The 541,497-nt window shown below is 35.8% G+C and overlaps 91 protein-coding genes, 2 non-coding genes and 2 pseudogenes across 155 annotated transcripts; 41 read left to right on the top strand and 54 right to left on the bottom strand.

Annotated features, from left to right (window-relative positions):
- The first annotated feature begins 1,937 nt into the window (after positions 1–1,937).
- LOC18606894 (replication factor C subunit 3-like) lies at positions 1,938–7,258 on the top strand. The gene is made up of 11 exons (XM_007040766.3): positions 1,938–2,807; positions 2,914–3,024; positions 3,426–3,458; positions 4,057–4,234; positions 5,024–5,202; positions 5,283–5,419; positions 6,122–6,217; positions 6,318–6,387; positions 6,485–6,562; positions 6,656–6,752; positions 6,862–7,258. The coding sequence occupies exons 1-11, from the start codon at positions 1,953–1,955 to the stop codon at positions 6,960–6,962; spliced, it is 1,935 nt and encodes a 644-aa protein (XP_007040828.3). The 5' UTR covers positions 1,938–1,952; the 3' UTR covers positions 6,963–7,258.
- Positions 7,259–9,325: 2,067 nt separating this feature from the next.
- Positions 9,326–13,023, top strand: LOC18606893 (protein CYCLOPS-like). 3 transcript variants are annotated; one of them, XM_088804957.1, is made up of 12 exons: positions 9,351–9,435; positions 9,565–9,900; positions 10,042–10,097; positions 10,183–10,323; positions 10,419–10,467; positions 10,553–10,605; positions 10,753–11,423; positions 11,593–11,639; positions 11,752–11,800; positions 11,965–12,013; positions 12,193–12,321; positions 12,587–13,023. In XM_088804957.1, exons 2-12 carry the CDS (start codon positions 9,583–9,585, stop codon positions 12,708–12,710), a joined length of 1,686 nt encoding a protein of 561 aa, XP_088661083.1. In that variant the 5' UTR covers positions 9,351–9,435; positions 9,565–9,582; the 3' UTR covers positions 12,711–13,023. The 3 variants fall into 3 exon arrangements, with proteins under 3 accessions (XP_088661084.1, XP_088661082.1, XP_088661083.1); XM_088804958.1 differs by having other exon boundaries at positions 9,326–9,900; positions 11,755–11,800; XM_088804956.1 differs by having other exon boundaries at positions 9,326–9,900.
- Positions 13,024–13,449: 426 nt separating this feature from the next.
- Positions 13,450–16,313, bottom strand: LOC18606892 (exopolysaccharide production negative regulator). 2 transcript variants are annotated; one of them, XM_088804959.1, is made up of 6 exons: positions 16,106–16,313; positions 15,935–16,018; positions 15,599–15,729; positions 15,188–15,313; positions 14,960–15,087; positions 13,450–14,000 (listed from the first exon to the last, which is right to left on the bottom strand). In XM_088804959.1, exons 1-6 carry the CDS (start codon positions 16,131–16,133, stop codon positions 13,718–13,720), a joined length of 780 nt encoding a protein of 259 aa, XP_088661085.1. In that variant the 5' UTR covers positions 16,134–16,313; the 3' UTR covers positions 13,450–13,717. The 2 variants fall into 2 exon arrangements, with proteins under 2 accessions (XP_088661085.1, XP_017973993.2); XM_018118504.2 differs by having other exon boundaries at positions 15,935–16,313.
- Positions 16,314–18,421: 2,108 nt separating this feature from the next.
- On the top strand, positions 18,422–22,511 carry LOC18606891 (replication protein A 70 kDa DNA-binding subunit E). Its single transcript, XM_007040762.3, has 2 exons — positions 18,422–18,937; positions 19,607–22,511. The coding sequence occupies exons 1-2, from the start codon at positions 18,627–18,629 to the stop codon at positions 22,029–22,031; spliced, it is 2,736 nt and encodes a 911-aa protein (XP_007040824.3). The 5' UTR covers positions 18,422–18,626; the 3' UTR covers positions 22,032–22,511.
- A 408-nt stretch (positions 22,512–22,919) lies between these two features.
- Positions 22,920–25,747, top strand: LOC18606890 (uncharacterized). 3 transcript variants are annotated; one of them, XM_007040760.3, is made up of 4 exons: positions 22,920–23,079; positions 23,858–24,024; positions 24,155–24,442; positions 24,877–25,747. In XM_007040760.3, exons 2-4 carry the CDS (start codon positions 23,884–23,886, stop codon positions 25,495–25,497), a joined length of 1,050 nt encoding a protein of 349 aa, XP_007040822.2. In that variant the 5' UTR covers positions 22,920–23,079; positions 23,858–23,883; the 3' UTR covers positions 25,498–25,747. The 3 variants fall into 3 exon arrangements, with proteins under 3 accessions (XP_007040822.2, XP_007040820.2, XP_017973480.1); XM_007040758.3 differs by having other exon boundaries at positions 22,929–23,079; positions 24,149–24,442; XM_018117991.2 differs by having other exon boundaries at positions 22,946–23,116; positions 24,149–24,442.
- Positions 25,748–31,521: 5,774 nt separating this feature from the next.
- ERD3 (S-adenosyl-L-methionine-dependent methyltransferases superfamily protein) lies at positions 31,522–37,093 on the top strand. The gene is made up of 8 exons (XM_007040756.3): positions 31,522–32,073; positions 33,630–33,929; positions 34,013–34,161; positions 34,269–34,464; positions 34,608–34,818; positions 34,971–35,646; positions 35,778–35,855; positions 36,500–37,093. Exons 2-8 carry the CDS (start codon positions 33,651–33,653, stop codon positions 36,720–36,722), a joined length of 1,812 nt encoding a protein of 603 aa, XP_007040818.2. The 5' UTR covers positions 31,522–32,073; positions 33,630–33,650; the 3' UTR covers positions 36,723–37,093.
- Positions 37,094–38,656: 1,563 nt separating this feature from the next.
- Positions 38,657–42,541, top strand: LOC18606887 (mechanosensitive ion channel protein 10-like). Its single transcript, XM_018116804.2, has 5 exons — positions 38,657–40,063; positions 41,217–41,340; positions 41,461–41,754; positions 41,846–42,048; positions 42,139–42,541. The coding sequence occupies exons 1-5, from the start codon at positions 38,823–38,825 to the stop codon at positions 42,401–42,403; spliced, it is 2,127 nt and encodes a 708-aa protein (XP_017972293.2). The 5' UTR covers positions 38,657–38,822; the 3' UTR covers positions 42,404–42,541.
- A 2,147-nt stretch (positions 42,542–44,688) lies between these two features.
- LOC18606886 (Protein kinase superfamily protein) lies at positions 44,689–50,357 on the top strand. 6 transcript variants are annotated; one of them, XM_018117843.2, is made up of 18 exons: positions 44,689–44,908; positions 45,638–45,898; positions 46,643–46,692; positions 46,778–46,856; positions 46,962–47,030; positions 47,108–47,197; positions 47,292–47,430; positions 47,563–47,665; positions 47,753–47,805; positions 47,917–47,983; positions 48,158–48,266; positions 48,424–48,489; positions 48,637–48,705; positions 48,825–48,888; positions 48,989–49,105; positions 49,485–49,516; positions 49,618–49,696; positions 49,918–50,357. In XM_018117843.2, exons 3-18 carry the CDS (start codon positions 46,685–46,687, stop codon positions 50,136–50,138), a joined length of 1,365 nt encoding a protein of 454 aa, XP_017973332.2. In that variant the 5' UTR covers positions 44,689–44,908; positions 45,638–45,898; positions 46,643–46,684; the 3' UTR covers positions 50,139–50,357. The 6 variants fall into 6 exon arrangements, with proteins under 6 accessions (XP_017973332.2, XP_088660597.1, XP_088660595.1 ...); XM_088804471.1 differs by lacking the exon at positions 46,643–46,692 and adding an exon at positions 45,967–46,017 and having other exon boundaries at positions 49,921–50,357; XM_088804469.1 differs by having other exon boundaries at positions 44,689–44,920.
- A 453-nt stretch (positions 50,358–50,810) lies between these two features.
- Positions 50,811–57,524, bottom strand: BRX (DZC (Disease resistance/zinc finger/chromosome condensation-like region) domain containing protein). The gene is made up of 7 exons (XM_018117844.2): positions 57,000–57,524; positions 56,746–56,875; positions 55,506–55,678; positions 52,768–53,162; positions 52,168–52,297; positions 51,515–51,879; positions 50,811–51,349 (listed from the first exon to the last, which is right to left on the bottom strand). Exons 3-7 carry the CDS (start codon positions 55,620–55,622, stop codon positions 51,271–51,273), a joined length of 1,086 nt encoding a protein of 361 aa, XP_017973333.1. The 5' UTR covers positions 55,623–55,678; positions 56,746–56,875; positions 57,000–57,524; the 3' UTR covers positions 50,811–51,270.
- A 4,494-nt stretch (positions 57,525–62,018) lies between these two features.
- PAM68 (PAM68-like protein (DUF3464)) lies at positions 62,019–64,074 on the bottom strand. Of its 3 annotated transcripts, none has more exons than XM_088804172.1 (3): positions 63,803–64,074; positions 62,504–63,180; positions 62,019–62,388 (listed from the first exon to the last, which is right to left on the bottom strand). In XM_088804172.1, coding segments are annotated over exons 1-3 (720 nt in total). In that variant the 5' UTR covers positions 63,845–64,074; the 3' UTR covers positions 62,019–62,387. The 3 variants fall into 3 exon arrangements, with proteins under 3 accessions (XP_088660298.1, XP_007040806.3, XP_088660297.1); XM_007040744.3 differs by having other exon boundaries at positions 62,514–63,180; XM_088804171.1 differs by lacking the exon at positions 62,019–62,388 and having other exon boundaries at positions 62,394–63,180; positions 63,803–64,073.
- Positions 64,075–64,495: 421 nt separating this feature from the next.
- On the bottom strand, positions 64,496–66,237 carry LOC18606882 (uncharacterized). Its single transcript, XM_007040742.3, has 5 exons — positions 65,886–66,237; positions 65,703–65,798; positions 65,538–65,586; positions 65,084–65,205; positions 64,496–64,780 (listed from the first exon to the last, which is right to left on the bottom strand). Exons 1-4 carry the CDS (start codon positions 66,207–66,209, stop codon positions 65,120–65,122), a joined length of 555 nt encoding a protein of 184 aa, XP_007040804.3. The 5' UTR covers positions 66,210–66,237; the 3' UTR covers positions 64,496–64,780; positions 65,084–65,119.
- A 1,734-nt stretch (positions 66,238–67,971) lies between these two features.
- Positions 67,972–72,113, top strand: LOC18606881 (beta-galactosidase 7-like). The gene is made up of 18 exons (XM_018116850.2): positions 67,972–68,124; positions 68,229–68,324; positions 68,421–68,533; positions 68,635–68,701; positions 68,817–69,053; positions 69,136–69,224; positions 69,315–69,420; positions 69,506–69,593; positions 69,692–69,810; positions 69,899–70,069; positions 70,163–70,356; positions 70,460–70,554; positions 70,665–70,762; positions 70,864–70,974; positions 71,046–71,156; positions 71,275–71,486; positions 71,577–71,853; positions 71,955–72,113. The coding sequence occupies exons 1-18, from the start codon at positions 67,972–67,974 to the stop codon at positions 72,111–72,113; spliced, it is 2,496 nt and encodes an 831-aa protein (XP_017972339.2).
- Positions 72,114–73,581: 1,468 nt separating this feature from the next.
- On the top strand, positions 73,582–75,258 carry LOC108661076 (P-loop containing nucleoside triphosphate hydrolases superfamily protein). The gene has a single exon (XM_018116791.2). It carries the CDS (start codon positions 73,885–73,887, stop codon positions 74,893–74,895), a length of 1,011 nt encoding a protein of 336 aa, XP_017972280.2. The 5' UTR covers positions 73,582–73,884; the 3' UTR covers positions 74,896–75,258.
- Positions 75,259–75,734: 476 nt separating this feature from the next.
- LOC18606880 (uncharacterized) lies at positions 75,735–78,814 on the bottom strand. Its single transcript, XM_007040740.3, has one exon. The coding sequence runs from the start codon at positions 78,673–78,675 to the stop codon at positions 75,973–75,975; it is 2,703 nt and encodes a 900-aa protein (XP_007040802.3). The 5' UTR covers positions 78,676–78,814; the 3' UTR covers positions 75,735–75,972.
- Positions 78,815–79,475: 661 nt separating this feature from the next.
- Positions 79,476–82,235, bottom strand: LOC18606879 (uncharacterized). Its single transcript, XM_018117995.2, has one exon. The coding sequence runs from the start codon at positions 82,032–82,034 to the stop codon at positions 79,593–79,595; it is 2,442 nt and encodes an 813-aa protein (XP_017973484.2). The 5' UTR covers positions 82,035–82,235; the 3' UTR covers positions 79,476–79,592.
- A 13,109-nt stretch (positions 82,236–95,344) lies between these two features.
- On the top strand, positions 95,345–99,418 carry LOC18606876 (putative disease resistance protein At4g19050). The gene is made up of 2 exons (XM_007040736.3): positions 95,345–95,867; positions 96,545–99,418. The coding sequence occupies exons 1-2, from the start codon at positions 95,744–95,746 to the stop codon at positions 98,851–98,853; spliced, it is 2,433 nt and encodes an 810-aa protein (XP_007040798.3). The 5' UTR covers positions 95,345–95,743; the 3' UTR covers positions 98,854–99,418.
- A 1,174-nt stretch (positions 99,419–100,592) lies between these two features.
- LOC18606875 (MOB kinase activator-like 1A) lies at positions 100,593–105,251 on the top strand. The gene is made up of 7 exons (XM_007040735.3): positions 100,593–100,750; positions 102,077–102,125; positions 102,910–103,018; positions 103,305–103,398; positions 104,191–104,324; positions 104,551–104,714; positions 104,875–105,251. The coding sequence occupies exons 1-7, from the start codon at positions 100,728–100,730 to the stop codon at positions 104,947–104,949; spliced, it is 648 nt and encodes a 215-aa protein (XP_007040797.1). The 5' UTR covers positions 100,593–100,727; the 3' UTR covers positions 104,950–105,251.
- A 3,451-nt stretch (positions 105,252–108,702) lies between these two features.
- Positions 108,703–112,165, bottom strand: LOC18606873 (plant viral-response family protein). The gene is made up of 3 exons (XM_007040731.3): positions 111,897–112,165; positions 110,604–111,062; positions 108,703–109,465 (listed from the first exon to the last, which is right to left on the bottom strand). The coding sequence occupies exons 2-3, from the start codon at positions 110,948–110,950 to the stop codon at positions 108,988–108,990; spliced, it is 825 nt and encodes a 274-aa protein (XP_007040793.3). The 5' UTR covers positions 110,951–111,062; positions 111,897–112,165; the 3' UTR covers positions 108,703–108,987.
- Positions 112,166–113,953: 1,788 nt separating this feature from the next.
- LOC18606872 (Acyl-CoA N-acyltransferases (NAT) superfamily protein) lies at positions 113,954–115,419 on the top strand. Its single transcript, XM_007040729.3, has 4 exons — positions 113,954–114,506; positions 114,724–114,776; positions 114,837–115,004; positions 115,090–115,419. The coding sequence occupies exons 1-4, from the start codon at positions 114,066–114,068 to the stop codon at positions 115,319–115,321; spliced, it is 894 nt and encodes a 297-aa protein (XP_007040791.3). The 5' UTR covers positions 113,954–114,065; the 3' UTR covers positions 115,322–115,419.
- Positions 115,420–116,520: 1,101 nt separating this feature from the next.
- On the top strand, positions 116,521–126,377 carry LOC18606871 (protein ENHANCED DISEASE RESISTANCE 2-like). The gene is made up of 22 exons (XM_007040727.3): positions 116,521–117,509; positions 117,966–118,040; positions 118,798–118,851; positions 119,471–119,533; positions 119,728–119,831; positions 120,502–120,569; positions 120,654–120,770; positions 120,935–120,975; positions 121,090–121,190; positions 121,402–121,497; positions 122,330–122,394; positions 122,491–122,562; positions 122,658–122,813; positions 123,717–123,946; positions 124,028–124,067; positions 124,180–124,334; positions 124,449–124,550; positions 125,083–125,127; positions 125,210–125,350; positions 125,706–125,801; positions 125,898–125,999; positions 126,092–126,377. Exons 1-22 carry the CDS (start codon positions 117,372–117,374, stop codon positions 126,197–126,199), a joined length of 2,169 nt encoding a protein of 722 aa, XP_007040789.1. The 5' UTR covers positions 116,521–117,371; the 3' UTR covers positions 126,200–126,377.
- A 433-nt stretch (positions 126,378–126,810) lies between these two features.
- Positions 126,811–128,511, bottom strand: LOC18606870 (putative UDP-glucosyl transferase 73B6). The gene has a single exon (XM_007040726.3). The coding sequence runs from the start codon at positions 128,509–128,511 to the stop codon at positions 126,916–126,918; it is 1,596 nt and encodes a 531-aa protein (XP_007040788.2). The 3' UTR covers positions 126,811–126,915.
- Positions 128,512–129,121: 610 nt separating this feature from the next.
- Positions 129,122–130,570, bottom strand: LOC18606869 (UDP-glycosyltransferase 73C3-like; annotated as a pseudogene).
- A 265-nt stretch (positions 130,571–130,835) lies between these two features.
- LOC18606868 (LOW PSII ACCUMULATION protein (DUF1995)) lies at positions 130,836–133,361 on the bottom strand. The gene is made up of 9 exons (XM_018117369.2): positions 133,227–133,361; positions 132,702–132,863; positions 132,347–132,394; positions 132,215–132,254; positions 132,023–132,123; positions 131,616–131,805; positions 131,443–131,541; positions 131,060–131,177; positions 130,836–130,975 (listed from the first exon to the last, which is right to left on the bottom strand). Exons 1-9 carry the CDS (start codon positions 133,275–133,277, stop codon positions 130,855–130,857), a joined length of 930 nt encoding a protein of 309 aa, XP_017972858.1. The 5' UTR covers positions 133,278–133,361; the 3' UTR covers positions 130,836–130,854.
- A 286-nt stretch (positions 133,362–133,647) lies between these two features.
- On the bottom strand, positions 133,648–135,891 carry LOC18606867 (bifunctional pinoresinol-lariciresinol reductase-like). The gene is made up of 4 exons (XM_007040722.3): positions 135,450–135,891; positions 134,921–135,161; positions 134,297–134,500; positions 133,648–134,021 (listed from the first exon to the last, which is right to left on the bottom strand). The coding sequence occupies exons 1-4, from the start codon at positions 135,780–135,782 to the stop codon at positions 133,858–133,860; spliced, it is 942 nt and encodes a 313-aa protein (XP_007040784.3). The 5' UTR covers positions 135,783–135,891; the 3' UTR covers positions 133,648–133,857.
- Positions 135,892–139,829: 3,938 nt separating this feature from the next.
- Positions 139,830–141,909, top strand: LOC18606866 (isoflavone reductase homolog). Its single transcript, XM_007040720.3, has 4 exons — positions 139,830–140,289; positions 140,877–141,117; positions 141,216–141,419; positions 141,531–141,909. The coding sequence occupies exons 1-4, from the start codon at positions 139,960–139,962 to the stop codon at positions 141,692–141,694; spliced, it is 939 nt and encodes a 312-aa protein (XP_007040782.3). The 5' UTR covers positions 139,830–139,959; the 3' UTR covers positions 141,695–141,909.
- A 964-nt stretch (positions 141,910–142,873) lies between these two features.
- On the bottom strand, positions 142,874–145,221 carry LOC18606865 (Homeodomain-like superfamily protein). The gene is made up of 6 exons (XM_007040719.3): positions 144,644–145,221; positions 144,075–144,151; positions 143,905–143,968; positions 143,720–143,795; positions 143,453–143,522; positions 142,874–143,332 (listed from the first exon to the last, which is right to left on the bottom strand). Exons 1-6 carry the CDS (start codon positions 144,813–144,815, stop codon positions 142,922–142,924), a joined length of 870 nt encoding a protein of 289 aa, XP_007040781.3. The 5' UTR covers positions 144,816–145,221; the 3' UTR covers positions 142,874–142,921.
- Positions 145,222–145,952: 731 nt separating this feature from the next.
- On the bottom strand, positions 145,953–149,804 carry LOC18606864 (uncharacterized). 2 transcript variants are annotated; one of them, XM_088804275.1, is made up of 10 exons: positions 149,473–149,804; positions 149,291–149,356; positions 148,616–148,799; positions 148,235–148,431; positions 148,026–148,076; positions 147,720–147,811; positions 147,475–147,539; positions 147,100–147,191; positions 146,527–146,631; positions 145,953–146,438 (listed from the first exon to the last, which is right to left on the bottom strand). In XM_088804275.1, exons 1-10 carry the CDS (start codon positions 149,689–149,691, stop codon positions 146,301–146,303), a joined length of 1,209 nt encoding a protein of 402 aa, XP_088660401.1. In that variant the 5' UTR covers positions 149,692–149,804; the 3' UTR covers positions 145,953–146,300. The 2 variants fall into 2 exon arrangements, with proteins under 2 accessions (XP_088660401.1, XP_007040780.1); XM_007040718.3 differs by having other exon boundaries at positions 147,478–147,539; positions 149,473–149,800.
- A 521-nt stretch (positions 149,805–150,325) lies between these two features.
- Positions 150,326–160,905, bottom strand: CMT2 (chromomethylase 2). Of its 3 annotated transcripts, none has more exons than XM_088804272.1 (25): positions 160,811–160,905; positions 159,545–160,329; positions 158,974–159,008; positions 157,976–158,825; positions 157,238–157,272; positions 156,990–157,092; positions 156,632–156,736; positions 156,426–156,545; positions 156,153–156,246; positions 155,295–155,494; positions 155,128–155,193; positions 154,812–155,045; positions 154,569–154,627; positions 154,431–154,497; positions 153,991–154,320; positions 153,755–153,823; positions 153,576–153,665; positions 153,403–153,490; positions 151,901–152,019; positions 151,717–151,821; positions 151,298–151,341; positions 151,118–151,187; positions 150,932–151,035; positions 150,575–150,715; positions 150,326–150,476 (listed from the first exon to the last, which is right to left on the bottom strand). In XM_088804272.1, the coding sequence occupies exons 2-25, from the start codon at positions 160,007–160,009 to the stop codon at positions 150,422–150,424; spliced, it is 3,648 nt and encodes a 1,215-aa protein (XP_088660398.1). In that variant the 5' UTR covers positions 160,010–160,329; positions 160,811–160,905; the 3' UTR covers positions 150,326–150,421. The 3 variants fall into 3 exon arrangements, with proteins under 3 accessions (XP_088660398.1, XP_088660400.1, XP_088660399.1); XM_088804274.1 differs by having other exon boundaries at positions 150,932–151,031; XM_088804273.1 differs by having other exon boundaries at positions 150,326–150,715; positions 150,932–151,031.
- Positions 160,788–163,298, bottom strand: LOC108661083 (Ribosomal protein L35). 2 transcript variants are annotated; one of them, XM_018116848.2, is made up of 5 exons: positions 163,038–163,298; positions 162,854–162,957; positions 162,677–162,761; positions 161,226–161,285; positions 160,788–160,949 (listed from the first exon to the last, which is right to left on the bottom strand). In XM_018116848.2, exons 1-5 carry the CDS (start codon positions 163,248–163,250, stop codon positions 160,920–160,922), a joined length of 492 nt encoding a protein of 163 aa, XP_017972337.2. In that variant the 5' UTR covers positions 163,251–163,298; the 3' UTR covers positions 160,788–160,919. The 2 variants fall into 2 exon arrangements, with proteins under 2 accessions (XP_017972337.2, XP_088660402.1); XM_088804276.1 differs by having other exon boundaries at positions 160,788–161,285; positions 163,038–163,297.
- Positions 163,299–164,257: 959 nt separating this feature from the next.
- Positions 164,258–166,484, bottom strand: LOC18606862 (uncharacterized). Its single transcript, XM_088804296.1, has 2 exons — positions 166,056–166,484; positions 164,258–165,775 (listed from the first exon to the last, which is right to left on the bottom strand). The coding sequence occupies exons 1-2, from the start codon at positions 166,409–166,411 to the stop codon at positions 164,464–164,466; spliced, it is 1,668 nt and encodes a 555-aa protein (XP_088660422.1). The 5' UTR covers positions 166,412–166,484; the 3' UTR covers positions 164,258–164,463.
- Positions 166,485–170,053: 3,569 nt separating this feature from the next.
- LOC18606861 (early-responsive to dehydration stress protein (ERD4)) lies at positions 170,054–177,106 on the top strand. 2 transcript variants are annotated; one of them, XM_018118345.2, is made up of 11 exons: positions 170,054–170,537; positions 171,743–171,895; positions 171,974–172,109; positions 172,341–172,442; positions 172,586–172,705; positions 172,847–172,927; positions 173,076–173,416; positions 173,966–174,211; positions 175,154–175,478; positions 175,766–175,999; positions 176,276–177,106. In XM_018118345.2, the coding sequence occupies exons 1-11, from the start codon at positions 170,224–170,226 to the stop codon at positions 176,636–176,638; spliced, it is 2,415 nt and encodes an 804-aa protein (XP_017973834.2). In that variant the 5' UTR covers positions 170,054–170,223; the 3' UTR covers positions 176,639–177,106. The 2 variants fall into 2 exon arrangements, 1 of the variants encoding a protein (XP_017973834.2); XR_016025384.1 differs by lacking the exons at positions 170,054–170,537; positions 171,743–171,895 and having other exon boundaries at positions 171,956–172,109; positions 176,276–176,709; positions 176,887–177,106.
- A 2,387-nt stretch (positions 177,107–179,493) lies between these two features.
- On the top strand, positions 179,494–182,908 carry LOC18606860 (AMP-dependent synthetase and ligase family protein). The gene is made up of 6 exons (XM_007040713.3): positions 179,494–180,707; positions 180,976–181,165; positions 181,721–181,866; positions 181,971–182,038; positions 182,439–182,541; positions 182,637–182,908. Exons 1-6 carry the CDS (start codon positions 179,643–179,645, stop codon positions 182,748–182,750), a joined length of 1,686 nt encoding a protein of 561 aa, XP_007040775.3. The 5' UTR covers positions 179,494–179,642; the 3' UTR covers positions 182,751–182,908.
- Positions 182,909–183,419: 511 nt separating this feature from the next.
- On the top strand, positions 183,420–186,876 carry LOC18606859 (plastidal glycolate/glycerate translocator 1, chloroplastic). Its single transcript, XM_007040711.3, has 8 exons — positions 183,420–183,843; positions 183,954–184,269; positions 184,958–185,219; positions 185,341–185,456; positions 185,628–185,737; positions 185,939–186,116; positions 186,314–186,443; positions 186,549–186,876. The coding sequence occupies exons 1-8, from the start codon at positions 183,499–183,501 to the stop codon at positions 186,697–186,699; spliced, it is 1,608 nt and encodes a 535-aa protein (XP_007040773.2). The 5' UTR covers positions 183,420–183,498; the 3' UTR covers positions 186,700–186,876.
- Positions 186,877–187,007: 131 nt separating this feature from the next.
- Positions 187,008–189,426, top strand: BPC7 (basic pentacysteine 7). Of its 2 annotated transcripts, XM_088804696.1 has the most exons (3): positions 187,008–187,506; positions 187,775–187,843; positions 188,385–189,426. In XM_088804696.1, the coding sequence occupies exons 2-3, from the start codon at positions 187,801–187,803 to the stop codon at positions 189,122–189,124; spliced, it is 783 nt and encodes a 260-aa protein (XP_088660822.1). In that variant the 5' UTR covers positions 187,008–187,506; positions 187,775–187,800; the 3' UTR covers positions 189,125–189,426. The 2 variants fall into 2 exon arrangements, with proteins under 2 accessions (XP_088660822.1, XP_007040772.1); XM_007040710.3 differs by lacking the exon at positions 187,775–187,843 and having other exon boundaries at positions 187,014–187,506.
- A 492-nt stretch (positions 189,427–189,918) lies between these two features.
- PRK (phosphoribulokinase) lies at positions 189,919–193,219 on the bottom strand. Its single transcript, XM_007040709.3, has 5 exons — positions 192,391–193,219; positions 191,647–191,731; positions 191,478–191,562; positions 190,520–190,764; positions 189,919–190,407 (listed from the first exon to the last, which is right to left on the bottom strand). Exons 1-5 carry the CDS (start codon positions 192,957–192,959, stop codon positions 190,156–190,158), a joined length of 1,236 nt encoding a protein of 411 aa, XP_007040771.1. The 5' UTR covers positions 192,960–193,219; the 3' UTR covers positions 189,919–190,155.
- Positions 193,220–194,668: 1,449 nt separating this feature from the next.
- SCAMP5 (SCAMP family protein) lies at positions 194,669–198,837 on the bottom strand. Its single transcript, XM_007040705.3, has 12 exons — positions 198,676–198,837; positions 197,792–197,893; positions 197,647–197,709; positions 197,410–197,443; positions 197,190–197,312; positions 196,492–196,554; positions 196,299–196,392; positions 196,147–196,192; positions 195,999–196,066; positions 195,616–195,664; positions 195,262–195,327; positions 194,669–194,936 (listed from the first exon to the last, which is right to left on the bottom strand). Exons 1-12 carry the CDS (start codon positions 198,730–198,732, stop codon positions 194,904–194,906), a joined length of 798 nt encoding a protein of 265 aa, XP_007040767.2. The 5' UTR covers positions 198,733–198,837; the 3' UTR covers positions 194,669–194,903.
- Positions 198,838–200,788: 1,951 nt separating this feature from the next.
- On the bottom strand, positions 200,789–202,630 carry LOC108661434 (geraniol 8-hydroxylase-like). The gene is made up of 2 exons (XM_018118389.2): positions 201,603–202,630; positions 200,789–201,498 (listed from the first exon to the last, which is right to left on the bottom strand). Exons 1-2 carry the CDS (start codon positions 202,482–202,484, stop codon positions 200,893–200,895), a joined length of 1,488 nt encoding a protein of 495 aa, XP_017973878.1. The 5' UTR covers positions 202,485–202,630; the 3' UTR covers positions 200,789–200,892.
- Positions 202,631–202,810: 180 nt separating this feature from the next.
- LOC18606855 (geraniol 8-hydroxylase-like) lies at positions 202,811–205,325 on the bottom strand. Its single transcript, XM_018118390.2, has 2 exons — positions 204,405–205,325; positions 202,811–203,558 (listed from the first exon to the last, which is right to left on the bottom strand). The coding sequence occupies exons 1-2, from the start codon at positions 205,269–205,271 to the stop codon at positions 202,959–202,961; spliced, it is 1,467 nt and encodes a 488-aa protein (XP_017973879.2). The 5' UTR covers positions 205,272–205,325; the 3' UTR covers positions 202,811–202,958.
- A 2,050-nt stretch (positions 205,326–207,375) lies between these two features.
- Positions 207,376–207,932, bottom strand: LOC18606854 (cysteine proteinase inhibitor 5 pseudogene; annotated as a pseudogene).
- Positions 207,933–208,903: 971 nt separating this feature from the next.
- Positions 208,904–213,664, top strand: STRS1 (DEA(D/H)-box RNA helicase family protein). The gene is made up of 13 exons (XM_007040696.3): positions 208,904–209,519; positions 209,621–209,739; positions 209,860–209,967; positions 210,424–210,504; positions 210,763–210,841; positions 211,060–211,145; positions 211,219–211,275; positions 211,365–211,432; positions 211,936–212,004; positions 212,467–212,560; positions 212,760–212,924; positions 213,113–213,205; positions 213,326–213,664. The coding sequence occupies exons 1-13, from the start codon at positions 208,982–208,984 to the stop codon at positions 213,419–213,421; spliced, it is 1,653 nt and encodes a 550-aa protein (XP_007040758.3). The 5' UTR covers positions 208,904–208,981; the 3' UTR covers positions 213,422–213,664.
- A 2,770-nt stretch (positions 213,665–216,434) lies between these two features.
- LOC18606852 (disease resistance protein RPM1-like) lies at positions 216,435–219,278 on the bottom strand. Its single transcript, XM_018117156.2, has one exon. The coding sequence runs from the start codon at positions 219,276–219,278 to the stop codon at positions 216,435–216,437; it is 2,844 nt and encodes a 947-aa protein (XP_017972645.2).
- Positions 219,279–229,217: 9,939 nt separating this feature from the next.
- On the bottom strand, positions 229,218–232,270 carry LOC18606851 (disease resistance protein RPM1-like). The gene has a single exon (XM_088804570.1). The coding sequence runs from the start codon at positions 232,228–232,230 to the stop codon at positions 229,387–229,389; it is 2,844 nt and encodes a 947-aa protein (XP_088660696.1). The 5' UTR covers positions 232,231–232,270; the 3' UTR covers positions 229,218–229,386.
- Positions 232,271–235,855: 3,585 nt separating this feature from the next.
- Positions 235,856–239,468, top strand: LOC18606850 (disease resistance protein RPM1-like). The gene has a single exon (XM_007040693.3). It carries the CDS (start codon positions 236,249–236,251, stop codon positions 239,090–239,092), a length of 2,844 nt encoding a protein of 947 aa, XP_007040755.3. The 5' UTR covers positions 235,856–236,248; the 3' UTR covers positions 239,093–239,468.
- Positions 239,469–239,997: 529 nt separating this feature from the next.
- Positions 239,998–243,237, top strand: LOC18606849 (disease resistance protein RPM1-like). The gene has a single exon (XM_007040692.3). The coding sequence runs from the start codon at positions 240,277–240,279 to the stop codon at positions 243,115–243,117; it is 2,841 nt and encodes a 946-aa protein (XP_007040754.3). The 5' UTR covers positions 239,998–240,276; the 3' UTR covers positions 243,118–243,237.
- SUV2 (protein dimerization) lies at positions 243,227–249,530 on the bottom strand. Of its 2 annotated transcripts, XM_018117343.2 has the most exons (12): positions 249,059–249,530; positions 248,794–248,832; positions 248,459–248,574; positions 248,122–248,213; positions 247,706–248,019; positions 247,015–247,083; positions 246,117–246,199; positions 245,365–245,697; positions 245,170–245,276; positions 244,731–244,879; positions 244,167–244,363; positions 243,227–243,806 (listed from the first exon to the last, which is right to left on the bottom strand). In XM_018117343.2, the coding sequence occupies exons 1-12, from the start codon at positions 249,404–249,406 to the stop codon at positions 243,551–243,553; spliced, it is 2,103 nt and encodes a 700-aa protein (XP_017972832.2). In that variant the 5' UTR covers positions 249,407–249,530; the 3' UTR covers positions 243,227–243,550. The 2 variants fall into 2 exon arrangements, with proteins under 2 accessions (XP_017972832.2, XP_017972833.2); XM_018117344.2 differs by lacking the exon at positions 246,117–246,199 and having other exon boundaries at positions 245,365–245,711.
- Positions 249,531–252,261: 2,731 nt separating this feature from the next.
- On the top strand, positions 252,262–254,501 carry LOC18606847 (uncharacterized). Its single transcript, XM_018117345.2, has 2 exons — positions 252,262–252,415; positions 252,526–254,501. The coding sequence occupies exon 2, from the start codon at positions 252,573–252,575 to the stop codon at positions 254,217–254,219; it is 1,647 nt and encodes a 548-aa protein (XP_017972834.2). The 5' UTR covers positions 252,262–252,415; positions 252,526–252,572; the 3' UTR covers positions 254,220–254,501.
- Positions 254,502–260,821: 6,320 nt separating this feature from the next.
- On the bottom strand, positions 260,822–263,595 carry LOC18606844 (uncharacterized). Its single transcript, XM_007040687.3, has one exon. The coding sequence runs from the start codon at positions 263,460–263,462 to the stop codon at positions 261,015–261,017; it is 2,448 nt and encodes an 815-aa protein (XP_007040749.3). The 5' UTR covers positions 263,463–263,595; the 3' UTR covers positions 260,822–261,014.
- Positions 263,596–265,151: 1,556 nt separating this feature from the next.
- LOC18606843 (uncharacterized) lies at positions 265,152–267,900 on the bottom strand. Its single transcript, XM_007040686.3, has one exon. It carries the CDS (start codon positions 267,727–267,729, stop codon positions 265,327–265,329), a length of 2,403 nt encoding a protein of 800 aa, XP_007040748.3. The 5' UTR covers positions 267,730–267,900; the 3' UTR covers positions 265,152–265,326.
- A 1,761-nt stretch (positions 267,901–269,661) lies between these two features.
- LOC18606842 (putative disease resistance protein At4g19050) lies at positions 269,662–276,806 on the top strand. Of its 2 annotated transcripts, none has more exons than XM_088804486.1 (5): positions 269,662–269,752; positions 269,872–269,940; positions 270,463–270,531; positions 272,026–276,537; positions 276,688–276,806. In XM_088804486.1, exons 1-4 carry the CDS (start codon positions 269,743–269,745, stop codon positions 276,483–276,485), a joined length of 4,608 nt encoding a protein of 1,535 aa, XP_088660612.1. In that variant the 5' UTR covers positions 269,662–269,742; the 3' UTR covers positions 276,486–276,537; positions 276,688–276,806. The 2 variants fall into 2 exon arrangements, with proteins under 2 accessions (XP_088660612.1, XP_017972644.2); XM_018117155.2 differs by having other exon boundaries at positions 269,866–269,940.
- A 4,540-nt stretch (positions 276,807–281,346) lies between these two features.
- On the bottom strand, positions 281,347–282,513 carry LOC148763879 (uncharacterized). The gene has a single exon (XM_088804640.1). It carries the CDS (start codon positions 282,511–282,513, stop codon positions 281,347–281,349), a length of 1,167 nt encoding a protein of 388 aa, XP_088660766.1.
- A 3,908-nt stretch (positions 282,514–286,421) lies between these two features.
- Positions 286,422–288,617, top strand: LOC18606840 (cystic fibrosis transmembrane conductance regulator). The gene is made up of 3 exons (XM_007040683.3): positions 286,422–286,773; positions 287,570–287,746; positions 288,215–288,617. The coding sequence occupies exons 1-3, from the start codon at positions 286,708–286,710 to the stop codon at positions 288,422–288,424; spliced, it is 453 nt and encodes a 150-aa protein (XP_007040745.3). The 5' UTR covers positions 286,422–286,707; the 3' UTR covers positions 288,425–288,617.
- A 2,374-nt stretch (positions 288,618–290,991) lies between these two features.
- Positions 290,992–295,652, top strand: LOC18606838 (26S proteasome non-ATPase regulatory subunit 13 homolog B). Its single transcript, XM_007040678.3, has 6 exons — positions 290,992–291,293; positions 292,046–292,492; positions 293,585–293,665; positions 294,328–294,524; positions 294,626–294,725; positions 295,090–295,652. The coding sequence occupies exons 1-6, from the start codon at positions 291,144–291,146 to the stop codon at positions 295,273–295,275; spliced, it is 1,161 nt and encodes a 386-aa protein (XP_007040740.1). The 5' UTR covers positions 290,992–291,143; the 3' UTR covers positions 295,276–295,652.
- Positions 295,653–295,978: 326 nt separating this feature from the next.
- XLG3 (extra-large GTP-binding protein 3) lies at positions 295,979–301,809 on the bottom strand. 2 transcript variants are annotated; one of them, XM_018117751.2, is made up of 9 exons: positions 301,565–301,809; positions 299,487–300,745; positions 299,224–299,361; positions 298,844–298,948; positions 298,585–298,764; positions 297,862–298,039; positions 297,316–297,563; positions 296,944–297,116; positions 295,979–296,742 (listed from the first exon to the last, which is right to left on the bottom strand). In XM_018117751.2, the coding sequence occupies exons 2-9, from the start codon at positions 300,447–300,449 to the stop codon at positions 296,148–296,150; spliced, it is 2,580 nt and encodes an 859-aa protein (XP_017973240.2). In that variant the 5' UTR covers positions 300,450–300,745; positions 301,565–301,809; the 3' UTR covers positions 295,979–296,147. The 2 variants fall into 2 exon arrangements, with proteins under 2 accessions (XP_017973240.2, XP_007040738.3); XM_007040676.3 differs by having other exon boundaries at positions 299,487–300,622.
- A 3,250-nt stretch (positions 301,810–305,059) lies between these two features.
- LOC18606836 (Tetratricopeptide repeat (TPR)-like superfamily protein) lies at positions 305,060–307,328 on the top strand. 2 transcript variants are annotated; one of them, XM_088804400.1, is made up of 2 exons: positions 305,060–305,299; positions 305,458–307,328. In XM_088804400.1, exon 2 carries the CDS (start codon positions 305,486–305,488, stop codon positions 307,301–307,303), a length of 1,818 nt encoding a protein of 605 aa, XP_088660526.1. In that variant the 5' UTR covers positions 305,060–305,299; positions 305,458–305,485; the 3' UTR covers positions 307,304–307,328. The 2 variants fall into 2 exon arrangements, with proteins under 2 accessions (XP_088660526.1, XP_017973405.1); XM_018117916.2 differs by lacking the exon at positions 305,060–305,299 and having other exon boundaries at positions 305,570–305,768; positions 305,903–307,328.
- A 644-nt stretch (positions 307,329–307,972) lies between these two features.
- LOC18606835 (GHMP kinase family protein) lies at positions 307,973–313,079 on the bottom strand. 2 transcript variants are annotated; one of them, XM_007040673.3, is made up of 10 exons: positions 312,860–313,079; positions 312,556–312,706; positions 311,969–312,066; positions 311,639–311,748; positions 311,498–311,550; positions 310,962–311,342; positions 310,189–310,293; positions 309,424–309,651; positions 308,972–309,094; positions 307,973–308,486 (listed from the first exon to the last, which is right to left on the bottom strand). In XM_007040673.3, the coding sequence occupies exons 1-10, from the start codon at positions 312,865–312,867 to the stop codon at positions 308,220–308,222; spliced, it is 1,524 nt and encodes a 507-aa protein (XP_007040735.3). In that variant the 5' UTR covers positions 312,868–313,079; the 3' UTR covers positions 307,973–308,219. The 2 variants fall into 2 exon arrangements, with proteins under 2 accessions (XP_007040735.3, XP_017973406.2); XM_018117917.2 differs by lacking the exon at positions 312,860–313,079 and having other exon boundaries at positions 312,556–312,720.
- A 450-nt stretch (positions 313,080–313,529) lies between these two features.
- LOC18606834 (uncharacterized) lies at positions 313,530–316,564 on the bottom strand. 2 transcript variants are annotated; one of them, XM_007040672.3, is made up of 7 exons: positions 316,435–316,564; positions 315,779–315,993; positions 315,100–315,182; positions 314,775–314,861; positions 314,459–314,604; positions 314,211–314,342; positions 313,530–313,931 (listed from the first exon to the last, which is right to left on the bottom strand). In XM_007040672.3, exons 2-7 carry the CDS (start codon positions 315,957–315,959, stop codon positions 313,742–313,744), a joined length of 819 nt encoding a protein of 272 aa, XP_007040734.3. In that variant the 5' UTR covers positions 315,960–315,993; positions 316,435–316,564; the 3' UTR covers positions 313,530–313,741. The 2 variants fall into 2 exon arrangements, with proteins under 2 accessions (XP_007040734.3, XP_007040732.3); XM_007040670.3 differs by having other exon boundaries at positions 314,459–314,607; positions 316,435–316,563.
- Positions 316,565–316,613: 49 nt separating this feature from the next.
- On the top strand, positions 316,614–319,779 carry VPS25 (E2F/DP family winged-helix DNA-binding domain-containing protein). 2 transcript variants are annotated; one of them, XM_007040668.3, is made up of 7 exons: positions 316,614–316,751; positions 317,420–317,527; positions 318,022–318,161; positions 318,382–318,435; positions 318,531–318,619; positions 318,729–318,804; positions 319,388–319,779. In XM_007040668.3, the coding sequence occupies exons 2-7, from the start codon at positions 317,469–317,471 to the stop codon at positions 319,507–319,509; spliced, it is 540 nt and encodes a 179-aa protein (XP_007040730.3). In that variant the 5' UTR covers positions 316,614–316,751; positions 317,420–317,468; the 3' UTR covers positions 319,510–319,779. The 2 variants fall into 2 exon arrangements, with proteins under 2 accessions (XP_007040730.3, XP_007040729.3); XM_007040667.3 differs by having other exon boundaries at positions 316,688–316,751; positions 317,426–317,527.
- Positions 319,780–320,056: 277 nt separating this feature from the next.
- LOC18606832 (SWIM zinc finger family protein) lies at positions 320,057–324,680 on the top strand. Of its 2 annotated transcripts, XR_001927267.2 has the most exons (7): positions 320,057–320,356; positions 321,376–321,700; positions 321,918–322,569; positions 322,655–322,854; positions 322,933–323,177; positions 323,270–324,389; positions 324,514–324,680. XR_001927267.2 is itself a non-coding variant. In XM_018118423.2 (6 exons), the coding sequence occupies exons 2-6, from the start codon at positions 321,432–321,434 to the stop codon at positions 324,058–324,060; spliced, it is 2,157 nt and encodes a 718-aa protein (XP_017973912.2). In that variant the 5' UTR covers positions 320,057–320,356; positions 321,376–321,431; the 3' UTR covers positions 324,061–324,680. The 2 variants fall into 2 exon arrangements, 1 of the variants encoding a protein (XP_017973912.2); XM_018118423.2 differs by having other exon boundaries at positions 323,270–324,680.
- A 694-nt stretch (positions 324,681–325,374) lies between these two features.
- IWS1 (Transcription elongation factor (TFIIS) family protein) lies at positions 325,375–329,255 on the bottom strand. The gene is made up of 11 exons (XM_018118228.2): positions 329,101–329,255; positions 328,568–328,988; positions 327,999–328,118; positions 327,610–327,830; positions 327,393–327,522; positions 327,232–327,294; positions 327,056–327,133; positions 326,662–326,753; positions 326,482–326,544; positions 326,186–326,372; positions 325,375–325,934 (listed from the first exon to the last, which is right to left on the bottom strand). The coding sequence occupies exons 1-11, from the start codon at positions 329,106–329,108 to the stop codon at positions 325,836–325,838; spliced, it is 1,482 nt and encodes a 493-aa protein (XP_017973717.2). The 5' UTR covers positions 329,109–329,255; the 3' UTR covers positions 325,375–325,835.
- A 941-nt stretch (positions 329,256–330,196) lies between these two features.
- On the bottom strand, positions 330,197–333,187 carry LOC18606830 (DNAJ heat shock N-terminal domain-containing protein). The gene has a single exon (XM_007040664.3). It carries the CDS (start codon positions 333,044–333,046, stop codon positions 330,989–330,991), a length of 2,058 nt encoding a protein of 685 aa, XP_007040726.3. The 5' UTR covers positions 333,047–333,187; the 3' UTR covers positions 330,197–330,988.
- A 2,710-nt stretch (positions 333,188–335,897) lies between these two features.
- BZIP68 (basic region/leucine zipper transcription factor 68) lies at positions 335,898–341,389 on the top strand. Of its 2 annotated transcripts, none has more exons than XM_007040663.3 (13): positions 335,898–336,240; positions 336,719–336,835; positions 336,943–336,999; positions 337,094–337,168; positions 337,341–337,430; positions 337,527–337,586; positions 337,685–337,854; positions 338,474–338,528; positions 339,722–339,764; positions 339,859–340,148; positions 340,414–340,491; positions 340,565–340,690; positions 340,822–341,389. In XM_007040663.3, the coding sequence occupies exons 2-13, from the start codon at positions 336,764–336,766 to the stop codon at positions 340,924–340,926; spliced, it is 1,221 nt and encodes a 406-aa protein (XP_007040725.1). In that variant the 5' UTR covers positions 335,898–336,240; positions 336,719–336,763; the 3' UTR covers positions 340,927–341,389. The 2 variants fall into 2 exon arrangements, with proteins under 2 accessions (XP_007040725.1, XP_007040724.1); XM_007040662.3 differs by having other exon boundaries at positions 335,898–336,256.
- A 46-nt stretch (positions 341,390–341,435) lies between these two features.
- On the bottom strand, positions 341,436–342,679 carry LOC18606828 (40S ribosomal protein). 2 transcript variants are annotated; one of them, XM_018117664.2, is made up of 3 exons: positions 342,528–342,679; positions 342,080–342,250; positions 341,436–341,900 (listed from the first exon to the last, which is right to left on the bottom strand). In XM_018117664.2, the coding sequence occupies exons 2-3, from the start codon at positions 342,225–342,227 to the stop codon at positions 341,758–341,760; spliced, it is 291 nt and encodes a 96-aa protein (XP_017973153.2). In that variant the 5' UTR covers positions 342,228–342,250; positions 342,528–342,679; the 3' UTR covers positions 341,436–341,757. The 2 variants fall into 2 exon arrangements, with proteins under 2 accessions (XP_017973153.2, XP_007040723.3); XM_007040661.3 differs by having other exon boundaries at positions 342,513–342,671.
- A 121-nt stretch (positions 342,680–342,800) lies between these two features.
- On the top strand, positions 342,801–346,046 carry LOC18606827 (beta-casein (DUF760)). Of its 2 annotated transcripts, none has more exons than XM_007040660.3 (3): positions 342,801–343,096; positions 344,281–344,555; positions 344,853–346,046. In XM_007040660.3, the coding sequence occupies exons 1-3, from the start codon at positions 342,983–342,985 to the stop codon at positions 345,670–345,672; spliced, it is 1,209 nt and encodes a 402-aa protein (XP_007040722.3). In that variant the 5' UTR covers positions 342,801–342,982; the 3' UTR covers positions 345,673–346,046. The 2 variants fall into 2 exon arrangements, with proteins under 2 accessions (XP_007040722.3, XP_017973151.2); XM_018117662.2 differs by lacking the exon at positions 342,801–343,096 and adding an exon at positions 343,136–343,262.
- Positions 346,047–348,244: 2,198 nt separating this feature from the next.
- On the top strand, positions 348,245–350,901 carry XTH30 (xyloglucan endotransglucosylase/hydrolase 30). Its single transcript, XM_018117663.2, has 4 exons — positions 348,245–348,580; positions 348,670–348,770; positions 348,981–349,189; positions 350,222–350,901. Exons 1-4 carry the CDS (start codon positions 348,370–348,372, stop codon positions 350,757–350,759), a joined length of 1,059 nt encoding a protein of 352 aa, XP_017973152.2. The 5' UTR covers positions 348,245–348,369; the 3' UTR covers positions 350,760–350,901.
- Positions 350,902–351,325: 424 nt separating this feature from the next.
- On the bottom strand, positions 351,326–351,397 carry TRNAQ-UUG (transfer RNA glutamine (anticodon UUG)). The gene has a single exon. It is a non-coding gene; the product is annotated as a tRNA-Gln (tRNA).
- A 1,142-nt stretch (positions 351,398–352,539) lies between these two features.
- On the bottom strand, positions 352,540–357,537 carry CSLD6 (cellulose synthase-like D6). Its single transcript, XM_018118209.2, has 4 exons — positions 357,136–357,537; positions 356,004–356,818; positions 354,820–355,627; positions 352,540–354,554 (listed from the first exon to the last, which is right to left on the bottom strand). The coding sequence occupies exons 2-4, from the start codon at positions 356,765–356,767 to the stop codon at positions 352,803–352,805; spliced, it is 3,324 nt and encodes a 1,107-aa protein (XP_017973698.1). The 5' UTR covers positions 356,768–356,818; positions 357,136–357,537; the 3' UTR covers positions 352,540–352,802.
- A 6,427-nt stretch (positions 357,538–363,964) lies between these two features.
- LOC18606824 (alpha/beta-Hydrolases superfamily protein) lies at positions 363,965–368,159 on the bottom strand. The gene is made up of 5 exons (XM_007040655.3): positions 367,213–368,159; positions 366,173–366,209; positions 365,532–365,768; positions 365,263–365,310; positions 363,965–364,622 (listed from the first exon to the last, which is right to left on the bottom strand). The coding sequence occupies exons 1-5, from the start codon at positions 367,533–367,535 to the stop codon at positions 364,110–364,112; spliced, it is 1,158 nt and encodes a 385-aa protein (XP_007040717.3). The 5' UTR covers positions 367,536–368,159; the 3' UTR covers positions 363,965–364,109.
- A 3,673-nt stretch (positions 368,160–371,832) lies between these two features.
- ATS1 (phospholipid/glycerol acyltransferase family protein) lies at positions 371,833–379,748 on the bottom strand. Of its 5 annotated transcripts, none has more exons than XR_016025347.1 (14): positions 379,319–379,747; positions 377,860–377,957; positions 377,040–377,126; positions 376,821–376,918; positions 376,040–376,097; positions 375,358–375,459; positions 375,206–375,267; positions 375,004–375,114; positions 374,810–374,888; positions 373,664–373,783; positions 373,480–373,593; positions 372,816–372,986; positions 372,494–372,704; positions 371,833–372,030 (listed from the first exon to the last, which is right to left on the bottom strand). XR_016025347.1 is itself a non-coding variant. In XM_018118205.2 (13 exons), exons 1-12 carry the CDS (start codon positions 379,638–379,640, stop codon positions 372,852–372,854), a joined length of 1,386 nt encoding a protein of 461 aa, XP_017973694.2. In that variant the 5' UTR covers positions 379,641–379,748; the 3' UTR covers positions 372,198–372,728; positions 372,816–372,851. The 5 variants fall into 5 exon arrangements, 3 of the variants coding, with proteins under 3 accessions (XP_017973694.2, XP_017973695.2, XP_007040715.3); XR_016025346.1 differs by having other exon boundaries at positions 371,833–372,026; XM_018118205.2 differs by lacking the exon at positions 371,833–372,030 and having other exon boundaries at positions 372,198–372,728; positions 379,319–379,748.
- A 2,182-nt stretch (positions 379,749–381,930) lies between these two features.
- On the bottom strand, positions 381,931–383,422 carry ATDAD1 (Defender against death (DAD family) protein). The gene is made up of 5 exons (XM_007040650.3): positions 383,248–383,422; positions 383,094–383,141; positions 382,624–382,711; positions 382,500–382,543; positions 381,931–382,239 (listed from the first exon to the last, which is right to left on the bottom strand). The coding sequence occupies exons 1-5, from the start codon at positions 383,332–383,334 to the stop codon at positions 382,156–382,158; spliced, it is 351 nt and encodes a 116-aa protein (XP_007040712.1). The 5' UTR covers positions 383,335–383,422; the 3' UTR covers positions 381,931–382,155.
- Positions 383,423–383,921: 499 nt separating this feature from the next.
- On the bottom strand, positions 383,922–387,122 carry LOC18606821 (las1-like family protein). 2 transcript variants are annotated; one of them, XM_007040648.3, is made up of 9 exons: positions 386,824–387,122; positions 386,642–386,733; positions 386,482–386,553; positions 386,240–386,346; positions 386,086–386,141; positions 385,804–385,978; positions 385,539–385,622; positions 385,000–385,290; positions 383,922–384,848 (listed from the first exon to the last, which is right to left on the bottom strand). In XM_007040648.3, exons 1-9 carry the CDS (start codon positions 387,001–387,003, stop codon positions 384,031–384,033), a joined length of 1,875 nt encoding a protein of 624 aa, XP_007040710.3. In that variant the 5' UTR covers positions 387,004–387,122; the 3' UTR covers positions 383,922–384,030. The 2 variants fall into 2 exon arrangements, with proteins under 2 accessions (XP_007040710.3, XP_007040711.3); XM_007040649.3 differs by having other exon boundaries at positions 383,922–384,845.
- Positions 387,123–387,715: 593 nt separating this feature from the next.
- On the top strand, positions 387,716–390,272 carry LOC18606820 (NAD(P)-binding Rossmann-fold superfamily protein). The gene is made up of 7 exons (XM_007040645.3): positions 387,716–387,939; positions 388,274–388,376; positions 388,452–388,540; positions 388,650–388,705; positions 389,187–389,333; positions 389,446–389,571; positions 389,916–390,272. Exons 1-7 carry the CDS (start codon positions 387,842–387,844, stop codon positions 390,194–390,196), a joined length of 900 nt encoding a protein of 299 aa, XP_007040707.3. The 5' UTR covers positions 387,716–387,841; the 3' UTR covers positions 390,197–390,272.
- A 50-nt stretch (positions 390,273–390,322) lies between these two features.
- LOC18606819 (uncharacterized) lies at positions 390,323–392,854 on the bottom strand. The gene is made up of 5 exons (XM_007040644.3): positions 392,707–392,854; positions 392,513–392,583; positions 391,533–392,170; positions 391,166–391,277; positions 390,323–390,721 (listed from the first exon to the last, which is right to left on the bottom strand). The coding sequence occupies exons 1-5, from the start codon at positions 392,779–392,781 to the stop codon at positions 390,682–390,684; spliced, it is 936 nt and encodes a 311-aa protein (XP_007040706.2). The 5' UTR covers positions 392,782–392,854; the 3' UTR covers positions 390,323–390,681.
- Positions 392,855–396,360: 3,506 nt separating this feature from the next.
- On the top strand, positions 396,361–402,119 carry LOC18606818 (inactive poly [ADP-ribose] polymerase RCD1-like). 7 transcript variants are annotated; one of them, XM_007040635.3, is made up of 8 exons: positions 396,361–396,515; positions 397,769–397,923; positions 398,088–399,339; positions 400,085–400,326; positions 400,735–400,838; positions 401,247–401,432; positions 401,529–401,624; positions 401,735–402,119. In XM_007040635.3, the coding sequence occupies exons 3-8, from the start codon at positions 398,210–398,212 to the stop codon at positions 401,795–401,797; spliced, it is 1,821 nt and encodes a 606-aa protein (XP_007040697.3). In that variant the 5' UTR covers positions 396,361–396,515; positions 397,769–397,923; positions 398,088–398,209; the 3' UTR covers positions 401,798–402,119. The 7 variants fall into 7 exon arrangements, with proteins under 7 accessions (XP_007040697.3, XP_088661212.1, XP_088661211.1 ...); XM_088805085.1 differs by having other exon boundaries at positions 396,378–396,515; positions 397,484–397,923; XM_007040639.3 differs by lacking the exon at positions 396,361–396,515 and adding an exon at positions 396,542–396,734.
- A 101-nt stretch (positions 402,120–402,220) lies between these two features.
- SKL2 (shikimate kinase like 2) lies at positions 402,221–405,879 on the bottom strand. The gene is given in 9 exon segments (XM_018117703.2): positions 402,221–402,452; positions 402,454–402,533; positions 402,707–402,883; positions 403,294–403,412; positions 403,503–403,569; positions 404,152–404,213; positions 404,574–404,768; positions 404,848–405,038; positions 405,620–405,879. Coding segments are annotated over 9 exon segments (1,143 nt in total). The 5' UTR covers positions 405,836–405,879; the 3' UTR covers positions 402,221–402,416.
- An 11,634-nt stretch (positions 405,880–417,513) lies between these two features.
- KAN2 (Homeodomain-like superfamily protein) lies at positions 417,514–422,495 on the bottom strand. The gene is made up of 6 exons (XM_007040630.3): positions 421,389–422,495; positions 421,127–421,203; positions 420,072–420,117; positions 419,813–419,978; positions 418,644–418,701; positions 417,514–417,815 (listed from the first exon to the last, which is right to left on the bottom strand). Exons 1-6 carry the CDS (start codon positions 422,050–422,052, stop codon positions 417,696–417,698), a joined length of 1,131 nt encoding a protein of 376 aa, XP_007040692.2. The 5' UTR covers positions 422,053–422,495; the 3' UTR covers positions 417,514–417,695.
- A 14,747-nt stretch (positions 422,496–437,242) lies between these two features.
- Positions 437,243–444,750, bottom strand: LOC18606813 (Transcription factor jumonji (jmj) family protein / zinc finger (C5HC2 type) family protein). 3 transcript variants are annotated; one of them, XM_007040626.3, is made up of 11 exons: positions 444,070–444,750; positions 442,172–442,556; positions 441,274–441,430; positions 440,974–441,193; positions 440,650–440,703; positions 440,457–440,536; positions 440,090–440,367; positions 439,613–440,008; positions 439,128–439,534; positions 438,716–438,994; positions 437,243–438,104 (listed from the first exon to the last, which is right to left on the bottom strand). In XM_007040626.3, the coding sequence occupies exons 1-11, from the start codon at positions 444,070–444,072 to the stop codon at positions 437,745–437,747; spliced, it is 2,619 nt and encodes an 872-aa protein (XP_007040688.3). In that variant the 5' UTR covers positions 444,073–444,750; the 3' UTR covers positions 437,243–437,744. The 3 variants fall into 3 exon arrangements, with proteins under 3 accessions (XP_007040688.3, XP_007040689.3, XP_088660787.1); XM_007040627.3 differs by having other exon boundaries at positions 438,716–438,991; positions 444,070–444,749; XM_088804661.1 differs by lacking the exons at positions 440,974–441,193; positions 442,172–442,556; positions 444,070–444,750 and having other exon boundaries at positions 441,274–441,292.
- Positions 444,751–454,969: 10,219 nt separating this feature from the next.
- Positions 454,970–460,251, bottom strand: HB-7 (homeobox-7). 3 transcript variants are annotated; one of them, XM_088805062.1, is made up of 12 exons: positions 460,116–460,251; positions 459,398–459,575; positions 459,113–459,279; positions 458,746–458,863; positions 458,039–458,221; positions 457,411–457,887; positions 457,230–457,328; positions 456,924–457,142; positions 456,626–456,794; positions 456,253–456,521; positions 456,066–456,161; positions 454,970–455,937 (listed from the first exon to the last, which is right to left on the bottom strand). In XM_088805062.1, the coding sequence occupies exons 2-12, from the start codon at positions 459,527–459,529 to the stop codon at positions 455,470–455,472; spliced, it is 2,397 nt and encodes a 798-aa protein (XP_088661188.1). In that variant the 5' UTR covers positions 459,530–459,575; positions 460,116–460,251; the 3' UTR covers positions 454,970–455,469. The 3 variants fall into 3 exon arrangements, with proteins under 3 accessions (XP_088661188.1, XP_088661185.1, XP_088661187.1); XM_088805059.1 differs by having other exon boundaries at positions 459,398–459,572; positions 460,116–460,249; XM_088805061.1 differs by lacking the exon at positions 460,116–460,251 and adding an exon at positions 459,705–459,946 and having other exon boundaries at positions 459,398–459,572.
- Positions 460,252–463,631: 3,380 nt separating this feature from the next.
- Positions 463,632–466,520, top strand: LOC18606809 (Plastid-lipid associated protein PAP / fibrillin family protein). The gene is made up of 4 exons (XM_018117839.2): positions 463,632–464,341; positions 464,807–465,002; positions 465,402–465,717; positions 466,187–466,520. The coding sequence occupies exons 1-3, from the start codon at positions 463,734–463,736 to the stop codon at positions 465,711–465,713; spliced, it is 1,116 nt and encodes a 371-aa protein (XP_017973328.2). The 5' UTR covers positions 463,632–463,733; the 3' UTR covers positions 465,714–465,717; positions 466,187–466,520.
- A 723-nt stretch (positions 466,521–467,243) lies between these two features.
- LOC18606807 (Calcium-binding EF-hand family protein) lies at positions 467,244–468,961 on the top strand. The gene is made up of 2 exons (XM_007040615.3): positions 467,244–468,387; positions 468,551–468,961. The coding sequence occupies exon 1, from the start codon at positions 467,870–467,872 to the stop codon at positions 468,359–468,361; it is 492 nt and encodes a 163-aa protein (XP_007040677.1). The 5' UTR covers positions 467,244–467,869; the 3' UTR covers positions 468,362–468,387; positions 468,551–468,961.
- Positions 468,962–469,474: 513 nt separating this feature from the next.
- DPMS2 (dolichol phosphate-mannose biosynthesis regulatory protein-like protein) lies at positions 469,475–470,540 on the bottom strand. 2 transcript variants are annotated; one of them, XM_088804308.1, is made up of 3 exons: positions 470,228–470,540; positions 469,942–470,130; positions 469,475–469,845 (listed from the first exon to the last, which is right to left on the bottom strand). In XM_088804308.1, the coding sequence occupies exons 2-3, from the start codon at positions 470,029–470,031 to the stop codon at positions 469,693–469,695; spliced, it is 243 nt and encodes an 80-aa protein (XP_088660434.1). In that variant the 5' UTR covers positions 470,032–470,130; positions 470,228–470,540; the 3' UTR covers positions 469,475–469,692. The 2 variants fall into 2 exon arrangements, with proteins under 2 accessions (XP_088660434.1, XP_007040676.1); XM_007040614.3 differs by having other exon boundaries at positions 469,942–470,062; positions 470,228–470,517.
- A 172-nt stretch (positions 470,541–470,712) lies between these two features.
- Positions 470,713–472,927, bottom strand: LOC18606805 (envelope glycoprotein). The gene is made up of 2 exons (XM_018117840.2): positions 472,536–472,927; positions 470,713–471,500 (listed from the first exon to the last, which is right to left on the bottom strand). The coding sequence occupies exons 1-2, from the start codon at positions 472,664–472,666 to the stop codon at positions 471,032–471,034; spliced, it is 600 nt and encodes a 199-aa protein (XP_017973329.1). The 5' UTR covers positions 472,667–472,927; the 3' UTR covers positions 470,713–471,031.
- A 2,875-nt stretch (positions 472,928–475,802) lies between these two features.
- Positions 475,803–476,793, top strand: LOC18606804 (ribosome maturation factor). Its single transcript, XM_007040611.3, has 3 exons — positions 475,803–476,164; positions 476,264–476,308; positions 476,419–476,793. Exons 1-3 carry the CDS (start codon positions 475,882–475,884, stop codon positions 476,559–476,561), a joined length of 471 nt encoding a protein of 156 aa, XP_007040673.1. The 5' UTR covers positions 475,803–475,881; the 3' UTR covers positions 476,562–476,793.
- An 8,487-nt stretch (positions 476,794–485,280) lies between these two features.
- LOC18606798 (Ribosomal protein L25/Gln-tRNA synthetase, anti-codon-binding domain-containing protein) lies at positions 485,281–487,820 on the bottom strand. Its single transcript, XM_007040605.3, has 3 exons — positions 487,270–487,820; positions 486,996–487,125; positions 485,281–485,971 (listed from the first exon to the last, which is right to left on the bottom strand). Exons 1-3 carry the CDS (start codon positions 487,714–487,716, stop codon positions 485,751–485,753), a joined length of 798 nt encoding a protein of 265 aa, XP_007040667.3. The 5' UTR covers positions 487,717–487,820; the 3' UTR covers positions 485,281–485,750.
- A 680-nt stretch (positions 487,821–488,500) lies between these two features.
- LOC18606797 (binding partner of ACD11 1-like) lies at positions 488,501–491,480 on the bottom strand. The gene is made up of 5 exons (XM_007040604.3): positions 491,277–491,480; positions 490,218–490,321; positions 490,062–490,137; positions 489,404–489,487; positions 488,501–489,326 (listed from the first exon to the last, which is right to left on the bottom strand). Exons 1-5 carry the CDS (start codon positions 491,283–491,285, stop codon positions 488,751–488,753), a joined length of 849 nt encoding a protein of 282 aa, XP_007040666.2. The 5' UTR covers positions 491,286–491,480; the 3' UTR covers positions 488,501–488,750.
- A 2,431-nt stretch (positions 491,481–493,911) lies between these two features.
- Positions 493,912–496,953, top strand: LOC18606796 (syntaxin-22-like). Its single transcript, XM_007040602.3, has 7 exons — positions 493,912–494,321; positions 494,713–494,806; positions 495,242–495,381; positions 495,651–495,725; positions 495,917–496,074; positions 496,162–496,262; positions 496,549–496,953. The coding sequence occupies exons 1-7, from the start codon at positions 494,134–494,136 to the stop codon at positions 496,612–496,614; spliced, it is 822 nt and encodes a 273-aa protein (XP_007040664.1). The 5' UTR covers positions 493,912–494,133; the 3' UTR covers positions 496,615–496,953.
- Positions 496,548–499,516, bottom strand: LOC18606795 (phosphatidylinositol-glycan biosynthesis class X-like protein). Of its 3 annotated transcripts, XM_088804488.1 has the most exons (7): positions 499,381–499,516; positions 499,151–499,227; positions 498,598–498,715; positions 498,163–498,373; positions 498,004–498,078; positions 497,722–497,888; positions 496,548–497,523 (listed from the first exon to the last, which is right to left on the bottom strand). In XM_088804488.1, exons 1-7 carry the CDS (start codon positions 499,381–499,383, stop codon positions 497,230–497,232), a joined length of 945 nt encoding a protein of 314 aa, XP_088660614.1. In that variant the 5' UTR covers positions 499,384–499,516; the 3' UTR covers positions 496,548–497,229. The 3 variants fall into 3 exon arrangements, with proteins under 3 accessions (XP_088660614.1, XP_007040663.3, XP_017972806.2); XM_007040601.3 differs by lacking the exon at positions 499,381–499,516 and having other exon boundaries at positions 498,004–498,373; positions 499,151–499,295; XM_018117317.2 differs by lacking the exons at positions 498,598–498,715; positions 499,381–499,516 and having other exon boundaries at positions 498,004–498,373; positions 499,151–499,244.
- Positions 499,517–499,636: 120 nt separating this feature from the next.
- Positions 499,637–501,256, top strand: SAMBA (valine-tRNA ligase). 2 transcript variants are annotated; one of them, XM_088804489.1, is made up of 4 exons: positions 499,637–499,784; positions 500,464–500,574; positions 500,746–500,791; positions 500,960–501,256. In XM_088804489.1, the coding sequence occupies exons 1-4, from the start codon at positions 499,637–499,639 to the stop codon at positions 501,000–501,002; spliced, it is 348 nt and encodes a 115-aa protein (XP_088660615.1). In that variant the 3' UTR covers positions 501,003–501,256. The 2 variants fall into 2 exon arrangements, with proteins under 2 accessions (XP_088660615.1, XP_007040662.3); XM_007040600.3 differs by lacking the exon at positions 500,746–500,791.
- A 10-nt stretch (positions 501,257–501,266) lies between these two features.
- Positions 501,267–504,098, bottom strand: MKK10 (MAP kinase kinase 10). The gene is made up of 2 exons (XM_018117316.2): positions 503,964–504,098; positions 501,267–503,663 (listed from the first exon to the last, which is right to left on the bottom strand). The coding sequence occupies exon 2, from the start codon at positions 503,203–503,205 to the stop codon at positions 502,201–502,203; it is 1,005 nt and encodes a 334-aa protein (XP_017972805.2). The 5' UTR covers positions 503,206–503,663; positions 503,964–504,098; the 3' UTR covers positions 501,267–502,200.
- LOC18606792 (heat stress transcription factor A-1d-like) lies at positions 503,870–510,066 on the bottom strand. The gene is made up of 3 exons (XM_018117315.2): positions 509,696–510,066; positions 504,979–506,297; positions 503,870–504,100 (listed from the first exon to the last, which is right to left on the bottom strand). The coding sequence occupies exons 1-2, from the start codon at positions 510,002–510,004 to the stop codon at positions 505,020–505,022; spliced, it is 1,587 nt and encodes a 528-aa protein (XP_017972804.2). The 5' UTR covers positions 510,005–510,066; the 3' UTR covers positions 503,870–504,100; positions 504,979–505,019.
- A 1,697-nt stretch (positions 510,067–511,763) lies between these two features.
- Positions 511,764–514,261, top strand: LOC18606791 (PCNA domain-containing protein). Of its 2 annotated transcripts, XM_018116863.2 has the most exons (7): positions 511,773–511,994; positions 512,101–512,190; positions 512,330–512,484; positions 512,767–512,887; positions 513,520–513,639; positions 513,715–513,785; positions 513,876–514,261. In XM_018116863.2, exons 1-7 carry the CDS (start codon positions 511,887–511,889, stop codon positions 514,123–514,125), a joined length of 915 nt encoding a protein of 304 aa, XP_017972352.2. In that variant the 5' UTR covers positions 511,773–511,886; the 3' UTR covers positions 514,126–514,261. The 2 variants fall into 2 exon arrangements, with proteins under 2 accessions (XP_007040656.3, XP_017972352.2); XM_007040594.3 differs by lacking the exon at positions 513,715–513,785 and having other exon boundaries at positions 511,764–511,994; positions 513,838–514,261.
- A 416-nt stretch (positions 514,262–514,677) lies between these two features.
- Positions 514,678–514,749, bottom strand: TRNAW-CCA (transfer RNA tryptophan (anticodon CCA)). The gene has a single exon. It is a non-coding gene; the product is annotated as a tRNA-Trp (tRNA).
- Positions 514,750–514,961: 212 nt separating this feature from the next.
- LOC18606790 (uncharacterized) lies at positions 514,962–519,394 on the bottom strand. Of its 7 annotated transcripts, none has more exons than XM_088804388.1 (5): positions 519,145–519,394; positions 516,619–519,037; positions 515,950–516,229; positions 515,664–515,760; positions 514,962–515,471 (listed from the first exon to the last, which is right to left on the bottom strand). In XM_088804388.1, exon 2 carries the CDS (start codon positions 518,888–518,890, stop codon positions 516,650–516,652), a length of 2,241 nt encoding a protein of 746 aa, XP_088660514.1. In that variant the 5' UTR covers positions 518,891–519,037; positions 519,145–519,394; the 3' UTR covers positions 514,962–515,471; positions 515,664–515,760; positions 515,950–516,229; positions 516,619–516,649. The 7 variants fall into 7 exon arrangements, with proteins under 7 accessions (XP_088660514.1, XP_088660515.1, XP_088660518.1 ...); XM_088804389.1 differs by having other exon boundaries at positions 516,619–518,969; XM_088804392.1 differs by lacking the exon at positions 519,145–519,394 and having other exon boundaries at positions 515,950–516,047; positions 516,183–516,229; positions 516,619–519,138.
- Positions 519,395–520,112: 718 nt separating this feature from the next.
- Positions 520,113–527,822, bottom strand: CIP111 (Cam interacting protein 111). Of its 6 annotated transcripts, none has more exons than XM_007040587.3 (12): positions 527,660–527,818; positions 526,619–526,960; positions 526,342–526,500; positions 524,954–525,828; positions 524,356–524,560; positions 523,868–524,075; positions 522,776–523,275; positions 522,122–522,548; positions 521,771–521,851; positions 521,448–521,638; positions 521,190–521,377; positions 520,113–520,544 (listed from the first exon to the last, which is right to left on the bottom strand). In XM_007040587.3, exons 2-12 carry the CDS (start codon positions 526,904–526,906, stop codon positions 520,529–520,531), a joined length of 3,138 nt encoding a protein of 1,045 aa, XP_007040649.3. In that variant the 5' UTR covers positions 526,907–526,960; positions 527,660–527,818; the 3' UTR covers positions 520,113–520,528. The 6 variants fall into 6 exon arrangements, with proteins under 6 accessions (XP_007040649.3, XP_017973657.2, XP_088660513.1 ...); XM_018118168.2 differs by having other exon boundaries at positions 520,113–520,499; XM_088804387.1 differs by having other exon boundaries at positions 520,113–520,499; positions 524,954–525,122; positions 526,347–526,500.
- Positions 527,823–528,115: 293 nt separating this feature from the next.
- On the top strand, positions 528,116–532,746 carry NHL8 (NDR1/HIN1-like 8). 2 transcript variants are annotated; one of them, XM_018118288.2, is made up of 7 exons: positions 528,116–528,755; positions 529,003–529,077; positions 529,163–529,664; positions 530,600–530,985; positions 531,384–531,610; positions 531,722–531,869; positions 532,245–532,746. In XM_018118288.2, exons 1-7 carry the CDS (start codon positions 528,198–528,200, stop codon positions 532,371–532,373), a joined length of 2,025 nt encoding a protein of 674 aa, XP_017973777.2. In that variant the 5' UTR covers positions 528,116–528,197; the 3' UTR covers positions 532,374–532,746. The 2 variants fall into 2 exon arrangements, with proteins under 2 accessions (XP_017973777.2, XP_007040646.3); XM_007040584.3 differs by having other exon boundaries at positions 528,118–528,755; positions 529,163–529,676.
- Positions 532,747–536,364: 3,618 nt separating this feature from the next.
- Positions 536,365–541,263, top strand: TPS5 (trehalose phosphatase/synthase 5). Of its 2 annotated transcripts, none has more exons than XM_007040582.3 (4): positions 536,365–536,713; positions 537,425–539,463; positions 540,017–540,290; positions 540,700–541,263. In XM_007040582.3, the coding sequence occupies exons 2-4, from the start codon at positions 537,476–537,478 to the stop codon at positions 541,024–541,026; spliced, it is 2,589 nt and encodes an 862-aa protein (XP_007040644.3). In that variant the 5' UTR covers positions 536,365–536,713; positions 537,425–537,475; the 3' UTR covers positions 541,027–541,263. The 2 variants fall into 2 exon arrangements, with proteins under 2 accessions (XP_007040644.3, XP_088660568.1); XM_088804442.1 differs by lacking the exon at positions 536,365–536,713 and adding an exon at positions 536,874–537,019.
- The last annotated feature ends 234 nt before the right edge of the window (positions 541,264–541,497 follow it).

Here is a 541,497-nt window from a genome sequence, read left to right as displayed (position 1 = left end):
ACAAATTGATCGAAATTTAATTGTAACAAAATTAACCAATTAACGAATTAATTCAGTTAATTGATTTTTTTTTTCAAATTAATCAATTAATTGAAAAAATTCAATTAGATTACGCGACTATTCTTATAGTTATGATATAATCACTCACGTATTTCAATTACTCAAGTTTTGAAAATAATATGTACTCAATTAAATCAATTAATTTGATTAAAATTTTTCTTTTAATTGAATTAATTGAACTTACTTAAAAAAATAAACAAATCAATCAATATTTTATTTAAACAGAAACAGTCGGTAAACAAATTAATTTGTTTAATTTAATTAATAAAAATTAAAATGAAAACAGATGAAAATTTTTTTAAATCGAAACCAATCGAATTAACTGAATTAATTAAACATTTTAATCGAATTAACAATTAATCAAAAATCTTCAATTAATTCGATTTTGACAAAACTATGCTCACTCCTATGGGCCCTGCGTCATCAAGGCAGTGAAACGGTGGGCCATGGCCACATCCAACAGCAGCTAAGGCACCAAACTAGGCTTACTCCTAATTGGAAAGTGGTCCCTAGTGGGCCTAAGTCTACGTCAGTCCTCAAGCATGCGTACCCCTTTTGTTTTCTTCTTTTCTCAGATTTTTATATTCAGCAAATTCGACATTCCTGACAGGAAAATACTAGAATCGTTTTCTTTTTAATCATTGGGCTACATCGAGGGAGTACCTATTTCATTTCCATAAAATTCTTTTTCATAGAATTTTTTCAATTATGCTTGACATGCAATTTCTCCAAGAAGATGACAGAAAAGAGTAACCTGGCAAGGAACTGTTGGGCTGGCTGATATGGTTCATACTCCATATTTCCCAAGCGGGTTTGGGTATTGAATTTGCTACAAGTTTTAGCTTTTGCAACAGATTTGGCATCAAAATCTGCTTCCTGACAACAGAATGCTTTACTTCAAGTTCAGGAAGAGCACCAAGCAAACAGAAAAAGAATGATGTACCACTTACAGACAGAAAATCAGAGCTTGCCTGAATGGTTCCGGCTGGTCCCGCAAACCCCATCTTCTTCAAAGAGTTGTCTTCTGAGTAAGGCTTTATTGTACTCAGATTGGCATCCAGGAATAGAACAAAATTTGAAAAACTTAATCATTATGTTCACTTTAACTACACAAACTGTGAGCTAACAAAACCAAGGAGATAGTGAACTGGAGAGAACTGCGCAGTCTGAGTTAAACAAAGCCTTACTTTGAAGACAACCCAATCATGAACAAGCCCTCCAGTTATCTTTTTCTGCAACACCAACCTAGTCAGAAAGAGGGTAATGGTGATTATTCGCCCATTAAATACAAATCTTCATGCGTCAGTTTAAGAAGCCAGCATTCAGATTCTTAAACTTGTTTTTCAAAACAAAGCAGGTGCTTTGATGAACACCAACCTGGCCGAGGGGTTTGATTGATTCAAGTGAAAAATTGATTATTTGATTGATAGTTCCCACAAAATCACAGAACCAGGTATAGAATGAGCTTTGTTCTCAAAACCCGATCAGGAACTAGTCTGCATTTTTTTTTGTTTTTTGAAAAGAGGAACTAGTCTGTATTTAACCCTCAAGCATAGCTCGGATTTGTGGAACCAGGGATATTTTTGCCTCCAAGATTCTGAGTACTGTCGATCGTTTTATAAGCCTTTTCCTCCAAGAAAGCAACAAGCACCAGCCGGTTTGACCCATGAATTTGAGTGCGACAAAATCAATCATGCATCGTTCGTGACGCCCAGCACATGTCAACATTCATTAGAATCATCGAAGTCTTTGGCATTTCCTAACTTTAATTAGTAGGATTACGAATTTATTAAAAAAAAAAAAAGAAAGAAAGGAAACTTACAAAAGAAAGAGAAGTTGGCAGGCAAACAAAGAACTAGCACATTGCAGATCCTGGCAGCTCTGCAAATGCGATGCCGAGTCCAGCAACAATCCTCCGGCGCTCCTCACCCAATCCAGACCTCATTATCACAACCCAGAAATCTGAGACTCTCATACCCCGGTCCAGCCGCTCCTCAACGTGCTCTAGTCGGCCCACAAAGTTCTCTTACTGGACTAGTTGGAGCAACATCAATAAACTAGGCGACTACATCAACCCCAGACGACTAGGCAACGATTCCTCCAAGCATTCTGATTTAACAGAGGAGAGTCTCGATGCACATAATAAGTTGCATGGCATACTTTCTCACAGGGCTACTATCAGCAATTACATTTTTAATCATGTGGATGAAAAGAACCACAAGTGCAGTCCTTATTACAAAGGACTCATCGATTTAACCCTCTCCATCAATCGCGAAAAAAATATGTCTGGAGCAGAGAGTCCTGGACGTGTTAGCCACACAACTACTGTCTTCACGACCACTTCCAGCACTCTTTCCTCTTTCTTCGTTAAAGTGCAAGAATTTAGTTCTAGCTGCTTCACCTGTAGAAAAACTGGTAACCAGGACCCCTCTCCTGCTGCTGCTCCTCCAACCTCTGTTAAAACAACTTTTCCGAAGGGGATGAAGTCAGAGAAGAAGGAGGCCACCGATCCTCCTGATCCTCAATTAGTTGATGAGGTGAAGCCATTGAGGGAGAGAGTACCAGAACCATCCGCACCACCGACGCTAACAATCTTGCCGACCAAAACTGTTCCTAGTAATGATGAGAAGAAAGAAGCCGATACTCACAAGGGGAACCAAAAGTTCATATGGGCAGACAAGTACCGACCCAAAGCTTTAAAAGATTTCATCTGCAACAAAAGTGAGGCCACTCGATTGCAGGCTTTGGTGAGATTAATTCATCCCTTTCCATAGCTTAATCTTTTACGCTTATATATGTGTCTACTGAGCAAAGTTTGGAATGCATTTGAACGGTAGATGATGGATGTTACAGGTGAAATACGATCTATGCGATCATGTTATATTTGAAGGACCCCCTGGCGTTGGGAAGAGAACCATGATCTGGGCTATGCTTCGAGAAGCTTTTGGACCTGACGGACTCCAGGTACCGTAAAATTTGAATATCCGGTAGCATTGGGCAACATTTTTTTTTTTGGTTGAAGTCATGGAGAGGAAGATTTAAACTTGAACTTTCTTTTCTTTTCTTTCCCTTTCTTGGAGAAATATAGCTGGCTGCCATGGTGCTACTACCACCACCACCAATAGTTAAATAGAAGTCTAATAATGTACTCTAATCTCAGGACAGCAACTTCATTACATGCAAATAGTCACTGATAATATCTATAGATCTATGTTTAACTGTGTGGCGCATTCCTTGCAAAGCTTTTCAATGAGTCTGTTTGTTTCCTAGAATAGAACTAATATAGTGTAGTATTGTTTAGAAAGGACCACAGAAACTCCATTCTTTCATTTAGTTAACCAAAGGTTTCTTTCATGTTTTTTCAGACTAGGGACGAGCGCAAGGCATTTGACTTGAAGGTAATTCTCATTCAGTTCTGGTAAACATTTTTATTAAGGATAAAATACTATGACACTTTTAAATTTTGATCAAAATTACATGAAAGTTTATTAGTTTTCAAAAAAAATATTTTATCAAAAAATATGTTTTCGCTAGATACATAAATCCTGTCATTAATTAACGTTAATATTTCTATTAGTTTGATGATGTGGTAATATTTTTAAAATAATCATAGTGTTCCCTTGAGGAACCCAATTTGGGGCTCCCTTGGAAGCCTTAGTGCTCTCATGGAGTACTAATCTAGTGTTTTCTAGGGGAGCGTAGGATAGAGATAGCTGATCGGTTAGACGTTGTCAACCGATCTGAGAGGAAAAAAAATAATAAAAAAATGATATTTTAGATATTTTATGTTTAACATTAACATCGATTGAGATAGAGTGTCTATTTTAAAAATTAATAAATTTTTATATAGTTTTGATCAAAATTTAAAAGTGTTTGGTTATCTTACCGTTTTATTGATGATTCACAATTGTAATTAAACTGCAGATTTTGACATGATAAAGTAGTTTGCATTTGACTTGTCCTAAATTGGGATCTCCCTATGAAACATTCTGACAGGGGGAATCAATAGGAAGAATCGAAGTAAATGTGAAGGAATCTTCCCAGCATGTAGAGGTCAATCTCTCGGATCTAAAAGGGTATGAGAAGGATGTCATTGTGGAACTAATGAAGGAAACACAAACCAAGACCTCTAAATCTAATAAAGCTACGTCGTCCTACTCTGATAACTGTAGAGGTATGTTTGATTAGTTCCACTCCCCTAACAAGAAGTCAACTGCAAACTATTATACTGATTTCACCATTTAGGAGAGCAGAGAGGACCGAGAGTTCTTGCTTTTTCTCACCTTCTCTGCTGCTTTCTTTTAAGACACTGATATATCAACTTTTGTTTCTTTTTGACTGGTTCACACACACATCCCTTGGAGACAGGGGGTCTTGTCTTTAGTTTCTATGATTTTTTGTGTATATGGGAGCTTTGGCCAGGCTATGTGTATTGTCAAGCAACTGGCAGGATTGGTTTGTTTTTAAGTCCAACAGAACTGTTGGCACTTTGCTTCTCTAGTGGAAGGCAGGGGAAAGGAAAACATCGGGGGAACGAGACTGGAGCATCACACAGCTGGAAACAACGGAGGATAAAATAGGCTAAGATTCCAATCACTGGTGGATCGGTAGGTCGCTCTCTGGCCATGGCAGTCGACTGTCGTCGGTGCTTGGATTTTGCAGGCTGACAACGTTCCTTTACCTACGAAGTTAGAGTAAAAGTTAGAGTGAAAAAGCCATGTGGGATTGTATTTTTGTCTAGGATAGGGACAGCCAATTGGGGAGCTGATCCCTGTTGGTAGCCACTAGATTAGGGAACTTGCGATGCAACCCATTGATTACTGGATGTCTTGTATTTCACTGAGCTGGGGTAGCAAAGCTGATCTCATATTGTACAGAGAAGATTTTGCGTCCATGTACAGCAGATAGCAGTATAAAGAAACAAAATCCTAACTAATTTCCTGACTTTTGTTTCTGTCTGCAGTAATAATTCTATGCGAAGCAGATAAGCTAAGCACAGATGCCCTGCTGTACATTAAATGGCTGTTAGAAAGGTATGAAGGGGACAATAAGGTTTTCTTCTGCTGCTCTGATGTCTCAAGGCTTCAGCCAATTAGGTCAATTTGCACGCTCATTCGGCTACTTCCGCCTTCAAAAGAAGAGGTAGGTGGGAAACACTCACACTACCAGAGTAAATGGAATCATATCCAGAGATTTTGATAAAGTTCTGTTCATGTCTTCAGATTGTTGAAGTTCTGGAATTTATAGCTAAGCAAGAAGACATATATCTGCCAACTAAATTGGCGGAAAAGATGGCCGACAGCTCCAAGAATAATCTCCGTCAAGCCATTCGTTCATTCGAAGCCTGCTGGCACTCAAGGTGAGGAAAATTACACATCTCCACCACCATCCTTTCCATCTTTTAACTTCTTGTTTCCATTTTTTTTTTTTTTTTTTTGCTCAGCCAAAGATAAGATTTTATTTATAACTGTAAGATACAGTAGTGGGTAGTCATGAGACACCCCATCACAGCAGACAGAAAAATTCCAGAAATGGGAAAACCAGGGACAACCTGGCGATAGAGTAAGCTAAACAACACCAAGCCCCACAAGACAGGCCATGGCACTAGATAAAGAATAAGGACAGAGATTGCTAAAACAGAACCCACATGACAAGCCATAGAACAAGATAAACAATAAAGCCATAAATTGCTATCAGAACAGAGCCCAATAAGAGCAACGCCTAGGTAAGAATAAGCAGCAAGGAAGACATAAAACATAGGTGATATAAACAGCATAGCTACCACCAAGCAGAAACATTTATTCTTGATCAACACCATATTGAGGCTAAGGCATCCGTAAAGGAGCTCCCTTCCCTCATAGTGTGGTTAAAAGTGACATGCCCTAATGATTGAACCAATGCATCAATTTCATTAAATATCCCCTGAAGATGGCAGCAAAATAGGGAAGTGGTCGGACAAAGCTCTCTCAAAAACTTTTTTTCCGTAAATGCTGAAAATGAAGAAGCCAAAAGTGTTTCCACGTTTCTCTTGTTTGGTGAACACTTTATTCTTGAGTTGCAGTTATCCTTTTAAGGAAGACCAAGTAATTTTAACTGGATGGGAAGATGACATTGCAAACATTGCCAAGAACATAGTCGAGGAACGAAGTCCAAAACAGTGAGTTGTTCTTAGCTTACATCTGAAATTTCAATCTGGGGCTCTCAACTTTTACTATAGCTTTGAAAGAGTGTTGGTCGTTTCTGGACTTTCTTTACAGGCTATACATAATCCGCGGAAAGCTTCAAATTCTCATAGAGCATGATGTATCTCCTGACTTCATATTCAAGGTAGGAAGTGTTTCCCCTACAAATCAACCAGTATCTTGAGTCAGAAACTGTTTAGATTTCCATTCTAGTAATTCAACTTAATCATCTTCATTTGCAGTCTCTGGTTGAAGAAGTGAAAAAGCATATGCACGAGAACTTGCATACTCAAGTTGATGGTTTATATGATGAATACAATGTATGAACGCCGATACCCACCTTTTCTTTTCTCCTTAATATCTCATTTCCATGATGTTTAAGAGCTAATTCCAATGAATGCCTTACATTAAAGAGGGATGATGAAAGCATGATTGAGAGTGAGGATGAAATGAGCATTAAGGTTATCGATCCGGTGAGAAAGAACATGAGGATTTTCTTGAGAATCGAAGGTATGTAAGCATACAAACCTTCAAGTTTACAGAGCAATAATTCGTAACTAAATATCCTGTTCTTCCTTGTTTCTCTATTTCACACAAATTCATGTTAAAATTATTCCAGAGTTCATAGCCAGATTCATGAGCTGGTACAACAATCAATTAAGGATGGCAAATGCAGGCAACACGCCCCTAGTGGGCGAAGGGACTTCATGCGATTGCTGATCAGCCCTTTGCTCTGCCATTAATCTCTCTCTCTCTGGTTGAGAACCTGATGGAGAGGTAAAAGGCTCCAACATTTTCCTTGAAAAATGAATACATATGGATCGAAGCAACGGGATATTGATTCGAGCATTATTGCTGTTAAGGTTGTACGAGTTACTAGTCGAATCTACTCACAACTTTATGGGTTTTTTTTTTTTGCCTTCAAACAAATTCCATGTAAAATACAGTGTAATGATGATTAAATGTACATCATGAACTCGGTTATATTTTACTAATTTGAATATCATATACGTAAACAGACAAGTAATGGAATGAGCTGTAATTAGATCGGAAACAGTGATTCTGATAATTGTAGGAGCTAGTCTAGTTGATGGGCTCAGAGTGAACGTTCGGTCGAGTTTTGGGCTCAGAAAGGAAGAGAAAAGCCCACTCCCTAACGACAATCTTTTGACTTTCGAGTTTCGACCATGGGCCATGATTCTCTGGTTTTTTTTTTTTTTTTTTTTTATGATCTTGTCTTATGCCAAAGGTTGTGTAAAGAAATTTTAAATCATATATATATATATATATATATATATATTGAAAAAAAATTATTAAATTAATTATCACACCGTTTAATAAAATGACTAAAAATTATTACAATTCTTTCGACGATAATAATCCTTGTCAGATAATTTTACTTCATTTTTTATATTCGAACTTACTAAAATAAGTTGGTGTTTTCAATTCAATGTTGTGCTTTATATTTCTTAAACCAACTAATTTATATTCATTTTGTAATTTGTCTCATTTATCACAAACAGATTATATAGTTTTGCAGAGCCTTGAATCGTTCCGTTTGTAACACGATTGCAGGACTTTACTGGTCATTGTTTGATTTTAATTATTTTTAAGTCTTTTTTTCTCCGTTCTTTAATAAAAGATAAAATATAGAGGATATTGGCAAGTCTGCCCTTAGATGTAACGGGAATTAACAAAAGTACTTTTCATTAAGTGGCTTTGAACTTTGATATAATATTTAGTTTAAATTTATTTTGAAAATCAGCAATATAATTAAGTTTATTGGTACTAAAAGAATTGATATTAAAAACAAACAAGGTTAAATATGTCAGCATGCACTCGTCTCGAATTCCCAAATGCCGGCTTTCCAAAGGAGTGATTAAATCATAAAATAAAATAGCAAAAAATATTCCATGGAATTATGCCCCATTACATGTTGCATGTAATCAAAAAAATATTGGTTGGAAAAAGACATTAATTGTTTAAATTTCGTCAGTAATTACGACACATCCACTATAGTCTTGTGTTTGAATAGATGCTTTGCTCCGTTCTCAAACAAAGTTTGAGTCAAAAGTATTATCAATTGACTAATTGTTTTCTTAAATTTTGTTTTTGCTTTCACTAGGAGCCTACGTCGGTTTCCTTAGGCACAAAAATTGTTGTAATTCCTAGTAATTAAAGTCTAATGAATGCTTAATCTACAGTCATTCGGCGGCTTTTGCATCACACTGTCATTGCCCTTTGAACTTATTCGTTGCTCCTACCTCCAATCATTGGTTCAATTTCAACAGTTCGTCGTGATATAATTCAATTATTTACTACATAATGTAATTTATTAAATTTTATAACGTAAAATTATTTTAAAATTATTTCAATTCACGTAATTTTAATAAAACGATTTGATGAGAAGATGAAAATCAAAATTATTTTAAAAGATTATAGATTTAAACGAAACGACTTAAAAGAGTAAAATTAATGTAAAATTAAAATGAAATGGTTGAGAGTACAGTGGGAATAAAACGTGTTCGAGAATGCAAGTTGAAGCATACATGAAATCACACAAAATAATATGAAAATGCAAGTTGATACTGCCCTCTCAGCAGCTACATTTGATTAAAAGAGAATAAAAAAGAAAGGCTGTCGTTTTCAGGCTCATCATCAATTCATTTCTCTAAATCAAAAGCTCAATTTAACCACTCCATTCAAGAAATTTAGACAACCACACCAACGGTTTGCAAGCGTTGTAAGCCAGACGTAATGCTGCAAGAAATTAAATCGGAAAGCTAATGAAAAAGACAATCCATGCTATGTTGGAATCATGGCAAACTCATAATTCCAAGATTCCCACATTTTTTTACAATTTTTTATGTTCAACATAACCCTTTTCTTTTTCTTTAAATTATTCAAATAAACAAAAAGAAAAATTAGTAGGCCTAGGTATGCCGTATAATCTAAGTTCATAAGATCTTTTTCTATACCATATTCAATTTCTTATTTGTTCTTAGTCCTCAAATAAGCCTAATTTTCCAGTTTTTTAATCATTTTCGGCTTAAGCCTTGAAGGGGCAATATATTTTTTTAAATCATTGATTATTAGAGAAACAAAAGGATCTTTGGTTCAGGAATTGGAAGGAAATTTTGGTTTGCTTATAGAGGAAGGAACTGCTTCTTTGGAGCTAAATTTCTTTTGTAAGGTTTGCTTACAGAATAGAGTTGAAGCCTTGATTGGTAGCATAGAATTTTTATAGGGGTCTAAGCATTTGGTTGGAGGGACTCAAAAAATTCCAATCCTCAAATGATTGATAGAATCCATTTGTTCACAGGCATAAATTATTGCTAATATGGTCAATGGTGGAAACGAGGGAAACTTGGCAGGTGATTCTTTCTTAAAGCCAGGAACCATCAAGCAGAGTTTTGATTCATGCCAATTGCTGCCGAGTCATAGAAGTTCGGGAGAGAAGAGTGCCATGGAGACTGAGGGGAGACAGTTTTCAGATTTTTACAGAAACTCGAGCGAGGAGCTGTTTCTCAAGTCATTGATGGAGAGTTCAATCGGGATGCCAGTTCCAACCATGGAGATGCTGGGGTTTAAGAATCTTTCTCAGAATTTTCGTGCAGATAGTGAGGAGCTTTTCAGAAGCTGGCTCACCAATGGAGAGGCAAGCAATTCTAACCAGGGGCCCTATAATTTAAAACTCTTTTACTTTGTGATTTCTAGTTCAAAAACTTTTATTCTGGTAAGGAATTTTGAGGTCTGATGTAGATTCCTCTTTTATGATCTGATCATTGCGGGATTTCAGAATCAGGGTCACAATTCTTCGAGCATAGCACATCGTACTCGACAAGCATCACGAAGGTGAGTGGATATCATCACCTTCAATCTCGATATTGCTTTCTCTGATCAAGAAATGACATGTTTATTACTTGGGAAATGAGTGCAGATTATCTACCGAGATGGCCAGTTTGTCTTGTCAGCAACCTGGAACTTCGCTTCAAAAGAAAAGGAGCAGCGATGACTTGCTTTTGCAGAATAATTCCATTGGGGAAGAAACCTCAGGGGACGTCAATCAAAATTCAATGAGGTGGTGGTTACTGCAGAACACTTGGAACAGCTACTATTACTTAGTTACAAGATTACTTTATTCGAATGATTTACTTTGGGTTCGTTTTTTATCAGGACTGCTGTAGAAAAGGGATTGCAGGCTAGTAATTTGTATCTAGCCAAGGTTAGTTTGTGTATAGCTCTTTACAGAAACTTCAATTCAGCAACGTTTCACGATCTTTTGATGTTATCCCAACTTTTTACTGCAGGCATGGTTTCATAGTTCACAGCCCATGACAAGAAGTAGATCTTCTGAACTAAGGTATCAGTAATTTCTAATTTATGCTCAGAACTATTCCTGTCCATCAATCTATGGGAAGTTTTAAGTAATGATAATCATTGTGCTGATCTTTCGGTTGGGTTACCAATAAATATCTCTGATATATACCTCCATAAATTTGTTATATAGGAGGAGGTATGCTGCTATGCAAAATGCTCAAACATCACTTGGCATGGAGGATGCACTCAATTCTTACGGAAATGGTGTCAATAAAATGAAAGTAGAATTATCAGATCCAAATGGTTTCAATGACATACCCATGTGTGAGATTCCCAATCAACTGGGAACATTCATGTCCCCATCAAATTCGTCCTCCTCCACTTTTAATGCACCCCAAACAGGAAATGTAGACAAAGTATCTTCTGTTGTCAGCATGCTAAAGGGTACACTAGAACGCAAAAAGCTTAGCAACCAGATTGAGAAAGAAGCTGGTGAAGATAGTTCCATTATGCCTAATAGCACCTTCAACCAGGGACAAGGAAATCTTTTTCATGAAATTCCAGGTGCCTTTGCAGAAGTATCCCTTGGCCAAGTAACAAATACCGGGGTTGTGCAAGTTGTTCAAGGGCCTATGGATCTTGACCTGGAAGGTTTTGTAAATCCCACAAACACAATTCAGATGAGCACAGTTTCTCGAGAAGCCTCTCAAAGTGAATCCTCAGCTGCTGCTCCGGTGGTTTCATCTGGTTTTGATGCATGTGATGGCCCCAGCAACTCAAGTCAAACCTTAAGCATATGTGAAAGCTCAAAGAAACAAGTTGGAAATGGTAGGAGCTCAGAAAATGGCTGTAAATCTAAAGGTAAGCAGTTCACAGTATAACGAAACATGCTACTGCAATCTACAGAACTGGCTTTATCACCAGAATCTATATGAATGCATGAAGTAAATTGATGAATAACCAGTTTTCCTACGAACCATATGCTGATTCACTCATCATTTGACATGAGTACATTCTTTCGAACTTACAGCGGATTTCCGAGAACGGATAATTGATAATCTGAAAGATGATCGGAAGGTACTCTTCATTACTTGATATGAGTTTAACATTTTCCTCAAAAGCTTCGCGAACCTAGGGGGTGTTTTACTTACCTTTCACTTCTCTTGGTTGTTTACCTTGGAATCATTAGCAGAGGGGAGGCCTAGTTCGTTATGGATCTGTGACATCAGCTGGTTCTGGTACTCAGCTTCCCCATTTTATGCATTTCTCTTCATTGTTTCAGTTCGAATCATGTCCTCCTGAATTGAAACTGAGTTACTGTTCTTGAAAATTGTCTCATTCCTTTTGCACGCTGAATAGATAACCGTATAATCTTCACTAACCGACCCAAAAAACAATGCAGTGGACAGGGCAGACCCAACGAAAAAGCGAAGAGTGGAGCGGTCAAGAAAGTAAGTAAAACAGTCTGAGCAACTCTTGGGAGAGTACCCTCTTCCTTAGCAATGAGCTCTTTCTTCATCTTTTTAGGATTTTCCAAAGCTTTTCACTTACCAGCTTCTCCAGGGTTAAATCAATACCTCTTGATATAGTTTGAAAATCTTTTGTTTACATTCAATACTTGATGATTCAGGATGGCAGAGGCAAAAGAAAGGAATTCGACCCCAGCAATTCCATCTGACATGCAATCAGTCTTGAAGCGTTGTGAAACTCTTGAGAAGGAAGTTCGTTCACTCAAACTTAACCTGTCTTTCATGAACAGGTAACAGCAGATCAATGTTAAGTTACTCGTGATAGGTCAATTGTAGAGTAACTCAAATCAAAATGTAAGAACAACTCAGGCTTGGTTGCCGCCAATCCTGATGCACGTGAGAAAATTTCTTAACCATTACAAGCTCTGAGGGCTCATGTCTCTGCACTGATAGAAGCTCACTAGCAGCCAAGAACACACTTTTAGATTAATATCAGCATTGGTTTTTTTTTCATCATTATTAACCAAATTTATTTTTGTACCTATAAAATCTCAGAAAGGACTCGGAGCAAACTAAGCAGATTGAAGAGCTTCAAAAGCAGAATGAGGAGTTGACAGATGAAAAGGAGCGCCTCTTGGAAGAGATTGAGAGGATCATCGCGGATTCAGGCAACATGTAAAAGCATACTTTCCTATAGACTGGACCGTTGCCACCAGGTTAAGCAGCTCAAGTTATGGCTGACAGCAACAGGAAATTTCCAAAGATATACAAAAACTGAAAACTCTACCCTAGCTAGGCATCTAAAATTGGTATGATAATACAATACATGGCCGCATTGGCATCGTTTTCTGCCGAGATTATCTTTGCGTGGTTTTTGTCCAGCAAAATGAGCAAATAGTTGCTGAATATAAAGCCTAAAGCTAAAGAGTGAGAGCAGCCCGTTTCCTTGCCTCTAACTTGTATAAAGCATGGTCTCAGCTTTTAACATGAAACATCTGATCTGTTGCATCAACTGGTACTACCTCCAATGGCCACCTCCAGGCTTACCATAAATCATTAAAAAGGAAAGACAATTCAAACTAAATGCTTCTTTGCTTCTCCTTTTGGTTTTTTGGGAAAGCAGGAGGATACTACACAGGCAACAGAGTTTCTAATTTCTGATTAAGAGAATAGCGGACCTATTCGAAATTGTATCCCACCTTTTTCAAGTTAACATCCTGAATACCTAATTTATTTATAACCTTTCAACTTGTTTGTTTTCTACCCTATCAAGTTTAAATGAAAAAATAAAAGCCTAAACCTGTAAAACAGAACTAAAAAGTCTGCAATAAGATATCGCTTACATGTATTCCTACCCACGACCGACAGCAAAATAAGGGATACTGCTCATAATCCTGTTCCAAGCAGAAAATGAAACATGCACTGTGAAACCCTGAATCTCTCAGGGGCAGTGATGCATATTATACATCAGAATACAACAGTTTTATACCGTAAATCAACTGTACATGACCCTTTCTCTCTGCTCCTTGTAATCTTTGCCGAGCTATTATCTACCTGGTGACCAAATACATCAGTTTACCACTCAATTTTACATCTTTCCACAAGGAAAGCCACATGACTCAATTCCAAATTCACATACCAAGTCCAGGGGCAAATAACAAATAGCACGTACAAAAACAGTGCTGCCTAGTGGTTGTAAACGTTAATCACTGGGATATTGAGCCTCCTCCAATATTGGGATACCAACCAACCCATAACAGAAACGTACACTAGTAGAAAACAAACACGCTTGATATGGACTGTATTAAGGGCTTGAGGCAACCAGGACTTCATCTGTTGTAGAATTCTAATGAAGCTAATAGTGATTATAGAAGTTGAAAAACCAGTAACAACACCAGCTATTGTTTCCCACCTCCAATAAATACCTCTCCCCTTGCCTGAAAGCCACGAGTATACAATCTTGGTGGATCTGATGGCATCATAACAACAAATATTTAGATAGAGGAAAACAGCATTAACCCACAAAGGCATCAAACAGACACATTCATATCATTTCCTACTCAATCATTTTTCAAAACTTAAATGATTTCATTTTTAACATTTAAGAGTTCAAAGTAGAGAGCATAATGGCCACTAAAACCCAACATCAACCACAATAATACTACAAATATTTAGAAGCTCAAGCTCTGAGCTAACGCAACTTCAGATACAATGTACACAAGTGGTGAAGTGAAAACTCTTATCTTGTCAGCTACAGATTTTAGAGCAGATCAAAGATGGTAACATTTTAGAACTATGATCAGAAAAAGAAATTAGTCAATGCAATAACTTCGCGTTAACTTAATGAAGAAAAAATAAGGCATAAAACTTTTTGGCATCATTCTCGGCAAAATATCAACTGCTGTGTAAAGCTAGAGAACTTATCCCATCTGCATTCAGCTTTCACATGTCCACTTCACTAAGACCCTACCCTTTCTCTCTCTCTCCCTCCCTTTCTCCTTTACTAGACTTCACTACCTTCTTAGGCTTTTCAAATCTAATCTCATTGGAAACCTACATTCAGATATTCTTATTCTCTCTTCCCAAGTTTCAGAGAGAGCTGTTCTGCTGGTCCCAGAATACTGTTCACTACAGCCAAAACAACACAACTACTTCAGCTTTCCACTCATTACAAACTCAAACCTTCCCCTCTAGACTATAGCTACACTACCACAAAATAAATTTACCAAGGAAAGCCTCTTTTCTCTTGCTGCTGTACTAGTTAATCAGCTTGAAACAAAATGAACCTCATTGTGATTCCAAACCCTTGAATTTCCAATTTTTCAAGCCTAACACACCCTGCACCATTGCAGGTAGACTTCCAAAAAGGTAATAAAGTCGCTATCCAAAAAGTATTGACACATCCAAAAGGGTAAATAATCAACTCACATCATTAAATAACGTTTGATCATCTCGATTGTGGATGGATCTTTTGCTTGGCAACTGAAAAAGCCATCATTATACAACTTTACTTTGGAAATACCTGAAGTGTACCAGCAGTCATAGGTTTCATTAACCTGAAAAATGAGAAATCACTAGATTATAAAATTGCATTTAAAAAAACAAATCAGGCCTCCACATTATCATGAGTAACATTAGAAACTTCAAAAAAGCTACCTTGAATTTATCTTTCGTCAACCAAGCAGCACCGAAGTTAGGCCTGCAACTAAGAGGAAGTGCCTCATTCGGTGCCTCTGTGAAGGCAAGTCGTATCTGACCCAAAGAATGGTCTCTGTACTCCACCTGAAATTGTTTAGCAGAAAATCATATGAAAAAGGTGATAGTTTATAGAACTTAAGACTCCTCCCTTCCTACATACTTCACAGTATTTCGATTTTCATAATCTTAATCTATCGTTCCAGTAATGTAGCTAAATTACAAAATCTGGCAAATCCAATAACCATACCATATATGGTTACAGAAAAACAATCGAGATCAAAATGCATGTTTTCCCACAATTAAAGAAAACCCAAAATTTCCAAAATTAGTAAAAATAAGTAGCTCATGACTTAAATCAAATAACATTACCTCGAACACAGAGGTCCAATAGTAATCATATCGGCATCTAAATTTGCTTCTCTCGAAATGATAAAGCACATGCTTCGCTTTATAATTCAATAATCCAAGCTCACAAATCTTCGATGACCTAATATCCACACCTAATTTCAAAGTTTAAAAAGAAAAAAAAATTGCATTACCAGATATTTCAATAATTGGAAATACAGAAACAATAAGTAAAATTGCTAGTTAAACACCTGGAAAATTGTGCTAAAATCAAAACAAAAATTCTGAAAAAGATAGTCAAAATTCTACAAGAAGAAAAGTCAAAGTTTGATTCTGTAACAGAAACAGAGAAAAACTTACTGCTAGAGACTATCTTGCACTGTGTGGGAACGGTAATCGAATTCGGAATCGATAGTTCCCCAATAAAGACCGCAACGAACCCGACTAGAAATGATAAGAAAAAGAAAGCGAAGATGGGGAAGAGAAGGGCAAAAGCGATTCGAAAGAACATGAAGAGAAAACCCTTGTTACCATTATCGGGGATCTCTTGAGAATCCATACATTCAAAGGCGAGAATCAGCGGAAGCTACACAACTTTATTTTCTCTGAGTGCGCCGGTCACCGGAACCATCTATCCGGTGATCGGAGAGTTTTTGTAAGTCAGAATGAACGGAGCACGCTACGCTACGGATCGCTGCGTTTTAAAGGTTTTTTTTTTTTCTCTTTTCTTTGTCGGGGGATATTTTTGACAGCGGACATCGAGAGACCACAATATCAATATCTACATGGATAATCTCATTAAAAAAATAAGTATTTTGTTTATGAGATTAAAAACATTTCGCATTAAACCAAAAAAATAAATAAATAGTTAAAAGTAACTTTAAAATAGCCATTAATTTGTGTGGTTCCAACTCTACTTGTGGGAATAGAGTGACAAAGACATTCTTAAGAAAGATTTATAGTATTAATTACTGATTAGAGAGAAAAAAATATGTTTTATCTTTTTCTTTTGTCCTTCTTGGATTTTTATGAAATTTTAAATTAAATTTGAAAATTATTTTATAATTTAGATATTTAATACTTTTGAATTTGAAAAATTAAAAAATTTATGAAAATAAATTTATACTAGAGACAAAAATAAGAGTATTGGGTGTCTAAATAAGATCTCAAAAAGAAAAAAAAAATAGGTAAAGGAAAATGGATGAAATGTAACATCAATTTAACGCTTAATTAATAGTAAAATTTCAAAAAAAAAATTAACACTTAATAGTAAGATGATATCTCCATGTTTAAAGAATTATATCAAAATCTTTCTTTCTCAATAAAAAAGAAACCTGAGATTATTATTATTTTTATTACTTTTACATTGATTTAATATAAAAAAAATATTAAACCTACACAAGATTATTCATATAAATCTTTAATCTTTTAATGTGTCTAAATGAGTTTTTAAACTTTTTTTATCCTAATGATGGTGGTGGATGAGGTCACTTTTGGGTTACCAAGATCACTAAAAAAATCATTTTCATATTCCTCTTATAGTCTCTTATTTCTTTTAATAGGAGTAGTATTTTTTGATAATTTAATTTGTTTTTTCAAATTCTTCAAAAAAATAAATGGAAGATGTGGAATTTTTAAATTTTCATTTTTCTTAATTTTTTTAAAAAAGAAAAGTATTTTCAAAAACTACTCTAATTAAAAGAAATAAAAAAATAATTCTTTTTAGTGATTTTAATGATGATTGACGACTTGTCACCTCACATATTACCTATAACCTCACTCAATTTGTCAATATATATAGTTAGAAGTCAAATGGATAAAAAATTGACAATTGTCATTGAAACTAATAATAATTATATTTCTATTTATGTAATTTAAAATAAAAGTTTGATAAATTGTTTAAGAGCATGTTTGATTTATTTTTTTAACTTAAAAGCTATTTTAAAATTCTTATGAAAAATAATAATTTTTAAATTTAAGTTAAAACTATTTGATAAATTTGTTTTTTATAAGTTTTTTTTTTATAAATAAGCTGTTTGGCATAACAAATTATATAAATTTTAATTTTAATTAAAATTACTATAAAATATATTTAATAAATCAGTTAAAAATTGAATAAAATAAAAAAATAAGTGTGAAAAAATATTTGTTGCTATTTTTAAAAAATTGATTTGAAATTTTTGACTTTTAGAGCTAAACAAAATTGATGTTAGCTACAAGGAAGAGAACCAAGCGTGGTATTAACAATGGATCTAACTGGGTCAAAAAAATCACTCATTAATTTCGTAATCCATTTTTCTATTTAAATTATCAAAGCTAATTCTATACAAATACAAATCTATCAAAATCTCGATATCCTTACCAATAAAGTTTCCCTCAATGAACAAAAAGGTTTTGACTTTTATATTTTTTTATTTTTTAAAAGGTTATTTATTTTGTCTAAATCATCATATACATTTCAAGAATTTTTTATATATTAAGCTTTTTATATTTTAATTTTTTTGATAAATTTTTATATTTTAATTTTTAGAATAATGACTTTTCACATTTTAATTTTTAGAATAATGACTTTTCACATTTTTATTTTAAGAGGAAATATGACGTGGTTGTGACGCACCTAAAACTATAATGATAAAATTTGAAAGTAACTCTAATCGGAAATAATGATAAAAAAAATCTTGCTAAAGATTGGAGAACGGGGAGTTTCCCGCACGTGGCACGGACGGGTACCTTCTCATTTACCAACAGCGTACTCGGGAAGCCTTGAGTCAAACTAAGGGACACGTTAGGAATTTCAGAAAATTCAAGGCCCGTAAATTGAAACCAAAATTTCCAAATTCCGAGACTTGGCGCTCTCTCTCTCTCTCTCTCTCAAATAACTGGCCAAGTTAGTGAAATGGCGCCTCATTTTTCCTGCCCTAGGTTTTTCCCCCTTTAACCCTTCCATTTCTCTCAAAAATCAAAACCGACACCAATCGTTCGAATTTTCTCGCACTTTCTCTCCGTCCGAACAGCCGATTTGTCTCCGAAAGTCCCTAGTTTCAGGGTTTCGATGGGGGTGAATCTAACGGGAGGGGCGGTGGGTCGGATTATAAACAGAGAGGTGGCGAGCGAGAAGGATTTGAAACCTGTGCTTCAAGTGATAGAACTGAAGGAGGTTCAAACGACGTCGAAGAATCAGCCACAGCAGCAGCAAGAACCCAAAAAGAGCGAGAGGTTCAGGCTATTGCTATCGGATGGGTCCTTGGCGCAGCAAGGGATGCTCGCGACCAATAAGAACGAACTTGTCAAATCCTCAAAGTTGCAAGTTGGCTCCATCGTTCAGTTGACTCAGTACATTTGCAACGTCATCCAAGATCGCATGTAACTCTCTCTTTCTCTCCGAAAACAAAAAGAAAAAGATCTTTTCTTAATTATGCCTTGTCTCTGTCACGATTCATTTGAAGATCTTTTTCGAATATAAAGAACTTATATTATTTTGGGTTTTCAACCTGTGACGTGTATGTTTACTTGTTTCTTTCTTGTATTTTTGGGTGGATTTTAAGGTTTTTTGTCTTTTACTTGTAAATTGATGCGGAGCTTGCATTGGTTGTGTTGAGGGTTGAGAGAAAATTGAATTGCACTTTATTAACTTAATTGATCTCTACCGAATCAATTCTGCGGGTACATTTATTCGAGAGTGCAAGTTTTGGGATTGCAGGGCATAGTTTTGGTTTTTAGTGGGTATGACAGTGACTTGGTTCTTAACAGATGCTACTTTCTCAAACGCTTGAGTTTTGTAGATTTTATCATCATATATGTTATATAGTATTGCATCTTTATATGTCTAACTATTGATTTGACCATTTAAATTAATGTTTTCCAATTTGTCGAAATTGTTGTTCAAAATTCAAGTGTTGCATTTTTGAATGATGGGATCTGTGTTAATGTCCCCTTAAGTTTTTGACTCAAGATGTGATGTATGTTTGCATCTATGTGGGGGTTCGTGTGTTAATTTTTTTGATGACATTATGCTCAATCCCATTCATGCAGGATTGTTATTATTATTGAGTTGGAGGTGATAATTGAAAAATATGATATCATTGGGAAGCCTGTTCCAGCACCAAAATCTTCTAGGCCCACAGAAGTCCCTACTGATCAACCTGGGACAGTAATGGTACAGACCAACACTTTTGGAGGAAGCTCAGTTGGTGGTAGTAAGGCTGATAAGCTGAACTCAGCAGGGACCCCTCTACAGCAGCCTAGAATGAATCCATTGCATGGTAGTTCTTTTCTGAATCAAGCTGAGCCAGTAAGATATCCGGCTGCTAATTCACCACCTGTTTGTCCTAAAGCAGAGCCTTCTGCTGGTTTTCCTGGATCTTCACCTTTAAGTGGGCCGTATGGTGCTCAGAATCAAGCTGAGCCAGTAAGATATCCGGCTGCTAATTCACCACCTGTTTATCCTAAAGCAGAGCCTTCTGCTGGTTTTCCTGGATCTTCACCTTTAAGTGGACCGTATGGTGCTCAGAGTACAGGTTTTCATAACCCTAGGCCAGCAGCTTCACGTCCTCTAAGCACCTCTAACCGCCAACCCATACCTGCCTATCAACAGCCATCCCCAATGTACTCTAACAGAGGGCCAGTAGCCAAGAATGACGCACCACCCAGGATAATCCCAATTTCTGCTCTAAATCCCTATCAGGGAAGGTGGACCATAAAAGCCAGAGTAACAGCAAAGGGAGAACTTAGGCGCTATAGCAATGCTCGTGGTGAAGGTAAAGTTTTCTCGTTTGATCTCCTTGATTCTGATGGTGGGGAAATACGGGTGACCTGCTTTAATACTGCGGTTGACCAATTCTTTAACCAGATTGAAGCTGGTAGGGTTTATATGATTTCTAGGGGAACTCTAAAACCTGCACAGAAGGCATTTAATCACCTCAATAATGATTATGAAATTTGTCTTGATAGCACATCAATAATACAGCCATGTTATGAGGATGACAACAAAATTCCACGGCAGCAGTTTCATTTTCGGGCCATAAGTGATGTTGAAGGCATGGAGAACAATAATATTGTGGATATAATTGGTGTGGTCTCATTTATTAGTCCTGCTGCTTCAATAATGAGAAAAAATGGTACAGAAACTCAGAAGAGAACCCTTCATTTGAAGGACATGTCTGGCCGAAGTGTTGAATTAACTTTGTGGGGAAATTTTTGCAATGCTGAAGGACAAAAGCTCCAATTTTTGTGTGATTCTGGGGAGTTTCCAGTTCTGGCTGTGAAAGCTGGTAGGGTGAGTGATTTTAATGGGAAGGCAGTGGGTACTATCTCTACAAGCCAGTTATTTATAAATCCTGATTTTCCGGAGGTTCACAGGCTCAAGGAATGGTTTGTCGATGAGGGAAGGAACACTCCCTCTGTCTCTATTTCTAGGGAAACATCAAGTGTAGGTAGGACAGATAATCGGAAAACTATATCACAAATCAAAGACGAGAGGCTAGGAACTTCTGAGAAGCCAGATTGGATTACAGTTGTAGCAACTATCGCATACATTAAGTTGGACAATTTCTGCTATACAGCTTGTCCTATTATGAATGGGGATCGTCCATGCAACAAAAAGGTTACAAATAATGGAGATGGGAAGTGGTGGTGTGAAAAATGTGATAGGTCCGTAGATGAATGTGACTACAGGTATATAATCCAGTTCCAGATACAAGATCATACAGGCGTTACATGGGTGACTGCTTTTCAGGAGTCTGGTGAGGATCTCATGGGGGTGTCTGCGAAAGATTTGTACTATTTGAGGTATGAAAACCAAAATGATGAAAAATTTATGGAAATCACGCGTCAGGTTATGTTTAACAAGTATATGTTCAAGTTGAAAGTAAAGGAGGAAACTTTTAGTGATGAACAGCGTGTGAAGTCGACAGTGGTGAAAGTAGAAAAAGTAAATTTTTCATCAGAATCGAGGTACCTTTTGGATTTGATTGATAAGATTAAAGCAAATGATTCTAGTTGTTTTGCATCAAAGGCAGAGATTACCACCCCTAATCACGGAATGGATTATACTGGAATAGGGAATGATATAAGCAGACATCTCGCACCAACTGCTGGTAGAGAATATGGGTTACCTGCATATCAAGGTGGTCAATATGGAAACCAGTACAGTGGTTTTAGGCTTAGAGAAACTGCTGCAAGCATGGATGTGTTCTGTAACAGTTGCGGAGTTACTGGTCATAGCTCTACAAATTGCCCTACCTTCATGAATGGTCCAGCACAGTCTATGGGGAGGGACTGTACTGGTAGGATATCTTCTGAGGCAAGTGTTGGCCGTACCTCAGATGAGTGCTATAAGTGCCATCAAAGTGGGCATTGGGCCAAAGATTGTCCGAGGTCAGGTCCATCTTATGGAAGCACTGATTTTTCGTCTGGGAGATACGGAGGTGTTTCGAGGCAACAGGTTGGTGGGTTTTGAAGTCTTTTCTGCCCTGCCAAATTGTGGGTTACAGGCTTCACATGGGTAAGGCATTGGGAGCCGTGAGCTGCTTGTGGAATGTCATTCGGGGCAAAACTCTCTTTTGAATCCTAAGGTGAACTTAATAGGTTAGAACTATCTCGTGTCCCTCAAAGTTGAACATTTTCACTTCGGGTCTTGGAGTTTCAATGTCTATTTGTGACCTATTTCCTTGTTTTCCTTTTCTTTTTTGTTTGTATTATACTTTGCTTATGAGTATATTGCCCGCCTTCTGTAATTTCCTTTGTTCGGAACTTTTGATGCGCTGGTACAGGTTCTTTCATTTCTAATTAGAATTAGCCATTCGCATGGGAAAAGCCTGATGAACTTGCCAGCCTGAAAAGGGTAGCCTCTCCAGGCATGTTTTGTTTTGGTGGATGTCTTCCTGTATTCACTTTTGGGCATAAATTAATTCTGGGATATCCCTATCTTTTGTATATACATATTTATATGTTCTACTTGTAACAAGTGAAATTCTATATTTTCTTTTGACCATCGGAAATTGTCTTCCTCCCTATCCATTGTGGCTGGCCAAGTTCCCAAATGATGCTAGTAACTACTTCCATTGATTCTCTGCTCCTCTCTCGTACTTGAAAATTTTAAACGCGTTGGGCCACTGCCCGCTAACTGCTTAAACCTATTTATATACAAGTAAGATGGATATCTAAACCAAAAAACTGAACCGAATCCAAAGCGGACATTGCTTGCTCAAATCTCATATTAAACCTTTAATCAATTTAAGTAGATGCAATAAAACAGAATTTGGGTGCTAGGCCAGCCACGTTGATGACCGGTAATTGAAAGTAGCCAATGTGCAAAATAACCTGGTGAAGCCGGTCATTGCTTTGATACCCACACAATAACCTGCCCTCCGGATTCGCGCGCGCGTTGGTGTCTTGTGTCAGCCACACGTCTTTCTTCGCAGCTTTCTGCTCCTCTCTCTCTCTGCTTGGCCTGGAAGTTTCAGCCCAAACACCGAGAAAATCACCCGACGAAAAATCCTTTACAGGTACAAAACACACCTCGATTTTAGCTTCTACCTCCAGGTTTTCTGCGAACCCATTTATTTTCGTTTCCTCTTAGAGTAGAATTAGAATGAAATTTTATGGTTCTTATTGATTTCATGTGAATTATTATCGAAAATTGATTTCTTTTGTCTTGAGTCTGCTTAGTTGGTTACCGTTCAATTTTTTATTGATGTTCAATTGCATTTGGCTTGAACTATTCATTTCCAATTATCGTATGTCATTTGCCCATATGGATACTCATTGCTTTTTCATTTTTTTTCCTGTATTTTTTCTGTTCTTGATGGATTTTAATGAAAAATTTTACAGCTTGAATTAGGAATGATTATACAAATGAAAGATTGTAGTAATTATAAGCATTTTTTCTAGAGCTTCAATTGCTTTAATCAGGAGCTGGTTCTAGTCTAAAGGTTTCTGCAATTAGTTTAAATTTTCTATTAAACAAAATCTATTATCAAGCTAAGGCGATGAATAGTGCTTGACTCAAATAAGGAACCATCAACAACGATTTTCTTTGCATTTGGCTTTTTCCTTGTGCCAAAAAAGAATTTCTAGATGTGTGTTTTCTTTTTAATTTAGGGGGGCAAAGTGGATTATGCCGGGGGAAAGTTTCTATGTGCTTAGTGATGTGATAACTTGATGCTTGAAAACTTCAGGCAGCTTTCAGGATAGCCACACTTATCTTTGAAAATGGAGGTCCTTTCCTGCCCTTCCCGGCAGCCCAAACATTTGTTTTCTGAAGGTTTGAAGCTTTCTTTGCAGGTGCATTGTGTTGGTTACTTGAAACGATGGACTTCTGGTTTAAGGGAATTAATGAGGACACGTCTGAGTGTTCCTTTAATGAGAGGGACATTCAGAGATGTCCATTTCTTAGGAACATCAACAAGCCCACAAACTTCTCATTCTCTTCACTGAATTTTCCCATTCCTGTAAGTTCTCTTAGCCTCTTTGATATCCTTTGTCTGGTAGTCATGCATTGGTGCTTATATGTAGATTCTGAACTATCATGTAGGCCTTGCACCAGAGTTGATTTTGTCTATACCTTTTCTGCAGGTACAGGGAGCAAGAGGTCCAATATTTGAAGATGCTCCAAATTTTGATATGGCGTTTAGGCTCTTTCATGGGAAGGATGGCATTGTACCACTCTCGGGGAGGTCTGATGGTCGCTGTAATAGTCTGAAACAGGAGCCAACCCCGCAATTTAACCCCTTAGCAGCAAAAGTTGCAACAATCAGTCTGTCAGCATTTGGTGGTGGAGGACCATTCAGCTTTGGTCCCTTCTTGGATAAATGGAAGAACCAGAAAAAGAAATCTGACTCATCCAACAAGCAAGAAACCTCTTCTCAGGTAATCCACATTCTTACACCATATGCAATGGTTTATTTTAGAGGAGTGACTGAAAGAATTTGGGGGGAAAAGGGGAAGAACAGATGAAAGAAAATATCATTTGCACAGGGCAACGTTTTCAAATAAGAGGTGGACCAGCATAAATGTAACATGTTGTGGGATGTCAACATGAACTTTGGAGCAACCAATCCTTAAGAACCAGTTGGAAGATTTGGACTTATGATTTCTGTAGGACTGTCTAATTAGGCTCCATCCTTGTTAGTTCTGAACTACATTGATGTCTTGTAGAGAGATTATGTTATAGGCAATGGCTCTTTTCTGCAAGCTTAGCAGTATGAAATATAATACCAATTGTGTCCCTTGCAGACAATGCATCTAATACCAAATAACCACCGAAAACTCCACTGATTCTGAGCTTTGTTGTGATTTTTCAGAATGGGGATTCATCAAACCATGATGCATTGGGAGACGAGTGGTTACAAACTGGGAATTGCCCAATTGCGAAATCCTACAGAGCAGTGAGTTGTGTCCTACCACTTGTGGCAACTGCTCTTCAACCCCCACCTGGCATGAAGCTCAGATGCCCCCGTGCTGTTGTTGCTGCAAGGGCTACCCTAGCACGCACCGCCCTTGTTAAAAATTTACGCCCTCAGCCACTGCCTGCAAAGGTGTTTGTTATTGCTCTCTTAGGCATGGCGGCTAATGTGCCTTTGGGTGTTTGGAAGGAGCACACTGAGAAGTTTTCACTATCATGGTTTGCAGCTGTGCATGCAGCCGTGCCCTTCATAGCCATGTTTAGGAAGTCAGTCTTAATACCCAAAACAGCTATGGCTTTGACCATCACGGCTTCAATCCTGGGGCAGGTTATTGGCTCAAGAGCTGAAAGGCACCGACTGAAAGCAGTGGCTGAAAGGGAGAAGATGGCTGCTCAGACAGCAATTGATGTTGCTGTGGCTGGGTATAATGATTTAAGCCAGGTCGATTACCATTGTGGTAGAGAAGTTCCAGTCAAGGCCGGCAGACCATCATCTTCATCAAACAATGTTTGTTATTGACATCAGCACATTCAACTGGTAGAGTGAGACAAAAAAAAATGTAACATTCGATGTCATAATCTTGAGAATACTTATACAGTTTATTCTAAGTGTCATGCTAACATGGTAAGAAAAGTAACTTACCTGTTCCTAGTGTTAGCCAACTCACTTATTGCTGGAGACGCTTTTCCTGTAAAATATTAATAGTATTTCGGTATGAATAATACTTTGCAGTTTCTATCCGGAAAAATAACCAAGACTTTATTTATTATATCACCCGGTCTTTGCTCACTGCTTTGCTTTTGAACCATGGGCTAATGTACATGGACTTGAGTCGTCTGGTTGCTAATTTCTACTATATAAATAAATTACTATACCATTTGAATTCCGGCTATAAATGATAATATATACTATCATCCCCGATAATTAGGGAGAAAATGAAGGCAAGGAGAAAATGCAGAATGGAAAATGGAAAATCCAAAGTGGAAAGCAACATGACGAGATTCTCTATTCCTAAGGTAAGACAAAGGGGTTGGTTTTTCTTGACTTATCCTGTCAAATATCTACTATCTTATGATTTCATAGCAGAGTCATAAATTTTACATTGATTGAAATTAAAAACATTTAATTCTAAGATATTATAATTTCGTAAAAAAGTCATGAATCTCACGTTAATTGAGATTGAAGATATTTAATTCTAAGGTGCAAATGACGTACTATAAAAGATAATGACAATATGATAAAGAATATCATAATTTCAGATGGAATAATAAATTCTACATTAATTGAGATTAATGTCTAACGGTGAGGTTGGTTTTGTAAGTCACAATCGTGAAACATAAAAGGCAGCATCGTGACACATGGGGTTTGAAAAGCAGAAATTCTTCCTCAAAGACTTTAACATGAGCTGGCAAAAAAGTCAAAGTAAAAGTTTGATCCTAATTAAGATGTGGGAGCATGCATGGCTTTCTAGTCATGTTTCGGCTCCACTTGGTATCTGTTGTCGATCACCTTACGATTAAATACGATTTGTCGTTAAAGATTTGCATCTTTAATTAAACATCTCAATCTAAGATAAATTTGGCTGTCGTTCTCCTCTGGTATTAAAATATTTAAAGCATGTATGTACGATCAAGAACATGCAAAAGATAATAAGAAGAATACAGAAAGGAATACTTGTAAATATAATCTTTTCATTGTAAGACAACATTACCACTAAACAAAGTGCTCAAAGACATGCATCCAAGCCTATGGCCACCTTCCTTTGGTACATTAGCAGATGGGGTTTTGGGCAGAGTCAACACCCAGCATCAGAAATAAAATGCTTGGCAATTGGCAAAAGCCGAAGGCAAAGCAGATGAGAGACATGGGAAAATTATTGGAGGGCCTGAGGCACATGGGGGATGAGAACATGCCATGTGGTGCTTCTAAAGCTCTTTCCCATTGCTTAAATGTTATTATATATATATACAGCGACTGGTCCAATTACGTTCTAATCAGTCACGTAGGGTGTCCATTTTTCTCTTCGATTGGTAATAAAACGTGTTGGTCTCATCACAGGAACAGTCCTAAGCTAACACCGTCGGTCACAATCTGGGGCTTTATTTCAAAGGGTTTCTGCACTTTGGGGGAGGGGGGCCACTACCTCCCTAACCCCATGTGAAATCATTCAATTTCTAATCTAACCTCTCTCCCTCCCTTGGCAAAATGGCACTTTCATGTCACATGATCATTGCTACCATCTGAATCAAATTCGTTCAATTTAGCTTGCAACCCATTTTTCATTTGGAGGTGATGGTCAGATCTATGACGAAAGAGCAAAACTTAAAGAAGCAGTTTCTAGCAATAATTTATCTTGGGTAATTAGACAAAACATGATGGCCAAATGGCTTTGGAAGTAAGTTTAATTAATCTTCCAATTGTATCACTAGAATTCAATCCTATAGGTTGCGATCGTTTTAAGCATAATTATTGACATGCATGAGTGGCTGGAAAACCACGTAATACTTTTAAATAATTTAACCCAAACAAAAAGGTTGGTGACAACAAGGACAAAACTACTCTCTAAAGATTGAAATTTTCTCTTATTTTGAGCCTCCTTTTTGGTTGAAATTTTAATTTCGAGGGAGGAAAATGACAATTTTTTGCCTAAATTGCCTTTGCCATTACTTGCTTGAAGTGGCAACACATATCCAAGTTTGGGTTACGTGTTTTGTCACTAGTTTGGCTGGCCAAAATGGAAAGCAAATGAAAAAGGAGGAAGAAAATGAAAGAATGAAATTGATTTGATTGGCGATACATCTTAAATATTAAATATATGTGGCACATCATAATTTTAATTGGTATTGGATCACATATCAAACATCAACTTTCGTTGAAAATGAGATTCGATCATAAAGCAAGAATTATGATCTAGTTAGATCATTTATTATCTATTTGATTATTGCATATTTAATTTTAGATACAAAAATTTTTTAAAAATTTATTTGAATTTTTTTTTCATAAATTTTTTAATTTTGTATTTACAAAACTGTATAATTTGTAAAATTGATTGAAATAATTTATTTTTTTTCTTAATTAAGATATGGGTGTTTAATAAAACTTTGAACATTACTTCAAGGATAAGGTTCCACCAGAAAACAAAAAAAAGATGAAGTAAAAAGATGTCATTGTTTGCAAATGAGAGGGGCCATGCTAGCCAATTGCCTTTGTTGCTTCAACTGCAAGGCTTGGCAACTACAACCATCATTAAATTTGAAGCTTGACTGATGACTAATGACTAATGGTTTCTCTTTAACCATTTTTTATAAAATTGATTTTCTTTTCTGATTTATGTGTATGTATTGACGATATCATTTTTATAAAATTTAACGAATTTATTCCTAAAAAAGAAGAAGCAAATTACACATGTCAGTGATGGGGTTGATTCTGGCTTATTGCAATCCCAATTTTGGATAGGGACAAAGCCGTTGATCCTGTTCTTTGTCTTTGTTTGAATGTTACTTAAAACGTTATCTTTTTAAGACGTACCATTCAAAGTATGGCTGTAAAATTTTTGTTTTTTAATTGACATAATATATAAAAAAGTTTTTAAATTATTTTTAAAAAATTAAATAAATTTTTATACTTTTATTGTATTTAATCAAACTCTTATATTTTTATTTCAAACTAAATAAATATTTTTTCTTTTTATTTTAAATCAAATAAGTCTTTATAAGTAACTATTAACCTAATCAAAATGTTATTTGTTATTTTATATCACATCATGTTGAAGTGATATACTAAAATAGTATAATTGATTATAATATGACATGTTAACATATCACAATTGATAATAACATGACATGTTAATTTAACATGATAATGTAATCATGTGATATTTTTCACCACCCACATTAATGTCATGTCAATATCATGTGAATATAAAATAACAAGTAATATTTTTAGTAATTATAATTAATCAATCATTAGTCATAAAAACTTATTTAACTTAAAATAAAAATACGAGATTTGATTAAACATAATAAAATAATAATAACTTACTTAAATATTTTTAAATAATTTAAAAAATTATTTAAGCGTTATGTCTTTTTTAATCCTTCAAAAAATTTACTACAATATAACACAGTTGTATCAAATTAGTTGAAAATTGGCATTTAATTTTATAAATATTCATTTATTAATGGATAAATAAAGAAAGAGGTGAGAAACAATTGTAGATTTTTAACACATCCTAGTTTTTTGTCTTCACCAGATTCCTTGTCCTTGGAACTGTCGGCAGTGAGCAGTTTCATTGGCTTCCTCAACCCGCCCTGCCTAGACTTCTAATTAATAAATTCATTTATAAAGGTGGAACAATGTATTTCTACATCCATAACATGTTGCCTTTAATTTTGCATGTTTTGAGACTGTCGGAATCTGAAATTTATTTTTACAAAAAATTACGGTAAAAATTTCTATTTTAATTTATTATATATTAAAATTTGATTTTTTTTATAATTTAGATAAAAAGAGTAATAATTTAATTAATTATAATAATTGAAACTTATCAGAAATACTTAGGCATAGAGATGGGGATCTAATGAACATTTGAATGTGACTTTTACGTGTGGAGGATATTACAAAAGAAAGGAATAAAGTCAATAACAGACAAATGTCGGTGATTTAGAGATTTTTAATTTTTTTTTCTTTTTAAAGATAAAACTCTTAGCTGTTAAAAAGTATGTTTTTTATTTTTTAATAAAGAAAAAGACAAAGTCGTGCGTCGGTCCGTTCACAAAACAAGCTCTCCTCTCATTTCGGAAATAAGTCGTATACAGGGTTACACCGCTTTTGGGAATATGCCAAACATTTCTATTTTTAAAATTTTTTCATACAATTATTATTTTTGTTATTTACTATCTACTATATATATGATAAAAATAAAATATAAAATCCTAATTTATTAAATAATAATAATTATTATCTATAAAAGATATGAATTATAATATCTTCAATTAAAATTCAATATTTACGTATTACGATTTCATATAAGTAAAATATTAAATGTTTATTGAGTTTATAAGTAAAATTTTTCTTTCATTTAATAAATTTATTTTTTGGATTTAAAATATTGTAAGACTTCTCACGAGATATCAAAATTGAGGTAGATTCATATTAAAGCGGGTCTCTTTTTTTTTTTGTAAATAAAAGAATTAATGCAAGCAGGACACCACACAATAAAGTAGAGGAAAATGACATGGATATCGTATTATTGAAAAATGAGATCAATTTTTAGACTTATAAGTAATAATCTTATTCTATAAATATATATTTTAAATTACAAATGCAGATCTGTGACATATGTATTATCTTATGTTGAAAAATCACATTCTTAATTCCTTTTGTGAATAACAAAATTTGAATTTTTTATTTTTTAAAAAATATTTAATTTTTACCTTTTACATTTTATTTTGACCCCAAAGTATTAAATGCAGGAAAAAAATAAAAACAAATTAATAATTGATATATCATGATTTATAAAGCCAATTAGGAGGGCATAGTCAAAAGCTATGGAGAAGAAAAAATGTTAAAGTCAATGGGTTCAAAATTTGAGGTAGGAAATTGTTTTCCTGGTGTACGATGGATAAACCAATTGGAAAATAAAAAGGAAGAGAAATTCCAACAATGGTTTTATCTTGATTTCTCTTTTAGTTATCCAACGGTTTTGTAATAATGGTGGTGGAATTCGGTTAGGTGTAATGCCAATGAGTTAGAAAAGGAGAGGGGCGGTGCGTCAAAGTGTTTGACAAAACGATGCCAAACAAATGCAAACACCCTTAATTATTATAATAATAGAATACACACAAAGTCACCAACACCAGTCAAGCGTTCTGCCTGCGTTGCTTTCAGACTTTATGCTCACAAATACCAAGACCCCAAATTAAAGCCCTTTGTCTTTTAATTTATAAGTTTAATAATAATAACTCTAATTATAAACAAAAAGTTACACTGATAACAAAATTAATTTATTTTACCTTCTTTTATAATTCATGCACCATTAATATGTTAACAAATGTACTCGTTATATTTTTATTACATTGATCTGAAATATTGTCTTTTTGAATATATATATATATATATATTTATTTATACACTTAATTAATTAACCTGTAATTTGTATAATAGAATTAGAATATAGAATGCAGGTGCTGCGCCGACGGTCCGTCACAGGTAACGTGGGTGTAATGTTTATCCTATGGACGCCCTGATGGGATTTGCTGTGTGCCTTTTGCATTAAAACCATATCCATAACAACTACACAACACAGCCAAGTGGCCCTCTTCTATTCTTTTTCCATTTCACTTGTTAAAAAAGAGCTTAATACTGTGTACACAATTAGATTATTATTTGTTAAAACTCGATGTAAGTGAAGGGTGCAGTGGTGGAATTGTCAGGGATAAAAGAGAGAAGAATCTTTACAAGGACCCTCAAAGAGGGGTGAAGGAATCAGGGCATAAGCCAAATTAGAAGCCATGGCTGGCTGCCTTTAAAAATCTTAGCATGAACATGAACAAGAGCAAGGCAACGAGATTCTCTATCTATCGTACTCAGCTGCTTGAACCCTTACGTGGCATGCAAAGATAAGATCTTCAACACCCTATTACTATAAAAGAAAAAAATCCCGCGTTCTTGTCCGCAAAGATAGAAATCATTCCCCTCTGTTCTGTCTTTCACCGCAATTAAACGAAAAATAAAATAGTGATATTAAATAAAGGAAAAAGAGAGAGAGAGAGAGAGAGAGAGAGAGAGGAGTGAAGAAGGAAGGAGAGTAGGAAAGCGTGGGGGGAGGGTGGGCAGCGAGGCAGAAACAGAGGGCGAGGAAGTAGAGGGGAGCATCCCCACATTATTTAAGGTTGTAGCGAGATCTCAGTGAGTTTAATTCTTACATCCCTTTGTCCCAACTCCAGGGCGCTCTCTCTCTCTCTCTTGTTTTTCTCCTTTGGAAAGAGAGAGTTTTTATTTGTTTTTCTACGTTCAAACAACAGAACCCACCACCCTTTCTCATTACTTCTTTTGTAACTGAGGCACACAGAGTAATTGAAGAATTGAGAGGAGGTACAGGAAACCAAATCCAAAGACAATCTCTCTCTCTTTCTTTGCCGTAGTGTATAATTCTTTTCGTACTTGGTGTTGCTTTCCCTGGGTTCTCTTGTCAGATCTCTCTGCTTGTTATTTTTGTCCTGTTAATATCTCCTCATTCTTCAGTCTCTTTGCTTTGTACTTGCTTTCTGTAATTCTTTTTTTGGGCTTTTATGTCTTCCATTGCCTCAAAAGATCTGACCCTTTTTTTACCGGTGAGGCTTGTTTTCTGTATCGAATTCCTATCTTTAGTTAATCACTTGGCAAAGACTTGGTTTTTACCTTAAAGACATGAAGTTGTGGTTCTTCTCTCTTCCACCTTTTACTACCCTCCTCTAAATCACTATTTTTAGTTGTTTATCAATATTAATTCAAATCCGTAGTCAAACAAAATCTTTTCTCTTTCCTTGCTCTTTTCTTCTTCTCTTTGTTTTCTGGGTGCTTCCCATGTCTTGTTGCTGCAAATTTTCATACTTTTGCTTTGAAGGGTATGCATAATGCATCGAAACTGTTTGGTTTTTGCATGTGGTTAATTGATTACTTGTTGTTCATGAGGTCAATGTAGCTATTGATAATTCCGGTGAGAAAAAAACAGCTGTTGGCCTGCACTGACAATGAAATCATTCAACCTTTTCTTCCATGTCAAGGAAATGATTAGAAAACAACATGTTGTGTTTCTCTATTTCCTTTACTTTTAATTAGTATTTCCTTTTCTGCTTTCCATGCTGGGTAGGAAATCCATAGCTTCCCGGCTGCCTTTTTGACTCGGTGGGAAAAGAGAATTACCAATAGAGAATGAATGGGACCATGTTAGGATGGCTGAGTTCGATATGAGTTGGGTCCCCATATCATGTGAAAGATATAAAGGCAAAGTGACATGTAAAGGATTAAATGTCGGTAATAGTTGGCATTAGATCTTCGAGATTTACAGCTTTCAAGGTCTTGTCTTATGGTCAGGATTGCTTGCAGGATCTTACATTAAATTTAATTTTTGCTGTTTGAAGCAGAGGCATGGTTTTGCTTTCCCTTTCCATTCTCTTCTGGGTTGATGGATACTTTTTGTACCCATTACTTGGATCCCTCCTAAAAAGCTATTTCTGTTGCAATTGCGTCATCTGTTAGTTGGCCATTTTTCCTGTCTTTGTCATTCTCAAGTGTAAAATTAAACCATCACTACGTGCAGGCATGTTATATATTAATGGATTTTCTTTAATTTTCATAAGTATCTGATGTCCCTTTAGAGCTTATGTAGAACAATTTTTTTTAACTGGATCTAATTTCTTGTTTCCCCGTACCTGTGAAGATTAAATTTGTGGTGTTGTGATGCAAATTTTTTTTTGTTGATTTCTTTACTTATACATAAGCAGATTTGTAGCAAATTTTTTTTTGTTGATTTCTTTAGCAAAACCAGAGCTTTTCTGTTTTGTTTTAAACTGATTTGTAGGATTGCAGAGTGTGGAGCATTGTCATTGCAAAAAAATAAAATAAAATTGCTGTCTGCTTTGACTGATTGGTGGCTTTTGATATTACAGTAATTGATTATTTCTGAAATCATGAAGCACAAAGATGGAAAATATCATTCCCAACCTGATAAAGGTTTCAAGGTTTTCCCTGCAACATTACTGGTTATTGTGCTATGTGGGTTTTCTTTCTACCTTGGTGGAATCTTCTGTTCTGAGAAAAATAACTTGGAGGGCAAGACAGTCCAGGATGTTTCCAAGGCTGTTCCTTCTCCTAAGGAATCTGCAATAAACCCCCTTCAAATCAAACCCATTACCTTCCAGGAATGCAGTATTGATTATCAAGACTACACTCCATGCACAGATCCCAGGGTAAGACATGATCATTCAATTAATGATTTTACAGGCTGCTTAAGTTAGAATGTTGTACTGATGAGGTATGCTTATTGCTACAGAGGTGGAAGAAATATGGTGTTCATCGCCTTACTTTCTTGGAACGCCACTGTCCTCCAGCTTTTGAGAGGAAGGAATGCTTGGTTCCACCTCCTGATGGGTATAAGCCACCTATCACATGGCCAAAGAGCCGGGATGAATGTTGGTACAGGTATTATAGCTTGTTTCTGGTTTGCTAATTTATAACGGGAGTGTCAATTGCTTTGTTAAATTATTTATTTATCCATTTATTTGAAGTTTATGTTGATCCGGTTTCAGGAATGTCCCATATGATTGGATCAACAAGCAGAAGTCTAATCAGAACTGGCTGAGGAAACAAGGGGATAAGTTCCTGTTTCCTGGTGGTGGTACTATGTTCCCCAGAGGAGTTGGTGCATATGTGGACTTGATGCAAGATTTGATCCCTGAAATGAGAGATGGCACAGTTCGAACTGCGATTGATACTGGTTGTGGGGTGAGTCGCATTTTCTGTTTTCTATTTTCAATTGACATATGGGAGGAAATTGATTGTCCATCTCTTTGCTTCTCACTTCCCCTTGCTGTTCTCTGCCTTTGTTCTTTTCTAAATTTAAATTCTTTTGATTGATTTATATCCAGGTCGCAAGTTGGGGAGGTGATCTATTAGACCGTGGAATTCTGACAGTTTCTCTTGCTCCAAGAGATAATCATGAAGCTCAGGTCCAGTTTGCATTGGAACGTGGAATACCCGCAATCCTTGGTGTCATATCTACCCAGCGCCTTCCTTTCCCTTCAAATTCATTTGATATGGCCCATTGCTCAAGATGCCTTATCCCATGGACTGAATTTGGTAAGTGAATTTCCTCAATTCTGCTCAAACTTAAATATAGATTCATATGAACTAACATTATCTTGCAGTTATGATATCCACCGGGCACCAAGTAAGAACCTTCATTTGGTTGCCACTTGCAGTTTTTAAACAATAGATGCTCTTGCTTTCAGGTGGAATTTATCTCCTTGAAGTTCATCGCATACTCCGTCCTGGTGGTTTCTGGGTCTTGTCTGGTCCTCCCGTAAATTATGAAAACCGGTGGCGTGGTTGGAATACAACTGTGGAAGAGCAGAAATCTGATTATGAGAAGTTGGAGGACTTGTTGACTTCAATGTGCTTTAAATTGTATGCCAAAAAGGATGATATTGCTGTGTGGCAGAAATCTTCAGATAATAGTTGCTATGATAAGCTTACTGATCCAGACGCCTACCCAGCCAAGTGTGATGACAGTCTTGAACCAGATTCAGCATGGTACACTCCACTCCGTCCATGTGTTGTAGTTCCAAGCCCAAAACTTAAGAAAACTGCCTTGGAATCCCTGCCAAAGTGGCCAGAGAGGTTGGAAGTTGCCCCTGAACGCATTTCAGATATTCCTGGTGGGAGTGCCAGTACTTTAAAGCATGATGACAGCAAGTGGAAGGTGCGGGCCAAGCACTACAAAAAGTTACTCTCTGCAATTGGGACTGATAAGATAAGAAATGTAATGGACATGAATACAGTTTATGGAGGTTTTGATACAGCTCTTATTGATGATCCCCTGTGGGTCATGAATGTTGTTTCTTCGTATGCTGCCAACACACTACCTGTGGTTTATGATCGGGGCCTTATTGGAACTTATCATGATTGGTAATTTCAATTACATATATATGAACTTTGATACTTCGGTGTGCATTGGGAGTATAGCTCTGAGACTGTAACATGCTTGCTCTTTTGATGCTCAGTTTTTCATGGTGTTTAATTTGTTTTCTCTTTTGCAGGTGTGAAGCATTTTCAACATATCCTCGGACATATGATCTCCTTCACCTTGATGGTCTCTTCACTGCAGAGAGCCAGAGGTAGGCATTGGGCTTATGTTCCCATTTGATGTTTTCTAGATTCAATGGTACTTCTAATGGATTCTTTATGTCTTGCACTTTATTCTGGGTTGGAATATTTTAGATTATTATTACAATTTACAACTACATGGATTTGCCTTTGGTATGGCTGTTGCCTGATTTCATACAGTTGATATTTGAAAACGTTGCGTGAACAGAGGAAATAGATTTGTCTTGTGTCTGCGAAAATTAGGTGAAAAGGCAGAATAGAAGTAGGTAAGCTACTTGGTTGAGGTTGACCATTATGATATGAACTTGTGTCAAAGCAAAAATTTTGTCAAGCGTTTTGAATCCTGGTGATTTAATAATTTCAGTGAAGTAGACAAGTTGGACCTATGTTCCAACACAATCAAATCATCTTAATCTTGGTTTGAAATTTGTACTTGTGCTCATATTCTGTATGCCAGAACTAGTTTATATCTGAAACCTTTGTGCATCTGGCATGACATAACAAACACTTCAAAGGTTTTATGTTCAAGTTCAGAAAATTAAATAGGTAGTTATCAAAATGCATGCTAATTGACTGAGATGATGTACTATGAATGATTAAATAGGGATTTTCGAACTGTTGCCACATGTTCTGAAAATCATTGTTGCTTCCCCAGGTGTGATATGAAGTATGTGCTCTTGGAGATGGATCGTATTCTGCGTCCTAACGGGTATGCATTGATACGAGAGTCCAGCTATTTTGTTGATGCCATTGCCACCATTGCTAAGGGCTTGAGGTGGGGATGCCATAAAGAAGACACTGAATATGGTGTGGAGAAGGAGAAGATATTGATATGCCAGAAAAAGCTCTGGTATTCCTCTAACAGCAGTTCAAGATGACATAATGATCCCAAGCCAAGTCACGGTGACTAGTCTCTTGCCTGGTTTATTTAAGTATAATTATTGTTCCAAGACCAAGTGGTAGGAACTGATAGAAGGAAGTTCCATACTGCAACACAGAGATTAGATATTCATAGAAATCAAGAATCTCTAAATTCATATTCGTCAAATTGAAGAGTTAGCCTCCTGCCAATAATATGATTTTTGTTAATTTTATAGATATATTCTTTCCTAGGCATCTATACACAGCCCTGGTATACTATCTTTATTTATTTATTTATTTATTTTATCCTTTTTTGGCCTTCTCTGTTGGTCTTTTGTATGTTGTTAAATTGTGATAATCAGTGGATGTCAAAGTATTTTAAAATGAATGTCACTTCCTCCCCAATTGTGATTTTATATGTCTATTGAAAACTACTTCTGCTTTCTGAATTAGTTATGGTCTTCAATGAAGTTTAGTTCTGCTTTCTTTCCTCTTTTAATGAGAATCGGTAAACAATTTACACATGAAAGTTACAAATACAGCCAAAGCCATACTTGAACTTGGGACCATTAGTCCTGGAAAGTTCATAAGCGAGAGCTCATGGAATCAATACACCCAAACCCATACATGAACTTGGAACAGAGGGTGCAGTACTTTGCCCACTATCGGCCCATGGCCGGTCTCCATTTGCCCCAGGCCCTAGTGTTTGTAGGAGGTTTAAAATAGCACTACGGCTTGTTAACTTTCCCCGTAGGCCTAGTCCCTACAAGAGGAGAGGTTGAGTTGAGCTAACTCTTTTGTCTCTTCTTCTTTGACTCGTCGTTGTTCTACTTCATTAATTAGCTTTAGTTTTACACGACTTGTCATCAAATTCTTTAGTTTTACACAGAGGAGATGAAGAACCATAAATCCATGAACCAGCAGTTGTTCTTCAAGCTTGTTTTACAGGCTTGTGAAGCCAGTGGAACTCATTCCCGGTACCACTTTAACAAGTCAGTGAAGGGTTGTGAGTTTTTGTAAGGGCAGTGGATCTGGGTCTCCGCTTTGTATTTCTTGGCTTAGGTTCAAGCTTTTATTGTTCTCCTTATCTTGATTAGGATTAGAGGATTCATGTCTATCGCCGCCAATGATTTTGGCGCGATGCTTTTGTAAGATCTTTACTTTCAAATGCCCGGGCCATGATAATGTGCCATGAAAAGTCTATTGCAAATAGCAAAAGACTTGGAATGGCATATGAGCCATTGAGGCAAATAAAATTACCTTTCCAAATAAAAAAGTCAGTGAAGGGTCAGAACAATGACAAGGCGTTCGAGGAAGGCCAGGGGTGCTGTTGCTGGTTACTTTTCCAACTTGTTTCATTTTCTTTCGTTTTGCTTACAATTTTTATGGCTTCATGTTGAAAACCCAAGTCTACAGTTCTCATGAAGTTACAATCTTATTTCACCTTTGCTATCAAGCTGCTTTGACTTCCTCTTCGAACTCTGTTTTCTTCCCCTTTTGCTCCAAAAAAGCATTTCTAGCTCCCCCACCCCCACCAGACCACCACCCTCCTTCAATTTGCATGTCGGGACAGTGCATCCAATAAAAAACTCCCATTATGCCCCTTTCGCTTACAATATCATTCATAAATCTTAAAAGTTGTATCATTTTCATTTGCCCACTTTCTCTCTACATTCTTTTCGTTCCTAATGGCCTCAAGAAACCACCATCCTATGTTGAAAGCTACATAGCACCGCAGGAAGAGGGAGTGAATTAATTTCTTAGATAATTTTAATACAGTTTTAGTAAAGAGTCAATTAAAACCTAACAATCTAAGTTATGAGGTCATAAATTTAGTAAGTAAGTTATATTTAAATTCTAATTAAACATATAAATTTACCAAAAAAGAATAAAAAACAAGAACAAGTTGCTTATAATGATTTTGTTTTCCATATTTCACTTTCATCTTTAGCTCCAATGCTTTTAAGTTTTAACCACACAATCATAGTGGGATTGCAGCTTTATATATACTTGTAGGGATGAAGCCCCAGAAATGGGATGAAGTAGTAGTGTAAATTGGCAGTCTTTCGTCTGCAAATATAAAGAGAGGAGTTGGGTCAAGTTGCACTAAGCAAGAAATGGAGGACAGGGCAAAGTCTGATCAGGTGGTTGTCATCATGGACCAAGGAAACCCTGTAGGTCCATCAATGGAAACCGAGCTCAAGGAAGGCCAAGCGGCTGCAGAAACAAAGCCCCAAATTCCCACGAGAGCAAAAACTCTACGCCGCCTCAGCGTCTCCAAACCCAAAGCTCGATTTCTTGAGTATAACTATCCCCAGAAAAGGTTCCCAGAGTCCAACGGTCTTGAACCGTTGCTTGACGACATCCACCAATCTTCAACTGATGAGGATGACGATGACGATGACGATGAAGAGGAGTGGAACGATGAGTTTGACGAAGATGGTGGAGAAAAGGGGCAAAAAAGACACCAAAAGAGGAGGACAAAAAGGTTGAACTGGAGACTCTTGACTGAATGGGTTCTGTTTTTCGTTATAACGACGTGCTTGATCTCTTCTCTCACGATAGAATCTCTCAAGACAAAGCGTTTGTGGGGGCTTGAGATCTGGAAATGGTGCCTTATGGTGTTGGTGACCTTCTGCGGCCGCCTAGTTTCCGGGTGGTTGATTGCTCTCGCTGTCTTTTTCATTGAACGAAACTTCATGCTTAGAGAGAAAGTGCTCTACTTCGTCTATGGACTAAGGAAGAGCATCCAAAACTGCATCTGGTTAGGCCTAGTCCTTCTTTCATACACCTTCATGTTCGACACCAAAGTTCACAGCAAGGAAAACAAGGTGCTCAGAAAGGTGTTTCAAGCGTTAGTAGCTGTGTTGCTCGGTGCAATCATATGGCTTATCAAGATCGTGTTGGTCAAAATGCTGGCCTCATCTTTCCATGTGACAACGTACTTTGATCGAATGAAGGAAAGTGTCTTCCACCACTACATCTTGGATACGCTCTCAGGTCCGCCCATGGACGAGCAAATCATAATGCATGAACAGCATCATAGCCTAAGCGAATCCAAGTCATTGCCACCAAACTGGAAGCAGAAAAAGTGGAAAGAAGCGAGGAATATCTACAAGTCGAAGAAGTTTGGGTCGAGGAAAATTGACATGGAAAAGCTAAGGGAGCTCAGCATGGAGAGGTCAGCCTCTGCGTGGAGCGTGAAGAGGCTGGTAAGCTACGTGATGTCTTCAGGGTTATCGACTATTTCGACGACAGTAGACGATTTTGGAAAGGCGGAGTCGGAGATTACTAGTGAGTGGGAGGCTAGAAACACCGCGCAAAGGATCTTCAAGAACGTGGCTAAGCCGGGTTACAAGTAAACACATCTCTTCCCCCTATATCTGATCCCTTTCTTGCATGCATGAATACATGTTTAGTTCTTTAATTGCATGAACAATCTCATTCTTGAATTCAGCCTTTCAAGTCTAAAAATGGACCATAATTAGCAAATTACTTTAATATTATCCTTTGAAGTCTAAAAATGGACCATAATTAACAAATTACATTAATATTATCAACAAAGAAAAGCATGAGAACTGAAGTGTAGGAGGAGAAATCCACATTTTCTCAAAGTTTGGTCTAATCTCGTATACGCGCGAGTCCATTTTCCTTTGTTGCTTACAACAAGTGATTTTGCTTATATAAAACACAAACATTTTGTGTTCCTAAATAATGTGGAATAGAAACTTTATGAAATATCTAACAATTTTATTATCCAAATCTTACAAGAATACGATTATAAAGTAACCTAATCTTACTTAATCAAATCGAATAACATAAAATATTCAATTAAATTTATCCATTGACATCCCTAAAGAAAAACTAATCATGTATTAAACCATACTTTTACCTTTACCCTTACGTCTAATGAACTCTCTCCCCTATATTTTTGCACGTGGTCTTTGTTCTCTGTTATTGCACAAGCGGCCCCAATACTGAAAGCAGCCGTTAAGGGAAGACCATGCCAGAAATAGCTTAAGTTTATCAAGTCGGTTTGAATGTATATCCACGTTTTCGTACTGATGAGACCAGGGCTGATCACAGCCAATAGAGTAACGACAAAGACAACTCATGCTCATTGTAGAGTGAGTGCTTCTTTTCTTGTGGTCCTATTACATACCACAAGTACCATTTGATGGTCGGTAGAGCGCCATAGCCAGCGCATGCCTTTCTTCTTCTTCAAAATGGTTGATGAGTGTGTGTACCTTTTGATAATGAAATCGAGTCAACGAACTTCCTTTAATTTTCTTTCTGCACCACTCTTGGTGAGTTTTAAGTGGCCCGCACTCCATGGGCACCAACAAGTGATCTTAGTCAACATTCTGCAGCTGAATTCTTTACTTGCTAACGATATGTGGTTTCAGCACTTCCGTACATACATGTATATACTCTTATCATATGCACATATTTATAATTTAACCTTTATGGCTCACCAAGGTGAATGCCAATCACGGTTTTTCTAATTAAAGGTATATTGAAGAGGAAGATCTAATGAGATTCCTGAAGGGGGTTGAAGTTTACACCATATTCCCACTATTTGAAGGAGCTCTCGAGACCGGAAGAATTTCAAAATCTTCCTTTAGAAATTGGGTGGTCAGTCCTGCTTGCCTAATTACTCGTTTTATCGACTAGGGTGCTTTTGTTCTTTCACAATATATACTTAATTAAAATGTGTATATATATATATATATATATATTGCCATTAACGTCCAGGTTCGAGCTTATTTTGAACGAAAATTTCTAGCACATTCGCTGAATGATACCAAAACAGCTGTGCAACAACTCCATAAGCTGGCAAGTGCAGTGGTCATCGTGATTATAGTCGTGGTATCCCTCTTGGTAATGGAGGTAGCAACATATAGGATAGTGTTTCTTGTCTTAACACAGCTAGTTGTTGCCGGGGTCATGTTTCAGAACACTTGTAAGATGGTGTTCGAATCCATTGTCTTCATCTTCATCATGCATCCTTTCGATATTGGCGACCGCTGCGTCATCGACGGTGTTCAGGTGCGTGCATGTTTCTTCCATATCACGTCACCCGTTTATGCGTATGGAAATTTATTATCCTAATAGATGACTTGATTGCTTTCATGGATAGATGATTGTGGAGGAAATGAATATATTGACTACCGTATTCCTTCGGTATGATATGGAGAAGATTTATTATCCGAATTGGGTCCTGCTCTCGAAGCCAATCAGCAACTTCTACCGAAGTCCAGAAATGGGTGATACGGTTGATTTCCAGATTGACATTTCCACGTCCCTGGAGACTATCATGGCACTGAAGAAGGCAATCCAAGCGTATGTTACATGCAACTTAATTTGACATTGTCGATTAGGGTTAAAACTTAAAAACTCAGCTTTAATTTACAAACTTTGGGCTTGGTGCAGATACATCGAGAGCAAGCCCAAGTATTGGAACCCGAAGCACTCAGTGATAGTGAAACAGATAGAGAATCTTAACAAGCTGAAGATGAGCTTATGCGTCCAACACACGATCAATCATCAGAATTATGGAGAGCGCAGCAATCGGATCACAGAGCTCATTCTCGAGCTGAAGAAAATCTTCGAAAACCTTGATATCAAGTACCATCTTCTTCCGCAAGAGGTCCGTCTTAGCCAAGTCAATCTGGACAACTGGAGGATGATGCAGTAATTAATCCACCTGCTCATCGTTTATATCTTTGTTGAAGCCATGATGGACCCAATTCTATTTCCTTCATTTTTAAAACTCATCTATCTGCACTCATGTATTGTATTTTGAGTAACTTAGAATTTGAATAAATAGGTTAATTTTAAATTTGAGAATATTTTCATAATTTTATTGAGTAAAATTAACACCTTAATTCTTACATAAACAAAAATTATCTATAAGTTATTTGTCGAAAAAAAATATTAACAGGAAACTATTGAGAAAAAAAAAACAACAAGAGCTTTACGATAACCTTAAATGACAAATTAGAATGTATATACTACTTCTCCTTTTCTCTATCATTTTCTTTTAAATATCTTAAAATATAGTGCTTTTTTAAACACATGTTCTTTCTTTTTATTATTAATTATAAATTTATCTTTAACATTTATATTATAAATTTTTTAAAAAATTAATATATAATATATCAAACTTTAAAGTTATTATTTTAATATCTATAAAAAATCAAAAAAGAGCAAAACAACAGGAACGGAAAAAATATTTAAAGTTTATTGAATTTATTTTAAGTTTTTTTATATTTTGATTTGCACTGAAAATTTTTTAGAAAATTGACCTTCTTATAACTAGAAAATAATATTTTTTAACCAATAAATAGACAATAATGTAATACTAATAAATATACACAAATTATCATACCAAACAACAAATTTCCACAAATTAAAACATAAATAATGGAATAAAAAATATAGCCTTTTTTGTTTTGGATTGGGCCTATTAATCATAATAGAAAATTGGGCCGGAAACTGCAAGGGTGAATTTGTAAATGTGGAGGAAGAAGGGGACCAAATTGTTGCTTGGGGTTGAAGATGACTCAATCCACAAAAGGCAGGTGAGAGCCGGAACCTTCCGTATGTGGTACACCTAGGATCCTTGCTTGGACACGTGGCGCCAGCTTATGACCAAGTCTGAAAGGCGCAGCAACGCTCACCGAATTTTCATTTTTTATTTCTCAAGATATTGAATAATTTTCTGTCTGCTTGAAGTAAGAGCTGACCGGGATAAGTTAGAATATGTTGCCACCCACGAAACTTAAACTACAACTCTCTTCCATCGTTTTATGTGGAGCTTCTCTTTTTCTTATTCAAAGATTATGTATTTTTTTCCATTATTTGTGAATAAAATATGTTTTTAGAAAAAATTATACAGTTAATTTTACTCAATAAAATTATCAAAATATTTCAGTTCAAAAATTAATGATATAATATTTAAAAGAAATTTTAAATTATTTTTAAAAAATTAAATAAATTATTATTTTTTATTACGTTTAATTAAATCTTTATATTTTTATTTAAACTAAATTAATTAATAATTGATTAATTATTGTTAGTTAAAATATGACTTGTTATTTTATATTCAGTATTATATTGAAATGTCATGATTGATGTTAACTTGATATATTCATATGATATAATGATTTTATCTTCCACATAAACATCATATGTACATAAAATGATAAATAATATTAATTAATAATAATTAGTCATTCATTAATTATAAATGTTTATTTGCTCTCAAATAAAAATATAAAAAAAAATTGAACATGATAAAAAAATACTTATTTGAATTCTATTAAATAATTTAGAGTATTTTTCAAGTATTATGTAAAAATTAATCTATTGTTTATAATTTCACTAGATAAAATTGACCACTTAATTTATTCTTAATTTATTAGGAGAACAAAACTTATCTACAAAGGTTAATTGAAAAAAATATAAAGTATTATGTAAAAATAGATAAAATTACAGAGAGTGTAAATCAAATTTACTTTACTTTTAATTATATATTGTATACAAGTTATACAAATTATTATTATAAGTTGGTCACCTATTCATTGCCAAATATTTTATTATACAAATTAAAAGGTAAACTTAAAAAGTCTAGAAGATTTAATAGTTTATGATTTTACTAAATTAATTAACTAAATCAACAACAAACCAAACGAAGAAAAGCAACCAAAATTGTGGAAGTAATTTTGATAGGAAAGACTTTATCCAAAAAAAGAAAACGGTAAGGGTAGAAAAGGAAAAGGCGTGAGACACGTGGGAGTTGATTGTCCCAATCAAGAACCAAACAAAGATGCGAGGAAAGATGAACAGAACTGAGCGAGCGTAGCATAATAAAGTAGGGCGTAGCGTAGAGAAGTAACAGACGGAACAAACGGGGGGTAGGGGAGAGAGAATAAGGGGATCGGGGGGGACTATAAATAGGAGGGATGGAATCGAGTGAACAAAATAAAAATACCCCCAAAATTATTAGGCGTTGCCTTGGTTCACACGAGAGAAACTCCCGACCCAACAACAACAATAAGAAGATTAGATATTTCGCTTCGTATTCGAAAACACGAAGAGAGGGTTTTTATTTTTTATTTTTTGCTCCGTAGGAAGAGAGGAGAAATAGCGAAGCTCTGGATTCCACCTCTTCCCGTCCTTGGCGACGGTGCTTATGCCGGTTAGTTTTCAGGTCTCTTTCTCTCTGTCGATCTCTTTTGACCTAGATCTGATCCGATCTGATATCTTCTTTCTCTTTTCTTTGTTTTCTTTCGTGTTTAGGGTTAGGGATTTTTGTGATTGAATCTATTTTTCTCTATTTTTTTTTGTTTTGTCGCCTGTTTCATAATTAGGGATTCGTTTGGCCTCGTAATTGTTTAGGTTGATTTAATCGATTAAGGTTTGCTTGTTTGATTTATCAGAAAATTACCTAGGGTTTTATTGATTTTTTTCCTGAATTGATTCGTTGTTCTTTTCTTATCCTGTGATGTTTGTCTCACGGGGTTTCCTGCTTGTTTGGTTTATAATCCGGAAATAGGAATTGTTGTTATCTTGGATTGATTCTTTGTGATTTGATGAGTCGCTGCCAGTTGTGAATTGGTAATTGCATATTGCTTGAATTCGCTAGCCTCAACACTTTTCTTGAGAATTTGCTTTCTAAGATGAATATTATTCCACTTTTTGTACATCTTTGTATGCCATATGCTTGAATTAGTGCGTATCTTTTTCTGAGTTATGCTGTACTCTCAACGCAGGAGCCATAAGTTTGGTTTAAGGATTGTTCATTAATTTTTTTATGATCTTGTACTGCTTTTCATTTTCTGGCAGCAGTTTTCTGTGTATTTGGGTTATTTGCTCGTTGTAAGAGCAAACTTTTTGTAAGTTTCAATTGATATTGTTTTAATGTTAGATTGCACCGGGCTTGGATTTAAAGGGATTTAGTTTCCTTTTGAAGACATGGAACAAGTGTGCTTCTGGTCAAATTGCTACCTTTTCCGGGTGTTCTCATTCCAAGAAGTACTCGACTGGCGGTTTCTCGTCCATGGAGATTTTCTTTTGGTTTCTTTTGTCAATTGCACTTAGTGCCCAGTCTCTTTTCAATACTCAACAGAGGAGGCGTAATGCATGTTATTTCTGACATAGGTGTTGGATCTTTAGCGCACTTCTACAAGTAAGCAATATTTTCATCTCTTTCTGACTAAGATAAGATAGGTATATTCTAAGTATTTTTAATGCCAGTGCATTGCTGATACAACATCCAGTCACAAATTTTGAGAAAACGCCTTCCAGGTACAAAATGTATTCTGCATGGTTATCTTTTTCAATTATCTTTTACCATATCTGTGAACAATTTTTTTGTTTTCTAACCTCTTCGTTATTTTCTTTTCGCTCTTCTATTATCACAGGATTGAACTCTTGCAGTAGACAGTTGAAGGTTGCTTACTAAGCATTAGCAGACTGTAGCTCTTAGTTAATGTTTCGATATTGCTCTTGATGGGTACTGGTTAATGTTGAGATATTGGTTTACTGAGCATTCTGCAACAGTTTCTATTTAGCATAGATGAGTTAACTGCAATTAAGCTTTTGAACCGAGTGAGTGTATCTTGAGCTTGGGGTCCTTCCTGTTGGCTGGAGCAAGCATTCTGGTCGGTTCGTATCAGTATGTTTTGTGGAGCACATCTGTACCTTTTGTGGATGCCTTGTTTTAGTCTTCAAGCTGTGGGTTTAGTACCAAATAAGGGTGTGAAGCCCATCCATCGTAAAAGTTCTGGTTTTGTGCCCTTGCATGTTGCCAGAGGAAATTAATGGTGGATTCAGCTGACCAGCAAGGCAGTTTGTTTATGTTTTATAGTTTTTAATACTAGCAATCTTCTGCTGAAGATAAATGTCACATGTCTATCGTTGGTTCTTATAGATCTCTTGAATAAAGGAAGGGCTTCTTTTGTTCCGCAAGAAAATGGAGAGGTAAGTTGTTTAACATGTGATGTGCTAGACAATATTTGTTTCTGGCATGGTGATTTATGCTTATCAAAATTTTGGATGATGTTAGGTACAAGCTAATTAAGGAAGTTGGTGATGGAACATTTGGTAGTGTGTGGCGAGCTATAAATAAGTTGTCTGGTGAAGTTGTGAGTATGCCTGGGATTTTATTTATTTTGAATTATAAGAACATTCTTCTCTTCAGATGTTGATTATGATATTTCCTTTTCAAAATAATGTTGTCTGTTCTGAAGGTTGCAATAAAGAAAATGAAGAAGAAATATTACTCATGGGAAGAGTGTGTGAACCTGAGAGAAGTTAAGGTAATATGAGTCGCTTTGTTCTGTTTTATGCTCCTAGTTGTTTATGTCATATGCATAATAGTTTTTTTTTTAAACAGTCACTGCGGAGAATGAATCATCCCAATATTGTGAAGCTTAAGGAAGTCATCAGGGAAAATGATATTCTCTACTTTGTGTTTGAATATATGGTAAGTGATTGGATTGTATTTTTGTTCTACTTATATATTGCTTCTTGATCAATGGAGGTTTAATATTTTTTTGGGCAACATAAAATTGTTCCAGGAGTGCAGCCTTTACCAACTTATGAAAGATAGGGAAAAGCTTTTTTCAGAAGTTGAAATCAGAAATTGGTGCTTCCAAGTCTTCCAAGGTCTTGCATACATGCACCAGCGTGGATATTTTCATCGTGACCTAAAGCCAGGTATTGTGTTCAGTTTTTGTCTATAAAATTCATGGTCATTTTTGTTACATCTATTTAAAGAAAATTCATGTTGATGTTTGTTTACATCTATTCAAAGAAATGTTCTGTAACTAACTGCCCTTTTCTTTCCAGAAAATTTGTTGGTTACTAAAGATATAATCAAAATTGCTGATTTTGGTCTTGCACGTGAAATCAGTTCACAACCACCATACACGGAGTATGTCTCAACACGCTGGTAGGTTTGATGCTTTGAGAATTCAATGGTTTTTCCTCTTCTGTTCTTCATTACAACTATCTGAGCCTTGAATTCATTGTATTTCAGGTATCGTGCCCCTGAAGTACTTCTTCAATCATTCTTATATACTTCAAAAGTTGGTAAGGTTTCTATGTAATCAATATTGCTACCTTTTAAGGATAGGAGTGACAGCCCTTTCAATATTTTATACACAGAACAGATAATTATGCCTTTTTTCTCCTTGATTATAGATATGTGGGCGATGGGTGCAATCATGGCTGAGTTATTCACCTTACGGCCTCTTTTTCCTGGTACCAGGTATGTTGTTTTCTTTTATTATTATTATGTGTCGCGAACTTTCTTCTAGGGATTGCTTAACTGAGATAGGCATTAAAATCTAATTATCTTTCACAATGTGTTAGGCAACAATGGGTAATTGGCTAGTTATTGAGAGGATGGATGGTAACCCTTTTATTACTATTATGCATGCAGCGAAGCAGATGAAATCTACAAAATTTGTAGTGTAGTAGGTACTCCATCTGAGGATTCGTGGCTTGACGGGCTTAATCTTGCAAGGGCTAAAAACTACCAATTCCCACAGGTCTCTATCTCTCTCTTGATTGCATCACTAGCAGTGTAGCTGGACTTCAAAGTTATATTTAGCAATGTGCAGTTGCTTTGAATTATCTTGTGAAGTGTATGGAATCTAACATTTGTTTAATGTGTTTAACAATGCTTTCTGTTATTGAGAACTGCAGTTTACTGGTGTGCATCTGTCTGTGTTGATACCATCAGCCAGTGATGATGCAATCAACCTTGTTACAGTTAAGTGCATGTCTACTGACTCTTGTTGCCTATTATTTTCTTTCAATGTACTGCAGAAGTGCTTTTTGTTATGTGATTCTGACCATTAAATTTATTATATCGATTTTTCAAAGATATATTGACATTTGCTTTGCTGCTTTTTATAGTCTCTCTGTTCATGGGATCCTTGCAAGAGGCCAACTGCTGCAGAGGCCCTTCAGCATCCTTTCTTTCAGGTCATGTTTTTCATTGATATTTTAGTGTATATAAGAATTGGGTTACTTTTTTATGAGGTCAAAATGGCATTTATGTTGTAGCAAGTGCTCTGCTCACAAAATTTTCTTACAATGTGCAGAGTTGTTTTTATGTTCCACCATCTCTTCGTCCCAGATCAGCTATTTCTAGGACTCCGCCATCTGGTTTGTTCTAAAACTTCCAATTTTGTCTTTTTTTTCTTTTGGGTAGGGGGTATGTTATTTGGTTTAGTTTGTGGCTAATTTCTAATTTGCATACTTGTAGTTGGGGTTAGAGGAACATTGGAACAGCAATCAGCTAGGAGGTATTCTGGGGTCCTACCCAATGCAAAGCTCACTGGCAATCTTAATTCTGCGAAGATAAATGCATCTTTTGGCACAGGTGATGGATTGTAGAATATATGTAGTAATGTTGAAATAGTTTAATAATGATATCGGTATTAGGATGTAAAGCACATGATCTCTCTGCTCCGGATGGATTTTCTTGCACACTATGAATTATGATTAAGTGTTCTGGCTAAGTTTATGATCGAACTATGACCCAAGTACAACCACTTTTTTATGAAGTTTGAGTCTTCTGCTTAGTGACATTATCATTCATTAAGTTGGTAGTAATACAATTTTATGGACCTGTATAAAATTTTATCCTTGCCTTTCATTTTATGAAGTTTGAGTCTTCTGCTTAGGTAATCCAATTGCTATTTATTTCCTTGAAAAAAATCTTATACGGTGGATTCTCTAATTATGGTAAATTCCTGCAGGTGTGCAACGCAAGCTGGAGATGGTTAATCGGGTAATTGCTATTTAATGTGTCTTAATTGTTCTCCTTCTGTAATACTAATATTTTCTTTAGATTGGTTCTAAATGTGGTCTTTTTCTTCCTCCTTGCTGTAGGATCCGACTAAGAATGATAAATCCTTGAAGAACCCTGCCAAACAACCTAAGTATCGCCCACCAGGAAGAAAGAGTCCAGGTAAGTTTTCTTTGCATGACTATATATTTTCAGTCCATTGGAAAAGAAGGAAAATGAAACCCCTATATATAATGGTTAAAATTGATCAACTTTGTGCTATGAATAGAATCTTTTATATCTCTCGTCTGACTGTTGGTTGTTGAAGATGGATGTATTATTGACTTAGTCTTGTTTGCTAGTATAATGTATGTGATTGACTCGGAACTATATATATGGTTCAGCAGTATCATTCAACAAGGATAGAACTGCCCGTGGAGCTTCAGATGTAGCGGAGAAGTTGGCAAATGTGACGATTGGAAATCGCAGGCAGTCTGTGGGGCAGTTAAGGCCGCCACCAATGAAAGCTGGAGTGCAGTGGACTGCGGAATCTAATGACATGTTTCTTAGACCAACCCAACAGATACAGTCTGGCAGAACATTTTCAAGAAAAGTAGCGGGATGAGATAAAGATGGCCCAGCCCTAGCGTTATGGTTGTTTTTATAATAAATAATGGATTTCATTGTATATGGAATCAAGGAGTCCCAAGTATTAAACTTTGAGTGCTTTGGTTTGAGTGTCTTCCTAGCAAATAACCATATATACGCTTGGTTCTTGTTACGTTTAAGAGACTGGTTTGTTTCTGTTCACCGTTGCTTGGAAATAAAGTATTGAGTTTGTAAATGATTGGTTGTCTGGGGGTATTTTATTGTTTTATTTTCTTTCAGTATCTCGAGTTTTAACATGGTTCCGAATTGAATCTTGCTTTCTGCCAATAAATAATTGGTGGATGTTGAAGGATTTAAGATGGAAGTTTGCCTTCATGGCTGACAAAGAATTGTCTAATCCAGCCATTGGAATTCAGAGGAAAAAAGAATGGATGTCCAAATCTTCTATTATGTCATTGTACTCGAATTTTCTTTTTCGATGTGTTTGTATTAATTGGTAGGTTATTAGTGATTAAAACAACATTTGGCAAACGAAGAGTGACTGGAGGCAGGGGAGTTGATGGAATTTCGATTCTCTCTTCGTGGAATTTCAACGAGCATAGGCCGTCATCCATGATGCTTGCTTAAAGAGTTCCGTATTGGATAATGGATTCTAAACATAAGATTAACACAGCATCGCACCCAAACATAAGATAACCACAAATGATTCAATTTCATTTCTTCAACTATCATATCAAGTTTGTATTACAAAAAAAAAAAAAGAAAAGCAAAAACAACCGCAGATAACGTAATTCGCTGGCCCAATAAAAACTCCAATAGTATCTTACAGAGCCCCTGAAAATTGGCAGACAAAAAACACAAGGGGCTCTGCTTGGGACTCCCGGCCGGGAAACAAAACCTCCATTGGATTGTCACCAGGAAAGGAATGGCATTATGATTAGTTTGTTTAGTGAAAACGACGTTTGTTAGCGCACTGGTTCATCATCACTAAGAGGTGACAAAGCCCATTTTACCTGTAACATGTGAGAAACAAAATTGAAGGGGGTCTTTTCCATTCCTTTGGAGCATCCGACTGCCGTGCACCCTTAATACATTTATATCCACCGCCTGCTACCATTACCATATCTTTTGTGTAAAATTGTTATAATTTAAAGGTATTGTGTTTGTATCCTTTCTCTGTTCTCTTCCCACCACTGCTTTGCATTTACTTCCCCAAATCTCTCGCGGCTGCAAAAAATCACAATGCAAAGGATCAGAGCTGTTGTCTAGATGCTTGGTACAAGGTTTTTTCCAGAAAGAACCTCCTGCCTGCCTGACTCTGTGTTTCAAGTATTCTTAATCTATGTTGGGCAGAGAGTACCACTGATGTAAAATGAATGTGAATTTCATTACCTGAATCTGACACGCCGGAGCTCCCTGGTGCCATCAGCCAACTGTCTGATGGTAATGTATACCCCGGGCTCATCTTGTTCAACCCATTCCGCCTCCATTTCACTGGCATTGCTGACAGAAACAGAAGGCTCATCTCTAGATGAGGTTGTCGTCCGTGAAGCATCAAAAGATGCCTCACCTCTCGGGCCACCTGCACCGTAAGCACTTGGCCCAGCACTGTAATGTTGGGTCCCACCTTGGTCCATATTCTCTGATGGGAAGTAGCCTTTACTTCCAGAGGGTTTATAGTTGTATCTTGGTGTCCAATGAGGCATGGGACTTTCCATTGCTGATCCCATCCTTGAGTAAGAAGAATCTCTCTGCATCTGAAGTGTATAAGTTATGTTGTTAGTAATTTGAACTTGGAATAAATTAGAAGGTCCATTAGGTCAGGAAGCAAAGAGAAAAGAATATGCTTTCATGCCATTTTTAACTGCTAAGAAGTTACTTTTCTTGTGATGAAGTCTAATGTCAATGACATCAGGAAGACAGAATGAAGATAATGGAAATTTGACAAACAGTATGTTCTTGCCGACTAATTCAAGGGCTCACAAAGGCAAAGCAAGTTCATCAAAAAACAAAATGTCTGAAAAGCGAGGTACTACGTGGTTTACCTCATCCTCAGACCTTGGGGGAGTATGTAATGCCTGACGATTAAATCTCTGCACGTTGTAGAGCTCCATGATCCTATCATAATTCTCACCCCACCATCGCTGTGCTTGCCACTTGTTGAACATCTCCCGGCTTCAAAATTAATGCCTAAGTAACGTCAGTTTCCATATATATTTGCTGAATTAAGTTCCAGAACCAAGAAATCTCAATATAATCAGGGCAATTTAGGTTTGCAGAAAAGTCCATTTTCTTTCATGTCTGAGGAACAAAGCTGAATGGACTTTTGGTAGGTCCAACGAATTGCATGACAGGTTGAATCACAGAATGGTAGAAAGGACTAATCAATGGACAATGAGAGATTTCTAGTCTAGCTGGAGAAAAGATACCAATCAAGATAGTCATCCCCAGACTATTAGAATAGTGTGTCCCATGTACTATATGTAATGAAGTAGAAATATCATGGCAGGCATGTGAAGGCTAAGAGTGACATGTCTATTTGGAGTCCCAATTATGGAAGGATGTCAGATATTAAAATTCAAGATTATACCCAGATTTTGACTGAGATGAAAGTACATTCTGGTTACGGATAGTTGACGGCATACCTGAAGCGAATTCGTTTGAGATCATTTCCTCCATTAGGCAGAGACACGAATGTGATATGAACCCCAGGTTCCACTTGTGCCATCCATTCCTTGGGCTCATCCTCATCTTCTAGCACCAGATCCTGGGCAAACATAGAGTCCATTCCACCAGGGGTTCTGTCACCACTGAATACCCCCGTAAATCTTGAGTCTGATCTTCCTGGATGATGACTGGCACTCGTGAAGTCCCATGCAGGTGTTGAGCTAGAGCTTCCGCCCATGTACGGGTATGGAACCCCTTCTGAAGCAGCATCAAAATCTGGATAAGGTCGATGTCCTTTCTTGTAGCTGCTGGAGCCCGTGCATGGCTTGCATTGCTTATAAGCGCCAGAAAATTTCAATGCCATATCCTTGATCTGTACAATATCAGAATTTAAGTTATTAACAAGCACAAAAAAAAAAAAAAAAGCTATAACAGTGTTCATTGAAATGCTTGACTTCCACAAGTTCAAGTCCATGGTGTAGACTTAATGTTGGAAAATACAGAGAATTCAAGAAAGAAAGATATGTCATTAAGGTTGACAAAAATAAAAATTCATTCCCAAAGTTCTTGTAGCTCATAATGTGAGAGATTCAGCGAAAAATTGCACTGATGATCGAACTCCGTCTTTAGCCTAACAGTTAAGCCATATTTCTTCTACCATTAAAGAGATGTTCAATGTTCTAACAAACATCATATACTTAGAATAGAACAATTCTGTATGTTGTCTTCACATCCTTTCTAGTTGAAGTCCATATTTCTACTGATTTCTCCAACTCACTACATCATGTACCCAAGTGTTTTGCTCAATATCCCAGAACAAGATATGATTTGCGTTTGACAGCTTAGTGGTCTACAGATTGTTCTCAATTATCACTTTCTTAAATGGTACATCTTTTTCTGGCCAAGTTTCAATTCTACTGTTAGAGAACATAGCTTATGGTGCATAACAGACTTGCATAAGCTCCAGAATTATGTTACAAAGAAAACACCAGAAAATGGAACTGGTCTGTTTCAGTCATAGCCATCACTCCCAAAGCTAACCCGCACAGTAGACCCTGACAGAAAATATAGAAAAGGCAGAAACTACACCACAAAAGCGGATCCTCGAACTGTGAATATCATTGGGAAACTACTACAGTCAACGCTGTTGGTCTTAAAACAGAGTCAGAAATGATCAAATGTACTTTCCTGCTACCCACCTGAGAGCTGTTCTGGCTGTCAATTAATCTGATTTCACCGCCCATTAGCACGCAATAGATTTTCCTTTTCTTTTTTCCACATTCCTACTTTTTCAAACAAGGTGGATCGACAAGAATTCAATGGTGGGTCAGGCCCAGGACACTTGGCTGTCTTTTCTTAATATACAAGTTGTCTTTTCTAAAGATATCCGCTTCACTGCTTATTGCACGAATATTTGTTCTCGTCTCTCAAATTTTGTCCTGGAAATACCATATGCTACTACTATTCTATTCTTTAGGACATTTGACCAGGTTAACTTTATATTAAAACCCATCCTACTTCAGAAAAATAAACTTAATCAACATCCAAAAATAGTCATGAGAAGAATCAAGAGTTTCTGCTAGTGGAAGTAGTGAAGATTATGGCCAGGATTCCTGGAAGTGATTCTATCCGAATTCCGAAATAAACCCAGAGAATATCTAGCCCACTGGAAGGAAAGTTGTTGTCTGCACATGCCTAAGACTCCTAGGTCGTAGAGGGCGTCATAAGAAGAAGATTTAAGATTTGCAGGAGCCGAGTAACGGGGATTTGCCTCTAGCGGGATTCTTTGTTGGTCTGAATCACCCAAACATCCAGCAGATAACAGCAGCCTAGAGCGGCCTAGGCTCAAATCCCCATCCCGTCTACAGTGTACTACAATATAAACTGAACCAAGAGCCACAGGATTATCACTCAAAAAAAGGTTACCAACTTACCCAACATAGTGAAAAAAACCCTCTTGGCCCGTTGGATTCTTCCAGGATGTAGCATCGCATTGCCCACGGTTTCATGGCATCCTAAGACTTAACCATTAATGGTGCTAGCTTTTGAGTAAAGAGATATCAAAATTTGTACCAAATGCAGCGTATTCATTCTTCCTATGGAGGAGTATTGTTTTGAGGATCACATGAATCCCGCTCATTGCTGGCTGATTCACTGACGTTTATTTTCTTTTCTGCACCCGCCGCCCAGGAAAGCAGAAGGTGAAATGCTTTGAGCTAGGAATATTTTGGGTCTCTTTTTCTTCTCGTACAATCCTCAAAAAAGAAAGAATCCAAAACAAATCTATGTGGAGTCTATGAGAATGAGAGGGATAACACTGTTGAAATACAAAATAGACTGCCCCCTTGGCCTTGTTTGTAGGATTTCATTGAAAACCCCACGTGAAGAAAAAAAATCTAAAGATGGAGCTGCTGCACAAAGCAACATCCTACACCGCATCACATGCAAGTCCCCCCGACAGCTCTCCACTATTAGAATAAGATCAAAATTATAATAGTACATGAATAAACGTGAAAGAAAGATGCCAAAAGGGGGAAGGTGGTCCCAAGGAGATCAGAGGGCTAATTGGGGTTACGATTTTGTTCGTTTTCACAAACAAGGGCCAATGTAGAAAAAGAAACCAAAAAAGCAAAGCCAAAGATTGAATGAATGGAGCTCAAGGGTGAAGAGAGAGAGAGAGATGCGGTAAGGATTAAGGAAGAGGTAGAAGTAGAACCTGCGCCGTCAGGCTTTTGACGGCTTCTTTTGTACTAGGCGTGCCACTTCCACGCGCTCCTTCTACTTCTTCCCCTCCATCCGCCATTTGCTTGGTGCACGCTATGCACGTAAACATTTTCTTTTGTTGTTCTCTCTTTGCTTTTGTTTTTCCTTTTTGCTACTGTCTTATCCCTGCAGCACATAAACAAAGATTCAAACAAAACTACTGATTTCATTCAACAAATCCAAATTGCAACAACTTGATTACCAGTAGTAGGATTCTATTTTTTTTACTTTTGGGTTTTGAACTTACAATGAGACCCATGAGAAGTGCATTTTCTATGAGGGTAATGATGGTCAATTGAAACAGACAATGGAACATTCTTTCATTCAGTGGTGCAGGGCAGACATCCTTGGATGGGGAGGGGGGGGTCTCTGTTCTTAGGAGATTTTGTTGCAATAAAATAATAGAGACATCCCCTTTCAGATAAACCAAGTGGAGCCAATTCCAGCATGTTTGGCACCAAAGAAAAACAAAATTGAAAGAAATCCAAAAAAGAAAATGTCCAAGGAGTGTGAATGTTGCATCAGCGTCACCCCTCTTATGAATGGAGTCCTTTGAGAAAGACAAAAAGGAAAGAGAAGAAAAAGAAAAAGAGCTCGGGATCAGAGAAGACCCCAACCCCAACAAAGAAAAAAAAAGTACTTGCTAGATTAAAAAATAAGCAGTCAATTATTGAGAGAAAACAAAGGAAAAACATAACGGGACATTCCCAATTGGAAAGTTGCCTAATTGGACAGTGACCAAGTCTGGAATCTATGCTTTGCTTTAACGTAACCAACAAAGATTCAAAACAAACTGTGGTCTGTTCAAGCAAGCCGAGGTTTCTGACAAAACCAAATTTTATTTTGAAAACCAACAAAATGAAAACAAATCGGATCGAATATATATATATATATATATATATATATATATATATTTATAAAGCGACTGTATAGAGAAACATTGGAGCAGAAGAGTAGTCTTCTTTTCTTTTTTGGTGGGGGGCTGACGGATGGATGGATGGATGGATGGACCAATCTATTTTTATCGAAGAAGAAGAAAAAGATGAGGGGCCTATTTCAAGTGTCGAGAAATGAATAGACAAAGAGACAAGAGAATATTGAGACAGAGCAAGCAAGTGTGGACATTGAGATTTGTTTCAGTTGAAAGCTTGAAAACTACTGTTGGCATCATTTATTGTTCGAAAACGACTTACCCCAATGCCCCAAATGCTTCTCCCTTCTTAGCTGTCTTTCTTTATATCTCTAACTTAATCTCTCTCTCTCATTCCATTTCCTCTGCTCTTCTCGACTCTGCTCTGCTTTTTTCACTGGCTTCAAATTAAACTGCGGTTTCCATTCACATAAACACCTACTCAGAATCATCAGCTTTAATAAAGGTAAAGCAAAACGTTAAAGTAATGCTCTGTTTGGTTGCTGAGAAAGCAAAGAAAAAGAAAAACTTACTTACCCGAGTCAACTTTCAATAACCCAGTAAAGCTTTGAACTTCTTAAGATTGAATGAAGAAATTTCACTCCTTTCTTTTTGAAGCTTGAAGCTTTGAAAACAGAGCGTTAACAGAGAGGGAAAACGAAAAATACAAAAGCTTGAATTTCGCTTGAGAATATCAGCTGAAAAATCTTGAGAAGAAGGAAATTTTGATACTCCTGGGTGAAACAGAAAACGGACAACGGACAACGGACAACAGACAACAATATCTCGGATGGACAAAAATGCCGGCGATATATCGGCCGAGAATCCGATGATGTTCCCAGAAACGGAAAGTTTGTATACGGAAGCCCGGGATTTCCGTTTCAGCCCGAAATAGCAAAAGAAATTTCGGACTAAAGACAAGGAGACGAAAACAAATCGAGGCACAGGTATTTATATATAGGCTCTACGTCTATAGAAGAGAAGGGGATGACGGCATCAGGGGATTCCGCCGTTAAGTAACGGAGGAAGGTGCTAAAACGAAAATTTTGCGATTATTTTTAAGAAGCGAGGAACCGTTAGGAGAAGGGGAGGGAAGGGGAGAGGGGGGATCTTTTAGAGGGAAGAAACCGGTCCAGGTCGGAGAGGACATGGGGGGCCCACGTGTTTTTGCTGATGCAAGAAAGGGCCGGGATCTCTTACGTGTACCGGAAGTAGGGTACGTGGCGGGTAATGGTTGGGTGTGATTCCAACGAGGACACTCGATGGCTGGGATTTCATCATCACAGTTTTGACTGCTGCTGATGATGAGTGATGCGTGATGAACCATCCCATCATTGGTCTATCATAAGAGTATTTCCACAGATTACAATCTTTTGATTCACAATGCGTGAAGCACCGTATTAAGTATCTATTTACTTATTGTTTTTTTCTTTATATTTAATAATTTTTTATTTTAAATTACACCTACTTGAACTCTTAATCATAAGAAAAAGAGTTAATAATCATGAAATTTAATATCAATTAACATGTTTTACCAACATGACTTATATCCTGACAAATAATGTTAAATGAGTTATATGATTATTTCATCAAATAACGTAATATGAACAAAAATAAATTTGATGATTATTAATATTTTTCATTAAGATTAAAAATTGATGCCAATACAAATCCAAAGATGATAACTTATTTAGTTATTATAAAAAAATAAAAATCAAATTATATTAATGGATATAATTTTATGAATTTTTTAATAATTTAAACATAATTTATACATAGTGCAAACTTTTTAATAATTATAATTTTTTAGATACATCTACCAAGATATCTTAATGAAAAAGCCAATCATGATTCAATTATACTCTAGTCATGACTCATAATAAGTGTAAAAAAAAATATGTATAGGTTATATTAGGTGTTACATTATATAATTATGAATGGAAGCAACCTAATAAATAATAATGGGTCTTAGTTCTTTAATGTATTTGCAAAATGTATAACCGTGAAAGTACGGACACGTTTTTAAAAGAAGACTGGTGTATACTAGTAATCAGTTTGTTAAAGTTGAAAGAAAGTAAAACCAAAATTTCATATTCAACTTAATTATATATTTGTAATATATATAGTATAAGTTGAAGGTAGAATTTGACTCATTTTTCTTTTATGTGATTAATTAATTATAAATTTATCAAACCGTTGTCGTGTTAGACACTAGCTAAAAAATGAAGTACGATATTTAAAAAAAAAATCATCAAATTTTTTTATTTCATTAATTTTCATAAATTAATGATGATGAAAACACGACGTTTTTTTATCTCATCCCTACTTTCATTTATTCTCCACGTGCATGTGTGTAAATAATTATTGATCGATAATATATGTATTTATTTATAATTAATGTTTCATTTTTTGAAATAAGTATACGTTGTATTATGAACAATTTTGAAATTAAATATTTATATAAAAATCATAAATTAGAGTCAAAATGCTTTGAATTTTAGTTATAGGTAGCTAATATATACAAGAACAAGAATGTCAAATTTACCTTTAAGAGATTATTGTCATTAAAGAGGATATCATAGCAATGATTTTTATCATCTTTAAAAAAAAAAAAAAAGGATTTTTATTAATCAAAGGATGATGCCTCCCACTTGCAAACTATCTCTTTCCCTGGCCTCCCCTTAAGGCGTAAACAAAGAATAAAAAGCAATGAGAAAAAAGGAAAAGAAGGGGACGCCATTTTAAGTGAAATTGAGTTATTCAATTTTGCCAAATCTCTTTTTGAGGATCCTTTCCCCTTTTACAACCCAAACAACAGATTTTAAAAGTGGATATTCTAATATTCTCCTATGCCAGGCTTGGATGTTGTTGCCAATCAAATCTACTAGAAAATTGGTCGGAAATGGAGACTCCTGGCTGGATTTTCTTGACCAATGATTTGATAATACCTAATAATGTTTAGACTTCTAAGAGGAAAGATTTACAAAAAAAAAAAAAAAGAATTTCCTTTGCTTTTTTCTTTTTTTCATAGGAATATGTAGGATTATTTAGGACAATGAAAACCTTTTGCTGAAAAGTGATGGTAAAAAAGTTTACAACCCATCTAGGTTAGAATCATTGGGGGGGTTGGTTTGTGTTAAGTTTAGGCCTAGTAGCTAGGTGGTGCACATGCAAACCTTTGAAAAGCCAAATTAATTTAATCAAATGAATGTTTAATTTCGAATGTTTAGCTTGGGTTGGGTATGGGGTGAACCTGCATACCCTGTTGCATAGAGTAGGACGTTTTAAGCAGGCCAAGTACATTCAATCAGAATGTGCAGGGGGGCAGGGTCTCACACCAGGTTATGTATTATATTATGGGATTCTAGTAATTTATTATTATTATTATTATTATAGAGGAAAGAAGGGGTTTCAGAGTGCATGCATGGTCCAATCAGACTGAAGGGAAGAGGTACATGGATGCACCGGAGGTGAAGGAATCACTACTGTTACAAATCCAAATTGGAATATAGGAAGATCTCCGATCTTGTCAAGAAAACATAACAAAAAGGATCGTAAGAAACGCGAAATAAATTTAAAAGAAAGAAGAGAAAAGGACCCTTTGGTTTGGGTTGATGCTTATTTGTCTCACTTGTCTGAGCAATGGCCACGGCCTGCAGCTCAAGAAACCTTCCCCGCCCTCCTCCTTCCCTTAATGTTCAGAGATTATTGTACTTCAAGTAGACATTTGGTCACTGACTAAACCGGCCGTGACCGGTCACTAATCCTTTGGGAACTGTTTCGTTTTTTGTGGCACAGATATGGCAGAGCTTTTAACCCAGAGAAATGTTAACTGGCCATTGTCGGTTGTCAGCAATGGTTGCTATTTGCTGCTTTGGCATTATGGGCAAGGGGTGTGTGTATGTGTGGCTGCATCTGTGTGCTTTAACTTTAACCACACTGTCTTTGTCCTTAGCTTTATTCCTGGGGCTAACCTGTCTTTAAGCAAAGAATGCTTGGAATAGAGGGACAACAAAACAACTCAACGCAAATCTCTTTCTCCTCAAGACTGCCAGGCAAGCAACAGTCTTCTTTTGAGGCTAGGCTCAATCTCTCTCTCCCCATCTTCTTTACTCTTTAATACGCATTCCCCCCCGTTAAGAGATGAGATGCCACATGGCAAGACATGGGCTGGTAAGCTTTTGGTTAAAGAGTTCTTACAAGATCTTCTTAAGCAAGAAAAGCATAGTCAAGGTCCAAAGCCACTCTCATTCCCTCCATATCCTCCCCCCCCTCCCCCTCCCTTCATCCCTCCCATTTGTTTGGTTTTGAAGCAATTTCAAAATACCATCCACAACTTTTAATTACAACTTTGTGATTTTTTCACGTCGCTCTTTATCTACTCTCTATGCATGTAAAGAAAGATATTCAATCTTGTTATATCTGTATGTTCATCATGTTCATGTAGCAGCAGAGGAAACCTTATTATTTCCTGATTTTGAACACCCATTTCGGATATTCAAACAGCAATGAGACCTGACAGCAAACTCAAAGCAGAATACACAAAAAAAACCCAAAGTTTGAGACGCAGTTTAGATATGATTCCAACTAATTAAATAGAGAAAACCCACCAATTGTTACTGTTTCTTGCATTTGAAAATATAGAAGAAGAGGAAGGGTATGGGTGGGAAATGGGGATGGGATGGGTCTCGTTTTAACGTTATGGATGTACTTTGAAAAGTGATTATAAAGCCATTCAGCGATCCATTCTAAAGTAGATCTAATCTATCTCAATCTCCCAACTCTTTCCCTATTTCCAATGTTTGATTACTTTGATTACACATGTTTCTTTTGATTTCTGGTTCCAGATCAAAAACATTTTCTTACCCCATGTTAAAAGCAGAGACCAACTTCACTGTTTTGGGTTTTAAACCGTAGACAAATCGTTTCTTTTTTCTTTAAAACGTCTTCCTGCACCTGATTCTGGCTTTGCATAAGTAGTTTATGGTACGAGGGCAGATCCTAGGAAGCTTGCTTCTTCATAGTCTTATTCATCTCCATTGCCAAGATTGCGTAATCTATCTTTAAAAAATGATGTCGTCTCTTTGAGATCCAAAAGGGGAAAACAAAAGAATTGGAAAGAATCAGTACAATCACTGATCTCCACCCTGGCAATCATTAGCTTGGCTTGTGTTGATTCGAAGCCCATACTCATATGGCCCATTAAAGTTGATCTTAGGTGGGAAAAAGGGCAGGGGCTAGGTTTCCCTGAGAACGGCAAGGAAAAGCTTCAAAGGGAATTGGAATTTCAAGCTGCCTGCATCTCTTTTAACAGGATTGCTCCAGAAAATGTTCCTTTATTTCAAATTTAATCAATGGAAGCTACAAAAGAAAGGCTATCGGTACTGTACTCTTCACTAAAAGAAGCCTTTTTTCATGCTTGGAGAAACAGAATTTCTGGGGGAATAATTTCAACCCTGCTGGTCTCATTTTGTACATTGGAAATTGTCCAGCAATTAACATTGAATTAGTAAAGCAATTATCTGGTAACGCAACAAAAAGTATTAGTGATATAGCTTTTTACTCATCATAAATTGAATTGGAGGCAAGCAACCTAGATTCTTTGATTTCTTTCTTGCAGGTTAGTGTCCATGGGCCGGATCAAGACAAGAAACATAGGACGCAAGGAAGAGGAATTTGGAGAAGAAGAAAAGACCCAATTATAACATATTACTATAAATAGATAAGCACCATGCAGCACAGATTTGGGTCAAGTTTAGAAGGCTGAGAGAGATTCTAAGCAGGCCTAGGATATTTTCCAAATAGAGGTAAAAAGAACAGTAGAACCAGGGGACCAGATTGCTGCATTCCTTTTAGCAGCCAGTCCACCTTTAAGATGCTCCTCCAAAGTACGAGAGCTAGCTCCATTCCAAAAATATATAGATTTCTGCACATTGGAATGTGAATTTTACAGGTTCAACTTCATCAAAAGTTTCTTTACTGTTTGAGAATAAAAAACATCAAGGTGAAAGTATCAGAGGCATAAGAACAGGAGTATGTACTATTTCTTACGTGATCCACCCCAAATCGATTGCCAAAAAACGGGCCAGTTCTTCTGAGCCTCGTTCCATCCTAAGAGCGAGCCTTCCCTCAATGGATCCCAACTAGAGGACACAATGCCATAACTCACCCCTAACAGGGCAGTCCCAAAGAAGAAGAAGGAAACAATGAAGGGCACCCATGTTGGGACATCAATTTTTAAAACAACCTTGAGATAGTAGAAGAATGGGAAAAACAGGAGCCCTATGAACAGTGGGACTCCAACTGAGAAACCCATTCTGCTGATCATCCTGTTGGTCACTATCTCCGGTATTACGCCTGCCTCTGGTTCAAACTCTTCTTCTTCTTCATCATCATCATCTTCTTCTTCTTTGACATCACCACTCTTTGACTTCTTTGTCTTCTTATTTTTCTTTGGTGGGGGTCCAAAGCCTCTTGGGCTGTTCAACGTGGCATATAGGGGTACCAAGTATAATGATCGAACTTGATTTCGGGGATGTTTTGTAACTGGAAATTGGCAAATTGTTATAATTGGAGAAACTAAGGATGATGGTTTTAAGGCTGTGGTTCCCGTAAATGAAGAGGATTCCATGGTTTTCTCCACTTTACGGCCGTCATTTATCTGTACATGTCTGCAAAGCTTACATACCAAAGTCGATTTCTCATTACCATGGTCAATCTGCGAAAAACGACATGCAAATTACATATCAGATTGATTACTATCAAACTGAAGAATATTTGGCAAACCCATGACTTCTAAGGACAGATGGAACTTAAGGATCTTGTTCACCATAAAACATCAATCCTGAACTGTACATGTTTTGTAGGCAACAACGGTGCTCAACCAGAATATACAAGGACTGAACCTGAGTCCAATTTGTTTTAGGTACAGAAAGCTCAAGCCAATAAGGTTTCATTAAGTTTCATTTACTCTGATAACATGCATACATAAAATATTCAACAAACCAATTGTGACTAGGGATGTTGTAGAACTTCAGCATGTATCATTTCAGGGGAAAAAAAGATGGGCATCATTGTAATCTAAATTACAGAAAAGGAAAAAAGGAAAAGAATAACACAGATCAGACATTATGAAGAAATCAGATGAAGCACAACAAACATTTTGTAAGGATTCTACTGAAAAACCTGACAGATTCATGAATGAATGAAAATGCAACCCAACTCTAGAGTCAAATCAAGACGAAAACGAGAGGCATTTTCTTGGTTAAACCTCATAATCAGCAAGGTTTTAAGTGGCAAACCAGTTCGGAAACAGAAAGTTTGATTGACAGCAAACATACCTTGTAAGAGCAGGACAAAGATGACAGTGCCACTCCTGCCATTCACTTCTGGCAGCTACTTCACTTTTCTGAAGTCCCTTCTGAAGTTCGTGCAGATAGCAAACCGCAAATGAGAAATCAAAACTACTACTAAATCCTATTAGGTTGTTGCTAAATTCAGAAACTCAACCCGACAGAGCCCCATCCAGAAACTCTTCTTACCAGTTACCAGACAGGCAAGAAGCGATAAGGTTGCGTTTTGCGTTTCCCTTCCTTTTTCGGCCAGTCCGATAAGGTTTTTTTACATGTGTGATTTTGCTTCGGATTGGTCATGAGCTTGGGCCTTCAAATATCAAAATTGCACGGATGACCTGGATTCAGCCCATGTTCAAGCCCATCAGTCATAGTTTGGGCTTTTTTATTGGGCTTCTGATAAAACCTTGACATAAGAAAAAATTACTTGAACTTAAATCGCGAACAATGATTAGTTTGTTAATAAGAAATTATCTCAGCATACAATGCAAAAATATAGAAAGGCATAGTTAAGGATGAGTATCGATCAATCAAAACCGATTAAATTCAGTTAATTCGGTCTAATTTTTCCTATTTCAAATTTAATCAGTTAGTTTGATTTATTTAACTATTTCAATTCACTTTTTATGTTAAAAAACGATCGAATCAATAAAATGTTCCTCTTTTCATGTAGGTCTACGGAGCAATCAGATAATATTAGTAATCAAGACTTCAAACTGTCCAGTCCAGGTAGAATTGTTCACGGAATTCAGAGTTACAAAGTCGTAACAGCTATTTCAGATGAACAAATTGAACAACGAACAAGGTACAACTTCATGTTTTTATCTGTTCTAGCTAAGCCTACACTTTTCAAAACAGAAACAGCTATGACGACAACAATAGTAGTACTATTTACCCAACAGTCGTTTTTCAACGCTCTGCTAATTACAGAAACCTTCCATAAGCCCGATTGTTTATCATCAATACCTGAAAATCACAGTTTAATACGGATTAGTTAAAAAAAAATTGAGTGGAAAATAAAAGATATTCGCACAAAAAATTTTAAAAAATTTCAAAAAAAAAAAAGGCACAAACACACACATACCTTTCAATTTTTTGGTGTCAAATTCATTTTCTTCACAATTACCAAATTACATGATCTAATCATACAATGGATCCCAATATAGGATGTTGTGTTGGATGCAATATTTTTTTTAAGAAGATTCATCACTCATGGAATTAATAATGAGAAAACGGATATGAGAAAGAGAACATCAATGATGAAAGTACCAGAAAATCCAGAGGGAATGTCTTTCAGAAGTAGTTCTAGCTTGGGATTCCAAATTGGGCGCGGAGATTGTCAATTCCTTTCTCAAAGGACTTTGAAAGCTCCGATATGGATGTTTTGCAAACTGACAGCAATACAAATGGGCGATAAATGATGAAAATTATCAGAATTCAAAGTGTAAAACGGAACATGTGACATGTCATTGACTTAACTACTTCTAGATCAGTGGGTTTTACATGAAATCTATAATTGAAGAATAAATTTGTATAATTCGGACTTGATGAATGATCCACTGACTCAAAAGCAACCTAACCAAAACCAGAAGCTGTAATTTCCAATCTGTTGCAAACTCTTCATTGGGTTCCCATATTCTGTAAAACCTTGTTTAAAATCTATTAAGGCTGTCATAAAGACTTGAAACACTTAAAGGGTTAAAGAGAAGTAGCATGAAAATACCACGAGAAGCTGTGGCTTGTGCATCTGCCATGAATTCTGCATATGTAGCCTGAACAAAGATTACAGTTTTAAAAAGAACAGATAAACGTCTTGGAATTGGAAAGGAGGTCAAGAACATTCTAAAACCGGATTAATTTCTGCTTTATGCAGAGTAGGAAGATTAACCTTCATTGCTTCTCGACTACCGTTGATCTTTTCTGACATCTTCTTGCATTCCCCTTCAGCTTCGTCCATTGCTTGCTGGCATGCTTGTGTCTGGATCTGTCAAAATAGGAATACAATAAACACTAATTCTTTCAAAATTTCCCTAATTGCATGAAAATAATCAAACAGAGCTGAGAGCGAGACCTTGAAACGCTTGTGGAGGCGAGAGTGAGAGGCTTCGAGATCCTTGAGAATCTCAGAGTGAGAGCGATCGATGAGGCTCCGCTTTATATCCTCCAATCGAGAAGACGCCAACTGCTTGAGATCGGAGATGGTGGTTAGGGTTTTGCGATCGGGCGGTGTTGATTGCAGATTGAAGAGAGCAGTAGAAGCCGAATTGGAATACGAAGCGTTAGCTATATTCCTCTTCCTGTTCTTGAAAATGGTTAATTCCTGCGGAGAATCGTTTTCCTCCGGAGCAGGAGAAGCCAGCGGCAACGGCGATCCTTGATTCCTTCTCTTCTGCATTTTCCCTTCGCGGCCAGACGATTTTGGTTTCAACTTCGATGGGTCTTCGAACCATTTTTGTGGTGGCGGGCTTTTATTATTTTAAAAAACTTGCGGTAAATTTTCAAATTTGTTGGGTCATGGACGCTGGGTGCTACCCGCTGTATGTGTCAACACGTGGAAAAAGCCTTTCTCATTTATGTCAGAATTTTTTTTCTTAATTCCGAAAATTTAGTAGTAGTACAAAATTAGTAAAGAAACTAAAAAACAGAAAAGTCTTTATTTTTTTTACATAATATTTTGTACGAAAATCCTTTACAAATATATATTAATTTCACTGTTTTCAGATATGTATGTATATATATATTTAAAATTAATGTAATAATAAAGTGGAAGCATAATACTTAAATCAAATATGATATAATATATGGAAATGTTATTACGTATCGTGTTAGAATATTGAATATTTAAATACATTAATTTATTTTTTATAAATTCATTTCAAGTTTACTAACTAAGTTAAAATTTACAAATCCCACAAGCTTTTTTCTTTCCTAAGGGACCTAGGCAGTGATAAAGTGGAAAGTGGAAACTTGGGAAACTTGCTTCATGATGGTTTTTTATAAGCCAAAAGAAAAACAGAAATAAAAGAGTAAAAATTAAGCAATGTTGTGACCCAGGCAATTGAGTTGCATCATGTTCTTTTTGAGAAATGAAACAGAGTGAGAAATTGATCAGAATAGATGCCAAAATATAATGGAATAATACTCCATGAGGATAGAGATAGCTGAAATCTGTTTTGAGAAAAAGTAATTGATATTAATTAATACTATTTTTTTTTCATTTAATTAATAATGTATAGAATTTATATATAAACTGTGCATTCATTGAATAACTGTACAAAATTATATTAAAGAATGATGAAAGATTTAAGGACTCAAAAGTTAAGCCTATCAAGAACTTAAAAATAGATGAAAATTGGATGAGAAGGTTTCTTAATTCCTTGTATTGCATTCAAATGTATTGATAAATCGAGGGGATAATATGAGGATACATGACAAGATAAATACTACGAGGTTTAAATACAAAAAGAGATAAAATCAAAGTATGATTTGAATTCAAACTTGCAATAATGTTCCAGGTAATTGCAGTTGAAGAATTAAATTCATTTTTTCTTCCATTAAACCCAAGCTGCCTAAAAAGAGAAGAACATGGAGATGATGAAGAAACAGTATTCTATGTAAGAAAATAAAACAAAAATCATAGAGCCAGAGTTTTGGGTATTTAATATTCTTTTTTTAGGAGGAATGGTTGATACTTGATAATGGGATAAGTGATAAGTAAGGTAACAGAACGCTATTGTGCACCAACTCTTTGCCTAGAAGTCATAAAAAAAGGGAATACCCCATGCCATATATCATGAGAAAAATTAGGACTTTTCCAGCAAAGATTGTTGGAAATGAATTTTATCTGGAAAATGCATGGTTGAATGTTTATGTTGTGAAGCATAAGACTTTGTTACAACAACCTACAAAAGGCAATTGTCAAGCTGGATTTTGCTGCTTGTGCCTGGTAAACTTGACCTTCAAAAGAATCAAAATCTAATATTAGGATAGACTTCCGAGGATAAAGTTTGGCTATACATGGAAAACTTTCGGATGATGAGTTGTTTAAATTTAAATATGTTGAAGATATCCAGTTCACGTGAGGATGTATATCCTTCTATATGGTTTATAAATAACTGGCTTTCCACTGAATCAGAACATCACTTTCAGCTGCAAAGATGTGGAATTCTTGGATTCTCGTGGCTGGTTTAGCTCTGCTGTGCACAAGCTCAGCAATGCAGGTTGATTATGATGCCAATGCCATGATCATCGATGGGGAACGAAAGCTTATCTTTTCTGGTGCAATCCACTACCCTCGTAGTACCCCAGAGGTATCCGAATTCTTTTTATTTTTTATTTTTTGCCATGGATGATTTTAATCTTTAGTTACAATGGAAACGTCTTGTTCACTCTCTTTGTATGCTTTACTTCACAGATGTGGCCAGACCTGATAAAGAAAGCCAAGGATGGAGGCCTGAATGCTATCGAGACATATATCTTCTGGAACGCTCATGAGCCTCGCCCCCGTCAAGTGATCATTTGTTCTTCCTTTAAACTCCTATATGTTTAAAGAATGATCAGGCACTGATCTGCCGATGCTTAACTTGTTTTCATCTGTTTAAAACAGTATAATTTCAGTGGAAATCTGGACTTCATAAAGTTTTTCAAGCTAGTTCATGAGGCTGGACTCTATGGAATTTTGAGAATAGGCCCTTACGTCTGTGCTGAATGGAACTATGGGTAAAGTTTTTCTTCTTTCAACTGATACATTGCATATCTTCTGCTGAAGAAAAACAAATTGGTTTACATCCTTTGGTATTGATTCTTTATGATTTGTGCAGGGGCTTCCCTGTGTGGCTACACAATATTGATGGAATCGAATTAAGGACAAATAATGAAATATACAAGGTCCCAACTTTTATTACCACTTTTATTCACTTTACATTAGAAAAAAAAAATAGAAAGAAGAAAGAAAATATAAGAACATCTGGTTTTCAAACACTTTTTTGTCTTTCAAATGCAGAAAGAAATGCAAATTTTCACAACCAAGATTGTAGAAATGTGCAAGGAAGCAAATCTGTTTGCCCCACAAGGAGGACCCATCATTTTGTCACAGATTGAGAACGAGTATGGGAATATTATGGATAAATATAAGGAAAAAGGGAAAGAATACGTCAAATGGTGTGCGGAAATGGCAGTAGCCCAGAATGTTGGAGTACCATGGATTATGTGCCAGCAGGGTGATGCTCCACAGCCCATGGTATTCATTTTGGCTCTTTTTTTGTTCCTTTTTTTTTAATTTACTTTAAAATCGTCTGAATGTTTATATTTTTCCTCTACAGATCAACACATGCAATGGGTTTTACTGTGATCAGTTCAAGCCAAACAATCAAAAGAGCCCCAAAATGTTTACTGAAAACTGGACTGGATGGTATTCAATCACTTTCATTTTTTTGTTTGGGTTTCTTCCTATTTTCTGGTTGCACTTTATCTATTCCTCAATTCATTATGTTTAATGTAGGTTCAAGAAATGGGGCCAAAAAGACCCTTACAGAACTGCAGAAGATTTAGCATATTCAGTTGCTCGCTTTTTCCAACTTGGTGGAGTGTTGATAAATTATTATATGGTTAGACCTCTGGTTTCTTGTTGAACCAGCTTTCGTGTGATATCTGCTGCTTCTTTACTCCTTTGTCTTTTTAAAACAAATACAGTACCATGGAGGAACAAACTTCGGACGCACATCTGGTGGACCATACATCACAACATCATACGATTACAATGCTCCACTTGATGAATATGGTACGTTAAGGAAGTGATGATACTTTCATGAAAATTTGGTAATTAATGTTGGTTCCAATAACCAAATCTTGTGGAAAAAATTGGTTTCCCATTTTCAGGTAATTTGAACCAGCCGAAATGGGGGCATCTCAAACAACTCCATGAAGCTCTTAGAGTTGGGGAGAAGTTTCTCACTAATGGCACATCAGAAACAAAGGATTCTGGTGATGGGATTCAGGTGAGTGACACAAGTTTTCATGAAATGCTAGACCTTGTAAATTCAGAGCAAAATGAAATATCTGACGCGAGTTTCAACTTGTTACCAGCTGACCACATTTACAGACGGTCAAACTGGGGAGAGATTCTGTTTCTTGAGCAATACTAACAATAACAAAGATGTAAACGTTGACTTGAAAGATGATGGCATGCACTTTGTACCGGCTTGGTCTGTTAGTATTCTTGGTGCCTGCAAGAAGGAGATTTACAACTCTGCAAAGGTAAAAATGCTAGTATAGCTTCTTGCTTATATCTGCTTGAAACGAAATAAGCTGAATAGGTTGACAATCTTTTTTTTGTTGAGTTGTCCACAGGTTAACACTCAGACCTCCGTTATGGTAAAGAAACAGATCGGTGATGAAGATAAATCTGCTCAATTCAACTGGACGTGGACTCTCGAACCCATGAGAGACACCCTCGAAGGAAAAGGCACATTTAGTGCTAATACTCTTCTTGAACAAAAAAGAGCATCTGATGATCTTAGCGACTACTTGTGGTATATGACTAGGTAAGGTCCCAAAACACATCGTCTTGCAACTATGGAGTTCACTTCAGTTTGTTGGTAATAATATACAGTCTTATCTGTTTCCATTCTTCTTTATGTAACACAGTGTTGACATCAACGGAACATCCTTTAATGAGGGGACTATTTTTGCAAACTCATCTGGCCAAGTCGTTCATGCTTATGTGAACGGGAGGCTGATCGGTAATTTCTTACCATATCTAAGGCAAACAAATGTATTCTGGTTTTCAAGTGATTAGTACAACAGGTCTAGCTAATCAGAATTTTTATCTTTTGTTTTGAGCATTCTACAGGCACTAAATCAGGGTACTCATTTCAGTTCAGAAACCCAGTTTCGCTGGTACCTGGGAGAAACAATATAACTTTGCTCAGTGTCACAGTTGGGCTGCAGGTAGGCACTCTAAATTCTTGTAAACTTGTAACTAGCAATTCCAAACGCTGACCTATTCTTAACCAATTCTTTTTTGCTTGTTCTTCCTATAACCGGGGTAGAACTATGGAGATCATTTTGATTTGGGACCAGAGGGAGTAACAGGACCAGTTGGATTGATTGACGTAGGGAATAAAACCATAGATTTGTCATCAAATGCCTGGAATTATAAGGTAACTCTCGAAAGTAAATTTGATACAAAATGTTATCGAAAACTCACTCCGTTTTTCCCTCTTGGACGAAGGTTGGATTGAATGGTGAAGCCAAAAAACTTTATGATCCAAACTCACCTAATCTTCAACTGTGGAGGACATCAGAAGAACTTCCCATTGGCAGGCCTATGACTTGGTACAAGGTACCTGATAAATTCACGTCAGCACTTTGGTTAACAATTCTGGTTTTTTTGTAATAGAATTTTTTGGAGTCAATGTGAACCGTAATTTTAACAATCTTTCGATGATGTTGTTGTTTAGACCGCATTCAAAGCTCCGTCAGGAACAGACCCTGTGGTGTTGGATTTAATGGGAATGGGCAAGGGGCACGCCTGGATAAATGGAAACAGCATCGGCCGCTTCTGGCCTGCACAAATTGCTGATAACAATGGCTGCACTGATGAATGCGATTATCGTGGGGCTTACAAAGAGCAAAAATGTTTGTCAAACTGTGGCAATCCTTCTCAAAGATGGTATAATTTCCATCATTCAATCTATAAGTTAACAAATAGTTATTTCCAATATCTAGAACTAAACATGTAAATATTAATTTTTTGTATCAGGTACCATGTTCCGAGATCATTCATTACTTCCGGCACCAACTTTTTGGTTTTGTTTGAGGAAATTGGTGGAGATCCTTCAGAAGTGTCTTTCCAGACCGTAACGACGGGTTCAATCTGTGCAAATGCAAACGAAGGCAGCTTATTGGAACTATCATGCCATGGAGGCAATGTCATCTCGAAGATAGAATTCGCAAGCTATGGTAACCCAAAGGGAAGATGCGGCTCATTGACAAAAGGTTCCTGTGAGGCAGAAGGAAGCCTGTCTGCTTTGGAAAAGGTGGATCAGACAGTTTTCTTGGCATCAAGATGCTTATCATATATTTTTCCATAATTCACTTATTAAATAAAGTAATTAAACAAATAATTCCTTTCTTGCAGATTTGTGTTGGGAAGGAGAGTTGCACAGTTGATGTCTCGGAGAAAACATTTGGATCAGCAGACTGCGGCGAAGATAAAAAGAGCCTAGCTGTCGAAGCTCTTTGCGAGAATCAAATGGTTTATCTAAGAGAACTCAAGAAAAAGAAGAATCAATCATGAGCAAGTGCTTCTTCTTGTAGCAGGCAGAAACTTGTTCTCTGTTCACAACAATGAATCCTTTTCTCTGTCACTCTCATTGTTGATCTTACTCAAGATAAACTGCTTAAAGCATGGTTGATTTTTCCAAAGCTTTTAATTGTTTCTTCCTTCAATTGGTGTAACTAATGTCCATCATGTTAACGTTCTGTAGTATGATCTCGTTTTTCCATAAAGCAAAAATCCAGATGATGAGACAATATTTAACTGGTTAAAATTGTCAGAGAGGTTGCCATTTGTGAATCACTTATAATTTAATTCCACCAATGTGTATACCGAGAGGAGTGGTAGCAGGGAACCAATTTGATGTAAAAATATCATTTGATGTAAAATTTAACCTTGGTTGAATACGTCAATCAATCCAAGCTCCCTACAAAACGAAAAATGACAAACCAATCAATAAAGAAATTCATGAATAAATGAACAAAAGTCAAATGGAAGACCAAAATACCAATAACACAGCTACAAAGGAACATCACTCTATATTTTTATTGAATATTGTAATGATCCATTTCCCAGACACTGAGAAGAAAAGGAAAATAATGATAAAAACAACCTATGAATATTAACAGTGATATCAGTTTGTGAGTTGGAACATCATTGTCAACTTGAATTTCCACTGTAATATATAAAGAAAAAAAAACCCATGAAGTAAATTACTTACAATTGATATAAGCACTGATACGCAAACTGAGGCAGAGGATGATGTTTGATCGGAGGCGGAAGCAGTTGGGGCTTCCCACCAGCCACGTTTGATCAGAAGCAGAAGCAGAAGCAGAAGCAGTTGGGGCTTCCCACCCCACCACCCAGTAGATCGAGAACAAGAGATGATTCATGACTCAGAATCCAAATTTTGACTTCTCCAATTTCAAGATGACGTAGATGGTAATAAGTTAACTTCTAGCCTATAAATTTTTTGTTTTGTTATTTAAGACTTGATTTTGCTTTATCTTGCTAGGACTATAAACTCCAATCTTTTTCAAATTTTTTGTCTAGTATGAGGATTTGTTTATTACTAGAATTTGGGTGGAATATGTATACACTGAACAAGAAGAGCACCTTTAGCGGCACAATTCATGAATGATTTTGCACACCTGCTTTATTCAACCATGCAGACCATGCAGGCTGCAGCATTGCATTAGACTCGTTGCCAAAACATATCATGATGAACTAATTTTATCTGGTCTTTTTTGCTATTAAGCCTTGGCCCAAGGCTTTGCATTAATTTCTTCTCACGTGGGTGTTTGATTGCTCGGGCTAGGCCCTTCTGTTCCTTTCCCTCGCTTTCTTTTGTTGGGTGTGGGCTATTTTAATATTTACTAAAGTTTGGAACAATATATGATAATAACAATAATTTTGATACCACATAAAGAATGCAAATTATTAGTGGGTTTGAATTTAAAAACTTTTACTATTCTTCTTTGTTTTAACCTTAGTTGAGTTTTGTAACATGATTTGAATGACAAGCAGATCGGAGACCTCGATGACCATAAAAGTCTTCTTGTCTTAGTAATAAAATACTCCATCTTTCCGTTTATTCCTCTTCTTGGTATTTGGGGTGATTTTGACTTTTGCCTTTGAAGCTGGGTTTTGAGTTTTACATCGAATTCCATTCCGAACATGAAACATTCTTGAATCTCTGTTCTGTTTCTTTGCTGCACACACATTCTCGGTTAAACTTTAACCAGGAATCTGAATTTTTGGGAAGCTAAAGGATTGTGGTTTGTCAGGGGATATGGCCAACTCGAGTGAACAGCAAAGTCGTGGTTCCAGAAACGGCTCTGACCGGATAGAGACGCTGTACGACCAGTACCAAAGGAATTTGCCTTCTTCATCTGAAGAGAAGTCGAGCAAGGGAAAGTTTCACAACCGCGTCGGCAAATTTTTCAAGGCAGCAGCAAGGGGCGACAATCCGTCAAGCAACAAAGATCAGACACAGGCTGAAAACCCTGCAGCTCCTCCAAATGGGAAGGCTACCCAAACCCAAAACAATAGCGACGAAGGAAGCTCGTCACAGAAGAGAAAAATTCGCAAGACTTATTCCCATCCACCCAAGGTTCGGGGTTTTGAATACGATGAGAGGTCACTCGAAATGATGCTTCTCGAGGGTGGAAAGGACAATTCGTTCAAGACAATCGGAGTTGTGGGTCCTCCCGGTGTTGGAAAAACAACCCTTTGCAAGTCGATTCTCGAAAACGAGAGAGTGAAGGTTAGCTACGGTCGAAGGATCTGGGTAAGCTTACCGGAAAAGGCTGAGGACGGAACAACGTTGGATCATGCTGGAGCTACAGAGGACATCGTCGAGCTCATTTCTGATGAACATAAACTTCCTCGATTGCTCCGAGACCAGCAATTGAAGGAGAAGAAGTACCTAATCGTGCTTGATGATGTTGGGGAGGGAGAGATCGACAGCTACTATAACGCTCTGAAAGCTTGCTTTAGCGATGAACTTCCAAAGGAGAAAGGGGGAGCAGTTATCGTGACAAGCAGATCCGAGGAAGCAGCAAAGAAAGTGGTCGGAGACAAGCACTTGCATCGCCTTCTGCCCCTGTCTGATCCAAAGAGCTGCTGGTTAATATATACCGATGCGGTGAAAGGTTTTCCAACACCAGAAGACCCAACAGCTTCGAAAGATGTGATGGAAGAACTCATGAAGAAATCTGGCGGTCTACCTGGGGCTGCACAAATGATGGGTAAAATCAAGGCTGCCAAAAAGGGGAATAATAATAGCTCTCTAAGGTCTTGACAATTCTGGCTTCAAAAATTATGGTTTAGTGTTCAGTCCCATTGCATTTGATTGAGCTTTAAGAATTTAATTTGGGTTTGTATTTCGTTATTTGTCGGTAAAATTGTGAGAAATGATTCACCTGTTTTAGCAAGTAAGATGTAGTACTTGGTTTGAATCATTACATGCAAGAGCAAGACATGCAGATGCAGTTGCTTGCTTCCGAGTTCTGAGTTGTTAAGAAATCTGTGTTTTTCAGAAGATGGTGAACTGAACTCTCCGGGAACCAAAGACACTCCTTTGGGAGTTTCTTGTCGTTTGGCTTATTAATTTATTTAATTTTATATTTTGAAAGTCAATACTTAAAGTCTTGGTATTTTGTCATTTTATGCAATGATTCAATTTATTAGTAGTCAGGGAAAAAACAAATGCAAAAGCCAGGTGGCAGGTGATGATTGGCTGAGTTAGACTAGCCTGTCGTGTCAGCAAGGGTGGGGCCGCCAATCAAAATGCCCCTATGCTAATGTGCGGAGGGGTTTGGCCTTTGGCATTTTGTATACAAATATTACATTTTATTATAAAAATTTAAAATTTCTTAAAATAAAAAAATTAAATTTCATAAATAAATTTTTGCTTAATGTGAGTAATATTTTTATTATTTTTATTTTAAAAAATAATAAACGAGTATCGTTGTACTTAAATATTTAATTCATGTGTTATTGTATGATTTTTCTGATTAAGTAGTAAAGTTTGAATTTCCCTTTTTTCAAATCTTAAAAAAAAAGTATTATGTATTAATCACTTAATCAAAAATCATAATACAGCTTGTTATTTTGATATATTTTTTGTTACACTCGAAATAGTGAAGGTTATCATATTTATGGGAAATAAACCTTAGATGTTTTTCTTTAGGCAAGCTTAATTAATAAAGAGAACAAAATTATCGAATACAACAATGCTTTTAGAAGAAGGAAAAAAAAAAGTGAAACTGAGAATGCAACACACTTCCAGTCTTTCAAAAACAAGAACCGAAAAGAAAAAATGGAAAGCAGCCGATGATGCCGAAATAGCCAAATCTGGCAGAAATCTTCAAACTTTTCAACTTGATTTGGGAGATTCTTGCCACACTCCACGTGCATCGCACGGACAGAATGTGATTCGAGGGCATCTAACTTTCTCCAAGTACTTTAGTTCTGGAAATTGTTCCAGCATTTCTTTCCAGTTCATCTTAAAATCAATCAAGAACTTCAAACGTAAGGTCTCCACCTTCCACTTCTCCTTACCCTCCTGATTTAGGTGACGGAGTCTTCCACCTCGAACGGAGAGGTTCTGTAGGCTGTTCAGCATTTTGGGTGTTAGCCACGTGGGCGGTTCTGTGTGAGGGAAGCATTGAAGGTCCAGCTTCACCAGACTCTCAAGGCCTTCAAAATTTGTTGGTTTTCTTTCTCGCCTTAGTGACGTTAGTTTCATTAGTGGGGTTCGCTTTTGTAAAACAGTTTCCTGCTTCTTGCTGCCATGTTTCTCGCTCACATTGAAGGCCACTGATTTCGCTGCACCGATGTTTCGCCCTTTCTTGTCGTCCTCCTGGTTCATGGACTTCGAGTTTGCTTCACCACTTTTCAACTTTTTGTAAGCTCCTTCCTGGTCACCTGCACTGCTCTCCCGATTGCCATTATCTTCTCCCTTGTCCTGTTTTCCACTAGGGGATTTCGCTGCACCACTTACCTGGTTCTGGGTCTTCGGTTTTACAGCATCCTTGTCCTGCTTCTTGCTTTCTCCTCCATTCGGATTTGACGGATCTGATTGCTGTCCGCTACTGTTCTGCGTAGAGTTATTTCCCGTCAACCCCCCTGAACCCCACGCAATTTTCAACTTCTGAAGTTTCTGAAATTTGGAGAGAGCTAGCCCTGCATCCTCTATGTTGAACTCCGTGGTGTTTACATTGACACTGAGTTTTCTCAGTTTCTTTAACTCTGCCAAGTCTGCAAGAGTACACGAATTTCTGTCATTGCCAATCACAAAACCCTTGAGGACTTGCAGTTGCTCGAGTTGATTCAGCTGTTTGGGCATGTCATCAAGCAGATAGCACTCAGATGAATCCAAGTAAGTCAGCTTCTTAAGTGAGCCTATCCTTTCTGGTAGCTTCTCTAGACTGTGACACGCTCTAAGATCTAAGATCCTCAAATTAGCGAGCTTGCAAAGAGAACTGGGAAGCTTTGGGATACCTGAAATGCCTTGAAGACTAAGCAGCCTTAATTTCTTCATGTATTTCAACCCTTTGAAGAAGTCAGTGTCTTCCACCTCAATGTGACGCTGGCGCCCAGCCGCGCTTTCCCATCTACCCAGATAAAGAACTTTGATGCCCGTCATCTTAGAAAACCACTCCTTGGGTAAAGCAGGGAATTGCTTACTTATATTGAACAATGTCTGCAACTCATGAAAACGCTGACTTGCTTCCAACAATGTCTTCCGCTTAGGAAAATTGAACAACATCTGCAGCTTTACCAGATCTGCAGATAACCTGTCCGTTGCCGTACCTTTTTTTTGCTCAGTTTCCGTTACCGTACCTTCGTTTTGCGCAGTTTCCGTTACCGTGCCTGTAAGATAAGCAGAGAACCAATCAGCAGGGGCTCCAGATTTTACCATACATGCCTTTTTGCAAGATGAAAAATCCATGGTGGGTTTTCCCTCTGAGTCATAATCAAAGAAACCAGCCTGCTTGGCAAACTTGATCAAGCACGAACGAACAATTGGGTTCATCTTGTAGCTTCTGGGCTGTAACTTATTTTTCTTCTTAACAGGCTCGATTAATCCCTTCTCCACGAATGTCTGAATTGTTTGACTTACTAGTTCCATCTCCTCCTTTTCCTCTTTGACTGAGAGTAGCTTTTCTCCAACCCACCAAAATCTTAACAGCCTCTTCTTCATCTCGGCATTTTCAGGAAAAATCACGAAACACAACAAGCAGAGCTTCTGCCTGTCATCAAGTTCGTTGTATTTTTCCTCAATTTCTTCGAAATAATAGCTGCTTTCAAATTTAGCTTCATCGTATAGGTGAGGCAGGTCGGCCTCGCTGGTGGCGACGGTTGTCTGCCAAGGCCGATTAGCTTCAGAATTTGTGTTGGCGGTTTGATGTTGCAACGGGATCTGGATTTTGACTCTGGTGATGTTGTTTCTGAGCACACGTAGATTGAGTGGAACCTGTTTCGGTAACTCGCTAACTGTGACACAAGGTAGATCTTTCAAGATGTCTTGCACATTGTCGTCAAGAGTTTGGAGTGGCTCTCTTAGATTAGTTTCAAACTTCTTGAGTTTCTCGAACGAGCTGATCATATACTGGAGTTCTTTGCGAAATTTCACCAACTCATGGAGCACGTCCTTCCTTTTGTTGCTCTCATCACTCTTCTTCTTTTTAGCATCTTTGTCCTTTTTGTTGCTCTCATCAGTCTTCTTCTTGCTAGCATCTTCGTCCATTTTGTTGCTCTCTTCATTGTTCTCCTGCTGGCTAACATCTTCCCCCTTTTTCTTGCTCTCATCATTGTTCTCCTGCTGGCTAACATCTTCCTCCTGTTTGTTGGTCTCATCGTCGTTCTCCTGCCTAACATCTCCACTTTCAGAACCATCTTGCTTATCAGCAGCAGTGATGGTGCCGCCAGTGGTTTGCTGAGGTGAATCCCCCTCTTCTTCATCCTCGCTTGGAAGGCTATCACGCAATTTGGATATCCTCTCGATTATTTCCTGAATGGTTAAGGGGGATTCAGTAGAGCCTTTCAGCTCTGAACCAACATTTGTTGAAGACATGCCTAAAGGAAGTAGCTCGAGAAAGTGAGATTGGACAGTGTGAAAGAGTAGGTAAAATACCCCTCAACCCTGTTTGCAGGTGGAGCTGGGAAGGCTTCCAGGTATATTCTAAAAAAAACAAAAAACAAAGACTTCCAGGTCAATGAAGGGGCAAAATGGAGAAATTAAGTGTCTCCTTTTTTTATTAATCTTCCATGTTTACAGGGGCAGTTGGGACAATTTTTAATTTAAAATAAAGTTGTATTAAAATATATATTATCTCCAAAATCATTCAAAGGTGAGGGACTACCTGTTGGACCATGTTTGATGGTAGACGTGCTCAAACTGCTGAGTTTTTTCATATGGTGTCGGCAAGTTGATGGAAAATGAAAATTCGGCAAAAACAATAAAACAAAAAGGAAATCGTATTCACACATCCCCATATAATCCAAGCCGATGGTAGGTGGGGGGAACTGGGAATTTGATTTGTCAAAAAGTAGGGTCCTTCCCCCCTAAAATGGGTTGGAGGACTCTGCCTCATTGAATTGAAGACAGGCGGACCAGAAAAGAAACCATACTCAACTTGGTAGTGTTTAACTCTTCCCTCTCCCAAGTAGTAAATACAAGTGATAATTTGGGTAGCGACCGGGGAACGTATATGATATATCAGTACACAAAGATGCAATGTAATCTACCTTTTGCAGGGGTTGGTCTAGTTCTTTACCCACCTTGTTAAAAGTTTTTTGTTATTTGAGCATTTAAGTAACAGAGTGAAATATAAGAGGGAATTGGCAGTGATGAAAAGAAGCCATAACCTCAAATTCTTGCTAAGGTAATCTATGATCTTGCACAAAATTACATTTTCCATTTCTTGCGGAGATAACTCGAAAGTAAAAGAAAACACAGGTGAAACATTGCATTGGTATGGGTTACATTGGTTACTTTCCCACAATCAATTTTGCCCTTGCATGTCCCTCATTGATCTGGAACTGCTCCCCAAGACCAAAGTGAGCCATCAGCAACCAAATGAAAGTTAAAAGCTCCCCACCTTTACTCAGTTGCTGAGCGTGCGTGTTTGCTCTGCAGTGACTCGCTGCATATGAGATCAATTCCACCCACACCCTGCTCAGTAATTTCCATTTCTGCAGCCCCTTCTTCTCCAAAACGTTTAGTTCTTTGGCCAGCATACTTGCATCGAACAACACAGATTTACTCCTGTCTCCCTTCACAGTCACAGGTTTAACATCTGTATTCACGGAAATAATTGCCTCACAGGCCTCGGCCACTCTATTTTCTTTCTTTTTGTTGCCTTTTCGCTTAGATAGTAAACCCCGCCTCTCAAAGAATCTTTCAGCCTCTGCACAAGTGTCTCGAAATCTTATCTTTCCAATACCTCCTACAGCAGACATCATAGTCGGCTGCATGATTAAAAGATATAGCATGTAATCAGAGAGAAGCTTACTGAATTCTCGATAATCAAAACTTTCCTTGTCCACTAGCTTTTCATCGGGAGTGTTGTAGCAGATATCAGTGGCAATGTGCCACAATAGAAGGCTTTCATCATATTGAACATCAGTCACATATTGCATCAACGTGCTACGATCAACTTTTGTGTCACTGTCCGTCAGAACCCATTCACCTCTGGCAGCAGATATCCTCTTGGCTGCTTCAGGATCATCTGCATAGTCGGCTTTGGTTTTCAGCTCGTTAAAGATGAACCTCCATAGCTCTTTAGTAAATGGCTCGCGGGATACATATAGTATCTGATCTATCAAGTCATTAAGACCCATACTTCCCATGATGATTTTATGAGCATAGCTTAAGAATACACTTATTTTGCTGATGATTCGGAGTAGGCTAGGAATCTGCTTGAACTTACCGACAACAAAAGTGAAAAGCTTACCGACTTTATCCTTGATAAAACCCAAGATACATATCACACAAGACAGAAAATCGATGACCTTTTTAATGACAGCTTTAATCAGATCAACAACAAACCGATAACATCCGTTAATGTGAAGAAAGCGAGTGATTTTCTCAGCGATAACAAGCGGCCATCTCGTGAATTTGTGGATTCTACTAGAGTGGCTTTTCAGGCAATAGCTTACCAAATTGTAGGATGAGAGAGATCCAGACCACCTGCGGACCACAATGGGAGTTGCCAGCACATAATGTGTCGTCTCCAGTTTAGGATTCGCTGTCTTACAGGGATGACGTCGCCACCGTGGCCTCTTCAACCAAAGGAAGCCTTTGAAGATCATAGCGATGATCCCCGAATTCGAATCAGGGTCCTTGATGGTAGCGAAAGTCCAGTCTGAGAAAATGAGCATAAGGAGGGCTATTACATCCAGAGCTATGGCACCCAGGAGCAAGGTGTAGGTGATTCCAACATCAAATTCGTTAAACTCATGTCTATCTGTTTTGAAATGGAAGAGTCCAAGAGCTGCTAAAACGGACCCAAAGGCTATTCCTCGAAATATATATCCCCAAATGGAATGCACAACTTCCACCTTAGTATAAAGAACCTCATAGATGAAGTTGAGTTCAACCTCGATTACCCTCAGAGCATCATCTGCTTCTCTTTCTTTGAAGAATTCCCGGCTCTCGTTACGTTCGCGAAAGCTGAAGATGAGATCCACAACAAGCCCCTTGAAGATTAGGAAGTACTTATAAGCATAATGCACCACTTCGAGATCGTTCAACCAGCCTTTCTTCACTGGAACGTCAGTAGCCCTGGCTTCTTTATCAGGCTCTGAAACCATGATTATTTGCGCTGGAAGTTTGTTCTCTCTCTTGAAAGCGTATTCCTCCATAAGCTTTGCGTAGTTTGGCCCAGGATCGGCTTCTTTGAGCATGGAATCTCGAAACCTGTCCAAGCTCGCGAGATACAGAGCACGCGTCCGCTCAACGTACTTGATGGTTCCAGCAACAAACATGAGGGTAGTGGAGATCCATAGCTTGTTTGGAATTGATTGAACAAAGACATAAAGAGTGGCAACAGCTTGAAAGCCGAGACCCAGTAAGTGCCTAAGCCAGAGTTCGTTATCTTCAAGAGCAAAAGCAGTAATTGTATCGGGACCACCAAGGTGTAGCAAAAGAAAGGGAGCCCAGAACGCTACAAGAGCATTGTTCTCCTTAGAACCAGATTTAGTATCACCGCCTTGCCTGTTGGAGATGAGACCCACAGTGAAATTAGCCGCCGCATCGGCCAGCAAGTAAGCCGACCAGATGACTATGATTAAGAGTTTGTTCCTTGTGCATTTTCTGTATGGGGCGAACAAAATCAGGTAGGTCTGCATTGAGAGACTGAACAGAATAGTCCCTCGGATATTCCATTTCTCCCAGGTGCTCTTGACCTTTGATGGGATGGGATCAACCATTTCCTCCCTATGGTTCCTTCTTATTTCAGCTCCCTGTGAGCAGAGTTCAGTTGAGTTGGAGACGAAGTTGCTGCAGACCGAATGCAAAACAGAGAACAACCAATCCAAGTAACCAGTTTCTTGGAAAGTCAAGTCAGCCTGCTTGGCCGTTGGTAAAGTGGAGTTGGCCTTTTATTTTCTTCATTATGCCAGAATGGTAGCAGGCTAGAAACAATTTTTAGTATAATTATGGTATTGACTCTATTGACTTCAAATATCAGATTCCTATTTTTCATTGTCTTTTCCTTTTTTATCTCCGTTAGTGCGCGTTTGGTACAGAGAATAACCCTATTTTTCATTGTCTTTTCCTTTTTTATCTCCTTTAGTGCACCTTTGGTAAAGAGAATAGTTAATTATCTATTCTCATGTTTTTACTTTACTTCCGTTTGGTATAATAATAACATAATAAATAACTATTATCTAATAATAGTTATTTTTTAAAATAGAATAAAACTCAAGCATAACTTCAGCATTTTTATGAATTTTACTATTTCATGATCGAGAAAATAACTTTAAAATATGATAAGATTAAAATACATCTTATAATTTAAAAATATTACAATTTTAAACTTATAAATATTTTTTTCTTCTTATTTTGGCTTTTTCTTCTCTCTCTTCTCACGTTATTTTCTCTCTCATTCTCTTTCTAATTGGCACTCAACATCGAAGATGGCGGCAATGGCAACAACCACGGCGATTTCACAATCGAATATAGTCGAAAAGCGTAGATCTAGTCCTTTTCGACAAGATTCAACTGAGATCCAACTTGATTTGATTGAGAGAAGCACCGAATCTGGTGTTTTCAGACCAAATTTCACAGTTAGATTTGGCACTCTACGGTCAGATAATTAAATTAAAATATATTAAATTTTAAATAAGTATAAATAAAAATAAAAATTATTAATATTTTAATCATAATAATATTTAATTATAAAAAATTAATAATTAAATTATATTAAAATATTAATATTTTTAAAATTATAAAATATTGATATTTTAATTAAATTATTAACATTTTAAAAATCAAATAAAAATAAATAATTATATATAATAAAAGGTATTTTTATCTTTTTATTTTTTATTCCATTATTATTCTAAAGTTATTGTTACTTACTAAATACTGTAATAAGTCATAATAATTATTCCTACTCTATTCCATTTGTCATACCAAATTACGTAATATTTATTCTATTATATTTTCACTTCATTCTATTCTCACGTAATAGTTATTATATTTTATTCCTATCTATTTTGCAAACCAAACGTATTATTACTGTCTAATAAAAAGTACGACTTATCCTGCCCAAGTGTTTTTAAAAAAAAAAAAACCCCAACAAATACTAGCTAATATTAATATAATCATAATTTAATTCAATAGTAAGTATTTGAATCTTCTTTGAATTTGTGCCATGTAATAGTTTTTTTTTTGAATTGACATGTAATAATTTTGTTGTCAAGTCTCATCTGAATTTTATTATAAAATATCTCACTATTACTTAACTCTATTAGATAATATAAATTACTAAATTATAAAGTAGTCGTTGTTATTTTTTTATTTATTATGTAATTTACAATATAATATTTATAATTTTGGTTGGTTGTTAATAGGTCAATAACATTAAAGCCATTAATTAATTTAGTTTAATTTAATTTAAAATGGAATTGAATTATGTATTTGTACACGAAAATGGCAATTAGACCACGATTACCCTCAATGCTTTGGCCTTTTCTACTTCACATTATTCCTTGATGGCGTCTCCTGCCAGCTCATATGAATTTTTATTTTTTGGAAGGGACAGATTAAATTGATAAATAATGACCGTTTACTAGGAAAAAAAACAATTTTGCATCAATTTGCATTTTTTTTTTGTTATGAGAAGAGGATTTAAAAATGTACAATTTTGCATCAATTTGCATTTATTCTTGTTGGAATAAATAAGAAAATGTACAAGTTGTATTAAGTTGACTAAAAAAACTTAAAAATTGAAATTACAAAAAAAGACGTGATGGTGTTAAATTGATAAATATTAAAAAAAAAAAAAAGGGAATGAAATTAGAACATTAAATTGGGAAAGTGGTTGCGTTGACGTTTACTTGACTCAGATTTGAATTTGAAGTTTGAACAACAACATTGGATGCGGTGAGCATGGCAATGGGTGGCAATTATTCAAATTACAACTTAAAATAGGTTTCAATTTGCAATAATAAATTCAATATAAGGACAAAGCATTAAAGTGTTTAGATTGCTGTCGGACGTTTCCCCTAATAGACTTTGTCCAAAGCGACGCCGCCTAAGCCCTCAATTTAATTATAGTATATAGTGGTATATCATTTCATTTTCAAGAGCAAAATTTTCATCTACTAGCCCTTTTTTTTTTTGAAATGTAACCCATTATTATTATTATTATTATCATTATTAATTTATCTTATCATCAATTAAGTGTGTTTTACCATTCACGCATTCACATATGCTTAGATGATATATGAATACTTTATAATTAAATACTATTATTTGTCACGAATTCGAATAATGATTTACCTTGAGTTGTACAAATGACTGGTAAAATCAAGACTCGTAAAAAGGATAGTAACAGTTTTGAGATCTTGACAATTTTGGCTTAAAAAATTATGGTTTAGTTTGAGTCTCATTGCTTTTAGTTGAATTTTAAGAATTTGACATGATATTTATCTTTTTGTAATTAAAATTGGTTAAATAAGTTAATTCAATTAAAGTTTTTTCTTAATTGAATCAAATCGAATTTATTGAAAAGTTAAGATTGACTCAAATTTTGTTTAAATGAAATTGTTACTTAATTTAATTAATTCATTAATTAAAAAAATTAAAATTAAAATTAATCGAATTTACCTAATTAATCAAATTGTGCTTAAACAGAAACTATTACTTGGTTTGAATATGATTACATGCAAGAGCAAGACATGGAGAAGGAGTTGCTTGCTTCCAAGTTCTGAGTTGTTAGGAAATTTGTGTCGTTTTCAGAAGATGGTAACTGTAAACTCAACTTCCCAGGAGCCAAAGACCACACTGTCACTCCAATAATAAAAAGAGAAGACTTTCCTCCAGTCTTCTCTTACTGTTTCTAGTCATTTTGCTTATTTATTTATTTTTAATTTTATTTTTGCAAGACTTTTAGCCTCCTCCAAAGTCTTGGTCTTAGGCGATAAATTTGATTTATTATTAGTCAGGGAAAGCAGACACTGCGAAAAGCCCGGTAGCAGGGGTGGCCCCGCCAATCAGATGCCCCTACCCTATCCCTATGCCGATGTGTTTTAGAATTTTGGATACCAAAATTAAAACATCATAGGATTAAAGATGGCAATGACTATGAGATTACATCCATGATGCATTATGCATATATGTTCTTTACGAAAATTTGTACTTCATAGGAGCTGCTTTTTCGATTCACCATATCCTTTTCATAAATATATATATATATATATATCTTGTGCCAACTTTATGATTCACGTGGCTCTTTTTCGAAATAATAGAAAACTTTAATCAATAAACAAAGACAGTTTTTTTTAGGATAAAATATTTTTATTTTTAAATTTTGATTAAAATTATATAAAATTTTATTAATTTCTAAAATAAACACTTTATTCAAAAATATAAATATTGTTAATAAAAATTATGATAAGATTAAAATATTTTTTATTTTATTAATTTTTAAAATTATTAACAAATATATTAATAATTAATTAACGATTAAATTTATATATTTACTAAAAATATTTTTTAAAAATAAAATATTTATTTTAAAAATTAATAAATTTTTATATAATTTTAATTAAAATTTAAATGTTAAAAATATTTTATTTCTTATTTTCTAATAAAGTCAGCCCTTGAAAGGTACAATATGCCTGCCACGTCAATTTAATTTTTAAATTGGATCGGAGAATGCATGATGCAAGTGAATTTGTACGAGGAAATGACAAACAGACCACTGCTAACAATTAATTATTAATTGTGCCATGTAATAGTTTTTTTTTTTTTTTAAATTGACATGTAATAATTTTACTACCAAGTCTTATCTGAATTTCCTTATAAAATATCTCAATATTACTTAATCCTATTAGATAATATAAATTACTTAATTATAAAGTAGTCGTTGTCATTTTTGTTATTTATTATGTAATTTACAATATAATACTTATAATTTTGGTTGGTTGTTAATAGGTCAATAACGTTAAAGCCATTAATTAATTTAGTTTAAATTAAAATGGAATTGAATTATGTATTTGTACGACGAAGATGGCAATTAGATCACAATTACCCTCAATGCTTTCGCCTTCTCTACTACACATTATTCATTGATGGCATCTCCTGCCAGCTCATATGAATTTTTTATTTTTATGGAAGGGATAGATTAAATTGATAAATAATGACCGTTTACTTGGAAAAAAAAAACAATTTTGCATAAATTTGCAAATTTTTTTATTTTGACAAGAGGATTTTTACATTATTCTTATTGGAATAAATAAGAAAATGTACGAGTTGTATTAAGTTGACTAAAAAAAGTTTAACAATTGAAATAATAATATAAAAAAGACGGAAGTGTTTGCATCGATCATTTGTTTAGAAAACTCTTTTTCGAGAAAAAATAAATAAAACAACACGTGATGGTGTTAAATTGCTAAATATTTTTTTTAAAAAAAGAAAGAAATTAGAACATAAAGAATGGGAAAGTGGTTGCGTTGAGGTTTACTTGTTTGGTTTAACCGAGATTTGAATTTGATGTTTGAACAACAACATTGGATACGGTGAGCATGGTAATGGGTGACAATTATTCAAATTACAAATTAAAATAGGCTTCAATTTGCAATAACAAATTCAATATAAGGACAAAGCATTAAAGTGTTTAGATTCCTGTCGGACTTGTCACCTATTGTCTTTGTCTAAGGCGACGCCATTTCAGCCCTCAACTTAACTATAGTATATAGTAGTATATCATTTCATTTTCATGACCAAAATTTTCATCTACTGGCCCTTTTATTATTATTTTTTTAAAAGATAACTCTTTATTATTATTATTATTATTATCAATTTATTTCATCATCAATTTAAGTGTGTTTACCAATTCACGTATTTTTAGATGATATATGAATGCTTTATAATTGAATACTTATTTGTCACAAATTCAAATAATGGTCTACCTTGAGCTGTACAAATGATGGGTAAAATCAAGGCTCGTGAAAAGAATAGTAACAGTTTTGAGATTTTGATAATTTTAGCTTAAAAAATTAGGATTTAGTTAGAGTCTTATTGCTTTTAGTTGAATTTTAAGAATTTGACGTGATATTATTTTTTTGTAATTAAAATTGATTAAATAAATTAATTCAATTAAAGTTTTTCTTAATTGAATCAAATCAAATTTATTGAAAAGTTAAGATTGACTCAAACTTTATTTTAATGAAATTGTTACTTAATTTAATTAATCCAATTAATTAAAAAAAATTAAAATTAAAATTAATCGAATTTTCCGAATTAATCAAATTGTGCTTAAAACAGAAACTATTACTTGGTTTGAATATGGTTACATGCAAGAGCAAGACATGGAGATGGAGTTGCTTGCTTCCAAGTTCTGAGTTGTTAGGAACTCTGTGACTTTCTCAGAAGATGGTAATTGTGAACTCAACTTCCTGGGAACCAAAGACCACATTGTCACTTCAGTAATAAAAACAGAAGACTTTCCTCCAGTCTTCGCTTACTGCTTCTAGTCATTTTGCTTATTTATTTATTTTTAATTTTATTTTTGCAAGACTTTTAGCCTCCTCCAAAGTCTTGGTCTTAGGCGATAAATTTGATTTATTATTAGTCAGGGGAAACAGACACCGCGAAAAGCCCGGTAGCAGGGGTGGGCCCCGCCAATCAAATGACCCTACCCTATCCCTATGCCGATGTGTTTTAGAGTTTTGGACACCAATATTAAAACATCATAAGATGAAAGATGGCCATAACTATGAGATCACATCCGTGATGCATTATGCATGTACGTTCTTGACGAAAATTTTGTGCTTCATTTGGAGCTGCTTTTCCAATTCACCCCATCCTTTCCATAAAAATATATATTTTTTTTATATCTTGTGCCCACTTTATGATTCACGTTAAACTTTAATCAATAAGCAAAGACTGTTTATTTTTTAAGTCAGCTTTTGGAAGGTGCAGTGTGCCTGCCAGCTCAATTTAATTTTTAAATTGGAATTGGAGAACGCTTGTACGAGGAAATGACAAACAGGCCACTGCTAACAATTAACCATTGGACTTCCCAACAACTTGCCACCACGTGCATTAAAATTTCCGCATTTACGTTACGCCTTCGGTTGGTTGATGGGGGCAATCAGTCTCTCCAGCCTCTGAAATGAATAAGAAAATCTACATGATTAAAAGAAAGATTGTTACTGAGCAAAAAACAAAAGAAAAAGATTGTTGAGATAATAGAGAAAGACTTGAGAAGCCGCCTGGGTTGACCTTATACCTGGTCACCAAAGGGCAACAAAAGACAAAACCAAGCCAAAACTGTAAATTGTTCTTCATCTTTTCGGCTGGATGGAAATTTGCATCCATTTGTAGACTGGAATTTTATTTCCCCTGTTTCCAGGAATTCTAACTTACCGATTTTATCGTCATTTTTATGCTGATTTCTTTGGGGGAGGGAAGCCGGTATAGTGAGAGTGTGAGAGATGAGCAATACAGGCGCTTCAACCCATGAGATCAGTGAAGAACACGAGAGGTCAGTACTCAAGAGATCAGTGAAGAACATTGGATGCGGTGAGCATGGTAATGGGTGACAATTATTCAAATTACAGCTTAAAATAGGTTTCAATTTTGTAATAACAAATTCAATAAGAGGACAAAAGCATTAAAGTGTTTAGATTCCTGTCGAACTTTTCCCCTAATAGACTTTGCCAAAAGCGACGCCGTTTCAGCCCTCAATTTAATTATAGTATATAGTAGTATATCATTTCATTTTCATGAGCAAAATTTTCATCTACTAGCTCTGTTATTATTTAAAAAAAAAAACAACCCTTTATTATTATTATTATTATTAATAATTTATCTCATCATCAATTTAAGTGTGTTTTACCATTCACTTATGCTTAGATGATATATGAATACTTTATAATTGAATACTATTATTTGTCGCGAATTCCAATAATGGTCTACCTTGAGCTGAACAAATGACGGGTAAAATCAAAGCTCGTAAAAAGAATGGTAACAGTTTTGAGATCTTGACAATTTTGGCTTAAAAAATTATGATTTAGTTTGAGTCTCGTTGCTTTTAGTTGAATTTTAAGAATTTGATATGATATTTATCTTTTTTTGTAATTAAAATTAGTTAAATAATCAAATCGAATTTATTAAAAAGTTAAGATTGACTCAAACTTTTTTTTAATCAAATTGTTACTTAATTTAATTAATTCAATTAATTAATTTTTTAAAAATTAAAATTAATCAAATTAACCGAATTAATCAAATTGTGCTTAAACAGAAACTATTACTTGGTTTGAAGATGATTACATGCAAGAGCAAGATATGGAGACGGAGTTGCTTGCTTCCGAGTTCTGAGTTGTTAAGGAAATCTGTGTCTTTTTCAGGAGATGGTGACTGTGAACTCAACTTCGCAGGAGCCAAAGGCCACATTGTCACTCCAATAATAAGAAAAGACTTTCCTCCAGTCTTCTCTAACTGTTTCTAGTCATTTTGCTTATTTATTTATTTTTAATTTTGTTTTTGCAAAGACTTTGGCCTCGAATTTGAAAGTCTTGGTCCTAGGCGATAAATTGGATTTATTATTAGTCAGGGGAACACAGGCAAGGCAAAAAAGCCAGGTAGCACGGGTGGGCCACGACAATCAAATGCCCCTACCCCATCCCTATGCCCACGTGTTTTAGAATTTTGGATACCAATATTAAAACATCATAAAGATTAAAGATGGCTATGACAATGAGATCACATCCATGATGCATTATGCGTATATGTTCTTTAGGAATATTTGTACTTCATTGGAGCTGCTTGTCCGATTCACCTTATCCTTTTCATATATATATATATATATATATATATATATATATATATATATATATATATATATATATATATATCTTGTGCCAACTTTATGATTCGCGTGACTCTTTCTCGAAATAATAGAAAACTTTAATCAATAAACAAAGACTGTTTATTTTTTTAGGATAAAATATTTTTAAAAAAATTGTAATTAAAATTACATAAAATTTTATTAATTTTTAAAATAAACGCTTCATCCAAAAATACAAAAATCATTAATAAAAAAATGAAAAAAATTAAAATATATTTTATTTTATTAATTTAAAAAATTTTATTTTTAAAAAAATAAAAAAATAAAGAGTGCTCCTTAAAGAAGAGTTTTTTAATTAATAAAAAAATAAAATTATATAATAATAATTATATATTTTTTTTACTCTTGTTATATTAACAAGTTGACTTAAATATTAATAATTGACTAACAGTTCGATTTTATGTGTTTAGTAAAAAATATTTTTTTGAGATGAAGTTCATATTTTAAAAATTAATAAATTTTTATTTAATTTTTATTAAAATTTAAACAATAAAAGTATTTTATTTTTTATTTTCTAATAAAGTGAGTACAGCGTGCCTGCCACGTCAATTTAATTTTTAAATTAGAATCGGAGAATGCATGATGCAAGTGACAAACAGACCACTGCTATCAATTAATTATTGGAGTTTCCAACTTGCAACTTGCCTAGTCTCAGGAGCAGTCGCTCTCGATTCTACAACATGCATTGAAATTTTCCGCATTCACGTCATCCGTTGGCTGGTAGGGACAATCACTCTGTCTAGCCTCTGAAATGAATAAGAAAATCTATATGATTAAAAGAAAGAGATTGTTGAGATAATAGAGAAAGACTTGAGTAGCCGTCTGGGTTGAACCTATTTTTTATCACCAAAGGGGAAAAAAAAGACAAAACCAAGCCAAAACTGTAAATTGCATTTCATCTTTTTGGCTGGATGGAAATTTGTATCCATTTCTAGACTGGGATTTTATTGCCCTGTTTCCAGGAGTTCTAACTTACTGATTTTGTCCTCATTTTTTTGCTGATTTCTTTGTGGGAGGGAAGCCGGTATAGTGAGAGTGTGAGAGATGAGCAATACAGGCGCTTCAACCCATGAGATCGGTGAAGAGCACGAGCAGGTTAGTGCCCAAGAGATCGGTGAAGAACATTGGATGCGGTGAACATGGTAATGGGTGACAATTATTCAAATTACAACTTGAAATAGGTTTCAATTTTGCAATAACAAATTCAATATAAGGACAAAAGCATTAAAGTATTTAGATTCCTGTCGAACTTTTCCCCTAGTAGTCTTTGTCTAAAGCGACGCCGTTTCAGCCCTCAATTTAATTATAGTATATAGTAGTATATCATTTCATTTTCATGAGCAAAATTTTCATCTACTAGCGCTTTTATTATTTTTTTTGAAAAATAACCCTTTATTATTATTATTATTATTATTATTAATTTATCTCATCATCAATTTAATTGTGTTTTACCATTCACGTATGCTTCAGGTGATATATGAATACTTTATAATTGAATACTATTATTTGTCGCATATTCCAATAATGGTCTACCTTGAGCTGTACAAATGATGGGTAAAATCAAGGCCAGTAAAACGAATGGTAACAGTTCTGAGATATAGACAATTTTGGCTTAAAAAATTATGGTTTAGTTTTAGTCCCATTGCTTTTAGTTGAACTTTAAAAATTTGACATGATATTTATCTTTTTGTAATTAAAATTGGTTAAATAAGTTAATTGAGTTAAAATTTTTTCTTAAATGAATCAAATCGAATTTATTAAAAAGTTAAGATTGACTCAAACTTTATTTTAATCAAATTGTTACTTAATTTAATTAATTCAATTAATTAACATTTTTAAAAATTAAAATTAATCAAATTAACCGAATTAATCAAATTGTGCTTAAACAGAAACTATTACTTGGCTTGAAGATGATTACATGCAAGAGCAAGATATGGAGAGGAAGTTGCTTGCTTCCCAGTTCTGGGTTGTCAGGAAATCTGTGTCTTTTTCAGAAGATGGTAACTGTGAACTCAACTTCCCAGGAGCCAAAGACGACGTTGTCACTCTAATAATAAGAAAAGACTTTCCTCCAGTCTTCTCTTACTGTTTCTAGTCATTTTGCTTATTTATTTATTTTTAATTTTATTTTTGCAAGACTTTGGCCTCCAAAGTCTTGGTCTTTGGCGATAAATTGGATTTATTATTAGTCAGGGAAAACGGACACCTCAAAAAGCCAGGTAGCAGGGGTGCGCCCCGCCAATCAAATGACCCTACCCTATCCCTATGCCGATGTGTTTTAGAATTTTGGATTCCAATATTAAAACATTATAAAGATTAAAGGTCCCTGTGACTATGAGATCACATCCATGATGCATTTACGAAAATTTTGTACTTCATTGGAGCTGCTTTTCCAATTCACCCCATCCTTTTCATAAAATATATATATATATATATATATTTATATTTTGTACCAACTTTATGATTCGCGTTGAACTTTAATCAATAAACAAAGACTGTTTATTTTTTTTGATTTTCTAATAAAGTCAGATTTTGAAAGGTGCCATGTGCCTGCCACCTAAATTTAATTTTTAAATTGGAATTGGAGAATACTTGTTCGAGGAAAGGACAAACAGGTCGCTGCTAACAATTAACCATTGGACTTTCCAACAACAACTTGCCTTGTTTCAGGAGGAGTCACTCCCCAGTCTACCACGTGCATTAAAATTTCCGCATTTACGTTACGTCATCCGTTAGTTGATGGGGGCAGTCACTCTCTCTAGTCTCTGAAATGAATAAGAAAATTTACATGATTGAAAGAAAGATTGTTACTGAGAAAAAAAACAAAAAAGATTGTTGAGTTAATAGAGAAAGACTTGAGAAGCCGCCTGGGTTGACCGTTTACTTGATCACCAACGGGGAGCAAAAGACAAAACCAAGCCAAAACTGTAAATTGCTCTTCATCTTTTCGGCTGGATGGAAATTTGCATTCATTTGTAGACTGGCATTTTATTTCCCCTGTTTCCAGGAATTCTAACTTACCCATTTTATCGTCATTTTTATGCTGATTTCTTTGTGGGAGGGAAGCCGGTATAGTGAGAGTGAGAGTGAGAGATGAGCAATACAGGGGCTTCAACCCATGAGATCAGTGAAGAACACGAGGAGGTTAGTACCCAAGAGCTCCTCAGATCAGTGAAGAACATTGGATGCGGTGAGCATGGTAATGGGTGACAATTATTCAAATTACAGCTTAAAATAGGTTTCAATTTTGTAATAACAAATTCAATAAGAGGACAAAAGCATTAAAGTGTTTAGATTCCTGTCGAACTTTTCCCCTAATAGACTTTGTCAAAAGCGACGCCGTTTCAGCCCTCAATTTAATTATAGTATATAGTAGTATATCATTTCATTTTCTTCAGCAAAATTTTCATCTACTGGCCCTTTTATTATTTTTTTGGAAAGGTAACCTTTTATTATTATTATTATTATTAATTTATCTCATCATCAATTTAAGTGTGTTTTACCATTCGCGTGTGGTTAGATGATATATAAATACTTTATAATTGAATACTATTATTTGTCACAAATTCGAATAATGGTCTATCTTGAGCTGAACAAATGATGGGTAAAATCAAGGCTCGTGAAAAGAATAGTAACAGTTTTGAGATTTTGACAATTTTAGCTTAAAAAATTATGGTTTTGTTGGAGTTTCATTGCTTTTAGTTAAATTTTAAGAATTTAACGTTATATTTATCTTTTTGTAATTCAAATTGGTTAAATAAGTTAATTCACTTAAATTTTTTTCTTAATTGAATCAAATCAAATTTATTGAAAAGTTAAGATTGATTCAAACTTTATTTTAATCAAATTGTCACTAAATTTAATTAATTCAATTAATTAGAAAAAATTAAAATTAAAATTAATCGAATAAACTGAATTAATCAAATTGTGGTTAAACGGAAACTATTACTTGGTTTGAGTATGACTACGTGCTAGAGCAAGATATGGAGATGGAGTTGCTTGCTTCCGGGTTCTGAGTTGTTAAGGAAATCTGTGTCTTTTTCAGGAGATGGTGACTGTGAACTCAACTTCCCAGGAGCCAAAGGCCACATTGTCACTCCAATAATAAGAAAAGACTTTCCTCCAGTCTTCTCTAACTGTTTCTAGTCATTTTGCTTATTTATTTATTTTTAATTTTGTTTTTGCAAAGACTTTGGCCTCCAAATTCGAAAGTCTTGGTCTTAGGCGATAAATTGGACTTATTATTAGTCAGGGGAACGCAGACAAGGCAAAAAAGCCAGGTAGCACGGGTGGGCCACGCCAATCAAATGCCCCTGCCCTATCCCTATGCCCATGTGTTTTAGAATTTTGGATACCAATATTAAAACATCATGAAGATTAAAGATGGCTATGACAATGAGATCACATCCATGATGCATTATGCGTATATGTTCTTTAGGAATATTTGTACTTCATTGGAGCTGCTTGTCCGATTCACCTTATTCTTTTCATAAATATATATAGATATATATCTTGTGCCAACTTTATGATTCGCGTGACTCTTTCTCGAAATAATAGAAAACTTTGATCAGTTTATTTTTTTAGGATAAAATATTTTTATTTTTAAATTTTAATTAAAATCACATAAATTTTGATTAATTTCTAAATTAAACACTTCATCCAAAAATACAAAAATCGTTAATAAAAATTATGAAAAAATTAAAATATCTTTTATTTTATTAATTAAAAAAATATTATTTTTTAAAAAATAAAAAAAATAGAGAATGCTCCTTAATGAAGAGTTTTTTTAATTAAAAAAATAAAAAAATTATATAGTAATAATTATAAAATTAATTAAGAATAAAATTATTTTTTACTCTTGTTATATTAGCAAGTTGACATCAATATGAATAATTAACTAATTGTTGGACTTAAGTGTCTAGTAAAAAATATTTTTTTGAGATTAAGTATGTATTTTAAAAATTAATAAATTTTTATTTAATTTCTATTAAAATTTAAACACCAAAAATAAATTTTTTTTATTTTCTAATAAAATCAGGTACAGAGTGCCTGCCACGTCAATTTAATTTTTAAATTAGAATCGGAGAATGCATGATGCAAGTGACAAACAGACCACTGCTAACAATTAATTATTGGAGTTTCCAACTTACAACTTGCCTAGTCTCAGGAGCAGTCGCTCTGGATTCTACAACATGCATTAAAATTTTCCGCATTCACGTCATCCGTTGGTTGGTAGGAACAATCACTCTGTCTAGCCTCTGAAATGAATAAGAAAATCTATATGATTAAAAGAAAGAGATTGTTGAGATAATAGAGAAAGACTTGAGAAGCCGTCGGGTTGACCCTTTTTTTTATCACCAAAGGGGAAAAAAAAGACAAAACCAAGCCAAAACTGTAAATTGTATTTCATCTTTTTGGCTGGATGGAAATTTGTATCCATTTCTAGACTGGGATTTTATTTGCCCTGTTTCCGGGAGTTCTAACTTACTGATTTTGTCCTCATTTTTTTGCTGATTTCTTTGTGGGAGGGAGGCCGGTATAGTGAGAGTGTGAGGGATGAGCAATACAGGCGCTTCAACCCATGAGATCGGTGAAGAGCACGAGCAGGTTAGTGCCCAAGAGACCAGTGGAGAACACGAAATGGGTATCCCCCAAAACCTCTCTGAACAGCACAATGAAGGTAATCTACATTTTTCTTTCTATCCGCTTTTCTTTTCTTCTTTTGACGAAAAATGTTCTGTTGTTATTCTGTCTATAGAAACCCAAGTTTAAAGGATATGAATGATCTATTCAAACTCATTTCTAAACAGAATTTAAAAATTTACATTAATTTCATGAAAGTTAGCAGTGGCATGTTGATTGGAATTTAACAAAGATTCAAAGTGTACTATATGATGATGTAATATATTCTTGATGTGATGATTTTTAGATCAGGAACTTCATGGTCAATGTATAAGTAACATTAGCGAGTAAGTTTTGCCATAATTTTCATTTTTTTACCATATAATATAATTTCTAGATGAAAAAGAAATATTTAGTTGAGGGGTAAATCTGTGGTACACCAAGTAATGTAAATGTATGCTTTAGAACTTTTAGCTGTCTATGAACAGTGATGAGTTGTAGCTAGCTTGGGAGTATGATTGGAGAACATAAGCATCCTTGAAGGTACCTTTAGAATGTGAGTGTGAAGAATTATTGTTGAAATCGGAATATGAGAAACCAACTCCTTGTAAATTTGTTTTGTAGCACTATATAGTGTAAAAGAAACATATATTTCCTCAACGTGTTATCGGAATTGTTTAATTTACATTGATCATACTAAATTCTTACATCGCTTTCTATTGTTTGAAATGCCAGTAATGAAATTGACAGCAACAGAGGTTCATGCGGAGAAGATATTTCACTTGTTAGAAACTAGCAGTGTGTCGAAAATCATTCTCACTGGGGAGGCTGGAACAGGGAAAACATGGATGGCAAGAAGAATATGTAAGTTGTTTCAAGAAAAAAGAAGAATATGTAAGTTAGCTGTGGAGAACAATCATGATGAGCCTCTTTGGATATCTCTGGAACAAAAGCATGATGAGAGCTCTCTTTATGACACCATTGCTCGTCAGTTTTCTCTGCCTACTAGTACAGATGCAAGGGAAGATACTGGCAAAAATGAAAAAAAGGAGGGAAGTGTGAAGAGCGTGAAGGAGGAAATGGAAGAAAAGCTTAAAGCAGCACAGCAGAAAATGGAAGAAAAGCTTAAAGCAGCACAAGAGTTTATTCTAATTGTTTTAGATGGTCAAGTAGGGACAATGACTGAGAATGATCAAAAAGAAGAGATGGTCAATAAAATATTAGGCTTGGAAGTCTGTGGCCAGAATCATAAGGACAAATTCAAGATTCTAATTACAAGAAGGGATAATGATGGTGGTTGGTCTGAGGGGACGAAGAAGGTTGTTGTTGAACCCCTTTCTGGGAATGAGGCATTAAAATTGCTAAACAAAGAAATTGTTGTTGATGAAGTTTTGCAATTACAAGGCTTCAAAGAGTTATCTGAGGCAATTCAAAAAAAGAGCAAGGTTTTGCCTGCTAATATCCTCATGTTAGCGGGAACCTTAAATTACGTTGCAAAAGATAACTCTGGGAATTTGGACCTTGCTTTGGAGGCAGCTGTTAATGATCTGAGACAACTTCTGCGTTATACATATGATAAGGAGCCAGGCAATTGTATGATTGACTGCTTTTGGCATAGTTGGCATTTCTTAGGAAAACATGGTGGTGTTCACTACAATGAGTTGATCACTAACTGGATAATGGAACGTGATCTCAATCCCACCGATCCAATTGAGATGGCTTATGAGGAAGGACACCATGTATTGATGAAGCTTATAGATTATCACTTGCTCAAAATGCAAGAGGACAATGTTGTTGTTCTGGAGGGTGCAACTCTTGATATGAATGAGTATTGCCGCCGTGGATATACTGAGACAGCTGACCCAGGTTTGGCTAGCGTGCTAAAGGATTATGACTGGAAAGTTCTTGAAGGAATCACACCAGCTGATGGCATGATGAAAACACTGTGTAGTGATAAGAAAGAGGAAATGATATCCTCATTACTGATTGATGGAAGTCGTCTAAGCAGGGAGGTTCATGAAACTTTCTTTGGGGCCAAGCCAAACCTCAGTATGCTTGCTATTTTTTATCCCAGGCTCAAGTCTTTTGAGGAACTCTCCATATCTAAAATGGAGAAGCTGCTTGTGCTCTTGCTCAGAGGCTCTTACCTGTTGGAGGACATAAAACATATATCAAAACTCAAAGCCTTAACTGTTCTTGAGATATCTGGTTCAACCTATTTGAAGGAAATCCCAGATGAATTCTTTAATCAAGTGTCTGGACTTCGAAGCCTTAACTTATCTGCAGTTGGAATTAAATCATTACCTTCTAGCTTCCCTGAATTGACTGAACTGCGCAGGCTCATCCTTAGACAGTGTTCATCTTTACAAGAACTCCCAAAACTGGTAAATTTCAGCAAACTTGAGGTAATTGATCTTTCTGAATCCATAAATTTGGAAAAGATCCAAGAAAAGAGCTTCAAGTCATTTGAAAAACTTCAATTGATTAATTTTTCCGGCACCAAAATTGAGAAATTACCTATTGTTAAGTCTCTTCAAAATCTAAAAATACTCTTGTTAAGAGGATGCCGTCAGTTGGTTGGAATGCGCAGTCTCAAACAGGTCTCTAGCCTCAAGATTCTTGATCTTTCAGGTGCTGTTAAGATAAGGGAAATTATGTATGATAGCTTTGAAGGGGCCGACGACCTTAGAGAACTTGATCTATCAGAAACGCAAATACAGTTTTTGCCTTCTGACATCTGCAACCTTCAGAAACTGAGGTTAAAGGGTTGTTCATCATTAATAGATCTGCCAGAACTGAAAGGACATAGTAATCTTGAGGAACTTGACCTCTCAGGTTGTAAGAGCTTGGTTAAGTTGCCAGACTTGACTGCTCTTCAAAATTTGAAGATTCTTGTTCTAAACAATTGCAGCAAGTTGGAAAGCCTTCCAGATTTAAAATCCCTATCGAAACTTGAGACGCTTGACATATGTGGTACTAAGCTTTGGAGCAAAGACGTGGAGGATTCCTTGACTCGTATGACTCGGCTCCAGATTCTGAAGTGATAAATATCACCCTTGAGGAGTGTTTATCCATTTCAAAGCTTCACCAACCACTGTAAGATTTCACTAAATGATTGTTTCAGCACCCAACCAATTTAGGAGCAATTACAAGATTTCATGTTCCGGATCCTTCTTGAGGAGCTATTGACTATTAAGTCACTGCCCTTCCTCGACTGCCATAGTATCTTCATGAGCTTTTGCTGAGAGGTTGTTCAAGCTTACCTAGAGGTCCTTGATCTTATGGGAACCAGAAGTTCAAATTCCCATATGAAAATTCATGGTTGGCTCATTTAAAACACCTTCGTCTGTTGGACAAGTTCAATGAAGAAGTTTGGAGCTGATCTGGTTACAGAATAAGCATTTCATTTGGACATCTGCATCTTGTTGAGTAGGCCAGCTTCCCTGGAAAAGGTTTTTACATTTTTTTTTTTTGCAACTGTATTCTTGCTTGTATTTGTGCCATCCATTTTGTACTGTTAGTGAAAAACAAAACTGGTGTTGGAGGATTTCTTCATAGAGTTATTTATTTTCTGTTCTAAGTTATATTATACTTGTTCTTAGTAGCTAATTATTCTAATCATGTACTTTCTCTTACTTATTCTGTTGTGTTATCAATCTAGTAGGCTGTCTGGGAGAGTAGTCATGTTTTATATCTTGTGGGAATAACTGGTTTTGGAATATTCTTAGGTTCAGGAAAGATCATCATATTATAAATAAATAAATAAAAAAAGAGAGAAAAGAAGAGAGTAAAAAACAGTGAGGGACGAGAAGAAAGAAATAAGAGAGGACTAAGAGGCGAGGTCAGGGTGTGTGACCGTGATTGCTTGTCGTTTTCTAAAGAAACTATGCGATTTGTACCTGGGCGGGGTACACATCTTCCCCCGCTTCAACCCAGGAGTTTACGATGCAGAATCACGCCATGGAGCAAGAGGGCAGAATGTGTGTTCCTGGGTGATTTTTCCAAGTATGTTATGCAGGTCAGGGCCCTCAAAGGATATGTCGGGTAGGAAGATTATGATGCAAAGGAAAGGAGGCCCGCCAAAGTTCAGGGCACAAAATTGTGTGGAGTCGACTGACTGCTGCGAGCTACAAAATATTGTCTAAAGCCAGGTGATTTAACATGTGTTTGGAACGTGCAGCTGGCTCTTGGTCTGTGATGTGCGGAAGGACGCAAGCTGCTTGGTGCTAGCAATGAAATTCAACTGTGTTGTGAGCCTATATGCCAAAGTCGATTTGTGCCTCTGATAGTATAGCATGCGTAGGTGTGTTGGCTTGTCAAAATGTAAACTTCATGGGCAGGGGTAGCTGACTGTATTCTATGGTGATGCCAAGCTGTATCAGTTAAGGGGGCTAGTTTGTTGACTGAGTTTTGACCGGTAACACTGTGCTATTTTGATGTTTATGCTGAGATCAAGGGTTTTAAGCTGATAGGTTTTACATTCAGGAGTATAAAAGCTAATTATTATGTAATTTGATTCATGCAATATAATAAGGGAAGAACCAGGTATAAATTTTTGCAGAGAAAACCAGCTGTTCAGTTTTAAATTTGGCCTGTTAAAATTGTGCTACTCTGTTTTTTAAATCGGTCCAAACCCAAACTAGGCCCAGCTCTTTCTATCTCCAAATTTAAAAACACTCCACTCATGTATTTTAAAAATACTCAAATACAAAAAGATGCTCGATGCTCTGTACTTCTTTTTATATTATTCGAATTTCGTACACTAATTATTTTAATAAATTTCGTAAAAACGGTACGCAAGGAATAATTATTAATAAAAAAAAATACTAAAAAAAAAGGAAGGTGAAAGGCAAAAGAAGCTTTTTCAGGTCTCCACCTGAAGAACGGAAAAAGAAAAAATCAAAGCTTCTCTCTAACGATGAGTCTCTTCGGTCTCGGCAGGTGAGTGAAAATTTCAAAAAATAAAATAAAAATAAAAATAAATTATTTTCCTATTAATTACGCTTCTTTTTGTTAATTTTTATTAATTTACGTCAGATCTGTTCTGGTTCTGTTAGCCTTTCTGATTTCAAGATCAGTGATCAGCTCGTCTTTCCTTTGCTCCGTTAACTTTAATCAAATTCTCGAAAATATTTCATGTTTGATTCTTTGATTTGCTCTGTTAACTGGAACTGGAATCCAATCGTTTTGGTTAGAGCCATTGCTTATGGTTAATCACGTCGAATCAGTTCGATCGTTAACTATGATTTCATTTTTTTGGCTTTGAAAAGCATTGGATTATGTGTTAATAGAATCAAAGGCTCGATCTTTAGGAGGTGAGATAAATGCGATGATGCATTAAAGGATGGTGAGTCTTAATGCATGTTGAGCTCCTCTTGATGTTAAGAAAATTTTAATGATTTGTTCTGATTGCTTTATCATTAGTTGGTCCGGTGTTTGAACTATGATTAAAAGCTTTGCTTCCTGGGTGGTTTTCGTGAATTACTATGTTAGGAAGGTCAAAAGAGGGATCATGTGCTAAATTATTTGTTTTTTACCTTGAAAATTAGATGGTGAAAATTTGAGAAGGTTGAGCTTTGCGTTGCGTAGTTATCGAGTGAGTACTTAGTTGCAAACTAGGTCCGTCGACAATTTGCAGCCATTGTTAGGAGACTTGTGGTGGTGGAATGAAGTTTAAGAAATTGGATAACTGGAACGGAAGTAATGGGAATGTACAAATGTAGTCTGAGGGAAAGCTAATTAATTTGCCAACAACCTCTTTATTTATCAGGTTCAAAGGATGCTCTATATCTTCTGTATTTTTCAGTAAGATAGGAGCCCCTGCTTTCTATCATGCCATACTTGTCCATGTATGTGTAATTAATCAGTATTGTTCACTATTTAAAGCCATGAAAAAGAAGCACAAAGTTAATCTATTAAAGTTGTGTTTTTTACCCTCTTATAAACAAAGCATCATGTTTGTTTTTGCTATTATTTTTTTTAAAAAAATCCATTTGATATTTTGCTTATATTGAGTTCCTGTAAACTATGTTACTTTGAATCTTTTTGTCCTAACGTACCATGTTGTACATAAATGAAATATCTTGAATGTACATGCATCATTTATGATCCTCTAAATATATGGACAAACTCGTGAAGAATTTGAACCTGTGTTGGATGTGGGTATATTTCTGGCACCCACTCCCAAGTCAGGCACTATAGTTGGTAAATAATTGTATATCTTTTCAGTTGATGGATTTTCCTGATAACAAATTGCTCTGAAAACAGAAATCAGCGGACATTCCGCCCAAAAAAAAGTGCACCTTCAGGAAGTAAGGTTGGTTACTTTTGTTCGTTTTTTATCTCCTTTAATGGAAACCATAATTAATATTGTTCATCTTCTGCTTTTCAGTATTTGATGTGATATGTACTCTTACAGCATGCTTGAATCTTTTGGATTTAATGCATCCAAAATCCTAAAAAAGACCTTGAAAAGTTGTCTTTATTTGCAAAACAAATGAAGAAAAGAAGCTCCTGAATCCAAGATTTAATGCCATTTGCTGATTCTTCTGCTTCTTGGGTTCTTAGCTACATAATGGTTGCTATTTTTTCTGAACCTTCTTATTTATCTCATTGTGGAGTAAGAATTCATTTCACCATACCTGTGAAGAAAAGAAGAAAATGAACTAACTTGACCATTCATATTTTTATTTAATAAATTTCATTCCTTTTGAAGTCACTTGTTCAATAAACCACTGTACGTTACGGTGTTTTACTTATTTCGGTGGCAACATTGAAATACTACAGTTTCAATGCTCTACTGACATACATGATGGCCCCACAGTCCCAAATGTGGGACCCACCATGGATGTTAGAGGGCGTGTGCACACGTACTACATGTGATAATTTTTTCATTAAATGGGGATCTACGTCTAAACATGGTTAGTACTGCTGTGTGGTTTAACTGGACAATAATTGAATAGCCTTTTTTGAAGTTCTTGAGAGCTGGCTTCTTTATGGTGCCTTTATATAAAATGCCTTCTGGATTTCATTCTGCTATGCGAGTGGCTTAGCAGAATTTGCAGTTCTCATCACTGTATTGTAATCTTGACATAATGCAGGGTGCACAGCTTAAGAAGCACATTGATGCCACCCTAGGCAGTGGAAACCTAAGGGAAGCCGTAAGGCTACCTCCTGGGGAGGATTTAAATGAATGGCTTGCAGTCAACAGTATCTCTCGCTCCCTCTCTTTCTTTCTTACTCACATACACCCTGCACGCACATATGCACACAATTCTGAATAAATCCTTCTATATATTTGTGAAAAACTGGGCATATAATTTATCCATGAATATCTGACTTTAGTTTGGCCTTGCCGTTACTTTACTGTTGTGACTGCGAATTTATTTGTATTCCTTTCATTAGCTGATTTTTGATAAAATGTTTTAGTAAATTTTATTCCCAATTTCGAGATTTGAAGCTGATTGCTGAATCCTAATTGTTGGATCTTTTTCAGCTGTGGATTTTTTCAATCAGGTGAATCTGCTCTATGGTACCCTCACAGAGTTTTGTACTCCTGAGAACTGTCCTACGATGACTGCAGGCCCTAAGTATGACATATCAAATCAGAGTCTTTTTACCCTTTTCAATAATTGGTTATAAAAATCCTAAATTTAATATTTCATCGTGCCATATGGCTTCTGTCATGTTTGCATTTGTTGATGGTATTAAAAGTATTTCTCTCAAATGATGGATGCGTTAAGTCTTTAAGGATCAAGATATATGGGGACTCCCTTAACTTAAATTTAGCCTTTTTAATTCTTTGAAAGATACATGATAATTGCATTAATTTATTTTTTAAAAAAAAATATATCTTGTCAAATGTTATTGAATTTTGAATTCAGAATATTCAATATAATCTTGTGATCTTGTCTGATTGCGGGGCGGGAGTGAGACTGTGCACCATGTTTTCATTGATTCCATTATTCTCTAGTTTGTGGTGAGATTTTTTTTATTATTACTAATTGGCCTTGGCCTTTTGTAATATATTGAATTTTGCCTTAAATATTCAGAGGTCTGTGGAGGACTTTGTAGCTAGAATTGTTCCAAGACTCAAAATCCTTGTAGTCATTTGATGTATGGTTTACTTTCTGTCCAATAATTAAAACTCGTGCAAATTGTAACTTTGAAACTTGGACCTCTTTCTCCCCAAATACTGTAAATTTTTTGCTTCCATGTTCGGTTCTTGTACCTTGCACTTTCTGATCAATCAATTTAATAATTCCATACTCACCTGCCACTCACCTTTATTTAGTCTAAAGTACTAATTTTTAAAAAAATTGCATAGTGTATATCTTGGGTTTTCTGGAGTTGATTATTTGCTGTCTTACAAAACTTTACAGGTATGAATATAGATGGGCAGATGGTGTGCAAATCAAGAAACCTATCGAGGTTTCTGCTCCAAAATATGTTGAATATCTAATGGACTGGATCGAAGTACAGCTTGATGATGAATCCATATTTCCTCAAAAGCTTGGTAAAATCTTCATCAGTCATGTGCTTAATCGTCTTTAACTCTTTGTGATGAGGTCTGACATGCCTTTAATCTAGAGAAAGATAGTGGTTTATCTGTTTATGACGACAACAGTGATGATTGACTTATTTATGATATTTATACTTGTCCAAAAGGAAAGGTAATTAGTTTATCTTGTATCTGTGGTAAATACATTCCTTAATTTAATCGCATAATTCAAATTTGCCAGGTGCACCATTTCCACCAAACTTCAAGGAGGTCGTGAAGACAATATTCAAAAGACTGTTTCGCGTATATGCGCACATCTATCACTCTCACTTTCAGAAAATTGTGAGCCTTAAGGAGGAAGCCCATTTGAACACATGCTTCAAGCATTTCATACTGTTTACTTGTGTAAGTCTTCTTCTGCTTGATGATTAATCTTTTTATTCTCTTCCCTGCAATATGGTAAGGGTTGAAACGGTTTTAATCTCTGAAATGTTCGGTTTATGATGTAGCATAGTTGAGTAGAAAGTCGTTAGAATAATTCACTTCTATATGTTTCTATCTGCAGGAATTCGGGCTGATCGACAAGAAAGAGCTAGCTCCACTGCAAGAGCTGATAGAATCCATCATAGTCCCCTACTAAAAGTGTAAGGTTTGGAGATCCCCAGAACGAGAAAGATTTTAACTTTAGGGATGCTGCATAAGTAATAAGTTAGACTGCTTTAGTATTTGACTTTTAAAGAAAAAAGTCTCTATTTCTCTATGTTATAAATGCAAATTCCATGTGCAATATATGCCTTGGATTTCTATAATTGCAGGGGCTGACCCTGTTGCTATTTTTGTTTCTTTCCATTTTCTTTTTGGGGTGCATAGATGAAGCACTTTGCCAAAATGCCATCAGCTTGTCCTGAAAGTAATCAAATGAAAGCCCTAATTTCCATTTAATTGTTGCCATTTTTGTTATTCATTCTTTTATTTATAGGAATTCAGAACAAGTAAAAACTTTTATCTTCATTTCTGTTAAAATCTCTTAAAATCAAAGAGAAAGAAAAGGGAAAATATAAATCATATTGATACCAGTATCATTTGAAGGCAGGCCTCTCTATTACAAGAATGGAGATGGAGTTGATGACCTAGTGTTCAATGCCCCTGGCTTGGGCTTGTCTGTTGGTTGATTCATTCAGGTAGTTTACATAGGGAATAATTTGAATTTGAGATGGTACTTGTCTCTTTCCTTTCTTTTTTACTTGGATAGTACTAATCTCTTCAACAACAGCATTCAAGGTCCTAAACTTTGACTGGAATAAGTGTTCTTTTCATTAGCATCTATATAAACAACAGAACATATGTTTTCTGAGTCCTATCATTTAGACCTGAAAGAATGTATTGATTTAATCCTTATACCTCGAGATCATACTCAAAATCGAAATTTAGATAAATTAAAGAACAATATAAACACAAAAGGAATCAAAACCATCCATTACAATACTAATATTTCTCTAGTGGCAGTTGATTGGGGTTATACATACTAATATTTCTTTAGTGGTAGTTAATTGCCTATACATGTTGTTCTAGACAAAAATCTTGTCAAGGCAATTCAAATCAACAGGTCTCACATCCAGAGAGAGCATCGAATAACCAATGTCCACAAAACCACCAAGATCAACTATCCTCCTGAAGCAAATATCAAATCACAAGTCCCATGAGATGTCACTCTACTCAGCCTCATTCCTCCTGCATATGCATAAGAGACAGATTGAAAATAAATTACAAAAACATGCTACATTCATTGATCAATAACAAATAATAACTCTCTCTCTCTCTCTACTTTTTGGTTAGAGTAGGATAAGGTAGGAGAGAATGGCAATGTATTCAACCACAGCCCACATGTTAGACAAGGCATAGATAAAGGGAAATCAGCTTTTGCCTAAAGGAAAAACAATCTCAATTAGGATATTCCAATGAATACAAATAGCATTTTTTTAATCATCAGTCAATTGTCAAACTGTCGTGGTTTTATCAATTAGGCTTTATATTGTATTCAATAGCACTGACTAAAGCTCTGCAATTTATGGATGCTTACAGAGTCATTCCCTGCGTCCAACAAAAGATCTAGGAAGTAGTCAGCCCTTTAACATATGTGATGTGTTATGCTTATACATTTATCTAGTATTTTAAATGCCAAGAAATGAATATTTCATTTCTTGAAAACATATATTTCAGCAAAAGAAATTACTCACATAGGAAAGCAGGCCTTGAGCAGTCCATAAAAACCAGGATTGTCATCCATAGAGCATGTGGAAGAAGCCAGGTGAACAAGTCCGGATAGATTGGTCTTCTTCTGTCGATGTCCTCTAGCTTTATATATATCGCAACTTATGAAATTACGACATTCATCATCATTAAAATGATCTAATGGTCTATCCAGGCCACATCTAACAACACATAGCTTTTTATCTCCTGGATAGACCACACCATAATCCACATGAGCTACTAAATTCTCATCATCTAGATCAACCAAACCTTTCCCCTCAGCCAATCCCTTTTCTAGAGCAAAATCATATTTGCATAATGTATCACTGACAATTGCAAAATGTTTCTCACCTATACAAATAGTGATGCCACTAAAAGGTAATTTGCTAACGCCAGCCAATTGCGGAACATACCTCCACTCAATGACCAGGTTTCCAAGTCAAGTACCTCACATTTAGGAGTAGTAGGACTGCGCTGGCTGAACCAACGTGGAAATGCGTAAATTCTTCCCTCAAACGTAATTAAAATAGGATCAACCTTGGGAGCATTCAACCGGGGACCCTTGATAAAAAACACTTCTTCGGATCATCAACTGTGGCAGGCGTAGGAAGAGGCTTTGTAGAATCAAACACGTATGTATGCAACACGTACTTGTCTTCGCTCGGTCCAAACGCCGACATTCCACCCAACTATAAAAATTTTTTAATCCATTTCTACAAAACCCCGGGCCAACAGAAAAACTATTTTTGTTCAACCGGAAGATGGGTTCAGGTAGCAGCTTGGTATCCCCATTCTCAGCATCAACAATCTTCAAAGCATACATTGAATAAGTGTAAAGGTCACCGCGACAGTGCTTGTAAATTAGGTAAATGACAGAGGGTGGTGGTGCCGGCGACGGCTCACTAGAACGAGTTTGTCTTCTGCTACATGGGACTTGCATCTTGAAAAATTGAAGAGAAGAGAAATTCTAGGGTAAGACTATTTTTCCAGGTTTGGGGTTGTCGGGTAGGAAGTAGAGGGAAAGCGAAAGGGACTCCCAGGGGAGGGGAGCACTACATCGGGCTCTCCAGAGGAGCTCCGGTGGGGCATATGAGGAGGTTTTTTTTTAATTAATAAAATTATATAATAATTTTAAAAAACTAATTAAGATATATTATTAAATTAAAGAAAATATCAATAATTGATTAATGTTGGATTTATATAATAAAAAGTATTTAAAAAAAAAGAATATTTGTTTTAAAATTAATAAATTTTTGTGAAATTTTAATTAAAATTTCAAAAATAAAAATATTTTACTTAAAACTTTTCCTATAGCATTAGAAGAAGTGGATCGAATTTGATCAGGTCGAGCCCAAAAAGTCTTGGACCATCTGATCAGAACTAAATTCATTTGAGGCATATGTTTTAACTGATTTTTAATTTATTCATTTAATTTATATTTATGAAATTAATTAAAAATGTAATTAAGGAATATTAAAAATGATAAATTTAAAATTCTTAATTGAATAAATTAAATAATTAAAAATAATTATTTAAAAAATCTTCTAAAAAACAATTTTAAGAATATTGCAAGTGACAATATTTTTAAATTTTTTAAGTGACAAATAATTATAGGATCTTACTAAAAGTGTTGAAAGAATCTCAAAATTTATTTTTTACAAAAATATTATTTAAACATAAATAATAGAATGAATATGTAGTGGTTAAAATTGTTCATAATTTACAAATAGGATCATGATACTTATTTGCTTGTATGCGTTTAATATTACGCAAGTAAGTGAGAATAAAAAATGATGAAATTTTAAAAAAGTTGTAAGAGAAATTTTTTTTTTTTAAATTTCTAAGAAAAGAAAATTTTTAAAATTCTCCAAAATAATTTAGAAAGATTTTCAATATCAAGAGTTTCTATTTACTTTTTAAATAAAAATGGTGAATGTCTAATTCCAAAGATAATTATTAAAAATAAAATAATATATAAAAAATAAAAAAAAATCAAAATAGGAATGAAAAGAAGAATTAAGAAAATAAAAAATGAAATAAAAAAACAAGAATGCAAAACAAAAATAAAAAAGAAAAAGAACAAAAAGCAGTAAAGAGGAATAAAAAATTTAATTCAAATCTTTTCTATAAAGTACGGAATCAATTCTAAAACGGAACTTCCTCTGGAATATTAAATTGAGGTGTAATAGATTTTTTTCTCTTTGTAAATCACATTATTATCCCTGTTTATACATGAATGCTAACAATTGCTAAAGTTACATTCCTTCCCATCATGTTCATCTCTCCCAGGATATGGACCGGAAACCTCTGTAACAGCAGCTAAACTTAGTGCCTTCAGCTATGATGCCATTAAAAGATAATGAACAAGAAGACTAAAATGTATTTGAATCCAAAATTTAAGACTGAATACCCTGCTTCCATCTCATTCTCATCCGTCCTGAACTGAATGCATGCTTCCAAGATCAGAATTCGCATATCTTGAAGCTGCAAAACCATATGATCCCACAACAGCAACAAGGACACCCAGTACCAGAGAGAAGAGCTGGAAGTTAGCAAGCAACTCGCCTCGGACCTCACTATCTGCTGAACGGCAATAGATTGCATTCCCCTTGTGCTGACAACCATCAGGCATCATGGGGCCATAGAGGGTGAAAGCAGTCTGATAGAACCAGAGGCCTTGGAGGGTTATAGCAATTCCACTACACAAATCAACAGGGAAGCTGTTCGGGAAGAGAGCTCCAGCAACAGTGGTTAAGATGCAAAGTCCTATTAAAAGGACAAGCACAAGATGGTAGTATCCCTCGAGGCCCTTATGAGTTGTTGAGTGAAAGTAGAATAGCAGATACTCTGCACAGAATGCTGCTGCCGCAATAAGACAAAGGCCTTCTTGTGGTAAGGAAACGAAACTGAGCAAGAAGAGATTCCAATGAAGATGGTTGTAAAATTAGCTATATTTAAAAAGAAATGGTGAAATATCAATACTTGCGTGATGGACAGTTGATGGTTCAGTGGAAATATGGAATGGAAAAGTACTTATGAAATGGAGTAAACATTTTGTAATTAAACAACAATGATTTCAGACATAAAACATTAGAATACTAGCATTTAACATAACATATAATATAGCTTTCATGTTATGGTTAGGGATGAACTTTACTTCAATGCACTACACATGCACTAATTCCCCAAAATCCAAAAAAAAAAATAAAATTGAAGCCACCTAATTAGCAGTCTGTACAGAATCTACTGCTTATAGAACCTTCATAACTTCCAACCCTCCAATCCCCAATGGTTCTATTACCAACCTGGTTACACTCTTTCCCAGTCAGAAAGCAGCAGTCCCATGATTTTGGTCAGAACTTAGAATCCAGAACTCAGGAAGTAGCACTAGATAAAAAAAATCTTGCCTTACTTCTGTTTCCAGAGTTAAAGACGTTGTGTGCATTATGAAATATCCAATGAAAAAGTCGATTGCTGATTTTATCAAGTAAACCAGAGACTGCCTAGTTCACACAAAATGTACTGTCATAAAGCATGCTATACAAAACTGGGTTTTCTTTTTTTATTTCCCTAAAATTCCATTGACTAGACAAGAAAAGCAGAAAAGTTCTCATATATGCATTTTGTAATTATCTGTGTTGCTAATATCAGAAGCCAAGCTCAAGAAGAAGTTCAGATTTGATGTGAACTCTACATAAGTAAACCTGAAAATTTCATCTATGTTCAGCTTAATGGAGGTTCTGCATCTTTTAGATCAAGTAATAAAAGGGTTGAAAATTATTTTCCTTTCTTGTGTTTTCCTAGAAAAGAATGGGGACAAACTGTGGGCAATTCAAAGTTAAGAACAACTGGCAGCAACTATTATTCAAAGAAAAAGAAAGAGAATTTCTAGAACGATTTGTTTTTAAAGCAATAATGATCATTTCACTGTTTTCTGATTTCATGGAGAATTTCTTTCATTGCTTTATTGATTGATGTCCACAGTTCTTAATGATTTTCTCCAAAAGAAGGCCACGCACAATTGGAAAAAAGACCAGGACTAACCTCGTTTTCTCTGAAAGCAGAGCGATGGCACCTAGGAGGAAAAACATGAGAAGCATGCCGGAATGCTCAAAATCATTCAAGTGTGATGGATTCAAGACTCCATTGACCAAAAACTTGAGGTGGGTCGAATACAAAAGCTCGATGCACAAATCAATAAAAGCACCAATGGCTACAACATAAAGCTCCAAGTACTTCAACTTCCCATCAAAACCAGGAACTGGGTTCCACACCCTGACCTGAAAAGACTTGGGGTTCGACACATATCGAACCACACAACTCCATATGTGCCATACGCCAACCGTCAGAAACAGAGTCCCTGGCAAAGCATGACCCTTGAAAGATCCCATCTCTCTGTTGATATACCTATCACTCTCTTTTATCTTTAGCTTCAGATACAAGCAGCTATGAACTCTTGCAACCTCTTCTTCTCCTTCTTGTTACGCCAAGATATTTTTTATTCTGCTTCAACGGGTAAACAGTTTAAATGTTCGTTCTTTGAATTTGATTAACTCTACAGAAAACTTCAGAATTCAGATAAATGATGTATCTTTGAAAAACTTGATCAAACAGTCTTTTTGATAGCAAAACAAAGTCGGCCTTATTGCATTAGACAACAAAAGTTTGGTGAAATTCCGTGTCAGCTTTGTTTAGCTGACGAGAAAAAAACAGAAAAAAAGTAAATAAAAATGAAGAAAAAGACTTTCATACTATAAAGGAACAAGCTTTATAAGTTACAGCACTGCAGCAAACTGTTACTGATGTTTGCATTCAATCAATCGGAAACCAACATAAAGAATGGAACTTGAGGCAAATTTGTTCTTGTGTTTTCCCAAGAAACAAACAGAATTAGAAAACCAAGACTTGAGGAAATGTTGGTTCTGCATCAAAAGTCTTCGTTTAAAAGAACAGCCTTCAAAAGTCAAATTTTCCATTTTCTTTGGGATTTAAGAACAGGAAAAAAAAAAGACAAAAAGGAAGACCAACCACCCACAAAAGTCAATATGGAAAATCCCAATAGAAATCATTAGTATTACTGAGGGAAAATTATGAAAAAAGAGAGTTAGAAAAACAGATCCTGATCCACATCTGTTGAAAAGTCGAAGCTCCATAATGCAGACAAAACCTTTGAACTGGTAAAAGCTTTACAGAGGGAAAATACAAAAAGGCAAGATAAAAAGCCGTTTTTTTAAAGAAAGTTTTTATGGGTAATTGATTACCTAAAAAAACAAAAAGAGAAAAAGAAATACTCATGGAAGCTAACACTAAACAGAAATAACAGATGAAAGTACTTACACTTAGGGAACATGATTGAGTTCCAAAGCTTTCTCCATATCACCAAAAATCATTCACTGAATTCAATATAAGAAAATAAATGACAAAAAATAAAAACCCAGAGAGAGAGAGAAAGTGGAGAAGAGAGGAGGGTAGTGGGGATCAGAGGAAAGAGAAGGAAGGGGGACAGACCGACTGAAAGAGAGTTAAAAAGAAAGTGGCACAAAAAGTGACGGAGATAATCATGGAATCATATCATCAATTCATCATTCATCAACAATTTTTCTTTCTTTTTTTTTTTTTTTTTTCTTTCATGTGCCTTATTGCATGGAACCTTCATCATTTGTTTATGTGTATGATTATTTGTATATTATATTCCATATATTATTAATAATTAAATATATTATTTTTTAAAAAAAAACCCATTAAAAAGAAATATCACTGTTAATGAAACATTTATTATTCTATCCGATTCAAAAAATTTAATAGAAGATAACATATTGGAGTTTGACTAGTTGATTTGGCCCCCGCTCCACACCTCCCCCAACTCTCTCTGATAGCAATAGGTCCACGTTGATGTTTACATCCGTTGGATCGTGGCGCGGAACACGTGTGGGCCTTTCAATGGAATTAAATCTTGGTTTCACCTTGGGGCTTGGCCATAACGCTTGAGTATAAGATTCTCTTTTTGTGTTCGGTTGTGATACATATGAGATTGATGCTAAAATTAAATATGCTGAAAGATCAAATGTCTTGTTCTTCTTTTTGGTTTATCGTCGAAGGAACCTTTGATCGACTTTTTCATTTAGCACGATCGAGTTAGATGTCACGGTCATAGAAAAAAATTATATATTAAAATGAGATTAAGTATTTATATTATTTTTGACTTATAAAATATATTTTATAAGATAAAATTGTAAGATTTAATAAATCAAAATAAAAATTACAAATGAATAATATTTTACAAGTTAGTATAGATTATAATAATAAGTATCAAAATTAATTTTTAAATAATAACCATGTGTCATAAGAAAGTGTCATTTTTAAAAAAGAAAAGTATGTATTACTCTCTTAGAAAAGAGTTATAAATCAATACCACATTAATTATATACAAAATGTTCATATTATTTTTAATTTATGAGATTCAATCCAAAACGAATTAAAACTCGATCATTGAATAAGAGATTAACGGAAAAAAGCCATAGTTTTTTCTAGTCAATGCAAAAAAAAAAAATTCAAAGAGGGAGGCGGGTATGAGATTGCTCTTGATATTATACAATTTTGGACAATTGAGAGTCCAACATTCTTCAGACGAATCAAATAAGAGCGTATGCTCAAAACGTTCCAAGCATAAAATCAAACATTTGGTGAACCAAATACCTAATTAACGCTTCTATTATTATTTTCCTTAATCAATAATTTATGGGCCCAGGGCAGGCAGCGCCAACCCTAAGTCTCCTCTCAATAAAGGCAGCCTTAATTATGAGGTTATAGGTTCAAAAAAAGGGTATTTAATTTTTTCCACGTGACGTTCCAGATTTATGTTAGGAAAACAAGATCATCCTTGCTGTCCAAAAGTTAAAAACATCTTAGTATTCTTATTTTCTATATATCAAATATTAATTTATAAAAAATTCAAAATTTAATATTAAATACATTAAAATAAAAAAATGGGAATGGAGTAAACATTTTTTAACGAAAAAAAAGGCGTATATCTTCAAAACAGCATTTATTTTGGATCCGGATCTGCAAATAATTTGGGGAACACATTTGTTTTGTACAAGCACGTGGTAGGCTTAAAAGTTGCCACGTCGGATGTTCATTCATGATCCCAACCTGACGAGTAACTGTAGCCACTTGGGTATCTGCCCTGTCTTATCTTCACCTAAAAACGTTTTTCCCCTGTTTTCTCCTCTTTCCCCCTCTGGCATTCGTTTCCTCTGCCCATTCTCTGTCACCAAAAAAATAAATTAAAGATTGGAAATTAAATACTGACATCATACAATGGATTTGGACCGCAAAAAATTAAAGTTTCTAACACATGTTTTTCAGATATAGTAAATAATTTTGTGTGTGTGTGTGTGTGTGAGAGAGAGAGAGAGAGAGAGAGAGAGAGAGTGGTGGTAAAGACATGCTCCCAAAGTCCAATTGCACCATGATTTTTCCGCATCCAGAGAAACAGAGTGATGTATGGCTCACTTACTACAGAGCCAGTCTTTTATTTCAAGGAGTAGTGTGTGGACAGAGCCTCGGCAGCAGCACAGGCACGCATGCGTTAAACTCGGTGATCAACATCGCCATGGGAGCTGGAAAATCGATGGGAAGAGAAGGGCAAGAGGGACATTTTTCAATGGTCGTGTGGTGCAGTGCTGCACTACTTCTTCTTCTTCTTTGGCCTCATCGTCAGCTAAGGCGGCTGTGAAGCTGATTGATGGCAATGCAGAGGAAAACGATAATGGGAGATGGGGAGATGGAAAGGACCAACCTTTGTATTTGGCGAGTGAGTATGGGTGGAAAGTGAGGAGATTGGAGGAGGATCAAGACGAAATAAGGAAGGTTGCCCAAATCCAAGCAGAAGCGTTTCACCAACCCATGGCCTTCTTTGACGATTTCTTCTTCCAGTTCTTCCAGGTTACTCCTCTTTTTTACCCTTTCTTCTTCCTTCACATATCTCTTTTTTGTTGAGATTTCTTTCGATTCTCCCCTGTAGAAGAGAATGATAAATTGCATCATTAATGGAACAATTTAGAGAAAAAAAAAAAAGATATATAAACTAGACAGACAAAAGAAAAGGAAGATTCAAAATCCTTGCTAATACATAGTCTGAGTTTTAATGCTCCATCAACAGGCGGAGGTGCTCGCCGCGCTCATCTACAAACTGAGGAACTCACCTCCAAGCAGGTAAAAACTTTTGATTCCAGGAAAAAAGTTCATTTTAATTAAAGAAAACATGTTTAACAGGTATGCCTGTTTAGTCGCTGAATCCTCCACGGATGCTTCTGAATCGCAACGAAAACTCGTGGGCGTCGTAGATGTCACGGCGATGAGAGACGAATCTGTTATTCAACACCTCCATGGGGCAGAGGAATATCTCTATGTCTCTGGGCTTGCCGTTTCGAAATGCTTTCGGTACAATACATAAAGCTAGATCTTTAGATTTTCTGTGAAATTGCAGCAGAGCACGGCCTATGTTAATCACGGTGATAACGTGCAGGAGGAGGAAGATCGCTAGCTGTTTGCTCAAAGCTTGCGATGTGCTCTCGGTTTTATGGGGTTTCAAATTTCTGGTCCTTCGGGCTTACGAAGATGACTTTGGTGCTCGCAAATTGTACTCGAATGCTGGCTACCGAGTTGTCTCCGGCGACCCACCATGGATGAGTTATTGGATTGGGAGAAGGCGCCGTGTTGTTTTGATCAAACAATGTAATTTCCTTAATCTTATTTAGCTTTCAGTCTTAACAGAGGACTGGAGAGTGGAGACACTGTTGATCATTGCAAGAAAATTATCACTTTAATGAAATAAATGAAAGAATTTCCTTGTTAATTACTACTTTCATGCTAACTTTTATTCTACGCAATGGGGGTAATTCGGTTTGCTTAATTCGATCTTTTTATTACTTTGGAAGTAAAGGCAATTAAAATGATTAATTCTGTCGGTTTCGATTTTAAAAATATTTTTTGATTAATCAAATTAATCGATTTAGGATTGTACACATATCATTAGTGTATTTTCATATATATATATATATATATATATTAAGATTTTATAATTTAATTTTTTACTTTCTAATTATATATAGAAAAATGAAATTTAAAAAATTACGCTTAAGTTCAAAAAATTTAGATTAATTCAATTATCGGTCGAATTAATTGATCTTATTCAATTAATCAATCAATCCTTTAGTCCTTGATTTATACTCAATTTGATTAATTTTTATATAATATTCAGATAATTTGTATTTAATTGAATTAATTGTTTGCTCATTACCACCGTACACATAATTTGAAGATAAATCATGTAACTCTATGTATCACAAAAATATATGAATGCTATTTCTTTAATGGTTTTAAAATTAAATTAAATATTGATGTTTTCATATTTATTTTGTTTTAATTATTGTGTGAAAGTTAAAAAAAAGTGGGAATTATGAATGCAATAAAAATGAAGGTAAAAAAAAAAAAGGAAAAACAGGTGGATAAATAATTTGTAGATTTGTTGTTAGTTGTTAAATTCAAGTTTCCCATATTTGCTTAAAATTACATAAACTATTTTGGAAAGAAAATAATAATAAGATTTGTATACAATCATATCTTGTCTTTTTATTGTTTAATATTTATTATTTTTAATACTTTTTGAAAAAAAAGGAAATTTAAAGATAGAAATGGGAAAAAATAAAAGAGAAATCTTTATAGGAAAAAGACAAGTTTACACGTTCTTGGGTAACGCGTGAATAATCATATTGTCCGTCCAAATTTATATGCTGACACGGGGCCAAATTTACTTTAAGGTGAAATACCAAAGGCCCAGAGGTCATTTACGTCATTTCAGGCTTAGGAGGTAGGGCTACCATTGTCATTTAAGCCCTTTACCAGGGGCCAACAACATTTCCTTTCCTTAAACCGAAAATCATATGCTCAGATCCAGCCCAGAAAGTAAACTTGGAAGTCAGACCCCTCCCCCGCATTTCAAAATTCGGCAGAGCGTCACGGTTCTAAAGATACCTCATACCCCACTTGCCGAATCGTAATCATCCACGTGGCTTCGTCCTCGTGCGCCCTCTCTTTCTTTCACTTACGTGGGATCTCTCAAAGCCGTTCGTCGGAACCTTTCCTCAATTGCACCGTCGTTTTCACCACTCCTCCCTCCTATTTGCGTGGTCGGAATTCGCCAACCATCGCCGATCCCGCCACACCCAACCACCACCACCGCCGCCTCGTCTGATATCTCCCTAGATTTCCCCCTTTTCCAAAATTAGCGAGGAAATAAAAATTCTAGTGTTTTTTTTTTAAAGTTTTGTTTTCCTCTCTTTTACTTATATAAGTAATACTATTAATAAAATAAAAAATTGATTATTCCTCTTTTCTCTTTCAAAATACGCTCTCTATTTTCTTCTTTTATGTAGAATTCAATTTTCCTCTGTAACTCACTCGATCCTGCTTGCTCTTGTCTCTTTCTCTCGCTCTCTCCTTCTTTTTGTTTTCCTGTTTTTATTGCCACCTTTTTCTTTTCTAATCTCTTCATCGTAGTGCCCAAAGTCAAATTTCGCTTTTGCGATTCTCGGTTTCACCGCAATGTGGAATCCGAATTCTCGGCACTTTTCAAGAAATGAGAATTAGGAATCATCGATTCGCCGATTTCTCGATTTCGACGATGAGAGATCAAATGACATAGGCGGCAGTGATCTGGCGGAAGCAAAGATTACGATCTAAGCTTCCGATTTTGGCATATTAAGTTGGAAAATTCGGTTGTTGTTGGTGGATTTTGAGAGGGCAGAAATGTCGAAGGTAGTGTACGAAGGATGGATGGTGAGATATGGGAGAAGGAAGATCGGGCGATCCTTCATACACATGCGATATTTCGTGCTTGAAACTCGGCTTCTGGCTTACTACAAGAGAAAGCCACAAGATAACCAGGTCTTTAATTATTTTGTTTTAGAATTCTTAATTTTGTTTAGGCATTGCTTGGATTCTTAAATTAAACATATTGTTGAAGTATTTTATAGATTTTTTTTAAAGGTTAATTTGCTTTGTTTTTTTTTTTTTTGGGATCGGAGAAGAGAGAAAAGTTGCTTTTAGAATGTTAAGTTATGTGCAATTCGGTTTGATTTATTCTTTTTTTTTAATAATGGAACTTTTACGGTTGGTATTCTATGCTTTTAGTAAAAAAGCAGGAGCATCTTGTTGACAAAGGTGTCTGATAGCTGTGGATTCTTGCTGTCTAGGATAAGAGAGCAGAGGAATTTTTATTTCATTTTTTTTAGGAATATTTGTGTTTCTTTTGACATTTAGCTTTTGTGCAATGAGCACAGCTTATAACTGAATGCACTGCTGTTTAAGAGTTTAAGAGTTTTTTGTGTTTTCTAAATTTAGGTTCCAATCAAGACCTTGTTGATAGACGGAAATTGTAGGGTGGAGGATCGAGGCTTGAAGACTCACCATGGACATGTGAGTTGTTGTTTCTTTGTGTGTGTCTGTGTGTGTATTCGTTTGCCTGTATACTATTTTAGCCTGTCGATATTATAATGGTAATGATAGTGCTTAGAAGTTATGTTGATGGTACGTACTGAACAAAAGTTATTGAACTTCAAAAATCTATCATGGTGTTGTTTAAAGATATATAGTATATAAAAAATGAGCATATGTGCTGCATGTTAGTTGGCGTTGCAGGTGGAATGATTTTTAATTTTGTACATTTTAAGCTAAAGATTGAAAGTGAAACCCTGATTACAAAGCTGGTCATGATACCTGCTATTGTTGTTGGTGGCTGAGAGTCTGAGACTGTCCAACATTATATACATAGATAGATTTACATATATGTACATATGTCTGTACACCTTTACATATGCATGTAAGCATTCATAATCTTGAATCATCAGGTCACCAATAATTAGTCATGTCTCTTGCTAATGATTACTGTGTGCTTTCTATTATTGTCTTATAGTGATTTGGGAATCTCTTTCTTGACAAATTGTAATGTTTAGACTTCGCTTCATTATATTTTACTGTTGCCTTGCCCTTTCTCTCATCAAGAGACTCATTCATACTCTTGCTTTTGTCTCAGTTTTATGTGTAACTGTTTAGTTAATCTTGATACCGGTGTAATGTCCCATTAGCAGTTATACTCTGGTATATAATAAAATGTATTCCTTTAGATAGAACACTCATCTATACTCCATTTTAACTTATGCTTTATGTTTTGCAGATGGTTTATGTTTTGTCTGTTTACAACAAGAAAGAAAAGTACCACAGAATCACGGTTTGTTGTTTTTATTTTATCTTATGGAAATAGGATATGAATATGTATTCTTTGATGCTAAATAAGCAGAGGTTGCTTGGTTGGTTACTTGATGCCAGAAATTGAAACATGTTTTTTGGCATCTTTTCTGTAATTTCACCTTTTTTCTTAGTTGCCACCAGGAGGGTAGGGATGGACCCCCATCAGTGAATTACTTATACTTTGACAAATGAATGGTGGTTTTTCCAGTTTTATGCTTAAGAACCTAAGTCACATTAGGGTAGATTGGTGTTGCACTTGGTTTTACCATGTACACATACACTTGGAGTCCACTTTGGTTGCTCTTGACAATTATGTTGTATTCCTAATTGAGTTAATCTCTTTTTTATGAGGTCATGACTAGAATTTTATCATTACGTGGTGACTGAAAAAGTGTTATGGTGGAACTAGAGTGATTATCTGTTGTGTTTCTCTGCCCTTGTGCCAGCATAATTGACACATGTTTTGGATTTACCATGAGGCCTTTTGGCCCCTGTATTTCTCTTTACAATTGTTGTGTCCTGTAGATCTAGTTGCAAAATCTTATGCTTTTCAATATTGGGAGCAAAAGATTAAACCATGTCTGCGTTCTTCTTTCTAGATGGCAGCATTCAACATCCAGGAAGCCCTAATCTGGAAGGAAAAAATTGAGTCTATAATTGAGGTGCGTCTCGGAGTCCGTAGCTTATTTCTGCTTTCTGTTGTATTTTTGTTTTGTGAAGTTGGTACTTCCCTATCGACTTCTGCTGCAATAGGTTTAGGGTCAAAATTTTTTAGTGAACGGACTATATTGCATCTATGTAGTAATCTGTTCAGCAGATTTTTTTAATTGCCTAGTTTCATTATTAACATATGCAGCATCAAGAGTCACAAATTGCAAATGGCAACAAATATGTTTCTTTTGAATATAAATCTGGGATGGATAATGGGAGGACTGCTTCTTCATCGGACCATGAAAGTCAGTAAGTGCCTATTCGTCATTAATTTTCTATTTGCTGTTGGGTATGCTATGTTGATAAAAGTGAACCTATGTTATGTTAGTGGTGAGTCAGGTGGGTGTCTTATGTGGGCTTAAGTCAAGCTACTTGGGTGCCTTGGAAGTCTTTAGATCATAGCCTCGTGTGGGTAGATAGAGTCACTGTCATAAATGAGTGGGGGAAGGTTAGAGGAATTAGCTGTGATAAAAAAGAGGTCTTATGTTTTGTGGGATTTATACATATCTTACATCTTCCCATGTGTTGAAGCTTGTAAAATATAGCACACATAAATTATATAAATATTTCATGGTTGTAACAGTTATACATTTTGAGATTTTCAATTTTAGCCCAAGCCTTGCAGCTAATCTGCTTGTTATAGATGAATATCTAGTGGTGTTGAGTATCCTTGCATTATTGCTGGTCGAATTCATAATTTGCCGTGCTCCTTGTTAAGTTTCGTGACAAGCTGTGTAAAGCACGGTTCATTTATGCCAAACTCCTGTTCACGATTGATTGTCAAATGAAAATGAATTAAAGTACCTTGATTCTTATCAGTTGTTGGCATTTTTCTGGGATTTTTTTTGTTTTGTTTAGTGGCAATGGTAAGGCAAGTGATTATTGGCCAAACTTTTAATTTCTAAATTTTTTTCTTAAGGTTCAGTGCCCAGGAGGATGAAGACGATGCTCATCCGAATTTGCTTAGGAGAACAACAATTGGAAATGGTTCTCATCCAGTTTCCCTTTCTCATCTACTTTACGCTATTTAGTGCAATTATCAGAATCTCAATATCTTTATTAAAATGCCAGGTCTTCCAGATTCAGTATTAGACTGGACACGGGAATTTGACTCGGAATTATCAAATCAAAATGCCAACAACCAAGCATTTTCTAGAAAACATTGGCGCCTCCTTCAATGTCAAAATGGTTAGCTTTACTTAGAGCATTCCATTTTATTGGCTTTAAAGTTCAATCCAGGGATGGAAATCTTGAAAAGTAGTTTGAAATGGAAATGTATTTAATTGCAACCATATTGCAGTGGCATTGATGAATTATTCTGAACCTGAACCTTTTCTTTGATATGATAACAGGCCTTCGCATTTTTGAAGAGCTTCTTGAAGTTGATTACCTTGTATGGAACTGTTTCCTTGCTTGCTTTATCCCAGGACATGAACTTTTATATTATTTTTTAAGTGCATCAAAATGTTTTGAGTGGTAACCATCACTTACGTTTTCCTTAATTTAGCCAAGGAGCTGTAGTAGGGCAATGAAGGCTGTAGGTGTCGTGGAAGCTACTTGTGAAGAAATATTTGGTCTTGTAATGAGCATGGATGGAACACGATTTGAGTAGGTTTTCTATATTTTCAATTAAAATAAATATTCTTTTTGATGTATGCTACAAATGCATAACTATGTTTGCATGTGCACACACACATGTTTGCAGATGCTGGCACATTTTTATGTCCACACTATTTGAGGGACTAAGTAGAAAAGTTATTTCATTAAAATCTTTGGGGAACTTTCCATTTTTCATTTTTATATTTTTTACCTTCTGCAGGTGGGATTGTAGTTTTCAGTATGGTAGTTTGGTTGAAGAGGTAGATGGACATACAGCCATACTTTATCACAGGCTTCAGTTGGACTGGTTCCCTATGTAATACTTTCTCTCAAATTTAAATCACTCATGTATATGCTTTCATTGTCTTGAATATTTGTCTTTTAAAGCAGTATCAGCATGGTTTGTTGCGTTTTGGGAACGAAAATTGTTAGGCAATACAAATCTGAGCTTGTCAACCTCTTTTTAGCAATATTTCTTTGATGTGAGTCAAACTTTGATTGTTGACTATATTTTCCTAGCATTTAGAAGATGCCAAAAATGGAAAAAGTTAAGCCTAGTATGCAGGATCCATGCAGGTAAGCACCAGAAGAAGGAATGAGAGAAAATGAAAGTTCATTCTATCAAACGTAAGGAACAAAAAAAAAAAAAAAAAAAAAAAGAGAAAACGAACAAGTTGGAAACAGAAGTGAGATAAAAGACCGAGAGAGCCAGAGAGGGAGATAGATGAGAATGTACTAGTGTTTGCAAGAATCAAAGTATTGAATCTTTTTGTATTATGGTTGTTGCTCTAACGTTTGATGTTTTACGGAAGTATTGACTGGTAATGTGGGATGGGCTGTCAATTAAATTGTAAAGAGTTAATGGTTTTTGCCTCTTAAGTTTCTTCCTCAGAAACCTCTATATGATACTTATATGTATATATGTACATACACTAAATGTTTTCAGCTACAAGAATAATTTCCAGAAGGAACTTTTGAATTTCTATTACTATTATCCTAGGTTTATGACAACTTTGTTCACTTCATTATTTATGAAATCTTGTTGAATTTTTCTAACATTCTACTTCAGTTTACAAAGAAAGGTTTGGTTCTTATTCCTTAACGAAGTATGGGCAATTTTTCATGTCTATGGCTCCGTGTTGTTGCAGGATCGTTTGGCCCCGTGACCTTTGCTATGTGCGTTATTGGCGCCGAAATGATGATGGAAGTTATGGTAAGTCTTTTGCAGATCTACTAATTTATTTAACTATCTGCTTATATTTCTAGCTTCAGAAATTTTCCCTTTTTTCTTGTTTTGGTTATTGTGCAGTTGTATTATTTCGTTCTAGGGAGCATGAGAATTGTGGCCCACAGCCAGGATATGTACGGGCTCATGTTGAGAGTAAGCTCTATGTGAATTCCTTGGTTGTGCTGAGAATTTGAAGATCAGTATTTAATTTGGAGTTATATTGCATGCTCTGTAACTACTTTTCTCAGGTGGAGGGTTTAACATTTCTCCTTTGAAATCTCGAAATGAGAAGCCTAGAACACAGGTGCAACACCTCATGCAGATTGATTTGAAAGGATGGGGTGTGGGTTATATTTCATCGTTTCAGCAACACTGTCTTCTTCAGATGTTAAATAGTGTTGCTGGTGAGTTCTTTTTCTGTATTTTGCATGTTAAAAATTTGCAATGTTGTGGAAAATTTGATACCACATTGAAATATAGGAGTTTTTTTGCATGTTTCCATGGTTTACATACTTCTAATTTTCTGTTTCCTCTCTTTTAATATCAGGAAGGGAAGACTGGGGAAAAAGTTCATGGGTGGGGTAGGGCATGCTGCTTAGTTTCAGTATCAATGCTTTTTCCTTTTTCTGGGTACATATAAAATCCCATTGGGCTTGGGCTACACAATGAGATGTAGCCCTTTCCCATCCCATAAAATCCTAACCCCCTTCCCAAGATTCAACCCTAAGACCTCCAAGTTAAGAGTTCAAGTTTTAAGCATTGGACACCTGGGGACAGTTTCAACACTATGGCATGCTGGAAAGAAACCTATAGTAGTTTTTTTTTGTATTTTGATGTAAATGGTTTTTTAATCTCTGTTATTTGGAGTTTATGAATTTGAAAGAATTCCTTATGCAGCTCTGGTGAAGGTTGAGATACTTTTAACTTGGTAAATGGTGTAGTGATGCTCTACTTGTGCTTTTAATGGTATAGTTAAAAGAAATGAATTGTTATGAATATATTACAAGGATATTCAAATCAAGTGAGCAACTTTATTTGGCTGCATCTGCTGTTATTCTTTTAAAGTTATTTCGGTTCTTTGTTGTCACTATTTCAATAAAGAAAAAAGAATACATCTTTTTGTTGTGATACCAGTCTGGTCTGATTCTTGACATCTCACCCTTGTCCAAATAAACAGCGTGAAGAAGAAAATAAGAAATAATGGTGCAGGGGGATGTTAATAAATATTACTTCATTACCTCATCATGTTTGTTTCAATCTCTATTCATCTACCTTTATTGAAAATTTTCGTTTACCTCTAAAAACAGGACTGCGTGAATGGTTTGCTCAAACTGATGAAAGGGGTGCTCCTCCTCGAATCCCAGTTATGGTCAATATGGCCTCATCTTCAGTTTCTTCAAAGAAGACTCAAAAGATAGATGACTTATCTGTTCAGTCTGCCTCTTCTCTTGATCAAATAACTGCAAGTAGAAACTCTGTGATGATAGATGAATACTCTGATGAGGATGAAGAACAAATGCCTGATGCAGAACATGAGGTTTTATCTTACCATTATCTCTTCCCCTTTTTGTTCAACTTGTTTTTAACCATGGGTTTCTTATTTCCCTAAAATTTTCAGGCATATGCAACTAAAAGCGACAATGATGTCAAGAGAACAGGTGGGTCATAATAATGTTAAATTGGTTTGTTTTGATTTAAGTAGATCAGGTTTTTAATTTTTGGGACTGACTTTTCGTCTCAAATGTACAATTTTTTTTAATTGAATTAAAGCCCTGGAAGAAGAGCCTATTGAGAAAATTGATTTGTCATGCTTTTCTGGTAATCTACGACGTGATGACCGCGATAATTCTCGTGACTGTTGGAGAATATCGGATGGTAACAATTTCAGAGTCCGTAGCAAGCATTTTTGTTATGACAAAACAAAGGTTCCTGTTCTTGTGCTTGTTTCTTTTAATCACTTTCTTTCACCTTTTTTTTTTAATCAGTATCTTATGTCTTTGTTTTGTTTTATTGCCTTTTTCCCCCTATATGCAATGAAGATTCCTGCAGGGAAGCATTTAATGGATCTTGTTGCTGTTGATTGGTTTAAAGACACAAAAAGAATAGATCATGTTGCTAGGCGTCAAGGCTGTGCAGCTCAAGTGAGTATGAGAAGTTACCTTTTTAACTTTATTTGCCTCTGTACTGTTCTGCTTCACTTTAGAAAACTGTATTCCATTTCTTTAGAAAGCTGTTTGTTAGTATCTGGTTTGTATAGTAAGTGGCTCCTGCTCCATTTACTATGCATGGCTTCTCTGTTTTGCAATATTATCTAAGCCTTTATTAGGAACCATGGTGAACATTTTAATAAACATGGGAGATTGGGATCACATTGAACTCATAACCTGTCAGTTGAATGAATGAACTGATAACCAAGTATGCAAGGCTTATATGTCTGGTATGGTTTTGTATCATATGAACTATGTTCTGCCTTGAACAAGTTTGTTTGGTTGGTTTGTTGTTGGATCAGGACTGAAGGTTCATCGATCCTTCTCCTAAGAGCCCAAGCACATCCTGATTAAGTTTTTCATGGATTGTCACTATCAACATTATTGATGTAGAAAATCTGTTGTTGATTCCTTTATGGAGTATATATTTACAGGTATTTGATCCCCTTTGCTATTGTCTTTGTAGGTTGCTTCAGAGAAGGGGCTTTTCTCTTTGGTCTTTAATTTTCAAGTAAGTCTACATAATGCAGGTACTCTTGTATATTAAATTGATGGACCTGGAGGTTGAGTGGATTATGTTGTTTTTCTTCCAGGTTCCTGGCTCAACACACTATAGTATGGTATTCTATTTTGTGACAAGGGAATTAGTACCCGGATCCCTTTTGCATCGGTTTGTTGATGGCGATGATGAATTCCGCAATAGTAGGCTGAAGCTTATTCCATCAGTGCCAAAGGTATCTATCTTTCTCCATTGCGTTCAGATTATGCTTTAGTCGAGATGTTTGAGACAGGTTGTAATTGTGTCTTAATAATTTTTGTCATATGTTTTTAATTAGTCTGCCAAAGTCCATATTACACGCTTGACATCTGTTATCACACGAGCAAGCAGTCATGTGTGAATTGGTATGTAAATGGAAATCTGTGGGTGAAAATTGTCCATTTAATTAATAATATATTAAATATGATCTCCAGTGAGGTTAATGTTGCTAAAAAAAAGTGCAAGGAGTCAGTCCTTGTCTTAATTCTTGTTTCTTTTACTACATCCTTTGAAATTTAATCTTCTTGAATTGTTCTCATTGAATCTTGCAGGGGTCTTGGATTGTGCGACAGAGTGTTGGGAGCACCCCTTGTTTGTTGGGAAAAGCAGTTGATTGCAACTATATTCGTGGTCCCAAGTATTTAGAAGTAAGATTCTTATGATGTTCTTGGATACTTGAATGTAAGCCTGAACTAACTTGGATGATGTGATTAATATTGGTCTACTCGTTTATTTATCTGCAGGTTGATATTGACATAGGTTCTTCCACTGTAGCTAATGGAGTTTTGGGGCTTGTCATTGGTGTAATTACAACGTTGGTGGTTGACATGGCTTTCCTTGTACAGGTGCGAATTTTTGTACACAATATTTTTAGTAGGCTGCAGATTTACTTGTATATGTTAGCTTAAAATTGGTTGTATGTTTCCCTTCCCGTTAGGCAAATACAACAGATGAGCTGCCAGAGCGGCTAATTGGTGCAGTCCGTGTTTCGCATATAGAGCTATCGTCTGCCATAGTTCCAAAGCTGGACGCGGATCCATTCTGATTTGTTTTGACCAACGGCTGATTTTATACGCATCTCATTTCTTCAGATATTCATATTTTCATTCCCTTTTTTATCTGTCATTTAACATTCACAGGAAAATATGTCATCCCTTTTTCCAAATGGAAATTTCAGCAAAAGTAGTGAAAAGGAAAAAAAATGAAAAATTTTAATGCGCCAAGCTCCATCTAGTTATATTTCTTTGGCTGGCTATTAGCTATTGCACATATCATTAAGGCAAGGACAGAGAAGAATCATAATTAGAAGGTTGGGTCAGGTTTCAGTAGTTCGGCATCACAATCGAGACAAAAGGATTGTGTCAGGTTTCTTTTTGTTGAAACAATGGTAGTCCCTATCAAATCCAAGAGAATCATACCCGATTGGTGCAAACGTGACGCCATAAGGACAGAGTACTTTGGCATCTTCGGAACTTTCGAATACCAAATGGATGCTTCGCACTTGTCAACATTTCAGGTCAGTGACGATTCCAAGGAATTATTGTTAGAGAACAAAATTTGATCTCTTACATAGAGAATTAGTCGTTTCTAACGAGAAAATGAAAGAAAGTAGAACTGAAAATAAAAGTAACCAGGAAAAAAAATACCCAAAAGATATCTTGGTGAAGTATTTGCTAAATTATTTCGTGAAGATCTTATGTCAGTCTGGCTCCACAGAACAATATTCCTTTCAAACTATCCCCAGCAAAAAATAAAGGGAAATTACAAAATAAAATCCTTGAAAGCATCCAAAGAAGCAGCTGAACTCGCCGGGAAACCATGATGAAATTTAGAGCTAAGCGTCACAGCTTGCTTTTTTATCTCTTCATTTCCTATTAGCTTCTCAATCCCCTTGGTTATGTCATCCTTCTTGATCATCTGCTGTGATAGATGGTCAAAAATCGGGCACCCCACTTTCAGATGATTCACCACCAATTTTGCATTGTAGTGCTGGTCACCCCTGATAGGCCATGCCAACAATGGTACCCCACGTCCGATAGCTTCCACCGTAGAATTCCATCCACAATGTGATAGAAACCCTGCCGTAGATGGATGACTTAGGATCAACAACTGGGGTGCCCATCCATGGATGATCAGACCTCTTTTACCAACCCTTTGGTCCAAACCATGAGGGAAGTAACTCTCTTCTTCAAAGTGTGAATCACTCGAACCAGGTTGGTTTCCTAAGAACTGCGGTGGTCCAGGTGGCGGACCTGGTCTGCCTGATCCATGTTGGATTACCCAAATGAATGGCCTGTTTGATGCTTCTAATGCATCAGCCAATTGCTCGAATTCTTGCTTGGTGGGAGCAACTTCACTGCCAAAAGACACGTACAGCACTGATCCACGAGGCTTTGAGTCCAACCATTCCATCACTTCATCCTCCGTCACGTTGGACTGTTTGTTGGCTCGGATTTCACGATCGTGCAGCAATGAATCGGACGATTTCCAGAACTGTTGGGGCAGTAGTGGGCCCACACCCCAAACTGGTTTCCCGATTTGGTTCCCTAAATAATCAAGAAATGGACCCTCAAGATCATTGCAACTGTTTAGCATCAATGCAACCGAGTCATTGGCAGCTTCCATCCAGGGTGGCTGTCCACCTGGTTGGGGTGGACCCATTTTCTGTGGTCCGGGCCCTCCTGGAGGCCCAGGGAAAAAGCCATGCCCCTGTGGTGGTGGTCGTGGCGGTCCACGTGGAAAGCCGAAGCCGCCGAGCCCAGGTGGTGGTGGTCCTGGCGGTCCAAGTGAGAAACCGAAGCCGCCATGCCCAGGTGGCGGTGGTCCAGGTGGTGGGCCATGTTTAAGATCGGAATCTGTCAAAGCCATTTCTTCAGGTAAGCCAGGAAGCAAACGGGTCTCTCCAGGCTTGATATCCACTACGCGAGCCTTCCACATGGCGTACTCCAAAGCAGCAGAACATGCACCTGACGTGAAAAACCCTATTGTTGGAATCTTGAATTTCTTGAAAGTATCTCCTGTCCAATCCATCATTATATCAATTACGGCACAAGCAGGTCGGGAGGCATTCTCAAGCAGCTTTTCAATGCCTGGAGCTAAATCTGAGTGGTGGTTATGGGGATGGTTGGGAGGATTGGAACTGGGCTCTGGTGGAGATAGCGGCGAAGAAGGTATTTGGGCAACTTCAATGAGAGGATGCTCCTGGAAGGAGGAAGGTATAGAGGAAAAGAGATTAGAGGAAATGATGAAGGTTGTTTTAAAATTGCGCGAGGCAATGTGCTTGCATAGTTCCATGCATGGGAACAGATGGCCTTGCCCAAAGAATGGAACTACCCATATCTGGCTTTCACTCGACATATCTTTCGCAATTCCCTTGGCTTGGTTGATGCTTGCAATCTATGGCAACTACACGGTTGATTCGCTCAATTTATAGAACTGGAAAAGTAAGGTTGAGATGAATGCTTAGAGAGTAAGGTTTTTACTGGTAGGTGAGGAAAGAGGTTTGACTGTTAGGTATGAAAACTGCAGAAGTCATGGTTCATCATACCCAAGACTAGAACTGAAGATGGATAATCTGGAACATTCTTTGATACGAGATTCGTTTTTGGTTAAAGATGATATAAAAAGCGGAGGCAGAAACTTTCAGGTTAAGCATCGACATAGGAGTTCCCGTATCAATTAATTTCCCCATGGATCAGAGTCAACAAGCTAAGAAAAAGGGTTACGAAAGGTGAGATCAGGTCGGTGCAGCCAAGCCAGCACCAGGACGCGTAATGATTGGACCGCGTTCAAGTTGTTTACTTTGTTAAGGAATTGTATGGTCGGCAAGCCAAAATTTTTTCCCTGTCAGTGGAGGTCTATGCCACTCCTACATCCCCTTTTGTGTGATTTAGAAAGAAGACATGCAATTCTTAATCCATACAGGAAGTATGCAATCATGATGACAATTTTAAGTAATGCCAATAGGTTTTCTTTTAAGCCATTCGATGATAACTTATTCAACTCTAGTATCGATGACCAGCAACAAGAACAAACGCTCATCATATTCATACGCATTATTTTAGTCTGCTTTCTGGCTAATAAAATCCTTAAAGGCATCCAATGCAGCCTCTGAACTAGCCGGAAAACCATGAATCAAATTTTCTCTCAACGCAAACACTCGATTACCCATTTCTTCATCTCCCATCAGCCTCTCGATTCCCTTGATTATATCATCTTTCTTGACCATCTCTGATGAATCATCTGCCACTCTAATTCCCACCTTGAGTTGACTCACCACCAGCTTGGCATTGTAGTGTTGGTCCCCTCTGATGGGCCACGCCAAAATCCGGATCCCACGTCCTATTGCTTCCATAGTTGAGTTCCACCCGTTGACTCGTGGCTCATTATCGGTATTTGTGGTGCCCATCCGCATATTATCAAACCTCGATCGCCCACTTTCGTATCCAATCCGTCAGGTTTGTAACCCGACCTTGACTGTATGACCCAAACGAATGGCCGGATTGAGTCTTCTAATGCTTCGGCTAATTGCGCATACTCATCTATAGTGGGACCCACTTTGCTGCCAATGCCACGAATAGAACTGATCCGCGTGGCTTCTTGTCCAACCATTGGATAACTTCATCTTCGCTTGCCTTCGATTGGCGGTTATGTTCCTTGACGGTAGCACCGTGTCCGTCGCTACTCAGCGAACCGGACGGAGAGTTCCAGTACTTCGCCGGTAAGAGAGGGCCCACGCCAAAAACTGGCATACGGATATGATCAGCCATGTAGTTAAGAAAAGGACGTTCTATATCATCACACGTGTTGAACATCAAAGCTATTGATCCCTCGATTGCAGGGATCCACGACGGCTGGTAGCCCGGTTTCGGAGGACCTCCTCCCGGTGGTTGACCGCCGTGTGGCGATCCAAATGGTTTTCTTTTAAGATCCGAATATGTAAGGCCCATTCCTTCGGGTAACCCGGGGATTAAAAGGGTGTCACCTGGCCTGATATCTCCCGCTTTGGCCATCCAGGTACCCCACTCCATGGCGGCCGCACAAGCGCCGAAGGTGAAGAGCCCAATTATTGGGATGTTGAATTTCCAGAAATGGGCCTTTGTCCAGCCCATTTGGAAATCAATAATGGCGCATTGAGGTCGGGGTAAATTTGGGACTTGGGAGCGGTTTTCCAAGTGGGCCTCGAGGTCCTGCCCAGCTGGCTGCTGGATCCGATCGCATCGGGGTATGATACGGGCGGGGGAGGCGATAGAAGCGGTTTTGTGGGAGAAAGAGAGGGGGATGAAAGAGGAAAGAGAGGAGGGGATGATAAGGGTAGCCTTGTAGCCTGGAGAGGAGAGGTGGTTGCAGAGCTCCATGCAAGGGCGGAGGTGACCCTGGCCAGGTCCTGTTGCAACCAGGATTTCTGCAGCCATGTTTGGATTTTGGTCTCTAACTTTTTAAGGGTTATGGCGTTATAGGGACAGAGTGGTTAGGGTAGAAGAAGAAAGAGAGTCCTGGTTCTGAATGATTGATGTTTATCTAATTGTTAGTAGGGAAGTTAGAGGCTGCTGTTATTTGCCTGCAAAATGAAGTTTTTTAACTGTTTTCTACTTCCATGAAAGAATTTGATTTATCGAGCATTTACCGGGTAGGATGTTTCACTGTCATATCCACATCAGGCTACAACGGATAGATATGTGATGGCATGCTACGGGATTCTCAAGCTGCAGGAAGAATATCCAAGGCAACTTCCTTCAGGGATGGCATTGTTTCCTGCTGGTGCACACAGACATATTTGTTCCCAACCTTTCTAAGAACTCTCCAAGGACCTGGATAGCACCTAACCAAAAAGGAAAAAAAAATGAAGTTTTCAATTTAGTTGTGAAAGTTGAGGAAAATTCAGCAGGAAATTTACGTAGCAAACCTGAAAAGGGTTCCTCCATTGCGTCCCTTAAAGTTATGTATGTAATATATAGTCTCCATCATGGGCAGGAGGGTCTTGGTAAGTGCTGCCAGCTTAGGGTAGAAGAAAGATGGATAATCTTAAGCTCATTTAAGGACAAATTAGAACTTAGCACTTCAGCTGTCTACCACTACAAGATGATAGAATGCAGATGAAAATTCTGTTAGTCTTGGATAGTTTTCAAAACCTCTCAGCTAGAGATCCGATAAAGAGTGTTGGAGAGCTCTAAAGTAATGCACAGAGTGACAATGAATACTGTTGAAATCTAAATGATTCAAATTATTATGTAGATTAAATTGAATTTAAAATTACCAAGAAAAATGTAAGATTCACCACAAGGATACACCCAGATCTGATACGGTCAAGTTCTCCATTGAATATAATCAGTTTTCTGGTGGTATTCACTACAGCTTCCTTGTAAAGCTCTTCCACCACAATCATTTCTGCATAATGAAATAGCAGACATAAGCTTCATGGAGTGTACATATCAACAAGAACACAGGATGTTTGAAACTACCATTGACGTTGAAATACGGGTAGCCAACCAGGAACAATTCATCATCTGGCTTTACCCGGTCTGCCATTTTTACTTTCTCAGAAAAACCAAAATCCTCAAAGAACGATGGCTTTGTTAGGTAGTCCAATTTGAAAGAAGCTCCTTCAAACACTTGTCTTGCAAACTTAACTTCATTTGCCTCAGGGAAAAACTGAATTTACAGCAGAGGTTTATACACACAAATTATGACAGCTTTTCAAAGTCTTAATAAAACCATTGTATAGAAACAGATCACAAGCACTTCAGAACGGTTCCATGGTGCTTGTATTAAGGAAAGCTAGAAGCATAAAGCTGAGAATAGTTGGCGCCTCCATCTTCTCATTATGATCTATCATAATAGTTGGATTAGCTTCAGTATTGAGACTTACTATTCTGGTTTGTCTTGCTTTCTCTGGAGTTACCAAGATGTCACAAAATTCACGAATTAACTGCATACTGTCAGTCATTTCATTTCCTCCTTCACCATCACCTGATGTGTAGGTTCACATGTAATAAGAAGCAATAGATGTCAAAAAGGGATAGGAGGAAGAAAGAGAAGAAAGACAAGGGGGGAAGAGAACCTGGTACAGATTCAAGTCCAGCCGTTGGGAATTCAATCTCCTGTAACAGATATTTGTAGGTCACAAACTATACTGTGATTGAACGAAGTATGTGCTTTTAATTCTTCAATTATTTACCCAGTGCTATCTCACCATCAACTGCTTGCCATCCTTCAAAGCCAATTCAGTTGCCTTTTTTGCCTGATAGTTGATACATATCCAGATAGTAAGGTTTTACCACTGCAATAGTTGCTAAAACTAATGGCACAAATAATCACAATAAAAAGAAAGGACTCTGCAAATCAGTCTTCTTTTACACCTAAACTTCCTCTAACCGTACTGTTCTAAGCCTAAATCATCAATGATGTATTACTGCGCTATAAATTTCATAGTAATGTCAAGAGGAGAGAGATTGCCCTCTTTTGGAGTAGCCCCAGATTGCGATTAGTCTATGCTAGGCATGTGCAAGACGAGACAGGAAATGGAGATAAACTTCCTTAAGGCTTACTTGTTTAAGAAGGTCAATGTAGTCACTGGGGAACGGCACATCAGATTCAACCGAGGTATTGCCCTCCTTGGAAACTGAACGAATAATAAACCTGAGATTGCTTGATCCCCTGATTAATCTAGTAGTCTCAAATTCTGTCCAATGGCTTCTGCTGTGAATCACCTGCACTTTGGTAGTATTAATCATTATGCAGACAAGTGCAGACCAGGACCAAATATCCATCCCTATTTCACCTGATTGTCAGCTATGTTCATCCATCTAGAAAAACAAAACAACTTCCCCAGAACTACTTCAAACATATCAAACACTTGACTAACCACGAAAAAGACTAGCAAACTTTCACTGCACGATCTCGAAAGAGCAGAAATGGAGAATTGGGATCTAATTAAAGTATCAAAAGAGAATGCTAGCATTCATCTTCCGGGCAATTTCATTTTCTGGGCATTGGAGAAAACGATATGCAACACAGACAGAAGGTAAAAGAAACATGATAAAAAAAAGATGAAGCGGTTCTGTCACTGTTACCTTCCGCCGTGGGATTGAAGAAACTGCAATCGCAGGAGCGGATAGCAGCATCTTTGCTTTTGGAACCCAACAACGACGGTTATGTTCAGTTGTTTAACTGAAACTGGAAGGCTGACGCGGTGAGCTCTCTGACGTGGCGCGTTCTGCGCCACCCGGGATTTTTTTTTCTATTTTTGCCATTGTACTCTAGTATTTTTGTCTTCTTTTCATTTTAGTCCTTAGAAGAACTTTTCTTTTTTGATTTTGGAGAAACTTTTTGGACTTAATTTTCTTGTTTAAATAATAATATTTGTAACTATTTTTAAGCAATAAAACGTTTATATTTCATTTTAATACTATAAACTTGAACTAAAATTCATTATATGTACTTTGAGCAAGCACATCAACTAATTACTTAAGAATTAAAATAAAAGTAAAATCATGAAAATATCAAAAACCCATAATTTGAATATAAAATTACATATATAACAATTACAAATAAATAAAAAATTCATAAATTCAAACAGCAAATTTTGTATTTATTTTAGTTTATTTGTTGGGTGGGGGGATAAGACATTGAAATTCTTTCAACCCGGTTCATGAGAAGGCCAAAATCAATATGGCCATAATACACTCATATTAATTATATTACTTATAAATAACGCTTCATGTAGTCCTCAACCGAGGTATACTTCACTTCCGGATACAGCTTAGAAGCTTCCTCTCCTCCATCACCTATTTCAAAATTTGCCAGGCATCCCTCATAACATACGTGATAGTAATGTGTTAGTCCAACTTGCTCTGCATAATTTTGTTCTGCATTTGCCCAAATTGATTAAAATTAAGAAATAAAATAAAATCGTTACTTAAGCATGTATATATATCTAGTACCAATATCAAAAGTGCAGTTTTTGTATTTACATTTTATTCATAATATTATTAAAAGTTTATATAGTGTAATAAAATATACAAAATTAATGTAAAAAATGTACAAAAAATATTACTCAAAATATTTTTAATAATAGATTTGAAAAATGTGTTACCCTAAATTAAATTTGTTGAATTAAAAATACAAATGGAATGAATCTTACCTTTCATAGAAGAGAGAAACTCTTCTTTGGAAATTGAAGACTTAAGCAGCTCTTTCCCTATTAATTTCTCCCATATCTGGACGACTTCTCTTTGAGATAAGATGTTCTTGGGCGGCCTTATGTACACCGTTTTGTTCAGAGTCCGAAGGTCATCAATGGTTTTGATGGTGTACGTTGCTATATCATCTTCGGCCACGTAAATTGCTGTCGAATTCAAGGGGAGAAAGAGAATAAAAAATTAAGAAATTAATATTGACGAAAGTTAGTGTAACGATTCAAGTCCAACTACTGATTCAGTAACTTTTTGGATCTAAATCACGTAATTTTCAAAAATTGACTTGAGTCGTTATAAATGATATCAGAATTTGTATCAGTCCGATGTGAGCTTTTACATTACTCTAATGAGATCTTAATTCTATAAATGTGATATGTGACCTTGATGAGAACGGATTTAAGTGGGCGGGATTATGATACCCAACATTCTATATCTGTTGTGAATGTGATTATTAAGACCTATATAACAATTCAAGTCCACCATTATTAGTAACTTGAGTTTAAATTTTTTATGGCTATATGGTTTAAGTCCAAAAAATTACTGAGCTCCTGCACAAGAAATTAACTTACCCTTTTGATCGCCATCTCCCAACAAGCGGACATGATCCCTGGAAGGAAGGATGTAACCAGGTTGGCAAAGACCGCCGAGGAAGTAACCGGCGAAGCAATTTGCCGAAACATACGTGAAAGGAATGCCCGCTTCTTGGATTGCTCTCCTCACCACCATTTTGTCATCGAATGTTAACCTTCCAGGTTCCATGGCATTCTCCATTCTTGCAGGATCAGTGCCAAATTCAGATGGCAAGAATCTCTGTTGCATTAATTATATCAAATCGGGTTTTCACCTTTCAGCAAGATCGATCAAAAATATGTGTTTGGTAGAGTAGAATTAATGATATTCAGGTGACATCTTTATGGAATTAAGAAAGTTTTTTTATGGTAAGCTACTTGAGATTGACTCAGCTAAACAAAGACACTAACATAACGACAAATGACCAATCAATGTCTTTGCAAAGGTTCAATCAATTATATATAAACAAAAGCAAGATTTCCTCTCAAATGCAGGCAAGCGGAATTAGCTATATGTCTAAGGTAATACCTTAACATTCCCAGCCTCTTTGATGGCATCAACAAGCTTGAGTTGAAGCAGGATTTGGTGGCTACGGATATGAACACCCGATATCGCACAGATAACTACATCTACTAATTTCACCGCATTGAGGAGGCTTTGGTGGTCGCTGAACGAGGCAGGCACAAGACGAGCTCCTTGCTGCTTGAATGATAAGAGCATCTGCACCTTGTCAATGTCAACACCTATCTCCTCCCTGTGGAGCACGTAAGTTTCATGACCTTGAGCTAAACTTGCCTTAACTAGCCTCTTTCCCAAGTACCCAGTTCCCCCAACTACGAGCACTTTGCTTTTCATGGCCATTCTCTCTTACTCTTTCTGATCTCTGTCTCTTCAGATATCTCCTTCTGTGTCTTTCACACACGCGTGTGTGTTTGTATATATAAATATATAGAACGACCCTTTTTTCTCTTTTTCCCTTAGCTTTGGGTTCACAAATGCTAGGCGTTGCTTCAATTCATTAATGCTAGCGTGCGTGGCAGGCAAGAGTTAACCTTGCCTGCAGTCGAATCAACTGTTTTCCACAATTTGTCAAAAATAGACCAAAACTGTTTCTAAATTCCGACCAGGATCCTGCTTGTCTGATCGCTTTTCTTCCACATCAAGATGTATTTCGGAGGGTCTACCTCTACGCACATCAAGATGTAGTAGGGAAAAATTGGTATTTTTGGTTGTTGCGTAGGTTGGTCACTGCTCCTCTGCAGTCTGAATTATTGCTTTAGAAGAATTTAGAAGCCAAACCCTGCTATCAAGGATGAAAATTATTCATGGCAAAAAATTTTGTACTAGTGTTTGTTTGGCTTTATTTATTTATTTTTTTGCTTATCTATATTTTAAAAGTAAAAATTAAGTTAAACATAAATTTTGAAAAACTCTTAAAAAAATAACTTTTTTTTAAAGAATAAAATTTAAAAAAAAAAGAGTTTCAGAAAAAGCTCTTGTGAGGAAGTTTCTCTTCTCTTCTTTTAAAAATATAAGAGAATTTATATTTTTGTTTCAAAAATATCTTCGTATGTTAAAAATAATTATAATATTATCTTCTTAAAAAAAATACCCTTTATAATAAATTTAACTAAAATTATAACTTATAAAAAAGAATTTATAAAAAAAAATTTACCAAACAACTTTAACTTAATTTTAAAAATTATTATTTTTTATAAGAATTTCATAATAACTTTTAAGTTAAAAAAAAATTAGGTCAAACAGGCTCTAATTCAAAAACAAACTAATAAAAACCGTCTAAAAATCGTTACTCACCTTATCAAATTCTTAGCATATTACACAATAAAAGACCAATTCTTTCGAGCTCAGTAAATCTAGAATTAGATAAAACTCAAAAGCAAACTAAATCGTAGGTATCTTATCATAACTCAATTTGACAGATTGTTACTAATAATTAGAACTTTTTATACAGTATTTACGTAAAACGGCCATATTATTATTGTGAAATTAACATTACACCTTTTGTCCCTTGTGTTTTTTTCAAATATTATAGTAGGATTGGTTCCAAAATACTTAAAGGTTAGCACACAAACTCTTCTCTATAGCCCAAATTGGTTAATATCGTGTGACTTTTCTCTATAGAGGTTGGAGGAGAGTCACTCTCCTCTAGATGTTCATTCTTTATTTCGATGGGTTAGGACAGATCGATAGTCCCCATTAGTCACTGTGGAGGTGATCGGGTGAAATTAATCGGCTTTATGACTATCTCTGAACTTTCCAACTACCCGGGGATTTCCTTTTCCTTGAACACTGCTACTATCTGCAACAAGAACCATCAGTTTATTGGCCAGTAGAATAGACAGATTGACAAGGTCTAGCCTCTCTATGCAATCCAAGTCTTTGCAAGAAGATTCAGGGCGGTGCTGGAAGATGAAAGATGGGGGATATTAACCCAATTGGAAGGACATGCACATCCCCCTTTCTGACAGAGTACTAACCCATTAAACAACCATATTGGCCTTACAATCGACAACTTTGCACATCTTCAAACTTTCGAAACCAAACTTTAATATCTGTCACCATTGGTTGAACTTTCCAATCTGAACAAGGCAGGCTTGACTTCTACTTCTTGTGCAAAATTTCAGACTCTGTCCATTATAATCTTCTGGAAATTGGCCTCATGGTCCAATCTGATCCTTTCTTTGTAGAAAAAAGTGCCGAATAGGGAAATTTTATAAGAAGGTTGAAAGAATGACAGTGAGGGAGAAAATCTCCAAATTTGTATTGGATTCAAACCATAGAGGGAGAGATATTTCTCAAGAAATTAAGCAAAAGTAAACCTATTTGATTAAACTGATCGATGATGAAATGAATATAAAAATATTTGTCTCAAGCTAAATTGAATGGTAAACTCAGTTGAAAATCCGCAATCCAAGATCATGCAAAAGTGGAACAGGTGTTTCTACCTATGAAAATTCCTCAAGTTAGAATTCAATGTGGAAAGCATTTAAAATATGAGAAACTTGTAGAAAGCTTGCTTGTAATCCACTGTCCAAGTTAGTCAAAAGTAGCAGGCAACCCAACTAACCGCTTTTCTATTTAATTTAATACCATTTCTAACAAAGCACATTCTCTAGGTTGACTCTGTTACCAGTTAATAAGAGGTTAACGTGTCTCTACCTACAAAACATCAATTACCTATGGCTTACATAATCCAAACTAACACAAAGATCTTAGTTTTATTAAATATGGTAAACCATACAAAAATTCGACAAAAATTAACCATGTTACAATATTAGCAATATCAAAACTATCAAGCAAACTAAATAGTATCGATACATAAGAACCTATATCGGAGAAAATACCTAAATATATAATTAAAAGAAAATATTATTTAAAGCAATTGACTTCTTATACCCATCATGACAATTAGTGTAGGTCATAGTTCCGTCTATGCATATAAAGAAAATTTTCAATATTAGAAGTGTTTATATTGATACCGCAAGTCAATAAGGTAATCCAAGGGAAGAGAAAGAAAGATCTTCATTACTTCTAACAAAGAATAGTAAAAGTGAAGAGGACTTGGTAAATTATATTATGCTAATATAATTTATATAATATGGTAAGACTAGGTGTTAGAAGGTTTAGTCTTTTTCAGAATCCCAAGGATTATCAGGATTTCTTTGTTCTTGACTGCTAGTAATTGGATTTATCTGATCATAATGTTATAATTTGAATATTTGATAATTATATTGTAAATTAATAAAAAATAATAATTAATATAATAAAAAAATAACATTCAAACTGTCCTATCTTAATAAACATATTATTTATATTATGCTATGATGACATTGACATGATAAAAAAAATAAAAGAATTATGATTTAGGTTTTGGCAGATTTGGACTGGAACTTGAAGCATGATTATTGTCAAAACAAAAGTAACAAAAATCAAAGAAATCGACCAATCTGAAGTCACATATATGGCCTGCTAAAGTGACTAAGTCAGGGGATGACTTTTGAAGCAACCCAACTGTTTACCTAATGGTTGCTCTTCCATTGTTTGGTTGACATTCCCGTTTTCACAACTCAAAAGTTTGGATGAGAAAGTAAAGATTCGAGAGTACATGCATATGATAAAGATTTATGATGACGCACATAATATATACAAATCTATATGTTATGCTATAGGTTTCATTCAATCATTTCATTTATTATCTTTGAAATAAAAGAAGGGAATAATTAAGGAAACGGTGGGATTCACAATGTTGAAAATTCCATGGTTGGTCCCTCCAAGGTAAACAGGCTTTGGGTCATTGGTGGCTAATTGTTTTACAAAGTATGTGTTGATTATGATTGCTAAGAAAGTTACAGGAACGATGGAGATTAACTTAAAACCCCCCAAAAGGCCTAAAACTCTAGGGAAGAAAAAAGAGGTGCATGTACTCAGCAAACACCACCTAACGCACCTACCCACTCTTCATGACCATTAACCAGAACCACAACGCAAAGTCTAAAGGACAATTTTTTTTAATTATTTTTTTAAAAAAGAATTATAGTTTTGTTGCAAGAGAGACTTGTGGAAGGCAAAAGAAAAAAAAATTGAGATAAGATTTGAGGTCGGTTGAGGTGATTTATTTTGTTTAAATTGTTTTTAAAATCGTTTGTAATTTGAGTATTTTATCTTTTGTCGAGTTAATTTTTAATAAATTTTGTAAATTATTTCGATTTGTATTCAGAGATGGCTGTTGATTTTTTTTATTTTATCTTTCATTTTATTAACAAAAGTTTAGGGTTAGCCTAACACAAAGAAACAAAAGAAGCATAATAAATTAACATTTAATCCGACACGCGCAAGTAGTGCACCAATTATTAAGAGTAACTTGCACTGCAGAGTTAGGGCATCTCTGCTCCCTTTGTTTTTTTTCTTCCCCTTTTAGTAATTTTGTATCTAAAGAAACAAAACCAAGCTGTGATAGTCTCCCTCCATATACAAAACTTTGGTGTTGTCATATTCTTCAAAGAAAAACAAGGACTCAATGGCCAAGAGTAAGGTTCTTGTGGTGGGGGGAACTGGGTATATCGGCCGGAGGATTGTCAAGGCAAGCTTGGCTCAGGGCCATGAAACCTACGTCCTCCAACGCGCGGAGATCGGGCTCGACATCGACAAGCTGCAGATGTTACTGTCGTTCAAGAAGCAAGGAGCTCACCTTCTGGAGGGCTCGTTCAATGATCACAAAAGCTTGGTGGAGGCTGTTAAGCAAGCCGATGTTGTCATTTGCACCATGTCTGGGGTGCATTTTCGCAGCCACAACATTTCGTTGCAGCTCAAGCTGGTGGAAGCCATTAAAGAAGCTGGGAATGTTAAGGTAATCTCTAATATAATTACATCAAAGAGGAATTAGCTTCTCTCTTCTTTTCTTTTCTTTTGTTCCTTTTTTTTTCGTTGTTTGAAGGAATTATTATGTATGCAAAGCACAAACTTCCTGGGGTATTTGCCTTTTTGGAGAAGGACCAAGCCAAATATCCTTTTTGGAGAAGGATATTGCTACTCTTAGAAATGGGTGGTGAAAAACATGCAAAGTACTTTTTGGCTGATTCCTATACAAATCTTCTTTTTCATTTCTTCTGTTTATTAGTTTATTCAATTATTTTTTTTTATTATCCATTTTCAGCTAGAAAACAAAGTAATTTATTGCACTAACTTTTCCTTTGTCAGACTGGTGGATGATCCACTCAACACAAAGGAAAAAAAAAACAAGAGGCTACAAAATTACATAAAAACAATAAACATGTCTATCTCTAAAATAAATAAAGGAAAAAAAGAATTTTTTTCAAAATATTTCGTCATTTATTCTGAAACATACTACATATTTAAATTATTATTTTTATAATAAAATATTTTTTTTGAACAGTAAATGTTAATGTAAATATTAATGTAAAGACAACACTGCAGCGTTTCTTACCTTCAGAGTTTGGTATGGATCCGGCTCGAATGGGACGTGCACTGGAACCGGGAAGAGTCACATTCGATGAAAAAATGGCTGTGAGAAAGGCAATAGAGGATGCTAACATCCCCTTCACCTATGTAGTTGCCAACTGCTTTGCTGGCTACTTTGTCGGCAACCTTTCACAGCTTGAAAGGCTCACTCCTCCAAAAGATAAAGTATATCTCTATGGGGACGGAAATGTTAAAGGTACAAACGAATTACATACTGTAATTGAGATCGATGTTGAGAGACAATATTTGTTCCTGATTTGTGTTTGGAAAAATGGTGGTTGATGGATGCTGCAGTGGCTTTTATGGACGAAGATGATATTGCAACATACACAATTAATGCAATAGATGACCCCAGAACATTGAACAAAACGTTGTACATAAGGCCTCCAGGGAACATTCTCACCCAAACACAGCTAATCCAGAAATGGGAGGAGCTTTCCGGGAAGAAACTAGAGAAGATTAGCATTTCTGCACAAGATTTCCTAGCCTCCATGAAAGGTACTTATCAGTCTTTCACAAACTCAATAAAATTTTTCTAGCCTATAGTTCGAAAAAGAGATACTACATATCCATTAACTATTTGACAAAGATTTCTTCATGTCTGTGCAGGGTTGGACTTTGCAGGGCAGGTGGGCGTGGGCCATTTCTATCACATTTTTTACGAAGGTTGCTTGACAAACTTCGAAATAGGGGAAGGTGGTGAAGAAGCGTCGAGGCTTTATCCAGAGGTGGAGTACACCCGCATGGATGATTACTTGAAAATCTACACATAACGAAATGCAAACTTCCCAGGATTTTCACCTTAAAGCAAAAATAACGTTATTCCAAGTTATACAATATTACTGTTATGGACTCCGTAACACGATCACCTAAATCCTTTCGGACGTCTACGTACCCTATGTAGGAAGTGGTGACTCTTTCTTCCAACTCCTGTCCTGTTCCCTGGTTGATTACATCAATACATGTGATTGTTGTGCTTTCGGTTTCATCTTCTTTTATCATCTTTAATTACGGCACCAAGTGCGTTTGATCATGTTCTTGCAAACTACCCAAATTATTATGAGATGAGAAAGTTCACGTTTCAAGCAAGCGGATTCAGTTGTTATAAAAGCTAGTCTAATCATGGAAACATTTAGGTACTGATCGTGTCCAAACAAAGCAAAGATTATTGCGTTAATAGATTAGAGCAAAAATACAAAATATCACAAGTATATAATATAAAATAAAATATGAATAAATTTTGTATATTCTCTAAATATTATATTTAATGAAATCATTCGTCAATTTATTAATTTACAATACGATCAATACGAAATGTATAAATATAAGTAAATGCAATAATTTAGAACTCATGATTTTGACAGTGATCGTGGGAATGTGGAATTTGGAAATACAATAGATAAATTGTTTGAGTTGCTTTAAGAAAATGTTAGGGGAAATATACATCAATATCATGCATATCACAATCTGACAGAGGCGTTTTAATTTTTTTTAATGAAAAAATTTGTGGGTGGCAAAGAATAACCTAATCAAATAGACTTGTCTTCAAGTCCTGGCCCAATTTCCAACACGATTGTGATCCAAATCAAATTTTTATATTATGCGCAAGATTGAATTATTGGGTAGGCTGAAAAAGAAACAGTGGAGGACAACAGCCTTGGAAAGCTCAACATTAATTTTTTAATAAACATTATGAGTAAAAGTGGTATATGTTCACCCAAATTCAAATAAAGGATTTGTCCCAAAAATCAATTATTACTAGTATAAATTATTAAAGATTAACAGATTTAATCATTGGGTTTGACTCACTTTAATTATGTAGAAGGATAACATATACAACTAACTATCTCCGAGTGCAATTGCTAATTACCAAAGGATATGTACCTAATTAGTTTGTTTCTAGATTTCTAGCTAACAATATAGAATAAAATTGAATGCAAAGAGATGCAGAATGAAATCATAACTAATGGGATATCTGTTTTTTTTTTTTCTTTTGAATTTCATCTCTTATATGAAAACATGTGTGATTGAAGCTCGTTTCCATTTACAGCAACAAATTCAAAGCTATCTTTGGTGTTTAGGTCAAAATTTATGGACTCTCCTTCAACTTTAAGCTTGACATCTTTGTTTCGCTCTCTTTCTCCCACCGCATAGTTTTGGAAAGCAGAACAGCTGGTGGCCTTCTTAGGAACGTCATTCATCTGTACCACGTTTGGTTTCCTGTCTGCTCCTCCATTCACATTCTCCATGAGACTCGACAGAGCCAAGTTGAAGTTTGTTAATTCTGCTCTTGTTTCTTCTACATTCCCTTCACAGTTGATGTCAAACGAGAGGCTCTTTTGGGCTTTCTCCAGTATTGCCTGCAAGTACCTCCCTTGTGCCTCTACCCTCATCTGCAATTTCTTCTGTACCTGCAGAATTCAACAACAGTTAATTAGAAGCTTGAACAAGCAAATATGATCGATACCGATGTATATTAATGGTGGTAAAGAGAATGAGAAATAATCTGTCCTTGGAAGGGAGATATTAACCTCAAGTTGCTCTTGCAATGTCCTTCGTACTTCCAGATGGGTGTTCAGTGCATCTGCCACTGGGATTTGTCTGTTTCATTGCACATTCAATCATCGCTCAGGATGTTACCATTTGACAGGGAAAAAGGCTATCTGAAAAGAGGGTAATCCTAACTAGATTCTCAATTTTCTAGCTGCTATAAAAGTTCGATGTGACGACTCAATGCTCAAGAAAAATTCTGGTTACAAAACAGAAATGACAAATAGAGCTGAGATATTTGAACGTACCGTTGGTCATTGTCAGCACTTGGTGAATTGGTGATAGTCCCTGGAGAATGATTGCTAAACTGTACGTACGAACTCCCTAGAAAGAGGTATCGTAGCCAATAACCATAAGAAGTAATAGTTGATTGTGGAAAAATAACAGTGCATTAGTGGGATTTTAGTCAAAATGAATAGTCTGTCAAACTCACCACCATTGTCTTTGTTTTGGTCTACTGCATTTTGCTTCCGGGTCTGCTGTCCTAGCCTGTATTTCTACCAAACCAAAAAAAAATCAAGCAAAATTACACACTTAATGTTTCAGAAATAATTGAAAAGCAAAAGATAACAATGGAAGCGTAAATGCCCATGTCTTATATACCTGTAAATGGCTCTTCAAATGGTACAATGTCAAGCCCTTCAGACCCATCAGCCTCAGGACAGACTTTGGAGTTGCTTCTGCAAGCAGAATTTTCCCAGTATGTTAGACTAGCTGAAATACTGGTTTGTTTCTTTTTTGAATCATAATTATGAAAACGGAAAAGATGGGATGCAATTAGAATTTCACAAACTCCATTGATTCAGAGAATTCTTTCTGATAACAGTTATTTGCAGCAAATTAGCCTTCGGAGTTTGTTCTCAAAAACCAATGAGAGACCATAAAAAGAACTTGATAAGTAGTAGTACTTGCTAATGTTTCTTGGGAGTAAGAAGAATTCAAGCAAGATTAACACCTTCATCCAACCATTTCTAGCTCAGATTTAGCTACAATTTACAAGATTATACTTAAAAGAAACAGAACAAATTTCTTACGGTGGTTAATTCATGATTGTATCATCAAGATTCAAGATTTAAAAACAGAGATATCTGATCTTAGTACTCTGTTTTTTGCAGAAAATTTTAAAAGATGGAAAAATGAAACACAGTGTAAGGAGGTAGAAGAAGACTAACTGTCAGGGCCACCAAGTTTAGTTACGGCGTCAACGAATCGGTCGTGAAGATCAGCCGTCCATCTCAGCCGAGGCTTCGGGTCTCTCGTCATCACCACCCCATTCTCGTACCCGAAGTTCTCTCCCCCCACTGCTCCTCCTCCTCCTCCTCCTCCATAGCTTAATCTCTCCATCGCATCAGACCAAAGTAACCAAACCACCTCAATTCTCTCTCTTTGAACTGAAATTCTTCAAGCTGGTTTTTGAGTGGAATCAAAGCGAGTTGAATTCCCGATTCCTCCCTTAAATCCAAAGCCGAAAATGGCCAACGGAATCGGATTGAGAACAAGAATGTAACTGAAATCAACCTTTTTTGCTGTTTCAACTTGTTATATATCAGCAGAGATATTTATTTATTTATTTAATGAGTAACAGAAGGAGAATTTTTATATTTAAACGAAGAACATGCAGAGGAAAGCTCGGCGACGAATCTTAAGCAAACAAACATGATTGAAAATCAAACAAAACACACAAACGCAACAGAGCAATTGCGCTCTTGTTCTCCCGTGTACACCTGCGTCAGGAGTTCGACCGTTTAGATTTTTTCAGGTTTGATGATCCAACGGTGCTGGAGGGGAGATGTCGCTTAGTGGAACAAAGGCGATCGTGGCGGTGCCACGTAAGCGCCAGCGTGGAATATTCGCCGGCGAACAAGAGGAATAAAATATTCCAAGAGTCACGTGGGGGGCCCACGAGGGGAGGACGTAAGGGTCATTTTCCAGGTCGAAATCGGTGGGTCATCCACATGAACGGTCCGACAAGAATGGACACGTGTCGCGATGTCCGTCAAGTGTCTGTAGAATATTCGCTTCGGGCCGAACAGGAACAAGAACAGACAGGAGGGTGCAAGCAAAGCCCCCGTGAAAAAAGCTGTCCAATGAATCTAATCCCCTTTTTGGTCCTTCCCATTTTTCCACAATCTATTCTTATTCTTGGATTTGCTTATTCTTTCCGAAGAATCAGAATCCAGAACCAAGAAAAAGAAAAAAAAAAAAAAACAAAACTAACCATTGGCATTTTCCTGGCAGATTCTACACTTTGGAACGAAAGAAAATGGAGAGTTGTTGGTAAGTTTAGATGAGTTGAAGATCAACACCGTCAGGCTCAAACTCGGCTCGATTGTATTTTTGAGCCTTGATTATGACCTTTGGTGGCAGTGGAAAGTCTATGACAGCCATAGGTCCATCTTTTTGTAAGAATGGAAACGGTTCTGATGAACATGAAGTTGAATAATGATACATTTACAGCGGAAAAACATACAGATTCAATAATGATACAAAGGCAACTGGATTCATCTTCCCAATTGTTAAGGAAAGTAATCAAATTAAGCACATTACAGCAGTTTGGTGTTCAGACTTCAGGGTTTAATGGGTATGCAAGGGATTCCTAAAGGATTTCAAGGTATATTTAGCTAAGCAGCAGTGCCTATACTACCTAGCAGCAGAGGAGAGAGATAGCCGCTGACCATTGAGTTCGGAAACGTGAGCAAACGGTGCCATGCTTATGCCCCAGGTGGGTGATGGGGCATATGATAGGTACAGAAGATGAACCCGCCTACCCAAGGATATGTCATGGCAATACAAGCACCAACAAGGGTTTATAACCATTTTAACTTTCAATCAAACTAGACAGCCTTTGAAACCTTTTCTAAGGGCAGTCTCATCCAAATTTCTTCCTATGAATACGAGCTTGTTGGTCCTCTTCTCATCAGGTTCCCACATTTTTCCTGGGCAGCCATCCAACGTCGAATGCACTCCCTGCCATGGTAGCCACAATTTTGAGATAAGAAACAAACTGTAATGTTGACAGATGCAAATTGGAAACACAAGGTGAAGAAATGGGAACCTGAAAAACATATCGCTGATCAAAACCATTGACAGACAGGACTCCCTTCATTCTATATAGGTCCTCTCCTTTCTCTTCAATCAATCTTTGAAGCCAATCATCAACCTGATTCATCCACGACCAAGAACAAAGACTAATGAGAGGTCATACAATTAAGGCAACATTACAAGTTACAACAACAAACTTAATCAACAGATGCAGGGCTATTTTCTGGAATGGTTATATTTGTTTGTGTGTTCTCAAAATTTCAACTTTTCAGCCATAAAATCTTCAAGCATAGATCACTCAATGATCATGATGATTGATTCATCCATGCCAAAAGAAAAAAAATCCATACACTTAGCCCAATCAGGCCCTAAAATTACAATTTCTCTGGCTCTACACAGCCATTATCAGGGACATGCAATCCTCCTTCCTAATCCTATTTGACTTACAAATTGGGACCTTGTATAAAATTCCAATCCTTCAAGGTGGGAAAGCCAGCTTCACAGTGACCTTGGTCATTTTGAGAAATTTTAACCTCGTATGAAATCCTGAAGAAAATATATGAGCTTCTTATGAAATATTTCTTACCTCATCTAGATCAAGGGTTCCCTCAGAAACAAAGCTAACACTAGAGACAGCAGAATCATGCAAATGATTATGATGATGCTCCTTGTGCTGCCCTGTAATGTAGAAAGAAAATAAGATAAAATAGATTAAAATAAAGACAAGAATGAATATCAAGCTAACCTAGGTACAACTCTGTGAGAGAAGAACCACTAATTTGACAGCAAGACGCAAAGGTAGAAGGGGGTGGGGGGGAAGAACGTTGAATTTATGAAAGATGCAATCACCAAAGATCATCAATATTCCTGTCCATTTTTCTTAGTTTATCTTTTATTACAAACAAAGGAGATTAAAAATACAAGAACGAACATAGGAAAGAAATACAAAAAGATAACATACTACCATGCACGTCATGTTCATGGTTGCCACAGTGAGAATTATTTGCATGAACTTCAGAATCAATTCTGCAAAATACAGGACTTTGAACTTTTAGCAAAGACGTCAGCTACAGAAGAGGAGCGAACAGCTAGTGAAAATACATTTGCATGACCCAGGAAAGGGTAATTGAAAAAAATATACATACTGATAAGAAAGAAAAAGAAATTGTTTAAAATGGTCAACTAGTGAAGGAAGTAACAAGTGACCTTTCTAGATCATATCCTCCAACTCCTAAAACAAAGTCCATGTCTACAGCTCCAAATTTCGCTCTCTTGATTTGTGCCATGCTATTAATGTGCTGGAAAGCACCAAAATCAGAAGTTGTTACTTTAATGCTACTTACATGGATAAAATTGACATTAAACTTTGATTTTTGGCATGGTGCTAATGAAATAGAAAACTCTGCAGAGAAAACTAGAGCATAGTGCTAATCCTTTCCTTAATATTCCATTTCTCTTCTTCATTAAATTTACAAACCAAACATAGAATTCATGTGTAATGCAAATGTGAACCTTGATTTTATCAGTCAGTGTCTCCAAGTCACCCTCAGTCACCAAATCTATCTGCAATTAAAATCAAAACAAGTAAACAACATTACAAACAGAAGAGCAACAAGTATATTGAATGTTCCATCCATTACACTTCAATATGACCATAATAGAAGAAGATCAAGATGCACAGAGAAGGCCATGTAAAATTAAAATGAGAAATCAATGTTCACCTTGTTCAAAATTATACGGTCAGCATAAGCAACCTGTTCAACTGCCTCATTCACAACAAATCTTGGTTTAGCTTCATTGAGATGCTTCATGGCATGCTTTGAGTCAACTAAGGTGACAACTCCATCCAGTTTCACATATCGTGAAACCAGTTCATCAGCACAAAAGGTTTCTATAACAGGACCTGGCTTAGCAAGACCTGCAATAAGAGTTTCATGAGTAAATAAAGCAGTGAAGCTTTGAGCAACTTATTGGATGCATTTAAAAGGTAACTCCAATGTCTAGCCTTAAACAGACATCATTATCTAAAATAGTAACTGACATTACACGTCATAAACTAAACCTGAGTAAAAACCTTGTATTATCAATGTACCATGACATACCTGTGGTTTCTATAACAATATGATCAAATTTGTCCTTTTTTTTCTTAACCAGCTCCAAGAGCATTTTAACAAGATCTCCACGCACGGTACAGCATAGGCAACCATTATTGACCATGACAATGTCTTCTTCAGATGCAGATGAATGACTAGCAACCAATGATCCATCAATATCCACCTCACCAAACTACATTGCAATTAATACAATTAGCAAATTTAGTAACAATGAACTTTTTTAACAAGGCGTATAAAATAACAAAGAAATATCCCTCAACAAAAATAAATTCTACTATTTTTTTGGCCAAAAAAAGAAAGTAACTTTTATTGCAAATCAATCACTATAAGAATACCATCAATTACACAACCAGTATTATCTCGACCTACAAATCCAATTCCAGCTTCCCTACTTTCTTGATCAAAGGCTCCATAACAGGAGGGGCTTTCCAATTCTCTTCATTCAAAATTGTCTGCCTACTGTCATCTGTTGAACTGTTAGGAGAAACTGCCATGATGTTTAAAAATTCTGTAACTGCAGCGTCTTCTCTTGCAATAATGCTGATAGGGTTAGGGGAGGAAAGTTCAAACACAGCTTCACCTCTAGCCTTCCAACAGATAAAACAAATTGCACCACCCCCTCCAAAAAAAAAAACTAAATAATCTAATAATCAATGTAAGTACCTCGTTCTCAATAACAGCAATACGTTTGCCATGTTGAGCTGTTAAAATATGATTTAAGAGAGTAGTCTGCATTAAAAAAATCAAAATAATTAAAAAAAAACATAAAAGACCATAAAAATTGGGGACGAAGCTAAGGTAAGCAAAGCAAATCATTTATCAGACTAATAAAAAGGAAATGAGACCTTTCCAGAGCCGAGAAAACCAGTGATGACGGTAGCCGGGACACGGGTATCGGAGGCAAAAGCGGGAGGTTCAGAGGAAAAGCCCCTTGAGTTTCTGGGAAGAGGTGCCAAAGAGTGAAGGGTGGCGGTGGTGAGGAAGTGAGAGTGCTTGAGACATGGTCGAAGAAGTTGAGTGAGGTTTTTGGAAGAACTTCTTGAAATCAAGAATCGAGCTGCCATTGTTCTTCGTTCGTGCCTGGAAAGCTCTGGATAAAAACGGGGGAACAATCAAATGCTTAAACCCTTGGGCAAGGGTTTTGACCTTTGAGTGGAAGGCCTTTATATGTCCCGATTTTTCAAGGAAAGTAATTACCACGTAAAGAACGAAATTTTATAAACTGTTTTTTTTTTTTTTTTGTCCTCTTAAATGTCTGTTGTTTTTTTACTTTCAAGAAAATTAAAACAAAAATTCTAATTTTTACCTATTTTATATTGAAGTTTAAATTTTTTTTCTAAAATGAATGTTCAATATTTTTTAACATAAAAAAATAAAAATAGAAAATAAATTTACGATATAAAAAATATAAGAGTATTAATGTCTAAAAGCAAAAATAGAATATTGGATATAAATTATCTTCATAGAAAATTTCTTTTGTTTTGTTATATAATTTTTTCAACAACTGTAAATGTCACAAATCTCATAGCATAAACGCACGCCTTACCGCATTTTTCATTTTTCATAATTAATGCAAGCTTTAAATGCTGGGGAGCATTCATCCATGCCCCTTCTCTTTCTCTCATTCACATAATTTTTTTTTCTTTCAAATAATAATAATTTTCAGAAATAAATCAGCATACAAACAAAGGTGGCTACTTCAAACTAAAGAAGTTTCATGAGTTTCTTAATGGGAAGAGTGAAACAGATTTTCTGAGAAATAAAGTCAGTTAGTTATGAGATTTTACAAGAGAATCAGATTGCAAGCTTGCCAGTTGCCAATTGCTCACCTCCTGGATACAAGCATGGCCTTGCAAGAAAAAATTTATGTCAGTGATACAAATAATCAATCAAAGGTGCTTAAACATATGAATTCAAGAAGGGTTTTGCGACAATGATTTTGCTAACTGGGTATTGGTCCTAAGAGAAAACTTGGGAGGGAGTGTCATCAGTGGTTCATTTCCACTCTGTTTTTGAAACGCCATGCCCATTGCATATCCCAAGGCTCGAGCAACAGGAACAGCAACAGCATTCCCAACTTGACAATACCTAATCGTATCAGAAAAGCCGATTGTATCTCTTAATTGCAATTCATAAAAAAAATGTTCATAAGTTTCCGTCCTTTTATAAATCATATTTTGACACAAAAGCTGCATTCTTCAAATAAGCAGAAAGATATCAGATTTGATATTTTACTGTAGTTACCAAGCACACATACTTGAGAACTAGAATTTTAAATTAGATAATATCAAGAAACTATCATACCTCTCTTTAATTGTCCCGCAGAATCTATAATAATCAGGAAAACCTTGCAACCTTGCATATTCTCGGATTGTGAGAATTCGATCCTGCTCCGGATGTAAAGCTGCCTACACAAGTCCAAAAACTCACAAGTGTATCCCAGGACTGCAAATGGGTGATCTTACAAACTAAAATAGATCAAAGTGAGACCTGGCTGTGACATTGAGGGAAAGTTACTACAGTTGGCACTGTCTCATCCCACCATAATCTTGCAAAAGGTCTGCACATATATTGATAACATTAATTTCTTCTTTTTGGTCCTCTTTTCGTTTTAGAGGAGGAGTAAAGGATTGTTGAAATCACAAACGCTGCTAAAAAGAAATATCTAACCTTCTAGACTTTCCTTGTTCAAATGTAAAAACATAATCCGGTACCTAAAAGCACATGAAAGAGAATTGACATCAGCAATCAATTTTGCCGTTTATGACATAGTACTTCACAGTGTAGAAAACATGTTTTGTCATCTCATTCCCTTTCTGCACTAGGATCATTTTCAGGTTTTCCTATTAAAGAGATATAACCTATGTTGCTGTTTCATCAGAGTTTGCAGAGGAAAATGAAAGAAGAATAAGAAAATGCCCCACATGTTGACATGCAGCAATTTTCAACTTTACTTTATATAGCATATTCATCAAAGAACACACAGAAACAAAACCACCCAGGCACAAGCTTGTGCATGCATATTCCATAGACGTGGAGACAGATTAAATGGATGCATTGTTGTTCTGATGGAAAAGGAAGAAACTCACCAATGGTTTTCCAGATGGTAAAAGCTTTTTTTCCTGTGTTGAATCCCTCCGAGCCACATTGTCATTTCCAACGATTACACCAGGGAGGTCCCTAAAATTTGCTCCCTAAAGAAACTTCTAAATTAGAAATAAAAATGGGGCCAAAAAGTTAGACGTATTAATTGCGGGTTCAATTTTAAAAAACCTTTCTCTTTGGGATTAGACAAACTCTTGCGTAATCATCCTCAAATAATGGGAAAGGGCGATGGTCATACAGTGGGTTGCTTATTCTTGTAGCACCATTTAATGCAGAACCAGTTATCTCTGCAGAGTCAGGAAAAAGGTTGACAAAAAATTAGAGGGAAAAAAAATAAAGGGTCTATTCTTGGCACTATGCTTCCTCTCTCTTCTGTAATATTCATTTACAACAAATGGAGGATGTAACTAGTATTCTTTGGTTCACCCAGGGTCAAACAGAAAAACAGGAAGCAATTTTTTCTCGACACACACACCACTGATTTTACTAGATATGCTGCATATGCTCAACTCTGAACCCATTTGTACTTGAATTAGCATTTGAGATGCTGACCAACTCAATGCTGCATCATGACTTTGCATAGGTCAATAGCGTTTCACATGCTAGGCCCAAGATCCATGATGCATGCTTATACATAATTTTTCATCCTGAGACTTTCTGAAAATACTTAAAAATATTATAGTGTAAATTTTTTACTCCCGTGGACAAATTGTGTACAAATTGTCAAGAAAGTGAAATTAACCAGCATACTTACTAAATCCTCTAGATAACCACACACCAGACATGACTGCAGAGAAGCAGCAACCTTCTACTCGATTATAATCAATTTTTCCTCTATGCTTTCGCAACTTCCTCAAATCTTATTATAGGGACTTGCTTTAAATTGATCATTGGTTAAACAAGATGCCTAACCCATTCCCACATCCCAATCACCCCTGACCTTTCCCAAGTCCATAATATGCCTGTCACAGTGCTTCAAATCAAAGTTAAGATTTGGTCAGAGATTAGCTGGTCATTCCTGATTACAGCCCACCGAAAGATGTAGAAGGTATTCCCTTGATTCATGGCTGAAGATCTGAACTTCTATTTTCATTTGTAACGAGCAGAGACTGCAACCTAACGGCCATGCCACCAATTGTTGATCCTACAAGATGCAACTGCTGTGCCTACCAGGCTAAAAAGAAACACCCTAAGTACCCATGTTGGGTACTCACAGCTATTACCAGATTTTTCATAATTTCATGCTAAGCATCCCTACCTTAAATCTTTCATTTTGTTCTAATAAAATGGATAAAAAAGTTCCAAACCAACTTTGTTGGAAACTTCATATTAGACACTAACCATCAAAAGCAGAAGTGAAGGCCCAAATCAATTATATTACTGATAAATAATTTCCATCCAAGACTTTTTTAAAAGGAAAATCACATATATTGATCTACAACTGCAATATAAAGTAGATCATAAGGCATAAATCTGTTCAGAATCCAACAAATGGCACATTATTTTGACATTAGAGAACTGCCACTAAATACTCAGAGAGAGAGAGAAAAAAAGGCAGTTATAGAGCAAGAATTTTTTTTTTTTTGAAAAGTTAGAACAAGAAATTTATAGTCATTAAAATATGAGATGAATCCGAGGTGATTCCTGAAGTTAAAGGAAAAAGAAATTACCATGTTTACTTGATCTTATATATCTTTGAAACTCAGTTTCAGGAGGCTTTCTATATGTCATTTCTTCGCGAGCTTCATTGTTTGCAACCTATAAAAAAGTTAATTAATCGAAAGGAACAGAGCACTGCTGAGTCTATGAAGTGGTTAATCAGTAAAATAAACATGATAACTACAGCTGGAAGATCAGAAATGGCATCATGGAGAACAAGAGCTTCTTCCAATTCCTCACGAGGTTGGTCTTCATCATAAGCAACAGTATTGCGCTGCACAATGAAGACAAACAGAATATTATGGATGGAGTGTTGCTGGTGAAAGCACTTTAGAGGGGAAAAGAAGAACCAACAACAGCAACCTCAAACTCAGGAGGAGGCCAATATCTGACAATAACATCATGTGTAGGAAGTGGAAACTGTGGTAGTTTCTGCATACAGTTAGATGGTCAGCAAGAGATCATAGAAGACTGAAATCATTAAATTTGTACATAACCTGCTGAATAATTTAATTTACAGGTGGATAGGGTAGCACTACTTCAGATAGGGTGAAGGAGCACTCTTAACTCAATTTAGTGCAAAAAGCGAGAAAACTTACCTCACTAGGTTGTGCTCCCCACACAAAAACACGCAACCGAAATTGAGGAAGACCATAACAACCAGCTGCAATTATTCCAAGCCTTGCTTGGTACTTCATGTGTACCAACCGACTTAAAGCATATCTTCCAAGTGAAGCCTTGTCAAATCTCAGAATATCAACCACATTTTCCATTAAAACAAACTTTGGTTTTAAGTATTCCACAATGTCCATGAAGACCACTATTTGACGATTTCTTTCATCATCCAGTGGAGAATCAACATTTCTATAGCGATTGTAGCCACTAATCCCTTGGCATGGAGGGCCACCACAAATAACATCAACATTGCCCTGGTTAAATTAGTTCATTCAAGAGGGGTCATTCATAAAATGTTATTCCAACTATGGAAGATACTCCAGATTAAGCATCCACCGAGCACATTTGATTAAAGAAAACTTACACGAAGGGGTAAGATTTTGGACTTGAAACCTTTTCTTACAAATTGCTGTATACATTCTTGACAATTGCTGAGAGATTTGAAAGCGCAAGTAAATATTCCCCCAATTCAAGAATGAAATAATGGTAGCAATTAGTATACCTTAAGCCTTCAATCGGTTCCCACGTATCTTCACTTGCACTGTAGCCCCTCCAGTGCACCTGACATAACAGCTATGAGCATAAGCAATCTCCACTAAATATGAACATGATACAAAACCAAATGACTACTGAAACAGTAGAATAGGTTGACACATACAAAGATCAATTTAATTACCAAAAAAAAAAAGGCTTGAAAGGAACTATCATCATGAGGTAGTGATGAAATAGATATCTTATCACGCACCTTAAAGTATAGACTGTGTTTGCCTGTCTTGCATGGATCACCATAACAAATATCAACAAGACTGGAAACTTCAAGTTCACCATCATTTGGAGAATTGGCATCATTCCCTGCTGCTTGGGAGGTTGTGGATCTTGATGAATATCTTCTTCCTGCATTTTCAACTGCATATCGTTTGCAAAGCTTTTCCCATTCCTTCAGTAGCTGAAGAAAATCATCAGCAGCTTCATTCCTGACCTATATAGAATAAAATAGTATTATGTAAAGGTTTTGGGGCACGCCAAATGCAAATTGTAAAATATAAGGCAACTATACTCACATGTGTCTCTGGATGATTCAATTTCAAGCTTTTACATGCTGACTTATCACTGTCAACAGCCCATTTCTAAAATGCAGAATGTAAGATATATAATACAGGAAAGCTTTAAAGTTTATTTGTTGAATGAATCATGAAATACAAGGTTATTAATAATTGAAATGAACTACCGTCACTAGATCAATACAAGATGCTTTGGCGCCGAGGCATAATCCCATTGACATTCCACCACAACCGGAATAAAGATCTAACAGTGCGAGCTCTGCCTTGTGAGTTCCACAAGTAGGAATATTTGCTGAAAAGGCTGTAGGAGTTGTAGGGAAAATCCCCTTACAGCAGTTTGATGAATTGTAGCTCTTGAAAGAATCATCTGAACCAATATAAGAAAACCAGATACATATATAAGCAACATGATCATCATTTATCAAGATATTTTACCATTGTACCTACCAGTTTATGCACTCTACAGCAAAATTATAAAATTTGTCTTACTGTTGGATTGCAGAGTATTAAAACATGCATCAACTTTTTCCCACGAGAATACATAAAATAAAAAATATACAACCAAAATAATCATTAATGATTCCTGCTATAAAGACAATAAACAAGATTTAAAAGATATTAATTTGTATCAATCAACTATATTAGCAAAGAAAGGATGAGTATTGGTTGATACAATTGGCCCTTGCCAAGGTCATTAATGCTTCAAAATAAAGATCATTTCCCTCACTCTTGCTCTCTACCATGGAATGACATCAAGCTCAACAACTTACACCATTACCACTTTGTATCATTCAAGTAAATTGGCCATATAAACTGAAATAAATTTCCATAACTTAAATACACAAGGAGTTTGCAGAACTCCACAAACTCCATTGGTCAAACACAAACCCACATACTTTAAACTCATCCCATGCAAAAAAAAAAAATCTTCAAAACCTCCGCAGCCATCCCTCTCTTGCTCAGGCAACACAAATAGAGTTAAATAACAGTTAAACACCATTACCAACATATAAAAAAAAACTTACCAGTTGGCAAGGTGCGGAAAGTTGAATACTCCACGCAATACTCCATGTCAAAATAGTAATCAGATTGAGGAATAGAATTCAATTTTAAACCTAACTGCAATAAGTTACAAAAGATAAATAAATAAAATAGATCCAACAATTCTGACAACTATAGTTGTGAGATTGATAAAAAAAGTAGATGAAAAGTCAAGAAGATTTGTAGAAGCGGTTCATAAAAAATTGGAATAGTAAAACAGGAAAAATGTGAGTAAATTAAAATCACAAGAAGCATACCTTAGGTGATCTTTGTGTAACACTAACTTTTGAAACAATGCAATCTATAGGATTATCATTCATTACGGTCGAATAGAAAAGACGCCTTTTGTCATGAAAAGCAGTCTCTTGTTTCAAAACCTTTCAATGAAACACAAAAGCAGTGTAACAAATGTCAGGATAACAAATATTGAATGACCTAAAAAAATTTTAATTTCTGTACTCACTGTATCTTCAGCTCTATAAAACCATTGGACCCTAAAATAGTTTTCTCCATCGGTTGTTTTAAAAAATTCTAATATCCTTCCAATGTGCTCCTTTGCTTCTTCACCCTGCAAAAATTGCTTATCCCATGAGAGGTTTCTTGCTTCAATGGCCAAATTATTGAAATTTAGAGGAGGCATAGGCAGACAAGACAAAAATGGATTTGATGATAAGACTGGACTATATGTAACATTACAAAAGAGAAACTACATGTAAGTTAGACTATATGCGCAATGAAAAAACATCTCACCAACAAGAACAGGTCAGCAAAATATAAAAACAAAATCAATCCAAAGTGCACCGTGGGCAGAGTGCATTTACCTTAATATATACACAATCCCCAAGATTTATAGCACATCCATCAATTTCAGCTTGGGCATAATGGCATTCCACATTCCAAACTATCTTGTCTTCATCATCATCACTATCACAATACTAACAGGAATTAGAAACCAAAGAAAGAATTATAAGAAAAGAAAATGAAAAAAGTTAGTAGCAAATTTCACATAAATGTTAAGTCAAGACAACAAAAACTCCAAAACAGCTGGAGCTTGTAGACAGCTACTTACTCCAATGAGACGCTTTTTCTCTTAGATTTTATGTGCTGCAAAGTAAAAGATATTCACAATCAGCATTGAAATAACTAAACTGCAAAGTGGGATCTATTTTAGTTTTATTATCCAGATTATCCCAGAACCATTCTCTGTGACACTAATTGGATATGAACACTATAGCAGCAAACTGCATACACTAATAGCCCAGAGTAGCTAAAGCTAGAGGTCTAACCTTCGTACCTATGTTGAATACTAAAAGAAGTTATGTTGTACAATCAGTGCTAATGAATGTTAAAGCAAAGCCAAATTCATTAAAAACATGCCAAATTATCAAATTCTTAAGAACATAACGAAACCAATCAAGCTCCAATGAAATTATATTTTGATTGATTGGGCAGACTGAAGTAATCTAAATTACTGATGCAATTTTCAGCTTTGATTCTGCATGGCTCTTCTCTTTTCCTGTCCAATTTTATTTGTTCTTTCAACATTGCCTGATACCCCTTTGGCTCTTACTTAACCTCATCAACTGAGAAACAATCGAAAAATAAAGTCATATCAAGCAACATTGAAAACAATAGTTAAAACAATGGAGAGGAAAAGAAAACAGACATGCAAAACAGAGCTCAAATTTATGGTCACTACTTCAGTCAACCAATCAATCAAAGAAATAACATTGGCCAGTTTAGTTCATATCAAGCAATAAAGGAAAGACCGAAGCAAGCATTTCAAGAAAAATATATACTCAACCACCTTCATTTCATACCGCCAACGCCACCTTTCTTGAGCCTCATCATCAGGGATTGGATTGCCAATAAATATTGGATCACTCACGTGTTTCCTCTTGTTATTTTTTGAAAGAGACGAGTCATTGATCTTCTTTGAGAACTTTTCATCTGGCTTTCCCATATCGGAATCTGCTGCTGAGACCTTAAATTTCTTGGAAGGGTGTTCATTACATGAATTGGATAATCTAATGGAAGAAGAGTTTACTTCAGCACAGCAAACTTCAGCCAATGATGTAGAATGTGAGAAAGGTATTTTCAACTGTTTTTCACTCCTCATTTCCCTTCTATGCTCTGTAAAATGTACATCACCATCACCATTTTCTATTGCCTGCATGAAACTAGGAGACATTCCCAACCCAGAAAAGCCCACTTCATCTGTATCCAATCTTTTAATAGACACATTACTGCAACTATTTTTAGTAGCCTGACTAATTCTTGGAGATCTTCTTAACCGCTTTCCAATAGAAAAACTTGAGTTATGAACTTCAAATTTTCTCAAAGACTCATTACCACCACAATTATCAGTCTCTGCAACCAACCTCGGAGACTTTCTCCTTTGCTTTTCACCAGAAAAGTTAGGGCCATTATGTTTTGAAGGCACAGATCCTTTATCCACATCCTTGGGCCATAATAGCTTGTCAATCACTTTACCTGAAGATCTTGTTTTAGAGTAAGAAACTTTTTCAGAGGATTTGAACATAGGTTCTGAAGAGCTGCCATTGGTTTCAGGTGAAGCTGAAGTCAATCTTGGAGATCTCCTCAAACCCTGTACTTTCATGCTCTCAACATTCATAATTTTTGCTTCTGTATTTTCACTGCAGAAAAAAAAAGTAGTTTGCAAAACTGTATTAACAATGACACACAGCAAAAAGGTGATGAACACAAAATGTTGAGCAAGATTGGCCATGCCTGTAATATATATTAAAAATTAAATAGTCAAAGAAACGAGAAATCACTACTCACTTTAACTCGAAGCTTTGGCTTTCAGAGCTTTTCCTCTGCACAACCCAAAAAATTCACACAAATGAAACAGATAAGAAATGAGAAAGACCCAGATCAAACGTAGCAGCAAGCAGCTATTGGAAAGCTTTTTCTTAGAAGGATTAAGAAGCCATAAATTTAGCTAAAATTAGACCCACATTTCCATGTAGAACACATGATAGTATAATAGGAAATGTTCACACATAAGTTCTTCATTTCAGCTAACTTTTTGTGTATACTCGATATTTGAACGTTGACCAAACAAAACCACTCTCAATTAAAACCTTCTTCGCAAAAAAATAAATAATTAATTAAAGTGCAAAAAGTGAAAGAATCTGGTCCCATTATCCATTTAGTACCAAACCTAGTTAGCTGCTTACCGCAATTTACACTGCCAACGCGTCAATTTTCTTTAATTCAGTTTTCCTCGGGCAGGTTGGTCCCATATAAATATATATATAATTGAACAAAAACAATTTTTTAGGCTACAAGCTAAAATGTGAATACAAATGTTTCCAATTTGTGGGAAAATTTTTCCTTTTTTCCTCAGTACCTTGATGGAAAGAGAAAGAGTTCTTCCACTCTGAGCTTCAGCAGAAGTGGAAGGAAATCTGGGCGACCGTCTAAGACTCTTATCATCCACAAATGTTCTGACCTTATTTATTCGACAATTACTGTCCTTATTTTCAATTTTATCATCACTTTCCGTTTCCACACTTCCAATGGGCCCCACAGTGGCACTTTCCTGCCCAACAAACGCCGACAGCCTCGATGACCTTCTCAGGCAGCTCCTGCGCACCGTTTCCTCATAGAATTTACACGACGACCGAACGTCATGAGCTGGCGGAACGGGGAAGAGGCTCGGGAATCTTCTCGGTCGAAGCTTATTATCGGCGGCCATTCCTTCCGGGAGGTGTATAGCTAGAGGCACTGGCCGCTCTTCCTTCTCGTCTTCGCTTTTGACTAAAGAAAGAGACCAAGACCCGGATTCATGCTTGGATTTTCTGCATGGCTTCATAACTATAATGGTACAAACGAAAAACCAATAAAAGTAATTTAGATGGTTTCAAAGATAAAATCGTTCGAAACCAAACAAAAAAAGAATTTCAAATGTCCGTGAGGCAGAGCAAAAGCAGAAGGCCACCACATCGGGAAGAGTGCAGTCTGGCTTTCACTGGCTTACTCAGCAGCATCTGAAAAGCAAAACGATAACTGGTTGGTATATTTACGAGAAGCAGGGTTTTAACCAAGGTTGAGAGCTTCGGTGGTTTGGTCTCTCTGGGCGGGAATTCCAATTTTCAAAATGGGCTGAGACAGGAGCTCCAGCAGCACAAGTACCTAAAAAAATCCAAGAGTGAACCAAGGACTCTGGCACGCTGGATCTGTGCTAAGGCATTCGAATTATAATCAAAATGTTGGAGTACACGAAATTTCCATCTTTAATCTCTGTCTCTATTTAAATTTTTAAATCAAATGTTCCAATACAAAAGATTTCAATCTAATTAGGAGAGTTCAATTTTTTTTTATCAACTTGGTATTTTTTAAGCTTAACGTATATAATAAATTATATTTTCATCAAACACAAAATAACTCAGTTCGAGCCATTAATTTTTCAGATTAACTCACGTTTTAAGTAAAATAAAATCATGTTTTTGTTAATCTCATTTGTATAGATTTAACTTCGCCACCTCTATTTTTAATAGGATAAATTATAAAAAAAACATATCCCGTGATTTGATTCAAAATAAAACAATGAGCTTTATAACGAATAATGGTATAAAAATAATATATCGAGAGAGAAGAAAAATCAATGTTTTACTTGGAGCATTCGCGGTGTGTTACACCAGGAAGCCTGCGTACATGGCAATGTCAGATCATATGCTGCTGACCTTCTCTAAGTTACTAGTACCTATGGTATCAACATCAATTCAAAATGAAACAATCCCCTCCACAACAAGCTGTAAAAGGAATTATCAACAGTTACTAATAATCCATAGTAATCCAAAAATCAAAATAAGCATCTAATGGCTTAATAAGGAAAAAAAAACCCCACATAACATAAAGCTTATTAATTGTTTCTCAATCCTCCAGCTACTACATGTTTGTGTCATATAGTTGAATGTAAGCTTTCAGAAAGCACAAAGGACAGAGCAGAAGCGGACACCTTCCTATTTCATGTCTAAAGATGATGGCTTCTAGAAATTTTAACCACAAAAATTGAGCTTCTTCATCACCTTCGCATATGCGGCTGGTACTATAGCAGGTTGTCTTAGTCGCCGTCTTGATTTTTTGGACTGCATTATACAACAAGATATTACTACATTGCGAGATGAGTCATTGGTTTTCAACATTCTTTATCTGCTCTTAAAGACTTAGAAGAGTTAAAGAGAAGCTTTAGAATAAAAAACGAAGCAAATATAATTATATTATACTGATTGAACTTGAAAGAAGAAAGGAAAATGATTTTGAGATCTCATGATTTCCAACACTTCGTTTATTGGTGACAACCATCTCTAAGGCATCTATTCACTAAGCATAAGCTTCTTTAAGCACAATAATCCTGTATTATACCAAAGAACAATGTTACAGCCTTCAGCCAAAGGTCTTTATCCATAATAGACAATTTCAAGATATCTTCTGTACAATCTTGAAGATTTTTCTGAAAACCAACAGGGACCAGACTAATCTATTTTTAAATCTAATACATGTAGAAATAACTTCATTAAATGAACAACAAGAGTGCGAGATCCACTGGAGACAATAATTATAAACATACCAGAAGACAAGAAAGCATATCAAAGGAAATATACATGCGTGCATGAACACACATCACAGCATCGTTCCTCCTGCCCAGCAGGAGCCATAAACATATGCCTCTGCTTGCCTTTATATTCTTGATCTTCCCCTTTTTTTATACTTGCATCAAACCATTGCTCCCCATCAAGGAGTGAACCAAAATTTGCAGTAAAAGTGCATGGTTGTGATTTGATGCATTTCAACAATGTCAGGCTTCAAAATTACCAGAACACACAACCAAAGTATATAACTAGTATATCCGTAACTGAATAGTTAACACCGCAATTATGCCACGGAGCCCGTGTTACTACCCTAAAATGATAAGGAAACTCCTCTGAATACCCCTTTAACATGAAACCCAAAAATTCATGTTGCGTTAAAAGTTCAAAGTAAGGCTAAACACACCATTATATTCCCACCATCACATCTCACAGCCACACACACACATAATCCAGCTTGATACGTATATTCTATCATAATTCCACAAGCAACTTAGAAGGTTGAACATTAATAGATAGACATTTTAAAAGGCAGTTCCATAACTGGCTTCATAAAAAGTAGCTTTCAAATCTCTAACAACTAAAAATTAGCTGAATTCCTTGAACTCCTCAATAACCGTGTTTAAAAGTCATTAGCACGCACCCTACTCCTCACCTCACTGACACTGAGACATCTAAAATTATATTTATCCTTGATAATATTAGAAGTTAGTAACTATCCTAGGCAGCTTGTTCTTATTGGTTGCTTATCTTACAAATCAGAATTTTAGTAGCACTAAGGGCATACAAAGAACAATTGCTACATATAATAAAGCATTTCCTTAGCTCAAAAAAGGACTCCAACCCAAAATAAGAACATTAAATTGGAAGAAATACAAAAATGGCGTTACCTTCAAGTGTGCATTATGATTTTTGCCTTCCCTCCAGCGACGAATACTCCCATCACTCATCACCCTAAATCTGGACTTATAGGACCTAATCAAATCCAAATTAAACGATTAAACCAAACAAATCTAAAAATATTTTCCCCCAAACAAAAAATTGCAAGTACAAAAGCATGAACCTACGAATAAGATTTCATCTTAATTTTCTTGATTTTGGAAGTACGAGGAGTCATAGGCTTCCTCCTCTTGGCTCGCTCTCTCGACGAAACATGCCGGACTTGTACCACCTAACAAGAAAACATAATTTCGTTAAAAGCATGAAAAAATTTCCACAACCCAGGAAAATGATAAGGGACCGGAAGCTTACGGAGAGAGGCAGTGGAGAATAACGGAATGAGTTGACGGCGAGGGGAGGCGATGCGGCATTGTTATTGAGGAGGGAGTTGAAGCTCCATTTCGTTGAAATCAAAGGGATTGGAGGAGACAAATGATGGAGAAAGCGACGAGAAGCGGAGAGAGAGGGAAGAGTTTGGGTTGATCGAAGAGCCAAACACCGGAGCTTGCTGCACAATCTCTGCATCGTTTAACTATTGGTTTCTGCAACGAAAATGGCAGTTTGGGGTTTTAGGCTGCCTGCGATTTAGGGACTGTAATAGGGAGTGTTTGGGCCCAGGGATTAGCGTGACCCAACCCAAGTCATTTTTCCTCTTTCTTTCTTCTTTCTTTTTCTTTTTCCCTGTTCGGTACTAATTACAAAATCTCTCTTAACAAATAACAACACTAATTACAATTTACTTAACTCTTTTTTAAGCAAACATTTTTTCCCCTTGATTCTTCTTATACATTATATGTTTTCCATGGTGAAATAATTCCTTGTGTGTATTTATTTTCGATAATAAAAAGAGTTAAAATATTGAAAAAAATAAAAATCATAAACGGGAAAACATATTTACAAATCTCTTTTTATTTTTCTAGCAGATAGTGAATTTCGAATATTTATGATCTCATCTCACCTTTATCAAATTAAAATTAATTAAAAGTTTCTTTTAAGTTAAATGTTCCTTTTTGCTTTTTTGATGATTAGATAGTTTTCTTAATTTTTTCTCTCTTATAAGTGTTTGATGGATTTGAAAAGGTAATTGAATTTTAATGGAAATTATAAATTTATAATGCATTTATTAAGAAAATCCTAATTTGTTGATTATGTCAGCTTAAAGTACTTTCCAATATACAATAAGATATGACCAAAAGGAGGCTTTTTTCAATATGCTTACTTTAAATAGATTTTAAAGAAGCTTGGAACTTCCACACATTTGTATTTTGATAAAAATATGATTAAATTATAATATATATATATATATATAATTTTTTCTTTTTATTATTTATTTTGAAACTATTATCACCAATTAAATATTAAAATGATAATATTATTTCATAAAATAAACTAAATACTACTTATTTTATTTTCTTTTTATAAATTGATAATTAAATTATTTTTATATTTCATTTCTCAAATCAACTTACTATAAATCCTCCAATTTTACAAAAATAAATAAATAAGTTCCCCGCAGGCTATGAACATAGAGATTACTTAATAAAATTACATTTCCAATTATTAAAAAAAGTGGAATTAAAGTTCCTTACAATAAAAAAATATGCCGCACACATGTAACTTAACTAATTACAATCACATATAGCTTGAAAGATTAATGCTACAAATTTTTGTCCATTTTGCCCAAGTTATTTCCAAAGAATTACGATACAAAAGAAACCCTTTAATTTATTCTTTTAGCCTACGCAGCTTCCTCACCCGCGGCCACGGGCTCTTTCGTCGCGCTGTCATAGCCATTGATTTTGATATTGCCATCACCCAAGCCACTTGGGGTTTGGGGTGCAGAAACCGTCTCACCCTCTTCAGCAGTAAGCCCTGCGGCTACAGCGCCTGCCACGTCGCTGATGTTCCCATAAATTGAGATTAATATCGCAACAGCGGCGGTGCAGAACGCGATTCCGAAAGAAGTTCCGACGTTTCCAGCGGCGGCTCCTGACGCTACCGCAAAGCCTAAACAAGTTCCCACCATTTTCACCCAGGAGTACCAGATTGCAAACGCACCTTCTTTCCCGGCCGGTGAACAGTCCATCAGTAAAACTCGTCCGAAGGCATGCAAGACTCCTGTCGACGTGCTTTGAAGTGCAGCGAAAATCAGGATGTGATGTTTCTGCCAGTTGTCCTTCCGGAATTGGAAACCTGTCCCTGAAGTTATTAGTGATAAGATGAGTCCAAGCAGATGCATTTTCACAGCATTTGCCTTTAAGACAAGCTGTAGCGGTTGCAGTAGTGGCAGAGAAACCGAGGGGAAAATGAAATAAATCAGCCAGAAGTAGAGCAAGAACACAGGCTTGAGGCAGAGTTCGCCGACTAAATAGAGTAACCCTCCCGTGAAAATGCACATTGATGTGAATGATGAAAGACCAACAACTATAAGGCTTCCAAGTCCATGATGATACTTAAAAATGGTGAGAAAATGGTCTTTTGGTAGAGTAGAGGAAACGGTTGCCCCATGCCTTAAGGTAACTACGTGAACTATTCCAGCTAGCCACTTGAGTCCACTAAAAATGGAGACAACCCACAGGCCGGTAAATGTATCACGAATTCGAAGCATATAATACACAAATGCTGCTATCACAGCTGACCCCAAGCAACCCGCAGCCGCGGCATAGAGCGAGTGCCAACTCGAGACACCTCTTCTAACTGGGAATTGATGTCTTTGAAGGATCGCTCCTGTGAAGCCTCGGATCATCAGGCCATGATGGCGGGTGTGGGAGGCGGTAGCGATGGTAATGGCAACCACGATTGGAGCAACATATAGCGGGAAGATCCACGTGACTCTGAAGAACCCAACCGGCAGGCAGAAGAATGACCCGATGGCTGTTGCAGCTCCAGCGATGACTTGCTGGTTCCGGCCATGGTCAAGTTTGATGGAAATGAAACGGAGCGCGGGGCCAGCCAGAATTAGGCCGATTGCCCAAGAGATCGAAGTCCACTCCAACGGGGAGACTTTTGAATCGCCAATCGATATTGAACGGCGTGTAAGTCGCTCGTACCTGTAATTAAACGCATAGTTTCATCAATAGGATGGCAGTTGGCAAGAGCTAGAACAAAATAAAACATGTCTGAGCATATCTGGTTTAATTCCCAACTTGACTCTTCTGTCACGTTAGACCCTGTTCCTGTTATGGCTTTAGAACTTGATGAAGTCTAGGAAAAAGGAATTCATGCATTTATTTTTCTAGGTCCAAGACTAAAAGGACTTGGAACTATGTCGTTAACCTTACATGTTATACAGAATCAAGCGTTGATGATATTTGAGAAATGAACACTTACAGTTGCATTTCACTGATCTTGCAAGTCAAGCCCTTGTCGCTCTTGCTCCATCCCTGAGGTGGCTCAGAAGGTAAATCAACGATTTGACCGATGATGAGAGAAAACACTATAGGTATAAGAGCTGTATGAACGAAGTAAGAGCAGAGTTCATACGCATACCAAGCCCAAATTTCCCGTCTCTCGGGCTTAGGCTCGAGCCTCGAATAAGTCCTGTAAGCCTCCCTGGCTCTCTCCATCTTCAAGGAAATGTCATGATCGTCCGAGGTCGACCTGTTTATCTCCTGACCATTCGATGTCGCTGGTCCCTGCAGTTCTTGGTTGCTTTGAACTTCAGAACTCTCTTGATGATCCGCCATGTTACAGTGCCAACGTACGTAAGATGAAAACTCTTCTGGGACTAATAAACAGGGGTGATGAATTAAGGAAGAATTTGCTAGAAGATAAATATTATTTGTTGGGAAATGAAGGGTCGGCAGTATATTGGCACTAAGCAGAGTATGAAAGGAAGAGGTCGACACAAGGATGGAAAATGATGCATTTTTGGAAGATTATGAGAATATAAGAATAATGTTCATTGTCAGCTGGTGTGAAATTATCAAGAGTTTTTTTTTTTGGCAAAACCTCGTTATGTTCATTTTTGAATTAAAATAGAGGAGGATATGATTGGCATCATTCCATGATTCATCGATATTGTCTGTATTTGTTATTTTAAAAGCCAAACAAACAACAAAAAATTCAAAGATCTCAAGGACAAAACACAGTTTCTTTAAACTCGCATTGTTTCTCAGTTTCTGGACCCAAATTAATTGAACTTCATAGTTTAGAGTGGCATCTCTAATTGAATTTGAGATTTGGGTCATGTTTTATACTTACTAGAATATGTTCCTGCGATGCATAAAATAATATTTATTTAAATGTATTTATATTTCAATAATCATATGGTGCATATTTACATAAGCAATCATGAAGCTGTTTATTAACTATAATACATATAAAACATGTCAAAAGTTGCATAATTGTTTAAGTGGTAATTTATTTTGTAATGTGCATAAAAAATGTCAAAAGTTGCAAAATTTTTTAAGTGGTAATCTATTTTAAGAGTTGTGAATGTAGGCTGCAGTGTACAATTTAAGAATACATAAAATATATGATAAATAATTAATATTTCATTGACTTTAATATTTGGTCTATGTGGAGCTTCTTTTCCAATAATGATAATAAACATTTCATTCTCTATAAATCTGTATAAGAATAACAAAAAAAAAAAAAGAAAAACTAAATTCAATCTCACAAAAAGTTCAAGTAAATTGTTGTCTATAATAGAGAAATATAACTACACACTTAATCAAATAAGATAAAAAAAAAGAAAAATTTAGAAACTTTCCTGAAAAGTTTATGCTTTCTGTATGGAAGCAATAATATTATAAAATTAAAAATAATAAATAATCCAAGTAATAAAAGCTTGAATAAACAAATCAAATAAGATAAAAAAAAAGGAAATTAGAAACTTAGAGCAAAGTTTATAATTTCTGGAATCAATAATATTATAAAACTAATAATAATAACCTAAATAATAAAAATGGGATAAACAAAAAATTATGAAATTAATTTTCAATTATTCTTTTTATTCTTATCATTTTTTAAACTAATCTTATAAATTTAAATTAATGCATAAATTAAAATAAACTAAATAATTAAAAGGTAAAACAATGGGCAAGGAAATAAGATGGAGAAGAAAATAATAAAATAAGAGAGAAGATAGTTTATTTCTATTTAATATGTTCATACCACGTGGCCAACAATTAGGTTCTCAATTGTCCTTGGACAATTTTTAATGTATGTAGATTACTATTTATGAGTAAAAACATGTTTATGTCCAGACAAGTATTTTAAAAAAATAAATAAAATATTTTAATTTCATATAGGGTAATAAGAAAATTTTGAAAGGTCGATAAGTGTTATAAGCATGAACTTTGCACATTTCAATAAATTAACTTTTTGAGAAGAGTATAATGATTCGTGATACTTACCTTCTTTACGCGTCAACTAAAAAGAAATTATTTTTGACATAATACTTGAAAAAATCTTAAATTATTTAAAAAAATTAAATCAATCTTTATTTTTTAATTGTATTCAATCAAATGCTTATATTTTTTTTTAGGTAAAGTAAAGCTTTATAATTAACAATTAATTAATTATTGTTAGTCAAAATAATACTTATCACTCTATACTCATATGGTGTTATTGTAGTGTTGATGTGGGAGAAAAAAATGTCACATAATCATGTTACACTTTATATCAATATATTACATCATTATCCATTATGACATACTAACATGTCAAGTTAACATCATCTAACATAAAAGGATAAATAATATTTTGATTAATAACTGTTAGTAAACCTTTAGTCATAAACGTTTATTTGATTAAAGGTTTATTTGATACAAAATAAAAATATAAAAACTTGATTAAATGTAGTAAAAGAATAATTATTTATTTGATTTTTTTTTACTAATTTAAGGATATTTTTTAGAATTATATCAATAATTTTCTATTCCTAATTTTTTAAACTTGGGCTTAAAACATTATTGCTTTTAATGCGCTCAAAGATGCCCAATTGACACCAGCCCATCCCAGCCTGCAATGACCAATGAGCGCCTCACCAATAGCTAGCCAGGCTTGGACGAAAGTCCAACTTTGCTCTCTCTTTTTTTGTTCTCTTTTGGATAATTTAAGAAGTCCATTATTATCAACAAACAAACTTTTATTTAAATATAAATTCTATCAAAAATTATGGTAATTTAATTTTTTCACATAACACTCAATAATTTTTTAATTAACTTTATGGATAAGTTTTTTTTTTTAAGTTGGAAGATCTCTCAAATCTAATTACCCTGTTAAAATTTTATTAAAATAAGTTCTGTTTCCATAAATTATAAAAATATCTTTAATTTAAAAATTAATTAATTTATTCATATTTAAAATATAATGGTGTAAGGTGAAAAGAAAAACTACTATATGATCATAGCGACCATTAACGGCAAGAGAGGGATAGGGGATATTCCCGCCCAAAAGGGTAACTAAAAAGTGACTTGCAACCTAACTTATTCGAAGGTATTATTATAATTGTGTGGCATGCAATAGTTTAAAGACTTGTAGCACTCTTAAGTGCACTTGCTCCACCGCCCTTTACCAAATGGGCAAAGACTTTCAACTGCAGACCAAACAATTTAACTGTTCTGTTTTAAATCTTGTTCCTTGATGGAAAATATTCCACTCTTAATTCAAAGTAAAAAACAAAAAGGTTTAAGTCATGCAAAGAAATCTTTTGGGGCTATTAGTCAAGGTTTTATTAATACCATAGATTATCAAAGGGAATAAATCATGTCAGCTTTTGGAAGGAAAAGGAGATAAAGATTACACAAAAAGATGAGGAATCATTTCTTTATTATGTTTATGGCTTTATCTTGAGCAGTAAATCTGAGTAAGAATCATATTTTATTGCCTGATTTTGGGGCATTAATGGTGGGGAGGGGCAACTCTGTCATGATCACAATCCAACCATGAGCTTTTCCACCGCAAGGAAAACATGAACACTGAAAAAGATCCAATAGACAAAGAGTCCCCCTTTCTCAGATTCTTTAATCAAAAGACTTTTACAAGAAAACAAAAGATTAGCGGCAATCAACACATGAACCCCAATCCCAAACAAAAACAATCCCCTGGATGTATGCCCATCATCATCACCCCCACCTTTCTCTCTCATTCCAGCACACTTTCAATAAACCAAACAGTTCATGCTCTCAGAGTCACATGCACATGGAAACTCTTCTTAGTCAAAATAAACCACATCCTGGATTAAATTATTAAGAACCCAATTTAATTATAGGAGTTGATTATAAAAGAATCGAGAACAGCATCCTTGACAGATCAAAAATCCATTTCTTTCCCACTTAAATAGAGAACTGTATAAAAAAATATATATATCCTTTCCTTTCTGTTTACTTTCATTCTATTCTTACATCATCAGTCACAGAATTTGGACCATTAGGTTGCTTCTGTTCATATCCTTTGTCTTTCTCTTATCTCTTTCAAACTTTCACATGTTTTGTTTTTCTCTGTAGTCTTCGTTGATTTCTTTTGCTTTGCTTTGCTTTTTTTTTCGACCATGGCAACTCTGGGTGATATTGGGGTGTCTGCCTTAATCAACATCCTCACTGCATTTGCATTCTTGTTGGCTTTTGCTCTGCTGAGGATTCAACCAATTAACGACAGAGTTTACTTCCCAAAATGGTACATCAATGGAGGAAGAACAAGCCCGAGAAGGGGTGGGAATTTTGTGGCAAAGTTTGTCAACCTCAATTTCATGACTTATCTTACTTTCTTGAATTGGATGCCTCAAGCTTCGAAGATGAGTGAGACTGAGATTATCAACCATGCTGGCCTCGACTCTGCTGTTTTTCTCAGAATTTACACTCTTGGGTACTTTTTGCTCGTTTCCTTCACTGTCTCGTTGCTTGTCGTTGATATGTTGTTTCTTTTGTCAGTAAAATTGAATTTTGTGCTATAATTTGCATTCTTTCACGTTATCAACATTGTGGATCAAAAACAAAAAACTTTACCTTTTCTTCTCTCTCGAGAATTCATTTTCTACGGTTATCAATTTTCTTGTTTTACTCTTTCATGTCCTTTTCTACTTATTTTGGGTTCTGGGTAGTATTTGTTTCTGGAGGAAGTTCTGGAGTTTGAATGATACAGATGTTAATGTGATTGATTTTAAGAATCAGATTGCTTATGTTCTTTGAATTGGTAAAGTTTGTCTTGGAGTTAGAACTAGCTCGTTCCTCATTGACTTGATTCAGTAACTCTGCCTTGACTGTCTAAGCTGACCGCAATCTCTGGTTACCACCTGCGTTCTGCATCAAATCATACGATGTAGTGTTACACTAACACTATGTTTGGTAGGATGGAAAGAGGAAGAAAGAAAAGGGAGTGAAAGGAAAGTCGTGTTTTTTTATTCCCATCTCTTATACCTAACACAAGGAAGGGAAAACAACTTTCCTCCGTCGCTTTCATTTTTTTATTCCTCATCTTTTTCGCTTCCCTCTATCATCCTTCCTTCCTACCAAACATAGTGTTAAGTGAAGACCGGGGTCTCATTAGTTCCATTGACTGTTGGATATCGGTTAAATTTAGTTGAAGCTGCCTTAATGGCAACTAGTTGTAGAACTATCTGCAGAAGCTGTTTCACGTGACTTAAGAGTTAAGAGCCATGCTACTGTTCCTCACTCATGATGCCCTGTTTCTAGGTCATTGAAATGACACATTACAAACTGCATTCTCATTCTCAAAAGAGTAATCAGATTTGCAAGGATGAGTAGACTGCATTCCTCTTGTTTGTTTATGTACATTAAGTCTTGAATGATGGTATTACAGATGTACTCTGTTTTATCATCTGGCACTGTATATCTCTGTCCTGAAACCTTGATGTTATTTGAATTCTTTATATTATTCACAGCTGCCTCAATTAAGGGTTAATCTCACCCTTCTTAAATTTTTTATGTTTGTGCTTCAGAACCTTGACTGCTTCTTTGATATTGAAGCATTTATATCCATTTTCAACATAAGAGAAAGAAGTTTTAATATCTTTAACCATTTTTTAACACAGTTCTTTCCCTTTCTTACAGAGTAAAGATTTTTGTGCCCATAACAGTTGTGGCACTTCTTATCCTCATTCCGGTGAATGTGTCAAGTGGAACATTATTTTTCCTGAGGAAAGAATTGGTTGTGAGTGACATTGATAAGCTCTCGATATCGAATGTTCGCCCTGAATCTATAAGGTCAGTTTAGTATATATTTAATAAATATCTCTTTGTGGATTTTGTTGCTTTTCTAAAGAAGTTCTTCTTGAATATCAGGTTTTTTGTTCATATTGGGTTAGAATACTTGTTCACGATTTGGATTTGCTACATGCTTTACAAGGAATATGATAATGTAGCAAGAATGAGGTTGCATTTCTTGGCCTCCCAACGTAGGCGTGCAGAACAGTTCACTGTGAGTTGAACATTCTATTAACTTTCTTAAGAACAATTACAGCAGATTAAAAATTGAGAAGAAACTGTTGTGTAGTTGTTTCATCATTCAAATTTGAGGACTGGAATGAACTTTTACCATCACTTGCGCAACCCTAGTACACCCTTCAGCCCCACTTCTTATAATGCTTAGATTTTGCTATTAAGTGGTTTGTTCAAGTTTTTTCTGGGTAAAATTTGGTGAATTTTTCAGGTAGTTGTGAGGAACGTGCCTCAGATGTCTGGTCACTCAATATCAGATTCCGTGGACCACTTCTTTAAAACAAATCACCCTGATCATTATCTTTGTCACCAGGTAATGCACTTCTTTTGTTCCTTCTTGATTTATTGATTTCATTTTTTAATTAGAATGAGACTAGCAAATCATAATAAACATATAGCATGTCCTTGTCCTTTCCTTGTGGGGCTTTATGATTCCTGCATTAATTTTGTACTCAGGCGGTCTATAATGCAAACAAATTCGCTAAATTGGTGAGAAAAAGAGATAGGCTCCAAAATTGGCTGGACTATAACCAACTGAAGTTCGAAAGACATCCAGAGAAGAGACCAACTAAAAAGGTAGGTTATGCTTATAAACTTTCATGGCAGAAGCAGTTGGCTTTATGTTTTATGTTGTAGACTTTGAACTATTTATAAAACTAGCAATTCATCTAATTATGGACCTAGGAATTTGATGCCTTAAATGCTTTCTACTTTCAGGCAGGATTTCTTGGGCTATGGGGTGAAAGAGTTGATTCCATTGATTTCTACAAACATCAAGTAAAAGAGTTTGATAAAAAAGTAAGCTGCTGGTGCTGTTTTATTCTCATGCATTAATATTTAAATGTTTCAAATATAAATTTAACCTTTCTAAAATTTCCTTCTGCATATTTCTGGACCATTGGATGCCTCTTATGTTCCATACATTAATTGTTTTTAACTGTCTCAGATGGCACTAGAGCGCCAGAAGGTTCTCAAAGACCCAAAATCTATTCTGCCAGTTGCTTTTGTATCATTCAAATCACGTTGGGGTGCTGCTGTTTGTGCACAGACACAACAAAGCAAAAATCCAACACTTTGGTTAACGAATTGGGCTCCAGAACCCCGTGATGTTTATTGGCAGAATCTGGCTATACCATTTGTTTCGTTGACCATTCGGAAACTAATAATATCATTATCAGTATTTGCCTTGGTTTTTTTCTACATGATACCCATTGCTTTCGTGCAATCCCTTGCAAATTTAGAGGGTCTTGAAAGAGTTGCTCCTTTCCTAAGGCCTGTTATAGAACTGTAAGTTAACTATCTATTCTTAGCTTGTAGATAATTCAATTGTGAGTTACCAATATGCATTATTTTTTAGATGATCAAATTGTGATAAACTTCACCCTTACATCTAGTGCTCAGTTTTCATACTATCACTTATGAAATGATAGTTTACACTCTTTTGTATACACTATACTACGGACAAAATTTTGGGGCATCAATCTTTTCTTTCAGGCCATTTGGGAAAGGTTATACTGTTATTGCTTTTTTCTTACTTTGATCATTTGCCTAAATTACATGCAAGCAAAGTCATTTGAAAATAGATAAAAGTACTAAATTTGCAAAACCACTACTTTATATATCATCAATTTTTTGTTCCTACGCTAATTGTAAGACTTCTTTTGCAAACGTTTTGATAATCTCTGAAACTTAAGAGGACTTGTTATTATGATATTATAACCATTATAGCAACTTTTAGACCACTAGTATCATTTAATCAAAGGAAAGGTCAGTATTGGAAACTTTGTATGATGTTTTCGTACTCCTAACACATTACTAACTGGAATTAATATGCAGGAAATTCATCAAATCTTTCTTGCAAGGTTTCCTTCCTGGTCTTGCTCTTAAAATCTTTTTGTATATACTGCCTACGATTTTGATGATCATGTCGAAGATTGAGGGACATATAGCATTATCAACTCTTGAACGACGAGCATCAGCAAAGTATTATTATTTTATGTTGGTGAATGTGTTCTTGGGGAGTATAGTGACTGGAACAGCTTTTGAGCAATTGCATTCTTTCCTTCACCAATCACCAACGCAGTAATACTCCATACATCTCTGTTGCTTTTTTTTCCTTTTTTTTTTTTTCCAAAGGTGCTATGCCACTGTCTTAAATTGCTAATTTCTTTTATTTTATATCTCTCAAAGTGAAATTGACATTTTTAGAAATTTTTTGATTAGCTGAGTTGTGTCTGGCAATGTGGACGATGTGGAAGAAACCTGAGATCTAGAGGGAAGGAGGACAGGGAGAGGGAGAGTGTGAAAAGAATGCCTGCTAGGTGATTGTAAGGAGCAAGAGCTAAGAATCTAGATCCCTTTGAATGGAATCCAACTACGATATATAGCAATCTTAGATGGACTCTCTTGACAGTGACCCTTAAAAACATGGTGTGGCCTGATATGAAAGATTCCTTTTGAGCTTCAACTGTACCTAGTGCCAAATAAGGTTAGAATGGGAAATCCCTTTAAATATTGAACACTGGGATGAAAGTCCCTCATATATTGATGTGGAGCCTCTGAGGATACTGTGGGCTTCTTGTGATGCTATGGTGGTGGACCTCAATATGGGGATAGTAATCCATCATATGCTGCACCCCTTGCAGACCTTTTAAGATACTGATACAAGCAAAACACGTTTCCTGTTAATTTAAAGTTGGTTCCACAGGAGCTTGTGTTGCCTGCAAAACATTAGTCTAGCTATGAGTAGTAGTGAAAGATGGCGGAGAGAATTTATTCTCTAAACAGTAGTGCTTGTGTTGTAGAGTAATAGCATGCCAAAAATTGAAACATAAATTTAGCTTGCAGCAATATGAAGGTTGTATAACTCATCTTGAATCCTGCAATCACCATTTGTTTTTATTTTGTATTCTGTTTTTCTTTTGGCACCAGCTTTGTTTGTTGAAACTTTTCTTTGATGTGAATGTTAGTGTACAGCTTTCAAGATGCCTTGTTCTATGCTCTGATTGTTCCATTCTATTATAGGATCCCTAGAACCATAGGGGTGTCAATACCAATGAAGGCGACTTTTTTTATTACATATATTATGGTTGATGGATGGGCTGGTATAGCTAGCGAGATTCTCCGATTGAAGCCATTGGTTATTTTTCATCTTAAGAACATGTTTCTGGTGAAGACTGAGCGAGATAGAGAACAGGCAATGGACCCTGGAAGCGTGGATTATCCAGAAACTCTCCCAAGTCTCCAACTGTACTTCCTTTTGGGAATTGTCTATGCTGTGGTTACTCCCATTCTTCTTCCATTTATATTAGTCTTCTTTGCCTTTGCCTACTTGGTTTACCGTCATCAGGTTAGTTTATGCACAACTCTTTTTCATTTATATCTTTCTCTTTCTGCGACGTTTTTTGGTAGTTTAATCAGTTACTTGAAGCATACAATAAAATGTCTGCATGTTGAAAATTAATTCTCATTAGGATGCTCATAAGCCATAACTGATAAAATTTAACTGTCAAGAGAGAAAGAGTCTACTGATATATATAAGATCCTTTTGCAGATCATGTCATTTGTTGTAGATTTTGATGTTGTTTTAAGAGTTTTGGTTTTACTTGTAATCTCATTTGCCATTTGATCATGCAGATAATTAATGTCTACAATCCACAATATGAGAGTGGTGCTGCATTCTGGCCACATGTTCACAGCCGCATAATAGCAAGCTTATTGATCTCTCAACTTCTATTAATGGGTTTGCTCAGTACAAAAAAGGCTGCGAATTCCACTCCTCTTCTTGTTATCTTACCGATATTGACATTAGCCTTCCATAAATATTGCAAAAACCGTTTTGAGCCAGCATTCAGAAAGTATCCACTGGAGGTAAGGTTTTTTTTTTTCATCTGTGCAGTCTTTCAGTCAGCTTTAACCGTTTGCTTACAACATTCTACATCTATCATAAGTGATATCCTATTTGATATGTATTTAGGCTAAGTTATGATGTCAGTTCTAGGTTTTACAAGTAAAATTATAGAGCTTCCTTTTGGATGCGCTTTTACTTTTATGATCGTTGTCTGGAGGTAGTTTAATTTATCTCATAAGAATCGCAAATTTTGTCCTCATATTGATAAAAGTTCTTTTTTCACTTTTATTTTGCAGGAAGCAATGGCAAAGGACATAATGGATCGGACCACAGAACCTGATCTAAACTTAAAAGCTTTCTTAGCTGATGCTTACTTGCACCCAATTTTCCGAACATTTGAGGAAGAGGAGTTGGTGGAGGTCAGAGTTGATAAAGTTAGAGTTGATAGACAACAATCTTATGCTGACAATGCCCCAACTAGTGATCTCAGTTCCCCCTCCCCACCTCATGAGGTATACCATTCCACCTCCCCCCCTCATCATAGCTATCAGCCCACCTCCCCACCCCAAGATGTATATTATCATGGCTCCACACCCCAATATGCTTATAACTTCTCCTTGCCTCCCCATTATGGCTATCATTATGAAGCAGAGCCATGATCTTCAAGGAACTAATATGCTTAGAAGGAGTCCTAACCAAACTTTGTCAGATTCTTTTAACTTACCGCCAGGTATTGATGATGAAATCCTTCTCCTTTCCTGTAATTATTGTTAAGCAGAAGTACATATCAGTTAAGGCATTTTTCCAGAAATTATGCTTGAAGTTCCACCATACTCAATTTGGTGCTCGAGTTGAACTTCCCTTGCTACTCAGGTTGTAATTGTTACTTGTTTTTTTGGATTTTCAGAGTTCAATGGTTTGCTTTCCCTGTAAATTATTGAGTTGTCAATGTAAAATGGCTTTGAAATTTCCTTGACATAATGTCTTGGTTTTTGCCATGGTTGGTGCAATGTCCCTAGGACATGAAATGTTAGTAGGATGGAAATTTTCCGTTTCTTTTGCTTCATGTCTGGCATATGGAAATGGAAGTAATGTAATAAAGCTTGAGGACTTGGATTGCTTTTAAAGTTACTAGACTTGGGCTTCTACTCCTTTTAGAATTTTGGGCACGCAGAGTCTCAAATCACTTGGGCTGCTTCTGGGTCCATTAATCTTCAAACTATCAATCAACATACACAGAATGAACTGTACTACTATCTACATCATCTTGACAATTGTTTTAATGTGTAAATTATGCATCAGATTAATAATAGAATTCTTGTTTTTATATATTGCGTTCTCTTTTTGAAGTTGAAATGTTGAACCACTAGAATATGACCAAATCAATTCAAGAATTGAGTACTAGTGCACGAGGCCATGGCTGCTGGACCAAACATGAATTAGGAAAGCGAATGCATCAGCATCAGCCCGAGGTCAAGATGTTAGATTCAGTCCAACCCCATGTCCAAACGAATCTACATTCTTCATCCATTGTTGAGTCAAGCCATTCATTTCCAGATGACTTGGCATGAACGTTTCTTGACAAGGAGGTAATCATTTTCCAGCTCATGGTGCTTCGGATTGCCATCTTGGACCGAAATGGTAATTGGATCAATACGGATGATGAAGAATTTGTTAGTCAAGACCCATTTGGCCGACCAGGAATCACTTTTTCTTTCCGCAGGGAAATGGTGAAACTGTGTTCAAGACCCATTTGGCAGACCGGGAATCACTTTTTCTTTCCTCAGGGAAATGGTAAAACTATGTTCAAGTCGTACTCCAAAGTCAATGCGAATAAATCAGAGGGAAAGAAACGTCGGGAGTCGTTCAAAGAATGAAAGCAAATGACAGCACTAGATTTACTGGAATTGTTTATCCATATTCCTAGTGAAGGGAACTCTTTCTTAAGATGCTCTCTCCCTTCACTTGAACCCTGTAAGAAACTTGGAAAAACACAGCATGCATGTGGTAACATGTGCCATCATCTTACCACCGTTGCATGTCTCTCCTCCTTTGTTCTGTTATTGATGATTGTCCATATTGATCAAACCAACACATCCACACGTCTGCTTTCTCCATTTTTGTTAATTTTGTGAATCTAAGACAAATATCCATTCCAAAATCAATTAATAATAAGTAAAGATATTTTTATCGTATTTATATGTTCAATATATATTTTTATATGTAATTTTTTCCATCATCATTTTAAAAGACAACTGATTAGATCTCATTCTTATTTGTCATAAATTATTATTCTTTGTGATTAAACCAACACATTGATCAGATGGTCAAGATGTTTTTCTCCACTTTTGATGCTGTTATTGAATTCTTAATACAAATATTAAATTTAAAATTAATTAACAATAAGTGAAGAGATCGTTGTTACATTTATCACCACTCCAATAATTTTAAAAAATAATTAATTAAGTTAACTTAATTTCTTCCTTTCATTTTTGCAGATTTTTTAGATCAAGAAAACCCATTTATTTATTTTAATACAAAAATGAAATTGAGTAAGTTGTACTTCTTTTACCAAGTCAAACATTCGTGAATGTCTTGAGAATGAAGGTCGGTTAAGACATTTTAAATTAGAAGCATGTACCTAACCAAAGCAAATTGAACATATAATAGTACTATTAATTAAGTATTTATTTATTTATTTATTTTACGTTCCCTTTCGAGGAATCAATTAGAGAGAAAGTAGAATCCGAGAAAGTGAAAGAAAATGGTTTCTTGAATTTCTTATCATCATCATAGGAAAAGAAAAAAAAAATTTTGGCCAATAGAACATTTTATCATTTTCCATGGACCCAATTGACTTTGTTTCATTGCATGCCAGTCAATTTTGGGTTGGATAAGTAATGATTCACAGTCACTCGTGAATTTGACTCGTGCTTAAATTTTTGAATCGAACTTCGGTTAATTTTATGATTTAATTGATGATTTACAATTTAAAATTTTTAAAATTGAATTTTTTTCAATGATTTATGACTTTAGATCGACTATTAAATCGATTTTAAATTAATGATTAGTTAAAAATCATAAAAAATCCTTTATAAATATGTTGACTTGATCATTAAGTTAATGAGTCATTTAAAGCATTTATATTTAATGCAAATAATACATGAATAAATACAAAAAGTTACTAGTCACATAAAAAAATATTAAAATTTAAAGATAGCAAATGAATTAAAACGTGGATGCATGAATGTTCTCATAATATTCATGAATTTAATAACCATTTGATTGTAATTTATTATTATAACAATGAAACATTATTATATTTAATTAAATCATAAAATTCAAAGTCAACTTTACATTAATTTCTAATTAAGATATACAATTTTTAGGACCAACCTTACATGCATGGTCGGCGATCCCAAGCCGAACCACTGGACCATCCATACTTACCCCCTGGTGCAGGACGTTAAAAGCAACTCCTTTGTGACTAAAAAAAACAAAAGCAACCATAAACGTTTCTTTCGCAGCACGAGCCGCATACGTGCAAACTAAAAAACTAAAACCTTTTCTCCTCTGCTCTGCCTCTCCTCTGTTTCGTTTCTTTTTCAAGTTCCTACTTTTCTTTCTCTGTCTTTTTTTCTTTTTTAACTAAACTCTACATCAATGGCAACGAGCTTGAACTCCCATTTCAGCTTCCAATCCTCAGAATCCAAGATAACTCGTTTTCCTGACTGGTATTCACCAGAAACAGGAATTTATTCCAGCAAGCATTCCTCTATATCCCTCCCCACGGATCATTTTCTTGATATTGTTTCCTTCATTTTCTCTCACCAACATGATGGGGTCACTGCTTTGATTGATTCCTCATCTGGGTATTCAATGTCTTACACAAAGCTTTTACCTTTGATCCAGTCAATGGCCTCTGGTCTCCACCACCTGGGTGTTTCTCAAGGTGATGTGGTCTTGCTTTTGTTGCCAAATTCTGTTCACTTCCCCATTATTTTCTTGAGTGTTTTATATTTAGGTGCAATTGTTACCACCATGAATCCACTAACTAGTATGTTGGAGATCAAGAAACAGATTGCTGATTCCAGTGTGCGTTTTGCTTTTACACTACTTGACAAGGTTGACAAACTTAAGAACTTGGGTGTTCATGCAATTGGGGTACCAGAAAACTTGAACTTGGATTCAGAAAAGACTGATTTTTTACTTTTTCATAAGCTTATTGGGGGGCAATTTGATAAGGCACCAAGGCCAGTGATTAGGCAGCAAGACACTGCAGCAATAATGTATTCATCAGGTACTACCGGTGTTAGTAAGGGAGTTGTCCTTACACATGGGAATTTTATAGCAATGGTTGAGCTTTTTGTAAGATTTGAGGCCTTACAGTACGAGTATTCAAGTTCAAAGAATGTGTATTTAGCTGTTCTACCAATGTTCCATATTTATGGACTATCACTCTTTGTGGTAGGATTGTTATCACTGGGGACTAGTATTGTTGTCATGAGGAGATTTAATGCCACCGAAATGGTGAAAGTAATTGATAAATATGGAGTTACTCACTTTCCAGTTGTTCCACCTATACTGACAACATTGGCAATGAGAGCCAAGGGTGTTTGTGAAAATAGCTTGAAGAGTTTGAAACAGGTTTCTTGCGGTGCTGCTCCTTTGAGCGGGAAAGCGATAGAGGACTTTGTTCAGGCTCTCCCTCATGTTGATTTCATTCAGGTACCAAGGCTTAAGTTTTGACATAGACCTCTTAAGTTATCATGCTGTAACAACTTGCATTCCAATAATAAGCTATTTAGATTTTGTACCTTTCTGCTTTTGTTGATCGAGAGGTTACTGCTTTCTCTGACTCTGAGAATGCTAATGTTGAATTTCGACATGAAACTATGGTTCAGAGTAGAATTTTATAAATTTACGCTCTTTTTCGATTGATATGTAAAATTTCTTGGGCAATTACAAAGCTTGCTTGAATTATATCTATTGACAGGGTTATGGCATGACTGAATCAACTGCAGTAGGAAACCGTGGCTTCAACAATGAAAAACATCATAAATATTCTTCAGTAGGACTTCTAGCTCCAAACATGCAAGCCAAAGTGGTGGATTGGAATTCTGGCTCTTCTCTGCCTCCTGGCAGTCATGGAGAGCTTTGGCTAAGAGGACCTGGAATTATGCAAGGTAATTAATCATCTTTTCCGCGAAATGCTTTTATTGTCACCATCCAGTCAATGCTAGTGTCTTACATGTTAGAAGAGATAAAAGGTGTGCCATGCCCTGTTTTCTAGTAGGGCCTCCTTTTGGTTTTGACTGATGTCAGATTATTCTGTCATGCAAAGGTGTGTTATGCCCTGTTTTTCTCGTCTCCAATTTACTTCTGAATTCCGCATGGTGTACCCTCATCTTTGTGGCGCTTTGAATATGACTAGTGTTGTGACATTTAAACTGTTTCTTTCTATACTTGTAGGGTGCTTTATTTGCATGATCAGTGGTCCAGTTAGACTTACAAACATGTTTGCAGTTTGTTTAAAGTAGTCCATGCAGCAGGAAAAGACTTTCTATTCAGTTTTACGTCTTTCAGAAATGGAAACGTCCTAAAATTTTGGATTACATTGACATCTTGTTGAATTCTTATGTCTATATCAAATTTCATAGGGATGAATTGAAGCATGACACACTTTCCTAGCCAAAATATTGTTGGGTAGCTTACTTGGTAGGGTTCTCTTAATTTCCCAGGATACTTAAATAATGTTGAGGCCACCAGGATGACAATTGACAAAGACGGTTGGCTACGCACTGGTGACATTGTTTGTTTTGATGAAGATGGGTACATGTATGTATCTGACCGCTTAAAAGAGATTATAAAATACAAGGGCTATCAGGCATGACTTTTTCTTCCCTGTCATCTTAGTACTTTATGACCAGACAAAGTCTAGTGATCTCTAATCACGTTAGCATGGTGTTTGTAATGTTATTGTGGTACCAGATTGCCCCTGCTGATTTAGAGGCCATCCTGATTTCCCATCCTGAGATACTTGACGCTGCTGTAATTCCGTAAGTATTATTTTTCCAACTGTTTCAAATTTTTCCTGGTGGACATTTGACATGTTGTGGAGAGAATTATTTACACTTCTTCCCGAATAAAATGAATCTCCAATGCTAAGCATTGGCCTCTGATTTCTTAAACATAATGAAGCTAATAAGAAGCACCATGTCTATGTGGAACAATAAATCGCAAAGTGCGGACCGGAAACCTAAGTGAAGGAGGGTTATATTGTAGATTAATGCCTGATTAACTTGTCTATGGAATGAATTATTGCAAGTTGCAACCATTACCATACATCTTTTAGCACCTGATACTGTTTTCAGCCATATGAATGATGGGGTTGAATTTCATCCAATTGCTTTAATTCACCCTACTTACCTTCATATTTATTGATTTTGAGTGCTTTAGAGCCATTGATGAAGAAGCTGGTGAGATTCCTGTGGCATTTGTGGTGAGGAGGCAAGGTAGCACACTGACCCAGGGAGCTGTCATGGACTTCGTGGCTAAGCAGGTGTGGAAGTTCCTAACTTTTTGTGGATATCGTACTCTTATACTCTCCCTGTTTATCAAACACTTACCATGTGTTTTCTTCTCTATTTATATCAGGTTGCACCTTATAAGAAAGTAAGAAAGGTGGTGTTTACAAAATCAATACCAAAGTCTGCTGCAGGGAAGACCCTAAGAAGAGAGCTTAGGAACTTCTTAAGTTCTAGACTTTAAGATCTCTGATAGGGGCAGCGGCTGATTTTATGCAGCCTCACTTCAAACAAGCAAGGACATTTAGCTGTAAAGATAATTATCTGCTGCTAACTCATATTAGTCTTGAAACATTTCATGTAATTAGTTAATGCTTTATTAATAACCTTTTGCCTGAGATACTTCTGCTGCCTGCTCTGCCTGCTGTGCTAAGCTTGAAGGTCGTTGCTGTTCTTCATGGTTTTTTAACCAACTTAGATTGTTCACCATTTTTAATGCGGTTTAGCATTTTCCTTTCCTTAATCTGAAGTAATGTAATGTGCAATTATAGAAAGCAAGTTAACAGGCAGATTCCCACCTATTGGGAAGAAAACTGAAGGCACATCTTAAAACTTGACAATCTAGCACAAACAGGAAGAAAACTCCCACTCCCACCGTTAGATTACCATTGTTTAGGTACAAGATGTGCTTAGCCAAGAGATCTTCCAAGCATCATCAATCTATCTTTAGAGAACATAACATTTGCGAAAAAGCCAAGAATTTCTTAGGTAAATTTGCTAAAGTTGCTATTTTCTGTAAATTTACCAAGCGGCACTATGCCACTATCCATAGGCCCCCACAAACCCCACCCACCCCCCAAAAAAAAAAATCTGATCCTGTTAGATGACAACGTTATTTTAGGTCCATACAAACTTTTGAAAATAGCCCAGTCACCTCGCAAGGTGAAAATGGCAACTTTCTTGGAAATTCTGGTCACTCTTTAGCTCTTTCAATGGCAGCTCCTTTGGTGGCTACACCCACAAATTTGTCGCTGTCTCCTACTCACCACCATCATTCCAAATCCCCTTCCTTAACTTGTCTCACTTTTAAGCCAAACCTCCACAGGATCCGTAGAAATTTAACGCACGTTGCTTTCAATGGAAACCCACAGGCATATAAACATGAGCATAATCATTCCGGTCCTCCCCATAAATCGTTGGTATCCGTTAGAGTTCTTGGACCCAACTCCAGCTTCTTGCAAATGGATCCTCAAGAAACTAGCTCTAGCAGAACAGTTTCTGTCAAATCCTCTGCTTCAGACGGTAGTAACATTTCCACCTCCACTATCTCTCAGAAAGTAAGTAAATTTTCTTTTTTTTTCTAATAAAAAGGAAAACTTTATCAAATGCTTCATCACATTTGATCAAGGGTTGTTCTTTTTATTTTATTTTATTTTATTTAATATAGGTGTTTGGGGTATTGCACTTGGTTGTTTCGCTTGGGATAGTTCTGGCAATGGATAAATTCTTGAAGAAAGCTTTTGTGGCTGCTGCTATAAAGTTTCCCAGTGCACTATTTGGAATGTTTTGTATATTTTCTGTTTTGGTGATGCTTGATACTGCTATCCCTGCTGCTGCTACAAGCTTGATGAACTTTTTTGAGCCAGCCCTCATGTTCGTACAAAGATGGCTTCCATTGTTTTATGTTCCGGCTTTGGTGGTTCTGCCACTTTCCGTTAGAGATATTCCTGCTTCTTCAGGCCTCAAGATATGCTTCATCATAGGTGTTATACTTTAGCCTTGATGAAGGTTTTTTTTTTTTAATTTATTTCAATTATAAATTCTATTGAGGGTGGCTTTTTCTGAGGCATTGATTCTTTTGAATTCACTAGTTTTCTTTTACTTCAAGTGCATTATACCTCTCCTTGTTTATGTGCATGAACAATTACTGTTCTCTTTAAAGTATCAGAGACGCTGTGAACAAAAATGCCTTGAAATCACATGACCTTGTTGCTTCCAAATGTAAAATAGAAGATTTATCACCATTGGAACCTTCCTTTTAAGCTTTATCGAATAGATAGTCGTGTTTTGTAGTGGAAAGTTGAATTTTAAGTTTGGACTTTTAGGATGAAAAAAAGTGAAATTGTCTGGTGGCTGGAACCTTCCTCTGAACATTTTGTGAGAAAGGTTTACGAATGTTTCTAGTGGAAGTTTCAACTTTTTCTTTTGTAAGTTTAGGATGTATGTATAGGTGTCTCTGTTTGATATAAATGTCAGCATCACACTGAAATTGTACTTTTTGGCTCTGGAATGATACACTAATAGCTTCTGAATTTATCGTAGACTCATCAGTTATTCATGCATACCTATTTATCCTAAACTCATCAGTTATTCATGCATACCTACTGTCATGCTTTGGCATTTGTTATTGATGTCTGTCACAACATTTCTTCCTTCTTAATTCCTCTGCAGCTGGAGGCTGGTTAGCTTCACTTTGTGTTGCGGGTTTTACAGCTATTGCTGTGAGAAAAATTGTGAAGACAGAAATGACAGATGCTGAGCCTATGGCAAAACCTTCTCCTTTTTCTCCCTTAGAATTTTGGACATGGAGTGGTATCTTTCTTGTATCATTTGTTAGTGCAATATTTTATCCTACAGCATTGGGGACAAGTGCCCGCACATGCCTCCCCTTCCTACTTGCCTCCACCGTGCTAGGCTACATGGTTGGTTCTGGGTAAAATCTCATTGTCCTCTTTTGAGCAATTCATATGGACAAAGTTTTTCCAAATAACAAACTTCTATATTTGTATTGTTTCTTGAAAGTTTTACCAATTTTCATTTCTTCCTGTTTTCAGGTTGCCGTCTGGTGTGAAAAAAGTTTTTCATCCAATTATTTGCTGTGCACTGTCTGCAGATCTGGCAGCATTGGCCTTTGGGTACATATCTCGGTTGGGAGTTGATGCAGTTTTAGGTAATATTTTAAAGTGAATCTTTTTTATGATTTAGTTAAAGAAAAACCAATATGGACATCTACATCCCATCCTCAAATATGCAATTCTTGGTATCCAGTAGTAAGATTTCCACTTTATACCATGTGGCTGTTAATGTATGTAAAAAATAATTTTGCACTTAATGTATGCAGGATGTTACCTTACAAAAGTGTCATCCAATCCTGGAGCCGGTGATATTCTCATGGGGTTTTTGGGCTCTGTTATTCTTTCGTTTGCTTTCTCAATGTTCAAACAGAGAAAGGTAACTACCTGCCCTTTACATTCAACAAAATGAGACAGATTTCATGATCCGCCCTTCACACTTTCAATGATCAAAAAGCCAAGCATAAGTTTTATCTCAAGGGTCAACTTTGCTGTTATCATATATTCATCTTAATGGCAGATTCTTAGTATCAATTATACATCATCAGGTTTTGCCTAATTCATCCCTTGACTTTTACAGCTTATTAAGAGACATGCAGCTGAGATATTCATATCTATCATCATCTCGAGTTTGTTTTCTTTGTATTCAACTGCTCTTGTCGGACGTCTTGTTGGGTTAGAACCAAGTCTGACTGTTTCAATTCTACCGAGATGTATAACAGTGGCATTAGCCCTCACCATTGTTTCCTTTTTCGAAGGTAAGATACTGGTACTACACTTTCCAGAAGATGGCTGGCAACTTCATATTCTGGTTCATGTATGATACAACTGAAGGAATAATTTTTGACAGGGAGCACATAAATGGAGATGAATCATGTTACAATCTGTAACCTGTATATCTATATTAATCTGATTAAGTTCAGCCAATATGATAGCTTGTCTACATTGCTTGCAGGTGCAAATTCATCTCTCACAGCAGCTGCAGTTGTAGTGACCGGTCTCATTGGTGCAAACTTTGTGCAAGCAATGCTCGACAAATTACGTTTCCGTGACCCTATTGCTCGAGGAATAGCGACTGCATCTAGGTATATACCTCAATTTTCCTTGATTATGCACTTGTTGTCTGTCAAACATGTTCTTGATTATGCATCTATTCTTAAAAATTTACTTTCTTTTATATCTTGTTCCAGTGCCCATGGATTGGGAACAGCTGCATTGTCGGCCAAGGAGCCTGAAGCCCTTCCGTTTTGTGCCATTGCTTATGGTCTAACGGGTATATTTGGCTCACTGTTTTGCTCAGTCCCAGCAATCAGGCAAAGCTTGCTCGCAGTTATTGGCTGAAACTATCAGTTCTAACAATCTCTGCAACAATTGCATATCAGTTACAACTCTAAATTTGTTCCACGAGATTAACTTATTGTACAGCCAAAAAACCCTTTTCTTTTATTTTTAAACAATTAAGGAGTTTAACCTAACGATTGTAATCTACCTTAAAAGGATTTACGATCAAAGTTTGAATCTCTGTTCTCCTTATAGCTCTCTCAACTTACTTTAAGATACCATTTAAAGAGAGAAAATTTAAAAAATTATGAGTTTAATTTAAGTAAATCAATAAGGATTAGGAATTATTTGAGTATAAATCTTAAATTATAAAACTTAAAGGATGTAATGAAGTAAAAAATGAAAATCATAAACGTGAGAAATGAACAAACAGGACTATGCCATCATGCTTCACACGGCACAAATGTCTTCCAGTGGCAGAACAGTCTTGAGCTCCCTTATGTTAATGTTAGACATGTGGATGTAGTGCGGGAGAGTATTTGGAGACAAACGAAACCCTTACCAACGTAAGGGGAGTCTCACTCTCTTGAGATTGAGAAAAGAATTCGTGCAATAAATTAGAAAACGAATATTTTATCAATTTCTTTGTACACCCAAAGGCAGAGAGAGAAAAGATAGCGAGTACGGTTACACTGCTTTTGGTGCTCTCCGCTTACTGCTCACTGCTCAGTCAGACTGAGACCATTAACCATACAAGTGGGAACTTTCTTTTGCAGATAACAAGTTACTTACTATGTTTCTTCTTCTTAGATTTTTCAGCACAGAAACTTGCCTAGAACCACTTTCCTGCTAGATCTTGCCAAGCTTGTAAGTTCCTTTTAACCCTGTACCTTAAATAGTTTATGGATTTTCCAGCTTTTAGAGTTTATTCTTTTGTAGTTGAGTTTCTTGCTTTATGGTTGTCGGTTACTAATTAAAAAAATTTGGTTTTTTTTTTTTATCTAAATGTGATGTCTTTTGGCCTTTGATTTTTCAGGCTGACAAATGGGTTTATGCAATTTGTTGTCAGTTGTTTCTTTGATGCTTTTCCTCAAATGGGGTTTTCTAATTAATGGGTAATAGTTTTTGGTTTCAGGGTTTTGGGTGGTTTCATTCATCTTAATGTGGTTTGTTTTTGCCTTTTCCTCGTCAGTTTTGAACTGGGGTTTGTATGGAATCTTTTTTATTAGTTATCTAAAGCCTGTTTCATATGCTTTACCTTGATGGTTTGCTTCTGCTCCATAGTAGCTATTTACAGAATTTGAGGTAGCTTTATTCTGATGTAGTGTGCATTTGTTATTGTTTCTTCAGTTTCTTGGACTTTGGAGGGTGTTTCTCACTTTTTTGTTCCCTCTCTTGACATGAATTTTCTGTCTTGCAATCTGTTTAGCTGCGGTTGTGATCTGGTTTTCTCCCATACTTATTGATACCTTCAGAACTTTCCACTCTCTTTTCAAAAGATGTATAAGTTTATGCATGCAAGTTTTTCTCAGTTTCTGTTGTTTAGCAAAGAATTGGGATCGTTGCTAGGGTGATATTTTCATTTTGCATGAGCCTGCACATACAGCATCTTCTATGAAGGAGAAAGTAGATAATAGATAGTAGAACATTTAAGGATATGCAAGACTTTAGAAAGGCTTGGATTTTTTTCATTTTTTAGTGCTCGAAAATCATTTAGCATCTTGTTTGGAATTTTGTTTTTGTAGATGTTGCGCTGCAGAATCAAATAATAGCTATGAAGATGGGGTCATATTCCAATAAGAACATGATGCCTGAAACCAACACTGGATCATCTGTTTCACCTTTTTCTTTGTTTTATACTGGAAATTACATCCCCACATCCAGACCTGGCTTAAGTTCTCTGCAAGGAACTCAAATACACCATGAACCTGGTCTTGTTGTTGCTCCCATTCGTTCCATTGCTCCCACAACTGAGTCAGGGAAGAACAATGATTTGGGGAGTAAAAGCACCAGGGTAGGCAAACAGAATCCGTCTGTGAAGGGTTCTAATCAAATTGCATCCAAGGTTCTGAGGCCAAAGCAGCCCAAGAAGAAACCCTCAGTTCCAAAGAAGGCTAAGGGAACAGTCATCCCAGAAGCCAAGCGTGAGAAGAAGAATCTCAATATTGATCTTGATGGAACAAACTTCGATTTCTCTGGGGTGCCTTCCCCCATTTGCTCATGTACAGGTGTTGCAAGAGTGTGCTACAAGTGGGGTGCTGGTGGTTGGCAATCATCGTGTTGTACTATTAATATATCAGAATATCCTCTTCCCATGAGTTCCACCAGGCCTGGTGCTCGCATGGCTGGGAGAAAAATGAGCAATGGAGCATATTTGAAACTTCTTCTGAGACTTGCGGCTGAAGGTCATGATCTTTCTCATCCTGTTGACTTGAAGGAGCACTGGGCTAGGCATGGTACAAACAAGTTTGTTACAATCAAATAGAGATGCAGATGGCTGGTAGTTGAGTAATGTATATAGTAGTTTCAAATATATATTACTCCTCTGCTTTCTAGTTTGATTGTAGTTTAGTGCTATATCCTGGAAATGGGCTGACAAGTCGGAGTGTAAATATAGTTTTTCTTTCTTTCCCTAAAACTTAGAAGGGGGTGCTACTTTGCATTTGAAAGCCTGATGTTTGTAAAAATAACTTTAAATGTTATTTGCATGGATGTTATTTCGCACCGTATTTGCTAGTACTTGCATTACATGTTAAGTATGTTAATGAAATCAGTTACTGGGCATAACAGTTTTTCTTCATGTTAAGGATGCAAAGTTGCAAACCATCTTCCCTGCTTAGTTGCAGCTCGTATGTGTTTATTAGTTTGTTAGAATCTCTCTCTCTCTTCATCTGAATCCTCACAAGCACTGGCTTTCCATAATTCATAATTCCATTTGCCCTTGATGATCTCTTATCTGGACTGCATGAAGAGACTTAACTTGTCGTGTTTTCTCAGACGATTCAAACTTGCTTTAAAGTTTATAAAACGGATTGCACTCTTACCTTCACTTTTCTTCGTGTGGGGGGTTATGATGAAAATAAATGCATAGGTGAGGTGAGATAGGTAAGCAAAGGTTACAAGAAATGCAAGGAAAACGTCACAGTATGGCCATGCTCTATGGCCAATCCTCTTACTCGGGAAAAGAACCAAGAGTCATAGCATCATCAATGGTTTTTTTTTTTTGAAGATTATAGCATCATCAATGGTACGAACAATAGGGACGTAGAAGAGGAGAGATGATGTCAAAAGCTTCGTCTTCTATGAACTTCTTAACTTGAATTTGATCTCTGATTTTTGTTTCTCCATATTACATATCTCCACAGAATTACAACAGACAATAAATACAAAAGAGTATAACTCAATTCTTATGAGAGGAACAGCCTAACGCTCAAGAGTCAAACGTGAAGAAGGGAGGAAGTGGAAAGGCGAAAACTGAAAAGAGGATATAATTTTATGAACCCCAAAGGCAGCTCTTTAGGCTTTTGTTGCTTCTAGTGGAGTTGCAGTTTTGCTTGTGGTGATTTGCTCATACAGATCTCTTATCTTCAATCCAACAATGGTTTGGAACAGGCCGGTTCCGTTGTTACTTCCAGGGAAATCAGCATGCTTCAACATTTGCTGGGTAACTTCTCCATAGAACTTGGTAGAAATGTTGCTCAAATGGCTTTCAACGTAAATGAGTTCATCTAATCTGTCAAATTGCCCGTCCATCTCCAGAATAGAAACCTAAAGAAAAGCCAACAGAAACACAAACATTGGCCTCAAAGAGTTAAACCCAAAGTCTGGGAACTTGAGTTCACTAAAGATATAACTGAGAAATAATATATCAAATGCATACCTCGTTGCCAAAGTAAGTGTCAGGGCCGTAATGGAATTTGATGCCAGGGTAAGAGCAAGTGAGCTTCCTTCCGCATGGTATCCATGAGAGGGTTGAGCCTTCATCAAACAGATAAACCGGGCTGAAATGCTTCACCCCTTCTTTCATTATCAGCCTCACTCTCAAAACCTTTCCCTCGTTGTCTCCTGGGATGAGCTGAGTTGGCAGCACTTCAATTACTGCATCAGCATATTGCTTTTGTGGATCTGCACCACCAAGCACAACAATGGTTAATGTCTCGCATCTTTAAATTTGCAGGGACACCATTGTAACAAAACAAGAAATTGTCACATAAAATAGTCATTGTCTAACTTTTCTGAACGAATAAAACATCGATTCTAGCCTCACATAAAAGCTGGTGACGCTGTTTTGAGGGCTTCAAACTTCAGTGCTTACTTTGACGGCTATAACCAAAAGATCTTCTCTGACTTGGCCACGTGACAATTATGGTTATGGGGTCGAACCACTTTTCTCCCTGTGGGCTGCTTCAATTTTGGCTTATTCTCATATTAGCTGCAGAATTAATTGTTCAAAGGATTATGGTTGGGTTATGCCAGATATGATGTTGTGGGTTTTATTGAATGTACTTAGAAGGTTAGGAATTTTGCTTTTTGTTTTGTTTTGGGTCATAAAGTCTCTCGCTCTTGATCTTGAGGACTTTCATGTTTCTCTGCAAGTCTTACTGGGACTTTGCCTTTTGTTATTCTCCTTTGTGAGAAACTATGATCAATAATATTCCTGCCTTTCAAAAAAAAATCTGACGAGGTAGCAATTACTAAGTTTATATACTTCTTCCATTGTCGGTCTGGTGCTAAGGGTTGCAGCAGCTCAAGAACTTAGGATTTTCTATTAAATTCTACAAATGGGATTTCTTGCAAATAAAATTGAATATTGACTGGGGATTATGTAGTGTTTTTACCAATAAAGGCATCGAAATCGGGCTTCCTGGCTTCAATACTAGCTTTAATGCTTTCAAGGCTATGCCCTCTTTCAGCCATGTCCCTCTGCAATGTTTTCAACCAAGTAAGAACAAAATCCAGGCATTGGGTTTCCAGAACATTTTGACATTAGTCGACAGGGTTTGTCACCTGAATTTTCCATGCAAATTTGACCTCATTGCTGATATCCAAATAGATACTGAAGTCCAACAGATCCCTCACACGCTCATCGAACCTATACATTAGGACAGAGCAGTCGCTTAAGTTGGGTGATTCCCAGAAATAATTGTTGTAGTAAAAGAATGAAAATGTATTAAATATTCTATAGAGATAAACAAACATTAAACAAGTGGTAATATGCAATAGCACAAACGTAATTGGCAGGGATTGGAAGGCCAACTCCAATGTTACTGAGTCCAAGCCCAAAAGATATACTAAAACAAATATACAATATCAATACTTAGCATCTGTTTTTTGCTAATTCTGATTCTCTTTTTCTTTTCCCATCTTGAGTCAGAAAAGAAAACCTGGCCTGAGAATAAATAGAAGAGGCCGAAAGCTTATGCCGAGAAGTTAAAACCAATAATTTCAATGGGCCAAAGTTATAATTGAGCCCAACTGGCTGAGAATTGGACGTTAATCGAGGAATGCATGGGGGCTTTGCTTTCTATAATGAAAAATTGATTTAACTTGACATTGGGGTTAGGAAACAGAGAAAAAGGGGAGTTTAACTTATTTCCCATAATAACAAAATCAGTCGTATGGAATCTTCTGTTTATCATCAAAAACAGCCCAAAACATGCAGGGAGGATAATTCCAAAGTTTCATGAACAGATGTATGGCTGAGAAAGAAGGAATTAATGAATGGCTCTAGTTTCTAGTTTTTTGACTTACATGGGGTGCAGTCCTTCAATGACAAGGATCTTAGGAGGCTTAATGAGCTCAGGAGGATCCAAGAGACCAGTAACATGGTTGTAAATAGGCTTGTCAACAGCAACACCACTCTTGAGAGCCTTAACTTGCTCATACATGAGGTCAAAGTTGTTAGCTCTTGGGTCAAGTGCTGTCACTCCCTTCTCTTTCCTTCCAGTTCTGTCAAGTGAATGATAATCATCCAAGCAAATCACGGTGGTCATGTCACTGATGAGTGTGTTCGAGTCAGGGTTGCCTCCCCTGGGTGGCTCTGCTGCACCACCAAACACACTTGTTAGCCGTCTCATGAAGGTACTCTTCCCACATCCTGAGTCTGCAGCCAGACCAATCACAACTGTTTGTGAATCAACAGCTGAGCAGGTTATGACACACGGGCCGCCGCTGCTGCTGCTACCTCTTTTGCTAGTTCTCTTGCCAGTGCTGTAGAACACCACCTGCTTTTGGTGAAAACCCAAGTGGGTTTTCGTTGGTGTGGAGATTGAACATGTCGAATTGAGAGATTGAGTTGTGTATACTGTGCAGACTGCCATTTCTTAGCTCTCTTTTTTTCTCCTCTTCTGTCTGCCCCGGAAAGGGGAATTTAGAGAGCTTCGAGACAGAGAGAGATTACTGAAATGGGATGCCCTGGCAAATTGTTTAGATGGTCCTCTAAGACCAAGCAAAAACGAGTTTGGATTCTTGTCCTTTGATTTCCAAGGAAAATTTTGGAACACAAATAATGAAGAGGAAAAGATTGAAGAAAACAGATGGCAGTATGTAAAGCAAGAAAACAGTATTGCTCTGGTGATGGAAAGCTGAGGTGTCTTTAATTTATGGGTTTCTGTGACTGCCCCTAGTTTTGGACAAGTTTGGAGGTGATATTAAGGTGAGAATGAAAGGGACTCAAATGGACTTGGTTCAATTGGCAGTGGATAAAAGGGTCATTTCAAAAATTCATTTCCTTAGCAAAAGTGAAGTGCACCGGATATCTATATACTATATTGGACTAATTTATGAGAAAAGATTGGAATTGTTGATGAGGTGATGGCATAAGATATGTGATAGAACACAGGGCATGGAGAAGCTTGGTGGTTATTTGTTTCAGTTTGGATATTTGTCTGCCACGTGGCATGAAGGGGGTGGCTGGTTAAAGATGAGGGGTTTGGGGTGTGGAGTGATGGAGGTGATATGGAGGCTGTGCCATGCAATCTTTGGACTCTTCCTCTCTGAAATTGTGGGAGTATTAATTTACCGCAAATCTCATATTACTCTCACTGCCCACAATAAAACACTAAAATGGTCAAAGAAATTTGAAGAACGACAGCCTATGGTTTGCAAAAAGCATTTGTGGCACTGTGGGTCTTAGCAGTTGCATGCTGTGTGCATACATTAGAATGTGCAGATTCGCCAACCTTAAACCTAACCAAAGGAAAGACTCCATTTCCACATGAAAGTTAGCTAAGTTGGCATATTAAGAGTGCTAATTAAATACTGATACCTGGAATCTCTGAATTGATATGCAAAATGAGTAGATTAACTTTAAATTTAATTCATGTAACAAAGTTTTTAGTATAAAAAAAAAGGAATACATATTTTCAATTCTTTTTGTCCTACATTTTCTCTATTAATTCTTGACATGAGGACACAATTCACCCAGGCAGACCTTTTGAGATCTGCTACTAGCTAGATTAGTTCCTGTTCATGTTTTAAGCATATATAGATTTGACTATCTACCTGTTGCAGGATTCAGGTTTTGAGTAATGGAATTCACAACTTTTAAGTCGTTTCTGTATATTGATACATTTTCCTGCATAAAACTGTAATTAATCGTGCTCTCTACCATCACATGAGCTTAGTAAATGAAGTCGTTTGGTGGTGAAATATTTCCTCGTAGCTCCGGCAGGAATCAGACCAGACAGGAGTTGTTTTGGTTGTACTTTTAAGAATAAGTCTCAACTCCATGGACAAAAATTATGATTGGGCCCAAATTAATTGTCCACCTCATTTCTCAACACTTCCTAGGTTACAGTATTTTGGGCCTAATCCGGTTTTTAAAGCCCAGTTTTCTGGTTGATTTCAGGCCCGTTCCCAAGAAGAAATGCCCGTCTAGCTGCCCTGCAAGTCTGAGATATTTTGCCACGTATGGTCACGCTTTTGGCCAGGTTTTTACCTTGCAGCATAATTTTTTAGGTGTAGCTCGGATCGTTAATCACGCTGTTCATCTTTTGTTGATCTCATGCTTAACAAAATAACGCATATATTACATGGGAAAAGAATTTGGAAATTAATTAAAGACCACTCTCGGAAGGCAGTGAAACTGTAATTTCCTAGAATCTATTCAGCATACAAAAACCCATTGTAATTTGTATCAATGCAAACAACAATTATAAAATGATAAACACAATATAATGTGTAAAAATATATATACTAAAACTACCATGAGAAGCGGCTTCACCAAAAAATCCAAGTAGGACCCTCAGCTTTAATTCAATCTCTCACTTGTGCCCCCTAAAGTACAAGTATATTTTCTGCGCAAACCAGCAAAAGGAAAAATGGCAAAACTTTGTCAGTCTACATGCAAATAAATATTAAGGCAAAGCAGCAGACTGGTGCAATCGAACATATAATTGGTTTTATTATATTTCTGAGACTGATTCTATGAACTTTGTCGCATCATATCCGTCTTTCAGTTTTCACAGATTGGAAAAAACTTTCAAAGCAAATAGAAGGGATTTATGTGCAACATTGCAAGATCAGATCGATGAAGACTACACAAAACTTTTCTTACCAACAAGGATAATTAGAGTTCAATTAAAACAGTTAAGAATCAAGAGATATGCTGTCGTCTCTAACCTGAAGAACCCACAGGCTTAACAGTGACTCCAAGCAAAACAGCCCAAAGCCAACAAAGTAGAAAATCTGTAACGGACAAATCAATTAGAAGAGCCCAAACATTCAACAAGATAATGTTTATGAAATAATAGGACTCTATCTGCAGTAAAAGCATTCATGTATGATCATATATCTCTCATTACTCTCCTCTGATGTACATCTTCCAAACAATGGTACCAAATTATTAATTTATATTTGTCCATAAAAACAAAAATCTATTTGAGATGGAGAGAAGAACGCACATCCTTAGATTCCTACAACATGCTAAACAATAAGTGATAACTTATGCCAACATGCAGAAGTAATAGAACTCACCCCTGCCACCAAATGATTAGAGATAACATCAAAGGCTGCCAGGACACCGCTGCAATTAGAGACAATATAAAAATATATTAACCATTAGATACAAAGTTAAGTGTGATTCTCTAGAGTCATCAAAAGATACAATCATAAGAACATTCCAACAGCTAATGAACATTTTGATGAGGCAAAACTGAACAAAAAGGGTTTTGGAATGTCCCAGCCACTAAGTGTTTACAACAGCAGATAAAATGCTTGGATCATTTGTATTGTCAATCGCATTAAAAGCATACTTCATAACAAGGTAACATTTACACTAAATTGCTTGGACAATCAACAAATTTGCCAGCTCAAGGTCCTTCTGATTTTGGGCACAAATTAGGGAATGAAGAACTTACGTCAATGACTTCCCATGAAAGACAACAGGAGGAGCTATTGCAGCAAATATGCAAAACCCAAGGTGGAGCTACACAAAGCAAATAGACAAGTTAAACGAAAATCAACCAGAAGACTAATGATGCCTTAGTCAATCAAAACTAAACTCACCAAGTAAAACATGAAAAACCAACCAAAATTCAAAGCACTATCTGTCCTGCAAGGTGAAACAAAGTACACAGCAGAACAATCATCAGCACACCAAAATTTTTTTCATTTTCATGCTACAAATTGAATTTTTAAATTAATCAGTATATATTTACCTCATTGCTCTATAGAGAGGTCTGTACCACAACACATATGAAAGCGGACATCCAAGCAACATGTAGATTATAGCAAGGAAAAAAATTTTAACACCTACATTGTATCAACCAAGTTAGAATATAAATATTATTGTATGCTGGGACCAAAATTTGACAACAAATACAAAATATCAAGGAATCAGAAAATACTTACCGCCGCCTTGAATCCAACAGACAATCACTGCAATAACATTATAAACAAGACAAAGAACTATGCCTGTAACAATAACAATCAAAGCATGTCAGTAATCAGCAAACAAGAGGAGGTGGTGGAGAAGGTGCAAGGTTTTCTAGTATTGCCAAATACTGTAAAATAATATCCAAAATGTACATCTTAAATGAAGATTCAAGGAGAGTTATGACATATAAGTTTTTCAAGGTTTAAACTATAAAAAGATTTAAAAATAAAAAACTAATTGAATCCATTAGACAGTAATGACATCCACTCAAATATCAATGAACCCTCAGACTAAGTATTCCTGGGAAATACCAATTTAATGGGCACACTCTATTTGAGGAAATCCAATACTTGTTTGGTTGTGATGCCTCAGCTAGGTTTATGACCACGAGATTGCCCACAATTATTCACAAGCATATATGGAAAAATAATAATATTATTAAATACTTGAGGATTAAAGTCGAAAAGAACTAAAATAGAAAAGGATTCTTTTTCATTCATTTGAGTAAAAAAGGTATAGAGAAGCAAAGGTAGTATAAGCATAATATTCAGTGCAAACATTCTACAACAGTGTCTTTTGTATAAAAACTTAGAAAATTAACATTTAAAAAGTGAGAATTGATATTAAGAGAAAAACATCCACAATAACAAAGTGGAAAGGTTAGCTTCCATACCTAGCCAACTTGCAAATGCAAGATATTGCAGCCTTTGAGCATGAACAGGTATCTCATTAGCTATATCATGATGTATGATTGGGAAAATTGGTGGCCAATTTTTATTGTCTACAGTAGCACCAGCTGATATGCCATAATGAAAAAAAGGGAACATTTAGCGAGTTACAATAATTGAAAAGAAAGTAAAAGTAAACTGTTGCTTGTGCTTCCGTTCTCTTACCTTGAGAAATAGCATCTTCCCTTCGCTTTATGTCCTGAAAAAAATTAAAAAATAAAATAAAAGTTAAATAGAAAACTCAAAACTCAAGTCGCAGTCAAAGCATGAGAACACTTAATGCAGTGGACAAGAAAGGAGGCATTACAAGATACAATTGGGTCAATAAGTCTTTATTTAACATTAACATAAGAAAAAGGCAAGTGATTCACACTGCTAAACAAACACCAAGTTAAAAATAACCTTTTCCCTTCTTTTAAGATCAGCTTCCCAAGCTGCAAGCTCCTTTTCTTTTTTCTTGGGCTCCTGTTATGAAAACAACAAAGTAATCAGTCATCCCATGTGTATTCAAGCTATAGAAATGTAAAGGAGATTGAAGCTTCATTACATTCATAGTATCCAGAGGTATATCCACTGTAGCATCATGTTTCTGACCAAATCCCAGAGGTTCGGATGCCAGTGGTCGTGCAGGAGCAACAGCACCGCCGTTCTGAAATGACTCACAATAAGTAACACAAAAGCGCACGATGAAATATACTTAAATATAATGTACAGACTAAGCAAGGAGACATGACCAAGCAACCTGCGAGTAACACCTGTACCAGATATATGAATCATGCCCAATTAAGTATTAATTGTCACGAGCTCAGCACTTAACATGGGATAAACTATGAACGTGACTAACGTGTATTAGCATTATTATATACATGGTCACACGGCTAGCAAGGAAGAACAATCTCCGGCTCAAATCCAGCTTATATTAAACATCTATGGTCCACAATTTACAAATTACAATTAATATCACTCCGTATATAAATTTTCAGGTTCATGAAATTATAACACATTTGAAACAATCAAATTGACCCTACTTTCAGAATGGCTATCAAATTGCTTGAGTTTTGAAGAAACTCAAAGATAAATATGGAAAAAAAAAGCTTTAAGCAAAATTACATTACAAGGTTAAAAAATAAAAGCCATTTTTACGAAAATTAAACAATGAAATTCCCACTAGTTAAATCAAATAAACCCAACGGTTTTTCCATTAATCGCAACAAAAGAAAACACGAAATTCAAAAAATCGAAGGCCATTTCCTCCCCGACATTTTAGCCAAGCAGGCCTTTTCAGATCTAGTCTTCCGGAAACCTAATCCCCAAACTAACCCCGAAAAACGAATAGAACACCCCCGTGACGTAAACAGAAACAGAAATTCAGATCTGAGATGGGCAAAAAAGAGAAACTAAAAAAAAAACGAAAAAAATGAAATTTAATACCGAAAATGGATTGACTTCTTCTTCATCGAACGGGTTAGGATCGTGGTGGCGATTCATTTTCTCTCTATTTGAGATCCCAAAATTTCTCCAAATTTAGACAAAATTTTGATTGAGTGAGCTTTCAGATGGAGAAGACACTTTACTCTCTTGTAACCAGCTTGGCTTGTTAGTGACGCGGGATATTAGGTGTAATTATGGATTGACCCTTTATATTTGAAATATTTACAAGTTTGGGCTTGCTTGAGTGGCCAGATGGAGTGACTTCATTCGCATAAGCGGTTGTACGTGGCGGTAGCAGTCGTTGCACATTGAAACTGGTAAATTCAGTGGTTGCCACGTAAGGAGACGTGTTTTGGCTTTCACAAGCGTTGGTCGGTCGGTCGGTTCCCTTACCGTTTTCCCTTCGAATAAAAGGAAAAGAAATTTTATTCGAATTATTTTTATTATTTTAGGTTTAATTTTCCTTCCTACGCAAACTCATATGATTCGAAGAATTTAATTTTACTTATTAGTATTTCATAATTAAAATGCGAATTTTAATTTTCATGAAACAGTTGTGAATAAAGATGAGCATTTATTGAATAAATCAATTAACATTGATTCAAATTCAATTTTAATGGATTACCATATTTGATTGATTCGGTAATCTGGATAATCATAATTTTAAGATCAAACTAATCATTAATAATATATATTTTAAATATAATAATATATTATTAAAATGTTTAATATAAAGAATATATTGATATATTTATTTCTACTATAAATATTATTAATATAAGTGATAAAACCAATCAAATTGATTCCTATAAGTTGATTTTAATTATCTCGATTTTAATGCATAATTTGATTAAATTTTATATAAATCAATTAATTTGATTTTTAAATTTTTAAGATCTAATAAATTTTAAAATGAAGTTCATGGAATGTTCACACCTTGTAAAGTGGAAAAACTAGTAAAACAATTATAGTTTGACATCTAGCAATAATTTAATAATTACTCTTACGAATTAGTAGTACGATGGAGCATCTTGATTTATGAGTTTGAAAATATGAAAAGTGTGGTTTTCGATTACTCAATCAAATCATAACCCTCCAAATTAAATTCAAATTAAAGGTTCCCCAACGGTAATTATTTATTTACCCCAAAAAATCTTTGATGGCTTTCTTTTTTCTTCTTGTCCATTCCATCACAGTCATATGGTGTTGGTTAATGAATGATTTTAATTAGATGAAGGAAACAAATCATAATTGGACCCTACATAAGAAAAGTTCTGACGATCTATCTGTAATGAAATTTGATTCTTTAAGAATGTGTTGTCTGCTTCCAATAATATATGTGTTACGGTGCTAGACATGGAAATTTTCAAATGTTTAAGGTTTGGATTCAGAAGATGCTGGTTCTGTTAGTTACTTTTGTAAGAGTCGGCATGAGGCTTGACAAATGACAAATTAACATAATGGGACAGAAAATGGCCTAATTAATTAATTAAGCTCATTTAAGTTTTGGAAAAAGGTTCAGTTTTTGGTCTCTTTCCTCTTAATTAAATGAACAAAACTTGATTTTTGTCTGCCAAGAAATTGGTATTTCACAAGGCGCAACTTGTAGTAAACATGAATTTTTCATAAGCTGCAACTTGAACTAAACATCAATTTGCTTGAAAGAATCTCATCGACTTTGCCAAGATCAAGGATTAATAGCTTATTCTAAAGAAAAAACCAAAACCCAAAACCCAAAGCTACAAGTCCAAACAAAATTAGCTAGCTGTAAGATTTATTCTAACCAGACAGTCCACCTTTAGATACATCAGTTGACTCTAAGCTTTAGCTCCCTTAGTCACATGTCCCTCTAGCTCCACTAGATTACTTTTACCCACAACTAAGCCATCTAACAAGAGAAAAGAAAACCTCAAAGAAACCTCAGTTTGGTGAAAAACAAAGATGGGACTTAAGTATGAAGCTCAGTGACGATAAGGGTGCCTAACATCATTGGAATGGCTGCTGTTTAATCACTCTTCAAGCTTATTGGTAAGCTTGTCTGCTAATTTTTTCTTTTGGTCATGTAAGAAGCTGGAGTGTCAAATTGAAATGGTCTGAATTGCACAGAGAAACATGAAAACTGCCTCAAAGCAGATGACTAAAACTAAATAGAAATAGCAGACAATCATGCTAGTGTTGATGAACAAGCTCCACCAATACGTTAATGATTATTCATATTTATCTCATTACAGGGATAGCATAAAGAGGTACAGCTTTCTTCAAAGTCATACCGAATTTCTCTTGCATGTCCAACTCTTGTGGATTGATTCCTTGAGGAAGTTTCCAATCAAAGGAAAGGATCATGGAAGCTAACATCAAGTGCACCATCCGAGTCGCAAGTGGCAATCCTAGACATAACCTTCTCCCTGCTCCAAACGGTATAAACTCATAGCTTCCATCTTTATAATCTATTTTGGAGCCAATGAACCTGTCTGGGCAAAATGTAAGTGGGTGATCCCAATATTTTGGGTCTCGATTTATGGCCCATATATTCACCAAAGCATGAGTGCCCTTTGGTATGGTGTAACCACAGATTTCTACATCATTTCTTGCTTTATATGGTAAGAGAAGAGGGGCTGCTGGGTGGAGCCGCAGGGTTTCTTTTACAACAGCTTGAAGATATGGGAGTTCATCCATGTCTGATTCTTTCACTGTTCTTTCCGAGCCAATAACGTTCATGAGTTCCTCCCTTGCCTTTTGCATCACCTCTGGGTTTCGAAGAAGCTCCGCCATTGCCCATTCTGTGGTTGTTGCAGATGTTTCACTTCCAGCAATGAACAAGTTCTGTCAAAAATGTGGAGACTTGTTTTAGCAGTGTTTCCTCAATGAGGAAGGATTAAGGTTCAAATTTACACCCCCCAAAAAAAAAGGTAAAACTAAAATTTCACCTGGATCAAAGGCTTGATTGTTTCACGATTGATAACAGATCCATTCTCTTCCCATTGATCTAGAAGCACATCCAAGAAATCACCATTCCTGGTGGCTGGATCCGATGCTCTAGCCTCCATTCTTTTACCAATCATCTCGTCAAATATCTCATGCATCCTGTCATAAGGCAGCCTTGCATTCTTCCTCACTCCCTGCAAATCAAACCTCTTCAAGACAGGAAAATAATCTGATAAATTCGGTTTCCCCGCGCTCTCCACTATCTTCCACACCAGCTCTTTAAATTCTTCAGCTGTACTAAATTCCGGATCAACAATATCCATCGAAAACATTGTACTGAAAATCAAGTTCAGTGTGGTAGCAAAAACAACTTGACCTATATTAACTTGGGAACCAGAAAGACAATGTTTCCTGATATGTTCAATAAGTTGCTCAACTTTCTGGTAGCGTAGGTGTTGCAGAGAGTTAAGCTTTTGTGCACTGAACAACTGGGTGCTACACATTCCGCGGAGTTTGCGCCACCTATTGTCATCACTAGGACCCCATACCAAGGAAGCTTCAAGGTTGGGCATGGAAGCAATAGCATCAGGAATCGGGCGATCGGAGAAGGATTGGGCATGAGTTTGGAGAATTTTTTTGGCCATGTCAGGGGAGGAGAGTACTACAACTGTGACAGAGCCTAGGCGAAGACTCATGATGGGCCCATGGATTTCGGCAAGCTCGGAGAGGGATTGGTTTGGGTGAGCGCCTAGGCGATGGATGGAGCCGATAATGGGGAGGCCGGTGGGACCTGGAGGGAGGTTCAAAGTCTTGGAGCGGTGGAACAAGGGCTTGAAAAGTAGGAAGACGATGGAGATACAGAGAAGGATAATGTATAATTCCATTTTTTGGTTAGATTGTTGTGGGTGTTGACGCAGAGTATAAACACTGAGCAAGCTAGACAAAACCTTACTAATTTATAATTATGACTGTTTTGCGGTGGTAGCTGGCAGGCTTCCTCCTACCAGTCCATGTCTGGTCCCTTGCCATTGTTAATAATAAGAACTAAGAAAAGACAAGTTATTAAAAGACGTTTCGGCACTAATTTTGCAGACAGTAAGTACTAGAATTGCATTGGACATGCCACATTAGTACAATAATCTGAAAGGATTGGGCTCTGTTTCTAGTAAAAATCTTAAGACAGTTCTTCTATCTTGATCATACATATAAATAATTTCAAGCACTTTAATCAGTTTTTATTAAACTTTCTTTGCATTAATATAGTAATAACTCATAGAAAAGAAAATGGGTACTAAAACTTTTGCATCCCATCGACATACACGATAGTAATTTACACCATTTTTTTAACTCGTTTTTACCTAGATGGGAATAGCATAAAGAGGTACAGCTTTCTTCAAAGTCGTGCCAAACTGCTCTTGCATGTCCAAATCTTCTGGATTGATTCCCTGTGGAAGTTTCCAATCAAAGGAAAGGATCATAGAGGCTAGCATCAAATGCACCATGCGAACTGCAAGGGGCAAGCCAGGGCAAATCCTTCGACCAGTTCCAAATGGGATATACTCAAAATCACGACCTCTGTAATCTAACCCGGAATCAAGGAACCTTTCAGGGCAAAACAAAAAAGGGTCGCTCCAGAATTTTGGGTCTCGACCGATAGCCCAGGCATTCACCAGAACTTGTGCGTTCTTGGGGACGGTGTAGCCGCATATCTTTACGTCATTTTTGGCTTTATAAGGTAGGAGAAGAGGAGCAGCAGGGTGGAGCCGCATCGTTTCTTTTACGACAGCTTGAAGGTAGGGGAGTTGATCCACGTCTGATTCTGTCACAGCTCTTTCGCTGCCGATAACTTTGATGAGTTCCCTTCTTGTTTTTTGTAACGCTTCAGGTTTTCTCAGGAGCTCCGCCATCGCCCATTCCGTTGTGATTGCAGATGTATCACTTCCAGCAATGAACAAGTCCTGTTTGAATGTAAGAAACGTAAATTTGAAAGAGATTTGATTGCATATGAGAGATGGAAACTATTGGAAGAAAACCAAGAAATGGATCAACCTCTAGAACCATAGCAACTTAGACTTGCACAATTGTTGTAGCAGAAAAACCTGAAACAGGCGTTCTAATAAAAGACTTACATGCAGAAATAACCAAATCCTTTTCATTAAAAGAAAAAGAAAAAGAAACCCAACCTTTGAATCAAACGTGAACGTGGTTTCTGTTTATTTTTCTAATGATTTGAGTCAATTATTTTGGAATGTTGGGTACGGTTGTCTACCAAATCTTTTTTTTATTTTTTTTATGTTTAAAGCATGTTAAGATTTGATCTAACAAATCTTTTTTTTTTTTATGTTTAAAGCATGTTAAGATTTGATCTGTTTAGAGATCTTTCTTTCCACAGCTAGCGCCATAGATAAAGGAAAGCAATAGAAAACAGAACATATGCAGCCTAGGAAATAATCTATAAGACTATAACTATATATCAAAGGTGTCTTTCAATCAAATTTTTAATTCTTGACAATTAGATGACACGTGTAGCCTATGATTAAACAAGATTGCGTCTGGTTTATTTAAAATGCGTCTAATAATTCGAGTAAGTTTTTGGATCTCTACCCTTCAGCCTTCAACGAATTTAATGCTTATTGCGTACTAGCGGAAAAGTAATTTCGTTATTTTTAAGTAATTAAATGTTTAATTAATCGCAACAAAAAGTCTCCTCACAAAGTTCCTGTTAGATTTCACATCGAGTAACGTGTTAGGCTTCTAAAATTGTATTAACGTCATTTTCAACTGTTAACTAAAAAAATTCTTACCAGAATCAAAGGTTTGATGTTTTGGCGACTGAAATAAGACGCGTTCTCTTCACATTGATCAAGAAGCACATCCAACAGATCACCACTCCTGGTACTGGAACCTGATGCTCTAGCTTCCATTCTTTTATCAATCAGCTCATCAAATATCTCGTGCAACCTCATGTAAGACGGCCTGATATGCTTCCTTAATCCCTGCAAATCGAACCTTTTCAACATTGGAAAATAATCTGACAAGTTTGGTTTTGCTGAATCCTCCATTATCCTCCACACCAGATCCTTGAACTCTTGAGCTGTACTGAAGTCAGGGTCCACGATATCTTTGGAAAAGATTGTGGTGGATATTAAGTTCAGCGCCGTAGCGAAAGCAACTTGCCCGATGTTGACTTGGGAGACTGAAACGCCTTGTTTATTGATGTGTTCAATCAGTTGCTCAACTTTCTGGTGGCGAAGGTGTTGAAGGGAGTTGAGTCTTTGCACAGTGAACAACTGGGTGTTGCATAACCTACGACGGTTGCGCCACCTGCTATCTCCAAGAGCCCATGCAAGGGTCGACTCAGGGTTAGGCTGGGAGGCGACAACGTCAGGAACAGTGCGGTCGGAGAAGGTCTGCTCGTGCGTTTGGAGGATCTGTTTGGCGGTTTCAGCCGAGGAGGCGATGACAGTGGTGACAAAACCAAGGCGGAGAGTCATGAGAGGGCCATAGATTTTGGCTAGCTCAAAGAGGGATTGGTTGGGGTGGGAGCCTAGGCGATGGAGAGAGCCGATTATAGGGAGGTTGATTGGGCCCGGAGGGATGCTGCGGGCCGAGGAGCGGCGAAGGAAGATGAAGAGAAGGGAGATGCAGAGCAAGAGGGTGTAGATATCCATTTTTGTTTTGCTTCTGGGACCGAGTTTTCTGGAAATGAAGCATTTAGAACATTGCGAGTAGTTACCTTTTGAATAAAAAATAATAATTAAAATAAATTTAATTATTTTTAATCATAATTAAATAAAAATATATTTAAAATTATTTTAAATAAAGTAAATCATTCATTACAATTTCTTTTTATCTATATTTTTTATTTCTCTCTCACCATCTAATTCTTTCTAATTTTATCAATTTCTTCCTCCGATATTCGTCTGTTATACTCTTAATTTTTTTTTTTTTACACTTTCAAGTTGCCAAGCAATAGTTTTGATATACTTAGCATAAGTGATTATTTTGTGAATTTTATTTATAAGTGTTTTGAATAAAATTAAAACAGTAGAAATGATCACATATGTTTTAAATAATTTTTAATTAAATCAATTCGAGACTTAAACACTAGTAAACTAAAAAATTTAAAATTTATAAATTTAAAGTTTGAAAGGAATTTTTTTATTTTCAGTCGAAATAGGTGTTTTATATAAGAAAATTTATATTTTAATTTATGAAAATATGTTAGAAACACTTTAATCGATATCAAATTATCGAAAAAATTGAAAAAAGTTTAGAGTATTTGAAATTTTGGTTCATAAGTAACAACATTTTAAGCATTAAAGTGTAACAAAATTTTTTTTAACATGACATGTAACAACAATATTAATATTTTTTTAATATGACGTGTAACAATAACATTTTTTCTTAATATAACGTGTAATATGTTTTTGTACATTGTGTGTAATAATAATATTTTTTTTCAACATGACGTGTAACAATAATATTTTTTTTCAACATAACACGTGACAACATTTTTTAATCATGGCGTGTAACAAGTTTTTGTATACGACATGTAATAATAATATATTTTTTTTAATATAATGTGTAATAACTTTTTAAGTATAGTGTATAACAATAATTTTTTTTTAATATGACGTGTAATATCTTTTTTTATAATTGAGAGATAGGAGATTCGAATACTACTTTTTAAATAGAGAATAATATACCAACTAATGAGTCAAATGCTCCAATAACGTGTAATATCAATAAAGATAATTTTGTTCAACTTGCCTAAAACTAGTTAAAATTATAAAAATGATTATTTTTTAAAACATATTATCTTTAAGGGTTATTTTTTAAAATACCTTTATATAAAATTATCATGTTTGGGTCTCCATGGCAAATTAATTAGTCAGAGTGTGCTATACTGCTATATAAATTATCTTTTGTCTTTAAATATTTATTTTTTATTTTAATCTATTTTAATTAAAATTTAAAATTTTATAATATAAATATTTAATTTTTAATATTAAAAATATATAATTCATGAAAATAAAGTTATAATATAGAAAAATAAGAATATTAAGTGTTTAAAAATAAAAAAATAATGCATTTTTTGAAACAATTTCAAAAAGAAATGAACAATAAATAAATAAAATGAGAGAATTTGCGAGCCTAATTGCTTTAGTCTTCAATTTCATGCAAGGTTCTTTTACCAACAAAACTAAAAAAAAGTACTACTACATTTTTTTTTTTTGCAAATTAAACCTTACAAAGACTTAAAAAGCCTTTAAAAACATGTACTAATAAGCTTAGCCTTAGATTAATTAAGACAAAAATACTACTATTAACTAATAATTGAGTATTATGTTTGAAGGGAAGATGGTGTTCTTTTCTAATTTATATTGCCGATTCATATTCATTTTTGGTCATTAATTAATATATCAAAAACCAAAAAAGTAAATAATTATTAGAATTATATCAAATTCTAAATCCTATTTTCATTGTCATCCGACCTCAATAATTTTAAAAGATCTAATAGTTAATTAGCTGAGTAATAGTAGTATTATTTTTTCAAAATATTATTTTATTTCCTTGATTTTTTAAAATTAAATGATTATTCATCTGTTTCTCACATTCTAAATGGGATATAAAAAAAACCCAAGATATTATTCCATTGTTTATCCATTTTTTTCCTTTTAAATGTCTCAAAATAATTTTTAAATACTTATTTGTTTTATTTTCATATTATAAATATCATAGTTTTTATTTTATATTAATAAAATATCAAAATTATATATATAGCATAAATCATAATCGAAGTTTTTTATTTTTAATTTTCGAAAAAGGAGAATAAACATCCAAGAAGGGAGATGGTATTATTCTCAAGTCAGTCTAAAACATGAACATACATTCCCAAAACCCAAAAACTTGTTCCCAAACGATTTACTTCATCAACCCTGGATAGGTTTAAACGAGGTTAGGCTCTTGGAATTAAGTCCGGCCTTCTCCCAAACGACAGCCTCGTATTCCTTAGCCTCAGCGGCGGTCCCGGCGGTGGTCTCCACATCAAGCTTATAGTTTATTCCCGAAACCACCTGCATCTCGCCTTTCATCACGCTCTTCAACTCCAAACTCGACTTCGACTGCTTGTTGTACTCCGACACGGCGAACTCCGCAACTTCCTTCACGTGGGGGTCATTCAAGTCTTTTATCGGTTCCCATCCTCCGGCCAAATTCTCCCTCCGAGCATCGGAGAAGACGAAAGGAAGGAACACGAGGGAAACCGAGAAGACAACGACAAGTAATTTTTGCTGCATTCTGAATTTTTGCAGATTGCAACTGCCGGTTCGAATGACTGAGTTTGGTGGCTGACTGTTCAAATTTATAACCCGAGGGATTAGTGTTGGTGACTCCGATTCAATATTGCCCTTAGTATTGGTGGGATTTACAGAAACGCCACTATATAAATTTCAGGACCGTCCCATTTTTGATGAGTTCCTTGCCAGTTTTTGATTTGGCTGATGGTGACTAAATGGGAGGTCATGATTTGTCTGAGATTGAATGGTAGGCCCCAATAAATAAAAGTTTTCATTTTGGTAATTTGGTAAATAACTTTATTATTCTTTAGCAAAAAATAGAATAAATTGGTTACAGCTTAGAGAGATTACAATTTTGGTAAGAGCTTAAATTTGTCTAACTTTACAGATTGGACAATAATTAATGGAGTTTTTTAAGTGAATTTTTTTTATTAAAAACAATTAAATAAGAAGAAACTCAAATACAATGTGAATTTTTTATTTTTTAATTAAAAAATTAAATAAAAATTGATACATCTTATTCAGAAAAGTCAATACTTTATTCAATAGATGCTTTATTCAAAATTATGATAAAATTTTTTCCATTCGTTAACTGTTAATTAAAATTTGTGCAGTAAAAATATTTACATAATTAATTATATATATAAATATATCAATTTTTTTAAATTTTAGTATTCATTTGATAAAAAGACTTTTGAAACTTCATCTTAAAATTCCACCGAATCTCACCTTGTAGCTAAAAATTAAAGTTGAAAATGGAAACGATTAATCTTTTAGAATCCAACGAGTTTATGAATAACAATACATAATTAAATAAAAAAATTAATAATTTCATTATTGATTCATTCTTTAATTTTTCTCATTAGAAAATAATTTGTATATATTTAGAGCATATCACCTGGGCCGAAGCCTTGTTTAATTGGCCCTCGTTTTCCCAATCTAAAGCCCAAGTCAGATACCAGTGGGCGGTGGCGTTTCAGTTTCACGCGCTCTACAAAACTAAAACCCTAACATAAAACCTTAACGACCCACTTAACAGCTCTCTGGGTTTGGTTCTGGTTGTGGCGCAGCTCGAAAATATGACTGCGTCTACGGAACCACTAGCCCCAGAAAGTATGAGCGATCAAACGATCAAGAAAAAGAACAAGAAGAAGAACAAATTAGCCAAATTAGAAGACCAAAGGGAAGAAAATGTGAAGCAGAAACCGCAAGAAACCGAAGAAATTGAGTTGAGGAAAAAAGACAAGAAAAAGCGTAAGAAGGGAAAAGAAAGTGAAAGCCAAGCGAGTCACGAAGAAAGTGCTGATGAGCCTAAAAGGAAAAAGAAGAAGGAGAAAAAGGAGCAGAAGCAAGAAGAAGAAAACGGGGAATTTAGTGAAACTCAAAAGATAAAGCAAGATTCAGTTCAATTTGATGGGGAGGAGAAGGTGGTGGTGAGCGGAAAGGACGCTGAAGAAGCGAAATATGCGCCGTTGAAATCATTTGCCGACTCTAAGTTACCAAAAAATGTTTTGAATTGCTGCAAGGATTTTAAGAGTCCATCACCAATTCAGGCTCATGCCTGGCCCTTTCTATTAAACGGTCGTGATTTTATTGGAATTGCAAAAACTGGGTCAGGTACTTCCATTTAGTTTATGATTATTAGTTTTATGTTTTAGTCTATGATTAGTTATTAGTTTTATGTTATGTTATTATCTGATATTAGTTTTTATGATCAGGTAAGACCTTGGCGTTCGGAGTACCAGCAATGATGCATGTTTTGGACAAGCGAAAGCGTGTAAAGAACAAGAATCCTCTTTGTCTTGTACTTTCCCCGACAAGAGAATTGGCCGAACAAGTATGCATCGATTTTTACTTGTTTTTTTATTTTTGGAAATGTGATGACAGTGCGTATTATCTATTGAGAAATAAGTCTTTAGAATGTAACAAATCGTTTGGCTTCATTTTCTGGTGGCAGATATTTAACGTTATGTGTAATGCTGGACAATCGTGTGATGTCAAATCCGTCTGTTTGTATGGAGGAACCTCTAAAGGACCTCAAATTTCTTCTTTAAATTCAGGCGTTGTAAGATAATCTATCTCGTTTCTTTATTTCAATATTTAATATGTGACTGTGTTTATTTAGTTTTTTATGTTAAATATGTTCTGTATTTGGTTAAATATGTTAGCATACGCCATCTTTTTTCCTTTATTGGTTTTGGTCTAAATCTTATTAGAACTGGTGAGGTACATAATTGTTGTTCTACCTTGGTTGATGATAGGTTTGAATATATGAATCTATCTGAAGCCATGGTGCTATATAGGTTTTTATATTTCTTCTTAAACTTGGTTCTTAGAAAAGATGGATGGGAAGGACTCTGAACAATACTGAAATAAGCATATTATTCACAAATTTATAGATTTTTCTTGTTTCAATTAGATTTTATGTCGTTTGAATATTCTTAAAAGACATTTCTACACTTTTTGTGTATTAAATTTTCTTATATTGGCCTAATACAAAATGGATTTTCCTCTAAACTAGGATATAGTCATTGGAACGCCTGGTCGTTTGAAGGATTTGATGAATATGGAAGTGTGTCAGCTTAAGGATGTATCTTTTGTGGTAAGTGAATGATCCTTTGTACTTTTTATTGTCTTACATTGCACATTATCTTGCAATTATTCAGTGTTTTCTATGTCAAATGTATTTAGCATTCCCTAATTGACTGTATTGGAAGTAACCAGTAGAACGACCTCAATTTCTTTGTTATAGTTTCTAGTCTGTTTCAATTGCCTCTGTTTGGAGCCTTTGGGTAATCTTATATAACCTTTTCTTGACTATGCAAGCTCTCAGTAAAAATTGTGCATTAATATTCTATAGGTCCTAGATGAAGCAGATCGAATGCTTGACATGGGATTTGAAGACGATGTTCGGTTTATATTGGGAAGGACGTGTTCTGGTATGTGTCTTAATTGATACATTGGAATTTCAAAGACTCCTAGAAGATGTTTATTTTGAAGCTTGAGCTTTAATGGTTGATGATGACTCTTGAGTAATGCTATTAACTGTTAATAAAATCAAGTTCCATCAAGATAAGAAAAATTGTTCTGCATATTGATAGAATAATGCATGAGCAATTAGGGTTGAGAGTCTCATGTCTCTTTTAAACTTGTGCAGCTCGTCAGATGGTAATGTTTAGTGCTACGTGGCCTGCCGCGGTTCATCGATTAGCTCAGGAATACATGGACCCTAATCCTGTTAAGGTATAGATCTTCATGCATGATGACATTTTCATAGTTTCCTATTTACTTTAGGAAATAATGAATTTGTGTTCAGGTTGTGATAGGCTCAGAAGATTTAGCTGCCAACCATGATGTTATGCAAATAGTTGAGGTCTGTTTTTGCTTAAACCACTGAAACCATCTCTCATATTTACAGATATAGACTTGCTTTTATTAACAACTTTTGTTTTCTATATGTAGGTTTTGGATGATCGTTCACGATATGAGCGTTTGACTGCTTTGCTCAAGAAATACCATGAATCTAAGAGGTATTTATTCTTGCATCTGTTGAATTGTATAACTTTTTCCTTGTGATTCTTCCAGTGGCATATTGCTGTGGTAAAAAATTGAATTTATTTTATTTTTCTGGCTTTGAGTATTCTGTATGGAAAAGTATGGTGGTTTGCAAATAGGTTAAACTAGGAAGTATGCAAGACATATATCGAAGATAGAAAAAGAGGGGAAACCAGGAAAATTTAGTAGCAAACAGAAGCTTTCTTATAGTTTCATTACATTAGCCATCCAAGAAATCCTTAATGATTTTTAGTAGATTATGAATATTGTTATTATCTAAAAAGGGTATTTGTCCCATTAGTTGGCGTTAACCTATTAGGGATAATAAGCCGTTTGGCATCAGCTTTAAACTATATCTTGGAGCCATACTGTTACTTAAATTACTTGAACTTGACTTGAGCTCTCTTATCTGTTATTTTATTATCTTTATTTTGGTGATTTTACATCCTGTTGACATAGAGGTTTGCATTTCAATCAGGAATAGAGTATTGGTATTTGTCTTGTACAAGGCAGAAGCTGGTCGTATTGAAAATATGCTTCAAAGAAGGTAAATTTCATCACCCTTGTCTCATTCTTCGATTTTAATCGTTAAGTTAGAAATATCTCCATAAATAATATATTGGAATTTTCATTCATCAGCTAGAATGGGTAGCATTCTGGCGGTCCTTAAACTTTGATGCTATTATAGGTCTCCACTTAGTCTTTTGACTTTAAAGTAAGCACTTGGACTATCTAAAATCTGCAATAACAATTTGATTTGATGATGTTAATCAATGTGTCCTCACTTGACATTCATGTCACTATGAGTTATGAAATTAAATAAATTATTGACAAATTGCTTGATTGTTCAAGTTGGTAAGTTTTTAAAGATTAAAAACCAGTTGTGGATATGTAATCGCATCAAAATTTAAGAACTGTTGGTTGGTTTAATCTGCTAAAGTATCAAAGCTAGCAATTTTTGTGAGCTTTTTGTTTCAACTTTTTTGTTTATTCAATTTTTTTTTTCTAGTGGTTGGAATGTTGTTTCTATACATGGTGGCAAAGCACAACATGAACGTACGAATGCACTATCATTATTCAAGGATGGAAGCAGTCCTTTGATGGTATACTCTTGCATATTATCATTTTTTTCTTTTTAAAATTGTTCTAATCTTTCTTCAGAAACTCAGTGTTGGTAATATCAGTTGGAACTGTAAAATCATAGGAGCACTGTTTGTTACGCGTTACTATGGTCCAGCCAAAAAAAAAAAAAAAATACTAGCTAGTATAACTTTTGATACTTTTTGACACCATACATTTCAGGTAGCCACAGATGTGGCTGCTCGAGGATTGGATATTCCAGATGTTGAAGTGGTGATCAATTATAGTTTTCCTCTCACTACAGAGGATTATGTACACCGGATAGGGAGGACTGGAAGAGCCGGTCGGAAGGGTGTTGCTCACACATTCTTCACACAGCAGAATAAGGTATACTTCAATTTGCTTCATGTTCTTAAATTCATATGACATTCTTAAAAAGGTTGTTATGATAAAGGATATTGCGGAATGAAACATTTGGCTCTAAAATCATGGATAATTTAACAAGGAAAATACAACCATTTTTGTGGAAAACCTACTCAACTTTATTTTTTCAAGTAGTGACAAGCTTATGGCAGGGACTTGCTGGAGAGCTGGTAAATGTTCTAAAGGAAGCTGGGCAGATTGTACCACCTGCCCTGTTGAAATTTGGAACTCATGTGAAGAAAAAGGTTTGTATTTAATATTTTTTGGCTGCATGCTATATGTTCACATTCAAGCAATGGGCACGGCGTCTTAAACTTTGAACTAGTTGTACAATTTTGGTTATCTTGTTGCCTATCTTAATGCAGGAGTCCAAGCTCTACGGGGCTCACTTCAAGGAAATCGCTGCTAATGCTCCAAAGGCTAAGAAAATAACATTTGACAACTCTGATGATGAAAACTGATCCATGAGGTGCCAAAACTCAAGGTAGTCTACAGCAAAATATGTGGAATTGATTATAGAAATTGATACATTACTCTTTATTCTATTTTTTCCACCATATTTATTTATTAAACGTTTTCCTTATAGCAGCAATTGATCTGAATATGAATCAATTGCTGATTGTATGAACATGTAAGACCTTGATTGTTATTTTCATTCAATGGGATTTGATTATAAAAATCTCGTTTAGCAGAAAAGGAAATGCTGAAGAGAAAAGAGAATAAGAAAATTATCATAGAAAATATACCAATATTCAAGAAATATTAATAATTACAAAGTCCAAAGCTTCTGTGTCTGATTTATATTCATTTGAATTGCACTTCTTTTACATTATCTATCGGTAGAACTTATCACGCGGGTGTGGTTAACATTCTAAATATCTTTCCTTATTATGATTAAACCTTTAAAGCATTAGACAAACAGAATCCTCAACTACAAGAACTAAATTTACCCAGAGCATGTCAGGGATTGGAAAACCAAATACAAGAACTAAATTTACCCAGAGCATATCAGGGATTGGAAAACCAATGCTTTATTTGGATCTCTGACTTGAGAAATTTACTTGCGAAGGATCATCATATGGTATACATTGACAGTAAATTGCTTGGTGGAATCACCTTTGCAACTTCCATAATTTCATGATATTTCTCGAGTCCGAGGTTAAGTATCAATTAACAAGATGGGCAGCAGTTCTCACAACAGTCAAAAAGTTTCAACAGAAAAAAGGGGTCAAACTAGTAGAAATATAGCAGGCTCACTTGTACTTTTGTTATGGAGTGCTGAGTTGGATTGTTTATTCTGAGTTGTTGAATTTGTGTATTTATAGTCTTAAACTACTAAGGAGGATGCATAGGGGGTGCATGTGCTTTTGCCCAAGTTTTCACTGAGGTGAGGCAGCTTATCTGGAGGCATTTAGATTAATAAATTAAAAGTTCCAGTGTTCATTAAGAAGTCTAATTTGCAAACTATTCCATGGTGGAGATTACAGAACGGATTGAAAAGATAACACATTGATAGCCGTTGAGAATTGGCGCACCACTGTTCTAGCTCAAGAGGACCAGATAAAAAAAAAAAACCTTGGATTATTATGCCTTCGTCATTAGAGTTTGGATTTGCTAGATAATTCACCAAATACATGTTAAAATTTTCAATGCCAATTATTCTTACTTGTAGTTTCTAGTGTCAGAATTTAACCCCGAGAAAACATTGAAAAATTACAACCAATGCTTTCCATAGATCTAAGCTCGAATTTTGCCAAAAATTTCGTAGACAGAGGCCAGGGACGTTAAATGCAACATCATCAATGGTCCGTCTCTCGTCCATGCGAGTAACAGAGAGGCCTGCCTCTAAATTGTCCCCGAATCTTGTGATTATAACACTTGATTGACCAGAATATGCAATGACACCCTCGTCCTCAATTTTCGTAGCCGTTGTGGTTTCCCAATATGCAGGGTGTGTTCCAGGTGATTGAATCCTCGTCAAGTAGGAGTCCTCTAGAAACACCAACAGCCCACTTTTTTGGCTGGTGTATCCAAACGTGTGTTATCAGTCCTATCAGCCAGGTCCATTTGATAAGCACACAGTCTCAATGACTATAACTCAACAGCCAGCACAAACCCAGTAGGAATGATATACCCAAAGCCAAGGCCAAAGACATGAGTCTCCCCCGAGACCAAAAACTAAAAATTAATTGTGTTATTTGGACTGAAAATTGTGGTTTGTCAAGAAACTGCAAATTTTCTTTGTCAACTTGCCCCTTTCTTCCAAAGCAGAAGTGCCTTGAAAGGATCTAACCAGATATGCAGAGGAATGAGGATATACATGGAATGAAAGGGGGACGACTCTGTTGCGTTTTAGAGTTCTGAAATCCCCTTGGTTTTGAGTGGGTGCGCCATTTTCCAGGCCAAGTTTTGGGCGGTTTCAGGAAAATCAAACCGTAGGCGGAATCCCATGGATCTAGGCGTCCATTCGCTTTCATCATGGATCTATGTCAAAAAGGAGGTTTTGGGCTTTTCGGCATTAAATTCTGACGTCCTCTAATTTTCTTGAAGCAGCAAAAAAGGAAGCCCAGTCTCAACTCTGCTTAAGTAAGCCCGGAAATCATGAAACAGTTCAAATTCAATGATGAAGAAAATTGAACTCGACAAAAGGGTCAGGAAGGTTCTGCACCATGAATAAGAAGATTGGTGTATATGTTACAGTTCGAAAACATAAAATCAGTGACAAAAAATTTTCTGCATAGTTCGAAGTAAAATGATATCAAATTTGGAATGTTTGATCCAAACATATGCTTATTGTTGAGGTCAAAAGGGATGGATCGAGCGTTATGGTCGAGATGATGGGTTTCTCTGGTTGGATCGAATGCAAAAATAAGTCATCAGAGGATTTTCAGTGATTCCGTCTTATACTTTTTAAAAGGTGATTTTCCTTTTATATAGAATAAGTACGTATTTATTTTAATAATAAACCATGCAAACCGTTGATATAACTATCAAGAATATTTTATCTTTCGAGTATCAAGGATGTGTGATATCTACTTTGACACTATATACATCAAGCTGATTAAGAGGCCTGATGGGCCTTTGATTAATTGGGTCTGAAATCCTATAGTATAGTATAATACTTTCTTTTTTTAACGAAAAAAAATATATAATATCACAGTGCAAGAAAATACTAATATAAATTAATTTTTTTATTATCAAAATCAAATTTTGACCTTAACATACAAACAGAAATACACATGCACCCACCTAAAGTAAGGACAATCGCAAAGAGTTAAAATGACTTGTTATTTAATGCAGTCACATCTAGTATCCTTACCATTTCATTTTCTTTTTCCATTTTTTTCCTTAACAGTCACTTCTTATCCATAGCCATGTAATCTAAGGCTCAAGTGGAACTATTTTGACAATTATTTACAGATACAATGATCATTTAACTTACTTAGTATAATATACAAATTAATGACAGGGATCTCATTTCCAACGTGCATGAAGATCTTGGCAACATATGACAGTGTCGGCCCGGGGCGAGCTCTCACCTTCACTAAAACTCTCCAAAGAATAGACCTCCCACGCTCCATCTCTCCAGTAAGTAGAATACACTTCGGGGATGTGAGCAACTCTCCAGTAATCTTCACCATGTTCATCCAGGCGAAGTGTCCTGATGAATTCATGAGGCATGTCGAAAAATTCAAGTACGTTCAGCTTTGTCAAATATTCAATACCTAGTGGTACCTTCTCCATGGATTTGCATCGCTGAATGCTTAGCTTTTGAACACGAGGCATTGCTCCCACCTGGACCTGCACCCATTTGAGTTCATCGAACTTGTCAAGGCCTAGATGCTTTAGCATTTTGAATCCTCCAGCCTTGAAGCACAACGTTTCTCCATCATAAACCTGAACTAGTTCAAGATGAACAAGATTCGGAAGGTTTTGAAGAGATGCCAGTGGATCTTCAGCTAAGCGGCTCCATTTCAGATATACTTTCACCAGGCTATGAAGGTAAGGGATCCAGTGCGGTAAGGTCTCCAATCTGCCTCTCAAGTACAGCCGCTGAAGCAATGGAGGAGGAGAAATGAGGTGTTGAACATCGATGATTTCATCTTCTTCTATTGAAATAATAGACAAAGAACGAAGACTTGACAGGTTTTGGATGGACGAGCACAATTTCTTCCCATCTTCCTTCCTCAACTTTGTAATGCCTAGTCTCCTCAACTGAGTGAGCTTCCCCAACTCTGCCAATGTAACGCTTCCCTGGTCTACCTCTATATGACACAGCTTTTGAAGGGATTGCAGGCTTCCTATTCTCTCTGGAGCTTTAAAGCCATATTTTGAGTGAAAGTGATCATAAGACTCAAACTCGTACCGGTAGACTAAAAGATGGCGGAGACGTTGGAGCTGGAGGATCTCAACTGGCAATTCAGTAGCATAGGCATGCTTAAGGTCCAAGGTCTCAAGGTTTTGAAGCTTCCCTATAAACCTTGGAACGACTGTTATCTTGGTTTCCCTTAAGCTCAAGTACTTTAAATAGTACAGGTTGACAACTTCAACTGGAAATTTCGTTATAGGTGTAGCTTGCAAATCAAGCACTGCAAGTAGCCTAAAACCTCCAGGAATTAATCTGTGCAAGGATGGGTTTTCTTCCACCCCAAACATGAATAAAGAACGGAGTTGAGAAACAAACCTGTTTTGCAGTACATTTTGCAATGTATTGTGAATTGAGAGGCGTCGAACTTTGTCTGGCCACATTGCATTCTGCTCTTTTGCTATGGCAGCAAAGTTCTGTTCTCTCGACTTCAAAATAATGATCTCTCGCAGAAGGTCATGAATGCGGCACGACTTCACCCTTCCATCACTGGTTGTCCCTGCTACTTGGATCAAGCTTCTGTTTAGGAGCTCATTGAAGAAATCCTCTGCTACTTCTTCTTGTGTCTTTCCTTGTTTCACTTCAACAAACCCCTCTGCTGTCCACAGTCGTATCAGTCGCATAAGCTCAATCGGACGATCCTCAGGAAAGATGCTCAAGTACAGGAAACATGATTTTAGATAGTATGGCAAATCATTGAAACTGAGTGACAGTACTTTCTTCAAATTCATAAGCTTATCATTGCCATCAATTTCAGCACCAAGACTACGACCAACCATTTCCCATTCGTCTATTCTTCGCTTGCTTTTAGTAGCCAAAACACCACTGATTGCAACAATGGCAAGGGGCAGTCCCTCACACTTCTTCAAGATCTGTTTACAAATTTCCTCTAAATAGTGAGGGCAATAGTTTCCACCGAAAGTTTTCCTACAAAATAACGTCCAGGACACTTCAGGAGGCAAAGGCTCCAAATTGTACACTTCTCCTTCAGATTCTATGCGAGAAGAAAAGGCTAAGTCAGCATTCCGTGTGGTAAGCATTACTCGACTGCCGCAATCATTAGCAGGCAAGGCAAATTTGATAGCATCCCACTCGTTGATGCGCCATACATCATCCAAAATAATTAGGTACCTTCTTTTCCGCAGCAAGTTTTTAATGATTGTTTTGAGCTGATAGCTGCTCATGCTATCCACTCCTTCAGGGACTGGTTTAGTGATTATTCTGGAGAGTTGTTGAACCATGTCTTTAAGGAGGCCCTCCAACTTGAAAGATTGAGAAACCGTGATCCAAGCATGTACTTTGAAATGTTTCTTCACTTCTGGATCATCGTAGACTTGCTTTGCCAAGGTCGTTTTCCCCAGCCCTCCCATCCCTGATAGCGAAATAACTTTGAAGTCTGAAGCACCATTGACTAGCCATCCTACAAGCTTCTTTTTGGGCTCATCAATTCCAACTACATCAGTTTTATCCAAAAGAAGGGCATCCCCTCGTCGGTCCTGCCATGTGTTACCTACACCGTTGGAGCTTGACCTTTCATCTGCACAGAACTTCTGACGAAGCCTACGATGCCCTTCACAAATATTTCTTATCCTCGAGTTGATGCCTTGTATCTCCGAAGCAATTCGATACCGTGCTTTCATGTTCCTAACACAGCAAGACATCTTGTGAAGAAAACCGTAGAGCCCCTCCCCATGATTATGAGTTAGGAGAAGCATGTATTCATCGAGAATGTCCTCAATGTCATGAGCAACATCTCTTATCTGCTTAACCCATACCTTCACTTCCTCATCAGTCTCCTCCAACGCGTCTGCCACCCTCAGAAAGGCCCTCATCCGCTCCAGCTCTCCCCTCACATATGCAACTCCTTCCCGACCCCCAACCAACAACTGCATCCCCTTTTCAAAGAAAGGTGCAAGTTTTTCTAGTACAAAGTGCACTGCACTCTCTGCCATCTTCTCTCCACTTCCTAGAGTACAAAAGTCATTGCACTTTTCAAGTCTCCAATGTGATTAAAGAGAATTTTGAGACTCGAGGGGCTTTGGAAAGAGCCCGAAGGCACCCTTATATAGGTTTATGATTACCCCCATTCTTACCTATCTATTTCATACAATGTCACTGCTGATGGTTGCTGCGAAAAACTCGGTCAATGGTTTCTTTACTTGGGCAGTAAGAGCACTTTGAATATCCACTAACAAGGTTAAATTTCCCTCTCATCCTACGTGGTCTATGGTATTGAACTTGCTAGGAAAAATTCTACTTCACCTGCCAGGAAAGTAAAGAAATTTGACTGACTATGAAGCGAATACTTCCAAAATGTTTAAAGCTGAATTGGGTAGCTAGCGTTCCAAAGATGGGTTTGTCCTTTATGAAAATGATCATTGAATGACATGGATCAGCTAGTTCATGACAAGGCATTGCAAGAAATCTGACATTTTTTTCATCCAGTTAAGAGTAATTTGACATTGAAATGAAATGGACACCTATGATTTAGAGCATCAAGATTAGCACAAGATGAGTTTGAATAATATGTTGCAGCCTTCATATGGATAGTCAATAATTATTAAACTAACTGAAGTGTTTTACCCGTTCAACAATTAAAATAATGTTAGGATAGTCTTGAATTATAATATGATTAGAATTATTTAATTCTAATTAAATTAATATACTTTATTAAATTAATTTTTAAATTTAGTTAGACTAGAATATTAAATCTTAATAGTATTAGGATAAGATTATTGTATTTGGTACTATAAAAGGACCTTATAGGGTTAAAGAATAATCATCACCTAGATTTAGAGAGAGTGATTTAGGTGTACGTGGGATAAGGGTTGTGAGTTTGAGACTGTTCTTATAATCTCTTGATTTTTCTCTTAATGAATTTTTCTTTGTTGCTGTGCCCGTGGACGTAGGTCATCAAAAGATCGAACCATGTAAATTTTTGTCTTCTTGTGGTTGTGCTTGATTTCTTTCTTTCTTTATTCTATTGATTGTGTTAGATTTTGGATAATTCTTTAAAGACAATTTCGTAATTTCCCAACAAACTGGTATAAGAGCTTCAAGGTCTTGGGCCAATCTGAATCTCGCTATGTCAATTTTGTCAACCAAGTATGAGATTGAAAAGTTTAATAGAAGAAATGATTTCAGCCTGTAACGTGTTAAGATGCGCGCATTGCTAGTGCAACAAGGACTATTGAAGGCACTGAAGGGAAAATAGTATCTTCCTTCGAATTTATCTGATGGTAAGAAAGATGACCTTATGAAGAAAGCACATAGTGCTATTCTCCTAGCTTTGTCTGATGAGGTGCTAAGAGAAGTCACGAATGAAGAATCTGCTGCTGCAGTGTGGCTTAAACTCGAAAGTATTTATATGACTAAATCCCTGACGAATCGGCTTTATATAAAGTAACGATTGTATACTCTCAAGATGAGTGAAGGTACGTCCGTTAATACCTACATTAATGAATTTAATAGAGTTATGCTTGATTTAAAGAATATCGATATTTAAATTGAGGATGAAGACCTAGCATTAATTCTTTTATGTTCTTTGCCTCCATCGTATGAAAACTTCGTGGATACTATATTATATGGCCAAGACACTCTCACTTTCGAGGATATAAGAGCATCTTTAAATTCCAAAGAATTGAAGAAGAAAGTTGGTGGTATCCAAAATGAAAATCAAGCAAAAGGTTTGGTTGTGAATAGAGGAAAATATAGAGAGAAGGGTATAGACAGAAAAGGTAAATCTAAAGCAAAAGGGAAAACTTGCTGGAATTGTGGTTAGAAAGGGCACTTTCATCAGGACTGTACCAAATTCAAGGATGATGAAAAGATTAACAAATCTGTGAATACTGCAAATGTGGTTGGAGATGACTTTGATACTTTTAAAGAAACTGATAATGTTCTTGCAATTACTATCGGGAACCTGATGGATACATGGATTTTGGATTCGGCTTGTTGCTTTCATATATGTCCTAGGCGTGATTGGTTTACAACTTACCAATCTGTTGATATGGGCACTGTACAATTAGGAGATGATTTCTCTCTCTCAGTTGTTGGGATTGTCACAATTCGAATCAAGATGTTTTATGGTATGGTAAGAACACTTGAGGTAAAATATGTCCCTAACATGAAAAAAAATTTGATATCCTTGAGTTTGTTAGATAAGAAGGGCTACAAATATAATGGCCAAGATGGTGTCTTGAATGTATCTAAAGAAGCCTTAACTATCATGAAGGGCAAGTTATCTGGTGACCTTTATTGTCTAGTGGGAAACACGGTCATTGAAACTGTTTCTGTGGTCTCATCTAATGATCCTGAAGATGATGTAACACATTTATGGTATATGAGATTGGGTCATATGAGCAAGAGAGGGATTAGAAAACTGAGTAAGCGTAGTTTGCTATGTGGTCAAAAGATTGAAAAGCTAGATTTCTGTGAGCAACATATAGTGAAATTTAGCACTATAACTCATCGAACCAAGAGTGTAGTAAACTACATCCATTCAGATTTGTAGGGTCCTTCTTTGGTGGTATCAAAAGGTGGATCATTATACATGTGGACCTTTATTGATTATTTTTCAAGAAAGGTGTGGACGTATCTTCTGAAAGCTATGAGTGAAGTGTTAACCACCTTTTTGCATTGGAAGTTATTGATCAAGAAGCAGACTAAAAAAAGGATCGAGAGCTTTCGAACAAACAAAGGTTTGGAATTTTGCAAAGATGAGTTTGGTTTATTCTATAAGAATGAAAAAATCGTTAGACATTGCACTGTCGTCAAAACACCACATCGAAACAGTATTGCAGAATGGATGAAGAGAACACTTCTGGAGAGAGCAAAATACATGTTCTCTAATGTTGGCCTAACCAAAGTCTTCTGGACAAAAGTTATCAACAAGGCTTGCTACTTGGTAAATTGGTCTCCATCAACTGCAATTGAATTTAAGACTCCCAAGGAAGTTTGGTCTGGTAAGCCTCCTGATTACTCTATATTGAGAATATTTGGTTGTCCTATTCATGCTCATGTGAGTGATAGTAAACTTGAGTTGAGGGCGACGAAGTGCATATTCCTAGGCTATGCATATGGGGTGAAGGGTTATCGATTGTAGTGTATTGATTGTAAGTTCTCCAAGTTTATGGTGAGTCGAGATGTTACCTTTGACAAGTCTGCATTACTTCGTGGGATAAAGTCTAGAATTACAAACACATCAGACCAAGAAGTTGGCAAGCAGGTGGAGCTTGAAATCAATGCTCTTGTGACAGTGCGGGATGACAATGAAATCCAGAATGAATTGCAAGAGGTATACGAATTGATATCTCAACAAAGCATTACTTGTATTGATGGTGATTCTGATTCTTATGTTTTATCTGTGGAAGTAGAGATTGATGAGCCTTACTTTTATCATGGGAAAATTACATATGTCGAGTTTTCTAAAAAGATTGAGTCTTTACACTGGGATCAAACATGAGAGCTTGTGAAAACACCTAAAGGTACTATTGAAGTTGGCTTAGTGTGTAAAAGAGGTGCAAACATTAGGCGTAATGTGGTTGGCTTCTCCAAATCAGATTTTGCCGGTGATATAGATAGTAGAAGATCTCAACGGGATATGTGTTCACTCTCTCAGGGTTTGCAATCAGTTGGAAAGTAGTAGTTGCTTTGTTCACAATTGAAGCTAAATATATGGCTGTGACCGAGGTAGTGAAGGAAGCTTTATGGCTTCGAGGCTTGGTTAGTGATCTTTGTTTTAGACAAGAATCTAGATGTGAGATTGTAGTAAAGAAAATAACTACATATGAAAATCCGGCAAATAGGCTAATTAAGTCAGTTTCTGGGATAAGTTCAAGCATTGCTTGGACTTGATCGGTGTTCGTAGTGCTTGAGGCCCTTTGGTGCAGTGGCGGTGTCTACAGAGATTGGTTCGTAAGATAGAGCTTGGTGAATTCAAGCCTAAGGTGGAGATTTGTTAGGATAGTCTTGAATTATAATATGATTAGAATTATTTAATTCTAATTAAATTAGTATACTTTATTAAATTAGTCTTTAAATCTAGTTAGACTAGAATATTAAATCCTAATTGTATTAGGATAAGATTATTGTATTTGGTACTATAAAAGGACCCTATGGGGTTAAAGAATAATCATCACCTAGATTTAGAGAGAAAGATTTAGGTGTACGTGGGATAAGGGTTGTGAGTTTGAGACTGTTCTTGTAATCTCTTGATTTTTCTCTTAATGGATTTTTTTCTGTTGCTGTGCCCGCGGACGTAGGTCATCAAAAGACCGAACCACGTAAATTCTTGTGTTCTTGTGGCTGTGCTTGATTTCTTTCTTTCTTTATTCTATTGATTGGGTTATATTTTGGGTAACTCTTTAGAGACAATTCCGTAATTTTTCAACAAATAACTTATATGAAGTTGTTGGGTAAGTCCAAGTGCGTAAAGGATATTAATCTAATTAACATAAAAATGGGATTAAAGGAGTAGGGAAGATTACATTTTTACTTATTTATTAGTTATACTTGGTCGAAAAGATGGCCATTTTCTTTTATTATTTGTAAAAATTAATATTTTCGACGTTTATAGGATTAGAACAAAGAAAATAAGATTATGCAAGTCAAATATCATAAATTGTAGAGTAAAATACTCTCAGTCTCTTAATTTTTAGTCATAATTTTAGACAAGTCGATTAGTTTTTAAAATAGACAATTCGTCCAAAAGAATATTTTTTACTCGATATATAAGTTTAGCCGTTAGTTCACCGTTAATATTTTATTTTAAATTTTATCAAATTATATTATCTTTATCTTGCTCGAATCAAAATTGAATTGAAAAAAATTAATTAAAAAGAAAATTTCTAGTAGATTTTTATCTTGCGAGGATCTTTCTCCTCATGGACGCAACCCAATAGCATTCAGTATGATGTTACCGTCACAGAAAATATTCATAGTAATTAATTCTCAAAACTATCTCAGCACTTGAACGGAGTGTAGAACAAGGCAGCCAAAAGCATGAAAGCTGCATCTCCATAGTTATATGGATAAAATAGCCCATAAATAGCCATAATTCTTGACATTTTTCTTGACCATGACCTGTGGTACAATTGCTTTGACAAATACCGGAAGAAGACTTGCACATTATGACAATCAAAACTTGTTTTGTTACTATGCATATGCAAATTGGAAGTCTTTGCTTTTGCTGATAAGTTATGAAAACGCGCTAGCTGGAAGCTACTGAGCAAGCTCAATGCAATTTTATTTAAATGCCAATTCTGTTTCTCTAATGCTTCACCCGAGTTCATTTACTATATATATATATATATGGTCTGGCTTTTAAAAAAGAAAATGTAGCTACCATTATTCAAAAATTCTTCCGCATATTCCATGATAGCCACCAAGAGATAACAAACCAATCTTGTATTGTCTGATTAGATCCAAATTCATAAAAAAAAAAAAAAAAAAATCAAAGATGATCAAGAACTCTTTAGAAAGAATATTGTATATTTTTTCCTCTGTTCTTAGAAAGAAGACTATATTTCAATTTTTCATAGTCTTTTAACTAAAGCTGTTAGGACTTGATAAATTAAATTCCATTCAATCGATTGCAAAAAATGGTGCATTCTCAAATCTTAATCATAAACTAAGAAAGAATAACATTTAACAAATAAGTGCTTGAATACGCTTATCTCCAAACTTCCAGAATGGAGAAGGTAAAGACGTTTGGAAAACTAATCACAAACGTAGAGATAATGGATAAAGTGAATTCTCTCTTAAGGGTTTTCAGTAGTGCGTAATATAAGTTTTAGTACCACATGAATCAGTTTTTATCATTAGAGTTGTCAAATGTTATTTTCTTAACCTTTAGAGTATAGTCCCATATTCAGATAATAATATAACCAAAATTGTAATACTAATCCAAAGTTCAAAACCTTATTAACCGTTGCCCATTGCACATATAAAAAGACATGAGATATCACCGTCAACCACAAACTTGAATATGTATATATAATATACAGATTATATAATATACAAATAAACGACGGCAACGATGACGGTTCCACGATCAAATATTATTGAAAAGTATCGATCTAGTACTTTCTGGTAAGATTTCATTGATGAGTCGTTGGATTTGGCACTTCACGGCCAGGTTTGATCCCGAGAAACATTGATCTGGTGCCTTAGTGGCCAGATCCGGTCATATGGTGCGTTAGATTGACATTTCATTACATCGGTCGCATTTTCGGTGGCCAGTCCATGGAGAAGAAGAAAGGAAAATAAAATAAAATAAAAAGTTAAAATTTTATTTATAAATTATAAAAAATTAATATTTTAAAATATTAAAATATTAATATTTTAATCATAATAATATTTAAATTATAAATAAAATATTAATATTTTAAAATATTAATGTTTACCTTATTAAATTATTAATATATTAAATTTTTAATGAGTATAAATAAAAAAATAGAAAATGCAAATAGAGAAAAAATAAAAAATCATACTAATATTTTAATAATAAATTATTAAAATTATTAAAATTTTAATAAAAATAAAAATTAAATAATTAAAAAATTGCTTATATTTGTCTTTTGGTATAAATTTTACTAAATTATATAAAGGGTATTTTTGTTGTTTTAAAAACTAAATATTATTATAATAAAAAGTTTAAGGTTTGAATTACATATTATAAAAATTAATATTTTAAATTTGGAAATTAATTAAAATTATTAATATTTTAATCATAATAATATTAAATTATAAATGAAATATTAGAGTTAAAATGTTAATGATTAAATTATAATATAATATTAAACACAATAAAACTATAAAGACTTATTTAAAATTTTTTAAATAATTTAAAATTTTTAAAATATTATACCTATAGAAAATAATAAATTACCACCAATGAATTACCGTGAAAAAAAAAATATCAACTTTGATTTCACTTGCAAAAGATAATACCAAACAAATGACTTAAAATTCATCTGCAATTTTTACATGCATTTGATCTAATCAATATTCATAAAAAAATAGGGTTATTGTCAATTTAGAACTAATACAGTTGAATTCCTATAAATTGTGAGAATATGAAAAATCTCAAATTCAACGTTAAAAAATGTAACCCACCAAATCCACCGGTCAGGCCCAAAAGATTTTCCACTGGAGACACTTTTTAAAAAAGTCGAACATGTTTGAGTAAAATCCTTTGTCCCTTTTTAACCTTTATTTATTTACTTTTTGACGTCTCTTGACTTTTATTTTGGTGCAGGGGACAGCATTTTCCACAAGAGAGACTTTTGAAAAGCAAAACAGTTTGAACGGTCACAGGAGACTATGATGTTATTACTTAATTACTCTACTTTCCAACCTTTTGCTTTAAATTTCGAATGCTTAATTAATGCTTTGTCTCTCTTCTTAACCTTTATTAGTTTGTTTTTCTTGTTACAATTCTAAACACGTTTTTGGTGCACACCCAAGGCTTTTAGGCTTGATCAAAGAGTAGTAAATGATAGTGTTCAAGCTTCAACATCAGTATAAAATTTCCAGCAACATTTTCGCTCCATGATGCAGGCTTACCAAACGAAGACAAATTCAATGCAAAACATATGTTTTTCTTGCGAAATTCTTAGTTTGTCTTATCTCGGACTGCTTTTTCTACACGTTAGCCTCTTTTTATCAATTCACTAAGTCTTGGTCTTGTTTACGTGGACCATAGATTGTTGATTAATTACCAATGCCTTGATATTCAAGTTATTTATAAACATATAGTTTTTCAAAATTATATACATTAGACCAAATATTTAAATAAATCCTCAAATTATATCAAGATAGTTTATTTAATCTTTATCTTTTTATTTTATCTAAATAAATCCCTGAACTCTTATTTTAAGTTAAATAAACTTCTTTCACTAACTGTTGGTTAAGGAATTATAAGTTTTGAATATTTTAAATAATATTTGATTTAGATATTTGAAATTAAGTTTCTAATTTAGAATTTTTCTTGCATATAGTATAGACAATAGCTTGAAGATGATGCTGTTTTAGAATTATTGTCGGTAATGAAGCTTTCAAAAAAACAAAATTATTGTCGGTAATGTATTTTTAAAGATGGCAATTGATTTGCACAAAAACTTTCAGATGAAACTCAGACGTTGAGGTAAGGATTATTTTTGGTCTATTATATTTTCATATTTTTTGTGTTTACTTATAGCATAACACTTACTTTCATATGTTGGAATTTTTTGTCTCCTTAAACAATATATTGGAATTTTCATTCATCAGCTAGAATGGGTAGCATTCTGGTGGTCCTTAAACTTTGATGCTATTATAGGTCTCCACTTAGTCTTTTGACTTTAAATTAAGCACTTGGACTATCTAAAATCTGCAATAACAATTTGAGTTGATGATGTTAATCAATGGGTCCTCACTTGACATTCATGTCACTATGAGTTATGAAATTAAATAAACTATCGACAAATTGCTTGATTGTTCCAGTTGGTAAGTTTTTAAAGATTAAAAACCAGTTGTGGATATGAAATCGCATCAAAATTTAAGGACTGTTGGTTGGTTTAATCTGCTAAAGTATCAAAGCTAGCAATTTTTGTGAGCTTTTTATTTCAACTTCTTTGTTTATTCAAATTTTTTCTTTCCAGTGGTTGGAATGTTGTTTCTATGCATGGTGGCAAAGCACAGCATGAACGTACGAACGCACTATCGTTATTCAAGGATGGAAGCAGTCCTTTGATGGTACACTCTTGCATATTATCATTTTTTTTCTTTTTAAAATTGTTCTAATCTTTCTTCAGAAACCCAATGTTGGTAATATCAGTTGGATCTGTAGAATCACAGGAGCACTGTTTGTTATGTGTTACTATGGCCCAGCCAAAAAAAAAAAAAATTTTTAGTATAACTTTTGATACTTTTTGACACGGGGTATTTTAAAAAATAATCTTTAAAAATAAAATGTTTTCAAAAATAATTTTTTTTTATAATTTTAACTAACTTTAATCAAGTTAGACAAAATTACTCTTAATGAAATTACACATTATGATATTACATGTCATATATAAAAATATGTGATACAAAAATATGTGACAAGTCATATGTGATACATGTCATATATAAAATATTGTTATTACTTACAAACCAAACCTTCAAATCTTCTAAACTCTTTTTATTTTTTTTTTGTTTTTTGTTTTACAATTTGACAACGATTAAAATATTTTTAAAATGTTTTCATAAATCAAAATACAATTTTTTTATCTAAAACACCTACTTTGATTAAAAATAAAAAAAATTTCGTTAAAAACCTAAATTTATAAATTTTAAAATTTTAAGTTTATTGGTGTCTAGGTCCCGAATTAATTCAATTAAAAGTTATTTCATATATCTGTGATTATTTCTACCGTTTAAGTTTTATCCAAAATACCTAAAAATCGAATTTATCTAATATCGATACACCTAAGCATGTCAAAACCATTGCTTGGTGTCTTGAAAGCACAAGAAAGAGAAATCTGAAAACGTGAGAAAGAGAAATCGAAAGCATAACAGATGAATACCGAAGAGAGAAATTGATAAAATTTGAAAGAGTAGGATGGTGAGAGAGAGAAATCCGAAATATAAATGAAGAGAAATTGTGATGAATAGTTTAATTTATTTGAAATAGTTTAAAAGATATTTTTATCAAGTTATAACTAAATATGATTAAAAATAATTAAATTTATTTTGATAATTATTTTTAAAATATCTTTATAAAAAAAAGTCATTCTTCATAATTTCCTCTTTTGGACACCATACTTTTTTCAGGTAGCCACAGATGTGACTGCTCGAGGATCGGATATTCCAGATGTTGAAGTGGTGATCAATTATAGTTTTCCTTACCATTTATATGCAATCACATCTAGAATCCTCACCATTTCTTTTTCTTTTTCCATTTATTCTTCCTAAACAATCACTTCTTGTCCAAATCCATGTAATCTAAAGCTCAAGTGGAACTGTTTTGACAATTATTTACATATACAAGGATCATTTAACTTAGCACAATATACAAATTAATTAATGACAGGGATCTCATTTCCAACGTGCATGAAGATCTTGGCTACATATGACAGTGTTGGGCCGGGGCGAGCTCTCTCCTTCACTAAAACTCTCCAAAGAATAGACCTCCCACGCTCCATCTCTCCAGTAAGTGGAATACACTTCGGGGATGTGAGCAACTCTCCAATAATCTTCACCATGTTCATCCAGGCGAAGTGTTCTGATCAATTCATGAGGCATGTCGAAAAATTCAAGTACGTTCAGCTTTGTCAAATATTCAATACCTAGTGGTACCTTCTCCATGGATTTGCATCGCTGAATGCTTAGCTTTTGAACACAAGGCATTGCTCCCACCTGGACCTGCACCCATTTGAGTTCATCGAACTTGTCAAGGCCTAGATGCTTTAGCATTTTGAATCCTCCAGCCTTGAAGCACAACGTTTCTCCATCATAAACCTGAACTAGTTCAAGATGAACAAGATTCGGAAGGTTTTGAAGAGATGCCAGCGGATCTTCCGCTAAGCGGCTCCATTTCAGATATACTTTCACCAGGCTATGAAGGTACGGGATCCAATGCGGTAAGGTCTCCAATCTGCCTCTCAAGTACAGCCGCTGAAGCAATGGAGGAGGAGAAATGAGGTGTTGAACATCGATGATCTCATCTTCTTCAATTGAAATAATAGACAAAGCACGAAGACTTGACAGGTTTTGGATGGACGAGCACAATTTCTTCCCATCTTCCTTCCTCAACTTTGTAATGCCTAGTCTCCTCAACTGAGTGAGCTTCCCCAACTCTGCCAATATAACACTTCCCTGGTCTACCTCTATATAACACAACTTTTGAAGGGATTGCAGGTCTCCTATTCTCTCTAGAGCTTTAAAGCCATATTTTGAGTGGAAGTGATCATAAGACTCAAACTCGTACCGGTAGACTAAAAGATGGCGGAGACGTTGGAGCTGGAGGATCTCAACTGGCAATTCAGTAACATAGGCATGCTTAAGGTCCAAGGTCTCAAGGTTTTGAAGCTTCCCTATAAACCTTGGAACGACAGTTACCTTGGTTTCCCTTAAGTTCAAGTACTTTAAATAGTACAGGTTGACAACTTCAACTGGAAATTTCATTATAGATGTAGCTTGCAAATCAAGCACTGCAAGTAGCCTAAAACCTCCAGGAATTAATCCATGCAAGGATGGATTTTCTTCCACCCCAAACATGAATAAAGAACGTAGTTGAGAAACAAACCTGTTTTGCAGTACATTTTGCAATGTATTGTGAATTGAGAGGCGTCGAACTTTGTCTGGCCACATTGCATTCTGTTCTTTTGCTATGGCAGCAAAGTTCTGTTCTCTCGACTTCAAAATAATGATCTCTCGCAGAAGGTCATGAATGCGGCACGACTTCACCCTTCCATCACTGGTTGTCCCTGCTACTTGGATCAAGCTTCTGTTTAGGAGCTCATTGAAGAAATCCTCTGCAACTTCTTCTTGTGTCTTTCCTTGTTTCACTTCAACAAATCCCTCTGCTGTCCACAGGCGTATCAGTCGCATAAGCTCAATCGGACGATCCTCAGGAAAGATGCTCAAGTACAGGAAACATGATTTTAGATAGTATGGCAAATCATTGAAACTGAGTGACAGTACTTTCTTCAAATTCATAAGCTTATCATTGCCATCAATTTCAGCACCAAGACTACGACCAACCATTTCCCACTCGTCTATTCTTCGCTTGCTTTTTGTAGCCAAAACACCACTGATTGCAACAATGGCAAGGGGCAGTCCCTCACACTTCTTCAGGATCTGTTTACAAATTTCCTCTAAATAGGGAGGGCAATAGTTTCCACGGAAAGTTTTCTTACAAAATAAAGTCCAGGACACTTCAGGAGGCAAAGGCTCCAAATTGTACACTTCTCCTTCAGATTCTATGCGAGAAGAAAAGGCTAAGTCAGCATTCCGTGTGGTAAGCATTACTCGACTGCCGCAATCATTAGCAGGCAAGGCAAATTTGATAGCATCCCACTCGTTGATGCGCCATACATCATCCAAAATAATTAGGTACCTTCTTTTCCGCAGCAAGTTTTTAATGATTGTTTTGAGCTGATAGCTGCTCATGCTATCCACTCCTTCAGGGACTGGTTTAGTGATTACTCTGGAGAGTTGTTGAACCATGTCTTTAAGGAGGCCCTCCAACTTGAAAGATTGAGAAACCGTGATCCAAGCATGTACTTTGAAATGTTTCTTCACTTCTGGATCATCGTAGACTTGCTTTGCCAAGGTCGTTTTCCCCAGCCCTCCCATCCCTGATAGCGAAATAACTTTGTAGTCTGAACCACCATCGACTAACCATCCTACAAGCTTCATTTTGGGCTCATCAATGCCAACTACATCAGCTTTATCCAAAAGAAGGGCATCCCCTCGTCGGTCCTGCCATGTGTTATCCACACCGTTGGCGCTTGACCTTTCATCTGCACAGAACTTCAGACGAAGCCTACGATGCCCTTCACAAATGTTTCTTATCCTCGAGTTGATGCCTTGTATCTCCGAAGCAATTCGATACTGTGCTTTCATGTTCCTAACACAGCAAGACATCTTGTGAAGAAAACCGTAGAGCCCCTCCCCATGATTATGAGTTAGGAGAAGCATGTATTCATCGAGAATGTCCTCAATGTCATGAGCAACATCTCTTATCTGCCTAACCCATACCTTCACTTCCTCATCAGTCTCCTCCAACATATCTGCCACCCTCAGAAAGGCCCTCATCCGCTCCAGCTCTCCCCTCACATATGCAACTCCTTCCCGACCTCCAACCAACAACTGCATCCCCTTTTCAAAGAAAGGTGCAAGTTTTTTCAGTACAAAGTGCACTGCACTCTCTGCCATCTTCTCTCCACTTCCTAGAGTACAAAAGTCATTGCACTTTTCAATTCTCCAATGTGATTACAGAGAATTTGGAGACTCGAGGGGCTTTGGACAGAGCCCAAAGGCACCCTTAGATAAGTTTATGATTATCCCCATTCTTTCCTATCTATTTCACACAACGTCACTGCTGATGGTTGCTGCGAAAAACTCGGTCAATGGTTTCTTTACTTGGGCAGTAAGAGCACTTTGAATATCCACTAACAAGGTTAAATTTCCCTCTCATCCTACGTGGTCTTTGGTATTGAAATTACAAGGAAAAATTCTAAATCACCTGCCAGGAAAGTGATGAAATTTGACTGACTATGAAGTGAATACTTCCAAAATGTTTAAAGCTTAATTAGGTAGCTAGCTTTCCAAAGATGGGTTTGTCCTTTCTGAAAATGATCATTGAACGACATGGATCAGCTAGGTCATGACGAGGCATTTCAAGAAATCTGACATTTTTTCATCCAGTTAAGAGTAATTTGGCATTGAAATGAAATGGACCCCTATTGATTTAGAGCATCAAGATTAGTAATAATATGGTGCAGCCTTCATATGGATAGTTAACAATTATTAAACTAACATAAAGTGTTTTACCCGTTCAACAATTAAAATAATAACTTATATGAAGTTGTTGGGTAAGTCCAAGTGCTTAAAAGATATTAATCTAATTAAGAAAAAACTGGGATTAAAGGTGTAGGGAAGATTACATTTTTACTTATTTATTAGTTATACATGGTCGAAAAGATATGGTCATTTTCTTTTTTTATTTGTAAAAATTAATGTTTTTGACGTTTATAAAATTAGAACAGAGAAAATAAGATTATGTAAGTCATATATAATAAATTTTAGAGTAAAATACTCTCAGCCTCTTAATTTTTAGTTGTGATTTCGTACAAGTTGATTAGTTTTTAAAATAAACAATTCGTCCAAAAAAATATTTTTTGCTAGATATATAAATATAGCCGTTAGTTCATCGTTAATATTTATCTTAAATTTTATCAAATTATATTATCTTTATCTTGCTAGAATCAAAATTGAATTGAAAAAATTAGTTAAAAGATCAATTTCTAGCAGATATTTATCTTGCAAGGATCTTTCTCCTGATGGACGCAACCCAATAGCATTCAGTATGATGTTATCATCACAGAAAATATTCATAGTACTTAATTCTCAAAACTATCTCAGCACTTGAATGGAGTGTAGAACAAGGCAGCCAAAAGCATGAAAGCTGCATCTTTATAGTTATATGGATAAAATAGCCCATAAATAGCCATGATTTTTTACATTTTTCTTGACCAGGACCTGTGGTACAACTGCTTTGACAGACACCAGAAGCAGACTTGCACATTATGACAATCAAAACTTGTTTTGTTCTATGCATATGCAAATTGGAAGTCTTTGTTTTTGCTGAAAGTTATGAAAACACGCTAGCTGGAAGCTGCTGAGCAAATTCAATGCAATTTTATTTAAATGCCAAATCTGTTTCTCTAATGCTTCATCCGAATTCATTTACTATATATATATATATATGGTCTGGCTTTTAAAAAAGAAAATGTAGCTACCATTATTCAAACTTCTGTGGTCCAAATTCAAGTGTAATTAAAACGTCTTTGTATTTATAAGAAAGCAAACACTTCCGTATATTCTTAATCATAAACTAAGAATCCAATAAAAATAAAGTGCTTGAATACACTATCTCCAAACTTCCAGATGGAGAAGGTAAAGATAATGGGCAAAGTGAATTCCCTTTTAAGAGTTTCCAGTAGTACGATAATATTATCATAAAAACACACAGCGGTAGAAGTTAGCCATATTTCAATGTATCATAATATAAAAGAAGTGCAAGTCTCAATAAAATGAATATAAATCAAATATAAAAGTTTTGGACGATAATTTACTGCACATTTTATTTTCTATGATAGTTTTCTTATTATTCTCTTTTTCTCTTCAGTTTTTTTTTCTTCTACAAGATGAGATTCTTATAAATAGCTAGATCTCATTCAACAAAAAAAAAAAAAATCAAGATTTTACATATTCATGTTATGAGCAATGAATGCATATTCAGATCAAGTGCTGCTATAAGAAAATGTTTAAAAAGTAAATAAATAAGATGAAAAAGTAGAATAAAAAGTATTATACGAATTTCTATAATCAATTCCACATATAAGTTTTGGCACCACATGGATCAGTTTTTATCATCAGAGTTGTCAAATGTTATTTTCTTAACCTTTAAAGTATAGTCCCATATACAGATAATAATATATTCAAATTTGTAATCCTAATCCAAAGTTCAAAACGTTATGGGACGTTATTAAATTATAAGTTTTGTATATTTTAAATGATATTTAATTTAGATACTAGAAATTGAGCTTCTAATTTAGAATTTTTCTTACATACAATGTGGACAATATCATGAAGATGAGGTTGTTTTACAACTATTGTCGCTTCATCCATTTTTAAAGGTGGTGGTTGATTTGCAAAATAATCTTTCCCATTAAGATAAGATGTTGAGCGAATACATGTAATAACTATTTTTCGTCTATTATATTTTCATCTATTTTGTGTTTGCTTTATAGTGCAACATTTACAAATTTTTGGAATTTATTATTTTTAAAAAATAGTTTTACTTAATTTTAAACATATTATGGAAACTGTGTGACATTATAAATACAATAATATTTTGTTTTTTTGACATGTCCAGGTCATTGTTGACTAGAGTTGGGATTGGGCTTCTTCTTTATTCCTTCAAGGAAATGAGAGGACGTCAGAATGTTAATGTCGAAAAGCCCAAAACGTCCTTTCTCCCATAGATCCATCAGGAAAACGAATGGACCCATTCATCCATGGGATTCCGCCCATGGTTTCATTTTCCTGATATCACCCAAAAACTTTGCCTGGAATATGGCACGCCAACTCAAAACCAATGGGACTTCAGAACTTTAAAGCGTGACAGAGTCGTCTCCCTATCATTCCATGTGATCCTCATTCCTCTGCATATCTGGTTAGATTCTTTCAAACGACTTCTACTTTGATAGAAGTAAGGATTGCTTGACAAATTAAATTTGCAGTTTCCTGGTAAACGAAAATAATATTTATTAGTTTCTAATCAAGTTTGAAAAGTCAGCAATGAAATGTCGGTACATTCTGAAAGAGTTTTTCTATTTTTTTAATAAATTTGATTCGATATCCTGTTAGTTAACAAAAAGGTTTCGTTTCAAAATTCTTAACAGAGAAGTAAGGAGAAAGTAATAAACAAAGGGATGTTCATCATCATGAAATTGAGAAGAAGATTGTAATATGAGAATTCATAATTTAAATCATATGTTGCTTGTGGTAGAAGGAAAATTCCCAAAGTCAAGTCTATGTACATTTTAATATGGATTCATTTAGCATTAATTAAAGATAAATGTTAGTATATTGCATGAAAAACAAAATTGAGAGAAGATTCTTGTGATTTTACTTTGTGAACATGGGAAGATAATGTACTTTTGTGAAACATGGACAAAAATAAGTTTTTAGTGCTGTTGCTTAGGCCCTGGGTGCTTCCAAGGTCTCTGGCATTTTTCAGGATTCTGATTAGGAAGGTCAGATATTTATGTAATCCTGGAAAAAAGGGTTTTTCTCTTTTCTCTATTTGTTCGATTAATCTCTTTGGAATATTGTTTTTGGTCTTGGGGGAGGTTCATGCCTTCCGCCTTCGGTATTTGGTGGATTACTCCTACTGGGTTTGTGGTGGTTGTTGAGTTATAGTCATTGAAAAATTTTGCATTTCCAACACGCAAGCCTGTGTTGCTCAAGTTTATTTTATTTGCATAATCTCCAACTTGATTATGGGTGGTTGCTTCGACTTGGTGGTACAAACATCAGCACGGGGAAACCATTTGACTTTTTCAGAGCAACAGTTTCACTTGCCTGAATAAACAAAAGCCAGAGTTGTATATAAGTGCAGCTTCGAAGGGGCCTGAAGGGCATTGTTCACAGAGTGAAATAGAAGATGGCTGAAATTGCAGTAGAGTTTATCCTGGAAAAGATAGCTTCTTTTTTGCAAAATGAGATAGCTTCTTTTCTGCAAAATGAGATCCAAATTCTGCAAGGGGTTCCGGAGGAACTTGAGTACATCAGGGATGACTTGCAGAGAATGAAGGCATCCCTGAGAGCTGCAGACTTGGTGGAAGACAGCGATCATCAACTCAAAGAATGGGTTCGGCAAGTGAGAGACATTGCATATGACATTGAGGATGTCATTGATGGATTCAACTTTCACCATGCGGATCAACATGGGCACCGTATCCATGGTTTTCTTTACCACTTTTGCTGCTTTGTCAAGAATTTGGAGGGTTACCATCAAACTGCTGATAAATTACGAAAAATCAGATCGAGAATCAGGAATGTTTCAGCCTGGCAGCTCAACAACGCTATCAACCTTAGTACAACCGATCAGGGCTCAAGTTCCATGACAACAAGTGATGCCCTTATTCTAGACAGTGCTGATTTGGTGGGCATTGACGAGTCCAAAGAGCTACTGGTTAGGTGGCTGGTCGAAAGGAACCCCGGACGCAAAGTTTTGTCGGTGGTTGGAATGGGAGGATTAGGGAAAACTACCTTGGTAAAGCAAGTATATGATGATGAACGTGTGAAGAAACATTTCGATGTGCATGTTTGGATCGCTCTTTCTCATCCATTTAAGATGGAGGATTTCCTTAGAAACATTGTCCAGCAACTCTTCAGTGCAATCAGGAAACCAGTCCCAGAAGGAATTGATGATATGAACAGTGATTGGCTAAAAGTTGTAATAAAGCCATTTTTACGACAATGGAGGTACTTGATTGTTCTTGATAACGTCTGGCATATCAATCAATGGCATGCTGTCAATCATGCATTTGCAAAAAATGATAGCAACCGAGTGATGATCACAACCCGTAATACTGATGTTGCAATAGCATCTTGCTTAGAATCTGATGATATGGTCTTTAATATAGAGCCTCTATCCTCGGATTACTCTTGGGATCTTTTCTGCAGAAGAAGTTTTAGGGGGAACACATGCCCACCTTATTTGGTCGAAGTGTCTAGACGTATCCTGGAAAAGTGCGAGGGATTGCCTCTTGCAATTGTGGCAATCAGTGGACTGTTGGCTACAAAAACAGGTACACCTGCTGAATGGGAGACTATTTACCGCAGTCTTGGTGCCATAATCAAGGACAACGACAAACTCATGAATTTGACAGAAGTACTTTCACTGAGTTTCAAATATTTACCGTACCATCTGAAATCTTGTTTCTTGTACTTGAGCATCTTCCCTGATAACTACTTGATTGAGAGGATGAGACTAATAAGATTGTGGATAGCTGAAGGATTCGTTGAAGTAAAAGAAGGAAAGACACAAGAAGAAGTTGCAGAGGATTATCTCAATGAGCTCTTGAGTAGAAGCTTGGTGCAAGTATTTGGGAGAACATCTGATGGAAGGGTCAAAACATGCCGGATTCATGATCTGTTGCGTGAGATTATCATTTCAAAATCGAGAGATCAGAACTTTGCAGCAATTGCCAAAGACAAAAATGGAGCCTGGCCTGATAAAGTTCGACGCTTATCATTGCATAATTCATTGCAAAATGTGCAACACAACAGGAATGTTTCTCATCTACGCTCTTTTTTTATGTTCGAAGTAGAAGATCCACTATTAAGCGCTCCTTTACACTCTCTGTATCCTGATGGTTTTAGGCTGCTTAAGGTGTTGGATTTACGAGCTGCCTGTTTACAGACTTTTCCAGGCGAAATTATCAACCTTTTTCTTCTGAGGTACTTAAGCCTGAGAGAAACCAAGGTCAATAGCATTCCAAGTTCTATAGGGAAGCTTCAGAACCTGCAGACACTGGATCTAAAACACACTAATGTCACTGAATTACCTGTCGAGATCCTGAAGCTCCAACAGCTTCGACATCTTCTTGTCTATCGCTATGAATTTAAATACTACTCACGTTTCCATTCCAAATATGGTTTTAAGGCTTTGGCAGGAATAGGAGCTCTGCAGTCCTTACAAAAACTCTGTTTTATAGAAGCAGACCATAGAAATGCGTCTATACTTGAAGAAGTAGGGAAGTTAACTCAATTACGGAGATTGGGGATCATGAATTTGAGAAAAGAAGATGGCATGGCTTTGTGCTCATCCATCCAGAAGCTGACTAACCTTCAGGCCTTATCCGTAGTTTCATGCGTAAAGGATGAGGTCATTGATCTGCATCACCTTGCTTCTCCTCCTCAATTACTTGAACGGCTGTACTTAACTGGACGATTAGAGCAGTTACCAGATTGGATACCTCGCCTTCAAAGCCTGGTAATAGTATATCTTAAATGGAGTCGCTTGGAGGATGACCCGCTCCTTTCTCTTCAACATTTGTCAAATCTTGTACATCTCGAGTTACTTCAAGTTAGTATCGGAGATACTTTGAGTTTTAAGGCTGGTGGGTTTCAGAAGCTTAAGGTTTTAGGCATTGATAAATTCGACGAACTCAGATGCATTGAAATGGAGGAGGGAGCAATGCCTGTCATCGAAAAGCTAAGTATTCTGCGTTGCAAATCACTTGAAACGGTGCCATTCGGCATTGAACATCTGACAACGCTAAAAGTACTCGAGTTTTTTGACATGCCTGAAGAATTGATCAAGACGCTCAGTCCTAACGCGAAGGGTGGAGACTACAGAAAAGTTGCACGCATCCCAGAAGTTTACTACACCTATTGCAGAGATGGAGAATGGGAGGTCTATTCCTTGGAGAGTTCAGGCAAGCGAGTGCTGAGTGTTGAGACTGTTGAGTCTCATCTTGAAAGCATAGTGAAGAAGTAAGAATTGGGTGGGTTGTTTTTACCATTTCAACAGGACCGACGCGTGCAGTAGGTCAAAACCAGGGGCTGCATGACCCTGGGAGGTGACTTACTTGAGAACCAGAAAAAACGTGCCAAAACGTATGAAAGATTTTGGAGACCCTGCACTTCCACGTAACATCTGGGATCTTTTCTCACAACAAGGACAAAGAGAAAATTATTGTTTTAGTTCTAGAAATTAGAATGATTCAGTGACTTTAGTGATTGATTCTGTCAATATGAAATTTCTTCAATTGATTTTGTTATTTAATTCTCTGAACTGTTATTTGTAAAAATAAAAAATTCTCGAAACTGTTATCTCCTATGAAAACAGATCAATATATTTATTCTTATATTCATTTATACCTACATTGGCATGCCAACAGTGAAAATTCATTGCTGGTGTGACAGCAGTAGCATTTCCTCTACTTAACACGTTGGCTAAGGAGATTTTACTTATAATTTCTTATCGAGCAAGTTAAGCAAGGCAGCACACAAATCTTTGTTGGTGGTAATAATGAAAATTGCATGTGAAATTTCTGCGTTCCATCCGTTTGCTGCTCAAATAAAATTGCTATATTTCCAGACTGGGAATGTTCTTGAATATTTTACTAAATTAGATAAAAGGTAAAATTAGATAAAACCTGAATCAGATAAATGTAAAATCTTGACCATCAAAGGTACCAAAATAAGAGAAACTAACCAAAAATCTCACTAAGCAGGCCAATCTAACCCATTAACAAATGAGTGGAGAAGATATGTTGACCTATCGATAAGTTCTTGGTCAGCTGGTAAGTAGGCCGGCTGCCCAAGGTTTAAGTTGTGCCACACAAGCAATGGGCTATAGCTAAAAAATCAGAGATTGGCGCTACTTCGCGACTATTTCTCAGTATCTTCCATGAACATTGGCAGTTGCGTCTGGAATTGGATACACTAAGCTAACTTTCCAAGTTATGCAATTTGTTTGAATAAATGTCAGAAGAATAATTTTGCCTCGGTGTAGTATCGCCACGGATTGACGAGTTCAGTGCAAGAGACGCGTACATATTTGACCATCCAGATGCCAAACTAGTCCTATATATTGAACTCGAAGTAATCAGGAACAACAATACCTTCTTTAATTTATTTATTTTTTTCATTTTCAAGACGAATCCATTGAAATTGGCGATGGCTGAAATTGCAGTATCCTTTCTTCTTGAAAACCTCACATTATTTCTGCAGAATGAGGTGGAGCTTTCGCAAGGGATTCCTGAAGATGTGGAGTACATCAAGGACGAGTTGCGGAGCATGAAGGCAGTCCTGAGAGTTGCAGACTCGATGGGGGAGAGCAACGAGGAACTCAGGGTCTGGGTTCAGCAAGTAAGAGAGATCGCCTACGACATTGAAGACATCCTGGATGAATACAAGCTTGACCTTGTCAATGACCGTAGGCATGGGATTGATGCTTTTCTATACAATGTTTGCTGCTTTACAAAAAAATTGAAAGCTCAGCACCGGATTGCTCCTAAATTACGAGGCATCAGATCCAGAATCGACACCATATCTGCCAGGCGTCCAAATTATGACGGTAAGGGTACAATCGAGCTAGGCCCAAGCTCCACTACCACAGATAATCCATGGCTGGACGGAAGAGGGGATGCCCTCCTTCTAGACAGCGTTGACTTGGTAGGTATTGACGGGTCTAAAGTGCAACTGATCAACTGGTTGGTTGAGAGAAACTCCGGGCGCAAGGTGATTTCGGTGGTTGGAATGGGAGGATCAGGTAAAACTACCTTGGTGAAGCAAGTCTATGATAATGCAAATGTGAAGAAACATTTTGATGTACATGTTTGGGTTACTATTTCCCGTCCTTTCAAGATAGAGGAGCTCCTAAGAAATATGGTACGGCAACTGTTCGATGCAATCAGGAAGCCAGTTCCTAAACGTGTGAATGACATGAATTCGGTTCATGATCTGAAAAAGGTAGTCAAGGACTTCCTGCAGAGAAGGAGGTACTTGATTGTTTTAGATGATGTGTGGCACATGAATGAATGGGACGTGGTCAATTACGCATTGGCTAACAATGATCGTGGCAGTCGTGTGTTGCTCACAACACGTAATTCTGGAGTAGCATCTACCTCCTGCATAGAATCTGAAGATAAGGTCTTCAATTTAGAGCCCTTACCTCCGGATGAGTCCTGGATTCTTTTCTGTAAGAAATGTTTCCGGCAGGAACCCTGTCCTCCTGAATTGGAGAAACATTCTAGACGTATTTTGGAGAAGTGCGAGGGACTTCCACTTGCAATTGTAGCAATCGGTGGTGTTTTGGCTACAAAAAGACGTACCATTGCTGAATGGGAGACTGTTTACCTCAGCCTTGGTGCTGAAATTGAGGACAACAGTAGACTCATGAATTTCAAAGAAGTCCTTCTGCTGAGTTTCAATGATTTGCCGTACCACTTGAAATCTTGTTTCTTGTATTTAAGCATCTTCCCTGAGAACCATCTGATTGAGAGTATGAGACTGATAAGATTGTGGATTGCAGAGGGGTTTGTTGAAGTCAAAGAAGGAAAGACACAAGAAGAAGTTGCAGAGGACTACCTTAATGAGCTCCTGAATAGAAGCATGATTCAAATCGCAGGGACAACGAATGACGGAAGGGTGAAAACATGCCGCATTCACGACCTTCTGCGAGAAATCATCATTTCAAATGCTAGGGATCAGAACTTTGTCGCAGTATCTAAAGAGCATAATGCAACATGGCCTGACAAGGTTCGCCGTCTGGCAATACATAACGCATTCCCTAATGCCCAGGAAAACAGGAACGTTTCTCATCTACGCTCCTTGCTTATGTTCGGGATGGGCGATCCACTGTCCTGTTCACCAACAAAAACATTGTTTCCTGACGGTTGTAGGCTGCTTAAAGTGTTAGATTTGCGAGCTGCGCCTTTACAGACATTCCCGCAGGAAGTTATCAACTTGAAGCTTTTAAGTTATCTTAGCTTGAGGGATACAAACATCAAGACAATTCCAAGCTCTATAGTGAAGCTTCAGGCCTTGGAGACATTGGATCTGAAACATTCCCAAGTTTCTAATTTGCCGGTTGAAATCCTACAGCTCCGAAGACTTCGTCACCTCCTGGTATATCGTTATGAATTTACCGCATACTCACGCTTTCACTCCAAATACGGTTTTCAGGCTCTGTCAGGAATAGGGGCTCTACAATCCCTTCAAAAACTCTCTTTTATGGAGGTAAACCATGATGATGCCCTTATCATAGAGCTTGGAAAATTGGTGCAACTTCGCAGACTAGGCATTACAAACTTGAGAAAAGAAGATGGAAAGCTTTTGTGCTCATCCATCCAAAAGCTGACGAAACTTCGTGCATTGTCTATCGTTTCATCGGTGAAGGAAGAGTTCGTTGACCTGCAACATCTTTCTTCTCCTCCTCAATTGCTTCAACGACTATACTTGTACGGGCGATTAGAAAAGATACCAGACTGGATACCTTCTCTTCATAGCCTGGTGGTATTATATCTGAAATGGAGCAGGCTGCCAGATGATGCGCTTGAATCTCTTCAAAACTTGCCCAATCTTATTCATCTTGAACTGCTGCAAGCAACCCAGGGAGACACTTTGCGTTTCAAGGCTGGCGGTTTTACAAAGCTTAAAATTCTAGGTATAGATAAATTTGAAGGACTCAAATGCATAGAAATGGAAAAAGGAGCAATGCCATGTCTTGAAAATCTGAGTATCCAACGTTGCAAATTGCTGGAGAGGGTGCCATTGGGGATTGAATATCTGGCCAAGTTAAAAGTGCTTGAATTTTTTGATATGCCTGAAGAATTGATTATGACGCTTCTTCCTGATGCACAACGTGGAGATTATAGCAAAGTCGCAAACATTCCAGAAGTTCATTACACCTACTGGAGAAATGGAGAATGGGAGGTCTACTTCATAGAGAGTTCAGGTGAGAGAGAGCACAACACAGTCATAAGCAGCGACACGCTTCAAACTCGTTTTAAATAATTGTGAATAGCCAGTTTGTAATATTGTTCTGGATTTGCCAATAGACAGCCACAAAGGCCCTGCCCTATTTTGCAACCTGTAAAATCAAACCATCAATTTCGACAACAAATTTATCCAGAATTTTTCTCATTCTAGAGTTTGAAGAAAAGAACTGGGCCTCTTTTACGTAGAGAAACACTTATAATGGTTCTTGCACATGAAACTGAATATGCAAAGCCCTAACTACACTTATAAGTTAAATTCAGCTAATTGTGCTTCAAAATTGCTTCGGCCTTCACTACATCAAGATATTGTCAAAATTTTCCGATGAGATGAAGCAGTATAGAGCTCTCACACCTCGCCGAATCCCTAGACGCACCCTCCACCAAAGCCTCAGCTTCTTTCTCTGAGAAAAAGCCACAATTTACAGATTATTTTTTACTGCACCAGACAGTTATTCTCCTAGATAAGTCGAAACCCTTCTCTTGAATATTTGTCCCAAGTCGACAATTTCAGATTCTCTCATCTGCTTAGTTACGCTGTCAGAATGCCTTCGTTTCGGTTCTTTTCTGGACAACCTGTTTGCAACATCAATGGTTAAACTGACCATATCCCTGCTGTTGGTTAATAATCTCAAGACAGTCGCAGAGTGTACTGGGTTGGACACAAGTCTATTAAGTAATATCAGCACTTCCCGTATCAATAACGTCCTGCACAGAAAAAGGACCTATAAGTTGAGCAGACATTGTTTAAAATAAAGAAAACATAAAAGTAAAACACCAAGATTGCCAGCATTGATGGCAAAGCGTTAATGAGGGTGACTCAAAATTTGGAAAAAATTTTCACACTTTAAGGAAAACAAAGGGCTTAACTTGTAACAAATATTGCAACTAATTAAAAATACGTTATCATAAAACCATAGCAACCTTACTGGAGTAAATGCAACAGAGGCATCATTCTAGTTTGGGAAATGTAAACAGAGCATTGAATGCGGGCAAATCCATGCTAACCCAAGCATCAGAAAACAATAAAAATAACATTAGGCACACACATCGAGAGCCATAACTTACCTTGCTCTAAAGGTTTCACCAGACTCAGGATAGACTGATGCTTCTAAGTCTATCTCAGATACCAATAGTTGCAGAATCAGTGTTAGAAAATTTGCCTCTCCAGATAGCTTGTAATTCACTAGTATTTCAAACCCAAATTTTCCAGATGAGGCTATGAAAGCCAGTAAAGTGATTGCATTTTTGCGAAGTTCCAAAGCCTGCAAAGTTATTTGCTTTAGATGAAGACAAGATCATATTTAACAAGTATTAGCTAATAAACATATTTTACATAAAATAATGGGTCAATAGTCTTGGATTAAACAAAATCAAGCTCGGAAATTTGCTACATTTTGTGGACACATAGATGGTAAGACCTGAAATTTGGACACAAGGATATGGATGTATGTGAGTATGAGCATGCCTATAATCTTATAAACTTAACCAGAGTCTTTTTCTAATATGATCAATTGTCCATTTGCTTATAGGAAAACCTTGGATAATCTTAACTGTACTTAACTTTTCAACTTTTTGCAGTAACAATAATGCATTAACTAATGGAATAAAGCAAGAATGAAGTCCACCTACTTGTAAACTATTCCCAGAGCAAGCTATACAGTCAGCCAACCCCTGGAGAATCAGAGTAAATTCTTGAAAAGCAGCAGTGTTTTCCTTGTCAGTGTCAGCACCTGCTGCCACTGTGCAACCACAGCAGAATGTGACCACCAACTTAGGACCTTCATCCAACAAAGAACCATTAACCATTGGGAACAGGCACAGAGCTGAGCAGTACCAAGCAAAAAAGTAGAATATAGGGGGAAGGGGAGAGGAGAAAAGTAAAAGAGATTCCAATATGTTACTATGCAGAGCTCAATAGCCATATTGTAGCAAGTTATGTCAATTGATATCATTCCTTTTTCATGAAACTATAGTGTGATACCTGTCACACTACTGTTATAAGTTCATATTTTCCAGTGCTATGAAAGAAAGAGAAAGCAGGAGGCAGAGGGAACAAGTGTTCACTTACAATTTAAAAGCAGGTGGAGAGTGTGCACAGCCTCCTTTTGTGCAAGCAATCCAGCTTCCTTTCTAAGCAGTTGTGAAATACTTCCAAACACTTGAATAAGGCCAAACCTAGCTCATAAAAAATAGCATTTAGAAAATAAAAGAAAGTAGCATATCATGCTAGAAATCTGCAACAAGGAGCACCATACATGCTTACTTTTCTCTGTCGGTGTAAGCATCAGTTCTCATCAGAATCACATTCATAATTGAGACTGCTTTCAATCTTACACACTCTTCACTACTCTTCATCACAATGTGATGCATCGATTCAAAGAGATAAATCCAGTTTATACATGAAAAAAGCAACGAAGAGCCCGTACTGCAATGTCCTTTCTTGCACAGAGTTTCTGCTTCAGAAGGTCTTACTCCAGTTGGCATGCAACTTCCATAAGTCCCATCCATGCCAACACAATCCCGTCCTCTAGTTTCACATCCAAATATATCATCAATGCTGCTCCCAGAGTGAAGACACTCAGCCAAGAAATTGTCCCTGATTAGAGTGCACTGGAAAGATCAAATCAAAGTTCATAAGCACGCAATATAAATCAATGTTTAAGACATCTACCTTTACTAAAGCATAGAGCATCTCCAGCATAATGAAAAGCAAACAATAGATAAATGGAAAAGTAAAGTACAAAGCAATGTCTGATAGAGCATACTGGCAGAAGCTATTAGAGGGAAGGAGTAGGAAAAAAAAAATTGAGCACCCAAAATTGTTGTTTCTATTAATACAGAGAAAGCAAATAGGATTGAAAAGCTAACAACTGCATGTATCCCACTGTGATTGACTTTCAGAATGAAACATATTCAAATAGATGATGGTACAATATCAAGGTTCAACAAGAGCGCACAGCCAACCTTCAAGTTAAAAGAAAATAAAAGGAAACAACATAGAAGGGCGAGCTATACCTTCCTTCGGATTTCCTTTCAAAAGTAAGAAGGTGCTTCAACAAGACATATAGTATACAGAGCGAACTATAAACAATAACTACCTGTATCAGAAAGAATGATCCTCAGGAATTGCCAAAAATAAAAAATAAAAACTGCACAATTCAAACAACAATGATGACACACACACACACACACATAGAATAGTAACAAATATCTGAGATGCTTTTACAAGACATGATAAAGTGGTTTTCCTTCACTTTTTAGGTTTTGGTGGGGGCAGGGTGGTTTGAGGGATAAGATAGCATCCTTTTAAGTAGCTAGCTATTGCTGTATAATGTTATTTATGTTAGAGAATTCTAGCAGCAATTTCCAAAATGTGAAATGTTGTGATACAGGGCCATCCAACCAATCCTACCTACTGTTTCAGACCTCCCTATGAAAACAAATCAATTTAATAAGGTCAAAGACAATAATCACTCTCAAGAAACGCGGTTCTCATGTCATTTGAGCAGCTAAGCACATAAAAGCACTTCCCAGGCAAAGAGAGGCACTGATTTATAAAAACACCAAGTAAATATATTAGAAATGGGAAACATTGTTTATTCCTAATAAGCTCTGACAAATGGCCATTGTTTAATACAGTGGCTCTGGTCTATAACCAGATAACTGCAGCCCAGAAAAGCCACATAACTGTCAAATAAAATGGGTAATTAATTATTGAAATTACTAGAATATTTTTTTCTGTTCCAACTTTTTAAAGTGAATATTTCATGCTAATTTAGTACAAAAACTATCCACAATTTATTTATATCTTAGGTGAAAAAAATTTACAGCACATTGCTTCAACAATTGAAAAAAAGATTCCTGAAGCCATATATGCTCACATCAAAGTTCAAATAAGAAATTTTCAACTTACATTTTCAACACTACAGAGATCAAATAACGATTCAAATAGAGCCTCCAACTGCGACATTCCATTACCAATCTGCAATAGAGAAATAAATCAAACAGTAAAGAAACAATTAACTTTTAAAATACCAATTAGCTCAAAATATAGGTCAATATATCAAATATGGTCATGACCCCATGGCTAATCTTCTAGATGTCTACAATGTGAAGCAAAGAGCTGTAAACTCTAGAGAAGTTAACTATCCAATTGCAGCAGTAGGTTTTCTTTCAGAGGTTAAATAATTCGTTCTTTCATAAGATTGGAAATTGAGGATGAGCCTTGGCACAAAAATAAGGTTGTTGTGACCTGGAACTGGAGGCCACATGGTTTCGAGTCGCAAAAACAGCTCATCTTCAAGTCAAGTGTAAGGCTGCTTATATTTGATCATCCCCAATTTGCAGACCTTGTAATGCAAAAGCCTCATGCACTAGGCTGCCCCTTTTTCATGGTTTAGCCTTCTTTTCGGTTACGGGGATAGTAGAGGGGGTTTGGTGGGGTGGGCAGGGATAGTTAGCAGTTCACTTATGATGATAAACTCTCATAAGATATCTGATTTTTAATTGCTGATGTCTCATACTTTTGTGCTCAAGATGATAGAACACAGTACCAAGCCAAATCGTGCTTAAACAAGTATAAGAAACAATAAGATATGCAGGACCTTTGTCAGAGCAGAGTAGAAACGAGATACTTTAGCAGCTTCAGAACTATGAAAAGGCTGCATAGAATGCTGCAAAGCCATATCGACAGAGCTCTTAACTGCCAGTGGTTCCATGGTTTTGGAAGGTGAGCTTATACTAATGAAGCCAAACAGGACGTTAATATCTTTCGAACAGACTGCAAACAACTTGGATATCAGATTTCTACCAAACTGTTGGTCACTTGGCAAGCCCCAGATGTCCTGCAACTTCTTAGAAAGATCAAGACAAGTATTTAGATCTGCCTGAACTCCGATTGCCTTACAGCTTGACTTGGCTACCAAAGACAAGGAACGAAGGCATCACAAAAACTGTTAAGAACTGAATTAGCAAAGCAGATGATAAAAATTCCGTATATGGTCTCCAACTCACGTCTCACCTGTATGCAGGCCAATCTGATCATCAAAAGCTTTTGCATTTGGAAGTTCTTGTCTAACCCCATGGTGCTCTGCAACCGGGATTCCATGTTCTCTGTCATTGTGGCAGGTGTCATTCAAAATCTCCAACATATATGATGGGATGTAAAATGTAAGATAATATACAGATCTCATCACCTTATTTCAACTTAAGTTCCACAAAATGTTACTCAAGTTGACAACGGCAAGCCTTAACTAAATGTGTTCTAAAAAAAAGTGTGCAGAGCACATCATCACATTTAACTACTTACATGGTCAGTGTGTGTGTGTGTTTGAGTGAGAGAGAGCAATTGTACTCACAAGTTTGCAATCCTCGAGCCATGAAAATTAGCAACTTTCACCTCATTCCTTGAATCAGCAAATGTAAGCTGATCCTCCTTGTTTCTTTCCTTCTTCAGTTTGAAGCACTCATGTTCCTAAATGGATAAAAAAGAAACACTTAAAGTGTGCAAATTATTCACCTAAATGGCCTCCCTAAGACCCAAACAACTAAAGACTTTACTAGAAAATTTTTCCACCAATATTTTATTTCATTATTCTTGTAACAATTGCTTCCAGATTTATGGCATTTGGCATACACACAAATTCCTATCATATTCACTCGAAAAATTAGAACTTTAATGAAATATACATACCAAGTTGGCAAGCTGCTTTGAAACGCGTCCCAGCTCCTTCTGTAATAATCAAAAACATTTCAATCAGACTTTTCTCCTATATTGGTAATATTTCCAAGACCCTTTTCTATCTTTCTTCCAAATACCTTAGTCAAATCAGTATAAGCATCAATTTCCACCGAAAATTTCAAGAATCTTTAAATAAATGACTGACTTTTCATTTTTTCGTAAAAGAAAAAAACTGAACAAGAAATCAGGTCTCAGAGTATGAGTGTGAAACCCTAACCTTTAAGCGCTCAATTTCGAGATCCTTAGCGTTATCAGAACCGCGAACGCACCGCACCGGAGTCGAAGGAGTAGCTGATTTAGCAACAACGCCATTCGAAGTGAATGCGCCACCGACATCGGCGGTTCTCTGGGAGAGCTCTCTAGGAGGCGAGTAACTGAGGGAGTCAATGCGGGATGGCGGCGGAAAATGTAGGGGTTCGTCTGATGGCGGTGGCAGAGGCCGTAAATAAGAGGAAGAAGGAGGGTTGTTCTGGGTAACAGAAGAGGAAGAGAGAGCGAGTTCTTCAACTTGGATAAGTTCCTCCAGGAAACTGGCGTCCCATTCTTCCAAATTTTCTTCGCTCATTATTTTTTTTTCTTCTTTTCTTCGTTTCTTTCTCTGTGTTTGGGTGAGTGAAAGCGTTGTGTCGCTGGAGCTTTTGAGTTTTCAGAGTTGGCTCGACTGCTGATGAGCAGGGTGATCCAAACTAGTATTTATCTTATGAGTTTTTTTCCATATCAGGATTAGAGGTGTCAATATGGGCCGGCCTGGCCCAGCCCGGCCCAAGCCTTTATAAGTTGAGAAAATGTGAGTTGGCCCGGGTCAACTCATTTTTACATGAGCTATCAAACTCTAATCCAGTTCACCCTTATTAGCCCGTGAACCGGATTAAGTCAATTTATATTTTTAAAAAAAAATTATTTTTATAATTCGATTTAACAAATTTTTTATTAATAAAATTATTTTATAATTTAATTTATAAATTGAATAATAAAAATATATTATAAAAAATAAATTACATCAAATATAAATAAACAAATATATTATATAAATAAAATTTAAATCTTTAATACAAACTACCATTCTATAAACATAAGTATAAAACTAAATAATAGAAACTTCAAGACTCATTTATATCCTCCTTAATCCTCATCCTCAAGAGAAACATTTAAATCTTGTTTAAATTGTAATATTGTCTCAAAGTCTTAATCATTATCAATTTATCATATAATATTTATTGTCATAAAAAAAAAGATAATAAATTTTAATCTAAACTAAAATTATTAATTTGACAAGTAAACGTTAAAAATATTAAAATATATAAAATAAGCAATACCATTGATAACTAAATTATTAATTTTATATAATTAAATATATAAAATTATTAAATTAATTAAAATTATTAAATTTTTTTTTTGACCCACAGGTTGCTTTGCCCTAATCCACCCCAACCCACTAATCAGATGGGCTTATCCATTTAAGTCCGATTCTAATATGAACCTAAATTTTCAAGCTTAACTCACTCCATATTTAATAAAAATGGGCTAACCAATGGGTTAAGCCCATTTTAGTAGGTTTAATTAGGATAAATTGAAATTTATTTCTAAACGAGGGGTTTGTTTTCTTAAACCGTATGTTTGGTCAAAGAAATAGAATAATCATTTTCAGTATTTTTTGTCAAATAATAGCATCGATCAATTTATTTTTAAGAATTGGATTGATCATTAATTTCTCAAAATAATTATTTTTGAAAAAAATCAAAATAGTTATTATTAAACTCCTTTGGATAATAGTTAATTTTCAAGGGAAGTGGAAATAGGTCAAAAAAAATTTTGAATAAAAAATCTTTGTTTATTTTGTATATTGCTTAATTAGCTATAATTGTCAATACAAATTAGTTTTAGTACTCTAATTTTATAATAATAATAATTAATTATAATCACCCAAGTTTATTCTTGTCCCTTTGCGGTTTAGATTGCATTTTGTAAAGAATTAAAAAAATATATTATTTGATTAATCAAAATCTAAATGATATAATATGTGACTAGTGGTCTAAATTGTTTAATTGATACGACAACATATAGTATATAGGTTTATATTTAATATAATGCTAGTATATAATATTTATATATTATCACTTAATTATATAATATCACCTCATAAATTTGTAAAGATAAAGATTTTTTATTTTTAAATTTATTTAGAGATGATAATATTTAGTTCACTGATAATATATAAAATCTATATACTAACTTTACATAAACTATAAATCCTTGTATTATATTAATATAAGGTTTTCATTTCTTTAATTTATTTCTCTAGATAATTAAAAAGCGAATCTATTTCACTATATATTTTTTTTAATTTTGCTTTTTGCATTCACTTTCGATTTTCCCTATGTATATATTTAGGTAAAATCCAAAAAGTCTTTTCAAAATACTTCAAAATGACACTTTGATTCATCTTATTTTAAAATGATTTTTTTGTTCTCTGACTGTTAACACTATTATTAAACGATTAAAAAAATTATACCCAATATTACGTAAACATTTTAAAGCACAAATGCCCCTTATAAAAATGTTCAGGTTTCCTTTCAAAACTTAATATAATTTACTTTAATATTTAATAAAATCCAGCATTTAACAAAGAAGAAAAAACTTAAAACTTAATAAAATTCTAGGACAAGATTTGTGAATGTAGTACTTTGTCTCACTTCAATACTTAATAAAATTCAATATTTGACAAAGAAGAAAAAAAATTTAAAACTTTTGATGTATAGTAATCAAGTCAAAATCTTTTCATGTTACCCTGAACCCTACTCTCAAAGAAAAAATTTTGGAAAAAAAATTTTAACAAAATTAATAATCATGAGTAAGAAATTAATCTCTTAACCCGATATCATCAAATTTGAAATATTCATAGTGGAAAAAAAATCTATTTTTAACACATTCTTTTCAATGAAAAAAGAAATTCTCAAACTGTTGAAGAAATAAAAAGTTTGATAATAACAAACTTTACCTCAAAAAAAAAAGTTTAGAATTTTCAAGGTAGATACATCTTTAAATTTCCAAGCCTTTAAATAAAATTTTTTTAAATTTTTTATTAAAGTTTTTAAGGAAGGATGAGCATATTTTTTAAAAAGAAAATAAACTTAAATTAAAAAATAATAATATAAGGAGATTTATATCTTAAAATATTTATATAATATTAAGTTAATTTTTTTTAAATGTTGACTAACGATATTAATAATTAAAGATTAAAAACATCATTTTGAAAGAAAAAAGATCAAAATATCCTTTTGAAGTGTTTTGGGTATTTTTAAAGTTTTACCCCGTATATATATCCTATCAACTTCTAAACTGCTCACACCTAAGCATGTAGGTAACTTTATTCTTTCCCGTCGTTACTTTCTATATGGTTATTATTCTTTCCTTCCTTCGAAAACTCAAGTATCAACAACTTTCTTTTTCTGCTTTGTTATAATCTCATTTTGCACTTGAGTTTGGATTAATATTTGCATGAGATGCGTTGATGGGATTCTTGGCAATGATCTCTGCTCTCCATTGAAAAGTGGTTGCCGTATCTTTTGTTGAGGTAAATTTTTATATTTCACATAACGCATATCTCTGCACCAACACAATTAATCTGTACATAGTTTCTTCTTAAAATTCTAACTTTCTTAGAATAATCGGATTTCTGAGCAGCAATCTTTCCGGTGGTCAACACTGACAGAGGTTCAAACTTCTAAAAGATGATGTCAAGCGTTCGCCATGGAAGTAACACTCCTAGGAAAAAGGCTTTGTACGACCAGTTTCTAGATGAATTGCCCGCAGATGATGAGACACCGTCCAAGTGGAGAATCCCGGGCCTCGGCCATAGCAGGAGCCCTTCTACAGGCTCTACGGACGATTCTAATAAAGGTGAGGAAGGGGTGTCTGAAGGAGAGTCCATTGCAAGTCCTCGCCCCATGCCAGATACGAAAGAATTTTTAGAGAAGATTTATGAGCCAGTGGGTCGATCTAAGGTTCATGGATTCGACTACGACATAATGTCATTGAAAATGTTGCTTCTCGACGAAAGAAGCCAATACTCGTTCAAGCTAGTCGGGGTTGTCGGGATGCTTGGTGTTGGAAAAACAACACTATGCCGCTTAATTTTAGATGAAGAAGAAGTGAAGCAGCGGTTTGTTCCAAGGTTTTGGATAACCATGCCGAGTGATGAGGAGCCCAATTCAATGGAAAAAGTTGTTGAAAGGATGTTGGAACGTCTCGGAGTCGAAGAAGAAATCATCACGTCTATTTCCAAAAATCATGAACTTCCTGGGTTGCTCTACGCTCTTCACCTGCATCTGAAAGGTAAGAGGTATCTGATTTTGCTTGATGGCGTACGAGCGAAGGACGATTACTATGAACATCTAATATCTTGCCTAAGAGATGGACATGGATTCCCGAAGGCGTATGGGGGAGCAGTTATGGTGACAAGTAGGGATGAGGAAGCAGTTAAAACGATGGTCGGGGAGCAAAACTTGCATCGCCTTCTTCCCCTTTCAAACCCAGACAGCTGCTGGCCAATATACCAGAACTTGGATTCGGTTGCCCAGGTTTCTGGATCAGAGGCTTCAAAAGAAGTAAAAGAGGAATTGCTGAAGAAGTGTGGAGGTCTTCCTCTAGCGGCGCGAATTCTGCGCGAATTGAAGGATCTAGAAAAGAAACAAAAAGATGGTTCAATTCAAGCACCTGCAGCATCAAAAGAGGGTCCAACTCAAGCATCCACGGCTTCAAATGAGGTTTCAAGTCAAGCATCTACAGCTTCAGAAGAGGGCCCAATTCAAGCATCTGCAGCTTCAAAAGAGGGTCCAACTCAAGCACCTGCAGCTTCAAAAGAGGGTTCAAATGAAGCATCTGCAGCTTCAAAAGAGGGTTCAAATGAAGCATCTGCAGCTTCAAATGAGGGTCCAATTCAAGCATCTGCAGCTTCAAATGAGGGTCCAATTCAAGCATCTGCAGCTTCAAAAGAGGGTTCAAATGAAGCATCAGCAGCTTCAAAAGAGGGTCCAATTCAAGCATCTGCAGCTTCAAAAGAGGTTTCAAGTCAAGCATCTGCAGCTTCAAAAGAGGTTTCAAGTCAAGCATCTATAGCTTCAAAAGAGGATTCAAATCAAGCATCTGCAGCTTCAAAAGAGGGTTCAAGTGAAGGATCAGCAGCTTCAAAAGAGGATCCAAATCAAGCCTCTGCAGCTTCAAAAGAGGCATCAGCAGCTTCAAAAGAGGATTTAAATCAAGCATCTGCAGCTTCAAAAGAGGTTTCAAGTCAAGCATCTACAGCTTCCAAAGAGGATTCAAATCAAGCATCTACAGCTTCAAACGAATCAGACTTGAAACCTGCAACGACCGATTAATCAAAACCAAAAATAATTAACCGAAGTGGTAACACCTGCACCCGATCAGGCGTAACATTTCTATTCGGTTTTAATATGATTGGCTGGCTCTCTTTCTCCGATTCGGTAATTACATGAAGTAAGCACTGTTTTCAGAATTTATTTTTGCATGTGTTGATTAATTTGTGTTTGTGGTACTCCAAAAATGATGTAACGGGGACTTCACCCCATATATATTTTTAGAACTTTTCGGTTGTCATGAATTTTTCGTGTTGACAATAAAAGAGAGTGTTGTGATTTGAATTTTGCTGAATTACATGCGATTTAGAGAAGTTTTTATTGTCTTCGCCGCATCAAAATGACACCTTATCTAATGATTGAAATTAATATGATTAATCAAGTTTCGAATTTTCGTTTTATTTTGTGAAGGTTGAAGATATTCATATTATATATTAAAACTTTAACCGGGAAAATAGAAAATTCATAACAATCACCGGATTGTTAATGAGTTGATAGATATCTTGTTAAATTAAGTATCCAATGAATGTAAGATTTAATGCTAGTATTAAGTTAAACTGATAAGTTTAATTGTTGGAAAGGGTTTTTTTTATATTGACTTTATGTATTCGTTGTTTTCGTCAATATACTAACAAATCTTTGCTAATATAATAAAACAAAAACAAAAGAGAGTGTTGCACCACTTGATTCAAATGATTATATATGTACACAGTTATGAGAGGCATGGAGTTACACACATCTTTTTATTATCATATCACATTTTTATTCAAATAAAAAAATGATAAAATTTAAGATATCATTTAACAATCAGATAAAGTTATTTTAAAAATTCGGAACCTTACTTTCAAATGTAAAGAAAAAAAATATTTTTACACGTATAAAGGAAAATGAGGAGAGAGGTATAGTCTTCTGGAGGTTGACCAGTACTGGGGGGTTTTCGGTGAAGACTGCTTACAATCTTCCATCAGTGCAATCTCTTCCCAAGTCAAACTATTGGAAGCAGATATGGCAACCCACAACTTGTAGAAAGGTTTGTTTATTCATCTGGAAAATTATGCATGAAGCCTTGCCTACGTCTGAGTGGCTTTTGAATCGGAACTTGAGACCTAATATCTCATGTACCAGATGTGATGCTAGTTTAGAAGCTATATTACATGCTCTCGGAGATTGTCGTATCTCAAGAGAGCTGTGGCTACAAATCAAACCGGCTTGGATTGGAGAGGACTTTTCAAAATTTATGTCTTAAAGAATGGGTATTGGTCAACATGTCCAACTATACAATGGTTGATAATATTCCTTTGGGCGTTCTATTTGTCTATACTTTATGGTTAATCTGGTATTGGCGTAATTTAACCATCTTTAATGCTTCTTTCTCTTGGCCTTACAACGACTGGCAGCCGATATCTTGGGACACCATGAGAAGAGCGCAAAGCAGAATGAAATCGGAAATCATGATATCTTGGGAGAAGCGTAATCATTCATTTGTTAAATTAAATGTGGATGGGAGTGCACAAGGGCAATCAGGACTAGCAGCTGCAGGAGGCTTGATCATGGATGAATATGGCCATTGGATAGTGGGTTTCACATATAAAATTGGCATCACCTTTTCATTAACAACTGAATTATGGGCAATGTACCATGGTCTGAAGTTGTGCTGAGATAGAGGTTATAGAAAAATTCAAGTAAAGTCTGACTCTTATTAGCTTTACAAAAAATCTCAAGCCAAAGTACTGTATTTGCTCCAATCGCTAATCTTCTAAGATTCATCAAAGAGCTACTTGGTCAAAATTGGATTTGTTCGCTTACTCATATTTATCATGAAGCTAATCAATGTGTTGATTGGATGGCTACGTATCATAATAATCTAGATTTAAGTTTGCATTTTGATGTTCCTCTTGAAAGTATCGCTACTTGTTTAGTTGCAGACTGTCTTGGCATAGCTTGGCATATAATGCCGTAAGATGTTTTATTTTTATCTCTAATAAAAAAACTATTTTTTAAATTTATACTCTATTTAAATTACACAAATTACGTGAATATCACTGTTGGTAGGTTCTCGCTATTTTTGAGGTATCTTAATCTGAAACCAATTATTTGATAAAATACCCAAATCCTATAAATACTAGATTAAATTTTGGAATTACTGTCCAAACCCGTACTTGTACATTCTAGACATTATGTATTAAATATCTGTACCTGTTAATACTTGGTTAAAATAAATTTAAAATCAATTTTTATGTAAATTATTAATAAAAATTAAATTAATAAATTTAAATTAATTTATAAGAAAATAAATTAAAATTTTAAATTATATGTATAATAATTAATTAATATTGGTAAGTATTATACTAATTATAAGAAATATATAAATAAATATGTATACATATATATATATATATATGTAACACTAAAACTTAACATTAAAAAACACTATTTATAATTGAGTTCACGTAGTGGGTATCTTAAAACCATTACTTGAACCTTATCCAATCTCGTGACAAGAAACTCGAACTTGATTATAAGGTACCCAATTTCATAATAATAGTAGTTTTATCATCCAAACTCGATTATAAAGTACCTTAATTTTCCTTAATTAGGTTGGGTAATGCAAGGTACCCAATTATAAGGTACCAATTGACATTCCTAAATTTAAAAGTGACAAACTAAACAATACTTTTAAGGGTAAAAGTGAAAAAATATACATGACGCTAATGCGAACCTTATATTGGAAAGGTAATAGTAATAATACAAAACTAACTTATTAGAATCATGAATCATTGTAATTTACCAAAAATTTAAAAGTTTTAGATAAATGTAATTTTTGAGATAATAAAGGGATTAAATTAATTAACGGAAAAAAGGTAGTATTACACAAGACTATAGATGAGTTCCTCTTGGGTGGAATTGCAAAGGAAGGAATCGTGTTTTTGCTAAAGTGATTTTCTTATATTTTACATTGTTTTAATTTTATTTAATAATCTTAACAAACAACTTTGCAAATTTTATCTGAACAGAGTACTTAACTAACTAATTCTTCACCTTTCATAATAATTATGGATTTAATAATATCATCATAATAATATTTCAAATATGAAAGAATTAAAAGAGAACAATGTGAAAAAGATAAGATGAAGAAAAGAATGAGTACTGAGAACAAGAAAAAGTGAAGATGAATAATGGGGAAAATTGACTAAAGAAACAAAACGAAAGGAAAAAAGAAATACAAAAGCAACCAAGTGAACGTTAAGAATTAAATAAAGAGGAAAAAGAAAAAGATAAAAGGATATAAAGATTAAAGAAAATTGAAAAGAAAAAGAGGGAGAAGGAAGGAGAGAAAGGAATATACTATAGAAAATATTGAGAAAGGGAAAGGCATAAATATAGGGTGAAGTTGAGTAAAGAAAAAAAAAAAGGAAAGAGGAACAAGAATAAAGAATAAAGAAAAGAAAAGAAAGTGAATAAATGAAGAAAAAATAGAAAGGGTAGATTGAAGAACAATTAATAAAAAGAAAAAAAAAGAATATAGAAATAAGAAAAAGAGAGAGGCATCCGAGTATTTAACTCATTAATTGATGTATAATCCTTTACTTAAAGAGTAAGGTTTAAATATATATTTTTTTAATTATAAAAAAAAAAGAAAAAGAAAGAGTGAGAGGTAAACAAAAAGAAAGTGACAAAAGAAGGAGGGAAGGTTAGAAAAAGGCACAAAAAGTATTTGTGAAGTTCAAGTAAATAAAAAGGAAAAAGAAAAAGAATGGAGAAGAAAAAAAAGTGAAGAAGTAAAAATTATCTAGGAATAGAAAATGTCAAAAAGGAATGAGTGAAGAAGAAAAAAGAGAATAAAGAAAAAAAAAAGGATTTATAAAAAGAAAGTTGAAATAAGAATAGAGTGACGAAAGAATAAATATGAAAAATTAAAAAAAAAAAGAAGAAAGAAGTGAATGTTAGAAAAGGAACAAAAAAAAGAGATAAGAGTGATGAAGACCAAAGTAAAAAAAAACAATAACATGAATCTCTGAAGATGAAGCAAATAAAAAGGGAAAAGGGAATAAAGAAAGAGGGTGGAGAAAAATAAAGTGAAGAATTAAAAATTATCTAGGGATAGAAAAAGAAAAATAGTATGAGGAAAAAAGGATTGAAAATTGAATAACGTTGCAATTAAAAAAAAAACAGTTAAAAAAGAAAGAATAAAATAGTTGAATGAATATAGTACAAAAAAGAAAATTATAAAGTTTTACTTAAAATATTAGTTTCAAATTCATATATTTTCATATGCGAGTTTGATTTAATTTTATATTAATTTTTAAAAGTAAATGATAATTTTATTGATTTATTTAATTTATTCATTTTATTTCTTCCACTAATGTAATAATTATGTTTTATGCAATAACAATGGCTTGGTTGTGATTGCAATTTTAATTGTATATATAACGTCACAAAAAAATTTCATGCTATATGTATGGAAACATCGAGAGCATTTGTATTATCATCAAAATATCCCTTTTCCTTTTTGTCAATCATCAAATTTGAAATATTAATCCCTAGTCCTTATTTAATCTTATCAACATAAAATAATATATATTTACATTTTGATGATTTTATTTTGAATTAATAAATTATTTTCCGAATATATTAGACCAGAAATGGATTTTCTCACCAATTAAATTTTAATGGATTATTTTAGAATCAATCTTATTTGGTCTTTGGTGATTACCTTTAAATCAATTTCTATCACTGATAAATCACTATTTGCACTTTAGAATCACCTAGGGAATTTTTTTTATATATACCTTCTTACCTAAACTCTTGTTTTATACTTTGTATTAATTATGTGCCATGTTTTAGTATTAAACTTTATTGGCATAATACATAAAAAGCCCACAAGCTATATATTTTAAAAACATTTAAATAAATTTTTATTTTTTTTATTGCATGTAATTAAACCTTTATATTTTTATTTTTTATCAAATAAACATTTATGATTAACTATTGATATTGTAGTTTTAAATAGAGATTTCAACAAGTAAAGTACTTGTTATTTTTAAAGTATCCTAACAAAAATCTCGTTATTTAAAAAGGTACTCAGATTCTGTACATATTTAATTAAATTTTTTTGAATTGTTATTTGAATCTGTGCATACGATATTCGTTAAATATTCAATTAAAATAAATTTAAAATTAATTTTTATGTACATTATTAATAAAAATTAAAATTAATTCATAAAAAATTAAAGTTTAAAATCATATCTAAAGTATCGAGATTCTCCAGAGTAGGAAAAGTCAAACGAAGCCCACCACGAAAACCAAATCTAAGCTTTTGTTGGTCCATGGAGGCGGAAACGCCAGGTGGGTAAACGACAGGATGGATTGAATAGGGTTGGATTGAAGAGAGGCAGATCACAATTGGACAGATCTAGTTCTCCTATGGTGTCAAACGAGAAGATAGAAGTCAATCGTACTGATGCACCAAAGACCACCATGCAAGCATCATATCGTAGTATGTGGCTGCGCAATCACAATATTGAGTCCTTTGGGGAATCTGAATCGGAAGAAGAAGGAGAAATATTAGAGGATGTGGACTCTGATGATGACAACTTTGATGGAATAGCAGATGGCCCTTATATCCGATTATCGAAGGAAGACAAAAGGAGAATTCGCAGGCCATGGAGGAATGCCTTTATTGTGAAGTTGCTAGGCAGGAATATTAACTACACCTATCTATGTATTAGGGTGAAGCAATTGTGGTCACTTATTGGTGACTTCCAAGTGGTGGATTTGGATAACGGTTTCTACTGCGTTAGGTTCTCGAATAAGTCTGATTTCGATCATGTTTTAACTGAGGGCCCCTGGTTCATTGCTGGTCATTACCTCAGTACTATTAGACGATGGACACTCGAATTCTGCTCTAATGAAGCTTCTGTTGACTCCATAGCAGCGTGGATCAGACTTCCAGGAATGCCACTTGAGTATTATGACAGTGGAATATTATCGAGAATTGGTAATGAGCTAGGAAAGACTTTGAAAGTGGATCGTACTACGGCTTATGCTTCAAGGGGGAAGTTTGCCAAAATGTGTGTTGAGTTGCATCTGAACAAACCCCTTGTTTCAAAGGTGTATAGAAGGTAGACGACAGAGGGTAGAATATGAAGGCCTCAGAATGCTCTGCTTTCACTAAGGAAGGTTTGGTCATGACATTGATGGTTGTCCTTTGAGACGACAAGAGCAGGAAGGAATTACAGAGGAACAGGCACAGAAGACGAACCAGAACTGTGGTGATCAAGAAAAAGATTTTGTGTCTACCAAATTTGGACCTTGGATGGTAGCTAAGAAGACATACAGGAGAAACAATGGGTTGCGTGCTGAAGGTGGTTTAAATTTGAAGTCAAAAGTAGCATCTCAAAAGGGAAATATGAAAGCCAAACAAAATATAGGCACTCGATTTTATCTTTTGGACGAAGATGTTTCTGCTCCTAGCGACAATGAAATTATCCCAGAGTCATTGGAACATGTAGTTCTGGAGACTGTTAAATTAGCAGCAAAAAAGAACAAGGAAGTTATGAGAAATGAAGAAGAACTAAAGAAGTCCTTGCAAGCCTTTGCAAGCATTAGGGCAATAACATTTGTAAATTGAAGGAAATGCAAATGTAAGCAGAAGATTGAAAGGAATTTAAGAATTTATATACATAAGCGAAATACAGCACACTTTAATTAACAACAAGAATGGATGAGATAATAACTTGCAGGGCGAATTGGCGATGCCATTTCTGGCAAATTCTTGATATTCCAACACCAATATTTTTATTTTTCTTTTTCAAGATTTCGCCATACTCCGTTTGCATCGCAAGGGCAGAATGTGATTCCAGGGCAATTGACCCTCTCCAAATATGTCAATTTTGGAAACTGAGTCTGCAGATCTTTCCAGTTTATCTGAACGCCAGTCAAATACTTCAGACGTAAAGTCTCAACTTCCCACTTCTTGCTACCTTTCGGTTCACCCAGGTAACTGAGTCTTCCACCTCTAATGTAGAGGCTCTTTAGGCTCTCTAGTTTTTCAGGCACCAGCCAACTTGGTGGTTCCGGTCTTGGGAAACATTGGAGGTCTAATTTCTCTAGGCTGATAGCCTCTTCAGTTTTCTGCTTTCCTGCATCTTTGTTGTCGTTCAGGTTTTTGGCCCCTGATTTTGCAGCATCACTTCCTTGCTTCTTGCCTTCACTGCTTTCCTGTTTTCCATAATCTATTTTCCTGATCTCATCTTTGCCTTCAAGCGTGGATTTTTCTGTTGTAGCAGTCACCTTTTTTTCAGCTACTGATTTTGACGTTCCCTCTCCGCAGGCTCCCCATGGCATTTTCAAATTCGAAAGCATTGACTTTGCTGCATCATTTTGTTGCCGTTTGTGGAATTTCCTCTTGTTTCCATTGGTTTCCTGGTTTCCATTGCCTTTCTTCTCGTCTTTGTTTCCATCTATCAATTTTGACGATCCGGCTCCCCATGCTATTCTAAGCTTCCGAAGCGCCTGAAATCTATAGAGATCTCCTTCCGCTTTATCTATTGAGAATTCATCGCTATTCACATTGATAGTGAGTTTCTTCAGCTTAGAGAGTGTTGTCAAGTTACCAAAAGTACATGAGTGTCTATTTTTGCTAATGACAAAGCCCTTAAGCACTTGGAGTTCTGAGAGTGAAGTTAGCTGCTTGGGCATGTTGTCTATCAAATAGCACTCGGACATATCCAAGTAAGTCAGCTTCTTAAGTAAGCCTAACTCTTTTGGTAGTTCCTCCAGGTTGTGACATGCTCTAAGATCTAAGATTCTCAAATTGATGAGCTTACCAAGAGATTTTGGGAGCGTCGAGATTCCGGAGATTCCTTGAAGACTAAAAAACCTTAACTCCTTCATTTTTTCCAACCCTTTTAAGAATTCAGTGCTTTCCACCTCCATATGACGCTCAGCTGTGCTCTCCCATCTTCCCAGATAAAGGACGCGGACGCCCTTTATTTTGGAAAATTTCTCCTCAGGCAAGTCAGGAAATTGCTTACTAATGTTGAACAGTGTCTGCAGCTCTTCCAGATTTTTTAGCAGCTCCTTTTGTTTCCGTTGGTTTTCCTGATACGTTTTCTGCTGATTTTCTGAACTTGTTGGCTGCTGCTTTTCCTGATTTGTTTGTTGTTGCTTTTTGGAATTTTTTTGCTGCCTCCCTTTCGAATTTGTTTTTTGTTGGTCACCCGGGTTGATTTTCTGCTCCTCTCCCTCCTGGAAAGGATTTTTGGAGAACCAATGAGAATGTCCTTCGGATTTTATCAAACATGACTTTTTGCTCGCTGAAACATCCATCGTCGGGATTCCTTTGGCATCGTAATCAAAGAAGTTAGCCTCCTTGGCAAGCTTGATCAGTAAAGAACGAACAATTGGGTGCATCTTATAACGGGTGGCAGGCAATCTGCTTTTTTTCTCGACAGGCTCAATGAATCCTTTCTTGATGAGTTCTCCAAGAACATCGTTCACACGATCCATATTCTCCTTTTCTCCTGTAACGATTGGATTTTCCATCAACCTCTCTCCAAACCACCAAAATCTTAGAAGGCTCTTCTTAATTTCTGCGTTCTCGGGGAAGATTGCGAAACACAACAGGCACATCTTGAGCGCTTTCTTATCAAGGCCATTATATTTGTCTTGAATCTCTTCGTAAAAAGAGCCTTTGATCTCAAGTATATTTGCGGCTTCGTATAGATTAGGCAGATCACCTTCTTCTCTGCTGGCAACAGTCGCCTGCAAATAACGACTTGCGTCAGAAATTAAGTTTGAGGCTTGATGCTGCAATGGGATCTGAATTTTCACTTTGGTGATGTTGCTTCTCAGAACTTTAAGATTTTGTTGAATCTGCTTTAAGGAGCCACTTGAGGATTTCAACACTTCAAGATCTTTCAGGATGTCGTTCACATTGTTGTCAAGAGTTTTTAGCGGTTCTTTGAGATCACCTTCAAATTTCTTCAGTTTGTCAAAAGCTCTAATCATATAATCGAGCTCTTTGCAAACTTTCTCAAGGTCAGTGTTTAATTTTGCCTGTCCATCTTCACTGGGAGCTAATTTGATTCCTCCCTCTTGACTGCCTCGATCAGGAACATCGCCCTTGATCACCTTCTCGTCAAGGAGTTTACGCAAGTCGGTTAGCTTGTCAATGATACTCTGAATGGAGATGGTTGCAGCGGCATCTGTATGCTGCACTGAATCACCCTTAGACGAAGACATTGTCTAATGGCTGAAGAGAAAATTAAGCTGAGCAAATGGAAAATTATCAGATTTGGAAGAAATTAAAGGTGTGGGTGAAATTCTATGCCAGAAGCTCTTCTTATAAATTCTGAGTCGAATCCAATTTGATGACAATTCTATAATCATTTGGAGTTCCCAAACTTTGCAGTCAAGAAAGAGACTTATTTATTCCTTCACATTCTGTAATGGAATTAGAAAGGAATTTTCTTGATAATTTTTTATTAAAAAATTCTTTTATCTTCGTTTTTTTTATAATTAAAAAAAAGATATTCGAACTCTACTCTTTAAGTAAGAAGATAATGCACCAACCAATGAACAATGTTTAAACTTACTTAATGTATTTTGTAAATTTTTTGTATCACAGTTATTTCTTTTACCTTTACCTGTTAATTTATAATAACAGTGCAAAAAAGAAAAATCCCCTCGATTCCCCTTAATCTAATAATAGTGGTAATATAATTTGACAAAAAGAAGTAATCCTTGCACTCATATTCTTTTCCTCTAACATGAAAAGGGTATTGAAAACTTAATTGAGTTGCTTACGAATAGAATATCGTTGAGGCACAAGTTATTCTTATTCTAAAATTAGTTTTGGTGACGTTGGATGGAAGTCAGGGATCCTTTCAAGGTCCCTTTTACACCTATGATGAACAAGGGTGGAAGGGGAAGCGTAGTTTTATTAAGATTCTTGCCAACCTCACTTTATTTACCTAAACCTGTGAATCAAGCATGTGCGACAGAATCATTATTCTTCATTGAGGATGTTAATTTGATATGTAGTGCTCACGTTTTATATATCTTCTTACTTGCTCCATATAAGTTTGAAATATCTTATTTATTTTTTATGAAGCACTTAATATGACATTTTTTTCTTACTTAATCCAGTAACGCCTTTGTCATTGTCGACAATCCTGCTTGTTTATCTTCCGAATTCTTTTGAAATGTTTGGATATCACACGCACGCACACATATAGGCGCACACACATTTATATATAAACATCAAAACTTATTATTTGAAAATTGTAACTATAGTTATAAATCATTTTAATATATGTTAAATTATAGATTACAAATTCTTTCAAGACATGGAGTGAGTGATAGGAGAAAAGACAGAACAAAGCATTGCCAAAAGAAATTTAAAAAAAAAAAAAGAAATGGAAAAAGAAGTGGTCTCCATTACCTCCTAAAAAGATGCCATTGCTGTTCTGCTACGTGAAAAATTGATATTGTAATAATTACATAAATTGAAATTATTTATCTTCCCTTACTGTTTGGTGAAGTGTTTTTTTTTTTTTTATAATTTTATGTAACGTATGTATAAATATATATATATATATATATATATATATATATATATATATATATATATGTTAAAAATCTCGTATTAAAATTCAAAATTTAAAATTTAAGATTTAAAAATTATTTTTTAAAATTTAAGATTTAAAAATTATTTTTTAAAATTTAAAATTTTAAAATATTTTTATTAATAGTATAAAATTAGATACATGATATAAAATTATGATAAATTCAAACATAACACTAAATAGAGACAAATTAAAGAATTTTTATTCATATGTAATAATTACATTGTAATATCTCTGTTCTTGCAAAGTACTGCGAAAGCAAACAAAAAAATTATACTACATAACAACTTAAATTACACTAGAATCACATTACAATATACGTTTATTCCTTGCCAAAGAAAACTTGGAGTTAATTCTGAACACCTATCACCGACCACCTACAACATAAATTTATTCTAAAAAGAGAAACACACTTAACATAAAGGAAATAGATGTTGGGTTCCATCTCCAGGAATCCAATGTAAGATTCACTGGATCGGTTACTTTCCCACGAGGAGTTTTGCTCTTGCATGTCCTTCGTTGATTTGGAACTGCTCCCCAAGTCCAAAGTGAGCCATCAGCAACCAGAAAAACGTAATAAGCTCTCCACCTTTACTTACCCGCTGAGCATGTGTGCTTGCTCTGCAATGACTTGCCGCATATGAGACTAATTCCACCCACACTCTGCAAATCAGCTTCCATCTGTCCTTCCTTTCCAACCTTTTTAGCTCTTGGGCGAGCATGCTTGCATCGAACAACACAGATTTGCTTCTGTCTCCCTTCACTGTCACAGGTTCGACATCTGTATTCACTGAAAGAATTTCTTCGCAGGCCTTATTGTCTGCGTTCGGTCGCAAACTCCGTCTCTCGAAGAATCTTTGAGCCTCGGCACAAGTGTCTCGATATCTTATTTTTCCGATGCCCGCCACTGCAGACATCATAGATGGCTGAAAAATTAGAAGATACAGCATGTAATCCGAGAGAATCTTACTGAATTCTTTTTCAGCCTCTTCCTCAGTGTCAGTGTTGTAGCAGAGATCAGTAGCAATGTGCCACAAGAGAAGGCTCTCGTCATATGGAACATCACTCACATATTTCAGCAACTTGCTACGATCGTTTGCCGAATCAGTATCCGTTAAAACCCAATCACCTCTGGCTGAGGATATCCTCTTTGCAGTTTCTGGGGTATCTGCAAACTCAGATTTAGTTTTTAGCTCCTCGAAGATAAATTTCCATAGCTCCAGGGTGAATGGCTCACTGGACACGTACATCATCTCATCCACCAAATCCTTAACGGGTTTGGTAATTTTTTTGAAAGCCCAGCTGAAAAATTGATTTACCTTTTCTTCAATACACTTTAAAAATCTAATGACTTTGCTGATAATAATGGAGCCCGGTAAGCCACTGCTATTAGAAGACACGACCTTATTGGGAAGAGAGGTGTTACACGGACTGATTTTTCCCTTGATCTTGGTCATGCCATCGCCAACTTTCTTTATGACTTTATCGATTCCCAACAGATGATGGATTTTTTCAAACATAATTACCCACAAACTGGGGAATTCATGGATAGTTGTCCTACGGCTTTTCAGGCAATACCTTATTAGGTTGTGTGCTGAAATGGATCCAGACCACCTTCGAAACCCAAGGGGAGTAACCAACGCATGATGGCGATGGTCAGAATTCTGTATCCCACATTTTTTACAGCGGTGCCACCGGGGCTTCTTGAGAGCAAGGAAACCACCGAAGAAAGCAGCAATGGGCCTACAATATGGACTTTCAAGGTACTTGAATATAGAAGCAAAAGTCCGATCCGAGAAAATGAGCATGAGGAACGCTACCACATCCAGAGCGACGGCGCCGAGGAGCAAGGTGTAGGTGATTCCTATATCAACTCCGTGGAATTCATCTTTTTTCGTTTGGAAATAGAAGATTCCGAGAGTAGCTAGATTCGCCGCAAAAGCTATGAATCGGAAAATATATCCTATGGTAGAATGCACAACTTCCATCTTGGTATAGAGAGTCCCATACAGGAAGTTGAGTTCGACCTCAATTATCCTCAGAGCGTCTTCGGCTGTCCTCCTAGTGAAGAAGTCACGGCTCTCATCACGCTCTCGGAAGCTGAAGATGAGATCGACCACCAGTCCCTTGAATATTTGGAAGTAGTCATAAGCATAGTGCACTACTTCGAGATGATTCAAATCGCCTTCCTTGGGTGGAACATCAGAAGCCTTGGATTCTTTATCAGGTTCTGGCGTCATATTTATTCGCGTTGGAAGTTTGGCGTCTTTCTTCGAAGCGTATTCCTCCATAAGCTTGGCATAGTTGGGCCCAGGATCCGGATCTTTGAGCATGGAATCCCGAAACTGGTCCAAGCTCGCAAGGAACAAAGCTCGTGTCCGCTCGACGTACTTGATGATTCCAGCGACAAACATGAGCGCTGTGGGGATCCATAGATTTTCGTTGGGAAGCGATTGGACAAAGACGTAAAGAACAGCTCCGGCCTGAAACCCGAGGCTAAGCAAGTGCCTCAGCCACAGTTGATTATCTTCAAGAGCAAAAGCAGTAATGGTATCAGGGCCGCCAAGGTGTAGTAAAAGAAAGGGCGCCCAGAATGCTAGCAGATCAGTGCTCTCCGTTGGATTGGGCTGATTACGATTGTTGGATTGGTTGCGTTGGCTGTTGGAGATGAGACCAACAGCAAAATTGGCAGCTGCGTCAGCCAACAAGTAAGCAAACCAGATGAGCAAGATCACCCATGTTTTCCTTGCGGATTTTCTGATTGGCGCCACAAAAATCAGCACGACCTGCAACCAGAGACTGAACAAAATAGACCCTCGTATGTTCCATTTGTCCCAAAGCTTTTTCACACCAAAAGGGATGGTTAGAGAGATGTGGACCATATTTTCCCTCTACACTCTTTTCCTTCTCACTTCACTCTTTAAGCACAACATAGGGAGCGAGCCAAGTCAAGCCATTTTCTTTCCACTTTTTCTAATGGAACTGGCTCACTCTTGAGACTTGGCATGCATTGAGCACAATTTGTGTGGGTTGAATGGAGGTTTGAGTAGTATATTTAAAAACCCAAATTTTTGTAAATCTTTTACATTAAAAAAAATTGACAGCTTGTGGTTCCTTCGCACTTACAAAAGGCTCTGCCTCTTCAATATTTTGCCTTCGTCAACATTAAAGCTCATAATTTATAGACATAATTAATGATTTTAACAATTATAGATGAAATTGATTTCCTCACGGTTTATAACTGAAGGACAAGCAGCCAATAATTTAGTACTAATTATCGGGAAAGAAAATCATTATTGATTTTTCAAATGTTCCAATGCTAATTAAATTTTTTGGAGAATAATATTAGATTATTCAACTCTATTTTGTCATGATGAATCATTGCTTCTTTTTCAACCTAATATTATTCTTGTCTCGTACAATCAAAATCTTCAGCTCATTTAAAAAATAGTTATCTTTATATACGGAAACATCATACACTCTTAGTTTTTAAAGTAAAAAACAAATTTTAACTCTAATTAGATCTTGTATTCAAATTGGAGATTATAAAAATGAGGTCTATGAAAGAACTATATTATAATCCTAGCATTAATCTTGTTATTTTTGGATAAGCCTAAGCCTAGCATGATTCTTCACATGTTGCTCTTTGGCTTTTCTTTTCGCAACAAAAGCTTCCCTAAGTGGCATGAGACTTAGACTCTTGATCCCTACAAAAGCATTTTGGGTAAAAACGAGAATATTGCTGCTACTTAGTTGAGTTTCTTAAGCAAAGAATTGTCATGGTACACGTTCTTTTTCTTTTTATCTTCTTCCATCAGAATTGCTAACGACACAAGTAATTCTTATTCTTAAGAGAAGCCAATCAATCATTTGCTGACGATTGTTGAGTGATGAAAGGCAAGCTCGATCGGGAATATATAGATTGCTTGCTTGTTCGGGCATTCTTTCCTGGTCTTTTTTGCACTTTGCATTGTTCTTCGTAAAAGGGTACAAAGGGGGAATGTCTTCGGCCTTTAGAGCTTTAAAGCTTAGTTTCCCGATCAAGTTTGTTGAGCTTTACTCTACTTTCTATACGTACATTATTCTCCTTTACTTTGTGACTTTTTATTTATATATCTATTTTTGAAATATTTTGTGTACAAATTAAGTATATGTATGAATGCATAAAATAATTATAAAATTTGAAAATAAATTTATTTTGCTGACAAAAAGATTAAAAAAGATACTTAGAAGCCGAAAAACTTATTCGTAAATAATAAATCAATTAGTTTTTTTTTAAATTATCTAAAAAGAATTATGTACATAGAAAACCCACCTAAATGTTAAGTAAAAACTTGTACATAATATAAATCAGAAGCCATTTAACAAACCTTGGTATTAAAAAAGTTCTTCTCATAAGTTCCTTTAATTATATATAGTATAGATATAGAGTTCTACTAGAAAAGGCATGCGATTCCTTCAATAGGTTTTCTAAAATTTCCCACTTATTGCTGTGATTTTGATAAAAAGATTTATACTTAAAATTAAATATAATTAATAAGAAGAGAATTTTTATTTATTTACCATTTTTTTAATAAAACAGTGAGTATCACGGCTTGAATCTACAACCGTTAGTTTCTACCTAAATCCTACCTAAGAAGTGTGTAACAAGTTTGAAAGTATAACTTTTATCCAATAAAAATACTGAAGTATAAAGGTTTTTATGTAAATATAATATGTATCCATCCACGAAATGAAAAAAAAAAAAAAAAGGAAAAATTGTGCCCCCAAATTGCTATAAAAGGAGGTTAGAAGCAGAGGTATGAGCATCAAGAAAGGGACAGTAATCGGTGTTTGAGAGCATTTGAGAGACTGAGAGCTGTTTCTTGTTTTCTTTCTGTCATTCAACGCCAGCCATGGCTCAAGGTTTTTGTTCATTATCTTTAATTATTTCCTTATTCTTGCTTTATTAATCAATTTGATCTATTCTTTTACAAAATAAACTATGTAATAATTTGATGTTCTGAATGATTTCTTAGTGATAGGCAAAGACGAGCAAAGCATGAAAGGAAAACAGTCGACTGCAGGGGAAAAGCAGCCAAAGGAAACTCCAGGTAAAGCTGATCATTAACATCTTTTTCTTCAATCTTTATCCCTCCCGTCCTTAATTACAAGTTTCTATTGTTCATACTTGGTATAATTAGTAGCATCAAATCTTTTAGTATAATCTAATATTCAGAACAAATTTAAGTCACACATTATATTACTTGTGATTAATCTATTTTAAAAATTCAAGTCGAAGCAATCTTTTGTTCAATTATTTTACTAATGTTTTAATTTGTTTAAATCGATGTTGCAATCTTTTACATCGTGACTAGCATTTACATGTTTATCTTTTAAATCATTTGTGATACATTAATATAATTATTAGATTTAATAAAAAAAATTAAAGCAAGTCTGAAAATTGTAAAGTCTAGAGCTGTTTTTAGTTTTCTTTTTTGTCGTTCAACTCCGGCTATGGATCAAGGTTTTTGTTCACTATATCTTTAATATTTCATTATTCTTGCTTTATTAATCCTTTTCTCTACTAAATAAACTATGTAATTTGATGTTTCTGAATGATTTCATGGTGATAGGCAAAGACGGGCAAAGCATGAAAGGACAACAGTCTAATGTAAGTGAACCACAGGCAAAGGAAATCCAAGGTACAGCTGATAATCTTTCTCTCTAATCTTTAATCCCTCCCCTCCTTAAATCACTTTCTTTGTCTAATTAACCAAATCCCAGGACGACTCTAATAAGTTTCTAATTAGTAACATCAAAACTTAATTAACAGCCTAATCAATTTAAAAAATTCAAGTCTGAAGCAATCTTCTATTTAATTGTTGTAATGATGTTTTAATTCGTTTAAAAGTTTTATTGTTGCAATCTTTGACACCGTAACTAGCTTTTTATCTGTTTATCTTTTGTATCATTTGCAATACTTTAATATAATTATTTAGTTTAGTACAAAAATTAAAAATTGTAACATTTAGGATACATTCGTTTTATGTCTTTATTTTTTTATTTTTTGTTGGAAAATAAAAGATGAGAGTGAAAATGTATTTGGTGATTAATGGGAGAAAATATTTAAAAGCATCAATTTTAACTTTTTCGAAATAAAATGAAATCAAATGAAACTTCTCTTCATACACAAAATTTAAAAGATTTATATAATTAAAAATATTAACGAAAAAACAGTTCTAGCTAAATTGTAACAATTAATTATAGACCTATAAATCTACATAATTAAAAACAATAATGAAAAAGCACTATGGTAGTTGAAAATTTTTATACAGCTAGAGTAGATGTTTACTCTATGATGTATATGTATAACTTACATTGAAAAAATTCACAATTTCACACTATTGTTTTGCCGTTAAAGTCTAGATTAATAATATGAGAATTAAACAAATCAAATAATCCGACTTGTTAAACTAATTCTTTTATATATACACATCTAGGGCATCTAATATTTCAATTAGATAGCTTTTTCTTTCTTTACATTTTTTAAAATCTTAGCTAGATGTGTCAATTATGGGGTTTATAGAAATATTAATTAGTAGTTGTATGGTATAATCCCAAATTCCCAATTGTTTCTTTTTTTTAAAAAAAAAAATTCTATTCAATTGGATAATCTTTGAGTTCGGCTCAATTTTGCTCAAAATGGGTTTCTTAGGTTATTTTTTGATATATGTAAAAGCCAAAAATTTGTTCTCCCTGATTTTTATTTTGTAAGAGATTATTATTTTTTTAATATATTTTTAATTTTATAATCTTTAAATATCAAAGACGATGTTGAAAGTCAACAGAATATGTGATTGGCTATTAATTAATTTGTTGATATCTAAGCAGATGATTTTATTTGATATTTATCGCGTACGGTTTGATCTTATACCCAATAATAAAGTATCATATCTTTTTTAAAAAAAATGTCTATTCTTTTCTAAAATAAATAACAAACATTGTCCATTATGCATGAATATCAAACTCATTTACCTTTTCAAGCAAAAAAAAAAAAAATAGACTTGCTTGAAATAGTTTATATTCTAAATTGTGAGAGATATTACAACAGATTTTTCCTCGTGATTTTGTAAGAATCCTTTAATTTAAATTAATTATATATTATGAATTCTAATTTGCTATTTTTTTTATGCCAGAAATGGAAATTACGACTGCAAAAGCAAACAAGGATGACGCAGAGAAGTTATTTAAGCTGTTGGAAAGCGGCCATAGTGAAGAAATAGTTGTCCTCGCTGGGAATGCAGGATCAGGGAAAACATGGTTGGCCCGAGAAATAACCAAGTTTGCAACCGGTGCCAAAGGCTCCTTCTATATGTCTCTTTGGATATCTCTGAATGAAAAGTTCGACGGCCTCGAGTCTCCTCTCCATTCCATAGCGCGCCAGTTGCTTATCCCGACCAGTGCCAATGTGAATGTGTGGGAAGATGTTGAATATGCTGATGATGCTGATAACACTGACGATAAGAAAAAGAATGTTGATGACTCGAAGGACCCACTGACGTTGAAGGTGAAGAATAAGCTTTACGAGGAGAACGAAGAAATGCGTAAGGCGAAGAGTGAAGCAAAACACACGTGTCTTCTACTGGTGTTGGATTCGGAAGGAGTGGTAATGACCAACGATTATGATAACGTCGTGAAAGAGCTTTTTCATTCTGATCATAATGTCAAAACGGAGCTCCAAGCTTCATTTCATTTCAAGGCTCTAATCACGACAAAGGAAAGTAAGGAAGCAGGATCTATCACTAAGGACACAAGGTCAAGGGTGATTGAGGTTCAACCCTTTTCCGGCGATGAGGCAGTGGGTTTCTTGAAAGAACGAGTTGGGAAGGAAGTTTCTGACTTTCCAAATTTCGAAATATTTTGTGATGCCATTAAAGAAAGGAGCAAGGTTCTGCCTGCTCAAATTATTATGTTAACAGAAGCCTTAAATCAAATTGCAGAAGATGGTCCTGAAGCATTGGAGCGTGCTTTCGATATTGCAGCCCTTAACAGTCTGCGGCGTGCTGACAAAGATGACAAAGCCCTTGTTCATTTTGCATATGAAAAGTTGTCTGGCGACTGCCTGATTGATTGCTTTTGGCATAGCTGCTACTTCTTGGAGAAACATGGTGCTGTTAACTACAACGAGTTGATCACTCACTGGATACTGGAAGGCCATCTTGATCTTGTTGTTGGTGTCAAGAAGGCTTACGAGAAGGGATACAATGTCATGATGGAGCTTATAGATCGTGGCATGCTGAAGATGCGAGAACCCAATCTTATTGTTTTGGAAGGAGGAACGCTTCGTCTGGAGGATCATAGCTGTCGTGGATTATTTGGGAAATCCAAGTTGGGGCTGGCTAGCGTGCTTGAGGGTGACAACAAAAAAGTTTTTGAAAGAATGGCACCAGCTGATGGCATGATAAAGACAGTGCGAACTGATAAGGAAGGAAAAACGGTTTCCTCACTCCTGATTGAGGGAAGCTATCTATGCAGGGAAGTCCCTGACACATTCTTTCAAGAAAAAGAGCACCTCAAAGTTCTGGCCATTTTTAACCCCAGGCTCACGTTCCTCCCAAAATCCATATCTAAAATGGAGAATCTGCTTGTGCTTGTGCTCAGAGACTGTTATCTGCTGAATGACAATATGGAATGCATTGAGAATCTCAAAGCATTAATTGTTCTTGAGATATCTGGTGCACCCGTTCTGAAGGAACTGTCAGAAGCACTTTTTACAAACATGAACCAACTTCGAAGCCTCAATCTATCTGCACTCAGAATCAAGTCATTGCCAGCAAGTCTGTCCAACCTGACTGAACTACGCAGGCTCATCCTTAGACAGTGTTCTTGCCTGGAGACTCTGCCAAAGCTAGCAAAGCTCAAAAACCTTGAGGTAATTGATCTTTCTGGATGCTCCTCTTTGATAAGGATCCAAGAAAAAAGTTTCAAGTCATTTGAAAAGCTTCGAGTCATTGATTTTTCTGAAACCAAAATTGAGAAATTACCAATTGTTCAGACTCTCAAACATTTAACACTCCTTTTGGCTAAAGGATGTGATCATTTATCTGGACTGCGCCTAATGAAACTTCTGCCAGACGTTAAGGTTCTTGATGTTTCAGGTGCCACTAGGATAAAGGAAATACAGTATGACAGCTTTGATGGCACTGACAACCTTAGAATCCTTGATCTGTCCAAAACCGAGATTAGATTTTTACCTGACAGCCTTGGCAAACACCTCTGTGATCTCAAACTGAAAGGTTGTTCTAAGCTTGAAAAACTTCCAAGCACAAGAGCACTTACAGAACTAGAGTCTCTTGATCTTTCCGAAGCCTCCAGTCTGCAAAAGTTTCCAGACGGATTTTTTGAAAATTTGTCTAGTCTTCAGTCCCTCAACCTCTCACATACCAAAGTTAAAAGTCTTCCAGCTCTTTCCAAACTTCACAACCTTCAGCGCCTTTTCCTACAAGGTTGTTTGTTTGAAAACCTTCCAGAGTTGAAAGAACTTACTAGCCTTGTGGAACTTGACCTCTCAGGTTGTGAAAGCCTGGTGAACTTGCCAAGCTTGGCCGATCTTAAATATCTTGAGATTATTAATCTTTCCAGTTGTAAAGCTCTGTCAGGAATAGATAAATCCTTCCAGCACATGGCTTGGCTTCAGGTACTCAATGTCTCAGAAACTCAGATTCCATCCTTCCCATCCCTACCCAATCCTAGCAAACTCCGGTCCCTTATTCTAAGGAATTGCACCAAACTAGAAGAATCTCCAGATTTTCAAATCCTGGTAGAACTTGAGCAGCTTGACCTACGTGGTACGAGCTCTTTGAAGGATATCAAGGCCGAATCTTTCAATCAACTGGCTCAGCTTCGAACACTGAAGTTATCTAAGATTGCACTTGAAGGCATGCAATCTTCACTGTCAGCTTTGACGGAACTTGATGTTTTGGATCTTTCCGGAGAAGCTGTTGAGTCTTTGCCATCTCTGGGCGATCTTAGCAAACTACGGCAGCTTTTGCTAAGAGGTTGTTCGAGCTTAAAGGAGTTGCCATCATTGAATTCTCGTCTAGAGGTGCTTGATCTATCAGGAACCAAGGTAAAGAATCTGGGAGAAAAAATTTCAAAGTTGACTAATTTAAAGCGTCTTCATCTACCGGAGAAGGTGATTGAAGAATTCAAAGGGAAGATCGTCAAGTTCCTACCATTGGAGGTAAACTTGGATCGGTGTTGTATCTCTGAGCCTTCTGAGATTCGTAAGGGGGGTGAGCAACCTTCTATAGTTGTGCATGGCACAGAACTCCTCCAAAGTTTGAAGAAAGATCCTAAGTTATTGGAGAGTATCAGTTCTATTTCCTCTGTTCACTCTGTTAAAACACATGGCAGAGATGAGGACAATTACGATCACAGTCGTAGACAAATCTTCAGCGATATCTACTCCATGATTAGAAAACTTCCTCTTGAGGCCAAAGATGGACAGTTTCTGGAAATCCGAGGATTTGATGATTATCCCACTGATATTGAGTTTGTTCTTGAGCACGCGAAGTATATCATGTTGGTTGAAAATCAATTTTTGAAAAACTTGTCTGATTTAAAGCCTGATAGCTTGAAGAACATGAAAGGATGTTGGCTAGAGAGGTGCTCCGGAATGGAGAGTATTTTTGCTAAGGCTGATCTTGAAATGGAAAAAACCCTTGAGATTCTGTGGATTTCCAACCTTCCTAGTTTGAAGAGTTTGTACCAAGAGAAAGTGCAATCCCTGAGTTTTGGGAACCTAAAGATTTTGTACATTGATTGCTGCCCAACACTGGAAACTGTTTTCTCATCAGAGCAGCTGCCAGAAAACCTGGAAACTCTCCAAATTATGTTTTGTGATAACTTGAAGAATTTGTTTGGAGCTAAGGATTCAGCCAAAAGTGAACCGCAAACCACAAGTTCAGCAGACAAGGAAGTGGATACCACGAGTTCCACAAAGAAGGAAGTGCAGACCACAAGTGCAGCAGACAAGGTTCCAGCCAAGAAGGAAGTGCAGACCAAAAGTTCAGCAGACAAGGTTTCAGCCAAGAGGGAAGTGCAGAGCACAACTTCCACGGACAAGGAAGTGCAAACCACAAGTTCCGCAGACAAGGAAGCGCAGACCACAATTTCCTCAGACAAGGAAGTGCAACCCACGAGTTCAGCTGACAAGGAAGTGCAGACCACGGCTACCGCAAAGAAGGATGTGCAAACCATGAGTTCAACAGACAAGCAAGTGCAGACCATGATTTCCGCAGAAAAGGAAGTGCAGACCACAAGTAGAAGCAATCTCAAGCATTTGCATATATCCCATTGCCCAATGCTTGAAACTGTTTTCTCATCAGCGCAGTTGCCAAAAAGCTTGGAAATTCTACGAATCAAGTGTTGTGGTAAGTTGAAGAGTTTTTCTGGGCAGGAGTTGATCAACTTGGAATTGCCAAACTTGCACACATTACATCTGTTAGAACTGCCAGCTTGGACTGCGTCCAGCATCAGCCTAAAATCAAACAAATCAATTCCAAATGTTGAAGTTAGTCCCAATATACCTGTAGAAAAAAGTCTCAGGTCAGGAAATGCATCAAAAGAAATCACTGGAGCTGATGAGAATTGAGATTTAATGGAAGACAAAAGGCCTCGAGCAGGTTGGCCATGTGTAATTTCAGGTTCGTTAATTATAGCTCCCCTGCATCTTTGCACTTCATATAATACTTCTCATTACTGTTTAGCTAGCATTCTACTGCTATCATTATTTTAAAATTTAAATAAACAAATATCTTGTTTGAGCTAGTTTCTTCTGTTCTGATCCAATACAGAAATACGAAGTGGAGTGTACCAATTGAGGAAAAACTAAGAGGAGGACAGCCTAGAAGGTTTGATCATGTGGAACGTGGACAAAAGAATCTTAGGTAAGTTGGATTGATTTGTTCAAGTAGAGAGAGGAAAGAGAGGTAAACAGAGACATGGATTGAATACAGAGGGAGAGAGAGAGAGAGAGAGAGATTTGTCCTCTTTAGATATTTCGGTGACTTGATCCACTGTGAGAATAAGTTTCTATTTCCTACCTAATGGATTAATTTTACCTAATGATCGTGGGGTTAGAAGCTAAAACTGTTATACATAGTCCATAGGTAGGTATATCCTAAAAGTTGATATTGTTCAAAACACATAGGAAATTCATGTAGATGGAAAGCTCTAAGGGCTTGATGAGCAGAATGATCTCTATCTTGCAAACGGTCATTTGTGACTTCGGGTCTTTCTCTGTTTTACATTGTACACAATGGGCTCATTCCTACTTATATTACATACAGTTTCAGTGAAGCTTAAGAATTTAATACCTACTGCAACCATGTGTAGCTCCCTAACTACTCTGTTTTCACTTTCTGAAGCAAGGCTGTCTCTGTATACTCTGCATAAAAGATTATTTTTCTGGGTTAAGCAAACCTTGTGATTTGACTGAAAAGAAGCTCTAGCTGTATTATTGGGTCACCGCAAAATCAAATATGCCCCAATGTTGGCACATAACTGAGTTGGTTAATTTTGAGTGAATCTTCAGGATATTTTCCTACACAATGTGCATGTACGTGAGCCACACTTCAATACAACCCATGCTATGCAGGCATTAATCGTTTAAGCATCTTTGAAAGCGCTTTTTTTCTTGCCTGGATAATAAGTTGTGATCTTGATTATGCAATCAATTTTGTGTTTTTCTAGGTTTGATGAGATCCCTGACTGTTTAGTGCCCAAAATTCATTGTGAAGTTGTTTTTATGCAGGGGTTTCCTCATTTAGCCATACAATCAGAAATTAATCCAAGCTGCAAGCTGCTTCCTATGAGTTTACAAGCCAATAAATGCTTTCCAGGATGAGATGCATGTTAAAACTTTCCATTCTTAGAACCTGGGAGTGAAGCTGCTTACTGCAATGTCATATTGTGAAGGAGATAAGTGCCTTGGAAGTGAAGATCTTGCCTTTTGTAAAGTCTGATAGAATTGCAAAACTCTAAATCTTAATGTATTAGAACTTTCCCGTGTGTTTTCAAGACTCTGAAAATTTCCTGAATGTATTGTTTAGTTTAAGCTTTTGAAAGTATACCAGAATTATAGTTTGAGTCCAGTTTCCTGCTTCTGAAAATTTGTTATTCAAGGCTTGGAAAGCTGCTCTTTATTACTTGCAGTTATGGAGTTATCTTGATCTTCCGATTCCTCCTATTTTTCTTTTTTTACTAGTAATTCTCTTTTCAAAGCGACACTCCTCTCTGTGCCTTTCTTAAGGAGTGCAGATAGTGAAGAATGGTGAAAACCCAACAAAAAAATAAAAATAAAAATCATTCTCATTCAGCCTTCTATTTCTGACATGTTAGCAGCATGTTGTTCAAACAGCACTGCAAAATCCTTTTAAAAAAGTGTACTTATCCATCTCTAACAGTCTTAATCCTATTATTCTACTCCTTTTTCTTCAAAAGAAAATCATTTTACAAAGAAGGGATGATGTTTTCACGCCATGGAAACGGCCCGTGAACCAGTAGGAGCAGTTTCCAGCAAGACAGATCGCCTGTGGGACAGCTAAAGCGTAGACATTAGACCGCAAGCGCCGATTATTGTTGTTCCTGGATGAAACCTTCACCATTTCTATTTGTTTCATTTGTTTTGACACCTTCCCTGTTGGCTTTATTGCATAGAGATGTATGGCATCTATTACTGAATTTTGCAATGGCTTGTTAATTGCTCTTTTAGGGTTCTTGAGAGATTTGCGTAGATATAGATATAGGTTGTAGGAATTTCAAAGGCCAACTGTTGCAATTCAATAAAACAGCTTGTAAATTTGAGGAATCATTAGTTCACAAGACAAATAAGCAAATTGCAAAAAGACAGCGTGGTTTCAATTTTCTTCACTGTAACACTTTATATTTTCCTTTTACTAATTGCTCCCTTGCTGATAAGTTTTATTCCCATAAAGGCTTATCTCATTCATTTTTTAGTAAATTTATCAAAATACTTTTAAGTGTGAACAAATTAAATTGAGGGTATTTTGATAATTTTATTATGTAAAATTAACGGTTTAATCTTTTTCATGAATAGGACTTATCTGTAGAGATTAGAGAGCTAATTGAGAAAAAGAAAATATAATGTATTATATGATAAAAGTTTAAACCATAAGAGATGGAATTGGAGATTATATTTATAAAAATCATTTAATAATCATATAAAGTTAGTGTTAAAAATTACTTTTAAGTGTAAGAGAAAAAAAAAAAAACCAAAGTACTCTTATACATATAAAAGCAAATAATTAAAAAGTCTTGAAAATTAAACTCTTTTTAGATAACACCAAATGCATAAATTTATTTGTGTGTTTATATATAAATTATGTTTGGAGACATGCTATATTTTAGTTATTTAATTACCAAAAACTTAAAAGTGTTAAATAAATGTAATTGCTGAGAAAATAAAGGGAATAAATATATTGAGGGTAAAAAGTAGTGATACAAAAGAGTATAGAAGTGAGGACAAAGATATTAAAGGGAGAAAAGGAACAAGCAAAACAGAAAAAGACACTACAAAAAAATTGAGTATTAATCACATTTTATTTATAATGCATCTAAAAATTTATATAATGAAATTAGATCTATAAAAATGTTCTAAAAAACATTAAAAAAAAGGTGTTATTAAAAATATTTTTAGTAGCATATTTTAAAAAATGTGCTATTTAAGTCAAGTTTGTTGTAGTGAGAAATAGTTAATGACAAATGAAACAAAATGGAAAAGAAACAAATGAAGAGAACCCAAGGAAAATACTAGAAAAAATTAATGAAGAAAAAAAGAAGAATTAAGAATAAAGAATGAAGGAGAGAGAGAAGCAAGAGCAGAATTAAGAATAGAAAATAAAAGGGAAGGAAAGCTATAAAGAAAAGAAGAAAAAGAAAATGGAATGAAATATTATAGATAAAAAGAGAGAGAAGGATGAAGAGTAAGGAATAATAGAGAAAATATTGACAGAGGGAAAATAAATAAAAAAAAAAAAAGAAATGAGGAGTAAAGATGAATAAAGGAAATAAGAGAATAAAGAAAAAAAAAGCAAAAAAGGGTGATGAAGACAAGAGAAATAAAGGAAAAATAAAATGAATAATTAAAGAAGAAGCAAATAAAAAGGTAAAAGAGATCATGGCCTTCTAAAATATGTTTTCATTTACAATATGGGCTACTGGGTCGGCCACATTTGCGAAGGATCCTGAATCTGGGCTCATTGGGCTTTGGAGAGGTGTGTTGCTGGGTTGTGGGCCCTTTTAAGCATTGCCTGGGCTTGGTGCTCCTCTTGTTGGGCTATTGCTTGGGCCACTGGAGATTTCCCTAATTACTTCGGGTTGGGCTCCTATTAGGTGGCCTTTCCAGTCCATAGACAGCCCAATGCTTCTATATTCATTGGGAATTGAAGAACTAAATGGGTTGCATGGTCACTTTGGTTGCAAAGGGCCCAATAATCTCTTCATTTGTCATTGGCGCTTTCCCTCTGCCCCTCGTACGTTGGCTCTCCCCTGCATCCCTAGCGTCATCTGCTTCCATGGGACATGGGTGGTTTTCTTTGGATGAGAATTCAGAAGAGGAGCTAGAAGCACAGTCAAATTCTTTCCATTTAGACCAACCTGGATAGTCTGCAACACAATCAGGAGCAAATTCTTGTACGTTAATAGAAAAAAACTGGTTTCACACAGCAAGATGAATCTACTCATGAATGGTTTGCAAACTGTTAGTTGTGATCAGCATCGTGGACCTTTCAAAGGATTGAAACCTCATTGTTTCATCCCCTAGACAGATGAGCTCACCCCATAATTTCGCAATATTGTACAAAGTTGTCCTACTTCATGCATGAATGGGGATCCGTGAACAAGAAATCCAACATCTCCCGGTACTAATGCCTGAGTTTGGACAGCAGACATCTACCTTGTCAAACCATTTTTCAAGCCATGACCAATTCCCAGCTTTGTCTTCTTCAAATTTTACCTATTTCAAAATAAATCAGATCATGACAACCGACAACACGCCTGATGGATATCCCATTCCTCCCATCTTCCCGCATCAATTTTTCCACATCTTCAGGTTCACTGTATTTTTTGCAAACACCTACAAGAGCTCTTTCAAGCCAATGTAAGTTTTCATTCTCAAGGAACCCAGAACATATCTTGTATCCCGATGGGCTCGGTGGAGGCAGCAGCGTGGCATCCGGTTGTTCAGGTTCCCCTTCTGTCACGGCCTGCAAGTAAGATTTAGATCCCCGCACACTATTAGCAGCGGACCCCCTGATATTCGAACGCCCAGGATCAAAACCCAAATTTTGGGATTTTAATGTATCTCTGTTTCTATCATCTAAATTCACCTGAGAATTGGGTTGAGCTGAGCACGTGGTCCCGTCTGAGCATCTTGTGAACCTGAGCTCAGTGATTCGTCTCTCCGCCGCCAGTAAGTTTGACGCGAGTTGTGTTTAGCTAGGTAAACTCCTAGCTTGCAAGCCCTTACTTTTACATTTGTACCACCGAGGCCTCCTGAGAGCAAGGAAGCCCCTGAAGATAGCAGCCAACGGCAATAAACTAATTGAACGAACAGGGCTCTTGATGGAAGCAAAAGTCCAATCGGAGAAAATGAGCATGAGGAACGCTACAACCTCCAGGGCAATGGCACCGAGGAGCAAGATGCAGGTGATTTTGACATTAAATGGATCGTATTCATTTTCTTCTGCTTCAAAATAGAAGAGCCCAAGAGCCGCTAAAACCGACCCAAAGGCTATGAATCGGAAAAGATAGCCTACAATGGAATGCATTACCTTCATCTTGGTATAGAAAACCCCATTTATGAAGGTGAGTTCAACCTCTATTATTCTTAAAGCGTCTTCCGGTTCCCTCGCTAAGAAGAAGTCTCGGCTCTCCTTGCGCGCGTGGATACTAAACATGAGATCGACCACAAGTCCCTTGAAGGTTTCAAAGAAGTGATAAGCATAATGCACCACTTCTAAATCATCCAATTTGCCTTGCTTCGTTTCCTTGACTTCTTTTTCAGGCTCTTGTACCATAATTATTCTCGTTGGAAGATTGCCCTCTTTCATAGAAGTATATTTCTTCATAAGCCGTGCATAGTCGGGCCCAGGATCTGGTTTCTGGAGCATGGAGTCCCGGAATCTGTCCAAGCTTGCAAGGAACAAAGCATAAATCCGCTCAGCATACTTGATAACTCCGGTAACAAGCATGAGCAATGTGGGGACCTGCAACTTGTTTTTGGTAAGAGATTGAATGAAGACATAAAGAGCAGCTACGGCTTGGAGGATGAGGCTAAGCGTGTGCCTTAGCCAGAGTTCATTATCCTCAAGAGAAAAAGCTGTAATGGTATCAGGACAACCAAGGTGTAGTAAGAGGAAGGGAGCCCAAAATGCTAAAAGATCGTTGTCTTCCGTAAGGCCAGAAGGATTAGATTGGATGCGTTGGCTGTTGGTGATGAGACCAATAGCATAATTAGCAGCTGCATCAGCGATCAAGTAAGCACACCAGATGAGCGCAATCGAGGGTCTCTTCCTTGTGGACATTCTGAATGGGACGACGAAAGTCAGGAAGCTCTGCAAGAAGAGGCTAAACACGAGCCCCTCGGATATTCCATTCATCCCAAATCTTCTTGATGAAGTATAGAGCAATAGTTAGAGATGGGATGAGCTTAATCATATCCTCCCACTCTCGTTTTCTTCTTCGGTTCACTCTTGTTTTTTTTTTTTTTTTTTTTTTGGAAAAGCTCACTCTTAGGTTCACTCTTGTTAGCAGTAAACCAATAAACATAGGCATCAAGTCATTTCGTCTTCTTATATCAAAAGAGTGGCCCTCGCTGTCTCGCTCTTGCCTTTGTTTTACAAGGGAAGGAATCGTGTTTTTGCTACAGTCATTTTCTTATATTTTTACTTTGTTTAATTAATCACTAAGCATTAATTAAGAAAATAAGTTAGAAATCTAGGTATGATTTGATCTATTTAATTACCAACCTCTACCAATCTATTGATTTTATCTTCAATTTTAATTTTTTATTTAATCATCTTAACAGAAAACTTCACAAATTGCATCTAAAGAGAGTATACTAATCAACTAACTAATTGTTCAGCTTTCATAATAACTATGAGAAAAACAGTATATTAATGAAATATAAAATGAAGAAAAAATGAGTGAGAATATGGAAAAATTGAAGATGAATGGGAAAAAATATAACTAAAGAAACATAACAAAAGGTACCAAGAGAGATTAAGAATTAATCTCTAACCAATTTGGTATTCTTTCGAGGTCCTTTTGCACTTTGCACTTTGATATCTCTATCCAGTTTGTCGAGCTTTATTATACTATTTCTATAACATTCTTTTTTTCTGTGTGTGTGTTTATTTTTTTTAATTATATATTTATTTTTTAAAATTTCAACGTGTACGTATTTCTTCTGTGAATGTAAGTATGTATATTCATTTTCCGACGAAGGATGAGGTCGAGTGAAAGGCAAGCTTGGGAATATATAGATTGCTTGCTCGCTCGAGCATTCTTTCGAGGTCCTTTTGCACTTTGCACTTTGATATCTCTATTGAGTTTGTCAAGCTTTATTGTACTATCTTTGTGTTATTATCTTTTTCTTTGTGTGTGTTTCTTTTTTTTATTTATATATTTATTTTTTAAAATTTTAATGTGCACATGTTTCTACTGTGAATGTAAGTATGTATTATGTATATTCATTTACTAATGAAGGATGAGGTTGAGTGAAAGGCAAGATCAAGAATATATCGATTTGCTTGCTCACTCGAGCATTCTTTCTAGGTCTTTTTGCACTTTGCACTTTGGTATCTCTATCGAGTTTATCGAGTTTTATTGTACTATCTATATATTATTCTCTTTTTTTCTTTATTTGTGTTTCTTTTTTTTTATTTATATATTTAATTTTATAAAATTTTAACATGCACGTGTTTCTTTTGTGAATGTGAGTATCTATATTCATTTGTTGACGAAGGATGAGGTCGAGTGAAAGGCAAGCTCGGGAATATATTGATTGCCTGCTCGCTCGAGCATTCTTTACAAATCCTTTTGTACTTTGCACTTTGGTATCTCTATCGAATTTATCAAGTTTTGTTATACTATCTATATGTTATTAATCTTTTTCTTTATGTGCGTTTCTTTTTCTTATGATTTATTTATATATTAGAATTTTAATGTACACGTGTTTCTTCTGCACGCATGAAGTAATTACAGAGTTGAAAAGACAAATTTATTTTTCTAATAAAAAGATTAAAACATACTTAATTAAAGCCAAAATAAAAACAGAATTTGTAAAGAGGAATAATAAATTGACAATTTTTTAAAAAATAATTTAAAAAAGAATTCTGTATATATCCAATTATGGCTTGAATCTACAACCCTTTTCCAATTAAATCCTACCTAGGAAGTGTGTTTAATTCTAAATTATACATTACACATAGGCTATACAATTAATATTTTTAAATGTAATGTGTAGCAAGTATGAAACTATAACTTTTATCCCAAAAAAAAAAAAGAAAAATTGGGCCCAAGTTGCTATGAAAGGAGGTTAGAAGCAGAGAGTAAGAGCATCAAGAAAGGAACAGTAATTGGTGTTTGAGAGCATTGAGAGACTGAGAGCTGTTTCTGGTTTTCTTTCTGTCATTCAACTCTAGCCATGGATCAAGGTTTTTTTCACTATCTTTAATTATTTCATTTTTCTTGCTTTATTAATTAATTTCAGTTCTTCCTTTCCTTTTCAAAGTTATTTCACCAAGTTTTTCTCATTCTAAATTTTCAAAAACCCGAAAAAAAAATCATTTTCTCTAAAATTTAAACAATCATAAATTTAGTAACATTATACTCGATAATTCTATCACTTGTAATTATCCAATTAATTATAGTACTATAAATCTATATAATTAAAAAAATTAATGAAAAAGCACTATGTATAGTGGAAAAAAAAAATTGTACAGCTGGTATAAGGCAATTGTACAGCTGGTATAAGGCAATGTTTTTCCTTTTGGCCAGGCGTATAAGTTGATGTTTACTCCATTAATATATAACTTATAATGAGAAAATTCATAATTTCACACCATGCGTAGCTCTCTGACTTCTCTGTCTTCACTTTCTGATGCAAGGGTGTTTCTGTATAATGTGCATAAAAGATTATCTTTCTGGGTTAAGGAAACCTAGTGATTTGACTGAAAGGCAGCTCCAGCTGTTGCATTAGGACATCAAAAAATGAACCATGTCCCAATGTTGGCACGTAAATGAGTTGGTTACTTTTGAGTAATTCTTCAAGATATTTTCCTGCACAGTGTGCATGTACTTGATCCACACTTCAATCCATCCCATGGTAATTTTCTCGCCTGGATAATAAGTTTTGATCTTGATTATGCGATCAATTTTGTGCTTTTCTAGGTTTGATGAGATCCCTGACTGTTAGTGCCCAAAATTCATTGTGAAGTCGTTTTTATGCAGGTGTTTCCTCATTTGGCCATACAATCAGAAATTGATCCAATAAATGCTTGCCAGGATGAGCTGCGTGTTCAAACTTTCTGATTCATAGATCCTGGAAGTGAAGCTACCTGCTTACTGCAATGTCATATTGTGAAGGAGATAAGTGCTTTGGAAGTGAAGATCTTGCCTTTTGTAAAGTCTGATGGAATTGCAAAACTCTAAATCTTGACGTATCAGAACTTTCCCGTGTTTTCAAGACTCTGAAAGTTTCCTGAATGTATTGTTTAGTTTAAGCTTTTGAGTGTATATAAGAATTATAGTTTAAGTCCAGTTTCCTGCCTCTGAAAATTTGTTATTCCAGGCTTCGAAAACTGCTCTTTATTACTTGCAGATATAAAGTTTACTTGATCTTCCAATTCCTCCTATTTTGCGTTTTTACTAGTAATTCTCTTCTCAAGCGACACCCACTCTCTGTGCCTGCAAATAGTGAAGAGTGGTGAAAAACCCAAAAAAATCAAAATCATTCTCATTCGGCCTTCTATGTCTGACATGTGAGCAGCATGTTGTTCAAACAGCACTGCAAAATCCTTTTCAAAAAGTGCACTTATCCATCTCTAACAGTCTTAATTCTATTATTCCACTCCTTTTTCTTCAAAAGAACATCATTTTAGAAAGAAGAGATGATGTGTTCACGCCATGGAAAAGGCGCGTGAACCAGTAGGAGCAGTTTCCAGCTAGACAGGTTGCCCGTGGGACAGCTAAAGCATAGACATCGGGCAGCAAGCGACGGTTGCCACTCGAAAGCCACCTAACCAATGGAAACCAATCTCCGGGCTATGGTGCTCAATTCTTAAATAAACAATTTGGCCAAGTTTTAGGCTAGGATCTCAGTCAACTAAACAGCTTTAAACTCCACTAACCAGTTGCCTCTTTCTTGTCCTCTTCCACATGGAGTCTCTCGAGTGGCCTTATCTTGTCTTCGTCAGCAGCTTTTCTCTGCTGACTTCCATGTAGTAAATAGTACTAACAATAGTAAAATATTTGTAGTAGTTTTCGACATTAAAAAGATTGTGTTTTTTTAGAAAAAGAAAAGCCAGAGAATCCCAACAGACAAAACCCATTACGCAAAGCAAACTAAAACAAAGCAAAGCCTAACCAAAAGCCCCCACTCTTATCATATTCTCTCTCATTCTCCCTCCTCATCCTTAGCTGTAGAGAGATAAACTGTAACATCATTTGAGTTTGCAATAAATAACTCTGGGTCTCAGCTGACTTGAATTTTTTTTTTTGTCTACAAACGAAGCTAAGATCGGAGTACCCTTTTGTCTGAATTAGAGTTTTCCATAGGTGGGAAAAACAACATGGTTGGTATTTTTTCCAGATTTTCTGTTGGCAGGGCCGGTCATCGACGTTCCCAGAGTGCTCTTGTAAGAACTCTTCTTCTTTTTCTTTTATTTAGTAATTTTTCTAGAGGTTTGTTTTAGTGGAATCTGGAACATGTGAATCTAAAGAAACCTTTTTTTTTTGTATATTTTGTTGGGTCTTTTTTTTTTTTGGATTAGTTAATTGAGTGTTCTTTATTTGGATTGACCTGTTTATACGGTCTAATTTTGATTTTTCTTTTTAATTTATTGCTTCCTATGCTTTGATTTGGGCCAAACATTGGTCTTTAGAAGTTAGATGCTAAGCATATTCTTGGTTATGTTGGAATTGGTTGATGTACTTTGAGATATCATGCCTTTATTTTGTGATCTGACTATTTCTTGTGATTCTTGTTAAGACTTCAGTAATATGGTTTAATTTTGACCTTTTTCTTTTCAAGTAGGTTTAATTTTGGGATTTCTTGATAGAATTCTGTCATCATGTGCCATTGTGTACTTGATTTGATGAATACAAGAGATATGAGCTAAACCCAGATGTCCTGATCAGTAATATGTTTTATGGTGATATATATAATTATAGATGCCTGGTATAGATGCTTTTGGGTTGTCGGGCTCTTTGGATATTCAAACACCCTATTAGACTAAGTTCTGCTATTGTAGCAGGAATTTATCTTTCTTGAATTTCTTGTTTTTGCTCAATATAATTATGTTGAAAGCTTGTTTTCCTTTTTATGTATCCAGCTCCTGAGTCCTGCCATTTGCTTTAAGTGCTTTTGCACTTCTAATAGGAGTTTTAGCTTCTTATCGCAAATGACTAATGAGTTGCTATTTGTGGGTGCAGGAAGAAAGGGAAGTTATGCCCCCAAATCCGGATGTTGCAGCTTCAGCTACGGCTGCTACTGCTACTGCTCATGGGATTGAAGTAGCAGTTGAGTTTAAGCCAGTCGAACATCCGATTGAGCCTTTGGACAATGACCAACCAATTCAATGCCCACTGCCTGAACCGTCAATTCTAAATGTAAGCTTTTGAGACTTGTTTTTGTTTTCTATGTTCTTAACCAAGTTCTTTACCACAGATTGCACTAACTTAGAGAATAAAGTTACGAGACAATTAAGACTTTCTTGTTAATTCATTAAAATATAGGTTTAGTGAGTATCTATTAGTCCAACTGTTGTTGATGGTGGTATAAGGAAAATGGTTCTTTTGGACTGCATCTTAACGATAGGTCCTACTATTATATAGTCTTATGGTAAAAGAAACCTTATTTTAAGTTTATGAGGTTCATACCATTCACAGGTTATCATTTTCTGGTATGCATGGTTATATATAATGAAATGACCGTGTAGGTTCTCAAAGCTAGTGATAGTTGACGTCTTCATTCATTTTTCATGTTGGTGGTCTGGAATTGTACAAACCATCTCTTATGAACTTGTTTAATTGTCAGGAAGTTAAAATTCATATACATTGTATATCCTTTGTCATCAGGATGGAAGAATCTGGAAGGAGCGAGTATCAGCTAGCGTAATAAGGAGAGGTGACTTGCCAGTTATGAAGGACGGAGACAGCCTTGAATCTGAAGCTACTGGAACAAAACCCCGACCAACTCACTCTAATCGCTTGATTTTACCTTCTCTGAGTGCCCCAGAACATAATTTCTTAAACCTCCTTGAAGAATGTAATGCATCTGGGATCTAAAGCCTGGAACTAAATCTTGGTTAGAGTTCAACTCGGAATAATTTGCATATATAAGTTCAAAGTGTATTTTATTTTTTGGCACCTATTTGGTTGAATATATAGATCATGGAAAGGTTACCCTCACACCTGTACATCTAATAAATGGCATCAAAATATCAGTCCACTCACCCTACTGATCTATTACTCTTCTCCATATTTGTTCTTGGATGAAATCATCACCATTTCTATTTATTTTATTAGTTTTAACACCTTTCCTGTTGGCTTTTTTGCATAGGAACTGACTGCAAGTGTAGTAACCAATTATTTGGATTGGGTAGTATTTTGGTTTCCTAATCCAGTTATAGGCTTGAAGCAAAGGAGATTGTCATGAGTTTGCTAGGCACTATGGCATCTATTATTGCACTTTGCAATGGATGAGCATGCTTGCCAACTGCTTTTTTGGGGTTCCTGAGAAATTTGCTTAGATATAGATATGTTGTAAGAATTTCAAATGCTGACTGTTACAATTCAATATATAGCTTGTAAATTTGAGGAATCGTTAGTTCAGAAGACAGATCAGCAAATTGCCAAGTCAAGACGATCAAACCTCCTTGGAACTCTGTATGTCAGACCTATTGCTTCCATAACTTTAGCCATACAGTTTAGCCATGTGTGGTTATCCACTTTCTCTCTGTCTCTCTCCCTCTCATTTATGTATTTGCTTTATTAAAGTCAATTTCTTCAACCCCCTCTTTGCCTTTTCCTTTTCTTGACATAGTCAGCAAGGTATCGGATGAGGGCTTTTTCACTTTATGAGTATCGTACTTTGAGCTCTTATCAAGCCATTCCATGGTTTTGCAAACCAGAAGAATGGGGAAGCTTATCCACTTTTTCGTGGTTTGCTGAATTTACAAGCGTTGCTTTTCCCTAACTTACCACCCCCCACCAACCACCAATCACCAAGCCAAAGGGGAAAAAAAACAGAGAAAAATATCAGCTATTCTCATATTCATTCATCTCTACACAAGTAATAGCTGGGTCCTTTCTTTGAATTTAACAACCTGAATGGGAAATATTCAGAGCCTACGAGGTAAACTCGGAAGCATCAAAGAGAAACAGCTATAATAATGGTATAAGCCAACCTGGAAACTTGTAATTCTACCATAGTACAAAAGGGAAAACATAAGCAGACAAAACAGTCATTATGATACACAGTTCACATGAATCTATACAGGCAACTTGGGAAGCCGAAGTGGGTGCTCAACAGCAGGGTTGAGAAGGTGTTTCCGAGGGCCACGAAAGCTTCCATGGTTCATCCTCTGCTTCCTTTGCTGATGTGATTCTCCAGCACCAACAACTCCAGTGGCAGCAGCAGCAGCAGCAGCAGCGGCTGGATGGATCGTTGTCAGGGACGCAAATACCAGGAGGAAAAGAAGAAGGGCCTTGATGCTCACCATCGCGTTTTCAGCTTCCCACGTTCTTGGTATGAGGAGTGGGTGAGGAGGGGTTCATAAAGAAAACCCAAAGGCATAATAATAACTAATAACTTTGCTTTGGGTGGAAGTCACAGAGGGAAATAATTCCAACTTTCCACTTCCACCACACCCTATATTGATTGCTGGACCCAAATATGGTTCGGGTTTGATTTGTGCCGGTGGGACGGGTTACTGTCCAAAGCTTTTTCTGAATTTTGGCAACTAATTAATAAAGTATAGATAAAGGTTGCTTTCAGAAATGAATATGATGATTGGTAAAGCCTAAGCGTGCTTCCTCCATCCTTCCTCATTTAATCTCCAACATGGTGGGCAATCAAAGGCCACCACGTGGATCTAGCTTGATTCAGTGGCTTTAAAAAACCTATAGCATAAAAAGGCTTGGCAAGCTTACCTGACTCTTTCCTCCTTATATAAGGGAAGGGATCATAACTTGTGTTATCCTTCTTCAAATCTCTCTTCTTTTCTTTAGCATTTTCTTGGAACAAGGATGAATTTCCCATGACTACAGTTACGATCATGATCATGCCCTATAATTATGATCATATATTATTATGTCACATCAATATATCATATCATCACGTTAATATATCATGTCAGCATGACATGTAATAAAATAATAAATAGCATTTTGATTAATAATAATTAATTAACTATTAGACGTAAGGGATTTAATTAAAAAAAATAACAGAATAAATATTTATTTGAATTTTTTTGAATAAGCTAAAAAAAATTGTAGGTATTATGTCTTTGGTGTATTATAAAATTTGGACATTTAACCCAAAAGTACTCAATTTGGGCTTTTTTAGGGTTGGGCCAAATCTATAAATTCATAGAATTTGAACTAAATATTGTTGGACCTTTTTGGGCTTTATCAAGAGAGGCCCAAATAGCAAAATCATTAGTTTGGACAAAATCGTGGGACTCAAATAAAGATATTTATTTTAAGGGTAGGCAAGAGACGTGCAACCACAAGGTAACCCGAAAAGGCCATTACGAACAGGCCCATTTGATGTTTAAAAGCGCTATATACCACAACACAACATTACAACCCGACCCGGAAAATAAGTCCTCTTTTTCTCGGGTTTCGTTATTCTTTTCTTTCAGCTCAAGACACAGAGAGAACAAAAGCTTTTTTTTTTTTTTTTTCATTTCCATAATTCAAATATATATAAATAGAGAGAAACTACGAACGCTTCATCTTCTATTTCGTTGTGTTCGACTCCGTGGCGGTGAAATCGGGATCGATGGCGGCCTTGGAATACCTAGAGACTCTTCGAAATGAGCACCCAGAGCTAGCCGACTGGTACAATTCTCTAGCAGATCTGTATCAGAAGAAGCTCTGGCACCAGCTCACTCTCAAGCTTGAGCAGTTCGTCGCTCTCACCGTCTTTCAGGTCTCCCTCTCTTGCTCTCTCTTTAGCCGTTGTGTGTCGGTTTGTTTGGGTTTAGGGTTTGTAGATCTCCAGATTAGGGTTTAAGATTTTGGGAGTTGGGGTTTTTGAGTGGAGTTGATTACTTTCTTTTCCTTTTTTTGTCTTTAATTGAGGGGTTAGGGTTTTGTTGTAGAATTGGGTTTTATTTTGGGATCTTGTTAGGGTGTTTAGTTCTGCTCTACCGTTTTCATTAGTTACTTTTTATTTTGTTTTAAATTGAAAAGAAAAAAATGTTTGTCTCTTTGATGTTCAATAACTCAAAGATGATTAAAGAAAGTAGTTACAGACTTACAGCTGGGTCTTGCCTCTTATTTTTAAATTGTAATGTTCTTGGGCTTAAAAGAGAGATATGAAAGGGGCAATTATTGTTAGCTTGTAAAATTTTTGCTAGTAAATCTTCTGGTTTACATGAGCTGTAGTGAAGGGTGGAAGTTAGCTAAAGCATATGAATTGTGAGACATTAGCTTTGAAAGCTTTGCACTTTTATTTTAGGAAAAGATTCTTTTCATAATTGTAGAATGGCAACTGTTAGGAGCAAGCAATCTATGTTACTTTTTTTTTTCCTCTTGTTTGGTACGGTACAAGTGGAAGGTTCAATCGTGTTTGATTGTTGTTCTCTTAGGTCATTCAGTGTATCTTGTTTGGATAATAATTACTCTGGAATGGGCTAGGTCATCTAACTTCGTATAATATTTGTTTGTCTTAAATTTCAGGCTGGAGATGCACTGATACAGTTGTATCATAATTTTATCACTGACTTTGAGACCAAGATTAATCTTCTCAAGCTTGCACATTTTGCTGTCATAGTTTCTCGGCAGTACGCAGAGAAAGAAGCTGCTATTTGTTATCTTGAAGGGGTGATCGAAAAGCTTCAGGCTACTAGAGAGCAGCGCATAGAAGAGCCAATTCTCTATATTAAGATGCAAATTGCCAAATTCAAGCTCGAGCAGGGTGACCAAAAGGAGTGCAAGAAACTTCTTGAAGATGGAAAGAGTACTCTCGACAGTATGACCGACATTGATCCATCTGTATATGCTAGCTATTATTGGGTTTCATCTCAATATTATAAATTTCGCCAAGAATTTGCCGAATTCTACAAAAGCGCTCTCCTTTATCTTGCTTACACATCAGTGGAGTCTCTCTCAGAATCTTTTAAGCTGGTATGCCTTCATACTTTATAGCTTTATATGTTTCCTGCCAGTACAATTTTACTGGCTTGTGATATTACCAGAGCTCATTAATTTTACTCATTTATCAAGCTTTGATGTTGCAAACTTCTTGTTGTTCAGAGTTCCCTCTAGAAATCATTGCTTTCTGTAGTAATTGTTTTATCCCCTGATTCTTGTGCAGCAGTGCCTCTGATGTCTAGACTCAAGTCTTTATAGTTTGAACCTTTTCTTTCATGCTGCATCCCTTCTCTTATGTCCAATATCTAAAATTTTATCTTAACATGGATGAACTGAGTTGGCAGGTATATGTTCGAAAATAGAGCCTGCATAAAAAATAGCATACCTGTAAAGCTGATTATGATTCGAGTTGGCAGGTATACGCTTGACAATAAAACCTGCATAAAAATGGCATACCTATAAAGCTGATCGTGAGATGGTGATATGCTTAAGTATTTTGCTTTCCAGCTGAAGGCTTAGGTTGGACTTTCCTTAGACCCCAGTCATAAAAAATGGATGGATAATAAATAAATTAAAGAAAGTTTGATGGGAATCTGTAGTATCATGGCACTTATAGTTTATTTTATCATATTCTTCTTACTTTTTTAAAAGCAAGTGCTCCTATTTTAGATTAAAAAGGTTTCGTTGAAAATAATAAGCAGTTTTGGATGGAATCAATTTGAATTTTTAGTGGCTATTTGATATAATTTAGAAGGTCATACCATTTGCCTTCAGTGGTTGAGTATGTTGTGTTCCTCTCAACAGACATCCAAAGTGCACTGCCCATTTTCTAGTTGTTCCTCACAAGCATTGAGGAATGGAGAGTTACCTGGTATTATACCAGATATAGCCAATGGCTTCTTGCAAGCTCAAGCTATCTCTTATGGAAGATCATTACATATATAATGATTTTTTATGACCATAGCAAACATAGCAAGTTATTTTTATTACTTTATAGAAAAAGATTGTGTGTGTACATGTATGCATGTATGTATGTATGTATGTATTGTTTAGCTTATAATTGGTCAGTAGATATATTTATCTTTGACTTCATTTCATCTTATTTTAATCTGTTTCCTTATATAGGATCTGGCATTTGATCTGTCGCTTTCTGCTCTTTTGGGAGATAAAATCTACAACTTTGGAGAACTGCTTGCTCATCCTATTGTAAGAACAACTTACTCAAGCTACTTAACTTCACTATATATTGCATCTGAATTTTTTCCCAGGCAAAGTAGTTTCATGTAACTGCAGTTGTTTTCCCTCCTCTTTAATTTACATGATATTCATGTTTATTGTTTCCTTTTCTAATGAGTCAAGCATGTATAAGTTAACTTTTAATGGCTGATACTGCAATTTGTCTGATATAATGCCATCAATGGTTCATTAAGAGGCTTATTTCTGGTTTTTCATTTAAAATCTGATATTAGTTTTAATCTAGTTTGGGCTGTTTAATCAAGCTTTCATTAGATGAAGAATGTAGATGATCATCGTGTCTGTAGAGAGCTCTTCAAAACTTTGGTGGAGATTATCAATATAGTGCTTGATTAAGAATATGTGGCATTTATGATGTTCTGATGAGATGTATGTGGAGTTTCAAGGGTGGCTAAGTAGTGATGGAAAAGGTCCATCTGATAAGAGGTTCTTTCCATTTTGTATTTCCTTTTATGCTATTACAGTTCCATGCTTATTTTTCATTGTGGATGTTGTTAGAGGTGATGTGAAAGGCCACTCTAGTGTTTTAGGTTTTGTTCCTTCTGAATTTTTTTGCATTACTGTTTTTACCTTTGTTATGTTTGAGATGTTGACATCCTTGGCATCTTTTACAGATAAAGAGTCTTCTGGGTACCAAAGTTGAGTGGCTTTACTATATCCTCCAGGCCTTCAACTCAGGGGATTTAGTTCGCTATCAAGAATTGTGTCGTGTGCACAATGCTGCATTGAGGGCTCAACCAGCCTTGGTTGAGAATGAGAAGAAGCTATTGGAAAAAATAAATATTCTATGCTTAATGGAGATTATCTTCAGGTGTGTCTGTTTGCAGGTGTCTTCTAATAGACCAGGTCAGAGTAAGTTGCTGATATCTGTATGTATAGTTAAAAGCTAAACTCCTCTTTGTTTTCCTGTAGCCGCCCATCCGAAGATCGAACTATTCCATTAAAAGTTATTGCTGAGCGAACAAAACTGTCGATTGAGGATGTTGAGCATCTTATCATGAAGAGCCTATCTGTAAGTTAAAACATTCATCAGATTTGTTCAGTCTTTTGTTTTTACACATTTCCTTTTCCTTTTTCGTTAATTTCTTCTTCGTGACACCTTGATAGGAAATAAGGGTGGCAGAATTCGTACTTAATCGCCAAACTTTTGGATGTAAACTAAGGGGAATACAAATTATTAGGGACACAAATAAAAAAGAATAAAAACAATTTTCAGGACTTGAAATTATGGGAGAAAAGATTATGGTAAACTTGTAGAAGTCCACTCTGTCCATTTCTTTTCATATGGGCTTTGCATCATTATATACATTTGGTTGTTTAGAAAGATAGAAATCCGAAAGGTAACTTTTATAACCTTTATGAGAACTTCACTACAGGTTCATCTGATTGAGGGCATAATTGATCAAGTTGAGGGAACTGTTCATGTCTCCTGGGTGCAGCCGAGAGTTTTGGGAATACCACAGATCAAATCCTTGCGAGACCGGTTGGATAATTGGGTGGGCAAAGTACACACTGCTTGGTTATCGATTGAGGCTGAAACGCCTGATCTTGTTGCATCATGATTTTTTTCCCTAGTTCCTTTTGTGCCCATTGTAACAATTTCGTAATTTGAAGAAAGAACAAAAAAGGAAAGGCAATGGTGAGCAATGAGGATGGAGTCTAGTGTAAGTCGTGTGGGGAGTGGAGCCAACTTTGTATGCTTCCTTTAAAGATACTACTTGATCCTTTTCTTAAATCATTCTTCTCAAAGGAGCGGCTCTTGTACTTTTCAGTTTTCAGCATTTGTTGGATCTACAATGGCACTGGCATGCCTAAGGATACGGTCAGATTTGAAAACAGCATCCTTTTCTTTTTTAAGGTGGTTCTTCCAACTTTTGTATTGGGATTTTTCGTTAGATACAATCAGATATGATCCACTTTTATGTGGATTTTTAGTTCAGTTTCATTTCAGAAACTTCATTTTATTCATAAATTAGGTTGTTTGGCTTGCATGTGCACTGTCAAATTTGCATTGAGCTCAAGTTGATCCCCTTCGGACTCATCAGCTTCTGTAAAGAATGGCCTTAGAGTGCCCGTTCCATCTGCTAATAACATAACGCAGGTGCTTTGGATGGTAAATGTAAAGGCATTCCTTAATGAAACGCATCTGCTATTGGCTTGTGGTTTATATTATGTTGCATTTGAGAAAAGTGCAGATACACCCTTCAAAATCTCACCTTGAGGCAAGACTATCGCAGTTTGGGAAACGAGCTGATGAACCACGCATGAAAAAGAATCAACCTGACACACCTTTGCCGATATCATTTACTCGAAATTGTAGAAAAAAAAAATTACAAACCGCTATCCTTATTTGATAGAGCATAGAGGCAAGCGCTTGTGGGTTCTACAACTTTCATTATATATGGAAGAATACAAATAAATTCCAAATGCAACATCATTCTTGCCTCACGAATGGCGAGGAGCTGATGTCCGTGCTGTAAAATGAATCTTCTCCTCCATAGTAGTTTTCGTCTTTCTCCTCTTCCCACTTGAGAACCTCCCTTATATACTTAAATGCTTCATCGATGGTCACCCGGTGGTCCCTTGCCCTAGCTTGCCACACAAAAAGTTTCTGTCCAGTAAGGGATGCATAAAGATCCTTGAACTTCACTGCAATGTAGAAGTAAGCCTGCTGAGCCAGGGACTGATGGTTATGGAGAGGCCTCACCGGACTGAAATCATTGAACCACTCGCAAGTGCTTAAGGGCACCCGATTCACTTTGTCCTCAAAGAGATCATACTTGTTTAGTATCAACACAAAAGGGGTCTCCTTGAAGCAAGGGTGCCTTATCATTGTTTCAAATAGCTCTTTGGTCTGCATCATCTTATTTTGAAGTAGTGCTCCACTGCCACTACTCTCTGGAGCTATCCACATCTGATCGTAATCACTAAGTGCCACACAGAAGACTACCACACGGACATCTTCAAACATTTCCACCCACTTGCACCCCTCATTCATCCCTTTTGCATTTACCCTTATAAGTTGATACCTGTAAATAGCAAAAATGCAAAAGTAGCTTAGAGATTAAAGATCTCATATGCTTTGGGGTTAAAATATGTACGAGTATGAATATTAGGAAAAAACACGTATCCTATTGACAAAGAACAGAATAGTGGATAGCTACATGATACCGAAACAAATCTGAAAATCTTTCATACACGACAATAACAGAATCACAGGAAAGAATTACTTGGTCAGGGGCTGGGAGGGAGCTTCCAAATTGTCTGTGTAGGTTTCGGACATTGGACTACGATCATCGAGTGAAAACTCTATGAAAGCCAAACCATTCCCTTGGGTGACCCCTTCAGCATAAAGAATGTCACGATCAGAAGGTTCATATTCATTGCTTGACACCTCAACAGCCTGAAGGAAACAAAAGCATATCACATAAGCCACAGATATTGCTGTGGAATTGAGTTCACTTGTTTTGGAATCTTCTTCGAGTTGAATAACTAGAAATATCAAATGACAGTAATAAAATTTGGCAACAATGAAATCAATATATCCAACATAAAATGTAAAACATGGGGCCACAAAGTCAACAAAAAATAAGATGACATACCCTGCTTAAGAAATACTCTGCAACATCTGGAAGAAAGTGAAGCTCATCTTTTCTTTTATATGTTTGCTGTATAGCAGGATCTTTCCACAACTCCTCAACTAATGGAGCATACTCACGTGTTGCTGCAGGGAAAAATGCATCCAAATCCCCGGTGGCTATAATGTCCAGCAGCCAGTCAGAAAAATGCTTTAGCCTTGGGTTGATAGAATAGACACACTGGTTAGTTTCACCAAAATCGACCTCTCCATCTGTAACAAGATTAAGGTATCATTTATAAGTTGAAAGAGTTGCAATGATGTTAAATGATTCTTTTTGTTTTTGGCCACTGTGAGAGACCTTTGAAGCATCATCATGTACTAAACTTCTACAAAGCACATGTCAAAAACTTTTTCCCCCTTCCCTCTCTGCTACTTAAAAAACAGAACAAAGCAGTCTGCACATGAAAGACTCTAGGGCATAAAATGTCTTATTTGGAAGTAACAAGTTCTACTTAAGCTCAAGACTATATATAAAGTCAGAAAAAGTTTGGATGTTGGCAAACATTACTTGCTTCACAGTTCTGATTATCGGAACCTAGTTCTCGTATTTGACACATAGCTTCGTCCTCAAACCGCTCCCGCCCATCCAGCAATATGCTAAGATATCTGTACATATTGCTCTGGATCATCAACTTGATATCCTGCAGTTCATCTGCAGAAAACCCATTTCCATACAAAAATTTTGCCTGTGCAATAATGCATAGTGAACATTAGAGAAATGGCATCAACTGGACGGAAAGACAGTAACGACTACTTCTGTATGCTGAATTTGGTAAATGACATAGTTCTCTAGAAGATGCTAGTCACTGGATTTTATCAGTTAAGAGCAATGGAGAATTTTCCCTAGGCTTAATCATCCACACACCATAAGACCAATTGTTCCTAAACCAAGAAAGCAAGAAGGAAAAAGGAAATTCAGAACAGTTTATTCATATCCCACCAAACAGCCAGCCCATGCCATGGAAAAACATTGTTGAACTATATGCCAAACCATAATTCTAAAGTTTGCATAGACTGCACATCCTTAGTTATTCCACATCTACTAGTGGAATGGGACAACAGACATTCTTCATGTTCATGCAAGATATACATGCCAACTTCCATCTAGGCAATAAATTTCTCAAGTGATGTTAATTGTATATTCCATGCATCTTAAACTTAATTGGAATAGCATCATACAGCATAATTTTTGGAATAAAATAGTCAATTAGCAACAAATAGAAGGCCAAACCTGCTTGAATATGGTGCTGGTTCCAGAGCCCTGAAGCCCAAGTAGAAGAAGCTTCTGGATTTTTTTCTGCTCAAGGTAATTTGGAACAGTAGTATAATTGCTAGCCTCCTCTCTTGGTCCTTGAGGTTGACCATGGAGCACAGGCAAAGAGAACAAGGTACTGACAAAACGAGTTGATGCCTGTCTAGCAAAATCCAAATCCAAATCATATCACATAGAATACTCATGACACAATTTAGGCTGTTGGAAGTTTACATACCTTCTCCCAAATGTTTCCTCTAATGTTATTTTGACCTTCTTCCTCATACCGCCCATCATCATAGACCCAAAAATGAGTGTCACGTGGACACTGCACATTTGCCAACTGAAAATAATGAAGGGATACATCAATAATTAATTAAAATAAAATGAAGAAATGCCTTTGATATAACATTTTATTCCCATTCACATTTTATCAGATGCTGATGCTAAACAGATACTAAGATGTCAAAAAGAAAATGCATAATACAGAAGAGTGAGACATTTTAGTGTTTCTTAAAAAGAATCTGTTACTTCTAAATGGTTATGATAAAGAATCAACAAGGGAAATTAATGATTTTACAAATTCAAGTTACTTGGATAATAGCTTTTATATATTACCTTTAGCACCCTCAATTCAAGTTTCGTAATTTCCCGACCATTGATATAGACTTCAGTATTGCCATTGCTTGCATCAGGCATAAGCTTCCCAGTGAAATTTAAGTTTGAACTAATAATCCGATCTGGTTTTTCTCCTTCCTGCAAATCAATAAGAAGAGGTGATCAAATCAAGTCCCCACCTTCTGGATGTTTACCATTCTTATTTGTTCAATTACAGATGGCCAAGTGAAATATAAAATACCATATCACAAATACGAACTTACCTTTCCCCAGAGACCAGATTCCTTGTCATACCAATATCTACCAGGCTTCAACTTCCTAGGAGGTAAAGGGCATCCAAGTAATTCTGCCATCTCTTCTGGCTTTAGCGGAAATCCATTCACAATTAGCTGCTCTGGTCGGAGCTGATTAGCAGAACATTCTTTCTCCGCTTTCATGATCTGTTTTACCTCCAGAGGACTGAGTAATCGGGACAAGAGCCTAGAATGTTTACCTAGTCTGTACCGCTTTGATTCATCAATTGGCTGGCCAATGCATGTCACACATTTCCGTCCTTCAGGCATTGAGCCCATTGCCCTAAGCACACAATTGCTGCAATACTTAGCGTCACAAACCAGGCATGATTCCTTGGTTTCCCATTTTCTCTTACCACAACGATAACAAACTCTTCTTTTTTTCTTCTTTTCTTTTGAAACCCCAACATATTCAGGAAAAACTGGCTTCTCCAAATCCACCTCTTTCCTCTCTGACCTTTCAACTGTATTAAATGTGACAACTGGCACTCTCTTTACTTCATTAACTTGTTTGGGAGGATTACTCTGAGGATTGCGAACTGAACCAGGAGAAGCTGAAGGAGAAGCTGAAGAAAAATCAGGGTTTTGCAACACAGACACTACTGACTCAGAGCTTGCTGAAACCCTTGGACTCTGAGTAGGCGGACTTGTGACACCAGCAATATAAGAAACTGGTAAGGGGATCGGTTCAATCACTGGGGGACCAGCATTAGCAACTGACCTTTGAGACTCCGATAGTGGTTCTGCAGTAGGAATAGCACGTGAATTTACATCAAGAGGCTCAACTCTGGGTACTTCATAAGCAACTGGAGGACCCTTATACTCCATAGCTATAGAGTAATCAAGCTCTGATGAATCTTCTGGGAGAGAGGCACCTGGTGGAAGCATCTTTCTGACCAATTCTTTCCAACTCTCACCCTCCTTCTGCTCCATTTCTTCCAATATAAAACCAAAGTGCTATATGCCGGGCTAGAGTCTCAAGCTACAATTTCTCAAGTATTAGCCATATTGATCCAACTATGCTCTTTAACATTCAGATATTAGCTTGGACATCCTCGTAGCTTCTGACAGAATAACATGAGAAGATAACTTGCAACTCAAATTACCTGGAAAGCAATCACCAGAACAGTGAATTCTTGGGGCCCTTTTGCGATGCTTACTTGAAATGAAACCAGAAATAGCCACCGCACAACCAGAATTCAACATATAAATTGTCAACCTATGAAAGCCTTCAAGTTTGAAAGGATAAATTGGAAAAGATCAATCATTTGACCCGAATTAAATGAAGCAAAAGCATATTCACCGCATATGTTGGCATTTTTTAAAAATTTCAATTGACCTACATATAGCTGAAAGCCTGAAACATTTAGTCTCCTGGTAAGCAACTAACTAAACCAATTGGCTGTCAGATAAGAAAAATTAAAATCGAAACTAAAGGGCATTCCAACTTATAAGTCCAGGAGAAGACTTTTAACTACAATATACTAAAGCCATACAATATTGTTAAAATAATAGTCAAATAACACAGATTCATGTTAAAAATATAGGACATTTTTAACTAAAAGAAAGCCAGAGAGAGAGAGAGAGAAGTAAGATTGAATTTATTCATAGTCAAACAATAGACATTTCAAGCTGAATATGAACTAAAATTAAATATTTGAGAGCCTTGCAAGTCTTTTCAGCTAAAACTAGCACAATAAAAGAAAATTAGAACAACAAAATTGAATCAGTCAACAGTCAAAAACTTTAGCAGTCATATATGAGCTCGTGAAGCTTCAAGACACAGGAAAAGCCACTTATACTTGTCCAAACATTGAAATATCAGGGTCAAACAAATATAGTAGTATACCAGACCCAGAAAAAAAAAAAGAAAAAAAACCCCTAGGAGCTGAAAAACCAAGGCTCATTCAAGCACAGCAAAAAGGGATCAAAACAAAAAGAAAATGATAAAATACCCTTTTTTGAGCTCATCTTGCCACTTTCTAAAGTGATTGGAGATAAAAGCAAAGTGTAGAAAGAAAATGGGAAAGTCAAGAGAGAAAAGATACCTGAAAGAAGAGGACAAAAACTGAAAGTAAATCTCAGAGAGAAAGAAGCCCGGCTTCAAAAATCTATGAGTAAGAAACTTAAAGAAGGAGAAGAAAACTAGAAAAGCTCTTTGCTTTCTGAGCTTCTTTGAATTATTTCGTTTCTGTGCTTTGAAGAACTCAAAGAAACGAAATCCCAGATGGAAAATTTACTAAACCTTTAAAAGCCCCTCTGCACAAAAAAGAGAAAGCCATTTGTAGAGAGAGAACTGTAGAGAGAGAGAGAGAGAGAGAGTATGATGATACGGTGACGGTGAAAACTACAGGCAGAGAGGGAGAGAGAAACGTGGGCCCCACTTTCATATTTTTTTTTGGTTTATTTTCTTTACACAGTAGTATGAGTAGTTACGGTGTTGTGAGCTCGTGTGGGGGTTGATTTTCACTCTCGTATCGTTCGCGCGTTTGGTGGAAGTGATGTCGAACCGCACGACCAAGATATTTGTTTCTCCGGAGGCTTGTTGGGTCACGCGCTTCTTAGGAGCGTGGGAGATACTCCTCCATCTTTCTTGTTTGGGGGGGCGTTGAAATTGTGGTTCAGGTATGGGCCAGGTTAGACCTGGATGGGACCGGGCTCGATCCTGATATGGCCTTTATAATTTCATAATTTATAAGTAAGATATTTAAAATTATATTTCGTGCAATCAATTTTACATGATGTGATCTTTTATATAATGACAAAAAACATATAATAGTTAACCATAGGAAAAAAAATAAATTTATATTTTATATCGTCCAATAATTCATACAAATATTAAAATATCCAATCATTTGACTCAAATAATATATTTAAACTCTACTCAAAATAGCAAAAATTGAATTCTCTTTCTTTCAACCTAAAATATAAATAATAAAATAAAATATTTTATTCGACCTATTATTGTTAAAAAATAAATTAAATAAAATTATTTTATAATTTCCATTCTTTATATATAAGTGTTTGTGTGCATCCATGTGTAAAGAAAAGGGACAATTATAGTAGTAAATATATTTGAATTTTTTTAGTCATATATTTTTATTTCTTATACAAAAAAAAAGATGAAATTTAACTTTTAATGTCTGAATTTTAACCTCTTTTTTAATTTTAATGAAATCAATATAAAAAATATCATATTCGTCATATATATATATATATATATAAAGTCTAAAATTGCAAAGAAAAAAGAAAAAAAGGAAAAATAAAGTTGAAAGTACCTTGGATAATGCAAGTGAAGGAGGGAGCAGTACTAGAGTGAGGCAATGTTTTATTTTCTAAAAGGTATGCCACTTTGAGTTTGACCATAAACAAATGGATAGCCCACTTGTTCTTAAATGTTTGTATCTTTTTAATTTTTATAAAATTATAAAATAAAATTTTTGATATTAATATATTCTATATTAAATTTTTTAGAAAAATTATAATATAAATATAAAAAAATAGTATATAATAGTACATAGTTTTCCTTTTTTAAAAGGTAAAGAAAATTAATAATGTCAAATATGATAGTCAATGAATACAAATTGGCAAAGGGGACATGAGAGAGGACGGTAATTAATGTGAAATGGGGACCATTGAATGAGAAAGGAAAATGTGATCTGAAGTGTCCCAACAAACAAAGACAGTCAGGGTTTATTGGGGTGCTGCACTGGTATTTTATCATTGGTTTGGGACCATTTTCTTTGTCTTTACATCTCGTGGTAACATGTCATTCCCTTGACTATGGGTTTGGTCACCCTTTTCGCCTAGTCCATTTCATCAAACACAGCCTTTTGATTTGCTTCAAGAAAAGGGCATGGTTTTCATATTTTTATGCAACGACCCATGAAAGCACCCAAGGCTCCAACTAGCCTAAATCTTTGACCTAAATCTAAACCTAAACCATTTTTTCTCGATTTGTTCTTTGCCATTTTTGAGTCAAAACAATTTTATTCTTCTTCTTCAAGTTGTTGGGGTTCGAGAATTCTTACAGCTTAATTAAAGTATTTAAACACTTTTAATTTGTTATTGTTTCCTTATTTTTTTTATACAATGGTTTTAGCTTAGAATCATAGTCAGATGGTCGGGTTGGAGCCTCCGGGTGGACAAACCTTATGGGGAGATCTACCGCTGGCAAATATTTTTGAGGATGACCCCATTTGCTGTTGCTTTCTAGGATTCTTTTAGAGGTTTAGTCTTTTTCTCTTAGTGTCATGAGTATGAAAATATATTCCACTATTTCAAGCATTTTAAAAAAATATTTATACAATATAAAATATCTTACGAGTCGTTAAAAAAAATTCTATTTATCTATTCCACGGTCTATTGTAACACTGTCTAAGGATACAAACTTAGTACGTTTAAAAATGAAATGCATCGTACTTTTATGGAGATGGTGAAACTAGGTATCAATATGATTCGAGCCAAACCAAGGAATTGAAGCAATATATACACATAAAGAAAAAGGTTGTACAATCATTGCTCTCTGTGAAAACAATAGTTCAATAGTATCGACTCCTTATTTCTGATTTGAAAATTTTAAATTGGAATCTTTGATTATGGAAACAATAAAAAGAAAACGAAAAAAAAGAGGAGGGAGTTCTAAGTCCTTGCAATGCAGGATGGTAATAATCATTTCTGCTACCTACTATCAGCACATGAACATGAATGCATGCAGAGAATTCAGAATGTAAAGGGTCCCAAAAAAAAAAATGGAGGGATCGATGCGGCTCAGCTCCTGGCCTCCTGCTATTGTACGGTCGATACTCGACCAATGCCTTCCCTCCAACAAACCAGGTATCCTAGACCCGTCACATTTGATGTGAACCATTCAGAATTGGATCAATCATTTTGAAGGTTAATTCGTTCCTAGTTCTAAGCCAGTTATCCTAGTGTTCACCAAAACGTCAGCTAGGGCTACCGCGGCTGCCATGGCCCAAGCCTTCAGGATCTTGACTCCTAGAGGTTAATGGGCTGAAAATCTTAGCCTAAGCATGTATGGGATTTGAACACCAAACCCAATTTATATTCCACGCTTTTGGGTTCTCCTGGTCCAAGATTAACTAAGCCTAAAGTTTGTAAGTTATTTAGATCAGCATCAAGCTTGTGTCTTTCATTTTTACTTTTATTATTTTTTTAAGATAAATTTTCCTTCTAATTTTAATGCTTGAATACTATGCTCCTGCTGCTCTATGATCGCCTCAATTCCTACACAAGATTGAACTATTTATTTTGCAGAAGTGTAACAAGGTTTGTGCAGGGAAACATCCTTAAATTAACTGATTGTTCTTGCAGTGAAACATGCTGATATTTTCTTAGTTGAGGTGACCATGGGGCAGGAGCATATTCACAGGTTTATATGTTTTTTTACCTTCAGACGTGTGGTTGTTGTTTTATAGGTCCATAGTGCTGAGATGGCAAGATATGATAGGCCCCTGAAAACTCGAAGAAGGAATCTAATGAAGCCAAAGTCTTCCCAAACATTATCCTATCCAGAATCTACTCGTCCCATAATCTGACCTAAACTTCCCTGGCTGGGATTCTCTTTTCAATCCCATGGATGACATTCAAACTCCTTTAATAAACTCTTCTCACACTACTTCCAAAGCTGCTGCAAATTCATTCTCGTTTCACTTTTGTTCTGATTTCAGTCCAACTTCAAGCTGTGTTTCTCAAGTTGAGATCACTAAATACCATAATCTCAAATTCTGTCACTTTTGCCGATCTCCTTGCTAGCACCAAAGGTCATAAATTTCACATTGTCATTTTCCCATCTCTTTTTTGTCATCAATGTTGTTTTCTTCACTTTTTTCCTCTAATTTCTGTCCCTCTTTTACATGGAAATTTGATTGTTGTTGAAAAGAAGGTTATGGTTCTCATATTATTCCATATGGCAGTTTAGATTGGTAAACCATGATGTAGATAACAGGATGCCTGGGACTTCAGTCCTTCAGCAAACCAAGTTCTTTTCACTACCTGCAGATCCACCACAAAGCCCAGAGTTGAGTTTGAGGTTGAAGGAGCAAGAGTGCTTTTCTATCCTGAAGAGGTGCAAGAACATGGAAGAATTCAGGCAAGCTCATGCCCAGATCGTCAAGTGGGGTTTCTTTTGGAACTCCTTTTGTGCAAGCAATCTAGTGGCTGCGTGTGCCCTCTCAGATGGTGGTAGCATGGACTATGCCTGTTCAATTTTTCAACAAATTGATGAACCGGGTACTTTTGAATTCAATACCATGATTAGAGCTCATGTCAAAGACATGACCTTTGAGGAAGCTTTAGTTTTTTATTATGAGATGCTTGAAAAAGGAGTTGAGCCTGATAATTTCACTTATCCTGCTCTTTTCAAGGCATGTGCCTGTTTACAGGCACAAGAAGAAGGAAAGCAAATTCATGGGCATGCATTTAAGCTTGGCCTTGAAAGCGATTTGTATGTGCAGAACAGCTTGATCAATATGTATGGCAAATGTGGGGAGATAGAACATTCTTGTGCAATCTTTGAGCAAATGGATCAAAAGAGTGTTGCTTCTTGGAGTGCTATTATTGCAGCACATGCTAGTTTTGGAAAATGGTACGAGTGCTTGATGATGTTTGGGAACATGAGTAGTGAGGGATGTTGGAGGCCTGAAGAAAGCACACTGGTTACTGTGCTCTCTGCTTGTACTCATTTGGGTGCTCTTGATTTGGGGAAGTGCACACATGGGTCCTTGCTGAGGAACATTAGTGAACTCAATGTTATAGTACAGACATCCTTGATGGACATGTATGTCAAATGCGGGTGTTTGGAGAAAGGTCTATCACTCTTTCGGAAAATGGGCAACAGGAGCCAAATGTCCTATACTGTAATGATTTCAGGACTTGCCATGCATGGACATGGTGCGGAAGCTCTAAGGATATACTCAGAGATGCTCAAAGATGGTCTGGACCCGGATGATGTTGTCTACGTGGGTGTATTAAGTGCTTGCAGTCATGCTGGCCTTGTTGATGAGGGCTTCCGATGCTTTGACAGAATGAAATCTGAGCATGGTATAACACCAACAGTTCAGCATTATGGTTGCATGGTAGACCTCATGGGAAAAGCTGGGATGATCAATGAAGCTCTTGAGTTTATCAAGAGCATGCCTATCAAGCCCAATGATGTGGTCTGGCGGAGCCTTCTCAGTGCTTGTAGAGTTCATTGTAACTTGGAAATAGGAGAGATTGCAGCTAAGCATCTTTTCCAGTCAAAGTCACAAAATCCTGGTGACTATGTGATACTGTCAAATATGTATGCACGAGCTCAAAGGTGGCAGGAGGTGGCTAAAATTCGGGTGGAAATGGCGAGAAAGGGTTTGCACCAGGTGCCAGGTTTTAGCCTGGTTGAGGTGGGGAGAAGAATCCACAAGTTTGTTTCACAAGACACGTCTCATCCTCAATGCGTAAGTGTCTACGAGATGATTCACCAGATGGAATGGCAGCTAAAATTTGAAGGTTATTCCCCAGATACATCACAGGTATTGCTTGATGTAGATGAAGAAGAGAAGAGACAGAGACTGAAAGGCCATAGTCAGAAGTTAGCAATTGCATTTGCGCTCATACATACATCTCAGGGTTCTCCTATAAGAATAGCTAGAAACCTCAGGATGTGCAATGACTGTCATACGTATACCAAACTAATATCCCTCATCTATGAACGTGAAATTACAGTAAGAGATCGTAATCGGTTCCACCATTTTAAAGATGGCACTTGTTCTTGTAGGGATTACCGGTGAAATGATAAAATTCCCATCATCATCATTTCCTTCCCTCTGCCTTGAAATGCTATTTCCTTCTATACAAACTCGATAAAAAAGAAAATTGTTCTACAAAAGACTGAAGAAACATAAATCAGAAGTTGTTTTAACCACATCTTTTCTTGCTAAAAGATTGTGTTTCAGAATAATGAAGATAATAATTTCAGAGTTTTGAGAACCGTTTCAGAATAATGAGGATAATGGCAGAGTTTTGAAGACTGTGAACCAAGCCTGGAAGCAATCACTACAAAAGTTGTTCAGGATGTGCTATTACCTAACTATACAAAACTTTAAGGTGCAGATAGGACCTTTGCTCATGTTGCAAATCCGGGTTAGCCTTATGCATGAAGTAGAGATCATTGGATGGTCTTCACACCAAAAATATTGCTAAACAAACTTGAAATTCAGAAGCTGATTATAGCCTCCCATCTCAACTAGTTGCTCAAGTTCTGCAGTGAAAAATTCTGGGACCATCTCTAAACAGTATGGAAAACTATTAAGGAGATTAACACAAGCTTAGATTTGCCGATATTTTTTGTTTAGGATGTCCACAGAAGGTTATAGTGCCAATGATTGCATTCAATAAGGAGCTCCCTGATGAAACAACATGATCTCCTGCTAAAATGTCAAACATTGTTCAAGAAAAAGTAAGCAAGATGAACCCTTCCCAATTGTGGGAAGGATATTTTTTTTTCTTATTCTATGTATTCATTGTTCAAGGAACTTAAATGTATGACAGTTGATTTTTTTAGAGGAGGCTTTATCTGTCGATTTAAAACCCTTCCCCAATTAAATCAATCTCCAAAACAAAGTACAATTTCTGTAGGAAATCACATTTTCCACCAAATTTTAATATGGCATTCCTAACTCATCAAATACAAAAAAGAAATCAAGCTCACTTGATATGGACTGAAGAAACCCCAGATGTAATTTCCCAGCTTCGTGGATCACCACTTTCTAAAGAAACACCTTGAGGATCTTCCCTAACTAACAAGCCCAGGACATTGTGTGAACTCCATGCATTTGTCACATTGCTGCTGGAATCCCCCAAGGTAACAGCAAAGATTGCATCAAATCCACCTGCTCCAGGAACCCCAGCCAACAAAACTCCTTCCATATTCATAGTAGCATCCAAAAGTTGAGTCTGTGATTTGGGTTCTATCTGCAATTTTAAATTCAAAAATTTTTACAGGATGTAGAACTTGAAGGTAATGCACTAAACTAAAATGATAACACAACATTTTGGAACCCATCAAAGAAGTATATCCCTACTCCTTAGCTGATAATTTTTTTTTTTTGAGAAGTATCTGATAAATTTTTAACAGGTGTTGTTGAAAAGTTTGCTAATAATTAGCCTTTGACTTTTGATAAGGAACAAGTTTTTTGGAGCATCCCAAAATAAAAAAGAGGATAGTCCATTTAGGATCTAGCAAGTTAAATCAATCAAGCTTTTGCATGCCAACAATATTAACCTCTTAATAAATCAGATGAAAAAAGGATAAAAAAAATTCAACCTCTTGCTATTTATTCTACATTTTAACAAATATGCAAATGCTTAAACATGGACATTTTATGAGAATATGGAAAAAGAAAAAGAATGACTAGATGAAAAGAAGCAAGCATCAAATCAAAGAGACAATAACCTACCGGAATGCCTGCTGCCTCTCCCATTTGTCGCATGTGATTTCTGATCCCAAGCATAGCATCCCTTGCCTGTAGCAATGCTTTAACAACTGCTTCTTTGATTGGCTCAGTAACTCCCTCCATCCACTGTCCATGCAATTGGTTTAAGAGACCATCTCAAAAATCAACATTTGGAAGGAAAGAGAGCATAATGGAGGAAGGTACTAGTATTTGACAGGACAATTTAACCAAACAATAGTTTGGTATGAGTACAGTGGTGTTATCTTCAGAAATAGAGAATCTTCCTGAGCAAGTGACTACTCCGAATAATTGGTATGACAAATATTCAATTTTTTTCTTGCTATGAGTGCAATCCAGAAAGACAAAATGTTCATTTTTTTCAGTAAAAGCGTCACTAGGAAATTATATTTTATTGTTGTTTTCTTGAGTGCTAGGGGAGTAGTCTGAGAACATACCTTTTCTGGTTTAAGCCTGCTACAGCTATCAATCACACATTTGTAAGCATCCCAATGTTCTTTGGCTAATTTGCTTAACATGTCGAGTTGTTTCTCAAGTTCTGAATTAGCCTCAGCCAGCTTTCTCCATGTTTCTTGGGATTTTTCAGGATCAGCCTTCTGCCATTTTTTAACAGCACCTACCATTGATGGTGTCGATGATCCACCAGTTCCGGGTTCTCCTAGTAACTGTGACAGCACAACAATCCTTGTGACTATAGAATACTTGCTTTTGCTAACGAAAATATTTTAACAAGATTTACAAGCCACCTTTCATTTCTTCAAAAAAAGAAAAAAAAAAAAAGAAGAGAATGAATAAGATTGAGTAATGTTTCTAGATTCAGTTTCCGATCATCCTTTTGCCCATATTGATATCCAGATCTATGTGATTGTTCCACTACATCTTCACTTCAATAATTATGCATATGTACAAGAAGTACAAGAACCATTTAGGGATTTTATCCTGACCTACTCTTCACAAATAACTTTGGCACCTAAAAATACGTAAAAGCTAGCTTTGACAGAAAATAAAGCAGAAAAATACAAGGTAAGAAAGTAATAAGGAGTGAGTTGATAACTCCTATACCTGGTAAGTGAATAACTAACAAGGAGCTAATTTGCTGAGAAGATTTAATTAATTAAGCAGAATCACATAGAGAACATACCATATATGCTCACGAAAGCATTATAATTTAAGTGGTGAATGATGAAACTCATAATGCTTACAAGTGTCATTAATGGTGGCAAAGAGAATTTAGTCCTCTTATGGTCCCATTCTCCATTTAGAATGTTGCCAATGACTTCCTCTAATGGCATTCCTTGCACTGCAACCTGCAACATTACAAGAGATCTTACAAAGAATCCCTATAAAAGTCACTAAAATTTGAGTCTACTGTTTTTTCAATGTCAATATAAGATGTTTGTGGAAGTATTCTACCCTCCTAAATGATATAGCACCAAAAATAGGGCAACTGAAACTTGTTTGAGAACAAGGTAATCTAACGGCAAGAAAGCCTTAACCAAGCCTGAGTTATATAGACCTTAATATGTCCAATAAGTGGTTAAAATTTGATAAGGTAGCAAATAAGGCAACCTATTAGGAAAAATCAAATACAAGGGAGAAATGTTTGCATGCGTTCTTTTCAGTGGGCCAGTTACTTTGTGCATTTATACAAAATATAAAAATATCAAAAAGCCATATATTTATCTATGAGAAACAGACTAGGTGGTGACCCACAAGCAGCATTGCAATAGCATTAAATGTTCAACTCATACACCTAGTATTTATCACACCTATATGATCTAGGGCGGTCTTTCAAAAACATGGTTGCACAAGTTTTATATGTACCACCACAGGCTGATTGCCCAAAGAGCTTTGGAATTCCTATTCTGGTGATTGAGATGTATTGAGATCTTTCCCATTGGACATTATTCCTTACTCCCAACCATAAAGGAGGAGAGAGAGAGAGGGAGAGAGAGAGAGAGAGACAGAGAGAGACCTGAGCAGCAGAAAGCACTTTTGGTGAAAAACGAACATAACGCTGACTCCCATAGACTGCAGAACTCACATCGAAGCCACTGCCAACTTTTCCTTGGGCAATACAATGGGCACTTTGAGCTATCATATGCACGACATCAAGATCCATGGAATTTTGCTGGTGTGGATCTTCAGACAAGGCGGAAAGGTTAACAACACCAAGGTAATGAAGTAAAGCAGCAACTACAGCAGTTGTCATTGCTGCTGATGAACCCAATCCAGTTTTCGCAACTTCAGGTTTACAATTTCCTCCATTTGATTCCTCAGCATTGAAAGTAATTGATGTAAAAGGTGGTAGAGCAGCCAACGCATCTGGTGTCAAAGGAAGTCCACGAGCTTCAATCTGTAGAAGAATACATTGCAGCTTATATTGTAGTACTTACATAAAAGAATGGGCAATGGTTACTAGAATTTACATGCCATAATAAATAAGTAGTAAATGCACATTTCAAGAGATATATTCTATAAAGAAAGTATTAAATAGAAAAGGTAAAATACCTGATTCCGATAAGAGTAAAAGTCGTTGCAACCTAAGATTGTGATATCAAGACCTGCATGATTAATTAAGTTCCAAAATTAGATTTCTAAGTTATGGTTTCCATTCAAACAAGAGAAAAAAAATGCAGCATTAAACATTACCTTGTAAGAGTAGTTTGTCTAATGCATCCTTCTTATTCTTGTCAAGAGTTGCACGTCCAGCTGCTACAGCATATTGAATCGCATTTTCTACAAAAGGGTTCCTTGATTCACTGGAAGTATATGCCAAAATAAGTAAAACAACTTAACAACCCAGTGCTGCTCTAATAATTTGACTTAAACTTGGTATAATTGTTGGAACAAAAAGAACTAAGGAATAACTAAGGTTCACTGAAATTACTGAAGCTTTCTCTAATGTCCTTCAAACTCAAAAAAAGATGCAATATAGATATGCAAGAGAAAACACACTTCCATCATATGATGAAACCTTGCCTTGAAGAGACACACTGAAGCGTTAAATGCTTCATAGACAATTTGTATGTGCTTTCTCTGGAAAGCTGAGGAGATGTTAGTTTGACATCGGTCCATGCCTGAAATAGGATATAGAGGACAAGAGCTCAGACCAAAAGTTTCTTCATAAGTAAAGCACACTCATCCAGTGAAAGTTACAATAGCATTTAGTAAATTGCTGATTAAAGTAATCAAGAAAACTACTATAGGGCCTCTGGTTTCCACATTGAGGAAAAATACGAGAATTTCAGCAGTAATGAAGTATGCCACTTGAACCATCACCTAGAAATGGGAATCACATTAAGCAAAGGGATCACCGTTATCCTATGCACCAGCAGTGAAGTTTAAAAACTCCGCGAGCATGGAATTTTGACACGTGTTCATTTCATTGGGTTAGCTTTATAATTCAGTGTCAGATTTCCTTATTTACACTCAAGTGAACATGTGATGATCATTCATAGCAGCTCGCGGAGTTCATAAAAGCATAGAAATGAAAGGAACTATAGCAAACTAGATAGAAAGAAAAAAAAAAACTCAATAGAAGCATGGAAATCAAAGGAAAAACTTACCCATGCCCAACTTTCAGGCTTGACATCTTCATGAATTGGCTTCACAATAGCGTAAAAACGGGCATTTGTACTCAGAACAATCCCAGCATTTGGCCTCTCCAAAATCAAGTACCCCCCAGTCATCAACACCTTCCCCGGAGCAGAAGCAACTCTATAAATCACCATTATTAAACCAAAATTAACTAGGCTTAAATCATAGGAATGATTTAAAGCAGAATTGCAACTACCCTTTTCATAATTCTTGCTAATCTACAAGAAATTAAACCAAATTAACAAAATTTCAGTCGAATGAAGTTAAACTTACACTTCCATTGTCGCCAACGATTAGGATTTGGAGGTTGAAAACTGGGTATTTAAATTAATACAAAAAAATTAAAGAAATTTGAGAGGTTTGGAAAGGAAGGAGAGAATTTTTATAGAGGGAAATGCTAAGCGCCGGGAAGAGCTGGGAAGCTTGACTCTGAGATTCGGTAACTCAGTAATCAACAAACACGACAAGAAGTACTTACTCAGCAGTCAGCACAACACATTCAAAGTGTTTCGCCTTTGACGTTGAGAACCATATCCAGTGGGCCCCACTCACCCACCCGACTCATACTTAGGAAAAATTGAGTTTTTTTTCCAAAAAAAAAAGGATATTTTATTAAAGCTATAATTATTTTCACTAAAAATTCCGCCTTGCAAGTTAGACCAAAATGGAAATCTCTTTTGGCAAAAAAAAAAAAAAGGAAAAAAAAAACCCTAGAAAAGATGATTTGGGTGGATGAAGTCAAACTTTGGGTATTGACAGAAATATGATAATCAGTTCATAATCACTTTCAGATAGATTCAAATTTATTGTGTTTTTCATTTTTTTAAAAAAAATTATAGTTTTCTTGAAAATTGTTGATAATCCCGTAGCTTAAATGCTTGTTGGTTACAATTTTTTGATTCATTTCAATCACAGATGAAGAAGAAAGAAAGAATTCTAAAAGTTAATAGAAGTATAATAATTTGTTGGCAATCACATTCACATCTAATCCAAAACAATATTGTAAATTAGTTCACATCTAAGTTTTCCTCTCCTCTTTTCTCTTATAAGTTCAATGGTTTTCTTTGGCCTTCTTTCAACGTTCAAGATGGAATATCCAAACCAGCTTTCAAAGAGAGTTTTACAGAGACATGAACGAAGCAGAATGCCTTTAGCCTATGGCTTTACATGTTCCCTGATAAACTGTTCTACTTGTGCTACTTCCCCGGTCAAACCAGAAGCTTCAGCGACGGTAACTTTGTTTCTGCACTGAGAGAATGCAAATGCTTCTCCAGGTTCCCCCAGAGTGAAGTCATTTGCAATATCAGCTGCTGATATTGCACTTCTTGACGCCCGCAGTTTATCACTATAAAATGGAAAAAAAGGCACAAAATTAAGTATATAATAATGAACGACCTATGGGAAAGATCACAAGTTCCCTAAAAATTAGAGAGAATGCATAAATACACATGTGTTTATGCAAGCAGGACATTGTAAGTTTCAATCTATAAAAAGTAATCTCTTGCAGAGTAGCTATAGCAAGGGGTTTATGGAGATCAAGAGGGCTGCATATGTGGGGATATTGCAGAAGAAGATAACTAAGCAAACATTGAATATGTAGAGAGAAATGAACTCGAGGCCATACATTTCCTTTTCCATTTGCTTTCTGATGAACTCCTTGGTATGTGCTGTCACTTTATCGGTTTTATTACAACAGATAAGAACTGGAATTTTCTTCTTGACCACACTTGCCTTGGTCAAAATATCATACAGGTACCTGTTGCACAAAAGCAATATTGCATCTAAATCCTTCACAGTAATCAGAAAGTGGGGTGGGGGAGGAAGGAAGAGACTTGCAAGTGTAGAGTGTGCATTATTATGGTTTATTCTTACTCTGAAGCTAAACGGCAGTTTGGTAAGAACTCCAAAGCATCAACAACAAACACAATGCCAGCTGCTTGAGGCAAAAACTCATCCAGTTTGGGCTGCAGACGAGAATGCCCAGGAACATCAACAAGATGGACAGGCTTGGTTTTGCCCTTCTGTCAAGAATAGATACAAAAAAGGGTGTGTATAAGTTCAATTGAATAAAATGATCTAAGAGCCGAAATTGATGACACAGAATGAAATAAGACTGCTTAACCCCTATACATAGTAGGAAAACAGAAAGTGTAAAGTAATCTTAGAAAACCAAGTTTAGATGAATTACCTTATAACTTTCTGAATTTAGCACAAAAGTGCCCTCATTTGGTTCCATGGACGTAACAGTGCCCTGATGTGAGGAACCATCACGAAGCTGGCACAGAAATCATGTCAAGAAAGTTATGACAACACATCACTCGGCATTTTAATTATGCTAAAAACCAATGTCACCGAATACATATGTCTTAGTAGTACATTGTATATTTGGCAGCTAACAGGACAACTTTGCTTAATTTGGTATAACATGCACAACCAACAAAGTAACACTTGAATTTAATATTTCAGATTTTGAGACTCTCAAAAGGAAAAAAGCAAATAATGGTACCGCATACCTGATAGAACAGAACAGTTTTTCCACTCCCACTAAGGCCAGTGAGTACAATGCTATTAGATTTTGTGCGTTTGAACAAGTGGACTGTGAGACAAAGAATGAGAAAAAGATTAGTAAATATAACTAAAAGTTCACACTCCAATAAGTAAACTGAATATATCAAGAAAAGCACCTCATAACAAAAATCATAGAATGCAAAATCATGTAAAGATCTAGACATCTATCGAAGTCATTGCAACCTAATAGGATTATACTGACATCTTTGCTCAACAGGAATTCATAAAATTAAAAAACACGGTAAGGCACTCCAATATAACATCTTGTAGCTTTATATTCAGTGTAAATATGTTTTAATGAAGATGATAATCTTGATGCTTATGCTTTGAGCAACTGACCAAATCTAACAAGCATCCATTTAGTTAAACCAATTATTGACTTAAAAAACCCAACAATTTCACACATAAAATATAAAAAATAAATAAACAAAACCATATTTTTTTCAAGAAAAATGTTTCTAGTTACTTATCCTATCAGAAAAGAATGACATTTCAAAATTCTAAAACGTATATAACCAAGAAAAAAATCTGAAAACTAAGGAAATACTACAAACTAATTCTTCAAAAAAGAATAAACAGCACTCTTATTCCAAGATTAATAGTTATAAAGCAATGCGGGCTTACAGGACAAAAGCAAGAGGGTAGAAACGAGCAAGACAGCAACAGCAGCATAAAGTTGAATCGGGGGTATTTGGTTCAAATACTCAATTGCTTGATGCAACCACTGCTCCAATTGATTCTTCCATGGCTCCAATTGACTCTTCAACTGCTCTAATTGATCCTTCCACTGTTCCATCCCTTCCATCGCCTGAATTTCCAGTTCTATGGGATATCAAAACCTAGAACACGTAAAACCCAGATTCAAAAATCAGTTCTTTCTTGATTAAGAGATTCTAAAATAACAAGAAAGTTTGTTCTGTTCAAGGGTCCACCGTGGCACATTATTCTTTTCTTTCTAAGTCTTTTAAACCAAGAGAGATTCAATGTTTAACATTCTAAAGTTTGAATTTTGAGTGCTCTTTTCTCTTGTATTCTGCTGGAAATTGAAAGCAAAAGAAAAAAGAAAAAAGGTAGAGACTTTGATACTCAAAATTTTTGATTCAGTAGAACAAGAACTAGCAAAATTATGATTCAAAACATTTTCAAGAGTGAACAGAAAGAACCCAAATCTCAAAAATGAGCAAATTTTAGTTTAACCTCATGAAAAGATCCCAACTTTGACTATCAACTCACGATTTCAATCAAATAGAATTCAGATGCCTGAGTAGTAAATTACGCACCTTTAACGTATCTCTCTTCTCAAAAATAAAAGAGAAATGATTTCTTTAATTTTTTTGCTGTTAGAAGAGCCAAGAACCAGAGAGTGAGAGAGATGTGAAAACTAAGAGAGGAAACAGAAAAAGTAAAAAAAGAAGGGTTTTTTTATTCATTTAAATTGCATCCAACGGTTCAGAATCAAAGTACTAAATCTAACGGTAAAACACAACTGAGCTTAAAAAAACGTGTTTATAAAACTTGACTGAAGAAGAAAAACAGACTTATTGGCAAACATCAAAGAACTCGACCAGAAAGCTGAAAACTTTCTCTTCCCGATCAGGTATAATTTTCTTCAATTTATCTCTTGTTTGATGGTTAAGAACCCACATATTCAGAAATTTGAAATTTGAGAATTTATACGAATCAAACCCAAATCTGTTTGCTTGTTTTCTTTTATGAATTCGATTTGAATATAATTGAAAAGGGGTCCTTTTCATTCCTTTATCAGCTTCACCTTGTTGTTTACTAGTGGCTGTTTATTCCATTTTAGTTAATTAACAAGCTTTTGATCATTAGTATATTACTGGGTCTTTGCCCTTGGTTTATCATCTATGATATCTATGCAAGGTGTTGGATATCGTTTCTTTCTAAATGTACAATGAATGTTCTATAATTCCATCTTATGTTTTTCTGCTCTCTATTTCTTGGGTACTAATGCCCCCAAATATGCCATCAAACGTCGTACTATTATTGAATGCCATCGATAGGGAAGATTTGAGTCCCATGCTTTGATAATTTTGCAACTGATCTGTGATTTCTCTACCGGATTTCACTGTTGTTGTTCTCTCTTTTTCTTGTTTCTTTGATTTTTGTTTATTGACGTTAGCTGTTTCTTGTTAGTTAAGGATGTTTTTGACAATTTGAACGCAGTTGGGACCCTTTAATGTTATGCTGCTGCTAATATTTTCTCTCCCGATTCCCTTCCTTCCCCTTCTTTTTCCCCTGTAGTTACAGATATGCTTTTTATGTGACATCTATTGTAAAAGGAGCATGAGAGATGCAGAAATTGGGTGATTTCAAGCTTCCCCACTTCTTCAACTATCCTCCATACTTCACGTATTCTCCTTTTCTCTTTGTCTTTTCTGTTTTTTCTTTATTCACTTTCTAGCAAAACTATGAACAATCTATTATTACTTCTAGTCACTCTTTTTAAGCAATGAAGAATATAATTTTAGGTCTTCATGGAAAAGATTGATCCTCATCTGTGAAGATAAGTTGGATGCTTTATTACAAATATTTATTAAGTTGCATCTGTATATACTTTATATTTCTTCCAATTTTTCAACTCTTTTTATTTCAATCTTCTCTCTAGAACTTCATGGAAAATATTGGTTCCCATCTGTTAAACTGGTTTATCATAAATTGCATCTGCATATGCTTAATATTTCTTCCATTTGAACACCTTCCTAGAAGATGATGTAGAAGTGGAGATCAAAAGTTTCATTATTATCATCATCCTTGTTATTGTGATGTTTTCAGTGTGATATTCATTATCCATTGTGAGTATTTATTTTTTAATAATTGGGATTGATTTTCACATATTTTTGCAGTTTGCAGCCGGTGAGAGAGACTCGTGAGAAACAGGTACAACTTTGGAAGGACCTTATTCTGGATTACTGCAGAACTCAGAAGATATTTATCATTGGGCTTGAGGAAGAATTTCCTCTGTTCTCAAATCCTGTGATTGAACGTAAGACCTGTTTCTCTAAGTTCTAGTTAAGCCATCTCAGTGATTAGATTTCTAAAGATGCATTTGTCTTACAACCAGATTTTTGCTTAGAGCATTTGTCTACTTGATTTTCATGAGTAATATATAAAAAATGAAGATATTTCTTCTGTTTTGCATTTTGAGGATTGCCTGCACTTTTTTCAAGTCTTGTTATTCCTCTTGTTTTTTTGGTCTGGTGCAGGCACTCTCAGTCATGAAGCTAGGGAGGCATTCTTCTCAGCCTTGGTTTCAGAAGGTCTTTTCTGGTTCTGCTGGTTGACTAATACAAGATTATGCTACAACATCCTTAATTTCATTGGAAGCTCTTAAACTTTAATTTTGATGCAACAGGACGTGCAGAATGGTTGGATAAAGGACATAGGAAATGTCTTATCCTTTGGCACCGAATTCAAGATTGGGCTGGCATTATTTTAAACTTTGTGAGTTAATCTTGTTTGTTTTTTTTTTGGCTATTCTAGTAATAAACTGTTAATAAGTAGATGGCATGTTCCAATCATTATTTTCTAATATGTTTGCATATGTTATTAGGTGAAAGATAATGGCTTTGAGGACAGTGTTATGACTGTTGAGGAAATACGTTCAGGGATTGAATCTCGAGGAACAGGTAAATGTACATTTCATTTGATGCTTAGATGAAGCAAATTAGTAAATGATTTTGGAAAATTGTGCTACCTATATAATAGTGTGAGTGTTATCGGAGATGATTCTTTTTTCTTCTTTTTATTTATTTTCCTTTCCATAGTTTTAGGAGAGGGTCAGACTTGTGGTGGTGTGTGGAGAAGGAAAGCATCTATCAGCTGCATGTGCCCTGGAAATATATGTCGTTCAAATTGCATGCTGGATGTGTTGATAAATGTTTCTAATGCAAGGAGAGTGGACATATTATAGATCCACAAGTCCCACCTAGGGCATAAATAAGTTTTTACCGAACTTCTTTTTTTCATCTAAATAGCAATGCTGGAAAAGAATAAGCTTTTTATGTAAAAGTTTTTGTTTATTTTTATGGTTGGTAATTCTCCCTCTCCATAACGAGCCTCTCCCCCAACCAAAAACAAAAAAAGCATGTATCATAATTCATATACACTTATTCACACATCCTTAACGTGTAAACTCACCTACTTGATGAAATTTATGTCCTAAACATTACATGCTACTAATCACAATCTCTCCCTCTTTTTTTACCACAGAGCTTCATGGGATAGATCGCACGATTTTAATGCGAGCTTTGAAAATACTAGAACAAAAGGGGAAGCTTGCAATTTTTAAGGGAACTTCAGCTGATGATGAAGGTGTGAAATTCTCTGTATAATGTTTTAAACCAGACATTCAAATACAGCCTATTGAGTGTGGCAGACAAGGCAGCCTATTGACCATCAGTAGTTCAATCAAAACCCAGCATTGTGCTTGTAACTGAAACTCGAAATGAAAAACAGAAAGCAGTGAAATTTGTCTGATGGAATGTTTATTTAACATTTAGTGTGGAGCAATTCTTTTTTTCCTTAAGAAGATGGAGGAATTGTTGTTTAATGAATAATTGACTTGATTTTATCCTACAAGCTTACCATTCACTTTGATCAAATCTTTGCTTTTTTACAGTGAAAATCATTAATAGCAAAAAAAAAAAATGGGATGTATTCTTGCAAATAGAGTTGCTTAAAGCCTAAATTTGATTAAAAAAACTTGTTACCGAGGGTCTGCAGTTGTGTGTCAAATTTTTAACAAAGTAAAATAGAAAGAATTGACCCAAACTTGACCAATCAAACTTTCAAAGGAAAAAGATGTTCACCCAGAGCCAGAGGCCAAAAGCCCACGTAACTTAACCTGTGGCCGACGTTCGACTCGCCGAGAAACGTTAGGAAAAGGCGAGGCAAATCAAACACAGCGCAGCCCTAAAAACAGGGTAAGCCGAAACCAGTATTAGGATATCTAATTCGCATCCCCAAACTAACCCCAACCGCCCCCTTTCTGCACTGTACCACTTCCTCCCTTTCTCTCTCAAAATTTGCCAAAAACCCTACAACCCTCCCTCTAAAATCTCTTTTCTTTACTTTTATTTTATTTTATTTACTCTCTCTCTATTTCCTGTTCCATCTGCAACTAAATTGGACTAGACCCAGAAAGGAATGAAGCCCTGTTTCTGCTAGTCCTGTCGAGAGGTACTCTTTTTCTACTCTCTCTATCTTATCTAAAAGACTGTTGATGAGAAAAAATTGGTTTTTGTTGGAGTAAACATCATTGTGAAGCTTGCTTATGATTATACTTAGCTTCAATGTATTGATATGTACATCCTTTCCTGAGCTTCTTGTTCCAAAAAAACTAAAACTTGGTTTTTAATTTGATGTGAAGTTGAATATGGTTAGTTCATTATCATTAGTCTAGCATTGGAGATTTAGGCCAAGACTTGATTTTTATTCCAACTTTTGCGAATTACGTTGTTAAGTTAGGACTAGTCGTATTCCTACGTAAAATTTTGCTGGTTAGCTGTTGCTGGTACTTTTCAACCGCATCTGATTCAGTCTGCTATAGTTCGAGAAACTAATCGATTGGTTCATGTTTGGAGTCTGCGCTGTATGGTCAAACAATATATCTTGATGTTGAATAGGTTGCTCTCTCTTCGGTGAATTTATGGTTTTTGTTTTGTTTTGGAATAGTTTAAGGGAAAAGCAAAGAATGTGAATCTTCAAGTCTGAGTAATTATACTATCATTTGATGCATTTAGCTTCGTTCAGTGTATATTTTCAAGTATCCTTGCCATGTCCAAAATAACAAAAGTTAGATTTCAATCTATTTTAATATCCTATTCTTGCCATAGTAGTATTTGATAATTGATTTAGATGTGATACTGATATGCGAGGGGGCAAGCTGTTAAAGTTTTGGTGCTTCATGGTTTGCAGCTCTAACTCTTGCTTACCTTAAGTTGAAGTTTTAAGACCTATTGAAGAGAAGATGTGGACATTATTTGGCTTTAATGGTTGAGTATGAGATTTCCAATAATAAGAATTTTCATTTGCTGACTAGATTAACTATGATCCTGTTTCTTCAAGCATGTCTCTTTTGTGAAGATAAAAGTTATTTATGGGAAAAAAGAATTTATAAAATGAATATGGTGGCATGTTTTTTAAATTTTATCATTGTTATTTTTTGATCATGTTAGTCTCTATGCTTAATTTTGCAGGTATGCTGCTGAATGTTGGCTTGGTTTTAAATTTTAAAGGTTGAAATAGTCTGTAGATGGAGATAGTTGAATCCATACTTGATATTCCAGTGCAAGATCCACCAGAGGAGGAGTTCTCTTCTGCTGATTTGACTTGGACAAAGTTCGGCGCAGCTGAGCACCATGATGATGTAGCACTCATTCCTTATGCTCGAGTGGATGAATTTATAATTGGAGAATGCTCCAATGTGGAATGCCCAACACGATTCCATATTGAAAGGGGACGGAAACGATCAAAGGGCAGTTTAAAGGAGTATAAAAGCGATGAATATTTGGAATATAGACTGTAAGTTTGACCCATGCTTATCAATGTTTTCCATTTTTTTCTCATTTATTTCCCCACTCTCTGAGCATCAGAATCTTGTCTTTTGATTGATTCTATGAAACAAAACCCTGATATATTTCTTTAAGTGTAGATGATATGAAATTTCTTTTTGTCATAAATATGAGTTCTACCTGAGGAGAAACATTTGTTCTTATTATTTTCCCTTTTATATGTGAAGATATTGGTGTTCCTTCGGTCCTGAAAATTATGGGGAAGGTGGAGGTATATTACCTAGTCGAAAATATCGTCTAAACACCCGAAACCGGGCTGCTAGACCTCAATCCATGCGGGGATGTATGTGCCATTTTGTAGTGAAACGTCTTTATGCTCAGCCATCACTTGCACTTATTATATACAATGAGAGACGCCATATAAACAAATCTGGTTTTGTCTGCCATGGGCCCCTTGACAAAGATGCCATTGGCCCTGGTGCCAAGAAAATTCCATATATTTCCAATGAGATTCAACAACAAACAATGTCTATGATCTATCTGGGCATTCCTGAAGAAAATGTGCTAGAGAAACACATTGAGTGCATTCAACGATACTGTGGTTCAGATGCAAGAGTTAGTACCCTTGCTTCCCAATATGTCCGCAAACTTGGGATGATCATTAAGAGATCTACCCACGAGTTAGATCTGGATGATCAAGCTAGCATCCGGATGTGGGTTGAACGCAATAAGAAATCTATATTTTTCTATCAGGACACATCTGAGACAGATCCTTTCATTCTTGGGATTCAGACAGAATGGCAGTTGCAACAGATGGTTCGTTTTGGCCATCGCAGTCTTATTGCAGCTGATTCAACATTTGGTATTAAAAGGCTCAAGGTAAAAAACTGATTGAATTGTGTTTGCTCAGAGCTTAAAGAATGCTATTTCATTTGGTATTACATGATGATGTTTCTGAATGCAGTACCCCTTATGCACCCTTCTTGTCTTTGATTCAAGACAACATGCATTGCCTGTTTCATGGGTCATTACCCGCAGTGTTGCAAAGTCAGATGTGGCTAAATGGATGAAAGCTTTGCTTGATCGAGCTCGGAGCATTGAGCCTGGATGGAAGATCAATGGTTTTTTGATTGATGATGCAGCAATGGAGATTGATCCCATAAGGCAGGGTATTTTTGCTTTAAAGTTTGGTTTGTATTGAATGTATCACTTTCTTACTCTTGATTTTGGCTATTTTATCAGGGATACTTTTTATTGTCCTATCCTATTTTCTCTTTGGCGTGTTCGTAGATCTTGGTTGAGGAATGTTGTTAAGAAATGTTCCAACATTGAAGTTCAGCGGGAAATTTTTAAGCGTCTAGGTGAAATAGTTTACAGCATATGGGGTGGCATCAATACTTCAGTTGCCTTGGAAGAATTAATTCAGGATTTTGTTGATCAAAATGCCTTCGTGGAGTATTTCAAATCCTCTTGGGTGCCTAAAATTGGTTAGATCTCTCTCGCTATTACACATGCAATGCCACGAAGGTTCCATGTCTAATACTGCTGTTGTTGTTCTTTTTTTTTTTTTTCACGACAGAAATGTGGCTTTCAACAATGAAAACTATTCCACTTGCAAGCCAGGAAGCATCTGGTGCCATAGAAGCCTACCATGTGAAGCTGAAAACAAAATTGTTTGATGATTCACATCTTGGTGCACTTCAAAGAGTTGACTGGTTAGTGCACAAGCTGACAACTGAGTTGCATTCAACATATTGGCTTGATCGGTATGCAGATGAAAGTGATTCTTTTCTAAATGTCAAGGAGGAATATATTGCATCTACGTCTTGGCACCGAGCGCTGCAAATTCCTGATTCTTTTGTTACCTTAGGTGATAAGGCCAACCTATTTGCAAAGGTAGCAAGCCAGAAAGACATCAGCATAACACATTTAGTTTGGAATCCTGGATCAGACTTTGCTTTCTGCGACTGTGCATGGTCAATGCAAGGTAATTTTTGCAAGCATGTAATCAAGGTGAATATGATGTGTGAAAATCGTGAAGGGTACAAACCTTCGATGTCTTTTCAGTCATTCAGAGAGATATTGATGGATCTTTTAAAGAAACCAATGGATGACTCCATTGCATTAGATGAGTCAGTTGCCTGGACCCACCAGATGCTGGATCAAATCAAACAGCTTGTTGAACTGAATAGTTCAAATGATATTGGCATTGTGGTAAAAAATATGCCATTGAAATGGGTTTCTAAGAAAGGCAGAACATTTGTTGGTATACCTGCTTCCCTTCCAGCTATTCCATCTAGTTCCAAGAGCATCACGAAGAATCTGCAGAAGAAGAATCGAAAGCGGAAAAGATTATCAAGATTAAGATGATCATCTAAGTTGTTTATGTAGGTCAGCATTTAGCAAACTTCAGACCCTTTGGACTGGAACCTCTGTTTTGAAAATAATGTTTGTTTCCATGCTGGATATCATCATCCTGACTCCATCGCTTGAATTATTTGATGGGTAACACAAGCTATGTTAAAATAAAATGAGTGCACTTTGCAACCTCCAAAGATGGATTTGAAGGACAATATGTCTATCTTGCTGCGGTTGCCAGTGTAAAGACAAAATGAACTCCAAGATGTGTCCGCATATTCATGTTCTTTCCAACATTCATTTCGGGGAGAAATTTGAAGGCCAACATCTTGAAAAAGAAGGTATCTATCTATGTTATTGAGATTTGCTTCCGAATTTGGAAACCCAAAGTGTTTTCCCCTAGTTAATCTTGTCATTTCTGGAGCTATATATATATTATTTTGTATATTGTCTTTCCTTTTTCAGGAGGCCCTTAAAGTACTTTTTTGTTCTGGGAATAGAGACTATGGCATAAGGCATCTTGCCAATGGACAATTACAAAATCATGTATAGACTGTTGAACATTGAATGTGAGCTGCATAGAAAGATTATATTATAAGATAATTATTTAATGGAAGATATGATTACACTAATTTTTCTTGCAAGCCATTGATTGCTTCCCAACTTGTATAATAAAAGATTAAATATCATTCATCTCATTTACATATTTGTTGACATTTATGCATGTGCAAGCACCTGATACATACATTCAACGTATTAATCTAAGTCGAAATATAGAGAAGTGTCGAGATAGTCTTTAGTTCTAAAATACATGGAAATATGACAATTGGTTTTAGAAATTTAGAATCGAAATGTTGCTTGAAATTCAGATGTTATGTGTCATGGCCTCAAAGGGAAATCAAGAATTTCATATAGAATGAAGGGTATAATTAAACATTTAGGTATTATTCACAACATTTTAAACCTATGAGGCTATGAGACCCTTGAACGATATTACAAATTGATATGAACCGTGACCCTATGATTATATGGAAAATCCTAATTCAAAATTACAATAAGCAGAGCCTCTACAGCTTGCAAGCTTGAAATAGTAACATTTTCTTGAATCAGCACAAACGGCAAACAGCCCAAGTTAAGGTCTTGCTTAAACAATAAAAAGGGTAGCTGAACTGCATCCATCTAATCACTGCAACTGCGGCCTTACGGTTTAAGGTTTTGTTTTTCTGCTGGGGGAATTTGAGATAATATAATAAATTGGAAATTTGTAGCATTGGTGTACTTATTATAAATATGAAGCCTTTTACTCTGATAAAGAGAATTTCGACATTGCTTCAATTTCTCAATGCAACTTTTTATTCTTTCCCCTTTAGCAAAGACTAATCCACACTGAGAACCATATAAACTGGCCACTGCAAGGTCCACAACAATGGTTGTTTGTCCCAAAATTCCTTGAACATAAAAGGTAGCAATAGCATCAATATTGAAGCTAAAACATTCAAATTTAACAAGTATTAAGATTCGACCACATTTATCTCCGAACCGTGCAGCAGCCGATCAATAAAATCATCAAGGAAGCTGAACAAGGTTAAATGGCCGCAATCTATCATTTCCAATATTTGGATGTAAAATAGAAACATTTGCATCAAGGACACTTGAAGTAGCTCTCTTCAACACAACAGAAAGCTCATATAGGTCTTTGCAGCCAAGCGTCACTGAGCAGCAAATTTAATGGGATTGGGCTCACCCAGTGCATCGTTCTTTTCTGCCAATTCGGGTGTGCAGTAAAATTACAGGTATTTGAGCATACCACGACCCTCAACACTAAGTTTAGTAGCCTGCAACTGCTTCTTTTTTGGTGCCTTCAACTGCAGCAACTTCTTACTCATCTGTCATGAGAAAGTTAACATATTATTTCAGAAAATATAGTGAAGAGGGAATGTAGAGCATTTGGAATGCGTGTTGCCAGATTGTTCAGGTATCACCATGAAGTAAATACAAGGAGTGTTGCAATCTTGATGTTCTGACAGCTAAAGGAACAATAGAGGTGAACATCCCCTTTTGTTTCGTTAATCAAGTAACCTTTTCCAAACAATAAAACCAAAACAAAATTAATATTAAGGAGAGTTAAAAAAAAAACCTTTTGACGACGCTGATCTTGTACAACTTGTTTCGCACGTGCTCTAATTTCATCTGGATCAATCTTAGACTGGGGACGCACAACAAAATCCATTGGCGTTGCTTCTGGCCTTGAAGCATGCAGCCTTGAAGAAGATTCTGTCCTTGAAGCATGTTGACCTGATGATGATCGACCAGACTTGTGGTCTCTGTAATTTTTATAACCAACAATAAGGGTCAGAGCATATAGAATCAGACACTGATGTGAACCAAATGAATACCAGGACAAATATAACTAAGGAAGTAATTACATCTTACCGAGAAATATCCAAATCAAAATCACCATCTCTAGATTCCATTGCAGCAGCTCTATTTGCAGGTCTATAAAAGAATTTGAAAAAAATTAAAAAGAAATGCGGATGGAAAATGTATGCACATGACAAAATTGGTTAACATACAAGATGGCATATTTTGCATAAAACTGATTACAAAGGGTACCTTTTGACAGAAGGCCTTCGCAAGGGAACCCTATCATCATCAATATTTCTCATGTCCTCAAACCTTGTGCTCTTATTAAAGATTGGTCTACTCTGCATTATGTTCAAAATTATATAAAAGAATTAATACCCTGGACGAAAAAGAATTTCATGAATATACATAAAAGAACTTGACAAACAAAATTTTGATGAAAACCAAGCTATTACTGAAATCACAACCACTAAAAAGTCAGATGAGAACTATACTCCTATAGGCAACATGCTAATGCATAAAAAATAAAATAAAACATAAAGCCCACAGGGAATGACAATTGCCAATACAGATCTAAAGAAGATGAGAAAGCAAAGGGGGAATCCTAGCATATAAACAACCAGGAGCTTAAACCGACACATACCCATTTATCGACCAAATCCTTAGCAAGTTTTCTGTTGGAAGTGGTTTCCTCATCAGATTTTGATAAAAACATAATCACCTGTCCAAAAATTTTGAAAAAGAAAAAGGTCTAAAACCAATCCAAGATACTTTGAACATAAAGCTGAATGTGATTGTTTCTCTAAGGTGATTACTTACCTTTCCAAGACCACTCCTCTTTAGTTGCTCCCTTCTATCATGCTGCTCTAGATCAATTGGAAACTGCATGAAGAAAGCAACATTTCACTTTTTCATATAAAAAAATGTACGGCAATGACCATTACTAAACAGGGCAAAACAGAAAGAAGGCCACTCTATACATCAGTCAATATCCTCAAAATTGCTGCACGGATATTTATATTTGGTAAGCTTCCATCAGGAAGGGGTTCGAGCCAATTCTTCAACAAGGTTAAAACTCCATGATCTAAGAATTCTGGTTGAAGCTGCTTCCTACACAAAGAGCAATTTAAAAGAAAATAAGAATGATAATTGCTAGGCCAATACATCCAAGCCACATTAACTTGGCAAGCAGCTTACTTTGAGAGAACCTCAGTAAGAAGTGGCAACTTCTTGAGTTTATTAATCGCGGGCTTCCCTTGTCTATTAAGCTCTGCATCTTCTTCAGCAGTTACCTCAAGCTCAGCCATAACATTCTCAACCAGTAATGCAATTTCTGCAGGGCTTTTCTCATTCTTCTTTCTTTTTTTACCCATCTTGAATAAATCCTTAATCTCAGGATCCTCACCGTCTTCCTCTGCCTAAAAGATCATAAAAATGAACCAGAAAGCTTAAAAAGAACAAAACTCTTCAAAACTTATTTTAAGCGACCAATGAATTGTATTTATAAGTACAAAATTCTATAAATATCACAGCAAGCCAACATGAAGACAAGCATACATGATAGCCATAAAAAGATGATTGACAACCTGAGGGGCATCACCAGGTGACCTTGCTTCATTGTCACTCCCATATCTGTCTGCAGGGTCAACACCACTGTCATCTATGAAGTCATCATCATCCATAGTCCTAACACCCTCTTGATCATTCTATCCAGTGCAGAGAAAATGGACAAAGAAAAAACTTGGTTAGCTTTGACCTCATTTTATTTTATTCCAAAGCAGAAATTTGATCACAAACAAACTATCTTAGTAAGCAACTTAATATAATTAAATAGAAACATATAGGGGAGAAACAGAATCATCAATGACTTCAAAAAATAGAAACAGGTTAAAGTAGCTTTGTAATTTATCCATGGAAAGAACTATAAAAATTCATGTTCTACCAGTAGCAATGATAATGATGAGCCTAAAGCCAATATTTTGACAGCTATTCTTAATCATGTGAAGATATTACTTCAAGCTTGTTCATTTCCATACACACATAAAAAATAGAGATACTGATGTCCTTTAAGATGAACATATAAAATAAAAAGCCAAACCACCGAAGCCACAATCCAATCAAACAACCATAATTCAATTAGCATAAAAAAAATTACCTCAGGATTAACCCACTCCCACATCTCATTCACTTCCTCTGACTTCCCCAACTTCGCAACAGTTCCTTTTTCACCACCACCCCCATACTTTTTCTCCTTGAGACTCTTCTCCTTCTTCTTCCTCTTCCTGGCATCCGACTCCGATCCTTCCCTCCCAAAATTGGCATCTTCATCTTCATCTAACAACTCAGGGGCATCCATACTCTCTTTTCCCATAGAGCCCCCTTTCTTGACCAGTCTTTTTCTCGGCTTCCCGACCTTATCAGTATCGTAAACCGGCGTCTGCGACCGTTCTCGTCGGCCCCAATCCTCCATGTCATCCTCCACGTCATCAAGAAGGTCTTGTCGCGGCTCCGGAGAACCGGGGTCGGATTGAATGTCGTCATAGTCCATAATCGGCTCTCCTTCCTCATCGCGATAACTACAAGAGACCCAAAATAAAGAATTACCCTAAAAAACCCTAGTTTTTCCACGCAAAAAAAAAATCGATCAAATTCGAACCCAAAATTCAAGAGAAACAAGAGAAAGCTTACGAATCCATGGCGATGGCGATCAATCACGGGCGCAGAATTGAATCTTTCTTTTTCTTTGATTTTCTGTTTGGGGGGGGGGAACGAAGAAACAGAGATGTAGTATAAACTGAGCGGGGGACGAAATTCCTTTTTCACGTCTCACCCGCCAAGTCGGTCCAATCGGAGATCCGGCCCAAATGGGGACGGTTTTTGTTTTTTCTCTTTACTCTTTTATCCGCTGGGACCCCAAAATATTCACGATTAACCAATTATATGTGGGCTTGATAGTCGTTTTCTAGCTTCTTTATATTTTTAATAATTTTTTATTCAAAGAAAAGAAATAGTCAATCACTAAATCGAACATTATCAGATGTCGAAATGTATTTTTTAATAATTTAAAATTTATTATTATTTTCTTAAGCGTAGTATCCATACTTTATAATATACATATATAATTACATATTTATCAAATTAGAGGAATCATGTCAAAATTAAAATTGATGGTTTGAGATTACTAGCTTATAATTTTTTTTCTGGTTTTCAATTGCATAATTAAAATAATGATGTTTAATCAAAAGTATCCTAATAATTCAATTACTTTCATTTATACTTTAAAAAATTTATTTCCGACGATTACAAAAGATTTTGACACAAAAAGAAATGAAAAAAGAGAGGAAAAATAAGTGGAAGGAGTTACAAACTTATTATTAGTTAAACGTATGAGAAAATGAAAATTTAAAAATAAATTCAAATCGTCATTTATAAAAAAAATAATATTACATTCATACCCTTCATTTATATTATTTATTATGAATTTATTTAATATTTTAGTAATTTTTTTCTATCATTTAACTCGTGACACCAAACTTAGTAATTTACTATATTTCTATATATATATTACTAATTTTAATATTATAACATTCTTGAATTCTTTGTACTTCAAACCTATTATTACAATATGTATAAAAACTAGTTTTATAGGTCAGAACTACTCTAACCCAACCACCTGGTGAAAACAAAAAAAAAATCTATTATAGGATTCAACTTTGATGGGAATTGATATTTCTCACACACAATGGAGGTGACTAGAGCAAGAACAATGAAGAATTCAACAAGGTTATCATTGAAAATGTTGCTCCATGAGATTATAGCCTATAGGATTTACATGGCTGCCATAACATTGCAGTCAACTTACAGATCTTTGACAATGTTGAAGAGGTAATGAATTGAAACATGAAAAGCAAACTTACAAATCCATCATGAAACTGAAATTATCAATGCAAATCATATTACATCATTGAAGGACAGGTACAGTCTATGCAGCCTGAAGGCTAAACCAGTTGAAAGTCCAGAACATTGAAAAAAATACCGGAAATGCAAGTCAGCGGAACTGATGAATGAAAGAAGCTCAAGACAGCCTGTCCTCTGGTTCCTTTAAGCCTAAATGCTGGAAATTTTGGAAGCCATTCGTAGGAGATGGACCAGACACCGTCTTGTTGGCTATTGCCTCCAAGAGAAACCTGTCAAGTAGTTTAAGGGGCAGGAAGGGAAGATCAAGTACACCCTGCGCCCAAAAGAACATCATAAAAATACAAAGTTCTTTACAAGTGCAGGAAGCAAAAGTTTCTATCCGCACTCTACAGTAACTGAAAATCATGAAACAGTTGGTAAGAGAAAACTACTGAATTAATAAAAACCAGGATGGCTGCTCGCAATCTGCCTCATCAGAATTTAGAAGGTGAGAAATATTTGCAGCACCTATTAGAATAATGTGTTGTACCCTGTGGAAACTATAAAGCAACTAAAATTCATTACTTGCCTCCTCAGGGTACTTAAACTTACATCTAAACAGATCCTCCAAAATAATTAGGCAAAAGCTATACAGTAATCAATTAAGGTTTCTGAAATATCAACTTTCCAAGCCAATAGCAAGAAGGTCGGGAGGAAGTGAAGTAGGATCAAGTTCCCAGCAGTCTTTCAAAAGATCAGGGACATCATCGCTAGAAAGCTTTCGAGCAGGAATCTGATGCGAAAACAACCGAATATCATCTTTTTCAAGCCATCTAATAGCCTGACACCCAATCTCCTGTCTTTTAAATATTGTCCTGAATCCATCAACTTTCTCAAGATATGCCATGCTCAATCCATGAATCTCACTGTAGGGAGTTAAAAACACAACTATGTCATAGCAGTGTTTATCTCTAGCTGAAAAGTTTCTTCCTGCTGCACCTGATTTAGCTTCATTATAAAGTGCCCAAACTGAGCCCTTCTTTGGATAAATCCTATAAAGTTCCTTTGCTGCCCTTTCACATTCTACCATGTGTGAAAAGATATTCACAGAGTTTATGGAACTCTTCCTGGCGGCCTTAAATCTCCCACAAGATACATGAAATCCCCTTTTCTCCCAACTAATCAATCTGTCATCCCCGTTATTCTGAAAGTCCAACCAACTCATCTTCAATTCAAAAGGATTTACTGTAAATACTTCCTCAATCAAACCATAATGCCTAGGCATTCCATCATCATCATCATATATAGCCCACACTTGCCCTCTTTTAAAATTCCTCTCCAATCTATCTTTATCAAAATCATAGAAATCTGAATCCTCCACAGCCATAATCTTCATGTCCCCACTCTTTGAACCACAACGCTTCTTAATGTCCAACTTCACTTTCTTTCTTGAAGTCCCTTGCTTTGTGAGCTCTGAATTTTGATTCTTCTTCCCACCTTCTTGAGTCCTAGCTTCCAAATCTACACTTATTTTCTTAGTTGCACGTGTCATAATCCCCAAATTTCCACTCATCTTTGAAGGTCCTTGACTCCCAATCTCAAAGTCCTTACTCTTCTCCGATGCCTTCTGTTTCTCAATCTTTGAAACTCTATTTTTTGGAGGCTCACGTCTATCTCTTTTCTTCTCCTTTTCACCTGCCTTGTTCACCTTTTCTTTTAGATTCAATTTTTCCCTTCCTTGATTTGCCTTTTGCTTCATTTCCCACTTCATTTCTGCAAGTGTCATTGTCTCCTCTGCAACTTTTACCCTCTTTGACCTTGATCTCTTCTCCTCCCCATCATCCACCTTCCCGGCTACAGACCTTGCCAATACCTCCCCAACAGTACTCATCCTCCTCCTCAAAACCCCACTCCTCAATCTCCCCACACCCCACCCATCATCACCACCACCTCTCTCTTTCTCCTTCAAATTCTCATCACTCACTTTCCTCCTTAACCCCACACTCCTAATTGTCTCACCACTACCCTTTTCCCCCTCCAATCCAACACTTTTAACACTACTCATTTTCTCCTTCGAAACCATCTTCCGCTTCAACCTCTCACTTACACTGACTGCGGCCACCACCTCCTCCTCCTCTGTACTTTCACCGTCACCACCTTCTCCGTCAACCTCCACTGCCAAAAAGCTCTTCTTACAACTTGGGCAGACCAAATTATGCCCCAAATACTTCCTTTCAAACTTATGCAACAACCTACACCTCGAACACGCAGTCCAAAACGTCTCACCTACTACACCATTCTCTTCCAACCCATCAACCCTTTCCTCCTGAATCCTAATCCTAAGCTTCATATCATATTCTTTCCTCCTTATCTTATCAGAAAATATCCTAAACCCTTCACCCACAAGCTTAAACGCTTCTTCACATCCTAAATATGGGTTCTTGTCAGGGTGCAAAATCAATGCTAGTTTCCTATATTGTTTCTTGATTGAATTTATGTGGGAGAAGGGTTCTACCTGGAGGATACTATACCAGTCTGGAGAAGCGTCGGCTTGGGAGGCCGCCCGGAGAATTTTAAAAGCAGTGAGCATTGAGGAGATGCCTTCTAGGTTTGGAAAAAGACGGTGAGCTTTCTTGGCATGTTTTAAAGCTGATTTCAGGTTTGAATTCTTGTACTTGGTTTCTGCCAGAGCTTTCAGGCGTTGTGCTTCCTGCTCTGCATCTGGGTCGGGCGCCATATCTCAGATAACCAGATTGAGAGAAAGAACGACCAGCTGTCGGGAGAGAAACCGAGAGATGATTTTCTTAGGTTTCGGGTGCTCTCACCACTCACCAAGGCTTCGGCTTGTGTTGGTTTGGTTGGTTTGAGTCTCCTAGTAAGAAAATGCCCCTTTTTTCAAAAGAAAAATAATAATAATAATAAAAGACTTAAAAATCAAATTGAAGTAGGTTAATTCGGATAATTTTTTCAATCTTGTTATTAATCGGTTAATAGAGAACCTATTAACTTGTTTTTAAGTTTGAGATTGATTTTAATTTAATTAATTTAACGTGATTTTTTATTGAATTCAGATTAATTTTTTTGATTTTGGTATTAATCAATTAAGAGGGAATCTATTAACTTGTTTTTAAGCTTGAGATTAATTATTAGTTTGTTTTTAAGCTTGAGATTGATTTAAGTCAATTTAATACGATATTTATTGAATTCAATTAATTTTTTTTATTTTGTTATTAATCGATTAGGAATGAATCTATTAACTCGTTTTTTAAACTTGGGATTGATTTTGATTCAATTTAGTATGATTGTTTAGAGAAAATTATAAGGAATAACTTTTATGATAAAGGGCGTTTTACAAATAATTATCAAAATAAATTTAATTACTTTTAACAATATTTAGTCATGATTTGATAGAAATACATCTGAAACTATTTCAAATAAATTAAACCATTTATCACAAATTATTTTCATTAGTGTCTTTGATTTCTTTCTCACCATCTAACTCTTACTAATTTATTGATTTATATTTTCAGTATCCATTTGCTATGCTCTCGATTTATCTCTTTCACGCTTTCAATACACTAAGCGAAAAATATTGATGTGCTTAAGTTGATGTCTATTTGGAAAATTTGATTTTTAAGTATTTTGAATGAAACTAAAACTGTATAAATGATCACAAATGTTTGAAATAGTTTTTAATTATATTAATTCGAAACTTAAATACTAATAAATTTAAGAATTTAAGATTGATAAATCTAGGGTTTCAAAATGATTTTTTTTTTCGATTTTTAGTCAAAATAGATATTTTAAATAAAAAAATTTATGTTTTGATTTATAAAGACATGTTAGAAAACACTTTAATCGATGCAAAATTGTCAAAAAAATAAAAAAAAAATGAAGAGAGTTGAGAGGATTTGAAATTTTGGTTCATAAGTAACATCAACATTTTAAACATTAAATTGTAACAAACTTTTTTTGAATAACAATAATATTTTTTTAACATGGTGTGTAACAATAATATTTTTTCAAAATGGCATATAACATGTTTTCATGACGTGTAACAAAAATATTTTTTTTGAATGTGTAACAACTTTTTTTAATTATAACGTGTGTAACATGTTTTTATACATAACGTGTAACAATAATACTTTTATAATATGCGTGTAGACATGGTGTGTAATATTATTAAGGATAATTTTGTCTAACTTGATTAAAAGCATTTAAAAGTACAAAGAATGTCATTTTTTAAAATGTTTTATCTTTGAGGATTATTTTTTTAAATGTCTCGATATTTTATTGAATTCGGTCAATTTAGATTAATTTTTTTAATTTTGATATTAATTGATTAAGAGGGAACTATTAGTTTGTTTTTAAACTTAAGATTGATTTTGATTTAATTTAATATGATATTTTATTGAATTCGAATTAATTTTTTTGATCTTGGCATTAATTGATTAAGAGGGAACCTATTTGTTTGTTTCTAAGCTTGAGATTGATTTTGGTTCAAATTAATAAAATATTTTATTGAATTTAGTTAATTCAGATTAATTTTTTCAAATTTGGTATTAATTGATTAAGACTAACTCTATTAATTTGTTTTTAAGCTCGAGATTGATTTTGCTTCTATTTAATATGATACTTTATTGAATTCGGTTAATTTGAATTAATTTTTTCAATTTTGGTATTAAATTGATTAAGAAGATTATTTTGATTGAATTTTTGTAAAAAAAATTAACAATCCAACTATTGAAAAATTGTTGATTAAATACATTTTTTGAATATGTATTATACATATAAATATTACAAATATTTTTACAATATATCTATAAAATACTCTCATCCAAATCGAAAATAACGGATAAAACCAACCAAAATAAGTTTAATTTTGATCGTCTTTATTTTTTTAATAATTCAATCAATTTCATTTTTTATAAAAATTCAATTAATTTAACTTTTTAAAAATTTAAAATTGAACAGATGAAAAACAGAGTCGATGAATTATTTATGTTTCTAATTCAATTGGTTAATTGTCTCGAGAAAATGAATAAACAAGTGAAATCCACCCCAAGTCAATGTGTAGCTTTAGTCTTGTAATTTTTGACAAATTGACTTCATTAAATTTGGTAAAAGTGGCAAGAAAGTAATGATTTCAAAGGGTTTTTAGTCTTTAGACTTGATGGTGTTCAAGCTTTTCTATGATTAGAAAAATGAGATTAGGAGAGTGAAAATGAAGGTAAAATGTGTAAAGACTAAAATACCATAATGATTAATGGATGAAAATGGGTGAAAAATATCAATAAAAAAGAAAAATAATATTAGTTTATACTCCTTCTGTCTTTTTTTTTTTATTTTATAAGATGTCCCAAAATTACGTATTTTTTAAACACTCAATATTATTATTTTTTATATTATAAATTTATTTTTCATGTTATTTATATTTTATATTTTTTAAAATTTCAAATTTTAATTTTCGTAAAAAAAAAAACAATTCAACCACACCAAATTCTATAGAATACGGTAACCGACGGAAAGGACAAAACGGGGATTTCGCCAGGTCGCAAAAAAATAGACAGGAGAAATGGACTACCGTACGACGAGTCATAGAATCGACTCCGTGAACCCTCCCTCTATCCTCCCCAAAAGTACAATTAACAAACCCTAAAATCAAACACCTGATCTCTTACAATTTCCTATCTGGAAAAAAAATATAAAAAGAAAAAAAAAGAGAAAGGGAGTGACAGAGGGAGAAGCCCGGGAGCTAATGATAAAATTTTATTCTCTCCCAATCGTGCCCTAATCTTTTCCCCCAATTGACATCTGTGCCCTTCTTCCCAAACCATCAAATTGAAAAACATTTCACTCAATTTCAAGCTCGGAAGCTCCCGCAATCTTGCTTCTGTTTAGTGGATCAGACTTGGGTTTCGTCTGAATTTGGTTTGTTTTTTGAGCGGTAATTCGAAAATTTTAAATTTATTTACATTTTTTTGTTTATTGATTTTGTGAATTTGTCAACAAGCACCATTTGCATGCCTTCAAATTTATTAAGTATTTTCTGTATTTTAATTGTTTGTTTCTGTTTTTCTTTCTCTGGATGCATGATACCTCTTTTTATTTAATATTCTTCCTTTGATTACTGAGAAAAAAAAGAGAGAGGAAATTGGAATTTTATTTTATTTTTTAAGCATTTTGATTGTTTGTGATTTGAATGGGGAATTTTTTTATGGGGGCTAATGCAACCAGTGTATGTATTTTAAAGTATTTTTTTTAATTCTAAGCTATGGTTTATTTTGTGTTGATATTCCTTATTTTTTGGCTGAAAACGGTATAGGGTTAGATAAATTGGATTGATTTAAAGTAATATCGTGGGGGGAAAGTGCATATTGTTGATGGAATTAATGTTTTATTATTGTAGGATGGTCTGAGGGGCTTCTCGAAGTTGGTTGGTGGATATAGAAGAATGGGTAGCAGTGAGATGGATAAGACTGCAAAAGAAAAGGAGCCAAAGACACCACCTGCTGCTACTACACAGGTCTACTTTTGTGTTATTGTTTGAAAATTGTGTAATTTATGTTGTTCTTAAAGTTGTTCTCACAAGGGTTTTGTCCTGTTCCTTTTATTGCTTCTTTTGTTGTTCAGGAGCAGTCTTCCACCACTAACTCTGGTACAGTAAATGCAGACTGGTCAGGATTTCAGGTTCGTTAGATAAATATCTTTAGTTCCTGTATTTTGTATTCAGGTTTCATGTGGAAATTTGGATTATCATATGTGGATTATTGTCTACTAACAGGCTTACTCTCCCATTCCACCACATGGGTTCTTGGCATCTAGTCCCCAAGCTCCCCCGTATATGTGGGGTGTTCAGGTATTTATGGTTTTGCATTGGTATTATAGGATGGTACATTATTATGATTGTTAAACCTTTTTCTATTTAATTTGTTAGAGCTTCAAAATTTGGTGGCATAATTAACTACTAAGATTTAATGATTTTGTTTGGTGGTCAGTAAATCTTTAATGTAATTCTTTCTTTGTTGCAGCATATAATACCTCCTTATGGCACCCCACCACATCCTTATGTTGCAATGTATCCTCATGGTGGAATATATGCACATCCATCCATTCCCCCAGTATGTTCTTTTCCACTCTTCTTAGTTTTTGTTTCCAAATGTCACAATAGCTTGATATTTGGAGTTATCTTTATGACATGGTCTAATCTTGGACAGGGATCCTATCCTTTTAGTCCTTTTGCGATGCCTTCTCCAAATGGCATTCTCGAGGCTTCTGTGAGCACTTTATCTTACTTTGCCTTATAATTTGTTTTTTGAAAGACATGTTTTTATGTCCATGCTTCCAAAGGACTGACTCTTGAGATTTTGTGTAGGGAAATACTCCTGGAACCATGGAAACAGATGGTAAACCCTCTGATGTAAAGGAAAAATTGCCAATTAAAAGATCAAAAGGGAGTTTAGGCAGTTTAAACATGATTACGGGAAAGAACAATAATCTTGGTAAGACATCAGGAGCTTCTGCGAATGGAGTTTATTCTAAAAGGTATGGCAGAAAAGAATGATGTATGCAGTTATTATATAGTTTTTGGTTGCTAGTTTGTGCTATTGTTAGTTACAAGGACTATTAGCCACATCATTTTGGGGGGGGGGGGGGGGGTGGGCAAGCTATTGTTGACCCACATATCTAGTCTTACCAAGAAATTTTAATGGAACTGAGTAATAGATAAAAGAGCCTATTAGACAAAGCTGTTGCAATTGGGTTTCATTGAGAAGTCAAGAGGACCCTTTGTTGAAGAAACTCTTTCCTTTACCTCCATCCCGGAATAGACCTATGTTTGTCTCTTTATTTAAATTGTCAATATGAAGTCTTGGTCAGCTTTGAAAAGTGTCTGTAAAAGTCATTTTTCTTCTGAACTTTTTCTATAATATGAGTTATGTTGTTGTTCTGTTTGTTTTGTGGCTTGAAGAGCTCCTGCTTTAAGATGATTGAGTAGGCATGTGTCTTCTGTCCTTGCTTTAAGCCTATTAGTTGGTACTCAGAAGTCATATCTGGATTTTTAGAGGCATCAACTCATCTGGGCATACACTATTTGCTTGTGATTGCTATCAAAATACTATTTCTAGGTAATTTAGCTGACAATGGAGTAATTGTGTATGTTCAGTGCCGAGAGTGGAAGTGAAGGCACAAGTGAAGGCAGTGATGCAAACTCCCAGAACGTGAGTGCAATGCTTTTGGCTTTTTCTCTTATTTATCTATTATTTTGAATTGCTTCTGTAGTTCATCTATATTAGAGGGTTTGAACACCCTGCCAATATGGCCAATTCCAGGATAGGACTTGCAATCTAATGAATTTATGTCCCATCTCAACTATCATTTAACCCTACTCTCTTGTTATGAAAAGTTGGGGTTTTGAAGTGGCTGCAAATGTGGATGCTTTCATTGACCAGACAAGGCTTAAATCCCTCTTTCATTTATTAAATAGCTTCGGGCTTAACTGTGTGGATTGCCTGGAAAGGCAATAATCTTCTACTTAAGTCGTTTTGGGTGAAACTGTAAGCTGTACTTTATATTGTATGTGTTCTTACTTTGCAAGTGAGCATTTCCCATGGACCTATGGTACAAAAAGTACTTTCGTAGAGATGTTACTGGTGTGGCCTTGGGACACCCGGGTTTCTAAAACTCAAAGGTAATGGATTTGCTCAGTTGCATGTTCTTCTTTTGCCATACATTATATTGTTTAGATGTCAACTGTTAAATTTCTGTGGGTGGAAAATTCTGGGGCCACCTAACTTTGTATTTCATGATGTTTTGCTCAAAGTACTAAAAGATAGGTTACTGGAGCCACAGAAGCACAAACTTCTTTTCATTCTGTATATAGATGTCAACTTGGCAGGCAAGTTTTTTGCATTATAAACGATAGGTTTTTTTGTTCATGATCATGTTGTTCCTTTTCCAATGTATGACTGCCTATGTGTTGTTCATAGACTGAGCCAAGGGCTTCTTCGGGACGATGAGGATTATGGGTTGAGACACTAGAGTTCTTTTTTTTTTTTCTCTGTGTGATAGGCACAATTCTCTTGTAGCTTCTCAGTTATGTTGTTGGAGTTAGCCTGCCAACTGACCGGATTAATTTTCTCTTTCACCCTGTACATGGGAAACAAATTTTAATGGGCCTTCTATAATAAAAATGGATTTTGGGGAGTGGGCTATTGAAGAAATGCTAAAGCTGTATTGGACTAATCATCTCTATTACAACTCTCTATGTGTTGCAGCTTCTTTTAAAACTCTTCCAAGGATGACAACTTTATATGCTTCATTTTTTATTCAAATTCAGGCATTCAAGTATATTGCCCCTTTATTTGTTCAGGTAAAGATTATGCTGTAATCTTATTTTCTTCCTTATTTGTAGGATTCACAAATGAAGTCTGGAGGAAGGCAAGATTCTGGAGAAGGTTAGACAGTGATAATGTCATAACATAATCTTTTTGCATAACTTTATTGCCAATTTCTGTGTGTTCTGAAATGCCTATAATGTCTCTGTTACAGGTGAAGCATCTCAAAATGGAAGTGCAGCACATGATCCTCAGAATGGAGGCCCTAATGCACCTCATACGATGGTGAATACAGCAATGGCCATTGTACCTATATCAACTGCTGGGGCTCCCACAGCTGTTCCTGGTCCCACTACAAACTTACATATTGGGATGGACTACTGGGGGACCCCAGCTTCATCTGCTGTCCCTGCAATGCGTGGGAAGGTTCCTTCAACTGCAGTTGCAGGAGGAATAGTAACTCCTGCATCACGGGACAGTGTTCAGTCACAGCTTTGGTTACAGGTTATCTCTCTCTCTCTCTAAGCAATATATTAAAATACGAGATCTTCTTAGAGCAAATATCTTTGCTTTTGGCTGTAGTGCTATACCTTTGTCGGTGAAATCTTAAATTAAAATTAAATTCACTTGAAATTTGATCAAGGTTTTTCTCCTCCAATCAAGTGTCATATGCTTTCCTTGCTGATGTTGTAAGAATGTGTTTCTTACATTGCTTTTTTTTATTATTATTGATTATTTTGTATGTAACTGGCACTATTTATGGATTTAGGATGAAAGGGAGCTTAAAAGACAGAGAAGGAAGCAATCAAACAGAGAGTCTGCTCGCAGATCCAGGTTGCGTAAACAGGTAATGAAGTATCCTTCAGAAATTGTGTTATTCTGTATTAAAAGGACACATATGAATTATTTGTTTGAATCAGGCGGAATGTGATGAGCTGGCTCAGCGTGCTGAAGTCTTAAAAGAAGAGAATGCCAATCTTAGGTCCGAAGTGAATCGTATCAAGTGCGAGTATGAGCAGCTTCTTGCAGAGAATACCTCTCTCAAGGTAATGTTCTACTCTTGGTTTTGCAAAATATTGAACTTGTTAGTATGTTTCTACTCTTTGAACTGCAGTCTACCTCGTCTTCACACCTGTTTGGATAGAATTGCTTCCTAATATCTGTTACGTAATTGCAGGAGAGGCTAGGGGAAATTCCTGGGCATGAGGATCTGAAGTCTGGTAGGAATGACCAACATACAAATAATGATGGGCAAACAGAGCTTGTGCAGGGTAGTCACTAGGATCCACACACCCTGTTTCATGCCTCTTTCCGGGAGCATAACCTAACCAAATTTAGCTACAGAAAGTTTTTATTCTGCATAGCATGTTTAAATTTTATCAAAGCTGATCTTGATAGTTTTTAGGTTCCCTTTTATCTCTTATAATCCATCACCCATGATTTGGCTTTATCTTTACAAATCAAAGCCTTAGGATGTGGTTTGTAGACTGATATTATGTACCTTTCTCTGTTCAAAGAAGGGTAGTATGCACAGTTTTAACTTTTCAAGCTTGTTTATGTTAAATATGATTGATGAATGTGTAACTGAGGGAAGTAATGTACTCTGATTCATTGTAAGAGTCGGGTGTTGGCATTCTTTGGCTTTACCACATTTCTTCCCCTCAAGTAAGTGAATATTTTGTGCCCTTTCTTTTACTGTCGATGTTTGCAACTAATGAGCAATGCTGTTTTGGCTTTGGATTCAACATCAGCTTTTGACTTTATCACAGAAATGTTAGGATAAACATCAGCTTCCTTTAGGACTATATTGGGAATTTTTATTATTAGGGTTATCTAACGCGAGCGATTGTTTTCATGACAGTATTTACAACCACAAACTAGCTAAATTCCACCAACAAAAAAAAGAAAAAAAAAAACGAGTGGTTGCAACCAAATAAGTTCACACATGTCTATATCCTACAGCAACAGTTGCTCCATGCCATACTGGAAAATTGATAAAACAATAGGCATTGCCAAAGATCCCAGGGCCATACTAAGCAAAAGACACTGTCACCAAACTGGTCAATCAATAGAAAACCAGCAATGAATTTTGACAAGCACAAGGAACCCAGTGCTACTTTCCCATGTCATAAGCAGCTACGTTTTGGGGTTCACATTCAGGACTGAATAGGCGGACCAATAAGGCAGATGTTGAGCTCACAGACACAGCTCCACAAGCTGCCCACCGGAGACTTCTTGGAACCGTAATCCTTGGACCTGCATCAAACATTGAACCCAAAAAATAAGAAAGTTTTTTACCTCATGTTAGACCAGAAGGGAAGAAGAAAATGAGAAAAGGGAACGAAGGGGGTGGGAGGGTGAAGAAAGGAGTAATAAATGGATTCAAAATGAAAAAAATACTGAATGCTGAGGCACAAAGAAAGAGTAGAAGCGACCATGTTGCAATCTGCAGAGAACCCAAAATCCCAAAGCTCCTCCAACAGTGAAAATCCCAGCCGTCTGCCTCATTAATCTGGAACAAGGCTTTGCATCTGATCTCATCAACTCACCATCCGACCAGCCAAGGAGACGCCTCAACGCCATTCTATCAACTCCTTAGAAAGCACCTGAGGAATGAATTATCAATTAAAAAAAATTAAAGCAAACAAAACCAAGCAAATCGTAATATGTTAAAAAGCCTTCGTCCAAATGAAAATCTAAGCCAAACCCAGATTGAAAAACATGAAAAGATGTAAACTTGGCGAGTAACAAGCAATAAACTTGTAAGTTAAAAATGAGAGCTTGACAACTGCATTTATTAACTAAAATAACGAGGAAAAAAGGAAGGAATTGATTGAATTTGAAAAACAGGAAAAGATGTGACTTTACGCCAGCTTTCTCCACCTCGAAAACGGAGGCGGCGGAGGAGCTACGACGGTGACAGATGGAGTGGGAGAGACGCGGGGGTTTACACTTCACGGAGGCAAAACTTTTCCTTTGTTTCTGTTTTTGTTCTTTTTCTGAAAGGTAGTCTTACAAAGGCAATATTGCCTACTTGGCTATTTTGGGCTTACTATTATCAAAGCCCATTAAAATTAATTATTTGGATTATTTTTTATGTATAACTTGCAATATATAGACCTGAAATTTTATTTTTTGAAATTATAAATTTCTTTCAGAAGTTACTAAATGGAAAGAGAAGTCCACAAAGCAACTAGTTTTCAACAACCACCCACTCCATCTTATATTCCACCATTATCAAATTACTTCTCTCCCTCCCTTCTTTTCTCTTCAACTTGAGGATTGTGGCTTTGGGTTGTTAAAAGAAAATTAACAAAAAAGAAGAAGAAAAGTGAGAAATGCAGATAGCTGGAGTAACAAGTGAGGTGTTGGTGGCAGTCCCATCAGCTGGAACCCTCACTTTCAGACACTTCCATTCCAACAACTTCTTCCTTTCTTCTCCTTTCCTAAAAGTATGCCCCTTTTCTCTTTTTCTTTTCATATTTATACGTGTGTTGCTCTTGCTTCAAATTATCCAAAGAAAACAATTAAAGATCATAGCTTTTTACTTATTTCTTTTGTTTGAGAACTCAGGGCAAAATTCTGAATTCTGGGTTTTCTTTCCTTGGAGCACAATAAGTCTCTCTCTCTCTCTCTCTCTAATAAAAAAACCCATTAAATCCCTGTTGGGCTGTTGTCCAATTGGAAGGTTACTTGTAATTGGCTGGTTTTGTTTGTCCCTTGGAACTGTTATTCTTTGTGCATAGAGGAAAGAATTTATTCATTTTTTAAAGAAAGTAGAGGTATTGATTAGATAGCGGACACAAAATTGCTGATGAGTTTCCATGGTTTCTCTTTGTTTTCTTCTTTCTTAATAGTAAGGTTACTTTAATAGTTGCAAATTCCAGCTTGTTGGTAGCTATTAGAAAGCTATTGGAGTTTTGTCTTGCCATTGGATGCAGTCCACTTGCAACTGCTTACTCTATGTTCTTAATTGCTACTATGATTACTTCATCCAGTTGGATACTTAAAAATGGGAAAAGGGGCACTATGATGAAAGAGGAGAAGGTGAAATGCTAGAATATCACTTTGGTCTGCACTTCACCTCTATGTTGACTTTGCAAATCTTAAAGAAACAGATATGGAAAACTTAATAGCAGTTTGCTTATGTTAATTAATCAAGAACAGCTAGATTAAGTAGTTCAAATAATACTTTAGTTGAGATGGCCTCTTGATCTTCATGCTTGTAGGAGGTGCTCTGTTTAGTGACTTGATGCCTTGGACCAAGATATGTTTCTTTGTCTGGCAGTCTGAAATGGCTGACCATTATTTGGAAAGCATCTTAAAATACTATAATTTTGGTTTGAAGCTCTATTTATTGTGAAATTCTGATTGGGAAATATTGAGTGCTTGTAAGCAATCTCATTAATACTATCATCTCTTGTTCATGTAGATTTCAATTTGAGTGGAACCCCATGGTAGAGTCATACATCACATGTTTTAAAATACTTACTCCTTCAGCATGCATGTTTTAGATAAAGCCTCTGTTTATGTGGGCATCTCTGAAGGCTTGGAGCTGTAGTCCTACATATAGGATCTTTAGTCTTTGATACTTTCCCTCGTCTTCTTAGTTCTCACAGAATCTTTTCTTTTTTAGAGATGTTCTTCATTTTGCATTCCAAAGTTAGGAATGGCACCAGATAAGTACCGAGCCAGATACTTAACTATGAGAGCCTCTGGAGAGTCAGATGATAGCTTGTCACCAATTGCTCCTGTACAATTTGAATCTCCAGTTGGCCAGCTTTTGGCACAAATATTGAGAACTCATCCACATTTACTGCCTGCAGCCATTGATCAACAGCTGGAAAACCTTCAGAGTGATAAAGATGACCAGAAAGAGGAAACTACACCATCTCAAGATCTCCTCTACAAGTGAGTTTCATCTCTTTTCTTGTTTGTTCCTTTTCTTGTGCAGTTGTTTCGGTTGAAAACTAGCACATATTTAACATTTGCATGTGCATGCGCAAGTGCGAGTTAGAGTAAAAGGTTTCTGGTTTTGTAAATTAACAAGATAATGGCATTTAGCAGAAAATTGATTTTCTTATGCTAAGTTATTTCTTAAAATTTTATGTGTTTGATTAAATTATCTCGATTATTGCTTACTATATGGTTTGTTTGCCATTAGTCTTTTAGAAAATTACTGATATAACTGAAACAATTGAATTGTAGGAGAATAGCTGAAGTTAAAGAAAAGGAGAGACGGAGAACATTGGAGGAAATAATATACTGCTTGATTGTACAGAAATTTGTTGACAATGAGATTTCAATGATTCCTAAGATAATGGCCACTTCAGATCCTACTGGACGAGTGGACTTTTGGCCAAACCAGGAACAGAAACTGGAATCCGTTCATTCTCCTGAAGCATTTGAGATGATACAAGGCCACTTATCCCTTGTACTTGGAGACCGAGTGGTGGGTCCTCTCAGTACCATTGTTGAAATTAGCAAGATCAAACTTGGAAAGCTTTATGCTGCTTCTATAATGTATGGATATTTTCTTAGAAGAGTTGATCAACGGTTTCAACTTGAGAGAACAATGAGAACTCTTCCTGAGGATTTCAATAAAGACCAAGCAAGATTTGAGGATCCAAATCCGGGGAAGCAGATGTGGGATCCAGATTCTTGGATTAGGATCCCACCCAATGATGACAATGATGGTGATGGAGGAGGATACATGGATACCCTTGAAGGTAAATCATATAGACTGAGATCCTATGTTATGTATTTGGATTCTGAAACACTCCAGAGATATGCCACCATAAGATCCAAGGAAGCTATTTCTTTGATTGAAAAGCAGACTCAAGCACTATTTGGGAGGCCTGACATTCGGATTCTTGATGATGGTTCACTTGATACATCAAATGATGAAGTGGTTTCTATCACATTCACTGGGTTGACAATGCTAGTCCTTGAAGCTGTAGCATTTGGTTCATTCCTATGGGATGCAGAGAGCTATGTTGAATCAAAATATCATTTCCTTAAGAGCTAACTGGCATCTTTGCATTGGTTATCTAATGATTGACGCTGGTAAATTGTAATGATGGTCAAAAGTTCTTATATCACACGCAGGTTTTGAGGGTATATTGCCTTGTAACATAGAAAAGGCTAATCACACTGAGGCATCTCAAGTCGACAAAACCTTGTGCTAAATGTTGGGAAAAAGATCAACCCTCACGTTGTTAATAACACATGGTATGTTGACTTTATAGGCAGAGCTGTACTGATGATTCTGAAAGTTTCAAGTCTTGTAATTTTATGCTCCGATGGTCCAAAGAGGGGAAATTATTGGAGTACAAACTTGAATCTGGAGGTTTTGCTGTTGGAATCTCATAATTGCACAATCCATGTAAAGTGTCCTTCTAATTGCCTTATGACTTTCAATTAAAAAAACAAATCAGATAATATGCTTTGGCTTGAATCAGATAAGCTGAAGGAAAAGTGGCCTCCTTGGAAGTCCTTTTTCGGCCAAAAAAATGATGCCATGCCATTGGGAAAGTGGTTGGCAAACAAGCTTTTCTGGAGCTTTACTTGAAGGGCACTCTTGGTTAAAGAGAAGAGCTGTCCTTGACCTTGCATGAAAAAGAGTTCCATGTGTCCCAGTGTCTGCTATTGTGTTTTTTGCAAGTTGCCTTTGAACTGTAAGGATATCCAGCTATCTGCATCCTCTCTTCCACTCCCTCGCCCTCGTCCATTTCCATAATGATCAAGACCAACCCTTTATGCCCGACAAACTAAAATAAAGGGAAAACGCTTTTCCCCTTTTTCAAGTCGTTGTTATCCAAATTCCTAACAAATCCATGTATGGGAATTGAAATCCTTTGGAATCAAAAGCACTGGAATCCCCTTTTACTATCCCAAGTTTGTTTCCATTGTTATTACAACAACTACAGCGTGGCAGATACAACGCCGCCGTCGGTCTCGGAGGCGGTCTCAAACCGGGGAGAAGACAATTTTTCGCATTCCCTACAATGCCCCTGAATCCCGCACAAAATTACAAAACCTCAACCTTTTCTTCAATATATTTTTTTTATGGACAGTTATACCCACCAAATGCCAGTTGTTTTAACTAAACCACTTTGATTAATTATTTAAAAACAATCAAAATTCAACACCTAAATTCTTTTTTTTTTTGGCTTAAAAAAAGGGGGAATCCGTAGGGGGTGATTGGGTTGGTCAACTCCTTGGAAAATATAGGCAAGTTACTATCACTCTCATAATCCCTAACCCAAAAGCTTGGGCTTATTCATTCATTATGAAAATCATATAGAACAAAATTGAGGGTCATTGCTTGATTTCTTTCCTATATTTTGCTAAAGGGAACTATAGGTTTAAAATTTAATTAATTATGGTTGTTTGATCACGGATTGTACCTTATGGAAATAATTAATTGAAAACAACTTTGGGTGACGTTTTAGGTATATTAATTTATTAAGATGGATTGCAACATCTTGCCAAACTATATGTTTAGATGGATTGCAACATCAATAAGATAGAGACTGTGCTGGATGGAACACTAATTAATCATTAAAATATCAAAACTTTTACCTTTTTTATAACCTTATTGTTGCTCCATTAAAGGATTATTAAAAAATGGGGATTTTTTCAATTTAAATAACAGTGAAAAAATGAAAAAAAAATATAATAACATAGTTAATGATGATCCATTTTAATAAACATTACGACGTATGTAAAAATTACTATCACGTAAAATTTCATCTTTGTTAACTTGTCTATCAGAGAATTCGTCTCTCTAAAAAATAAAATCAATTAAGAGAAAATCTCGACAACTTCAATTTACCAAATCCATTTTTAGTTTCCTCTTATTCATGCTTTTCCCCTTCTTTGTTGTAGTTATGTACAGCACAGTGCCAAACACTTTTCTGCAGCATATCACAGTTGTTTGTTTTTATACATAAAAAACAAAGGGGGTTAGGCCAGCAGTCATATAGGATCAGTGGCTGGAAAGTATAATTAAACAGATTTATATATTCTGCCATGTCTTTATGTAATGTTTAGTGTAACTGCTGCTTTTGGCTGCATTAAATTTGCCACTTCTGGCTCCATGATGGACCATTTGTTTATTTGCATGGCATAATCCATCTCCCACATCATGCTTAGTTGTCAATTCTTCCCTTGACTTTCAGTGGAAGAAAAAGCAGCTTCCTATACCTTTATTATTAATTATCCAATTCTAATACTAACAGGTAGAGAATCTACAGTAATTAATGACTCAGCAAAACTAAAGAAACAGCTTCAGAAATTAATTACCAATTTGCAACCACCATTGATCCTGCAATGATATTGATTGTTCTTGAACAATATATGGAAACACCCACAGTTTTTCTTTGATTAAATAATTGAAGGATGATGATCCCTGTGAGTACTCACTGTGCAAGGTTTGATCTGTGCAGTATATGTAAAGTTTTTCCTTATAAAAAAAGGGGAGAGTGTGAAATTTAATTCAAATATTCCAACTAAAACAAGGGCATTCTAGTCTGCACAAAGAATTCGAAAGCCTTAGCAGCCGATTAGACCGTTCCCCTTTATTTTCTCTCCTTGTGTATATAAATATACAAACGTATGCAGAAAAGCAAAGGGGGTGGCTGTTAGAGAGAGAGGAAAAAAAAAACAAAGAAAGAAATAAAACAGGAACCTCAAAAGAAAACAAATACAATTAAAAGAATTAATGGGTCGTTTACATGGCTCTCTCTCAGAGACGTTAACACCCTTCTCTCTCCTTTTCTTCTTCTTTTCTTGGTTCTCCGGCTTCACTTTTGCTGCTTTCAACCTCACCACTTTGTCCTTTGATGAAGGATACAGCCCTCTCTTCGGTGATGGCAATCTCGTTCGCTCGCCTGATGGCCATAGCGTCCGCCTCCTCCTTGACGTTTATACAGGTGATGAAGAATATGTATCAAACCATGCAAGACCTTTTGTTTTTATTTTTGTTCATGGTATTGACGGGGTTGCTCTTGGTGAAATTCAGGGTCGGGTTTTATTTCATCCAGTATGTATCAACATGGATTTTTCAGTGCCAAAATCAAGTTGCCATCAGATTATACTGCTGGAATAGTGGTGGCGTTCTATGTAAGTTTTATCTGTTGATTTTGATCATGATTCCTCTCTATTATTACAAGGTAATTTTAGATCCTAAATTTGATCATTAACCTGGAAAATATCTGGTTTCCTTCCCTCTACCAAACTCTTTGAAAATAAAACTGAAAAGAATTTTAGGTACATAGAAAGACAACCATGACGGCTGATGGTATTCTTTGTTTTTCCTTGGTCAATATGCAGACATCGAATGGTGACGTATTCGAGAAAAATCATGATGAATTAGACTTCGAGTTCTTAGGAAACATTGAAGGGAAGCCATGGAGGTTCCAGACGAATTTGTATGGCAATGGCAGCACGAACCGAGGCCGAGAGGAGCGGTACAGCCTTTGGTTTGATCCATCGAAGGAATTCCACCGATACAGCATTCTGTGGACGGTCAAGAACATAATGTGAGTTGTCTTGAAAACGTCAATTCTCTCTATTTATGATCCTTTTTCCCTTTTCGGATGTAGCCTATAACCTTTGCGTGTGGGATGCTTGTAAAGCATGTGGAGGAGAGAGCATTGGCCTTGAAAAAGAACAGAAGATGATTTTAGGCTAAAAATTGGAGGATGCCTATTTATTTGGCATATTTAGCCTATGAAAATTGGCCTAATTTTCTTGGTTTTCTCTTAAATACACTTTTGTAAAGAATATAAAGGATTATTTGTTTTAGGTCATTTAATTTACAGCCTAAAATGACTTGTTAACTCCCCACTCAAATCTCTTTCGTTCAATCTCTTTGTTGTTGAAAAATCGACTTCCTTTTGAACTCTATTCTTCATAAATATTAATTAAGAATTCAAAAGATCAAACAAACTTAATCAACGTTTCATGTAATGATCATGTCTTGTTTTTTTCTAGTTGATTTTCTCTAAATTTTTTATAGAGTAAAAGTAATTTTAGAGATATATATCCGATGAGTGCATAATTAAGTAGAATTATAGTAAAGAGTAAGCCTGGAATTAATACATATGCAAATACTATTAGTTAGGCTACCAAACAAAGATGCCCGTAGATTCTTGATATCTAATCTCCAAACATAAAAAGCCATAATTCTACCTAACCTTATTCTCAACTTCTCAAGGATTTAAAATTCATTGGTAACATAACACTTCTATTGGACAGAGTAGAGTGCTATAAAATCACATTAATAAAGGCCATCATAATCAATTACGGATAAACCCGCAAAATCATAATATTTGAAATTCAATTTACAATTTAATTTGATCAAGTCTTCAAAGCAATAAGTTTGTAATTCTTGTATGTTTATCATGTAACTTGGTTTATCTGCTTATCTTTAATTGATTGTGATTATCCTTATCAACGTGTTTTTGTAACATGTATTTTTCTCTTTAAATTTTTCTTTATAATTATTTTTATCCCTAAATTTTCCTCTGTAATTATACCTAACAAGAACGTTTTTGTCCTTTTGAATTCAGATTTTACATTGATGAAGTTCCAATCAGGGAAGTGGTGCGCAATGATGAAATGGGTGGAGACTACCCATCGAAGCCAATGTCTCTTTATGCAACCATATGGGATGCCTCGAGCTGGGCCACGTCCGGAGGCAAATATAAAGTTAATTATAAGTATGCCCCCTTCACTTCCGAGTTCAAAGAGCTGGTCCTGGAAGGTTGCCCTACGGATCCCATTCAGGAATTCACCAACGCCAGCGCCTGCTCCGACAGACACGCCTGGCTCGAGAGCCGTGACTATGCCCTCATAACACCGGAACAGCGAGCCGCCATGCGCAGATTCAGGCAGCGTTACATGTACTATTCTTACTGTTACGACTCATTGCGTTACCCTGTAACACCCCCCGAATGTGTGATCTACCCAACCGAAAAGGAAAGGTTCCAGGACAGTGGAAGGTTGAAGTTTGGCGGAAGCCACAGGAAGCAAGCCAGGATCACTAGAGCACGCAGGAAGAGAAGGTCACGGGTTGCTTCGATCTCCAATGATCAGACCGATATGTGAACAATAAATTTGAGTATGTAAATGAAAAAAATGTCAGGGCCTTTGTCATTTTCAATGAATCTTGTTCCTTATAATCACATTATGAGGTAGAAAATTTAATGAAAGAGTCAAATAATTGAGTTTGACAGGGTTTTTCCTTGAATGATTTGCCTGTATTATATATTGTTGAATGATTCTTTTGTTTATGATGGAACCAAAATTTCATCCACCATGGTTGCCTTTCTCTGACTTCTTCAATGGTTATATCATTCTCTCTATCTTGACCCAAGGATTGTAGAACAAGTATTTCCAACTCAATTAGTGTTCAAAGGTGTGGTTATGCCATTCTGAATTCAATAGAAATACCTCAAAGTGAATTCTCGACATAAAATTAAACAAATTATGACTTTATTATGTAATTTAATTTATAAAATACAATTGAACTTACCATAAAAAGTAGTGGGCAATGCCATCCATTACAAAGGGAAAGAAGCTTTCTTTCTGTGTAGTTGCTTCTACATGCAATTCGTTATTATGAAAATTCTACATACAATTCGTTTTTGTGAAAACATGAAATGGCCAAAAGAAGGTCCTACCGGGAGTCGAACCCAGGTCGCTGGATTCAAAGTCCAGAGTGCTAACCACTACACCATAGAACCAAGTTGTTCACAACGCACGTAAACCTCTAGAAGTTCAGTGATATGAACAACTAAACTTGTATTGCTATTTCTCACAAAAATAACTACATGCCCTTTGATGTGTTAGAACCTATGAGAAGACTGTGCTGGTTAGCTGAAAGTCAGCTCTATATCATCTGAACATGCAATGATACAATGAACATGGAAGAGTTAACTGGGAAAAGGTAAAAAGGAGTTGGTACAATTTGCTAGTTGTTCAACTATTACCAACCAGCCTCATGCAATTTTTCAATGACTTCCATCTTAAGAAAGCTATTTATTAAGGTGTTAGAGGTGACAAACAAAAAGACCAGAACAATTCATGGAGTAGTATTGACTGAAATAGCTTCACATAATATTAAAAAGAGAAAATGTTAGTAGTCAAAATAATTTGAAATAGTCTATTTATCATCTTTTACCCTTTCTTTTGATTATTAAAATGGTCAGACAGTGGAATGTTCGCTCTGTTAACAGCTATACAACCTTAAAAAGGCCTATTAGTTCCAAAGAGCTTCTTTCAGTAAAAATTGGCAGTGCCTAACTCAAATGATTAGGTGTTAGACCAAGTAGGCATCATTTCATTCTCTTATCACCTTTATTTTGTTCACACCGGCTATATTCTTTGGCCTTGTCTTGACTCCACCCCATGTTTTTTACAATTCACAGACACTTTCCCCTGTCAATCTTAGAAAAGGACATCAAACTACAATTACCAACCGTGAAGCATGTCCATCTAGGTTTGGTCCATTCAAGATTGGTTGGATTGGGTGCCAACATATGAGAAACATGAAATGAATCTGTTTTGAGACAAAAGAAAAGTTGGGTTTTGTTGGCAAGGTGGTGTCAGATACAAGCAATTTATTAAATTTGACTTGACAGCCGTAAAAACCGCCATCAGGAAGAAGCAAAGTGGTAATGGAGCGGCATGTGGGTCATGGCACAGACTTGCGAACCAAACCCCCCTCGATAAGCAAAAGGTGCATGACATGGAAGAATTAAAATGGCAGAGCCGCAAAGAATTGGTCCCAGTTAAAAGTCTTGGCAAAGACAAAAGGAACTAGCTAACCATTAACTTACAGACTTTAGATAGCAGTTGCTGCTGGAATCTGGAAACATCTATTCCATTTGAAAAGAGATTAAAGCTAGCATCTCTTGCTGATAATGGTTCAAAAAATGAATGTATGTACACTGCCAAAGAATCCTAGCACTCAGTATAAAACATCAAAGAGAACAAGAAAGAAAAGGAAACTGGTATACATGGGAATGGAATTTAAATTGAATCTAATCTCTCTAAGATCACATCTATAACTTTAAAAGAATGAGTATAAGAATGTTTGCAAACCTTCCCCTGTGTAAAACAATAAGAGAGGGCTCAAAGTCCCGTAATTCATGGGAACTGGAACGACCCTCCAATATCAGAATTTCCTGATGGGGGCTTGATGGCCACCCAGAGTAAAGAAATGGAGATTGCAATAAGACCTGACCAAACATATACAATTGTAGGCGTTTTCCCTCGTCTTCCCATAAGACCCTTCGCAAAAGGGTAGAGATGAGCCAATACCCAGAAACTGAAGAACACACCTCCTAGCAAATGACTCCATTCAGGATCAGTACTATATATTGTACGGCAAACTCCATAAGCTATGGCAATCAAGTTAACCATTATGATTGTGAGTGGGGGTATCATGAGAGATGTCCACTTGAATATGTAGAGATCAGCAAAATCGTCATCCACGTCATCACCAGCTGATTTTGATGTCAGGGTGAATGATATTTCAATGCCGGCAAGCACCTTTAGCAGCCCCTGGAGCACTGCAGCAAGATGAGCACTTGTACCTCCAATCAACCAAAACTGCTCATTCCTCCACCATTCTTCAAGTTCAATGCCAGACCACTTGATCTCTAGCACCGCGAGAGCACAAAGGGTCAGGGTGATGGCCAAGAGGTAAACAAGGAATGTTACGTTGAGAGTCTGGACGATGAATTGACCTGAAAATAGGGAAAGTGCAGGAAGGAAGCAGTAAACGATAAGGAATATGGAAGTGAAAGGGTATATTCCAACATTAAGGTAAGCAATCCTCTGTAATAGCTTAAGCCTAGGGCTGCCTAGTAGGGCATTGTTGCGTGAGAAGAATATCTCAACAGAGCCAGTGGCCCAGCGAAGAACCTGGTGAAGCCTATCAGTAAGATTTATTGGAGCAGTTCCACGGAAAGCATCTCTTTTGGTCACACAATAAACAGATCTCCACCCACGATTATGCATCCTATACCCTGTGACCACATCTTCTGTCACTGATCCATAAATCCACCCGACACTTTGCCCCCATTCTGTCTTGTCTTCGTACCAGCATGAGATAACATTGATTGCCTCCCCAATGGTGGATGGATCAAGAGGCTCCCGAGGCATAGTGAGAGCACCAGGTGGTCGTCCATATTTGACAGCAGGATGATCTGCAAGGGGCTGGCCTTGAATTGCTGCCACCCGGACAGAGTCAATAAGTGCACTGGAGTTTCCAAACTTCTTAGGAATAAGAGCGATATTCATTTCATCATCTTCCCTCAACTGAATATCTTCAGGGTCAACATCAGGGGCAGAGGCAACAGTAGCAGGCTTCTTGAGACGTGGAAAGCAGCAGCTGCAGCAATCAGTGTCTTCTTGCAACTGAGGTGGCTCAAAGCCATACAGGGCAGTGCGGCGAAAAAGGCATCCTGTTCCAACATATACTGGACCCTGAACTCCATCAAGAGCACGCATGTTAACATCAAAGAAGACAGTGTTGTGATTGGCATAGCGATCAGATGGATCAATTCCTTCAAACCTCTGAGGAAATTGGACATAACAAATACGGTCCCCGTCGCGGTCCATCATAAAGCACATTCCTTCTCTCAAAGCTAGAGAATTGTAAATGTAGTGGTCACAATCAAGATTAAGAATGAAGGGCCCGTTGGACATGATTGCAGAGGCTCGAACGAGGGCATTCATGGCCCCAGCCTTCTTGTTGTGATCATAGCCAGGTCGCTTTTCACGAGTAACATAAACAAGCATAGGAAGACGAATGTCAACCTCGCTTAGATTCATTGAATTTCCATCCCCTTCAGTTCCTTTTCGAGGTTCATGACTGGGAGGATCCAACATCACCTGCAATCAGTAGAGTTCAGTATCTTAGTTAGCATGAGCCTATCATCAATGCAAATGATTAACAAACTTATGTTAGCTTTTGTAACATAGTCCCTAACGACTTCACAAAACATCCTAAGCGTTGGGAACATAAAAACCTCCTAAAGTAATATTAATACAGCTATAAGGAATTTAACCATAGGAATTTGAGATGCATATAATATAGATGCTCCATTATTGATTCAGAGGTACAGCAACTTAGGAGAAGCTCTTCTTGAATACTTACCTGTATGATACTTGCATGATCACCCCTAGAATGCTCTGGAGCAGGAACAGTCCAAGTGCCAGGCCAATGGGTGCTATCAGCCATCCAAGTAGCTTTTGGGATCTTTAAACCTTCCATTGGTTCATCACTGTTGTCCTCTCTCCAACGCTTCAAAACCTTGACCTCCTCTCTAGTATTAAAGGCATCAGAACGTCGTCGAATTGAATCAGAAAGGCCATTGATCCTAACCTTGAACTCATCATACTCACGCTTTACCCGCCTGCGGTCTCTTACGAAATCTGGTCGCACCTTGTTCTTGTAAGGATCTCTCTTCAGATTGAAATAGGATTCTGGATTTCTTGGCTCAATACCATGTTTCCGGCAAAAAGGGACCCAAATTCTGGCAAAACTGGCAGCCTCTGCCATGGCCTCAAATGTTAGTAGTGCACCTCCATCATCAGAAACATAACAAGCAAGCTTCTCAACTGGGTACTCAGCTGCCAGAATCGAAAGAATTGTATTTGCAGTGACAAGAGGTGGTTCTTTCTCAGGATCTGCAGTAGAAACGAAGACATCAATTCCAGGTAGATCAGATCTTCCTGAGGGATTATTCGAACTAGCCGTTTCAAACTTTTCTTGTAAAACATCAAGATCAACAGCACGATTAACGGGACAGAGCTTAGGAAGCTGGTCAAGCAGCCAAGAAAAGGCAATCCAGATCTCACAAATCACAGACATAAACCACAACCAGATTGCATCTTCATTTGGGTGCGTGATTCTCCATTCTAAAAATAATCCAAGAACCACTATTCGAATAAGGATTAGGAGCCTGTAAGCATACGGACAGAGGAATGAAAAGGGAAGTGAGCAGTGCAATCATCATGCTTCTATTATTTAACAAAGCAGTAAAACAATCCAATCTCCAAGCCATTTGACAAGTAAGAAACCATTTTATCGAAAAGAGAAAAATTCTAGCTTAAAATGACTCAAGTGACTACTGTAGCAATCATAACCAAGGCTCAGAACAGTGATGAAAACAATCTTGTTATCACAGAATATAGAAACAAAATGGAATAGAGATCATGTCGTAAGAAAAATCTTTACAGATGATTTGTTGTTCAGACGAAGCACTAATAGAAGATGGTTAAGCAAATCAATGTAGCAGATCAGTAGAAACAGAACACTAACAAAACAAAAATTCATACCGATATGGACTAAGAACTGCAGCACGTATGTTTGATTTCTGTGTAAGAGGCTTCCATTGCTTCTCACGAAATACCTTAGGGTCACCACCAATCTCATCCTTACTCCCACTTGCACCATCCATCGGCCACACAGCATTTCCATACCCATAACTCTTATTCGTCTCATATAAATATTGAGTATAATCAAACTCATTACTAGGACTCTTCATCAGGAACTCTTTTGATTCCACCATCGACAACCTCCTCTCTGATGTAGACAACCGTAGTTGGCTAGCCAACGCCATCTCAGACTCATCCAACCCCCTGTAATGCTCTTTACATCCAGGACAAATTCCATCACCACTCCCCATTGCATCTTGATAACAATCCTTACAAATCCTGAAACCACATTCACAGGGGAACACATCTATGCCCTGCCTATTAGTCATCATCCTCGCACTGCATCCAGGTATTTCACAGAATGACCCTTCTGCAACGACCATCGGGGGATGGCTCGTGCCGGAATCAACGATCTTCTTAGAATGAGCACGAGTAACACGATTGTGACCACCTGTAAACATGGAATTCGAAACGTATTGTTCCTCGGTTCCCACTACTTGCATAGCAATTTCCATTGGCATTGGCTGGTTATCAGGTGTAGGAGGAATATGAACCGTATACCTAGCAAAATCTACGCCGCCAATTTCATTCTCAAGATCACCTGCCGAGTTCGTTATATGATGAATTGTCGGTGATCTTCTAGTAACCTGTGATTCACTCGCCATCGTTTTGCCTTTCTCCTATTCAAATAAAGAAAAAAAGTCTTCTCCCAGAACCTGAAATACAGAGAAACACCTTAAAGAACTGCATGAAACTCATCAAAACACAAAGAAACTTCTCAAATTTTAAATTTTTTATTTTATTGGAAACTAGACCCTTTATTTTTCTCAAAATTTCCCAGAGAGTTTTCAGTAGAAAGAGAGAAGAAAAAAGAGCTCGATCAAAGAGTGACCAAAGCTCTTGTCTTTTAGAATTGAACTTTCTATCTGCCTCTCTGTCTCCAACCAGTGCTTACATATAAACAGAGTATGTAATATAATAAAAGAGAATAATATAAGACAATTATAAGGGAAAGAGATATTCAAAAGCGTACCCCTTTGAACAAAGCAACCCAAAGGTTTTGAAACCCAGAAACGACCAAGTCTAAAAACATCAATATCAAGCCACCATCATCTTCTTTTTCTTCAAAAACCCAAAATAATAAAACTAGGGTCTTCTTTCTTTTTATTCCAAAATAAACATTAAACCAAGGAGAAGTAAAAGAAGAGAAAAAAGAACGGGGCAATGGCTAAATCTTACATAGAAGGTTTTGAAACAATTAAATAGGTAAAGTTTGAGTACAATCTTTGGTAGAAAGAAAGTGGAGTGAATTTACGACGTTGACACTGCATTCTAGTATGGAAAGTAGGTTTGCATAGATATTCAGACATGGCAAGACATTGCGGAAAACCCGGGCTCTCTTTCTTCTTTTCTTCCTTGGTTGACAAGAGAATGAGAAGACAGCGGAAGCGAAAATTTGAATATTTATGGGGGTTATTTTGGGTATTTAAACGGCTTGATTCAAGCGCAGTCTACGCGGTTTTTAGGCTTAGTTCCTCTGCGAGTGAGTTTACGTTGGAGCATGTAAACCTGTTGAATTTTAATTGAAAAAAGAAAACGAAAGGATTATTTATTTAGTTGACTTTTTCTGTGCTTGCCAATTTTCCCCTTAATGGCCAAAGGGTTCGGCTGCAGACGATCCTAACCTCTAGTGGACTCCACGTGCTGACGTTGGAAAAATATGAGCTGTGAATTGCGTCTAATACAAAGAAATAAAGCCTTCTTTTTATTTCATTTTATTTAATTTTTAATTACTGCAGTAGTGTTTTTTATTTCTGGACTAAATATGGAAATTTCATAAATATAAGATACTAATTGATAATTACGAGGATAATCATAGATTCATTCATCAAATATAATCTCTAATAATTAATGATTATGCTTTAAATGATCAACCACGTCTACATTAATCATATAAAATTCTTATACAAAAACATATATAAATTCATTGACTGGTACATATTTTCTCGTACTCAAAAGGTTTGATTTGAATGCTCTTTCATTCTCCGGAATTAACTCAATCACTTTGTTTTATTAAATATCATATCAGAAAACTTTTAATTGAAGCATTGGAATTTGTTTAATAATATTGTCATTCGGAAAATTTTATTCAAAAAAATTAACTTAAATCAATCTGATAAATTAGGCTAATGAAACCTAAACATCCATTAAGGTCACTTGATTGACCCCACCAAAATTTAGGCCATTGTTTGAGTTAGTCAGACCAGGCATGCTACATGGACGTGTGCACACATATCAAATTCAATAAATTCCTCATGTCCAAGACCATTAATTTTGTTCTCATTGTTCTTCTATCCCTTCTCCCATTATTCTTTTTTTTTATATATATTCAAAATTTAATAAATTTCTTTTATTTTAATTTTCATAAAAAATTATAAAAAAATAAACATTAAAAGAGAGGCTGATCAAAGGGGTATTTGTGTGGACTCTTTTGGTTGGAAATAAAATACCAAATGCTGAAAGGATTGTGGAAAGTTAAAGGATAAGCACACAGGCATGTTGGGAATTGAACAACTTGCTGTCTAGTTGTCTTTCCAATGTGCTTTGTCCCCGACATAGATATTCAAATCAAATATGTGGGAATAATGGATTAAGGAACAATAGCCAGATGTGAATGGAGACTTATTTAACGTTTCTGTTAAGATCTTTGTTTGGCAAGCCGGACAACTTTTACATTTGCAGATTTGCCGCTCTGCCCCATTATTCAATTCCGGACGTGTCAACAATTAATACACAAATACATATGAGAATTGTATCTTAACTTATCTCTTAGAGTATATTTTTTGTTACAATAAATTCTCCTTACTTCTCTTCCTTATATATCAATTCTGTTCTCAGAAGAATTACACAGTTAATTTTACTTAATTAAATTATAAAAATATTTTTTCAAATTTTCATAAATCGGTTTAATTATTTATTTTTAAAGATATTTTGATATTTTTATTAAAAAATTAACAATATAATTCTTTTTGAAACAGTCTTACTAGTTCCATGGTGTCATCATTAAAAACCTAATTCCGAAGTGACAATTGGACGGGTTTGGAAGAATGCTTTTGACTCATCCAAACTACAAAACAAAATTGTTTATCAATGCTTAAAAAAATTTGGAATTATAAATCAACGTTACATTCGCATTCTTGCTTCTTAATTATCTTCAGCCGGCAATTACTTGGTAAGCTGAGAATTAAAAAGTGATAAAGACTTGGCATGTGGAGCAATATGAAATGTTCCGGCCTGTCCTTTTCCATTACAAAAAATTTTACATGTTTCACAAGCTAGTGGAACATTTTTCTACATTTGTGAGCCTCACCAATTTGGCTTTGTGTAGACAAAAGGGTTCAGCCAAAGGATACAATTGCAATAATTTGTAAAGTCGTTTTCTTTTTAAAATAAAAAAATTTATATTTTTAAATTTTTTAATTAACGAAATAATAATATTTTATTTAATAAAATAATAAATAAGAAAAGAAAACATTTTTTATGAGTCAAACTCTTTAATTATCCAAACTTATTTGGCGTAGCTCGTGCGCGGAAAACCTCAGGAAATTGGAAACCAAAGACGCGGGCAATGAATTCACGAAAATGAGTTCACGATACTCGGGAATTTTGGGGCAGCGTGCGTGAAAACCAAACAAAAGATTTGAACGCAGCCAGCCCCGTGTGCACCGCGTGGGGCTCACCGTAACCCCCCGTCGGCTTTTTTTGCTTCTTTTTTTTGTTGTCGGCGTGAATGATGGGAATCGTGGAAATCTTTTTCTCTTTCCTTTCTCAACCTGAAACAACGGAAAGTCTTTTTCCGGGTAATGGTGGCGTCAATCATCTCCCCACTCCTCAATTCCAAAAGTAATTCCTTATTACATGTATATAACTTTATAACGTGTCACAAAGCTTCCTCTTCTTCTTCTTCTTTTGCATCATTGGATTAATAGATGCCATTTCATCAGGGGCGGAGCGTCCCTTTGGAATTGGGGGGCGGTATAATTTTTAAAATTTTTTATATATTATATATTTTTAATAATTTTTATTATATAATTAATATAATTAAAAATAATAAAATGATCTTACAATTTTTATTTAATTTTATTCAAATTTTTAAATTTTTTAAATTTTTTAAGTTTCTCTACCTATTTTTTTTTCTTTTTTGTCATTGTATTGTGAAATTATAAAGAGGTAAAGTTTTTATTTAATTTTTTAATTTATATTACTATTATTATTTATATTTATTTAATTTTTTCAATTATATTCTATTTGCTCATATATTTTAAATTTCTATAGATTTTTTGTTTTAAATTTCTACGAATCATCAATCATATATTTTTTTTGTTATATAAGTTATATATCCTATTTGTCATGATTTTTTTTTGCTATATGGATTTTATTTTTAATGATTTTAATTTTTAAAAATTTTAAAAAATTAATTATTGTATATGTAATTCTCAAAAATAAATTCAAGTGTTGCATTATTAGTTATTGTTTAAAATTTCACTAATATATTATTTTTTATTAATCTTAATTATATAAGAAAAAATTATATTGAGTATATGTTTTTAATGTGCTTTACGTTTTATATTTAGTTGAAATAAAATTATCTTGAGTATAAGAAAAAATTATTAATTCTGTATATCATATTTAACTATTTATATTTTATGCGTTATAGTTTAATATTTAGTATTATAAACTTAAATATAATAAAATAAGAATATTAGATGTTGACTAAATTAATTTTTTAGTCGTTTATATCGATAAAAAAAGATTTCGAAACAAAATAGATGATAAATTTCTTACAAATAATTTAGTTATTTATATTTAAAAAGATATTACCATCGTCAAACAAAACTTTTCTAGAATACTATTATAAGTTTTTTTTTTATTTTTTTTATTTACATGTCATATAAAATTATTATTTATTTTAAAACTTTTGATTATTAATGGTTAAGTTTAATATATATAATTTTAAAAATATTTAATTTTTATTTTTTTTAACTTTTGGCCCCCTCAATAAAAATTGGTTAACTCCGTCCCTGCATTTCATGATTCCTAAACTTCTAGTTATAATGATTGTGTTTGGGTTCGGATCATTTCGAGTGTTGAATTTTGAATTATTAAAATTTAAAATTATATTAATTTTAAAATTAATTTAAATTAAGTCAAGTTTTACGGTTATTTGTTTAAATCATATAATAATAGTTCCTTTAATTTTTTTTATAAACCTTTGCTTACTTTTATAATATATATAGTGCTTTCTCTGATTTTAAAGAGAGTAAATTAATGATGATTACTTCCTATGTTGTACTCCACTTTTGCTTCTCACTAGTTGACTTTGCCGCTCTCCTCTCCTTTTTAAACTTTCCAACATGTATCAAAGCAAACGACATTAATTATTATTAATTTTTGAATCAATTCTACCTATGCTTTCCTTAGTTTTAACTTCTCTCAATAGATAATTTCACTTAACAAAATTATAAAATTACCCTTAATTCAAAAATTAATTTATTTGTTTAAATTTAATAATATTTTAATAATTTGATTACAAAATTAACAATATAATTTAATAAACGAATAAAACTTATCCGCAAAGACGGTGAGTAAAATTTATCCTTAATTTTTTTTTTTCATTTTGTTTTCAATGTGAAAGCAACCACTTGCTATGCCCTTTGTTCATTTCTGAAGTCTAAACTCAAAAGGCCAAGTTCTCTCTAGAATGATAGGATTAGGACTTTGTAGGCAATATCGAGGTTGACATGACAAACACAAATAGGAGGCGAAGCAATCAAGCATTCCATGAGAACATCCAGCATCAGTCCATCAATTGTTAAGTGTGAAACCCCTTCTTTCCATTACACTATATTCACATGATATTCTTATCCTAGCTCGGGTTAGATTTGTTCTGATTTAACATATACACCTTACCTTTACAAAAATGTTCATGGCTTTTAATCATTACTAAGAGGAGCATTTAACCCCAATACTGGAAAAGAAACAAAACCAAAGCTACTTCTCCACTACCCAAATCTTCCATGACTTAATGATTGAATCAAAGATCAGTCAGTCCTTACAACAAGCAATCAAACAATATCTCCTCTAGGGTAAATGTCATCCATGGTTCATAGCCCACCAATTTAGTCAAAACCCCTTGAGTTCAAAACATGCAGAGAGTTGGTTTTGGAATTAATAATACAGACTTTGGTTCCATTTTTACTGATTCCTGTGGTGGGTGAAAACGTTTGAATTCGTATGTATATGTTTACATTTGTCGTCTTAGTTGGGTTTTCTTCTTCTAGTAATTCAAGATTTTTATAGATCAAATACATTCTTGCATTAAAATTGTGTTAAATTACGTGAATTTATGCCACATGTTTTTATTTGATGCATTGATGTAGTATTATTTAATTATAAAATATCATTTTATAAATATGTAAAGATGAAAGTTTTAATTTTTTAAAAAAATTTATGAATATGTATTTTTTAAAATTTGTTTACTAACGAGATGATAACATTTAATTCAATTGATAGTATGTGAATATTATACATTATTAATGCATCAAATATAAATTTCTTAAATAAATTATAAATTTCAACTTTTCCGATTCAATTAAAATTTTGAAATTTTATTATTGAGAAAAAGTCAATTTTTGTTTTGACCGATGAAGTCGAATTAACAAATTAAATTATGTCAATTTGAGTTTCATACCTAACTTATTAAGAAACAAATTTTTTTGGCAAAGGTTTCAAATTTTCTCCACCATAACCAAAATCAAATTCGTGGGGGGTGAACACCAAATTGCATGCAAAGTTTGTTTAAGATTATGATCCAACATCACTAAAAAATAATAATTCTTTTAGCATTCACATTTTCCATTTTACATTTTATATCGAATTTAAATTATTTTTTACTTTAAAAATGTCAAATTTTAACCATTAAAGTATCCCTCCAACACATATTTTTATATCTTTTTCCTCACACGTGGGTTTACCTGTTTAACTAATATAGACATGCATATGGCTACATCAAAAAAGACATGGTCCATGCTTCCAAAGTCATGAGACAATTTTGGTTCACATTAATACTAATCTACTTCTACTAATTTCAAGCTATTTATGGCGTTAATCATCAACTTACATTTTTTTTTTGAAAATTAATATAATTACATGTTATTACCTAACCGTAATCGAACTCCGGTCTTCATCTTTGTCATTTAATAATAATAATAATAATAACAACTAGACTGCACGACCCAATCCTTCTAATAATAAATTATGACCAAGTAAAATACCCTATCAATATGGTCTAATCAATATATTGATTGAAACATAACTTGACAATGTTTCTCAAGAAAATGTCCAAATACATCACCTACTCTTCACTCCCACAACATTTACCTTCTCTATTTCTCCTTTTTTTTTAATCTAAAGAATTTTAAATTCTTTTTCTAGAACCATGCACTGTTCATGTCCCATTGTCTTACTTTTAACTTAATTTTTTAAAAAATTAATCAGTTACTAAAAGTATAATAAGTCCACTGACCACAAAAAGAAAAAAAGTTGTAAACATGATTTAGGGTAGCCTCTGCTAGCCAGGTTTGATTTGGGCCATGGAGACCTAATTCCAAAACTTAATTTTGGGCTGTATCTACCCCCCACCCCGAAAGCCCAAGGGGTGCTCTGTTTCTGAGTCCAACCTGCTGACCATATTCATTTCTGATGATAAGAAAGCACCAGTAATAAGGAAAAGTAGATTTCTTTTCTTTCTTTTTTTTCCGTTTTGAACCATAATAAAATCACAATTTTAAGAATACCCAATATGATGAAAACATTCAATCATTTCTTTTCCCCTAAATATTATCAGAAAAAAGAAAAACTAGTTGCTCTTGTTTTGTACACTACTGGCCATGATTAGAGAGGGGGGTGTTAGCAAGTTCAGCAATCTGTACAAGCACATTATCACCATTAGCCCTCCTGCTTACCGTTTAACTCATTATGTGAATCCACACAACATCTCCACTGTGAACATTTGATGCAGCAGCAGGAACCCAACCAGCATTTTGGGCATTTTGGCTTCCTGCAACAGTTTTGGCAGCTGGGTCTCCAGCAACAAGAGCACTTAGGCCACCAGCAACAACAGTTAATGCATCTAGGTTTTGGACATTTGGGACATTTGGGGCATTTGGGGCATTTGGGTTGGCATAATTGAATCTTACAGCACCCATTGCTAGTAACCGAGGAAGTAGTAGTATTTAGCCTTGTTGGTAGACGGAGACTCTGACGAATCCTTTTAAGGCGAATCTCTGTTGTCATGTTCTCCATTTCATAAATGAACTTACAAAGATGGCGTATGTAATCGGGGTATAGCTCCAAGTTGCAGTGGCCACCTCCCTTGATCCACAAAGGCTCATATGGCTCCCTCGCCATTTTCCAGAGTCCATTTCCATGCAGCCAATTGACAACATCATCTTCTGTACCCTGATTAATATCGATTCAACCATCTTAAAAATTTGATATTAACAGAAAATTATGATAAAAACAAATGATGTTAAGAAAAATTATTAGACAAGGATGATGCAGCTTGGATCGTGCAGGGGAAAACCATGCAGCTAATACAAAACAGGAGTTTATCAAAGGAAGTTCATACATTGAACCTCAGTCGACAGCATACAATCAGTGCTCAGAAACTCTAGATCATGACCCTGATTATCATTACACGGCAAAATACAACTTCTAGGACCCTGTTCTCTTAAATAATTACCAAAAATTTATTTATGCATGACAAACATTGTCAATCATTTCAAGCTTGTATTAACAGTGGTCACCCAAATAGAAGCCCAGAAACTAAATCATTCCAAACAACTGTACACGCTTCTATAAAGCTATCCAACTAGCAATTTCATACTTTTATTTTAAGCAATAGAACAAGAAGTGATAATTGCTTATTTGTGATGTTATATTATTTAGTTAGGAATATAAAATATTTCATAACTCCCCAAGACTCCAAGAGTTGTCGAGAATTTCATATTGAGGTCATGATTTGAAACAAGCATATGAAGGCAAGGCATACTTGGAAATACAAGATTTATAACGTTCGATGATTTTGAAAGATACTTACATGTATTACAAGCACAGGGCACTTCACCTTTCGTATTTTATTGATATTCTGCATTTATGAGGACATTAATTAGCTCAACCACTGCTGCAGAAATAGCATAAACACATGCACAGTACTCAAATTCAGTTCACTGGCCATTTAAGCTTTCTTTTGAATTATGACATCAACCAAAAAAGTATCATTATATCAAGAAGCTAAAATGCCAATCATCATACAGTTGTCAAAATCAATAACATCAGGTATCTTCCTCACAAGGCAGAGACCAGTACCTGATAAATGTCGAAGCAGAATGTGAATTTAACGTGGCAGAGCACACGAAGGCCAGAAAGAATGCCGCTATGCAGAACTACGCCTCTGAGCCTCGGCAGTTTAGCTGCCAAATGTAATGTTGGCCCACTTCCAACTGACTGTCCATATAAAATTAAGTCCTCCTGACTAATTCCATACTCTGTCTGAAGACACTGATACACTGCCTCTATATCAGCATATGTGTTTGATTCACTTGGCTGGAAATCATAAAATAAAACATAAGCAAAGATACCACACTCCTCTAAATAGGCTAACTTAAGTAGATAAAACACAGAATTCAAGTCAAGAGACAATGCAAGTCAATTTTACTTCAATGTTCCTAGACTTCTTAGCTTTATGCGCAAGTAATCAACTTCTTTGCCTACCATTGGTTTCTCACAGTACTTTGGATCCTTTCATAATGCCCCAATTGCGCAAAGATCATCCGAATCTAGTTACTACACTTTTACAGAGAAAATAGGTAATAGCAAGAAAAGATCATCTATCAAATGGCGGACGACCATCCCTCATATGCATGAGTAAATCAGTACACTGCTACAAAATGAATCCAACACAAAACATAAAAATAGAATTATGTTGCATTATATAGATAATGACTTACCTTACCAGTAGATGCTCCATAGCCAGAATAGTCATACCTGCAGTGTAGCATTCAGCATATAAGGTCAAAAATCAACCCAATTGATAAAGTAGTAGGACATGAAATGGAACTACAGCTAAAATCCATCAACTTGACCCACCAGATTCAACACTACATCAGATGCTAGATGCAAGAATCACGGTGGCTATGACAAATGTTAGTTAAGAAATAACGATCACAAACTTGAGAACATCAGACCCAAAATCTTAAATGGAAATAATATCAATGCTGTAGGATTAGAGAAAGATAAAGTGCATGCATAGCATTTCCTCTAGACCTGCTGGTAGAAAAATGGAAGCTGAAGTGACAAAACGAATGTAGATCCCTCAAAAAGAAAAATGAAGAGATGCACTTCACAGAGCCCCAGAAGGCACAGAAGTCCAAGAGTGAAAATCAATTACTTTATGCAGGGAAAAACTAAAAAGTGACTGCAGAAGAGGAAAAAAGTGGTAATGACTACAAACCATGAACCCATTTTTACTTCCACCTTTTATTTTATGGTTACAAAGGGAAAAACCCTGAGACACATTACCCACCGAATACCTTGAAAAAGAGTAATTAGGTAGAAAGGCAAAACTCAAAAGTAAAACATGAGTCACTACGAGTACTAATTACAGATCTAAGCCAACTAAGACCATGTAGACCCAAAACAGGAAAACATGATAAAAGACAGCCCAGAAAATCAAAACCAAAGGAACCCATGACAAGATAAGATTTACATGCTTGAAAAAGTTGGGTGAAAAGAAAAATTAAAAAGGAGAAATTTGTAAAAACATTAACTTGGACAAATAGACTAGAAAATCCACAACATGAAAAGAAGAAAACTTTTTTTTTAAAAAAAAGGTAACATAAAAAACAAACCCAGATGAAAGCTCAAGAGGCATGACAAACATGATATTAACAAAAAGCAAACAACATGAACAAAACTACCAACTTACACCAGCAAAATACAGATGAGCACAAGTGACCAAAATTAATTTTAAAGAAGAAAAAATACCGACCCCATAATATTGACTCTGAGGTTGACCTTGAGCTGGACAAAGAGGTCATAGAGCTGGCCAAGGTCAGCAGCATTGCCGTGAGAATAAAGCACGGTAAGGCGTGCATATGGGTTTTTCAAGTAAAACGCGACGATCTTGTTCCCACGTTTGGTGTCAATCAAAAGCACATCCAAGGAAGTATCATCAGCAACAGAAATAGGCGTTGAAGAAGAAGATGAAACCACCGTGAGCTTCCCATTGTCATGCTTCTTGATCTGATACGTTGGTGGAGATGGTGGAAAGAAAGCAAACTTCGCAGCCAGCTGAGAAACCATACACCCCATTCACCCCCCAAGAAGAAGAGCTAAGACAACCCCAACTCATTGAAAAAGGAACAAACTTGAGTGCATGACAGGAAAAGTGGGGTCTCTCAGCCTTTTGGTAAGGAACTGAAAGAGGAGCTATCCTACTCTTTCTTTCTTTTTATTTTTTTGGGGGTGAGGAACAGCAAGATGGTTTTTAATGGGGTCTCTCTCTATTTACAGTGCAGAAGTAGTGATGGGAAGAGCCAGGGTAAACAAAGGTGAAATCTTTTAGATAAAATTTCTATTTTGCCTTGCTAGATTTGTCTAAAATCATTCAGTTTCTCTTTGAAATTTTAATGTGGGAGGGGGGGAGTTAGATTCTGCAGATACATTAGAGTTCAAGGAGAGAGACACTTTGCAGGCTGTTTTGGCTGAAGCAAAGTGTATGAGTTGGCGACTGAAGTGTGACAGAGAGTGTAAGGGGAGTAGCCAAGTACCAAAAAGAAATAGACTAACAGAGTGCTAGGACTTAGGAAAGTGTTTGCAAATAAAGAAGAGAGGAGACTATTTTTCCATGGGAAAATTTTCATTAGGGGAAGGGCAGAGAGAGAGAGAGAGAGAAAAGAGCAGATGAAAGAGAAAAATGGGTTTGCTTTGCTTTGCCTTAATTTTCAATACTGACAGAGGTTCTCAGCCAAAAAAAACAAGCAAAAAAGAAAAAACCCTCTGAAAAAACAGAGGTGATATATGTGCATGACTTCATTGCGTGTCAGTGGTACAATACTTGGAAGGGTCAATACTGAAACCTCTATCTCTGCTACAAGACAAATTTTTGTTTTGGCTGTTTTATGAGCTACTCTTTGCTTTTTTCGAGCTTTGTCATCAGGTCTCAATTTCCAAAAGGTAAAAGCTCAGAATGGTCCGTAATTTTGGACCCAATTGCCAAGTTTTAATCTCTTTTGAACCTCTCTGACTAAGCTGCTAGATTGATAATGCTGGCTTACATGCAAATTGGCACAACTTCAATGGCTTATTCTGCTATTTGGCCTAACTTTGATATACATAACCATGCTTTCCTAGTCCAAATGGCCAGTAATATAATAAAAAATTAACAACAATCAAATTTCACATTAGTTGATATAATCTTTTCACTATATATATATATATAATGTGATAATTGATGTAATTACATGACAGTTAGTATAAAATAAATTACATTATTAAATCATATGAAATTACGATATAATTGCAACTATTAAATACTTTAAACGCAAAATCTCTTCTCTTTTTGCTTTTAAATGCACTTAGATTTCAAGACATAATCATGCAAAAGTGAACTTTAGCTGCCGATTAAGTCAAAAAATGCATGCAATGTATCAGAACTCGTGAAAGAGAAACCAACCCCTTTCCTTCCTTTTATTTGCCTAAATCATTAAAGATTGGAAAAATCAACTTAAGGCTAATTACCATTAATTTATTGAAACCTAGGGTTCTTGAATTTCAATGCAGATTATGCTTTGAACCCAAGTTCAGTTCACACTTGTGGAGCTTAGTAAATAGTACTATACGAAAATAGTGACTTTGCTTTGGATTAGATCTAACCCTTTACTATTATTTCTTTCGATTTTTTTCATAAGAGCTTAACGATGTCGATTCAAAATGAAGTTAAAAGCTAACGCGTAAAATTGTAACACGTTTCCTAAAAAATGAACCAACAAATTTTCTTCATCAAATCTCTTTGGGATGGAATTGAAAAACAAAAACATTAATGGCACGTGCCAAAACTGGCTGAATTTTGGTGACAGATGGATCTTTGTGGTACTCTTTCGAAGTATTACTATGATGAGATGAGATGGTATGTGGGTGCACCTGAAAACCAGAGTATAACTCGATTACTCCCACCCACCCAAATTGAAAGAAACAATTTAGTGCTTAGCAAAGCTTATAAATGGGGTAAAAGATCACATTTACGATGCATTTTTGAGAATTAATTAGTTTGATTTTCTTCAAAGAGATTGTCAATTAAGTTTTCGTTTCCGATGTCTTTAATTTTTTATTTCGAGTTCACATTAATTTTTAATTTTTATTTTTTAAAAAATGTTATTTAGCTCTTATAACTTTTTAATTTAAAACCGATGTAATATTCATGTTATAAAAATTACAAAACACATATCGTGAACATTCTGTACGGATTTTTTCTCAATTATTAACGAAAAAATGTAATAAAGAAATGAATTATTAGAACAAATTAGTAAAAATCATAAATTTTATCCGCAAGATAAGTACATGCCTATATGGCTATATCCAATCTTTCCCATCCGATTCCTTAATGATTGTTAATAAAAAAAAAGGACCGAGGGACCTACAAATGTTGCAAATCAAACAAAAGGTGGGACCCAAAATCAGGGCCACCTTGTGATGATGTGTTGTTTGATAATTTCTCAACAGCTCCTCCACCTGAAAGCAGCACTGGTTTCCCAGTGGAGGGGCCGATGAGAGGAGAGGGGGTGGCGCGTGGGCCTCACATCCCACTCGTCAGTCGACGTTGCCATCCGGAGGGGGTTTCAATCCCAACCTTGATTTCTCATTTGACTTTGGGAAAAGTCCGAGTCAAAAGGGACCCCAATCAGCTTATCCGATGGTGATACCTCACCCAACTTCACATTTTGTGCATCTGACGGCTCTCGATACCCCACTTTCCTACCAATCATTGTGCGCCACGTGCCTCCATAGGGTCGATCCTGTCCTTGCAACAATAATAAAAGTTCGGCAGGAATTTCCCAACCTTTCTTAGTAGCTAGCACTAGCTTAGCTAGGATCTTATTCTTATCCTTTCAAAATCTTTCAACAAAAAGTAAACCCATTAATTTTTTTTACATAACAATTAGCAATGAAATTATTCCCCGTCAAAAAGGAGCAACAAAAGAGAGACCAATTTCTCTGGTGTATTGGTATAGAGTAAACCCATTAATAAGTTGTATTATAAATTAAATCAATGATAATTTAATTAATTAACCATAAGATAGATATTTTGCAAGAGAAAAACCGGTTCCAACAGTCAAAAGAAAGGACGATTAGCTTTGGGCCTAAATCAAATTAGGAGGAGATAATGAATAATCATAATTAAGGTGGAAGGGGAAAAAAAATAAGAGGGAGATGGTGGAGGACACAATTAGTTCACGTCCTCGTAAAGGACATAATTAGTTTGCAAGAGTAACAAGGATTAATTGGCAGTAATAGCATCGCATGCATGCCTAAAAGCCAAAAAAATAAAAATTATTTCCCAGGCTTTCCTGGTGTAGTACTATACTTTAATTATGTTTACATGGATTTGGAAATTATTGTCCGGTCAGCAACTTTTAAGAGATACCATCATTCTTCGTTTTTTGGCTAAATTTCTAGCAACATTATGTAAACATCAATATCGAAAATGTACAAAGAAACAGAAAAATATCTGAAGTTCGAACTGTAATATTTTTTTTATAAAAAAAAATCTTAAGCTTAAACTGTAACGTTTTCTTCGAAGACAATCAGATCATACGTTGACGGTGAAAGAAAGAATCAGAGAGACAGCATCATAAATTAGGTTTAATTTCCAAGAAACTAGCATAATTTTAAAACATTGGTAGAGTACTCACCGGCACTCTCTTCACTACAAGAAATGCTGTGTCTCAGTATCGTTATACGCAATTAAAACAAAAAACAAATAGATTTTGGCCATCTAAGAATGTGAGATGATTCCAAAACCTCGTGCATGCATCAATAATCAAATGGTTAAAAAAAAATAAAAGGTTAATCAGATAACGATAAGTTAATAAAAACAAAGGCGTGCCTTGACAGGGGGGGAAATAGAGTTTCTTAGTTTAAGTATTAATTGGCTTTCCACTTGTTTGTAGTCGACATGGAAAACAAACACAAGAAGAGTGAAAGGGGAAAGCATTCTCGTGCTTTGTTTTTTCAGTCAGTTAAACAAATGGGAAAAAATGCAGCGGGGAAAGTGCTTGAGATCTTCATCTTCCCCCTTTGCACAACAAACAATAAACATAAAGAAGAAACACGAGACAGAAGCAAAGGTACATTACACGTCAGTTCTTTTTGTACTTAACTAACCTATCAAGTATTAAACCTCCCTAGATCTGTCCAAACCGAACACAAGTTGATGAATCTAGGTTTGTATGGGAGGTTTCCTAAGAGAACCGTTCGGATCTTTCTCTATTCTTGGTAGAAGGACGGATGCGTTGCTGTATTCGTGCAGTTATTTTACTTTCTAACCATACAAGTTCTCGCGTAATGACATCTATGTTATCTAGTATCGTCATAGTATCAGCCAATATGATTCTTTTAATTGAGGAGGAATTTGCAAATTGATAAAATTTGACTTCAATCAGTTTATTCGATCGATTTAATAGTAAAAAGTTTTTGGTTCAAGTACCAGTAACTCTCGTTCATGCTATCCAAAATGAAAGCTCCTGACAAAACAAGTGGAAAACTGCACATCTGCATCCTAACCTGAAGGTTGGAGTAGCCTATCTGTCTCAAAATTTTTAAACCAAAAAAAGAGTGTCAACAGATGACATGTTCGTAGTGAAATTGTTACAAATTTGTATACGTTTGCAGCCCATACTTACCTGTGAAATGTAGACATATAGGAGACAAAATTGAATGCAAAATCAATAGAAGAGCAGACATACAGCTATGGTATAAACAGCAATGGAACTAAACATTTCACTGAAATACGCAACAGTTACAGAAATCAGGCATGGACTACTTGGCCTGAGTCTTTCTTTTGATTTGCTTCTGGAACACTGTTCCTATCAGTTTCCAGGCAAATTGGTTATTTGTGTCATCTTCATTCAAATAGAATGAAAAATAATTGGAATTTAACTCTAAAATATGATGTGATACATCAAATTTGAATAGATAGTGTACACATAAAAATCACCTATGGACTACTGGCTTTAAGTCTTTCTAGGAAATAAGATCTGTACAGTACAAACCTGAAGCAGAATCTTTGGGATAGCTTCAGTTTCTGATGGATTCGGCTCCCATTAAAGGCATAAAAAGAAAAAGAGAAGATGATTGTAATCCACTGTTGATGTCATCAATACGTATCAATAAATAGGGTTTCTCTTGCAGGGCATTCTTCTATCTATGAATCTGATGGCTTCTTGTTAAGGAGTCAAAAATTTTGCGAGGAAAAGACTAGGCCTGCAACAAACCAAACCAAATGGACTAAAGTATAACATTGTGAGGTTCTCATTCTAACACTGCAGAAAGCATTAGGTGTACACTTAATACACCACAAAATTAAGAGATTACCGACTAGCAGCTTTTGAAATCATGAAAAGGTTATGACTAGTTCCATGGCTGTGACAAAGAGACACCTGCAGTTGATGCCTCTAACCCTTGTTTGCCATGTACTGCAGATTTGAGGACATTGTATTGCTTGGTCACAGACTTATACAAAGCTTGTGAGTATACATCCTTAGCCTGCACAAAAGGAAAGCCAACTCATACTAAAGCAATCAACAAGCAAAAATATATGTGACATAGCAATGTATGAACATTCTACTAAAACTGACGAAGACCATTGCTGATGAGATAGTATGAGCCAGGTTCGAAAGTCTTGGCTAATTTTATGCAAACAGTTGTTGTGGCTGGATGAAAGATTCATATTCCCATGGAAATACATGGTGTGGCTAAACCTAACTATGAATGTGTTTTTGGTATATTCATTTCAACAACATGAAGTAAGTTTGATGTGACAGTCAATTTCTGCAACTGTGGTGGACCATCTAACATAGATGATAGACAAGTTAGTGTAAAAATCATAGTGATAAAGTTAAGTCTGCACTGATGGGATGCTGTATCATGCATAGCCAAGATATTACTTTTCTCATTTTAGAGAACTGGATTAACTTTTCAAATACTATATTGTGGTAAAGTATCAGAAACTATATGTATAAAACATAACACAACCAACCTCTTCAGACTTTTCACAAGCAGCAGCAATTTCTTGGAAGCTGATTTTTGGTGCTACTGATAATCCAGCCCCATGAAAGGAGATGTTTCTTCTTTCTCCAATTTGTTTTTCTACCTGCAAAAAAGCCATTGAGTCACAAGAGGAAAAAAATTTATATAACAGAAACCGACATACAAAGACACACCTGGGGTGGAGGGGGCATGATGTTATAGCACAATAGAGCCAAGGGATATATATGCCCTGGAGCACCTGAATGTTCTATAAGCCTTCTCATATTGTCCACTGAAGAAGAATCAAAGGGTGCCTGACCCCCCTTATATTAGCATGAATGAACACAAGCTTATCACAAAAATAAGGTGACAGCATATGTGCGGTCAAAAGGTCCAGATATTTTTGGGGATCTAATAAAGACAGACACAATTAAAACAGAAGAATCACTATTACTTGTTGGCTAAACAAAATCTCCCAATCTACACAATAAACTCTACAGTTAACAATGTAATACTTAGAACATGCCAATAAACACAATTCCTTCATTTTGATACCCACAACATTACATGCCAATCATATCTGTGCATAAAGCTGAAGATCTGACCTCCTCAAGACATTTTAAAGGATAACATAGGGAGTTAAAAATTAAACAGTTAGAAAGGGGGGGAAAGGGTCAACTACAATGTTGATTCCCAAGAGTATAACCTCATTCAGAGAACTAACCCTGTCTAGACACACTTAATATGTTGGCATGCATGCAAATCCAGATTATTTAAGATTCCAATTGCTGTCAACTCATAAAGAAGAATAACGCTTCATACTTAAACTTCGAACTGATCATAAATCAGACATTAAGCTGCAAGGATATGAAGTGATTGGCAGTATTAAGGACTTAGGTTAAAGGGCATATTAGCCTTTATGTGCTTATTTGATCTAATATAAACACAGTAGCAGACTAAGGCATACCAATGTTTCTCCAGTTTTTTCCGTCACCTCTCTCTCTCTATCTCAATATAGCCATGAATGTTTAAAAGAGTAGCAACAAGATTCTGTGATTCTATCTTCTACTCAAGCCATAAACGTTTTGTTTCAAATCCAAATGGAGACTACAAAGGCTCATTGTTAAGGTTGGCTCTTCCAAAGAATTTCTCTTATAGTTAAACTAATAAGAGGTCCTGTTTAAGTGTCTCAATTGGACTCAGATAAGCTAATGAAAGCAGCTTTTTACCCATAGCTAGCTTTATGCCTAACGGTTCCTTATTTTACAAGATGAAATTGATATAGAACTTTTCCAAAACTAATGGTAAACAATTAAAGAGAAAGGCTGCAAAAAACTTACTGGATACCATTCTTCTGTAAGGGGATCTGGGCGATCCCTACCACCACTTGGTGCAATCCATACTATTTTTGATCCACCCCTATATTGAAACAAAATTTTGGTCTAAGGCTGCCAATTATGGTAAAACACATGCAGATTCAAGCATGTTAATATAAGTTATCATTCTAAAAGTATGCCAAAGGACATTAAGGTACCTCAGCAACAAAGCCATCTGTTTCAAGCTTTGGGTGTTTGCTTTTCTTTTCATCTCAACAAGCTCAGGAACATCATACATGTGCTTTTTGGAGTACACACATATAAGATTCCTAAAAAGAATTGGTAAAACTTTTTTCTTAAGTGATCCTTGAGCATATTTTGGCATAATCAATTCAATACGAGTAGTAACTCTTTGAGTACCTTCCCATGCTGAAAGGCTTGCAAAGAGGATCTGTTATGACTCTGTCACCTGCAACATAGATCTGCAGCATAAAACATAAATTTTGATTAAGTGCATAGATAATGGCAACTATGGCAGACTCCAATGGAAAGTTGATTTAAGGGTGAATCACCATGTTCTCAGCAACATGTGGATTTGTTTTCTCAAGCAACAATGTGATGATGGCTGGGTCAGCTTCAGTCTGGTGGTTTGATATAAGTACAACATTGTGACCCTGCACCAGTTGCTAAGAATTATATCCACAAAAGCCACCTAAATGTAAATATTTACCCAGCACTAGCACTTGTCAAGTACCACTTGCATGTCAAAAACTCCTGAATGTTGAAAACTTAGTTATACCACTTTTAGCTTGCCAACAATACAATTGCAAGTAAAACCCCCTAAATGTTCCCAATGAATGTGATCACTGTGATATAAGTTCAGCTTTGTTTGCTTATTATAATTATAATGACCTAAAACTAATGAAAACTAAGAAATAAAAGGATAATGGCAAAATAAAAAAATTTAAACATATGAAAACCTGTCATCTGTATTTGTTTCTTGGTACATGCTCTTATTAGTTATTAAATAGAGAGCATATAAGTATTATAGCAGTCAGAACAAAAAACTTCTTCAACTTCCTACCAAGCTCTATTATGGATTTATGATCTTTAACAGTATGTCTTTTCAAATGTCATGATAACAACATCCTGCTGCATCATTGTGAAACAAATGATTGAGCAAAACTCAGTTATGTTCAGAAGTAATTGCAGAAGAATCCCAGGAAAGGGGGGGAAAAGTCTGAGCATAGGCACCTGCTTAAGCTTCTCTTCTATTTCATAGAAAAGAGAGAGATTGCCAACGTATGAATTTCTGCAATGGAGATGATAGAGAGATGTTACGAGAAGTATCAGAAGTCTGGAAAAAAAATCCCCAGTACACCAAACGTGTCTTTGGGGTGATTGAAATATGAGTAACATAAATTTTATATGAAGCACATCCAAATACTACCAATAACAAATTAATAGATTATGAGTAGTTGATAAGAATTAAACTGCAAGCAACAAGCAAAATAAGATGCTGCTGGGAAGGGGGAAGGGAGTGAATCTCTCCATTGTTGATGATAAACAATTAAACATGACGACAAGAAAAACTAGTTGAGACCCTATAACAATTAGGGTGCTTTCATCCTGTAGCAGACCAGCCTTTGCTTTTTTGACAATTTCTAAATGTAAATATTACTTCATTCTAATAGAATAATCACTAGCTGGTCAAGAGAACCTCATGGCATTTATGAATGGACTACCAAACAGAATGCAAAAAATAAGAAACATAGAGCATCCATAAGATTAGATGGTCTCAAAAAGAAACTAATAATTAAGCAACTGATTTATAATCCTTATTGGATTCATATATGTCCTAACCACTAAACTGAAAATCTAGCATCTCAGTTTACCTTCAAAAAGTTGTGAAAATGAAAAACTACAGATTCCTTCACCAAAGCACATCTTGAATTTTCAGGTAAGCTTTTTGCAAACTAAATCGGTACAAGTAATGAAACCAGAATAAGAGGATAGTGTCGAGTCATCCACTCACCTGAAATCCGTCAAAGGCCGAATATAATTTTGGCCAAACATGTAGTAGTCAAATGGCTCTCGCAAAGCTTTGTGGTAGGGTTCAAAGACAAAAGGATCCTGAAAAATTACTGTCATATTTCATGCAGAAGTTTATAAAAACTCGTAATCTGTATGCAATATCTGAAAATGGAAGTTCATATATGTTACACATCTTGACAGAGCATTGTAGTACAATTACCTCCACATCCAAAAGCATACGGTCAAATGCAACAGCCATGTTTGACGGCACAATCTCAACAGCTGAGGGATCTCCACTTTGGAAAACCTAAAACGTTGCCACATGCAAAAAAAAAAAAAAAAAAAGGATCTCAATGTGGATAACAGATAAACGAAAAAAGAAGCAAAGGTGCTATACAGAATGTCAGATGCCAGGATACTACCGTAGATTAAAAAGAGAAATAAAATTCTTTGCCTTCATGTAGATTATGTAAATAGAGTGCTAGAGTAAGTGACTTTTCTCTCTAAATTTTCAGTGGTAAAGGTAAAATGCAAACATTAAGTGATAAGGTTTGCCCAAATATTGCATTTATTAAGCGATAAAATATTAAAACCATGCAGTTAGACAGAATACTCGGTAAAATAGCTTTCTTCCACCAAGATTTTTAAGTGCAGACACCTTTTTTTTCTTTTTTAAAATTCAGGTTCAAACATTAATGAGATTTTTTCTTTTAAACAAAAAAAGAAAAACTAGAACTTATAAAGAAGTAATATCACATTATTTAACATCTATGAAGATTATGCACCTGGCTCTCACAACAAATAATGTATCTTAAGCCAAGCATAAATCATGCATTGAATGTAAGAATATAAAGATTTAAAAATAGATGAGGGTAGATCTAATAATATGAGCTTATAAAGATATAAAAGACTACAAACATTTTCTAGAAGAAGATTTTTGCTGCCTACTAAACCAACATAGTCTATGCAGAGGAGAACCTATCATATCTTGAACATACATTAACATGCACTAAAGTAAGGGTTCAAGTATATCAGTTTACTGCATTTCTATAATTCTGATATAATTCTTCCATTCCTGCTGCGATGTTTGGAGGTAGCCTTCCTGCTTCTACTTCCTTCCTAATTCCAGATAGAAGTTCTGTAGACAAATAAGCACACGAGAGAATTAAACCAGTCCTCCAGTTTAACTTTGGAACTACAAAAGGCTGTAGTTAAAAGTAAACAGCAGGATGCATTCAAAGAGAGGAAATGTTTTCTTTTATTTTCGTGGTCACTTATTCTATCAATAAACCAAAACTTTTCAACTCTTCTCCGTGTCCAACCCTCCTTTCCAATTCATCCTCCATCTTTGTGCTCCGCTCTAAATACTGAGTCCATTATTTTTTTTCTCCGGAACCTTCAAGACATTATTCATTATATTCCAATACAGAGGAGACAATCTCCAAGTATTCTTCTCCTAAAGTCTTAAAGTCTAACGGTTTGCCTCATTCTTTGATTGTTGTTGCATTAGACTTATCCTTTAATCAACCTTCCAGGTTTAAGAGGTTCATAAGAACCTTACTCCAGCTCCACTTAATCATGGTTATCTTTCTTCATTGTAGGTTTAAGAAACAAAGGTTAACAGCTTTAGGAATCTGAGATGAATGCAGCAACTAACGGGACAAGTGCTTGCTGTCTCTCCCCATTGACAGAAATCAGGGAAAATGGGCCTTAACTGAAAGATTGGATTTCTTTAAATACTATTTGCAGTGGCTGGTCCATATCCCAACAGAAGAAATTAACAGTTTTGATTTCCACAATATCTTACTCTTCACACAGATTCATGCAGAACCAACAACAACAATTTGGCTAAATGAAACAATTCTAATAATTAAACATGTTCTTGATGAATGAACAGCTCTTATCAATAACAGATTCCATCAAAATCTATTTCTGCAGAAAACTTTTCACATGAAGATCTTTTGAGCGTTAATATTTATTTAAATTATTTTTTCATATTTTCCAGCAACAGGTTCAAAATGAGCAAAATTGTTCTAGTCCAAGCTTCTTGAAAAACCATAAAGAGATTTACCGTCAATCCTAAATAAAAACAAGCTCAAATTAAATCATTATTTTAGCTGCATATAAACCATCTAAAACCAGAGATACAGTATCAGCACTAACGTAATCCATTAAAGCGTTAATTAAATACTAAAAGCAGTTGACGGATCACGTAATCTCTACGATTTCTAATTCTTTACAACTTATAATTTTAATTACTAATTCCTTTTCCTTCCTCAGAAGGAAAAAAAAAAAAAGAAAGAATAAGAAACAATTATACTCATATATATATATATATATATATATATATATATATATAATACCTTTTTCCGCTTTTTGCTAATAAACAAGAAAAAAAAAGAAAAGCATCATAATATGTAGAGTACAATATTCGAAACTTCATATGTTTAATAAATATCAGAAAAAGGAAGAAAAAAAAAGCTAAAATAGAAAACGAACCTTGCTCGGAGCGAGCTTCGAGGAAAGTACGGGAATGCTCAACCTCCGGCCTCCCGCCTCCACTGCTACCAGTGGCGGCCACGCCCGATTCCTTATCTTGAACGAGCTCAGCCATTGCCTTAGCTTTCAAGGAGTAAAACACGCAAGAGAAACTCCTCGTCGTTCTGGTGGAAGTAGATCGAAAGAGCTCGACTCGCTGAAACGGAACCAAAGAAGAAGAAGACGAAGATGAAGCAGCAGAAGGAGGAGAAGATTTGAGTGAGAACGAAAACGGAGCTCTGGTGGAAGTGCCGCTGAAGAATGGGAGAGGCAAAGTAGACATTAGTGTTTTGGTTTTTGAATGCAAAAAGAGAGAAAGAAATTTTGAGTGAAAGAACGGAAAAAAACGTAAATCCTCCTCTCTTTTGTTATCCCCCTCTGAAAGTGGAAATGTGAAATTTCCTTTTTTTTTCTTTTTTATTTAATTTTTTTTTTTTTCTGTTTGGGTGTTGGTAGCACGTGATTTACATCGCCCGAAGAGCGGACGAATAGGGGAATAGATGCAGATTGCTGACGTGTACGGGTATGGATTGGGGAGGGGAAGGGGTTTACCGGGACGCGTGTCATCCAATGTTAACTATTCTTTTTTAATTTTATTTTTTTCTGCTCTCAATTATCCAAATATATCCTATAAGATTTTCCTTTTTTTTTTTTTTCTTGATTTTAGGAAATGATTCGGCCTATTCGCCCTTTAAGATCGGTGTATTTATATTATGGGCAACCTATGGAAAAAAGCCCTTTTTTCTCAGTTGGGCTGGTGTATTTTATTTCGTATATAATATATACATACTTATATATATATATATATATATATATTGTTGTATTCGATGAAACAATGAAAGGGTAATTTTTTTATGCTTTCTTTTTCAATGATAAAAAAATGTTAATAAGGTATAAATATTTGATCATCTAGACTATTCTATGCATAAAATGGATGATATTTTATTACATTAAATGCTCGTATTTTGTGCGTATCTCTATGAAAATTATTGAGTTTTTTGGTGCAATTAACGAATTCAAAATGCATTGATAAAGCCAAATGAATTTCAAATACATCGATAAAGTCAAAAATATAGTCTTTAAAACATGTTATATTTATATAATGAAATGTGAGAATACTTACGAGACAAGAGATTTCATTGATGAGAGAAAAGGAAGACAAATGTTGAAATAAATGAACTCGACCCATACTGTTTAAAATTATAAAAACAAAGCATATGATAGGAAACTGCAAAGAAATAGTAGCGGTAGCGGTGCATTATAATTGGATTTGACAAGAGCCACTATATTTGTCTCTTTTTTCTTTTTTTCCAAGGAAGAGACAATTATAGCTTGGAAATGTGCATATGCCGTTGGGTCCATCCAAGCAGCCCATGTTTATCGTCAAGTCTAATTAACATCATGAAAAATATTTCAGTTGTCATTTTTTGGATATTACAAATTTATTACAAAAAAAGAGTCATGGAAGATGTTCAATATAGAGCCAAGTTTGTCATAAATGGATCAATCGAATCATGTAATTGACATGGAACCCAATCTTATCCAAAACATAGGCAACTCCTCGCCCCTAATTTTCTGACGGATTTGCTCCTTTCGGCTAATTTTATAGGTTGCTTTTCTGGTTCTGAAGTTGCAACAACTGCTCTTTCACGAGCACGAATTGAGCATTTTAGCGGTACGTGACAGTCGGACTAGGAATTTAACTTCCATGAAACTCTTTTATTTAGATTAATGCCCGCGGCATTTTAGGCATTTTTCAAAGGATAATCAAATGGTTCCTTGTTGACTCTTTGCAATTGCAATGACCCATGTTTCGAACTCAATAATCAGTGCTTGATCTTTTTATTCAAACCCAAGATTATCACAAAACCGGCTCGTGAAGATTCACGAGACTCCAGCTCCCTAGGGGCTTGAATTAGATTTGACACAATGAGCCAACAATTCAATCACATGAATATGTAAATGTAAGTTGATATCTTAACTTGGTTCCTGATTCCGTTGGTTGAATCCTGATTCCACCATCTTCGATCCCACAATCGACTTTCTCTATTGTCATCCCCGTCGACATGCTAACCACAATTGTGGCCATTATTATTTTTTTTTTTTTTGCTCATATATTCAATTAATCATCCCAAAAGGGAGAACCTGGAAGAATCCAGGAAGAACAAAAGGACAAAGAAGGACCAGAGTTTATCCGTTTGAACAGTACATAAGACACCTTGATATCATTTACAAAATGCAAACTGGCAGTACAAACCTTGACTATCCGACCTAGAGACACAAACTCAAGTATAATTGTGGCCATTATTGACACCAATTAATTACCCTAGCCAGAGAAGTAAATTCAAAGCAATTCCGCGGAATGCCTTCAATTTCCCCCTGCTTCTTTACCCAGAAGAAGAATAATATTCCTAGATATGATCAAGTCCATGCGCTAGGGAGTGGTAAACTTAAGCAGAACTTAAGTTGAAACTGAATTTTACTTTTAGAAATTCCAGGTAGAACTTGAAAACTAATATCAGTAGACGGGTCCAAAATCTAAAATGCCTTGTGCAAAAGATAAACACAGAAAGTAATCAGAACAAGCAAATTGACACTCAAATGTCTTCTGTTTCCCTCCAAGTAATTTCAAAACCCTTTAGACAAAAACAAACATAAAGTATCAACTACAGTTCCGCATTACGTATGCTGTATGCATAGGCTCATAATAACGACCTAAGAACTTAGTTTCATGATATAACTAGAATCATTGCCCGAAACTGAGAAAACTGCGGTCCAGTAAACCTGGGGGCACGATCTTATCCAAGGAAATTCATGATCACTAAATGGAGCACCAAGTTGCAAAGAACAAAATCCGCAAAAGCCCGCTCAGGTGGCAGATCCTGCAATTGATATGAACATTATCGGGTTAAGGATTTAACCTGCAGAGGATGCTCACTCCTATATACACCCCAGTTCCCACCTCACCCTCAGGGCAATAAAGAGAAAAAATAACTCTTTTTGTAGGGTTTAAGGCATTTCAAAACTATTGTAAGAGAGATTTGAACTACTCAAATCATCTGAATTTCAAAAGATTTTGTTTCTCTCTCCCCTTCCTTGGTAACTACCCGAGTATAAGACAGAAAATATGGAAAAAGCTTACCTTGAATTCCTTGTTTTCCTTGTTCACTTGAATACGAAGACAAACTGTATCCAATGAAACCAATCCAAATCAGTGTAAGAATAAGTCTTTTAACCTGACAAAGAGTTATACAAAGTCCACTTACCAGCAAGGACTGCTGTCCCAACACAAGAAAGCACTCCAGAAAGAAATGAGTTGAAAGGAAATGATCCCACAATAGCCATGTAAACTACCTGTGGATCATATATGCAACTAAATTAAACAAAATTTGGCTACAACTACTCAAACAAAAATGGGGCTGCAACCAGGGGTGGAGGGAGAAGCATTAAGAGTAACAGAGCAAAAATCACAAGATACATGACCTTGATCCAACAATTAAATAGTCAGTAGTCTTATTCACATTCTATTCTAAACTGGTTTTCATGGAAAATTTTCACTACTTTTGCTGATAAACCCAATAATTCATTCAATCTATACTTGCATTTCTAATAAAAACTTCTGCTAATGATAAAGTACAGGATGTCCAACCAACATGAAATTATAGAAAGAAATCAAAGAATTGAAAACCCCATTTTAAAAAAACGAACTCAGATTTCTCAAAATCAATTGAGGTACCTGAATCAGAGCTGTGAAGACTGCGAAACCCACATATAGATCAATGATCTGTTTCACAGAAAACCCCCAAAAAAGAAAGAATTAGAAATTCAGATTCGGATAATTCCAAGAAATAACGGGTACTTCATAGGAGAGTAAAGAAAGAGAAAGAGACCTTGAGATTGACCGGAGTGGCGGCGTAAGCAGAGCGAAGAGAATGGAAAAGGGCTTGAGCGTCCTTGGTTGATGATGATCTCCCCATTGTCTTTTTCTCTCCCGATTTGCTTCGCCTCCTTTCTCACTTCTCGCTAATTAAAAAGTCCCCGACTACTAAACTGGTTAACTCTAACGAGTCGTCTGAGTCTAATACTGCATTGGGTCAACAGTGATTGGATCTCAGGATTGAATCTCGATCGTTCATTTCAATCTAAGTCTATTTTCAGTCCTTTCATCCCTTATTTCTATTAAAATTTGACATTTTATTATATTATAAATGTTTAATAATTGTTAATATGAAAAATAAATTTATAATATAAAAAGGTCAAAGACAAGTGTTGGAAAAAATCTATTTTGAAACATCCCGAAAATAAAATATAAAAAGAAAAGACCGAAAGAGTTAAGAAATTATATATAAAAAGTTATTTAATTTGATAATAATTTATCACAATTAACAAATGATGTTAAAGTAATTAAATTTGAACTTTAGATGTTGAATCCAACCCAAAAAATGAGATAAAATAAAAAAATTACATGTTAATTTCAGTTTGGGAATTTAATTTTATTGGTACTTAGATTGGTACCAACCAGTATACTCTAAGCAATGGATTCTAAAGAACGATTGGAAAAGGATTTCACAAAACGAGAAAAAATTTGACAAAATTGATGGCAATGGCTGTATCAGCCACAGTTTTGAATACAATTGAATATAAGCACAGCAACACTAAACACTAAGCAGTTCCTACACCAAAATCCTTACAGCAGATGATATAGACTGGAGCTCTGTTTGCGCAACCTTCTTCCAAACACCATCCATCATAAGAAGGCCAGAGGTGTCTGGTGAAGAAACATCTTCGCCACCTGATTCGTGGTTCCCTATTGTTTCCTTTACTTTCTTAGGGCTCGACAAATCCAGCAACTGGATATCATCACTAGCTTTTCTCTTGCCACTGCAAGGGTTAAGTTCACGGTTCTCCTTCCCTTCCACTAATTCTGTATCCCTTTGGCAGTCGTTATGACAGTCAAGCACTGGCATACGACCTGAAGACCCGAGAGCACGAGGCAACATACCCAGAGGACATGGGTTCCATGATTTTGCCACAACCCATCTGTTTGAATTTCTAACATCATCTGCTGTTTTGACAAATGTGCTCTTCATTCGGCGAAGTTTAACCAGTTCTAGCTTCTTAGCAGCTTGATTAGCAGATTCCTGCTCTTGCCTAACAGTTTTCGAAATCTCGAGTGAAGAATTTTCTCCAATGTCCCCTGTACTTGACAAACCTAGTGACCGAAGTTTGTTGAGTTTCTCCATCAACACACTGTTTCCAACCAGCTGTGCAAGATGAAGGGCTGAATCCATGAGATGCTTGTTACCAAAAGCTGACACCAAGAGACATTTACGAAGGAGCTCTGTGAAATTTTCATTTGACATGCTTTTTCCTCCAGAACCTTTGGCAGGCTTTAATTCCAAAAGATGTCTGACCAGCCATGCAAACAAAGATGAAAGATGTTCTACTTGGCAAGCCTCCCTGCTACGGTCTGATGATGTCAGATGCCCTTCTAAATAAGAATAAGGAAAAGAGAAAGGCAAAAAAGAGAATAAATACAGGTAGAGCGAGGTTGAACTCTTTCAATAAGCTAGAAGACAGAGTGCAAAGACCTAGAGAAAATTCAAAAGGAGGTACAACCAAGTCAATAACTACATATTTACCTGTTTGATATTTCAATGCTTCGTTTGTCCCAATCATATCAAGAACCCTCTGAAGAAGGGCCAAAAGGAAGTCTGGTTCCCTCTTTGAGAATTTTGTTATCACAAGCTCCCAATCATCCCATGAAGCATGTTTATCTCGGCCTGCTTTGGAATCTTTTGCAAGGTCCAAAAAGCTTGAGGAATCTAAAGCCTTCAGCAAGAATTCCAATAAAACTGATACTACTTCTGAGGATGATGTAGAATATAAGCTTACAAGACTTTTCAAGGTTTTAGCAATCTGTTTCTTAAGACCTGAAATATCAGAAAATTTATAATGTTAATATAGACATGAGCAGATGTCTCTTCATAAATTTTCCACAACAATATCTCAAGCCAGAACACAAAAAGAGAGAAAACCTGTAAATTCTGCATACAATATACACCCTTCATATTTTTTTGGATGGAGCATTCACATCAAACGTAACAGTATCCCAACATGTTAAGTATTCCCACTCATCCCCACATGTACCAAACAAAAACAATCAGGGAGGATATCTTACCTCCAGATTGGGATAAATGGACCTTGCCTGCCATAAGTGAGAAAAATTTATTACTGCCGCAAAGGTGATTGAACTGTCTGCTACCTGTTAAGAAATAATGATGCATGCTATTTTCAGAAGAACAGACTCTAAAGGTTAAAAAGGAAAAGATTACGAAATGGTACCAGATAATGTGGCCCAACATATATAATCCAAACCATGCTATATTTGATGCAAGTCAGAAAGATTGTCTGATAAATAAACCATGGAAAAACTTCACAAGCACCTTTCCCTTTGACGAGCGAAGATCCAAGTTCAACACTCTGCTGAGCTTTTATGCAGAAATCCAATTCACGGAGTTTGGATTTGATTTCTTTTCCAATATTAACAGCTCCATCTCCTTGTAATGGAATTTGCTTCTTCTGAGGTTCCCAATAATAGGATTTCAGCCAATTAAGTGCCTGAAATTAGTAAGAATTAAACGAAAATTCATAAACTTGAAAAAGAAAACTAACAGCTTGTAAGATAAGGATGATGAAGAGAATAAGAGAGTAAATCAAGAGCTTACCACAATTGAGGAATCCCGAACAACTGCCAGTGCAGGGAGTTCGCGGTGAGAACCCTCTGCAATCCAACCAACATCAAGAAACAAAGCAATCTGAGTTCTAAGTCTACATCAAAGAAAATACCTTTTGAACTGCAAATTGATTAAAGCTGCTTACCATGACGAACATCAATCAGCTTACGTGGAATACCGATGGCGTCAGCTGCATCAGCAATGGAAATCCCTGTTCTCTTGCGCGTCTTCTCAACCACACAGTTAACAAGCCTTCAAAGACAACACCAAAAACATGATAAGCATAAAACTAGGAAAGGTAAAACCTTTAGACATAAAACTAATTGCTTGACTACTCTTCCATTTTCCACTCCCAAGATTTTCCCAATTACTAGAAAAGAAAATTACCTCAAGATTGCCATACAATACAACATAGCTAGCATTTGCTCCGAATGCAAATCATCCTTCGATTTGTCGCCTCTACAATTAGAAGGAAAACATAACTCCTTCGGGGAAAAAAGGGGGAAATCTTAAATGTAAAATAAATAGTATTAGAAATCATGGTTACCTGAAGAAAGGGTCGGTCTGCTGAATTTCAATGATTGATGCAGTGACATCAATCACAACCGGTAAACAACCTCGGCTTCGCCACGCCGATATCTAACATAGAAAACATTACGGGAACGTTAAAAAATTTTCCGGTAAACAAAAAAATGAAAAGTGGAAAACAAATAGAGGGGATGGTATTACTCTCGAGAGAGCAGAGGAAATCTTCGCCGGAGAAGAGGAGAAGAGAGATTTTCTCACTGATTCCCACTCGGTCCAGTTTAACCACGGCACCAATTTGTAGCCGTTGGATGATGATGATGATGAAAGTTCTTCATTATAAGCCGCAATCGTTTCTTCTTCGAACCCTAACAGTGGTTCCATTAGGGAGGCGTGTAAGCTGAGACTTGAGCTGAGAGACTGAAGAAGAAAGCGGGAAAGTAAGAGATTCGAGGGAACGAAAATACCCTGATTCGACAACCTCGTCCGATCGATGAAGTACGAAGGGCTTCTTTTTATTTTTAAACCCTTCACGTATCAACGGTCACAAATGAACCTCTTAATCTTAACCATCCCAAATGCACGGAGCGCAATGTGTTGAGAATCTGTTATTTTGTTGTAACAAACAAAATAAAAAATTAAAGATATAAAGTTTACAAAAACTTTGTATTATATTTATTATTTAATAAATTATTTAATTTTATTTAATGAAAAAAAAATTAAAATTTTTTATTTTAAATCATAAGAATTTTTAATTTCAATTGTTTTTTTTATCCGCATGACTTATAATCTCATTAATTCACCACATAAGTAATAAAATCAGAAATCAAAATTAAAATTAATCAATTATTGATTTTTTTTCTTTGTTCTTTAATTATTGTAATTTTTCAAAAATTTTATTCTTTTAAATTAAAAAAACTGAAAGTTTAAAAATTTTAGATTTTTTTTAAAGACAATGAAAGGAAATGTTTAGCAACCACTAAATTAGTCCTTTAAAAAAAAAAACTAGCATTTTCCTTTTTGTCAAAAAATAGAGGTTTGCAAAAAAAAAAAAAAAGGATTGAAAGGTAAATTGAGGCATCAAAAATTTTAAAGCCTCTTGACAGTAGGAGTTTGATGCCACAGGTACAGCGCGCGACGGCCCATTTGATTGCCAGCAACGTTGTCTCCGAGATTACCGCCTTACCGTTGACGCTGATTGCCTCAGTCCTTCGGCGGCGACATGACGTCGTTTCGGGCCTTCCCTGCCGTTACAGCTCCTCTCTCTTCTCTCACCACCGCTTCCTTTCCAACTCGCCCCAACTCACTTCCTCAGAACCGGTCCCTTCCTTTCTCTTCCACAATTATTTTTTTTCTTCCTAAACACTAAAATTGATATATTACTATTTATGTGTAGTCTTTTTTTCCCCAATAAAAAGGATAATTATTCATGTGATTTTCTTTTTTCAATCTGAATTTATGCATGTCGAAGCTTTTACATCTGTTTTTCAATTTTTACCATGTTTCGGCTTTTCAATCGAGGAATGTTTCTTTTTCTTTCTTTTTTTTTTGTTTTGGGTGGAAATTGAAATCTTTTGTCCACTTTCTTAGTTAATTGGAAGTCGAATTCAACAGTGTGACATTGGGTTTTTCTCTGTGTTCAATATGATTGCAGCTTGTGCAAGTTTGGTGTGAAATGTAGATATGCAGAAGCAGGAATCAAAGATGACTCAAGATCCCCTACCATAGATGTCGTGGCTGATGTCAAGAGCGAAAAGGTATTATCGTTTGAACTATGCGTCTATGGGTTGTTAATAAGCACAGATTGCTCACCAACATGGTTTCCTTTGTAGGTTGTTGTCTTAGGAGGCAGTGGTTTTGTTGGTTCTGCGATATGCAAGGCTGCGGTATCCAAGGGCATAGAGGTTATAAGCCTAAGCAGGTCTGAAAGTTATCCAACTGATTTGACTTGCTTATGTTGCCTTTTTTGTGGGTGATTGAGAGCTTGATAATTTGTTTAGAAACTTGAACTTTTTGATTATTTCTTTCAGGTCAGGGCGCCCTACTTACCCAGGTTCATGGGTGAATCAGGTTAATTGGATATCAGGCATGTTTTGTTCTCCTTTGAATAGATCCATTTTTATTAAAGTTCTGTAATGCAGATAGTCTCACAACAATAGAGTGCAGAAACTCTTTGCTTGTAGACTTAGAATTTGCCATAACATTGAATGTCAGGTTCTGAATTTGCTTTTAGAACTTTTCTTCCTTTTGGAATGGATAGCTAATATATCAAGGATGGCGTGATTGTTGGTAACCAGTTAGCCATGTTCTTGTTTAGAAGTTCAAGATGTAACATCTCTCGAAATGTTTCATCCTCCAACTGAAAGAGAGAGCTAAATGTCTCCATTGTTGCTGCATAGGTTGTGCATTGGTCCTATTACCCTTTGAGTAGACTATTGCCACTCCACAGGATGTTAGATTTTGGTTTATGTAAAATCTTTCTTTGCTGTTTGGTTATCTTAGTCTTAGTTCACTTATCCTCATTTGTCTGTGAATGCAATTTAACAAATTATCTTGTTGTTACACAGGAGATGTTTTCTATGCAAACTGGGATGAAGTACTTGTTGGGGCTACAGCTGTGGTTTCGACTCTTGGAGGTTTTGGCAGTGAGGAACAGATGAAAAGAATTAATGGCGAGGCTAATGTCACAGCTGTAAATGCTGCGAAGGATTTTGGTAAGGATTATTAATGATCAACTTATAGTCATTTAAATCCTTAAGTTAAATTCTTGCTAAAGGATTTTGGCAGGGAGTATATCCTGTGTAATGTCTTCTCTTTTCCTTGCAGGGATTCCCAAGTTTATCTTAATCTCAGTGCATGATTACAACCTACCATCATTTTTACTGTCATCTGGATACTTCACAGGAAAGAGGAAAGCTGAATCAGAAGTTCTTTCGAAATATCCAAACTCTGGTAAACTACAATGACTAACCTTATTGGATCTTGCTCATGTTTGGGAAGATATTTTAGATGCCTGTCTAACGATTTAAAACTAGTAGCAAGAAAGAGATTTCTTGCGAACAATGGTAGGGGAGGTCAGTTATGTCAAAAGTCACTTCAGGATGAACAAGCCTTAGTCCCACGAAGGCAAGGGAAAAGGGGAGACTCATGTACCTAATGCCATGTGTGGATTCTTTTTTGAACTTTAACCCTTTCAACTGATCCTATTTTACCATCAAACACCCTCTGCTTCTCGTCTTTTTAAGGTACTTATCCTTTTCTAAGTGTTTTTAACTTTTTTTTACTTTGGACTTCAGGCGTTGTCCTAAGGCCAGCTTTCATATATGGAAAGAGGAGAGTGGATGGTTTTGAGCTTCCACTGGATCTGGTTGGGGAGCCACTGGAGAGAATTCTTAGTGCTACGGAGAACTTAACCAAGCCTTTAAGTTCTCTTCCAGCATCTGATCTGCTCTTGGCTCCGCCTGTTAGTGTAGATGATGTTGCATACGCAGTCATAAATGCAGTAAAAGATGACGACTTCTTCGGCATTTTCACAATTGAACAAATCAAGGAAGCTGCTGCAAAAGTGAAAGCTTGAATCACTTCAATATATTAAACTAGTTGTTAGTAACCTATACACAGCACCTGGATAACAAATGTTACTTGTTTTAACATCCTTCGTGTTGTCCTTGATCGTTCAAATTGACTAATTGCAAAGTTAAGCTGTTGTAAAGTGTTTCAAATTTATTCATGAGAAATATTTTTTTAAAAAAAAAAGGCAGCAAACCCCAAAGGTCCTGAAGTAATAAAAAGAAGCAATTAACCATAAAAAGTTTTACAGCAAGCCTTCCTTGCCCTAGAGCAAGGGAAACAGCTCTCTCTCAACAAATAAAAACTTGATATATTTTAAGCAATTATACAGCGAGAGCTGAAATGAGATACAAAGCAAGCGGTGATTGGGTGACTTTGTCACTGTAAGCCATGTCAAAATACAGTCTATAAAACTTGCAACACACCAGATTCCTCGTTTTTATATGAGCAAAACTTGTAACAGCTCTGTTCCACATTCCAGAAGAATGCTTATCACTGCCGTTTCCTTGCAATATTCTGCTCCATAAGATACCTGCACCTCAATGTCAAACTTCCATGATCAGGAGCATTCAATATAACTTCATTATTTGATATACAAATTTAAAGGCATACTTGCGGAGATATACCAATAGCTAAAGTTACTTAATAGAGTCTGATGAAAGGCAATGTATAGGCATAACTCAAATGAAAGAAATGGATGAAACATCCAGCAGGCATGTACATATGAAAATAACTAATAAGGCAATACTCTTAGAGATCACATTAGACTGGATATCTGATACTTAATGAATTAGACTCTAGCCATTTATCACAAATATGTATAGTAGCCCATCAAGACAAATTTATATATGCCTGATCCTTGTGAGCCCTCAATCAGCAATAGATTAGCAAAAGGCTGGGTCAGCTTAAAGATGTATTTTCATAGATGCTCATTTACCATAATCATTAGAAAAATGGGAATAACAGAATTACTTACTTCCCCGTGTAAAAGCCTGCAGAATACCATGCATTTAAAAGTACAGCGAGATCAGTTTCAAAGGTAGTACTTTGATTCGTTTCCCCTTCACCGTCTTTCTTCTCCTTGTTGTCTGCACTCAAGGAAAATGTAAAATCAATGAGAAATTTGAACAAGGACATTAAAATGTCCTAGGCAAAAATTTCACATTATCAAAGAACAATACAAGCAGAGTATGATCATCAAATCAGGCTAAAGTTATGAGCATAATATTATCAATTACATGTTTAGTTGTAACGATGATAAATTGACAAGCATAAAAATCTGCTTCAAACAATAAACAATTGCCTGATAACTCCTAAGAACACTTGGGAAAAGCCATCCTTACCCTCATTTATATTAGGATTAACAGAAGCTTTATTCGTCATGGAGGATATTGCTCTTTCTGCAGCTCCCATAGCTGTTTTGACAATGTCACAGTCTATGGCCGTGGATAAGGTTCCGTGAGCCACTGCATTATTTGTGTTAGTGCTAGTTTTACCAACACATGTCCCACCCAAGGAACAGCAAGGATATGATGTGCATGGAGTCACCAAAGATTGAGATACATATGGGCAACACGAACAGACGACAGTTGAGTGTGAAGCTTGACTTGTATGAATTGGATATTCCTGAGAAGTACAAGAGGTACCCCATTGTGCAACTGCACTAGAACCCTCAGCAGGATATTGGTAATTCCAGCTACCAAATTGCTGCATCTGCTGCAGAAGCTTTTGTCTCTTCTCTTCAACCTCATAATACTGGCTAAGCAATTGGTTATAGTCTTCTGTACCTTGCACATCTGAATAGCCTTTATGGCCATCTTGCTTATCCTGCATTGGCAGATTATTTGATGAATCTATATAACGTTCAGGCGTCTGTGAATTTATGTTATCATTTTCTTCATCCGGTTGAAGATCCTTTGCCTCAGCCGATTCTGTTCCAGTATCTGATGTAGCATTGCTGTTCTCTCCTGCATCCCTATGTCTTCATGAAACATAAGAAGTGAAAGTAAAAACTTAATATTCAAGTCTCAGGCCAACAATGAAACAAGAAAACTCGAATAACAGTAAAGAAGCAGAAAGAAAATGCAGATGACAAGATTCTACCCCCAAACAACATATCTGAAAATCATCAAAATTGAACTTCATGTAAACGATTCATTCAATCAGCAATAGAAACCATGACATTTTCCTTAAAACAAAAAAATCCCATCATCAACAGCATATTCATTCAACAACAGTTTCTGAAAATTACACAAAAATTGCATTTCTGAGAAAACAATGTACTAATATTCATAACTTCTAAAAACCAGGAAAGAAGGCTTACTTCATAGCTTCATCACCGCATTGATCAACAACAGAGACATTTTCCTCACTGGTTTTCTTGCCATGCATCCTCTGCAGAAGAAAAATGCAAATAACAATAAAACAAAATCCAATTACGCACTTAAAAAGTTTTAATTGCAGCTGAAAACTGAGAAAACCCAGACAAAAGTAAACGTCAAGAAGAGAGAAGGGAACCTTGTATTTGGACATAGCGCTGTCGAAGGCGTCGACGAGGGCAGAGTCGTCCCAAAGATCACCTTCTTTGCCCATGTTTTCTTCTTCTGTCAAAGGATTTCCCCGGTTCTTAGAACCACTGGAGGGACAGCCAGACAAGGACTAAAACTTAAACCCTTCCCCATTTTTATTTCATTTGGGCCTAAACCCGAAAGCAAGCACACTATAACATGTTAAAGAAAGCCCAAGCATTGGAGTGCTCGAGTCTGAACCCAGCCATTAGCCCAATGCAGCGATGCCATTTCCCGATTTAGGGCCGCAGATGGTATTTCAAGTTAAAATACTAAATAGAAAAATAATTATCTCTTTGAGTTCGAGGTAATAGTTTATAAATAATTAAAAAAAGAATAACAATTTGTTGATTATTATGTTCAAGTAAGTTATGCAACTTAATCGAGACGCATTGATGACTGATATAATAAGTTTACTTGAACACAACATAGATTAAAACTGAAAACAATCATCTTGATTCTTTTAAAGATCTTTTAACGTGTATATATTTTCATAATTTATATTTAAATGAAACATAATTGATAAGTTGAACGAAGAGCTCGATGACTACGTTGGGACTAAGTAAACTTAAGGATTTTATGCATCAAGAGGCTTAGCGGTACATCTTTTACTACATAATTGATTGCTTTGTGACAATTAGCATGGAGCTTGGTGATACTTGTTTTTCTTGGAAAGCATCTTCTTCCTACAAAGAAAGAGTTGGAAGACCAAGACCATATATTAAGGTCAAGTGGAAAAGGAGAACGCCTTGTTCATTGCTCTGCTGCAAAGAAAGTCACAGCTTCACTTTCACTTTTAAGAGGAGAGGACAGACTGTAGCAATCAATCATATGCCTGCACCCACAGATGGTTGTGCATCTGTCCCCTTCCCTTCAATAACTATATATATATCTTTTTCTTTTCTTGCTATGGTTTCCTGAATGAATAACACAAAGTCTTTCTTTACTAGGACCTGGTATGCTTTTGTTTTTTTAACCCAATAAGGACAGAAAACTTGGTCATGTTCTTGAATTGATAACCTTGAAAAGATCAAAGCAGAGTCATAATCTAGCTGTAGTATGAATCCTAGAGTTACTTAGAGTGAAGGGAGTTTCTATAAATCTTCAAGCCCACTGCTCCAAGAAAGATCCCAGAAAACAAAAGAGAGAAGTGATTGAATCAGACCCCACACCCTTGTCCCAAAATCAAAAGGCATATCGAGACACTTGAAGAAAATAGCTTATTCTTCTATTAATTCAAACCACCATTCATACTTTCTTTGGTAGTATTATAAAATCAAATGCTCATTCCCAGTCATGGCCGGCGCAGAAGTCATCTACTTGGCCAACAAGTTATTGATGCTGAATATTGTCCATGGAATCTTCCAACCAGAAAAAGAAAGCCTCCTTCTACATCTTTACCTAATCAAATTCAATAAATCAATTAAAAACACAATATCTATTCTTCATCCTCTTGAGTAATTCAATCTGCACATTAACAAATATAAACTTAAAAACTTTTACGAATCAATTACTTAAATTCTTCTTAATTTTTTTTAATATAATCCGAAATTCATCTTTAGTGCATGTTTTTAATAAGAACGATTTTTCTACATTAATTTTGATTATTAAGTCGAATCTATTTAGATGTTGTTGCTTATAGGACGTCTATTAAAAGGTAACGTAAGTATCGGGTTCAATGAGAATAAAAATCTGATTCGGATGAATCTCAATAACTTAAAAATTCCGTAAATTTGATGCTAATTCAGATTCCAAAGGCAAATAGAAAAACAGAACTTAATAGGGGAAGTCTGAATTCGGGGGCAGTAAAGAAAATATACTGATATTAAGGTTATTCTCAGACCACTAGGATTAAAGCAGACAGCGTTTGGGTGTTGGAATTTTAAGGTTTTGATCGAATCAGATGCCTTTTACTTTTCTCACTACTTTCTTAATGATTCCCGGAAGCTGCTGCCGCCAGCCAAACGTGGAAACGTTTCCCATAGAGGCGTAGACCAACGGTAGACTTGTTCAGGGTTGGGTTTCGACATAGGAATGCTAGCTCGGGCCATTTTATGTTGGGCTTGGATTTTTAAGACCAAGCCCAGCCGGTTCAAAATCATTATTCTCTTAAAATAATCTTCTTTTTTTTATTATTTTTAAATATGTTCCAAAATATCAAAAGTATTTTTCTTATTTTAAATTTTCAAAAAATTAAAAAATAATCAAGAATTTTAGTGATCTTGGGCTAGTTCTTCAAAGTGTGAGAAAAAAAAACCCTAATTAAGGAGATTTATCTAAATGAAAAAAAAAAGAAATAAAAGAGACTTAATTTTATAGACTAAGTACCACTAATAATCTGAGTGAGCATTAATCGACTCAAAACAAAATAATTCATCGAATCCGATTGAATTTAGTTAATTTAAGTCAAAATTCGATATCTATAATTTGCAAATAAATCAATCAAAAAATTGATCATTAATAATATTCTTAAATATAATCAATTTTATAATTAATTGAATCAATGATTTCAATTTCTATTATAATTCGGTCAATTTCAATTGTTTTTCACACGAATTCAATTAATTCGATTTTTAAAATTTTTAAAACTAAACTGATCAATATTGATATTCTGTAAGTATCATCGTGACTCGTTTTTTTCATGACTTAATGTAGTTGAGGTTGTAGTACCACTAACACCTTCTTCGACAAGTAATATTTAAAGGCAGTTTCCATTTACCAAGTCTCAATCCGGCAGTTGATGTGCTAAACATTTCTGTATTCTTTAGGTTGAGGAAGTTTCCCATTGCTACCAAATAATTTAAGTGCCAATAAAGATAGTACCATAACAACAAATAAATACTTAGTTAGTACCTACACAACGGGGCCCCACTATGGCTAGGAGACAAGCCTTGTGCTGGTGTGCTCCCACGCACCCAAATATTAAAGATTGACACGAACCTCACGAACTTTATCTTCTTTTGAAACTCGGTCCCACCCTCTCAATTATTCTACACTTGCATACCAAACAAAATCATATAAAGTCAACAGTATACGTTATCCGATTTCCCGATTGTACCCTACTAGAGTTATTGATTTTCAAAATTACCCTTCTCAATGAAACTCGATAATTCTTGAATATTGTTGGTGTGAGTTTGAATTTAAGGGTATTGTATTTCATTTTTTAAATAAGTTTAATTTATCATGTAACTATGTTAATTTGATTAATAAGATTTGTTTAATTTATTTATGTTATTTATTAAATAGATTTGTATTAATAGTGTTTAAATAAATTTATTAAATATTATATCATATAAAATTTAATTTAATTTAATTACATTTATTTAATAAATATATTAATCATGTGATAACATATATTATAAATATTAATAAGTTACATAAACATGACATACTTATGACAATGCAACAAGAATGAGAACAATGTTTCTAACAACCGCCTTTAGGATTTTTTTTTGAATGTCGAAAATGACCCTTTTCTACCCAAACCAATCAAATGTTTTTCCTCCCGTGTGTAGTTTCTGAGTCAACCAAAGCGAAGGTCCAATCAAAATCGACACGGTGACAGACAGCTGGTAACTTTATCAATCCCCGCCATTATCGTTGGATGGTTGGATTTGCCCTTGCTTTTCTTCCAAGAAAGGGAGATAGAGAGAGAGAAAAAGAAAAAAAAAGAATTCACGGGAAAGCAATGAGAGAGAGAGAAAGGTGAGAAGACTGCCGTCTCTGGAAACGCCGTCAACGCTGAGGAATAAGAGACAGGTTCATTCTTATTAACGGCGTCGTATTTCATTTGAGTTTAGGGTTTTCGAATTTTCTCTTTTTTTTTTCTTTTTTCTCTCTCCCTCTCTGCAGCCCCCTCCCCATTCTCACTACCTTTCTTTCTCTCATAAAATATAAAAGAGAAATAAAACAAATAAAAATAAACGGAAAACCCTCTCATATCATAAAAGAATCACTACAAATTTATCTCATTCTCAGGTAATATCGTTCATTTTCTTTTATTTTTAGGTTTCTGTGGGTTATTTTTGTTGGATTTAATTTTTGAGTACGGATCGCTTAGATCTGGCTAGATCTTGGCTTCTGCTGGGCGTTCATTTGATTTTGTTGGATAATTAATTTTTTTGACGGTTGATTTCTGTGAATGTTTTGTTTTTTTGGAGGATCAAGAAGGATACTCTTAGATTTTGCGAGAAATTACAAGATTTCTTAAATTCCTAATTTTCGTTGTTTGACTTAGATTTTTGGGCCAAGAAAACAATTTAGTTTGTTAATTTGGGGAATATATATATTATATTCCCCAAATTAACAAACTAAATTCTATTTTCTTTTTAATTTTCCTGATCTCGCTGTTTTTACGTGAAATTACAAGAATTCCTGAAATCTTATTTATATATATTTTGGCTCAGTTTTAGAAAAAAATATATAGTTTGTTAATTTGGAGAAAATATGTTTTAAGGTTGATTTTGTATTTTATTTTTCCATTTTAATTTTTTTGATCTCGAGACTGGAAGTATTTGCGAGAATTTACCAGTTTTTCTGGATCTTGATTTCTTTGGTTGTGTTGATTTTTTTACTCTGATTTATTGACAGGATTCATTGTAAGATTTAAATTTTCGGAATAATTTTGCTTGTTCATTTTGCTGTTTGTGGTCAACGGGGTTTCATTTTGTTGATTTACAGATTTTCGTAGTTATTTTTTTTTTTAAAATTTTGTTCATTTTTTTCAGGTCAACGCTGTTTGGTGTCTCAAGATTTATGTGATTAATAATATTTACTCAGATCCGAGTAAATTTTGTGGTTTTAGTGAAAATTCGTGTGATTTATTGAAGGTCAACGTGGCGTTTGATCTGTAAAATTTGTTGCTTAGAAACTCAAAAGAAGGAAAGAAAGAAAAGGGGAAAAAATTAAAGAAATCTGTACATTTTTTAGTCATTTGAACGTATTAAAGAAAAAAAGAATCCAACGAATTGTTGAACCATAATTTTGAAATTTGTTTGCCACAATATTTTTAGGTGCTGTTATTTGATGCAATAGAAGGCAGGGCTACTTAATGCTGTAGGGTAAATAAGGAAGTGGCTTTCTCTTCCGTGAATTAACCTTGTAAAAAAAAGAAGAGGAACATGTGCAACATGAACATGTACAGGATCGACACTAACTGCGGTTCTAGGTATGCATTCCTCTTACTGCACGGTAATTCTAATACGTTTGGTTTGATATGCTTTGAGCCACTTGTTTGACTAGTTGGTTCTGTTAAGTCTGAAGTTTTGTTAGTTATGTTTAACTGATATCTGTGTCTATTAATGCCCTGACTTCTTTTTTTTTTCCTTACAGGATTTGCTTGTCAACTTTTAGGGGACAGTTTCTTTCAGTTTGGTAGTGGCTGGATTTAATATTCGCTTTTACGCTAGAAGTTTGGGTTTTAAAGTTGTCGATAGGGATTGATCTAGGTAGAAATGGAAGCACAGAACGCCATGGTATTGGATAGTCAACCTGGGGTTCTTCATGGCATGAAGAGAAAACGGGCAGTGCAGCAAGCAACATATTTTCCTGGAGCTTCGCATGTGGTATTACCACAATTGCCCGGTTTGAGTTTACCATCCCAGAAACATGGCAAGCGGAGGAGACTAGAGGATTGCAATGGCAAAGTTGTGAGTTGTGGTTATCCTTCCAAAAGATCTTTGCTGCTTTGCTATTCCAATTTTAGGAAAACAGGTGTTCCAAAGCGCCTAATGTTCTTTGAAAATGGTGAATGGAACAATTTTCCCAAGGATCTCATTTCCTCAATTAGGAAAGATCTTGACGCAAAGATGCCAGCTATTCAGCTTGAGAAAGATGGTCAATCTTTTGTGCTTGATTTTTTGCATATGTTTAGACTGGATTGTAAAACTGGCTTGAAACAACCAATTGCTTGGATTGATGAAGCAGATGGTTGTTTCTTCCCAGAAACATTTGCTGGTGAGGACGGGCCATACCAGTGCTGTGAGCATGAATTTGAGAATGATAAAGAATCCTTTTTTAGTGAATCGTATGCCCCCCCTGAGATCAAGCTACAGCTTGAGATTGACATTAATGGCGTTGAGCAATCAAAGTTGAAGGAATGTAGTGGGGAGTCAAGTTCTTTCGATAGACATTTTCAAATTGCTCAGAAACCTGCATCCAGCCATTGTGCTGTAGAAGTTGAGGATAGTTGTGACAGGAATGCTGATGCAAAACCCAGCAAAGCTTTGGAGGATAGGAGAAACTTAGTACCTGAAAAGGAGTTTGCAGGTGTAGAGTTGGATGAACAGTTGGTTGAGAAGATGTTTCGTAAGGGTATGCACCCTTGTGGAGGTGTGGATATTCTTGATGTGGAAACCTGCTTCAGTGCATCAAAGCAATACCGATTTGAGTGTTTCCAGAAGCAGGTTCAAATTGTGAAGAAGTATCGGGGGAGTGCGAATGTTCAATATGCTTGGCTTGCTTCGTCAAAAGCTGCACTGCCTACCATCAGGATGCATGGGGTTGGGCATTCTAAGCTGTCCAAAATTCCACACAAATATGGTGCTGGTGTTCATCTTGCTGCGGCTGAATTAACTAATACCAGGTTGGAGATTTGTTTCATTGTTTTCCGTGTGAATACTTTTGAATATGCAAGTCCTTCTTCTTTTTCTTTTTTTTTTAAATTTTCTGTGAAGAAAATTCTGCTAGGCTTTATTGTAATTTTGTTAATTAAGTAATTTTTTGTATATCAAGAGAAGTACCTTTCTTCTTGCCTTCCAAAGATAAATGCTTAGGCCCTTGTGATTACATAAGGGTTAGAGCTACCTACTTTTGAGAAATAGATTAAGTAAACATGAAGACAGCAAATGGAGAAGTTAACGGTTCACTTTTACCTTATAATGACACTTGGCTGTTTAGTTGCGTAGAATGTAGTGAATAGAACTGTTTTGTTGCTGTATTTTTCTTCTTCTCTTTGTTGTAAGTGTCCCAAAAGTACATTATCTTATGATTCACATAAATTGTTTTCTCTATTGAAATTTAGGGAAAATGTTTTGGTTGAACTTTTTTTATTCATGTTCTTATCAGGCTCACTCTGAATGCATACTTCTTACTCTTGTGAAAAAAAGTTACTTTCTTTTCTTTTTGTCATTAATCTCTTCAATATTTTAAGCACTAATTGCTACTGGATAGTGGTCTTCTATTTTCTTCACTGCTTCCTTTATCTGCCACGTGTTTAATAATCCCAACCAGATAAACGTTTCCTTATCCATCTCATATAAAATATTCAAGTTTTATTTTCCGTACTGTGGTGATTTTTAGGACTGAACACTTGCTACTTATTTGTGCAGTGCAAAGTATTGTGATGTTGACGAAAATGGAATACAATACATGGTTTTCTGTCGTGTAATAATGGGAAAGATGGAGCGTCTTAGCCCTGGAAGTACACAAGATCTTCCTAGCAGTGAGGATGTTGATAGTGGAGTGGATGATCTTCAGCATCCAAAGTACTATATAATCTGGGACATGAATATCAACACTCACATATATCCAGAATTTGTTGTTAGTTTCAAGCTCTCCTCCATTGCTAAAGGTGGTATATTTCTCCTTTAAAATGTTTATTTGATGAATATATTCATTCTTAATTTCTTTTATCTGACATCAAATTGGATACTCTACGCAACTCATGGAACCTGGGGAGTAAATTTGGATGGTTGCCAATCAACTAAACGGCCTCAACCGTCCAATCTTCATTTCAAACTTGGATGACAAAAGTTTTAAGTTTGTTAATTTAAGAAACAAGGCTTCTTCCATGATGCGTTGATATCTCCTCTTGGTGGGGCTTTTTGTTTTTTCATTCAAGAGATCACTCATCACTCCAACTACTGGTTCAATGAGTTAGTTGGCTGTGTCTTCTGCAAATTCTGTATGGCTATCATATGTTTCCTTTTTTGAAATATTTTTGGTTCTTTAGCTCTCCAACTTTATGTTGTTCTGACAGGGCATTTGATTGGAAGTGAAACTAATAATGCTGTTTCAGGCGTCACTGCATCTTCGCAAGCACTTCAGGGTCGTTTTCCAGTAGTGCCATCTGCTGGTGAATTGGTGAGTAATATATGTGGTCTGCTTTTTCGTCCTGCAACAGTGTTCGTTAGGTGGTTGCTATTTGAGCACTCAGATTCTTAAAGCTTTGAAATCTGCATTCTGGAGCGGTAGATGCAACAAATTATTTTGTGTGATTCAGTGTGACATGTTTCTATAGTATCTATATGATATAAGTAATTTTGACTTATGTCATCAAACTGGTGGAGGGAAAGGCGCACATTTAGAAGAAATTTAGAATGGAACTGAGTAATTTATCAGTTTCTGCATTATGAGGCAATCCTTATGCCCATGTTTTCTGCCGTACAGCAACTCAGATAACCTTTGTACTCGTGATATATATGTGGGTTTTGATATTACTTTTTTAGGTGAGATTTACTTATGTTAACTGGTGATTCTTTTGTCATTTAGGGGAGTATTAATCACCAAACTTCAGATTCAGGGGGATCCCAAGAAAATGATCCTAGCCTGGGTTCAAACACTTCAAAGGCCCCTAAATCCCCCTGGATGCCTTTCCCTATGTTGTTTGCTGCTATTTCAACTAAAATTCCTCGTGTAGATATGGACCAAGTTACTAATCATTATGAACTATTCAGGGTATGTTCAATAAGATGTTTAATTGTTAGTTTCCCTCAGTTTTTATTAAAGTTTTCTGATTCTTCTGTGTTATTTTCTTTTCGGATGCTTCATCAGGCAAAGAAGATAAGTCGTGATGCCTTTGTGAAGAAGTTGAGGTTTTTAGTTGGAGATGATTTGTTGAGGTCAACAATAACATCTTTGCAATGCAAGGTATGAGTTAAAACCTTTGTGGGATGATTTAATGGCTCTGCAATGCAATAGCACTAGAATAGTTTGGTATGATTTAACCATATACTAATTCACTTTTCTGTGATTTGCAGATACCATCTAGGCAGGACTTGCAGGTGGTGAAGCAGAACATGAAGGGTCCTGGCAGCCGCTGAATTATCATTTTATATGTTTGGTAGTCTGCTGCGTTTGTGACCTTGCGGAGTCCTTCAGTTTGGTGTTATCCAGAGACTGTCAGTTAAAATGCGTCGACATTAAGGTACTGTAGGACTTAGATTTTTGTTATGATCGTGTAATTGTTAAGTAATTTTCGTAAGTAGCGAGGAGGATTTCGATCTGAACTTGTTTTTATGGTACTTGTTCTTAATGTGGACTGTTGTAATCAATATTTGATACCCTGGCGCTTGTTGAGTTTCCCATCTGGGGTTTCTATTCAAATACCGAAGAGGGCGGAGAAGCTTCAAAATTCAAACCAAATCTACCCAACCCCACTTAAAAGAAACAAGAAAACTATTTTCAGTTTGTTTTTACTAGCTGTTGCTGCTGAGTGGTGACAATTGCGAACACGGAGATGAATATCACTTAACCGTGTAGTTGAGGAATCGGTCATAAGTTGAATAAAGTGTTTGAAGGTGCGTTTTTGTCTGTGTTCGAATCCCAATTTCAAATGTGCTAAAGTTACAAGAAAATTTTCTGCTTGAACCAGGCAGCTTGACCAAAAGAAATCAAGCGGTAAATCTCCCGACACAAATCCAAGTTGTGTCTGTACAATAATCAATTTTCCAATGTAGCAGGCTGTACATCAGTTGGGAGTTGATGGATCCCACCCTGGTGGCTTGATGTTTGGCCTATCCCCACGACATCCTAACCTTATATAAAGGCTCTTCTTACCTTAAAACACAAAGCAGAAAAAACAATAGCGAGTTAACAGGTTGGTTAGAATAGAATGCCCTGCTGCAATGGCACATCAACACCTTCCCTTCCCGTCCCTTTCACCAACCCCCTAACCTGGTAATGTCTGTTTATACATCTGTTTCCTCTTACCTACACATGAAGAGCAATACCTGGAAGTTTCTTGTCCGATAGAATTAACTGTTTGAGGGCACTTAACGATGCTTGCGCTAAGCTTTTGGCATGGTCAGCATCCCAACCCTGGAGCTTCACAACCACATCTGCATTGGAGTAGCCAAGACTACCGTCTTGAACATGCCTTCTGGCTTCCCCCTTTGCTGAATCCTCATCTGCATCGGGATTTCGGGAGTTAACTTAAAATTATTTTAATAGCTACTTTTTATCTGCACCTTTAACCTGAAATTAGGTATGCAGGCACTTTGTCCTGACTCGTGGAGCAGCTACTTGGTCGCAGAATAACTAAAGGCCTATTTACAGTTATAAGTAAGGATCACCAGCTAAAATGAGATACATGGAATGTATTTTAATGCACCCAAAGCATATATCATGATAGCTTAAAGTGAAGCCTGGGTTGTGTACATAACGGTTGCACAATGTTAGGGGATTCTTTCACCTAGTATGTTCATGTGCAAACGTATTGGTCCCAAAGTTGTTGGAAACAACTTATCAGCAAGAGAAATACAGATGAGAGTAGCTTGTCTGAAATAAATTAATGGATAAAGGGCAAGCAAAACTGTACCTATAGCTTCAGTTTGTGACAACCAGACGGTAAACCCTGAATAAAGATGCCTCCATTTATCGGTCCTTCCAGCAGCTCCATGCGACCCTCCTAATGTTGCAACAACGGCCCGGACATGACTGCCAGAACAAGCAAGCAAAAGGAAGGCATTACAATATGTATTTGATGACAAGCAAATTAAAAGAAGTAATAAAAGGCATATGCCTTACCTACTTAAGCTTTCCAATATAGCACTTTCTGCTTCAGCCACAGAGTCAGAACCTTCGGCCAGCACCCCTGGAAAGATCACACCAATTAATAGCAGCAAGCTGTTTAACAGAAATCTCTCTGAGCTTGTGAGCACTGGCTCTTTAAGTCATTTGACATTGACAAGATATGAAGTAGATCATAGTGCATCTCTTTTGCCTTATGATGCAGAATGTCAAGGCAAGTGTCCAGTCAATTCGTTACGGAAAAAGGTGTGCAAGAGTTCATCTCTGATAACGATTTGTACTGGCTATAATGCACGAGGCAATATCAAGAATGACAACTACTTATCCCATCAGTGATTCAATGGTACACAGATTCAAGAGTCGATACAATGTGACTCTTCACACATGTGAGCACAAACACATCCCCAAATATATATCATACATTTATCAGGGTGACATCATCCAAAGTAAATTGTAAAACAGACTTGAGGTGCTTCTGGAGGAAAATATATTGACTTGTAGTGCTATACACATGGAATGAATGTATGTAACTATGTACGAGGGAAAGCAGGGGAGGACATTGAGATCCAGTCATGTGTATATGTTTGGGCCAGGGGCAGCTACTAGTAACTGACATTCACTGAAAAGGTCAAAAAATTGTACTCACATGAATCAACAGTTTGCTTGGTGAAAGTTTCTAACAACTCTTTTGTATCAAGTGGTATGTACCTGAAATCATTTCAACCAATCAAATCATCAGAGGACACATATGAAATCAAAGTTGATTTGTAATCATCTATTAGCAAATCAAGTTACAATATAGATAGTTATGATACAATTCTTGCTTTTAATGACTTAACCTAGATTACGACTATTCCAATGAAGGTCGTGAACCTGAGGAACAAGAACTATTCTTTTTCTATCTGCTGAAATTAGGACAACATGCAAGAAGGATGAAGATTCGCAATAACAAGTAACAACACATGTAATGAGAAAGTCAAGTATCAAGAAGACGAATCAACAGGTATGTAACAAGAAACAAGGGGAAAAAAAGAGAGAAGTGGGATTGGTGAAATGTAGATCAAATACCCAAGAGCAACAGCAAGTTCACGAGCCACTTTTTGGTTAATTTCAGTGGAATCCCCAACAATGTAAATTGAAGTTCCTTTAAGGAGTTGCATAGAACCAGCTGACAAGGACTCCCATGACTCCACAATATCTGGCCATTCCAAATCCAGGTCCTGCTTTTTTAAGTTAATAACGAGTTGATCATCATCTACATACCTGTTCAAGACAAGACGCTAAATCTAAATGTGTAAAGATCTTAATAGATTTAAGTTCATTAATACTCAGTGCCACGAACCATATTGTTTCAGCAGGCTTTATTTTCTCAAAGAGACTATTAGTTTCTATAAGTATGACGAAGGACCCAGCCTGCCGTACTTTTACAGTTAGAGAAGTACCATCCGCATCCACAAATATATCTTTGGCACTTGGAACATCTTGGCCGCCAAGTTGCAACCTTAGTTCCACTTCAGAAGACCCATCGGAGAACTGTAACATGCTCCATCGAATTAAGTAAGGCCCGACAACAAACACTAATGATAAAAATGACTGAAAAATCAAAAGAAAACATTCTCAAATTCATGACTTATGTAAGTACGGATGGCCTTGGGGAAGTTTCCTTCTAGTCCAAGATATTGTCACAAGTTTAGTATTAGCATACATGGGGGCAGAGTTTCAATCCCAACAAATGAGTCTGAACAGACAATGGCATCGATAGAATTAGATTGGCATAGTTATTTGGTTTAACTGATAACTATATTTATAACATTCTCTTCCTGAAAAGAAGAATCTGCTTTTCTAGAGACGAATTGCAACTCTATACAAGTAAACAACCTTCAGATTCTAATCTGGATTTCTTAATTGGATTATTACACAATTAGAGTCCCAAAAAAAAAGGGAAAAATTGAGACCAAAATCAAAAGCCTCAATGGACAAAGAAAAACCTTTACAATTTCAAATATCAAGCTTAATTAAACTAATTGGCCTAGTCTATCTAGTTATCAGAAGAAAGAAAGATCCAAAAAAAGACCACAAAAATACGCCTATAAATACATTCAAAGAAAATTTACCTCATAGTGCGTAGTGTTGGTGGAGACGGTGGAGAAACAGTTGCAGGAGAAGCTATGGAGTGGGCTGATGGGTCTCACAGAGTTCCATCTGAAGGCAGAAGCTTTAGGTTTTGGGAAGTAAAAAGAATGTGTTTTGGTAGAGAAATGAAGGGTTTTGATAGGGTTTTGCGATGAGAAGCAGAGCGTGGCACCGGCGCTAGCAATTGCACCAGCCATTGCTTACTTCATCTGATCTAGAAATGAAGAGAGAGAAACCGAGCAGATAAGTGTTACCTGTACTTTATTAAAATTATTGGGGTCATAAGCCCATTCCAACAAATCAAAATTGGGTTCATGGGTTGGGGTTCTGCCTTAAAACCATGTTAACCATGGGCTGAACTTTCAACCCAAACAACTGCTTTGGACTTCAGTCTGTAAGACAGGACGTGGGACAAGAAAGAAAATGGCTAGACCTCATTTGGGTTATTGGGTTTGGTTATTTACCAGAAGAGTATCTGGCCATGTTATGAAAGAAGTATTTCCAAGAATGTAGTACATACGAAAAAAAAAACATTTGTTTTTGGAAAGGGAACAGAGCACTTTCTGTAAGCACCTTTACAGATTTGCCTTGTTGGTTTGGGAGAGAGTAAACTGTAAAGAAAGAATGCGAAAAAAAATCAATTGCTATTTATCTACATGCATGGTAAACTATGAGAGATTCTCTTGTTTGTTTGCACCTTTTTTAGGTTTAGAAAAGTCTTTTGCAAAATAGATAATCTCAGAGTCATATTCTAAGAGATGGGTGCAAATATCCAAATTTACTCATAAAGGTTTTCTTGGACAGTTAAAAAGAAAAAAAAATCTATAACAAACAGAGACCAAAAGAATCAAGCAGCTAGTCTATTGATATCAAATTGAAAATCTTTTTTCCAAAAAGAGATGGGAAAATAACAAAAATACGAGGAAAAAGTGGGGGAAAGAGAGAGAGACAGAGAATGGTCCTGTCCCTGTGGTGGAAGAGTCAATGAGACAGTGTTGTGGTTGTGGTAGTCCCCCGGACCACCAGAGATAAAATGTTTCACCATAAGTCACATCATGCTATCACCATGCATTAAAAGCTCCCTAATTATGAATGAATGATTCATTTCAGACTTTCGGATAAAAAGATAAAAGAAAAAACTCCCAGTCTGAATCAGGTTTCAGTGCCCTCCCCTCCCTCTCCTGACTTCTTCACTTCCCCCTTCCTCTCACATTATTCAAAACCACACCCCTAACCTTCCTTCTTCTCATCTAATTCATCCCTTCCCAACTTTTAGATTTTGTTGGTGATTAATACTACCTTACAATCAATGAAACTTTATTGCTAACAAAAGGGACCGAGTAGGTAAGTTGGTATTTATCCCTCCATAGTAAAAGTTGGTGTCGTTTATTTATGGCATGAGTATCATCAATGCAGTTCGAAAAATAATACCCCCTTTTTCTTTGCCTTTTGCCTTTACCTGGCTAAGAGGATATCACCCTCTGTCAAATGTAGATAGTATTTCCTTTGGGAATATTCTCTTGGCTGTCAGCATGAGGAACATGTAAATCAAAAAACATAGCAATTAAAGAGTTTTAAAGCTAACATTAGGTACATACACAATATCGAAAGGAGTTTTATGGGACAAGAGAACATTATTGTTCTATATCATTAATATAGCGTAAAGGGTATTGTTTTTTACTAATGTTGAGCAGTAAAAGTGGGTTTTCATGGCAGTAAAAAAGGGGAAAAAGAGTGGGTGAAACAATAAGAAAAGAAAATGTTTCTTGACTGTATCAAAGATTGTTGGGGAGGGGGGGGATCTATATTTAGTTCATTAGTACGTTCCAGCAAAGTCATGGTATATAGTAGTAGCCCGTCTTGAGTGCCGGGCAGACAAAGACAGCACTGCCCTTAGCAAACGTCGAAAGGTGGAGGTATGGTCGCCATCACTTTGCCCGTCCTGCCCGTTGGTGGATGAATGAAACGACAGAGCTTTTGCTGCTGCCGCTGCCCGCCCTTCTGCTTCTTGCTTCTGGTTTTCTGCTACAACTGCTGCTGCTGGCAGCTGACTCTTCTGCTTACGCTGACAGCGCTGTCAGCGAGGCGTCAATCATAAAGCAATGGATTGCAAAATGATTTTGCCTCAATCCTCGCGCCCTTTTTTTTTTTTCCCCTCTCTCTCCCACTCTCTCCGCTCTCTCTTCTTCCTATTGGTCCTGACAGTGACCGTATGTCTTTGACCGTATCCCTACCTTCCTAGCCGTGTGGGTCCAACCACATGGCATTCCTTTGACACGTGTGAAAGTGTATATATAAATTTTGATAAAAGGAAATCTTTTTATGGGAATATTAGTATTGTATTATTATTACATGCCTTTTGTTCTCTCATGGAGAAGAAGAATGGTACCGTTGGCTCCCGCGAGATTCTCGCCTTATTATTCGTTGTGTTGTAAGAAAGAAAACCTACTTCCTATGGGAGAATGATATTCCTTTGTTGTGAGATTTTGTTACTTTCTTATTTGCATGATTTCTCTTGTATTTTTGTCTTTTTCCATTTATGTTTATTTTATTCAATACATATATATATATATATATATATATATATATACACTTTACTTCAAGATTGGCATCAATGGCTAATATTCAACAAATTCCCATATTTATACATCCCTAATCTAATTAATCACTAAAAATAATTTTTATCAACAAAAAGCATCTTCCTTGCTAAATCCATCAATCAATTCATTTGTTACTCGAGAAGTATATAATATTTTTAAATCATTCACTCGAGATTTCAATTTGCACGATAAAATATTATCCAAATTTCTGTGCGGAATAATAAAAGCATAGATATCTATACGTCCAGCTAATTTTCCAGTTTCGAGAAACAACACATTCGCTGGCATCCAAAGAACAAGTCAAAATTATTTAATGCTTGATGAAATTGAAAAAAAAAAATCCGACACATAAAGTTGTTGTTGGACCAATATGCTCTAAGCCTAGCATATAGCTACATTTTCTAATTACAATAAGTGTATTAGGATATTAAACTCTTTGGGATTGTTGTCAATTATTTCGATTTAATTATTTCGAGTTTTGACCATACAATTGATACTCTTTCATTAATGGTACAATTTTTTTTGACTTTTGCATCGGAATTACATTTTATTAATTATAATTATTCATACATCAATTGCAAATAACGATACTAATTTTAATATATTTACGTACCGATATGCGTGTTTCTAAATGAATAAAAAAGTAACTTTATTTTTCAAAATTGAGCTTTATGAGTATTAATTTCATGTCAATTGCACTAGTAAAAAAAACCCAAGATCATTCTTTTTGAATCGATTTTAATTAATTAAAGTATAAAGGTAAGGGATTGCATACTTTACTACTTTGTTGATATGACATTGTTGATGAGAAGAAGGTACTAGCTATATTGTTGAAGTAAATTTAGATACACTTGTCTTGTTTGAAGTTTTGAGATTTCCAAGTGATTCTAGCCTTTTTGCTATTTTGGTTAATGGTCAGAAAGAAGAGATATTTTGGTAACCAACAAAGAAAACCCCCCCATGTCGATTTTGGGTACTGATCAAAACCCCTAGTTGATTGCAATTTAACAGCATATTATGAGTAAAATATAATTTTAAAAATTATGTACGCTATCCAAAGATTATATATTTTTATAGTATTACTAAATATGAAAAAAATTACTTAAAAATTTAAAAACAGGTTGCCTCTTAGATGTGTAATTAAAGCCCGAATTTGTTGTGTGAGATCGAAAGTTAAAAAAAATGGAAAGCTTGAAGGTGGGTTAAGGATATATAATTGAAGTTGTAAAGAGCAACCAGCTACAAAAAGCAATAAAAGAAGTTTTTATTGCATGAATATACCATGCATCCTGCTGTGAAAGTATGACAAAACATGGGCCCTTGGCTACAACTTTTTCATGCAAAAGTTCTCGAGCTACTCAATCACTGCAAAACATTTATTCATGAAAGAAAAAAAAAAAAAAGCTTGTTTCTTTTTTTTTTTTCCTTTTTGGTAGCATTTCTTTTGGAGAGGGGGATAGTTTTGGAGGTGAAAACAAGGTGCTTCGAAAATAAAAACAAATAAAAAGTAGGAATACAATACATAGCGTCACAGCCTTTCACATGACACTTTCCCCTCCCTCGCTCGAGAAACAGACGCCATGAATTCGAGGGCTGGCAGCCTCTCTACTCGTCCACATCAAGCCAACCTGATGTTGACGCGTGTAAAGATCGTGGACCGAGGATGAATGAGTGAATGAATGATAGTGTAATGATGATAAAATAATTTTTTTGACATTCTGTGGACTGTGTGTATTTTGTGAATATATGTGCCTGATGACAGTGCTGAGTGCAGTGCAGTGATGCTATGAATGAATGAATGAATGAATTTACTGATCTGATCTGACCACAGAAAAAGAAGGAGAAGAAGAAGAAGGAAAACCCCAAAAAGAAAAAATAAAAACACCCCCCTCAAACACAGTATACGGCCTCTCTTCCCTATGCTGATGGGTTTGAGTAGCTCAAGGCTTTTAGCCTCAGTCTCTGTCTATTGTTTTACTTGTACCACTGCTACACTACTCCCTTTGCTCCTCTGTCTTTGTACACTTTCTCTTTATTTCCTACCACACCCTTTCTCTTTGAAATTTCAAAACATCTACTACCTTATTTATGCTTTTAGGTGGGTGAGTCTGCTTTTTCTTTCAACCCTTACATCTATGACCATTTTTATTGAATTTGGTCTTTGTTTTAGGGCATTGGGTACTGCCCTATACTGTGTTATACGCAACTAGTAGGGGCGGCAAACAGTGTGAATCTGTGATACATTTCTTTATTGTGTTGGTCAATATGAAACTTAAGGCTGTGGCACTCTGCCTATATAGTGATAGTTGGGGCCATGGGAGGAGGGGTGTTGGGGTTAAAGAATATGAGACATTTCAGAAGTAGAGGCAGCTCAGCAAGACGGAATTGTAGAAAAGAATAAAGAATAGTTAGTATACTTTAATTCTTCTTCCTTCCCTTTTTGTCAGGAGTTACATATACGTATATTAAAATGGTTCACCCAGCTCTTTTAATTCAATGCTCCTATTAGGGTATTAGTTGTTTTTTTGTCCTTAAAGTTGTAAGCATTCAATTTCAAGGTGAATAGTTTTCAACTTAAATGTGAAGGTGTGGCATATGCCGTCTAGGGTTGGAAAATTTTGGTATACATTATTGTTAATTTTTGTGTTCACACATTTAAATATCAAACTTGCCGGTGCAATATAATTGGTACGAGAGAGTTTGGAGACATGTTTAATCGACTAGATACATAGGTGAAATTTAAGGCCGTGTTTGTGCGCGCATGTATGTTCTCTTTCACATGATTGAAAAAGAGAATCGAAATACTCGAAAAGTTGAGATTGAATGAGTTGTTGGGGGATTTGATCTAGGGTTTCCATCACACTAAACATATAAGACAATTTGTTTTGAGTGCCTTACAGATCGAATTTTGTTGTTCGGCAGTACGCTAACACTGAACTCTTTCCTTATTTTTTAAATTGAAATCGGCCTTGCCCTTTTTGTCAAATTTTATTAGCACTAATCAACATTTATTCATGACCTCAAATCAAAAAGAGGAGTAGTTAGTTAGTTAAATCGGAAGCAAGGCACTCTTTTCTTTGAGTTTGACATTTTAAATTAAGATAACCTAACTTGATTTAGTTATGGCCACCAAAAAGAGAATTAATTAATGCCCTAATTATCATCCAGCATTACGGCTCTTAGCGGTTCTGTCACAATACTCATGAATGAACTGAAACTTCAACTATTTTCAGGAAAACATCAAATCAAGGACTATTTAAATTGATGGTTGTAGAGGGCTCACACTGATCAGAGAATCACAATCCGATTAGAGATGATGGGGAGGCAATTAAAAAAGTGTGGGATGATCAAATCATGTCTATGAGTCCAATCCCAAAGCTTACAAAAGGTATATATACATCATTAGGTGAACTTTCTATCATCTTTAGCCAAATCTTTAGGGAGATGCATCTTTAGAATTGCAATGCTTTGCTATAATATATAAATGCGTGACAGAAATGATTTCGATAACGATCCTCACATTCGTAAGTTAGTATTAAAAGAGACATACTTGCTCGTTAATAAGTCGGTGAAATCAAAATTTCTATTTAATTGTTATCTCGATCTTGATTTTCCTTTTATTATCTTAATAAAAGTTTCAATACCCTTCAAAACAAAATAAAGGAAAAGACAGCAGAAATGGAAGTAGAATACCCCTTACACAATTGAAGGTTTCTTTGAATTATCATTGGTGGGATTTCTGAGTAGTGATAATTTAGTGCTTCATATACCTTGATGTGAAATGTATGAGACGTTTGATAATTGTAAGCATGGCACTGCCAATTCCCCTCATAATTGTGTCGGGAAGAATTCCATACTAGCAAAATGAGAACCATATGTTTATGGAAAACTATGCACATATAATTAAATTAATTAATCTCTTTTTAAGTACGGATTTTCCGTTTGATTTGCCACGATCAAGGTGATTAGTGTTTAAAAAAAGTCTTGCAAATTGCCTTTCAGGCATTAGACTCTTCCAATTTGTGCTGTCGTTTGTGGCGTAAAACACTGTTTATACACATTTTCCACAATGCAGCATAATACTGAAATTTCCTTGTGCGAGGTACGGCAATATTGGGAGTACTTTCGAATCAAGCATAGTCCAATTTGCCCCAAAAATTCTAAATTTCTTCATTTTTCTTTAATTAATAGGAAAGAAAAACAAAATACAATCCCACTTGCAAGCCCCGAACCACTTAATTGACCCAAAACCCTAAACAATAACTATCCATTGAGTTTGAAATATCAAAAACAAGTCAACAAAATGGAAAAACCTAGCCACACGTAACTAGGTTCGACCTTGAGATAATTACTCTTCTAATTAATGCAATATTTGACAAATTTTGTTGTCTGATCAGTACTTAAAAATTAAAGAAATGTAACAAGAATGACGGTATTTAAACTCTTTGATTTTTCTAAACGTTAAATTATTTTGAAAGTGTAGATTGAATCTACGTACTTAAATGTCAATTTCTCTTATCGTTATCTCTTTAATAGTTTGAAAATCTTAACTGGCATGCACATATTCTTTCTTTTCGTGTGTGATCAAAAAACAAAAAAGGAAAAAGAAATTAGATTTTCAAAAGAACCATGTTGCTAACAAATCTTTGGACACACATGAAACCTTGTAGTCAAATTGACAAAAATGAAAAAATAAAAAAATAAAAATTTCCTAACTTAGCCATTAATTAGCACTATCAAATATGTGACTCGCACGTGCCTCAAGCCAACAATATGGCTTGTGAAAAGAGATCAGCTTGAGCCTCAAAAGTCAAGCTCGATGTCCTCATTTTGAGTTATTTTATTAGTAAATCATGAATTATCCATAATTTTCCATTAAAAAAAAGAAAACCCAAAGTGAAAAACAAGTAGGGGGGAGAGAGCTGTAATCATGACGGCAATAATTGCTAAAAAGGTACCATGCAGAGAGGGAGAAGGGAAGGGAGGGAGGAGTCGTAAGATAGCAACGTGGCATGCAACAGCACAATCATCACGTTACAAATTAAGACAGCCGGTTCTTCCTTTGTTTCATTCTGTCCACTACAAAAGGTGTAAGAACCCCCCCCCCCCCCCCTCTACCCTTCATGCGCCATTGTAGGTCACTGCACGCGCCTGGGAGGAGGGGGGGCCGAGATACAAGAGTGAAGGGAAATTGGGGGGTCCATTCCTCTGGTTTATTTATTGTCCCATATGACTTTGAAAAGGAAAGACTGACAAAATTTCTTAGTTGAAAGTAAAAAAACAATTTTTTTCCATGAAATATTATGTCAAGCAAGTGGGTTATTCAGTCATTCACTTGTCCATGCAAAAGCAAAAGATAAAGCTAAATTCCATGCTACGCAGGTATTGGCCTGCATGAAAGGCTTTTTGCTTCCTTTTACTTTGAATCAAATCTTTTTTTTTTCTCTGTGCAAAGTTGTTTCCTAGGGTTGTTACTTGTTTAAACTTATTGTTTAAGTTTGATTATTAATTTTAACTAACAAACTTTCAAGTAATTAAGTCAATTTTGAATCCAATCATGCTTTGGGGTTGCTTGGATTAATCATCATTCATAATATAAACATTATTTATGAATATTCAGTTCATTAGATAATTGAATTTAAGGTGTTTTTTTCTTCACACATTAAATTTAAATTATTAAGTACCGATAAATAAAAATTTAATTACATAGATAAATAATTAAGAACAAAGTGATTATATTAGTAATAAATTTAAGTTTTAGGTTATCGAATAGAGCCGGGCAGCTTGATTATAATCGTAATTTATAAGATGATTACCAGGGTTTCTAAATCTTCTACAGGTGTTTAATTAGGTTTAGAGCAGTTAAAATATATGGGGTCTACCAAAACAAATAAAACAAGTGGGTAGGGGAAAGATGTATAGTAGAGAGTGAGTGGGAGGACATTCACTTTAAATTTTCTTGGTAAAAATATCATGAATTGATGTTTTATAGGTTGCACGGTTGAAATTTATTAAAATCCTAATAACTTTTGGTTGCTTTTATATTATTTGGCCAAGACTTTATTTGATTCTTATGGGTTGTCTGGTTAAAGTTAAGTCCCCCATTATGTCTCTTCCTTCTTACTCAGTTTTGAATTGTTTTTTTATGATCAAGTAATAATTATACTTTAATTTGATTTGTTAATCTGTCTGCTCCATTAATATCTTTGCTGCTATTCATAAGGCTTTCAAGTGGCAGGGATGGATGTGTCTCGTGTGTGTCAATGGGGCCTCAGCAAAGCTTTAGCCAAACCCCCCCTTTGTGTAAAACCTCAGCAAAGCAAATAAAAAGTGAAAACAAAAATAAAGGAAAAGTTATTCCTTCTTTTGTTCTCCTGGATTTTAACACCCTCTCTCCCCCACCTTCCTTTCTTTTTTTTTTTTTGGTGCTTTTCATCAAATCACTTTTTCTTCCCTCACCCAATTGTGCTAAGCTTAAAGTCCTCAACCAACCTACCAAAGGCAAAGGCAAAAGAATTATTCCCATTTTTCCCCAAGGGGGGAGAGATTTCATACCTTGTCCATTTTCCTTTCTTTTTTTGCCTTCTAGACAAAAGTTGTAAGCCTATATGCAGTATCCTCTCAAAAAGGCTGTGGCATTTGCTCATATAGCTGAAAGTTTAAGACTAGAGTTTGCAAGAGTTTTTGATCTAGATGTTACCCTTTTTCAGGAGATGTTTTAATTAATTGAAATCCAAGCAAAATGTTTACTCTAATGGTGTTTGCTTCATTTAACATAATTTTGTTTATCTAATAGTAAAACCTGGCAAAAGCTCTGCTCTCGTTGAGCCCATGAGTGGTCTTTTTAGTAAGGGGAATAATGGTTGAAAGGAAAAAAGCATGTCATTATTGTACAATTCAAGCTTTTGGACCATGCATTCTTTCTTATGAAAGTGTGGATGTAACTTACCATAAATTTCCACCATGGTTTCTCCAGTGATGTCACCTTGTCTTGCACTAATCCTGCATATCTGAAAGCTGCCAGTCTTGTAGCCTTTACTTGTTTTAGGATTGACGAATTCCGGAGGAGATTGAAAGATTACTAGCAACATTTTGTGGACCTACTGGTATGGGGGGCGAAATCAATCTTTGGTTCTTTCCCCCAACTGACCTAAAACCCCTTAATCTCTCACCACAAACCTAGCTCCATAAAGGATTCCATCTCACCATATTCTTGCTCGATTCTAAGGGTATTTTAGTCATTTAACACGTCAAAGTTGCGGTCCTTCGCCCTCGATTGTGACCAAACAGCAAATAATTTGGACCCATTTTTCTGCTACCTGGTAATCATAACTTGATAAAGCTAACATTGTAACATGAGGGGGGCTTTCCTTCGCAAATTGGAAAACAAAATTATTCAGCCTAATAAGGTATAAGCCAAAGGCATAAAATTTTGTGCTTATAGAAGGAAACATCTGACTAGAGAACAAATTTTTGGTAGGAATCTTTCTACACAGAAAGACTACATGTTCTTGTCTTAAATTCCCTATCCTTCTCTATATATACTTTTTTCTCGGCTTTTTTCCAATCATTCTGTTTGATTTTTGTGTTTAAAGGAGCTTTGTGGGGTTCTTCACTCCCTGTTGATTTCAACATTTTTCGGCTTTTAGACTTACCAGTCCTTCAATATATACTTGTAAAAGGAACCCTAATTGAGGCAAGTTTACTTTGTTTTTATATATCATTTTTTCCGATCCCGAAAAATCACAAAAAACTTACCTATAAAATTTATTTTTTCTTCAAATTGATCATATGATACCGGTTAAGTCCTAATAGGAACAAAAAATATTTTATTAAAGCAACGGCGAAGTAATAATTTATATATAGGGATAACTCCCGTGACTAACATTTTAAATTTCGAATTACTTAATATAATATGATATATGATTGAAATGAAATATTTTATTTATTTTTTAAAAAATATATCTTTTTTGGGTTTACGTTTTTGCAACTTGATATGAAAATTTTGGCTTTCCCAAAATTCGAAGATTTATAAATTGATTAATTCTCCATGCATAACATGCAGGATTGTCTTATACGCCAGAGGCTATATATGGAATAATACTGCTAAAAATTCCAGGACCTTGGTCATGAGTGGATTAAAAGCAGATTTAAAGGATTAATTCTCCTTTATTGTGGCAACAATGTTTTTAGCTACACTTTCAACGAAGCTTCCCCCTCGGCAATAAGACATGGCAATTCTCTTTGCAACTTACAAGGCTTCAAATCATCTTTTCGAAAAGCTAAACATCAAAGTCTATGCTTTATCCATTCTTAAATTTAAAGTGCAATGACAAAGGGCAATGATTACGAGAAATATTGCTTTCCTTCAAAGGATTAGAATTTCGTCATTATCTAACCCTAAAAAAATTTCAAAAACATAATTTGTAGCATTTTAAATAAAAAATTTCCCGTCGGAAATACTCTAAGCAATGAAGTTCGTTGAAAATTAACACCGAAATCACCTATATTTTTAAAAAATATAACACAAGAATTTCTCGAAAGATCACTTATCTTAATACGACTCTACTCTGTATTTTAAAAAATCAACAAGGGTGTTTTTATTTAATTTGAAATTTCCTATTTTGCTTCTGACAAGATATTTTTTTTCTTTATGATATGTGATTTCTTTTAGAAAGGGAATTGAAAGCTTTTCGCTTTTCATTTTCCTCTTTCTTTTTGTATTTTACACAATTAATTTTTAAGGTAATAATTTTACCTTTTATTTCCTTTCACCCTAAGCTCATATTCTCAAAGCCTTTTTAGTATTTTTTTTTTTTCACCTTTTGTTCACAAAAGTTGACAAAGCATGTGACATTGCCTAGGAAAGAATAGAGAGCAAAAAAAAAACTCATTCTTTGGTAAAAATGTGCTAAAAATATTTTATAAATGTAAAAGTGCTCCATTACAATTACCAAGGATCACTTCATACTTTAAAAGATAGTTAAAGGTCACTCTCTCTCTCTTTATCTCTTTCTTTTTCTTCTTCTTCTTCTTCTTCTTCTTCTTCTCTTCTCTCTCGCTCTCTGTCTCTAAGTGGAAAACATACAAAATCAATTAGATTTCATATTTACGTAGGAATATAATATGTTGATTTGGATCTCTCACAAGAGCTTGATAGGAAGGACGTGTGCCTTTTTTTTTCTTTCTTTCTCCCACCCTTCTCCCTTTTGTTGCTTTCTGTCTTTCTTGTCTCCTTGTCTTTCTTTAGCTCTCTCTCTCTCTCTCTCTCTCTCTTTTACCTTTTCTTTTTCTTTTCTTTTCTTTTTCTTTTTTTTTCTCTGATATTTCCGAGAGGGTACCTGATTCTCTTCACCGGCTGCCCTCCCTCCTTCCTTCCTCTTCTTCAGAGATGAAATCATTTCAAAATGAGTAGTACAACACACAAAGATGTAATAGTTATAAATGTTTAATTATATCAATGTGGCACCCCCAAGGTGAACTCCAAATTTGGCTTCTTGGGGCTTGTCCCAGAAAGGCTTGATGAGCTTACATCTGATATTCTCTCATAGCTCAAGCACTTTGGATCCATATCCTTCTGCAGAAAAGAAAAATAAAGCTAAGACAATAAATTATTACTAGTATGAGCAGTAGCCACAAGGGAAGCGTGTGTGTGTGTGAGAGAGAGAGAGAGAGAGGATATGGGGGAATCAAAGGACACTTTGACTCAGGGAATAATAGAATATTTATGTTAGAAAAAAAATGGGAAAAGAGACATTGCTAGCTAGAGTACAGCATTTCAAAGCCTGCTACAGTCCATCCCCTTGTGTGCTACTCCCAAGACCATTCTCCATTATTATTATCATTATTATTCCTTCAGCGCTAAAATTATGACCTCTTCTGCTGCATTTTTCCATCATGTTGACCCTACTAACTGATTGATCTAAAACCATGAATCTATTACAAGGTCAAAGGAATGAGCTTGTTGGGTCAAGGGATTAGGTTTTAAGGTATAATAAAGAAAAAAGTGCAGTAAAATTGATGATGAGGCCTGAGAGCGGGTTCTTTAAAGAGCCAAAAAAAAACAATACCCTTTCTTTTTCTCAGGCTAATGACTAAACAGCCCACATGGTTGAGTTCTGTGAATCAGTGTTAGTACTAAACCAGCTTTTGGGTTTTGCTTTCTGTTTCGTTTTGCTCAAAATTAAAGGTCATAATTCCGGGAAATAATAATGGCAATTTGAAATGTGCATGGCTCGAAGAAGAAAGAAGAGAGCAGAAAAAAAAAAAGTAGTTTGTTCCTTTCTTCTTTTTTTTTACTGCTACCTTTGATTCGGTTCAATCCTATTACTGTTAGCATCAGAATGTTGGACAAAAGTTTTCAAAGTGAAGGTTATTTGGGGAAATAAAAGTTTGAAATTAGTACCTCGAGAGATGGTAAGTTTCGAGCAGAATCCTTTGGTTTCCCATGCAACCAAGCTTCCCTGTTAGAAACCAACACAATGAGAGAATATTTCCTATCAGTGGAAGCCATGCAGAAGAAAAAAGCAAACTGAGAAAAGAAAGCCATCTTTTGCTGTCTTGTTTATAGTTGCTCACACTTTACATTTTATGCCCTGATTGAAAATAAAGTGAAAAAAAAGAAAGAAAAAAACCCCATGTGATTGCCCATTACCCATAACAACAGACCACAACAAAGAAGGTTCAAAGGGTGTAGCTTTAATGCCAAGATTTCCACTAATGGGGCCATCACAGAGTTTTAGCTTTGACACTAAGTTTTCCATTTGTAGGTCCCATTTATTTGCCCTATATCTGAGCCCACAAAATCCAAAGGAAAGAGATATCTCCATTTTTTACGTGGATTTGTCATCCCGGGATTCTCCCTTTTTACCTTCACCCACCCATGGGAAATCATGACCTCCATCACTAGTATTATAATTACCCCATCATGGAGTTTTCTGAGTTTATATTGGGACTATGGTCGTCGACAGACAGAACAAAGCAACCAAATCACTACCTTCCCCTCTTTTTGTGATTTTCTTGCATGTAACTATGTTTGTATATATATTTGCATGTGATCGTGGAGAGAGAATGCCTAGACGAGGCCACAGAGAGAGAGAGAGAAAGGGTCTTTTAATTTATAAACCAACAAAATCGAAGTTTTCTAATACAAACATTCTCATCACTATCATGGCCGCCCTACATCAAGAAAGCAAAAGTTCCCAATGAGAATACGACTTTGTAAGATATAAACTGTTATCTAATTCTTGTATTAGAGGACTGTGCTGACGAATGCATGTATATATGAATGCAATGCCAAACGATCAAACAAAAGGGAACCAAGATGATAAATCAAAACAAAACTGAAGGATCGTACTACATTAGGTCTATGTGGTTGTTGTGACATCGATCGCAGTATCATTCGTTTGTCCTTTTATTTTCATTTTAGAAAAAGAAGAAATTTTCTGAGTTACGAAACAATGGAATATATAGGTAGGAAACAACTGAAACAGAAAGGACAGACACACTGATAAACAAGCCAAACCATTCCTAGTAGTAGTTGTAGTAGTGTTATTGTTAGCACAGCAGACAAACCTTGATGAATTGCTCCAGAGGCCATGGTACTCCTTGTCTTGATGAGCATTTGATGATGGTCTTCCCTGCTGAACTGATATCTCAGATCTTCTTGGGTTTTGAATGTCAAACATCAAATCTTCTGAAGTATCCCCAGATGATCCGTTTTCAAAAGCATCTGATTGTCCTGCTTAAACAATTAAGTTTATGTGATTAAACACAAGTTTATATGCATTACACTACTAAAATCAACCTGATGAAGGAATATTGCTGTACTAACCTGAAGATGCAGCTGCTCTGTCTGTGGTCTTCACCGTTCGATACATCTGCAAGCAAATTCATGGGAAAAAAAAGGAAAAAGAGATATTATTAAGAACAAATAAGAAGGCATTAGAGTAGATAAGTATAGGGTAAATAAATTTGATTAGCATCAATTCTTTTAGCCCTTTGAGTGGCTAAAGAAGATGTAGAAATAAAGTAAACAAGCAGAAAGTAGACCAATAATAAACTGTTCTCTCAGTACCAAAGACAAGGTGTGATACAGATACAGTGCATGCAAGTACGAACTGTAAAAAAAAAAAAAAAGAATGGAGATAAACTATGCAGCCGCACAGAAGCTTTTATGTATGTATAAATGGGAATTGAGGAGCAGTAAAATATAAATGGAGGTACTGTAGAAGGAGGAGTTTTAACCATGGTTAAGGAAGGGAGGTTAAAAAGAAACCCAACTGAGGAAGATATCATTGAGAAATGATAGTGTTTTTGTACTTGGTTATATGTTTTCCTTTTACTTTTCTCTCTGAGTGCGAGAGAAAATAGTTTTTAAAGAAAAAAATAATGGAACTTAGTGAAAAACTTGTCTCGGCTTGGCTATGACTCATTTTTTTGAATTCCTTGGGCTTTGTCTTACTCTTTCTCTCTCTCTTTAATTGAATTTTTTTTCTTTTACATGGGCTGGTTCATTCTTCCAAGCAAAAAGCTGTTTATTAGCTTGCAGAATCATCAGATCTAGTAGAAAAAGAAGTGCTGAGGATTTGAGAGACCCTCTGCAAGGAAACATTGGAATTTGTAATTTATGGTATTAACAGCTTCCGGTAATGTAGGCTATTTAAATATGCAAAATTCAGCTTACTACCGCCATTAACGCTGCATCAAACTAGTACTATGATTAGCTTGAGTTGAGGAAGTAAGATAAGGAGATGAAACCCAAAGTTGCTGAAACTTCAAACTAAAATAGTTTCAAAATTATTTTCTTTTAAAGGAAACCCCTGCAAGTAGAAAAGCTAGAAAACCAGGTTGAGATTATATCAGAGAGGATCAGAAAGTTTGTTTTACCTGTAAGTGGGATTTAACATGTGCTAAGGTAAGATCTTTGACATCCATTAGCTCAAGAACTGACTTGGGTGTAGCTCCTAAAACCCCAAAAGAGAGTAAATATAATATGTAAGTCAATTTTCTTAAGCATAATGATATCCTTCTTTTTTCCCTGTTCCCAAAGATGCTAGAAAATCAAAGGAAGCAATGGTGAAAGGGCAAAAAAGACTGAAAAGTGAATAGTAGAGAAAGAAAAGAAGGAAGAAAGAGAAATGAAGCATACTTTCATGACCACCCAATAACTCAACAGCGTGAACAAAGCGAGCATGAAGTGTAGTAGTCCACCGCATCCGTGGAGCTCTCATGCTTCGTTTAGCTGGAAACCTTGACATGAATCTTGATCTCATCAACCCTTGAGACTGAAAGGGGCTCAAGCTTGTGTTACTAGTATTGTTAGTAACCAAAGAAGAAGGAGAGGAAGCTAAAGACGAATCCAAAGGCTGTTGAGCAAATGGGAAAGGAGTGGGTGGAGGAGGGTTTTGGTAGACGGGAATTCCCCTTATGGGTCTCAAGAAACCAAGCTCTTGTCCTAGCCCTTGTTGCTGCTGCTGGTGTTGATACAGTACCGGGTGCTGCAGCTGGTTGTGACGGTGAGGGAACTGGTTTTGGTGATAAGTGTGGAAAAGATTACCATTGCAATTGGCGCCACCGTTTTGGAGAAGGTGAAGGTGGTTGGAGTTGGATTCTGAAACCCTCGGATTCGACAAAGAGAGCTCGAAGCAGTTATCAGTTTTCGCCATTGAAGACACCGAGTTTCTCGAGTCGAGAGCTCTCTTCCAGAACCCCAAATCCATATCCTCTTCTGTTCTCCTCCATGTCGATGAGGGTTTGCTGTTTGGTGGGCTGATTTGCAAGGATAAATCTGGTTGTGCTGGGAATAGCTCCATCTTTAACAGCCAGACAAACACTTTTTTGTTTGAAGGCCCCCTCTCTGCTTATATCCGTCGGTCCCTTTCTTCCTTCCTTCTCCTCCTTACTCTTGCTGTGCTCTCCTTGTACTGATGATGTGGATAAGAAGTATATATCCACGAAAAGGATTAGGTCTTATTTATCTATATATATATATATATATATATGAAGCTTTGAAGAGAGGGGGTGATCCAGGGCAAAGAATTTGAAGGTACTTTTCAGGTGAAAAAATTCTGGGGTTTTCTCTGAGATGGGGTTTGATCAAGTTTTCTTTTCTTTTGGGAAGGGAGTAGTTGCAGAGATTGGAGATTGAGAGAGAGAAGTGAGAGAGAAAGAGAAGAAATGACAAGGTATGAAGTGAATGGTTGTTTCTTTTGTGTGAAGTATATGTGAGAAAATGACACTTGAGGGAGAGCTATAGAGACGAAAGAGAGAGAGAGAGAGAGGTAGTATTTCTTTTGTGGACGTGGGGGGTAGGGTACTAGGGCGAGAAAGGGAGAAAAAAAAAAAAGATGAGAAAGAAAAAGTAAATTAAGTTTTTGAGGGACTTGATTCCTTTTTACTACTACTCCTTTCCCTTCCTTTCCTCTCTTGCTTTCTATCTTTCTTTTCTCTTTTCCCCCTTTGTTTTCTTTGGGACGAGAAAAAAGAAGAAAAAAAAAAAAGAGGGAAGATTTTATGTGTTATAATACTTTAACGTGTGCATTTGTCCCTCAAACTCAACAACTCATACTAACCTTTCTAACCCCACGCCCACACCCACACGCACCCTTCTTTTTAACTCAAAACTCAACCCTGCCTGGCTCCTCCTCCTTTTCACCATTCCTCTATTCACTAAATTTAAAAAGAAAAAGCTTACAAAATTGTGTAATTTATTATTGTATAAATGCACTATATATTATCTAATGCCAAAAATTTTGATTCAGATATCAAAATGTTTTATGGTTTCTGGCTACGTATACTTACTTATTTTGATCCAATTTAAATGGTCATTCGTGCTAAAATTAATACTACTTTTTTTTGTTTCTTTTTTATTTTTTTCGGAAATTAAGATAAAAATTTTGATGTTGATATATTTTATATTTTTTAATATAAGCAATTTTTAAAAATAAAGTTATAATATGAAAAAGAGACTGTTCAGGTAATATGTGCTCTTTACGGACGAAAACATACACAACACAAGATCTTGTACACTATTCCCCAAATCATAAGGGTGTCTCTTAATGCCTTGATTCCAACCACTCATTTGGGCATGATGAAAACCCTAATTCCCAAATTTTTACTTTCTGCAAATTCCGGGCCCACCATTCAATTTCTCAATTTCACTTTCTCTTTCCATAGATACGTACATTTTTCTCGTGAGAAATTGAAAGCTATAATAATTTTGGGTAGTTACATAGATGGCCCTCCTAATGGGAGCCGGGAAAAGTCAAAACAACCCTTTCCCCTACCCGAGGGTAGAGGCACTCAACTCCAAGGGTAAACAGGTCATTTCATAAAAAGGCCAACCCCCGAGACACCGGTCGCTGCCCAAATGTTCCATGGACAAAATGTTGAGTGGAGTAAATCATCTTCAAAGACAACAGTCTATTTTAGACATGTACCTTATCTTGCAAGGACATGTTTGGCCTGCACGATTTCTTTCCCTGTTTTTTCATGTGCAAATTAATTTCCTTCCCCCTCCTCAAAACCCTTTTTTAACCAATTTAATTAAATAATTATCATTTTAATGACAACCCCCTTTTCTCTCTTTGACTTCTCCAAATTGGAAAACGTTGTAACCCTTTTAGATGGTTTTTCTGATTTGTTGAAATGATGCATTTGTTATTAAATGCGTTTTGTTAACAGAATAATTAGTACGAATTCTATAACTTTTTAATTTATAAAAAAAAAAACCCGAAAATGACACAAAGATTAAAAATTTTCAAAGGTAAATTAAGATATATAACATGCGAACAATAAATTATAAATTACAAAATCATCAAATTAACATAATTATCCGAACAATCGAACAGGTGTGGTGACTCGTAGCTGTTTGTTTAAGAGTTTTTGTCGTGTATGGAATAATAAACATCAAATTTGGAAATGTAAATGCGGTAGTTATTTTAATTTAAGCCCGAAGAAGAGATAAACTATTTTTGGCCATATCACCCATCTTTCCCTTTAATAAAATATGACAAAATAATAGTTAAAAATAGGGATTGGAGTTTGCAATGGAAAGAATATTGAGGAGAAATTAAAACTTTGATATGTATGTATGTATGTATGTAGAGGGTGTGAAGTTTCTTTTTAGAAGAAAAATTAAAAATGATAAAGCAAAAGACACGTGATGAATTTCCAAACAGAGATGTGGAGATTGCGGGGGTTTATTCAATTTGCTGAAATTGTTGAGACATTGCAGCTCTGTTGTTATGGGGAGGACCATTCATGACGCTTATTATTATTTTTTTTTAATGAAACCCTTTTCATTTTACTGCATTAATGAAACTGCAAACGTTAGATTCTTGATTAATTGTTAACTAATTAATATTGTAAAAGTGTAGTTTGATAATAAATATATAAATATATAACCATCTCCATTTACAACAGTAAGTAGAATTATGTAACAAAGTTAATTTGGTATGATTTGCTTAAAGTATGTCTTTTCAAGACTTTGTTATGATTCATTTCGACATAATACTTTAAAATTTTTAAATTATTTAAATAAATTTTTAAATTTTTATTTTTTATAAAATAATTTTTTATAATTAATTATTAATTTAATCAAAACATCATTTATCATTTATACCATGTGACATTGATATGTTATGATGTGACATGTTGATATAATATGATGATATGGCCATACTGCATTTTTCACTGTCTATGTTGGTACTATACAAATATAAAAGGATAAATGATCTTTTGATTAATGGCAATTAATCAACCATGAGTTAAAAAAGCTTATTTAATTTAAAATAAAAATACATACACTTGATTAAATGTATTTAAAAAAATAAAAAACTATTTAAATTGTCTTAAATAGTTTAAATTTTTTTTCAAGTACTATGTCATTCACTTTTTTACATTTTTTTGTACATTTACTTATGATATTTTTTATGAAAATTATGATTATGTATCAACTCTTGATATTTAATAAAATTTATTTTTGAACTAGCAAAAAAGGAAAAAAAAAACAAAAAGAAAAGTTAATTATATATTTGCCAAACCAATTTGAATGGGCTCATGGAATAATTGGGACCAAGAGCAATTATGTAAGTGGTTTTTCTCTGTTCAGGTTTGCTCTGCTTTGAATGTATGATGCCCCCATAAGCCATGTGATTAATTAATGAAACATACATACAACATTGAAATGCACAACTGCCCAACATACTTCATGTTTAATTCTAATTTGAGACCAACATCGACCATATATAGCAACTTTCAATTACTATCACTTCTTTTTCTATATATTCTATAATGATTTCTATTTTTTTTTTGGATCCATAAATTTATTTTATAAATTTTACTTAAATCTCGATATATATATATATATATTTCTCGGATATAACATATTTCAACTTTAAAATTTAAATTAAGACTTTCAAGCATTACGAGAGTAACGATATATTTTATTTTTTAAATATGTTTTTGTATCGAAGTTAAGTAAGTACATAGTTAATGTTTGCGATGGTACATTCAACTAAAGCATGTGGTGTGTATAGAGAATTTGTCGTACCAATAATTTTATAGTTAATTAGCCGACAACTTTTTGAAAAACTTTTTAATATTCCTTTGGAAATAGTTGAAGGACTGATCATTCTTTGTTCAGTAATAGTTATCCAAAATCCAAAAAAAAAAAAAAGAAAAGAAACGTGTTGTCATGACATATAGTATATCTCAATCTCATGGATAATTAATTATGATCCCAAATGATTGAATCTAAAAAAATTGACGTGACCCAGTTTTGCTGAATACTTGGCCAACATTTGCCCTTTTTTTCCATGAGCTACTTGCACCTTGTAAGCAGTAATTTCTGGCCCCCTGATCTGATGTTTCTACAATCATTCATCATCTTCCTGTTTATATATATATATATATATGAATTTTAACCTTATTTCTTGGGCCCCAGTAAGTATTAATGTTTTAATTAAATATGATTTTTTTTTCTCATTTTTGGGCTGAAAATTGGATTTACCATAGTCCCAAAGCCTAAAAATTGGAAAAGAGAAAAAAAAAACAAAAAAGGAGGACAGTCCTAGAAATATTTTTCTTCGTTTATCTTGTATTAATTGATTAATTAAGATTTATAAAGAAATGCCGGTCAAGTCTTTAGGTTTTGAATTGCAGACAAGAGACTGATTACGGCATAACTCATTTCTTTTCGATATATAGATATAGTGCTTGTTTGGTTTGATTTTTTTTTTAACTTATCTATCTTTTAAAAACAAAAGTCAGACTAAACATAAATTTTAAAAAACTCTTAAAAAATAACTTTTTTTAAGAGTAATATTTAAAAAAATAGCTTTTTTTTAAGAGTAATATTTAAAAAAATAGCTTTAAGAAAAGCTCCTATAAGGAGCTTTTTTTTCTTTTTTCTTTTTAAATACAAGAGAATTTTTATTTTTATTTTAAAAATATCTTAATCTGTTAAAAATAATTACAATATTACTCTCTAAAAAAAGCCCTCTACGATAATTTTAATCAAAATTATAACTTATAAAAAGAAATTTATTAAACAACTTTAACTTAATTTTAAAAACTATTATTTTTCATAAGAGCTTCATAATAGCTTTTAAACTAGAAAAAAATCAGACCAAACAGGTTCATAAAAATCTCCCCTAATTGGCCCCGTTCTATACTTTGGCCATTAATTTAATTAATATTAAAAATTCAATATTTAGTGAGAAATGCAAAAAGTCCAAAAAAACTTAATTTGAGTTTAATTAATAGATCTCACAAGTGTATGGTAATGATTACATTCGAGTTTAATGACTTATTAATTATTCAAACTTAATAATTTGTTCACATTCGAGCTTAATGAATTATCATAATTGTGATTTGTTGAGTTTAATGAATTATTGTAATTGAGATTTTGTCAAACGTTTAAGGTAAAGATTGCGTCACGATGACAGCCCAAAATATAATGTAACTATTTAGGCAAGAGTAGAGCAAGTTGAATGAATTAGCTGAAGGGGAGATTGATTGAGGCAATATTGGCACAAGTTGGTCCTATTTGCTTGACCTCTTTTTGTCGGTAAATTACTTTGGTCTGTCAAATTAATCAAATCTACAAACTGGAATGACATTAGGTGTTTCCCAAATTCAGATAAAGTTGATCTTAACTTTTGACTTTATTTAATTTTTGATAACTTTATGCACCAATTTTTTTTAATATAAGCTATTTGTCATTTCATTCTTCTTCTTTTAAATTCTTTTACTAGTGTATTATCATCCTAGGGTGTTTTAATTGATGACTTAATAAGCCGAATTAACGGGTCTAATTAAGCCGATGCTAACACTGTAAAGTTATTCACCCGTGTAGGGAGTTGACGTGTAAGGTTTTAGTTTACGACAGATCTATCTATCTATCTATCTATATATCTATATATTATTATTATTATTATTATTTTCTTAATTAATTACAATGTTTTATGTATACAGAATACAAATTTGGGCCTAATTACATCAAAAGCCAACCTTTGATTTAAAGAAGGTATAAGAAAAGGCAAATGTTGCTAAATTCATAAAATATATTTTATCTAAGAAAATATGAATAGTAAATTTTGTACCTATGGAAACAGTAAGAATAATGATAAGTGCATTAAATTAATATCTCTAAAAAAGAGCAAACAGAACAGAGTGGAACCTTCTTAGAACAATTGTCTATGATTCATCCATAATTTAGGTATTCGAGTTTGTTTATAATTATTATAATTTTTTTTGAAATTTGAGTTTGTTTATAATTAATTCATACTTTAGGTACTTTCCCCAAATCAGTCGAGTTTGTTTGCTTTATAGAGGAAAAGGTCAGCCCTTCCCACATCAACCCTTTATTACTTGGCGCACAAGTGATTGGCATACCTAACCACATCCCCAACATGTGCCATTAGGCATAGATATATAAGGTAGAGAAAATTACTAACATTGGAAAAAAATTTATTGGGTTCCTAAGACAATGATTTCATGTCCATGCTTGCTCTGCCATTGGTAAGTGCTTGGATTGCAATTCATGGGTTTTGGGTGCATGGGTGGAGTCTACTATTCATGGTCAATTCTCAAATTCCGAGAAGAATACGAGAGAGATTTTATTAAAGTTCTTAAATTTAATATAACCGCACTCAATCTCAATTGAAATTTACATTAAATTAGAACAAAATTTCTCTAAAATGATGGGTTTCGTATTATAAATTACATTGCAAAAACATGGAATAAAAAAACTTTACTTAAAATGAGAAAGAGAAGGATGAAGGTATTGATCTTCCTCCCTTGCTTGATCAATTTCAAAAAGGTTTGATATTAATGGCAAAAAAACAGGAAGAAACCCTTGAAATGTATATTGAACTTTGACACTAGATTTGAGTTGAATAGCACGCAAGGCAAGTTTTTGGCCCTCTTTTCATGAAAAAGGTAAAGACAATTATCTGTTGAAGCATGTATAGAAAGACGATTCAAAGCTTTTTTGGCACTTTTGTTAACCCACCGTGTGGGCTATGAGACATCGATGAGCATTACCATTGCTTCTTCTTTTTGGGGTCATCATCCTCCTCCCAATATCCATGGCTTTCCTTCGGAATAAACTTTGGGTCCCAACTCAGATTCATTTAACAGACAGTCAAAACATTCAATCAGCAGCAAACACATTCATTAGACTCTCAAAGTTAACCCCTTTTTGGCTTCAAAAAATATAATTTTGAGTACATCTCACTCATCCCATCATGTTGTTATCATATCCTACGACAAGCATTTGTCTAAGAAACTTAATCCATGGGGATCACAGATTCCTTTTTTCACAGTATATTTGGAGTTCGAAAAGAAATTAATAAAGTAATTAAACAGTAAATGTCTGTGTTTTGTTACCCGTTTGCTGATTTTGTAATCTCTTGATTGTTTAATAAATATTGTACTAACAATAATATTATAATTGGTGACAGAAAATGCTTATTTAGAGTTGGTATTAGACATCTTGGTGGGGTTGGGGAAGGGTCCAAATTGTTCCAAACATAATGCTACCATAAAGAAGAAGGGCCACTAACACATAGATTGAAAATTAATCATATAAAATGTTGCAAACATTGAGGCATTGGGTTGTCTTTACCCTGCTCATTTTGAAAATGAGGCATTTCATTGTCTCAACCCTTGCTCATTGCAATGCCCATAAAACCTTGAGATCAACAAGACACCATGGGGGCTTGCAAAAAAAAAAAAAAAAAAAGAAGAAGCATTTTTTATCATAAAAATTCTTATCCATTGAGAAACACTTCACCCGATATTTAATTTCGATAATTTTTTAACAGAATATTAATGAATGGATCTCGCTTCGAAACAATCCCACCATCCCAAGTGGCACCTCATCCGATCGTCGGATCAAGGAAATTCATAATTAAACAAAAAAGATTCCCAACAAAAATTAAACCTAGGGTTCCCGACAGCATTGGAATCAATGTACTAAACATACAATTTTTTTTTTGGTTTATTAATTGCATGTTTTGTGATTCGAAATTTTCTTTTAATACATAAATATTGCAGCTACCGACACAGAGAGAACAGAAATAGAAGACTGACAATTTTGTTTTCTGTAGCAATTGAATTGATCTTATACATATCATTAAGGAGGGGATTAAAGTAATGGGATCAATGTCAACCCATTCCTCGGGAATGGTAATTAAAGCTTAAGAAACATACGTGTTTTGAGGAATTTCTTCTCTTTTTTAAAGGAAGATTTGTAGTTTGGAAGCATCTATCTTGGTCATTAAAGTTTACTAATCCTTGATCTTAGTTTTCCAAGGACATGGCTATAATTAGTGAGGTCAAGAAGGAATCTTACATTAATACCTCTAATATTATTTTAAGCTTTGTCTTGCTTGCTAAGGATGCTGATTTCTCTTCGGTGTTCTCATTTCTTGGCATTATATATTTAAGTATGTAGTAAGATGATCTATACCTATGTATATGATATTATATTTCTATTAGATATGAATTTGATCAATGGGCTCGAGACCATGCAGATAGGGTTTGAACCGAATTTTTACTAGCTTAACATTAAACCTGCGATAGCAAGATTTGAAAATTAGATTTTTGTTAATAATAAATAGCAACTGTTAAGTCAAGGTTAGATCGTTGATTAATTTTGAGATGTATTAGTTTGATTTTATCAAAAAATTACCAATCTAACCAAATCAACATGTTGTCATGTCTATGCACATGCAAACACATTACCACATTACCTCAACTTTACCCCTTTGTCATGATCTAAAAACATCAATTATACCATGTAGTAGCTAGTATTAACATGTGATATTGCAAACAAAAGCCCTGTTAACTGTGCTTTGCATCAGGATTTGACAAATATACCAAGATTTGAACCATAGGCCCCCCTATATGTTGGGGAATCACTGGATTTAAAAAAAAAATTAACCTGATAAGCAAAGGAGAAAGTACAACATATATACATATATATATATATGTATATATTTGCTTCAATTCCAAAGCCAAATTCCTCAAAGCTTCAACTTGTAGGAAACAGTGATGATTATCTGTCTCAAGTTCTATCAGAACTCGCAAGTGTCTCAAAGCTTCAAAAACACAGCATGTTTGGTTTGCAACATGTCTCAAGATCTGAGAATTACCAATGGCTGGAAATCCAATGGCCCACGCTTGAACTTGTGGTGTGGGAACGACCTGTTTTCTCCCCTAAATGCCATGATGCATCAACTCCGAGAGAATTTTGCTTTTATGAAATATCATCAACTCTAAACAATAATCACAGTGTTTTTTTTTTTTTTTTGGTTCTGCCTAATATTGACTGGTCGGATGAATGTAAGATCACGTGATCTCCTTCGTTAATGAGTCATGGAATGTGATGAATTGATTGTGACCAATGGGACTTGACCAAGAATAGTGTTTTGATTTAATCATAGAGGGGGTAGAAAATTATAATCATACCGACATGAAAAAATATCACTATTTCCTGGACAATATTTGTCACTCAAATTTGCAAATGGGTCAACATGTTTCCCTTTTGCTTCCCTAATTTTTTCCCTTTTCTTGTCCAAGGAAAAATCTTGAGTGTCTCGAAAGAATTGGATGAAACTGTTTCGTCAAAATTATTGATTTGAACTTAAAGACGTTAATTATTCTACGCGGTTCTTAAATTTATTCTTGTGAAAAGAAGAAAACTTGTGACTATCTTCTCCGCATACGCGTGCACAAACAGATTTATATACTTATAAATTTTCTATTAAAATTTTTGTTTGAGAAATTACGTCTTCTTTGAGCAAGATTAAATCATGCTTTCACTTGTTGTTGACCAAAAACTAATATTCTTCTCCCTTCTTTAATGCTGAAGAAATTGTTGAACTAGGAGAGTCTAGCTGTAATCAACTTTTCAGGCAATGATAGATTGGATATGCAAACAAGTCAAGCAACGATGAAAGTTAGACTATCAGGTTAGGAATTGATTGATAGATAATAAATATCAAGCAAGCCTGCCTTGACCAATAAAATCTTGTTCCAAATCGCTACTGGCCATAGCGAGAGTTTGGAAAACTGATCAGATCAGAGTTTCACCTTCACTGGTGAAACTAAAATAAAAATGGCTAGGATATTCAAGAAGAGCTGGTGAAACTAAAAGAATTCTACAACCATGGTTTTTATTATTTTTGGAAATTATTTTGTAAAGAAATGATTTTCAATGTATAATCCCAGATATATAACGTGTAAAATTTTACTCCTTCTGTCCCAAAATGAAGAATAAATCCCTTTTTTTTTTTTTGAAAAGTAGATTTTATTCATTCCCAAAATTAGAATGCCATTACATGTCTTTAATTTTATTAATAAAAGACTTCCATTGAAATAAAAAAGTCTAACTTTGGGTAGTAGAGCCCCATAAAATTACAAAAGCATCAGCCACTCAATAAGCTGATGGGAGTGACCTGAACAAAGCATCACCTCGGAACAAACCGTTATCCTTATCCCTGTTCAGGAACCTAAGAAAATCCTGCTATTATGATTTTAATGTTACAACAATGGTGATCTTTGGTAGGAACAAAGTACCCAGAACAGAGCTACAGGCAGGACACTTAACAAAAGTTAGGATTAATGTACATCAAACTTTTCTTAGTTCTTCTTCTTCTTCTTTCTACTTTTTACTCTTGACAATCAAAGGAAATTTTAACACATTATAAAGAAACACTCACCCACATGGAAATTAAAGAGAGAGAGAGGAAAAGAAAAGGTAACTCTAGAATATTGACATGCACATCAACTCAAAATCCCAAATAAGATATATATCCAACTTTTGAAATTCTTTTTGTTTCTTGATGCACAGGCAAATTTGGTGGTTGAGCTAGCTTCTAGCCTTAAAATCTCCATGTCCTTGTCCATGTGAGTGCATTGTTAAATATAATCAAAGGGGGAAAAAATAATAAAAGATTTTAATGTTTCTTCTATCTTTAAGGAATCTCGATATCAGGTTATCTCTGCTAGCCCCTTGTGTTTTTGTGAGAGGATTATCTCACACAAAACAAAAGCAAATGAGTTCTATAGCCAAATATTCATCCCACATACTCTTTTTTATCATGATAAGTGACATCCTCTTGTCTTTGAAGAACATTCTTATCAAAGTAAGAGGATTTCTTTTGGGCAATTTTCCAAGCAAACAAACCTAAGTGAATGGTGCACTTAAAGTTTGTAGATTTTGTTCCAAAATTTTACATATGGCAGTGGAGTTTTCCACTAGCATATGTTCTTCCTTTTCTTTATATGTATACAATCCTGTTCCCACCCCCAAATGAGGAACTTGGAAGAGGACATTTTTCCTTTTAAGACCCAAACCAATTACCTTTACAAAGTTGCAAGGTAAATAATCAAACTCCAAATGTCTTGATTGTGTTTACTCAGATAGCCTTGATTTAGATTCTCCTCCCTCTTTATTAGTTTATTACTTATTTAATTATTTTGGTTTAGATATGAGGAAAAAGCTAGCACTTGTTCCACTTTAAGATTTTTGGTCAAAATTAACCTCATCATACCCCTAGTGGCCATTTTTAGATTTTATGTTTAATCATTCATGTCTTTTTTTTATCAACCGATCACAAGGTAAGAAGTATTCTTAATCATCTTTTCTGGTTTATCTTACGTGCACGCAAAAACTTATGAACAATTTATCATTTAAAGTTTTTAATTCACGTTTATCATGCTCTCTGAATCTTTCATTTTTTTTAATTGGGGGAGGGGGATTCGAACCCCACTCTTTAAGTAGGGGGATAATACACCAATCAGTAAGTCAAATGCTCGAGTGCCTTTGAATCTTTTATATTTGCTTTTTATTTATGGCCTTTTTTTTTGGAATTATACATATTATATATATACAACTTAAATAGTATCTTTGAGCTTAGTCATTGAGTAGCTGGCAACTTTGAAGGAGCAAAAGGGCTATGGGATAATATTAAAAGTATAATTAGTGGAAGAGTTGCATAATTAATATTCCCTAAAATTTAAAAAAAGACTTGAAAAAGAGAGCTCGAAAGGAGAAATGATGGGGGGTGGTTCTTTCCTTATAAGAAACACAATATATTCTTAAGGAACTTGACCACACTTTAAAAAGAAGATTTTTTGCCCTTAATCAAACCCCCCAAAAATCAAAGGACTTAAAGTGGTAAGAGGCACCTTTTTCTATTTGAGTAGAAGCTAGCAATAAGTATAGGATCCTAATTGCAAAAAATATATATATAATAAAAAAATTAAACGAAAAGTGGAAACATTTTGAATCTTTTCCAACGACTTGGAGCAAAAGGGAAAGCCTAGATAAGTGCCCTACAAATCTAGAGAGACTAGTGATTGAAAGAAATTTGTAGATTTTGACAAGAACCCATTAACATAATTTCTTTTCTTTATTTTTATTTTTATTATTTTTATTTTTTTTGGGTTTTTGCTTTTGTTCCTTTTTCTCATTCCATATGAATATTTTTTCCTTGGTTTTCACTTTGTTGCAATGCATTTCCACAGTTTTATTCTTTCTCAAATAAAGGTGGAAATGATTAATTTGGGAAGGGGGCTTTGGTCCCACTAACCTTAAGACACACTCAATCCAATCACAATGGAATATGGTGCTCCTTTTTGGGAGGTCAAGGTAAAAAAGGATGTAGGCTCCCACCTAATAGGAACACTTTGCCCCACTCTTTTTCAATCCTTTCTTTGATTTCGTTCATACCCTATTTCTATTTCCTACCATTAATTAATTATCTTTCTATTCTTTCCTCCTCCTCCTCCTTCTTCCTCTCCTCCTCCTCATATCATTCTTTTTCTTTTAGCCATAGAGAGTGAGAAAATAACAGTTTTGGAGCCCTTCATGGCAAACCTAATAGTTTAAAAGATTGAAATTTCTAATGTACTCTTCTGAGGGATGTAAATTCCTGATCATTAAATAAGTGTTCATAAATTATGGTACAACTACTGGTAAACCAACCTAGCCAACGTGGAGGGGACCAAATTGCCCAATAGGCAATGGGATTGCCCACCCTATATCCCTCCATTTACTCTCATCACAATAATTTTGCTTGGTCAAATACATAAACCCAGAAAACCATACAAAGGGTTCAGGTGTTTTCCTTCAGAGATGGTGAATAATGCAAATTAATATGCAAACAATTCTTTCAACTTACAGCATCATATTTATGCTGGCAGATCAGTCGCAGTACTCTTTGCTCATCGACTAAAAAAGGTTCTTCCACCTAACCTAATGAACCCTACGATGTAATAATTGAGTAATCCCTAAATTTTGAAGACAGTCATCCAATTTAAAATATACCGATAATAGGTGAAAGGATTTATGTTATATGTATCACAATTTCAATATTTCTCCTTCACACGTAAGTATAACAAATTTATATCACATGATATGAATCACAGAAAAATTTATAGAAAGATAAACTAATAATGACAACGCTTGTTTTGATATCATTGTTGAATTTTTAAGACGGGTATCAAACCTAAAACCAATTGTTATTGCTTTGCAGATGGAAAGTGGAACTAGGAGTATTTATTAGTGCTTTTTCTTCTCTTTTTCCTTGTTATCAACAATCCTAGCAATAGCATGTTGCTGGGTGTACTCTTTCAATTCGGTTGTTTATCATTAAGAACGTACGAATCCCCAGCTATAAGACAAGCAATGTGGGGTTAATTTGACCATGACAACAGTCTTTGGACTTGGCTTGCTTTCAAGATGTTTATTTGCAATGCCCAAACAGCTATAAAGCTAAAAAGTTATGGGACTGAAACATAGTTTTAGGGGGGTGGAAGGGTGCCCAATTGCTGTGAATATATCTCATTACTGTTGCATTGTCAATTATGGTGAAACGGGCACCTTTTGCCCATCATTACTAAATTGGGGCATGGCATCCAAGTTTGTTGGCATAGATTTAACCTATGTTTACCAAATTAAAAATCGTTACATCTTCCACACTAGGTGAAAGAATGGAGGATGTTTCTTTTGGTTTTCTCTCCTCTCCTTTTCATGGATGCCTTTTGCCCTTTTTTTTTTTTTTTGGTAATTTGTAATTTGTTTTTTACTTGGCGAGAGAAGTACGATGGATGATGTGCCTGGAAACTTGGGCTCTAAATTCCATGGCTAAACTCTGATTTGAGTGGGTTGACAAGGGTTTTGGAGAAGTGGGTAGCAGGGCCCATTATGGTGAAGGTTGCTGTCATCTACCAAGGCAAAGAATATGCAAAGGAAAGAAAATGTAAAGGTAATTTCTTGTTGTGTTCCCACGGTTGGGCGGAGGAATCTTTTTAGTCCCAGAGATCTCACTATCTCAGGATGTAGTTGAATAAAGACAATCAAATAAAGATGATTTGGGCCAAACGAAATAAAAAAGAAATGGAGGAAAAATTTTGTCCTAATAGATTCCACCTAATAACAAGAAAATTCTTCACATGAGCTTATGACAAAGGCCTTTTTTTACTCACTCAATTTTGTTTTTTCCTTTTCTTTTCTTTTGAGTACCAATTATATGCTTTCCCATCTGGGTTTAACTTTCAACTACCAAACTCAACTTGCTTCCATGCAGACACCCGAGGATCCAAAGGCTGAAACAATTCCATATGTAAAATGACTCGCTCGACGACTGTAAACCCAAGAGCCTTCTTTGAGCAGAGAATTTTACAGGAACTAGACATCCAAGGTAGCATAGCCCAAGCCCCCTGGCCCGTTCAACCGCGGCCCGTTCACCTCCCCGTTTTCTTTCGGCTGGGGTGCAGAGAAGATCAAACAAGCCAACTAAAGACAAAAATCCCATCTTATCTTCACAATCTTTGTATCCACATCACCACGTTCTCAATCCCAAACATCACGCGGAAAAAAAAACCCATCGACATTGCTATTGCCAACTCACTATTGACGCAAAACAAAAATCTACTGGAGACATTGGAAAGCAAAAGAAGAGTGGAAATCTCAACGTCATGAAGAATGGAACAAAACCATGTCCTACCGTGCTTTGCGGATAGAATTAAAAAAGAATGTGGCAACCATGGCATTGTCGCAACTCAAAACAGGACAGTGGTCCAGAGGAGGACCCTGGCACTGCCGCAATTGCTTCGTTACAGATGCAACAGAAAAAGGCCCATATCACGACCCCAGGAAAAAGAAACAATACCTCCGCCTCCCCATGGGCCCCCACCCCCTCCAACCCCCCTTTTGCTTTCCCCAGTAAGTTCCAAACAAACTACATAAGGAAAAGTCCGCTGATGGCTTACGCCCGCAAAAACACACCCCCCCACCCCCACCACCACCCGACCCGAGCTAAATACTCTAACATCGCAGGACCATCCGACATTGCAAGTTGCAGCTTACTGTTGCCCCACAATCCTACAACCAATAGACAAGATGCTGGACTTTTCGTCGCTGCCAATGAGTAGTAGACATGAACATCTCATTCACAAATAATCAAGTAATGACAATAGTAAAGATTTGAGAGAAAAGAGAAAGGGCATTTCTCTGCATTTTATTTTAAGTAGTATACACTGCTACAAAAAGAATAACGAACCTAGCAGGGGAAGCAGCAAAGGTTTTAAATTTTGAGGAAACAGTGGGAATGCCCACTTCCCTCTGTAAGAATTAATTTTTGACTGATGGAATCAAATTTACAAAAGTTACTAACCCAAATTTTTCTACTTCCTTTTTTTCAGCTTTTGCAGGAAGGTTCTCCTGCCAAAGAAGGAAAAACACCCCGGCCCGAGAACCACAAGAATCACTGCACGTGCAAATCGTCCCCAGTTTCTGAGGCCTGCACAAAGAATAAAAATTGTCCTACGCTTGGTTAATCTTCGCTGCATCTCCCTGAATCAATAAATTTGGATTTTCTGTGTTGTTAGAACTCCATTTTAGAGGGAATGAAGTTAGCAAAGTCAGGCTCCAGATGATGATGCACACCAACCAGATTTCTCATCAGTTTCTGCAAACCTATCAACTTCAATCCAATCTGCTTTCTGAACCTAGGGATGTTGGGCCTCTGACTTTAAGGCGCTTTGGCCCAATCTCTAGAGGAGGAGTTTCCCTCGTGCTCTTTCCAAACTCGTGGTGGAACCTATCATATCTCTGGTGCTCTCGCTGCCTACTCATTGTTTCCTCGTTGCCCAACTTCTTATACTTGATAGAAATGGGAAGGGCGCCTCCTCTTCCAAACCTCTCCTTCACAGCATTCTCTGGAGCTTCTTTACAGTCAGAAGTGGAATTAATATTGCGACTTGGTTCATCAGTTCTGCAGCCTTCAGACGATGTTGATTGCCCACATCTTCCTTCGTGTTGGAGTTTCTTTAATCGTTTGAGCCCCTGTTCATATCAAACAAAAGTATGAGGACATACAACTCAAGTAAAAAGCTGAACAATGCCAAATACGAAATGATAACACAATAGTCAAATTCAAGACCATCACTATAATAGTTGAAACATCATCAACTGCTGTATCTTTTTTTTTTTTTTTTTTTTTGAAACATAACTGCTGCATATAACTGATATTGAATCAAAAGCTAGCATCGTATTTTTCTCTTTGGCCAAAGCTAGCATCATAGTTTGTCATCCTTTAACAAGCCGTTTACCAGATTCACTCGAGGCTAAAAGCAAATTGCTAATGAGAAGCTTTTGTAAGGTAAATCTATAGCACCCCAACAAATAATTATGAACATCAAATATTAGCAAAATGATTAAACACTTCAAACACAACTTAAATTTCCATGCACAAATTACCTCCCAATGATAAGTCACATTTAAGGCTAAAATAAGGTTTTTTTATAGTCAAATACCTTGTAGAAATTGCATGAAGAAACACATTAAATAAATTTCAACTTGTGACTCTAATAAATAGTTTTCAATTTTTATTTGTAAAAAGGCACCACTGAAGGTTAAGTCTGCAAATTTACAACAATAGAATTTTATAATTATACCTGGTGTTCACAGTTCTTTGATGACATGGTGTCATTTGCATTTCTTTTCTCAATCTTCAAAAATGAACGTCGTTTAACCCTAAATATCTCTGAATCGGACCCATCACTGTCTTGGTCCACTGTAGACCTACTCTCTGGTTCATGAACATTGCCATGATGGTTACCTGGACGATCTTCACGACACAAACAGGATGCAGAAGATTCATATGTATTTCGAGAGACTTCTTCAGAGAACCCTTTACCATTAGTGTTTCCTAGGTTAGCTAGCCCCTGTACCTGCTTTACATACAAATAGCAAATGTTCACTTACGGCAGGAGCAGCAGCTCAAGTACAGACATAAAAAAGATTAAAATAATTCAGGCATCAGCCTAACAAATTTAGATACTCAGCAGGCAGAGAGCTGGATCTTACATTTTTAGGAGAGGATCCAACTTGCTCCACAAATGAACAGATTGTTGATGCAGCAAAAGAAGAGAATGCATCTGTCAGTTCAGCTCGAAAATTACCAGTGTCATGACTCATTTTAGGCTGTATATGTTCTAGTGGTTGACCCGTAGTTGTACTTATTGCAGCAATCTCAGGATTCAAAACAACACTAATGTCACAATATGGAAAGTATCCATCTTCTACATCAGTCTGGAACAAATTTGACAGTGGATATGAATACAAGTCATCACCATTTTCAGCTTGTTGCTCAATCTCTTTTGATATGACATCTTCCTGCTCAAACTTCTGGGCCACAGCTTCCATCTCTGCTACATCATCCCTCAAGAAAAGACCATGATAGCCCCCACATGGGAAGCCAAGTGACTTAATATCTGCACAAGGCAATCAGAATCATCATAAGACAAAATTACATATCAAAGGGAAATTACCAAAATAAAGCAGGAGATTACCATGTCGCAGGCAAATAGGATGAGAGTAACAGCTGCAGTTAATGAAAGCAACATAGCAGTCACGTTTGCACAGAGTGCAGACAACAGTTCTATAATAATTTGGAGATATACTGCTGCATGCCCTTGATTTCATGACAGACCAACGTGCCCGGTGCAGGAAACGCATCAGCTTTACAAATGAAACCTTAATGGAATGATGAGAGGCCAAATCTGCCGCTGAATATTCCAAATCTTCCAGTTCTAAACTTGTATTGAGAAGCATAGCTTCTTTGCACAGAAGTTCCTCGTGAGGAAGGAGAGGCACCCTGTTGAGATGTGCATAACGCAAGCTCGCTACAGCCCCCAAAGGAAACCAATCACCAACAGCAAAGTTCACAGCCTCACCGCAGTTGAAACCTAAATGATTACAGTTAGTAACATATTCATCGAATTCTGCTAAAGAAGACTGAGAACAAGTTCAGAAGAAGTATGCCATACCATGACTGAATCCAGCATGATAAGCTCTTGGAAAGGTAATTACAAACTCCCCAGGCTTCTGCACAGCCTTGTAGACAGGAACATCATGTTCCAACAAAATATTTGGAGGAAACAGTGTCGTTTTACCCAAAAGCACATCAAAAGCTCCATCTTCACCATCAGTTGATAGGATATCATTAGTGTAGACATGTTCCTTGACAACCTTCTCAAATTTTAAAGCAGCATGACCAGGTATGCCATACCAAGTTTTTGAAGCCCCACAGTGATGATAATTAATGCTGCCACAAAAGAAGAAGAAAGCAATTACTTAAAAGAATATAAAGAAAGCAAACAAACGGAAAGGAATTTAATGTTTGATAACTTTTACCTATACAAATAATGATCTTCCACGTGCCAAGCAAAGATACTAAACAGCATTCCAATGTAAAGCATGGGGTCAGTTACTCCCTGAAACAAACATCAGTTCAATAGAATAGGACCAGACATGTGAGCATATCAATCCTACATATGTATATAGTGCCAAAATTCAGAAAATAAGGAAATTTTGATCATTTCATTACCGGAATTGCTGTTTCAAGAAGACGCAAAATGGACTTGGGCAGCCGTGAGAGTTTCTAAAATCAAACAAAAAGAAGTACATAAGAACCAATTGAACCACAATCCAGAAAAGAGATAGAGCCAATCATAATAGCACTAACATCAAATATTGCTTCCTCAGTTCCACTATCTCTCTCTATCCAAATCAGCTATACAACACGATAGCAATTTTACTTTTCTTTTCTAAAAGTTTACTGTCATAGTAAAATTAAGCAACCAGGCCTCCATCTAAAAAACATTTTTAAAAAATAAAAGACAAAAGAGATGAATAGTACTGAATTCAACACCTTCAAATTCCATTTGCTAGTTCCAAGCGGGTCACTGGGAGAAGAAGAAAAGGCACTACCCTCAACATCACAAGCATATTCAACACTTTCTATCTTCCCACAAGCAATTTCATGCCAAAATTCTTTTTCCATGTATGTTGCAGGAAGACAACCAGCACTACAATATCTACGAGCAAACACCTTGTTCGCCATTTTCTCGAAATCACGAAATGTATAATTTCTGAAAAGTCATGCTCACATTCAAAACCAGAAAAATACTCAAGGCAGAAATTAACATTTGTTTCAAGGTAGAGAGCTCACCTTCCACTCATGAAAAAGGTCACTCTGTCATCGGTATCCCACTCAGCAAGACGAAGAGGCTGTACTCTAGTTGTGAACTTGAATCCAACATTCTCCTTCATCAATACAACTCCAGCAGGAACAGTAGCACTTAAAGGGGAAATGATCTTGCATATACCTGAGAATTAATGAACAAATATTAAAAATGCTTCAGCATTTATTTATTACAAGAAGGCAATTTTTAACAATTTTCCTTCAAAATCCGAGCATTCATATCCCTTCTACAGTTGGTTCTTGTGTAATATCATCAGATAAAATAAAAGTAAAACTAGGTCCAATATTTGGAAAGACCAATTTCTCTGGACCAGTGTGTCAAATTAGTTAACTAACATTTCTTCAATAAATACAGTTGAATACAAGCCTGAAAATTAATTCAAGTGGATCGATTTATTCCCATATTTCTATTTGTGCAAGACATGAGAAGCAAAAGATATTATTGCAATTAATAATTTAAAATATTAAAAAAAAAAAAAAAAAACCTTCCACAATAGATGTGTAGCATGAAGACAAGTAGTACCACAAAGATGAAACAGCATGCAGAGCTTTTTTATTTCTACAAAGGATCTTTAGTCTTCCCTTCATAAATTCATTCAGTCACTAGAAAAACAACATTTGACCTCAAATCCTACCAAACAAAAAGTTATAGGCACAAAAGCCTCACAAAAATGCAGTAATTTAACCATGTGAAAACATAAACCATAGATATGAAAGCATCATATTTTTCCATTTCCAATTTTCTTCTAGGATTAATTTTCTACACCTTTAACCAGGGTTGAATGGGGTGGGTTGGCATTGGGCTTTGGAAAAAGAAAGCACTCAATTTGTTAAAGACAGAGGGTAAAAGCACAGAAGGTGGTACCATATTTTGAAGCTTCAGGAGCTATCTGCTGCAAATAAACCAGAGGATCTTCAAACTCTTCCTTTGTAGGGCAGTATACAGGACATTCTGGAATTTTCTCTGTCCATTCTAGATCACTAGTGTCAAACTTATTGACCTTCCGCTTTGAAAAGACGTCCCTCTCACTTGAAGCACCATTTGAACTAGAAATAGATTCTGCATTCCCAGGTAATCTCATTCCACATGATGCTGAAACTCTCAAAGCATCTCCTCCACTTCTAGCCATCAGATTTGTCACACCAGATGTCCCAGAGACAGTTTCTGATTTTATTCGCTGAAGCCTTTTACGCTTCAGAAACTCTAGCCCATTTTTTGCCTCTTTAGACAAACACACCCTTCCTTCCACCTGCCAAAGAAGCAGAGAAACAAATTAAAAAATCATATATAAGTACATAGAAACAAAGATAGCAGCGGATTTGAAAAACACATAATAACAATATGAAAGCAGCCTCAACATTACCCAGATACAGTTAGATACTTCTACTTTTCATTTGTATCAGCACCTAATTACTATCCCAGTGACCTTCATTCGTGTCCATGCAGCTACAATGTTCATAATGCACTAAATGCACACAGTCAACACCATAATTTTACAAAGTTTTCAATAAGTTACAGCTTCATTAGTGCAAAATCTGCAGCAGATTAACTACTATCCGCTTACTCATGAAAAGCAAAATTTTCAACATAACAAGTTTTCTAAATACTTCGGGTATATTTGTTTGCATCATTCTCTACCAAAAATAAGTGGAATATAAACAACCTATTCTAGTCAAACAATCAAAGATCATTACAAATCAGAGCAATAAATCAGGTAACCAAATTATGATGCGAAGGCCCAATCCAGTCCATGTATAAAACAACAAGTTACAGCACGATAAAAGTTAGTGAAAAAGCATCTACAGCCATGTTTCAATCACCATCACTAGACTAGACTCGTCATCCAGTAATTAAAACTAAAAGGGGAACCAAGTTCATACATAAACAAGACGGCCAAAACTCCAAAGGATAAATTTGGAAATATGCAATAACCATTTGTAGCCAAAACTGAGAATGTGAAACCAAAAAGCCGACACCAATCTGAACCAGGAAAATTTCTAAAGCATACAGAAGACAGATGGTTGACTGAATCTTAATCAAATCAATGGCCCAAGTAATTAAATTCACAACCCCAAACTTTCCATTAAAAACGCGAGTCAAAGGTTTACGACCAGTTGAAAATATGCAGTCAAAATTTAGTAATTACCCCATGTTGAATCTTATGTCAAAAATCAGACAATTTCAACAATAATACACGGTGTTACTAGATCAACTTTTTAAATAAAAATAGTAACAATAAAACAAAATCCATTAATTTATTTTCAATCTTATCCACAGATTTAAAAACGTAGTCAAAATAAACTCTACCTCACGAATGAAGTTCAAGAAAACAGACATATAAATTCTTTTTTATAGAAAAATGAGGCATCCATCGTCTCCACGCAAAAGCCCTCGATAAAAATATCGGAAATAAAGTGTGTAAAATTTTAGTTGAAATTCTAAATTAAATAATAAAAAATGCAATTCATCTCCTCCAAAATGCATGAAACACTGTATTCATTGCATGAAGTTTTCATCGATGAAATTTTTTTTTCTAGAATTTAAAAATTAATTTCTAATTTTTTTTACAAAGATGCAGAACAAATCTAGGAAAACAGAAAAATCATGGAAAATTTTATAAAACGGTTTCACAATGTAAACATTGCTTAAGATCCGTACAAGTACAGGCAGAGTTAATAAAAATCTCGAAAAGTCGATTAAAAATCTCAAAAAATAAAAAATGAAAGAAAAAGAGAAAGAAATCATCAGAAGTATTAACGTACCATCTCATTCCGCAATGGTTCTTTGCACGCCTCCGTTTTGCAGCAATTCACCAAACGAAACAATCCAAAGGAGACAAGAAGGAAGAAACAACAAAAGCGCAAAATCAGCAAATACCAAACCCTAGATCACGATCTTCACCATTTGCTATTAAACCGAAACATCAAACGCCAACCAAACTCGCCACATTCTCACGACGCGCCGCGTACTCCGCCGGACCGAGTCAAACTCGAAGATCCAAATTTGAGCCACGATAAAGAAATGCTTAACATATAACAGGAAATGATCAATACCAAAGAGCTTAGTGGTTTTCCGGCGAATCAGAGACTCTACTCGCCGGTGAAAAGAGCTGTTTCCCGGCGGAGGGAGGCGGTTTTCCGACGAAATGTAAGAGAGAGAAACAATAAATGAGAAATGGAGAAAGAGAAAGAAGGAAAGGAAAAAGGGGAGGCTTAGAAAAGCGGAAAAGAACCAGCAGAGGATAATTTATACGTTTTATACTCCAAATATTAATGCTTTAGATGTGCTTTAATATTATTAAACCAAAAAATAATTAAGAAGCGTTAAATTAAAATATAAAAAAAATTAAAAATTAAAAGGAGTAAAGAGGAGGAGTTGTGAAGGAAAGTGGTGGTTGTTAGGTGGTTCAACCAAACGCCTTGCCGGCCAAAACCGCGTTTTTATTTTCCCTTTGCTCGCGTTTCGCTCGTTTTTAAGGAACCTTCCGTTTTTTTTATTATCCCCTTTTCATCTCATTACCCTTGACAAAATGTTTATTCCGGTAATTCAAAATTGTACATGCTGAAACTTTATGTTTCTTTAAGGGTATTCTTGTCAATTCACCTGGACGGTGTTATCGAAGACTTCTGGTCCCTGTTTCGGTCAGAGGAAAAGAAAGAGTCTGGAAGGATGAAACTCTCACGTGTACTTAGCACAGTATCTAAATGTGCATATTAATCGAATCCGGCCGTCGATCGAACTTAATCACAGAAGTTTAACGGTCAAAAAGTAACGAACTCCGTGGATTCGGGGATCCTAACTGGCATGTACTTGTTGCTTCAAACAGCTGAGTTGTACAGTAACAGTTTCACCTACCTTATAGTTAGTTAGGCTACCAGCGGAAAAGACAACCGCCTCCCCTCCAGATGGCCCTTTTCCTACGGAAAAGGAGGGCAGTTTCGACTTTATAGCATCATTCCGTAATGCGAGTGAACTACCAGGGAAAGCGTAACCAAACGTGACTCCACAAAGAAGCGTGAACTCGACACGTGGCCCAATCAGGGGGACAGGCAAAACACGTGGCAAAAGGAAGGTGCGGCGGATTTAGGCGCTTTCTGTGTTACTGTGGGTGGTGCCAGAACGGAAATAGCTGGCGGTTACAGCAGGGTATCACGCGACCATATGACCGGCCCAGGCTTTACTCTCTCACGAGGAATACTATGCCCCAGTTAAAATAACAACAGCCACCGTCCTTTCCGGTTTCCGGTTATATTTTTTTCTTTTTTTTTTACTATTGATATATCGCTTTTTTAGAGCTTCTTTTTCTCCTTTTTTTGAGAGGTTACGCGGGAGGTTGGTCTAATGATTAGTTTTCCACAGTTAGCGAAAGCGAAAGTTTGGCGGCTCGGCTTTTACACTCAGACTCAGTCAACTTTTTACGTTTATTGTAGTATCTACTGTCCAGCTCAGCTTCGCTTTTTAGCCGGCTTGAGTTTGAGTTGTTTTTTCTCCCCTTTTCTGTTTTGTAGACAAAATTTAAAACATGTTTAATTATTTGGTCAAAATTAACATGCAGTGCGAAAATACTGGAAAATAACCTTTTTCCTTTGCATTTGTACACGTGTAATCTTGGAAATATATATTTTATAGGATCATAATTTAAATTTAAAATAATTTCAAAGAAAAAAAGGAAATTTCATTTTTATATATTTAATTTAAAAAACCAATCAATTTTATAATTTTCTATATTTCATTGATTCATTGATAAGTACCACAAAAGTGAAATTGTACGATGAAAATTATGCATTGCAATTAAGTTAATTCAATTCAAATCATTAATGACCTAAATGTTTGGACTAAAGTGCTTTTTTTTTGTAAAAAGGGAAATAACTTAGATAAAATAATTACATCATCTTTGGTCAAATAGTATCAAACATATCTTCAAATAAATAAGTAAAAATATTAGTTTGAGGGTTATTAAAAACATGTAATTTCAATGATAAATTATCATGACACGTTATCATCTAATCGACATAAACAATCCCAATTTATTTTCAAAATTTGTTAACTCAAATGAATATTATTCATTTTAAACAAAATCTTTAGAAAGTATCATATTTTTAAAAAATAATTGAATATTAAATTTTATAAATAGAATTTTTATTTATTCACTTGCAAACGCAACATTTATTGTGTCATAAATACCAATAGCCCTGCCTCTTACCACTAGGTAATAGTTCTAAAAACTATTTTTATAATTAATACATTATCTTTTATTAAGTGATAAAAAAATAACATTTCACTTAATCTTAACAAAACATATAATATTCTATACACTATGACTTAATTAGATAATAATACATTATAAATGTGCAAAGATAAAAGTGTGTATAACATTTTATTAGCGAGATGGTGACATTTAATTTATTGTAAACGTATAAAATTTATATAATGTATCGAATACATACTGATAAAATTAAACCGAGACAGTACTTTCAAAAACTTTTTGACTTCTCATTTGATTTTAAAGATTTTTCAAAAGCAAAATCTAACAGCAAAAACCAAATATATTCGGTAGATTTGTTTTACTACCAAAAAGATTCAAATCAAAGGAGAAGATGGAGAAAAAGGCAAAACCCAAAGAAGAAACTACTGTACTAAATTAATTGTGTTCACACCAGTTAGCCAAAGTCAAAATCTTTCATACTACGAAGCATAGTATTTTTTTTTTCCCAATTTATTTTTATTTTTATTTTTCTGCAATAAAAATATTCTCGGGCATGAACTGACAAAAGATCCCTTTTTTTATTATTTCAAGTAACTGCCACGATGAAGGTACCCACAAAAACCCATACTTACTTCCAACCACTCTGCAACGCCTACTCTGCTTCGGGACTACGCTCCAACTCTCTTTCTTTACTCGACAGCTGTCTTCTCGAGGGGTATTTCAGTAAGTTCATAGAGCGTTAGAGCTTCTTTTGGTAGGGGAGAGTACGGTTCTAGAAAGTTCTGGAATTGACGAAAATGCCTGTTTCAACAGAGGGAAATCACTTGAATGCCTTTCGCCCTTTTTCCCCCGGAGTGGGTTGTGTGTTTTTTGTTTAAAGAGTACAATTGTACTAAACGTCTTTTTGCCTTTCGGAGGACCACCTACATGACCTCTCTTTCCTAACCAACCCTCCTTTGCAAAAAATATTATTCAATAATTTAATAAATTATTTATTGACAAATTATTTAAATTCCAAATGTTTAAAGATAAATAATCATCACTCATTCGAGTCTCAAACACGTAATTAGTCATTAAACAAAACCCTTACTTATAAATAACGAGAAACCCGTCCAAATCGATAAGCGATTCTAGGCTTAACATGATGCATTTTGTCTTAAGAATTTAAACATTATTGATTTTGTGTTAAATTGAATTGGAAGTTAGTGGTTGGGAGGTGACCATCTTGTTCATATGCAACAAGTTGATAGTAATAATTTACTTTTTTTGGGTTTTGGGGTATGAAATTTGTCTAAAGAAAAGGGAGATATAACCCACAAATATTTGGGACCCATTGTTAGTTAAAGTTGGATGAGACTGGCTCGTGGGTAGATAGATACTTGTACCCTACATATTTTCTGATGCAGCTGATGCTCTGTTCTTTATTATCGCAGTCACCAAACAAAAGTGCACAAACCCAAAATGGGTTTAACATTTTAACTCTATCCAAAAGTGTGCAGACTTCAGCTGGACCCAAAATTGGGTATGACTTTGATGGGAATTTAAGTCCCAAGTGGTCAATGAGAAAATAGGATAAAAGGGGGGAAAAGGGTTTTCCCATTTGGAATAGATCACCATTTTAACATATGTTAAAACATAATTAACAGAATATAGTACTAAATAAAGGATTAGTGAATTGATTAGTTTCTTCAAAAGTATATTAAATGTTATTGATGCCGACGTATTGAATTCTAAATTATTTTTCATTAAACATACGCGTGATAAATCTGCACATGAACAGTTGACCAGCGTTTTAGTAATATATTCATGCGAGTTGCTAAAATTAAGAGAACTAATTATCAAAACCAGCTTAATAATTAATCTCCTGGCTCTAAGCTAATCGAGCCGATTGGTAGAGTTATTAGATCGTGGGGGACAAAACAATGATACTAGTAAAATATGAGGTTTCTTTCTTTTGGTTAGAGAAAATTGAGTCATGAAAATGTGCTTGGCACTTCATGCTCGTAGCATTGACATACGAATAATTTATAATAACATCCACTTAATTTTGATTAGTGTTAAATAGGGTTTTGGTTCAACGGTAAATTTTGTCAAAAAAAAATCAAATCTTTTGTAGTGTAGCATGCATGTGTTAGGGTTTATTGATAAAATTGGCCACCAACAGGGACTTGCCAGATTGTGGCCAAGACTTGGTTTTGAATCTAAAAACTTTTCTTGAAATGCAACCAAAGGAAAGCCTTGCTTGTAAAGATTCACCCCCAAAGCCATCTCTAGAATCAAACCAATATTTTTTGCTCAATTGCTCTCCCCCTCTCTCTCTCTCTCTCTCTCTCTCTCTCTCTTTTCCTTTTGTGTGTGTCACATTCTCAATGGCCGATTCCTTAAGGAATCTTATTTTAAAGAACCAATTCACTTCCATTAAGCCCACAACCAAAAAATAATCATGCACATTAATCTATTCAATCATGCAAACCTTATCATATCATATAGTAATAATATTTATATCATCTTACCTACTATTCCCTATCCGCATTAGAAAATGCATTTCTTTTCTTCAATTTAATAACAAGAATAGCAACAAAAAAGCACCAATTAATTTAGGAATCCGGTCAATATTAGGTATCTTGTGGATAAAATTCAACACCCTTTACATGAATTAACTAATTTTATAATCTTTTTACATACTTTTTTAGAAGTTAATATTTTTACAAACTTTCTTGTTAAATTTGATGTTGATAGAACATAAATATTTTATACGTGACAGTAAAACAAAATGAATTTAAAAATTATTTATCTACTTTTAAATATTTGTGTATATTACTTTTTCGATGATATAGTACAAAAGGTGAGCCCCTAATAAACCCACCAATCAAAATCATTAAAGGGGAGGCAAATTATGTTAAGGGAAAAAAGTTGGTGATACTCCAAATCATGTTACATCAAAATATTGAAATTAGTGGTGTCTTAATCAGCTAGATTAAGCGCGTCGTGGGATTGGGTCGTGTCTCTAGGGCAGGGACAAGGTCATGTTGAACAAAGGTTTGGGAAAGTGGTGGGGGAGACTTCCTTGGGTTCTGACGGAAAACCCTCTAGCATGTAACAAGACTACATGAGCAAGAAAACGAAAGATAAAGATATGAAAAATGAGAGGATTGGGACGACCTGAAAGGAGACTTCAACTTGAAAAAATGGCAGTCAGCTGGAATGTACTAAGGAAACCCAAAAAGAAGAAGAAGCCTTAGATAAGAAGGAAACAATTTTGCTTCCAGTTGGGGGAAAGCAAAATGAGCTTGACTTGCATGGCTAGCTTTATCCTACCAGCTATGTTTATAATTTGTCAGGATCCTAGGCTTTGGCAAAGATGAAAAATTCAGGTGTGAATACAAATCTCAGTGAACCAAAGGCAAAAGGAATCTGGGTTTCCCATGCTGAAAGACAGTTTTCAAAAAGCAGGGCTTAAAACCAATGATAATGTCTCTATGAAGTCAGTGAACATTATGACAAATTATCTGTTTTTCTCATCTTTCGATGGGATAAGTTATAATTTAAACAAGGTTGGAAGGGTGCCTGATGATTTGGTCAAAGGCAGATGATTTGTAAGGCAAGGAGGGGAAAGATGCTACAAACTAAGTACATTCACATTATAAAAGAGTAAAGGAACATGCAGAATTTTTATGCAAATTAAGCCTAAGAAGAAGTTTTGATGTCATGGGATTATGCCCCTCACAAAAAAAAAAAAAAAAGTCAACTGTTTAACTAAACCATTAAAGCTTAAAGGGAGTTTGTGTGATATGATCTATCAATTTACATCATTGATGGGAATTGACAGACTCCATGTGCCTGCATTGATAACAATGTTTAAAATTGGGAACTTGGGATCCTCTTGCATCAATGTTTAGAATAATTGCATCATGACCTAAAAGTAATGTAAGTGGGCATTAACATATTGTGACAACATGTGCTTGTATTTCACATATAAAATAAAAAACAATTAATTTAATTTTTATGTATTTATAATTAATATTTTTTATTTTTTAAATTTTGAATAAAAAGAAAAAATTGATTTGGTGAATTCTTTTTTTATGTCAAGAATAATTTTATTAATAAATCGTATAAGATACAATGATTTTGTAACAAGTCCTGTAACAAGTTTGGAAATTAATTCTTAACAAAATAACAAATTACGAAAAAAGCCAATAACAGGGAAAATAACAATCAAAATTAGTACTTAAAGACCTCACAAAACACTTCGGTAAATGATTTTATGTAATTTTTATAATAATTAAAGTTTGATTGAGGGTTTTGGGGAAGAGGAAGTACAAATTAAAGTGTGGAAATGGCTTCTATTGAGTGCTTGACCAAGTCCAGTGTGCACCCAAATTCCCCCCTTTATTTTATAATTTAATACCCAAATTAGGTAATAATTGCACGTGGAAAAGCAGACAAACAATTTCAAAACCCAATTAAAACAATCCACCCAAAATTTCATTTTCACTGTAACCAGTCCACCCCATAACATTCGTATACTTCTCTAGATTTTCCTGCATGGAGACAAAGTACAAGGTTAAGAAGAAGCTGCTGGCTTCCCTAACCCGAAAGAGACAGACGCAAACAAGCATAGCCGACACCTCAAAAGGCTTACCAAATCAAGTCTACTTGTACAGGGACTTGAACCCAATCAACCCTTTGCTCATTTTCATGGGAAAAGGACGAAAAAAGGGTTTCCTTAGCTTTGAAAGAGTCAAGCCACCATGTCGAATCCACTGGCCATATTTTCCTTTGAATTTCAAGAACCTTAACACACACCACAAAATCTTATAATACTATTTTGACCAAATGACTTCTAACTTTCAATGCTGATATATTCTTTGTTTTTATGTTTTGGCCTTAATTTCAGCTCATGGGTCAATGTTTTCTCCTCCGCCCTAATAAAAAGTAAAAAATGGGGTGAGTGAGTGAGTGAATCAATTGTTTACGCCAAAAGGGAAAGCTCCACGTTGCTCTCCTCCCCAAAACCCCAAAGACAAATCAAAAAGCAAAAGCCAGACCTTTTTGTAAGTTCTCTGGACACACACAAACACGCACGGAGAGAGAGAGAGAGAGAGAGAGGGGGGGGGGGATTCACATTTGTGTGTGGCTGGCACCATGTTTTCGCATAGAGATTGGCCCTGTGATTCAGTGCCACATCTGATAACGTAGGGGGTAGGGCAAGGGGGCCCTTTTCCATTCATCTTTCTTTTCTGGGCTTTCTTACTGTTTTGGTGATAAGGCACATACTGAGAGGCCAATTTTGGGTTTGGCTCCATAGAACATTAATATTCTCAATTTGTCACTTTGTCGGCTGTGCCTTTTGGTTCTCTTTGTTTAGTATTTTCTACTTCTCTCATATGTTCATATTATATTTTTCCCGATGCCCCTTACACCGCAGCATGCCAGCCTTTCATTTCCTTTCCATGCTTAGCTTTGCCCTTTTATTGGCCAGCCATTTTCCCATTCACATTTAATTAAACAAATACGGATTAGTATTTTCATTCTTTCTTATGACATCAAAGTTCTTTTAAATCTTCTTTCGAAATCATTGTGATTTTATTAGATTATTGATAATGTCACGATTGGTCAGAGCATGCACTAAATATAATGGAATCAAAAGGAACATGTTTGCCACGGTTTCCGACTTTGTAACTTTAAATTTTTAATAGCATATGCATATCATTTAAAAAAGTAGAGATTAAGAAATATGATCGAGTTGGAGTTGATTTGGTTGAGTTTGCAACTCATTTTAGAATGAGAGTACTATAGAATTTGTAGACTGTTGCTTAATCAAGATAGTTATATTAAAAATATTAAATTTAACAGATAATTAGAGATGTTAATGGATATTTTACAACCGAGTATCTTGTATTGCTTAATTTATTGATATTTTTGGATTAAATAATCTCAATATTTTCAACTGACGGAAGGGCTGATTAATTAATTTTGCCACATTAAAACACAATCTGGGCCTCAGTTTGTGCTGAATCAACCCATTGGCGCCCATGGTTACGTGGTACAAAGGAGTTCGCAGCCCACAGTTGAACTGAAATAGGCGCACACAATTTCTTTAGTTTCTTTTGATTTGCAATAGTTTTAAAAGATGTGTGCAATTCTCAATAATCTTTTGTCTAGAAGCTTAGAATCAAAATGATTTGATTTGCTCAAAGATGTCAAGAAAAATGTTGATTCTTCTTCTTCTTCTTCTTCTTCTTTGAACTTTGACCTGGTAAATGGACAGTGATGGTTTTTAGGCAAATACCATGACTTTAAAAACACTATACTTTCAATCAACCTCATCTTTTAATGAACGAATAGGTCCAAAGCAGAGCAACTACATTGAATTTGGCTTCTCTGTTTTGATTTGATGACCCTTTTGCATAGAAACACAGAATCTTTGCCCTTGGGATCATGATGTTGCAGCTTCCTAATTTGTATCTCTTGGGTCCATCAGAAGAAGGAATCAGACAACACAAAAAATGGGTACCCTATGGTCCAACGCCATTCCCTCTCCCTGTCTCTCAAGAATTCCATGGAGGAAACAACAGAGATTTGGAGGAAACGTTGTCAATTTGTCAATGTTGTTGCAGATAATGGTCATGTTAGTGGGACATAGTTTGCCTTACACAAAAAATAAAAAACAAATTATTGACATGGTATTACTTACCAATCCTTGGGTCCCTTGTAAAAATATTTATAATTAGGGTCGGGAAAAGTTTTCTCAGGTAAATAACCGACACCCTTTTTAACCATCATCAATATAAACATTTTTTTACCTCAAATAAATTCTTTAAAAATTTGAAAAAAAATGACAATAAAATTATTTAAATTTTATCTAATTAACAATTTACGACGGATGAGGCTTAATTTGATTTATGATTTATGAATACTTATCATAATATATGCCTTCAGCCCCAAGCAACACAATAAATCAGATTTCATTAATTTGTTGTCACCGGATGAGTACCTGCCAGCCGGGGGGCCGTTGCACCATGATCGACGGTAAGCATAATTTCACAATCCTCACATTGTTTAGCATTCTACTTGTGTCATTTCCTACACAATCTTCCGCAATCATGCCTCAATTCGCCGAAACAATAAGAAAGGAGATTTTCCCAAGGGTGACGGTGAGCATACAAAACGAAGCCAGCCACAGCGTTTACCTCAAGTGCGGGTTTGATCGTGTCGACCAAAACCTGCGGAGGCTTGAACCGGGGCAAACGACGTCGTGGACATTCTACGAAATCTTGTTCCCCCTCCGGTGGTGTTACGTTCACATTAACAATGAAATTCATGGAGCCTTTTGGGCATTCACGGTTGCGTTGAAATGCACCCATTGCACATGGAGCTTAAGAGACGACGGTGCCTACCACTTTGACAATGTTAAGAACAATTGGGAAAAGCATCATCTTTATCTTGAGTGAAGAAATTTGTCCTTTGAATCAACATTCCGTTGAATTTCCTTTTTTGGGTATTTACATTCAATTGATTTTCTTATTGATTAACTAGGAAAGAAATGGTGCCTATATATGTATGCATGAAGCTGATGAGGTTTCTGATGTAAAAACCGATGTTACCGCATCAATATTTATATAGAGGAAAACATCACTTGTATTATTTGATCTCTCTTTCCTTGCTGCAGTAAGATACATTTTGTTTTTGAGTAATTGATCAGGTTGCATTGGGTCATGGCAAATAAGCATTTCAAAGGGATAATTGGTTATTTAAGAGAAAACATCTAATTATTATATTGTATTCACGATAATTAAAGAGGATACATATATTTTTTCTGCTTCTCTCATTAATTGTTGAAAGTGATTCTTATAAAGCTATATTCTTCAAATCAAGAATCATTTTATCGACATTTGAAACACATCTCGAATTATATTGAAAGACAAATTTTGTTGTTGACGGATTGGAAAAAATAAAACATTTTCCACTCAGAGTGTTTGTCATTTCTGTTCCAGCTTTCAAGCTCAACTTAAGCTTTCCCTTTCTTGAAATTCTATTACCATAATTGGGTAGTACAGGCTGACAGCTTAAAAATCAAAACCATAACTATTCCTCTAGTATGTAGTAATGAACCTAACAATCTGGAAAAAAGTGAGAAACAATTCTTTCTTGAATAGCACTTTCTGTTTTTGGAAGGAGAAGGATGTGTTCATCTTTAGGGAGCACATTTTGTTACCTGGAATCGAAGATTGTGTCACTTTCTAGGATTAATTGCACACCTAATTCAATGATAACTGGTCGTTGATGGTATTGAATTTACCTTGTCGTGGAGATCGACCCCAAAGCATGACTATTGCAAGTCATAATCAAGAGACAGATAACGAAGATTGTTTGTTTATGAAAGAAGATATTATCACCATTGACTCCTGAACATGCACACAGTGTAAACGTGAAGAAACAGAGAGAGAGGAGAATCAATATTGGAAATTGGACGCAAACAGATAACTTGATAGAACTAATAATCAGTAGGAGCATTAAATTCAGGGAAAAGAAAAAAAAAGGCCAACAAAGCAGAAGTCAATACCCGAACCACCACCCTTGCTGATTGGTGAGGTCCCATCTCTTTAGGCCTTACCAGAAAGCAAGGGTCACAGCTGGTGCGCTCTTGACTCCCTCTAGCTATTACATGGAGATTTACTAGTATTTTGTTTTAGCCTTGACCCTCCCAACAGTACCCACAGCTAATGTTACACATGCATCTTTCTCAAATTTTTTTCCCTACCTAAACAAGAACAACCTACCCCCTTCCTTAGTTACAAAATGACCCTTATTTACCACATTACTACAAACTGACACTAATATGAGAATTCCACCACTTGATTTTTAACAAATTACCAATAACTTCCCCAATCTTTCCCATCTTCAAATCCATAAAATGGGGATGTTATGGGTAATTCAGGATGAAAACCCTGATTTACTTTTCTGGTGCAGAAGCAGGCTCAGTGCAAGAGCCTAGTACACCAATTCCATTATCAGGGCAGCTAGGGGCAGTACTGCTACTAAGGGCAGCAGTGATTTGGTGAACTGTGGTGCATAAATGGTTGTTGATGGCGGCAATGCTTGAGAGATTGATCTTTGCTGATGGAACTGTGCTGGCAAGAACTTGTAGCCCAACTGTGAGTAAACTGCCTGAAATATGTCCATTTGCCTCTTCAGATGGTGGGACTGATTTGCCTTGATCATCACTAGCATCTCTGATGAGTTCCACTGGGGTTATGAAAAAGCCTAAGGGAAGCAGTGGGATGCAGGATGGGTCCTCGCCACTCATTGCTAGCTGGACGGAATCAACATCAACGGTGGAGTAAACAACAAGGCTACCGGATCGGTCCGTGCAGCTCTCTTGCAGCATTAACTCTACATGCTGTGAGGAATTGCTTGCAACCTACATTAAAACAATATTTATAACCAAACAAGGGTGTAATTTTCTCTCTTTTCCATAGTTTATCAAACAAGAGAGAAGGAAAAAGCTTGAAATTTAACTTCTAATTAGCCCAAGGAGGAAATTCTTACATTGATTCGAAGAAGTGAAATGCAGTTCCCAGGATGGGCTCCATTCGCAATGTGAGCTACCTCATGTAAGGCATTTCCATTTGAAAGGACCTCCAGCTGCACAAATGTATTTAGTATTCAGCAGTCAGCACTAACTTAGCATTTTGGGAAGAATTAGAGCAAAAATAGATTCAAAGCTCAATGAAACCTGAGATCTGCTGCGTTCGTCCCTCAAAAGATCAAAGACTTGGTCGTGAGGATATGGCAGCCAAGTAGTCGATACAGCACAAAGAATCAGCCCATTGGGTTGACCAGCTTCTGTGACTTTCCTCGTTGTGATTCTAACAGTATCATCGGCGGAATCCGGTAGAGCTGTCCACAACTGGCCACTGGAAGTGCTGATGTTGACACAGAAAGTCCTTATCATTCTCTGAGCAAGTCTCATCAAATTCTTCCTTGCTTCCGGAGAAGGTATCACTGAAAAATGATAGAGATAGGGGAAATATTTCATGAATGTAATACTGAAAACCAAATCATTAAAAGTCAGGTTTTGGTTGCAGGCATGAGTAGAATTTCGGCACCTCCTAAGTCAGTGATATTCCTGGCCATGAGGCTAGCAACCCTTTCACATTGTCGCTCCAAAACAGCTAACCAACGATGTGCTCCAAACGCCATCCCGTTGTAAACAAAGTGGCTAAATATCTGATGAACAGGTTTCTCCTCTATCTCTGCATGTTCAACCCATGTAACCTGCAAGAAAAAACCTTGTGAATTCAATGAAAGAACACTCCCACATTCTATATTCTCATGACTAATATTGCTATATCTCCATGAATGTAAAATGATTAACAATAGCAGATAGTTCTTTTGCACACACACCCTTGAGTACCCATTAGGCATGTCTTGAATCAAACAGCCAGAAGGCCGCCTCCTGTATAGGGGAAACGAAGCCTGTAAGTTGTTATGAAAGCCATCGATGGGGAAATCGACAATTGCCCAGTAAGTTTCATCATCTAGATTTTGTTGTTGGCAGTAGCGAAGAAAATAAGCCTCCCGAGTGGGCACCAATGGAGAAAGGACTTGCAATTCTGCATACATCTGCTCAAATAAAATCAAACAAAGTGAATGTAAAAGAGTATAAGCATTGTGATGAAAATTAATGAAGCGTTGAAGATGTCTCTGTACCAGCTGAAGGGAACCATTTGTTCCTGAAACACCTGCTGATACAACTTGAACAGTTTTTGCTCTAGCAACGATAGATGGAAACAGTTCCGTCCATTTGTTCTGCAATAAAATTTATGCTATTTTTTCATAAAAATTTTGAATTAAGTATCCAAAATCACAACATTAAAGGAAAGGAGCTTACTGCATCAAGAAATGCGTCTACCAACGTGACGCTATTCATTATAACCACTGCACTATCACGGCCAGCTTCAGTCCTGAACTCAGTTGAGCGCTGCTTGAGATTTGATGGCGCCCAAGGAAACATCCTGGCATGTTCTTCAAGATTAAGTAATTCCCTTCCGTTTTCATTGTTCCGGATCCAAAGAGGCTCGTTTGTTCGGCACATCTTCACAAGCTCATCCATGGAAGACATAGCAAGCTCCATCGCAACAGTTTTTTCCTCCTCCACCAGAACCAGATTATTCTCCGGGAAGGAGGCTGTTTCTGGCAACATTGGCACAGGCATCATCTCCGTGCAGGAAGCCATAGGCTCAGTGAAATGCCTTGGATACATGTTCATGTCCAAATCCAATGAAGGTGGCATGAGTGCAGGAGCTGCACCCATTGTTTGGATTGGCCTGCCAATGTATCTCGACGCAATAGCACAGACACGTTCCAGCTGAAAAAAAAAAGAAAACAACTCAACATTGTCAAAATTACATAAACTTCCACAGGTTCCATTACAGATCATTGCAGTTGCTTCTAACTAATGGAAAATGTTGCTTAATTAAACTTATCAAAGGTTACACATCCAATATTGATTGAAAAACCTCTTCTCTAAGTCGTGCATTCTCTATCCGAAGCTCTTCAAAGGAAATCCCTCCAGGCACTGCTGGACCACCGCAATTTGGACAAACAAGTTTGCTGAGTTCCGCTTGAAGCCGGTAAAACTCATTCTTGAGAGACTCATTCTCAGCTCTAAGAATAACATTATCAGATCGATCTTGCTGAGCCTGACAAATTCAAAAGGGAAGGAAGGAAAAAAAAAACAATAAAAAGAATGAAAATCAAAGCATTATTATGTTGCAAAACATTAACCTTAAGTGCCCTAAATGAGCATTGTATTATTTTTCATTAACTGATCTGTGAACCCTTTAGGAAGCACATGTTGCAGGTAAAGGAGTTTAATGCGCAAACACAGCCCACATTTATGAATACAGACTGTAATTGCAAATGGAAGACTACATGCAGTGGCCCCCGAAATAAATACAGATCCTTCTCTTGTGCTGTTGCGATGCGCTATGATGATGGGTATTAACCCATGTACCCAGGTTCAGCCGTTTAGGGTTTGAGCTGGTTTTTAATGCAAAAGCATTCAAACGCGTTTTCTTGGGAGTCGTGTTTGGCTTTGTGATAAAGCTCTCAAAGGGTTTCAGTAAGTAGTAGAGAAAGAGTTCGGGTACATTTTTAGGGTTGGGATGATAGCGAAAGCCATGAGCGAGAGAGAGAGAGAGAGAGATGCTGATTAGTTGTTCACCTTCATTTGAGTGCGACGGTTTTGGAACCAAAACTTGACTTGACGAGGCTTAAGGCCAAGTTCTTGGCTTAGTTTCATCCTTTGCTTGTCATCAGGATGGGGACATTCCTTAAAAACGCTGCAAAACAAAACATTGTTTCTTCTAAGAAAAAAGGGTAAACTGTTGAATGAGAAGAAAGAGACAATTTTTTTTCTCAAATTCGATCTGTTTAAAGCCCTTTTTTTGCATGTCGTTTGCTTATTATCATAAAACCCTTTTTTTTCTGCTTAATCTGTTTTCTATCTCCAAGCAAGGATGAGAAGAAAAGATTTGAGATGAAGCAAAGCAAAGAAATCAAAGAGAGAGTAAAAAGAAAAGAGGAAATACGCTTCCATTTCTTGGATCTGGCGAGCAGTGTGTCTATGGTAACGTTTCTTCTTGGGGGGTTGCTCAGTACTCTCTTGCTCATTCCCTGACTTCTCTTCTACCTGTTCACTCCCAGACCCACTGTCCATCTCCTCTTTCCCTCTTAGCAATAGCCCGTTCTCTTCTTTCTGTTTTAACTCCCCCACACAAAAACAGAAGGTTAGGACTTAGAAAGAAAAGGAAAAAAAAAAAAGAAATATGAATAAGAAAATGGAAAGAAAATCTGCTTGATTGATCTCCACTTACAGGAATCATGGGAGGTAAAGGTTGGAATGGCAAGAAGTTGAAATTAGGGTTTTGAATCGGTGATGAAAATAGGGTTTCTGATGATACCACATTCCCTCCCATGGAAGAAATGACTTGACAATCCCCGTACATTTTCTCTTAAAATGGTGTACTCCTGGCTTCACTTGGAACAGTCCTGCTTCAACAAAAAAACAGTGCAATTCCATGATCAAACAACATATCTTGGAGCAGCATATAAAAATGGAATCTCAAACAACAAAAGACCAAAAATCAGAGAAGGAAAAATCTCAAAATTCAGACACTAAACCTTCAAGCAAAACTAAACATGCACTGAGTGAACCAAAGAACAAAGACCCCAGCAGCCAAAACAAAAAAATGGGCAAAGAACATAGAGAAGAAGCAGCCTGTGATCACTAAGAAAAGAACACCAAGGCTCTAAAAAAGTAAACGCAAAAAGTTAGGGAATTTGAAAATAAATGATTGTGAACTTTTTCAAAGAAGAAAAAGACCACAAGCTATCGCTTCACCTCCAAACCCACCACGACCACCACCCCCACCACCCAAAAAAAAAAAAACAACTGAGATATAAAGATTGAATGGCTTTTTACATCAAAACCGACCATGAATTAAAGCTTGAGAAATTAAAGCAAGCACAAAAAAAAAAACCAAAAAAAAAATTGAGTTAATAATAATAATAACACAATGTAAGAGTAAATACCACCAACAATGTTGTCGGTGTTTTCTTTGCAAAAGAAAGAAACCCAAAAACGAAAATAATCTCTCCTTTTTTCTTTCTTTTGCTTTTGCTTTGATTTCTAGACCAGAAACAGACACTCTCTGCCTCTCTCTCTCTCTCTCTCTCTCTCTCTCTCTCTCGTCTTGTAATAAATTTAGGGAAGTAAATTTATTTATATTTTTTCACCGTACGTGGTAAAAACCGATCAACGCCACATACTCCGTTTACTGTTTTATTTATTTTTTACCACGTGCCCGTTTTCGTAATAAAGTGGGGATTCTTCCTTCTTCCGTGCGTTTCCGAATGCGAAAAAGAAGAAAAAGAAAGCCCATCCCAAGTCAAACCCTTTTTAATTTCTTTCTTCCTTAACACACGCGCATGCTGAAATCGTGAGTTCAAATCTGCGGATTTTGATTCCTTATTTACTCTCACGCTCTCCGTTTTCGCGTGCGTTACTTTCTGTGTTTTTCCTTTCCTGGTTTAGTAATGGTAGATTTTTCACCGTTGGGTCAAATGTCAATGTGGTCAAACGATCAAAGCCGTCGGTTTAGGGATCATGGGGTCCATCCAATTGGGGTCAATGGATCGAGGCCGTTGATTTTTTCTTGACGTGGGTCCCAAAAGAAATATAAATGGGGGGGTTTTTCCTGACTCCCTTGTGCTAATATCCAAAGGGCCACATTATCGCCAGGGCCACCTCCCTCATCTCTTTTTCTTTTTTTTTTTTTCTCTCTTGTTTTCCTTTAATGTACAATGAATTTATGAAACACCTTCATTGAAAACAACACTAATTTTAATGGGAATTTGAATTAATTTTGAGAGAATGAATTACATTTCCTTCATAAATTAGATTTATTCATAATAATGTGTTTAATTTGAATTTTAACAATATCTTATCAATATCGTGTATCTTTTCAATCAATTTATATTCTTGACCATTTGCGAGATGCAATCCTATATCTCCATGTAAAGGAAAACATGTGGTAAACAATTCAAAGCTTGAAGTACTATCATATAATATATCATCCTTATTTTCATATATATGTTTGATTAGTTCTTATTTACTTTAATTGATTTTGTTTATTATGATTTTAGATTTAGGACTGGACCGTATTTATTTTTATTGTTCTATCTCATATAAGATTTTTGATATATTACTCTCTTTCTCTATTATATCGACATATTAAGGTAATATCAATTATATTATATTAATAAAACCATTTTTTTATTAAAAAAATAATTTTCTCTTTTCTATTCATGTCATTGCTCGAAACTTATGAGAAACTAGGAATTTAGTATCAAGATTAAATATTGTTATTAACCATGATTTTAATTAGCTAAATTGACTCTCGATCAAGAGACAACTTATAATTAAATGTTTTTGTATTTGTTGAAATCCCTTGAACTCTTTTTCTTTGTAAAAAGTTAAAAACACTCACTATTATACATAGATATGAAATCCGTCGACATCGTATATATTTAATGATTTTTTAGGAAACAAGAACCATTTCATTATCAATGAAAAAAAGGATAAATAAAAAAAATCCAACCAAATGAGCATGACAACATGCAATTATGAAGTTAAGCACGACAACCTTAATGCTAAAACTAATCGAAACAACCTTAAACTCATGTATGTTTGATGTTATCACTTGATATCAAACATGGGTGTGTATTGGGAATCTTTAAAGGAAGATCAAAGTGGGGGGGGAAGCAAGCTTATTGAATCCATGATATCAATGCTAATGCATATGTATTTATTAGAGCATTGATATCTGAGAATGAGAAATAAATGTATTGAGTTTGAGACAAATGCCTTTTTTGCTCAATTGGATGGTAGTACCAAAGCCATAACCTAAGCTGATTAATTACTCTAGCCTTCCTGCTTCTACACACATACAAGAAATCGAAACACATGATGCTGTCTTTCGAATCAGGTCCTGTTGGAGAGAGAAAGTTTGGTACCAAAACTTATGACCAAATCTTAAGGCATTTTTCTACATGTAATTAATAAAACATAAGTGAATACTACTTCTTCAATGGGGGTTGAGCCATTAATCAGAGAGATCCACTAAAGATCACTAACTCATCCTGCAATAAATTGTACCAGAACAGTTTGTGTTTGCTGGCTTGCTCCTATGTTTACATGACCTGCTATTAATAACTAGTGCACTCGTGTGGTTACACTCATAGGGGCTCCCAATTTTATTCTACCCATAATTCAAAGTCTTACATGGATGGCAATGATTACTACATTTACTTTATAATTCGAGTTATTTGATTTTTAGTTTATACGTAGATAAATATTTTCGATTCGAATCAAAATAGATTTTTTTTTATTAAATTTTTAAACATTAAAAATTTTACTTTATCATTTTCGAAATATACGTAATGTAGGATTTGAATTCCTTTCAATGATTTCTGATTAAATTTAAGTATATTACTTTCTGTATAGAATAAATTACTACTATCATAAGTCTTTCTTCATTACTCGGTGTTTGTTTCATTAAAGAAAAATGGTCCAACTGCCCACATGTGGGTGTAGAATATGGCCCACGACTGTCACATTTGATGGGCTGCTCCTGCTGACTTTGCTTGTTGCATCTCGGTCCTTCCCAAAGTTGCTTCCCTCCCCCAACTTCGCATTGATGACTAATTCTTCAAATTTATATTTAAAGTATTCAAATAATTGAACAAACATTTATGTTTTGGTGCAGGATTTCTGACCCACCAACACTGTGTGTGTTTCAGCCTTGCGTTATGAAAGGAGGTCGGCCTATTTGCATGGGGAAGAAGCCGTGGGAAGCATCCTTGGTCCATTGGCCCAAGACCAGGCAGAGTCAAAACATCCATGATTCGAAAACCTTTGATTAAGACTGGGAATGGCCTGGAAAAACACCCATAAATACTCAAACAATGAGATGCAAAAATTAGTTGGTAGTTTCACAATAAAAGAGAGGAGGCTGGCTTTGCTGCTGCAATAAAAACATCTTGGCTGAGCTCAGAGAATAGTATTTCCATCTTCAGAAAGATTGACAAGTACTCAAGCAGCAGCAAGCTTTAATTTGGGCCTTTCGCAATTTGCTAAAGGAATGGACAACTAATTTGATGAAGAATTTTCCTTTTTAAAATAATGACAAAATTATGGTAATTTTATATGAACTTTCAATGTTTTTTTTTTTCTTGGGAAACAAACCCATAGCTACAATTATAGGATTAGGAGCTATACATGGTGTATACATCATTTTTACATTATGGAATGTAGATTTAGTGTGTACGAAAGTTTATCCTTTTTTTTTCTGAATGTTTTTAATTTTTTTACTTTTATGAAAATTAGGATAAAAAGTTATAGTTTTGATGCGTTTTGTATTAAAATTTTAATTTGTTTTATATGAAAAAATTAATTTGCATGGATAAATATGTGTCCATTGAGCAACTATGATTAAAACTAGTATTGTATAAGAAAAATCTAAGATTTTTTATTAGAAAATTTTGGTTTTTTGCGTTTGAAAACCACAGAAGGAAAAGAAACAATGAAGAAACCCTTAGCGAGGGAGTTGAAAACCCGAAGCCAAAAGCTGCCACACACCCACAAAAGAAATGGCCCTTCTCTTCACCGCACACCCTTCTTCTCTGTTCCTCTCTCAATCCCCAAGATCTTCCCTTTCTCAATCCCCCAAACCCGTCTCTCTCTCCTTTTCCTTTCCCACTAAACCCCACAAAGTCTTCAGATTCTCTTCTCTTGTCTCATTTTCCAGCTCCCAACCCGACCCTACTCCCGAACCCGATTCTGACCCCAAACCCACCCCACTTTCTTCCATAACCGACGAATGGGGCGAGAAAACGGAGCTTGGATCGGAACCCGAACCCACCAAGCTCCCGGATTCGGATCCTCCCACGAACGAGGACGAGTGGGAGGAACAGTATGCGGAGATGGGTAACGGTAGTGCCGCCGCTGCTCAATCGGCTGAGGCGGCGGTCGAGGAGGAGGAGAAGGAGGAGGAGGAGGAGGAGGATGGATTTGATAGTAGGATTGCGGACTTGAAGAGGTGTTTGGTGGACACGGTTTATGGGACAGAGTTGGGGTTTCGTACTGGGCCGGAGGTACGGGCTGAGGTTTTGGAGTTAGTCAATCAGTTGGAGGCGGTGAACCCCACCCCAGCTCCGGTTGAAGCTACTCAGCTTCTTGATGGCTACTGGGTTTTGCTGTGAGTGTCTTGTTCTTCACTCAAAATTATTGCTTTTTCTTTTCTCAAAAGTTCTTTTAAAGAAAAATAAAATCTTGAAGATTAAAAGATAAAATTGTAATTAATTATAAATAAATAAACGACTAAAGTGTAATATTAACAGTAACATAATTGTATATTAGATAAGAAATTATCTTGCATTTGCTTTGTAGATGAAAATTTCATGGGAACAAATTAGAGATGAGGATGGAGTCAGAAAATATGTTCTTTCGGTCTAAAAATGCATTTTTCTGCCCTTTTGATAGCATTGACATTAACCCCATTACATGTAATGAGGATTAGCATTGAATGGAACCTTCTTGCTGATTTCATGATTGTAAATTATACTACTATATGAGTAACACATGCCCATATACTATCTCCGATGACAGGATAACAATAGTTAATACTCGGTAATTTTTCTTCACTGTGCTTCCTACTGATCAGGTACACCGCATCTTCTGAGCTGTTGCCGCTTCTGGCGGCTGGTTCAACCCCCTTGTTAAAAGTCAAAAGTATAAGCCAAACAATTGATACAGAAAGGCTCTCTATTGTGAACTCCACCACATTGGCCAGCCCTTTTGTTAATTTTTCTTTCAGTGCTTCTGCTGCCTTTGAAGTTAGAACTCCTTCAAGAATACAGGTAAATCTTAAACTAAACCTTACTGGTTGTTTAAGTTTAATATGTCTAGAATCAAGTCTGACTACATTGCAAAAAGACAAGAAGTTTATAACCCAGCATAGAACAAATCTGTTTAGGAAAGTGTCATTTAATACTTCCCGAAACTGTTCACCACTTGAAATTTCCGATGTTGGGGTGAATCTGATGCTACTAACCATCTTAAATTATCTGACAGTGGGATAAACCTATGAGAAGGAAAAATTTTTGAAGGAACAGGCTGAGTATGATGATCATTGTCATGTTATTGAATTTGGATCCAAATATAGGGTATATTAGACATGAAACACCTTGCAGTTTGGAATTCCTTTTTTATGAAATATTTGCTCCTAAAGGTACTAATATTCTAACCCAAATATTCAGGTTGAATTTAAGGAAGGTACACTGCAACCTCCGGAGATAAAACCAAGCATTGATCTTCCTGCAGATGTGGATGTTTTCGGTCAAAAAATCAGTCTGTTGCCTGTGCAGCAATCTCTTAACCCGCTGCAAGAGTTGGTGGCTAATATTTCAACAGCCATTTCTGGTCAGCCACCTCTTAAGATTCCCATTCCTGGTGAGCGGTCAGGGTCCTGGCTTCTGATTACATATCTTGACGAGGATCTTCGGATATCAAGAGGAGATGGTGGTCTTTTTGTGCTTGCTAGACAGGGGAGTCCTCTTCTAGAGCAGTAGCCAGGTGCATTATGAATGTGATATCTATGAAGGGTTTATTTATATCTGCCCTTCATCTTAGGGTTGATCTTTACTTGCATAAAGGAAATTTTTGCTGTTGTCAATTTATACATACTACAGTTTAGGTTATAAACATGCTTTAACAACTATATTTTTTGGTTTATCTAAATGTGAAATACAGACAGATTTTATAACAAATGCATCAATTGAAGGAGAATTCGAAGTCATTTCAATCAGATGGCCAAACCTGAATGTAGCGGGTAGTATAGATACCTTGTTAAGCTGTCTGCTGATATTGACTGGAATGCCTATCCATTAGTTGGGTTGAGATCTTTTATTGCATGTTAGGCAGAACAAACATAACAGCTAGAGTCACAGCAAGCATCAAACACGTTGTATTTGTACCTTTTACTTGATCTGTGACAGTTTTTCTGGTTGATAGTAAAGCTGATGACTTCTCTACTCTCTTATAGGGCTGGCTTGTGATGGTGGTCTCGTGCCTCAAAACCTATGCTTACAACATAAATACTTCGAAGTTGAAGTTGAATATTTTGTTGTTAAGTTTGAAGTTGGAACTATACTAACCATAGGAACTACACATTTGACAGAACACTAGCTCTAGAGCCAAAGAACAGTGTTGTTCTAGGGACCGTGGTGTTCATAAATTATTATTTTCCAACTTGTTTCTCGTGACCTTAGACCTAATTTTCCAGCAAAATCATTGTATGGGTCTGGTCACATGGAAGCTTCATAGTGATATTCTTCTTCTATATCTAATGCAAGAAAAAAGAATTACTGTTGGAATAATGTTTTCTTAACCAACATTGAAGAAAGCATATGCAACACCTTGTCTCCAGCATTTTGGTTCCAACCAGTCAATAATTCCATCTCTAGATTCACCTACCTTTTTGAGTTTCTTGTTGAAACCTTTCTGGGATTCATCACAAGCACTTTTAGCTGCTTTATCTGACTTTTTCTTTTCTTTTCCGTTACTAAGATTTGAACTTAATTCCATCCTGGATTCCAGCTTCAGTCTGAAAAAGATCACACTCCTAGCGGATGGGGATTAGCATGGGCGTAGCAATTCAATCAAAAAGCATAAAAAGGAAAGCCCAACATCCAAACCTTTTACCAAATGAAGATAAACGTTTTTGAGTTTCGATTTGATTATTTGATTAGGTTTTCAGATAAAAAGAGATTGAACCAGTACATAATTATTTGATTACGTTCCGTTTTTTATAATAATATCTTAGTATTAAAAAAAATCCACTATGAAGTCAAACTAGATAATTTAAGGCAAGCACCAGCATTCCACCGTCCTTACTCTATTCAAGGTTTCTCTGCAACCGATCCCTTCTGTCCATCACCGAATCATCAAATGAACTCCCAACACTTAAGTCTAAATTTGGTAATTTAAACCTTCTGATCATGACATGTCGTAGTACTATTAGTCCACGTTCACTAATCATAACTCTTAAGAGAAGATTATGTGTAGAGAACCCCTCCGGGTGACGGGTTGACACAGTCTAGCCAGCAAGAAAGACGTGCACCAATCACGGATTGGCGCCACTTTTCACGTATTTTTCTCTTGGAATTCTCCCGTGAAATAAGAAGGAAAAATGATAAAGAGATCGAGATTGAAGAGATGCCAAAAAGCTAGACATTAGGATTCCAGTCATTTATTTCTAATAATTTTATCGTGTTTTTTCCATATTTTGTAGGAAGAAAAATAGCAGATAAGGACGAAAGCGTCACACCTTCTGTATTTTGCTCTTCTTTGCAAAGATTTTTGCATATATTTTCTGTTAGTTTAGTGTGATCCGATATTTGGGTCATAATTAGTTGCTGGTAAACGGGAAAGATCCATCGAAACTGGAGGTGTAAGGGCGATTTTCAACGTAATCTTGGATCCTACAAGACACGTTTTGGGCACAGAAATCGACCCAGAAGACAATCATCTTGTTTTTAGAGAGAGTAATGGGAGTGATGATCAACTAGAGCCTCAGATAGCAAAGTGCAAGAATTTTTGTTCGAGTTAGTTCGATAAGGTTTTCCTTGTTTTATGGACTTTCTTGTCGTGGTTTGAGAATTTCAAGCGAGAAGCTTTTAACGTTTAAGGTATAGAGATTAGAAGATTAAAAGGGTTTCTCGTAAACATGAGCGACAAGCAACCAGCGAAGCTAAACGATGAGCAAATCGCCGAGCTTCGAGATATCTTTCGTTCTTTTGATCGGAACAACGATGGAAGCTTGACGCAGCTCGAACTCGGTTCGCTTTTGCGGTCATTGGGGCTGAAACCGAGCCCTGACCAGGTCGAAGCCCTGATACAAAAGGCCGACACGAATAGCAATGGTCTGGTGGAGTTCTCGGAGTTCGTGGCTCTGGTGGCTCCGGAGCTGCTGTCGGAGAAGTCACCCTACAGCGAGGAGCAGCTGAAGCAGCTGTTCAAGATGTTTGACAGGGATGGTAATGGTTTCATCACTGCTGCTGAGTTGGCACATTCTATGGCGAAACTTGGACATGCGCTGACGGTGGAGGAGTTGACGGGGATGATCAAGGAGGCCGACACGGATGGGGACGGGAGGATCAGTTTTGAGGAATTCGCACAGGCAATCACTTCGGCTGCTTTTGATAACTCCTGGGCTTGAAGGGATATATCTATAGTAGTTTTGTGGTATGTTTGGCTTTATCTATGCTTTGCAATCAGCCAACAAGACATTAGACATGCTTTGATGATTGAAAACATCTCGATGCTTTATGTTGCTTAGTAGCATTGGCCCTGCAGTATTACTTCATTGGATCAGAGATTAATCTATTTACCTGTTCATTGGTTGCAGGGGGAAGATGATTCCAAAGCTTTCCAACAGTTAAGAGTGAGGCATACCCACATGTTTATTCTGCTGCAAAGGCTGATTCCTTTCTGATTCATGTAAAATTCAAAAATTGGTTTTGATCATCATTCTTCTGACATCAGTCTGTCGCAACTGTGCCAGAATTATCCATATGTTCTTCTTACATTGGATCATTCTCGCTAGTTTTTTTCTTTTGTGGCTAAAGAGTTGTATTAAATTCTTAGGAGTTGGAGCTTTCTCCCTTTAGATTGTATTAGCCTCTTTCTTTTGAAAGATTGTTCATTTTGGCTGAATTTGGAATGTTTATTCCTCATGTTGTTGCTGCATTACATGGTAGGATGTACTGTGATGTTCTTTAGCTCAATGGTATGGGCATGGCCTGTAACTTGATATCAACCACTCTCATCACAAGGAGGATTTAGCCCCCAAAAACCAAGCGAATAGATTGAAAAGCAGCTAATCAAATGGAAAGACAAAGGAGAAAAATTAATGAAATTTCGGCTTCCATCAGAGAATTTTACATGTTTATGGAAGAACAAAGGGTGTTAACCTGAGGAAAAGCACCTTTCCTTCCATCTGAAACTGTAGATAATAGAATCTAAGCTTTTAGCTTAATGGGTCGAGTATATCTCTCTCTGAGCACACAAGTATTCAATGCAACTCAAGATTTTCGAAAGGGAAGCACACTCAATTTAATTGTGGAGATGGGGAGAAGAGCTACATGTCTTGTGCCTTTTGCTCCTCCAAACTTGGCATGAATTAACTTATTTGACATTCAACAAACTTGATTAGCTACAAGGTGAAAAGCATCAGCCAAGCTTTACTTTCACCTTCTCCGCATAAGTGCAACAGTGAGTGCGTGCACGTATGTACACCTAGAATGAATTTTTGCCACAAAACTAAAGATGATTAAAGGAAATGCTGAGAGCCTTCCATTGAACAATATGCATAAATACTCCAAAATGGTTTCATAGAACTATGTAAGAAAGAAAATACACTGAGTTCTCTATAGCAGGTATATATCAGACAGAACAACAAAGACAGTAGTCATAAAGTGCAACAATCCTTCCAAATGCAAGGAAATGCTACACCCTTGGCATGTTATAAGAACAGAATGTGAAACAGCATCAAGCCTTCTTCTTCTTGGATTTGAGCATCACGAACCCAACAAACATGCAGAGGAGGCAGAGAAGCACCACGCCGGCACAAACAGGAATCAGTATGGCATACTCTTGGGGTAGAAAATACTTGTGGATAAAATTATCACTGTCCACAAATGGCTGGAAAACACCATGAAAGAAGGAAGAGTCAGAATCAAACAGGTTCACAAACAGGGTGCTGAGATTGAGAATGAAATAGCAAAATAAGATACTGACCAGGATGATGACCCAAAACGTATAATATGTGAAAATGGATAAGCTGATGAAAGATAACAGGAAACCGACTACTCGATCCGCTAATTCCATTCTATGATGATATTTTTGCAGCCTTTATTGCCTGACATAAACCAACGACTTTGAGAATGTAATCCTTATCAGCGATTACCCAGAATTCGCTACCCTTCCCTGCGATTTCCCAATTGGATCCCACGAACCCATAAAGCTTCTAAGATTTTAAAGTACAAAAATCAAGAAAAGGATTCGAAAGAATCGGTGAAAGTACCTTCAGCACGAGATCGATAGAAGCGGAAGATTTCTAGCTTTGGTTGCGAGACTTTCCGCTGCAGAAGGCGAGAGAGTAAATCGAAAGATTGAAAGTCGCTATGTTTGGGGAGAGCGAAATTGGGGGGGTGGGGGGAAAATTCAGAGGAGAACGTTTTATAGGATAACTGATAGGTTGGGGGGTTTCTATATTTGTTTGATTATTCAAAGGACTCTGTTTTTTTCTCTCTTTTTAGATGTAACTCCGCTGTTCTTCAATTAAAAGGATTTATTGTTTAATAAAAAAGGGATTTCAATGATATGATCAAAATCCAAATCTGTCTTCTATTCTTAAAAATATTAATTTTTATGAATCGAGTCTTTATACTCTCAAAATTTATCCGATCATTGACAATCAATATTAATTTCTTTAAAGGTTAATGCCAAAGAAATTTCTCATTTAATTTCGTACGCATCAGCTGCGTGGCAGGGGCACATATGACAAGATAACAAAGCTTGGATTCCCAGATTTTGTATAACAGGGCGACAGCCAGAAACTAGTGCTAAAACAATAAAATAATCCCTGATCTCAAGTAATCTTCTATCGGGAAAAATGGAGGCTCTAAAAGAATACACAAAAGGCAGATGATGAGGAAAATTTATTATCCCATGGAAGAAGCCTTCAGAAGAAGTCTTGCAGCATCCAAAGCAATGTGTGTTTTCTTTTTTTTAAACAAAACAGCATCCAACTTATCGCTTCCACAACAGTCTCACAGTTTTGATAGTCTGAAAATGCAAAACAGAACACAGTTTTCAGTTCTCACCATCACTTGTGCAGCATCCATTGCATTATATCCTTTCTGATAACTCCCTCGCCTCTTGTGTAATTCAACCTCAATGTGTCAGGTCCATTGATGCTCAAATGCCTGTATTGGATCATGTTTCCGGCAGCCGTTGGCAGCCGCATCATCATTGCAATTGTGGGTAAGGATTTAGACCACATATATGTTGATGTGCTAAAAAGATGTCTATCAGCTTCATGGTTTCTAGGTGTCTGGATGCTTCCATGAGTTTTCAATGGGTGTGAATTTATCACTTGCTTTGAAATGTTCATTTTCGCATTGCCAGCATGATGGTGGGGTTTCTGCTGGGGTGGAACTCGGATCTGAGCTGAAGGTTTCATTTTGTCAAGCCACCGCAGGATCCAGTTACCAAGATTCCGACCAACTTCTAGGTCTCTCTGCTGTATGTTCCGGTGAACTTTGAGTGCCACATCAAATGCAGCTCGTGTTCGTCTGGTGATGAAAAAGACAACAGATTTGAATTTAGAGACGAAAGAAAAAGAAGGAAATATTAAAGAAAGTCTTTTCAAGTGCACATTTGCAATGTCATAGTTCCAAACTAAGTGCAGTAATGAAAAACATTTACCATTCTTCAAGAGAGATAAACAATTATAGTAATGAATGATCATAGCTTTGAAGTAGTAACAGCAACAGCAGCTATAGTTGCAAACTCATACAAATGCATCTCACCCATGAGAAACGTTGCAAACTGAATTCATACTATTCCACTAAAAGAAACCAAATACAAATCAAAGACAGGGAACAAAAGGAGAAATGCAAACCATCCCTTGAATCCTAATTCCCATGTCCATTCTGGACTCCGTGGGCAGCGCAAATAGGCCCTATGTCACAGGACCTAAAGGCAGCATTAGTGCATAAGAGGATACCTGTCTGCTGAGGCACAATGAGGGCACGGACAATCAAAAGAAAACAACTATGGACTACAGAACCTAATTCTACCCCAATGGACCGATTCTCACAGGCAGCAGACCCTAACTCTCCGAATTTCTTTTTGAAGAGCTGCAAGTAACCTTAAGTTCCTGTAAGCCAAACATTCAACAACACAAAAACAAACCTCCACTAAAGAATGGAAAGACTGTAATCACCATGAATGATATGTATCATGAATTGAATGAATCCTGCAGAAATGAAAGATTCTTGTAGGTGTTATAAGTCAGTTAGCGGTCAAAATTTTTGGTTTTCATGATATTGGGATGATGGTGCATAGTGTCAGCCTAAAAGGTCTATGGAAATTTGGTAGTTTTTCGATCACGTAATTTCACCTCATCATTCATAGCCTGTAATTTACACATTCATTTCCATAAATTCGTATCGATAGCTTAATCAAGCAACAAAGAGATGATGCAAACTAAACCAAATCCTCAACAAAAACACAAAACCAATCAAGAATCATGTCAAAGAATCGAAAGGAATCAAAGCAATAGACAAAAAGATTAAACTAAGAGAGAAATTGGCGAATCCCTTTACCTTTGGACAAACTGTCGGATCCTAGGATGCTCAGGGCTAATAATCCGTCGCTGAATCCTCAAAGCAAGCCTGTAAGTTCGTTTAAGCCCCAAGAAATAAGCGGTTCCCAATGTGATCTCCCACAGTACCATCTTTCCCCCCCTACGTTCTTCCCCTTTCTATCTTTCCAACTCTTTCTCTTTCCTACGATCTTCGCTTTGGGTTTGTTTCGTTCTTCTCTGTGGGTCAGTTTCCTTTCTTGTACTTTTCCAAAATGGTGCTTCTTTTCTTTTCCAGCAAGTTACAAATAAGTTCTCTCTGATTCGTCGCTGTTCTTCGGAGCCGCCAGAATTTTCGATCGCGCTCTTGGTGACGTCCTTTTCTCTTTGTTTGAGCTAACTGCGAACATCACCGAAACACAGAAAACCAATCGCAGCCGTTGAGATCCTTCTAAATTATATATCCACCGTTTACCGATTTCAACGTGGATTTTATTGGGCCGAACTTAAATATTTCAGGCCCAAATTTTAAAGTTTTTGCTTCTAAGGCTTTAACATCTCGATTCTACCTTACATTTGAAATTTTTATGCAAATTTGACCCCAAAAAAATCTCAATATTCCAATATTAAGCACAAACTTATGCATATTTTTTAACAAAATGATGTTGCAAATTGGCTTTTTTTTTTAAATATATAAAATAATGTAACAATGTAATTGTGGTCACCTCATAACTTTAGATAGTCCACCTGTGGTGTTTGGTATTTTATAATGCGATGTAATTTGAGAAAAAATAGTATTAGTGTTTGGTATATAAATAAAATAATGATAAAAATGCAATGAAGATAATATTGAGACCTTTGGTTTACAAGTACTTTATTGAAAATGTAATATTAATTTTTAAAATTACTCTTATTTATTAAAATGTAAGTTTAATATACTTATATTTTTTATTATTAATTTCTATATAATATAATCTCTTAAATTTATTTTTAATATCATATATTTTACTTTCATTTTTTATTATAATCTTATATATTTTTTATTTTTTATTTTAATATAATTTTTATATTATATTATATTTTAATTTCTAATTCTTATATTATATATTTTTATTTTACTGTTTTTTATTTTAATTATAACATTACTAAATGTCTTAAAGAATAAAAATATTTTTAATAACATTACAGAGTGTAATATAATGTTATTGCATTAGTTTTTTACTGTAATCACATTACATATTTTGATTGTAATGTGATTGTATTGTAATCTTACATTACAGTGGTTTGTTGTAAAACAAACAGTATAATGTAATTTAATTGAACACATTATAAGAATATGCTCTTATTTCTCTAATACCAAATCCTACTCTAAGGGTAATGTCACGATAGGTTCTCGATATTTATTCAAATGTGTAAGTAAAATATCAACTAATTTTGAGATAAAAAAATATGAAAATGATACTCATATCCTATATAAACTCAATTGAAAATTAGCAATTATTATTATTATTATCAATGCTAACAAAAAACCCAACCTTCAACCCCGATCTTGAAATCAAATAAATTAATGAAGTTAAATTAATAAATTAAAGTTAATTTACAAAAATATATATTTATAACAATTAATGAATTTTTAATAAATATTTATACTAGTTATAGGTAATTTATAAACAAAAAATAACACATATAACTAAAATTAAATATTAAAATTTATTATTTATAATTGAGTTTAGACAATTGGCACTCTACAATAACCACTCGAACTCGTAATGAATAGTAATATTACTGTCTAAATTCAACCACAAAATCTCTTAATTCCACCTGAGTCAGAGTATTCATTGTAAAGAATCCAATACCATCTTTACACGTGCCATTGAAGGACCGAAAACTACAACACATCTTTAGATAAAATTTGAGGATCTTTTCATGCATTAAATATGGTGACACTATCCATGGGCATGAAGGCCCAATCAAAATATTTAATCATGTGACCAATCAAAAACAGATAATTATACTTTTGTAGACTTATGATCTGGTACAATATATGGCGTTATATTAGTCTATTACGAAAAAATATATAAAAATAAGTTAAATTCCGTCTGATTAATACTTTTATAAAAAAATATAAACATTAAATCAATTACTCCATATATATATATATATATTGATTTCCTCAATTTTTTTAATGTCAATTCAACATGACTATTCTTCTTCAATCTCTTTTTTTATATATATATAAGAAAAAAGATAAAAAATATTATATCATCTTAAGCCATGATATGTCTAGACTGTCTGTAAATAAATAAGAAACAATACTATGTGGTGGATATTCGAAAATATGTAAACTTAATTCTAAATTTTTTATATGTGTTACCATCCAATCGACACACTGATTGATTTCACGATGTACGTAAAAAATAAAAAGAATTTCTAATGTCTTTACCTTTTTATTTCTAATGTCTTCACCTCTTTTCATTAATAAAAAAGAATTTAAAATATTTTAATAGTGTTTTTTTTCAAGCCGTTGACTCGCTACCAAAATCAACTTCATTGAGAAAAAAAAAAAGTAAAGTTCACTCATCCACTTTGTGTGTATTAAATCATATTCATGTACTACTGCTAGGAGAAAGAGTAAAGGTCACTCATGAATGTTATTGATTAATCATAATCATAACTCATATATATTATTGATTTTATACTATTTAGTAAAAGCAAGCATATGATTGGTTGAATTGAAAATCGAATTAATCAAAACTGACTTATTTTGGATTTAATCAGTTTTTTTTTACTATAATGAGAGTATTTTTAGATTTATTTTTAAATATTTCTAATATTTGTATATAATATATTTTACAATATTTTTGAAGTATATTTTAGAAAAATTAATAAAATTTAGATACAAATGATTAATATTAATTTTTTGATCAGATCGATCCTAAAATTTGGATAACTCTCTCCTAATCGATTAATGCTAAAATTTAAAATATGGATCTAAATTAACTAAATTCAATTAAGTATTTCCATTTAATCGGATTAATGTTTATCCTTGCTACTTTTGTTATACACGGAGTCTGAGGTCCACAAATCCTTACTCCCATCTCCCAAGATTTTAAAATTTACCGTACCATAAAAGCAAAAAAGCGCCCCACAACACAACTAAAAGAGCGCTCAAATCAACATCTTCTTTCCCTTTTTTAAAGCTAATAATATTTAAAAATTTGTAATTTTTTGAGATTAATTAAGGTTTAAGTAATAAATAATAATAACAATAAAAACAACAACTCTCCTATTCCTTAAAGAAATAACCAAGCACAACTAAACCTCACTTTGGCTAACCAACCTCTCTCTCTCTCTGAATCTCCCACAACATGCAGAGACAGTCTTTAGGCTCACCGAGCTCCAAGCTCCACATCCATGGAGGAGAAGAGAGTTCACAAGCCGAGGACCCGAAACGCCGAGTAATCATCGACGACGACGACGCTGACCGGAAAGACTCCAAGCCTCGCCGACTGTCGTTTTCGCCTACGTCTTCACCATCGTCGTCGTTGACATCGCCTCCTAAGCCTGAGAAGTTTATCCACCTTATTCCTGTTCTCACTCTCCTTTGTTTTCTCATTCTCTACCTCTCTTCCCACAGTCCTTCGCAATCTGGTACGTTTTTTCGTGTTCACAATCGACGGCTATGAATTTAAGGAGCAAAGTTGTTCAAGTTTAGTATTCACCGTTGGTTTTTTTGATTTTTTGTTTCAGATTTGGCTCATTTCAATGGATTCAAGCATTCCTCAAAGCATTTAGGTATAATGCAGCTTTGATTCTCCTTTTCTTTTTAATTTTTTGAATTTTCTGTTTTTTTTGCTCCGTTTTGTTTTTTTGGTTAAGTTGTTTTCCGTTTTCGTTATTTGTAGATTCACGTGAAATCAGCGACGTCGGCCGATTCATTGAGCTTCGGAGAGGCGATGTTTTGGCGATTCGAAGCCTGAGGAATTTGCAAGAACTTGACAAATACGTCCCTAAATCTCGGCCCCACCGAAAAATAGCCGATTTCTAAGACGCGTTCTGTCGGTTTATCTCTTTCACTCTCTCTCTCCCCCCTCTCTCCTCCTGCCGTTTCTTCTTGCTCTAGCTGACCATAAGTTCGCACGTGCTGACTGTTCTTGCACGTGCGAGACATTTTGTGCCCATAATTTTTTTATTGCACGTGTATATTTATATTGCATGTCAATATGTTGGCTTGTGAAGCAAATATCTTAGCTGGCGCTACGTGTGTGGCGCCTGTTCAATTTTATCATCTTCGTTCAGATGAATAATATTTTTGTATATAAATTATAAAATGAAAATAAATTACTACTAAAAAAAATACTTTTAAATTACGAAATTTAAATTGGCTAATTTGCGCCTCCTAGAGGCGTAAGTTAGTGATAGGCGCCTAGAGTCAGCTGGATTGTGTGTGGAATCCAGCTGGAAATTCGGACCGTTATTGCACCTCGTGTTGCGGTTGGGGTTGCCAGCTAGAAAGTTGTACTAATCGCAGGAGCCCATTAACTGCTCCAAACGGTGATAAGCTTACTCTTGATTGCATGCTTACTTCCCTGTTACCATTCTCAGATGATTACGCGCGTAAATTAACTTTGGAATTGCCGGGTCATTGATGAAATTAAAGTTTTTCATTCTTTTGACCTGGCAAGAGCTGTAGTTATCGAATAAATCGAAACGACAAAGCATTGACCCCTCTTCTATTGTTTATGGTAATTTTTTTTACTGAAGTAGTGTGGTGAAAATATGAAAATAGAAGTGGAAGTATCACTGACAAAGAAAGCGATGCTGATTTTTTACACGTGTCAAAAGTTGAGCACGATGTTACGTCAATAGCAAGCCGCAGAAAATTGTCGGTAGTTACTGGGAGAGTCCGATTGGTTCAATCACCTAGCATTCTCGTCTCTCTCTGACTTTCACCGCTTAGTTAAAAACGAAAAGGAAAAGAAAGAAAGCGAAAGAAGGGAGAATAATGAGACGAGACATGGATCACGCGCGTGCCGGTGGTGATGTCCACGAACTGCCTCCATGAGGTGCCAACATATTAGACAATGCCAGGTGTTCTTTCCTACGTGGAGGTTTGATTATTAAGTTCTCTGGCCCACCATCCTTCCAAACCCAACCCCTAATTAGCGACGTGGGGTCCCACGATGAAATACCACCAAAAAGAGTTGTCACTTTTTGTGTCGTCGTCAAAATGCTCAAAATTCTGTTGTTCTGCTTTGCTTTCTCTTTCCTTCTTTCTCTCACACGTGGCTGCCATGCAGGCCTGACATGGTATGGGAGGAGGAATAGCTACGATTTTAAATTTCTTTATCCACTTATTTCAACGCAGTTTGTTATGGCAGGTATTGGTATCATGTAATTGTTCGGTTGGGTCGATTCGATATTTGGATCGAAATTTAGGATATTAAGGTTAATATGTAATTTTTTTTTTCTGAATTAGCACAATAAATTTGAAGGGCAGTTACCAACCAAAGACCACAAGAATCCAGAGTGAGGTTGAAGCTTAGTTTAGCTTAATAATTGGGACAATGATTAATAATTTGAGGGGTTATGATAAAAAAATTCAACCTTTCTTAATCTTAAATAGTGATGGTTGATAGTGATGATGCTCTGCAGATAATGTTGTTGGGGAATGGTGCTAGTGGGCTCCGCCATCACGAGTGGACCTTGAAGAAACCGTCTCGTGAATATTTTACAGGCTGTTTGGTTTTCTTCTTTGTTGGGTGGAATCTGGCTGCTACAAAGACTTTATACCCCACCATCACTTAAAAAAAGCTTCAAGTTCAATCCTCACTGGTCATTTAGTTGGACATGACTTAAAGATTAAGAAAAACCTTTGAATTCTTTCACTTTTTTTTTTTGGTAAAAAAGTTTATATCTTTCTACTTATACTCATATAAATTTTTAATTTTAATAAAAAATTAATACACTGTCAGCTGGCATTCTCGCCTGACATGTGACGTAGTTTGATAATGTAATCATACGGTAATTGTTGTGAAAATAAAAGATTTAGCTTATTTTATATTTATTTAATAGAAAAATAAGAATTTTTTTAAGACAATAAGAGAATAAAAAAGAATTATTCTCGTTAAGAAACTTTTATTTGGAGCAAAATACGGCCTATGTGGCATGCCACAAATAGCTAGGGAAATTTTGGAAGAATTAAAGCAGGAGGGGCAAGCCCTCCTCTCAAGCAAAAGCATATGCCCAAATCACACACACTGGGGCCGTTTGCGCAAGGTGGGCAGTCGGCATTGCTGCGGCATATGCGTCCCTCAACTGCTGGTACCTTTGAGAATGGCGTACCTGCAAAATTATGAACCTATCATGAATAATTAACATGCGTGTACATATGCGTGCGCGTGTTTGATTGAGAAAATTAAAAAATAAATCACCGACCGGATGAAATGATTAAGACTGTAACCACAAATGCTAATCTGACTAATTTTAGATCCATTTGGCTTCTTTTCCCCTTTCTTGTGTCCTGCTAGAATTGAAAATCTATAAAGAAAACTTGGTTTGATTAGAGTTTTCGTTTGATTTGGGAATACTTATAGGTGGGTTTGGGGTTTGAGGAATTTTCCATAGTGGCAGGCATGCAATTAATTTCAATACCCAAACATGGAAATCTTTTCTTGCGTTTGGGAAACTGATGATTCAGAAATTAAATCTCTGTGGTGGCATAAAACTTGGAAAGGTAATGTTATTAATAATTCATATATGACAAAATGGTAGTTCCAGTACTATTTTGGTCGGTGGTCTTTTTTAGTTTTGAATTTCCTTTTTTAATTAAAAAATGTTTAAGATGATTACGCATTAAAACTCATGGTTTAATTGTAATCTTTTTAGATATACTTTATTTGGTATGATTTGGTGTCTTATAACGAGATTAAATAATTTTGAAAATATAATATTATAACGTCTGATATGTACGAGCAAATTCATATTAAAGTATTATTTAAGAACATGGTTACCATATATCTTAGCAAATGATTAAAGCTAGATGTATAGTAATCAGATACGAAAACCAAAGTGGTAATTACATTCCACTGACCATCATTCCAATACATTAGCAAGCACTTCCTATTGGCTTGATGCCTGATGCAGATGAAAGAGTGCCTCGACCAAATCTTTATCCAGCTTCACTATCAAGATCAGAAGGAAAACTATACAGCCCACCAGCATCGCCATAATCGTCAGCTCAGCTCCTAAACCACAACGAGGGAGTAACAGGGCCAATAGCCACACCCTGATGTCAACGCCCTCCACCGCAGAGAAACACTGCAAATATCAAATTGAAAGCATGCAATCAGGAAATGGTGAATTTAAGTAGCTATAATTAGAAGCTGGGAAAAGAATGAGATATAAACCTGTCTGGCAAACCAGACCAGTAGATTCCCAAATCGTCGAAGATCTTCCAGGTGCTGCATGTTCATATCCGAAGCCATGGAGAAAAGTATAAACCCCATCAGCATCAAAAGAGCTGCCAACGGAACTTCCATGGTGTGAAACAAGAAGGTCACTCCAACAAGCAGGGTTGGATCAGGATGGCCAAGGTTCTGGAGCACCCTCAGACACTGCCGAAACATATATAGAACACACAGCAACACAGCATTAATAATCAATAAACTATATTGGGGATTCTACTTTTCTCCGAAGACTAAATCAAGCTGAGCATTGATTACAGTGAAGGCCATCCCTTCCTTACTGCTTCACACAAGCAGATTTACACCTGAGCAACATAGCTTATATAAATTCAGCTCACATTTTTTTTTTTGTTTGAAAAGCATTTGTAATGGATTCATTACTGATCAATGATTACAAAATGCTACCCAAGCATGGTAGCAGAGCAGAACAATATCAGCAGAGTTCAAAAAAAAAAAAAAAACTGTCATTACTTGTTCCACATGTATACTCAAGATCTGGTTGTCACTAGGATCATCCCATTACAACCAGATTTTACCTAACTTTACAAAGACCTGTTCATTTGCATCAGCATCCCTCGGCTGCTCACAAATTTTCCAGTGGCCAAGGAACAGCAGCAGTCCAAACGCAGCCCCTTCAAACTGTTGCAGCCCTCAAAACACTGCACCCAGGCATTCCTTTTCTGCCATAATCCGCACACCAAGAGCTATTCACTGAATCCCTGGCCAGACACAGTTAATACAAAACAGAAGTAGGTCGGCAACGAGCTTCAGACGCAATTGCTTCACTGTTTTCCATTCCTTCTCGTCAAGTTCACCACCCTATTTAGCCAAAGCCTACAGCCGTAACATACTCAGAGTGCTTAGTGGAGCATTTATCAGTTATCACCCAACATATTGCCCTGCAGCCAATTACTCCTCATTCATCCCTCAGTTCCTGCCCCCAAAATTGCTATGCTAAGCAGGAACCGAAATTCAGCTCGGTATACATCCTGAGTGACATAACAGACAACAATTCAACTCACAATAGAAACATATTGATAGACACCGATCCACTGCTTCTTCAGTATACATCGAGCTTCAGCGTAAAGGCACATAGAAAATTATCAGCATTCTATAAACATGCTTTCTTTGTCCACACCCTCTTTTGCCAAGGCATCTGCACAACTATTGGCTTCCTTCCCTTTGAAATGCAGAACTTTCATTAACATCTGGAACGTTTTAAGTTGATTCTTGGCTGCTTAAGTTCCAGCCAGAGGCAACTTAAGGATTTAACCATTTCACTGCCAATGTTGAGGGTTTGTGAGCCCTTAACCCCCACCTTACGGCACATACCCACAAACAATCACAGTTCCGAGCAAGACGAAATGTGTAAGAACTGAAAACATTTATTACGAATAGCACGTATTTTAACAAATCCATTTATTAAGAAGTTTGTTTATCTGAGAATGTGCTTGAAGATTAATCTAATGTTCCTTTCTTTAAGAACTTCTATAAATTAGGAATAACAGCTATTTTGGGAGCGTTTTCTTATGGGCAACGAAGTCTAATGTATATGCTAAGCCATATTTATCTACCGCATGCATGACATTTTTGAACCCATCGATACCATCAATGGTTTCAGGTGCAGCTTGGCCACGTTCATCGGCTTCATGCTTTGCTTCCATAAACCGCTGGATATCAGCAACCCTGTAACGTGCTCCTTTCATCTTTTGTTTAAGATAAGTTCTGAAATCTTTTGCATATTCACTCTGCTCATCCGTCAAACAAAAACAACCCTCAACGTCGGATTTTGAGAATTCCAGCCACTTGTATGCCATCATATGACATAGCCCTTCCCTAACTTCTTCTCCAACATCTTCATATCTACCTGCAGTAGTTAGTGCAAATATTATTATTTTACTTTTTCTGATCAGTTCCTACAGAAATTTCAGTCGGAATATCCATTAGACAACAAAGTCGGAAGCCTTTTCTAATTGACTGCATCATTACCTTGGAGGTTTAACCACACTTGCATCATTTGGTATGCTAATGACTGCCCATTTCTCAACCTATAGACAAAATTGTTATTATCCCAATGTTATTGTGGGTTAGATGATAAGATTTAAGTGTTAGATTTATAGCCAACAACTTGAATGAGACGAGAATTACATAGGCAAACCGCACAAAAGTAAGATCGTAGTGGTTTGGGGCTTGATCTTATGGGTTTCCATGTTCACGACCAAAGAGTTCCTCCTGCATTCTGTACAACTTGTAACCTGTTTTTTTTTTTTTTAATTTATAAATCAAAGGTTACAAAGCATTTGTAAATAGTTTTTTGCCTAAAGAATTCCTCCTATGTAAATGAACTTACGGCCTCAATAACTATGTCACGCATTGGGATAATAGTAGCAGCATCTGAAATCTGCAATTTTATATATATATATATATATAAAGGGTTAGGATTAGTTTGATTACAACAAAATTAAATAATTAAAAAGTATATAATTACCTCATGAGAATTCAGAAACTTGCCAAGCTCATCTGCAGTCACTAGGAAAATTGGGATGTCTTTCCCAACTACTAGTTTTGATTCTCGGAAAAGTGCTTGCACTTTTCCGATTAGTGTTTTCAGTTTCTCTGCACTATTCACTGCTGTAGAACAGCAATCATGGCAGACTTTCCACCCACCACTGCCAAGCTCGACGTATCTTTCATTTCTTGGCTGCCCATGAATAATATATATGTAATGCTAAAGTTTCAAGCATGTGTTTGAATACAGTCAAGCTAAAGGTATTTGATTTGACAAACCTTATATCTTTCACAGCCGCTACATATTAGAGTCTTGTCGTGCTGATGTGCTGCACAAATTTTTTGTTTCCAAAATCTTGTACTTAGCATCAAAATATCCTGCGTTTGGCAAACTTATGGATAGGAACAATGAAGAAAGAAAGAAAAAAAGCAAAATAAATTTGATAATTTCAAATCTCGTGTTGAAATGTGACAATTGGTATTATGTTATTTACATAAAATATTAATAATTATATAATAAATATAAATATGATATAATTAATTAAATGGATCAAGATTCTAAATATATACACGGATATATTTATTACACGTGTTACACAACACGATATAATCTCTGCATGTCTATTACATAAATTGAATTAAATTTTATAATTATGACACATCATAACATAAAAAATCTATTAAAATATGATTAACATGTTTAAATGGGTATCATGAATGGATTAAATATATTATATTATATGAATTGAAATGATAACATAATTAATTAAACAAATTGTTCTCGTATCATGTTAAGAAGTTTTTTCAGAAATGACCTATTCTGTGTCTTATTCAAAGGAAGAAATAGTTTGGAAGATGAAATACTAACCGATGAACCACAGATATCACAACGCAGGTCAAATTGGGTGTTACAGAGCAGGTCATGTTGGCTATTGTAAACCGTATGACCTCTTTGAGAATCGCCCTCCAACCCTTTGAACACTCCATCATAAATTCTTTTCAACATGTTGCTAATTGTGCACGAGTGTGTGTGCTTCTTCAAAGTCAAATACTACCTAGAGGCAAGCATATAGAGTTGGAGTCTGAAGGCAAGATACCTATAATTAATATTGCAATTACAGCAAAATGGTGCACCCATGCAATAAATTAATGATTTCTTTACAAAAATTTTGTATTAAATATATTTAATTAGTTTCAATAACACCATAATTAGGATCCATTATTTGCATATCCGCTACAAACTAGTAATTATCATCTAATAAATGAATGAAATTTTGAGAAACATATTAGATACGATACCTTGTTAATGGCAATGCAATTAGGATTTATTAATGTTAACAGAATTAACACTGTTATTTTGTTAATTGTTAATAAAATTAATACAAAAATGTATGCGTGAGGAAAAGATTTTTATTCTTTAATTTCGGATACATACAAAGAAAGCATCATAAGGCCGAAAAGCCATAACAGAACAGAAGAGCAACGACAACGACGCTATTATTCCAACACCGACGACGGCCTCTCACTCGAAAAGTCATCTCTCGCGACCAAGATCGCCGCATTATGTTTTTAGCGTCGACTTTCTTTTTTAGAATTATTATCAGTACCGGGTATTGCCTATGGAACATGTGCAAATGCTATCAGCACAAAAGCCAAAGCCCGATTTACAAGATATACTGGCGCAGTCGCCATGGGTGGAACATGTACTACCTTCACGAACGACGCCGGTGGCAGCCGCAGTTGAGTCATCTGTATTGCAAGGGCAAGGTAAACAGCATGGGAGACAGTCGCATACCCCTACCTCCCTGCAGGAGGACAGCAGCCCAACTGTGAAAACAAAGACATGTCGGGATTATCAGTCATATTCATCATCAAACAACGATATAAATGAAAATGGAAAAGAAAAACAGGGACTAACAGGACGACCAAGAAACCGAACTTGAATGAAGCTTTCTCCATTGCTAACGTTCAATGTTTTCTCTGTTTTTCTGGATGTGGAAAGGCTTGTTTCGTACTTAACGTAGTGATTTCCTGTTTATAAAATTGAACTAGACTTGTAAAGGATTTGTTTTCAAACAAGAAAACTACCCAATTTAGTGAATAAATTATTGAGGTCAAACAATGACAATGTGGAAGTATAAATATCTCTCTCCAGTAATTCATTGTCAATATCAAAGATCAAGGAAAGTTTCCCACCCCAACTCTGGTTTTCTCGCCCTCTACAGACGGGAGAAGAGTGATTTTTCTGCTTTCTGGGTTGGTACTTCATTTGCATGCTGGGTATTTCTTCGATTTTGCTTTTATGGGGACATGAGGATGGCCACTGTGAAGGAGAAGCCTGATCTCAGAAAATTCCAATTTTGGGACGCCTTGTTCCCCAACAATACATAGTCATTGGACCAACCCCGTCTGCCTAAATTTTGGCTGCATACAGTCATCCCTTACTTCAGGATAAAACTTTTAATGGTTTTGACTCGGCCCTTAGTTGCCTATTCTCCTCAATCTGTATATCTTCATGACTAGAAGAAGAAGGCAGGGAAGAGATAGAATACAAGAGATTGTTCTTAAATCTTAACCATACGATTATATAAACAATTGAAAATTTCCAAAATGATGATGTTATAAACAGAGTATTGTTGCAATCGGAGCACGAGGCTATCGAAATCCCAAATTTTCAATATACTACGCACAAAGAGGAGAGACAAGGAACTGAATACATAGACATGCCCAGATAGCTACTGAACATGCCATCCTTGGAGGATGCTAAGAAACTGAATAAGCAAACTCCAAATCAACACCAATACACAAGATCTATCATACATCATCATTTATAACACAGTTCTTGATCATTGTTAAAACCCATTCAAAGATCCTTATGGAACAGATTTCATAAGCCATACATATGCAATAGTTGGAATTCTAAATACCTATTCTAAGAACTACGGTCCAATTGTAAAGGATATCTGAGTCAATGCGATAACAGCAGCAAAATCAAAGTAAAAAATGTAAAAGAATTCACTACTTGGAATTTTTGAATCCCCTCGAGATGTGTCCCCATACATCATGATTGATTTTCGAGGAGAAAGAAATGGAATAAAGAAGTCACTGTAGCACTGCATGCTTGTCTCCTCCACTGGTATCCCAAAAGTACAAAAGTCATGAACAATGAGAAGTGAGAGCATATAATTTAGCTGACCAAAGCACCAATCAAAAAGTGGAGGTAAATGTTGTTAATACTAGGCCCAAAATCTGAACCAAAGTCTTTATTTCTTCCTCTGTTGGTCTGAAACTCTAGCTCCCATAATCTTAACAACAGGCTCATCTTTTGACTGAATAAGCTTTAGAGCTGGATGAACCTCGAGGTCTCCCATTACCAACTTCTGGCCAACATCCAACTCACTTAAATCAACATCAATATATGGAGGAACAATATCTGCTGGGCATCGGAACTTAACAGTCCTCTTGATAATATTCAAGTATGACCCTGTCAGGTTTGTCAAACAACTGCTATTAGCATATATAGATGGAAGAATATGCGAGTTGTAACAATAAGGCAACGCAACGAGTGATATTCATAAGAAAAAAGTGACAATCTGAAACATGGTAAAACTTCATATATAACTTGTGAAGCAGAAGGAAGAATATGATCACTTGATCAGGAGACTGCCACAACTCATCCAAGAGCAATTTATAATAAGCTTCAAGTGTGGATTATGCATCAGCAACATCAGATTGGCAAGTCTATGAAAGGTTGTGACAAATATATAACTTCCCATTGCGCACTATGCGGGATAATGTTTATTATGGTAAGCTCAATTCTATTATACAATTTGAACAGATAAAATGAAAATAAAGACTAATACACACAACAAGCTTCATGTGGCACTATACGCAGTAATGTCACTTGCTCCTCTCCTATCGAAAAATACTAACCGTAAAAGTGTGAGCACCCCTCCAGAAAGTGATGCAACAATATTTTATCTCTAGAATGAATGCCAAAACTTAGCAAGTTATCGCATCAAATAATCTCCACATGTCTAAATGAAAATCCTTTTATAGGCTGATAGGAATTAATGCCAACCATATTCATATGTACTAAGCGAAGTTTGTGAAGATGTTCCATCTACATATCATTAAGTGAAAATAAGAAACAAAACAGAGCCCTGTTAATTGACATTATCATATGAAAAATTCATGCTGCACATAAAATCTACGGTTGTTGTTGAAAATAAAACCAACTTTCCATAGGACTGATGCCCTAACATGTCTTCACATGCAACATGAACCCGAACTCTTTAAGTAGACTTAAAACTCTGTCCTCTTCTGTCTCCTAAATCTTTTCTGTATTAATACTCTCTCTTTTTTATCCAAACAAAACAAAACAAAACAAGAATCCAAACTGTCTAGGAATTAGATAAACCATAAGTCAGCAGAGTCAAAACTAAACACACATAGAAATGCAATTACCAATTGCATCAACGAGAGAAAAGTTTAAAGAAGATCTTTACCTTTCCTGAGTCCAGGGGATACATCTTCTCCTCTGAACACAACAGGAACATCCACCTTCAACAAAGCATGGGAAGGCGCCCTTATGAAGGTCACATTAAGAGGTGCATCAGTCCCCGCATGCAAATGAAGCTGAAACATTGGTGTTTACAAGAAATATATCCAAATTCAGCGGAAAACACAACTGATTAAAGAAAAATGAAAGTTCCGCAAGAAAAAAAACAATCTGATTAATCAAATTCAGTGAACTGAAGAAAAACCCAAAAAGGGGATTACCTTCCTGGGGAGAACCCGGACTTTCTCAATCAAATCACCGGTCCCAAACTCTGAGCGAACCTCAAGATCGAAAAGCCTAGAAAGGAAAAAAGATTGGCCCAGATGTTTAACCAATTTTCTGATCTGATTGATCTGAACAGAAATGAGCCTCTTGTTGCCTCCATGTTGCCCATCTTCTTGCTCGAAAACGATGCTAGGGAGTCGGCCCACTTTTCTTTCTTTGGCGGCGATGCTTTTTCCGGAGGTGGCGCGTGGGATGGCTAGTATAGTCTCGGCGTATTTAGGGTCGGGCTTGGGGAAGCCTTCGAGGTAGGTCAATGGAAATGGAGAAGATGGTGATGGTGATGGTGATGTCAATGATGATTTGTCGAGCGCGAGAGCGGCTTGGGAGAAGAAGCGAAGGTGAAAGGTTCGGTTGGATAGTGTGCGATGGATCAACGTAGCCATGGCCAGTCTTTGCAAGAGCAAGAGAGTTGGGTTCGTAGGGGTTAAGGGAGGTTTTTGCTGCTTGAAAATTTGGGGATTTAGGAGGGTGGGCCACAAAAGGCCAAGGAGGCTGACCCAATGGGAACTTTTTATGGGGTTTTAGCCCTATGGGAATAAATATAAGTAGCAAAAGTTGTAACTAGAAGAGATATTTTTGTTAAATTATGTAATTAGTTTTTGTATTTTAATAAAGTAATTAGTTAAATTATACAATTAGTTTTTATATTTTGATAAAGATGTGGATTTAATTTTATATTTTTTAAAATTGATAATGTCAATTCAATTTTTAATAGTGTTAAAATTTTTTATAATATTTTTTATTGATGTGATAATGAATATGATGACATGTTAATAATGATGTGATTTTTTTATTTATTTTAAAATATTTTTTTCATTATTTTAAATTATGAAACATAAAAATAAAATTATTTTTTATTTCGTAGCACTTTTTCCCTAAATTATATTTTTGATTCGTTTCTTTTCTAATGTTGTTTAAAACCATTAATTTACCTTAGATAATTCCACATCAATATTATCAAATCCATGTCATTGTATGATCATATTAATACTACTATTACATCATTCCTGAAATTTCATATTATCATTATCATATTATCAAAATCACTGAGACGTCAACCTCAGACTGTTTGTCTTCAAGCACCCAAGGGAACAGTCACAGACTTTAGACATTTGAGCTCACAAACCCAACCATAAGGAACATAGTTTCTATATAAAACTAAAACCATAATCCATAAGGACCAAAGGCTTGCCAATAGAAAGCCAAATAAGGCTAAAAACTACAAGGAACCACCAACAACAATGTAACTGTTCAATTCATTCAGCATTCTGGCAAAGAAGATAGTTCATTATATGAAATGCTATGGGATAGGTTTATCCTACATTTCACCATTTCCACACTGGAAAAACGAAGCATGTAATTAAGAGATGACTGAATTCGATTCCATAGTTCCATAACTATTTACAGAGGCAGCAAATCAAAGGATCAATCCTTGAGCGGGTGCAGGCTTTGAAAGTGGTTGTTCACTTGGTGCAGATGCTTTAGGGGACTCAGATAGATGAATCTGCGCAAAGTCATCAACCACTTTTCTTTTCCGTTCCTCTTCAGCCTCTCCCACTTTTTCTTTTGTCTTCTGGCCAACGTCTCCTGCTGCTTTTGCAACCTTATTGAAAGCACCTGTTACCCACGAAGCTCCGGTGAATACATACCTGTTCTTCATTATGGCAGATCCTGCACTGCTAACCTTTTGCTCAGCAGCAGCAAAAGCTGATTTGGTTTTCTCTGAAACCTGAAATTTCTGATCCACTTCTCGTACTTTGCCACTAACAACAGTAGTACCAGCAGTTATCTTCTCAGTGAACCCAATTTTCTTGTCAAAAGATGCTACCTTGGCTGAGGCTGTTGATGTTAACTGGTGCTTCTCATCAAAGGTTTTTGCCTTGTTGACTGCATCTTTGCCTAAGATAAATCCCTTAGCAAGCATGCCACTAACAACATCCTCAGCCTTTCGAATAGCAGAATCACCACCACCGGGAGTTTTATTTTGTATTGCCTGCAGAAAATGAGAAGATAGAAAACAATGTAAGCGTTGTTCTAGCATCCAAACTATCAATACAGTGTAATACTTACAGAGGGTGGTAAAAAAGCAGCAGGGGGCAGCTTGTAGTCTGGAGCTAAAGTAATGCTGACAGATAGATCAACTATTATTGCTCCCTGAAACACAAGTAGTTGATCACTTATTTAACTAATATGCCAGAAAGAGAAAAAGCCAATCCACATTTGAGACATCAATACATGCCTTTCAAGTAATCATACATAACTTAATATATTGGTAAGCAAAATTGCGGTTTACTTCAGAGTTAAGGAATTACAGTACTACTATTTTTTTTCCCAAATTGATGTCCTGTTTAGCTATGGACTTGGCATATAGCTCTGGGAGAAACCTTTTGCAGCACATTTTTAAATTGGGGTTTTGATACTTTTTCTCATATTAGAATTTTATGGATTCTGCGGCTTTGAAAAAAGATAAAAAGAAATGTGATCTCCAGAAAGGAAGATGTCCATTATTTTAAAATGTCCCAAAAAGGAAAGTAGGGCATTCAATTTAAAGAGGACAAGCTATCCATGTTGTCATCAAATCAAAAATTGTTCAATATTTGCACAATCTGGCAAGATATCACACTGTAGTTTGTCTTATATTATCAACAAAGAAACCAAAAGACAACCATTTCCAAGTGGAAAAAAGACACATTATAGTGAAACCATTGATAGTCTAAAGTGAAATTACCGTAAGAAGAACAGCAGTCTCTGCTCCTTGTGAATCCTTGAAGGTAACATAGGCAACTTGGGACTGCTCATTATCGCTGCATAACCATATAATAAGCCTCATTACCACAGAAAAGTAATAGAAAAAAAGATGTTAGGAACTAAAAGAGCAACCGACCTCTGCATTTCAACATATTCAATATCACCAGAAAAGGAAAAGAACTCTTTGACGTCTCGCTGAGTTGCTCCTAAAGAGACATTGCTGACTTTAACAGTCTTAATCTGCAATGAGAACATAAAACGTGAACTTCTAGAATCTTGTCTTGATAATAACCAGGCTAAGAGAAAGAAATGTAAATGTAGACAACTTAGCAACCTCAAACAATCATTTCTCACCAAACTCATAACATCTCCACCAGTCATAATATATGAACTCTATTGACCTATCATGTATAACTCAACCTCAAGTCATAATATATGAACTCTATTGACCTATCATGTATAACTCAACCTCAAGTCCTCGACAACTTGATGGAAAGATATGAAGCAATCACACACACAATAGCTAAGAAAAATTCAAATAAATTAAGTGGAAAATCTAGAATGATTCAATTTAAGCTTATGCATAAATCGCTTACTGGTAGACTAAGAAATCGGCAATTTCTTCCTGCCAGAAGAAGACCTCAAATTTCTCTTATGCTTCTGTCATAATGGTCTATAGCTATATGCATGTATTTGATAAGCTGCTTACCATCTAAATTCCCAAATTATCAAAATCTATAATTCCCATTTTTGCTGGCTAACTCCACTCTGCTTGGTTCCTCAAAACTAGTAGGAGTTACTAGTCGAATATGGTTTTGTTCGTTCCACCAATCCAATTCTACGTTGTTTATGAATATCTAAAAGACTGTATTAGCTCATGTAATTATAGAATCAAGTTTTACTTCTTTTCAACAAAGCAAAATAATCAAATGCGAATCGCAATCTCGAGGAACCCTATCCTATATTCATCAAGTGATTAAAATCCCTATCCTCCCATGAATCCATTGAACCTTACAGCAAACATACCAAAGAACAGATAAAGAAAGAGAGAAAGATTCAAACATACAGCAAACAAGAACCCAACTTCAGATTGCAAAGAAAGAACCGATAAAGAAAATAAAAACAACGTTCTTCCTGAATCAAAACCAAAACTAGCCCAAGAAGAAGCAATCAAAACGAAAGGAAAAGAACTCACCGACGACATGGTCAAATGGTCAAAGTTCCGCCAAGCGATAAAGTCTTGTCTTCAGAAAGAAAAAAAATGAGACTGTCGAGGAAGAATGAAAGAAGGGACTTTACTTAAAGGAGGGAAGAGTGTCTGGAGAGGTTTTTGGCGCACGTGCGAGGGTTGGGGTGGAGGTGCGAAAATGGGAAATGGCTTGGCTCGCCGGCACTCGTAGCACGTGCGAGAGACCAAAAGAGAGGGAGAAATTTGGTTTGAGGCAATAATTAGGGGTTGTGGTCGGGTCAGGACAGATTCCATTGTTGAAATGAAGGAATTAATGATTCTGGACCTCTTAGTTGATTGGATCTGAGTCTCCTCAGGTCGGACCCACTTCACACGTGCCTTTGGACATTCCTTAATTTCCTAATATGCTAGTAATAAATGAAAAAGAGTAAGGTATTCGAAATTTTAAGATAGTACGTGAATTTCAAATATAAATTTTAATATTTATATTTTATTAAAATTTTAGTTCATTTATTTAATTGAAAATGATGTGGGAGTCCTATTCCATCCAAATTCAATAACAGAAAATAAAATTTAATTATTTTTACTTGTTTTGTTAATCAAAATTAAATTAATAAATTCAAAATAAAAACTATACTTAAACAATGTATAAATTAAAATAAATAATTTACTAATTATAAGAATTACTAATAAATAATATGAAATTTAAAATATATATTTAAAAATTCATTATCCATAATTAAATAAAGTAATGGGTACGTCAAAATTATTATCGATACCCTAATCTTATTTAAATAGATCGAATAATGTCTTTACATATTATCTATTAGCATATTTAACCGTACTAGATACTGGTTCTTGTAGTGATTTAGATAGTTTCCATAATACATAATTAGACAAACTATTTTTATTCTTTTAATTATAAAAATAATTGCTCATCAACCATCCAAAAAATTGAATAATGAAAACTTACATGTGAGATTCCAATAAGATCAAATAAAATACAAGCTAAATTATCTTATTAAAAATAAAGAAATAAAAAATATATAGTTAAACAATAAAATGAGATGATAATTGAAAGAAAAGATCTATTACATGTATTCAATTATTATAACTTTTTTTTTATGTTAAAAAGCAACAAAGTTTGAATAACACACTCTAATTTTTATAAGTTTTAATCTTAATTTCATGTAGATCTGTTGATCTTCAAATGTGTAAATAACGATAACGGATAAATGTGAAATGTTTAAAATACTCTTCTCCTTTCTCCACAAATTTTCATTATTTTTTTTTATTTCAGATCAATCGATAATACTTGCTTTCAGCAATCGACTATTTCGTAGTAAGATCTAGCAAGCGCAATTTGATTGTACATCCCAGATCTCGCACTTCTCGAAAGCTTGAGATTGACACTCCCCTCCCTTAGGATCATGATTGCACTAGAATCCGACAGCAAGGTAGTCAACGATGAGAGGTAAATTTTGAGAGATTTTTTTTAATAAAAAAATAATTAAAATAAAAAAATATAATTTATATAATATAATAATTTTTAAAATTAATAACAAGTTAAATTGTAAAAAAATATTATCACATTATTAAACTAATATAAACATTAAGCGTTAATTAACAGTTAAATTTATATATTTAACAAAATATATTATTTGAGAGGGTTGTCTATTTCGAATATTAATGGATTTACTTAAAGTTATAATTAAAACTTAACGGGGTCAGGATATTTTACTCAAAAAATTTTATTAAATAAACATGTAAAGGTAAATATTATGCTTAAATTCAATAATCTATTTTTAAGAAAATTACATGCAAATTATTCTGAATGTGATTTATGAGAAAAATTATTTGTTTATGCTTTTATAGAATTTCGCCTATTTTTAATTACTATCAAAACCTCCCAAATAAATGAAAAACCAACATAAAACAAAAATATTAGTAAATAACTTTCATTTTTCTCACTAATATAAAATTTCACTGACAAAACGTAAAGATGAATTAAGCTTCAAATACATCGCTCTAATCTTGGACACATGAACCAAGCCAACTTTAACCTATTATTTATTTTGCGCTTCGCTATCAAAGCTTTATATTAAAAAGTAAAGAAGAAAGTTCACGTCCTTGCGATCTCAGCATTTTTTATTGTTATATTTTACAATGTTTTAAATTAATATATCATGAATAAATTTTTTTTTTCATGAAAAGATGAATAGTATTTTTTATCAAATAAAGTTATTAAAATATTTTTAATTTTAAAAAATATTTATTTATTCACATTTATAAGTATTTTTTTAATTTTATGACCGTCTATTAAAGTAAAAATTGTTTTAAAAAAATTCACAATCTAAAAATAAGTCCTAAAACAAAAATAATAATATTTTTAATCAGTAAACCAGCGAGCCCACTCGGTGGAAACTCACCTTCCCGTCTGTCCATCAACCACGTGTCCCATCTCCCGTCCACGTCACTTTGCCGGAACAAAACAAAAGGGAATAAGTAATTAACCAAATAAACAAAAAATAAATTTAAAATTTTCCATTTTATTTTTAAATTACGCAGGCGCCTTACACATCAACACGCCAAACAAACCGCTTTTCACAATAATTATTAAATCTATTATTTTTATTTTTTTTCTATTTCTTTAAAGAAACGTCTTATTGTTTTCTCTTTTCTCTTTCGCTCCGTGCCCTCAATTCTCGCCCTGTTCTTCGGTTCCTTTTTTTCACCAAATTCCCATCGGTGTTTCTTTCCCTGTCCCCTCTCGGCCTGTTGTTTTCGCTTTCCCATCACTTTCTCAAGAAAATTAATTTTCTCGAGAAAGTTTAGGGTCGGATAGAGAGAGAAAAGAGCAATCATGAGCTTTCAAGATCTGGAAGCTGGACGGCCGTTCGCGTCGAGGCAAAGCCTGATCAACGGAAAGCAAGACGCCACGCAAGCAGTGGCTTCTGGCATTTTCCAGATCAACACCGCCGTTTCCACCTTCCAGCGACTCGTCAATACCCTCGGGACTCCTAAGGACACTCCTGAGCTCCGAGAAAAGCTGTGAGTCTTGCCCCAATTTCGATGGCTCCGTTTTGCAATTTTAACTGATCACTTTATTTGAATGTGATCATTTTTTATTTTTGAATTAAGATACGCAAAATTGTGGTTTAATTTTGTTCAATCGCGTTGATTTTAGCTTGGATCTTTCTATTTGGGAATTTCAGTTAGGGATGGTGATAAATGATTCCGTTGGTCAAGTTCAATTTTGACTCGCCTTTGAAGAAAGCTCAGAGAGTTTATCAATTTTCGTTTGGATAATTGTGACAATTGTCGAAAACTTTACTACATGTTTGTTGATGTATAATGCTGGCCTTTCTTGATCCCTTAGCGGTCTGCGTCATTGTATTGCATGCGCAACGAGTTGCTTTCTTTGACATGTCTCACTTCGCAGGCATAAAACGAGGCTACATATCGGGCAATTAGTGAAGGACACTTCGGCTAAACTTAAACAAGCTAGTGAAACAGATCACCGTGCTGAAGTTAGCGTAAGTTTGGTTTTGTTTACGATTATTGGTTGATTATGTGGACCAAGCAGCCTTCTATTTTGCCTTTTAAATCAACAAAGAGGAGATGATGAATTTTTTGTTCTATATAAACTCTGGTTAATTCGTGCAAAGGTTATTGAGCTTATTGCTAAAACCGCTCTGAAATGTGCAATTATAACTGATTTTCCACTACGTATAAGATATCTGGATGACATAATATTTTTCTGTTTAAATTTTGGGGGTGGGGGGTTTATATATACTTGGAATCTTGCCATTCCATGTATAAACCTGAGCATAAACATTATTAAATTAAATTAAGCTTGCTGGTCTTGACTTTACAGAGATGAGCTGACAACACCCCTGCCCCCTCTCTCTCTCTCTCTCCCCTTTCCCCTCTGGAAGTATTTGATGCCTCGTAATTCCTTGTAATTGTAGGCAAGCAAGAAGATAACAGATGCTAAACTTGCAAAAGATTTTCAAGCAGTTTTGAAAGAGTTTCAGAAGGCTCAACGGCTTGCCGCTGAAAGGGAAACAGCATACACTCCTTTTGTTCCCCAGACAGTTCTTCCCTCAAGGTATTTATTGTGGGAGGCTTTACATGTACATGGATGGGGAAGTGAATGCATTCACTGCTTTTTTGTTCATGGTGTACGCTGAAAATTGAGTCATTAGCAACATGGTTTTGACAAATCTTTTATGAAACATCTATATTGATTACTGAAGTTTCTGCCATTTACTGGTTGCAAGTGCTAATTGTTTGATGGTTATACTTGTGTTATGCTTCAATCCTGCTCTAGTATTTGCATGTTATTCTTATACTAGAGGTTCTTCCTGTTATATGCAGCTACACGGCCGGTGAGATAGATGTAGGTTCAGATAAAAGTGCTGAACAGCGAGCCCTTCTTGTGGAATCAAGAAGGTAAGTTCTGCTTTACAAATTCTTGCAAGCAGTCCTTTTCATATGGTGCTTCAGTTTTTGAGTATATATGTTGAAGCAGTCTATATTTGTTTGTAGACTGTTTATTTATTGCATTATCTTATCATTTTTTTTTTTTATGAACATGATTATCCAATTACTGACTTTAGCTTTTGAGTAATTTTTTCTTGCAGACAGGAGGTCTTGCTCTTGGATAATGAGATTGCTTTTAATGAGGCTATCATTGAGGAAAGAGAACAAGGAATTCAAGAAATTCAGCAGCAAATTGGTGAGGTGAACGAGATCTTTAAAGACCTTGCTGTGCTAGTTCATGAGCAAGGAACTATAATTGGTAAAGAATTTCATCTTCCTTCGCTATATGATTGTTCTGACCTTCTGGGTCATGTTGAGAAGTGCTGAACTTCAATCTATGCTGCAGATGACATTGGGACCCATATTGAAAATTCACAGGCTGCCACTGGACAGGCAAAATCCCAACTTGTGAAAGCTGCAAAGACCCAAAGATCAAATTCTTCTTTGGTAACCTTCAATGCTCTGATTCTTTATTTTATAAAAATAAATTTGTGCACTGCGTGTAAAGCACCATCTCGGCAGACATACCCACTTTCTTTATACCCCTTTTAGTTGGGATAGTGGGACATGGTGCGGGGTTTCCCTCAGTGGGTCTGGGAACCCTGATTGATCACACACCTTAATAATGTAGTGACCAGCCTATGCAAAGCCATCTTGGACAGTTACTTTAATCATAGAAAGATACTGTCTACCATCCTTTCAAGGAATTAATGTCTTTAAATTTTTTGTGCAGACCTGCTTGCTCCTGGTGATATTTGGTATTGTGCTTCTCATCGTGATCATAGTACTAGCAGCCTGATCAGACTCATAGAGCAATTTAAAGATCTTCTCAGCAACAAGAGGGTGATCTAAATGTGTTTGATTATGTTGTTTCGCGAGACATCATGGCTGACTTGAGTTAAAGTTTTAGTTTAGGTATATATCATGTGGTCATTGCCTCGTTGGTCATCCCTTATGATATTTGGTTGATCTTTGGGCGGGGGTGTCTCTTTTCTGTAAGTTGGGTGTTTGGGTTTGTTGAGGGTGTGTTACAGCTTTCGAGTATCGTCCCTTTTGTCTTCTTTGATATTTCCTGTAATAAGAGTTATAATTCTTTGGTTTTTCCATATCAATATATATGCATTCACATCGTGCCTTACTTCCATGGCATTCTGACCTATCCTGTCAAGTAAATTTCTCTGGTGTTAAAAGAAAGTATCTACTACTGTACAGTGTTAAATTAATTTATTTTTATTGAATTTTCCATTGCGTTAACTATTAATAGTTCTTTCCCTAAACTCTAAACCCTGAATGAGAGAAAAGAAATAGCATCAACCAAGAAGGCATTAAACTCAGACAAAATGATGTCAAAATCCGTATCGGATATGTTATCTGCCCCATAAAAACAAATTTATCATGTAGAAACTGATATTGGCTAAGATTGTTTCAAGTTTTTGGACACATTGATGCCTGAACAACATATAGATGTCAATACAATTGAAAGAGTTGATAAGAAGGCAGTACCGAAGGTAACAACTGATACAAATCCGGCATGTGCCTTTTTTCCAGAAGGTATTCTCCATGCTACAGTACCGGTTCTGGATTTAGCACTGTCGTGGGGTGACATGTACAAACAGCTCTGTTTATCGTGCTTTCCTTCCATGCTGCAGCTCATCAATACATCAGGTTCACCAATTTCAACAATCGAATAGCCGCTTTCATCCAAGGGCTGCAAAACAAAATGGAAAAAGAAGTTCATATTTTCACTGGGTACCCACATTTGACACATCTACACATGCTCTTGTGTTTTTGCCATGTCAATGACAAAGATCAAACATGGCTGATGCTAGAAATTCATATTGATAGTTGCCTCAACTACAAAGTATTAAAAAAAATGATAGTATTGAAAGCCTTCCCTATCACTTACCTGATATCGTGCATGTAGTGGAAACTGTACATTGATTTCCAGTCCATTATTCCACCCTGACAAGATGTTGGATCCGGCATCCATGTGAACTTCAACAACAGATCGATTGGACCGAAACGAAGGCAATTCTAAGTCGGTGTCTCCAAAAACAGCTATATTTGTAAACACTGCAACAAGTAAAATGCATAAGTTAACCTCAAAAACAGAAGATAATGCGGTAAGCCTTCTTGTAACTAAACAATTAGTCTGTTTTTTTCACAAGGAAAATCAATTGCTGTTTACCCTTCCGCTCATGAAGATGTTGTAACTCAAACGGGTCAGCAAATACTCCAAGGGGTAGTCTTTGTATAATTATAACTTCACAAAAAAGATCAGGCAATTTAGCAATGGACTCTGCCTCAATCTGCAATCTGATAGATGAAGACAAATGACGATGAGAACCTTCACCAAGTAGAGAGAGCTCTAGAACTGATAGCCTCACATTAATATTCAGCTTATCTGGAAACACTTCACACAAACCGGAAGAAAGTTCATGCGCCATAAAATCTTCGAAGCTTGAATCATGCAGGTTCTCATATTTGTCAAAATAAGATTTCATAATATAGTTCCTGGCATCTGAGTTCTGCGAATCCGGTGGTCCATTCATTTCGACCTGAAAATTAAGGATGTCGAATTCCTTGAAAACTTAGCTGTCGGCTCTAGCAAGGCATAAGTTTGTAAATGTAAGATAGCTAGGCAGATACCTAACCCACAAAGCACCTTGACTAATTACCACGGCAACTGCATTTTCTTTTCTTCTTTTTTAACAACTAACATCCATTACAGTAGAAATAGATAATTTGTAAAGTTTCAGGAACAAGCATCATGCTGACTGACCTCACTTGACGATGAGAAGACATGCATGCAAGAGACAGCACCAGAAAAGAACATCCACAGGATTGCAAGTTTCTGATAAAAGCATAACCGGTTATACTGTCTAGTTGCCATAGAGTCACTGAAATTGAAGAAACAAATTAGGTAAGAAATGTACAAGAAAATCACATGGTAGGACACTTTCTACATTGAATCAAATGTTTTGTACTAACAAGCATAAGAAATTTTGGACAGATTGAAGTTTGTACAAACAAGATTACTTCAGAACCCATCCATCAATCTTACATATAAAGAAAAGAAGGATCAGTTCACATATTTCATAAAAAATTCTCTTTACTCCTCTTAACTTTTCCCCAGCCAAGAGCCTTAACAATTCCATCATGAACAATTACAATGACCAAAAAAACAAATTTTTAATTTTTCATTAACTACACCAATTCAAAACTTGCACAGAGAGAGAGATTTGAATTACATAACAAGAACATGCTGAGGCAAAGCGTACAATCAGATTAGTCAGCATAAAAACAAACTCGGGAGAGAAAAAGAGAGAGCTGACCTAATATTTCCTTTTTGTTCTTGTTCCAACAAAAGCAACCACTGAATCACAACACCGCTCAATAAGACCGGAGCGATCTTGGAGGAAAAAAAGAAGAGCAACCCCAGTTCACAGGAGAAGAAATAAAATTAGCATTCATTCCCAAAGAAATGATCTTTGGGCTTAAGAGTTACTAAGGCCCAGTGGCCCCAAAACCCATAACCAAAGAAAAGAAAGAACATTCAATTTACCATTTTAGACACTTTGGAAGGAATTGGTAAAGCTTTTGTCTTTTCGCCAAATTAAGAAGCGTATCTGTTTCAATTTTAAACTCCAGAAACCAAAGACCGGAACACGAATGAAATCAATGAAGAACCTTCCAAGCATCGAAACAAAGTTTTGAGTTTGAGAACTGAACTGTAAAAGCTGATATTCAAAAGAAGGTGAGAATTTTTTGTTCTGAATTCTTTTCACCTGAAAAAGGCAAAGGTGAAAACGATAGTAAAAATGAATAGTTCATCACCGGCAAACTCATCAATATCAACAACAGCAATCCTTGGAGGAGGAGCAAGTACCACCAATGCTGGTTTGGAGGATTTCCATTTCCCTTCTGATCTTATCTCTATCCAAGATCGCAAGGATGAGGCCATGCGTGGTTTGTTTCTCTTTCTTTTCCTTTTTTTTTTTCGGATTTTCTTCCTTTCACTTTGGACTATCTATTTTGTGTTAAACATGTGCTATTAGCCATTTGGGTCATTTTATTTCTGCATTAAGTTTTTGGGTTATGAATGTGTCTGTTGAATTCTTCAATTTTGATGCTATACTTCATAGTTTCTGCTACATTTCTTCATTAATTTTTGTGGGCTTTTAGGATATGTTGGGATGTCTTTAGTATTGGTTGATTATAGTCTTGTTGTATGAGGCTTAGTTGGGTGGATAATTTTGGTTTCTTGACATCCAAATATTGAAATTTATGATAACAAAATTGATTCTTACAGCCATTTTGTTTAATGGGTTGAATTATGTGGTTAATTTTTTGTAAAATTCTTGGGATTATTTTGAAGAATTCTTTTGTTGTCTTCAGGGTCTGATTGTATTTTTAGTAAAGAAATAATTTTGCATCTTTTTTTCTTGCTGGGACAATGAAAAGGATGTAAAGAGAGAATTCTTAACTTTTTTAAGTCCTTCATCTTTCTACTTTCTAAATATGGAAGTTCCCTAGCCAGGTTGCAGTTTTAGCCTGTCAGGCCAATTTCTGTAAGGGCTTTGCTATAAGTCCCAATCATTGAAATTTAATTGTCATATATGAAAATGCTATTGCTTCTACATTGCAGTTCTAAAATCTGATTTGATGGCTGCACTCAACGAAGAGGTTAAATCATTGGATGAAGATAACTGGAAATTTGAAGGTCCTCGTTCCCGCATCCACCTGATATCAAGACCAGGTTAGTTCTTCAATTCATTGGACATCAATTTCCTTCTCAACTTTGTTAGATCCGATTCATTCCTATTGATTATGACTCTGGTTATAATATGAGCCACTTAAAATTCCTGAGTTCCACTTATAATGAGTGACTTAGATTTTGGATTTTTTGGCTCATTTTATTCTCTCAAAGACCTACATCATAAGGGAGTGGCAAAGTTACTGGCATGTCCTGAAAGGTAGTATTTCTTGGTGTCTCTTTTGCTTACATGTTTTTGGCATTGGAATCTAATGTCCAATTCTTCATGGTTACAATCTATATTTCCTTTTTGCAGCTGCATTGTTTTGTATGTTTATGTAATTTATTTAGTCATTTGATGTTACTGACTCCAATCCACTGAATCCAGGTGGACTTCGACAGAAGCAGATGGAATTCACAAAGAATCGTAGCATGGCACCCCCAAAATGATTGAAGATTTCTTGAGGATGGAGTTCATAGAGAGTAGAGATCTGCCTTCTTTGACCGTCAACAACTTGATTATATCTGTACATTGCTGAACTTTATTATGGATTCATGGAGGCATATATGAAATAGTGCAAGTGTAACCTTTGTAACACTCATTGATAAACAGGACAGAAAACTCTTCCTTCCATTTGATTTTGAAACATGAATATTAGTGAAATGATCATTTTCTTTAGCAGTCTGTTTGCGGTGTTTAATTCATGTTTACATTAATTTCAACTTTCATAGTCAGAGAAATTAGCAAGGTAGTGATAAATCTGTCTTCAGGATAATGCCAAAGAAGCTGAGAATGCATGCATCCGCCTCAGGTGTTTGTCAATGTTGGAGAACACCAAAATGGTGATTGGTTGGTCTACTCTCTGGACTGTAAAAATGTTGAGTTCAGCGCAGCTTCACCTTGCAGTAAGAATGCCTGGAATCATCAGTGCATCTTCATTTAGAGTTCAGCTAGACTACGGGCTGCCATCAATTGGTTCTTCTGTCTGTTTTGGCTGGAATCAGAAAATGACTTGGATTTGGTCTGTCTGATTTTATATGTACATAATTTCATCATACAGGGTGCAAATCTGATATGAATCCTTCTCAACAAAAAGAAGTGATATAAATCCAGTAACACCCTGATGTAACTAGAGCTAGTGATCTATTAGATACAGGCTAATCAGAGTTTTTTTGGGAAATCTATCAAAGATTTCAACATCAACACGGTTGGAAACCAAGGCTATTGCCTTGGTTGCTAGAAGTAAGCTGAAATTAGTTAATGAGATCTTGTTCTAGATTCAGCAAAGCCAATAACTTTTATGAAAATCCAAGTATCATCAGCAGCAACACTATGAGAACTGCTTGGTTAGTTCAGTTTAGACATCCTAATGGCAAAAAATAACCCATCGATCATGTTGAACACCAGGTCTCTCACCTTTACTAACACATTTTCTCTGTTAGTGGGAATCATTTGCCAGCAGCTCACTGGTTTAGCTTTCCATTCTGTCATGAATATTAACCAGCTAGTTCCAACAACAGAATTTATCTGTACGACCAAAATATTGGAAACCCAAAGGTCTATTAACGATGGAGATCAAAGCTAAAGGCTTGAAAAGAAAATTTTTTTTCTAGCAAAATTGAAGAAACTCAATGGTGCAAAGCAAAATCGATGAATCCTTCATTAGAACTTCCTCCAAAACTCCTATTCACAAAAGGGTGACCAAGAAGCTCATCCACTGTCCCTCTCTTTCTCCATTCTTTCTCCAAACACCTCCTCACAAAGCTCCTAAACTCCGGCGAAGCCGTCTCGGGCATCTCCAACCTCTCCCCGAAGCATATAGCACACATCAAAGCCGCCCAATCGGGTTTTTCCCCTAGACCAATCAACGGATAATGACCCACAAAACATTCTAAGACCACCACGCCCAGCGACCAAACGTCACCGGCGAAACCGTCGGCGTCGCACCCGTTCCACCTCTCGGGATCGACCCTTTCTGGGCTCATGTAAGCGCATGTTCCCATGCACGTGTCGCAAGCGTTATGGGTGCCTACGACAATCTTGCTCACTCCAAAATCTGCAATCTTCACGTCTCCTTTCCCATTTATCAGTAGATTCGATGGTTTTATATCGCCATGCACGATTTGCATCCCATGCAGATAATGCAACCCTCGTAAAACTCTTTGCGCAACACCGGAAATAACATCTTCGGGCAAATTTATCCTGACGGAGAGTTCATCGTACAAGGAGCCTCTCTCCATGTACTCCATAACGAAACAGAGCTCTCCTCCTATGGCGTCGAACACCGCATGGCATTTCACGACGAATTGGGAATCTACCCTTTTCAGGATTTCAGCTTCACACGCCGCTTGGTGCCGTATTATGGCCGCATTCTGATCGAAACGTAGAACTTTTAGAGCGTAAACGGATGAGCTTTTACGGTTACGGACTTTGTACACAGTGCCACCATTGCCGTGGCCAATGACAGATAGTTTCTCGAGGTCGGAGAGGCTTTCGATGTCTGGAGATGTCGGACCAATGGCTGACAGCAACGCCGCGTAATGAGTCCGTTGCCGGAAATCAGCTGCAGGTAGTGGTGGTGGTAGGGATAAACGGAGTCCCTGCTGGTGCCTTCTCTCTCTAACTAGTGTCATTTACACACTTGTTCTTCTAAAATGTTTTCCATGTAAAACAAATAGATCAATCTAACAGTTATAAATACAGAAGATATGATTGTGGGCAGTGACAATCCCTTGATTCACGGAACTCCTGGTTTATGTCAGCATCTGTCAGTCCTTGGAATGGCACGTGTCTCTTTTGTTTCTTTTTGTCTTTTTTTTATGTAAAAACTCTGGTAACAATATGCCCATTTTCCATGGCTATCGTTAAACATGTGCTTCTAAAGTTAAGATTTCCATGGCGGAATAAGGGGAACGAGAGAAGCCGTTAGATTGATTATTCGAGCAAATCTTCGATAACATCAGAGGTGGGAAGAAAGAAAGGGGAACGTGCCGGCGGGGATCAGAACATCGAGTTATTAGGATCAGAATCCGAAATGGAAGGTTAAGCCATGGAACAGCCGCATTTCGCTTTAACCAACAATAACAAAAGCCTGCACAATTAAAAAATCATACGTGTAACCCCCTTTTTTAAACCTTTAAATGGTTAATGTTGCAGTTATAAATGCTAAATGAAGCAAACTTCAAAGACTAATGAGAACCAAGTCAGCTTTAAGCTCCACGTGGGTCCTCATAAACGTGTAAATATTAAAATTTAAAATTTTCTTAGAAGTCAACAGTAGAAGTGACACATAGCTAGTAGTATCATAAAGCCATTATTAGTATTCAGGACTAATTTTGATATCAACTGTCATGATCTATATAAACTTAACACAATCAAATAATCATCTCACCTTCTTACACAGCCAATATAAAATTCATGACTTCCCTTTACTGTGCTTGTCCATTTTTGTTTCAGTTTTGATTCCGAGCCATTTGACCAGGTGGTCTTCGTATCAGTGACCTCTTTTACTGCAACCCGGTGAGATGCCTGACAAGAGTTTAAGTTTTCATTAAGAATAATTACCCAAATTCCCCACCTATTTATTCTTTTTATACTCTTTAATCTTTAAAATAATGAACTAACGTTTTAACAGTAAATTGATATGAACATTCATGAATAATCCTTCACAAGGAACAAGCCTAGCAAACCGCCATCAGCCCACTGGTAGGCGTAGCCTCACCAGCCATTCTCCCCATCTAAGGGAAGCAATCATCCCAATCTCCACCAACCTTAAACCTCGAGTTTCACTTTATCTTTAGTTTACGGTATCAGCCACTACACGTTGGTTACCATACTCAGGTCCTACTCATGCCAGCTGGTTCGAAACCTAAAAGGTCAGAGCAAGATAAGACTGGCTCCAACACAGCTGATACAGATGTTCAATAACCACAAAATAAAAAAATAAAAACACATTGGAAAGAAATTCTTCACATTACATCCACATATTAAAAACATTGTCAATGTTGGAGGCCTTCAGGAAATGGTTTCATCAGCTTTTTTCATATCAAGGATAATGAAACAGGAATAAGCAAAATGATTTCCAGGGTACGACATCCCTTGTAAAGCAAATCATTAGAAATCTCCCAGAGAATATATCACACAAACCCATTCCAAAGACTTTGTGAGGAAGAAAAAATATGCGTACAACCAATTGCCCAACACCACCAATGACCAGCAGTCTTTGGACTCAGCACAAAGGTGAAGTGAAAGAAAACTCCAGTTGGATATAATCAAAAAGAAAACTAAAGTTTAGGTTTATACGGTTTATATATAAACGAGTGCAAAAGAAAGATAATGAAGCCATTAGTTGAGTTTCCAGTGGCTAAAATAAGAGGATCATGTGATTATAAAAGTTTCAGGTTTACCTCAGATAATGTGAAAGTAATATACGTTTTGGTACACAAGATTAAACCCCCTTGTTATCTGATCTAAGAAGACCCATTTGTTCTGTAAGCTTATCCATATGCTGAGATTTGTCCCATCCATTGTCAATCGGCTGCCCTTCATTTCCCTTGCTTTTACCATCCATTGAGGGTGATTCAATATCATCAGGCAATGGACTGTGCACAAGAAGGTCAGCCCAGAAAGCAGAATTATCCAGCAAGGCATCTATGTCAGGATCAGGAGCAATGTCATCAAGTTCTATGGGAACTGAGCCATCCACAACAAATGTAGCAGGATCAATAAATCCACCATTCCCTGTTTCAGACCCCATGTAATTTTCTGTTGGAATATCAACAATGCTTTCTGGGACCATGTCTGGTATTTGAGAAAGCTCGGGCATAATTATATCTGTCTGAGAAACGGATATTGATGGTGGCTTTTGCACTCCAGCCAGTGCACTCACATCTGGAAACTGTGCTGTTGTAATCTTTTCAGAGGTTGTTTCACTTGGGGAAGATTGTACTTCAGTTATGGCAGTTGAGGGGCAATGCCCTGAGATCTCTGAAGTTGCTGGTATATATGTTGACTGGCCTGAAGTTGGTGGGACCTCTTGAAGAGTCACCCCTGATACACGGATTGAAGAGTTCCCACCATCTATTCCACTGGAAGATGACAAACCATCACCAATCAGAAAATTTTCATTATTGTTGTTAAAAGAGTCCATCCTAGGAGAAGCATCTCCTTTCATGAACTGCCTGAGCAGTGCTTTCGCCTCATTCATCATAGGCTGATATTTAACAATCTGTCCATCAGAGGAAGCGGAATGCTCATTATCAATGATACCATCCTGCTTGAGCCTCCTCTTCTTGTTCGCTTCAGTTATGCGCCTATTGCTCTCATTTTGCTGCTGCACAAATTGAGCCAAAAAGCCAGGGCTCTGCACAGCCTTTGCCAAGAATGACATCATCTGCTGCTGCCGCTGCTCCATCCCCTGAAGACGTTGCACCACCGTTTGCAGCTGGTTATCAGTAGCCTGTTGCTGCTGCCTCAACCTAACAAGTTCCTGCATAAGCACATTCTTGTCTCTCTTAAGCCTCTCAACCTCTTCTTCAAGCCCAAACTTCCCAACCTCAACACAGGCACCCACAGATGAACTCTGTCCATGTGATTGCTGTGTCTGCTGATGGCCATGCCCATGGGCAGGCTTTCGCCGACTAATATTCCGAAGCAGGTGCTTCTGACCCCTTAAAAATCCCTCATTTGCAAATTCCCAGCGGTCAGGATCAACCTTTCGGAAACCCTATCCAAACGCATCAGCAAGAACAAAAAGTATGGGAAAAAAAAGCAGATCACTCAGCAGAATTGTTATTGACAAAAACGCAAAAATTTATGTCAATATTGCTGGTCCGAAGGAAATGATAAAAACAAAAAGGATAGGGGAAAAAAAAAGGACAAAGTTCATGGATACAGTCATACAGACATCCATCTGTAAAGGAATGGTAATCACTGACGAGCAGTTGCTTGTCACTTTATTTGGAACTAGTTCAAATAAATAAGCCCAAGCCTAATATTCAAGCTTGTCAAATAAACAAGCCAAGATGGGTACAATGGGCACCATCTGCAATCCCCACTCCAGGACAGACCTTATTAGGAATATTCTTACACTGGTCTAAACTCAAAAGAAGATAAAGAGTAAGAAAGAAAAAGCTTGAATTGAGCTGAGAAGTTTGACTCCATTAGAGATTGACCCGAATAAAACACAAATAAGAAAGCTCACGTAAGAGGTGCCCAACTTGAGTCAGCTCATTTCAACCTTACTGAACTAGCAAGCCTTGCTAAAAGTCACTTGAAATTTTAATTATAAAAAAAAAAGGTTTTAACCTTACTATAACTACCATATTTGAATTTTCAATTTTTTATGAGGGCTGGAGTTGAAGAACTAAGGCAAGATCACACATCTTGTAAGGTATATCTAGCTCCTGAAAGATAATATACTTCCGTTCTGCAAATCATAAATCTTGCATACTTCTACAATCCCAGAAAAACTAATATAAAGACCACAATGTGTGGCTCACACTCCAACCATGTTAACACAAATTAGCATAACAAAATAACTATACGAAGTAACTAAACTAGGCCCAAAGCAGATTTCACTGTCAAATAGAGGGATAGCTTTCAGGTCCACCATATTTTCCATTCTCCCTTAAATTGCTAAAGCTTTTGAGGTGGTGCCATATCAGTGGAAAATCAAACTTAGTTTCCGAATTCAGGAGCAGCACAGAGGTTGTGTCAACTTGACTGCAGCAATGTAAGTATTAAACAACTATCACCATTTTATAAAAGTTTTCACTGTAAACTTTTAAGTAAAAAAATGTATTTTCCACAGACAATTACTCGTTGGCTCTCACTCATTTCCTATCTCCACCCCTACCAAAATGATTGAGCTATCAATCAAGGCCAGCATTCAATGATTCTATTTAAAAAGGCATATATTTGATGTGACACCTACACTTTGAACTTCCTAAAATACTATCTAATAAACAAGCTTACCTGAACACATCAATATAACCTTAAGGAATAGTTAATGAAGAATGAGTTTACATGCAACGCCCAAGCTACTAAGATGCCAAAGTGACATATCCCACTCCAAAGGAAATCTGTGCAGGATCATGTGATAAACAAAAATGCAACATCCATGGTACTAAGAAGCCAAAGTAATATATACACCACTCCAAAGGAAATCTGTGGAGGAGGACGGGATAAACTACAATCAGATCTAAACAATACCATAAGATTCATTTAGCAATAAGATGAACATTTCCCAAACTACAAGCACCATTGTTCTTGTTTTCCAACAACGATACAAACTGCTCCAGAGTAGCTCATAGATAAGGAGAAAATATTTATATAATCTGAATCTCATATTGATAAAATGACAACCAATGTCAAACCCCTAGGATCATGCATGAACAGAATAGTGTATGTATCTACGATATACATATACATACAAGAAATGCACGTGAATATACATGGAATGCACAATGACAAATACGCATAGAGTTTGAGAATTGCATATGAAGCGGTAAGAAAATTTAACACATATTTCATTTTCATCCTAGTTCTTCCACTTATCTTTAAAGAGTTATGCCAGAATGATTCATTAATAGAAATTTTTAACTAAGATCTTAGAATATTGAAGAAGTCATTTTCACAGAATAGAGGTGTGTTTGCAAGTAAATTACTTAGATGTAAGCCTCAGTCAAGTGAATACTGGCTGTTGCAGCAAAATGAGTATGAATACATGATTACTAATCAAGATTGTATTATTTTCAAATAACACAAATTTCACCTGAGCAATGAGGCTGGTCATTACATATTTTATAATATTGATGCTGCAAAGGCTAAAAATTGTCAATATTCAACAATTTATTGAACAAGAACTGTATAACAGCACCCTTATTAAAATCTTTCCCTCACAACACAAACACTAACCCTTACTGTTTGGTCACTATCCTCAAATCACTGCAAAAAGTTCGTTATTTTTGGCCAGTTTATTGCCCTTGAATCTCAAACAAAGTAAACTCTATTCAATCTAAAAGACAAAAATTCTCTCTCTGAAATTTTGAGGCCTAAATCCAATGTGATAAAAGCCTAATCCATGAGAAAAAGCCTAGCAGCTAAATTTCCTAAAATCTGCCTGGTTCACACACATATAAGGAACAAAAGTCCAAATAAATGCATAATATGCCTGCACTGTGTGCGCATCTTTCACACTATATACCCCAACAACAATGGTCATATCCAATTCTATGATGAATTATACGAGATCTGAACTGGTTGATTATCTCAGTGACACATTCATATGTACCACTCCTACATCAAATATTAAATGTCCTTCAGATATGTCTCATTTAAACCAGTAACAACAAACAAAGACAAATAAAAGTAACTATCTTTTGATGACCTTGTGACCACGTCATGAACAACATGTGACCTGCTTTCTTTTTCCAATTTCCCCTTTCTGCTCCATTTAGTTGCTGAGAAAATCCAGATAGAAGCACAATTAAAACTTTAAATCACAAAATTCCGTGACTTGGGAGACAATGAAACAAAGCCATTATATCCCCAGTATAAACATCACATTTAGTTGAGACAGGAAACTGACCCTGTTCAAAGCAACTACAATAATAGTAACATAACTTGGCATATATTAGTTCTTGACAAACATCTTGTTAACCAAAAGGTCTAGTGAGTGATTAATTGATTTCTTCAATAACTCAAGCCCTAGCAGCCCTATACCCTTACCTAGAACACTGATTTGCTGCTAAGGCGCAATCATATATTCCTAAACTTGTTACTCTAAATTCAGTTTACTATAAAACATTTCTAAAACTTATCCTCCATGGTTTTCATTTTTCTAAATTTTCTCAGCAACCACAAGGGGGACTCTTAGTCGACTCGATCACTTCCAAAAAAATTAACTTAATTTGGAACAATTTCACATTCGCAATAAATCCTTATCATCAACAAGGAAATCAAATATTTAACAAGTCAAACTAAAAGAAACAAAAGTACTTAATATTTTCCAATTTTTTCTAACTAAGGAAAGTTCAAACACTAATTATTAGAAACTATAAAATTTAAAGTACTAAAGCGAAAGGTGAAAGAAATTTTAAAAAAGGAAAAAAGAAGGCGTACATAGGTGTTTAGTTGCCTGACGAAGCTCGAGAAGTTGTTGTGCTTGAAATACTTGGGCAGAAGATCCCGTGCGAACTCCGGCGGGTTCCAAACAACGAAGCTGTTGTTGGTTGGGCTCCAAGAAACGATGGCATCGGTGGCGGGATCATCCACCATATCATAAGTCTTGCTCAGGAAAGGCGGTGGCGCGTTCGCACTCTGCACCGCCACCGGCTGCGGCGTTGGTTGAGGTTGCGCCTCCGCTTGGGCTCCTCCGCCGGTGGTTGATGCATCGTTTTGGCCGTTGCTACTGCTACTCATTCCATCCATTCCACTTCACTGATTCTTTACAATTAAAGAAATAATAAAAAACCGAAAAAGGGGGGGGGGGGGGGGGGGGGTTCTAGGGTTTTGAGGCACGGTTAATTTGCGCCATCGGAGATATGCGGATTTTTAGGGATTTTGGACAAAAAAAAAAGAAAACAAAGAACGTGAGAGCGAAAGAGAGTGGTGGTAACTGAGAAACGGACAGATGGCTGTACGGACAAGGGAGAGCGGCGTTTTTAAGGGCAGAAAACGAAAAGGGATAACCGGCACGTGGCCGTTTTTGTGTTTTTGGCTTGTTGGGGCGTGACGACGGAACAACGTTTCTGAAATGACTTGATTGGGCCTCGTGTTCCGCTATATTAGCGGGCAGTGGGATTTTGACCTTTTTCAATTCTCATTTTTCTTGTACTTTCTGTCTTTTTGGTGACAAATTGTGTGTAAGAAAATAGTATCAGAAATAAATATATAATTTTTTTATAAGTATTGGTCTGATTTTTTTTAACTTAAAATTTATTATAAGTTTTTATAAAAAATAATAATTTTTAAAATTAAATTAAAATTATTTGATAAATTTTTTTTATAAGTTATAATTTCAATTAAAATTATCTTAAAAGGTATTTTATTTTTTTAAAATGTAATATTGTAATTATTTTTAATAAATGAAGATACTTTTGGAATAAAAATAATTTTTTTATATTTTTTAAAAAATAAATTTTTTTATATTTTTTAAAAAATAAATTTTTTTATATTTTTTAAAAAATAAAAAGTATATAAAATTTTTATTAATGAATAAAAATGATAGTTTATTTATTTTTTAATAATTTGATTTTTTTTAGTATCATATCATAATTTTTTAATTAAACAATTTTAAAGGCATGAGAATAAATTTCAAGAACATTTAAATTCGATATCCTCGATAATGCATTATTTTCTATTTATCATTTGACTTTTAAGTAAAATTTTCAATTAAATTAATGTCACCCAATTAATCACATCAAACTCAATCAACAACTTTATTAATAATATAAACTAAACGACTCTAGTTAATGGTCAATAATTATATCTCATAAATATTTGAGTGAACATCAAAATTGACTTATAGAATTTTATATTGAACGGTTAAGTTTCACAATTATTAATATTACCACTATATTCCAAAATAATGTTATAGTTTAAATTATTAAAAGAATTTTGATATAATATATGTGATTTTTTTAATAAAAACAAAATTAAGTTAACTATTATATATCTTCACTTCAATTTAAAAAAAAAAAAAACATATACACATGCATGCACACAAAATTTAATTAATATTATTAAAATAAAAATCTAAATCCCGTCATAACTTCATAAATAATTGTCTAATATGATTTATATATCATCTTATTTAGATTATATCCATTTGAGTTTGTCATTTGCATAGATCTTTATTATAATATTTTAGTTTTTTATAACTCCAATTAAATTCAAGTGATTGATTTTTAATAATCAATAATTGATTATTAATAACCAACAATTTTGACAATAAAAAAAATAATGAATTTAAAATCTCGAATAATCATTTTATTTAAAATGTAGATAAGATCATAATGATTGTGATGGAGTTTGTTTTTTAATTATTAAAAAATTGGAAGTTTTGAGAAAAAATTTATTTTATAATTTTCTGTCGGCTACGATTTTTCTTTTAAAAGCATTTTTTGTTTTAGTGTGGAATGGTAATTTTGTTTTCAAAAATGGTAAGCTGGAAACTGTCAGTAGATCACAGCCGTTGCGTGAACTTACACAATCGTAGTTAGATCTCTTAAAACGGTCAAAATGGATTACCGGGTCATTTTTGGTCCGTGAGGAGAATTGGCGGGAAAGGGAAAACGAGAGCGAGGAAGAGATGAGCTCGTCGGCGTTAGAAGCCGAAGCGCCGGATCTAGTTTGTCAGCTGGACAACGTCCAAGGCATGGTCGACGCACTCTCCGCCGTTAGATGGAAACGCCATCAGGTCTGTTTCCTTTTTTTTTTTGTTCATTTTATGTTCGAAAGTTAATGGTTTTCTCAGTAATCTAGGGTTTTGCAGATTTTAAATTTACCATTTGCTTTAATTATAGGATGCAGTGGTGGAATTATCAGAACACGGCGTCGTTTTGATCGTGGAGGATACCGGTTGCCTTCAAGCCAAAGTTTATCTTCAACGCGAGGTTCTCATTTTTTTCTTCTTCTTCTTCTTTTGTTTTGTTTTTTGCCCGCAATTACATAGAGTCTATGGTTTAGTCAATTTGTTTTTTCTAGCTGGTTTAATTGGCAGTTTGGGTCTTAGCAATTCCTATTCGATTGCAGCTATTCATTCGCTATGAATATAATGCTGAAGGGCGACCGCGGTTTGGAGTGAGCTTGGGGCTCTTTGTCGACTGTTTGAACACGTTTTCTTTGCCTGGTCGTTCAAGTATGATTGAGATTCAATACCCAGGACCTGATATGCAGCTCCTTGTCAAGTATGTTTTCCCTGTTCTTTGTTATTTATCTCAATTGTAGCAGAGTTGTAGTTCAATGGGTGAAATCTCAAATTGTTCTTATTACTTTAATTGAAGTGATTTTTTGTTAACTATGTTATGAAGTTTCCGAATTGTATCTAATTCAAGCTTAAGAAGTCCATTACGCAGAGGTCAATAAGACAACTTTAAGCTTATCAAGCTATTTCGTCGTAAACTGGTTGATTGCAGAATTTTGAAAACTCAGCTCCCACTATGACTCATATTTTTTTCAATGGTTGTTAGGTCTGTTGATTCACTTGATGCTTGTATTTATGCGGAAATCAGGACAAGAATCCCAGATACAATTTCATGGGACTACAACTTTGAACCTGCAGGAAGCACACCACTTACTTTTACCGTGAAGGTACTCTCTTGTCTACGATCATATCATATGAGAAAGGAACAAGCATTCTGTGAGTTAGGAAACTTTAGGACACATTTGTTAATGGCTGCTTCAAACGTTCCCTTGATGCCCTCTTTCTCCAATAGATAACGCAACCTGCTGTACTTTTCTTAAAGATTACTAGACTGAGGTAGGATATTATTGCCGGTTTACTTCTGTAGAAAAAAACATATACTATTCATAAAGGATAATGTCAATTAAGAAAATAATATGACAGTGTTTTGATTTAAAACACGACTTAAGATAAATTGAAATAGACTTAATGTATCTCGTGCTTTCCTGCTTGAACAGAACATTGTAAACTTCATATATACATTTATTTTACACTGAAAAGGTGGAGCTAACTGCTGATTAATAAACTTGGGACTTAATGAATTAAATTATTAGGTGTTTTGCACTTCCATAATAGAAGCATACTCCTCAGTATTCTGATGTTAGGTTTGAGCACTTCCAGACACTTTTGTGGTCTTTTATTAGATGATACCTTGATGCTACTGGGTTGGACTGAGAATATGCACCTTTGATTTAAGATCCCATTAGGTTCAATCATATGTTACAACTAAAAATTATTACCATCGTTGTCATTTCTTCAGTCTGCAGCGCTAAAGGAAGCAATTGATGACCTAGAATGGCCAGGGTCTAGCATCCAGATCCTTCTACAGCCAGTCCCCCCTTGTGTTACATTTAAAGGAGAAGGCCATGGAGACTTGCAGGTGTTTTTTACTTTCGCACTTTCACTTGAGGTTTTTTAAGGTATTTAGAAGCTTAATTGCTCAACTTGCTTGCAGATAGACTTCATGTATTATGTGAATACTGATCTTTTAATTGCATTTCACTGTGATCGCCAAGTCTCCTATAGGTATGTTTATTTTGTACTGATCCTTTACATCTTATTTACCTCTTCACTTCAGCAAATCAACCTCGTCTCTTCTCATCTTGACCTTGGCAGATATAAATACAAATTTCTCCACGCAACCACTTCAAACCTACCCAGTAGTGTTATTAAAGATAACAGAGGAAGTAAGTTGACTATTGGGAGAGGAGGAATGCTGAAAGTTCAGCATCTAGTTTCAGTAGCAAAACTGGCTACTTCACATCCACAAATTGATTCTGCCAGGCATCAGCAGCCTAGTCGAATTGCTTATATCGAGTTCTTTGTGAAGCCTGAGGTTGATGAGGACACCGTACATAATTCATAGCACTTTCCTGGATTTGAATTTAGAGCTGTGAGTTATCTATCATGTTCAAAGCAGCGCATGTCAATATGCTTTGCAAAGCTGACTGTTTGGTGTTATTAATGTATGATAAGGAAAAACATGGTTCTAATGTTTCTAATTTGTCAGGCCTTATTTCATTCCCCTCTAGTTGCTTGTGAAGCAGGTAGTCCAGAAATCTGACCTTACGTTGAAAAGAAAAATGGAGACAAACTTGTTCAATGGTTTGTTAATTTAACTACAGAGGATAAAAGACTAACAACATGATCCATCATCCATAGTATTGGACTGCTAATCGTGCCTAACAGTTGGGCTAAATTAGTTTCGTATTTGGCCGCAAACTGATGAGGGGTCCATTGAAAAGTGGGGGTAAATTAGTTCTATATTTGGCCCAAACTGATGAGTGGTGGACTGTAGTCTATTGTGGACAATGGACTGAATTAGGTTTGTATTTGGCCCAAAATTGATATGGAAATATGCTTGGGGGATTTAACTATATTTAAAAAAAAAAAAATTTGGGGATCAGTTCTAGGGGATTGAACCCGACGTGAGTCGAACACGCAACCTTCTGATCTGGAGTCAGACGCGCTACCATTGCGCCACGGATCCTGATGGTTTATATGTCTATTATGAAAGTAGAAATTTGTCCTTCATATTTATTCCCGCACAAAAAAACGATGGAAAGAAACATGATTGATCCTTGTTATACGGTAAAAGTGATGAAGGGGTTTTGCTCATTTAAAAGTAAAGCATACTTCGAGGGTTAAAAAGGGGCAGCTGAGAATGATCAGACCAACTCTGAAGAGAAAATGCTATTTAAAAAAGCAAATCCCACATCCAACTCATTTCAGAGGGGATATTTGTTAATTATTGAAATCTTGCAAACAGCAATATAAATGGATTAGCAAGAGCAAGTTGTATGTTGCTACTATTACATTAGATTTACGCCTCTTCTTGACACAGTGCTTATGGAATTGGACTACAGATATTCCTCCAAAACACTCTGAAAACATTGGTTTTGCCCCACCATATCTGACAATTTATACGACCTGTACGTTGATCAATGTTTTGGATTGCATTAGAATGGATGTTGTCCCATGGGATCAGATAAGTACTGTACCGGTGGTTAGCTTCCATTCAGGTCATTCTGATTGTTTATTTGCACTGATATTACTACTCCGGTGCCAGGGATATCGCAAGTAAAGTGAAATTTGACAAGAAACTTCATACTTGAGGGGTCATAGTATGCAGTGGGAAAATTCCATCATTCTCCATAATTTTAACCTTCAGTGTGAATGTGCCATGCACAGCGACAGATCTATATTCAGCTTCTGTAAAAAGCAATAAGGCACATGCATCACATATACTCGTACACAGAGAGAGAGAGAGAGAGGTACATCTCAGGCAAATTGCATATTTTAAATCCACCTTACCGCGCAACATGTTAATACTAATAATCAGAGAAAATTGTAGCAAAAGAAGTGTTTACCAAATGGTAAACCAGTAAAATGCAGTGCACATGCCTTAAGAACTTAGCTGATGGCCCTTGATACAACTGAATCTTTGCTGGCCACCGTTTTCTGATTACTGAGTTTTGACTGCCAACATCTTCCCAATTGCCTTTTACCAAGAAATAGAGAGAAAAACGTTAATAGTAGAAGAAATCAACCAGCAATTCAAGAATATTCCATTTTCAAACCTTCTCAAAAGAATTAACAACATTCCATGAAGACAAAGTAAAAGATTTTATTTCTTCTGATTGTAATGATAAGCAATAAATTTCCTCAAGAGTAGATGTCTTAGTCATACCTCATGCATGGTGCCAGTTTACTTTCATCTGGCCTTTTCAGTATCTTCAGAAGCCACTCTGGACGAGCATTTAGCCACAGAAGCTGCAGCCTGTGTAGCTGAATCAGAAATTTAAGGCAATACCTGTTAAATTTCCTTGTAACTTTGACTAACAATCTGAACTCCATTCCCAAAGAAAAGCTTGATACCAGCATCATGGGCACATATTTGAGCCAAAGAAGTCTTTCACATACCAGGAGGACCATGAAGAAGCACTCTGTTCATGGTTCATAATCGAATACTGTAAGATAAAACAGTGATCAACAATTAACCTTCCTTATGTGAAACAAAAAATAAAATAAAATCAAAAGTGACTCTAAATAAATGCATTAATGAAAACACACCATCATTTAAAAGGTAACCAAAAGATACTTCAAGGTGTATTGTGATTTCTATCAACAACAAAACATCATTACCTCACTTCTTATAAAACATGATTCTATGACACTAACAAAGAAAATTTGAAACTGTAAGACAGCTCTGACATCAGTATAGTGTACTGCAACAGGAAATACTATGGCTGTCTACATGCATTTATGAAATCAAAAGGATCTTCAAAAAAATTAAAATTGCCTTTATGTAAAATTGAAATTCAGATTATATTCAAATGAAAAGAAGTAAGAAACTTACCATCCAGTTCTTTCATCATTTCCTCAGTTGTCTAATTATATGTAGTCATGCCATTATCCTCCCCCAATGCACTATAGGCAGCATCATCAGGAACAATACCCTTACTTTTCATTTCAGCGAACAACTCATGTGCTCTATCAATATCACCAAGTCTCCTGTACCCAGAAATTAGAGCAGTATATGTCACCACATCGGGATTGATTTCCCGTCTTTTCATTTCATCAATTAACAAGTTGGCCATATCCATACGGTGTATATGACAAAATCCATCAATTAGACAGGTATAAGTGACAACATTGGGTGAATAACCTCTCCGCAGCATTTCTGTATATAGAGCCCAAGCCTTTTTCATATCTCTAACTCTACAAAACCCAGCTATAACAGATGTGTAAGAAATGGTATCAGGAATCAAACCCTTTGCTATCATGTCCTTAAACAAACTATACGCTTCATACATTTTGCACCTCTGGCTGAATATGTTGATAAGAATTGTATGTGTAATTGTGGTTCGTGTGAACCCAAGCTTTAACATTCTTGCATACAACATCAAGGCCTTTTTTGGTTTCGACTGTTCAGCAAATCCATTCATAAGGATGTTACAATGAACATTATGAAGAATATTCTTCTTAATCATTTGAGGAAGAAGTTCCCAAGCTTTTCCTGAATAGCTTTGCATGCAAAGCCTCTTAATAATTCCATTATATGTATATGAGTTAGGAAAAATGCCAAACTCATGCATTTCATTTATAAGTTTCAAAGCTTCCTCCAAATGTCCTGCTTTGCAATAACCATCAGCAATTACATTGCAAGTGAAGATAGTTGGTGATACGCCACTTTGCAGCATGATGTTGAAAAGTTCCAAGGCTTTATCCAAGAGCCCCATCTTACAGAATCCGTGAATCAACCTGTTGAAACTGTTGGTCGTAGGAATTAAGCTATTGCTGAACATCCCCTCAAAAAGTTCCATGGCAGAATCCACATCACCTTGAAGACAAAATCCCTTGAGCAAGACACTGTAAGCAGCCAAGTCATATTCATATCCATCATTAGCAAGATTACGAAACAAATTCAGTGAAACATCTGCCAATCCACTCTTACACAGACCATGAAAGAGTGAGGTATACGTAACAAGTGAAGGCTTCATGCCGTTGACTATCATCTCATCAATCAAATTGATACCTTTCTCACAATCACCTTTTTTGCAGAACCCGTCAATCAAAATGCTATAGCTATGAACATCTGGTGATATTCCACAATGCTTCATTTCTTCCAAAACCTTCAAACCTTCGTATGGTTCACCTTTTTGGCAAAATCCATATATAATGGCATTATAACAGAAGCTATTGATCGGTTGGTTTCCAAAACACAACTTTCGAATGAAATCTAGAGCAAGTTCAACACAACCAACTCTACAAAGTCCACCAATATATGTGCTGTATGTTACAACAGATGGATTTTTCCCACCTCTCTCCATATCCTCTAGAAGGTTATTTGCTTGTCCAACATCTACATCCCTCCCACAATATCCATTACAATAAAAGTTCATCATAATCGTATAGGTGTAAACATTAGGAGATGGCCCCGAGTTCTTCATATCTTCAAACAAACTTCTCACAAATTCTCCTCTATTTGCTTCTACTAAACACTTGAGCAAGAAGTTGCATGACATAATATTTGGTTCAAGCCCAATTTTTTTAGCCTGCACAAAAACGTCAATGCCATTCTCAAGCATCGAATTAGATGCAAAAACCTTGATGAGCACATTGAAAACATCAGCTGATCTATGGACATGCTCAGGTGAATCCAACAGATACAGTAGTAATTCAAACATATCAGTCTTAACCTCTTTGTAATAGCAAACAATATCTCTAAGCAAAGCATGTGCTTCCATCTGCATCCCTGCCATTGCAAATATATGAATGATGATCCGAAATGCGTACATTGAATGATCAAATCCGTACATCTTTGCAGCCATATTGAACCTAATTTCCCTTGCAATGTCCCAATTCAACGATTTAAATACCCTCACAACAAAAGGAGTAAGCCTGGGATTTCTACAAAATTCGAACGTCTTCCTTGGAACTTGAAGCTCCTCAACTTCATTATTAACACTTACAACCTCAGGACTACAATCAAAGACATGGTCTTCCAACAACAAAGCAGATGAAGCAGAATAATACACTCTAAGAAGACATTTTTTGTAGTGAACAACTACGTCTCGAAGCAAACCGGATTGAACTAAACATATTTTTGAATAAGACCAAATACCCATTAATACCCAGAGTGAAATTCATCACAAAATGCTTTCTCCCGTAGAACATGCGACCATTGGAGCCTCTGGTGTACCATGCCTTGGAGGCCAAAAAGAGGAATAACTTCAAATACCCACTACTATATTATCCAGAACGAAAGAATCGTGCTTTGAAGAGAATCCCAAATTCAAAAAATCTAAATGTTTTTAAAAGAATCTAAAATATATGAAAAAGTACGTAATATCAATTTGGTAAGAAGTGGAGCTGAAAATACCTGAAAACAGGATAAGTTATTTTGAGCCGAAAGAGAGAGAACTAGGAGAATAGTTCGAAAGGGAGGATTTTTAATTCTCCGATAAGGACTACGGAGGTTAAAACAGCCACCGCCCTGTCGGTTGAAAGAGGTGTCTTTGAGTTGAGCTTGAACTGCTGTGCTTTGAGTTTCTTCTTGACAGCGCGCCTGGTATGCCTTAGGGCTGCATTATGGGCCGTTGCCAAGTGAACCGCCTGCCCCAACTCCCTATTTTCTATATTTCTTTATTTTATAAAATTTCCTTCTCTTTTTAAATTAGTTAAATTATATCATAATTTTAAAATGTCATTACCATACTTTTTAAAAGGTGCATTTTTTGAAGTCTTTTTTTTGGGAAAATTAATTAATGAATAAATAGAGAACAAATACGCCAAAGCCTTTTTTTTTCTTTTTTTTTTCCTTTTTACCATTTTAACGCAATAAAAAAATAAAAAAGAAAACTCATTTTATAATCATGATTTTTAATAAAAAATTATCTTACATATCAACAGTTACAGAAAAATGAATTAATTAAGTCATTGAGATCAAATAATCAACTTAGGACGCGCTATTACCATTATATATTTTAATTGCTTCATTTCGTGCTTGATCAATGGATTTAGAATAAACACGTCTTAAAACTTTTAAATATAATTTAAAATTTAAAATTTTAAAAAATTTAATTTAAGTAAATAGTATAAAATTTCATTGAAATTTTAATAAATTTAATTTGTGCAATAATATAATACTAAAATTTACGAAAAATAAATTTGTGAAGAATCAAGAAATATGCCTTACTATCTCCTTTCAAGAAACAAAAAATTGGTACATTAATATTAAGAATCCATAAATTTTGGGTTATCAAAAAAACCCTTATTTGATTGGTATAGGAAGTTTTCTCCCTGGAAATAGATAATGCTGTTTCCTCTTATTCCTTCTGAAAGAGTGCATTTGGAAACTAAAGCACAAAACTGTGTCATAACCATTAAGAAAACAAGGTCAGTCAGGTAAGGTTACATTTACAAACATACCAGCGGAGTCAATTGTGGTTCCATTGCCTCTACCATTCCTCGATTACTATGGGGCTTATGGCAGTACTGCTGTATCACCGCCACCGAAACCAGGACAAACTGAACTCCATCTCACTGCCAAAAGACAGCTTTTGAAATAAACAAGAAATCACGACTCCATTCCTTAGAGAGCAGCTGGAATTCCATGTGTTTTAAGTTATGAAATCAATCATATTTGTGGTTTAACCATTTGTAGCAGACTTTGAGTGTAGGAGGGCTGCTGGGAAACGAGCAAAGAACTGTGACATGGATTTTATCAGGGTCCGGCTGCATTGGATCAAGAGAAGAAAACACGTTCAATCAGTTGATTTCCTGAAAGACATGGAAGCCAAAGTTCTTAGGAAAAAACCGCAGCGTACAACAAATACGAAACGGCAAATCTAATTTCTTTAGGGGAAACAATAGTCATTATGGATTAGCAGCTGCAAGCCATTTGCGGCTATTGCAAACTACAAAGTGTATTATACTTTAATACATCAAATAAGGCATCTTCCTTGATAGAAACCAACACATTTAGAATTACTTTCAACGGTAACAAACTCTGAACCCCACCCCCCAGAAGAAAAAAGACGACCCTTCAGTTACACCGTATCTACCAATCATTTGACAAGTGTGCTGTAAGCATGCAATGGGTTACCATCCTAGATGATCTGAAAAGGAATAGTTAGCTTTAGCACTTTGATTTCTTTTGATTATATATACAGTTCCTTTAGATCTTTTAAGAAATAGTTAGCTTTAGCACTTAAGTTCCACAGGACAGATCACATATATGGTAATGCCAAATTTGAGAAAAATCTGGAATTCAAGATCCAATGTAAATAAGTAATTCACAAAGATTAGATATATTTAGCTGCTGTGCATATCACAGCTTGAGACTTGATATTGTTAGAGAAAGAGAGATACATTTAGCTAATCAATCTCATTGGAGAAAAGTAAAGTAAAAGAAGAAATGTTTACCAAAAGGGCAGCCCAGTCGATCTAATCGAGCACTGTTGAGATCCTAGTGTCTTTTCTATAGTACTGGAGTGAACAAGCCTTTCAAACTTAGCTGATAGCTCTTGATACAATTGAATCTCTGATGGTCGTGCTTGTCTGATTGCAGCTTTTAAGTGACACATTGTTACTTCTTCAGCATCAAGGCTCTCCTGATGGGAAAGTAACATTAAACCAACAATGGAGAAAACATTCCAGAAAACACAGCATGAACTAACAAACCTCAAGAGCTGCAACAGCTGCCTCCCGGCAAATCAATGATATGTCAGCACCAGTACAGCCCTCCGTGAGATGAGCAAGCTCCTTTAAGCTGACATCCGAGCTGCAAGGAATTTTACGCAAATGGATACGGAATATATCTTCACGATCATTCTTGTTTGGTGGTCCAACATATAACAATCGGTCAAAGCGACCTGCATGAATCTTTTATTAATTATTATGAGAAAGGTGATCATGTTTATGCTATAAGAGCTAGAAGGTTATAAAATTGGTATGTTTGAGCTTGTGCATGATGACGGGAGGGGATGGAGAGAGAAAGAAAAGACCTGGTCTTAAAAGGGCAGAGTCAATCTTGTCTGGCCGATTAGTAGCCGCAATAACAGTAACATCAACTCTTTGATGCAAACCTAGATCAGCAAGACTTTCAGTCAAGTCAGTATATTTTATTCCATATGCGCAAAACATGCTATGTTCCAATGATAATCCAGATAGGTGAGATAGAATCTCCTCAAGGGAGGATAAAGCAAAATGAAGATGTTTTAATTTGAAATTAAATAGGCATAAAAGCAAAGCTCCACAGATGCATTCTAAAAAGAAAAAACAAAGGTCTGCAAAATATATGAATGAAAGCACCATGAATATATTAGGGGACTGAATGCTTCACATCACATACTAACCGTCCAACTCAACAAGAAGTTGACTCATGACTCTATCAGAAACTGAAACCCCATCACTTTCCTTCCCACGAATTACGGCAAGGCTATCAATTTCATCAAAAAATATGATTGATGGAGCATTAGCCCTTGCCTTTGCAAAAAGGGATCTCACTGCCTTCTCGGATTCACCAACCCATTTGCTGAAAAGTTCTGGACCCTTCACTGCCAGAAAATTCAATCCAGCTTTAGAAGCTACAGCACGAGCCATGAGGGTTTTGCTACAACCAGGAGGTCCAAACATCAACACCCCTGTGGGAGGCCGTGTACCAATCCTCTTGAATGCGTCCTGGTGTTTTTGAGGCCATTCAACGGCTTCCATTAACTGATTTTTCACCTCCCTTTGACCGCCAACATCTTCCCAATTAACTTTTGGAACCTCAAGTATGACCTATAAGTAGAGAAGTACATCTTAAATGAAATCAACTTGCAACTCTAAAAATTGCAGCTTTGATCTTTTTTAGTTAAAAATATTCTAAAATCATGTTGGAAGCATAAAAATTTGTGCAAACAGCAGCTGTGGTTGTTCAGTATTTTCATTGCAATAGTAGACATCAGTTGCATAAAATAAATGACAAGAAATGACTTTTCCAAACAACAGTGATATCTTAGCCATACCTCACGCATGGCACTAGGTCTCACTTTCACCCTGGCTTTTTCAAAATCTTCAAAAGCCAATCTTAGCAGGCATTTTTCTTTCACTAAAGACATCCCTTCAGAAATATCACTAATACCAGTCTGGATACTAGCTGTTATTTGTGAGACTGTCTCAGCAGAATCAGGCAAATCTGTTTTGCAAGAAGATGCAGAGTCTGAACAACTAATTGAAATGTCTCTTAAATCACTTCCACATTCCATTCCTTCCATTTTATGGCCTGAATGACCTATGTACGTAATCGGCATTCCACAAGAATCCAAACCTTGACACGAAACTTTAAATTTAGCATAACGTCTAAGACAAACTAGGGCTGCCTCATTACAAAGGGATGCTAGATCAGCACCCACAAAGCCATGTGTAGCCATAGCAAGTTGCTGAACTTGCATATCTGAAATACAGTGGTCCATTTTACTGAGAAGGGTATGTAATATATCCAGTCGTTGCTTTGGAGATGGCACGCCTGCGTGAATTTTCAATATCAATAAAAGCAGATAGCATATCAGACAAAAGGGAAGAACATCTGTAATTTGGAATTGATTGGGTGAGCAACAAAAGAAATAACACAAACCTATAGTTCTAAGTTCATTCATGGTTTCAAAGGCTTCCTTGAATGGAGTAAAATGCACTTCAAGTTTACAGACTTGAAGATTCATGGTTTCACAGGCTTCCTTGAATGGAGTAAAATGCACTTCAAGTTTACAGCCTTGAACATTATGATATTTGTTTATATCTTAGATAGCATAGTAGTCCTAACCCTACTAAAAGAAATCTCTAAACTCAAATATTACCCTCATTTCTTCCATTTATGCAACCTTTGAGCCAATAAATACAAGAAATACTGCATCTTCAGTCTAAATTAAGTTATAACTGAATCAGATTTTACCCTTGAACAGAACCAGTATGTGATAGCATCATAAACTATATATAGTGAATAAAATGGAGTGTGTTTAATTTATCATGTGAATATAGGAAAAAGAGTTATCATTTGAAAAACAAAAAGATAGTCAAGGTAATGAAATTTAATATCACAAAAGAGAACAGCATTATCCTACCAATCTCAAGCTCCCTGCCAAGTCTTCCAGGCCGTCTAAGTGCAGGCTCAATGCTATCAGGCCTATTGGTAGCAGCAATCACTAGCACTCCATCAGTTCTACTGATCCCATCCATCAAATTCAACAAAGTAGCAACCATTCTTTGAGATAGCTGTTCACCTCCTTCTTTTCGTGCAGGAGCAATGGCATCCAACTCATCAATGAATACCTATACAGAGGAACTGTAAGTTAGGTAGCATCTAAAGGAAGAGGCACAGGAAAGTATGCAATGAGTCCCTAGAAGACAAAACCTTTCAATATTTTTTCTTCAAAAGATAACATTGAAGGTTAAAATTGACATGTCAACATTTTGCTATTACATGTCGCATCCAAGAATTTTTCCATTATTGTTTTTATGGTGTCTCAACAACTAAACCACAGAGTGCTAAGACATGCAGGGCAAGAAAGTATGCAAAAGTAACAAGGACTTTGAGAGAAAAAAATCTAACCACAGAAGGTGCAGCCTGTGTAGCTGACTCAAAAACTTTGAGCAATTCTTGTTCACTTTCTCCATAATATTCACTAACAATCTCAGGTCCGTTTACATAGAAAAGGTTGACACCAGCATCACGAACGCATAACCGAGCCAAAGAAGTCTTTCCCGTTCCAGGTGGACCATGAAGAAGCACTCCCTTCGTAGTTTGTAAACCAAAACTAAAACAGTTACATTAGCAATCAACATTTAACTTTTACTATGTCAAACAAAAGACAGGGAAAGGATAAAAAGATAAAGAAAAGTATCTGTGAATGAATGCATCAGTGAACTCCAACATCTGAGAAAACAGCAACAAGCACACACTACTGCTAACAAAATAACAAAATGCCAATTCAATTAAAAAAATTATAAAAAAAGATAACTTTTTCCATGTTCATTAAGGCATTTAAAAAGATGTTTTCCTCCTTTTGATTGTTGAAGCCATAGGACAAATGCATCTCACAGTCCTCAAAAACGCTAGAATCTTCTTTCTAGATATTTTCTATATATATATATTTCAAATTATGTAGGATCACGAAAATAACAAGTAACAGCAAATTCATATGATATACCTTGACAAAGCATTCTTCACAGATGAGGAAATAATTTCCTTCAATACTGCATATTCTTGAGACAAGCCACCCAATTCTGAGATATCATGCTCCATAATGGTTTCCACTTCTTCAAGGTCAAGTTGCAGACACGGTGAAGGTCTTTCAGCAAGAGTTTCAGATGACAAATCTGATGAAAAACATAAGTACACTTTAGTCTCATAGTCTACAACAAAAGCATTATCTACATGCTCCATAGATTCAAGATTCTGTGTGGGCAAACTATGATGACTTCCATTCTTCAAATCTTGATTAGTGATACCAGCACCTCTCACACGGAAAATGCAAAGCTCAGAAAGTATTGGAAAGGCCACAATATTTCCACAGAGTAGATTACGCGAATACAACCATGAAGCAGCACAGGTCTCTAGAAGCTTCTTAGAACTTTCATCCCTTAATATCTCTTTAACATCAAATGAATCAACATATAAACCATTTGGTTTTGAGAAATTTGATGCTGACCCTTCACATAATGGTGAAGCTAACTGACTAGAATGAGGAGAACTCAGCTTTGGCTGATATAATGGTGTCTTAGGGGAAGATGTTATTCCATTCTCATATTGACCATGAGTTTTTTCTGTAGCAAACTCCATTTTAGGCAATATATCATTGCTTGTGTTTACTGTGTTCTTAAAAGAAGTCAGCTCAAGATGCAATTGCTTGCAGCTATGCAGTGAGAGGTAATTAGCATTTGGATTATGTGCATTTTCTCTCCCACTTACAAGACCAGTTTTAAATTCACTTTGTATAGGATAAACAAACACAGTGCTGCCAGAAGCAGGACAACCCAGTGTGTATGAAAGGTTTGAAGACAATCGCACTCCATTCTTCAAAACCTGGAAAGAGAGGAAGAGGGTGAAGATAGAGAATCGAACTTCTTTGTTACCACCACCAGAATCTCCAAAATTAAGAAAATGTAAATTAAGGCATAGATTCAAATCCATAATTTACAAATTATAGCATGATAAATAAAACAATAATTTATGAGGTTATGCTAAAAGATTCTACAATGGTACCAAACTATATGAGATTCCATCAATTCACCCTAAGAAATATTCCAAGCTAGAGCAACTATATCTGGATGTAATTATGCAGCCCCAAATTCACCTGTAAGAAATACAACGTACTAAATGAACTTCATAATTAGTTACCATCTCCATTCAGAAATAACCACCTTGTATAATTGTAAAGCATCTATAGCAGGTTTAACAGTATAGGAAGCATCCACTTTCTCCAACTTCATAGCATAGTTTGTCAAGCTGATCTTTTTTCTTTTCAAATTTCACAAGCAAAAAGGAGAAGATAGAAGAAAATAAAGAGTTAAACTAAAATAAGACTGTCATTCGAACCTTACAAGATGGAAAAACTGTAGCAAGCGCAAAGTAGTTTCCAACTTCTTTTGCAGTTTCATTGGCCAAATCAACAACAAAGGTTTTAGCACATTCATCTGTTACCAAGCTTAGAGGAAAGCCGTTTGAATGTTCATTCTTCAAAGCCGCAAGCGAGACCTAGTAATGGGGTTAGAATATAAGTCAGCAGCAGAAGAGTGGGGGATGGGGAGATTCAATTTTCGAAAACCTACTAATAATTTCATCTCAGATACTAGAAATAAAGATAGTAAATTACCGATACTAATGAACCAGGAGCAAGGTAAGAAGCAACCATAGAACTTTCTGACAACCAAATTTTGCAGCCTCTGGTTTCTAAGCCAACATCACTAACTCGGCCAATGAAAGCAGATTTTCCAATAAGAGAAGGATATCGCCTAGAAACTTCTTCAAGAGAGCACCTAAGAACTTCTTCACTTACTTCTGAATCTAGAGAAGAAACAGATGGTGTCCGTGGAGAAGCTGATGGGTCAGAATTTGATTGCCTGGAAGGCATCTTGGATTGCTTCTTTGACTTTGAAGGCATCTCCGCAGTTGATCCTAGAGCCTCTGAAACAAATCAAATAGCTCATTCAAGAGCCTGTGAGACAAGTTAGAACTAGTTAGAGGATGATTACTATAAATACACCCATAATTCTTAAAATAATTTACCCATTTCACTTAACTGTTAAAGTTTAAATTTTTTAACTCCTTTCAGATTTTATAGAATAAACAGAAACTTCAAGGCAATAAAACTAAATTTGTGAGGAAATGATCCGATAGCAATTGAGGAAATCTTTCAATTTTTTCACTATATGATCTAATATTCGCTTAATTATCAAAAGATAACAATGTAAAAATGAAGGTTCAAGGACTTGAACAAGAGTTCAAGGAGTTGCAATAGATTTATCCCTAAAGGAACATTAAAAAACATTTGATTAACTGGAATTAACAGTTAAAACAGATTAACATACTAATTAACAAAATTAAGAAACATTACGTTTAAAAACTTTCACTTCCTTTCAACGAGAAAATAGCAAAACCTTGAACTTGTATGAATAGCGTATAGAAACAAGCTGAACCACAGAGTTCAAAGCATTCTACTTCACTATTTAACCACGTCTGATACTTGAAAGAAGTAGAAATCGAACTAAAAATAACCAAAATCACTTTAAAAATTACTAAAAGCTAATCACTGCGATAGCCGTTTACTTTTTCTTTTTTTTTTTGAAAAGCTACTAGTCCCTGACTTACTGGAATTAAAGCATAAGGATGAGACATAGGAAAGCAGAAAACTCACGGAAATGAAGCTGGACAGTGGCGGAGCTTTCTTCTCCAAGAGAGGCGGCGGAGACGGGAGAAAGAAACGGTAAAATTGATTATAAATGAAAGATAAACAGGAAATGGTTCGTCTTGGTGCGGCGAACCAGAGAGGCACCGCATCCGCCAGCGTTAAGTTTAAATGATGCAATGCAGGGATGAGCGATCGAGCATGCAGCCCAGCCCAAGCGTCGAAACAAAGCCGCAAATGGTCAGTCATTTTCAACGCTTGTCCGTTAGTGTGAGTGGGTTTGTCTGGCCCAAAACGTTGGGCTCATGACGGCCCAATGTTGATGACGAGGGATGATGTGTGCTTTTGTTTTGGATAAACTTGGGCCGAAACAGCCGAATAAGAAAAACCCGGATTATATTCGGTTGAAACCGAAGTCGGCCAGGTAAGCGTCCAAACAGGCGTTGGATTGACCCGGAATATTGAATTTAAAGCCCAGATATAATCCCGTCTCGGTTTCAGGAAATCACCGCCAACGCTGAGCTCCGTTGCAACTTCAGCCTCCGCCATGAGAAGAACGAGAAGAGGATCAAGGCAAGGCCATCACCACCACCAACCTCTACAGGCCGACGAGACCTGGTCCGTCAAGCCCCTTCATGACACTCCTCAACCGCCACAACAAGATCCCCATCATCAAGAAGAAGAGTCGAATCTTAATGGTCCTTCATCCCCGTCCATTTCTCAGCAACTGCAGTCCCCCGATTTTACCTCCAAACCGTCCAGAACTCATCGTAATCCCAACTGGAAATACCGGCGTGGCCACGTGGCCAAACCTCGGTTCGTCAAAAAATCCGAGCTCATTTCTTCAAAATCTGAGCTGAGTTCTGAGGACAATATAGCGAGTTTGAGTGTAGTCGAAGAAGTAAACTGCGACCAAGAAGAAAATAAAGGAAGCGAGGCTTTCGTGTCCAAGATTGACGGGGATGGAGAGGAAATTGAAGGAGATGAATCACAAAACAGTGCGGATGATGTTGTGAGTAGGTTTGAGGAGCTGCGGTTAAGGGTGGACGAACCCGAATTGTCGGAGGAACAGCTGAGAATCAATGATCAGTTGCAAGAGGACGAGGTAATTCAAACGAATTTCGATGTCTATTTTGATTATTAAGACTTTCATTCTGACCAATTATTTATCCTTCATTAAGTTTGTGCACTTGTTTTATTCAATAGACGAAGGAAGATTCTGAACTTAGCTTAGCTTTTTAAAAATCACGGTGTTGAAAGCACAAAGGAATGCGTTTTATCCTTAAACTGCTGACCATTACAATGAGTTCCTTTTCAGCCATTGCCGTATTTGATCTTTCTTTTTCTTGTAGTTACTTGCAATGAAGTCTATTTACGGAGAAAATGTTTTCATCCTTGATAAAGAGATGGGCTTACGATCCTTGAAGGTTATGTTACTGGCCTATAATTTCAGGTTTTCTTTCGCTAGCTACAACCAAGTGAATAAGCTGATACCTTTGTGTTATTTTACAGATTCACATTCACCTGGAAGGCAGTGGAGAGACTATTATAACGACAAAGCTAAATTCATCTAATGATGTTGGTGGAAGTGAGACTTCAGATGACTTCTCATACTCGTTCAAAGTCCAATATCTTCCACCAATTGTGTTGACCTGTTTACTACCTAGATCATACCCCAGCCATCTTCCTCCATATTTTACCATCTCTGTTCAGTGGTTGCATTCAGCTAGAATTTCCGATCTTTGCAGTCAGCTCGACTTAATATGGAAGGAGCAAGAAGGGCAGGAAGTTATATACCGATGGGCAGATTGGCTACAAAATTTCTCGCTTTCTTATCTTGGATGTGATAAAGAAATAATGCTTGGTCCTTATGGCATTGAGAATAATGGAGAGAGGCGTGCAGTTTCAGGAAGTGTCTCCCCTGATGTTGATGTACCGTTTATTCGGAGTTACAATGATGAGATATGCCATGAGAACTTCCTCAAAAGCTTGCATGAATGTTCAATTTGTTTTAGTGAGTATGCAGGTAATCGTATGTTGATTAATTATTTTTTGTTCAATTGTAAACGTTTTTGCTATTGTTTGCTATCTTGAGCATTGCCTTTTTGTGCATTCTTTTGGCAGTTTTGCTTTACGAGAGAAGCAGAAGAATGCAGGGAATGATAGACATGAATCTAAAAGAATCTAAGGCTTTAATCATGAATGTGGTGATCTTTAGGTGTCCCTCATTTTAGATGACTTGATTTGAATGCTATGGTTGATAATCATGCTGGATTCTAAGCATCAGTAATATTGTTTTCAGTTAATGGTTTTTCCACTATAATAAGTTGGAGAACTTGCATTAAGCATACTGGGGACACATGCACTATTACCCAGGTTTCCTCGGGTTTGAATTAAATTAAGAGTTGTATTTGTGAGACATTTTTTGATTGGAGAGGATTGTGGGGTAAAATTTATGTATTTTCTGATGGTTCTTTGAATAGTAGTACTATCTCGAAGCTTATATATGAAAATTTTCTTTCCCTTTTATGAGTGAATGAAAGACAGGATTTAATTGCTGTTTGATAACTTCTTTGCAGCATGCGGTGAAAATTTCCTTAGATCTAGAATAGATTTGTTAACATCTCTAATTTCACTTTTGGCTGGTTGGCTGGGGCTCTGAATTTTTCTTTTTTTCTTTTTTTGAGGATGGTGGGAAAAATAGTTTAATTTGGCAATTAAGTACAGAGAAAATATTATTCAGAATAGGGGTGGAGAAATTTTCTTAAAGGGTTTAGGATGATGCTTTATGACTCAGGAAACTTTGGATTTTTTGGGGAAAGGATTTTAATGTGGATAGCTATTAAGTGTATGTTCTATGTATTTTTAGTTTGGATTCAGAAGATAGTGTTGTGCACTCTATTGTGATCGTTATTGAACCCTTGCTACTGTTTTTTTTTTTTAAACTAGGAATTGACTTTATTAGGCTGCCATGCCAGCATTTCTTCTGCTGCAAATGCATCAAAACTTATTCTGACATGCATATCACCGAAGGCACCGTAAACAAGCTGCTATGTCCTGAAGCTAAATGTGGGGGCACGGTCCCTCCTGGTTTATTGAAACGGTTACTTGGTGATGAAGGGTATGAACGGTGGGAGTCCCTTATGCTACAGAAAACACTTGAATCAATGTCAGATGTTGTATATTGCCCAAGATGTGAAACACCTTGCATAGAGGATGAAGACCAACATGCACAATGCTCCAAGTGCTTCTTTAGCTTTTGTACGCTTTGTAGGGAGCGCCGTCATGTAGGCATAGAGTGTATGACACCAGAACTGAAGCTTCGTATCTTGCAGGTATTATCTATGTCGTTTTCTTCTGTGGATCTTATTTCTCTATGTCTAGTGGGACAGGAGTATCATTTCTTTAAAGTAGATTTTAGTCAGAATTCCTTTGATATTTTAATGGTAAATTGTAGAAACTGGAAATAGCTGTACAAAGCATTATTCAAACATGATGAGATCATGACTGTGCTAAAGCCTTTAAAGGTTCATGGGATGGTTCTTGTGTATAGCTTTAACTTGGATTTCATGGACAAAATTAGATCAATGTTCATCAAAGTTGTCTTCTTTGCTGTGCTCCTTTTTCTTCACTGCTTGCATATATTTTTAGCATTTTCCTTGTCCTATGAGCACCTACTTCCTCTATCATAGAAACTTTTCTCCATCATTCATGGAATTAATGTTGCTGACAGGAGCGCCAAAATTCATCCCAATTGAATCAAGCACAAAAGCACAAGGAGCGTGTGATGATCAATGAAATCCTTAGCATGAAGGAAATAATGCGTGATGCCAAGCAATGTCCATCTTGTAAGATGGCAATCTCAAAAACTGAGGGATGTAACAAGATGGTATGTGAGAACTGCGGGCAGTACTTCTGCTACCGATGTAACAGTGCCATTAATGGATATGATCATTTCAGGTATGCAACTTCCAGAATTTCTAGATGAAGTCTTTATCATTGCTTGTGTCAACTTGAATGTTCATTGGTCAGTACTTAGTCGATGAGGTTCCGCATTTTTGCTTGTTGAAGGGATGGGGCATGTGAATTGTTCCCACAAGAAATTATACGAGAGTGGGAGGAAAGGTTAAATGCACGCCAGGTATTAGGTCAGGTTCATGCTCAACTCTTTGCTGAACGTGGACAGCCATGCCCTAACTGTCGTCAGCTCAATGCAAAGGTGATAAAATTTATTTGATTTGTTGGAATTTTCCTCCACCTATATATTCTTTTTATCTTCTAATTTTCTAATTGAAACTAGCTACATGCCAATGAAGTCTAAATGCCTTGTTAGCATGCATCCTGATCTAAAATAACAATTTCAAAAGAATGATTCTTTTACACTAGCCATGTCCAGCAGTCCTGGCTTTCCTTTGGATATGTTGTCCATCTATTAAAGTCATCCATATATAGTTTGTAGTTGAAAACATAACAAAAATTCTTTCGATAGGCAATGTGTAGTTTTTTTGGCATTGTTTTGTTGTTCTTGATTGTTTGAGTTCGCTCAACATAGTGACTGTGTTCTATGTTTTTCCCATTTATTGTATGTTAACAGGTAGGCAACAACAATCACATTTTCTGCTGGGCGTGCCAAATGCACTATTGTTACTTGTGCAAAAATATTGTGAGGCGCAGCTCTCAACACTATGGACCCAAGGGTTGCAAGCAGCATACCGAGGGATAGTGATGCAATATCGTCGGACCAACCTATTTGAAAAGGCAACTGGTAGATGAGACCAGGGTGGCAGAAAGCCTCTTACAATTTGATCTTGCCATGACATTGATAGTCTTCCAAAGGTAAGGAAACAGTGTGGGCTACTTGAATTATGTTGCGTATTTCCTATTTCTCCCGAAGACGCATTTTTGGGTGTTGTAACTTGTAAACGACAGTATAGTTTTTTGTTCCCAGTGTCTTGGCATCAAAATTCTTTCAAGAAAACGGCCTTGTAATAATTCAGGTTCGAAACCGGAAGCTGGCGGTGGACGTATAGTTGTGGATCATACATTCCTCAGCTGAGTTGTAGCAAAATAAAAACAAAAAGAAAAAAATTTGCATATGTTCCATGGATCTAAATAGGGAAAGATTCAACACCATCTTTCCATCTCGTGCTTTCTTACATGACTAAGTTAATCCTCATTCGCAGCTCTGGTCAGGGCTGAAGACAGTGTCCAGTCATTCTTGAAAAAAATGGTTTTGGTTAGCTTGCTAGCTCGGGCTATTTGGGTCCAACTCGGGCTCAGTAACCCAAGATCTGACCTAATCAGCTTGGGTCTCGTTTAACTGGCGTTATGAATATGAGCCTTGCAAGAAGGAAAGAAAGGGGAAGCCTAGCTGTTGCAGCAGGCCCAGACTGACGGAAAATTGTGCTAGTGGGCTCCACTGAAGAATGGCGCTGAGACTCGAGAGAGTTACAGGATTAAATTTGTATTTTTTCAATATATATATGAATAAATTATAATATCAAGTATCTAAAAATTAAAAAAAAAAACTTTATTTTAAAACATATTTAAAAAATGAAAGGGAGAAGCAATAATTAGCAGTAGCAATAATTGAATTAAATTTATAAACATAGTGCGACAATATGTGGGTAAACCATTAATTAAAAGGACGAAGCAGATTTGAAGGGAGGGACGGAGTCAGCGTCACTTTCATGATTGCGATGGTGATTTTGTTGCGTCCCCAACTTGCTCAATTCCATGCCCCCCATTACCTGCCGGAATTCCAAATCAATTTTAAGAGCAATCATTGAAATATTAAAAATAAAATAAAAACACTTTTGGCAGATTTACATACAAAGCTGAAATGGACTTCCAGAAGCTTCTTTGTTATTATTATTTTTTAAGAAAATAAAAAACATATATTTTCATTTTATTATTTAGGGTATTTCACTCGTAATTCTTTTTATTACAATTTTGTAATTATTTGATCACAATTAATAAATATGTAGTGATTCGTTACTTATAAGTGTGAATTTCGTATAATATTTCGATGAATCTTATATGATTTATTATCACAATTAGTTAATTGTAATGTAATCATTATAAGAGAGATGCTTATGTTATTATTACATATCACTTTTTTGGATAAAATTATCTTATGGTTTTAAGTTTTAATCAAAATTTTAAACATATTTATTTGTTTTCGAAATAGAAACTCTACTCCCAAAAGAGTAAACACTATTAATAAAAATTATGAAATAACTAAATTTTTTCTTTATTAACTAAAAAAATATTATTATATTTTTAAATATATATAATGGAGAAGAACAAGGGGAGCATCGATCTTTTTGATTTATTAGACATAATAATAGAAATTTTTAATTTAATAAAAAATATATAATAATAATTTTTAAAATTAATAAAGAGTAAAATTGTTATTTCAATATTGTCACATCATCAAACTAACAGAAATATTAACATTGACCAACGGCTAAATTTATGCGTGCAACGAAAAATATTTTTTTAAGAGTAGAGTGTTTATTTCAAAAACTAATAAAATCGTTTAAAATTTTGATTAAAACTTAAAAAATAAAATATTTTATCCTCTTTTTTTTATCAGTAACCCTACTCCCAAACACACTCTTATTTTCATTTTTTGATATTTAATAACCGATTTAAAGTAATTAAATAAATGAGTTTTAGACTTAAGCATATATATATATATATATAGAGAGAGAGAGAGAGAGAGAGAGAGAGATTGATAATGACAGGAACTAGGGGTCTTTGTGTGGGGACGAATTAAGGTGAACAATCAAGTCACCATTGAAACTATATTTTGCATTGAAAAAATATAGAAATGACTACTATGCTACGTGGCTTTATTCGGAAGCAAACACATTAAAAAAATAATAAAAAAGGAAAACAACTATTAATGATTAATTCTAGAAAGTAATTAGGAGAGCTTGGAGTTGTTATTAATCATAATTAAAATATAGCCCACCTTCATTATTGTTTTCTTACGTAATCTTGGTATAAACTATCCCTAGTAGTAATGTATACTAGTGTGTATATTAAATGAAAAAATTCAACCGGTAATGTACTTTTTTTCCCGTAAACGGAAAGTACTTAGTTAAATTAGTTAATCGTTTTCATGACCATATTTTTATTTCCAAAAATAATAAATGAGAAGTGATTATTAACTTTTAAAAATCAATACAAAAGGCTCTTAAAAGTTAGAAGAACGGATACTTAAATCTATTTTATAAAATACTTTAACACTATTTAAAGGGATCGAATAATGCTACGTACCCATTTATATATATATATATATATATATATATATATATATTATTTCTTAAATTCCATCTATACCCAAAACTCATTTGTCTTGTTTTCATCAAATAACAAATGTAGAACGGACAGGTGTTAAGGCTTGGTTGTACACGTCTACCTCGTAAACCTAATGCACTTAATTCATAATAATGTCCAAAGCAATAACATCATGCATGGGTACGTATCAGAGTGGTCCGAAACATGTGTTTCAGATAAATATAAATGCTTCATTTATTCTTAGTTTGGTACAATTGTTCGCTAATAAATGATTAGGAAAACTATGCCTGTCCCCTTTCAATTTGTTTGTAGTAATAGAAAAATATATATATAAATATATTATTTTTTAAAAAATTTAAACACAACCAAACTAATTAAATATACAAAAATTGTAAATAAAACTTATTTATGTCTATTTTTTAAAATTATGTATTGTTCATATGAGATATATACTACTCTTTTTGTCTCGTTTTATTTGTTTTTGTTCAATTTTTTAATGAAACGAACTTAATTTTAATTATTATTTTTTAAATGATATGTAAAATAAAAAATTCAAAATTTAGAAAAGTTTACAATTTAATTTTTAAAAAAAATTATTTATAATTTAATATAACAATAATAAAAATTTTTGATAAAAAATTTAATATAATGAGACGAAAAGAAAAAACTATATAAAATATCGGCAGTTTGACGGTTCACAGTGAAGGGCACGGCACGGGACAAAGGGCAATGTCGACGGCTCATATTTGCATTTGGATTGGACAAGAAGGGACAGGAAGATGCGAAACACTATAGAATATTGATTAATTTGTCCTAAAACTTCAACGTGATGCAAGTCTTACTTCTTTAACATGGCGCGTGTTCACCACTCTTACTTTTTATTGGGTTGCTCCGATGTTTTGCTTTCTTTCACCAACGGCCCTCCAAAATGGCTGCAGGAAACCCCTCTTTGGATATCAAGCTTTGAAGTTTTACGTTTGAAAATGGTAATGAAATGATTCTCATATTAATTAAAGCTGTTTAATGCTCTGTTTTAGCAATGTTTAGGGGCCAGGTGTGATGAGTACTTAAGGAGTGGTTGGAGGGATACCCTTTTGCCTGCTTTTATCATCGATAACATGCATGATGATGTTCTGATCTTTTGCAAATCAATGAATTTACTACTATTTTCAACTAAAAGAGCAGAGCGAGAAGTGATGAAAAGAAAAGTGGGTGTGGAGGATCTTGAAATGTTTGGTCCGTGTAATACACGTGCACCAGTGTGGGTTGAGCTAGTACTGCCATCATGGTCAGGAGTTTTGAGTTAGATGTTAGGAATTTAGAGGAGTTACTCTCTGTTTAACTGAAAGTAACCATGGTTAAAGTTGAAGACATGTTGTTGTTGTTGTTGTTGTTGGATTTCACTGTTTCGCATTCCTCTTGCCATCACTCATCACTTAACCACAACAACACTCACTCAAAGCTTCGAGAAAGGGGGAGAGAAAGAGAGAGAGAGAGAGAGAGAGAGAGAGAGAAAGAAAGAATCAAATGCTTTGAACAAAGACATCCCATTTGTTGTTTCACACATAAAGGAAGAAAAATAAAAGAGAAACAAAAATTCCAACAAATGGGAATTCATATAAACTAAAAAGCAAAGCAAAAGGTCCATCATTTGATATAGGCTACTGCCAGCCTTGGCCACAAAGAGAAAGGAGGAGGAGGAGGAGGAGGAGGAGAATCTTATGTTGCTATCTTAGTTTATTCTAACCTTCAAAGGTAAGCTCTTTCTCATATCTTCTTCACTGCAATAATGGTTTTCTTCTCCCTTTCTTTCTTGGTCTTCTTATTGCATGCCACCATCTGCTTTACTTTTTACTTGACTTTCCCACTTACTTGGTTCCTTTTACCATTTACATATTTTTGGCTGCCTAAGTTGCTTCTTTCTCTATATATAAAGTTTTAATTTTTATTGATTTGAAGATGGGTTGTTTGTACATTTTGATATTGTCAATTACCTGTTTTGATCAGCCTTGCTATGTGTTAGTTGGGTTATCTGGGTCTGAGGCTGATTAGAATCTAGAGGTAAATTTGTCACTAATAGATGAAAAACTCTTCTGATTTTAGATTTTGGGTATGTCTAATCTGTTAATAGTTACCTTGGTGTCTTGGTTCTTTTTAGTTCAGCTCAAACCAGTGTCGGTTGTAAGTTGTAAGATGCTTTTTACTTTAGAAGAGTCCCAAAGGACTTCTTAGTGATGTCTTCTCAAATTTGAAACTTGTCTGGTATGTGCATGTTTTAAGAACTATATGTCACTTCTGGCATTCATAACTCTTGTTCTTCAATAGAGTCTTATACTTGTATTTGTTGAATGTTTCATTTAGTTGGCTGATTGAAGTATATATAGGACTGAATTTCTCAGCTGTTTTTTTTTCTTTCCCCATTATTCCTTCTGATTTTATTTTGTTGTGCTGTGTTTTTTTTGGTAGACTTCTTTCAATTAGTGCCAAAAAAAAAAAGGATCAACTTGGTTTTCTGCAATGGTTTCAAGGTCTTATTCTAACCTCTTGGACCTTGCTTCTGGTGATTCCCCAACTTTTGGTCGAGAAAAAAAGAGGTTTCCTCGAGTGGCTACTGTCCCTGGGCTTTTGTCTGAGGTAGATGATGATAACTGCAACAGTGTTGGATCTGATGCTCCTTCTTCTGTTTCTCAAGAACGGATGATTATTGTGGGAAACCAGCTTCCACTTCGATCACATCGAAATGCAGATGATGGAGAGTGGTGCTTTAGCTGGGATGAAGATTCACTTCTTTTGCAGCTAAAAGATGGGCTTGGAGAAGATGTAGATGTAATCTATGTAGGTTGTCTTAAAGAGGAGATCGCCCCTAATGAACAAGATGATGTGGCACAAACATTGCTTGAAACTTTCAAATGTGTCCCTGCGTTTCTCCCTCCTGAGCTTTTTACTAAGTTCTATCATGGATTCTGTAAACAACATCTGTGGCCTTTATTTCACTACATGCTTCCTTTATCACCAGATCTTGGTGGTCGGTTTGATCGCTCCCTTTGGCAAGCTTATGTTTCTGTGAACAAGATTTTTGCTGACAAAGTAATGGAAGTGATCAGCCCTGATGATGATTTTGTGTGGGTTCATGACTATCATTTGATGGTTTTACCAACATTTTTGAGGAAGAGGTTTAATAGGGTGAAGCTTGGATTCTTCCTCCATAGTCCATTTCCATCGTCTGAAATATATAGGACACTTCCTGTAAGAGATGAACTTCTAAGAGCACTCCTCAACTCTGACCTCATTGGTTTTCATACTTTTGATTATGCCAGGCACTTCCTCTCATGTTGTAGCAGAATGCTTGGACTGTCTTATCAATCAAAGCGTGGCTACATAGGGCTAGAATATTATGGTCGCACAGTGAGCATTAAGATTCTTCCAGTCGGGATTCACATAGGACAGCTCCAATTGGTGCTGAATCTTCCTGAGACTGAAGCTAAGGTAGCTGAGTTACGCAATCAATTTAGGGGTCAAACTGTTTTGCTTGGGGTAGATGATATGGACATCTTTAAGGGAATCAGCCTGAAGCTTTTGGCCATGGAACAATTGCTCATGCAACATCCTGAGAATACAGGTGAAGTTGTTTTGGTTCAAATTGCAAATCCTGCAAGAGGCCGAGGAAGGGATGTACAGGAGGTCCAATCTGAAACTTATGCCACAGTGAAGAGGATTAATGATACGTTTGGAAGACCAGGATATGATCCAGTGGTTTTGATTGATAGCAACCTGCAGTTTTATGAGCGAATTGCTTATTATGTCATTGCTGAGTGTTGTCTGGTTACAGCAGTGAGGGATGGGATGAATCTTATACCATATGAATATATTATATGCCGACAAGGAAATGAAAAGCTAGATGAGACCCTAGGGCTAAATCCATTGGTACCAAAGAAGAGCATGCTGGTTGTCTCTGAATTTATTGGATGCTCACCATCTCTAAGTGGGGCAATTCGAGTAAATCCATGGAACATTGATGCTGTGGCTGAAGCTATGGATTCTGCATTAATTGTCTCTGAGGCAGAAAAGCAGTTGCGGCATGAGAAGCACTACAGGTATGTGAGTACACATGATGTTGCATATTGGGCACGCAGCTTTTTGCAGGATCTTGAGAGGGCATGTGGGGATCATTTGAGGAGGCGGTGCTGGGGAATTGGTTTTGGTTTAGGGTTCCGGGTAATAGCTTTGGATCCAAATTTTAGGAAGCTTTCCGTTGAGCATATTGTTTCAGCTTATAAGAGAACCAAGAATCGAGCAATTCTTTTGGATTATGATGGCACCTTGATACGAACTGGTTCATTAAGTACTACTCCCAATGCAGAGGCTGTTGTAATCTTGAACAATCTGTGCAGAGATCCCAAGAATGTTGTTTTCCTTGTTAGTGGAAAAGATAGAAAGACTCTAACTGAATGGTTTTCCAGTTGTGAAAAGCTTGGAATTGCAGCAGAGCATGGTTATTTTATCAGGTATATATTTTTTCTTGTCTAAACCCTATAGGTTAAGCTAGACTCTATGCCAGAACAAAAAGGAGAGGGGAGGGGGCAAGGGGGGGGGGGGGGGGGGGGGGTGGTTTAACAAATGCATGGATTGGCAATTAGCTTTTATTTATTTTTTTCTTGGGTAAGAAAATTAAATATTTCTTATTAAATTTGGAAGGCCAACTGAATCAAAAAATGTAACATTTCACACAGCTTTGCAATTGTACCATTGCTAGTTTAGAACTAGATTTGGTTCATGGTTGTTGCTAACTAGCGTGGTTTAGCTTTTGTGAAGTATAAAAGAGCTTGTTTTTACTTTGTCTTAACTATTTAGCTGGTAACTAAAACATAATTTAGGGCTCTGTTGTTTTTGCTTAATGAACAGATAAGACTTACTGTTACCCAATGCTTATAGTTTGATTCAAAAGGAGAAAACTGGTATCAGTTGACAGCCCTCAGGCACAAATCCATGCCTGAAACTGTGGAGAGGATTTATTTGTTGTTATCTTATGCTTATCCTTTTCTTATTATTTTCCCCCAGGTCAAATCGTGATGCAGATTGGGAAACTTGTGTCTCTGTGCCAGACTTTGATTGGAAGCAGATTGCAGAGCCTGTGATGAAATTATACACTGAAACAACAGATGGTTCTGCCATTGAGACTAAAGAGAGTGCTCTTGTGTGGAATTACCTATATGCAGATCCTGATTTTGGATTTTGCCAGGCTAAGGAGCTCTTAGATCACCTTGAAAGTGTTCTTGCTAATGAGCCAGTTTCAGTTAAGAGTGGCCAGCACATTGTAGAAGTTAAACCTCAGGTTAGTAGTACACATTCTATTGGATACCAGTCTCCATCAATATTCTTATGTCGTCATATTATATCAATTACCACATTGCATTTTCTAATTAACAGAAGGAAGCCCAACCGTGTGAGCTACTTAACAGGAATAAAAAAGAAAAACAATCTTCTTTATTTTTCCTTAAAATGATATTCAAAAACTCATAATAACTTGAGTTAGACATTACCTTGAATGTGAAAATCATATAAATCTTCATTCATTGGTACTGTTGAGTCAACTTGAAAAGTTTTATTTCCTTCTTGAACTGTGTAGGGTATGTGCTAACAGCTGTAGCCACTATGCTGTAACGTGCACATAAGGGTTATTAGCTGAAAGAGAGGTGGTCCTGAGCTCCAATTTCTAATGCTTCATTCTGTTAACTTTTCAGGGTGTGAACAAGGGTCTTGTTGCTGAACATCTCCTCACAACAATGCAACAAAAAGGAATGCTTCCGGATTTTGTTCTTTGTATCGGGGATGACCGGTCAGATGAGGACATGTTTGAGGTGATCATGCGTGCAAGGACCGGCCCCTCTCTCTCCCCAGTTGCTGAGGTGTTTGCTTGCACTGTTGGGCAGAAACCTAGTAAGGCCAAATACTATGTGGAAGACAGAACTGAGATTCTGAGAATGTTGCAGGGTCTAGCCAATGCTTCTGAACAGACTGCAAAGAGTACTCCCCAGGCTTCTCAACAAGTGATTATTGACAGAGAGTAATCGGCTTCAGTCTCTTATCATCCTACATGAGGTCATATCAAAGTGTACATTGAATTTCTCGATTAGTAAGATTTTGAAGTCTTGGGATAGTTGAGTTTTCTATTAGAGCATAAAGTATGGAGCTTCTGGTATTGGCTATCAGTCTCATAAATGGAGAGTTTTGTCCTGTACTTGTTGCATTGTACTTGTAGCTTCTATTGTGAGTAGATAATTATTCGTCCCTTATGTTTTTTCGCTTCTGTTTTGTCTCAACCATGAGTTTCAGTTCTTTACTTACGCGGTTGTCACCAATTGAAACTGAATTCCTCCCACGATCAGGCCAATGCTAGCTACCATCCGAACATAAGGCTCCTCGTCCACTTAGGCTAGTTTGTTATCTTAATCTCTCTCAAGCAGGCTACAAAATTTGGGTTGAACTCGAAGCAAACTGGGCCACTTTACTATGGCCTGGTCTAAGCTTCATCCATTGTT

The sequence above is a fragment of the Theobroma cacao genome, chromosome 3, assembly GCF_053813885.1.
Source record: "Theobroma cacao isolate CCN51 chromosome 3, ASM5381388v1, whole genome shotgun sequence".
Taxonomy (NCBI): domain Eukaryota; kingdom Viridiplantae; phylum Streptophyta; class Magnoliopsida; order Malvales; family Malvaceae; genus Theobroma; species Theobroma cacao.
This window is presented reverse-complemented; position numbering and strand designations above follow the sequence as displayed.

Coding starts and splice junctions, on each gene's coding strand:
- LOC18606828 (XM_018117664.2), bottom strand. CDS start 342,227: ATGGCGTTGAGGCGTCTCCTTGGCTGGTCGGATGGTGAGTTGATGAGA. Junction 341,901..342,079: donor TCTCTGCAGATTGCAACATG/GTCGCTTCTACT, acceptor TGTTTGATGCAG/GTCCAAGGATTACGGTTCCA.
- LOC18606844 (XM_007040687.3), bottom strand. CDS start 263,462: ATGTCTTCGTCTAAGGGTGATTCAGTGCAGCATACAGATGCCGCTGCA.
- LOC18606792 (XM_018117315.2), bottom strand. CDS start 510,004: ATGGATGGAATGAGTAGCAGTAGCAACGGCCAAAACGATGCATCAACC. Junction 506,298..509,695: donor TCAGGCAACTAAACACCTAT/GTACGCCTTCTT, acceptor GCGTTTGGATAG/GGTTTCCGAAAGGTTGATCC.
- DPMS2 (XM_088804308.1), bottom strand. CDS start 470,031: ATGGAATTAGCGGATCGAGTAGTCGGTTTCCTGTTATCTTTCATCAGC. Junction 469,846..469,941: donor CGTTTTGGGTCATCATCCTG/GTCAGTATCTTA, acceptor GGTGTTTTCCAG/CCATTTGTGGACAGTGATAA.
- MKK10 (XM_018117316.2), bottom strand. CDS start 503,205: ATGACACTAGTTAGAGAGAGAAGGCACCAGCAGGGACTCCGTTTATCC.
- LOC18606890 (XM_007040758.3), top strand. CDS start 23,884: ATGGACTTCTGGTTTAAGGGAATTAATGAGGACACGTCTGAGTGTTCC. Junction 24,025..24,148: donor CACTGAATTTTCCCATTCCT/GTAAGTTCTCTT, acceptor CCTTTTCTGCAG/GTACAGGGAGCAAGAGGTCC. Junction 24,443..24,876: donor AGCAAGAAACCTCTTCTCAG/GTAATCCACATT, acceptor GTGATTTTTCAG/AATGGGGATTCATCAAACCA.
- LOC18606832 (XM_018118423.2), top strand. CDS start 321,432: ATGGAGATAGTTGAATCCATACTTGATATTCCAGTGCAAGATCCACCA. Junction 321,701..321,917: donor GAATATTTGGAATATAGACT/GTAAGTTTGACC, acceptor TTATATGTGAAG/ATATTGGTGTTCCTTCGGTC. Junction 322,855..322,932: donor ATGGAGATTGATCCCATAAG/GCAGGGTATTTT, acceptor CTATTTTATCAG/GGATACTTTTTATTGTCCTA.
- LOC18606892 (XM_018118504.2), bottom strand. CDS start 16,133: ATGGATTCTCAAGAGATCCCCGATAATGGTAACAAGGGTTTTCTCTTC. Junction 15,314..15,598: donor ATTGGACCTCTGTGTTCGAG/GTAATGTTATTT, acceptor AAACAATTTCAG/GTGGAGTACAGAGACCATTC. Junction 14,001..14,959: donor ATCAAACGTTATTTAATGAT/GTGAGTTGATTA, acceptor TGATGCCATCAG/ATCCACCAAGATTGTATACT.
- LOC18606879 (XM_018117995.2), bottom strand. CDS start 82,034: ATGGTTGATCCCATCCCATCAAAGGTCAAGAGCACCTGGGAGAAATGG.
- LOC18606836 (XM_088804400.1), top strand. CDS start 305,486: ATGCCTGGGACTTCAGTCCTTCAGCAAACCAAGTTCTTTTCACTACCT.
- SCAMP5 (XM_007040705.3), bottom strand. CDS start 198,732: ATGAATCGCCACCACGATCCTAACCCGTTCGATGAAGAAGAAGTCAAT. Junction 197,894..198,675: donor AAGAAGTCAATCCATTTTCG/GTATTAAATTTC, acceptor GAGTCATTTCAG/AACGGCGGTGCTGTTGCTCC. Junction 195,665..195,998: donor TTTCATGGGAAGTCATTGAC/GTAAGTTCTTCA, acceptor CTCTAATTGCAG/CGGTGTCCTGGCAGCCTTTG.
- ATS1 (XM_018118205.2), bottom strand. CDS start 379,640: ATGTCTACTTTGCCTCTCCCATTCTTCAGCGGCACTTCCACCAGAGCT. Junction 376,919..377,039: donor GTATGCTTTTGGATGTGGAG/GTAATTGTACTA, acceptor GTAATTTTTCAG/GATCCTTTTGTCTTTGAACC. Junction 375,268..375,357: donor CACATGTTGCTGAGAACATG/GTGATTCACCCT, acceptor TTTATGCTGCAG/ATCTATGTTGCAGGTGACAG.
- LOC18606818 (XM_007040635.3), top strand. CDS start 398,210: ATGGAAGCACAGAACGCCATGGTATTGGATAGTCAACCTGGGGTTCTT. Junction 399,340..400,084: donor GCTGAATTAACTAATACCAG/GTTGGAGATTTG, acceptor TTATTTGTGCAG/TGCAAAGTATTGTGATGTTG. Junction 401,433..401,528: donor ATCATTATGAACTATTCAGG/GTATGTTCAATA, acceptor ATGCTTCATCAG/GCAAAGAAGATAAGTCGTGA.
- LOC18606882 (XM_007040742.3), bottom strand. CDS start 66,209: ATGCAGAAGAGAAGGAATCAAGGATCGCCGTTGCCGCTGGCTTCTCCT. Junction 65,799..65,885: donor GCCTCCACAAGCGTTTCAAG/GTCTCGCTCTCA, acceptor CTATTTTGACAG/ATCCAGACACAAGCATGCCA. Junction 65,587..65,702: donor GTAGTCGAGAAGCAATGAAG/GTTAATCTTCCT, acceptor ATCTTTGTTCAG/GCTACATATGCAGAATTCAT.
- LOC18606809 (XM_018117839.2), top strand. CDS start 463,734: ATGGCCCTTCTCTTCACCGCACACCCTTCTTCTCTGTTCCTCTCTCAA. Junction 464,342..464,806: donor GATGGCTACTGGGTTTTGCT/GTGAGTGTCTTG, acceptor CCTACTGATCAG/GTACACCGCATCTTCTGAGC. Junction 465,003..465,401: donor GAACTCCTTCAAGAATACAG/GTAAATCTTAAA, acceptor CCAAATATTCAG/GTTGAATTTAAGGAAGGTAC.
- LOC18606873 (XM_007040731.3), bottom strand. CDS start 110,950: ATGGGATCTTTCAAGGGTCATGCTTTGCCAGGGACTCTGTTTCTGACG. Junction 109,466..110,603: donor CTGCTTTCAGAGAAAACGAG/GTTAGTCCTGGT, acceptor CTTCTTGCTCAG/TTTCGTTTCCTTACCACAAG.
- ATDAD1 (XM_007040650.3), bottom strand. CDS start 383,334: ATGGGGAGATCATCATCAACCAAGGACGCTCAAGCCCTTTTCCATTCT. Junction 382,712..383,093: donor TCTTCACAGCTCTGATTCAG/GTACCTCAATTG, acceptor TATGATCCACAG/GTAGTTTACATGGCTATTGT. Junction 382,544..382,623: donor TGGGACAGCAGTCCTTGCTG/GTAAGTGGACTT, acceptor CATTGGATACAG/TTTGTCTTCGTATTCAAGTG.
- LOC108661083 (XM_018116848.2), bottom strand. CDS start 163,250: ATGCAGAGATTGTGCAGCAAGCTCCGGTGTTTGGCTCTTCGATCAACC. Junction 162,958..163,037: donor ATTCTCCACTGCCTCTCTCC/GTAAGCTTCCGG, acceptor TTTTCTTGTTAG/GTGGTACAAGTCCGGCATGT. Junction 162,762..162,853: donor ATTAAGATGAAATCTTATTC/GTAGGTTCATGC, acceptor GGATTTGATTAG/GTCCTATAAGTCCAGATTTA.
- LOC18606813 (XM_007040626.3), bottom strand. Junction 441,194..441,273: donor ACCTTTTTCATGAGTGGAAG/GTGAGCTCTCTA, acceptor ATGACTTTTCAG/AAATTATACATTTCGTGATT. Junction 440,537..440,649: donor TTCTTGAAACAGCAATTCCG/GTAATGAAATGA, acceptor TGTTTGTTTCAG/GGAGTAACTGACCCCATGCT.
- LOC18606804 (XM_007040611.3), top strand. CDS start 475,882: ATGCAGAGACAGTCTTTAGGCTCACCGAGCTCCAAGCTCCACATCCAT. Junction 476,165..476,263: donor CCACAGTCCTTCGCAATCTG/GTACGTTTTTTC, acceptor TTTTTGTTTCAG/ATTTGGCTCATTTCAATGGA. Junction 476,309..476,418: donor GCATTCCTCAAAGCATTTAG/GTATAATGCAGC, acceptor CGTTATTTGTAG/ATTCACGTGAAATCAGCGAC.
- LOC18606838 (XM_007040678.3), top strand. CDS start 291,144: ATGGCGGCCTTGGAATACCTAGAGACTCTTCGAAATGAGCACCCAGAG. Junction 291,294..292,045: donor TCGCTCTCACCGTCTTTCAG/GTCTCCCTCTCT, acceptor CTTAAATTTCAG/GCTGGAGATGCACTGATACA. Junction 293,666..294,327: donor AACTGCTTGCTCATCCTATT/GTAAGAACAACT, acceptor CATCTTTTACAG/ATAAAGAGTCTTCTGGGTAC.
- BZIP68 (XM_007040663.3), top strand. CDS start 336,764: ATGGGTAGCAGTGAGATGGATAAGACTGCAAAAGAAAAGGAGCCAAAG. Junction 337,000..337,093: donor CAGACTGGTCAGGATTTCAG/GTTCGTTAGATA, acceptor GTCTACTAACAG/GCTTACTCTCCCATTCCACC. Junction 337,855..338,473: donor AATGGAGTTTATTCTAAAAG/GTATGGCAGAAA, acceptor GTGTATGTTCAG/TGCCGAGAGTGGAAGTGAAG.
- LOC18606870 (XM_007040726.3), bottom strand. CDS start 128,511: ATGTCGAGTGAAAGCCAGATATGGGTAGTTCCATTCTTTGGGCAAGGC.
- LOC18606805 (XM_018117840.2), bottom strand. CDS start 472,666: ATGGTACTGTGGGAGATCACATTGGGAACCGCTTATTTCTTGGGGCTT. Junction 471,501..472,535: donor ATCCGACAGTTTGTCCAAAG/GTAAAGGGATTC, acceptor TTTCATCACCAG/ACGAACACGAGCTGCATTTG.
- CSLD6 (XM_018118209.2), bottom strand. CDS start 356,767: ATGGCGAGTGAATCACAGGTTACTAGAAGATCACCGACAATTCATCAT. Junction 355,628..356,003: donor GCAGTTCTTAGTCCATATCG/GTATGAATTTTT, acceptor GTATGCTTACAG/GCTCCTAATCCTTATTCGAA. Junction 354,555..354,819: donor ATCATGCAAGTATCATACAG/GTAAGTATTCAA, acceptor TACTGATTGCAG/GTGATGTTGGATCCTCCCAG.
- LOC18606790 (XM_088804388.1), bottom strand. CDS start 518,890: ATGGGTATTTGGTCTTATTCAAAAATATGTTTAGTTCAATCCGGTTTG.
- LOC18606795 (XM_088804488.1), bottom strand. Junction 498,374..498,597: donor TCTTCTCATCGTCAAGTGAG/GTCAGTCAGCAT, acceptor CTTAATTTTCAG/GTCGAAATGAATGGACCACC. Junction 498,079..498,162: donor GCTCTCTCTACTTGGTGAAG/GTTCTCATCGTC, acceptor TTTTTTGTGAAG/TTATAATTATACAAAGACTA.
- LOC18606861 (XM_018118345.2), top strand. CDS start 170,224: ATGGCAACTCTGGGTGATATTGGGGTGTCTGCCTTAATCAACATCCTC. Junction 170,538..171,742: donor CTCAGAATTTACACTCTTGG/GTACTTTTTGCT, acceptor CCTTTCTTACAG/AGTAAAGATTTTTGTGCCCA. Junction 172,706..172,846: donor AGAAGAGACCAACTAAAAAG/GTAGGTTATGCT, acceptor TTCTACTTTCAG/GCAGGATTTCTTGGGCTATG.
- PAM68 (XM_007040744.3), bottom strand. CDS start 63,844: ATGGCAGGAGTGGCACTGTCATCTTTGTCCTGCTCTTACAAG. Junction 63,181..63,802: donor CTTTGTCCTGCTCTTACAAG/GTATGTTTGCTG, acceptor CGTTTTTCGCAG/ATTGACCATGGTAATGAGAA. Junction 62,389..62,513: donor ATCGATTTGGGGTGGATCAC/GTAAGAAATAGT, acceptor TCCAATGTGCAG/AAATCTATATATTTTTGGAA.
- LOC18606850 (XM_007040693.3), top strand. CDS start 236,249: ATGGCTGAAATTGCAGTAGAGTTTATCCTGGAAAAGATAGCTTCTTTT.
- LOC18606821 (XM_007040648.3), bottom strand. CDS start 387,003: ATGGAACCACTGTTAGGGTTCGAAGAAGAAACGATTGCGGCTTATAAT. Junction 386,554..386,641: donor CAGACCGACCCTTTCTTCAG/GTAACCATGATT, acceptor TTCTAATTGTAG/AGGCGACAAATCGAAGGATG. Junction 386,347..386,481: donor TATTGTATGGCAATCTTGAG/GTAATTTTCTTT, acceptor TTGTCTTTGAAG/GCTTGTTAACTGTGTGGTTG.
- LOC18606894 (XM_007040766.3), top strand. CDS start 1,953: ATGCCGAGTCCAGCAACAATCCTCCGGCGCTCCTCACCCAATCCAGAC. Junction 2,808..2,913: donor CCACTCGATTGCAGGCTTTG/GTGAGATTAATT, acceptor TGGATGTTACAG/GTGAAATACGATCTATGCGA. Junction 6,563..6,655: donor GTTTATATGATGAATACAAT/GTATGAACGCCG, acceptor CTTACATTAAAG/AGGGATGATGAAAGCATGAT.
- VPS25 (XM_007040668.3), top strand. CDS start 317,469: ATGCAGAAATTGGGTGATTTCAAGCTTCCCCACTTCTTCAACTATCCT. Junction 318,436..318,530: donor CTCAGCCTTGGTTTCAGAAG/GTCTTTTCTGGT, acceptor TTGATGCAACAG/GACGTGCAGAATGGTTGGAT. Junction 318,620..318,728: donor CTGGCATTATTTTAAACTTT/GTGAGTTAATCT, acceptor ATATGTTATTAG/GTGAAAGATAATGGCTTTGA.
- CIP111 (XM_018118168.2), bottom strand. CDS start 526,906: ATGCCTTCAAAGTCAAAGAAGCAATCCAAGATGCCTTCCAGGCAATCA. Junction 526,501..526,618: donor CTCCTGGTTCATTAGTATCG/GTAATTTACTAT, acceptor CCCCATTACTAG/GTCTCGCTTGCGGCTTTGAA. Junction 525,829..526,341: donor CAGTTTTTCCATCTTGTAAG/GTTCGAATGACA, acceptor CTCTCTTTCCAG/GTTTTGAAGAATGGAGTGCG.
- LOC18606835 (XM_018117917.2), bottom strand. CDS start 312,720: ATGGTGATTTATAGAGTTGCTTCTGCTCCGGGGAAGGTGTTGATGACT. Junction 310,294..310,961: donor AAGTGCTTTCTGCTGCTCAG/GTCTCTCTCTGT, acceptor GTAATGTTGCAG/GTTGCAGTGCAAGGAATGCC. Junction 308,487..308,971: donor GAGAGGCAGCAGGCATTCCG/GTAGGTTATTGT, acceptor TTAAAATTGCAG/ATAGAACCCAAATCACAGAC.
- LOC18606819 (XM_007040644.3), bottom strand. CDS start 392,781: ATGGGCAAAGAAGGTGATCTTTGGGACGACTCTGCCCTCGTCGACGCC. Junction 391,278..391,532: donor TAATCCTAATATAAATGAGG/GTAAGGATGGCT, acceptor CCTTGAGTGCAG/ACAACAAGGAGAAGAAAGAC. Junction 390,722..391,165: donor GCAGGCTTTTACACGGGGAA/GTAAGTAATTCT, acceptor ATTGAGGTGCAG/GTATCTTATGGAGCAGAATA.
- LOC18606852 (XM_018117156.2), bottom strand. CDS start 219,278: ATGGCAGAGAGTGCAGTGCACTTTGTACTAGAAAAACTTGCACCTTTC.
- LOC18606843 (XM_007040686.3), bottom strand. CDS start 267,729: ATGGTCCACATCTCTCTAACCATCCCTTTTGGTGTGAAAAAGCTTTGG.
- LOC18606867 (XM_007040722.3), bottom strand. CDS start 135,782: ATGGCCATGAAAAGCAAAGTGCTCGTAGTTGGGGGAACTGGGTACTTG. Junction 135,162..135,449: donor AAGAGGCTGGGAATGTTAAG/GTATTACCTTAG, acceptor TTAATGCAACAG/AGATTCTTGCCATCTGAATT. Junction 134,022..134,296: donor GTTTCTCTCTTCTATGAAAG/GTAAGATTCATT, acceptor GGGCAAATGCAG/AACAAAATTATGCAGAGCAA.
- LOC18606807 (XM_007040615.3), top strand. CDS start 467,870: ATGAGCGACAAGCAACCAGCGAAGCTAAACGATGAGCAAATCGCCGAG.
- LOC108661434 (XM_018118389.2), bottom strand. CDS start 202,484: ATGGAATTATACATTATCCTTCTCTGTATCTCCATCGTCTTCCTACTT. Junction 201,499..201,602: donor CAATCAAGCCTTTGATCCAG/GTGAAATTTTAG, acceptor CATTTTTGACAG/AACTTGTTCATTGCTGGAAG.
- LOC18606887 (XM_018116804.2), top strand. CDS start 38,823: ATGGAGGACAGGGCAAAGTCTGATCAGGTGGTTGTCATCATGGACCAA. Junction 41,341..41,460: donor CTTCCTTTAGAAATTGGGTG/GTCAGTCCTGCT, acceptor ATTAACGTCCAG/GTTCGAGCTTATTTTGAACG. Junction 42,049..42,138: donor CTGAAGAAGGCAATCCAAGC/GTATGTTACATG, acceptor GGCTTGGTGCAG/ATACATCGAGAGCAAGCCCA.
- LOC18606893 (XM_088804956.1), top strand. CDS start 9,583: ATGGTCAATGGTGGAAACGAGGGAAACTTGGCAGGTGATTCTTTCTTA. Junction 9,901..10,041: donor GCTGGCTCACCAATGGAGAG/GCAAGCAATTCT, acceptor GCGGGATTTCAG/AATCAGGGTCACAATTCTTC. Junction 11,424..11,592: donor AAATGGCTGTAAATCTAAAG/GTAAGCAGTTCA, acceptor TCGAACTTACAG/CGGATTTCCGAGAACGGATA.
- LOC18606872 (XM_007040729.3), top strand. CDS start 114,066: ATGGCTCACTTACTACAGAGCCAGTCTTTTATTTCAAGGAGTAGTGTG. Junction 114,777..114,836: donor AGGAACTCACCTCCAAGCAG/GTAAAAACTTTT, acceptor CATGTTTAACAG/GTATGCCTGTTTAGTCGCTG. Junction 115,005..115,089: donor GCCGTTTCGAAATGCTTTCG/GTACAATACATA, acceptor GATAACGTGCAG/GAGGAGGAAGATCGCTAGCT.
- STRS1 (XM_007040696.3), top strand. CDS start 208,982: ATGACTGCGTCTACGGAACCACTAGCCCCAGAAAGTATGAGCGATCAA. Junction 212,925..213,112: donor TCTTCACACAGCAGAATAAG/GTATACTTCAAT, acceptor AGCTTATGGCAG/GGACTTGCTGGAGAGCTGGT. Junction 213,206..213,325: donor GAACTCATGTGAAGAAAAAG/GTTTGTATTTAA, acceptor ATCTTAATGCAG/GAGTCCAAGCTCTACGGGGC.
- LOC18606847 (XM_018117345.2), top strand. CDS start 252,573: ATGATGTCAAGCGTTCGCCATGGAAGTAACACTCCTAGGAAAAAGGCT.
- LOC18606886 (XM_088804471.1), top strand. CDS start 45,849: ATGCATGTTATTTCTGACATAGGTGTTGGATCTTTAGCGCACTTCTAC. Junction 47,431..47,562: donor TCATCGTGACCTAAAGCCAG/GTATTGTGTTCA, acceptor TTTTCTTTCCAG/AAAATTTGTTGGTTACTAAA. Junction 47,806..47,916: donor CTTATATACTTCAAAAGTTG/GTAAGGTTTCTA, acceptor CCTTGATTATAG/ATATGTGGGCGATGGGTGCA.
- LOC18606891 (XM_007040762.3), top strand. CDS start 18,627: ATGGGGGTGAATCTAACGGGAGGGGCGGTGGGTCGGATTATAAACAGA. Junction 18,938..19,606: donor AACGTCATCCAAGATCGCAT/GTAACTCTCTCT, acceptor CCATTCATGCAG/GATTGTTATTATTATTGAGT.
- IWS1 (XM_018118228.2), bottom strand. Junction 327,831..327,998: donor CACCTGGTGATGCCCCTCAG/GTTGTCAATCAT, acceptor ATGATCTTTTAG/GCAGAGGAAGACGGTGAGGA. Junction 326,754..327,055: donor AGGATTTGGTCGATAAATGG/GTATGTGTCGGT, acceptor AACATAATGCAG/AGTAGACCAATCTTTAATAA.
- LOC18606862 (XM_088804296.1), bottom strand. CDS start 166,411: ATGGCGGATCATCAAGAGAGTTCTGAAGTTCAAAGCAACCAAGAACTG. Junction 165,776..166,055: donor AAGATCAGTGAAATGCAACT/GTAAGTGTTCAT, acceptor GTTTAATTACAG/GTACGAGCGACTTACACGCC.
- LOC18606871 (XM_007040727.3), top strand. CDS start 117,372: ATGTCGAAGGTAGTGTACGAAGGATGGATGGTGAGATATGGGAGAAGG. Junction 118,041..118,797: donor TGAAGACTCACCATGGACAT/GTGAGTTGTTGT, acceptor TATGTTTTGCAG/ATGGTTTATGTTTTGTCTGT. Junction 124,335..124,448: donor TTTGTTATGACAAAACAAAG/GTTCCTGTTCTT, acceptor TATGCAATGAAG/ATTCCTGCAGGGAAGCATTT.
- SAMBA (XM_088804489.1), top strand. CDS start 499,637: ATGAATAGTTCATCACCGGCAAACTCATCAATATCAACAACAGCAATC. Junction 500,575..500,745: donor CCACCTGATATCAAGACCAG/GTTAGTTCTTCA, acceptor ATTCTCTCAAAG/ACCTACATCATAAGGGAGTG. Junction 500,792..500,959: donor TTACTGGCATGTCCTGAAAG/GTAGTATTTCTT, acceptor CACTGAATCCAG/GTGGACTTCGACAGAAGCAG.
- LOC18606830 (XM_007040664.3), bottom strand. CDS start 333,046: ATGGCGCCCGACCCAGATGCAGAGCAGGAAGCACAACGCCTGAAAGCT.
- LOC18606842 (XM_018117155.2), top strand. Junction 269,941..270,462: donor GCAGCCAAAGGAAACTCCAG/GTAAAGCTGATC, acceptor TCATGGTGATAG/GCAAAGACGGGCAAAGCATG. Junction 270,532..272,025: donor ACAGGCAAAGGAAATCCAAG/GTACAGCTGATA, acceptor TTTTTATGCCAG/AAATGGAAATTACGACTGCA.
- LOC18606865 (XM_007040719.3), bottom strand. CDS start 144,815: ATGGAGAGATTAAGCTATGGAGGAGGAGGAGGAGGAGGAGCAGTGGGG. Junction 144,152..144,643: donor TAAACTTGGTGGCCCTGACA/GTTAGTCTTCTT, acceptor TTCTGCTTGCAG/AAGCAACTCCAAAGTCTGTC. Junction 143,333..143,452: donor CATTGCAAGAGCAACTTGAG/GTTAATATCTCC, acceptor TGAATTCTGCAG/GTACAGAAGAAATTGCAGAT.
- LOC18606820 (XM_007040645.3), top strand. CDS start 387,842: ATGACGTCGTTTCGGGCCTTCCCTGCCGTTACAGCTCCTCTCTCTTCT. Junction 388,377..388,451: donor CTGATGTCAAGAGCGAAAAG/GTATTATCGTTT, acceptor TTTCCTTTGTAG/GTTGTTGTCTTAGGAGGCAG. Junction 388,706..389,186: donor TCAGGTTAATTGGATATCAG/GCATGTTTTGTT, acceptor GTTGTTACACAG/GAGATGTTTTCTATGCAAAC.
- LOC108661076 (XM_018116791.2), top strand. CDS start 73,885: ATGGCCAACTCGAGTGAACAGCAAAGTCGTGGTTCCAGAAACGGCTCT.
- LOC18606851 (XM_088804570.1), bottom strand. CDS start 232,230: ATGGCAGAGAGTGCAGTGCACTTTGTACTGAAAAAACTTGCACCTTTC.
- LOC18606864 (XM_088804275.1), bottom strand. CDS start 149,691: ATGGCAGCTCGATTCTTGATTTCAAGAAGTTCTTCCAAAAACCTCACT. Junction 147,812..148,025: donor CACTGACTGATAAAATCAAG/GTTCACATTTGC, acceptor GGTGCTTTCCAG/CACATTAATAGCATGGCACA. Junction 146,439..146,526: donor ATCAGCGATATGTTTTTCAG/GTTCCCATTTCT, acceptor CTACCATGGCAG/GGAGTGCATTCGACGTTGGA.
- LOC18606849 (XM_007040692.3), top strand. CDS start 240,277: ATGGCTGAAATTGCAGTATCCTTTCTTCTTGAAAACCTCACATTATTT.
- BRX (XM_018117844.2), bottom strand. CDS start 55,622: ATGTTTACGTGCATAGCGTGCACCAAGCAAATGGCGGATGGAGGGGAA. Junction 52,298..52,767: donor CTCAAACGAATTCGCTTCAG/GTATGCCGTCAA, acceptor TTAATTTTGAAG/CCGGGAGATGTTCAACAAGT. Junction 51,350..51,514: donor CTCCGGCGTGTCAGATTCAG/GTAATGAAATTC, acceptor GATTTTTTGCAG/CCGCGAGAGATTTGGGGAAG.
- LOC18606797 (XM_007040604.3), bottom strand. Junction 490,138..490,217: donor GAATATGTTGAAATGCAGAG/GTCGGTTGCTCT, acceptor ATGGTTATGCAG/CGATAATGAGCAGTCCCAAG. Junction 489,488..490,061: donor AGACTGCTGTTCTTCTTACG/GTAATTTCACTT, acceptor CTTGTGTTTCAG/GGAGCAATAATAGTTGATCT.
- LOC18606824 (XM_007040655.3), bottom strand. CDS start 367,535: ATGGGGTGTATGGTTTCTCAGCTGGCTGCGAAGTTTGCTTTCTTTCCA. Junction 365,769..366,172: donor ATGGAGCATCTACTGGTAAG/GTAAGTCATTAT, acceptor TATGATTTCCAG/CCAAGTGAATCAAACACATA. Junction 364,623..365,262: donor GCCCTGTGCTTGTAATACAT/GTAAGTATCTTT, acceptor GATATTAATCAG/GGTACAGAAGATGATGTTGT.
- ERD3 (XM_007040756.3), top strand. CDS start 33,651: ATGAAGCACAAAGATGGAAAATATCATTCCCAACCTGATAAAGGTTTC. Junction 33,930..34,012: donor CTCCATGCACAGATCCCAGG/GTAAGACATGAT, acceptor TTATTGCTACAG/AGGTGGAAGAAATATGGTGT. Junction 34,162..34,268: donor CGGGATGAATGTTGGTACAG/GTATTATAGCTT, acceptor ATCCGGTTTCAG/GAATGTCCCATATGATTGGA.
- LOC18606866 (XM_007040720.3), top strand. CDS start 139,960: ATGGCCAAGAGTAAGGTTCTTGTGGTGGGGGGAACTGGGTATATCGGC. Junction 141,118..141,215: donor TGGGGACGGAAATGTTAAAG/GTACAAACGAAT, acceptor TGGATGCTGCAG/TGGCTTTTATGGACGAAGAT. Junction 141,420..141,530: donor TTTCCTAGCCTCCATGAAAG/GTACTTATCAGT, acceptor ATGTCTGTGCAG/GGTTGGACTTTGCAGGGCAG.
- LOC18606876 (XM_007040736.3), top strand. CDS start 95,744: ATGAGCAATACAGGCGCTTCAACCCATGAGATCGGTGAAGAGCACGAG. Junction 95,868..96,544: donor CTCTGAACAGCACAATGAAG/GTAATCTACATT, acceptor TTGAAATGCCAG/TAATGAAATTGACAGCAACA.
- XLG3 (XM_018117751.2), bottom strand. CDS start 300,449: ATGGAGCAGAAGGAGGGTGAGAGTTGGAAAGAATTGGTCAGAAAGATG. Junction 298,949..299,223: donor TTGAATTGAGGGTGCTAAAG/GTAATATATAAA, acceptor CATTATTTTCAG/TTGGCAAATGTGCAGTGTCC. Junction 297,564..297,861: donor TAATCAGAACTGTGAAGCAA/GTAATGTTTGCC, acceptor ATCTTGTTACAG/ATGGAGAGGTCGATTTTGGT.
- LOC18606796 (XM_007040602.3), top strand. CDS start 494,134: ATGAGCTTTCAAGATCTGGAAGCTGGACGGCCGTTCGCGTCGAGGCAA. Junction 495,382..495,650: donor CAGACAGTTCTTCCCTCAAG/GTATTTATTGTG, acceptor TGTTATATGCAG/CTACACGGCCGGTGAGATAG. Junction 496,263..496,548: donor AAAGATCAAATTCTTCTTTG/GTAACCTTCAAT, acceptor TTTTTTGTGCAG/ACCTGCTTGCTCCTGGTGAT.
- PRK (XM_007040709.3), bottom strand. CDS start 192,959: ATGGCAGTCTGCACAGTATACACAACTCAATCTCTCAATTCGACATGT. Junction 191,732..192,390: donor ATTGAAGGACTGCACCCCAT/GTAAGTCAAAAA, acceptor CCTAATGTATAG/GTTCGATGAGCGTGTGAGGG. Junction 190,408..190,519: donor ACACTTACTTTGGCAACGAG/GTATGCATTTGA, acceptor GCTTTTCTTTAG/GTTTCTATTCTGGAGATGGA.
- HB-7 (XM_088805062.1), bottom strand. CDS start 459,529: ATGTACGGGGATTGTCAAGTCATTTCTTCCATGGGAGGGAATGTGGTA. Junction 457,888..458,038: donor ATGCACGACTTAGAGAAGAG/GTTTTTCAATCA, acceptor TTTTTTTTTCAG/CTGGAACGTGTCTGTGCTAT. Junction 456,522..456,625: donor GAATATCACTGACTTAGGAG/GTGCCGAAATTC, acceptor ATCATTTTTCAG/TGATACCTTCTCCGGAAGCA.
- TPS5 (XM_007040582.3), top strand. CDS start 537,476: ATGGTTTCAAGGTCTTATTCTAACCTCTTGGACCTTGCTTCTGGTGAT. Junction 539,464..540,016: donor GAGCATGGTTATTTTATCAG/GTATATATTTTT, acceptor ATTTTCCCCCAG/GTCAAATCGTGATGCAGATT. Junction 540,291..540,699: donor TTGTAGAAGTTAAACCTCAG/GTTAGTAGTACA, acceptor TTAACTTTTCAG/GGTGTGAACAAGGGTCTTGT.
- LOC18606880 (XM_007040740.3), bottom strand. CDS start 78,675: ATGTCTTCAACAAATGTTGGTTCAGAGCTGAAAGGCTCTACTGAATCC.
- LOC18606791 (XM_018116863.2), top strand. CDS start 511,887: ATGAGCTCGTCGGCGTTAGAAGCCGAAGCGCCGGATCTAGTTTGTCAG. Junction 512,888..513,519: donor CACTTACTTTTACCGTGAAG/GTACTCTCTTGT, acceptor TCATTTCTTCAG/TCTGCAGCGCTAAAGGAAGC. Junction 513,786..513,875: donor GATCGCCAAGTCTCCTATAG/GTATGTTTATTT, acceptor TGACCTTGGCAG/ATATAAATACAAATTTCTCC.
- CMT2 (XM_088804272.1), bottom strand. CDS start 160,009: ATGAAGCCATGCAGAAAATCCAAGCATGAATCCGGGTCTTGGTCTCTT. Junction 153,824..153,990: donor GGGGAGCACAACCTAGTGAG/GTAAGTTTTCTC, acceptor AACTGTATGCAG/AAACTACCACAGTTTCCACT. Junction 150,716..150,931: donor TGCGGGACAATTAAAGAGAG/GTATGATAGTTT, acceptor TGATACGATTAG/GTATTGTCAAGTTGGGAATG.
- LOC18606798 (XM_007040605.3), bottom strand. CDS start 487,716: ATGGCTACGTTGATCCATCGCACACTATCCAACCGAACCTTTCACCTT. Junction 487,126..487,269: donor TCCGGGTTCTCCCCAGGAAG/GTAATCCCCTTT, acceptor CCAATGTTTCAG/CTTCATTTGCATGCGGGGAC. Junction 485,972..486,995: donor ATCCCCTGGACTCAGGAAAG/GTAAAGATCTTC, acceptor CAAACCTGACAG/GGTCATACTTGAATATTATC.
- LOC18606834 (XM_007040670.3), bottom strand. CDS start 315,959: ATGGAAGGGATGGAACAGTGGAAGGATCAATTAGAGCAGTTGAAGAGT. Junction 314,608..314,774: donor TAAATTCAGAAAGTTATAAG/GTAATTCATCTA, acceptor TATTCTTGACAG/AAGGGCAAAACCAAGCCTGT. Junction 314,343..314,458: donor AACTGCCGTTTAGCTTCAGA/GTAAGAATAAAC, acceptor TTTGTGCAACAG/GTACCTGTATGATATTTTGA.
- LOC18606827 (XM_007040660.3), top strand. CDS start 342,983: ATGCAGATAGCTGGAGTAACAAGTGAGGTGTTGGTGGCAGTCCCATCA. Junction 343,097..344,280: donor TTTCTTCTCCTTTCCTAAAA/GTATGCCCCTTT, acceptor TTTCTTTTTTAG/AGATGTTCTTCATTTTGCAT. Junction 344,556..344,852: donor TCTCAAGATCTCCTCTACAA/GTGAGTTTCATC, acceptor ATTGAATTGTAG/GAGAATAGCTGAAGTTAAAG.
- LOC18606840 (XM_007040683.3), top strand. CDS start 286,708: ATGGTTGGTATTTTTTCCAGATTTTCTGTTGGCAGGGCCGGTCATCGA. Junction 286,774..287,569: donor GACGTTCCCAGAGTGCTCTT/GTAAGAACTCTT, acceptor TTGTGGGTGCAG/GAAGAAAGGGAAGTTATGCC. Junction 287,747..288,214: donor CTGAACCGTCAATTCTAAAT/GTAAGCTTTTGA, acceptor CTTTGTCATCAG/GATGGAAGAATCTGGAAGGA.
- LOC18606855 (XM_018118390.2), bottom strand. CDS start 205,271: ATGGATATCTACACCCTCTTGCTCTGCATCTCCCTTCTCTTCATCTTC. Junction 203,559..204,404: donor ACATCAAACCTTTGATTCTG/GTAAGAATTTTT, acceptor ACATTCAAACAG/GACTTGTTCATTGCTGGAAG.
- LOC18606875 (XM_007040735.3), top strand. CDS start 100,728: ATGAGTCTCTTCGGTCTCGGCAG. Junction 102,126..102,909: donor GTGCACCTTCAGGAAGTAAG/GTTGGTTACTTT, acceptor GACATAATGCAG/GGTGCACAGCTTAAGAAGCA. Junction 103,399..104,190: donor ACGATGACTGCAGGCCCTAA/GTATGACATATC, acceptor AAAACTTTACAG/GTATGAATATAGATGGGCAG.
- LOC18606881 (XM_018116850.2), top strand. CDS start 67,972: ATGTGGAATTCTTGGATTCTCGTGGCTGGTTTAGCTCTGCTGTGCACA. Junction 69,225..69,314: donor ACTGAAAACTGGACTGGATG/GTATTCAATCAC, acceptor TGTTTAATGTAG/GTTCAAGAAATGGGGCCAAA. Junction 71,157..71,274: donor GGCCTATGACTTGGTACAAG/GTACCTGATAAA, acceptor GTTGTTGTTTAG/ACCGCATTCAAAGCTCCGTC.
- SUV2 (XM_018117343.2), bottom strand. CDS start 249,406: ATGAGCGAAGAAAATTTGGAAGAATGGGACGCCAGTTTCCTGGAGGAA. Junction 248,020..248,121: donor TCAGATTGGCCTGCATACAG/GTGAGACGTGAG, acceptor TGTCTTTGGTAG/CCAAGTCAAGCTGTAAGGCA. Junction 244,364..244,730: donor GCTCTGGGAATAGTTTACAA/GTAGGTGGACTT, acceptor ATAACTTTGCAG/GCTTTGGAACTTCGCAAAAA.
- NHL8 (XM_007040584.3), top strand. CDS start 528,198: ATGAGAAGAACGAGAAGAGGATCAAGGCAAGGCCATCACCACCACCAA. Junction 529,677..530,599: donor TTGTTTTAGTGAGTATGCAG/GTAATCGTATGT, acceptor TTTTTAAACTAG/GAATTGACTTTATTAGGCTG. Junction 531,870..532,244: donor GTCGTCAGCTCAATGCAAAG/GTGATAAAATTT, acceptor GTATGTTAACAG/GTAGGCAACAACAATCACAT.
- LOC18606860 (XM_007040713.3), top strand. CDS start 179,643: ATGGCAACGAGCTTGAACTCCCATTTCAGCTTCCAATCCTCAGAATCC. Junction 180,708..180,975: donor CTCATGTTGATTTCATTCAG/GTACCAAGGCTT, acceptor ATCTATTGACAG/GGTTATGGCATGACTGAATC. Junction 181,867..181,970: donor TAAAATACAAGGGCTATCAG/GCATGACTTTTT, acceptor TTGTGGTACCAG/ATTGCCCCTGCTGATTTAGA.
- LOC18606868 (XM_018117369.2), bottom strand. CDS start 133,277: ATGCTGCTATCCGCTCCTGCGATTGCAGTTTCTTCAATCCCACGGCGG. Junction 132,864..133,226: donor CTTCAATCCCACGGCGGAAG/GTAACAGTGACA, acceptor ACCAAAGTGCAG/GTGATTCACAGCAGAAGCCA. Junction 132,255..132,346: donor AGGATGGCAAGCAGTTGATG/GTGAGATAGCAC, acceptor TATCTGTTACAG/GAGATTGAATTCCCAACGGC.
- KAN2 (XM_007040630.3), bottom strand. CDS start 422,052: ATGGAGCTATTCCCAGCACAACCAGATTTATCCTTGCAAATCAGCCCA. Junction 421,204..421,388: donor GTTATTGGGTGGTCATGAAA/GTATGCTTCATT, acceptor TTGGGGTTTTAG/GAGCTACACCCAAGTCAGTT. Junction 419,979..420,071: donor CAGAGCAGCTGCATCTTCAG/GTTAGTACAGCA, acceptor TTGTTTAAGCAG/GACAATCAGATGCTTTTGAA.
- LOC18606859 (XM_007040711.3), top strand. CDS start 183,499: ATGGCAGCTCCTTTGGTGGCTACACCCACAAATTTGTCGCTGTCTCCT. Junction 184,270..184,957: donor CAAGATATGCTTCATCATAG/GTGTTATACTTT, acceptor ATTCCTCTGCAG/CTGGAGGCTGGTTAGCTTCA. Junction 185,457..185,627: donor GGGAGTTGATGCAGTTTTAG/GTAATATTTTAA, acceptor TAATGTATGCAG/GATGTTACCTTACAAAAGTG.
- XTH30 (XM_018117663.2), top strand. CDS start 348,370: ATGGGTCGTTTACATGGCTCTCTCTCAGAGACGTTAACACCCTTCTCT. Junction 348,771..348,980: donor GAATAGTGGTGGCGTTCTAT/GTAAGTTTTATC, acceptor GTCAATATGCAG/ACATCGAATGGTGACGTATT. Junction 349,190..350,221: donor TGGACGGTCAAGAACATAAT/GTGAGTTGTCTT, acceptor TTTTGAATTCAG/ATTTTACATTGATGAAGTTC.
- BPC7 (XM_088804696.1), top strand. CDS start 187,801: ATGTGGTTTGTTTTTGCCTTTTCCTCGTCAGTTTTGAACTGGG. Junction 187,844..188,384: donor CTCGTCAGTTTTGAACTGGG/GTTTGTATGGAA, acceptor TTGTTTTTGTAG/ATGTTGCGCTGCAGAATCAA.
- LOC148763879 (XM_088804640.1), bottom strand. CDS start 282,513: ATGAATGGAATATCCGAGGGGCTCGTGTTTAGCCTCTTCTTGCAGAGC.